The following is a 576716-nucleotide window of genomic DNA, read 5'->3' on the forward strand; positions in this document are numbered from 1 at the left end:
GCAACTCAGATGAACTGTCGGCATGTGTTACTTCCAGTATATGTGCTGCTGAAGCAAGCACGTGTGTGTTACTTCTTAAAATACATTCCATCTTTTGATTCACAAAATACAATTAATTTTTTTCACCTGAAGGTTTAACTGATGTGGATAATCAGATGTCAACTGTGTAGAGAAATTAATTTCATCCAAATTATGGGTAAATTATTTTCTAAGTCAATGATGTTTATTTCTTTCAAGTCTTGCTTGTCTTACTTTCCACACAATTCCCTTTATGTCCTGATCTATGTTATATATTAATTCCTCCATCTTTTAACTTGCCAAAGGGTACTGTGGAGCTGAAATGGGACATGCCCTGTACAAGGCTCATACTTGATTTCCTCTTTCTCTTGAAATGTTCTCATTTTACTCCTTATATTTATGCATGATGATGATGATCATGATGACATCTTTATTTCATTCACTCAAACGTCAGTCAACTGTCTAGCACTAGAGTGCTCCTATACCACTTTCACATTTATTAACTCATTTAATCCTCATATCAATTCTGGAACAAGCAGGACAATAATATTATATCCATTTTTATAAATAGTTTAAGAGAGATTAAGTAATTTCACTGCATTGTGGAGTTATCAAGGACTGGTGCTCAGAATAGTACCCAGACTGCCTAACCCCAGCACACAATGTTTTCTGTGATGTCCTTACGAAAATAATTTGGTTTTGATATCGCACATACCTCAGTTGGAATTTCCTCTCATAGCTAGCTAGGTGAATGTGATTTAGGTAAACTTTAAAACTCTCCTTGAGCTTCAGTTTCCTCATCAGCAAAAAGGAGATAATAGATAACATATATAAACCACCTGGCACAGTTCCCAGTGCAGCCTAAGTTTTTAATAAGTAGTTATAGAGAGGATGTTAGTTGGTGCAACACAGACGTTCCATAAATGCAGGTTTCTCCCTTTGCAGCCAGATCACATCAAGGTTAATTGCAAGTGAGACTTTCACTAAATGCGGATTGACAGAGTAAAACATATTTACAAATTAAGTTGAGCAATTACTACTAATAACATTTATCGAGCACCTACTATGTTCCACACACTGCCTATTCTAAAATGCATGACATGTAAAATGCATTACTATTATTATCTTCATTTTACTTATTAAGAAACTGAGTCACAGATGGGTTAAGTAACTCCCAAGATCACACAGCAAAGAGTGCAGGAGCTGGGATTTGAACCAGTTAATCTTGTTCCAGAATCCTCCAAGTATAGGTCAGTTCCAATATCAATACTATATCCAAATTATATACAAAAATATGCCAAAAACATGCAAAAATAATCCAAGCCTACATAAGAGGATGCCCTGCTTTATTTTATACTTCTGTAATAATCAGTTTCTATCACTCAAGTAGCTAAACTTAAAAAAAAAAATTACCAATGTCTTGACATAAGGCATAAAGTTGCTCCTGAGAACCAGCAGATTGACATCTATTTTTTTAACCATCAACTATCAATCAAAATGTCTTTAAATATTATGATAAAGGAGAGAAAAGTTTCCCTCAGGTAAATCAGGATGGGATTATACCACTTCCTTGCTCAAAAATCTCCAATGCCTTCATTTTTCTTACAGAATCAAGTTCAGATTCTTTAGCCTGTCACTGAGGATACTCCAAAATCTGCCAGCATTTAGTTTTTGTTTTATCTCCCCCTACTCACAGCCTGAAGTCTCCACTCTTCTTCTAATATTACTTTCAAGTTCTTATCTCCACAACTTTTCTCTAGTTATTCCTATATCCAGACTGTCACCTTGCCTCTCTCTTGTCCCTACCTATTCCCAAGTTGCACACAGTCTACACAATCGGCAGCATTTCTGTGAGTTACCCTCACTTTCACTATCTTCAAGGGGTCCTTTTCTCTCAACTCCGGGAGCACACTGACTACTCCAGTCATTTGTTGTTAATCCTCACATTGATTGAGCACCTATGTTGTTCCAGGTGCTCTATATGTACATTTGTATTTACTCCTTACAAAGCCTGGTATGTACATCACTGCCTTCATTTCCCTTAGGAAGAAATCAAAGCTGAGAGATTTAACTTGCCAGAGGTAGCTAGTTACTGAGAAGTGAATTGGATAATCAAATCAAAATGGTCTAAAGCCAGAGATAATATTTTTCTCAAAAGTTTCCAAAACAGAACCTAGATTTTACCTTTTAAGCCAACCTGATTAATTTCTCATGGTACTATCTTGAGAATAACTGCAAGGATATACTAGGGTGCAGCAGGACTAAGTGTCATGGTCCATTAGTGGAGTCCTCAGTGGGTGTGGGAAAGGCAGCAGGCATGCAGAGTGGGGAGTGCATCCAGGGCTGACGTACAGAAGGAGAACATGTTGACATAGAGTTAGGTTTCTTCCCCCGGGGCTTCCTTGTAGCCATTTCCCAACTCAGCTACTCTTCAGTCATCTCTAACACTCTTCTTCCTTGCTGTCTCCCACTACTGAGTCTTTAAAAGCCAGACACTCATTTTCCAGACTCGCTTACAGCTAGGGGTTGCTGTGTGCTCTCCTTCTTGCCACCAAGATACAAAGCGATAACTGCCAGTACCTTCATGAGCACCATGAAAATGTTTTCCTCTAGGAAAAGAGAGACAGATAAGAAGAATGCCCTCCTCCACCAACCCCCATCCTTTTTTTCCCATTATCATCCTTGCTTTTTGTTTTGGACACTGACTTGTGAAAATATGATGACTAGGCATGGCAGCCACCTTGTAATCATGAGGAGAGACTTTGGCAACATGATAAAAATGGTCAAGAGGCCCCCTATGGCCTTGTTGGACCACCAAACCTTCCCTGATACAGCTCAGCTCCAGTCTTCTGTGGTATAAACAATATGCCTCCATGGTTTAATCTACTGTGAGTTGAGTCTTCTTCTCCTTGCAGTCCACAGCATCCTAAAGCAGATGCACCATCAAATGGACAACAGCAATAACTTCCTACATGCTTTGCCCAATTTGTCAACGTAGATACAGCTCAGAACGAGGAAGTCACTGACTCTTTAAGTGACGCTTTTAAAAAGCTGTAGAAGCAAAAGGCCCATAAATCTTGGAAGCCTTAACTTTTCACTGTTAGATCCAGATTCTTCCAAAAATTCCTGGTGAACTCAGAGTCTAAAGTTTATACAGTAAGGCAGGAGGGGAGCATTCAACCTAACAGCTGTTTTCTCACTGTACACAGGGAAGATAAGAATAGTTCCTATAGAGGATTGGAAATGAAGAACAAGAAAATAGATGTTCATGTTGGGGTCTGACTTCTGGATGCCCTTTTCTGCAGGTCTGACCCATTGACAGGGTATTGGATAGAATAGGCTTGGGAATGTGAACACAGAAAGGGCTTGTACCACACTTTTTGCCTGGAATTCAGAGAGAAGACAGCCATGCAAAGTGCCTCGCATCAACATAGGTGGACTGCTATAGATTAGTAATAGCATAGCAAGACCAACCCATCTCAGACCTTGGAAGAGATTCAAAAATTTCCCAACCGTTCCCCAGAAGGGGCCCAGAAGACAACTGAGAATTAAGAGCTGGAGTGCAGGGCTTCCCTGGTGGCGCAGTGGTTGAGAGTCCACCTGCCAATGCAGGGGACACGGGTTCATGCCCCGGTCTGGGAAGATCCCACATGCCGCGGAGTGGCTGGGCCCGTGAGCCATGGCCGCTGAGCCTGCATGTCCGGAGCCTGTGCTCCGCAATGGGAGAGGCCACAACAGTGAGAGGCCCGCGTACCGCCAAAAAAAAAAAAAAAAAAAAAAAGAGCTGGAGTGCAGTCAGGGATCCATGAGCTCATAGCAGATGCAAAAAGTGATGACATCAGAGACATGGGAAGAAAAAGTAGAAAGAGAACAATTCAGAGATTGAGTTTTAAATGAGTTACCTGAAAATTAAAAGACTGGAAAAATGATGTTTTTTCTACTATAGAACAGAAATGGTATTTCATGAACTAAGTTGATTTCTGTAATAAAGTTTCATTCTTCCCATCTGAGTTGGTATTATAAATTTTAAACTTTTAGCAGACAATTTGACATCCCTGGAATACAATATGTTAGGAATCATCTATCTGAGATAACAGCGATTTTCCCAAAGATTCACCAGCAGCAGCCCCATTGCCATGATGTCTGACTCTGATTTGTCTAAGCCAGAGGACTATTGACTTGTGTTTCCGTCTGATCCAGGGGAAAAGACCCAAGTTGAGGATCCCGAGGTGCAGAAATCCTACAAGCTAAGAAGTTTTAAGCATGAATTTTATTTCACAACTGCAAAGAGGAGGCACAAGCCCACCAGATGAAGATGGCGTGATCAGCCTTTCCACCTCTCCCCACAGAGCACTTCCACGCTCAAGAATGGACCTTGTTCACAGGAAGCATCACTCAACTGGATCTGTCTCTGATACCAGCTTCTTGGGGAGACGTGCCTGTTGTGAGTGACATTTCATTGTTGACACACAGGCTTCTTAGTTCACTGTGAATGATGTTTTATGCCATTCAGCATTCTAAAGAACCCAGAAAGACAATGTTCAACTTACAGACCCAAGTCAGATACCACAAGAGAGTTTAGAGCAACAACCTAGGCCACTGCAGAATATCAGAATGATCGTGGATGTGGAATCAGACTACCTGGGTCAAATCCCTGTTCCATAACCTCCTCTGTGTATTACTCTTTCCTCAATTTCCTCATTTGTGAAGTGTGAAGGCTAAAATCTATCTCAGCATGTTTTTCTGAAGATTAAAAGAAGTAATAGGTATAAAGCGCTCAATTCCACTGACTCATAAAAGAAATGTAACAAATATGTTTCTTTTTCTCCCTTCTTTTGTTATTTCGTGCTCTAAATTTTACCTTGTTCTGAGTTTAAGCACAATGTGTTTACGCTAAGGTTTAACAACTGTGGTGACTTCATCCTTTAGTCAATCTAATTAATTTCAGCATTAGCTGTACCCAGTAGCCAGTGTAGATAATAAAAGGACCATTAAACATTAAACTCTCAGGTACACACCTGTAATGCACTTAAATAGCTAGAGATGGCTCCACTGATACTCATTCAACAGATGTTCACTCTGTATCAAACGTGTGCCAATCTCATCCACAAGGCCAGAGAATAGAAAAGGGGATAGTCCAGGCTCTGTAACACATGGCAGAGATAAAACAGGGTGATACAGGACTAAGATGAAAGATATCAAACTCAAAACCAAGACTTAGAAGCAAGGAGGCTGTATCAAACTGTTTCAGTAATTCAGGTGGGAGATGATGGTGGCCTGAAGTAAAATTAGCATGGTAGAGATGGAGAGAAATAGATAGTTTCCAAAAAGCATCACAGGGGAGCACTGGCAGACTTTGATCATTGAACAGATGTAAATAGCAGGTGGAATAGAGGAGGTAAACATGACAACATGACACAGTCTATTAATTCTAATTCACGGCCTGGGCCGGGGAGACACCTAGGTGATTTGGGAGATACAAAGAGAAGAAGCCACATTCCTGACTTCTACAAAATTTATAATATATTTAAGGAAATAAGACATAGCCCCCTTTTCCTTTCTCCCCTAATTTATTATTTTATTTTTTAAAGGGCCCTATTCGGTTATCAGGAAAGAAAAAGGTAGTGAAAATGCAAAGGGGTGGGGTATCTGGGAAGAAGTTTTGGGAAGCCTCAGGGAAATCCCATTGAAACCTCCACATAATCATTTTTGTCTTACAGAGAAAGTGGATGAGAAGAACAGCTTGTGTCATTTACTTTTGAGCAAGGTACCCCAAAGCCTAGGGGTCCCTAGTTTCATTTCTCTGAAGAGGAAGGGAAGGGGCTTCCCTGGTGGTCCAGTGGTTAAGACTCTGGCACATCCACTGTGGGGGGCACAGGTTTGATCCCTAGTCGGGGAACTAAGATTCCACATGCCGTGCTGCGCGGCCAAAAAAATTCATTATGCTGTACACCTTAAACCCATATAGGGCTGTATGTCAATTACATCTCACTAAAACTGGAGAAAAAAGGAATTTGAGAAAGAAACCACAAAACATAAAAAAAAAAACTGAAGAATGCTAATAATACTGTATAAGTTGGAATCGAATAACATACATGAAACTTTAGTGTTGTTTACAGTAAGATGGGTTACTTGTTAAACAAGAGAATCCTACACTGAAGTTCAGTCAATCCAGGTTATCCCTGACAGACTGCTTCTCCTCTTGTGGGGTTTTAAAGTGTAAAGCATTTCATAAAGAGAGCAGGTCTATGTTCATTATGAATCAAATTGGATTTGTTACTGCCTTAAGCAGTAGAGGGCGATATGATAGCGGTGATGGTATGTAATTTCAAAGGTTAGGTCATAAAAGGCCATTTAGCTGTAACTTATTTGTAAGCATGCTCACTTTGGGATCCCTGAGCCACCATGCAAGATGTTCAATTATCCTGCGGTTGCCAGGCTCTGAGGAAGCCCTATGAAATGACTCTATGTAGGCTCTCTGGTCAACAGTCCCAATTGAGCTCAGCATAGAGACATCCCAGCTAGAGTGCCAAACATATGAGTATAAAGTGCTCAAAAATATTCCAACATTCTGTCATTTAAATTACGCAAAGTTTTCAAGTTCTCCTAGGGAGGCCCCAGACATCACAGAGTAATGACAAACCATTCCTGCTATGACCTGTCCAAATTCCTGATTCCCAGAATCTGTAAGCCCAATAAAGTGGTTGTTGATTTGTGCCACTAAGTTTTGCAGTGGTTTGTGACACAACAATATACAATCAGAACATCTCCAGACTTTTAGGCAAGAATAAACTATGTGATTAAAGTCTTAGGTATTTACAAAGTGTTGTTCCATATTGTTATGCTTTTGATTGTGCTTAGTGTTTGATATATTTTTTGGCCAACCCAAGAGAATGCATTCTAAAGACAAAAGTCAAGTAAAGTAGGACGATAACAGCTCAAGAAATTTCTACTAAGTATAATCGAAGTTTGAACCACAGCAGAATATGCATCAAAACAGCCCACAAATCTCCTTTTTTTAAGGCTCTTACTAATTAAAGTTCTCAAGAAAATATCTTAGTGCAGTGATTCTCAAATTTTGATATGTATCAGAATCATCTGATAAATAGTTAAAATATAGAGGCCCAGGCCTTTACCTACTTAATGTGTCTGAGTCTTTCTATTCTTCATTAACTCTCCATTAACTCTCATTGATACAGTGTTATGGAAAGTAAGTAAAGTGCAGAAAGTAGGTAGGACGGCAACATTTCCTGCCTCGCTACCCCTGGCATGTAGGAAAATTTTGAGGAGAGGTTCAGCTGAAGGCAAAGTGAGTATCCTTTTTTAGCTTTTCTCAGACAGTTTCTGAACAGTTTCTTAATTGCAGTGCCTTCTTCCTCTGACTTGAGTGAAAACCCCATACCCACATATACATTGCCAATCTGAAAGTTATGTGGCCATGCACACAGGCTAACCAATTCACTTGCCAGCTAAATGTGTAGGGGTGGGTCATTTATTGTCAACAGAAAACCTTCAGGCCTAACCACTTTGTTTAACTCAGTACTTCTCAACTTTGACTGCACATTAGAATCACCTGCAGAACTTTTTAAACTCCCCATTGGCCAACCTGTACCCCAGGCTATTATGACAAAATCTGGAGGCGAATCACAGGAAATGGTTATGTATAAGGCTCCCCATGTGATTCTATCCAAGGTTGAAATTCTATCCAAGGTTGAATTCTAACACAAATTCTCACAAATGAGGCTGATTCATCCTGACTTAAGAGAAAAATCTGTAACTCTAAGGTTACTTTTTCTATTAAGATACTCTTATAATTTGGTATCAGATTAAGTAGTTTAAAATATGAGAAAATGTGCAGGAAGTCCCAGAGATCTGATTGTCTGGATTCCTGCCCTCTCCTTGCAGTCCTCAGTCTAAATGACACAATGTTAATATAAATCTGCTCTTTACAGGAAGAAAGCATCTACCACATTAGTATATGGAAATAGAAAGGCTGTAGAGACTACATCCCTTTCTAAGATGATAAAGCAATAAACAACAACAACACATATAGAAACCATAATACATGAATAAGTCTTTCAACTCAATAAGAAGACAAATAACCCAATTTTTTGTATGGGCAAAAGATTTCAATAGACATTGCACCATAAAAGGTATCCAAATGACTGATAAGAACGTGAAAAGGTGCTCACTACAATTAGCTATTAGGGAAATGCAAATCCAAACCACATAAGATAACAGTTTATACCAACTAGATAGCAATAGTCAGAAAGACATATAATAATAAGTGGAGGTCATAATGTGGAGAAACTAGAATCCTCATACATTGCTGGTGGGAATATAAAATGGTACATCCATCTTGGAAAACAGTTTGGTAGTTTCTTAAAAATTAAACACACCACAACCAAATGGGATTTATCCCAGCTATGCCAGGCTTGTTCAACATTCTAAAATCAATTAATGTGATCCATTACATCAACATGCTAAAAAAAAAACAAACAAAAGAAACACATCATCATATCAATAGATGCAGAAAAGACATTTGATAAAATCCAACACCCATTCATGATTAAAGACCTTCAGCAGCCTAAGATAGAGGGGAACTTCCTCAACTTGATAAATAATATCTACAAAAAATCTGCAGCTGACATCATACTAAGTGGTGAGACACTCAAAGCTTTCTGACTGAGATCAGGAACAAAGCAAGGATGTCTTCTCTCACAATTCTTTGTCACATATTCCTGGAAGTCCTAGCTAATATGATATGACAAGACAAGAAAAGAAAATTTATATAGATTGGGAAGAAGAAATAAAATTGTCTTTGTTCACAGATGATATACTGCCTATGTATACAGAAAATCTGAAAGAATAGACCTCCCCCCACCCAAAAAAAGAAAGAAAAACCCTCCTGGAACAAATAAGCAATTATAGCAAGGTTGCATGATAAAAGGTTAATAGGTTACTATATGAAAGTCAATTACTTTCCTGTATACCAGCAATGACAAGTGGAATTTGAAATTTAAAATATAATACCATTTACATTAGCCCCCCACCCCAATTACTTAGGTACAAATCTAACAAAATATATACAAGGTATAAATGAAAAAAGTACCAAACTCTGTTGAATTAAATAAAAAAAGAACTGAATAAATGGAGATACATTTCATGTTCATGGATAGAAACAATATTGTCAAGATGTCAGTTATTCCCAGCATGACCTAGAGATATAATGCAATCAAAACAAAAAACCAAGAAGTTATTTTGTGGATATCAACAAACTGGTTGTAAAGTTTATGAGGAGAGGCAAATGACCCAATATAGCCAACACAGTATTGAAGGAGAAGGACAATGTTGAAAGGCTGATTTTCCTGACTTTAAGACTTACTATAAAGCTGCAATAATTCAAGACAGTATGGTATTGGCAAAAAAAAAAAAAAAAATAGGCAAATAGATGAATGCAACTGAATAGAGAACCCAGAAATAGACCCACATAAATATAGTCAAAAGATCTTTGACAAAGGAGCAAAGGCAGTACAATGGAGCAATGACAGTCTTTTCAACAAATGCTGCTGGAACAATTAGACATTCACATGCCAAATAAATAAATAAATAAATAAATAAATAATCAGTCTAGGCAAAGACCTTACACCCTTCACAAAACTTAACTCAAAATGGATCACAGACCTAATGTAAAATACAAAATTATAAAACTCTTAGAAGATAACATAGGAGAAAATCTAGATGACGTTAGGTATGGTGATAACTTTTTAGATAAAATACCAAAGGCATAATCCAGGAAAAAGTTATGAATAATCTGGACTTCATTAAAGTTAAAAACTTCTGCTCTGCAAAATACATTATCAAGAGAATGAAAAGACAAGTCACAGACTGAGAGAAAATATTTGCAAAAACCACATCAGATAAACGACTGTTATCCAAAATATACAAAGAACTCTTGTAATTTAACAATAAGAAAACAAACAACTCACTTAAAAAAATAGGCCCGAGACTTCCGGGAAGATGGCGGAAGAGTAAAACGCGGATATCACCTTCCTCCACACAGATACACCAGAAATACATCTACACGTGGAACAACTCCTACAGACACCTACTGAAGGCTAGCAGAAGACTTCAGACCTCCCAAAAGACAAGAAACCCCCCACGTACCTGGGTAGACCAAAAGAAAAAAGAATAAAGAGACAAAAGGATAGGGACGGGACCTGCACCAGTGGGAGGGAGCTGTGAAGGAGGAAAGCTTTCCACACACTAGAAGCCCCTTCGCGGGCGGAGACTGCGGGTGGCGGAGGGGGAAAGCTTCGGAGCCCCTGAGGAGAGCACAGCAACAGGTGTGCACAAGGCAAAGCGCAGAGATTACCGCACAGATAATCAGGGCCGACCGGCACTCACCAGCTTGAGAGGCTTGTCTGCTCGCTCTCCGGGGCAGGCAGGGCTGGGAGCTGAGGCTCGGGCTTCGGTCGGAGCGCCGGGAGAGGACTGGGGTTGGCGGCGTGAACACAGCCTGCAGGGGGTTAGTGCACCACGGCTGGCTGGGAGGGAGTCCGGAGAAAAGTCTGGACCTGCCAAAGAGGCAAGAGACTTTTTCTTCCCTCTTTGTTTCCTGGTGCGCGAGGAGAGGGGATTAAGAGCGCCGCTTAAAGGAGTTCCAGAGACAGGCGCGAACCACGGCTAAAAGCGCAGACCCCAGGGCACAGGTTACTATCCACACCCCCCCTTCCAGGGAGCCTGTGCGGCCCGCCACTGCCAGGGTCCTGGGATCCAGGGACAACTCACCCGGGAGGACGCACGGCGCGCCTCAGGCTGGTGCAACGTCCTTCTGGCCTCTGCCGCCGCAGGCTTGCCCCGCCCTCCGTGCCCTTCCCTCCCCCGCAGCGTGCCTCCAATCAGCGGCTCCTTTAACCCCTTCCTGTCTGAGCGAAGAACAGACGCCCTCCTGCGACCTACACGCAGAGGCGGGGCCAAATCCAAAGCTGAGCCCCTGGGAGCTGTGAGAACAAAGAGAAAGGGAAATCTCTTCCAGCAGCCTCAGGTGCAGCGGATTAAAGCTCCACAATCAACTTGATGTACCCTGCATCTGTGGAATACCTGAATAGAAAACGAATCATCCCAAATTGAGGAGGTGGACTTTAAGAGCAAGATTTGATTTTTTCCCCTTTTCCTCTTTTTGTGAGTGTGTATGCATATGCTTCTGTGTGAGATTTTGTCTGTATAGCTTGGTTTCCACTATTTGTCCTAGGGTTATATCCATCCGTTTTTTTTTGTTTTATTTTACTTTTTTTCTTAATAATTATTTATTTTATTTTAATAACGTTATTATATTTTATCTTATTTTATTTTACTTTATCTTCTTTCTTTCTTTCCTTCCTTCCCTCCTTCCTCCCTCCCTCCCTCCTTTCTTTCTTCCTACACAACCCACTGAACCAACCTTAGCCACTGGGGACAGACACCAAAAACAATGGGAACTACGAACCTGCAGCCTGCAAAAAGGAGCCGCCAAACACAGGAAGATAAGCAAAATGAGAAGACAGAAAAACACACAGCAGATGAAGGAGCAAGATAAAAACCCACCAGACCTAACAAATGAAGAGGAAATAGGCAGTCTACCCTGAAAAAGAATTCAGAATAATGATAGTAAAGATGATCCAAAATCTTGGAAATAGAATGGACAAAATGCAAGAAACATTTAAGAAGGACCTAGAAGAACTAAAGATGAAACAAACAACAATGAACAACACAATAAATGAAATTAAAAATACTGTAGATGGGATCAATAGCAGAATAACTGAGGCAGAAGAACGGATAAGTGACCTGGAAGATAAAATAGTGGAAATAACTACTGCAGAGCAGAATAAAGAAAAAAGAATGAAAAGAACTGAGGACAGTCTCAGAGACCTCTGGGACAACATTAAACACACCAACATTCGAATTATAGGGGTTCCAGAAGAAGAAGAGAAAAAGAAAGGGACTGAGAAAATATTTGAAGAGATTATAGTTGAAAACTTCCCTAATATGGGAAAGGCAATAGTTAAAGTCCAGGAAGCACAGAGTCCCATACAGGATAAATCCAAGGAGAAATACGGCAAGATACATATTAATCCAACTGTCAAAAATTAAATACAAAGAAAACATATTAAAAGCAGCAAGGGAAAAACAACAAATAACACCCAAGGGAATCCCCTTAAGGTTAACAGCTGATCTTTCAGCAGAAACTCTGCAAGCCAGAAGGGACTGCCAGGACATATTTAAAGTGATGAAGGAGAAAAACCTGCAACCAAGATTACCTACCCAGCAAGGATCTCATTTAGATTTGAGGGAGAAATTAAAACCCTTACAGACAAGCAAAAGCTGAGAGAGTTCAGCACCACCAAACCAGCTCTACAACAACTGCTAAAGGAACTTCTCTAGGCAAGAAACACAAGAGAAGGAAAAGACCTACAATAACGAACCCAAAACAATTAAGAAAATGGGAATAGGAACATACATATCGATAATTACCTTAAGTGTAAATGGACTAAATGCTCCCACCAAAAGACACAGATTGGCTGCATGGATACAAAAACAATACCCATATATTTGCTGTCTACAAGAGACCCACTTCACACCTAGAGACACATACAGACTGAAAGTAAGGGGATGGAAAAAAGATATTTCATGCAAATGGAAACCAAAAGAAAGCTGGAGTAGCAATTCTCATATCAGACAAAATAGACTTTAAAATAAAGACTATTAGAAGAGACAAAGAAGGACACTACATAATGATCAAGGGATCGATCCAAGAAGAAGATATAACAATTGTAAATATTTATGCACCCAACATAGGAGCACCTCAACACATAAGGCAAATACTAACAGCCATAAAAGGGGAAATCGACAGTAACACATCCATAGTAGGGGACTTTAACACCCCACTTTCACCAATGGACTGATCATCCAAAATGAAAATAAATAAGGAAACACAAGCTTTAAATGATACATTAAACAAGATGGACTTAATTGATATTTATAGGACATTCCATCCAAAAACAACAGAATACACATTTTTCTCAAGTGCTTGAGAATGAAATATCATTCTCCAGGATATATCATATCTTGGGTCACAAGTCAAGCCTTGGTAAAATTAAGAAAATTGAAATTGTTTCAAGTATCTTTTCTGACCACAACGCTATGAGACTAGATATCAATTACAGGAAAAGATCTGTAAAAAAATACAAACACATGGAGGCTAAACAATACCCTACTTAATAACGAAGTGATCACTGAAGAAATCAAAGAGGAAATCAAAAAATACCTAGAAACAAATGACAATGGAAACACGACGACCCAATAACCCCAGGTTATTCCAATGTGCAACCAGGACTGAGAACCCCACCGTGGTGAGCAGTCAGCATATAAAATACAGGGCTTTGAGGGGGGCTCCAAGTTTCTACAGGGAATGTAGAGGTTTGAGGTTCACTTCATTGCAATCTGTCAGCAAACCATTTACTAAGGCTTGTGTTAGGGAGGTGGCATGGTGGGGAACGGTGCACTGCCTCTAGTGATATACTGGGCAGAGACCAGTCCTCTCAAAACAGAGTAGAGTCACTGTGAGTGTACCTGTCAGGCTCTGCCATGAGCCAGCCCCCAGCTGTTGGATATTCAAGGCAAAGATTCTCTACTGCACCATCACAACATGCTGGGTTTGTGGGTATTGTTGTTTTTGGGTAATAGCTAATTAATAAAGTCAAAGTACTGACATTTTCCAATGATTTACCTTTTTTTGTTAAATTTAAAAGTTTCAAGTTATCCTTGTAACAACACCACACTCACACACTTGCACTCTGATGGGTTCATTCATTCAACAAATATCTATTTAATGCCTATCATACGTGTGCCAAGCACCATGCTAGATGTTAAAGATAAAGCAGTCAACCCAACAGCTGTGGAGCTTATCATCTATCAGAGAGCAGAGATATTTAAATAAAGTATTAAACTGAGATGAGCAATATGATGGGCAAAGTAAAGGCTACCAAGAGGTCACAAAGCAACAAGCTCTTGGAAGTTCAGGGAAGCTCTTTCCTGCCATGAGACCTGACTGGTAAGTGTTGAGTGAAAGAGCAAGGGATGATGTTACAACTAAGGATGAGGAATTGCCCCAAACGAGGTGCCTATTCCCAAAGCTATAGAAAGTCACTATCCCTGAAGGAAATGAATTGTAACAGTTATTAGCTATCATAATATTGTGACACAGTTTACTTCCCTACAGATTTGGGGCAATTCATCAAAATCTCAGTAAACACAGGAGAGAATGTTCTAGGCATGTGAATACCATTTTTATATGCATCATGTTAGAGAACAACAGAATTGATTCTGGAAATATATCAAAAGGTATGGGCTTCCCTGGTGGCGCAGTGGTTGAGAGTCCGCCTGCCGATGCAGGGGACGTGAGTTCGTGCCCCGGTCCGGGAAGATCCCACGTGCCATGGAGCGGCTGGGCCCGTGAGCCACGGCCGCAGAGTCTGCGCGTCCGGAGCCTGTGCTGCGCAACGAGAGAGGCCACAACAGTGAGAGGCCCGCGTACCGCAAAAAAAAAAAAAAATGGTAATCACATTCATTTTATGCCTAAACGCCAATGGATGCATTTCAATCCCTCACCAATTCCACTCATGCTCCTCCACCCAACATCATTCAGTTCATCCTTCTCATGACACCATGAGTTTTGGCATGCTTCTCTGGGAGAGTGCTTCTCAAACTCTAGCGGGCTTCAGAATCACCTGGAGGGTTTTTTTAAATACAAATTCCTTAGCCCCACCCCTAGAGATTTTGATTCAGTGGGTATTGGGTGGGGCCTCAGAATCTGCATTTCTAGCAAGCTTCCAGGTAACAATGTAGATGATCCCAGTCCTTAGGTCACACCGCGAGTATCACTGGTCCTTGAAAGAAAATCCCAACTAAATTCACAGTCACCTGAGACCCTGCTCCATTCTTTAGCTCTGACTACAATATCCACAGAAGCTTCTGAAGACAGATGCAGACTTGGAATCTGCTATCCCCACATTTTTGCTTTGTAGCCCCTGCAAATGAACTTCCAGAATCAGGTTTCCAGGTGTCAGCTACTGAATATGGTGAATGTGATAGTCCATTATTTGGACTCTTTGTGTGGTAAATTTATATTAGGACTGAGGAGGGCTCCCAATTATTGACCCAATAAAAGGTATTGGGTTGGCCAAAAAGTTCGTTCAGTTTTTCCATGTGTTTCGGAAAAATCCAAACAAACTTTTTGGTCAACCCAATACTTGCCTTAAATGGCAAACGATGAGGGTTTTTTAAATGTATAAAAGTCATATCATCATGTATAAAATATGCTGCTCTGCAGAATGGTGTCAGTAAATGTCTCAAATTATACATTTGTTTTTCCTTCTTTTTGAAAATAGTCTGGTATTCATGTCAAGATCATCTGCCAATCGTATCACCCTCCAAACTAGATCACTTTGGAGCCACGAATGTCAGAAAAAAATCATTATTTATACTCACACATAAACTATAACTTTTCTAGATACAAAATTCTAGGTACTTGCATCTGATATTATTGTTAACAATCAGATACCTATGTGATGTTTGTTTCTTTGTAAGAGTTCTGCTTTTCCTCTTTAGAAATTTTTAGAATTTTCTTGTCTTCAGTATTCTTAAATTTACTATTATTTGTTTAGACTTTTATGCTCCAGTTTCACACTTGCTGTAGCCTTTCAATTTAAGGCCTTACACCATTCTTTAGCCCTGCGAAATTTTACATTTGCTATAGATTATTCATTCTTGTTGATGTATAGTATTTCATTATATGATTACATAGAAATTTATTTATCCAGTCTACTGTTGATGGGTATGTGAGTAGTTTCTGGTTCCGACCTTCTCAATTGATTTTGTCACCATAAATATTTAGGTTACTTCTGGTTTGTTTCCAAGCAATACTGCAAAGGCATGTTTGTGCATGTTTCCTGTACACATACATAAACATCTCTCTTGGGTAGCCACAGGTCAAAAACTGATCCAACTGGACCATGAGTGGAAAGAAAACAGCACAACCCAAGGTTCTCTCTCCACCTATTCCCTGTCCATGGCATCTACCATTTTCTCTCTCTTCATCCTGACCACACTATGACTTAACTGACTTCTGTCCTTCCCCAGAAGTTTCTCACAGATTTCATTTTATAAATTTTTATTGAAGTAAAACAGACCTACAAAAAACGTGCATGCATTTTATGTGTGTAGTGCAGTGAATTTCCCTAAATTAAATACATGTAAGGAACCCAGATAAAGAGATGGAAATTATAGACCATGTAATTTCAGCTTTACTGGATACTGACAAATTGCTCTTCAAGGTGACCATATCAGCTAACTCTCACACCAGAAGTAAAAATGTACACCCATTTCTTCTCATCTTTGTCGACACTTGGGGTAGTCAGACCCTAGTTTTCACTATGCCAATGAATAAAAATTCTGTCTTAAGTTGTTTTTCTTATTTAATGGTTAAGCACTTTTTTCGTGTTTGCCAGTCAGAATACTCTTTGCTCATTTTGCTATTGGGTTGTCGTCCTGTTTTCACCCTTCCCCTAAGAGTTCACAGCTCATCCTGTTTTCTGAACAGCTCCCTCCTATTTGCTACCCCTTCAGTACAGACTTAATATCTTCTCATCTCTATCACACTGCACTCTTCCTAGGCGGGATGGATTATGCTACAACTTTCCCAGGAAATATCATGGGGGCTATATTCTTTTATGACCATCACTACCTCTTATACTAGGTGTCGTTAACCAGTGGCTGTGCATATATGGCTCACAGAACATTTTCAGTATAAGTTACCAGGTATCATGCTTGGTTGTAATACAAGCAGCTTTGCACCTGGCCTGCTCCCCTTACTCATGTTAACTTCATGCCTCAACAGGCCCTTGAGATTTGATGCAAATCAGTGTATGTTACAGTAAAAGCACCTCTGTCTAGGAATTTCTGAAGAAATGAGTTATCATCTCATTTCCATCACCAGCTGTGGGATCTGAGCAAGTCATTTCATGGTGAGAAGCAGTCTCTTCTAGTGTAAAATGAGAACATAAAGATATGTTCCCTGCTTACCTCGCAGACTTGTTTTGAAGATCAAATAAAAGAACATCAAGGTGATAAGAGTATCTACCAGGCACCAATCCCAGTCGCATCACGAGGGGTCGTGGCTGACTGACAAACACAGACCCCAGGCTTTTCTGAGCACTGCCCTCTGAAAACCTAGAATAGAACCACGGGTGTGAAATACAAATGTGCTCTTTGCCCACATTTACTGAAATAACGTACAGGCTACTAAATAAATGGCTGGGTGAGGATTTTAAGTCAGAAGGCACCCTCAGCTGAAACAAATGCATCATTATGATTTGATTTCAGAAATGCAAACATGACCTGAATGAATCGAGTGTCTGTTGAGTCCAAATTCCTATATTGTTGAAGCTGGAACAGATGTGTGGTGGTCTGTCCTGGAAGTGAGGAAAAGTACAACTGAGCAGGGAGGCCTGTCCGGGGAACCACGTGGATCGCTGTGAGGGGCTCCTGCCTGTTCTGGGGACCAGGCCCCCTGTGCTGGGCGGGAATGTGGGGTGTTGAGCAGCACGTGGTTTCAGGAAGCAGGCAGGGCTCTCTAGTGACGTGGGCTCCACAGGGCTCCGTGTCTCTGCTCAGCTGAGCTCCAGCAGAAGCTTAGGGAGGCAGGGGAGGTGTAGAGCTGCAGCTGCTGCCCCGCTCTCACGAGAGGGCAGGACTCTGTCCCCGGCTGCAGGCGCAGGGACAGCTGGGCTCAGCCCCACCTCACGGAGGGCAGCCCCAAGTCCAACGGGACTGGGCAGACACTGGATTCTCCCATCCTCTGCACGGAAACAGTGACTTTCACTGCAGTGGTGGAAGGAGAGGAACGGGGCTCCTTCTACTACTCCTTTAAGGTGAGTTTCCTGCCTTCCACTCTGAACACTGATTTTAAGTCATAAGACAAAGTAGAATGTTAGACTGAGTTAAAAGAGTGTAGCCAATATTGTGAATTAGTGTAGTTTATTTTCTTTACTGAAAAGAGTTTAAAATAAAAAAACTGATGATCTAAAGCAATGAATTTTTCATACTGTGCAAGGACCTATATTGTAATTTCTTAAGAATACTGGTGGGGTCTGTTGTTTGTTTTTCTGCTGCTGCTGCAAATGTGTGAATCATGAGTGACATTCATGAGTGGATGACTTTTTAATTTTCCCCTTTTCCTTAGGTGAAAGCACTTTTAAAAAAAAATTATTTATTATTTAGGCTGCGCTGGGCCTCAGTTGTGGCATGCGGGACCTTTTTGTGGCATGCATGTGGGATCTAGTTCACTGACCAGGGAATGAACCCTGGCCCCCTGCATTGGGAGCATGGAGTCTTACCCACTGGACCACCTGGGAAGTCCCTGAAAGCACTTTTAATTGATCCTGTAGTAGTGCTTGAAATGTCTGTTTTTTGTAAGGGTTATTTTTGTGAGTTTTTTGCTAGGAACATCAGAGGAGTGGAAAGCCCACATTGCCCAGGACAGTACCTGATGTAGTGAGAGACAGAGCTGAGGAAGGAAGGAAGGATCACACTTTCTTTGTTGACTCTTTGCATTGAACATCAGTGAGAAATAGGGTCTTTGACTGTAGCTGGTGATGTCACTGTTTGCAACAAGTTGCCCTCCTAAAACAGATGAGGAAACCGGAGTTCAGTGAGTTTCACCTTCAAAGTATCCAAGGGCCACATTGAGGAAAATGTCCTCATTAAGCTAATACTGTTTCCTCTTCTGAACAAGACTGTGGTCAGGAACAAACCGGGCATCTGGAAAACAGTGTCCTGCTTCTTGCATGGGAATGCTGGGACATCAGGTTACTTCACAGGCTGCCTGATGGTGCTTTCAGTTGTTACACTAGTTCCCGGGGCTCAAACTGGTCTTTTATACCAAAAAGGAAAATACTTCAGGAAAAATTCTAGCAGTTTTTTTTTTTTTTTAATCCTCTGGGTGTTCTTGAAATTATTATTTTTTACTGACAAAGTAGAATTGCTGTAATAGCCACGTTGGAGCTTTGCTTCTTTGCCAACACTCAGAATAAAACTTTCAGCAGGGAGCTGTCCCAGGAGCCGGCCTCACTGGTGCTGGAGAGACCAAGAGACAATATAGCAAAGCAGAGCCGAACAAGTCACTTCAGCTGACTGCACGGGACCTATCCCTAGGCACCACCTCCTAACGCATGAATGCTCACACACAGCCCAGCTGCCCGGCTCCACGACAGAAAATAGCTGAAATTGGAGTATGGGGCCATTTACTGTTGACTGAATAATCCCCTCTATGAAATCAGCCTGCAGGTCCAGAGATTCTTAGAGAAGCAGGCTTCTTGCACCCAGGAAACACACCACTCCTCTCAGCGATGCTGCCTCTGCAGCCTCTTTGATATTGATAGAACATGACAGCAAACAGAATGAAGAGAGACGGGCCACTGCAAGAGGGATAATAATCAGCAGTAAGGCAGTTGTTCTGAGATTCAGGCAATAATCATTCTCAGCTGAAATCTCATTCGCCGTTTTTTGAATACAGCTCCTAAGGGGATGTTCTGAGTATGTGGACAAACAAATCCCTGCTCAGTCTCTTCTGGTGTTTGTACTCTGTGCTAGCAACATCATCTCCAGGCACTAAGGAACATCACATCGTTTTCATCTCATTTCTATTAATAAGTTTTCTCTCAAGAAATTGGACCATTAGACAAGGGGAGGACCAGAAAGAGAGTAAATATGTCTGGCCAGGAGCTTAGAATGTTGTTTCATTTTTTGAGAGGTATAATCATTCATTAAAACAGTGATTTTTAGTTACATAGAAGTCAGTAGTGGTGTTGGTGGGAACTAGCTTAAGTGTCTTAGTGTAACTTTTTCCATGGTCCCCTTTGAGCACAAGCAGTTTTGATGCACTGTTGATACAGAAACAGCTCTGATGCACTCTTGTTCCTCTTGTTCTGATGAAAACTGTCACCCTTTTATCCCACAACCTTCTCAAGAAGAAAGTCAGAAATGTGCTTCTTTACTGTCTCCCAAACTTGTCCTTTTCATCTCCACTGCCTTGTCCAAAAGCAGTAAAAATGTCATCAAAATTGAAATGGTAACAGCCTTACCAGAACTAATAGCAAGAGCAATAGTCATACCTTTCATTGGCTGTGGGCTTTCCTGGTGGCAGGAATTTTTCTAAACGATTTTTGCGAAGTATCTCATTTAATTCTCAGCCCATGTTGTATCTTCCCATCTGGAATTGCCTTCCATCTTCACCTGTGTTTATCTAAATTCTTCCCACTCTTTAAGGCTCCTCTTGGGTTGCTTCCTCCCTGAAGCCCCCCTGACCCACCCCTCCTCTGAGTTCCAGTAGTGTCCTGGAGTGTACCTCTCTCCTTGCCACTTAATCCAACACTCCTTAACTGCTCTTGGAATAAGCATCAGGTAAATGGGTAACAGTTATTAAGCTCCTTGAGTGAAAGGAATGCCTGATGTTTGTTTCCTGTTTTCTCCAGAAATCAGCACCATGCTAGGCTTACTCAATAAACACTTACTGCATAAATGAAATGTGGTGTTCTGTTTCTGTCCACTGTCTACATGTTGTCAGACTGGACAACAGGAAGTTTGCTTTCTTAGCGACAGAGGTGGGGGTCTTGTTAACTGCTGCTCCACACATCAGCCCCTGCCCTGCTGGGTCTCTATCAGCTGTACTCACCGAGGTCCTTCTCTGCAGGTACATTCAGCTCATCCTTATTCCATTTCTAAACCAATGTGATGAAGGTAAGTTATAGTTGCCAGCGGGTGGGTATGGAAGTAGCTGTGCCATCATACCTCGTACCTGCTTAAGCCCTGGAGAACCCATACCCACCCCGTTGCCGCCTTACCTAGCCTCAGCTGCCTTACTAAGTCTTCATGCCTGGACTTCTAACCTAGTCACCAACGTAGCCCTGTACTTCTCTGAACCCAAAGCTCTCTTGGCAGGAGGCAAGACACCCCTGTCTAGATCTTACTAGCCCCTTCTTCACAAGCTCAGAGCCTTTTCTTTCTTCCCCATCTCCATCTCCAAATTCTTACACCTGCTCCCCACTGCTCTAACCTACTCTGTCAACCTAAGTGGGTCCTTGGATATCAGCGGGGAAGGCAGAGGGGAGTTCACCTCCCCCTTCCTCTATCCTGGGCTTCGCATGACTAACGCTCTGTGGTCCTGAGTTCAAGGTTCTCAGCTCAGGCCCCAGTTTCCTTCACAGTTTCCAGTTTCTCATATGTTCAAGGTTTCATCCAGTTCACCTCCTCCATTCCTAGCCCCCAGCATTAAGCAATTATATGGGCTTCAAGAATCTACCAGATGCTTTCAAGGAGGATGGGACCTGGCTCATCAGAAAGTGAATGGAGGACCTGAATATAAGCCTGTCCAAGTGGAAGACAAAGATGAAACTCTCTTCTTAATAGCCTTTAATTTTTTTTGTTTTGTTTTTAAAAAATATTTATTTATTTATTTATTTATTTAGGCTGCGCTGGGTCTTAGTTGTGGCACGCGGGCTCTTTTAGTTGTGGCATGCGGGATCTAGTTCCCTGACCAGGGATCGAACCCTGGCCCCCTGCATTGGGAGCGCGGAGTCTCAACCACTGGACCACCAGGGAAGTCCCAATAGCCTTTAATTTTGACTGTGAATTCGTTAGCAATGTTTCCTGAATCCCTGATTCTTAACAATGAGAAAATTAATTCAAAGTAACGGGGAGGGAAACCTGCCTGAATTAGTAAATTGCCGAAATTATAAAATAATGCAAATGAACTCAGTTTTATTACTCTCAGGTGAGGGGATAAATATGAACCAAGACTGTGAATATATCACCTGAAGAAGATCTTTTATTTAATCTCCTTCAGTGGGTCATTACAAATGATATGCGATTAGTCTAACTATTGTTTATATGTAAATGGTTGCTTCTAAGTGCTTGAGGGTGATTGGACAGTTTGTTGCCTTTGTTTTGCACCCTATGCTTGCAGTCTTACTGTTAATTTTGTTAACACACCCTTCCTCCATTAATATAACAAAAGCAAATTCCAGTTCAACCCATGCCCCAATTATTTCACACTAAGCTTTAGGAAAACCTTAATTTAAGAAGCTTAAGTATACTGTGCTTGTTTTTATTATATTTAGGCTGACAAGTCATTTCTAAGAACTCTCTCTACCTACTGTGTACCAGCATTTTCACTTTCAGTGACTGTCACTTCAGCTCCTCTCTGCCCACTTGCCTGCTTCCCTGAACCCTCCTCTTGTCCCATCACAGCCCTGCAGGACTTGCCTGTCTCACTTCCTGCTTGGACCCCAGGACAATGTCAGGGATGCCCTTCCTGGAATCCAGGAGCCCTCAGTCCTAGACCTCCCAATGTATCTCCTGCAAGTTATAACAAGGGTCTTGCATTTACATTTTTTTGTCCTCTTCTAATCAGTTTAACTCAGTATGTTCATTTTGAGTTTCGAGAGTTGAATAATGTGGCTGTTCATAGGGAAATTGCTACTAATTTTGCCCAGTTAGATAATTATTAAAGAGCTGCTATAACTGCCTTTTTCTGCACACCACTTTCCAATCCCTTGCCCTGGGCCAGCTCTACCATGTTCACCTTCACTGCATGTCCTTGAGAAAAGCACGTGTGTCATCTGTTGGCTCCACAAGGCTATTGTGCAGTTCCCAAGCTATGTACTCTAGTGTGTGAGAAAGGGTAACTTCCTTAACTAACTTTCTCTTTGGGTCACTAATATATCTGATGCCAGGAAACAATCTTAGTTAATTCAGAGTAAACTCAGAATTGCAGAGTTTTCCAGCCTGTGAAGGGTTTTCCCACTTTCTGACTCAGGAAAGGCATCTAAGCTCTAGGAATGATGCTTCTACAGCGTGTGTGTTCACATGTGTGTGGTCAGAGTGAGGGAGGGAGGCTGACCTTGGGAGGAATCTGGGCAAGTTGGCGTCAGCTAAGATGAAGAGGACTGTCTGGGCTTCATAAGTGGTCATGCTAGTTCCACACCCTTGTCTGGATCCCCATCTGGCCCGGGTCAGACTGCACTGCTTTCTGCTGCAGCATACCTTTGTCTCGTTTCCTTCAGGTACACGGGTGCCCACATCTCCCTCTTTCCCTCTCTCAACTTTGGCTGAATTTCTGGATCCTTCCTGGGAATAAAAAGTTTGACTGCTTCCCTCCCAAATTTGGGCTGGTCTTCTCTCTCCCCACGTGGCCATCGTATCTATTCAACTCCCACGCCATAAAAATCTGGGTAAATCCCCAGGGGCTGCCATCCCCTGGTTCCTATACAGTAAGTGTAGCTCAGCACCCTTTAATCCTGTGCTCGCAGCCTTGGTCTCTTCCTCTCTTTGTGGTAGCCTTATAAGGGGCCAATACAATATCTTCTCACATTCTGTACCACTATTGTACCGTCTGACACTCCTGTCTCCTGCTGCCTGCTTTCTCTCTGGTGGGGAAACTGACTTGACTGTTTTCTGACAAATTTATTATTCCAGACTCTCTGCTCTGAATGCTCAAATGACACATCCTCTTGCAAAGGAAAAAGACACTTCTCTTCAAGCTACTTATGATATCCTCCATGAGGTATTTTTGAAAGCCCCGGGCTGACTTGTGTCTCTTTGTCTGCACTGCTGGAGTAAAGACTGCCCTGAGGGCAGATCGGGTAGAGCTCTCTGGCTGCCTGGACTCTGGGAGGTTTTCTCAAGGAAGTAGAAAGGAGCATATCCATTAATGCTTCCAAAAAAAATGTCACCCCGTCATCCTTGAAATCATTTCCTGTTGATAGAGTGGGTAAGAATGTTTCGAGCTATGTTCTCAAGTGGACAAGAAATGTAACTTTATTTTCTGTAACTGAACTTAGCTTCTCTCTGGACCTCTCAGTCTAGCTGATGGCAGAAGAAGTAGCCTAGTCATCCCCAGGTAAACTCAGGCTCTCGACTCTTCCCCATCACTGTAGTGAGGCACAGGCTGGAAAGTCAGACTGCTGGGGTCAGGTCCCAGCGCCACTATCATCGAGCTGTGACCATGGGGAAGTTTGCTTCTACCTGTGCCTTGGTTTACTTACCTGACAAATGATTCTGAGAATTAAGTGTCCTTCAGAGGGCTGTTGTGACGAGTTAACCCTGAATCTCAGTGGTTTAACACGTCAAAAGTTTATTTTTCTCTCACGTCCCAGTTGCAGGCAGATCAACTTGTAGCTCTGCCTTCTAGCACAAGCAGTTTCCAAGGGAGATGGCTAAGCTTCTCTTATCTGCTCTGGCCTGAAATGACACATGACTGACTCCGATTCCATTGGCAAGAATTAATTAGCTGATGGGCATAGGAGATGTAGCTTAACTGAATGCCCCCAGTGAGGGGAACATAGTACACTGCTGTAAAGCTTGGTTTGACCTTCACCTTCTGCACAATAAAACCCAAACTCTTCAGCCTGGCCTTCTGGCTCTGCACAGTCTGACTGGACCCCCCCTCCCATCTCCTCTCCTCTCCTCCTGTACCATGCTGCACTGAACACCATATTCCAGGGAAATATTACCTTTGGCAGGAATGCCTTTCTCATAGCTTTTTCTTCTGATATCACATCTAAGCTCAATTGCCCCCTTATCTGTGAAGAATTCAGATTGTTTAGTAGATCAGCATCATCACTATTCTTATGCTTCCAAAGCACTTCAAATCTCTGTGCAACAAGATTCATCTCTTGACATGCATGTTTGCCTACACACACATACAGACATACGTGTGCACATAAACATAGACCAACACACACACACACACACACACACACACACACACACACACACACAAGATGTCAGTCATTTTAAGGCAGCTCTAGATCCCACTACCCCTAGTGTAGTGCCTGACACATGGTAGACAAATGGTCAAAAAATATTTTGTTGAATGAAAGGGCACATCAAGAAACAATCTGTATAACAAGTTTATTCCTAAGGTCTCAGTAAATTCGTGTGAACACATTAGAGTGGATGGAGTCTTAATCCTTATTCTACAAGCCACTGGGTTTGAACTTAAAGGTACCATGATTTTAGGGAATTCCTGACAGCACAGCATGCCCTATTGGCGGGGAGGATGCATAGACAGGTCATTAGACCTGAAGCAAACAACATCCAAGATCTGTCTGTTCCCCTTCCCTTGCCACCAGCTCTGGTTCCACATCTGAGACCTGGAAGCCATCCACTTCTGAGCCCTAAGACATCGGGCAGGTTTTGGAAAAGGGTGTTCACATTCACATCCCTGCTCTCCACTTATGTGTTCTGATGCCTGATTATAGAAACTCAGCCACAGAGATCTTCTGCAAAGTGCAGAGGGCAGAGGGCACCACCTGTGGACAACAGGATCTGCTCCAGTGGGGTGAATGTGTCAGCCTTGTCTACTAGAATCTCAATCAGGTAGTCACACATCGTTCCTGTCTGCTGCCTCTGGACACTTCAAGCAGAAAATGTGTCTCTGCTGTGAACAGTGAGACTACAACTGCTTTCGCTGGGTAGGACCCTATACTAGGGACTAGGGAGCCAAAGAGGATTTATCACTGTCCTAAGGGGCTGGGAAACTAATGCTTTCATTCAACAAATATTACTAAGGTGATTTCAGCCTTTTAAATTCTTAACAACTATAGATAAACATAAATATTTCTCTCTCAATTTAAATTTCAAAATAAATTAAATATCATATGTAAAAATAAGTCAAAGTATAAACATGCAGAATACAATCTTTGAAACTGTATTCTTTTCTTCCCCATATGACATGTACCCCTTTACCTTACCCAGTTGAGAATCACAGATGGGCTTGACTATTACTTCAGGCACTGGGGTTTCAAAGATGAACAAAACAGGTATGTCATTCTCAGACAATTCTGTGTAATGGGGGAAAGAGACAGCCAATAATTATGATACAAGGGAAGAGAATGCAGTCACTTAGATAAGGGGAGAAAAGACGGGGTGAGGGGGAGGTGACAGAACGAGGCATACGCAAATTAAAAAGAAGGATTTCCACAGAACTAGAACAAAAAATTTCATAATTTGTATGGAAACACAAAAGACCCCAAATAGCCAGAGCACTCTTGAGATTGCTCGAGGAATCAGACTCCCTGACTTCAGACTATACTACAAAGCTACAGTAATCAAGACAGTATGGTACTGGCACAAAAACAGAAATACAGATCAATGGAATAGGATAGAAAGCCCAGAGATAAACCCACACACATATGGTCACCTTATTTTTGATAAAGGAGAATATACAATGGAGAAAAGACAGCCTCTTCAATAAGTGGTGCTGGGAAAACTGGACAGCTACATGTAAAAGAATGAAATTAGAACACTACCTAACACCATACACAAAAGTAAACTCAAAATGGATTAAAAACGTAAATGTAATGCCAGACACTATTAAACTCTTAGAGGAAAATATAGGCAGAACCTCTATGACATAAATCACAGCAAGATCCTTTTTGACCCACTTCCTAGAGAAATAGAAATAAAAACAAAAATAAACAAATGGGACCTAATGAAACTTAAAAGCTTTTGCACAGCAAAGCAAAACATAAACAAGATGAAAAGACAACCCTCAGAATGGCAGAAAATATTTGCAAATGAAGCACTGACAAAGGATTAATCTCCAAAATTTACAAGCAGCTCATGCAGCTCAATATCAAAAAAACAAACAACCCAATCCAAAAATGGGCAAAAGACCTAAACAGACATTTCTCCAAAGAAGATATACAGATTGCCAATAAACATATGAAAGAATGCTCAACATCATTAATCATTAGAGAAACGCAAATCAAAATTACAATGAGGTATCACCTCACACCAGTCAGAATGGCCATCATCAAAAAATCTACAAACAGTAAGTGCTGGAGAGGGTGTGGAGAAAAGGGAACCCTCCTGCACTGTTGGTGGAATGTAAATTGATACAGCCACTATGGAGAACAGTATGGAAGTTCCTTAAAAAACTAAAAGCAGAACTACCATATGACCCAGCAATCCCACTACTGGGCATATACCCTGAGAAAGCCATAATTCAAAAAGAGTCATGTACCACAATGTTCATTGCAGCTCTATTTACAATAGCCAGGACATGGAAGCAACCTAAGTGTCCATCAACAGATGAATGAAGAAGATGCGGCACATATATACAATGGAATATTACTTAGTCATAAAAAGAAACGAAATTGAGTTATTTGTAGTGAGGTGGATGGACCTAGAGTCTGTCATACAGAGTGAAGTAAGTCAGAAAGAGAAAAACAAATACTTTATGTTAACACATATATATGGAATCTAAAAAAAAAAAAAAAGAATGGTTCTGAAGAACTTAGGGGCAGGACAGGAATAAAGATGCAGACGTACAGAATGGACTTGAGGACACAGGGAGTGGGAAGGGTAAGCTGGGACAAAGTGAGAGAGTGGCATGGATATATATACACTACCGAATGTAAAATAGATAGCTAGTGGGAAGCAGCCGCATGGCACAGGGAGATCAGCTCAGTGCTTTGTGTCCACCTAGAGGGTGGGATATGGAGGCTGGGAGGGAGACGCAAGAAGAAGGAGGTATGGGGATATATGTATATGCATAGCTGATTCACTTTGTTATAAAGCAGAAACTAACACCATTGTAAAGCAATTATACTCCAATAAAGATGTAAAAAAAAAAATGAAGTGGGAATTAAAAAAAAAAAAGGAGGATTTCTACATAGAAATCAAGTTGCTCTTCATTGAAGACAGGTAAACAGAAGCTTTGAATTTAGATAAAAGAGAGAGATAAAAAGACCCAAGTGGACCATTAGACTAAACAATATGGAGTTTTTTTCCTTATAGGCAAGAAGAAATCTTTGAAGTTTTATTAGCAAAAGTGTTAGCAGTGAAAACTGTGACTGAGAGAGATTAATCAGGCTGCAGAGTGCTGATGGGATGTAGGGAGGGGACACTGAGGAAAGAGAGTCAGTTATAATGACCCAATGAATGGTGTCAGTGCTCAGATGAGGATTGCCTGAGAGCGGACAGGAAGAAGCCATGGGACTTCCTGTCCAATCATATGCAGGTTTGGGGAATTAGAGAAGATTGGCAGAGGCAGGGAAGGACGATGACATGGGGGCTCAAATTGATAAGATGATTCTAAAATGTATGTGGAAAGACAAAGGAAATTGAACAGCCACAACAATTCTCAAAAAGAATAAAGTTGGGGAACTCACACTAGCTTGTTATGACTTACTATAAAGCTACAGTGTGGTATTGAGGAAAGGATAGACAACCAGAAATGGAACAAATTGGGAGTCCAGAAATAGACTCAATCATATACAGTCACTTAATTTTTGACAAAAATAAAAAGGCAATTCAATAGAGAAAAGCAAAATTGTTGCTGGAATAAATGGATAGCCATATGTAAGAAGGGAACCCCTGCCCAAACCTTACACCCCATAAAAATTAACCCCAAATGGGTCACATACCCAAGTGTAAACGCTAAAATAAAACAACCCTAAAATAAAATAAAAAGACAATATAGGAGATAAACTTTGTGACCTTGGATTAGGCAAAAATTTCTTACATACAACACTAATGGCACAATCCATAAAGGAAAAATTTATTAAATTGGACTTTGTTAAAATTAAGAACTTCTATAATTTAAAAGATGCTATTAAGAGAATAAAAAAGCTAACCACATACTAGGAGGAAATATCTATAAACCACAAATCTAATAAATAATTTTTATCCAGAAGATATAAATAATTCTTAAAGCTCAGTAAAAAGAAACAAAAATCCCAACTTAAAACAATAGGAAACTTTCAAACAGATATATCACCAAATGGTGACTAAGCACATGAAAAAATGCTTAACATCCTTGATCACTGGTGAAATGCAAAATAAAACCTCAATGAAATACCACCACACACTTATTAGAATGGCTGAAATAGAAATATACTGATGATATCAAGAATTGGCCAGGGCGTGAAGCAACTAGAACCATCATACATTACTGATGGCAAAGCAAAATGGTAAAGACAGTTTGGAAACTTTTTGCCATTTTCTTAAGAAGTTAAACATACATTTATTATACAACCCCAAAATCCTACTGATGGGTATTTGCCCAAGAAAAATAAAACTTATATCTACATAAAAGCCTGTATGTCAATACTTATACTGGCTTCATTTGAAATTGCCAGAAACTGGAAACAACTCAAATGTCCAGCAGCTAGAGAATGGATAAACTGTAGTACCTCTATACAATGGAATATTACTTGGCAATAAAAAGAATAAACTTACAGATACACAAAACAACGTGGATGAATTTCAAATGCATTATGCTAAGTGAAAGGAGCCAGACTCAAAATGCTATAATGATTTCATTTACATGATGTTGCTGAGAAAACAAAACTCTAAGAACAGAAAACAAATCAGTGGTTGCTGGGAAGAGGTTGACTACAAAAGGGCACAGGCGACTGTCTTTGGGTTATCGAATTACTCTACATCTTGATTGCAATGATGGTTAAGTTTGTCAAAATTCACAAAACTGAGCATTCAAAGGGTGAATTTTCCTCTGTATAAAGTATTACTTGATAAAAAGTATTCTATAGCGATGTAACTTTCCTCAAAGCATGTTTCATTTAAAAGTTATAAACCCCCAAGTGACAGCATAGTGGAGGTAATGCTAAAACCCCCAGAGGACCTGAAACGGGATACAGATTTAGAAGATTAGTACGGAATTCAAGATGGAGGAGCCTCCGAAAGCACAAAGTATGGATCAAAATAGACAGAATAATGAAGTTCTCACTTCACATAGGTATTGCTTAAACGTCACCTCCTCAAGAGTCTTTGATTTAATGACATTATATGTCTACGCATTTGTTATCTATCTCATGGTGTCTACAAACTATGCTCCATGAGGACAGGAGCTGTATCTTGTTTTATCACTTGCCTCCAGTGCCACCAGTCATGCCTTGATAAGACCCTCAGAGAGTCTTGAAGAGTCAATGAACCCTATCATAGACTTAGCACTGTGCTAAGCATAAATATTGACAAAGAATTCAGGATATAGCTCCGTGAATGTTTTCCAAGGGTCCTCTTTATTCTACTTTACAAGTAGACATCAACCATTAGCCATTTAGCATGAATCTTTACTATATAATATTTAGTACTAGTGAGGAATATTGAGGATGCTACCAAATTTTGGAAAACATCAACAGCATTGGTGAAAGGAGGAACTACATGAGCCTGGAGAAGGGGAAAGTGTGTTCAGGAACAGGTCCTGAATAGACTCCTGTAGATAGCAATGCTGTTTGGTTGACCCCATAGTTAATCTCAACATCCTTCTCGCTTTCCCAGCTGAATGCTCCCTTGTAGTAAAAGGTAGCACAGTTTGAGAAACTAATTGGAAGTCTATGAGATTTCTGATAAAGGTTTCTCTCTTTCTTTCTTTTTTTTTTTTGATAAAAAGAGAAAGACATGGCTGGAATTTTACTTCCTCCCTTGAATTCAGATACAATGCATGGAGCTGCAGCAGCCATTTGCAAACACAAAAGAAAAGCTAAGGCAATTTCAATGAGTTAGGACAGCAGCTACCTATCTTCAGATTTCTTATTATGTGAAAAAAATAATTTTATTTGTTTCAGCCATGGTTAAGTGGGCTTACTTTTACTTTTGAGCTGAACACTTTCCCAAGCGATACAAATACCAAGTGCAAAACTACACATTTAGAGTACTGAAGCCAAGCCGTTGAAAGTGAGAGTCAAATAGACATTTCATATATTCTACCTTTGGGTGGTGCAGGGCCTGGCTCTTCTCATGTTTCTCATCCTGCTATTTTCTAGATTACAAAGGTATTGAACAGAGTTTTATAAACAGTGATTCAGAATGGATTGTATGTTTCCGAGTAACCAAGGAAGAGAAAGTTTGTCCCCCTTCCCAAAGAAAAGAGTCCTAAATTTTTCAGAATTATTCTTCACATTTCAGATAATGACCATGTGATTCACTTAGGTAATGCTATGAAAAAAAAATACTAAAAGTACTTTTAAAAACACTCGTTCAGGGCTTCCCTGGTGGCGCAGTGGTTGAGAGTCCGCCTGCCGATGCAGGGGACACGGGTTCGTGCGCCGGTCCAGGAAGATTCCACATGCCGCGGAGCGGCTGGGCCCGTGCGCCATGGCCACTGAGCCTGCGCGTCCGGAGCCTGTGCTCCGCAACGGGAGAGGCCACAACAGTGAGAGGCCCGCATACCGCAAAAAAAAAAAAAAAAAACAACACTAGTTCAAAAAACTACCCAAAACAATGGCTCATTTTTTCATGATGGCTCAATAAGAGGATTTTTATTCTCCTCCCTGAAGCACAAGGAATCACAACCCTTCCTGACAGTTTAAAACAACCAAGAAAAGTGTGAGAAATGGGCTGTGGACCCTAAACCAATCCTATATGGTGCTACCCTTACCGCATCACACGGTTTCTCTGGACCCAGGCAGCTCATCTGTGGAAGCAAAACAATAATGATGTCCCTGCAGGATGGTGAAGAATGGAAGGAGCCACATCTCATGTGAAAGGTGAAGTTTGTGGGGAGAGAAGAAGGAGGAGGATCATGGAGAAGTTCTACTCACTAATCTCTTGGGAGGGTCCCCCCAACCCAGAAGGGGTTAGGGGTGAGGGTGGGCTAATGCCCTTCTCCTCAAAGACCAGCCTCACAGACTCTTCATCTTCCCACACTCTCCACCCATCCAGACTATTACCCATTCTTAAAGGTACACAGAGCAGAAACGTCCCCGGACTCCTCCTCTTTTTAGTTCCATTGATAGTTCTCCTCCAGACAGAAGTAGGTGGTTGGAGAGAAATAAGAAGCAAGCATAACCTTGACATGATTCACAGGAAAGTAAAGAAACCTGTTTAATTCTGCTTAACCTGAATTTCCTAAATTTATTTGACCACATAACATCACAGTATTACCTCTAATTATACGCACCATGAAGACAATGTCCCCTGGAACATACCTCAGAAAAGGCTCTGCAACATCGTGTTGAGAGGCCCAGAGAGGTAAAGTGATCTTACCAAGGTCACACAGCGATTAAATGGTAGTCAGGACAAGAACCGTAGTCTCTAGAAAAAAGTCAGAACTCCTGGTCGGCTTGTTGAGAGGATCATGAAAATAAGAAGGTACTTTACAAACTAGAAAGCACTAGTCAAACTTAAGATAGCAATAACTCACAATGCTAAGCATTACTGAAGTATATAGAATATTTGAATAAATGAAAAGGTATGTGGTGCTTCAGGATAGGAAGACTAAATTTTGTGAAGATGTCAATTCTCTGCAAATTTCTTAATAATGTTAAAAAATTTAATCAAATCTTCAATGTGACTTTTAATTTGACAAAATAACTTAAAAGCTCTTTTAAAAAAGGTAAGAAAAGCTAAGAGATTTGAATACAGATGCTAATGAGGAAGAGGGATTTTTCTCTATCAGTTATTAATAAATATAAACCTGCATTAAGCAAAACATTTTAGAATTAGCACAGTAATTGAAAGATTAATAATAACAAATAATTTGCCCTGAAAATAAAATCCTAGTACATATATGAACTTACTACTACAAAGACACTACAAAAATTAGTAAGAAGAAATGAATGTTTTGGCAATAAGAGTAGTGAGTGGATGAGTGATGATTCTTACCTCATGTAAAGTTGTAAGATCAATTTCTGTTGGATTTCATAACTAAGTTTTTACAAAATAGACAGCAAAAAGCATAATTAGCAGAGTAATTTTGGGATGAGCAATAACTTTCTAAGCCTAACAATAAAAATGTAAGGGGAGGGCTTCCCTGGTGGCGCAGTGGTTGAGAGTCCGCCTGCCGATGCAGGGGACACGGGTTCGTGCCCCGGTCTGGGAAGATCCCACATGCCGCGGAGTGGCTGGGCCCGTGAGCCATGGCCACTGAGCCTGCGTGTCCGGAGCCTGTGCTCCGCAACGGGAGAGGCCACAACAGTGAGAGGCCCGCATACCGCAAAAAAAAAAAAAAAAAAAATGTAAGGGGAAACAAAGAAAAGTATTTTCAATAAAAATAAATATATAATATTTATATGTACATAAACATAATATTACATATTATAATATGAAATAGTTGTACTACAAATATAACATGACTAAAGTCCTTAATATATAAAAGCTCTTAGAAGAAAAAAGATATTTCTAACAGAAAAAACAGGCAAAGGAAATAAAAAGAATTTTAGTTTAAATGCCGACTTAATGTATAAAAAAATGTTATTTGCTTGTGGTCTGAACAATTCAAACTTAACCATGAAGCATAATATAAGACATATCAAATTAGCAAGGATTAAAGACAAATGTTACAAAAGCATGTGACAAGTCTTGTAGACTGTTGGTGGGAAAGTAAATCGGGACAACTTAACCCAACTTTTCTAGAGAGCAATTTGGTAATATACAGCAAGCATAAACAGTACATTTACACTTGGACTTAGTAGGTCTACTTGCAGGATTAAACCTTAAGAATAGTAAAGAAATATTCAAGGAAATTTTAGACATAGTCATTTGTGTTAGATTATTTCATTGAGTACATATCTGACAGAAAAGTGAAATTGTGACACAGCCACAGGATGGAATATTAAGAAATATTATGCACCTATAATAATCATTGTTCCTTATTCAATGTTAAACTTTTTTAAAAAAGCACAATAAACTGCATATATAATATATTCCAAGTTTTACAGATATATAAATACCTATTCATATCCAGATATATAGCCAGAAAATATAAAAAGGAATATACCAAAAATGGGAAAGTGAGAAATTCTCTCTGGCAGATGGGGTTTTGTCCTTGCACTTTTAAAATATTTCACTAAATTTTTGACAGTGAGCACCTATTACTTTTATCATCAGAATCAACAAAATAATCATGTAAAATACACTATGTAATGTCTCAAAAATATTTTGCAAGTCACAGTTCCATGGGAGCAAATGAAAGGATCTATTTCCTCTGCAGACAAATCACAAGGGAGGCTCTAAGAGGCATCTGAAAGCAGACACCTTTGTGATGGTAAAGCAGGCCAAATGGAAGAAGAGGAGGTTCCAGATAATGCACTTGGCCCCCAAGAATCACACATCGAAGGGTCTGAAGACCTGCCAGCGTCTCCCTAGTAATGAACTGTCTGGGTGCAAGAGGGATGCAGTCTTTAAATAATGAAGTTTACACACTTTCAGAGCCAAAGCAGAATTCAGGAATTTAGTGATGAATGCAGAGATTCTCCTAATTCATTTCTTTCTCTCCTCTCTCATATTGCTCCTCTCAGAATTTTTTCCCCACTCTGACCCCCAATTAGTATCTTAATAGTGATTTCTGGATTAAGCATGCAACCTGTGAATTATCTATTCCTTTAAAACTCCATTTTCCAATTGTGTCATTTTTCTATTATCATTAGGATGGGCTGAACCATAAAGTGCACTTGGGCTTCCATGCTAAGTTGAGAATAGTAGGTAGGTGGATTAGACAGAGGCAGGCATCAGGCTTAGAGAATCAACCTGGCCCAGGGCACTAGCCTCTGCTAGGAACCAGGGCTCCTAAGCATAGGCCCAAGGTGATGTGGCCAACTCCATCGAAATCCAAGAGGCTCGGGTGGAGTGGGAGTGATGCTCGGAGTCAGGCAGGTGCCTGCATGTGTTGACTTTGGATAGGCTCCCAGGGAGCCTATGAAGTGACTAATGAGAGGTAGAAGGATTAGTGTTCAACCCTGGGCTGGGGAGGCTTGCATGTAGGGGATCAGATAGCATGTAGGGGACTAGAAACACAGGCAAGAGAATGGGAGGACAGTGGAAACCAAGGCAGATGACCAGCGGTCATTGGATGTACACTAATCATTAGCTTTTTAAACCCTGTTGACCAGCCACCCAATTTAGATGCACAGAAAATGAAGCTGCCAAGAGTAGCAATATAGGACTAGAACCATCTCCCTGGAATCATACAGAGCCCTTCTCACGCCCCTTTCCCCCACCTGTTCTCATCTACCAGGATGTTCAGCTCCATGCCCTGGCCTCACATCTGCCTGTGTCCTTCCATTTGCTCGCTCCCCCAGATTTCTCCTAGCTACCTGATTTTGAGCCTCCTGGAAGGACTGGAAATGACAGATTGATTGTATCATGGTCTGAGCTGAGATAAGCCCTCAGGGGGAAGTTTCCTTGGACACTTTCCCTGTTGAGTAGCACCTCCAAAACAGAAAACAAATTCCCACAGTGTTATTTTTTTTAATTATGTGGATCATGAGGAAGAATAGTTTCTTGGTATTTTTATTACATAGAATTACTTTGGTTTCTACTACATTGTAGAGATTTGGACCTAATTTATCCAAATGTTAGTGTTCTATGTTTCAAGGATCTAGAGCTCAAATAGCAATTTAAATGTTAATCTCAGTTCTTGGTACACAGCAGACACTTCATTTATTTGTTCAACAATATTAATTTCTACCTAGACTGGAGCCCAGTGGGTTTTAAGATGATTTCTAGCATCTGTGGTCTGATATACTATGGGAATTCAGATGGAATCCCAGAATTTAATTGCCTCAAAGCTTCCAGTGTACCCTATTTGTGATTAATCCGGAGGTCATTTTATGATTCAAGAACGAATCACAAGAAGGGACTCACATTAAAATGAATGTGGGACACGTGCATTTCTGTTTCTGGTGAAATTCAAGGATTCACTAGTAACCAGAAAGCTGAATCAGCCTGTCATGTAAAGGCAGTCCCTGATTTGCACCAAAGCCTGATATGAATGAGAACAATTAGGCAGTGGGAAGTTAACACTGCTAATTAAACTCGAAATATGACCCATGGCAGTAATGATCAAATACTCCAGACTAGTAACTAACCCTTTCTGGTCAGAGTAGAAAGAGCTGTATTGAATAATACAGTTATTCAATATGTCCTGGAGGCTAAACTAAGAAATAAATGTTAGGCAGTGAATTGCTTTCTTGTTCAGCCCCAGTTTGAGGGAGCTAAAGTTGTATTCTGTCACCTATGATGATGGTGTTGAGAAGTGGGCAAAGGTAGTACATGCAATGAAGACAACTGGGGAAGATTCCAGATGGGGAGGAATCTTTTCTCTTGGTAGCAAGTTCTTTTAACTAAGGACAAAGACTCAGTGTGGACCTTTCTCCACTTTTGAAATAGTTTTTAGGACACAAGTCCAGTTTCTCATTATAAGCCTTTCTCTGATCTGTGACCACACTTAACATTCATGGATGGTCCCTGTCTGTCATCACTAACCTGAAAGTTTTCAGTCTGCCTTCATGCATACTCTTGCCAAGCAACCTACTTGTTTGTTTGGCTACTTCTACTCATTTCTCAGACTCAACTCACATATTAATTTCTCCAGGATATACCTTTTGACCAACCATGACCAGTCCCTCCTCAAGTTCTACTACATGCCCCTTATTGGGGATCCTACAGCATCTCCATTACAGTAGTTCACACTGAAAATTTTTGTTTACATATATGCCTCTACCACCAGACTAGAAGCTCCCTGTCCTAGCCTTCCTTCTATGGTACTATGGAACTTCTGTGGAACTACGGTAAAGTTCCCAACGTATGTTGAACTCAGCTGCTAGATTCTCAATAAATGTTTGTTGAGCTTGATTATACAGACTGTAAACCAGTATAATCATTGTCACAGCAACATGACTTCAAGGACAGCTTCCTACTTCGGGCCTGAGTATCATTTCTACACCATCGTATAGGTATATGCCAAGGCTCTCCCTTCAGGGTAAATGCCTTCCCCCTCTGGTACACTACATGAGAGATCACAGGATGACACTTAGTGCCCAACTATTGATATTTGGGACCATCTTGGTCCACAGCCCTGCCGTCCACCTCAACAGACCCAGGCTGTGACAATACTTCCCATTCTATTCATGTTCTCTCTTCTACATTCAGGAGGCCTCCTGCCAGCTGGTCCTACCAGCCCCTAGTCAGAGGGTGCAACCTACATTTCTGTTCAAGACCCCTGTTAAAATGATATTAAGAGCCTTACAAAAATATAAGGCTGGAATTAACATCCACACTTACATGCAGCTTTATGTAATTCTCTAATTTTTTTGTAATGTAATTAAACTAATTAAATAATAAACTATAAATATATAGTTTATATATAAAATAATTACTTAAATTAATTTAAGTAACTAATTAAAAAGTCTCGTTATATATTTTTTCATAATTGAGTATTAGCAATGAAGGCTATCCTGAAAGTAATCCAAGACGGAATTCCCAGAGGTCCAGGTAAAACAGCTAGAAAATGTGAGTGCAGATAGGTGGTTGTGATGACAATAATTCCATGGTATTTGCAAGGATGTCTCCAAGCTGGGTTACTGGGAGCATGGTGAAAATGCAGATTTTCCAAAGGGGCATCGGCAGGAGGAGGGGGTCGTGGGGAAGTAGCCGAGGCAGAGGCTCCCATGAGCAAGTCTGGTCCTACCCCCGTGCCTCCTGCTTGACCTCCTTAGTGATTGCTGACCACCTGGCAATGCTTCTGAAGCAGCAGGTAGTGCGAGACACAGGGGAAAATTGGGACAAACTCCTGAATGACAGGTTTCCGATGGTTCAGAAATGGTCACTGCCCAAGGGTCTACAGATCCTCAATGCATCTCATTCCCCAAGTCTAATGAGGCAGCTTTGGGAATCCAAAGCTTTGCAGTCTGCTCCTGCCTATCTCACTTCAGATTGTGTGCTCCCTCTGTTACATAGTGATTCAGCCTCAATGGAATTAGATGCCTTCAGAGCTCTGCTTTTGATATTTCCAACCCACCTAAGCCAATTACTGAGGCTTGGAGCAGACCTCAGAGCCTGATGCTGTGAATGACAGGTGGTACACTGGTCTCAGTGACAGGACAGCAGAGCTTCTTGGACTGCTGGCTGAGAACTGAGGCTGAATCATAACCTTCTGAGACTTCATTTCCTCTCTTGGGAAGTATGATGTATTCTCTCCTTCCTGTGTTTGAGATATTCATCTTCAACATCACAGAAATAACAGGAACCATAAAATGAAACATAAAAATGTAAAGGGTAGAGAAAGCCCTGTGATCCCTGGCGCAGGCGATGCAGCTGCATCTTGTGTGATATTTACGACTTCTGCTGTGTGGAAGCCACACGTTACTCCAGAGTCCATCCATCCAAACACATACTGAGCATTGACCTTACTCTCAGTCCTGGGGAAGACAGTCGTGAAACCGACTCAGCTCCAGAAACCCAGCTTCAGACAAGTTTGGGTCAGAAGGAAAATGAAGATCTGTTTCCCACTTGAAAATTGAAAAGAAATGAGGCAGCTTCACCGTCTCTGGCCTAATATTCGAGCAGAAAGCCACTACAGTAAGCAGGGCATGGACTTTCAGTCATGCAAAGCCATGTTCAAACTCCATCTGTATCGCTTATAAGCCAGGTATCCTAGATATCAACTTCTCTGAGCCCTACTTCCTCACCTATAAGAATGAGGACAGTGTCATCTCATCAGTCAGGCTGTGACGATTGGCAGCCTGACCAATGAGTACCTATTATACATTACAAACTAAGTCAGTCAGGTGCTAGATTAAAAAGTGATTCGCTCAAATAATGTTAGTTCCTATTCACTCTGTGATTGTTAAAGATACCTTAGAGTTTTTTTTTGTTTGTCTTTGTTTGGTTTTGTTTGTTTTCAGTTTCCGGGACTGCAAAGGAAAAGAGGATTATTATTCCTTGGATTTGAATAAATCATGTCTTCCTCTCCAGACAAATCTGACATATCTAGTTTCAATATGTCATACAGCTAAATGTCCTATATTTCCTGAGATAATTTTCATTTCAAGTAACCTCTTACGATACTTATAAGTACCCGTGTCCTTGTCATCAACCATATATTCATCCATCAGATATTTATTAATCACTTTCTATGGGGAAGATAAAATTTCAGTCCAAAATGGTGACTCAGACTTAATGCCTGGCCTCATGGAAATCTTTTTGGCTCTGGAAGCACATCCCATGGAGTCAAATCCCAGGTATCAGCCCCATGGCAGCATCAGCATCGTCAAGAGAACACTGCAATTCATCCCTCTCAAACCAAGGTTGTAATTTTCTGCTCTGCAGGAAGCTGGGGTCACTGCGTGACCTCAGTAACTTGAGGTTAAAAACCAATTAGTCATAATCCCACAACTATTTAACTGAGCTTAAAACAGTCTCTAGTCACTGAAAAATTCCAAATTCACCTATTCCCTCTACTCACTATTGAGCATCTGGCTTGAATTTTTGCCTCACATGACCACTAGGGGGCATTTAATCCCCAACTATATTCTTAAAACACTGGTTCTGAGAATGGTGTTGGTATACCATCCGTACCTGTGGGGAAGAGGCGCAGGTGGAAAGCCTGTGAGGCTCAAGTGAAATTTCAGCAGACTGGAACTGAAAATAGGACAAAGAGGGTAAATTCAAGCATCATTCTTAAAAGGTAGTGAGTTATTTATAAATCACTGCTCAAACCTAAATGTAGTCCATGAAACTAAGAACGGAGATAAACCAAGTTTTATTTTGTGTGTACTATGCATCAGTCACTGAGCTAGAAATCTCCATTTTTGTCATCATATCTATCCATCACAAGTATCCTGAGACAGATTTTATTTCTGTCTTCATTTTATAAATGAGAAAACAGGCTCAGAGAGGTTATCATTTACTGATGTGTCACACATCTAGCAAGTAGTAAAGAATCTGATTCCAAATCAGGCTGGTTTGAATGCCCACTCACTTTTCTACTAAATGGCTCTCTTGACTGTGATGCTCAAATGCCTCTACACTTGTTTCCCCAATTCCTATTGTCATAATTCTCCAAATCCTTGTATTACCCTGGGATGCATGTGTGTTCAGGTGTATGTGCAAGCATGGGTTTAAGTGTACTATGAATAAATGATCCTACAACTATGTAATTGTTTTCATACTTAATGACCTTTGCACAACTTGATGAAACAGGACTTAATTTTGGCTGGGTATAATTTATACAATCTACATGTTTTAGTCTCCTTTGTAGTGCCAACACTTTATACCAGAGACAATTCACTGATACTGAATGAATTAACAAATAAAGAAACATGGCTCTTGGAAAGCAACAGTAGGGAACTTCTCTCACCTGGAAATTTCCTGGAGCCAGTCACTTAAGGTTGAGATTGTCTTTCAATAGAAAACTCCAAAGCAGGAGTGCACCTGATTTCACAGGATTTGTTCAACCTGCTCCGTACGCATCATCTAATCCCAAGGAGAACAGACCCTGACCTGTTTACAGAGCACCCTGGGACGCCCAGCCCAAAGCACAGTTACTGCAAGCTCCTAAGAAAAGGCTCAGGCGAGCCAGCACTGACTGCTCCAGCCCTCCTGAGGCTTGACCTCCAAGTCACTGATACATCTAACCGGGATAATTTGATTTGCAGTGTTTCAGAGTGGCAAGGCTGAAATCCTTAAAGGATATAGCAGGCTGGAAACTTAGGCTTGATTTCTATGTCCCACAAGGAATTCTTGAGGAAGCATTCCTTCTTCTCTGAGAAACCTCGGCTTTTGCTCTCAAGGCTTTCAACTCATTGGTTGAAGTCCACCCATATTAGGGAGGGTAATCTGCCTTTATTTAAAGTCGAGTGATTGTAGATGTTGATCACATCTATAAAACACCTTCACAACAACCACCTTACACTAGGGTTTGACCAAACAGTTGGGTCCTCTAGCCTGGCCAGGTTGACACATACAATTTTACCATCACAAGGGGTTTCTTCAGGCTCTCCTTACCATCTTCTCCAAACAGAAGCACTTCTCATCCCAGTCTTAGACCTGTGCATTCTTACCAGGACTCTGCCCAGACCTTTTGGGCTGAAGTCTCTTGGCTTCTGATTTCCGACTTGCCTCTGGATCCCCTTGGCTCCCTGTTCCTCACCCACAGCTCAGCCCACCCCGTCCTTATGTCCAACCCATCCTGTTGCCCCGGGCTTCTGCTTATTCTGGGCTATGGACTTCAGGTAGATGGAAAGTTCCATTTGAAGGAAGAGTGGAAAACTTTTTATGAAGAACTTGACATTTTAAATGAGTAGCATTCCGGCTTTTTTCATCTTTACTAATTATACACTATTCAGTGGAACTTTAATATTACTATATTATATAATTCTGTCAAAGGAGAAATAGTAAGATAACCCATAATCACACTACCCTAAAATAACCACGCTTAACATTTTAGTATACTTCAGTCTTTTCCCTGCATGTATAATTTTGCAGAGTTGTAATCACACCCAACATACAATTTTATTATGTTTTTCCATTTACCATTATATTATAAGCATTTTAATGTTGCCACATAATCTTCATGTCTGTCATTGTTAATAGCTACATAATAGTTCACTGAATTGAAGTGCTTTATTTACTTAACTATCCTATTATCTTTCAACAATTTCCAATTTCTTCTTACAGTAAATATGCGTAGTGATTGTAGTGTTCTTTTTCAAACTTAGAATTCTTTCACATAGGCTTAAAATTGTTTGGCAAGAATACTGTGTATACATTTTTGTCTCTTGACATATATTTCCAAATGGATCTTTTTAAAGGTTGCATCAATTTACACTGCTGCCAGTGTAAATAAGGACAACTGTGTCTTTGTTCTCTTGAGAGTAGAGCTTTGACAGGTGGGGATAGGAGACCAGGAGGAAGACATTTCAACACCAAAGCCTGAGCCTTGAATTCTGTAAAGTACCCTGATCCTCACTGATACACCAGTTTTGTGTTGCTTTGTTTCTCACAGACTGAGCAGTTGATAACTCTGTGGGTCCTCTTTGTTTTTACCATTGTTGGAAATGCCATCATGCTGTTCTCTACACTGAGAAGGAAGAGGAAGTCGAGAATGACCTTCTTTGTGGCTCAGCTGGCCATCACAGGTACATAACTGCAGTGTGTGCAGAATTCCAATGGCTCCTCACTTTCAATTATTTTACCAATAGAATTGGTGTATTATCAGTCCAAAATGCAACCGCAAATTTGGGAGAAATTTCTATAGGGATATGAAACTCAAATTTGAATTTTTCTTCCAGCAAATTTAACATATTTAAATATTTATAAGATTCCATTATAAAAATAACTCCTTATACAACAAACTTGAAAATATCATTATCAGTGCTACCAAAGCATTCTAAAGAGTTCTACTTTCCCTATACACAGCAGCCTCCATGGTTCACTAAGGTGATATTCCCATATCATACCGTCTTATGAGCTTAAAGAATATATCCCAGAAAATAGAGTAAAGGGTAATTAGGATTATCGAGTAAATGCAAAATTCTTGGATGAGGGTATAATAACTTTCTTTCACCATATTTTTTCAATTACAGTGTTGTAACCCACATTCTACAAAACTATGTGTTCTTCTAGAGTGTAAGAATTTAGAGGTGGTAAGGATATTAGCTTAGAATTTAAAGTACTGTCAAGAATAATAATAAATGAACTGAAATTTCACCATCTATTGTCAAAAAGAAGAGTTGCATGTTCTAGTCAAATCCATAGTCTGCTAATGTTAACCTGGGCTTAATTTCTCACGAATGTTCTAGATAGTCTAGATAGTCTAGATAAATTAATTTGTTAATTCCCTCTGGAAAAACTCAAGGGGTCAGATCAGGAGCATTTCAACTGGAGAATTCTTGGAGAGAGAAAGTTTGCCTAGAGTCTGAGATTAGGCTAACTTCTTATTTAAAGTGTTAAAATTTCCTTCATACACATTTCACCATGATCTCAGATCCTGTAGTAAGGGATTTGAGAATACATATCTGAGTCTTTAGTATGTATAAAAAGGTTACTCTGGTATCAGCTGAAGCATCCTATTCTTTCAGATTTACATAAATTTGATTTGAGTCCCCTATCCTATGCTAATGGCCTCCCCAAGATTTCTTCAAATTTTCTGGACTTTATATTTTTAGTCATCACTTCTGGTTCTTACTTGCTAACTTTGCTGAACCTTTGCTCTCTTTTACAGGCATCTCACCTTCCCTAGTCTTTTTTTTTTCTTTTTAAGCCATACTGACCCTAACAGGGCACTCAGCTCCCCTTTCTTTTATATTCTTTAAAATCATCCACAGAAACATAACTTTCTATGTTTAAAAGACTTTGTCAAATGTTTCTGGCAACAGAGGGAGATTGCATTATAGCAAAGCAAATATATTAAAATTGAATATTATATATTTTTGAAACTTTAAGCTACAATCAATTGTGTCTTTGACTCTCCAATGTTGTTTTATAGGATAACCAAATTTTTTCACATAAACATATTCTTGAATCATCAGATTCAATTGACATCATCAGTGACACACATATTTGGAAAATTAAATTCAGAGACATTAATTCTTGGCTCTTCTGATAGAGAAAAATAAGCGTTAACAGTTATTACTGGGTAAGGCAATATTAATGCCCTTCATTAAATAATATTTTCCATCATGACTCACCTCCTAAGAGCAGCTTCCTACTTACAGGCCGGTATCCTTGAGTGATTCTTTAAGGAACATTTTGATTTCCATTTAGTAGGTGAATCAATTGGAGTCAGATTCATCTGCACATCTATAAAATCCAGATAATGGTGGCTTAAGTTTACAAGGATTTATTTTCACCTATGTAAAGAATTCTGGAGGTAGACGGTCCAGGGCTCATATTTTATTTTCTTATCACTGGGGTCTCAGGCTCCTGTATATATATTTTTACTCTATTAAAGGATTTTCATACTCAAGGTCACCTCATGGTATGGATGGCTCCTGGTTCAAGGTGGCTGCTAGAACTCCTGCCATAATCCCCAGATTCTAGTCTAACAAAAAGGACGAGAGGAGGAAGGACAAGAGGGGCTCATGCCAGCTCTGTGTCCTCTTAACTGGCATTCCTAGAACTCCCACCCATTAATTTTTGCTTGCATCTCATTTGTTATCTCTAACTGAAGAAAAGCTGGTAAATGTTTTTGTTTGTTCATTTTTAACCCATTGGCCGGAATAAAATCAAGCTTCTTTTCCTAAGGAAGAATGAGAGAACAGAGATAAGTAGCAGTCTCTGGCATAGCTTGTCTTCCATATTTCAGTTTCCATTGAGAACTGAGAAGTTTAGACAATGAATCTCTGTTTGACTACCCATTTGACTGCTTTGAAGGTGCTTCCTCCAGAGTGCCATGCTTTCTTCTTTAGACCTCATGTCTTGGAAGGCCAGCACTTCGCATGTTGTCCAAACACTGCAGTGACCCATTGGATGACTGCCCCATTAAGTAGATAAACTCCTATTGTTGACTATTCACATAACCTCCCCCCCCACCCAGTTTTTGGCTATTATTAGCAATTCTGCAATGAATATTCTCACAATTAAATCTTGTGAGCATTCTTTATTATTTATTTAAGAAAATTTATAGACATGAACTTACTGCATCAAAAGAAGACACTTCAAACTGGCCAATGTCCTGTTAGGTCACCCAAGATTAAAAGATGATGAAAAATGTCATGGGACAAATGCTCTAGAAACTACCAACACAGATCCACACTGAGTCTTGTTTAAAAAGGACCCTGAAAACAAAAGCCCTACTGGCTTGCAATAGTTATGAGGACACGGATTCTCTTTGTTCGCCTATAAATGTTCTATCTGTACCTACTCAAGTCTAATTTGCTTATTTTAAAAAGGAGCATTTTCTTCCACCCTAGCCAGTGTGTCAGAGAAGAAGCCACACCTAATCTGGCCTTTCTTTCCCCCACAGTAATTATAGCAGCACTCGTATTTGTGAAAACAAAGAACACATCATTTACAAGACATTTGAAGAATTGTTTTTATTTTGCATCTGTATATTTTAATTCACTTCCCTCTTCTCCATATTTCTTATCCCTTCAAAAAATCTTACCTAATTCTTCTCTATATCTTCCATTAGGAATTTTGACTGTAGGTTTAGTCTTGAGAACGGAAGGAAACCAGAAGTTCTTAAAGCTGCTATTTTGGCATATTCTGCCATTCTTAGCACTACCATTTTAACAATCTATTGGATGAATTTAATGACTGTTTATATTTTATGAGCTAAAGTGCCAATTAAAATTTATTAGTCATTTATCATCTTCAAGACTGACTTGTCTGTTTTATTCAAATGCCATAAAGAAGGGGAGCTAATGAGAGTAACTCCCATTGAGTGTTCAACCAAGGAAAGACAGAAAATATATATTTTTTGGCACATATTCAAATAACGTCCTTCTTCTGATAGGACCAAATCTTCTCACATTGGTGGAAATTAGCTTTGCCTCAAAGCACTTTCTGGAGAGCAATTTACTAATAAACGAAGGTATGTGCCACCCTCAAAGCCTTCCTGTTAATTATCTGACAGCAGAGAAAATTGAGAGGTTCAGGCAGGGAGGTGAGACCAGGAAGACTGAGGTATTCAAGGCCATCCATGGAGTTCACTACCACTTCCAATGCTAATTTCACTCACTTTTTCCCTGGGGTTTTGAGTTGCATACTCAGTTCATTTATTTATTTTAATTCTGCTCATTCGTTTTTTAAATATTTTTTCAGCTTTATTGAGATAAAGTTGATATAGACTATGTAAAAGCTTAATATGTACAAAGTAATGACATGCTGTATGTACCTATTGCAATAAATTCAGTTAGCATCCATCACCTCACATAGTTACAATCTGTGTCTGGTGGGGGAGGGGAGTATGTTAAGAACTTTTAAAATCTACTCTCTAAGCAACTTTCAAATATACAATACACTATTGTTAATGACGGTCACCATGTTGTACATTACATCCCCAGAACTTATTCTTCTCATAACCAGAAATTTGTTCCCTTCGACCATCTTCACCCATTTCCCCCAATCCCCACCTCTGGTAACCACCAATTTGTCCTCTGTTTCTATGAGTTCTTTTTTTTTTTTTTTTTCAGATTCTACATATAGCATTTGTCTTTGACATTTCATAATGCCTTCAAGATTCATTTATGTTGTCACAAATGGGAGGATCTCTTTCTTTTTATGGTTGAATAATATTCCATTGTGTATGTGTACCATGTGTTCTTTTTTTTATAAATTTATTTATTTTATTTATTTATTTTTGCCTGCATTGGGTCTTCGTTGCTGCGTGTGGGCTTTCTCTAGTTGCGGCAAGCGGGGGCTACTGTTTATTGCAGTGCGCAGGATTCTCACGGAGGTGGCTTCTCTTGTTGCAGAGTGTGGTCTCTAGGCGCGCGGGCTTCAGTAGCTGTGGCGCTCGGGTTTAGTTGCTCCGCGGCATGTGGGATCTTCCCGGACCAGGGCTCAAACCTGTGTTCCCTGAATTGGCAGACAGATTCTTAACCACTGCGCCACCAGAGAAGCCCTATACCATGTATTCTTTATCCATTAATCCACTGATGAAAACTTAGGTTGTTTCCATGTTTTGGTTATTGTATATAATGCTGCCATAAACATGGAGGTACAGATACTTTGAAGATAGAGATTTAATTTCCTTTGGATATATATACACAGGAGTGAAATTGCTGGATCATATGGGAGTTTTTAATTTCTTAAGGAAACTCCATACTGTTTTCCATAGTGGCTACACCAATTTACATGCCCACCAAAAATGTACAAAAGTCCCCTTTTCTCCACATCCTCACCAACACTTACCTCTTGTCTTTCTGATAATAGCCATTCTAACGTTTGTGGTGATAACTCTTTGTGGTTTTGATTTGTGTTTCCCTGGTGATTAGTGATGTTGAGTATCTTTTCTTGTACCTGTTGGCCATTTGAATATTTTCTTTGGAAAAATGTCTATTTATGTTCTGTGCCCATAATTTAAATGGATTATTTCTATTTTGGCTATTGAGTTGTATGAGTTTCTTATATATTTTGGATATTAACCCCTTATCAGATATATTGTTTGCAAATATTTTCTCCCATTCCATATGTTGCCTTTTCATTTTGTTGATCATTTCTTTTTTTATGTATAAGCATTTTAGTTTGACATATTCCTGCCTGGTTATTTTGCTTTTGTTACCTATGCTTTGGGTGTCATATCCATAAAATCATCGCCAAGAACAATATTGAGGAGTTTTTCCCTATGTATTCTTCTAGGAGTTTGATGGCTTCAAGATCTTACATTTTTCTTTAATCCACTTCAAATTAATATTTGTGAGCAGTGTAAGATATGGGGTCCAGTTTCATTTTTTTGCATGTGAATATCCAGTTTTCCCAGCACACTTATTGAAGAAATTATCTTTTATCCATTGAGTATTCTTGGCTCCCTACAGTCAACTATTAGTTGACTTTATATTCATGGGTTTATTTCTGGTCTCTCAATTCTGTTTCAATGGTCTATGTGTCTATATTTATGCCAGTACCATACTGTTTTGATTATTACAGCTTTGTAGTATATTTTGAAATCAGAATGTGTAATGCCTCCAGTTTTGTTCTTCTTTCTCAGAATTTCTTTGGGTATTTGAGGTCTTTTGTGGTTTGACATGAATTTTAGGAATTTTTTTCTATTTCTGTGGAAAAATGCCATTGAAATCTTGACAGGGATTGCATTGAATCTATAGATTGTTTTGGGTATTATGGACATTTTAACATTAAATTTTCCAATCCATGAACAGGGGGTATCTTTCCATTTATTTGTGTCTTCTTCAATTTCTTTAATCAGTATCTTACAATTTTCTGTGTGCAGATCTTTCACCTCCTTCATTAAATTTATTAATAAGTATTTTATTGTTTTGGATGCTACTGAAAATGGGATTGTTTCCTTTATTTCTTTTTCAGATAATTGTTAGTGCATCAAAATAAAGCTGACTTTTGTATGTTGATTTTATATCCTGCAACCCAAATCAGGCAAAAATACCAACTAAGCTCCCTAGCCAAATGGGGTCACCATCTGTGATCTTTGCTCTGGTGCATGTGTGAAGAGAAATGTCATCTGCCAAGATCTGAGCACTGGTTGTTATAAGCTCCACCCTTCTTCTCTGCTTGTTTCTGATCCACAGTGGTCAAGCCCTGCAGATTTTCCCAGTGATTCTTGTGGGTTGAGACCAGAGAGGGCATCCTGGGAAGCATCCTGCAACACTGGGGGAAGTGGATGCTCACTTTGGGATATTTTTTCCCCACTGGAGAAATTGTAGGCCCAGTAGGGCCCTCTCAGTGTGGCCTTGTGCCTGCCTGGGGGAAGGACGATGCTGTCAGAGTGTAGTTCTTCAAATTACCCTTCTAACGTGGTCCTTCTTGGTCTCTGTGGTCCAGGGGGTTGTTTCACATCACCCCTGTGTTCTAGAGTTTTCACAATCATGTCTTGTCTATGGACACTTGCTAGTTGGTCTTCTTGTGAGGGGGACTGAAGTCAGGAATGATCTATGTTGCCATCTTGATGACATTACTTGTAATTCTTCCCTTTCATAATGAAAATGCTTAAGACTAAGGATTTTTTTCTGAATGCATAAATTTTATGAGATAATTCTTATTGTTTTTACTTTCCAAATATTTTAGTGTTGATTTTTTAATTTCCTCTTTCACTACTAAATAACTATTTAGTAGTTTTTGGTTATTCTTATCTTTAATTTCTAGGCAACTTTATTTTTCTTTAACATTTTGTAATTCACATTTAATTTTATTGCCTTGCAGTCAGAGAATATTTTTAGAAGGATTCCTGCTCTTTGGAATTTACTAAAAGTACCTTTGAGGTATAACACGTAATTATTTATTTTGAAAAATATCTAACGTTTACTAAAAATTAGGACATAATAATTAAAATTGGGGAAATTAAAAAAAAATCACCTAAATGAAAAAAAGCAATGGTTGTTTACTTTAGAGCTTACTATAGCAAGGAAGTCAGTCAGTATCATTTGTGTTGGCAGGACTCAAAGTTAGGCAGAGGAGTGGGAAAGCTTTGTAACACACACAAAAAAAGGAAAGGCTGCAGGTGTGCCCTGATTGGAAACTGTTGGCATGGGAAGCAGAAGCACAGCATCCTATGTGATTGGTTAGCATTGCATATTTGTCTTTCTCTGTTTGGTCCTAAGTTGGAAGCAGAGTCAGTTATTAATAAGAGAAGCTGTCAGTTATTAATCAAGTGCTTCCTATTTGGGGCAGATCACTAGAGCAGTTATTGTTTGGCTTTCTGGACTGGTTGCTACAGATAGTAGGCTGGCTTCCTGAGCTGGTTACTTCAGGTTGCAGTTCAGAGTTCCATTTTTATATACAGTCTGGTCATTGTCCATATGTATATTCAGTCTCTCAATGTATTCTTTGTGCTTATCTTTCTGAATTTGCCCTTATTAATTACAGTCTTCAGATTTTCTCTATTTCCATATATGTACTTCTTGCCTATCTGATATGTCATGAGTGACTAAAAGTGCTGTTAAAAAGTTTCACACTTTGTCTAATTTTCTCCCGGTATTTTTTATCAATATTTATTTTATAAATTTTAACATTTTGTTATTTGGCTCCTAAAGGCTCCTGACTAATATATCTTTAATATAGGTCTGAGTGCTTAATGTTACAAACACACACACACACACACACACACACACACACACACACACACACACACAATCCTTCTAGTTTCATTTATTAGCTTGCTTAAATTTTATTTATGTGATATTAATCTTAAATGCGTCTATTTAATTTTTATTGCATTTGTTTTCCAAGCACGGGACTAAGCATTTTAATAAAATCTCATTTAAAAAATATATTTATCAAAAACAAAAAAACAAACAAACAAACAAAAAAAATATATTTATCTCATTTGTCTTCTGCTTTGTGACTATGTTTGCAATAATTATCAGCAAGTATTTCTATATTTGAATGTTTCAATGCTCACCAATAGTTGGCTTCCCCATTCTTGGTTCCTTTATTTTGATAGAGCTTCCAATTTTCTGGAGTACTTTGAGTGCTAATATTTTTCCTCATTCAGCCTGGATAGGATTCTCAAGCACCCGGCATCAATGAAAAAGACTTTCTCTTGCCTCCAAAACAATGGCAGTATAGATGAGGAAATCTTGAATTCACAACTCAGATCACCATAGATGTTGCTCCACGGACTTCTGGCACCCCACGTTACAGAGAAGTCTAAAGTCAGCCTGGAATTTCTTCCTTTATAGCTTACCAGATTTTTTCTTTTGTTTCCAGATTTTCTTTTCCTGTTTTTGCTGCGCTGAGTTGGGTATGGGATCTTAGTTCCCTTACCAGGGAACAAACCTGCACCCCCTGCAATGGAAGTTCAGAGTCTTAACCACTGGACCTCCAGGGAAGTCCCCTAATTTTTGTTTTTTTTTGAGGATTCATACTTTTACCTGGTTATATCTATTTATTGATCCACTATATCAGTTCTGCTTTTTGCCAAGTAAGCTCTTTGGATCTGCAGATTAAAGTGATTTCTTAGCTCATTTTATTTATGTCTGAATATTGATTATCTTCCATTTATTCTTCTGTTATGTTCAGGAGCACTAACTATTCATACATCAGTAACTATGGTCCTTCTCTCTCACCATTTATATACCTTGGTCCTATTCTTCTAACTATTAAAACTTTTTCTAATTATTGATTTGATTTTGATTGGCAGTGTTGACTCTACCTTTTAATGTTTCTAAAGTATCTTAAAAGTTGCCTTTCCTTTGAGCAGTTTCAAAACATTCATTCCTTATATTATCCAGTACCTTTTTATTTCTGTCAACTTCTCAGTATTTCTCTTTTCACAACTTACCTAATGTCTTATTATCTCATCTTTCACCTTTTATGCCACAATGTCAAAGTTTTTCTTAAGTGTAAAAAGAACACAAAACACACTGCTTAAGATTTAAGTATGTTTCCTGAACTAAAAGGGTTTTAAAGGATTTCTTTTTCTGACATTTGTGTATTCTTTTCTACTTAATATTACAAAATTTCTCTACCATATGACTCACTCATTCCACTAAAAGTTGCTTGATTGGCTAACATCTGAATAAATGTGCATGCTTTTCATTTAGATTACTCATACAGTGGCTATACAATACCATCATTGTTTCCCACTCTGAGAAGAGATGGTCTATGTTTGTAAAGAAAATCAATTTGTCTTGAGCAGGAAAAGAAGGTATTGTCCTATCACTATGGGAATAATTTAACTAAAAGGAATGAACTCTTATCCCAGGAAAACTTTTTCTTCTTTAGAGAAATTGGGTTTCTTTATTGTTCCCTCCGTTTGCTCCACCATTATCACACTGTGTGACCTGGAAAGGGCACTTAACCTCACTAAGTGTTCGTTTTCTCATCTCTAAAATGAAGGAGTTATCTGGATGATATTAAGAGACCAGAAATGATCTGGCTCTAGTAGTCCTGTGCTTCTAATTAGAAATTTCCAGTTGTAGAAATTGAGGGGAATTTTTACATTTTCATATGTCTGCCAATTAAACAACTTTTGTTATAATGAGTACAGGTCACCTTTATGAATTAGCTCTGTTGCCTAAAAATGGTAATATCTGTCTCCTGGTCCACATAGAATGTGTCCAATGGAATGTAGTAATAATAGTAATAATAATAAGATTGACTCACTGCTGCTTGCTACCTCACTGGGCTTCCCAGATCAACACACTACAATTCCTTTTGTGGCTTATTCTTTCATTCCTTCCTCTAGTCATTTAACAAATACTATTAAGCACTTACTACGATGAGGCTTGGTTCTAGGTTACTAAGGACACAGTGGCGTACATGGTTATTAGTTACAGTTGAAACAATAAAGCAAAAAGGGGGACAATTTTGCTTTTGTCATGCAAAGTTCAGTGACAGAATAAGCTCTGGGCTTGATTTGCTTAGCGATTCAGGAATGCCACCAAGGACCCTGTCTCTGACGTGGTAGAAGGCATCACTCTCAGCCTTGTTCCTCATCCTGGTTGTAGGATGCTGTATTCATTTGCTAGGGCTGCCATACAATTACCACAGACTGGGTGGCTTAAACAACAGAAACTTTTTCTCACAGATCTGGAGGCTAGAGGTCCAGGATGACGATGTTGCCAAGTTTGGTTTCTTCTGAGGCCTCTCTCCTTGAAGTGGTGGCCATCTTCTTCTTTTGTCTTCTGTTGACCTATAACAAATAGACTGCCAATTATTTCTCCAGAAAAAAAATAGGGTTTATTCAGGATCAGTAAAGAATTGCCATTCAGGGTGTGCAAGTATGGCAAGCCATGTGCAAGTCCTCTCACAGGAAGGAGAGGAGAACTCTTTTATTAAAGAGGGGAAAGGGAAGCTGGGAGGGCTATAGGTAACAAAGGGTCCACCGGAGGACTTGAGAGTTCAAACGATAATGGCTTTTCATTGGCTGAGTTGTGCTGACGTTTTCTCATTGGCTGAGCTCTTGCCAGGAAAGAAGAGAAAGTCTTTCTTCTTCCTGTTGGGCTCTGCTGTCTTCATAGGACAGGAGAGCTCCCCCTTCTGGCTTCTTGACTATTTTAATTGAGGTTGCTGTTTATCAATTTTGACACTTCACATGGTCTTTCTTCGAGTGTGTGAATGTCTGTGTCCTAGTCTCCTCTTCTTATAAGGACATTAGTCAGGTGGATTAAGTCCAACCCATATGACCTCATTTTACCTTAATTACCTTTGTAAAGGCCCTATCTCCAAATACTTTCATGTTCTGAAGTACTGGGAATTAGGACTTCAACAAATACATTTTGTCGGGGCGGGGCAGGTAGGGGGACACAAGTGAACCCATAACGGATGCTTACTAATGACTCCTGGGGAACTCTTGTCCACATGCACAGAGAAAGACTGTGATTTTTAGAAATTTTCGTAGAAATGTAGGAAGCCACCCTTCCCGGCAGTGCTTAGCAAACACGTACATGACCCTCACCAACCTAACTTGAGCTATATGCTCATATATGAACCAATCAGTGTGAACAAGATATGCAATTACTGATGAGCTCACATTGAAGTCAAATGTCCCACTCCTAGGGATTCAGCTTTCCCCAGAGCACACTGGCTGGGATGAGATACTTGAACTAAAAGTTGGGTTCTTACTAAAAGAAGAAGTAGATGTTGGAGAGATAACCTCATTACAAATGGTAGGGGGGAAAAGACAGAGTGCTTAATCCTCAGGAGCTTCTGTTCAGGGGAGGGGTCGGGGGGAGATTTTTCTCAGGGCTTCAGGACTGGGGCAGCTGGGCAGTTAATGCCTGGAATCCAGAGCAGGACAGAATATATCTCTACCCAAGAGTTGGGAGCCTTCCAAATATCTTTGAAGATTAAAAACATTAAAACCCTGCCTGAGAAAAGTAAAATTTATGAAGTTAGCTTATTCGATTCAACTCGGGAACTTACACAGATCAAATGAACTGCAGTTGTGTTTGTCTCCCTGATATTCAGATAGAAGGGTGATTGGTGAGCACAACCCTTCAGGATGTTTACAAATATCATCACTTTCAACTTTATACCAGCCTTGTGAGATAAATATTCCCGTTTCCCAGATGAGGACAAGGCTCAGAGAGGGTAAGTGGCCTGGCAAAAGTTTTCGAGCGCCTTCTGCCCTGCCCCATAGCCCCTCTGCAGCGTGAGGACACAAGAATGAGCAGCCTGGAGTTGCAGGTGGTCCTTTTCCCCTAAAGGGGTTTGAGAGCCACCAGCACCTGTTCAAGGGGTCCTTGTGGTCACACCTTGAGGATCCTCCGAGTAGAGCAGCTTAGTATACAGACAGGCACCACAACTCTGTCCTGTGCAACTCTGTCCTTGGCTCAGCAATTATTGGCTCAATTCTAGATGAACTCTGCCAAAAATTTTAACATTAAGAATTGTTGCCTGTTTCTAATTTTAATAATTAATGGAAGTTTTACAACTCTCAGTGACTTTTAACTCAGTTTTCTTTGGCTTACTGTTTCTTGGGCAGTAACAGTGTGATCACTGTTATACAAACAAAGGCTGGACATGATCTATGACCAACTTCTTCCTCCGTGGTAATATCATTGCATGCTTCTGAATTCCCCAGCTTTTTGTACAATCGGGTCACTGTCTCAAAATTCGAGCAATCAACACTTGAGTTTAAAACGTGTCCTTGTAGCATACTTTTTAGGCTAATCCAATTCACGATGCTCTGACTTTTGTTGCCAACCGCTTACTTGACACGTCTAAAAATGCCCTTCTTCATGCACAGCTTTCCACACCTCAATTGCTGCCAGCACATCTTTATCGTTGCTTAGAACAAACAAGAAGTCATCCTAGACTCCTCTTTCTCTCACACCACACATGCAATTCATCAGAAAATCAACTGCCTTAAAAAAAATTCAACCACTTCTTGCCATCTCTATTGCTTCCACTCAGTTCTGAGCTTTCAGCATCTCCTGCATGGATTACTTCAATAGCCTCCTGATAGGTCTTCCTGTTTCTATAGTTGCCTCTTTATAGTCTATGCCAAGGGTGGCAAACTATAGTCCATAAGTCAAACTCTGTCAACTGCCTGTTTTTGTAAATAAAGTTTTATTACAACACAAATAGGCCCATTTGTCTACATATTGTCCATGGCTATTTATGTGCTACAATGGCACAGAAATGAACAGATATGACAGAGATCATATGGCCCACAAAGCCTAAAATGTTTACTATCTGACCCTTTAAAGAGAAGATTTTCTTCTCTTTAGGTCCCTGGAATACTCTCGACTTGGCAATCTGAAACGTCCTTTTGAAATAAAAATCAGATCAGGTGATGCCACTGCTCACATCCCTCCTATGACTCCCCAGTTTACCATGAGTAAAATCCAAAAAGCTTTACAAAGACCTTTTAAGGTTACATGATCTGGCTTCTCCATTACCTCTCTGATTTCTTCTACTGCTATCTCCCTCATTTACTCTGCTCCAGCCCAAAGGACCCCTTGCTGTTCTTCCAACATGCCAGGCACAATCTTACCTCAGAACCTTTGCATATGCTGTATCTTCAGCTTAGAGAGCTCTTTCCCCAGATGTCTGCATGGCTCACTCTCTCGTGTTCCTCAAATCTTTGCTCAAATATCAGTTGCTTGTGGGTTTCTAATTAATACAACCCACCAGCCCTAGATCCCAGAATTCCTGAGACTTCCTTCACACTGTTCTATTTTTCCTTTTTTTTGCATAGCAATTGTTACATTCTACTATGCTATAATTTACTTATGCATTGAGTTTATTGTTTATTGTTTGCTTACACTCCCTAAAATATAGGGCAGGGATTTTTGTTCTATAACAACTTAGAAAAGGACCTGGACACATAGTAGTCATTCAATAAATATTTGTTGAGAGAATGAATGAACAAATGAATAAATGAAAAATGAATATAAAATATTTACAGGTCCTAACATTCTGCTAAGCACTATGGGGGAAAACACACACACACACACGCGCACACACACACACACGCGCACACACACACACACACACTCTCCAATATGTGACATGTTCCTCTATCTCAAGAATTTATTATCACACACAAAGTTGAAGGAATTTAGGAAAAGTATAATGGAATATAATTAGCACTAAAATGACTAGTATAGCCAAATGTACAGAGTAGATTAGAATAAAAGAGAACAAAGTAGGACAGAGTTGTTTGGGAAGGCTCCTTGAAACACCATGAACCACTCCCAGAAAAGTAGAGAGAATTAAACTCAATTAAACAGTGGGTGGCAGGAGGAGCTCACAGTATTGCATATGAAGGGCACAGCATAAGCAAAGCCAGGGAAGCGAGGAAGAACAATCTTTACCACACCTGTTGCTCAGCAAATTATTAGTCAGCCCTAGCTTAACAATCCAGTGTTGAAGTTTTGATCTTCCTCCATCAATCATCAATCAATCAATCAATCAATCAATGGGACATTGAAGAGCTTGGTCTAATCCACCTAGAGAGTCAGTAAAGAGAAAACAGGCTATAGAAGGGAACATGGAGCCCTCTGGAAGACCCCTGGCCAGGTAGTGCTGAAAGAGCACAGGTGCAGGGTATGCCTTTAGTAGAGCTTCTTGGCATCTGCATGTAGGAAATCCTGATGGACATTCCCAAAGCTCCAAGCCCCGGACGTAAAAGAAAGGGAAAGAAGGTTTCCATTTAATAGTTAAATTTATTAAACCGATCCATGATGGGAAAAGGCAGAGTCTTCTATATCCACTGAAATAGTTACTTTGTTATAGATTATTCAGTAATATGCAATCCTCTAAATAGTAATATGATAATATAATATGTAATAATACATGTATATACATTAGATATATACATTATATAATATATATCTATAACTGTATATATAATATATAGAGAAATATATATAATATACAGAGATACAGTTTATAATACATGCAGATACATTATATCATATATATACGGATATATATTATACCTATATGTCTATATATCACATATCATATATATCCATATATATCTATAGATTCAAAAAGACTGACAATATGAAATTTTTTAATAGAAGGAGAGAAACCATGGAACTAAGTATCTACTACCGACCAAGAGAGAGAAGTACTAAATCAGGTCTCTAGTGTAGTGTTCTGTCCTTTGAATCAAGGATATGTCATCAGGCCTCACGATGATTATGTATCCATTCAATTAATCAAAGTTCATGGAGCATCTACCATGCGCCAGGCTGATGCTAAGTGCCAGGGATTGAGTGGTGAGCAAAACAGACAGTGTGCCAAGCCCTGAGGAACAGAAGTCTCGTGTGGGTGCAGATATTAAACACACACTGGTCTAGGACAGTTTGGAGGGGTCTCCAAGGCCAGCCACCAATTCTTTCTCTAATTATATGATCATGAAAACACCTTCTGATGACTACTTAAGTCTCTCATATAGATTGTTCAGGAAACTGTGAGGTTTGGGGGAGGTGGCTACAGATTGAAAACCTAATTTCTGAATCTGCCGTGCTGAGGACTAAACCATAGATTTCAAATCACCACAGGAAAGTCACTCTGTGAGCCTCGTGGGGGCACCTTCCTGCTGGCTACATACTCTGCTTTCAAGAGAAATTTTTTCTTGAGCTTTCTTTCTTTTTCCCATTTACATTTTTTCTCACATCTTCTTTTTTCCCCCCTCTAAGTCTTCCCCCAAATAAGCTTGTCTTGACTTACCTTGAGTTCATTTTGTCAGATTGTCTGTTGTTAATTCCATGTCATCACTGCCTCTCTCCAGGTTTTGCTTTGTATCATAGGGGAGAAGGCTGCATTTCCCAGAATTGTCTTCTCCCATTTACTTCCAGGTCACATTCTGCCACTGAGGGGTACAGACATGAAATCTGGAAGATAGTTGAGAAGGAGAAACCACTTTCTCCAGTGGCAGTTCTACCAGAACACGAGCAGATGGCAAACATGCGATTATCTGCAGCAACTTCTAAGCAAGTTCTTGGAAGTTACCTGATTTCCTGGTGCTTCCAAAGATTCTTGAAGTTTGCAGGCTCCTGGTGAGCCCCTGTAAACCACCTGCTTTGGCGCCACGGGCAAACTAAGGTCATCTGCAGGTGCTTTGTAGCCGCTCAGGTGCTTTCTGATTTTATGAACTCAAGCCAAAGCTTCCCTAAGCCCTCTTAAGTCTCATTCCCTTTATCTAAAACCTTTCCTACTTGGAATACCTAGAAAGGCTACTTTCTGACCAAACTTGAAAAGCTCAGTAAGTTTGTATGGGAAGGACTATCGCCAGTTATTTTGGCCCTTTCCCCAAGATCCTTAAACTAAATATACAATGGCCTCGCTTCAGGTAGAGAAGAGAAAACAGAGGGAGGAAATGTAAATTACCTATTTCTAGATTCCACTATTAGTGACTAATGTACTCTTTGTGCTTCCTATACTGGAGCCTCACAGACTAATCAGAAGCTTGAAAAGAAGTCCTTTAGCCAATAAGAGAAAAACCTTTTTACCTGACCTCATATTGGATAATTGAGAAGCTCTCCTTGGCTTGTGGGTCTTCTTAGTGATGTTTTCAGGATATGGCAAACAGGCTTGCTTGGCTAGGGAACAGGGACTCCATAAAGGAGTGAGTAGGTTTATAAAAATATGATCACCTAGTGGACTCCAAAGCTGGTGGTTCTCAACATCCTGCAGATAATCAACTGCAAGAGCAGTTACAAAAAAAAAAATATATGTCCAGACTCATATGAAAGATTTGATTTAATTGATCTGGAGCCAAACCAAGACGTTAGTAGTTTTTCAAAGTTCTCAGATTATTTTAATATGCAGCCAGGGTTGAGAAACACTAAGAAGATGTCCATGAAATGCTCAGCACAGATCCTGCTCAAGAAATGTTAGCTCTATCCTCTGCTGTCATTGTTGGGAAATCTGAGACTTGAGCCCAGGCTTCTTGGAGGAGTGTCCCTTCCATTTCCCCACAGCAGCCCAGAAGTGTGGATAAGACCATACAACACACTCCTTGGCACTGACTGAACATTCCAGTCAATGGAGACTTTGCAAAAGTACTGATGCCTGGTACTCCTGACCCATTAAATCAGCGCCACTGGGGTGGGACCCACGCATCAGTATTATTATTAATTATTCCACAGACATCGCCACATGATCTGATCTCTATTCCCCCATTATAATTTATTTGTAGCTCTTTATGCCACTTCAGTTACAGCTGCTTGTTTATATCCTCTCTCTCACTGTACTGTGAACCACCTGATGTCACGGTGGATGTTTTGTTTCGTATTGTTTTTATACATTCTCTTTCCCCTTACGCTCAGAACCCACCAGAGTTCTCACATTTTGTATATATTTAAGTAATATTAATTTAATTAATTGTCTAATGCTGCAGATACCCATCTGAAGCTCTCCCACTTCTCCAATCTACTTTTTCACTTACATTCCCAGCTGTACTTTCTTCTGTTGCTCTTTTATAATACCTTTTCTCACACTGTAGCCAAAATGATCTTTTCAAAATTCAACTCTATCATTGAAGTCTGTTGGTGGGTATGATAGTATATAGACAATGATATAATTAGCATGCATGTGAGTTATAATATTTGGTCTATTTTTGTGTATGTGAGAAGGCACCCACAATTTACAAATGTCCCCAGTGATTCAAAAATGCACCCAAGGTTAAGAATCACTATTCTAGGGGTAGATTGAGGCCAGATTGCAGAAGCACCTGAGACCCAAGACCAACTCTAGGAGTTGGAGTGTAATAAATGCGGGCACTGGGTCATCACTGATGTCTTTGAGCAGAGATGCAGTGGAACCGGAGACGTGTTTAAGTGTATAAGCCAGAATGCAGCATGTGGATATAAGAGAGACTTAATTACTTCTGAGAGGGTCCTTTATTCATTTCTCAAAGGACTTACATAATCATCTCAGTTCTGTTTCCAGTTTCCTTCCTTCTATAATTATTTTTTCCTCCATTTACTTGCCCTGATAGCCTTATACTCATTTCAGCAACTGTCAAAGGGCCACATTTCAGTATATTAATTCCCTTGCTGAATGTTACAGATGAATTCCCATCTGCTAGTTTTATTAAAATATAAATGGGGGAAAAACCCTCTACATTATCTAGGAGATCCATGAGAGCAGCCTGGCTCCATGAGCTGTTGTCTACAGTGGATATGGGTTATGAGTGGTCATGATCCTAAGGACACAGCTCTTAAAAAGAAGACCAGACTGGGCAGAGACGGTGCCTCCCTGATCTGTGACTGCCATTGCTGGTCCCCACAGCTAATAGAATTTCAATTGTCAGAGCCATCCTGGAACAATAGACTACAACTATGAATTTAATCATCTAGAAACCAACGACATAGTTTCATTTTTCTGAAAGAATTTGCATCTTTTAAAAGAGTTAGCACATTCATGGTTTTGCTAGCACAGTCTTGTGATGTAGGGGGCAAATAGCCAAAAATATTCTAGAAAGAAGATAAGGTAATGAGATTAAAATATCAGATGGAGCAGCCTCTGGAACTCCTCCTTTGCAGCCCACCTTCACCCCCACCCCAAATTAAAACTTCTAGAAGAAAAAACATATATTTTTAAAAATTAATAACTTATCATAAAGGCAGAAGGTGAAATCTTCACGTGCCAGAAATAAAGAGCAAATCCTTAGGATGGAAGGCTATGGGAGCTGAACCTCTGCAGAATATAGTGGGAATCAAGATGTGATATTTTAGGTGCCGTGCTGTCACATCTCTGAGACGGTCAAGGCTTCAGGACTCGAGCACGGAACTGGACTGCCTGAATGAAGCCTGGAATTGGGGAAACTGCATTGTCTGTAACTGAGAAATGGAAAATCTCCTCACTGGCTGGGAAGCCAACAATTTGTCCTAGGCCTTGTTTCAGGACCCTCCAGATATGAGAGCCTCAGGAAATAGGATCTCAAACCCACTGTGCACCACACACCAGGCACCAAGTCCACTGGACACCTCTGGAGGACATCTTTCACATAAACAAGGGTCCCCTGTTCTGGTCATTGATTGCTACATGACAAATAATCCCAAAAGATAGTGGCTTAAAATATCAGTTTACTGCCCCTCATGTTTCTGAGGATTAGGAAATCAAGCAGGACACAGCAAGGTCCATGACGTGGACTCCATGATGTCTGGGACTTGTCTAGGAATAGCTTGAATGGCGTGGCTGGCATGGTGACGCTCACTGACCACGGGAGCTTAGCAAGGACTGTAAGACAGCTTCCTCAGCTCCTCTTCACATGGGTGTCTCCAGAGCTTCCTTGGAGGGTGGCAGCTGGGTTCCAAGAACACGGGGTAGAAGCTGAAAGGATACCTATGGACCAGGCTTAGAAGTCATGACGTGTCACTTCTGCCAGATTTCATTGACCAGGCACGAGCCACATACCAGCCAGGATTCAAGACGAGACCACACAAGGGTGTGAATAACAGGAAACATGGTTCTTGCCGTGGGAGGCGGGCCGGGAGTGGATTTTTAGAGACTAGTGACCACGCTACTGGAATCAGGCAATGTGTCAGTCCTTGGCTGCGGTTGTGGAAATTCCCATGCAAAAGCCAAATAGAAACATGGATCCAGAATAAGACAGTCCAATGGTGCCCTTCAGAAATGATCGTAAAACTCCTCCCATAGAAGGACCTCTTCTCATTAGAGCACCTGCAGGACTGCCTCAGAATTCCCAAAGGTGATAGGTCCCCTGGAAGATGAAGTCAGGTAGGACGTAGGCGCCATTTAGCTGGGATGTGAGCTCCAAGGCTGACTAAGTGGGGATCTGCAGGGCTGTTCACCACTGAAGACCCAGACCCAGTTCCTGATTAGCCTTAGGAGTAAAGCAGAGCTGGGGTCAGGGCTAGATGGGTAGATGGGCTACCAAGTGAATTTAACTATGCATCAAGGAGTGCCACAGAGACCAGGAGTCAAATGAATGAAGATGTGCCATTGTTTTGAAGGACATAAGACCACATGCACATTTATAAGAAATTTTACTAGGATCACAGACCTCCCATGTCAGCCCAGCATTGATCTCTGAACAGAAGCCCCAGGGTAGCACAATTCACAGTGGAGATGTGTGCTCAGATTAGCACAAATGACAAGTCCTACTGTGTTTCCTCTGTCTGGAAGAAGAGGAACAGAGGACAGCCTATGTGGGGGAGAGCGTGAGAGGAGCACAGCTGTCAAGGTTGTGGCAGGTTCCTTTCTGTCCTGCTGATGCTTCAGAATAGAGTGGAGATCTATGACTGCCTCACAATTCGGACTGCTTGAAAGGCAGCAAAGAAAGAATACCTAATTTAATAAATCAAGAAGCTCAAGCATGGAAAGGCAATGCTATCCCAAGCCAGCATTCCTGTTGGAATAAGCACATGGGAATGTGAATTCAGAAAGTCCTTCTCCCAAGGAAATGCCCTTTTTGACAGCTAATCCAGCACAAGTGGATTATAAAGTAGCTCATGCAATGAAACATTTAGAAATGCTTCAGAAAATCATATCATCGGAGACTCTACCAAGGAACTGTCAGTCAGCCACACAGAATATTCTGTGTGACCTTACCTTAAATGCTTGGCAGAAATATTTCTTCCCTTCTGGATGGGGTCATATAATTCGTTCAAGCCAATGAAATGTGAGCAGAAGTGATTGTGTCACCTCCAGGCTGAAGCCATGAAAAAGTCCCTTTAAGATTACCTTGTCTGGAATGGGCATCAGCAAAATATCTACAAACAATAAATGCTGGAGAGGGTGTGGAGAAAAGGGAACCCTCTTGCACTGTTGGTGGGAATGTAAATTGATACAGCCACTATGGAGAACAGTATGGAGGTACCTTAAAAAACTGAAAATAGAACTACCATACGGCCCAGCAATCCCACTACTGGGCGTACACCCTGAGAAAACCATAATTCAAAAAGAGTCACGTACCACAGTGTTCACTGCAGCTCTATTTACAATAGCCAGGACATGGAAGCAACCTAAGTGTCCGTCAACAGATGAATGGATAAAGAAGATGTGGCACATAGATACGATGGAATATTACTCAGCCATAAAAAGAAATGAAATTGAGTTATTTGTAGTGAGGTGGATGGACCTAGAGTCTGTCATACAGAGTGAAGTAAGTCAGAAAGAGAAAAACAAATATCGTATGCTAACACATATATATGGAATCTAAAATAAAAAGAAAAAAATGGCTCTGAAGAACCTAGGGGCAGGACAGGAATAAAGACGCAGACATACAGAATGGACTTGAGGACATGGGGAGGGGGAAGGGTAAGCTGGGACGAAGTGAGAGAGTGGTATGGACATATATACACTACCAAATGTAAAATAGATAGCTAGTGGGAAGCAGCTGCATAGCACACGGAGATCAGCTCGGTGATTTGTGACCACCTAGAGGGGTAGGATAAGGAGGGTGGGAGGGAGACACAGAGGGAGGAGATATGGGGATATATGTATAAGTATAGCTGATTCACTTTGTTATAAAGCAGAAACTAACACACCATTGTAAAGCAATTATACTCCAATAAAGATGTTTAAAAAAAAAAAAAAGATTACCCTGTCTGTCTCTCCACTTGCAATAATGAGTATGGAGGCTGTGTTGACACATCAGGGTCTTTAGAGCAAAGCAGCCTGACTCACTCTGCATTTGGAGGTCGTCTGCTACTGCAGGCAGCATAAGCCTCATTTATGCTGTTACTCTGGAGACCTGGTGGGCTCATTTTGTAGCCCTAGAGGTGCCCTGATGCTGGAGCCCTCTCACGGGAGAGCTATTGGTGGGGGCAGCACAGGGGTGGGAAAGCTTGTTGTTCAGCTTGGAGAGGTGTTAGCGGAAGCAATCCTAGGATGTGCCTCCAAGAGAAGAAAGCTGAGTGAAGCCACAGTCAGAATGAGGGAAATAGTATTGGTTAAACTCAAAGAAGGAAGCATAGAAAACCTGGAGAAGGAGTGATGATGTGGTGGCCCCCAGAGTTGAGGTGCCAGGACATGGTATAAATTGTGCTCGGGATTGAGCTGTTCAGGTCTCAGCTTACAAACAGGTAAGACATGCTTCAGTGCCCATTCAGCAGAGAACGTACTTCAGATGAAGGTTGTGCTCTAAATTCTATTAATGGAGAGTCTTGTTACTTGAAGCGTGAGATGATTATAACAAAGGCATCGTCATCCATCCACCACAGAGGAAATGAGCCCATGTATGGTATTTACCAATGTATAAAATGATGACAAACATCACACTCCTCTGGGCACTTTAGGTGGTACCTTGGAAAAGTTGAGCATTGTCACAAAAGCGCTGTCTTCCTACATCAACCCTGGCCTGAGAAGAGCAGGAGAGCATACATACTGGCAGCAGGTTGCAGAGACAGTGTTTCTGCTTCAAATCCTTGCTCTCCCACTTTCTATTGGGAGATCTTGCAAGGTGGTTATTTGACTTCTTTCTGCTTCTATTTCCTCATCTGTCAAATGGAGATGAAAGTGTTTCTTTTTTCATGAGGTCAGTACGAGAATTATACTGGATCAGGAAGAAAAGTGCTAAGTACCGTGTCTGATACATGAGTCCTAAATAATGCTAGATATCATGATTTAAACAGGACCCTTTAAAGTACTGGACAGGTATCCCTACCCACCCCCTTTCCCCTCTTTTCCCATCTAAATGCCTAAGACAGGTCACTTCTCCCCTCTCCACACCTGCCACACAGTTCCTGGGAGTACAGAACTGCACTGTGGGGTCTCGCTCTGGAATGAGGGCATCACAACTTGAGGGTCTTAATTCCCTTCTGTCTCTAACTTGCCACTATGCTTGTCTGCTTCACGCCTAACCGGGGTGTTCAGGAGCAGATTACACGCGGCCCTGCAGCTGCTGCTTTGTGAACGAGGGCTTCTCTTAGAGGGAGAGAAGTCAGACAATTCCCTTCTTGGTGCGCTTTACTGGATACCAGAAAATTCCCACTACCAATAACATTTTACCACCATTCACATTCTCATGTCTAAAATTCTGTAAGGCAGGGCACATTCGTTTAGCTAAAATATAAGAATTCCAGGGAGAAGATATATAGCAAGAGTTATCGGTCACATTTACCTCGGTACAAATGAATTTCTCAGATTTCTCTTCTGAAAGCAGGTTAGACAAGTGGGAGATATAAGAGAGGATGAAAAGCCTGAGAATCTGAGAAGCAGCTGAGAAGGAAAAGGATCCAAATGAGAGCCCTGGGAACTCCAGAGATGCTCACCGTGGAAGTACCATTTGGAGCAGGGCTGCTCTGAATGGGCATGTCCCCAAATGAGTCATACCCCCAGAGGCCTCGTAGGGTTCTCAGGGTCTCACCCGAGGAGGAGACTACTTTCAAATCCTGGGATTGCAGAGTGTATAACAGTAATCTGAGGAGCTATTCATCAGTGAACAGGAAGTAATCAGAGTGCACAGCCAGCAAGTGTGGGCTTTGGAACCAAAGGCATTTTTTTTAGGCCACGTCCCGCATGGGGGATTTTGAGGGCCAATAAATATGTCAAATGCCCACCCTGCCCCTCAGTTAAAGGATTTGAGATCGCCTGGACCTCTAAATGTGCCACTGTGGCCCTTTGGGGGAGTATAAACATAGGAATAAACACAATGGATGAGCAAATCTAGCTGGGATTTATTTGGGCATCATATTTTAGAGGAGAAGTTTAAAATTTTTTAGTTTACACACTTTAAAATAATATTGAGACTCCCAAGGAACTTTTGTTTATGTGGGTTAACTTATCTCTAGAATTATTTACCATTTTGGAAAGTAAAATTGAGAAATTAAAAATATTTGTATTAATTTATTTTAAATAACAGTAATAAAATATTAACAGAAATAACATACATTATGAAAAGTAACTTTTTTTCCAAAAAAAAATGATTGCTCTGTTTCTTCATCAGTCAGCTATGATATTATAAGTGTGATATAGTAGGAAATACATATATTTAATCTTTGTCCCATCCTTGGCTCAGAGCTCCTAAAATCCCTGGAATTTCCTGAGCGATGGGGGTGAGAGAAGCACTTTTTGTTATTCCTAAGAAGCCCTTTTCAACTGTACCTGCGTTTATACTAATGAGGTGACTCTTGGAGGGCCCCCAGGTAGCTTCAGGGTGAGAGCTGGTACACAGAGGAACCAACCTTGTGATTAGAGGGTTGGAAATTTCAGCTCCACCTCTTCTGGAGGGACTGGAGATTGAGTTCAATCAACAATGACCAATGATTTAATGTAATGTAATGAATGTAATGAAACCTCCATAAAATCCCCTAAACAGGGTTTGAGAAGCTGCCTGGTTGGTGAACACATGAAAGTGGTGAAGGGCGGTGCTCCTGTAGAGGGTATGGGAGCCATGTGTGCACACCTACACGTTGCCCTGTGCTTCTCTTCTGTTTCCTGAGTTGTATCGGCTATAATAAACTGGTGAACATAAGTAAAGGGTTTTCTTGAGATTTGTGAGTTGTTCTAATGAATTATCAAACAGGGGCAGGGAAGGTTGTGGGAGCTCCCAAATCTGCAGGCAGCCAGGCAGAAGTGTGGGTCAGCTGAGCTCCCCATTTGTGGCAGGTGTCTGAGGTGGGCATTCTTGTGGGACTGAACTGTTAACCTGTGAAGTCCATACCAACTCTGACAGTCAGTGTCAGGATTGAGTTGGACCGTTGAATACCCAGTTGGTGTCAGAGAAACAGAGGCATATCATGTAGCCTCTGGAAAACACCATATGAAAGAATGAGAGAAAAAGCAGTAACATCTTAGCATTGTTGTAAAAATAGTTTTGACTTTGCAGACCACACCCCCTCCCCAGAAAGGGCCTCAAGGGACCCCAGGAGTCCCTAGACCCCACCTGAAGACCTCTGTGTTAGAGGATTGTTTTCTGTGATTGGACTGTTCTGAAACTAACCATTCCTTAGCTCCAGAATACATCATACAAGTCTCAAAGTTCCAAAAAAGGTTAAAAATCACTTTTTCATAATTAAGATTTACGATGAAGACACCAAGGAGTCCTTGGAGTTTGTGTCCAGAGACAGCACGGAGCAGAGAATGGTGGAAGATGGGATTTGTTCTGTAAGTTTATCCAGAGCTCATGGCGTATGGTGACTATGCCAGGAGTGAATGAGTACTCAGTACCTAATCACGGCACTGGGGAGGTATATACAATGAGTGGGAAATGAAACAGTAACCTCACTGGTTGTCAGAGGGCTAGAGTGAGGAGAAAGGCCCTCAGAGCACGTGTGCTGGGTATGCAAAACCCTCCCATCCCTGCACCTCTCAAGGGAAGGGTGGGAGGGAAGCCTGTCCCTCCTTTCATTTAAATGCTGATGCCTGCCATAATTTGCTGCAAAGCCGTTTTCTCTCTCACGACTTAGGAGAATGGAGTCAGATGGTTAGCATGCTAGACTGTTCAGAGCTATGTTGAAGCAGCAGGTGACCTAGAAAAGATCTGCCCCCCCAAAAAAGCGATAACACGCTGTCCCTGCATAATGATGATATTTTGCCTCTATGCACTGTTAAGAAGTTTCAGAAATATTATGGGAAACAAGAACGGGATTTTTCATACAGCTGGCACCTGACTAAATAAATGTGTATTTCATACCTGATTCTTTAACTAGGATCCCAAATGCATTCTCATACTTCTGCCAGACAGATTGTTTTCCTTTTCTTATGCAAAAAATCTAGATGGACTTCCAGCTCAAGACTGTGCCTGGTTAACAGCCCTCAATACAACCTGTCTCATTTTCTCTCTTTAAAAATATGGGAAAAAATGAAAACTCTCACTACTGTTGAAAACCATCATTGACAGACAACCTAACGTCTGAATCAGAGAGGAATAGACACTACTTATAAAGCAGATGGAGCCGCACTGAGAAACACTAAGCTAAGGAGCCTCTGCACCATGCAAAACACAGGCTGTCAACAAATGTGAGACAGAGGCATTGTCTGCAGCCTGATCTGAGCCACCCATCGAGGAGAAGCTCATCCTTGGATGCTGCCAGGCTCTGAGGCAAGCCGAGGATGGACTCTGCCTCATTAGCTACTTTCTAGAAAGAATACAAGTCCCAGGGGAAAAATGGTCCGGATGTAGGAGCGGACTCAGGATATAATGTGATGTATAGTCCCACAAGTGAGGAGCTGGGTGTATGAGCAGAGAGAAGTCCCCTGGTAACGGGCCACACTGGGAGTGGGTGGGAGTTGTGTGGTTTTGTGTGGTGTGGTATGTGTGTGGGTGTGGCACGTAGGGCATGTAGTATATGTGTGTATGCCTGTGTACGCATGTAGCATGTGTAATGTGTGGTATGTGTTGCATTGTATTGTGTGGTGTGTGTGTGTATGATGTACTGAGTGAATATGTATGTGTGAGTATGCAGTGTGTGTATGTGATACGTGTATGTGGTATGTGTTTGGTGTATATATGTATGTGGATGTGGTATGTGTAGGGTGCGTGTGTATATACCTAACTACTATAATAAAGACTCCTAAAGAATAAGGCAATTGAAAGAGACGGATGAGTTCCCTTGGAGAAAGACCCATCAGAAACTTGGCCTGGAGCTGTTTGCGCATGTTGACCTGGCCTCTGGATGCAATAAAGGGTGGTTATTATTGGTTCACCATATGCTGAACAGAGAGTGGGAATAAGAGTCTTTCATTTACACTATCTGCTTCTAAGCATCAGATCTGAAAAGAAATCTGGTTATTTTTTGAGAAAAAGAAGAAATCCATCAAATAATGTGTAACTATAGAAGCATAATTTATACCAAGAAAAAAGAAATAACATCTGGAAGGCTCCGAAGAAAAAGACATCTCTAAAAAAGTATACCTCAATGACTAGAAAAAAAGATATTTCAAGGAAATGTTTTAGTGTCATGAAGAGATGGAAGAAGGCATAAGCAGGAACAGTGCTGTAAGCAAAAAGGCAGGGAGAGGAAAGGAAGAGGCTGTTATGAAAGGCGCCATTGTGGGGAAAGGAGCCACTAAAACAAAGCTTGAGGCAGCGACAACCAAAACAGGTCGATTCGTGGTGCAGAAAATCCCATCACCTACTGGAAGTGCAGGTTTGAGAAGCCTTTCCAGAATGCCAGGTGAAAGGATAAGGGAGTCAAAACAAAGTAAGAGGAGATAGGAATAAAGTCAGCAAAGAGTGTTCCTGGAAGAGAAACAAAAATAGAGAAAAGCTGAATCAAACCTATAACATAAGAAATCTTTCCTGAGCTTGCAAAAAAGGGGAGAAAGAGGCTTGTGGAAGCAGATTCCAAGAGCTTACCATACTTAGGCACAGTAACTGAAAATATACCTGGGGTATCCCCACCTCCATCATCATCTAGTCATGTCTTATCAAAGCATTTTTATTCATTCACTCAACAAATAACTTATTTTATGTGCTAGGCACTGCAATTATAAAGATCAAAGGAAAAGTCCTCAAAGATTTAGGCAGAACAAAATTGTTTACCTACAATACCCACCGTAAACCAAATATTAGATCATTAGAAGAAGACATCTATCATCTTAAGGGATAGTTTGGGGGCTCAGGGAATTCTTAGGCTTCCAAGCTACCTTTCCTGTATGAACGTAACAAAACGACAAATGCAGGTATACATTTGTTACCAAACCAAACTTGGATCCACTTGCTTGCCTCACAGCCAAGCCAATCTACTTACACCAGGTTGTGGTGGAGGAAACTGCAGCATTTATTGCAGGTGCCAAGCAAGGAGAATGAGCAGCTCATGCTCAAAAGACCCAAACACCCCATGGCTTTCAGGCAAGGGTTTTTAAAGACAGTGTTAGGGGAGGGGATCATAGGAGCATGGCCATCTCATGGACCTTCTTCTGACTGGTTCATGGTGAGGTAACAGGGTGGTGTTTCAGGAATCTTAATCATCAACTTTCTGTTTCCAACCAGTCTGGGGTATACCACCATCCTCCACCTGGGCAGTGGCGGGGGTCTTCGATCTTGCAGAACAACTTAAAGATACATGTCAGATTGTTATATATATATATCACTTGAGGAGGAACTATTGCTGAACTGTTGATCTTGACTACTTTTCCTTTGTTTCTGCATTCCCTCACTTCCCTAATTAGTAACTGGTTGAGTCTGGTATTTGGAACTCAGGGAAGGGCTGGGAGACTAAAGCTTCTTTTCTACAAACAAAAAATGGGGGACATGAGGGGCTTTTGTACCCGGGACAGCCCCACAGGTTCCTGCTTGGTTTCATAGAGGTGTAAAAACCATGGCATCAGTATTGAATATTTAAAAATACATGTAAATGTTTTCCACAACTAGTGGAGAATTGGAGCAGAGTTAAAGGCCTAAAACCGAAGAAGTCATTCATGTACAGAAGTCCTAAAGTTATTAAAACACAGATAATCATAAATAATTGGTACATGTGGTTGTAAACTGAAAACATGTACCAAATATTATACTAGAAAAAGGATGTATATAAATGTACATACCCTTAGCGCAACAATTCTATGAGTAGAAAAATTTCCCCCAAGTCATTATTTAAGGATGGTTTAATGGTTTCTAAACAAGGATATAATTTAGTGTTAGTTACAAAATGAAAGAAAACAAAAGAATAAGAATAAAACAGTGGTGGCATTGGTTATATAAACAATAATTTATATCTACGATGAAATAAAATACAACAATGTAGATGATGTAGATAATGTCCATTTATAGGGTAATAAGCTGTGATATTGTTATCTAAAATATGGGTTCACTTCTTGGTAGGTGTCAAGCCAAAAGACATAACCAAGCCAAAGATCGGGAGAGGGAAGGATTTCTTATTACTTGCAGCAAATAAGGAGAACACAGAGACTCTTTCCCAAAGCAGTGTCTCCCCAGCAGCAAAACTGGGGAAGTTTTAAGCTAAGGATACATGCATATTCATGAAGGGACTTGGGTGGTCCACTGAGTCCAAGCTTTAGTTGATAGAAGTCACGAGGGTCAGAAAACGTCAACATCATCATCTGTTGGGTTCCGGTTGATCTGGTGGTTGAACACTTTAGGATAATCTTTACCATTGAAACAAAACTGGGAGTCTTTAACAACTGATATATAATCTTTGCTATTGCTTCTCTTTTGCCTGATAATAGTTGTTTGTTCTTTTGTTCCTTGAAGATCATTAATTACTGAGACATGTTCAAGGGCAAGCATTGTGGCCAGGCCTAGATCATAAAATGGTTTAGGCCAAAAATGGCTTCTCTTATGTCAAAAAAGCCACGCCTGGTTCTCTTTCTCCAGGGAGCCCCTGTCCTGTTTGTTTACAATATGTTGTCATGTTAAAAAGAAAAAAGCAACTTAAAACCCAATATTTACAGTATAATTCTACTTTAGAAAAAAATATATGGGGCTTCCCTGGTGGCGCAGTGGTTGAGAGTCCGCCTTCCGATGCAGAGAACACAGGTTCGTGCCTGGGTCCGGGAAGATCCCACATGCCGTGGAGCGGCTGGGCGCGTGAGCCATGGCCACTGAACCTGCGCATCCGGAGCCTGTGCTCCGCAACGGGAGAGGCCACAGCAGTGAGAGGCCCGCGTACCACAAAAAAAATTAAAAAAAAAAAAGCATGTAAATGGAAAATAAATTCTAAAAATTTCTACAGTTGAATGTTAATAGTTGTTATATCTAGATGGCAAGATTTTGCATGCTTGTTATTTTCTATTTTATCCTAGTTTGTTTGGCTCATCTGGATTTTCCAGTTTTTCTGCAAGTTGCATGTAAGCGATTTAAATAAGGCTGTGACATAATTAGATTTTCAAGGGTAGAAACAGGATTGCAGGGCCAATATAAGAGACAAAGTAATTGAAGCAAATCAGATGAGAGATGATGGCAGCCAGAAGTCAGGAAGTGGCAGTGGGAATGGGCAAAAGTGGGCAGACTTGAGTGATTCCAAAGACAAGAACTGATGAGCTTGAAGATTGGTTACTTATGGGAGTGAGGCTGCAGATACCTACAGTGCAGTAAGAGATCATGCTTCCTTGGAGTTTAAAATAAGGCTGAGTCAGCCAGATGGAGAGGGAGGGAAGGCCATTTCACCCAGAAGTGTGTGTCCCATTATTTGACCTGTCTTACAGTGGCCTTTCCCAGCCAAATTGCAAACACACCCACCAAAGTTGAATTAACATTTTCAAAGGGAGAGGAAAGCATAATTCCCTCTGGAATCTCTGAGCACATTATGTCAAAGTGAATCCATCCATCCTGGCTACAGCAGTTTCCAGACAGGCTGCCCAAGGCTGCTTTGCAGAAAAGGCTTATTCTGTGCTGAGCACTTCATTTACACCTGAATGGAGAACTCCTGAGAATCCTGGACCAGCCAAGCACAGCACACTTACTATTTCCAGAAAATTTTCATTTGACCCCAATGACTTACAATAACAGAACAATGTCCCATTACCCAGTAATAATCACTGTGACCTTCACTGGGAATGAAGGGTCCTTTCCCACAAGGACCTGATCCAAAATACCATCCAGCAGATGGGAGCTCCTGTCAGAACATGAAGATCCATCACACTGACAGGTTCTCCCTGAAGACCCCAAGTGCCAGAGAATTTGAACAAAGCATCCTTTTATATGCAGGGTGAAGGAGGCACAAATTTCTAAATGGCACACAATACAGTAGCCTGTAATTATCTATTTTAAGCAGAAATTTTAAGTCAATAGGACAGGTCAATGGGATTTCCATTCCAAATCTTCATTGAAGTTCTTTATCAAAAAAAGACTGTTTTTCACTTGACCTATTCAACATTTCTTACCAGATATAATTTCTAACAATAATAATGATAATCATAATGAAATAGTATGAATATTTCTTAGTTTGCCAGACCCTATTACAAACCTATCTCATTTTACCTTTATAACAATCAACATGAAGAAGGTAACAATTTCTACAGATGTCAGGGAGAAAATGTGTCCACTTGATTGAACCAAAACCCATCTACCTCCCACACTGAGGAGTTAGGCTTTTATTTTAAAGAATATGCTGTTATCAAGAAAGACCTATTAAACATTTGCTTTGACCTTTGCCCTCAAAGTCATCCAAACCTGAGTTACCGGCTGGTTTCTCGAAAAATGTAATTGTTGACTTTTCTTTTCACCACCTTCGGCATAACTAGTATAAAGGAAAACCTCTAAAATAGTATAGCCATATTGCCACAGAAACAGATTCAGAAAAACAAACCTGAGAATGCTAGAGAAAGGAAACATATTATGTAAGTTTTCCCTTAGAGTTTGGCAGCCTTTGTTCATAGTTGGCTATAAACTCATTTAGTTCTACCAATAAGCCCACACAACTTTACTTCCTGACATCTGTTCTCTCCTCCAATGATCTGGAGGTTTTCTTTCTTCTGATAAGTGTAAAACATTTGTGGGGATAAGATGTGTTCAGAAAGGGACAGAAAGCAGACAGCCTGATTCAATAGGTCTTGGCGGGGGGGAATCCCAGGAAGCTAGATTTCTTTAAACAACCCCTTCAAAGTTTTCCTTACCCAAGTGGTTTTGGAACAATGTTTTGAGAATCTCGAGTCAGGTATTTGGTGGTGGTATGCACATAGTGATTAGGAACATGGCATCATAGGGTCCAGAGTCAAATCCCAGCTCTTTGTGTCACCAACTGGGTGAAGCTGGCAAGCCAATTAACTAAGTCTCAGTTTTCCCATTTATCAAGTGGGTGTGATAATAATATATGTAAATGAATGAGCTAATATATATATGTGCAAAGTGGTTAGCCCAGTGTCAGGATTACAGCAGGTAATCAATAAATGGAAGTAATTATTATCATCATTATATTATATGAAAAGTTAGATAGTAATATAGTATGCAGTGAAGCCCTCATTTTCTTGGACAGAACTAACTAAGCACAAATCCCCATATGTCTGTTGCCCATGGAGTTAGGTGAGAGAAATGTCTAATGGTAACACACAACACGTGTTAACAAGCTACCCAAATTAAAAATCCAATTAAATTCCACTTTAAACAGGAACAAAAAAGGGAGGGGACCTCTAAACCCCTTCTCAGCACAAGCTCTCAGAACAGTAGACTGCTGACTGTCACCAGGGTGACTGTAGATACAGCTTTCATAACCATTCCTGAAATCACTCATATTCCAAAAAGAGAACATACTTCTAAGAGTAAAACTTAGTAATTAAGACACTCAGCCAAAAAAAGACATCACAATACATATCATAACACCCATAATAACACTTTTAGAGAACTGACTATGTCCCATCAACTGTGCCATGCCAAATCCCCTCCTGGAATTAGCTCATTCTATCCTGACAGCCACCCTAGGATGAGTGTTGGTTTGATCTCCATTTGCGACTGAGGGTACTGAGGACAGAGAGATTAAGTAAGTATTTATGAACACCTCATGGGCAGTAGAAGCAGGTTAAACCCAGGATAACACATCCCAAAGCCTGTGCTCCTAATCAGAAACTACACACAGAACTGCTCATGTAGTCAAGAGAATAGTAGTTTCCCCAGAATGTGGGCAAAACCCAGTGGAGAGGCTGTTTAGTGCACTATGCAAGCTAATTGTTGTCACCAGCTTGTTAGTGAACAGGAAGTGGGTCAAGATAATGAGAAGACAAGCCACAGACTGGGAAAAAATATTTGCAAAAGACACATCTGATAAAAGACTGTTAACCAAAATATACAAAGAACTCTTAAAACTCAATAGTTAGAAAAAAAAAAAAAAAACCAATTTAAAAATTGGGCAAAAGACCTGAATAGCCACCCCACCAAGGAAGATATACAGATGGCAAATAAGCATATGAAAAAACACTCCACATATGTCATTATGGAATTGCAAATTAAAACAAGATACTGCTATACACCTATTAGGATGGCCAAAATCCAAAACACAGAAAATATCAAATGCTAGTGAGGATGTGGAATAACAGGAACTCTCATTCATTGCTGGTGGGAATGCAAAATGGTACAGCCACTTTTGATGACAGTGTGGTAATTTCTTACAAAACTAAACATACTCTTACCACACAATCCAGCAATCACACTCCTTGGTATTTACCCAAAGAGCTGAAAATTTATATCCCCACAAAAACCTGCACATGGATTTTTATAACAGCTTTATTCATAATTGCCAAAACTTGAAAGCAACCAAGATGTCCCGCAGTAGATGAATGGATAAATAAACTGTGGAACATCTATACAATGGCATATTATTCAGCGCTAAAAAGAAATGAGCTATCAAGCCATAAAAAGACGTGGAAGAAAACTTAAATGCATATTACTAAGTGAAAGAAGCCAATCTGAAAAGGCTACATATTGTATGAATTCAACTATATGACATTTTGGAAAAGGTAAAACTATTCTAAAACCATTCTATTCTAAAATTAAACTGGAAAGAATAAAACGATCAGTGGTTGCCAGGGGTTAGAAGAGAGGGAGGGATGAATAGGCAGAGTGCAGAGGATTTTTAGGGCAGTGAGACTATTCTGTATGATACTACAATGGTAGATTCATGTCATTATATACATTTATCAAAACCCATAGAATGTACAACATCAAGCGTGAATCCTAATGTAAACCATGGACTTTGGAGGTTCATTGATTGTAACAAATGCACCGCTCTGGCGGGGGATGTTGATGGGGGAGAGGTTGTGCATGTCGGGGGTGGGGGGTATATGGGAACTCTGTACCTTCCTCTCCATTTTGTTGTGAACCTAAAACTGCTCTAAAAAATTAAATCTATTTTTTTTTTTAAAAAGAAGTGGGGCTTCCCTGGTAGCGCAGTGGTTGAGAGTTCGCCTGTCGATGCAGGGGACACGGATTCGTGCCCCGGTCCGGGAAGATCCCACAAGCCGCGGAGCGGCTGGGCCCGTGAGCCATGGCCGCTGAGCCTGCGCGACCGGAGCCTGTGCTCCGCAACGGGAGAGGCCACAACAGTGAGAGGCCCGCGTACCGCATAAAAAAAAAAAAGAGAAGTGGATGCTAACCTTCAACACGTGCAGCTTTTTATAATTCATTTATAAACAATGATCTCCAAGTGGGGAAAGACTCATGTTCATCTTGCTAGCTTTTTGAAAATTTATTTTGAAATAATAATAAATTCAAAGGAAGTTCAAAAACAGTAGGGTGAGGTCCTCATACCTTTTATCTAGTTTCCCCAATGATGTTTGTACGACATTTTGCATAACTCTGATACAATATCAGATCAGGAAACTGACATAGGTAAAATGTGTGTGTACAGCTCTATGCCATTTTGCCACATATGTAAGTTCGTATAACCACCACCACAATATCTTGATCAAGTGCCGACTAAGATACTCAATAAAGATACTATTAAAGACTCATTGAATGAACAAATAAGCAAGTGGCTGAGTGGATGATTGAATGCATGAGATAAATAAACGGCACATAGATCTTATTTGAATATAGGGTCAGTCAATCTCACAAATCATTTTTATAAAGTCTTGATCTGAGGGTTGTTTATAAATGCATGGATTGGAAGTACACCACCACACTATTAAGAGCCATTTCAACTTGGCTAATTGAGCCTACGTGTGTTTAGTTGCCCTCCCCAAAAACATTGTTATTGAAATAATATAACATAAATATAGGGGGAAATGTGTACATATATATATACATATCCTTGATGATAGGAAAGAGTGCTATCCATGTGGCAAAAAAAGAAAAAACTGAGACTTTCTTACCATATTCAGAGCAACCTGTGGGAAGAAAAACAAAAACCTTTGTAGTAAGTGGAAAGGATACCCGTCAAGAATCCATTCTCCATCCCAGAACTCAGAAAACCAAGAGATGGGGCAGTGTCTCAGCCCTTGACAAAGTTCAAAAGCTCTAGGTGGAGCTAGTGCTCTGGTCTTAGTCTCCAAAAATAACTGGACTTTGAACTGGCCCAAATTCTCCCTCAACTCTTGTCTGCTCATCCAAGGTTTTTTCAGAAACCATCCAAGTATCTGAACAAAAGCAACAGCATCTCTGTAGAAATACTCTCAGCTCCAAATTTGATGTTATGAAAGACCCTCAGGAAAAACCCTCTGCTGGGCTTGAGATCCCTGACAACTATATCCACTGTTTTTCTTCTCACAGGAAGCCCATCGGCCTGAAGACTGTGGCGCTTAATTAACCACGGTTTCTGTGGGTCATTTCTCAGGTAAGCTGCAAACAGGAGCAGACAGAGAACGTAAACTTTCTCATTGCAGCTCTTTGTTTAGAACGCATTTTTGCTTGCTTTTTTAAGGAGAGTAGAGAAACTTGCTCCTCTGCCTCCTGAGAGAAAACTGAAAGTTAGATTCGATTTCAGAGGGTGCCCACAGTTTCTGACCTAAGGATATTAATCAGGGTGTCTTAACCCCTGCCATCTACCCTTTGCAAGAACCATCACCTATTTCCCCCGTTGGAGGTTCAGTTCTGAGTAAAACACTCCTGAGCACATCATCCTCTCCCAAGGAGCCTTGTCAGCCCCAGGATCCAGTCTATGCAAGCATCCCACCTGCCCCGGAGTTGTGGCAGTGCGGTGATCTCTGGAGACTTCCACTTGAAAGGGAATAGAGGAGGAGCAAAGCCCATTGGCTGATCTCTATTTGCCTCTCTGTGTCCTAAAATTTCCATCTCCTTGTGAATAAAAGAATCAAAGTATGTTCAATCCCAGTGCAGAGCTATATCCCTGAACTTTACAGGATTTAAACATCTTGAAAAAATAGAACCTCTGATAGAAAAATCAATGAACACGTACAAAGTTTCTGTAGTTCAAAAGGAAACTCTCTAATGAATTTAGCTAATACAATCCAATAAGAAGACAACAGAATAAATGGTGTAAGTGAAAAAAAATGAGTGAAATTATCATTTTGCAAATGATGTGACTATTTTAGAAGGAAACACAAGATTGTTTGGAAATCCCATTGGTCCTAATAAGAGATTTAATTAAAGTAGCTGATTATAAAACCAACAAATATAAAAAGCAATTAGCTTTTCTATATACTAGCAATAACCTATTAGAAAACATAATAAAAAACTAAAGATTGCATTTTCAATAACACAAAATGCATATGAATCCACTTTAAAATAAATGTAGTGACTTATGTGAAGAAAATTATATCAATAGAAGTTAACTTAGTGACATTTTTTAAATTTAATAATTGAAAATTCATTCAATGTTTCTGGTCAGAAAAGTCCACATTGTAGACTGCAATTAAAATTGTGGTTCCATGCAATTCAGATGAAGACTCCAATTGGATTTTTAATTTTAAAACTAGCAGATACTATTTTAAAGCACATCTGGAAATACATATTCTTGATATTTTTCCAAGAAATTTATAACAAGGGAAACAATAAGTAAAATGTAACTGCTCATCTTGAAACAAGGCTATGTTGGCTTAAGATTCAAAAATGAAGGAACAGAATGAAAAGCTGGAAAAAATCAAATATACATAGGAATTTAGGAAATAAGAAAAATGCTTTTGAAATGAACAAGGGGAAAGAAAGGTGGCTGAATAATCAGAGCAGGATGTGTGCTCCAGCAGATTAGCCCTCCTGCTTTCCTGCACATACTTAACTCTGTGCTGCCTGCAGCCCTCTGTGCTGGCTTGGCCCTCTGACTTGAAGTCTTCTCCCAAAGCTATTCCTTGTCTCTGCTCAGTGTTCCCTCCACAGAGAGGTCTTCCTTGGTCTTCCTAACTAAAATAGCACCCTGTAGAGTGTTTAAGGGATTTGGGGGTTGATCAATGAAAAAGATGTGACCACAAGGTACCAGTAACACACACAAGCTTTATTTAGGTGCCGCTTTGACAAGTTTGCGTGTGAGGAAGTCCCTCACAGCCAGACTGTCAAGTGGCTACGGTGCAGGGGTCACCGTTCAGAAGGGAAGGAAGGTAAGGTGGGAGTGAGATCAGAAAGGGGTTTATGTGTCTAGGTGATGTCGTTCAGCAGCACAGCAGGGAGTCTAGGTTGGGGAGTTCCAAAGTTGACAGCATCTGCTTGAGGTCTTTTTAGTCTATGGCTATAGCTATGGCTATAAAGCTAACAGATGTTGGGCACAGTTTTTTAGGGTATACAAAACAGGAAGGCTGTCAGTGGCTAAAAATCTGCTTATATGGGCTATATATAAAATAATTAGATGTAAAAACTTGAGGTGGTGTCAGTGAGCCTTTGAGCTAACGGATCTCAGTCTGCAATGAAGAAACAAGCAACCTAGGAGCTAATATACAGAGACCATCTTTGGCTTATTTATATAACACACTTCCACCCGATTCAATGTCAATACCCCGCTTGATATTTTGTTATAGCACTTATCCCTCTGTGCCATTATAATCTATATTATTTGGTTTTTGTGTTTTTATCTGTTTTTCTCATTACAATGTTAACTCTATGAAGATAAAACTGTGTCATCCTTATACATCGATGTTTCCTCAGTGCCAAAAAATTGTCTGAACAGAATGGGTACTTAAAAAACATTTGCTGGAGGAATGAAGAAAGGAAAGGAAGAAAGGAGGAAGCCATACTAAGATAAGCATCAAAATAGAGTTAAAATTCCAACGTAAACATGAAATTGTTTTTAGGAAAAATATTTCAATAATTAGGGTGGGGAAGAATTTTTCTAAGTGGGACATCAAGGTAGAAATTATTAAGGAAGACTAACAGATTTGAATTCAAAAATATAAAACATAAAATTTAAATTATGAGGTTCAAATTTTAAAAAATAAAATTATAAACTAATTTAAATATTTACAGTATAAGTAGTATTTGCATAGCTGATAGAGAGTTGATATCCTCACCAAATAAGGACTTCCTACAAATCAATAATAAAAAGAAAAATACCTAATAGAAAAACAAACACAAATATGTGAATAGGAAAACATAAAAAGGAAATGCCATTCCCCACTGTCTATTTTAAATGTTTAATGTCATGAACTAAATAAATGCAAAAAACAATAACAATGAGATGCCATGTCTGCCTACTAAGAAAAGAAAGTAGGTTTCAGGAAACTGGTACTGCATCAGGCCATTTCTATTAAATACAATCTGAAAAGGTATCAACAAAGCGTTGGAAAGTGTTTATCTATGGGTCATGTTTTGCTTTTCGATACTTTAAAATTTTTCATCATTACATATTACTTATGCAATAAAAAAGTAATTGTACATTAAAAATGAATAGTTAGGGGGGCTTCTCTGGTGGCGCAGTGGTTGAGAGTCCGCCTGCCGATGCAGGGGACTCGGGTTCGTGCCCCGGTCCGGGAAGATCCCACATGCCGCGGAGCAGCTGGGCCCGTGAGCCATGGCCGCTGAGCCTGTGTGTCCAGAGCCTGTCCTCCGCAACGGGAGAGGCCACAACAGTGAGAGGCCCGCGTACCGAAAAAAAAAAAAAAAAAAAAAAAAAAATGAATAGTTAGGGTAAATCCCTGGCTCCTAGGGTGGGCCAATCATGGAAAACAATGTCCCAATACTGAGAACGGCCTATGTCTGTTGCAACTTTGGTAGCAAGAGGAGAGGGTGATGATTTTCTCTGCTTTAGATGAAGGCCAGGGGACGAGAGTTAATTCTGAACAGATGGATCTTGAAGTCTCAGCAGAGGTTTTCCAGGTGCCCAAAGGAGGAATGGATTGTAGGCAAAATAGAATGTGCAAGAAGGAGATGGGCACAGGACGGCATGGGGCACAGTAACCACTTGAACTCTCAGTTTCCAGAATTCACACTTGACACTGAATGTCTATCAGGTAATAGGGCTCAGGTTGGAGTTCACCTCACTGGTTATGGGTAAAAGACAGATTTTTCTGATAAAATTTGCAAAGCGAGGGTTAGTAAAAAGAGCACATTTCCCTAATGTCTTACCCCGGGGAGTGCTGGGACTGACCAGAGTGTACCTTCCAGGGGAGGGACCCAGCTTCCCCAGTTGCTCACCTTTGTTATTTATCAAGGGATAGAACAAGTTTATCAATGGGGGGAAGGGTGTGGTGGTGGCAGAAAAAGGGCCTCGACCACTAGGCAGTCTGGTGTAGAGGTCAGTTGTTTACCGCAGTTGTTTAGGAAAGCCAGCTGCCAGCTTGAGACCCATGGGAGTTGAGTTCAGGTGCAGTCCCACCTCTTGACCTGGAGAAAACCCACTGTCCCCACTGGCTCATCACCTAGGCCACTCGGTGAGAATTCCCAAGTTGCTTTTGGACTATTCTATTTATCCGTGAAAGAATCTTAGGGTCACTTTTGGACTATTCTGGTGTCCATACATTTCATTGATTTTAATTTCACTGAGGCTGGATTTGACTCACCCATGCTTTAAGGGTAGTGTGCAGAATACATCACAAAACTAGTGCCTGAAGTTAACTACATGCCCAGCAGTCACGTATCTATTAGACGTCTTTTTGTGTATTTGTCAGCACATACACATACACGCTTATGATACAAGGCTGTTCTTTTGTGAAAAGTAGCCACAAAACTACTTTTTTGTACTAACTGCCAATGCTAGGTGACAGAGAGTGAAGGGTTAACAGTTCTTGGACAGAAAAGAGAAGTTCTAGATAAATGACAAAGAAGAGAAATATTAACCCATGTTATCGGTTAAAGTTTGAGTGATAACAAGGGCAACGTTTAGAAAGAGGTAAAGGGGATCCATGAAACTGTTTTAATGATTGCCTCACTAATTCAAAAACTGCTCATCCAGTTAGAGATAAAATAAATGAATGATAAAATGGTGATTAACTTAGAGTGTAAGTAGGTGTTTGACTGTACAGGAACCCCTGCCCAGCAAAAGTGCCATAACGGCTTTAAATAGTATATGTTGAAAAATAAAAGTTGGTTGGAAATTTTAAAAATATATTTTTTCCTTGCAGAATGTGGATAATAGGCCTTTGTGAGGTGAGGTCACCTTAATCACACACCTCTGTACAAATGTGGATTCTATAAGAATAGTTAACGTCATTCATCATTCTTGGTTAGTGTTACTGCAGAGATGTAATGCAATATTGTGTGGAGATTATTTTCATGACAAATATACTGTGATTGCTATTTAAATTACCTTAATCCTGCATTTATAGAGTCATGGAAGTCACAAATTTTTCAGTTATAGAAAGAAATTACGTGACATTCAAGAAAATGGAGTTTCACAACTGTCTTGAGATATTTCTGTCTTAGAATATCAAAGACTACATTGGTACCGCTACAGAACAAACTGGGAGGGGGAAGTCACGGGAGATGATACTGAGGAGATGGGAGGTGGGAAGCCGACCATGAGTTGAGTTTCAAGCCATGTATAGGGATTCAGTCGGAAGGCTCACAACCATAAGGGTGATGAAATCAGATTGGTTCTCCTGGAAACCAATTTCACTGAAAGATTCCCCTGGAAATGGACAGACAGATTGGTGGAAGACAGACTGGTAAGAAACCAGACTGGAGGAGTCAAGCTCTTAACAGCTTAAGAGACTATTTTCATTGTCCTAAAAAGATGATAAGGATCTCAAATCCAATGGTCCTCAACCCTGGTTGGATCATAGAGTCAGCTGGGGAGCTTTGGAAACTATGGATTCCTGAATACCATTCCAGATCAAACACATCAGAATCTCTGGGGCATCACTATTTTTTTAAGTTCCCCATATGATTCTGGTGCAAGATGAGAAGTGAGAATGCTGCTCTGAACTACGCAATCGCAATAGATGTGGATATATTCAAAAAACATTCGGGAGGTAAACCTTCATGGTGGCTGACTGATGGAAATGGAGGAACAGGAAGTGTCTAAGTTCATGGTGTAGGTCTTGGACAGCTTGGAGGATGGGGTGGCACTTATTAAGATGGAAAATATGGAGAACTTCTTGAATATATTTCAAACTTTGAATACATGTGTAGTCTCTTCAAAACCTAACCTGCCCTGCAAATCTACAAACCTGGAGTGGTAACCAGCAAAGAAAGCTTATATAATTTGAAAAATAATTCTTTGCTAATGTCGGGAAAATTATATTCTTTCAAAAGTTACAAGAAAAATATGGCTTGACTATAGATGCCTGTTCTCAACGGAGATCTGGATATTGAAATAGCAACATCTCATTGTGAAGATTTTGCTCCTATCTGAGATTAGATTCATCATTTCTTTTCTTTAAGACTGAGTTGGAGTATCTCATCAGAGGACACTATTTCTCAGCAAACTGGTCTATATGGCTATGAAGTTTCATAGCAATTCTTAGATTTCAGTCTTCTTGAAAACCCACGTCCACCTGCAAATGTGTTCTCTGTCAACTCCTACTGGTCTTACCTGTTTTTCTCTTGCTTGTTCCCTCATTTAATGGTTGTATTTTTCCCTGCGAAGGTATTTCTCCCAGGCAGGATCTCTCCACAAGGAACCCCAGCAGCATTAGGTTTACATTATCCTTAATGCTAATAAACAATCACTATGACAATGGAGTAGACAACTCTGATTGGGTCATGAGTCCACACTAGGTGGGGGGCATGGAGTCAACACCACCTAAGTCATGTGGATTAAGGCCTTCTCTGGGAAAGGTAATTGAGATACTGTCATCGGGAGAAGAAATATATGTAGGGTAAGCAAAACCAACAGATGACCAGTAAAACCTCAATGAGTCTCTGACTTTCCATTTCCCTGAGCCTCACCATGACTGGGTGATTCACAGGAATAATCCATGGTTTACTGTGTTCCCTCCCCAGTCTCCACGCATACCCATGTGTGGAGGCAGAGATGGTCGTGCTTCATGGGGAGGCCCTGGAAGTTTCAGAGAAAAAACTACCTGGGAGGTTAAAGCTAAAGTGAAGGCCAACTTGTTGTGCCATTCATGGCATGCCATCCCTCTTGTTTCTTATCCCGGAGCCCTGTTCCTCTTCTCCTTTTTGCTGACTTTGATAACTCAATAAGTGAATAAATGAAAGTGTATTTGGGTGCCACACATATGGTCCCTACAAACCCCATGCCAGCCTTCCTTCTTTCTTCCAAAAGATGAACTAAGTGATTATTGGAATAAAAGAGCTGGAAAAGTGAGAGCTCTCAACTCCAGACCCAGAGAAAAAAGAATGGGGCTTGTGAAAAGTAATGCTTAATGAGTTAATTTCCAAAAGTCTAAAACAGAGCTTTAAAAATGTTCATTTCTTTTAAATAGTGGTTAAGGTTTTGATAATCTACCCAGAGGAGGTCATATAAAACTGCTGATAAAGCTTTTTGCAAAGAAATTTTGCAAAGCTATTTATAAAGTAGAAAACTGTAAACAAATTAAATGTCCAACTTTGAAAGAACAGTTAAATAACATATGCTACATCCATTCAAAGAATATAGTTTACCATTAAAAATAATTTTAGTAATACATTTATAATAATTTTGAAAAAATCCCCTAAATAAGTGAAAAGCAAGGTAGAAAATTATATATGCACAGTGAACTCCAGCTATATAAAAAAGTAAAGACCAGGCTTCCCTGGTGATGCAGCGGTTGAGAGTCCGCCTGCCGATGCAGGGGACACGGTTTCGTGCCCCGGTCCGGGAAGATTCCACATGCTGCGGAGCGGCTGAGCCCGTGAGCCATGGCTGCTGAGCCTGCGCGTCCGGAGCCTGTGCTCCGCAACGGGAGAGGCCACAACAGTGAGAGGCCCACGTACCGCCAAAAAAAAAAAAAAAAAAAAAAAAAAAGCAAAGGCTTACATGGAAAATTGAACTCAAATAACTGTTGTTTTTGGTGATGATACAACGTATGATCCTCCTCTTCCAACTTTCTACTTTTCTTTAGTTTCCATATTTTTGGTAAGCATAACCGATGTTCAGTTCTCAATCATCTTGATTGACCTGTCAGCAGAATTTGACACAGTTGATCACTCCCTCCTCCCCAAAAAACTTTCCAAACTTGCCTTCTAGAACACCATACCCTGCTGTTTTTGTTTTTGTTTTTTTTTCTTTCGGTACGCGGGCTTCTCACTGTTGTGGCCTCTCCCGTTGCGGAGCACAGGTTCCGGACGCGCAGGCTCAGCGGCCATGGCTCACGGGCCTAGTGGCTCCGCGGCATGTGGGATCCTCCCGGACCGGGGCACGAACCCGCGTCCCCTGCATCGGCAGGCGGACTCTCAACCACTGCACCACCAGGGAAGCCCCTACCCTGCTGGTTCTTCACTCATCCATTGGTCCCTCCTTCCATCTCCTTTCCTTGCTCCTCATCTTCTCCCTTATCTCTTGGCGTTGGGTGTCCCAGAACTTGGTCCACAGATCTTTACTCTTAACTAGCCACACTTCCTTAATGGCCTCACACAGCAGCATGACTTTACGTACCATCTATATGCCAACAAGTCTCCCACTTATATCTCCAGACTAGTCCTTGCTCCTGAACTCTAGACTTGAATACGCAACCCTACTATACATGGCTGCAAAAAGATATCTCAAACAATTCATGTCCCAAACTAATTCCTGATCTTCCCTCCCCAAACCTATTCCATTTGGGTTCTTTCTCATCTGTACCAGTCAAGATTTGGTCTGGAAATCAGTTACTCTAATTATTACAGGAATCAAGGGATTGAGTAGATAAATTGGTGCTTTCCTAAGCGTGAGCAGAGTTACAAGAGTGAAGATCAAGAAGACTGAAGCCAGAAGGTCAAAGAAATACCTCCACAGCTTGTGGTTCTTAAACGTTCTTTGGGGAACTGAAGCATTTCTCAGGGTCTTTGCCAAAGCTCCCGTCAACTGTCTCAACTGCAGAAGCAAAGCAGGCTCTTCCAGAAGCCTGAGAAGCTATACACCTTGCAGTTGCTCATACATCTGCCTTCTATGGCTACTGACAATAATGGCCTCTCCTCACTTTTCCTTTTCAAATTTCTCATTTGAAAACTCTAACCTGGTACCACATGGGGAAAGAGAATCTAGAAAATATGGTTCCTAGATTGTTCTCCATCATGCAGAGGAGTCCCCTAGAAGTAGACAGACAGGTCAAAACAAACAACCACAGCTCTTTGAGAGTAAGGTTTGTATTGCTCCCTGTGGCACTAGCAACCTGCACTAGGTGTGCAGTGTCTTCGTGGCCCCTGTTGACCTGGGGAGTGGAGGATGGCAAGTGGGAAATTTAAAATTTTGTAGCAATGGGAGAAAATATTTGCAAATGAAGCAACTGACAAAGGATTAATCTCCAAAATTTATAAGCAGCTCATGCAGCTCAATAACAAAAAAACAAACCACCCAATCCAAAAATGGGCAGAAGACCTAAATAGACATTTCTCCAAAGAAGATATACAGACTGCCAACAAACACATGAAAGAATGCTCAACATCATTAATCATTAGAGAAATGCAAATCAAAACTACAATGAGATATCATCTCACACCAGTCAGAATGGCCATCATCAAAAAATCTAGAAACAATAAATGCTGGAGAGGGTGTGGAGAAAAGGGAACCCTCTTGCACTGTTGGCAGGAATGTAAATTGATACAGCCACTGTGGAGAACAGTATGGAGGTTCCTTAAAAACCTACAAATAGAAATACCATATGACCCAGCAATCCCACTACTGGGCATATACCCTGAGAAAACCATTATTCAAAAAGAGTCATGTACCAAAATGTTCATTGCAGCTCTATTTACAATAGCCTGGAGATGGAAACAACCTAAGTGTCCATCATCGGATGAATGGATAAAGAAGATGTGGCACATATATACAATGGAATATTACTCAGAAACGAAATTGAGTTATTTGTAATGAGGTGGATAGCCCTAGAGTCTGTCATACAGAGTGAAGTAAGTCAGAAAGAGAGAGACAAATACCATATGCTATCACATATATATGGAATTTAAGAAAAGAAAAATGTCATGAAGAGCCTAAGGGTAAGACAGGAATAAAGACACAGACCTACTAGAGAATGGACTTGAGGATATGGGGAGGGGGAAGGGTAAGCTGTGACAAAGCGAGAGAGAGGCATGGACATATATATACTACCAAACGTAAGGTAGATAGCTAGTGGGAAGCAGCCGCATAGCACAGGGAGATCAGCTCCGTGCTTTGTGACCACCTGGAGGGGTGGGATAGAGAGGGTGGGAGGGAGGGAGACGCAAGAGGGAAGACATATGGGAACATATGTATATGTATAACTGATTCACTTTGTTATAAAGCAGAAACTAACACACCATTGTAAAGCAATTATACTCCAATAAAAATGTAAAAAAAAAAAATTTTGTAGCACTCTCTTACTACAGTGCACCAACTTCTTTCTTCACTAAGCTTTCTCCTGCTTGTTGTAAGTTATTTACTATTGGGTTGGCCAAAAAGTTCGTTTGAGTTTTTCCGTAAGATGTTATGGAAAAAGCCGAACGAACTTTTTGGCCAATCCAACGTATTCCAGAGTTCTGTGGAAGTTGATCCTGACAGTTTTCACCAGCGCGTTAGCTGCTGGAATGATGGAGCACTGGAGTCCCCTACCCTGTCATGTTCAGCAACATCACCCCCATCTTTTTTATGTTCTTAAGTTAGATACTTGGATAATTTGGCTTCACGCTTTCCTCTTTTCTATTACAGGCATTTAGGCACCATAAGTATTTGTCAAAAATGCTTTAATTTCATCTCACAAGTCCTGATAGATATTATTTTCATTCTATCTCATTATGATTAATTAATCTAAAATTTCTATTATGATTTCTTTCTTGACAATTTTGACAAATTTTTTTTTAGAACTTTAATTTTCAAAAGCACCAGTCTTGTCTTTGTTATTATTCTCTAGCTTAACTTCTTCTATGTTTTAGGTTTTATGAAATTGGAGGAAACTTGACATACCGTGTAATGCATAACATTTTTAGAATGTGCCATGTGCCTTTGAAAATATGTGTGCTCCAGATTTGAGAAGTATCATTAATTATTTACATCAGATCAAGGTTGTTTTCTGCATGATTCAAATTTCCTCTATCCTTAGTGATTTTTTATCTACTTGATCTATAGATAACTAAAAGAGGTTGCTAAAATCTGCAGTTATGGTGGTGGATTTGTCAATTTCTCCCTGCAGTTTTTTTTTTTTAATTTATTTATTTTATTGATTTTTTTTTTTTTTTTTTTGGCTGCATTGGGTCTTTGTTGCTGCACATGGGCTTTCTCTAGTTGCGGTGAGCAGGGGTTACTCTTCGTTGCAGCGTGTGGGCTTCTCATTGCTGTGGCTTCTCTTGTTGCAGAGCACGGGCTCTAGGTGCGTGGGCCTCAGTAGTTGCAGCACACAGACTCAGTAGTTGTGGTTCGCAGGCTCTAGAGCACAGACAGTAGTTGTGGCGTATGGGCTTAGTTGCTCCGTGGCGTGTGGGATCTTCCTAGACCAGGGCTTGAACCCATGTTCCCTGCATTGGCAGGCAGATTCTTAACCACTGCGCCCCCAGGGAAGCCCATCCCTGCAGTTTTATTAAGTTTTTACTTTATTTATCCTAACAGGTTTAGAATTGATACATCTTCCTGGCGTATTCAGTAACTCTCTTTGTCTCTAGTAATGCTTTTAACCTTAAGGCTTTTATCTTACATTGGTGTAGCTATAGTGTCTTTCCTTTACTTAATATTTGCCTGATATGTCATTTTTATTTTAATATTTTTAGCTTTTATGTTTTAGGTGCTTCCTTTTTCTGCTTTCCTGAGAACAAGTACTCATGTATCTAGCCCTGTGTCCGGTTTGACCACCTGCTCCCAAGGGGTGGGGGTAGACCTCAGGATAAGAGGAACAGGGAGAGCAGAGGAGATGCGAAGAAGCCCTGATCCTTCATCTGGCATCAAAGTGAATTAACTGACCAGGCCTTCTCTCCAGTGTTGGCCCTGGACTCAGATAAAGTTTCCTCATGACCTCTTTGTGTTTGAAACTCTAGGTGTCCAATGAAGAAGCCCTGATCCCCAAGTGTTCTGTTCACGATAAACACTCCATTTGGTTTGTGATTCAAAACAACATCCATTATCTCTGTGAAACCATTTCCTCTTCCAAAAGTTGTGACGTTGTCTGAAAATGGTATGAGATATTTTAAATGGGGACTTTTTCAGGTTTCCTGTACCCGAGACTGACATCCTACATTGATCGTATAAAATTCCTAGGCACTATCTTTTTGTATAATGCCTCTTTTCCATTCTCTTTATCATCTCCTCCTGGAACTCCAGTGAGATTTTTATTAGACTTTCTCATTCTGTTCACTATGTCTCTTAACTTCTCTTTGATCTACCTCTTTGTCTCTCTCTATTGCCTTCAATTTGATTTTTTCAGATCTCTCTTCAAGCTTACTGATTCTCTTTTCATCTGTCTCCAGTCTTCTCTTTATCATGTTTATTGAGATACTAATTTTAATTATTATGTAATTTTTTGTAATTTCTAAAAGTTTTACTTTGTTCTTGTTTTAATATACCTGATCAATTAGAGTCACTTTTTAATATCATCAAATTTATAATTCCCTGCTTTATTTCTTTTAATGTATTTTTAAGTGCTATATAATATCATTTTTCTGATATTTCCAATACATGAAATCTCTGAACACTTAATTTCTGTGTGTACACAGATGTTCATGTTTGCACAGTGGAGTTTTTCAAAGGTCATAGTACACTCATGACAGATGAAAGTAAAAAAGGCAAATAAAGTTTTAGTATTATTATGAAAATAATTTTGACCCCATAGATTGAGGGTCTCAGGGACCCTTGGGGGTACTCAGATCACATTGAGAATCACCTCCCTAAAGCATCCATTGATTTAAATGAATTCTTTCTCTCTTATGCATTGAGAATTACCCTTGGGACTTGCCCTTGGCACTTTTAGGAAGATGCCAACGCTGGGAACATTGAGAAAATGAAAGCTGCAATCATTTTCTCTGGAACTCTGATTGAGATAGACTGCAAGCAATTAAAAAATACATCATATAGCTATATAATATTTTTGATCTTAACCAATGTGTTTTCCCCTTCTCCTCTTTAGAATTTCTATCACTACACAATCCTCCATTTGGACAGCTATATCATGAGGTTTTTGCTGCTACAATGAAGGTTTATTAAAGGAACATGAAAGCAAAATAGTGTACTTCTTGACTTTTGAGTTTCAAATGATTTGGAAGAAAAAATGAAAAGCCAGGCTATGCGGATCTAAGAATGGGAAGGGATGCAGAGAGCACGTGCAGGAGACAGGAGCTTGAACATCAGGGCATTGCTGGGAAGGAGACCTTGAGCCCTGAGCCACCACAGGACAAACACTGCAGAGGATATGGGAGGGGAGATACAAGCTGGAGAAATTCAAGAGGAAGAAGGTCTGTGACTCACTCTACCCACTTTCTCAAGAGGCAGTCCAGGGAATGAGTGAGGCCCTGGGTTCCCCCTCCACGTAGCGCTGAAAGTGAGAAGAAATGTGTATGTGGGTATCTAGGCAGAGAGCCTGAAACAGCCACATATGATCTCTGGACACCTGCATTCTGTTGTGGGGACAGAGAATGTATTCTGAGCAACCAAGAGCAGAGAGAGCTGGTGCCTTAAAGGGGTCCTGCAGTTAGAGAACAGGGAGGCACCACTTCGATCTACTGACAACCAAATGGAAGATGGAGTTGGGGACATCATCTCAGTAGATGTCAATGAGGGAAAGGAATGATGCCAATGACCAGACCCGCCCCCCACCGCACACACACACAGGACTTGACACTGAGTAAGCTTTCCAGAACTTTAAGAGGACTACAGAGACAAGAGAAGGGTAAACACTTAATTGACTGCAATTAAGTTTTGACATCCAGCAGAGTAAGAGTTCATAGTCGCATTTAATTTCAGTTTTAGAAGATGAAGAATGTTATTTTTCTTGTACAACTACAAACAGAAGTGTAACGATTGCTCGGATTCCAGGATTCCTTAGCTGGGTGACAGGTGGGAAGAGATGAAGAGGGGATGCAGGGAAGGGATCTGGGTACCGCTGCCTCGCTGCTTTCTTTCTATGGAGACCGCATCACAATGAGGCTCATCGTGGCTCCAGGAATGTTTACCGTCTGGTTCTGCTCAGCAAGGCTCTCAGTCAGAGAACATAACTGATGTGCACAAAGCCGGGCCTCTTGCCAGCTCATGGAGCAAGGGCCTCTAATTCAGAGAAAAAGGAACTGGGCCTCTGCCAGTCATGTACCTTTTATGCTTCATACGGGCATCAGTCAGACCCTGATTTCAGGCTGACAAACCAGGAAAAATAAAACCGTCAGAATGCAGGCAGGCTCTTGACGGGGACTGTTAGCTTGGTAATGGAAGGGAATGTTATTGCTCTAGGCATTTGCATAATATTTATTGATCAAGCCTCCTCAATGCTACTATTCTTCCTGAGAGGTTCTGGCAGCGCAGGTGGATGGTTTAGGCTCCCATCACAGCCTCTGCACACTCAAGCTGGGCCACGGTCACTGACGCAGCTCAGGAATGGGGCAGGGAGTCCCAGTGTGACCAAACAAGAGGCAGAGCCTCCATCAGTGTGAGACTGGAAGTCGAGGTAGCTGGGTTTTACTCACAGCTCTGCCACCACCTCGCTGTGTGACCTTGGGCAAGCTGCCAGCACATTCTGTTCCTCTCTGCATTCCACACCACCTGGAATCCCTCCATTAGGGAGTCCCTCCTGGGCCAAGGTTTGAAGCCCCCATTAAAACGAAAATGCCGTTGTGAGAATTAAGTGCCTTTAGCCATTAGCTCCCGAGAATTAGTTTGTCAGTTTGATTTGTTTACAGCTGAGAGCTCTTTGGCTTTGGTGGGCTGACATGGGGGTGGGAGCAGGTGGGAGAAGGCTAAGTGGAGCGTTGGGAATCTCCTGCCTGGGAGTGGGATGGATGACACAGGGAAGGATCCTAGTGAGTCATTATAGAACCATAGACGCAGGTGCAACCCTCTCCCTGCAGTGCCTGAATTCTTGACAAGTGAACAGAGGATCTGCGGTTAATCATCTCCTCCTAAGGCAAGCTACTTGGAAGCTCCAAGATAATACAGAGAGAAGACCCTGGGCCCAGCCTTATATTAGCCTGAAGTCTAATGCTCCTCCCAGGTGACAGCCTCGAAGGGAAGGCGTGACAGGCACAGGCTGAAGTCAGGAGTGTGACCTTGAGTCTCCTCTTCTTCTGGATAAATCATGCCCTATTCCTTCCCTGCAGCCCTAACAACTCTGAGCCCCCTTTGTGGCTGATCCCGGCCTGATGTTTCTTCCAAAGAAACCTCCACCTTCGGTCTCAAGGAAACCTCTCAGAGGCAACGGCATTTACCTGCGGCAGTAAACTGCATGAAACATGGCAAAATGTCTTAAACTGCCTCTGGGTCCATCCATTTACCTCTCCCAAGGTCTCCATAAGCTGCTCAGAATCTCTTCATTCACCGCCTTCTAGCCTCTCTCTTCCCCCAAATTTCCTCCTGAACATTCCAAGGAAAAAGGGAAGAGGGTAGAAAAGAAAGTGAAAAGAAGAAAGGAAGGAAAGCTTACATTATTGAGAGTCTATTATGTTTCAAACACTTATATCATTTAATCTTTACGAAGTAAGTATACTTACTTCAGTTTTATAAGGTAGCCACTGAGACCCAAGATGTCTAAGTAAGTTGCCCGAGGTCACAGAGCAACTCAGTGGCCAACAATGGATTCAGATAGTGACTCTGTCACAGGTCAGGCCCAATTACAATCAAAATAATTCCTGTCCTCCTGAGAACCTGAGAGCCAAGCCCCAGGGACTCAAGGGTGGGGGCATTGAATAGGGCAGAAAGTGAGGAGGACACCAGCTGCTCATCACAGTTTGGCCCTGATTATAATAACTGCTCCAATTAAAGTTCAATTTTATCTCTTTAGAAGGTTTCCTTTATATTCCAAATCTGATGAGAAGTTCACATTCTAAAAATGCAAATCTGTTAGAATATTTAAAATTCAGGTCTTTGGTTACATCTTTTAAGAAGACTCTTCCTGCGTTTGCCCTTACTCTTGTGTCTATCTAATTTAATAACTAGAATTTTACTAGGTTTTTGGGGAAATGGGGGATAAAGAAGCCTAAGTTATGAGTCTTATCCATGAGTCTCTCACAATCTGGTTGGAAAGACTAGTAAATTTAATGACATAGACATATTAAATGGTGAGCCCTTCTCTCACTCTGGTCTAACAAAGCCCGGCTCATTCTTCAAGGTGCAGAGCTCAAGGGGTACCTCTGTGAAGCTTGCCTTATACTCTTGGTTCCTACTGTAGCAGATTTAATCAATTACTGCATCTTTTATACCGATATCATGTAATACTCTTTGATATTTTACACGCCTCCCTTTGACACTGGAATGTGAGCTACTTGAGGTCAGAAATAGAGTATTCTTTCTTGAATTCCCAGCATGGTATTTGAAGCTTAGCAGACAGAAATCAATAATTATAGACTGATGATTATGTAAATAAGTGCTAAATAAAGTGATGCAAATCAGAGACCTCCAGGGAAACCTGATGGAAACTTCATGGAGGGGGTAGAGCTTGCATTGAGTCTTAGAGGATGAATAACATTTGGGGTTGTTGATGCTGCCAAAAGTATAGGAGAAAGTTACCAGCTACAAGGGTAAGACAGAATAAAAGTCCAGAAATACAAGAATATCTTCCCAGATGTTTCATGGTGGTCCTGGTTTCAAATATCTCACCCTATTGTCAGACATTGCCAGCTTCAGAATAAGGAACATTGTTTCACAGAGAAGAGGGTGTTATTCTGAATCACAACCTGAGCTGAATGTTCACCATGAACAGAAGGCCTGGGGAACAGGACTGCCCAATGGGATACCTAGAGTTTTAAACACGAAGAAAGCATAGGATGACTTTATCTGGGGCCCAGCCATCTTGAAGCACTTAAATTCCCTTTGACAGTTCAACGAACATTTGTGGAAACCTTGCCAGGTCCAAGAGGGTCACCCAGCATCAGGACCCCTTCTCATCTCCTCTGCTCTACCTGACCTTCTCCTAAGATCCACTATCCCCTTTGCAGCAGGTGGTTGACTGAACATAAGACTAGGTACATCAGAACTTGCTCTCAGACAGAGGATTTTCAGGGCAGTGAAGGATACTATAATGACAGATACTTGTTATTATACTTTGGCGCAAACCTCTAGGATGTACAACACCAGGAGTGAACCCTCATATATGAGGACGCTCTGTACTTCCATTCGATTTTGCTGTAACCCTAAAACCGCTCTAAAAAAATAAAGTCCTTATAAAATAAAACAAAAACTTGTTTTCAAGAAAGAAGAAGAATAACAATAATAATGCACATATTACAAACAGGCGGACACGTTCTTATACACTCAGTGACTGTCTCCGGATATTCAGTTTGATGGTAACAGTGGCTGCTTCTGAAGAGGGGACTGAGTGACTAGGAGTCAAGAGCAGGAGGAGGGTGCCTTTTTATTTTTAGGTTTTATTATTTTGTCAAAATACGCAGTCTAATCCTGTGCAAGCATTTACAAGAATCAACTGATGAATTTTCACAAACTGAACACACCTGTGTAACCAGCACCCAAACCAAGAAACCGAGCATTACTAGCTGCCCCCCAAGCCTCCTCCCATCAGCTTCCCATCATCACCCCTCACCTGCACCCAGGGTAATCCCTGAGGCAAAGGTGAGATTTCTCCTGATTCTGTACCATACCTAGATGGAATCTAGGTGTGTGCTTTGCTGTCTGGCTTCTTTTGCTCAGCATTTGTCCAAGAGATTTGTCATCATTGTTGCCTGTAGTTATAGACCATTCACTCTGTTGAACGGCATTCCATTGTATAATTATACCACAGTCGATTTCTCTGTTCTACTAGTGATGGGCATTTGGGTAATTTCCAGTTTAGAGCTATTATGACTATTACTGCCTTGAACATCTCAGACTCATTCTTTGCTGAGACATTTATTTTTATTATTTGTACTATTTGAATTTTGTATTGTGTGTTTGCATTACTTCTTTTAAAAAAGCACAGAAAACATGTTTTAAAAACACCTTCTAGGGCTTCCCTGGTGGCGCAGTGGTTGAGAGTCCGCCTGCCGATGCAGGGGATACAGGTTCGTGCCCCGGTCCGGGAGGATCCCACATGCTGCGGAGCGGCTGGGCCCGTAAGCCACGGCCGCTGAGCCTGTGTGTCCGGAGCCTGTGCTCCACAACGGGAGAGGCCACAACAGTGAGAGGCCCGCGTACCGCAAAAAAAAAAACCCAACCAACCAAACAAACAAAAAAAACACCTTCTAGGGCATTTTAACTTGAATCACAGACTTCACTCCTTCCCTGCTGACAAGTAAGCAGAAAAATTAATAACAATAGCTAATATTTATTGAATGCTTACTGAACCAACTCTTTGCAAAACAACAAAAAACCTTTTTATCTTCTCATTTAATCCTTCAAATTATCTGAGCTATAGATACTCTTTTTTTTTTTTTTTTTTTCAGTACGTGGGCCTCTCACTGCTGCGGCCTCTCCCGTTGCGGAGCACAGGCTCCAGACACGCAGGCTCAGTGGCCATGGCTCACGGGCCCAGCCGCTCTGCGGCATGTGGGATCTTCCCGGACCGGGGCACGAACCCGTGTCCCCTGCATTGGCAGGAGGACTCTCCACCACTGCACCACCAGGGACGCCCTATAGATACTCTTATCACTCTCATTTTTGACCTATGGAAACTGAGACTGAGGGAGTTTAAATAACTTGCCCAGAGTCGTAGTTAGCAAGCAGAGTTCAAACACAGGCCCTGACTCTTGTACTTTAACCTCTGGTGCGCAGTCTCCATTAGACAGGGCTGGGCGTCCAGGGAGCCGGTCAGAAGTGACGAGGAGGAGCTGAAATACAGCAGCTCCAAACGCACGCTCAGCCCAGCCCAACAGCATGGATTGTTCTTTTCCCCATTCACGTCCTAGTTAATCAGATCCTTTTGAACATGAAAGAGAGTGAGACTGGATTTTGGCTAAGGTGAAGGAAGGGAATCTGTCCCATCTGATACCTTCAAACCTCTCCAATGTAAGCCAGCAGGAAGCACTTCAGTGCAACCTGCATGGCAATTTAATAATTCCCCAAGAATGCCAGAAGATTTGTAAAGTCACAAGCAATCTGGATCCACCAGCACTTGGGCATAATAAAAAGAGCAGGAGTCAGCCAGCTCTTTCTGTTAAGGGCCAGATATTAAACATTTTAGGCTTTGGGGGGTCATATGGTCTCTGTCTCAACCAACCACCTCTGCCTTTGTAGCATGAAAGCAGTCATGGACAACATGTGACTGAATGGGCATGGCTGTGTTCCAATAGAACTTTAGCTGTGGATACTGAAATTTGAATTTCATATAATTTTCATGTGCCACAAAAAATTTTTCTTCTCTTGATTTTTTTCAAAAATTAAAACATTTTTAAAGATTCTTCATCTGAGATAGATATAAGTCTTTATATTTTATCTTTTTTATTAGAGAATCCTTGATATGAAATTACTGAGTAGAAAAAAATGTTTTCAAAATTCTTGAAAAAAAAAAAAGATTCTTAGTCTGACAGCTGTACAAAAACAGGCGGCAGAGTCTAGAGATCTGGGTTTGAAGCCTGGCTCTACCATTTATTATTTCTGTGGCTTTCAAAACATTACTTAAATTCTCCTAGCTTCCTTCTCTCTGGGGAAATGAGAAGAGCAGGAACCATGCATTCAGGTCCTCCTTTGTGGTTAGCACTGAGACGTGCTTTACTTAATTTAATCCTCATAATGACCACAAGAAGCAGAAATTATATTACTGCCTTTCTTTGGACAGTTACGGTGTTCGTTAGAAAGAGATTATGTACATAATTTTGTCTGCCCTGGCCTTCATTGTTTATTGAGGTTCATCCTCATCATATGCAGAAGTCTCTATGCTGGTTCAATGATAGTGTTCCTGCTTCTTCTAAGATTCTGTGATTTTTTTTTTTTTTGAGTATCTGTAGTTGTACTGCACTTTAGAGTGAATCGTTTCATCTGATTAGAATTATTCTATTCAATTAGAAGTACATAAAAGTCCAATTTATACTCCAAATTTCACTGAACCAAAGTTGAATGCACACTCTGAGTGGTCACTAATTCTATTTATGTGCAAAGTAGAGTTTGGCTCAGATACATTCATCCAAAACACTGCATTAAATAAGAGAATGTCTGTGAGTTGCCTAGCACAATGCCTGGCACAAGGATAGGCTGCCAATATTTGTCCCCATCCTGCTTAAAGACAAGGATCAGAATCAGAGAGCTATTTCTTGGGAAAGGCATCACCTGGAAAGTAGAGGCCAAGGCACTTCTCTACTTCCAGGCTCATCTTGTACTCTTCCCAGCCCCAGGCCTGAAATCAACCAACTCCAAGGAGCCACGTAGACCAGGACACATTTGAGTGAAAGGGCTACAGGAACTGTGAATGTTCTAGGGACATCAGCTTATATTCTCAATCTAAGCCCAAATATCCTTTCATACTTCAGTGATTCTCAACTAGAAGCAGTCCTTGGGCATTTAGAAATGGTGGGGCATTTGGAGTTATCACAGAGTCCAGGGATGCGAAATTTCCTGTAATACACAGAGCCGTCTAGCCTAAAAAAGCATGGCTCCACAAACAGCATCCCTGCTAACAAATAGCTCTCCAATCCCTGAGCCACTCATCACAGCTCGTCTATCTTGACTTCTGTTCCCTCAAGTATCGGCTTGGTTCTACTCCCCTTGTCAGGCACTCAGTTAACTTAATCACCACCCTCTTCTTAGTGGATGCCAAATGTATTCAATTAACTACCGTGCCTTACAGCAGATAAAACAGCCAGTCTTTACTGTTGATCTAGTTTAATCAGAGCCTCAACCACTTATTTATCAATTATTTTCAGAAAACTATCTTCCAGAAATTGGTTACCTTACAATGAAGCCCCTTTCATTTCCAGTCCATGCAGCACTCCGTCTAGTCATTCAGCCCTATTCATTGCATCACCCCCAATCAGAGGTACTCAGGGTTTACACCAAGCGTTTTACCAAGCAGTTTACATGCATTATTTCATTTAACCTTCACAATAGCCCTATAAATCACGTACTCTTATTATCATATTTTTACAAAGAACCTGATGTTCAGCATGGTTAGTGACATGCCTAAGATGGCACAGCTATTACGGGGCAGAACCTGCATTCAAATCCCTACAGTCAGGCTCCAGGACCCATGCTGCATCCACTGCCTATAACACGTAAGACATACCCAATAAAATGAGAAATACAAAATAAAATATGAGAGTCATGGAAAATATTAAACTATACAGAGACAACAAAATCAAAAACAAATTTAAGCTTTGAGGTACTACAAAGTTACTGTGACTGAGCATATTTCATTCTGTGCTTCCTAGTAGCCAAAACTAAGGGTAAAAACTTCTCAGATATGATTCCTTCCAGCCTTGAGGGAAATGCACCATAAGATGTTTCCTGAGCATGAACACTGATTCTGTGGAGCTTATATACAGGACTTGGATAAGACTTCAGTAGAATGTTCTCAACAACATCTTTACAGTAAGTGAATCAGTGATTCTCACAGACCTTCAATAGGATCTGAAAGCATGAAGCCTGTTGGAGGACAGAGGGAATGAAAAGTGCCCAATGAACTGAGAAGGCATCTTTTTTTTTTTTTTTTTTTTTTTTTTTTTTGCGGTACGCGGGCCTCTCACTGTTGTGGCCTCTCCCGTTGCGGAGCACAGGCTCTGGATGCGCAGGCTCAGCAGCCATGGCTCATGGGCCCAGCCGCTCCGCAGCACGTCGGACCTTCCCGGACCGGGGCACGAACCCGTGTCCACTGCATCGGCAGGCAGACTCTCCACCACTGAGCCACCAGGGAAGCCCCCTGAGAAGGCATCTTGTAGACCAAAAAAACAAGGCAGGAAGCTCCATATACACAATGGATCCGTTAATTATAGGGTAACTTACTCACAGGATGGGATCAGGTTCAGGCAGACAACGATCCAGAAGCATTCGCAGCTGTAGTCCACACTGACGAGGGGCCACTGAGATAACTTTATAGTTAATCTAGGGTATGGGGGTAGGTGCTTGGAAACAGGACATGCATTCCTAACTTAAGATTTATGGATGGGTAACTAGTCTCACGGATGGGAAAACTAGTCTCATGGGCGTCAGGAATATATCAGCAAAGGTTTTCATTGTTTGGGGATTAACAGAGCATAGAGGCTACCTGGTACTCTATGATTATTAAACAATATATATTAACTACAAAGCCTTCGATGACAGAGAAGTGCACAGTACAGTCCTGGGTAGGGTCAGTGAAACAGGATATTTGCTAAGATCTTGGATTATGCAAAAGGGCAGCCATAAAGACCATCCCAAGACAATGAATGATCTTGTGTCCCTTCCTGCCTTACTTCCTGTTACAAGTTGGATTCTTTGGGAAACAGACGTTAGAATAGAATTAGGCATGCAAAGGTTTTGGGGGAAGTAACACCTATGAAAAGAAAAGGAAAGAAAAAGGAATGGTCAGGAGGCCCCATCAAAGCATGATGGCAACCTACCAGATTCTGCCAGCTCATTAAAGGATTCCCATGTTGCATAGAAATGACTAGACCCTTCTACCTGCACCTCAGGCACTGGCAGAGCTTGGATTAAGAATAACATGATCTCAAGCTGAGGCAAACCTTGAGAATCTAACAGCTGGAGGATGCCAGTGAACCACACTCCTTGCAGCTCAACAGCAATTTCTTTCCTGAAGAGGGATCTGAGTAGTGTATCTCCGTGTCTGCCTCATGTCCCTATGTACAAATTTATACCTGGTTTCAGCAGGATGAGATGAGAACCAAATATTTCTTGTTACTATTGACCACTTCCGTTCCAACCTGTTACGACTCAGCTGTCCTTGGGCAAGAGTGCAAAGGGGAAAAAAAAGACATTCAAAGAACTGTCTCTTGGATAACTGCAAATGGAACTCCCCACCCCTACACTTAGATTTCTAAACATCCCAGGTCATTGATGTCAATTCTTCTTACTAGGAAAACACAATCTCATTAAAAGAGGAAACAAGTTGTCCATTTCTTATATTTATACTGAGTCAATTTGAGTCCCGTGTTGTGCAATGATGACTGAGTACAACCCTGTCTCGAGAAATTTCCCCTTAAAATGGAGTGAAGAGGAGAAATAGCAGTGACTCAGTGCCTTATCTTCCCTCATTTCAAGCAAACATTTTCTCTTGCTGAATCTGATGTTTGCACGTACCAGTGTAAGACTTCTTCACCACTCAGCAATGATCAGTGACCCAGGCTGGCTAGTTGGCCTAATTCAATGAGATTCTTGGCTTTGGAACACAACAGAAGCAAAGGGAATAGGTTTTAGGAGGACTTGGGTTTCTTTAATTAGACACATGATTTTTATTTGTTTGGTGGACCAATGGAGAAAGGAAGACATTAGTGGCATTTTATGACTTGTTAAGACTAATTGAAAAATCTCAGGAACAAAGCTTTCTGTGAAGAGAGTGCTCTAATGAGAATGGATGTGATGATTATTTACCTAACTGAGCAGTAATGACCGAGGTACAGGCCACTTTCCCGGGATTAATAAAGAGCTGGGGGGTGACAGTTTAGGCCATTAAGCTCAGCTAGTACTTAATCTTGGCGGAAGGACACAGTGCCAGAATCATATTAGTACTGTAAAATGAGCCCAAAGCTTAAAGACACAAGAACTTACTTTTTTGAGAAATAATTTTAATTGGCAGTTAAGCACCTGACATCAGTTTGGGCAATGCAAGTTCTATCATTAAAAATCTTTCACATAATGTCTTGAAATCTTGTTTCATTTAGAGTGTTCTCAAGCATATGGTTGTTAAAAAAGAAAAGTGGGAGAGAGTGGGATCCTTAGTAATACCAAAAATAGTTTCTTGTACAACTGCAAGCAAACTATTATCACCTCCTCTGCTTTAAAAACAAAACAAACAACACTAAAGACATTGAATTGAGCCAGAAGCATCAAACCCTGGAGATTCACAGTTGAAACTGTTACCCAGAGTGTCCCTACAGTAAAACCAGAGCACCTCTCATCCGTAACCCATAGTTGGAGCTAAAAGGATCTTACATTATCAGACATGTTGATGTTATAAATATTGTGTTTGTATTCAATAGCCCCTTATCCAGTGCAACAAATGTTCATGTACTACTCACTTACCAAGAAAAAGAGTTACTCAGCTTGCTAGGTGTTCATTGTTCCTATAGTTCTGCTCTGCATGGGAAAGTTCAAACATCAACTCAGAGCAAGTAAAAATCTAAGAAGTGGAGCCTCAACTTGCTCTGTATGCAGAGTGAATCCTACCCTGGTGGCCTTGCATTTTCAAGACGTTTGCAAATCTGTTTTATAAGCCAACGGTTCCTTCTTTATCTAGCAAGCACTGAGTATCTTGCAAGACACCATAAAAAGGGATGAGACTATAAACATGAGTAAGGCACAGCCACTGTGCTCTTGCAACCTAGCAGAGATCTTAGAATCGAGAGAGCTCTTTTAGAAATCTGCTGAGGGATCAAATCATGTTCTTCCTTCCAGCATCTGGATTCTGTAATCATTATCTTAATCTACATTGAAGGAGATCGTTAATGTGGCTCAGTCTGCTCTGTGGCACCACCTCTGCTGCAGCCAGCCAATCAAGCAACAGCAGTAATAATGTAGCCATTCACTGAGTGGAAAGTTACCAAGCTCTTACCACTAAATAAGACAATGTTAGGGTCCGGAGACGTGAAGGTGAATAAAAGAATCTCTATCCTCCCACGGTATAGCGGAATTAGAAAGAAAATTTTAACATGTTAATGTGTTACAGGTACTTCGAAAGTAGGGTAGGGAGAAGCCCAGAAGAGGGAATCAGCCAATCTCAGTAGTCTTCAGGAAGAAGAGAAGAAAAGGCATCATAAAGGAGGTAACATTGAACTAAACCTAAAAAAAGTTAGGAGATGTCCTTCAGGTAGAGGTGCACAAAGAACCTCCTAAGTCTAGGGACCAACATAAAGAAAGGGGCTGGCAGAGGGAACAGCTGGGGATAGTCAAGGGAGGAAGGGCTTCTCAGTAGAAGCTCTCTCAGCTACATCTTAAGTGCCTCACTGGATTAACTAACACTTCCACTCTTTCTGCAAACTAGCAGAAAACACCCTGACTAACTAGCATCCATGACAAGATGGATGGACCCTAATGAGCCCGTCCATTTCTGCTTCCACCTCTTGGGTTATCTGAGTCACAGATGTTTGTTTCTAGTCAGTTTATGCCAGTTGTATTCATTACTGAAATTATATAATGAACATAAACAACATTGAAGAGTTGTTGTTTCTGTGAAAATTAAGTTGGATACTTTGAAAAGACTTGACTTTTTTATTTTTACTGAGTCACTAAAAGAAGTTGCAATAGAATTAAGCCCAGAGAATGGAACTATAAAAGAATGAAGGAGGATTATTAAAAATCCCTACAATGAAATTCTGTCTCAAATTGCTTTGCTGATATCTCGAGTTCTCATTCTAATCTAAAGAAACCAGAACTGGCAATCATAAAAAATGCATTAGGCACACAAAAAAAGATGAGGCATAAAATCAAATAAAAGTCTTGGCCCTAGGTTAAAGAAAAGACAAATAAATGTCCGTGAATGTTTTATGTTAAGATATTTGAAGATGAGTTTGTGGGTGCGCTTCCTTTCTTTAACCAATGTTTTGACCAACTAACTGGATGTCACTATTAATGTGCTGGTTGAAAGGGTTTCTCTTGAAGTATGAATTTAGGATAGGATGAGAAAAGATCACACTGAAGAGAAAGGCAGGAAGGATCCCAAAGTCACAACAAGGCATTTGGAGTTTATTCTGTAGACCAGGGGTTGGCAAACTACAGCCCACAGGCCAATTTCAGCCCAAAGCCCATGTTTATAAATAAAACTTTATTGGGACACAGCCATGCCCATTCAGTTAGAGGAGTGCCCATGGCTGCTTCCACACTGCAATGGCAGAATTGAGGCATTGTTATAGAGACGGTGTGCAGGTATACAGGAAGGTTTAGGCTATGCCTGCAGGAAAGGCATGAAATGCTGCCCTCCTGCCAGTCACTTCTCTCAATAAAAGCCGTAGGCCACCGTGGGACCAAATTCTATTGCCCCCAAAGCACAGAGAAGGGCACAGAAACATTAAAAACCCTCAGTCTTTGGGATGGAGGTATAAAGCATCTGGTCCAGGATACTATACCAATGCCATTAGAAGTCTCCTACCACTAGAGGAAGAGATTGAAACTCTCTCCCACACACGACCCACCACAGATACAAGGCAGGAGTTTGATTGCCATGGGAGGGAGGAATTGGAACACTGAAAATGTCCCAGCCCCAAGGCCCAGGTGCACAGGTCTATGTGAGCCTGAGGCTGAGCCAGGACAAAACAGAGCATTACAACCACCAGCTTAGCAAGCATTGCGTGGTAAATCGTAACAGTGCTACAGGAATAGAGATGCATCTGAAAGCCGAGAGTGCAGCATTAAAACTCTCCAGTACCCCAGCTCCCACCATAACAGAGCATCCAAAGAGGAATTGGAAGCCTGTACAGGGTGAGGATGACCATAGCAACAATGTCATTAACCATTAGGGAAATGCACATTGAAGCCATAATGAGAGGCCACTGCATACATTGTCAAATGACTGAAAGAAAACATACAGACAATACCAAGTGCTGATAAGGATGCAGAAGCACTGAATCATACTTTTTCGGTGAGCATCACTGTGGTGCCGCAACTCCGTAAAACTGTTGAGCAGTTTCTCATGAAAAGCCATAATTACCCTATGGCCCAACAGTCTACTCCTGAGCTTCTACCCTGAGGACATGAAAACTTATGTTCACACAAAATCTTAGGAAGCCTGGAAGCAACCCAAACAGAGTGAGCTTATCCTCCTGTATTTGCAGGAGGCGCCATCATCTACCAGGGCCGCGTAAGCCAGGACCTTAACATTGGGTTGGCCCGAAAGTTCGTTTGGCTTCTTCCGTAAGATGTCACAAAAAACCTGAACGAAATTTTTGGCCAACTCAATACGTTGTCAACTTCTCCCTCTACCTCACCTTTAAAACATCTAATAGTCACCAAATCCTTCTTTTTTACCTTATAAAATACATGTCAATTTTGCATCTTTCTCTATATTTTTACTCCAATTTGATATATACTAGGTACCAGCGATTTCTTTTTCTTTTTTTTTAACATCTTTATTGGAGTATAATTGCTTTACAATGGTGTGTTAGTTTCTGCTTTATAACAAAGTGAATCAGTTATACATATAAATATATCCCCATATCTCTTCCCTCTTGGGTCACCCTCACTCCCACCCTCTCTATCCCACCTCTCTAGGTGGTCACAAAACACAGAGCTGATCTCCCTGTGCTCTGCGGTTGCTTCCCACTAGCTATCTATTTTATATTTGGTAATGTATATATGACCATGCCACTCTCTCACTTTGTCCCAGCTTACCCCTCCCCCTCCCCATTACCTCAAGTCCATTCTCTAGTAGGTCTGCATCTTTATTTCCATCTTGCCCCTAGGTTCTTCATGACCTTTTTTTTTTTTTCTTAGATTCCAAATATATACATTAGCATACGGTATTTGTTTTTCTCCTTCTGACTTTCTTCACTCTGTATGACAGACTCTAGGTCCATCCACCTCACTACAAATAACTCAATTTCATTCTTTTTATGGCTGAGTAATATTCCATTGTATATATGTGCCACATCTTCTTTATCCATTCATCTGTTGATGGACACTTAGGTTGCTTCCATGCCCTGGCTATTGTAAATAGAGCTGCAATGAACATTGAGGTACATGACTCTTTGTGAATTATGGTTTTCTCAGGGTATATGCCCAGTAGTGGGATTGCTGGGTCGTATGGTAGTTCTATTTTTAGTTTTTTAAGGAACCTCCATACCGTTCTCCAAAGTGGCTGTATCAATTTACATTCGCACCAACAGTTCAAGAGGGTTCCTTTTTCTCCACACCCTCTCCAGCGTTTATTGTTTGTAGATTTCTTGATGACGGCCATTCTGACCAGTGTGAGGTGATACCTCATTATAGTTTTGATTTGCATTTCTCTAATGATTAATGATGTTGAGCATTCTTTCATGTGTCTGTTGGCAATCTGTACACCTTCTTTGGAGAAATGTCTATTTAGGTCTTCTGCCCATTTTTGGATTGGGTTGTTTGTTTTTTTGATATTGAGCTGTATGTGCTGCTTATAAATTTTGGAGATTAATCCTTTGTCAGTTGTTTCATTTGCAAATATTTTCTCCCATTCTGAGGGTTGTCTTTTGGTCTTGTTTATGGTTTCCTTTGCTGTGCAAAAGCTTTTAAGTTTCATTAGGTCCCATTTGTTTATTTTTATTTCCATTTCTCTAGGAGGTGGGTCAAAAAGGATCTTGCTGTGATTTATGTCATGGAGTGTTCTGCTATGTTTTCCTTTAAGAGTTTAATAATGTCTGGCCTTACATTTAGGTTTTTAATCCAGTTTGAGTTTATTTTTGTGTACGGTGTTAGGGAGTGTTCTAATTTCATTCTTTTACATGTACCTGTCCAGTTTTCCCAGCACCACTTATTGAAGAATCTGTCTTTTCTCCACTGTACATTCTTGCCTTTATCAAGAAAAGGTGACCATATGTGCGTGGGTCTATCTCTGGGCTTTCTATCCTGTTCCATTGATCTATATTTCTGTTTGGTTTTTTTTTTGGTGGTACACAGGCCTCTCACTGTCGCGGCCTCTCCCGTTGCGGAGCACAGGCTCCGGACATGCAGGCTCAGTGGCCATGGCCCAGCTGCTCCGCGGCATGTGGGATCTTCCCAAACCGGGGCATGAACCTGTGTCCCCTGCATCGGCAGGCGGACTCTCAACCACTGCGCAACCAGGGAAGCCCTCTATTTCTGTTTTTGTGCCAGTACCATACTGTCTTGATTACTGTAGCTTTGTAGTATAGTCTGAAGTCAGCAAGCCTGATTCCTCCAGCTCTGTTTTTCTTTTTCAAGATTGCTTTGGCTATTCGGGGTCTTTTGTGTTTCCATACAAATTGTGAGATTTATTTTTTAGTTCTGTGAAAAATGCCAGTGGTAGTTTGATAGGGAGTGCATTGAATCTGTAGACTGCTTTGGGTAGTATAGTCATTTTCACAATGTTGACTCTTCCAATCCATGAACATGGTATATCTCTCCATCTATTTGTATCATCTTTAATTTCTTTCATCAGTGTCTTATAATTTTCTGCATACAGGTCTTTTGTCTCCTTAGGTAGGTTTGTTCCTAGATATTTTATTCTTTTTTGTTGCAATGGTAAATGGGAGCATTTTCTTAATTCCACTTTCAAATTTTTCACCATTAGTGTATAGGAATGCCAGAGATTTCTGTGCATTAATTTTGTATCCTGCTACTTTACCAAATTCTTTGATTAGCTCCACTAGTTTTCTGGTAGCATCTTTAGGATTCTCTATGTATAGTATCACGTCATCTGCAAACACTGACAGCTTTACTTCTTCTTTTCCGATTTGAATTCCTTTTATTTCTTTTTCTTCTTTGATTGCTGTGGCTAAAACTTCCAAAACTATGTTGAATAACAGTGGTGAGAGTGGGCAACCTTGTCTTGTTCATGATCTTAGTGGAAATGGTTTCAGTTTTTCACCATTGAGGACGATGTTGGCTGTGGGTTTGTCATACGTGGCCTTTATCATGTTGAGGTAAGTTCCCTGTATGCCTACTTTCTGGAGGGTTTTTATCATAAATGGGTGTTGAATTTTGTTGAAAGCTTTCTCTGCATCTATTGAGATGATCATATGGTTTTTCTCCTTCAATCTGTTAATATGGTGCATCACATTGATTGATTTTCGTATATTGAAGAATCCTTGCATTCCTGGGATAAATCCCACTTGATCATGGTGTATGATCCTTTTAATGTGCTGTTGGATTCTGTTTGCCCGTATTTTGTTGAGGAGTTTTGCATCTATGTTCATCAGTGATATTGGCCTGTAGTTTTCTTTCTTTGTGACATCTTTGCCTGGTTTTGGTATCAGGGTGATGGTGGCCTTGTAGAATGAGTTTGGGAGTGTCCTCCCTCTGCTATATTTTGGAAGAGTTTGAGAAGGATAGGTGTTAGCTCTTCTCTAAATGTTTCATAGAATTCGCCTGTGAAGCCATCTGGTCCTGGGCTTTTGTTTGTTGGAAGATTTTTAATCACAGTCTCAATTTCAGTGCTTGTGATTGGTCTGTTGATATTTTCTATTTCTTCCTGGTTCAGTCTCAGAAGGCTGTGCATTTCTAAGAATTTGTCCATTTCTTCCAGGTTGTCCATTTCATTGGCATATAGTTGCTTGTAGCAATCTCTCATGATCCTTTGTATTTCTGCAGTGTCAGTTGTTACTTCTCCTTTTCCATTTCTAAATCTATTGATCTGTGTCTTCTCCCTTTTTTTTTTTTTTGATGAGTCTGGCTAATGGTTTATCAATTTTGTTTATCTTCTCAAAGAACCAGCTTTTAGTTTTATTGATCTTTGCTATAGTTTCCTTCATTTCTTTTTCATTTATTTCTGATCTGATCCATATGATTTCTTTCCTTCTGCTAACTTTGGGGTTTTTTTGTTCTTCTTTCTCTAATTGCTTTAGGTGTAAGGTTAGGTTGTTTATTTGAGATGTTTCTTGTTTCTTAAGGTAGGATTGTATTGCTATAAACTCCCCTCTTAGAACTGCTTTTGCTGCATCCTATAGGTTTTGGGTCATCGTGTTTTCATTGTCATGATCTCTTTCTTGAACTTCTGCACAGTTCCCTAACAAATCTACATGGTAATTCCAGTACTGGAACTACCAAACTGATCTCCCCCTCCCTCCCTGCCACAACCACTACAGTAACTAAAGAAATCTATTTAAAACATGTCTGAGTACATAAACATTTAATTGTTCCCTCAGTATATGAAAAAACAAAAGCTCCTTTAATTGGCACATAAGACCCTTCCCTGGATTCTTGTCTCTCCATGCCCATTTCTTGCCACTTTCAAGCACCTATTTTATGCTTCAACAAATTGTTGTTGTTTCATATGCACAAGCCATTTAATTTCTCATCTCACTTTGTCTCACCTCCATAACTTTGTTCATGCTGTCATCTGTGCCAAATCAATGTCCTTCCCTCCCTTTCCCCTGACCTATCCTTACTGACCCTTCAGGGTTCAGCTCAGGTGTCATCTCATTTTGACTTCTCCCCACTCCAACCATATTCAGGCTTGGACTGGGAACCCTCAAGAACCTGTCAAAGGAACACTAAAGCATGCCGGGAGCTGGTTTTGGCTTTTCTGAGTGTAACAGTTTCCTAGAATCGTTCACAGAAGAAATTTTAAAAAGCAAGAGTAATACATGGAAGTAATTAAGCCTTTAAAGTGTACACTTTGTTCCTAAGGTCCTGTTGATTACCATTTAGGAAAGGCTTATTTGCATTGTCCTCAATTACTTAGGCAACTAAATAGCTTTTACTGATCAGATTGAGCAGCATTTGCTTAATAACAAATAACAAATGCAGTGGCACAGTCTATTGATAGTCTCCTCCCAGAGATGGGCTTATTTAAGCTTGAGCTCCAAGGGGAAAGTTTTTTTACTGGAGTGCATTATAACTGTTCATAGAACACTTAGATCTAGAGAAACATAAACTTGTTTTTTTTTTTTTTCTCATTATTTTTAAATTAAGGAATAAGTAAACCAAAAGAGCATATCCAAGTAATTCCAATGTCCATTCCACTCATACAATGAGTCCACATCTGCCATGAAAAGCTCTGTAAAATTCCTATTTGATCAAATCACAAGCCCACATCTCTGAAGACCCTGCTCTCATCTGACCTTCTCAGTTAGAACTTCTCTGACTATCCAGAACTGCTGTGAGATTTCTCTCCTCCAATATTTCTGACAATTTTCTGGTAGTTCCCATGTGCTTGCCAATGCTTCTAATTGTTGTTACTTATAGAGAAACAAAAAGGAAGAGACAGGCAGAACACTGGTGTTCAATATAAAAATGCCAGCTGGGGACTTGGCAAGAGGCAGGCAACACCAGATCATGGAAGGCTTTGATGCTAAACTAGCGGCTCAGACTTCACCCTATTAATGGTGAAGATCCAGAAAGAGAAGATTTACCCTCCTGCCTCTCAGGTCCTGGACAAAGTGTTATAACTCATCTCCCAAGAAAGTGACCCTAAGTCAGTGAATCAGTCTTAAGTTCCAGTCCTATTCATCAATCAGCAGAGAATCCCTGAAGCACTGTTTTGAGAAAGATTCTGGACCACATAATCAATTAAAGATATTTGTCATGGGGATGGGGGGAGAAGGAACTTCTAGACATACAGCATATTTTACCATAGCTTCTGGAGACATCCGTACAACTTATATAATCTGTAACTTTAGAAATGAGCACAAAATCTCTAACCTTGGTCTCATATCTTGGCCTCAATTCCTCTGTAGTTTAACCAACTAAGTCAATGAAATTGATAAATCATGCACTTGACTTTTTCCAAAGGTGGATTTGAAAGGGGAAAGAAGAAGAAAGCAGAGGAAACTGGGGAAGGGGGCTGTACCTGGATGTAGGGAGGTAACGAGAGGTCCAAGTTGTAAAATGATGGGTGCAGAAAGGGAAATTTTGAGGGGCTTCATGAGAATAAATATTTTCCTTTTCTCAGTTTTGCACTGTATTGATCCTCACACAGTCCTTGTTTTAGTACAGGTCTAAACACCTTTAAAACTCCTCTCCTCTGACTTAAAAGGTCAACTCTGTGATTAATATAATTCCTCTTTAGTCATTTCAAAACTCCTTCCTAAGTAGGTACATCTGAGTGGCGAGAGGCTCTAGTAATAAAGTCAAGTAACTCCTGCCTTGTCTTACATTCCCTTAACGGCCACCTAACAAATCAGAAAAAAAAAAAAAAAATCTCCCAGGAATTCATTTCTACTGTAGCATAGCTGCAAATTTGAAAGAGGCTGAAATCAACCACTTGGGTGTTTTTGTTAGACTCTTTCACAGGACTGGTTAACATCTTGAGAGATATCATTGGGAGATTCACCGGAGACTTCATGGCACCTGATCTGGTTTGCCGAGTAGTCCGCTATTTGCAGGTATGTAGCACCTTCCAAATGTGATGAGACAAACTGACACCAAAATTAGCTCTTGGATTCTTCATAAGGAAGATAATATAAAACCCTGCACTCTGATGCAACAAACTGCTCACTTCTTCCTAGTTGAAAGGAGAAGCAAAATTTCTAAGATTTCTTTCATGGTTTTTTTTTTTTTTTGGTTGTTAAAAATAATACCTATATAAAGAAAATACAAATAAGAAACAATAAGAACATAAACATTCATATTTCAAGCATTAGGTAAAATTTCTGGGTTACTATTCCTTTTGACGTATTCTGGCTGTCTTAGTCCATTTAGGCTGCTATAACAAAAATACCACAGAGTAGGTGGCTTATAAAAAATAAACATTTATCTCTCACAGTTCTGGCAGCTGGAAATCCAAGATCAGTGTGCCAGCATGGTCAGGTGAGGGCCGCCTTCCAGACTGCAGACTTCTCATTATTTCCTCATACACTATGACCAAGTGGGGTTTATTCCAGGTATGCAAGACCAGTTCAACATTCAAAATTCAATTGATGTAATTCATAACAACAAAAGGTAAGAAAAGATTATATGATCATATCAATAGATACAGAAAAAGCATCTGACAAAATCCAATACCCCCTCATGATAAAAACTCTCAGAAAACTATGCATAGAGAAAAGCTTCCTCAACTTGAAAATAAACATTTACAAAAAACCTACAACTAACCTCATACTTAATGGTGAGAAACTAGAAGCTTTCCTCTTAAGATTGGAAACAAGGCAAGGATGTCTCCTCTCAACATTCTTATCCAGCATCATACTGGAAGTTCCAACTAATTCCAAAGAACTAGAAAAAGAAATAAAAGGTACATAGATTGGGAAAGATGAAATAAAAACATCTTTGTTCACAGATGAGAAGTTTGTCTACGTAGACAATTAAGTGAAAAACAGCAAGGTTGCAGAATACAAGGTTAATATACAGAAGCCAGTTGTTTTTTCATATACCAGCAATAAACAATTTGAAGTTAAAGTTAAAAACACAGTACCATTTATGTTAGCACCAGATATATGAAATATTTAGGTATAAATCTAACAAAATATATGCAAGATCAATATGAAGAAAACTGGGAAAACTCTGTTTTAAAAAAATCAAACAATATCTTAAAATGTATAGATATTCCATGTTCATAGATAGGAAGGCTCACTATTGTTAAGATATTAATTCTTCCCAATGTGATTTATAAATTCAATGCAATCCCAATCAAAATCCCACCAAGTTATTTTATAGATATGGACAAATGCTGAAGTTTAAGGCAAAAGACACAGAATAGCAGATACAATATTGAAAAAGAAGAACATGGTTGGAAGATTGACACTATCTGATTTCAAGAATTACTATAAAGCTACAGAAATCAAGACAGCATGATATTAGAAAAGAATCAACAAACAGATCAACAGAACAGAATAGACGGCCCAGAAACAGGTACACACAAAAAGTCTAACTGATCTTTGACAAAGGAGCAAAGACAATTCAATGGAGAAAGGATAGCCTGTTTAAGAAATGCTGCTGGAGTCATTGGACATCCACTTGCAAAAATAAATAAATAAGAATCCAACCAACTTTACACATTTCACAAAAACTCACTAAATATGGATCACAGACTGGAATGAAATATGCAGTACTATAAAACTACTAGAAAATAACATAGGAGAAAATCTAGGGGACTTTGGGTCTTTCAATGATTTTTTTAGATACAACATCAAAAGCACAATCCATAAAAGAAAAAATTGAAAGTTGGGGTTTTATGAAAATTTAAAATTTATTCTCTGCAAAAGACACTGTCAAGAGACTGGAGAAACAAGGCACAGATGGGAAAAAATATGCAAAACATACATTTGATAAAGAATTTATATCCAAAATATACAACAAAATCCGAAAACTCAACAATAAGAAAACAAACAACCCTCTTCAAAATGGGCAAAAGAACTGAACAGACACTTCACCAAAGAAGATACACAGATAACAAACAAGCATATGAAAAGAAGTTCAACATTACATGGCATTAGGGAATTACAAAGAAAAACAACAATGAGATACCACTACACACCTATTAGAATGGCTAAAAAAATTTTTTTAATTGAAGATATGAAATGGTACTGAGAATGTGTAGCTACAGGAGGTCTCATTCATTTCTTGTGGGAATGCAAAATGGTACACTTTAGAAGACAGTTTCATAGTTTCTTATAAAATTTAACATACTCTTACCATACGACCTAGCAATTGTGCTCCTAGGTATTTACCTAATTGAGTTGACAACTTATATCCACACGAAAGCCTGCACAAGAATGTTTATAGCAGTTTTATTCATAATTGCCAGAATCTAAAAGTAAGATACCCCTCAAAAGCTGAATGGATAAATAAGCCAAAATGAGCTATCAAGCCATGAAAAGTCATGGAGGAATCTTAAACGCACATTGCTAGGTGAAAGAACCGAGTCTAAAAAGGCTACTTTTGTATGATTATAACTACATGACATTGGAAAAGGAAAAACCATGGAGACAGTAAAAAGATCAGTGGTTGCCAGGGATTTGGAGGGATTGAATAAATAAAGCACAAGGGATTTTTAGGACAGTGAAACTCCTCTGCATGATACTGTAATAATGGATAAATGACATTATGCATTTGTCAAAACCCATGGAACTGTACAACACGAAGAGCGAATCTCAATATAAACCTTGGACTTTAGTTAATAATAATGTATCAATATTGGATCATCAATTTTAAAAAACTGACCACACTAACGTAAGATGTTAATAAGAGGAGAAAGTGTGGGGAAGGGGGGCTAATATGGAAACTCTCTGTCTTATCTGCTCAATTTTTTCTGTAAAAGTAAAATTGTTCTAAAAAATAAAGTATATTGACTTTTTTTAAAAGTCGGTTCAGAGATTCTACTTTAAATGAATCCAATCTGGCATTTTTCTAAATAAAAATTTTTAAGTTTTCTGCATTTAAGTCTCACTTTTCTGCAAGAATTTTTTTGTTTTTTTGGTTTCATATTTCCTAGGTCATTTTTGTCAGAATTGAGGGTGGGGTAGTGAGAATTTAGACATATGTCCTCAAGCTGCCATCTGTTCTACAAATGGTATCCCATATGTTGTTGACATGTAGAATTTTCATTGTTGACATTTATGAATTGACTATAATTATACTTTAATTTCCTTCTTGACTCAAGTTAATTATAAGGGTGTTTACATTTCCAAGTGGTATTTTAAAAAAAAGAAGATACTAATTTCAGCTTTTACTGCTTGTTGTTTTAGATATGTGAATTGTATAAATTCCACTTTTTGGAATCTATTGAGGGTTTTTCTTCTTGGTAGTTTAGTTTATGACTAATTTTTGAAATATTGCCTAGATATTTTACAATAATGTGTATTATTCTTACAGTTTGTTTAATTATTTCTACCTATGTATTATTGTGTTTTTTTTTCCTCTGTAGAACTTTGAACATCTTAGTTATATATTTAGTGTTACGTTACTTGTTACATTTAGGTTTATTAATATTCTATTGCCATTGTGTCTTGTATCTATTATCACTATAAATAATCCCTTTATTCCATGTAGTGCTTTTTGCTTTGAATTTAATTTGTCTAACAGTAGTACTGTAATGAATGCCTTCTTTTAGTTTTCAGTTGCTCAGTATACGTTTGGTCATCACTCTATTTTTTTTTTAACATCTTTATTGAGGTATAATTGCTTCACATTGTTGTGTTAGTTGCTGCTGTAGAACAAAGTGAATCAGCTATACATATACATATATCCCCATATCCCCTCCCTCTTGCATCTCCCTCCCACCCTGCCTAGATGTTTGAAGACTCCTGAAGTTAAATACTCTTTTTGACTGTGTCTCCAAGTAGATCTCTTTTTATTGACTTTGCCTGCTCCTCTGGGCACTCTACTGTGACCTTTCCTCCTGCTTCAGATTCTGAACTTGTGTGAGCCATCTCACTCAACACAGCCGCGGATGCCACCATTCTTATGACCGTCTCATCACAACATTCTACCCGATGGGGTTCTGCCCTTGGGAGCTCTCCTTCCCATCCTTCTCTGATGCCATCTCTTCAACTGAGTGTGCCCAGCTTTAACAATTCTGAATTCATGGATCCCACATAAAAATCCCAGTTTTCTCTAAGGAGACAGTCATCTTAATTTTGTTGTTGTGAAATTTGGCCATCATTTATCTCTCTGACCGTTCATCACCTTTTTAGCAAGACTAGCATTTCTTCTTATATCCCTCAGAGGAGCCTTCAATCTCTGATCAGTCTTCAGAACGCCCTCCCTATGGCACCTTCTGCAACACTGATGCTGGGATGCATTTGTGGTAGTGTTACAGAGGTAAAAATAATAAAGAACAACGATGTAGTTGATCGTTGTTTGTCTGAGCCAGGGAATGAACAAAAAGATACAAATTCAGACAAAGGTTACTACCAAAGTCATGTTATTTCTATTTCATCTTATAAGAAATTCAGACACTCACCCTTAGATTTCGCTCTTCAAGTTACTTTTCTACCACTCTGAATTTGACCCAAAGGTTACAAAGCAGTGATATGGCTAGACTCCTGGTAGAAATGAGGCTCAAAGTTATTTGAAAAATTTCCACCCTGATCATCCTTTCAGGGGTATTTCATTTAATTACCTTTTGACTATGTTCTTCACAGAAGAGATATTAACCTCTTATATCCCAATTTCCTTCTCTGCAAAGTATGCAAATATCACTAAAGGGCATGGGTAAGCTTAATAAAAGAGAGGGTGGGAAGGAAGAAGAGGGGACCCAAAGGCTGACCCTAGTGAACAGCTCTGCTGCAGAAGTGGATGAGGAAGGGGAGCTCTGAGAGTGTCAGCACAGATGGTGATAAATGATTCAAAACAGCACATGGGCTCCCTGAAGCCAGATCCCTTCTATCATCTCTCAACAACTCACATTGATAAAAGGCAAATGAATGTTTGTTTCTAATTATTCTGGAATGTCAATTGTGGCAGAGAAAATTAGTTTAGCTTTAAAAGTCAATTACAAACACATGTACCACGCAAATGTCAAGAGGGACTGATCCTTGGAGAAATGCAGCGTCTCCGAAAAGCCAAGTGAATGAGTGAGCAAGAGAGAGCTGGAAGCACTCTCACTTGTCACAGCTAGCAGTGCAAATCCCAGCACCACAAACAGCAATCTTCTTCCTGACATGGGAGTCAGTCATTCCTGTCCATACTCCAAACGTCATCCATCCCTTGGCTCAGTGCCAAGGTTTCTAAATAGCACAAAATGCTCTTCTTTCCATGATGTGCATTTCCTCACCTCTGTGAGGCCACTCACCTCTCATTTCTGTCTTCAGGTTGTGCTGCTCTATGCCTCTACCTATGTCCTGGTGTCCCTCCGCATAGACAGGTACCATGCCATCATCTACCCCATGAAGTTCCTGCAAGGAGGTGAGCTGGCTCAAACAAGTACGATCCTTGGGTGAGGGTTTTCACTGATATTATCCTCTTAGTAATCGTCTTTTCCTCCCCCTTTCTTCTCCTCTTCCACTTCCTCCCCAACTTCACAAGTCTGATTGTCCAAAAAGATGTAGAAAAGAAAGTTTGGGTGCCTGGGAAAATGCTGATGGCTTCTATGGATGGCCAAGAGCCACTAGGAAAGGTGCTTTGCTGGGCCTACTTTGTGACTATTTACCTTGACGCTGACGCTGCCAGGTTTTTGTTTTTAAGAGCAGTGTCAACATGCATACCTATCCAAACTAATGAACACTCCCACTTCTACTTGCTTACTTTGCAGAAAAAAGCACCTTGCTCTCCTTACCCTAAAACCATGGAAATAATTGGAAAGATGTTTTAATTTATAATTATAATAGAAACAAGGAAAACCCTCTTTGATCCAGAGGTAGCAAAGAATCCCTGAAAGAAGGAAGCAGATGGGTCAGAGGGAAGGCTGAAACCACACAACCCACAATACACACAGATGATGATGCAGCAATATGGCAGAGGTCTTCCTAAATAGATCGTGTAAATGTCCAGAGCAAGAAGGACTCAAGGAAACTGGCAGGATGATTCCTGGAGTACAATGAGGACATTTCATCACAGCACATCTCCCTTCCCACTGCTCTTCCCCTTCCCAGGCGTGCAGGAGGGATGGAGGTCTCTGCTTCCAAGTAGTGGAGATATTGGATTTGGAGAAACAGAGTGGGGCCCTGGGAAGCAATGACAGCTTGGAGAGATGGTGGGTACCTAGTCACAGGACTAATTGTCCATTCCTCCACCCACAGGCAGAGCCCACTTACCTCTTTGACCCCCAAAAGCAAATAAGAAGCCAACATACTACACTTTCCCAAGCAGGCTGTGAAAATGATAAAATGAAGAACCTAATAGGAAACCTTGCCTACAAAAATGAGGTGCAATCAAATATCACAAAAAACGTGACAAAAGCCAAACTGTGGAAAATAGATAATACGTTTAAAATACCATTCTGCAGAATTTACAACTAAGGAAGCAAAATTAATAGAGCAAGCAGAACTTTAGAATAAGTAGAATTAATGTCATCAGATACTACTAAATACATCAGGCAGTACTGACACAGATATTTTGAATGGCAACTTAATAATATCTAATAAAATATAAAATGTGCAGCCTTTTGACATAGAAATTCTACTTCTTGGTATCTTCTCTGGACAAATACTCACATGTGCGCATGCACACGCATGTGTTGTGTGTTGCAGCATTGCTTAGAATAGCAGGAATTCAATGCTAACCTTGCTGTCCCTCAATGGAGGAAAGGCTAGCATCCTATGTAGAAGTTTCAGTAGATTAGGTTCATTGATTGCATACTATGTGCTATTTGTGATTCTAAGTTCTTTACATATGTTAAATACTTTAATCCTCACAACAGCTCTGTGATGTCAATTCTATCATTATTTGCATCTTAATCTGGGCAATTACAATTCAAAGAGTTAAAGTAGTTTGCCCAAGGTCACACAGCTAGTAGGTGCAGAGGCAGGATTTGAACCCAGATGGTCTGGGTTCAGTTTAGGTGTCCTTGATTACTGTCTCTCAGTGAGGAGGTGGCAGAGCCATGGAGAGTAATATGCATTGACATGAAAATATCTACATCATATATTGAGTAATAAAAACAACATACATGCAGTATCATACTGTATGATAACATTATTGTAAAGAAAAACTCAAAACAATGCTAGATATTGTGTACAGACAGAGAGAGAAGAGTGTGAGAGAATGCAAGAAAAAGTGAGGTCTCAGAATAATAAACAACTGCCTGCAAAAATGTACACCAACTAGTCCTCACGTCTGGGGATGGGAGCTGGACTCTCCATAGAGAACACAGGGACTTACGTGCCTTTAGGGAAGTTTTATACCAGAAACATATCAGTGTGTTGTGTGCAATTGAAAGTAATTTTAAGATCGAATTTATACCTGTTTCTCAGGCTTTTTTAGGTTGTGTGAGTGTAGGAAGGTGTGCAATTCGCACCAAGCTTTCCAGACAGTGTCATGCTCTAGCATCTTCTCCGGCAGAGAAGGATGCAGGGGAGGGCACGAGGGTAAATGGGAGAGACATTTTATGATATATGTATGCAAAAGTGTGATACTCTTACTCAGCCAAACACTTATTTACGTCCTGCAGGCTCTGGGAAGGATTGCATTTGGTGTACAAAAAGACACCCACACCAGAGTATTTCAAGGCGAAAGAAATAGGAGTAAAGTGAACTTAAGTATAAGAAAACATGTGAGGGGTGTCCCGGGACACTTGCTGGAGGTCGAGGCTTTGGGATCCACAGTCAAGAGGGAAACATGGTCAGTTACATGTCTCACCACCATATTCATTAGATAAAAATTAATCAGCTGTTTAGCTTATGGGAAATAGGACTGGTTCTGGGAGATACTGCACAATATTATAAATCATGTCCTAAATTACAGGAAAGGCAGGAATGAATATTATAGTGTTCTTTAAAAGATGTAAAGCAATTTACTTCCTCACTATAAAATTAATAGACGCTTCATTTAGGGCACTTGGAAAATGATCATCTCTAATAGCTTCAGGGAAAGATGCAAGCTTGGAAACAGAAATTCGCCGTTTTCCCTTCCTCTGCCCAATCCCAACTGAAGTCATAGAAGAAGCCTACAAATAGGAGGAGACCTGCAGCTGGGATGGGAGCCAAGGAAAGACGCCATCCAAAGACCAGAAACTTCAAGGAATTCCCAGCACACAGGGAGCAGATTTAATATTAACAAGGATGCCAAGCCCCCTAGGAAAGCTGCATGGCCTTTCAGGAAGCTGAAAAGATCCGCACGGCTATAGGATGTGGTAGTTGGTGGAGCAGGGTGTAAGAAGGTCCAGAGAACCTTGGGCTAGAGTCATCTTGCTGCTCCAGCACGTTAGAATGTAAGGGCAGCTGTGAGGGGCAGGGCTGGGGGTTTATGTGACAGAGCTGAGAGAAGGCGGGAGAAAGAGATTCCCCACAGAGCAGCACAGAAAATGGAGCCAGTGGAAGCCAGGAGGAACTCTCCTGTGGCTGAGCAAGCACATGGCAATGGTAACAAAACCAAGGGAAGGAGAGCAGAAATGGGGGGGGCACATTTTTACTGATGCTTTATTGCTTTTTACTAAAGTGGTTATTTCCTTAGCCAGCAACTCCAGAGGAGCTGTCAGTTTTAAAGCTCTTTAGTAAAAATAACTGTGAGAATAATTAGAAAACCATCAACCCATAACGAAGAGAGATATATAGTGCCAGGTATGAAAATATAATATACAACTTTGATAATTATAACAATATGATACTGGAACCTATCTAAAGCATATAGAATACCAAATCAGTTAGAAAAGAATGAATTTGCCAGTGTATCGTGTTAGAATAGCTGTCTAGCCATTTAAAAAAAATAGATCACTACATGTCACAGTTAATTACAAAGTAAATTCCAATTAGATTGAAAAAGCAAAAATTTTAAACATAAGAGGGTATGGGTATGGGTAAAACGTTCATCATTTTGGTGAGGAAAATATCTTTCTAGGAAAGAAATCTTGCAGTTCTTTAGTAGTCAAAAAGATCATTTCTATATATCTTTCATTTACTTGTCGTTTTGTTTCTTAAAAATTTCTCAAAATTTTTTCATGTCCTTTGCCCACTTTTTCAATTGGTGTGATCTTATTTCTTTGCCAGAGTTCTTTATAAGAAGGATATTAGCCCTTTGCTTGTCATATACAAATATTTCCTATTTGTCATTTTGCTTTTTTTTTTTTTCTTTGAGGTACGCGGGCCTCTCACTGTTGTGGCCTCTCCCGTTGCGGAGCACAGGCTCCGGACGTGCAGGCCCAGCGGCCATGGCTCACGGGCCCAGCCGCTCCGCGGCATGTGGGATCTTTCCGGACCGGGGCACGAACCCGCGTCCCTTGCAACGGTAGGCGGACTCTCAACCACTGCGCCACCAGGGAAGCCCTCATTTTGCTTTTTAAGTATGTTTACAATGTTTACTATTTATAAATAATTTAAAAATTTTTATTTAGTAAAAACTATTTTTATTTCCCTTGTTTCTGCTAATTGAAGAACTGCAAGATTAAATATTTGGATAGGAAATCTTACCAACAAGATAACTAGACTAAGAGGAAAAATCCTCAGTGATGGGCAACTATAAGGAAAAGGACACTTCTGTACACTTCCAGTGGGAGCCATAAATTGTAGACACTTTAGGGGAAACTTAGCTACATTTGCCCCAATCTTCAGTTTCTAAGAGTTCATCCTAAGGAAATAACCAGAGCAGTGCAAAGAGATGCATATGAATTATTTATAATACAAAATAATTGGAAACAATTTAAATACTCAATACTTTGAAAAATTGGAGTTTAGTCTCACCATGGAAAAATTTTATTTTGTCCGTGTTTTTTATTTTATTTATTTATTTATTTATTTATTTATTTATTTATTTATTTATTTATTGCGGTACGCGGGGCTCTTACCGTTGTGGCCTCTCCCGTTGCGGAGCACAGGCTCCGGTCGCGCAGGCTCAGCGGCCATGGCTCACGGGCCCAGCCACTCCGCGGCATGTGGGATCTTCCCAGACCGGGGCACGAACACGCGTCCCCTGCATCGGCAGGTGGACTCTCAACCACCGCGCCACCAGGGAAGCCCATCTACTTACTAATTTTTAAGTTCATTACTACATTGAAGCACTGTTTACCACGTAAGGTGACTGCAGGGGCTTTTAAACTACCTAATTATCACTGACATCAAGGGGCTGAGTTTTCAAACAGGAGCAGAAGAGCTCCCACTCCACTGGATCACTTGATCCATGTACGGTGACGACAGAAAGACCTAAAAAGACTGTATTATAATTCCACCCCAAGGTTCCTGCTTGTTCAGTGTGTCAGTAATATCTGTTTTCTAAATCTTTCTAATAACTCTTTTCAGAGTGACAATTCAGCAAGAACAGAACCCCAGATATTATTCTCCCAAGTATTTGGGATTGAAGATTCTACTAGAATCCCTAGTTTCTTCTAGAATTGTTCTCACTTCTTATAGCTCCTTGACCACACCCTACACACCTCTCTACGATACCACCAGACTCTACATTTCCCTCCCCACCCAGAAACATGCAACTGCTTTCCAATTTGAAAGTTGGAAGGTAGAGGGAGGTCTCCTGTCCCTGGATGAAGAAGGGCCGCCAGGACCAGTCAGCACAGACAGCACAGCTACAATGGGGATGAAGATGAAGACCTTCAACAACAGCTTAACAGAAAGCATCACATCAAAACAACTCTTTTCAAAAAGCACTCTCATGTATATTAATTGTCTCTCTCTAGCCCCATCATGACTTCATTAGGTGAGCAGAGTGTGTATTTTTTTTTTAAATCCCACTTTAGAGAAGAACTCAGTCTGAGACTGAGTGATTTGCCCAAGGTCAAAATATCACATCTGAAAGATCCCAAATCTAGTGTGTAGGGGCTTGGTTTGAATGAACCCTGCTCTCCAGAACCAAGCCCAGTGTTCTTTCTCTGCCTTACAATTCCTCCCTTGTTCCTTCAAATGAAAGAAGGCTACTTAACATTTGGCAAACAGCTTTCAAACACTGTCACAGTGCTTCACAGTGCTAGGTACAAGAGAAGGATGACAGACAGACCAAAGTCCCATCCCTGCCTTTGAGGATGGGCAAGGTACAAGAGACAAGCATCCGCACAGCGACCTATCAAATGTATGTGGTACAAACTGAGCTCCGTAGTACTTTAGGAATGGGTGCATCAACATCTCAATCAAGCAGGTAAATCGGGGAAGCAAAAGAGGAGAAACTGGGGAACACTGACCTTATACCAGGCAGTGTTCTAGCTTCTGTGTAAGCATACTCTTTTTAATCCCTGCATAAGCCTTAGATGCCAGTCCTATTATCCCCTTTTTATGCACGAGGAAACTGAGGCTCTGAGAGTTCCAGAATCCCTCTTCCACCATTGTATTTTTTCACACTAGATGCCAAGCGTGCTCCCAAAGGATGTTTCCAGATGCCCAAGCATCCCTCTCTTTTCTCTGAGCAGAAAAGCAGGCCAAGGTCCTCAGCGTGATTGCCTGGAGCTTCTCTTTCCTATTCTCCATTCCCACCCTTATCATATTTGGGAAAAGGAAACTCTCCAATGGTGAAATGCAGCGCTGGGCCCTGTGACCCGACGACTCCTACCAGACCCCATACATGACCATCGTGGCCTTCCTGGTGTACTTCATCCCCCTGACAATCATCAGGTAAGAGGCCAGCAGGCCAGACCCATACAGGGGCTTTCCCGGTTCACCAACTGCTGCTCTCCTCCCCTATAGGTCACTCATTGCTCCTAGTGTCCTTTGGGGAACGGGCTAGGTGACAAGATTTTATCTAAAGATGCTATGTGCTAAGCTCAACTCCTCCAAAGTGGGACAAAGAGGAGGGAACTAACATTTTCTGGGTATGTGCTGTGGGGCAGGCATTTTACCAGGTGGTTAACATTGATCTCATCAACCACACTACAACTCTGTGAAATAACTATTATCCCCATCTTATAAATGATAAAAGTCAAACTCAGAGAGGTTAAGTAACTTACCCAACATTACGCAGGATTTAACGCCAGGTTTGTCTGATTCCATATCCTGTTCTTTCTCCTATATCATGCAACCTTTCAAATATAAGACATAGTACCAGTTTCAGAGATCTTATAATCGAAAAGACAGACAAACTTGAAACAAAACTGAGAAAAAAAATGCAATACCCACAAAAATATGCTAGACAATGTATGCGATGAGGTCAAATAATGGCAGGGAACACTTCTTGGAAGCATCCTTTGAAGGAAGAAAGGCTTCAGATAGGAGAAGGGGATGGTGGAGAGAAAGCAGTTTCCCTGGTAACCGGGGGTCAGAGTGCGTATGGTGACAGGAAAGGACAGGCAGGCAGTGCCGATGGAAAGGAAGTTGGCAATAAGCTCTTTCTGGATGGGGTGAGACTCAATTGTGAAGGGCCTTAGGAACCAAGCCATAGTATGTTCCCTTTGTCCTGCAGCCAATGGTGGGCCAAAGATGGTCTTTCAACAAAGAAGACCACAACCACCTGGACAAGGCAGGGTCTCCCTTGGTCACATGGCAGGATCATCTCTGAAAGAGTGGCTCTGCACGGGTGGATGGGATCAGGAATTGCAGGGAGATACCTGGCACGTTGAGTACGTATATGGGTCTTGCTCATCCTGCACCTTCTGAGTGTCCCCAAGCCTGCCATCGAGTGTCACGTAATTCGTCCTGGGCAAAGGAAGATCAGCCTTTGGGTTTCAATAGTATAAATAATGCTGTGATAAAAATCTTTGTACTTAAAATTATTCATGAGTCTCTGATTATTTCCTCAGAACTCATTCTAATGGAATTGCCAGATCACAGATGATGCTCATTTTAAGACTTTTGATGCATATGCATAAACCGCCCTATTAAAAAATGTGTATTCCTGCCGACAGCAAACAAGAGCTCTCATTTTTCCTCCCCTGACCCAGAGGAAGGTGGTGTCATTTCTTTATTAAGTCTTTGCTGACCACAGAGGTTTAAAAAAGTATCTCATTGTTTCAATATGCATTTCTTAGATTAAGTGGTTGCGTATTCTTCAAGTGTTTTCTGACATTATAGGAATCTCTTGTTCTTGCTCTTTGTTCGTCTTTAGTCCCTTAAGATGCTAAAGCTGGAAAAATGTTATCCACCACATAGTCCAGCCCCTAAACTTTTCATGAGTAGACTTAGGGCTAAAAGAAGCAAAATGACTTGCTCTCCATCAGCAGCAGAGGTTGAGCTGGACAGGAGCAGAGTGATTCCCACTGTTAGCCCCTCAGCCTTACTGAGATTGGATATTGTCCAGTCATCTCTGCTGAATCTACAAGTTAACATCTATATTGTATTTCAACTTACTGCTCTCCTCTCCACCAAGCTGAATCTGGGGGGAAGCCTGAAGGGAAGATGAAGGTTAGTTAGACAATCAATCAAAGGTAAGTAACAGCCACATTAAAAGAAGCCCATGGAAGAGGAAAGAGGCCAGTTGCAGCGGTAAGAAAGTATTTGGAAAGAAGTGACTCATGACGTCACAGGCAACTGACACATCGATTTCGGTGGCAGCAAATGTCCCAGCTTCTCTCCTGATTAATTTCCCATCAGCTCCTGAAATCAGTCAAAACCCCTGCTCAGCAGGGCGGATGCAGCCGTGAACCACAGGCTCCCAACGTGCTGTCTGGCCAAATCCCTCATGCGGGGCTTTCACTGTCTGAAATTTCCCCCATTAATTCGAGCTGCCTCTTCTCCTCCAACTTGCCTACGGCCCAACTTGTGCATTTTTGTAGTGTCTTTGGAAAATGCAAAATCTAATTTAATGATTAAAGGGGATGATTTCAAAATCACTCAGCCCTTGTCAGACAAAACAAAGGCCTCAATAAACCCTGCTCCTTGCTCCTTGCTTCCAGCTGGGGTAGAACCATGAAAATTCAGAGTGACCTTGCTCTGTCTGTCCTTGAGCTTCCCTGAAGCATTTCCTACCTACTCAGTCATCATGTTCCCTCTTCCTCTTCCATGGTCAGGCTTCTGCAGGAGAGAAAGCTTCTCTCTGGGGGATGCAGCATAGCAACTCCCCGCTTCTTGAACCAAGACCAGGCCCAGATGGAGTTTTGTGAAGAATTTGTTTGCCAGCTAGTTGAGGGATAAGTTGCTATAATTTCATCTCTCTCAGAGCTAAAGCTCAACTCTTTTTTGTTGTTGTTGTTTTTCTTAATCACACTTTGTTACCCTGAGCTTGATTCTGTTGCTAGTGACTCTTTCAGATAAGGTTAAATTCTTAATTCCAAGACTGAGTAGACAAAAGAAACAACACAGATAAGGTGTTCATGCTCTTTATTAACCACGCCTCATGCTTTATTGTCCCTCATGCGTGATACATATATACATACATATACATATATGTACATACATATATATACATATATATGTATATATATATATGTATATTCTTTCCAAATTGATAGGCAAAAATACATATATACTATTGTTTTAATTCGCATTTCGTTCATCACAGATGAGGTTGAACACATTTTATATGTTCGTTATTATTTTTGTTTTTTAAGTAAATTACCTATTCGTATTCTTTTACCCGTTTTTCTCCATTCTATTTTATTTTCTCTATTCTCTGTCTTTAGAGATATTTTTTATATAAAAACTTTTCCTGTTTTTATATGATTAGGATATTTCCCTAGTTTGTCCCTAGTTTGCCTTTTTATTTTGAATGTGATTTTATTTTGCTTTCAGTTAATAAGACTGACATAATTAAGGAGAGAAATCATGAATACCTAAATTAGAAAGTCAAATGACTCGATTTAAAAAAAGAATCATAGGAAAGCACTTTGCAAAACTTTATATAAATGCATGTGAAAATATGAATGAAATGTATATGGCTTTTCTGTAATATATAAGCATTTTATATTTTAGTATATTCACATTGACACACAATTTTCTTTACATTTTTTTCATTTCTTTTCTTTCTTAGGAAATTGTCCCTTTCACAAACTTATCTATACTTTAACTTTTTAATGATTTATAATTTTAATTATTTGAAAATAATTTCAGTGTTGAGAGCATGTTAAAAATATCACCTTAAAATATTTGATTTTGATGTTTAATTTGATTTTTATGTAATATGAATTAGAGATCGAAGTTAAATTTTTTTTTTTTTTTTTTTTAGTGCTGGGTCATTTGTTCCAATATCACTTACTGAATGATTTATCTTTTCTCTATGGTATGAAATGGTAATTTTATCATATGCATATTTATATTATAAACGCTCTTATCGTTTCTGAGCTTTCTATTCCCTTCACTTCATTCTGCTTTTATTTTCTCTATTCTCTATCTTTAGAGAATTCTTTATGCAATAACCTTTTTCTTTTTTAATATATTGCAAAAATTTCCCTAGTTTGTCATTTGTTTCTTCACTTTGAATATGGTTTCATTTTGTTTCCAGTTTGTAGTGATTGACATAATTAAGAAAAGGAGAAAACACACAAATAACTAAATTAGTGGTTTTTCTGCCCCTAACACCACATTGTTTTCATTACTGTAGCTTTATATACATTTAATATCTGCTAAGACAGATCGCTGGTCCTTTTCAGATTCCGTGGCTATTCCTGGAGAAGCTGCTCACACACTCTCCTTGCACCCACTACTGCAGCCAGAACAAGCCATCTCTTGTTTCCGGGACACCCCACACTACTCTCACCCCTGGGCTTTTGTGCACATCATTCCTTATGCCTGAGCACTCCTCCAGTCTCATCCTGCCTTGCTTCTGGCAAAATGATTCACATTCTTTCTGTCTCATTTCAAATACCAAACCCCACACGGAGCTGCCCCTGCCAATCCTAGGCCCCATCCCGCCTCAGCTTGTCCATGTTGCCATTAAGGCTTCATGGGAGAGTCATTGCCTGCTAGTGTGGCTACATTTCTTGAGTACATGGACTCTTGTCTCTTAATCTCTACACTCCAAACCCAGCACATAACATACACTTCATAAATGTTTGATTAAATAAACAATGCAGACCTGACTGATGAACTTCATCAATCAGACAGAAGTGTCATGTCACTCCATCTCTCTCTCTCACTCTCTCACACACACAGACACACACCCCCCTAGTATGTACATTTCTGGTTATTTAGTGCCTAGATCAGTTTCTGGCATATGGTAGATACTCCATAAATATATGTGAAAGGAAAGAAGGAAGGAAGAAAGGCAGAGAGGGAGGGAAAGAGAGGAAGGAAGGAGTTGTATTGTCAGTGGCAAACTGTCATGAGAGCTGTGTATGGATAAAGATTTAGCTGTTCTGTCATTAATTAAATCAGGCTGCCAAGACTTGAAACCACAGTGACTGACAATAAAGGCAATACACTGTTTTTCTGGGTCAATACAACTCCTGTTGTTTCAAAATTTACTTGACACAACTGTCTAACTGTTGCTGGGAAAGGTTTTTAGCCCTGGTGTAATTGCTTTACTTTAGCTATGGTTATTTTCTTGCTACCTAATTGATTTCTCATTCTCCTATCATTTTTACTCTGTGAGACAAAGGCAGAGGCTTAAAAGATCCAGAGCCGACAATTGCAAAGGAATAAGAGGAAGAAAGCACGCTTGTCATGGAGCACTGATTTATGTTACGTGAAAAAAAAATCCATCTTATTTTGCCTGGGGAAAGGGGAACAGACCGTGGGAAAGCCCCAAGCTGAGGTCAGTACAGTTCTATGGACTACAAGGCCATGGTGGGTAAAAGGGCCCAAGATCCTAGCCAGCACTGTCCATGACATGAAGTCCAAGGCCAAGGTCGGATGACCCATCGCATCAGTCAAGGAAGTGACATCCTATATATTTTTACCTGAGGGGTGGCAAGAGTTAGGTCTTTTGAAAAAGCCAATATCACTAGACTGCCAGGTTATGGTAGATGCTTGTGTTTGAATTTCCCATATCCATTCCACTCTAAGCCACTCATGGCAACCCCTCCCCTCGGCATGTGAATGGTTCAGGAACGGCCACGTCATCCAATTCTAGCCAATGAAATGTGAGCTCTCTGAAGAGCTTTTGGAAAGATTTCCCCATTCGAAGCAACAAAAGAGTATGAAATGAAAAATAAAAATCTTCCTTCCACTTCTGCCCTGTCCCCCTCCTCAGAAGTAGCACTGTTAAGAATTTCTTATATACCAGCGGTTCCCAACCTTTTTGGCACCAGGCACCAGTTTTGTGGAAGGCAATTTTTCCACGGGCGGGGGTGGGGGGGATGGGGGAATGGGAATGGAGGGGCTGGTTTGGGCGGAATTGCGAGCGATGGGGAGCGGCAGATGAAGCTTCACTCCCTCACCTGCCGCTCACCTCCTACCGTGTGGCCTGGCTCCTAACAGGCCATGCACCACTACCGGTCCACGGCCCGGTGGTTGGGGACCCCTGCTATATACCCTTCCAGGACTGTTCAATTCATATACCAGCATATACACATGCATAGAAACAAATTATACACGCTGATCAATGTCTGATCTTTAAAAAAACATGTTAATCGATCATTTTACTTTCCTGTTTAGAGCCATTCAGTGGATTTCCATTGTTTCAGGATAAAGTCCAAGACCTCTAACCCTGCACTAAAGGCCATGTGTGATTTGGTTCTTGCCTCACTCTCCATCCTTATCTTAAGGCACACAAGCTGCCTTACTCACCATGCTTCAGCCATGCTGGCCTTCTCTAAGTTCTTCAAATGCGCATGATCCCTCCTGTTTCAGCAACTTTGCACATGCTGTTCCCTCTGCCTGAGTGATCATCCTCTTTTGCATTTAAAAAATCAATTTTATCCTTCAGATCTTAGCTGAAATTTCACCTCCTCTGGGAAGGCTTCCATGACCCCCAGAACAAGCCTTCTATTATATACTCTTGTATCTCCCTATATTTTATCTTCATAGCATTAGTATTAGTGAAATTAACTAATAAAGGGGAGAGACGCTTTTGGTCAGGGAGCATCCTTAAGCCCCTGCTAGGAGAAGAGTAAAAAGGACCGTGCTAAGTGAAGCATGAGCTCCCCCTACACCCCCTCCCTATGCTTGGCCTCTGATGAGAACTTCAGAGCACAACTGGACATCATCCTCAGGCCCCCAAATGAGGCAAAGATGCAGGCAGAGATGGAGCCTGTGGCTCCAAGACTGTGCTGGGCCTCCTTCAAGTCCCCAGGCCTGTGCTGAGTCCTGCAGCGTTTGTGAAAGGGGCACTTTTGGTCTGAGTGGAATGCTCTCCGTGTGTCTTGAGGACAGAGAGAATTTTTGTTCTGTTTCCTGACACTCCTCATACACAATCCAGAAGCAAGACTCAGGAACTGGCCTCAGGCATCCTCTTAAGTACTTAATGCCACTTGAAAGGTCTTCCTCTGGCTTAGACTCCCACACTCTCCCACCGCCAGGAGCTGCCTTCATGAAGGTAATGAAGGAAAACGGGCCTGTGTCTGGACTGTCTTCCATAAAATCAAGAAATAAACCAGCCAGTTGCAGGGAAGAGGTATTTTACTCAATCTCAGTGACCCTTAGGTTTTCAGATTTCTAAGAAACTTGAAGAAAAGCTACAACTGCTGAGGGAGTGGAGATAAAGAAAAGACATGGAAGAAGTTGACCCAAAAGAATGGAGGTGCTATTCCTCAGCTCTGTTTCTGAGAATGGGCTATTTCTAGGTCTGCTTGATCTTTAAGATACAACTGCCATAGACAAAATTCAGCGTGCCTAGTGTTACACCAGCATGGAAGCCCCAAGGAAGGGGGAGCTGTCACTGAGGAACAGAGGCAGCTCAGAAAGGTTTCACAGAAAAGTGATATATAGAGAATGGGCTAAAAAAAAAATAAATGTATTTTCAGGAAGAAAGGAAAGCAGACAGAGAGAAATGGAAGACCTTGGATCTCACATTCACCCAAAGTCAACCACATACTAAGCATGGAATCGGGGTTAGTTTAGTTGGTTTCTCCTGTTGCCCACACGGAAAAAATGTGTTGAGAGACAGTGGGGAGGGAGGGAGGCAGGATGATAATCACAGAGATGAAGAAAGCAGAGACAGATTGTGGGAGACTTTGGGTGCCCTGCTTGAGAGACTGGATACCATCTTATAGGAAAGTGGAGGCACTGGAGGGTTTTTAAGCCAGGGAATGATGCTCTGTCCCAGAGCTCCAGTTCTGATGGCGGGAGGTGTGGGCATTCAAGATGCTAGCAGAGTGGAGGTGTTTAGAAGACTATGGCAAATAATCAGGCAAGAGATTATAAGGGGTGCTTGCTTTGTCAGCATGTATACTAAAATTAGAATGATACAGAGAAGATTGGTATGGCCCCTGCATAAGGATGACACATTAATTTGTGAAGTAATGCACACTTCTGTATTTAATGGGTACAGAGTTTCAGTTGCGGAAGATGAGAAAGTTCTGGGGATGGATGATGGTGATAGCTGCCGAGCAATGTCAGTGTACTTAATGCCACCGAACTATACACTTAAAAATGGATTAAATGGTAAATTTTATGTTATGTTTATTTTACCACAATAAAAATATCATCAAAATATCAATATTAAACAAAAAGAGATCATAAGGGTCCGAAGTGATAGTGAAGAGCAGGAATGGAGAGGAAGGTACAGGTGATGGAGACATTTTGAAGGACAGTCCATAGAACTTGTTGATTAATTAGGTGAAAGAAATCAGCAAGAAGAAGGAAATGAATGTATTCAGAGTGCTCTCTGACGCATGACTGTTACACCCTGAGAAGTGGCTGGATTTGGGGAATAAGCTAAAGAGGCATCTTACTTATTAGTTTTCCTGGCTCACAGTAAAGCTGGTACTGGCTTTCCACCTGCCTGACTGATCCTAAGGAGACGAGGTGGGGGTGACTAAAGCCCAAACCCATAACACATAAAATCTTTCTTAATTTTCCATTGTACATATGGCTGATGGTCAATAAGTATTTGAATTATTGATCAATTAAGCCCTGGGCTTGCAATTGTAGTACACAATTAATGCTTGATGGTGGTTGTAACCTTTCCTTGTATTTCATTTACCTGGGAAAAAGCTTCCCTGCTCTAACAAATATTCAACTTAGGGTAAAGAATAGACTCATTAGCAGTTTTCTTTCTCATTTTTTCTTTAATGTAGACAAGCAATTTCCAGGAAAGTCCCTGGGCAGGTATATGAGAAGGAGTGAGGATGCTCCAAAAAGGCCCCGAGCTTTCCTGGAACACTCAGAGGGGTTCTCTGAGCAGGGGAAAATCAATAAGGAGGGTTTTACCACAGCCATTAATTGAAGCATATTCTAAAGATCATTAAAAGCAATTAGTGCTTTGTCAGCTACTGCAAACTAGAACTCTGATTTTTTTTCAACCAAGTGATTCTCAAGAGGGAAGTTGGTGCAGTTTTAAAATGAAGAAGTGCTTTGTCTCAAAGTTTTTAGTCAAGGTTCTTAATAAATTAGAAATGTCAAATAGCTAATTAAAGGCATGCATGTTTATATTTATCAAAGGGAACAAAGGATACAAAATTTGCTAATGCTTTTGAGTCATTAACACTTTTTTCCCTTTTAGGTACAGATTATATCATGTAAAAGTAGGTGTGATATTATGTGAAAATTGGGGAAGAAAGAGAGGAAAGAAAATGGCATTTATTGAGCCTCTGCTACGTTTCAAGCCCGTGCATAGCACTTTAAATGTTGTCACATTTGATCCCTATAAACCTCTTAAGAGGTTTGTATTACTACCTCGATTTGACAGTCTCAACTGAGGCCCAGTGTCTTAGTGGGTTCGGGCTGCTATAACAAAATATCACAGAGTAGGTGACTTCTAAACAACACAACTGTATTTCTCACAGTTCTGGAGGCTGAGATCAGGTTGCCAGTACATTTGGGTGAGGGCTGTCCTCCAGGTTGCAGACTTCTCCTTGTAGCCTCACATGGCAGAAGGGTCAAGAAAGTTCTGTGGGGTCTCCTCTTATAAAGGCACTAATCCCATTCATGAGGACTTCACCCTCCTTATGATCTAAGCACCTCCCAAAGGCCTCACCTCCTTATACCATCACATTGGGCATTAGGATTTCAACATGTAAATTGGGAGAGGAGAGGGACACAAACATTCCTCCTATTTCGCTCAGTGTATTAGCTATGTATTGTTGGGTAACATATTATCATGAACCTGGTGACTTAAAACATATACTTATTATCTCACAGTCTCTGTGGGTCAGGAGTCTGGACACTTAACTGGGTCCTCTGCTTAGGCAAGGCAGCCATCAAGGTGTCTGCCAAGGCTGGGGTGTCATCAGAGGCTCAACTGAGGAAGGATCTTCCTCCAAGCTCCCCTGGGCTCCTGGCGGAATTGATTTCCTGGGGCTGTAGGACTCACAGCAACTTGCTTTTTCAAAGCTAGGAATACAGAGAGACACTAGCAAGACAGGTGCTACACAATTATGTAATCAGAGACATCCCATCACTTTCACCCCAATGCATTGATTAGAAGCAAGTCACAGGTCCAGCCAACACTCAAGGGGAGAGGATGACACAGTGATGTGAACACTAGAGGCGGGAATCATGGAGGCACATGAAAGCCTGTCTAAAATCAAGGTCATATAACCAGCAAGTAGTAGAGCTGGTTACAAATCTAAATCTTTCTGACCCCAAATCCTGTGTTTTGATTCCAATCTAAGCTGTACCTCTGACCACATGAGTTATCTTGGAGAGATGAGTTAACTTCACCAGGTCCAAGCCTCCTGGCTTAAAAAAAAGAAGGAGCTGCCATCTACTGTGATTCTACAGAGGTGGGCAGACCGCGGCTGAGAGACCCCTGGCTCCACACCTCACACTCAGGAAACTCGGAGTGGTCTTCACAGTGTGGACCCACCAGACATTTTATAGTATCTTTGGTCCTTTCTGCAGTGTCATCTATGCCATTGTGATCAGAACGATTTGGGTCAAAAGCAAAGCCCATGAGACAGTGATTTCCAGCTGCTCAGGTAAGTCTCTCATCTGCATTACCCAACTCTTAGCTAATTTTGCTTCTGTACAGGTTTTCCTCGAGCAAATGTGAGCTTGGGTTTTATAACAAGCCTGCTCTGTTATATCAGGGCCCAGCTGGCAGGTCAGACCCCCAAAGGCTGTCCCGGGCAGGCTCTGCTTTCTCCACGTGGCTTCCCTAAAAACTGAGGAAGGAGGACTTTGGGCCTGGCCAAGTTGTGCCAGCAGAGTCCTTCGAAGCAGCCTTTGAGCCAGGATCTGAGGGTCACCCTAGTCTGGCAGGTCTGGCAGAGAGGCCTCCTGGAGGACTCTGGGATGAAAAGAGAGGACAGTGCAGGGAGGAAGCCGCGCATTCATCAAAACATGAGGACAAACATTTCTACTTGGCTTACATTCTACAAGAAAACTGCCGTCTATCCACAGAACAGTCCTGGACCCTAGGACAGTCAAGGCATGGTTCATGCCTTCCCCACTGTCCCAGCACACCACCGCACAGCAGAATGAGCCCGAGGCTGCCAGCTACAACCCTTCCCCAAATCCCGCTTCAGCAAACCTTAATGCTGAGCACCGCCTACACAATAGGTGCTGAGACTTGGAACGCCACCCTGCTTCCCAGGCAGACATTGCTGGGCCTCTGAGGACAACCTGGAGAGAACACAGCAAACCAACGGGCCCGAAAGAAAAGAGAAAGTGTTCCTGGGTGTCTAGTTACTTTAATGCGACTAGTTCTGAAGGAGGGGACCAGCTCTGCTCCCATGGAGCTTCCACACCTCCTCCCATTCCATGTACACACACAAACGCACACATTGAAACACCCAGTCTCACATACACACACACACACTTACACGCCCATATGCACACACATATACATACTCACCCACATAGGTTCACACAAGGGCAGCAAGGTATAACACCAATCCCTGGAGTAAGAAGTGCTCGTTTCTGTTCCAGATGTGCTTCTAAGAGCTGTGCCACCTTGCAAAGTCATTTAACCTCTCTGGACTCCAAGGGGTTAAAATGAGGGGACAGATTAGATTCTCTCTAAGTCTTCCTCTTTTCAGACTTTCAGCTGTTACCTTTACTGGACCAAGACAGAGCTCGTTTTCCTCCACGTCGAAGCTACTTCTTTTAGTGTTACTGAGAGAAAGTTAAGAGGTCCATTATTGAGCACTAATAATCTGTATCCCTTTCCCTAGGAGAATTAGTAGAGATGTATAAGTCTTGGTGTCTTCAGCTGAATTCAGTTCAATTCTGCTGTGTTCCAACACGTGTCAGGAGTGGTCCAAAGGACCAAGAATGCCAAGGAGTAAATAGCATGGATCTTGACTATAGGAAGCCTACAGTCTTGTGCACTGGGTCTCAGCCCTAGCTGCACAAGAGTGTTTCCCAGGGAGCTTTTCAAATGCACCAGTACCCAGAAACTGCTGCCTGAGAGATTCTGATTTACTTCATCTGGGGTGGGGTCTGGGCATCATTACTTTGGAAAAGCTCTTTGGATGATCTTAATGTGGATCCATGTTTGACAGCCTCTGGTCTAATAGGAGACACTGTCACAGGCAGCTGACTTCCACTCTGAGTGATGAGTATAACCCAGAGATGTTCACAGGCTGCTGGGAAATTTTCCACCCATGAAGAATCTATCATTTGCTTGTGGCTCAGCACAGATCTTTGTGCCTCCCTCATGCTAGTCTAGTCTTTGCACTCTGGTTCTTCTAGAAGAACAAGAGTAATCAGAGGGGATAAACACAAATGCATTCATTTTATTCTCTGTGGGTGGCTGGCGATGGTCAAAGATCAGAATATTTGTCTGAAAAAAAAAGATGGATGAAGGCATCCTTCCTATATCAGATATCAAAGAAATACACCAAATAGTTGTTGAACAATCATAGAATTACATGGAAGGGGGAATAGAACAGGACAGAAACTCTAAAGGAAACCTAAGGTATTTAGGGTATGATGAAGTAGTTCAGACTGATAGGAAAATAGAGATTGTTTGAAAATTAGTGTTGTTGAGAAAACTAACCAACTATTTGGAAATAGATGGATAGGTAAATAAATAAAAAAAAATACACATGATTGCTACCTTATATGCTATAAGGAAATAAACTTCTGATTAAGGGAAAGAAAAGAAAATATACAAATTATTGTTTATAATCAGGAAAAATTGAAAAAGGTATGAACATCCTACAATAAGGGATTAAGTACATTAATTATACAGCCATACAATGAAATACTACAGCTCTAAAAATTACTGTATAGTATGCTTATTGCCTTAGAAAGATGTTTATGATGTATTAGATTAAGAAGGAGAAAGCTGTATGGTGTTGTCTTTATAAATGTGTGAATATATAATATACAATAGAATATATAAGTGCATGTACAGATAGATGATAGCTGGATGGATAGATAGATAGAAAATGTCAGGGAGGACAAGTACTAAATGTTATAGTGATTATCTCTGAGTGGTAGAATCTTAGTTGACTTTTATTTTCTTCTTTTATTTATTTAGTTTTTTGTGTGCTTGGACACTGAGAGGTCTAACGCTGAGACTGTATGCATATATTCATTTTGTAAAAATTATCATCTATCTTTTACAAATGGAAATCATATTAATTTTTAAATTATACATATCTGTATAGATAAATCATTGCCTGGGGAGCTTTTCAAGTGAGTTGTCACTTAACAGAGTGCATGACCCTAGTGTGATGGTGAACAGATCAAGTGTAGTGTGACCAGAAGGCTTTGGAAGGTCCAGAGCTTTGGGTTGGAAGGATGCATGGGGAAAAGGAGGATGTTTTAGTATGCTCAGGCACCACAACAATATACCACAGTGAGTGGCTTAAAGAACAAATTTATTTTATCACAGTTTTAGAGACTCGAAACCCAAGATCAAGGTACCAGTCAGTTCTGTTCCTGAAAAGAGCTCTCTTCTTGGATTGCAGATGTCTGCTGCTGCCTTCTTCCTATCTCCTCACATGGCAGAGAGGAGAGAGACAGAGAAATCTTTCTAATGTCTATTCTTATAAGGGCACTAATCCCATCATAGGGTTCCTGCTCTCGTGATCTCATCTAACTCTATTTCCCAAAGGCCCCATCTCCAAATATCATCACATTGGGGGTTAGGGCTTCAACCTATGAATTTTGTGGGGACACAAAAATTCAGTCCATAACAGGGGAAGAGTCAGGGAAAAAAAAGAGATGGTGGAAAAAAACAAAGACCAACCAAATGAGAATAGACAAAAGCTATTTTTTCAAAGCTTGCTATAGCAAGGGAGTCAGCCACCATCACTTGTCTCTTGGCAGAAATACAAAAGCAGGCAGTGGAGTGAGAAAGTCTCCAGGACGTCCTGATTGGTGGCTGTTGGCATGTGGAAGCTGTAAGTGTGCTGACTAGAAGCATGGCATCCTGTGTGATGTGTTAGGGGTGTGTATTTGGCTTTCTCAGGATGGCTTTAAGTAAAAAACAGGGGCAAATATTAAAGAAGCTGTCAGTCATTTATCAAGTCTTGGCTATTTGGGGTAGACTGTTACAGGTATTCTTATTTGGCTTATGGACTGTGAGATAGGGACAGTGGTCTGACTTCCTCCAAGTCTGAGTTGCACATAGCAGATTGGCTTCCTGGTCTGGTTACTGTAGATAATGGGTTGGTTTCCTGGGCTGGTTGCTGCAGAGTGTGGGTCAGAGTTCCATCTTAAATATGATCTGGCCACCATCCATTTGTTTGTTCAGTCTGTCAACACAGACTGACAAGACAGAGGGACAGACAGAGCACTTACTGTCAGCCACTTCTGGGTCCTTTCCATACTTTACCTCCCTGAATCCTTACAGAACCCTGAAAGGTGATATTATCATCTATCTTTTGCACATGGAAGACAGGCTCGAGGGTAAAGCAATTTGCTTGTTTTCATAGGTAGCGCATGACACAGCAGGATTCAAATGCACATATGATTGGCTGGAAAGCCTATGTTTTCTCCTCTACATCAAGCTCCCTCTCAGGAAGAAGGACATGACAGAAAGGAAGGTGGTGAATGACTGAAAAAAGAGTTCAAACTAAAAGAAACCAAACCAACCATTTTTTTAATTAAAAAACCCAAACAGGATTGTTGGCATGGCTGTCTTTCACCAGCCTCCCTGCTGTGCTTGGCCTTCAGAGCACTATTCCAGAGTCACCTCCCGAAGTGTTTTGTTTTGATATATTTAAAAATCTAAAAGGTGACCTAATTTTGTTTAAGTAGGCTGAGCTCTTCCTGTACTTTCAGATTTAAATCAGATTGCTTTAAACCCTTGTCCTGTGATTTCTGCCGGTTCCAGGAGACTGCTGTGTCCTCTCTCCCTGTCCCTCTGAGTTCTTACCCCACTGTCTCACCTCCAACAGCTCTTCTGTTCCCTCTGATCCTGGTCCAACGAACCATGGAATTCACCTTATTTTCCTTAGGTTTGAGGTGATGAAAAGTTTCCACATTCTGTCAGCTACCCCACCACCCGGGGTATCTCCCACCCCTTTTTTCTCAGCAGGACTTTCACCATTGTGGTTGGGCCCCTGTCTCTCTCCAGAGTGCCCCATTTCTCACTGCTACTTGATTTTCCAGTCCCTGCACTCTTGGGTTTCCCCCATCCTCTAGTCCCTGAGATATTACAAAGCCACATAGAGATCCATTTTCCCACTGATACTGATACAGTATGCCATTACTCCTCCCAGAGGTGGAAATGGCTACAGTCAGTTTTTATTCTTTAATAAAAGTTTATATGTCCATCACACCTATTTTTTAGTTGTCTGTATCTTTATATCAGTATCACTGACCCCTTTCTGGAATGAGGAGCAGGCAGATGGTGGTTTCAAAAGCCTGTATACTCTCTACATCTTATTCATAAGCAGAACTCACTTGGTTTTCTATCTGTCATTACAGCCAAGTAGCTCTGGAGTTGGCTGGTAAGTAGGATCTCCAGTGGTGTTAGTACCCCAGGATTACTGCTCATCAATGAGGGGACATAAGCAATGATTAGCGTGAACAGAAGCTCACTTTGTAAACATGGGCTGCAAAATTCAAGTTTAAGAATCACTCTTCTTTCTGGCAAGTATGTCTATTTCTCCCCCTCAAAGGCTGACAGAAAGGAAAAGAAAGAACTATTTAATAAATGATCTACAGACTTTCCCAAAAACAAGTGCGTGGAAGGCGAGAGGTAGAGAATATGAGGTTTCCAATCCCGTAGGTCATCTTTCATAAATGAGCTTGCTCTTGATGCCCAGGGGTGTTTACTCCTATAAAACAGAACATTTATCGCATGGGGGCAGGAGATGGGGGAGGTGCACCCATGAAATATATGAAGTATAAGATACCTGATATAACTGAGTCTGTCCATTATGACTTGGAAGATGTGATGTGATCCATGCTATATCCAAAGTACATGTTTCCAATTAAATGGGGCAGAAAGAGGTGAAGAAAAATTTTTGGATTAGGAAGTGGGTTAGAGTCCTGTTCACCTCTAACTAAATGAACTTGAAATAAGCTCATTAAGTACCTTTCTTCATCAGTACATGAGAGTAAAATGGCTTCTTTGCAATCAACACCATCAGCAAAAGACATAAAGAACTTTATGAAAAATATATACATATATAAATAAATGACACTTATAGCATGTTTGTGGATAGTAAGATTCAGTACCATAAAGATGTCAATTCTCCTCAAATGATCTACAGATTAATGCAGTTCCAATCAAAGCTGAAATGGGACATTTTACTGAGCTTGACAAGCCAATTTAAAAACATACATGGAAATTTCAAGCACCAAGAAAAAGCCATGAAGACAGTTCTGGAGAAGTAGAACAAGGTAGTAGAGGTTTACTGAACCAAATATTGATTTATCATAAAGTTAGAATGATTAATAGAGTATGGTATTGACACAATTCAATAGAAAAATGGAAAATAAAACAGCCCCCAAATAGACCTACACATATATGAGAACTTGATACATGTCAGAAGATCATAGGGAAAGAAATGAAATTGGAACTTCACCTCAATTCTTAGGCAAAATTACATTCCAGGAAGTTATAGACTTAAATGTGAAATGTAAGACTTTAAAAAATTTTTAAAGAAAATGTAGGGTGTTATTTTTATGACACTAGAATAAAGGAATTCTTAAACGAGATACAAGATACATTAAACCAAAAAATTGATGGATAAATTTGACTCTATTTATATTTAAAAGTCAAGCCAAAAGGTGGGAGAAGCTATTTGCAACACGTAATCCGGGAAAATGTATGAAGAATGTATGAAGAACTCCTGAAAATCAATCAAATATATTTTTTAAAAAGATAAATAGAAGAAAAATGAGCAAGGCACAAACAGACATTTCACAGGAGGGAAAAGAGAAACAGCCAAAAATAAGATTCTCAACCTCATTGATAAATCAGGAAAGTGTGCATTTAAACTTCAATTAGATACAATTTTCCACTCACAGGACTGGTAAAAAATTTGAAGTCTGTTATTTCTAAGTATTGACAAAGATACAAACCTCATGGTTCATCTGGCAATATCACTCCTAAAAAACTCAGTAGACTTCTGATTTATTTGCTTCCAGTCAGTTTCACATGCCAGCAATCACCATATTCAAAAAGTCTTTCTGAAAATAATTCTCAGGTCTGACTTGTTTCTTTGCTTCCTCATCCAATCCCTTTCCCCTAACTGAATAGAAGCTAGCTTGAAGCCATCTGAAACAATAGGTGGGAGGCCACATCCTTAGTCTGGTCTTCCCCTCATTGCTGGTTTAAACTCCTCACTGTAATAACTGAATTTGGGTTCAGGTTTCATCGGCACAAGACCTGCACACTCAGAAGCTATACACATTCGCATTTTCATTTTGTACCCGGCCACGCAAAGTATACAGCTGGTGCCACGAGGGGCTAGGAGCAATTGACCCTTGCAACTCTACAAGATCCCAAATTTTAGGACATACTTTTAACTTCCTTTCATTTTTGTTCATAAACCAACCAACTCTTGTCTGAGTTCATCTCTTTTTTCTAATACTTTGCTAAACACAGCTGGTGGCAATCAACACACACTATTAACATTCTGTTTATCAACTGTGGTAGTTAATTTTGTGTCAACTTGATTGCCCTAGACAGACAGCTGGCAAAACATTATTTCTAGGTGTGTCTGGAGTGCATTCCTGGAAGCATTTGAATCTGTAGACTAAGTAAAGAAGATCGTCCTTACCAATGCCAGTGAGAATCATCCAATCCACTGAAGGCTTGAAGAGGATAAAAAGGCAAAGGAAGTGTAAATTTGCTCGAGCTGGGACATCCATCTTGTCCTGCTCTCGTGCATCAGCATTTCTGGTTCTTGGGACTTCAGACTAGGATTTAGAGATTTACACCATTGGTTGCCTGTTTCTCCAGCATTTGGACTTAGACTTATGCCATCATCTCCCCTGGTATTTCTCCCATGAAAATGCCTTTGGATTTGGGCTGAATTATACCACCAGCTTTCCTGGTTCTCCAGCTTGCAGACAGCAGATTACGGGATTTCTCAGCCTCCATAACTGCATGAGTCAATTTCTATTACAAATTTCCACATATATATATATCCTATTGGTTCTGCTTCTCTGGAGAGTCCTAACTCCACACCACCCTTGTACCTTCCCTGGGGGTCCAGTCTCAGTAGGCACACAATCTGCCTTCCAAAGCATCACATATAACAGTTCTATCCAATGCATCTCTAGTGTCCCAGCTTTCCCTATCAGTTTCCTTATTACCTGCTGCCTGCTCACTAGGCCAATGCCACATGTTTTAGGTTTGTGTTATGACAGCGCTGCACATGAAGCACCAATCTCTGCTTTAGTTAAGGAAACTCGAGCAGCTATACCAGAGAAACCCCCAAATACAGTAGCCTTAAAATAGAAGTTTGTTTCTTGTTCACTTAAAGTCCAATTAACAGTAAAGGTCAAAGGGATGGATACACAGTCATTCAGAAACTCAAGCAGATGGAGATTCTGCCACTCTTAACAGATGGCTGCTAAGGTACTGCTTAGCATCAGCATCCAGCAGTCTGGGGAGGGGGGAAGAGAGAGTAAAGGATTACTCAGGGGGTTTATCTGAGCCAGGCCTGGGAATGGTACATATGGATTCTTCCCATGTTCCTAGAGGCAGAACTTAGTCACATGACTACCCCCTGCTGAAAGGGAGACTGGGAAATGTAGTCTCTCTGTGTGCCCCGGGGGCAAAGAAAGGATTTGGTGTATAGCTAACCTGTCTCTGCCACAATTATTTTAGGTCTGTCAGGGTTCCTGGTTCTGCCTGAGCTGAGGTGCTGAGGAACAGAAAAGGCTGTGAGTTAGGTAAGTTAGGTCATACCTCCTCCTATCTAGCTATGACCTCCTATAAAAAACAAAAGGAAGTGGCCAAAGTCCTACAGCTAAGCAGATGAGACATAACATGCTAAAAATAGTTAACATTCAGGTTATCTTCGCAGATAAAGAGGTCATCAATGATCAGAAATTGAAAATGAATTTTAAGTTTAAAAATTTTAGAAATCAGGCAATCAGGCATAACCGCTAAAATGTTTAATTTTTAAAATAAACCTGAAGTACGTAAAGTTCCCAACATATGAAAAAATATTTATTTAAAAATATTAACCAGGTAGTCTTCCTTGTTAACAAACAAATCACCTGGACTCATTGTAGGTCCATTGTAGGTCCCCTCCACCCACCAGGAATAAATTCTGCTTCACTTAAAATCCCTAGATACCACCGGTTCCCCTTCATGGGCTCAGCGCACAAGAAAAATAGGTTCCCAGTGACTCTGCAAGGGGCATGAAGCATGGGAAGGTAAGGAGCAGGAACTGGCCACTTGGACACTAACCCTCCAGCATGGGCCCCCACTAGGGATGCATCCTTGAATTAAGACAGCCTAAGGCAGCATGCTGCTTTCAGTCCTGAATCTAATCGACCCACCGCCTCTCGGCTACCCCTATTAATGCATAGTGACTGCTGAATTTAACTGCTTTTCTGGCTCCAGCTCAGCCCCATGGCCTGAGTAGAAATAATCCTTTCATCTCCCAATAAAGGAGAATACTGGGATTTTATAGCTCAGCTCACTTTGAAGAGCCATCTTTAGGAGCTGGAGGCTTTGCATTTCCTAGAGTGGTCAGATTAAATGTGCTTTTCACTGATCTCATTGGGAGATCGAAGGGCAGGAGTTGATTATATTGTCACCCATTTGCTCTATGGAAAGTACTGCAAGTTTCCATTTTAAGCAGATTTCAGAGCACAAATGTCATTCTCGAGAAGTTTTCTGAAAAACCAACTAAGTCTTCAGAGCCATACTGTTTAGGAGCCAGCTGTTAGTCCAGCAAATGGAGATACTTTGAAAAGACACAATTTAAAAAAAAATAAATTTATTAATTTTATTTATTTTTCTAATTTTGGCTGCATTGGGTCTTTGTTGCTGCACGTGGGCTTTCTCTAGTTGCAGCGAGTGGGGGCTACTCTTCATTGGGGTGCGTGGGCTTCTCATCAGGTGGTTCTCTTGGTGCGAAGCACAGGTTCTAGGCATGCGGGCTTCAGTAGTTGTGGCACTCGGGCTCAGTAGTTGTGGCTCACAGGCTCTAGAGCACAGGCTCAGTAGCTGTAGTGCATGGGCTTAGTTGCTCCACGACATGTGGGATCTTCCCAGACCAGGGCTCGAACCTGTGTCCCCTGCATTGGCAGGTGGATTCTTAACCAATGCACCACCAGGGAAACCCAAAAAGATACAATTTGATCTGCTGTCTTTTTTTTTTTTTTTTTTTTTAAAGAAGATGTTGGGGGTAGGAGTTTATTAATTCATTTATTTATTTTTGCTGTGTTGGGTCTTCGTTTCTGTGCGAGGGCTTTCTCTAGTTGTGGCAAGCAGGGGCCGCTCTTCATCGCGGTGCACGTGCCTCTCACTATCGTGGCCTCTCTTGTTGTGGAGCACAGGCTCCAGACGCGCAGGCTCAGTAGTTGTGGCTCACGGGCCTAGTTGTTCCGCGGCATGTGGGATCCTCCCAGACCGGGGCTCGAACCCGTGTCCCCTGCATTAGCAGGCAGATTCTCAACCACTGCGCCACCAGGGAAGCCCTGATCTGCTGTCTTTTACTTGCCTCCCATGGCTATAATCCCACCCTGATAATTATTTGATGTATACAATTCCTATATACAGATAACATTGTATAATAGCCTATCTAAATGTATATGGTAATATCTTCTGTTCACTTCCATAAAGGCAGCTCATACCTCCTGAAATACCGTTAAAACCTATTCATCCCAACTAATAAGGGAATTGACATTCTCAGTGTGGGGCTTGGCATCTTGAATACATTATTTTATTTTAATTATCAAAATAACTCTGTGAGTTTGATGTTTTATGCTTCATGTTTGAAAGTGGGAAACTGAGGCTAGAAACAGTAGGCAATTTGCATAAGGTGACACCGCTAGTAAGTTGTGGAGCTGGAGGGTGTATTCAGGTTTGACCCTAAAGTCTGTATCCTTCCCAAGATATCACCTTGAAAATCAAGGCTTTTCAGCCTTGACACTATCAGTGTTTTGAACTAGATAATTCTTTTTTGTGAGGGGCTGTTCTGTGTACTGAAGGATGTTTAGCAGCATCCTGGCCTCTGCCCACTAGATGCCAGTAGCACCCACCCCCAATCATTTGTGACAATCAAAAATGTGTCCAGGGCTTCCCTGGTGGCGCAGTGGTTGAGAGTCCACCTGCCGATGCAGGGGACGCGGGTTCGTGCCCCGGTCCGGGAAGATCCCACATGCCGCGGAGCGGCTAGGCCCGTGAAGCCATGGCCGCTGAGCCTGCGCGTCCGGAGCCTGTGCTCCGCAAGGGGGGAGGCCACAACAGTGAGAGGCCTGCGTACTGCAAAAAAAAAAAAAAACTGTGTCCAGACATTTCCAAATATAACCCAGGGGGCAATATTGCCCTCACTGGAGAACCACGGCTGTAAACGCTTCTGAAGCACTTGCTTCCTTACACCGCTGAAGTTTTGTGGTGCTGTGAAATGCACGGAATGATCTGAAGGCCCTAATAGTGCCTAAGAGTGGCCTTCCAGGGGAGACATTAAGAAATAAAAATCAATTCTAATTAGCATTTCAGTTCATTGCACATAAAAAGCCCCTTATTCCTATGATTCCTGCTAACAGTTTGTCCTCTCCAGTGAGTAAGTGTTCCCGCTGTGAAAACACTCAGAAGCTTCGATGGCTGGTAGCTGTCTCAGAAATTCAGCCCAAACTCCTCAGGGAGACATTCAAGGTCTTCCCACTTTGGCCTCAGTTCTTCTCCCCACTCTCAAATCCAGCGTCCTCTCAGGCTCCAGCCAAGCGAGATGACTCACCGAGGTCCAAACGCTTCCTACATTTTCTTGTTTCCGTGTCTTGGCTGAGGACGTTCCCTCTGCTTCACACGTCTTTCCCAATCCCACGCCCCTACCCCCAGCTCTGCCTTGGGAATCTCTGCCTTTGCCATGCGGCCTCCTCTGCCTAACGGTAAGGGGGTGGCTTACTTCTTCGTTCATAGTCGGGTTTTGGTTTTCGTCACTCTCATCTCACCCAGCCATGTGCGGAGTGTGTGATCTTTCCTGCTGGATTGAAAGTTCCTAGAGAAGAGGAACTGTATTTTAGCCTATTTTGTTCGGTCCTTATCTCTTAGCAGATGTGCTATGCTTGGTGGGTTGGACTGGACTGGATTGGAGAGGGGGTAGAATAAATAGTGCAAAGGTAAATTTCACACCAGTTTCCATGAGGATTTAAATACACTTCAGACGTGAAATCTGAACGATGTAGTGAGGACCAGCGAGCACAGTAGTTGGCCTCTAGGGTATAACCGCCCTGCCCCATATGACTCAGGTGCCCTGGGTGGGCCTCTGACCTGGGCCACCACTAGAGTTGTGCCCCTTGAGCCTTAATCAATGGCACGCAGCTGAGGGTGTGTGGGGCTAGCATTCTATCCATGACTCCCTCATTGAGGGTATGCCCTGGGGCAGGTCTGCATATATCCAGAGAGAGGGCACCTTTTCACAATTTTCACAAAGGCACCATACGGTCTGGTAGAAGCCCTGACAGTAAAAACTCTCCCACAACATCAAGGCACCTTGTGTACAACATCTCCATCCCCAAATTTGTCATCTAACTACTCCTTCTACTAAGAATTATTGCACTGAATTCTGCCCATCCTAATCAGTATTTGTTTTACCACTACTTCTTGACTAGAGAGAGGTTTATATTAACTCGTTCAACAAATATTTATTCATCATTCACTAAGTTTAGAGGATGCAGAAACAACAAAGTCTCTGTCTCCATTAAGCTTACATTTAACCCTCACACGTTTTACTATCAAACAACCCACATAGGCTTAAAGTTATAACCAGGCTCCTACTTGGGACAGGTTTTTATTATAGCCCCGCTTGAGCTTTTCTCGAGAGTAGGGTTTCTGAGTTAAATGAGTACGTTAGTCTGGGGTAACAATTCTAGGCAAACCGCTTTGCCCTAGGTTGCTGAAGGGACAAGATGGGTGTCTCAGCATCGCCCCCTGTGGTCACATGGCTAATTCCAGCTTCAGTTGATTCAGGGCATCCAGCCAAGCCTGTTGAGAGAGTCTGGATGTCCCAATGCATTTGCATTTTATATTAAGCTGCAAACTGAGCAGTTTCCAGCATCCAGCCCAGAGCCATCTTTAGGAAAATGTCCAAGGAGGGTCTTCCTGGGCATAGGTGAGGAAGATGGAAGTGGTCCCATGACAACTGTGGGTGTAACCTATGATGCTTCTATTGGCAGAAGCAGCATTTATTTTACCATTCTCCTTTTGTGCCTGCAAATGGAAAGCGGTGCACCATTTCCAACTGAGGGCTCATCTCAAAGGCAAAAATCAACGCCATCAAGTATAGCATTGTCATCATTCTTGGTAAGCAACGTCCCTCCTTTTGTTGCAGAACTGTGTGGACATTCCAAAAGCAAATTTGTACCTAGAACCTGGTAGGTAGAGAGCCCACACAATTAAAAAATCTGTCTACGGGCACTTCTACCTTTGTCTGCTTAGATAAGAATACGTGGAGCTAATCAGTCCATCTACGCCTCCTTCAAGGGCGGACATTTGGTTTCTAATCACTCTCTTTATGAATATTGTTGTCCACCACAGCCCTGGGGTGCGTAATGTGGAGAAAATCAATTAGGACATAACTGGCTGAAGCTGATGCTCACCATCATACCGTGGACCCAGTTGCTTTCCTGAAGGCACATCTCCCCAGGGCTGAAGTCCATCAACCAGAGGAAGACAAAAGTGGCATTCCGTTTCTTCTGGATAGTTAATGTCAAGGTCACTATAAATCCTTCCCTAATGGATGCCTTATCTTCTCTCCACCCTACTGTCGTCTTCCCTTTCCTTTTCCTTTCTCTCTACTCTTAACACCCATAAGTCACCTCATCTCAGGAAAAAAAAAAAAAAAAAGGTATTTCTAGTGTACCTAATATATGTCAGATTGGTGTACGTTCTTTGTTATTCTCAAACCTTCAAAATTTTCTCTCCCTTCTACCCTCTCAGTTAATGACCCTGATTCTTATTTCACTGAGAAAATACTCTATCAGAATAGAACTTCCTCATTCTCCTGCCTTCACATCCATGGACCTACCTGCATCTCTATCTGTCTGTTCTCCTATTACCATGGGTAAACTGTCTCTGCTTCTTTCTAAATCCAAAATGCTCACTTGAGCCCTGTATCCCATTCCTTCCTGCCAACTCAAGATTTGCTTCTCCAGTCATCTCCTCACCCCCACAGATGTCTCCCTTGCCTGGATCGTATGCACACAAGCATACTGTAATAGCTCCCTCGATAAACTCTCCCATAACAGACCCTCTTTAACACTCTTTTTTCTAGAAGAACTCCTCCACTTTTCACCTCTCATTCTCTGGAGTCTATTTCTGTTAGCTTTCTTTCCTATTACTCTAGTAAAGGCATCCTTATCAAGGTCACCACAACCAACAAAATGCCAAGTATCAAATCTCAATCTTTACCTTACTTGACTTCTAAGCAACATTTGATTCGTCCTTCTTTGGAACACTTCCTTTGCTTGGAAATTATATCTATGATTTCTACTTGAAATCTCTGTGTATAATTTCTAATAAGCTTATCATACTCGACATGAAAACCCAGAAGTCTCATGCTCTCCTACCTCCTGCAAGATAACTCTTCCTCCTATTGACCCCAGTTCAGTAAATGACAGCATCTTTCACCCAGTGTCCACACCAAAAACCTAAGAATCATCTGTCTGTCATGATTCTATTTCTCTCCCACCTCACATACCTAGTCCATCAGTAAGGCCTAGAGGCTTTACCTACAAACGAGATCTCGAATCCAACCATTTCTCAGCATCTATGCAATTATTTTTTTGGTCTAAGCTCCCACCAACTTCTCCCTGGAACACTGCAGCTGATCTTCTCTTATTCCTTCCCTGCAAAGCAGCCAATGTGATCTTTTTAAAAATGTAAATCAGACACTATCACTACCCTGCAAACCCACATATAGCTTCCCATTACATTGGAATAAAGTCCTACTTTTTCCCATGTCTTAGATGGCCTCTGTGATCTATCCCCCAGCCAAGTCTCCAGCCCCATTCCCCTGCTCTCCCCCTTTCCTATTCTATAACAGTCACAACGGTTTTCTTGCTATTTCTTCAAAATGTCAACTTGTTCATACCTTGCATGGTTTCCCCCACCTGTAATGTTCTGCCTTCAGATGGTGGCATGGCTTATCCCTCACATCATCTTGTTTTCCAACAATACCACCTCTTCAGAAAAACCTCCTTGATAAGTCTTAAATAGCTCTCCTGTAATCTTTACCCTACCTTATTTTTGTTCATATTTCTACTTCTACCTGACAGTATAGGATAGATATTGATCTGCTTATTGTCTGTCTCCCCTGCTGGCATAAGAAATCCATGAGAGCAATGACTTTTGCTTTTGTGTTCCTTACATTATTATCACCAAGGCCTTAGGGGGTCCACGCACACTAGGTGCTTAATTAATATTAGTTGAATGAATGAATGAGGTTATGCAAGAAGGAAAGGGATTTGTACCATTTCCTTTTTATTTAGCTCAAATACTACCCCTCCCTACCCTTCTTGCAGCTCTTGGGAGCTCTGGGAGCATAGCTCTCATGTTAGCTCTTCTAGTATATCAAATCACCAGAACCGTCCCGCTCACCTTTCTAAAATGCAGCTGCAAAATGCCAAACAGACCACAAACAGTGTGACTCAGCAAGCAGAACATAGTCACAAAACAACACTGCAGGCAGACCTGGGAATAGAGCATATACCACCCACCAGGGCTCAAAATCCTTTCCCAGAAGCTTCTGAAGTAGATCAAAGATTATCTTGCCTTCCCAGATAATCAGAAGCACAGATGCACATTCCCCGGATGTTGAGTTAGGAAACATATCTTATACATGTGTTTCAGAGCCAATATAGCCTTTCGTAATCAGGCACTATATTCCCAGGCACTGGGCTCCCTTTAGTCAGAGAGCAGTGCTGTCCACAAGGAGGTCAGCCAGTGTCAACAGCCCAATCAGACCCAAACGCTCCTTCCTATAACATTTTGTAATGCCCCTTTACCACCCTGAAATGAAATGTATACATAAAACTATCTAGTTAACATAATTCTTAATGGATCAATATACAATAATATAAAGGAGGAATAGAAAGAAAATAATTTATAATAAAATAACACAGATTTCAATATAGAAATACTTGGGCACAGCCCAATGAAGTAGTAATAGCTCCAAATGAAAACCAATGCACATGTGTTTTCACGGAGACATGAAAACTAAGCAGTATTGCTGCCAGTGACTTCATTTTCCCAGCAGGTGAGCAAATCCTGCTGAAGTTCCAAATTAAACAAAGTAATCTTTCCTCTATTTGCAAGGGAATTACACTTCTGGAAGACTCAGTATTTATTTAAAATATTGTATTCATATATAAAACAGAGTTAGGTTTCTAGATTGGGATCATTATAAACAGGGTTCTCTGCCACATAACATTTGAAGGATGTATGGGACGTGGGTGGGACTGCCTGTATTGTGCAGGAGGACCGGTATCCCTAGGAAAACCAGAATCCTCCCCTAACACACACAAATACATAAACATGCATTTTAAAAATTCCCCCAAATGGAAGCTTTGCCCCTCCATGCCCCAGAACCACTATTCTGGGCCAATGCCAGGCTTCACCACCTGAGCCCAGAATGTTTAGTGGTCTTTGTGTTTGAATTGCTCCGTTTTAATAGATTGCCAAGGTCTGGGGTAAAAAATGTGTCAGTCCGGGCTTCCCTGGTGGCGCAGTGGTTGGGAGTCCGCCTGCCGATGCAGGGGACGCAGGTTTGTGCCCCAGTCTGGCAGGATCCCGCGTGCTGCGGAGCGGCTGGGCCTGTGAGCCATGGCCGCTGGGCCTGCGCATCCGGAGCCTGTGCTCCATGGCGGGAGGGGTCACAGCAGTGAGAGGCCCGCGTACCGCAAAAAAAAAAAAAAAAAGTCAGTCAAACCGTTACAGAGGAAAGTTGGTTCCTGCAGCCAGATGGCAAAGGAAGCCTGACTTCTCTGAGGAAAAATCTATGCGTGAGAAAGGGGGAGAAAAAGGGTGGAGAGGATGCAGCAAGAAAGTAGGGGAGCACATGTGTGTGTCCAGTCAACCCCAAGAAGGATTATCTCTGTGGTAATAATCTGGGTTCTCCAGAGAAATAAAAGATAGATATATATGTAAAGAGATTATTATAAGCAATTGGCTCATATGATTGTGGAGCTGAGAAGTCCCCAAATCTGTAGACCCAGGAGAGCTAAAGGTATAGTTTCAGTCTGAGTCAAAGTGAGAAGCTAGAAGATAGTCAAGCAGACAGAGTGACTCACCTCTCACTCAGCCTTTTTTATTTATTTAAATTATTTCCCCTAACCAGTGTTAGGAAGATATTTTCTTTTTAAAAAAAAAAAAATTAATTAATTAATTTTTGGCTGCATTGGGTCTCCATTGCTGAGCACGGACTTTCTCTAGTTGCAGCAAGCGGGGGCTACTCTTCGTTGCAGTGCGCGGGCTTCTCATTGCAGTGGCTTCTCTTGTGGAGCATGGGATCTAGGTGTGCAGGCTTCAGTAGTTGTGGCACGTGGGCTCAGTAGTTGTGTCTCGTGGGCTCTAGAGTGCAGGTTCAGTAGTTGTGTCTCCTGGGCTCTAGAGCACAGGCTCAGTAGTTGCGGCATGCAGGCTTAGTTGTCCGTGGCATGGGGGATCTTCCTGGACCAGGGATCAAACTCATGTCCCCTGCATTGGCAGGTGGATTCTTAACCACTAGCCACCAGGGAAGTCCCACTCAGCCTTTTCATTGTATTCAAGACTTCAGTGGATAGAATAATGCCCACTCATAGTGGAGAAGACAATCTGCTTTTTTTAGTTTACAAATTCAAATGTTAATCTCATTCAGGAACAGTCTCACAGAAACAACCAGAAATAACGTTTAACCAAATATCTGGGCACCCCATGACCCAGTTAAGGTGACACATAAAACTGGCCATCACACTCTGGATCTCCATTTCTCATCCCTTTCCTCTGAGGATTGGATCCAAACAGAAATCAGACAGAGTCTTACCCACACCAACTGATTTGTAAGAGGTATAGGGTGAGTGTTTTCTGGAGTGGCTGACTTAGAAATGGAAAAGAAAATTGAGAATCTTGTGACTTAGCCAGGCTGTGTTTCGAAACATAGGTACCACCCTTCGCCTCATCTACCCCAAATCAGGAGTCACTATCTGGGCAAAGTGCTCCCTTTTCTGTCTTTTCCCATAGAGTCTCCAAAGGGATTTGCTGGGTTTTCTTTCACACTGTGTAGAATGAGAGGCTAAGGCCATGCTGAACAGTTCCCAGCCTTTCAGTAATCCCTACAGTGGTCAGATTGGAGCCTCCCTTTAAAAATAGAGAAGCTCCAGCAAATTTACTCAATTTTAGCAATGCATCTGTGGGATGTAATGTATGTATGTGTAGATGTGTGTTTAAGTAAATACGACATTAATGTTAACACACACACAACTGTTCTAAATATTTCTGAGAGATTCCAGGTGCTAAGGAAGCTCCTAGTTGAAGCTGCAATCAGGGCCAACACAGAGGGCCCCCTGGGCTGTGGGTTGCTATGGTGCTAACGGCTCTTTTCTCCCCAGCCTTCATCTGCTGTTGGAGTCCATACTTCCTCTTCGATATCTTGGACAATTTCAGCCTCCTTCCAAACACTAAGGAGCATTTCTATGCCTCTGTGATCATTCAGAACCTGCCGGCCTTGAATAACGCCATCAACCCCCTCATCTACTGTGTTTTCAGCAGCTCCATCTGCTTCCCCTGCGGGTAAGGGGCATTCCTGCCTGGGTCAGACATGGGGATGCCCACTGCAGTCACCTCCAACCTGTGTCTTCCTCATGCCAGAGCTCCCTGGCAGATTACAGATGAGACACTGGAGGGTCAAAAATGTTCCGCTAGTATGACAAATTCAAATCCAGCCTCATCCATGGCTCATGCTTTCTCCTATATTACATCACCTCTTATAGCAACCATCCTAATCAGGTCACATATAGAAGACCTTTTTTTTTAGTTCAAAGCTTCTCTACATGAGTTGTCGCAATACAATGCCTTGGTGATAGCAGAACATGAAGCATTATTATCATTTTACAGATAAATTCAGGCTCACAAGGTTACATGACATTATTGAGATTATATGAATAATTAGTTGCAGAGCTGAAATTAGATCCCTCCCACATCTACTCAGTCTGCTGTTTTTCAGCTGTTTTTCAGCTGTTTTACTGCACAAGCTACAGGGAATAGGTGGAAAAATCCATAGGATATAGAACAGTAGAATGGTTTCAGGTTTGGGTTTGATGCCCTCCACTGGATCTCTCCTCCATCAATTGACAAGATCTTTCAAGTCCTCCTAGAATTATGGATGGTAGCATTTCTCAATGATCCTAAAAATCTTTGATAAGTACTAGAATGGCTACCATCCCCTGCCCCCCTTGCCTCTGGCCTCTCGCTCGTTGCCACACTCCCCTCCCCTCCCCTTTCCTCTTGTCTCTGTGATAGAATCGTAGAATGGTTTCAGGCTTGGGTCTGATGCTGCCATTGCTGATTCATAGCTACACGTGACCTAGGGCAAGTTATTTAACTTCCATAAACCTCTGTTTCCTCACGTGTAAAAAGGGGCTAACAGCAGTGCCTACCTCTTAGCCAGTGATGTCTCTGTCCATTGGGCTCTGGTCCTGACCAGTAGGAAGGAGGGCTGTGAGTGGTGGGGAAGGAAGGTGAGGGGTATTACATATAAAGTGCTTAGCATAATGTCTGATTCTTAATACATTCTCCATAACTGTTAGCTCTTAATATCCCTACTTCCCTTTTCATCAGGTCAAATTATTTTTCCTCTGTGCTCTGTTCTTTCTCTAGGGAGCAAAGATCAACGGATTCCAGAATGACATGTCAGGAGGGAACTGAGAGGCATGAGATGCAGATTCTGTCCAAGCCAGAATTCATGTAGACCCTGAGGCAGTGGTATTGCTAGGCTGAGCCCCATCAGCTCTCCTGGGTCCCCATCAGCACCCTGGGCATGTGCACGAAGCCTGAGCCAACTTCTCCACCCTGCACTTTTCATCACTTGGGGGATGCACAAGGAAAACACCCTAATGAGTGTGTGTCACCTGCCCTGGCAAGTTCTAGCCAATATGAAGTCACATACTATTCACACCAGCCAGGAAAGATGCCCCGTCTTTCCCCACCACTCCCAGCTGTCCGTCCCACTGGTCAGCACCAGAATCAATGGACAGAGACTTCACTGGCCCAGGGCCTAGGCTTGGGCAAGCAGAAGGGACTAAAGAAGCATGGTACATGTGTCTTATAATTACAGTTTAAGAAGTAAATAAAAGTCTTACCTGGGCCTAGATTTTCCTCCCATTTTTGGATTTAAGTTTCAGTAGTTGTAGCCAAAGAGATGTTTGTCTTGAAATGCCAACAAATTCACTTCCAGGCATTGAAGCTTTGCGTCTCCTCTGCAGATGGCCTTGGTTGACAGATGGATGTGTTGGCAGCAGCCAACCTCACAGTCTCATTGTATCAACAAATGATTTGTAGAAAGAACACAAATGCTGGCCCTCCAGAGCAAGGTTGAAATTGAGGGGTACTTTCTCTGGTAGGAAAAGAAATAGTACAAAAAGTCATGGGTCCCTGACCTCCAGGCTCTGCGAGTTGGGACCTGGGTCTCAACACATGGCTTTTCGGCTCTCTGAGGGCTCCTCCCTTTGCATTCTACATTTAGACCACTCTGGGCTCCATTCCTCATACCTCAGGGACACTTCTCTCTCTTTAGTTGGGAGCTGAATTCCTGTGGCTTTTCCAGGCACGATGTTGCTGTAAGATCTTTATCATTTTTGCATGTCGCACCCATTGTCTATCTAACACCTTGGCTGGGAAGCACTGGTGAGGCTTATTTTGACAAGTCCGGAGTTTGGTATATATAAGCATAATCCAAGTGAAATATGACTAAATGTTTTCTAGTCAACTTTTATCATCAGATTTTTCCATAAGTGGAAGTGGAATAATTTAATTTGATTATATATACATCCACACCCACGGCTCTGGGATGCGCGTGAGCTCCTTATTTTTAGCCTCACATACATTCTTGACATTAAAATCTCCTTGGCAAAACCCTTCTTCCCAGAATTATTCTGAGCTTAAGCCTTTTTTTTTTTTTTTTTTGGTCTACTGCTAGTGGAGTTATTAAAATCTGCAATATATTTTAATAGCACCCTATTCCTCATTATGGTGTCAACCCAAAGATTTCACATTTAAGGTCACAGTGGCATTTTTCCCATAAACTCTCTTTCCAATTCCATCTGACCTTAGGGAAAGTATTTCTTAGCCAGAAAACAGATTCTTCAGTCACCATCTCTCCGAATTATTTTCTGAATTTGAAGAGACTGAATAATCTAGTCGTACGTCTATAGAACAGTTTTGAAGGCTGCCTTCCTTTCTGTCCAATCAGTTAAAAGTGAGAAACCCTGGAAGCTTTGAGTGGTTGAGAAGTGCTTTTTGACATTTCACTTTAAATCAAGATGTGCCACAGAAGACCCACAGAATCATTGCTAAAATAACTGCCTGCATGGGAGCCTATTAACAGCAAAATCTGGCGGCTGTCCTCACTGGCAAAACGGGAGGCCTGGGTTCTTTTGACAGATGCTTTCAATCTCTGTGAAGCTCTGGTCTGCAAAAGACATTACAGGCCTACCTCACCCATCAATAGACCTTGAAAGTTAAGGAGAGAGTTGAGTGAGGGGCTTTGTGCTCCTTAAAAACTGTGAATGTGATTTTGTAGTTGTTGTGGTGCTGTGTCACCCATTCCCAGTGAAGACTGGAGATCCGTAAGATGCTGGTACAGGCTGCTGCAGGGTAAGCTGCCGTTAAAATGAAACTTGCTTCATATTGGGGTGGATTCTAGAATCTTCATTCTCATGTATTTTCTGAGCTTGAGGAAACATGATTTAAACACTGAGGAACACTGGTAATTGTTCCATAGTCTTATGATCTTGGACAAATTATTTAATGTCTCTGAGCATCAACTGTCTCATCTGTAGGATGGGAACAAAATAAGTCTGGAGCAGAGGGTCTTGTGGGTTCTTTAGAGATACAGGTTCTGAGATTGTAAAGACTTAAATTACATCCAGAGAGTCAGAGCTTCTGGAATTTCTTCCCCAGGGGACCAATGACTGTATGACTCAAAGCTGAGTTATTTGCTCTTTAGAAGTTGTAACTTCCCCCTCTATCACCATGAAGTGAGAGAAACATCATTTCCTAATTGGGAAATACAGTTTGAGCTCTTGGAGAAAGTGAGCAGCTTAGTGTTGTGATGTCACTGCTTGTAGCCTTGGATGCCCAAGTTGGGGCAGAGAAGCCAGCAGGGTGCTATATAAAATAAAGGTGCTTACTTCCCACATCAAGATGTCAAAGAAATGGTTACATTATCTCATAGCTTTAGGCACAGGTGAAAATTTAGGATAACGAGAATAAGTGTGTTTAATATATTTAGCCATGCTAGAGAAAATGTGTCTCCGCTTTACTGAACTAAATTAAATATAAATGGTAAAAACTTCTCTACTTTCAGGGCTTGTGTTGAGCATAATTTAATGGAAGTTTAATTTTGCCAAGCAACATCTCCCACTTTTTCCCCCCAGAAACTGGTAATACCTTTTTAATGGCTTTAGTTTGTGATTATGATGAGAAAAAATGTATTCCTTCTCAACCAAACAAACATGCAGCTTAAATTTGCTTCCTCATTTCATTTGGACAAATCTGTACATCCATATACAGAAAGGACTTTGTCTCTTCCTTCTGCATCCACAGTGTCAAAAGGGACCACAAGCCTGGGTCTGCTGGGGAAACAAAAATATTTTTGGCAGGAAATAAAGCAGTTCTGCTCTTCTAGGATCATCTTGGGTGAACTACAGGGCTACTGGCAACTACAGTTCTTTTATCATCATCTGAATATACCTCATTTTATATGCAGATCTACCAGTGTTTTCTGCAGCTTTTCGACTGTATTTGATTGAAAGGAGATGGTCCTGTTTAGGGGTCAACCTCCTCGCTTTTGGAAACCTGAAAAACACATGCTTCATTTCTCTGCAGTTGCATTTTAAGAATGTATTATCCTCAACAGGGCTGGTTTGGTTAACATTTTTAAAGTGCAATTCCACGCGTATAGAATGTTAAGGTGGATGGAGGCTTGGGTCATGTCGTCTCATGGTTTTCAGTCTGCTCAGGGACCCCCTGGGAAGTCCCAGAGAGGTGACTCAGTATTCATATTTGTACACACAAAAATAGTATATGTGTAAGTCTAGAAGAAACTAAAGATAGTTAAATTGCTTAAAATCCTTGAGTTACCTGGAATGAGTGTAGAATATAGATTACCATTAGACATTGATACACCAAGAATGCATGTTTTAATTTCAAGAATCCATGTTGTAATCGCTAAAATAATAGAAATAAAGTATATAACTTCGAAACTAAAAGAGAAGAAAAACAAATGATAAAATCACTTTACCAGTCCAAAAGAAGGCAAGAAAAAAGATATAGGAACATGAACAGCTGGGACAAATAGAAAGCACATAGGAAAATGGTGGATTTTCTTTTGTCCAAATATATCAGTAACTGTAATAATGTAAGCAGATTAAATGCTCCAGTTAATAATCAAAGATCATCAGACTAGACTTTTGTTTGCAAAAGACATGCCTAAAACACAATGACACAGAAAATTTGGAAGTAAAAGAGTGGACAAAGGCATTCTATGGAAACAGTACTAAAAGAAAGCGGGTGAGACTATATTAATAAAACCTAAATAAACTTTAAGGCAAAAAGCACTAGTAGAGTTAAACAGGGACATTTCAAGTGATAAATGTTTTAGTTCAATAAGATGATATAATAATTCTGAATTTCTACGCATTTACAATATGGCCTCAAAGTATGTATTCCAAAAAGTCAGAACTACAAAACAAATAGATAAATCCACAGCGGTAGTGGGGAATTTTATCACTCTTAATTCCAGTAATTGAAGCAGGCAAAAATAAGGAATGATCTGCATAACTGGAACAACATGAGTAACACAGGTAGGTCACTTTATCCTACCACCCCAGAGTAAACATCTTTTCAAGAACATGTGAAGCAGTTATAAAAGTTGACCATACGCCAGGCCATAAAACAGGCTTCAAAACTTTCAAAAGATTGAGGAGGCTTCCCTGGTGGCACAGAGGTTAAGAATCCGCCTGCCAATGCAGGGAATGCAGGTTCAAGCCCTGGTCTGGGAAGATCCCACATGTCGCGGGGCAACTAAGCCCGTGCGCCACAACTACTTAGCCTGCGCTCAAGAGCCCGTGCTCTGCAACAGGAGAAGCCACAGCAATGAGAAGCCCACGCACCACGACGACGAGTAGCCCCCGCTCGCCACAATTAGAGAAAGCCCACGTGCAGCAACAAAATCCCAACGCAGCCAAAAATTAAAAAAAATTAAAAAATAAAAAGCTTTCAAAAGATTGAGCTCATATAGTCTGGTTTCTCTGATCACAATGCAATTATGCTAGAACTCAAGAGCAAGAGTATAACTAGAAAATTACCATATGTTTGGAAATTAGGAAATATGTTTCTTAATAACTTATGGTCAAAGAAGAAAATACATGAAAGTAGAAAATAATTATACTGAATGATAATGAAATTATATCAAATGTGCGGGATACAAACTAACACTAGAAAGAAGAATTTTTCTTCTTTTCCTTTAAGTCATCTATCTTACGAACGTAGGAAAATTCACCAAAATAGACCCAGAGGAAATATAAGGAAGAAAATAATAAGAGGAGTAAAATTAATGAAATAGAAAACAAACATATGGGAATTCCCTGGTGATCCAGTGGTTAGGACTCCGAGCTTTCACTGCCAAGGGTGCGGGTTCAATCCCTGGTCTGGGAACTAAGACCCGGCATGCTGTGCATAGCATGGCAAAAAAAGAAAAAGAAAACAAACATATAATTTTAAAAGCTCAAAAGATAAAATTCTGTTTTTTGAAAAAATAATAAAATTATAAACCTCTTGTGAGACTGGCAAAGGAGAAAAAAAGAGGGAAGGCACAAATAAGCAGTATAATTTATTTTAAGGATATCACTGTAGGTCCTAAGGTCAATAAAGAGATAATAAAAAGATATTATGATCAAGCTTATACTAAAACAAACTGAAAATATAAATGAACAGGACAACTTGCTATAACTGACAGAAGAAGAAACAGAAAATATGAGTAGTAAGTATCATAACTACTAAAGAAAGAATATGGCTTCATTGCTGAGTTCTACCACCACTGAAGTACAAAGCAACTCCAATTTTATACAGTCTTCAGGAGGCTACAAAAAGGGTGACTTTTAAAATATTTATGAGACTAAAAAAGCCTTAATGCCAAAACCCTACAAAGATATTACCAAAAGGAAAATTACAAGTGAACTTCTGTCATGAAAATTAAAAGTTCCAAATAAAATGTTAGCAAACCAAATCCAGCAAAATATAAAAAGACTAAAGCGTGTGGCCAAGTTGTATTCATTCCAGGAATGCAAAGCTGGCTTAATATTAGAAAAGCACTTAAATAACTCATTACACTAATAGATTACAAGATTAAAAAAAAATCAGTGTAATAGATACAGGAAAATGTTTGATAAAATTACTGGGCATTTAGGCATGATAAAAGATTTTCAAAAACTTGAGATAAAAAGAAATTCCTAACTCTAAAGGCTATTACCAAAAAACCTAATGATAAAACTTTGAGGTGGTCCCTTTGAAATAAAGAATGGATGAGTAAAGAATGCCAGCATCATCACTTTTATTCAATATCATATTGAGATCCTAGCCAATACAGTGGAGCAAGCAAAAAAAAGAAGAAGAAAGGTGTAAGAACTGGTAATGAATAATAAAAATCAGTATTATTGATATAAATGTATAGTAGAATATCAAAAATAATATACAATTATTAGAATTATTAATTCTATTATAATTCTAAATGAGATAAATTATTAGAAGTAATCATGAGGTTTAGTAAGGTTGCAGAATACAAAATCAATATACAAAAACCTACATCATTTCCACACGACAGCAACAAATAAAATTTATTTTTTTAAATTATTATTTACAATCCTTAAAAGATGAAGTTCATAAATGGTATATAAATCTCTATGGAGAAATCATAATACTATTAAGAGGTATTAAAGAAGAACTAATTAAATGTAGAAATAAATACATCATGATTATTATTTGGAGGACTGAATACCATAAAATCATCCATTCTTCTCCAATCAATCCATAAAATTAATACAATGACAATCAAAGCTCCAGCAGGAATTTTATAGAACTTTACAAGGTGCCTCTAAAAATTTATATATAAAAGCAGAGGGTCAAAATTAGCCAAGATACTCTTGACTAAGAAGAAAAAAATGGGAATGTTTGATTGACCACATACCAAAACTTATCACAAAGCCATAATAATAAAAGTTGTGGTATTGTGTCAGAGTAGACAAATTAACAAACGCAACAGAAAAAAGAGTCCAGAAAAAGATGTCCACATATAGGAAAACTTGACTTATTTCACAGATAGCATTGCAGAGGAATGGGAAAAGGGTGCTCCTTTCAATACATGATGTGAGGACAATTGTGCATTTACATGGGAAAAATTGAAAATGAAAGCCTGGTGGATTATATGCAAGAGTGGTTCCAGGTGGATTCTGGATCTAACTGCATGAGACAAAATGCCTTGAAAAAACAATGTAGGAGAATATCTTTAAGATCTCTGAATAGGGAAAGAGCTCTTTAAACAAAACAAAAAAACTGCTGCTCTAAAATGAAAAGACTGATAAATTTGACTACCTAAAATTAGAAACTCTGTTCACCAAAAGACATCATAAAAAGGGTGAAAAGGCAAGCTACAGAATGAGAAATGATATTTGCAAATGACCAAGATGTAGTATTTAGAATATATAAAAACTCATACAAATCAGTAAGAAAAGACAATAGAAGGCAGATAGAAAAATGGGCAAGGCTTGACTTCAGAAAAGAGATTTTCCAAATGGCCAATAAACGCATGAAAATGGATGTTAAATCTCATTAACAGTCAGGGAAAAGTAAATTAAACCACAATGAAATACTAAATGCACCCACCAGATTGACAAAAATTAAAAAACTCTGACAATATTAAGTGTTGGTGAGGATGTGAAGTATCAGAAATTCTCGTTCTGTTCTTGTGGGTAGATAATTAGTACAACCATTCTAGCCTTTAACTAATAAAAATTAAGGATGCATGTACCCTGTAGCCTTGAAATTCCATTCCTGAGTACAGATACTACAGAAGAGTATAATTATGTGTGAAAGAATATTCATAATAGCATTGATTTTAAGAACCCCAACTGGAGGAAAACAAATGCCCACCAGTACAACAGATAAATAGATTGTGGTATATTTCATACAATAGACTAATTTGCAGCAGCAGAAATGACCAAAACTCCCACGACAGCTGCCTGCCACAACATGAAAAATTCTTTAAAAATATAATATAAAAGTAAAGAAGATAGATACCAAGAGATACTATATGATTTCATTTATGTAAAATTCAAAAACAGCCAAATTATACTATTGTATTTGGGGATGCACCCACGGACATTAAAATTCTAAAGCGAAGCAAGGAAACTACTTTTTATAAAAGCCAAGATTGGGGCACCTTTGTGGGGAGGGAAGAGCTGTGCTTAGGAGGAAGCCTGCAGAAAAGAGGCTGGCAGGGTTCTACTTCTTGCTCTGGGTGTTCACTTTCTAAATACTCATTAAGCGATATGTTTAAGTTTTGTGCACTTTTATGAGTGTGTGTTACATTGCACAATAAAAAGAGTTTCTAAGACTGTATTTTTTAAAAGCATTTTAGGACCATTATTCTGGAAGCTGTGCAGAGAAGGGAGCCAGACTGGAAACAGAGAGGTGATCAATTGGGTCTCAGTTACATACAAGAAACAGCAGAGATGAGATGGTTGAAAGATCCTTCTGGGTTCCTTCTCTGCATCCGAGCCAGCATGTATCATTAGCATCCAGTAATAGGAATATTTGATGCCAACATTTTTCAGAATCTGCAGAAAATATATCTTGGCTCCTCCACAGAGTCTTGGGTGTCAGTTCAGCAGAAATCAATAACTAGCTTCTGTTCTCTTGTTGCCTATTCAGGGGTCCTTGAGTCCTGAAGATTTTACTCCTAGCCTCCCATGTACTTACAAAGAGTCTCCTCCTCCTGTTTCCATCCATTCTGCCCTTTCTCCTCCCTCATGTATAGCAGATAGATAATACACGTGCTACGTTACTCCCAGATCACAGCTGAATCAGCATTCCTCCAGATAGGGTTTCATGTAAATAGGGAACATTTGAGGTGGTGTTACCTATCCCCAAAGAACTAATTGCTAAAAAGTAGGTACTTTGGGCCTGCAGGAGGGGGCTAGAAGAAATATTTGGGGCAAAATCATGTAATTCATCTCTATAACGATTTGACAGGGTTTAAGAAGGCTGATCAAATGGTCCCAAATCTGGCTGCATCACAGAATCACCCAAAAAATGTACAGATTTTGAGATCCCCAACCACATTCTGAATCACTGGTTTCTGGGTAGAGCCTGGAAATCTGTATGTACAGCAAGCAACTCAGATGATTCTGGTGCAGGGGGCTCTGGTGCAGCTCTTCAATGGGCCAGTACTGAGGAGCCAGCACTCAAAAGCATGCCGGGTCATTAGAGCCCACGTTCCTCATGGCCAGGAAATGTGTGGGCCACCTTTGCTTACCTCCGTCCAGTTGCCCTGGGTCCAACCTGAGGACAAATGTTCCTCTAAGAGTCCAACTTGATTACCTTGCAACTCTCCAGATATCTGTTAGGTAAACCCAGGACAACTCTAATTTCTTCCCTCCACTCTGAACTAAATGCTGTTCCGCCCCCACTCAAGAAGACAGACCTTAGTATAAAGTAGTTCTGCATGCAGGTAGATACCCAAAAGAAAGTCAGGTGGGGAAGTATGGCCACAAGTTTATGTGATATCTGGGAACAAAGAAGGATGCCTCTGAAGGGATGTTTTGGGGGCCGTAACAACATGCAAATGGGGTATCACATTGAAGTCCTTGAGAGCAGCCTTTCTTAACTTTTTGATCTCAGGACCCCTTTATGCTTGTTTATGTGGATTATACCCATAGATATTTACTGCATTAAAAATTAAAAGTGAGAAAGGGCTTCCCTGGTGGTGAAGTGGTTGAGAGTCCGCCTGCCGATGCAGGGGACGCGGGTTCGGGCCCCGGTCAGGGAAGATCCCACATGCCGCGGAGAGGCTGGGCCTGTGAGCCATGGCCGCTGAGCCTGCGCGTCCGGAGCCTGTGCTCCGCAACGGAAGAGACCACAACAGTGAGAGCCCCACGTACCGCAAAAAAAAAAAAAAAAAAAATTAAAAGTGAGAAAATGTTTAATATTTACTTATGAATTAATTTATAAATAACAATAATAAACTCATTACATATTAACATAAATATCTCCTATATGGAAAGTAACTGTATTTCCCCCTTCAAAAAAAAATTTAGCGAGAAGAGTGACTTGTTTTAACTTTTTGCAAATCTCTTTAAGTTTGGCTTGATAGAAGACAGCTGGATTTTCAGATCTTCTGCATTCAATCTGTGGCAATATGTTGTTTTGATAGAAATATATAAAGAAAATCAGGCTTCACACAAATATGTAGTTAGGGAAAAAAGGAGTATTTTAATCTGCTTCTGCACTCAATCTGTTGTGCTAGTCCATGCCATGTAACCTCTGGAAAATTCCACTGTACACATGAGAGAATGAAAATGAAAAAGGCAAAAACATTCTAGTGCTACTATGAAAATAGTTTTAATCTCACAGACCCTCCCTGAAAGGTTCTCTCCACCCACCAGGATCAGGACCACACTTTGAGGACTGCTGCCTTAAAGAAAAACAGTGTGCGCATTTGTTTGCCAATAGCAATAGCTATTGCTTTAATACTGCTGTCTTGGCTGCACAACTGAGGCAGGGTGAGGTGGGTAGGCTAATGGACCACATGCCTCTGTTTGCAAAGCTGGGTAAAGCACTAATTATAGGCAATTATGATTGAGGCTTTGGTCCAAGACGACACCTCAACAGGTAAACCTAGTGATTAAACCTGTCTCTGCTGGGAGCCACAGCCCATAGTCCTACTCAAACAAGATACTCAGGGCATGTCCAGGCCTGGGGACAAGTGGTGCTTGGACTGAGAAACAGACTGGCCAGTATTCAAAACACCTCAAAAGCTGTGGTGTTTACAGGGTTCTGAGTGTCGGCAGACAAATGGCTCTCCTCATTTGCTCAATGCACTTGCTAGGTGAGCCTACCCAGACCACATTCTTTAATACTGCAGCTGCCAACCCCGCAATCCTGATCTCTCACGCCGTTCTGTGTTTTTCTTTGCACCAGCACTTATCACCTCCCAATACACTATATAATGTACTTATTGATTATGTTTATTGCTTATTGCCTGCATCTCCCATGAGACAAGTATCTTCGTCTATTTTGTTCACTGCTATATCCTCAGGACCAGAACAGTGCCTGGGATAGAGTAGGTGTCAATAAATATTAGTGAACTAGTAAGATTTACAGAAGAAGGGGCAGAGAAGAACATCACCAGCCTGCAAGCAGCCTGCACCCAAGAGAGGAGGAGGGCTGAGCTGAGCATGCCCAGTTTATTCTCTCCAAATTCCTGACGCAGATTAGACCATTCCTTCCCCTTTGGGTGACTGAAGAGCAAATAAAAGTTGAAAATGTGGCATCTCCACATGAAAGGAAACATCAGAAATGGACAAGCATCACCCACCATCGACTTTCAATTGTTTGTTCTCAATCCCTTTGTGCTTTAACTATTTAGCCTATGGTCAACCAGGGGTGTGGTGATCCTCAGATGAGGAGACCAGAAGTTCTATCAAGACCTTTCTACTCCTCTTTCATCAGACACTCCCCCAATGCCATCCACAGCATCTGGGCCCTTTATGTCCCTACTGTTTCTCAGCTCCAAGCCCACCCTCCACTCCACTTTTGATGCTGAAGGTGGGGCGGGGACTCTGCAAACCACATTTCCCAATTCCTTTGACAGTTGTTTCTTGTTAGGTAGGATCCGCCAAAGGGAGATGGGCAGGACATTGTAAAAAAAGAACACATCTTGGGGAGTATGGGGGGCTCATTTCCTGTCTTCCAATCATCAGCTTCATCATCTCCTCAGAGTTACTAGCAGGATTCAGACCACACTTCTCCTCGGGTGCATAGAGCTTGCCCCAGGAATCCCAGCATCTGCCCTGGGGGCCCTCCTCTGAACTCATAGGGTAACTCCACGTCTCTCCTTTTGTTCCCCCAGTCTGAGGGATGGTAGCTGCTTTCTGCAGTTATTAATCTCTATGTTACCATTCTTCTTTGCTATTTAAGCTCTCCAGCACCTGTGTACCCAATTCCCTGCACTGAGACCCTTCTATTTGAAATATCTACCATGGTTCCTCTTTCCCTTGGATGGCCCCTGACTGGTACAGCTCCTTTGTGGATCCTCCTGGGACCACTGGTGGACAAGTTAGAATTGATCCCCAGAGGATTCCTACATGAGTCAGAAAATCTCCATTACTTAAATCTCTACATTGCTGGAAATTAATTCCCTATTCCATTTCTCTTTCCTAATGATGTCCCTCCACATTGTCCAATATAGCTAGAGTGACTGTACAGCCCAGTTCAATCCGAACAGTATAGGTTTATGCCTGTTGTCCCAGCATAATTTTTAATAGAGCCTCCTTTCTCTCTCAAAACTATCCTAGTTTGGGTGATAAATTATATCGTCACTCTAAATATAGATCATTATATGTTCTACAAAGAAATTAAATGACGGTAAGATACTCCAGCAATAAAATACCAATTACAAGATGTTCCAAGTTTGAATATCAACCCCTTCTCGCCACGAATCTTCTGGGAAGAAATTAAATTTCAATGATTAAAGCCAATGATTAAGTTAAAGTCCAAAGGATTTAAGGTCTCAAATCATATTCTCTTCCCCTTGTGATTTAAGGTTCGAGGAAAATTAGAGTCCAATTCCCTCCCAATTTGTTATTCAACTCCTATGTTTTATTCCTCAATGTTCCAAGGACCTGCACCAAATGTTGGAGTTGAGGGGTCCAAAAATAGCCTCTCTCTTCCCATGAGAGCTTTGAACAGATTATAAAATAAAACAAAGGATGACAGAAGGGAAATTAAAACAACACCGTTATGTGCTCCCTTTTAGCATGATCCGTAAAAACTTCCCATGAGTATTTCTCATGTTCTCTCCAACCCCATCTGCAAGCTGAATGGAAAGAACTCTGAGGACTTAGAAAAGGGTGAAGCTAAGAAATTTCCAGAAGTTGTTTCTTGCAGCACTTAGGTCACCCTGCCTGATATACCCACCAGGTTCCTGGAAGCACTGACCCAGGACAGGTATTCCTACAGCAGGGAGTTAGCTGCGCAGGGGAGACTTAAAGGAGCAGAAGAAGACTTCTGTACCCTGTGGACAGCCCAAGCCCAGGAGAGAGAGAGTGGGGCTGAGGTGCGCATGCTCAGCATCATCTTCCCACATTCAAGCCAGTCAGATTAAACTCCACCAGGGAGGACTGAGGGATCCTCTTTCCAGAGACTAAGGTGATCACACCTTCCCAGGGAAGGACCTATCTCCCCACCCAAAGAGTGTTTTCTTTTTGTGCACCCCCTGTTTTGACCTCCAACAATCTTTCCTTTGCTCCCCACCCGGATTCAATTAGCTCTTTCTCAAGACACACCCCCTCCTAACTTCCTTAGGTATAAAATAGAGGAGAACTACATTTGCTTCTCTCTTGTGACTAGCCCACGGCAAGCCAGCCAAATAGTCCTGGCTGACAAAGTTGGGTGAACGTTCAAACAACCCTTCTTGACCTGCCTCTCTACCTGCTCCCAATTTCAGAGTCCACAAAGGGTCATTCTTAGTAGACATAACAGGAGATCCTTAGCACATTCTTTTATTGTTTTTCTTTTAAAGAATAGCGGCATTTTCTTACAAATCACCAGGCTTTTTCTGAGGGAAGCTTGTGCCCTCAGCAATTCCCTGCCTCAGAGTCCACCTGCCCTGGAGACCACCTTCCTTTGCTTGAAATGGAGAGAGAAAAGTTCAGATCCTCACCATAGCAGGAATAATGCTGGCCTGGGCTCCCTTTAGTGTGCCTACCAGTCTTTTCTGAAGGACACTGTCCTGCACAGCCTTTAATACTCAGGCCAACGTTTGGTCCCATGTGGCCTAGCACCTCATGGCCAAAGCGGATTAGACCAAGGGAGACCCCCAATCCATGGGGGCTCATCCACAGACTGGTCAGCATACTATGGACAAGAGACTGAGTCATTTAGTGGGAATTGAAACCCAAATTTCATATGATTCAAATGGGAGAGGTCACAATGGACACTTTCAAGCCCATAAGACAGCAGGACCCATGAGTAAGCAGAGGAAGTTGACTGATAGAGAAAGGACAATGGGGTAGCTGTACAGAGAAATGCAAATGGAGAGAGGAGGGGGGAGAGAGGCCCGAGAGAAAGAAAGAGAGAGAGAGGACACAGTTTGGAGGAACCTATCCATGGCGGTATCTTCGATCCTGACAGTTGTTCAGTTCCTTCTGCATCTGTCCTTATAATAACCCTCTTTTTCCTTGACTAACTTGAGTGCATCACTGTGCCTTGTCTGACTAGAACAATTCATTTCCATAAATGTTTCCAGACTGTGATGAGGGATCCCCTAGAAGACCATGAACATGTGGGCTTCTTCCTACCTACCTGTCAGGTGGCTTGAGCAACTAGCTTTGGGAAGAAGTTGTGAATAAATCATAGAGAGTTTGGCAAGATCGGCACTTTGGGAAGAAAGGAGAATAAGTAGGTGAATCTTTGCTTTCTTCTTTAGGTTATTATGAGGCTCAGAGTTTAGGGTAAAGGAGAAGACATCACAGCAAGAAGAATTCTCCAGGCCACAAGGGGAAATAAAGGAGGTTTCTTCAAGGACATCGTGGTGCTGGACATTGTGCGTGTGCATAGTCTCACATTCAATAAGGGAGTTCAGATATGAAAAGGAGGCACTTTGAAATCTGTGGGATGAATAAACTAATGAGGCACGTCTACCCCAGATGGAGAAAGCCCGTCAGTTTTATTAAAAGTTTCCAACCTTGGGACTTCCCTGGTGGTCCAATGGTTAATACTCTGCGCTTCCATTGCAGGGGGTGCTGATTCGATCCCTGGCCGGGGAACTAAGATCCCTCATGCCGTGCGGTGCCGCCAAAAAAAAAAAAAAAAAATCCCAATCTTTAAAATTTATAACATGGGAAGCTATAATATATTGAATTATCTCAATCTTCTGCCCCCAAAATAAAGAAGTTAGTGAGGCCATCAAATGAGATGAATGTGACTGAGTTCAAACTAGCCAAGTAGCCAAATAATCTGGTGTACATTAGAATACTATTATATAAACCTCTGGTGAGTTTCCTTTATTAAAGAGCAAGAAGTCAGCAGGAGAAAGGCAGCTTTCAGGGGGTATGCAGAAGTAAAAGCGAGCTGGAGTCAGGAACCCCTCATCATCCTCCACTGGAAAGCTAGGGAGAGATGAGGCGGCAGTACCCCTCGGCACCTCCCCTCAGCATCCTCCAGCCAGCACCTCCCAGCACTCCCTTATGCCTGCCTGGCTCATCCATCTCTGAGTAGCTCTGACCTAGCTGGGGAGAACACGGAGACTGGGAATTGCAGCATCCCTGACCAATGAGAGCTGAAGGTCCCTCAGCAGAGAGTAATCCCCCAAGTCAAAGGAAGGGATGAGACCTGAACGTAGAGCTGCACTAGACACCCAGCGCCAACCCTAGCAGGGCCCACCTCTGGGACACAGCAGCATCTGTGCTTGCCTAGGAGAGGGGTGGTGGTGAGCCTGCTCTTGGCATGAGAGAGAGTGAACTCCCACTAAAGGGAAGAGCTGGGTGCCCAGCATGGCCCAGTAACACAGGCCTGGTTCTTCAGAGGGGAGCAACTTGGGAGTCCTGTGGTATCTGTCAATGTGTTTGCCACCTTAGCAACTCCAGTTTAAACCCATCAGGGCTGCTTTGTCCCCCCCTGTCAAAATAGAATACAGATGGGGAAAGAGGCACTGCCAGTCCTCACATTGCCAAAGGCCTGGGTGGGGATGGTCAGAAAGACGAGGGGCCCCGGCTGCAACACCAAGCCTGTTTGAAGGAAGTAGCAGCTCCAGGTGGAGTTGAGACGAACCTCTCATGAGGAATTGGAAAGACCTCACAGGAAAGCTCACTGTGCGTAGCATTTCGGGCCAGGGTTCTGAGGAAGCGAGTCCCATAATGACCACGGAAAGAAGACTGTCCACCTTGCCACCCTCCAAGACAGGGCTGACCCAGGACCCAGTATGATAGCAGACAGAACTGTTTCCGAATAACACTCTCTGGAAACTGCGAGGAAGGAATTGTCCTCATTGCCAGGTGAGGGCAAGAATCAGTGAAACAGGGATTGGACAGTAAAACAATTCAAGTGAAACAATAAAACAATTCAAGGGGAGAAATCACAGGCCTAGTCATTCAGAGTGCTTGAAAGTGATTATTCTAAAATGCAAATTTGGTGACATCAGATCCTGTTTAAAATCGCTGCCTTTTCTCCATTCCCACACGCCCCGCCTTAGCTCAGACCATAATTAACTACCACTAGGATAATTGCCATAGTCTTCTAACTACCACCAGACTTGCCTCGCGCCCTCCCCACACACTGACTGCTTTTGGGAATCACAACTTGAACCTTTCTTAGAGGGTGAAACCGGCAGGGCTGGGGGCGGGGGTGGTGTGTATTAGTTGAGAGGCAACAGAAAGCGGCATCTTTCTGAACTAGAACTCATGATTTTTATGCCAAGTATGCTAGATACTTTCTCATGCTCTATTTCATTTAATTTCATTGTCACATCCCCTCAAGAGGCACATGTCAGTATCTGCACTTTAGAGATGAGGAAAATGAGACTCAAAAAGGGCACGCAAAATGTCCAAGCCACATAGCCCTAAGGGGTATGGGGTGTGAACTCGGGCTTCCTGATATCCTGTCTCATGGTGTGAACCAGTGGTGACATTTCCCTGCCCTCATCTGCCCTCTTCTTTCTCTCTCCTCAAAGCCCCAGGACAACACATATTGATCTGGCTCCCAACATCTCTTCCTTGATCTGCTGTGGTCTATGACCTAACCAACCCTGTCACCTTCTTCTGTCCACATGTCCTTTGCCCCTTCATCTCCCCCTCCCCACTCCCCCTCCCAAGACTCCATCAGAGTTTGCTGTAGCTTCACCCCCATTTTCTGGAGAAGAGCTGAATAGATCTCAGCATGTCCAAGGCCTACAGTATTTCTGAGGAAGGCTGGGGCTATGTGAACAAAGGCTGTTACAATAATGCTTTCAGGGCTGGACTAAGTGTGGTGTGCACACAATGCCTTGCATTTTGTCTCTTAATCATCCCCTCGCCTATCTGGCTGGTTCCTGACATTGAAATCCTGTAACATCCAGTGAAAAGAGAGCCATTGTTTCTTTCCAAAACAGAATCTGGCCTGTCATTCCAAATACAGATAGGAGCCTCGCCTTTTTAGTCAGTATCTGCAGTGCCACTGTCCCTGCTGGCCCTTACTCTCCCCTAACAATAGCAGCCAGGTGTCACCGAGGGCATGAGCCAGCACAGCTGGAGGCCTCCAGGAAGTGCTGGGGCTTGACACCCTCTTGGAGAATGGCTTCATTCCTCACCTTAAGCTTGGGGATCTCCAGGCCAATCCAGTGATGGAGCTGCAGGTCCAGGTGCCCTTACTGGGCCTCTCAGTGGCTTGCCTGAACTTGCAGCCTCTGATCTCACCCCTCAAATCAGGCCCTTGAGTGTAGGGCACCGGAAGCAGCTATGCTCTTTAGAAGATGTTACCCCTTAGAACAGAGCTTCAGTGTGTATAGGAATCCCTTGTCATCTTGTGAAAATGCAGGTTTGGATTCAGCCCGAGATTCTGCATTTCTAACAAACTTCCAGGTGAGATTACTGTTGCTGGTCTGGGACTATGTGTTTACTTACAAGGGCGTAGAGATTTGCTAAGTCCCCAGGGACAGGATTAGAACTGACATATGAGGGGCATCTGTGAGGCTGTGAGGAAGCCACTCAGCTGGAGTCGGCCATGATGCCATTGTCCCCTCAGCAGACCCAGACACAGCAGCAGGGTCCAGCCCTTGGGAAAGAGTTGAAGAGGATGAAAGAAATGATCAGAGATGCTCACAGAATAAAAAGGGGTAGGGGGAAGGACATCTGTGGTGGTATTAGTTGGAAGGTGAGAAACAGGGTGGAGTGTGGGCTATAGGTCCTGTGAGGAGCTATCAAAATGAGGTCACACATAGGAAGACCCTGGCACTTATTCATTTCGATAAAACTTTCCTCTTTTCCGGAGTCCTCTCTTCCATGTCAGCTCCAGGAGGCTGACTGTGTGATGCACTCAAGGAGAAAGCCAGAAGCCCAGCCAGCGGGGCCTTCCTGGCTCCCCTGCTCTAACCACAGGCTGCAGGTGGTCCTGGGCCCTCTGTTACTTCCTACTGCTCACGACGGCACACGGACACCAGTGCTTCTGCAAATGGGTCACAGCAGGTTGGGCTATGTCAGAACCAGCAGGGAGGCTTGTGAAATTGCAGCATTCAAACCTAGAAATTCTGACATAGCAGCATGTGGGAAAGAGCCCAGGAATTTACAAAAAGGTTTAAGCTCCTCAGGCTGTTATGAAGCACAGCCAAACTTGAAAAGTATTGATTTATGCGAAATAATACTACCATCCAACTGTGCAAAGTGCTGCTAACAAAAGGGAGTTAAATGCCAATGTTATAGTGTAACTCCAATTGTGTTTGTGTGTGTGTGTATGTATATGTTTTGTAGTATATAATAAACAGTATACTTCCAAGTTTATAAATACACACACATTAGATATATAGATGCATAGATATCTGGGTGGTAGGATGATAGGACTATAGGGTTTTCTCTTCTTTATTCCTTTCTCTTCTTTACTTCTGTTCTCCACCCCCACTGCCCAAAGGACGGGGGTGACCTCAGGCTCCCTTGTCCCTGTGTGCACATCTGATGACGTCACTCTGGTCTAGAGACAACGGGCGGATGGGGTCAGGGAGGCCTTGGAGCAACACACATGTGCCCCAGTCCCAGCCTCACCACTTACAAGCTGGGCAATGGACTTCCATGACCCAGTTTCACCATTTGTAACAAAAGGCTAAATAGTACCTTCTTTAGGAGGCTGTTGTGTCCCTGACACAAGCACAATGTAGATACTCAACAGAATGTTTTCTTTTCTGACCCTTTTACTGGAAATTCCTGCAAATTTGATCCCAGTTAAGTCTCGAGGGTATTAAATAGTATTTTTTCCACTTATTTCTGAGTAGTACAGATGGTCTTCTGTGCATCAGCATGAAATTCATGAACCCTTCCCAGGGTCTGAGGCCACTGTCCACGTAGCCTCTGCCACTGAATGTCCTCTAAGAAGATGAGAAGGGGGTTCTTTGTTATCCTCCCTCCAACATACGCACACCCTTCCACCCACCCCCACCCAGAGCTTTCGGTCCTGGGGTCTGTTTCTGTGTTAAAATGTACCCAGGTTTGCTTCAGTCAGGTATGACACAGACTGTTACAGAGGAAGAAATTTATACTCATGGATCCCTAGAAACAAGAGGTACACCATGCCATACCATGAAGGGCCACATGAGAAGCACCAGGGTAGGTTAGGAGGCAGAAGAGGCAAGAGAAGAGAACATGCCCCAGAGCGTTTATTAGGGTTTTCCCCAGAGGGGATGGGCCAGGCAGGGTAGGTACAATGAGTAAACTTAGGATGGGAAAGTTTGAAGAATTTCAGCAGTCTCTGGGCTGTGTGGGTGGTCTCTAGGTGTCTGGCACCTGGCTCTAGGGTGATTAAGGGCAGGAGGAATACTGACTTGTTGTGTGCAAGTTTGGTAAAGGAGATGATGTATGTGTGGGCTCTGGGTTGGTTGGTTTGTATATGACAGGTGCACTCTTGGGGAAATCATTTGCTATTTTTAGGAATTAGCTGGCACTGGGAGGGGCAGTCTCTCCAAGATCAAGGCACCAAATGCCAGAGTATTAAGGATACAAAAAATTTTAAAAATATAGTCAATACAAAAACAAACAATCCAACCAAAAAATGGGCAAAAGACCTACCTAAATAGAGATTTCTCTAAAGAAGACATACAGATGGCCAAGAGGCACATGAAAAGCTGCTCAACGTCACTAATTATTAGAGAAATGCAAATCAAAACTACAATGAGGTATCACCTCACACCAGGTAGAATGGGCATCATCAGAAAATCTATAAACAACAAATGCTGGAGAGGGTGTGGAGAAAAGGGAACCCTCTTGCACTGTTGGTGAGAATGTAAATTGATACAGCCACTATGGAGAACAGTATGGAGGTTCCTTAAAAAACTACAAATAGAATTACCATATGATCCAGCAATCCCACTACTAGGCATACACCCTGAGAAAACCATAATTCAAAAAGACACATGCACCCCAATGTTCATTGCAGCACTATTTACAATAGCCAGGTCATGGAAGCAACCTAAATGCCCATCAACAGACGAATGGATAAAGAGGATGTGGTATATATATACAATGGTATATTACTCAGCCATAAAAAAGGAACAAAATTGGGTCACTTGTAGAGATGTGGATGGATCTAGAGACTGTCATACAGAGTGAAGTAAGTCAGAAAGAGAAAAACAAATATTGTATGTTAACACATATAGGTGGAATCTAGATGGTACAGATGAACCAGTTTGCAAGGCAGAAATAGAGACACAGATGTAGAGAACAAACATATGGACACCAAGGGGGGAAAGCAGTGGGGCGGGGGTGGTGGTTGTGGGATGAATTGGGAGATTGGGATTGACATGTATACGCTAATATGTATAAAATAGATAACTAATAAAAAAAATTTTTTAAATAGTCAATACAGCTTTGCATAATCTACCCTCAAAAATGCCACTGAGGTCTTTAAATGACACAGAGCAAAATCAATTGCAGGGTAAGAAGGTTTGTGTATTTTGGAAAATCTTGTGAGGTAGACACAGACTTCAGGACTCTTCTACCTGCCTCTTTAAATGACGGCCCTCGTAATTTTAGCACCAACTTTTACATAGCACCTTCTTTCACAAATTTTACTTTATTTAATTTCCATAACCATTCTATGAGATAAGCCTTTGGTCCCCATCTGATTTATAAAGAAACAGTCTGGTGGGGTGTTTGGGGTCAGGGGAGTGAAAAATAAGGGACACACTAACATGTGTGAGAGCTTAACACATAGCCCTCCTAAAGGGTAGGTAGTGTTCTCCTCGTTCTACAGATGGAGATTTGGAGGCTCAGAGAGGTTCAATGGCCCTGGTCAAAGCCGGAAACTGAAGGTCCTCCTGGGTTAGGCACTGAACCCATATTGGTTTGATCTCAAAACCTATACGCTTTCCACCATATTCACTGATTCAAGCAATAGTGGTGAACCCCCGTGTGTTCCAGATGCTACTCTGGATGCTGGATGTACAAAGCTGAGCAAAATAGATGGCATGTTCCTTAGTCTTGGGGAATTTACAGAATAGTAGGCGGAAAGACATTAATCAATTAATCATCAAAAAATACAAAATTAGAACTGTGTTCAATACTTTGAAGGAACACTTCAGTGGCCCGGAGCCCACCTCTAAAATCCTGGGCCAGGAGTCCAGGTCTAGGGTCTCTTTTACCAACAATGCAGCCCTGGTTGGGGCGCTGAAGCTGTTTCCTGGTCCATAATAACCACCAGGGCACCAGGGGCGTGCAACCTCCTTCATAACGGGTACTGCTTGACCCTTCAATGCCCACGTCCTCCAGCAGGTCCAGAAGGTGATGGCCACTCAAACCAGATTCCAGCAATACCAGAAGACATGGCAGAGAAGAGCCAACAAATAAATTGTTGAGGGCGGTTAGGAGGAAAATCCCTGGAATGTGAGCCTCATATGTTCACCTGCCCGAAAGAGTTTTCCTTCCTTAGGAGGAGTGACAGCATTTGTTACTGACACAAAGATACCAAGACTCTTCCCTTCCCTTTTCAATTCTGACTCAGGGGATGTGAAGGGAAGACTTTTTTGAGAGGGGGAAGCTGCTGAGAAGGTTCCCTTGCTCTTTAGGAGGAGCCACAGGAAGAGACACTCTGAGTATTGAAAGGTCGGGGAGTGATGCTTCAATGTGGCTGCTGGAACTGAGGACACAGTCAGCGCCCAGGGGGCCTGAGCAGTCAGACCTAGGTCCTCAATGCCATCACTGGGCCACCAAATTAGCTGTGCCTGAAGTCCACCTACCTCAGAACTTCCTGTAACCTGAGATAATAAAGTCCTTGTTTAAACCAGCTTGAGATGGGGTTTCTTAAAGACAAATATATATATATATATATATATATATATATATATATATATATATTTTTTTTTTTTTTTTTTTTTGCGGTACGCAGGCCTCTCACTGTTGTGGCCTCTCCCATTGCGGAGCACAGGCTCCGGACGCGCAGGCTCAGTGGCCATGGCTCATGGGCCCAGCCGCTCCGCGGCATGTGGGATCTTCCCGGACCGGGGCATGAACCCGTGTCCCCTGCATCGGCAGGCGGACTCTCAACCACTGCGTCACCAGGGAAGCCCCAAGACAAATATATTTTAACTGATGCCTAAGAATAAGTTTTATTTTTAGTATCATGAAGTTTACTTACAACCTCATGGGAGCAAAGTCATTGACGCCTTCTACCTAGATCAAAGGTATCTTTTTAAGTAAACGTTTTATTGAAGTATAGCCAACATTTAAAAATTTGTGCAAATTCTAGATGTACAATTTGATGAATCATGATAATGGGAACACACCCATGCAACCACCCAGGTTGGACCTAGAAAAATGGGGAAAATTTGGATAAGTAGAAGGTAAAGGGCCAGCCAGGCATGGTAGGTAAAATGAACAACGTTAAGTCTAAGTCCCAAGGTAGGACCTTATGAGGTACACTAGGGAGGCTATAAGAGTGCAGACTTGACAAACATGGATAATTAGGATAAAGAAAGAAAGCGCAATCAGACTCATTCATTATGTGCATTTTAATAGACTTGTCCTGCTGATGCACCCTTTTGTCTGGACCCAACAATATCTATTCCTATTAGGAATATAAAGAGGAGGAATCCAAGAAGTACCAAATCTAAGGTCAACAGCAACTTAGAAAAACGCTGGTTAGTAAGCACACCTATATTTTCTTGCTCTGCCAGCTAAGAGGGACTAAAAGCTGTGACACTCCAGTAGCGATGAGCACACAGTGATTTCTAAGACCATTCTCTAATTCAAAAAGCCAGGGTTTATCCAGAGCTGATTCTACGGCTGCGGCAGGAAATATACAAGATGAGCCTGGAGCATCTTGTAGTGCCAGAAATAAGGGAGTTCTTGGGAAGGAAAAAACCCCACAGTGATGGGGGTATCTCAAAAGGACTGAGGAGCCAACTGAAAGAGCCCCCATGGCCAAGCTGGAACAACTTGAACAACATAAAGTAATGTTGGATCATAATCCACAGTGTAGAATAAATGTCCATGAGTCCATATTTCATATTAAAATAATTAAATAAATTAATAAGTAGAGAAGAAGAGACAAATCTTCCATACAGAAGAATTCTAAATAAGGTTGGTAGGTATTTCACCCTCAAGGATGTGGATTATAACTTCCCATCTCTTAAGTGTGGGCTGCAGATACTGACTTCCTTCCAAAGAGCACAGTAGGAAAAGGGAGAATAAGCATTTTTCTCTGTGGTGGAGAAAACTGACAAACACTACCTCAGCCAGGTGGTGAAGGTCGGCACCAGTAGTCATAAATCATATTGATAGTATGCACCCTTGATATCATGTGATTAGAACCCCCAAAATACATAACCCCAGTGCAATCATGAGAAAATCATCAGACGAATTCCACTAGAAGGACACTACAAAATCCAAGTTTATCAAAAACAAGGAACGTCTGAGAAACTGTCACAGACAAGAGGAGCCTGAGCAGACAGGACAACTGTATTAGTCTCCTAGGCCTGCTACAACAACCAACCACAAAATGAGTGGCTTAACAGAGCAGAGGTTTCTTCTCTCACAGTTTTGGAGTCAAGAGGTCTGAAATCAAGGTGTTGTCAGGGCCATGTTCCCTCTGAAGCCTCTAGGGGAGGATCCTCCCTTACCTCTTCCAGCTTCTGGTAGTCCCAGGCATTCCTTGGGTTGTAGATGCTCCACCCCAATCTCTGCCCCCATCGTCACATGACTATCTTCTCCCTGTGTGTCTTCTCCTCTTCTTAGAAAGACACCAGTCATGTTGGATTAGGGGCCCCCCTACTCCAGTATGACTTCATCTTAACACCTTACAGCAGCACCAACCCCATTCCCAAATAAGGTCACCTTCACAGGTACCAGGGATTAGGACTTAGTATCTCCTTCTGTGTGGTACAATTCAACCCAGAAACAATCCTCACACCAACTGCCGTTCCCATTTTACAGATGAGGAGCCAGGGACTCAGAAAGGGAAAGCAACTTACTCAAGAGCACCTGAGTAGCAGAGTGTCAGAGGCAGGTTTCTAACTCAGGGCTGCCTGGTTCTCAGGCTTGAGCTTCTCCACTACCTTATACAGTCTTTTTCACATTAGACATCCCTTCCTGCCTCTGCCCTCTCTGTTCATTCCCTTCAAATTACAAGGGAGCAAATTGAGGTCTAGAAAGGGGTAGTGATTTTCCCAATGTCAAATAGAGGGGAAAAGGGCAACAAATTTTGATACTGAGACTCTGAATTGATGTATTTCAATTACAAATTCTTATTAAAAATCTTACCACTCAGCCATGTACAGGGAGAGAGAGAAAGAGTAAGAGAGAGAGAGAGAGAGGGAAAAAGCCTTGGGAATTGGTAGGATCTGGATCTGAGGGCCCTGTGTTTACAACAGAAGAGTTGCCTATGGCATTAGGTCTTCAATTGCTTCCACAGTTTTTCCTCCCATGATACTATCTCTGAAAACAGTGACCAGAAGAGAAAAGAACCAAAGAAAAGGAATTCTTAGAACAGGTCATCTGTCTTCCATCATCTGTCAAAAAGTTGGTACATTGAGGGTTTCATGGTGTACTTAACAAGGAACCCATGCCATAGGTCCATAGACACATCCTCTGTCTTCTTAGCCTGGCAAAGTTCTGTGCATTTTTCTCTAAGAATGTCAGGGTCATCATCATTGGCACTCACCTCGTGATTGATTTTACAAAGGTCACAGCTATGATGAGAGGCTGGAAATGCAGTCACTTATCCCCCTTCCTTGCTGATGGCCATTGACAAGGCTGGTGTAAAGATGGTGTCATGTGTTGAAAACTGGTCACACAAATATATCAGGTTCTAACTACTGAGACCTGTAAATGTTATAAGGAAAAAGAATCATTGTAGGTATGACTGAAGTAAGGATTTTGACATAGGAAGATTATCCTAGATTATCAGGATGGGTTCTAAATGTGATTACAAGTACCCTTATAAAAGAGCACAGTGAGAGATCACACGCAGAGAGGAAATGTGACCACAGAGGCAGAGACTGACGTAGCTACAAGTCAGAGGCAGAGATTGAAGTAGCCACAAGTCAAGGAAAGCCGGCTGCCACCAGAAGCTGGAAGAGTCAAGGAACAGATTCTCCCCAAAGCGCCGAGAGAGAGCACAGTCCTATGCCTTGATACCACCTCACTGATACTGATTTCAGATTTCTCATCTCCAGAACTGTGAGAGAATAAATTTCTGTTCTTTTAAGCCACTGAGTTTTGGGGAATTTGTTACAGCAGCCTCAGGAAACTAATACACGTGGTAAAAGATGGATTCCACTAATAAGTGAGAAAACTCACCCTCTCATGTTCCTGATCTTCTCTGGTTGGTCCAGGTCTTGTCTTGGGTTCATAGTCTGTCCTCCTGGGACCCCACCCCCACCCCCGCCAGCTGCCCTAAGCAGTGACTGTCTCCTCTGTCCCAGAGACAACACTTCCTGAGCAGAGGTCTCATCAGCATCCCCTGGGGGTTTCTCATTTCTCATTTTTCAGATCTTTCTTAAGCAGGTCTCACCTTGAGGCACCCTCACCTATGACAAATCTCTGCTTCCTGCCCCCAAGTTGTCCCGCTGGTTCTACTTCTGCTCTGCCCTTGGTCATCATGCCCGAAGCACTGAGACCTCATCCCTGTTCCCACATGCTACCCTCAGATTTTATCTTTGGCTTCAAGAGATGGTATATTTCTGCATTTCTGTTGTAACATTAATGTTTTCAAACTTCACAGAACTTCTTGGGCCATGGTAAGCTTTCTGGAGAAAATGTTCAATTGAGTAGGGCCACAAGGAGGATAAGTGGGACATGGATAAGAGAATCCAAGGATAGAACAAAGGAAATGGCACAACCTGATCACTCTAGTGATGAAGAAAAAGTCCAAAAGGAGAGAAGGAGCTGCAAGGTCACTTGCCAGCAGAGTAAAGATGAGCAGCCTCAGGTTCAGTAGAGAGGTCATGGAAAGTGGCTAGGGTAGGCCTACCCTAGCAAGTGGGGTCCAGAGCTGCCCTTTGACATGGTGTCCGGTGCCACCACACTGAAGGAGGCATTGCTGGGCTGGATGAGGCAAGGTTTGATGAGGTCTCCCCGTCCCACACCACCACCAGCTGTGGTCCCCCTGCAGTAGGTTGAGAAATAACCCTCCAAAGATGTTCAGCTCTCAGTCCTGGAACCTTTTACCTTACAGTATAGGGAACTTTGCAGATATGAGTAAGTTAAGGAGCTCTGGATGGGGAGATTATGCCCGATGTAATCACAAGGGTCCTGACAAGAGAGACACAGGAGGCTCAGAGTCTGTAGCAGGAGATGCGATGACAGAAGCAAGAAGCTGGAGTGGAGTGGAATACAGATGGCTTCTAGATTTTGAAAAAGAGAAGGTAATAGGTTCTCCTCTGAAGCCTCCAGAAAGAACACAGCCCTGCAAGGTCTTGGTTTTCGCTTTCTGACTTTCAGAACTGTAAAAGAATAGATGTGTGTTGTTTTAAGCTACTAAATCTGATTTGATTTGTTGCAGTGGCTGTAGGGGATGAATACACCTCCATATAGTGCAGGGAGGGCTGATGCGAGCACATGGGGGCTTTGGACATCTTCCAAAACTTCATGGGCCAAGATATGCTGCAAATGGCAACATCCGTACCTTCTGCGGTGCCCAGGCCATCTCTGGGTCACTCACTCACTTGGTAAAATGCTTTTTATGTTGCCAACGAGGTCATCCACCTAGATGGTGAGGCCAGTGTCCACCCAGAGCCTGTTGGAATCCTCCAGGTTGACAGCATTGTGTATGTTAGCGCCAGTGGGACACAGCCATTCCACCTGTCACCAGGTCTCTTAACTAAAGCGTGACCTGCCTCACCCTGGCACTGTGGGGACAATGGGGTCTGTTCTTCTTTCCTGACTCTCACCCAGAGACAGGAAAGAGAGCCAGGGAAAGCAAGTTCAGGCAGACCGTGGGATGCAGGGAAGGCACTTCTCCAGGCCCAGTCAGCCTGCCAGGCCAGCACCAGCACCCTGCCAATCGTAGCTGGCATCCCAGATGCTTGCAAATCGAAAGTGAAGAGCTAGGAGACCTCTGGCTGCCAGCAGGCTCCATTTCTCCACTCTGTGTTCCATTCCCTTAATAAAAGCAATTTCAAGCTACCACCCTGCAGAGCATGAGCGTAACCGGCCAAACCCTGGCAGTACCATCCTGATTCTTTCATTTGAAGCACATGTTCATTATAGACTTTCTTTCAAATAAATCATATTACTGGCTCCCAAGAGAATATTCCTCTGGGCTCACATGGCAACCCAGGAAACAATAGCACCACAGCCTCTGTGACATGCCAGGTACTCAGGCCTTACTATCAAAAGCTGGAGAGTGCCTGGAATCAGAGCAATGTTCCTACTGTGTTCCTAAAATAATGACCACCGATCTGCAGGTGCATTTTCTGCAGGGAATAGTAATTTGCATGCACCTGCCCTGCTTGAAGGGGGCTGGAACACCACGCTGTAGGACAGCAGGGGGCAGGACAGTGGCTTAGATCCTGGAAAGCTATATAAGGCAGCCTTCCCAGGCGGAGGTGAGCCAGCACCAGAACACAGAACCTTCTGATTCCAATACCAGTACTCTCTCCACCGCCCATTCTGTACCGCCACTGGTAACCTCAATCCTTTTGCTGAAGGCCCCCAAATTCCAACACGCCTCCTAAGGGTAATCTAACGCTCCAATATCTACCTAAGCTCATGTTAGCTTTTATTTTTAACCTAATTTTCTAAGTTGATCTAAGGGAGCACACAGTGATGGGTCCTTTGGCAGGCAGACCTGGGCGGGGCCTCAGTCTCTCGGCAGGCCCAGCCAGAGTTCCTTCTCTTCCACCTCCAGTCTGCCTGTAACTGGGTGGGAAATTTAGGCTGAGGTCTTACATCTTCAGGGAAGGGGAGTGAAGCCTCTCTTGGATTCCTATCTTTACACTGAGAGTTGTGGCATCTGGCACTTAACGAAAAGGCACCTTGAGTTCCGTTTGGCTATTGATGCTTGTGGGTAAACCTCTTACCAGGTATTGACACTGGGAGGCCAGTGTAGTTGAGCCCAGAGCCCTTAACAAGTCCTACAGCTCAGGAAATAATGCCATAGGAGGTCATATGGTAGGCCTCGATCAGTAAGTAACTATAATTGAAGAGGAATGAAATCAATTATATATCTTGAGCCGTCCACACATAATTATTTTAAAATCATATCATGGTATTTGGGCATTACTTAAATGACTTGAAAATTGGTCTTGAAAAAGCCAGTAAATGCATTTGATTTAGGATTGTGTTGTGGCCAATACTTGTAGGACATGGACAGACCTCTGTGGTAGGCAGAATAATGGCCCCCAAAGATACGCACGTCCTAATCTCCAAACCTATGAGTATGTAAGGTTCCAGGGCAAAGAGGAATTAAGGTTACAGGTGGAATTAAGGTTGCTAATCAGATGACCTGAAAAGAGGGAGATTATTGCGGCTTATCTGGATAGACCCATCATAATCACAGGGGTCCTTAAGTGAAAGAGGGAGGCAGCAGAGGGAGAACCCGAGGCATGGCACCTGAGAACTTGGCCTGACACTGCTGAAGAAAGAGGGCAGGAGGAACGAGTTACGAAATGTGAGTGGCCTCTAGAAGCTGGAAAAGGCAAGGACATGTTTTCTCCCCTAGAGCCTCCAGAAGGAACGTAGCCCTGCTGACACCTGGATTTTAGCCCAGGGAGGCCCATTCAGATTTCTGACCTCCAGAACTGTAATATCATAAATGTGTGTTGTTTTAAGCCACGGTGTTTGTGGAAATTTGTTACAGTAGCAATAGGAAACCCTCTCAACCTGAGTTTCTCAACTTCAGAACTACTGACATTTTGGGCTGGAAAATTCTTTGTTGTGGGGCTGTCTTGTGAACTGTGGGATATTTTGTAGGATCCCTCACCTCTACCCCCTAGATGTCAGTAGAAGGTCCCTCCCCAAGTTACAACAACCAAGAATGTCTTCAGACATTGCTTTGAGGGGGAAAGAAAGGGGGAAAATCACCCCTGGTTCAGTACCTCTGCTCTGAACTCACCATGGTTGTCCATTTTAATACGCACTTGCCCTCACACACCTGGGATTCTAGTCACTGACCTTTTCTATGTGGATGCTTCTGGATGAGGTCTTTGATGCCAATGGAAAATTAAGTACCACACAAAATCGGCATTAGTCTCTGATGCCTCAGAGTAAGTTTCTATCATTTCAACCAAGCTGGTTTAATGGTGACAGAGAAAAAGGAATCTGAACATGCTATTAAGTAAAGAGAACTGATATCTAAATGGATGCAAGACAAACTCTGCCCACTCCATGCAATGCTCTTTATCATTTAAGCTGGGCTGCAGCATGAACATGAGTAAGATGTGATTTCTGCTCTTAGGACCTCATTGTCTCATAAGGGAGACTCATGTGCAATTAAAAAAACCCAAACTCTCAGTAGAGATTAAAAGGACTGTACACACACCATGGTCATATATTTTGAATCAAGAATCCATGGTCTGGACACAAGCTGTGAGACAGTATAACAACAGGACCAAATATTTGAAATCAAGACTGCCTCAGAAAATGTGTCCATGCCACCTATAAGAGGCATATGCAGCAATAGGGATGGACCTGGAGATTAGCATACAAAGTGAAGTAAGTCAGACAGAGAGAGACAAATATCATATGATACTGCTTATATGTAGAATCTAAACCAAATGATACAAATTAACTGATATGCAAAACAGAAATAGACCCACAGACACAGAAAACAAACTCATGGTTACCAAAGGGGAAAGGCGGTGGGGGGAGGGAGGGATAAATTATGAGGTTGGGATTAACATATACACACTACTGTATATAAAATAGATAACCAATAAGGACCTACTATACAGCACAGGGAACTATACCCAATATTTTGTAATAACCTACAAGGGAAAAGAATCTGAGAAAGAACATATACATATATACATATATATATATATATATATATATAGAGAGAGAGAGAGAGAGTGAGAGAGAGAGAGAGAGAGGGAGAGAGAGAGAGATCATATATGTATATATATATCTGAATCACTTTGCTGTACACCTGAAAGAACGCAACATTGTGAATCAACCATACTTCAGTAAAAAAATAAAATTAATTAAAAAAAATTTTTAAAGAGGCATATGCAAATTGCTACTGGAAGCTTCCAGAGCAGAGATTCACATGGGCGAAGAGGAGGAGGAGGAGGGGACCACAACCCAAGCAGGAGAAACACGTGCACAAAGAGGCAGGACAGGAAAGCATATGGCCCACTATGTAGAGTTAATCAGCAATTCCAGATAGATGTGGCTGTTTAAAGATAATTCCAAACATGCATAATACTAAGGTTTAAAAAAAATAGATGTAAGAAGAATAATTTTTACTTAAAAATACATAATCTGTCAAGAAATTTTTCAACGGTAGGTGCTAAGGATTTAACTTAGATTCTCCTCTCTCCCTAATCACCCATGGTGTAACCCTATGCGAGGTACTTCTCTGTACCTGTTTCCACATCTGTAGCCTGGGAATAATAATGTCTACCCTGAGGTGCACTGAAGGAGTCGTATATCTAGACTAAGTGTTTTATAATTGTTCCTATTAATACCACGGAAAGTGTTATTGCCAACAGTGCTTAAATAATAGATAGGCTGCAGTTCACCTGCAGGACTCCTTGCTACAGGGCAGAGTGTTGGGTTTGACCCCATCAGGGCACATGCTGCTGGGGGAGAGACTCAGGAGTGGGGAGAGCAGCCACGGCGCGGGGCACTCCAGGACCAGGCACCTGCAGGGGAGGTGTGGGGGAAGATCCAAGCCTTCTGAACCAGAGAAGGATGACTGTGTTTATGACCTCACCTGTGTGCCGCATGGTCTCACACGTGTCCCTGCAAGCACTGCACAAGAGCCCTTATACAGAACAGTCACGGAAGACTTCTCAATCTGCTGTCCAGATGGACATTAGGGAGCGGTGGGGCCCCTGGTGAACTTGAGGGGCGGACGTCTTTGGAAAGAGAGAGTCACCCCTCAGTTCCAGCCAATTGGTGTTATGAACATTTTAGCAGATCTCATCTTTAATTAAGAGAAGCTGGAAATCAGAAATTTCAGGGGGGAACTTCCTATGTTTTAAAAAGACAGCTCATTGGTCTGTAAGACAGATTCAGACTATAGACCACCCCTGTGAGACCCCAGGTTAGAGGCTTATGAAATTACGTTTCTTGCCATGTCTTCTGATGTCAGAATACCACCGGCAAGAAGTCTGGGTACTTTTTTTGTAAGACTCTGAGGAGCTCCAGAGGAAGAAATTATTTCTGAGTTTCTCTGGAAGAATCTATATATTGATTAAAGTAGTATTACTACCTTAACACCATTTTACTGCTACTTTTACTGCCTCAGCTGGCAGCTCGCCAAACCCTTCAAGGCCAGGAGGCTGGGAGTCATTTGCTCTCTCCTTCTCCTGGCCCTCACAGCCAGGTCCTAGAGAATGGATCACTTCAGTGTCTTGTAGATCCATCACTCCCACTGACACTTCAGGTTATGCCATCCTGTTGCTGAAGCCCTGCTGATGTTTCCTAAAAGATCCTCATGCATCCACCTGACCAGGTCCTCCTGCACACTCCACTCTGCGGTTACCATCCAAAGTATACATTGTCTGAGCTTGTGTCACTGCCTCACTTGGAACTACTCCAAGGTACCAGCATCAGCAAGTCAAAGTCTGAGCTCCTTGGCATTACATACATGTCCAGGGAGTGCTGAATATATACATGTGTCTGAGTGTTGGGGGCAAAGGAAGCTGGGAATATCAGGTAGGGGCCATATTATAAAGAACCTGGAATGTCATGCTGAGGAGTTGGGCTGCATTATATAAGCAATGCAGAGCTATGGATGGTTTGAAGAGAAAAGAACCTTGTCTGGTCTAAATTTTATAAATCTCAACACTGTTTGCTTCCTTTATAGCGCTTATCACAGTTTGTAATTATTTCATTGACTTGTTTATTTTTTTCCATATCTCCCATTAAACTTCCAACTATGAGAGGAAAGGAACCATGTGTGTTTTGTTCACATTTATTTCTCTTCTACCCTGTAAGTGCCTGGAATATAGTAGGAATTCAATAAAAAGTTGTTGAATAAATGAGTAAATGAATGATGAATGCAGGAATGAATGAGTAGAAAGAGCACAAAATTAACCATGGCTTCCATCCAACCCATACCTCACCATTGTTATTTATATAAAGACCTTTCAGAAATATGTCAAGATAAGCTGTGTATCACAGTGAAGTTTTGTAATGCAGGATAGAGCAGCAGTGACTGGACATTAATGATGTGCATTTTTATTGAATATCCGCACAATGTAGAGCAGCAAGTAGTAAGTGATTAAAGGAGTAAAACTTTCAAAAGTGCATACATGCCATAATTAATTGAAAAATCTGCTCACTGTTACTAGGAGCATAAATGCCAAGATTTGGTATTCAACTTGTTCTATAAGCATGAAATATCAAGAGACGTAGCAACAGACTTTATTCAGGTATGCCTTCTTTTAATTCAAATCGATCAAGTTCTTTAACAATTTGGATATATGCTGAAATGCTATCAGGGGTCTTCTTTGGGCAGTGAGATTTTCTCAATTTTGCAAATTTTCAGTTATAAGCACGCATTACTTAAAAAAATCAGAAAAACAGGATAAACAACAAGGTCCTACTGTATGGCACAGGGAACTATATTCAATATCCTGTGATAAACCACAATGGAAAAGAATATAAAAAAGAATGTATATATGTGTATAACTGAGTCACTTTGCTGTACAGCAGAAATCAACACAACATTGTAAATCAACTATATGTCAATTAAAAAAATTCAGAAAAATAAAACCTTAAGAAATGCTTCCTAAGAAGGGACTCAATTTACTGTGTGTTGTCTTAAGCCCTATAATTGATATTTTTCAAATCCTTTCTATATTCATTTTGATCCTTACAATCATGAATTTTTAGAGTAGGTAGAAATCTTGTAAGATCATCTCATATAGCTCTCCCATGTTTCATGGGTAAAATTTTGACTACCCACTCCCTCCCTCCCCCACTGCATGTAATTCTAATAAAACTGTCAATCATGGGGATGGGTAGGGTTGGAGGGGAGTGTGGAGATGCTGAGAAACAAGATCCAAACTAAACAACCAGAGAGTAATTTAAATCATTTCTCTAGAAACAATAATTAATCTGGCAATGTTCACATGACTTAAATGGCCATTCAGATTACTTCTGCTGGGGAGAGGATTATTCTCTCTGTGTTGGCCCTTGAGTTAAGGAAAGGTGTGGATCTAGAATGGCCATTCATATCTTGAATGACAGATGTGCTTGGCCCAACTCCTCGGACTTCCCAGAAAAGTAGTAAGCCAATAAATGACTTTTTTTGCTGAAGGTTGGAATTTATTTTCTGTCACATACATCAGACAGAAATCTTAATAAATAACCACTCATTACTAATGCCATTTGTCCACTTTATTGCATTTATTTTATTTTTTAAAGAAAGGCAGACTGCCACATGCAGCACCACATTTGGATGTGTCTGCAATCTTGGAAGCTTGACTACCCTACGTTTTCCTGCAGATGGACCTGGAGAGCTTGATTGGAGGTTCTAGCAGGGGAGTGCAGCTACTCATGTAGCCTTGACTAAAGGCTGGTTCTCCTCTATAAGTGAAGGTTGTCCTCTTCAACTAAGTGTGCAGCTTTGGGAGGGATGCTTGTGGAGCAGTGAGGGAGGAAGGGGACACCTGCCTAGCCAGCCAGATCAGCCAAATCAACCCTCGTGATCAGTGGGGTGACAGATGTCACAGTCAGATTGCCCTCACATTCTGTCCCCTTTATTAAGGCCTCCAAGACGAGGACTCCAAAATATCCCTGAGTCTCCTATCTCTATGATTTTTTTCCTAATAGTCATAGAAAAAAACATTTGCTTACGTTGAACTTAAACTTTCTGCTACAATTTTAAGTTAAAGACTTTTGCTTCTACCTGAGATAGAGTGAAAGGAACTGGATTTACTCTCCTACTGAAATAACAACAAAGACATAATATATGAAAAAAAGATTTTTAAGTCACTGGATATTAGGCAATGACAGACAGTGATCCCAGAGATAGCTAACTAATGAGGTGAGCCCTAGAATTGCCTCAGATTACAGCCTTGAGAGAGTTTACAGTCTGCAGCCTATGAAGGGCGAAGCCAGAAAGAGGATCATGGACTCCCTGAACTGAGAGTCTGGGGAGGTGAAGGGAGCTTGAGCTTGCAAGACAGAGTACCAAAAAGGAGAGAATTGCTCAGACGGTGATCTGTAGAGGTTCCCTGGGTATTCAGCACAGTACTGATAAGCATAGACACTTAAGGAAACTACCCCGTACTGGGGGCAAACCATCTTGAAGGATTAGAGAACAGTGCCCAGTGCTCACACAGGACTGTGAATAGTGACTGTTTCTACCAGCCAGAGAGAAAAACACATAATTCATGCACATTGGGTAGAGTACCCAGGAAAATCGTGTAGTAGAGAATAAATGGTCCTAGACTGAGCACAGCTCTGAACCCACCTAAAAAAATCATAAAAGCAAGACATATAAGATCTGTTTCAAAGTAACTTAATTGCATCACAGAACAAAGTTCAAGGATATTTATAGGAATATAAAAATAATCAGCACCAAACAGGATGAAATTCACAATGTTTGGCATAATCAAAGATCTTCAGATATGCAGAGAAGCAAGAAATCATGACCCATGATGAGAAGATTAATCTATCAATAGAAACTGACCCCAAACTAACACAGATAGTAGAACAAGCAGAGAAGGACATTAAATCATTTATTAAAATGTATTTTACCCAATATGCTCAAAAGTTCTGGAGAGACATGGAAATATTTTTTAAAGACCCACAAAGAGATTCAGGGCATGAAAACTATAATGTCTAAGATGTAAAGTACACTGAATGGTATTCACAGCAGATTAGACATTTCAGGGAGGAAGATTAGTGAACTTAAAGGCACAGCAATAGAAACCATCTGAAATGAAACACAGAGAGTAAAAAGAATCCCTCCCTCCTGCCCCCCACCCCCCCAAAAAAATCGGTAAGCTGCAGGACAATTACAGGCAGCCTAAAATGTAAGTAGCTGGAGTCTCCAAAAGAGACAACAGAGAAAGGGGTATGGACAGAAAATTTATTTGAAGAACTAATGGCTTAAAATTTTCCAAATTTGATGACTACTATAAACGCATGGATCAAAGAAAGCTCAATGAAGCCCAAGGTCAAGAAACATGAAGAAAACTATACCAAGACCCATCCCAATCAAATTGCTAAGAAGCAAGTGAGAAAGGGCAAATTTTAAAAGCAACCAGAGAATTCTGACATATTACATATGGAGGAATAACAATAAGAATTACAGCAGATTTCTTCTTGGAGATGGTGAAAGCAGGAAGACGGTGGAGCAACATCTTTAAAGTACTGAAAGAAAAAACTGTCTACCTAGAACTCTTCACTCTGTAAAACTATATTTCAAAACAAAGGAAAAATAAGACCATTTCGGTCATACAGAAGCTGAAAGAATACCTCACCAGCAGACCTGCACCACAGGAAGTGTGAAGGAAGTCCTTCCTGTAGAAGGAAAATGATACCAGGTGGAAATCCTGAGCTACACAAAGGCATGAAGAGCAAACATGGAACTGAGCAAACATGTAAGATTTTTTTTCTTATTATTTAAATTTCAAGTCATTCTACCTTTAATTGGTCCTCCATGACCTCCAACTCTTCATTAAAGCCCTTCATATAAGTGAATACCAGTCAACTGCCTTTTATCCAGCTCTCCTTCTAACTTCACATCCTCATTTCTATTGATTTTTATTCTCATGGGACTCACTTTCTTTACCTTCAGGACTGGTGCTGCTCTTCTTTACACTCCTCTAGCTTCTCTCCAGCTTCCTGAACTGTGTAACTAAATGTCCAGAACAAGTTTCATTTAGTACCAATAAAGTCATAAGTGGCTTGACTGCCACCTCCTCCACTAAAGGGCTTTAAATTGCTTATGAGAACTTGCAGGTTATCCTTGTCCTGGAAAGTCATTGTGCATATTGGCATATTAAAGGTTCTGAGAAGGTTATTACTGAAGTATTCTAAGTCATTTATTCCAGCATTTCCCCAACTTATGGACACATAGGACCCTAGGAACACAATTTGAAAATTACTGTTCCCATTCAACATCCTCATTTTATAGGTGAGAAAAAGTTCAGAGAAGTAATTTGCCCAATAACACACATAATGTTAGTGTCAAAGTGGAAACTAACACTTAAGTCTTCCAGAATAAGTCCAGTGTTCTTTCCTCAGCATTCACTCAGAAATCTTGGAATTCTTGAAACTTTCCTTAGGAACTTCCTATCCTTCTATAACCAAGCAGGATCCTATGGGGCCTGGGACAGACCCCTCCCCCATATCCTCTGCTTTAGTTCCTCTCTGAAGTACCTAGATAACAGTATCTGATGCACATTTCCTGAGTTGTTTTACAGATGCTAAAACCTCTGCCACGTGGAAGAAGTAAACCACTTGAAAATCAGGGAGCACATAGCCCCCAGGCCTACTGGTACCTGAGGACTGAGAACTTAACCCCTGTGACACCACCGTTACCTCACCACCAACCAATTAGACAACTGTGTGCAAGCTAATCACATACCCTGCAACTCGCCTCCCTCACTTTGCCTTTAAAAATACCTCCCTGAAACCCCTCGAGGAGCTCGGGTCTTTTGAGCATGAGTTGTCCTGGACTTCACATCTGGCACCTTAGGATAAATGCTGCACTTTCTTTCACCACAACCCAGTGTCAGTAGGTTGGCTGTATTATGCCAGCAAGTGGACCCAGGTTTGGTTCGGTAACACCTCCAAAACCAATTTCACAGCTTATAACTTTGCTTTTCACTCAAAAGGATTTTTCCCAGCATAAAACTCTACAACTCTAGGAGTCAGTGGATGCCTGGGCATTTGGTTAGGAATCAAATTTTCAGATTATAAGCCTCTGCAGGGAGTGCAAGGTCGTTGTGAAAATACCATGTGAAAAGGCAATGCTGTGCGTTCTCCAAGGTGGCAATTCTACTTGGAATTAGCAGCCATTTCTCTGTCATCACTTAGTCATTTTCCTGTTCATCTCAGAAGGCATCCCTAGCTCTGCAGGGAGTGACAGATGCTGTGCTGAGCAGAGCTCCCGGCCCATCCATCTCAACCAGCCAGGCCCACTTTAAGCAAAGGCTGAGTGAAAGGGGCAGATGTGGGAGCCAGACTATTTTGACAGGAGATTGATTTTCTCCTCCCTTCCCCCACAAAGCTTTTTTTCCTCTCCTTATGTTTGGATGAATTATTCCTACTCTCAATGAACAGCAAAGAGGAACAGCAAAAAATTATTCTGGGGGGGTTGGGGAGACATCTGGGAGGAAAAGCACAAAAAGAAAACCTCAGAGGTTTACAGTATTAAGAATGGTTAGGGCTTCCCTGGTGGCGCAGTGGTTGAGAGTCCGCCTGCTGATGCAGGGGACACAGGTTCGTGCCCCAGTCTGGGAAGATCCCACATGCCGCAGAGCGGCTAGGCCCGTGAGCCATGGCCGCTGAGCCTGCACGTCCACAGCCTGTGCTCCACAAAGGGAGAGGCCACAACAGTGAGAGGCCCACGTACCGCAAAAAAAAAAAAGAATGGTTAGTGATCAGTTCCACCCTGATTTGCTCATCTGTGCTCAGCACTATGATTAAGGGAAGGGAAACGGAGGGAGAATTTTTTTGTTTATAATTTATTTTATTTTATTTATTTATTTTTGGCTGCATCAGGTCTTCGTTGTTGCTCATGGGCTTTCTCTAATTGCGGCGAGCAGGGGCTACTATTCGTTGCACTGTGCGGGCTTCTCATTGTGGTGGCGTCTCTTATTTCAGAGCATGGGCTCAGGGGCATGTAGGCTTCAGTAGTTGTGGCACGTGGGCTCAGTAGTTGTGGCGCACAGGCTTAGTTGCTCTGCAGCATGTGGGATCTTCCCGGACCAGGGATCGAACCTATGTGCCCTGCACTGGCAGGTGGATTCTTAACTACTGTGCCACCAAGGAAGTCCCAGAGGGAGAAAGTTTTTAAGGTGTCTGCTATTTAAGCTTGATAGGGAATTCTTTTCAAAGAGATTCCTGATCCTCTGGTTGAGAAAAATAATCTAACAGAAATGTTTGGTTATGAATGAGAAGCCCCCTGGGAATAGATAACCTAGATAAGAAGGTTAGAGAGAAAAGAATTGAAATCAGGATCTCAAAGAGATATTAGCACTGCCATGTTCACTGCGTTCATAATAACCAACTTGTGGAAACAACCTAAATGTCTATCAACAAATGAATGGATTTAGAAAATGTGGTATATACATACCATGGAATATTATTCGGCCTTTTTAAAAAGGAGGAAATCGTGCTATATGTGACAACATGGATGGACCTTGAAGACATTATGCTAAGTGAAATAAACCAGTCACAGGCCCAATACTGCATGATTCTACTTATATCAGGTATCTAAAATAGTCAAACTCATAGAAGCAAAGAATAGAATGGTGGTTGCCATGGGCTTGTGGGAGGGGGAGATGGGGAATTACTAACCAACACGTATAAGTTTCACTTAACCAAGATGAAAAAGTTCTAGAGAACTGCTGTACAACATTGTGCCTACTGTTAACAATACTCTATTGTACTCTTAAAATTTGTTAGGAAGGCAGATCTCATGTTAAGTGTTCTTACCGCAATTTTTTTAAAAAAGGGTTAGGCAGTGAGGAGATAAATTGCTCTGCGCAATGAAGGGGAACTTAGGATTTGACCAGAGGGGGCTCACTAGTGGCTGGAAGTGGGGGGCTGTTGACCAGAGGAGGAAGGAGAGTGAAACAGAGCAAGGACAGCATCCAGCAGCCCGGCAGAGGGCAGGGCCAAGGGAGGAAGCCTAGCCAGTGAAACATTTCCCGAGGTCTTAATGGGACCACAATGGCAGCACCACCACCCAGGCCCTCCTTTCACCCCAGACCTCAGGGGAAGTGTGTGATGTGGTGGCTCTGGTGCCTGGCCAGCCGTGTCCAGGAGCTTAAAGGAAAAGAGCTGCCTGCTGAGTTCAGGGTGAGGAGGAAAGAACAGCGATAGGAAAGAAGATGAAAGAAGGTGTTGGTGTGATTGACAGGCCAGCGAGGTGAAACAGCAGCAGGTGGGAAGAGATCCCTAGATCATTTTTATTCTTATGTTAAATGGAAGACTGAGCACAGAGAGCTGGCAGTAACTTGGTCACAAAAATTAGATCTCATTTAAACCTCACACCCAGGCTATGAAGAATCATTATTCCTACTTTACGGACTTGAAAACAGAAATTCACAAAGGTTAATGTGTTGCCTAAGATCCCTTAGCCTTTTCCAGAGAATGGCAAAGCCAGGCTGCATGCCCTGATCTGACCCTCAGCAGCACATGTGCTCCTAACCAGTGTGCTTGGGATAAAACTTGCACGTCCCTGAACTTAATTCTGGCTCTCCTTGACAGCAGGGAGTGTGACTTATTTATTCTATGATGATTTCCCAGTGCCTGGCATACAGCAGGTACTCAATATATGCACGTTAAACTGCAACAAAAAATGAAACTAAATCCTACAATTTCTGTCATGGAGAATATTCTCCAGATACTCAGAAGTTAATTAGTTTGCCTGAGATCACATAGCTAAAACGTGACCCAGATCTGCCTCAAGTAAACATTTCCTGAGGACCTTCAGCCAACCTCCCAGTGGCCCTTTGGGGGCACCACAAAGCCCCCCAGCCTGCCACACCTGTGCTCCCGGCCAAGCTAAAAGGTCCCAGCGCTGGGGTGAGTTGGCTTTTGCACAGCACCTTCTTGGGTAGGGAGTGTCTCGCCAATTCTTTACCACCCAGGGTAAGATTCCAAAAGTCAGGGGGAAACAGCAAGCAATGGGAGGCTGGGTGAAGGGAGAAATCAATAAAGGAGGCTATCGTGCATTAAAAAAAAAAAAAGCTTTGCACACAGACTATGAACGATAAGGCCTCCTGACTTCAGGAAATTGATTCTTGGCAGAAATCTTTGCTCAGCATGATTCTTCTGTTACCATAGGGATCTTTTGGTGCTAAAAAAAGGTCTTTGTGTCTGGAGTAAACAGGGAACCACAATAATCATCTGCACAAATGCAAAGTGAATGTTTAGTCACCTGGAACCAGAAATAAATTCTGTATGAGTATCAAAAACACGAAGCAAGGGGCACGAAGACACACTTAACTAGAAACCCCAATGTGCCCTTGTGTGTGCCAGTGCACACAGGAGTTCCAGTGTGGTGCCTTCCTGCCTGGGTGTGGGGAGGCTGATGAGGCCACATCATTTCAGCCTCCTTATCCACTGCCATCATGGGTAGGAGGCAAAGGAAGGAATGGGCATTTATTACACTTTGACTACAAAACTTTTACAAGCAATACCTCATGTAATCTACATAACAGCCATGTGAGACTGGCATTATTTCTTATCCCCACTTTACCCAGGGGGAAATTGGGCTTTCCAGAGGTAACTGACTCGGTGCTTGTAGAGCTCAGTGTCAGAGTCTGGATTCCAACCCCATTAACTGTGTTCCCAAGGCCAAGGCCATGTTCTTCCTACCACACCAAGGTGAATGGGGTGCCTCGGGCTAGGCCCTGGGGAGCAACTTTCTAATTTCAGCTTTACTACTGAGTACTAGCCCCAACTGGGGCAAGTCACTTCCCCTCTCACAGCCTCAGCTTCTCCATTTATAAAAAGATGTCAACTTCAACCTTGCCAGCAAACACTTTCTTCTAACAGCCTGTGGTTTTGGAACCCAGCAGAACCTTGTGCCCCCAGCCCCCTCAAGTACAATACAAAGACCGCTCCATGTCTCCTGTCTCTTGTTTGTAGATAAGCTGAAATCCCCCATGCCTCCCTGAGTCAAAAAAAAGCAGGCTTAAGCAGTTAAGGATTAGGACAGTAGAGTCACAGACCCACTGTCTGATTCAGTTGTTTTACAGGTACTGTAACCACCCTCAGCAGGAAACCCCCTTTGCTTTGTCATTTTTTTTAATATGATTTTTTTAAACATCCTTATTGGAGTATAACTGCTTTACAATGTTGTGTTAGTTTCTGCTTTATAACAAAGTGAATCAGCTATAGGTATACATATATCCTCGCATCCCCTCCCTCTTGCGTCTCCCTCCCGCCCTCCTTATCCCACCGCACTAGGTGGTCACAAAGCACCGAGCGGATCTCCCTGTGCTATGGTGGCTGCTTCCCCCTGGCTATCTATTTTACATTTGGTAGTGTGTATATGTCCATGCCGCTTGCTCACTTCATCCCAGCTTCCCCCTCCCCCTCCCCATGTCCTCAAATCCATTCTCTATGTCTTTTTTTTTTTTTTTTTAGATTCCATATATATGTGTTAGCATACGGTATTTTTCTCTTTCTGACTTACTTCACTCTGTATGACAGACTCTAGGTCCATCCACCTCACTACAAATAACTCAATTTGGTTTCTTTATATGGCTGAGCAATATTCCATTGTATATATGTGCCACATGTTCTTTATCCATTCGTCTGTCAATGGACACTTAGGTTGCTTCCATGTCCTGGCTAGTGTAAATAGTGCTGCAATGAACATTGTGGTACATGACTCTTCTTGAATTATGGTTTTCTCAGGGTATATGCCCAGTAGTGGGATTGCTGGGTCATATGGTAGTTCTATTTTTAGTTTTTTAAGGAACCTCCATGCTGTTCTCCATAGTGGCTGTATCAATTTACATTCCCACCAACAGTGCAAGAGGGCTCCCTTTTCTCCACACCCTCTCCAGCATTTATTGTTTCTAGATTTTTTGATAATGGCCATTCTGACCGGTGTGAGGTGATACCTCATTGTAGTTTTGATTTGCATTTCTCTAATGATTAGTGATGTTGAGCATCCTTTCATGTGTTTGTTGGCAATCTGTATATCTTCTTTGGAGAAATGTCTACTTAGATCTTCTGCCCATTTTTGGATCGGGGTGTTTGTATTTTTGATATTGAGCTGAATAAGCTTCTTGTATATTTTGGAGATTAATCCTTTGTCATTAGCTTCGTTTGCAAATATTTTCTCCCATTCTGAGGGTTGTCTGTTTTGTCTTGTTTCCTTTGCTGTGCAAAAGCTTTTAAGTTTCATTAGGTTCCATTTATTTATTTTTATTTCCATTTCTCTAGGAGGTGGGTCAAAAAGGATCTCGCTGTAATTTATGTCAAAGAGTGTTCTTCCTATGTTTACCTCTAAGAGTTTTATAGTATCTGGCCTTACATTTAAGTCTTTAATCCATTTTGAGTTTATTTTTGTGTATGGTGTTTATTTTTGTGTATTGTGTTCTAATTTCATTCTTTTACATGTAGCTGTCCAATTTTCCCAGCACCACTTATTGAAGAGGCTGTCTTTTCTCCATTGTATATTCTTGCCTCCTTTATCAAAGATAAGGTGACCATAGGTGTGTGGGTTTATCTCTGGGCTTTCTATCCTGTTCCATTGATCTATATTTCTGTTTTTGTGCCAGTATCATACTGTCTTGATTACTGTAGCTTTGTAGTATAGTCTGAAGTCAGGGAGCCTGATTCCTCCAGCTCCGTTTTTCTTTCTCAAAACTGCTTTGGCTATTCAGGGTCTTTTGTGTTTCCATACAAATTGTAAAATTTTTTGTTCTAGTTCTGTGAAAAATGCCATTCATAGTTTGATAGGGATTGCAATGAATCTGTAGATAGCTTTGGGTAGTATAGTCATTTTCACAATATTGATTCTTCCAATCCAAGAACAGGGTATATCTCTCCATCTGTCTGTATCAACTTTAATTTCTTTCATCAGTGTCTTATAATTTTCTGCATACAGGTCTTTTGTCTCCTTAGGTAGGTTTATTCCTAGGTATTTTATTCTTCTTGTTGCAATGGTAAATGGAGGTGTTTCCTTCATTTCTCTTTCAGATTTTTCATCATTAGTGTATAGGAATGCAGGAGATTTCTGTGCATTAATTTTGTATCCTGCTACTTTACCAAGTTCATTGATTAGCTCTAGTAGTTTTCTGATGGCATCTTTAGGATTCTCTGTGTATAGTATCATGTCATCTGCAAACAGTGACAGCTTTACTTCTTCTTTTCCGATTTGGATTCCCTTTATTTCTTTTGCTTCTCTGATTGCTGTGGCTAAAACTTCCAAAATTATGTTGAATAACAGTGGTGAGAGTGGGCATTCTTGTCTTGTTCCTGATTTTAGAAGAAATGGTTTCAGTTTTTCAACATTGAGAATGATGTTGGCTGTGGGTTTGTCATATATGGCCTTTATAATGTTGAGGTAAGTTCCCTCTATGCCTACTTCCTGGAGAGTTTTTATCATATATTGGTGTTGAATTCTGTCAAAAGCTTTTTCTGCATCTATTAAGATTATCATATGGTTTTTATCCTTCAATTTGTTACTGTGGTGTATCACATTGTTTGTGTATATTGAAGAATCCTTGCATTACTGGGATAAACTCCACTGGATCATGGTGTATGATCCTTTTAATGTGCTGTTGTATTCTGTTTGCTAGTATTTTAATGAGAATTTTTGCATCTATGTTCATCAGTGATATTGGTCTATAGTTTTCTTTTTTGGTGACATCTTTTTCTGGTTTTGGTGTCAGGGTGATGGTGGCCTCGTAGAATGAGTTTGGGAGTGTTCTCCCTCTGCTATATTTTGGAAGAGTTTGAGCAGTACTGGCGTTAGCTCTCCTCTAAATGTTTGATAGAATTCATCTGTCCTGCGCTTTTGTTTGTTGGAAGATTTCTAATCACAGTTTCAATTTCAATGCTTGTGATTGGTCTGTTTATATGTTCTATTTCTTCCTGGTTCAGTCTCAGAAGGTTGTGCTTTTCTAAGAATTTGTCCATTTGGCATATAGTTGCTTGTAGTAAACGCTCACGATTCTTTGTATTTCTGCAGGGTCAGTTGTTACTTCTCCTTTTCCATTTCTAATCCTGTTGATTTGAGTCTTCTCCCTTTTTTTCTTGATGAGTCTGGCTAGTGGTTTATCAATTTTGTTTATCTTCTCAATGAACCAGCTTTTAGTTTTATTGATCTTTGCTATTGTTTCCTTCATTTCTTTTTCATTTATTTCTGATCTGATCTTTATGATTTCTTTCCTTCTGCTAACTTTGGGGGGTTTTTTGTTCTTTTTTTTCTAATTGCTTTAGGTGTAAGGTTAGGTTGTTTATCTGAGATGTTTCTTGTTTCTTGAGGTAGGATTGTATTGCTATAAACTTCCCTCTTCGAACTGCTTTTGCTGCATCCCATAGGTTTTGGGTCATTGTGTTTTCATTGTTATTTGTTTATAGGAATTTTTTGATTTCCTCTGATTTCTTCAGTGATCTCTTGGTTATTTAGTAGCATATTGTTTAGCCTCCATGTGTTTGTATTTTTTACAGTTTTTTCCTGTAATTGATATCTAATCTCATAGCATTGTGGTCGGAAAAGATACTTGAAACAATTTCAATTTTCTTAAATTTACCAAGCCTTGATTTGTGACCAAAGGTATGATCTATCCTGGAGAGTGTTCCATGAACACTTGAGAAGAAAGTGTATTCTGTTGTTTTTGGATGGAATGTCCTATAAATATCAATTACGTCCACCTTGTTTAATGTGTCATTTAAAGCTAGTGTTTCCTTATTTATCTTCATTTTGGATGATCTGTCTATTGGTGAACGTGGGGTGTTAAAGTCCCCTACTATGATTGTGTTACTGTCTGCCTTGTCACTTTAGCAAAGCTATATTGTAACTAAACTTCATTTCAGGCACTCCCGTGCTCTGCTCATCTCCAGCCCTAGCACACTTTTCAAATCTTCTGATCACACGATACGTTGCCTAGCCTGTTGGTTCTTTCTGTAGATCAAAGAAGTAGAAATGAAGAATAAGTAATTAACAGATGACCAGATCTCTTCCCTAGCTTCACCTTCAGTAATCTTGAGAACAAACTGTGTGAACAAACTGTTTGAACAAGATAACGTCTAGAGGAAGATCACAAGACGAGGAGCCTGCACACAATGGGTGGGGGGTGGGGTGGCGACTCCACTGACCCCGTATCTCAATGATTAACTGAGATTCCTTCCCCTTTTCCCTTTAAAACTTTCATGGCCGAGCAGAATCTTCATAGTTGGTTTTGGGGGACACAGGTCTGCCTTCTTCCCAGATCGCTGGCTTTCTGATTAAAAGCAACTTTCCTTTCCACCACCAACTGCATCTGGGGTATTGATTTTTGAGCAGTGAGCAGGTGGACCTGAGTTCAGTAACAGATTTTATCATCCTAAATGGTTGCTGCTGGCCTTTTAAATGAGACACCTGTTTCCCTTCTCCCTCTGTTCCCTTCATATTGAACTGAAGGCCAATGGTATGCCAGGCACCAAGGGAAATATTATTTACAAATTGTGATTGCCAGAGAAATTGAGGATTTTTCTCTCAACAACCTGCCACACCTATGATGGGCTCTTCTTTTCATGTATATTAGTATCTGAGAGTGTCTATTTGTTTTTTCAATATTGAATATTTGTTGAAGAATAATTATAAAATATGCATAAAGTATAAATAATTATAGTAAAATCACATCCATGTACCCACTACCGCATTTCAAAGAAGAACACATACACTTCAACTTTGAAGACCCCTTTGTGCCTTCCATCCTCTGAGAGACAGTCACTAATATAATTTTACTTATAATTTACTTGTTTTTCTTCATATTTTACCATGTTTTAATCCCTTAAAAATGTGTTGTTTAACTTTACATGTTATTGAACTTTCTCTAAATGAACTCACATCACATGCATTCTTCTGCAAGTTAGTGGGTTTTTTTTGGCTTAATATTTCCCCAGGAGTCATCCATGTTGTTGCCTACAGCTGTTTTAGTTTTACATATTCAATAGGACACTGCTGGATGACTATACTTCAATGTCTTTATCCATTCTATTTACTCCAGACACATGTGCAAGTGATTTCCTGATTTTCTGCTGTTATGAACACTTGGCAGTAAATATCTTAGGCATGTATCCTGATGCACGTGTAGGAATTTTTCTGGGGTATAAATCTAAGGCATGGAGAAGTTGGGTCTTAGTATGTATAATCTCAGATTTATCAAGAAATGCCATTTATTTCCAAAATAATTACCCTCTACTGGGAAGGAAAAAGACTTTGTGTTGTCCCACCCTTTTCCTAGTACATTAAAATTTTAACCAATGTTGCAAGTTATAAATGTTGTCATTGTGGTTGCATTTTGCATTTCCCTGATTATGAATAGGTTGGATTTTTTTAAAGATTATGAGCCATTTGCATTTCTTTTTCAGGAAATGCCATGTTTTTGGCCAATTTTTCTTTTCATTATTTTTACTCTTTGTAGGAGTTCTTTATTCTGTATACTAATCTTTTGTCAGGTAGACAAGTTGCATATATCTTCTACACATCATGGCTTGCTTCACTCTCTTCATGTCTTTCAGTGAATAGAAGTTATTAACCATAACATAGTGAATTGATCGCTCCTTTCCTTTAAAGTCAGTGTTTTGGACTTCCCTGTTAGCGCAGTGGTTAAGAATCCGCCTGCCAATGCAGGGGACATGGGTTCAAGCCCTGGTCCGGGAAGATCCCACATGCCGTGGAGCAACTAAGCTCGTGTGCCACAACTACTGAAGCCCACGCACCCTAGAGCCCGCACGTTGCCAACTACTGAAGCCCACACGCCTAGAGCCCATGCTCTGCAGCAAGAGAAGCCACCGCAATGAGAAGACTATGCACTGCAACCAAGAGTAGTCCCCGCTTGCCGCAACTAGAGAAAGCCTGCACACGGCAACGAAGACCCAATGCAACCAAAAATAAATAAAATTAAAAACAAGAAGTTATTGTTTTGGGATTTTAGGAAGTCCTTCTTTGAGGAAATTCTCCTTGAGGACATAAAGATATTATCCTACATTGTATTCTAGATCTTATAGTAGTCTCTCTCATACTTAGGTCTTCATCTATCTGGAATTTTTTTTTATGTATGATGTGAGGTAGGGAAACAGTTTATTGTTTTCCATATAGATAACCAATTGTCAGCTTCATTTATTAAATATATGCACGTTTATTTTGAGCTATCGATTATTCTATTAGTCAATTTCCATATCCCTGTGCCGATACTTTTACTGCTGTTGTGATAAACCTTTCTAGATGGTAGGCAAAAATGTCCTTTCGTGTCCTTCTTCAGATTTGTCTTGATTATTCATCCATAAAATTTTTACATTCAGCTTGTCAAGCTCTATAAAAAGCCTATTGGTATGTTGATTAAAATATAGGTCAATTTGAGGTAAACTAGTATTTTTACAACTTATGTTCAATTCATTCTTGGTTCTTGTTTACATCTTTGTTCATGAATGTAATAGACCTGTAATTTTCCTATACTGCATTAATCCCACTCTGCTCTTGTTGCTTAATGTTACAGTTGCCAAAAAACTGGAGTTCTCTTATCTCCTATTCTCTGGGTGTTTGTACAAAATTGATATAATCGGTATCTTGAATGTTTAGTAGAAGAGGTCTGCAAAACTCTCTGGATTTGTTGTTTTCTTTGAGGGAAGATCTTAAAATATTATTAATTCAATTTCTTTGCTAGGGATAAGATTACTCCTAATTTCTATTTCTTTTTGGACTAGTTGTATTTTTCTAGGAATTTAACCATTTATCTAAGTGTTCAAATTTATTGACAAAGTTTTTCATAACATCTCCTCCACCTACTCTCTGCAGCTTCTGTAATTTGCCATTCCTAATTTTTATGCCTTATTTTCTCTCAATTATGAATTATTTCAAATAACCAACTTTGGCTTTGATATCGTTGTTTTCTATTTCATCAAGTTCTGCTCCTTATTTCCTTCAGTTTGGGGAGGGAGTATTCCGCTGTTCTTTGTCTATATTCCTGACATTGACATTTGAATTCATTTTTAGTTTAATATGTGCATTTTAGACTAAATAGGAAAAAAGCAAATTTCTAGATTTGCTTTAATTATATCCCTCAAGTAGTTTGTAGTATACCATTGTTCTATTTTTTTCCTCAAATTTTCATCGTAAGATTCTTCTTTGATTCATGGAGTATTTAAAACTGTTTTTTAAATTTTGTATTGATTTTTCACATCAAGGGGTTTTAATCATTAATTTTTTTTCAAGAATCACTATTTGGCCCCCCGTAGGATCAATTTTTTTCATTCAACAAATATTGAGCACACATATATGCCAGGTACTATTCTAGGTTACATCAGTGAAAAGAATAGATAAAAAATTTATGCCTCCCTGGAGTTCATGCTGTCAGTTCTTGAAAACGTCCCACATGTTAGAATAGAACGTGTATTTTTCATTTGTTCAGTGTAGTTGTTCTATATATGACCATTACATCAACATTACTTTATTACTCAAATCATGTATATCCTTACTGACCTTTTTGCCTGCTTATTACATCAATTTCTAAGACAGGTATGTTAAAATTTCCTGCTGTGTTTGTGAATTTGTCTACTTCTCGTTTTTAACCACCCTTGGAGGCATATCCTTTTTAAAAGAAGACTGATTCTCAAATAAACATGTCTTACCTTAAAAAGTTTGTAAAGAATGGATCCAGGATTCTAATTTAGTTGTCTCAATTATGGTAATATTAAGTGTATGACTGCTGTCATCTGTTTTGTCTAACATCCTCATCTAGTGATAACGTGAGTCTCTCCCCATCCTTTGGGAATCCCCTCCTCCAGACTTGAACTAAATTCCTAATCAGAGTTCCCTGCTTCCTGACCAGCAGTGAATGTGCCCAGGACCGGCCATCATAGTATCCTGGGCCACACAACCCAAACTAGGCCAAAGAAAATCCTTCCTTTGGAGACAGACATATCCATCTTTGCCATATTGCTTCCCAGCAGTTATTTGGTTACCAGCCATTTCTGAATGTATCAAGGTAGCTAGCTAGGATATGTTGTGAGGTTCATTTTTGTTTAGCTGCTTATCAAGGACATTTTTTTCCTATATATGATATTAATCTAATCTGGAGATACTGCGTTTCCTTATTATTTCATCTCCACAGTTGGAATACATAATCTTTCATTTCTTTTAGTTTAAAAAAATAAATTTTAGTGCCATCTACAATGGAATTGACTGCATTGTTGAATAAAGTATGGTTTATTTAAAAAATCATTAAGTGTTACCACTTGCTAGGCACGGTGCTAGGAGGCACTGTGGATTCGGAATGGAATAAGACATAGGTCCCGTCTGACAGGACACAATGCAGTAGAAAAAGTCATGTTAAATGTGCAGAATTTAGGGGTTACAGAGTGTGGACAGTAGGGGCAGTTCACTCAGCCAAAGGATAGGCAGTCAGGGAAGGCTTCACAGAGGAGGTGACATTTGAGTTGAGTTGTATCTTGAAATTAAAACTGATCAAGAAAGCATATTCCACGAAAAAGAAAAAAAAATCAGCAAAGAACAGAAACCTGATTCTCCACAACTAATATTAAATTGTCAAATTGATTTTTAAATTAGTCTCTTTTTATTCCTTTTTGGTTTTTGTTTGTTGGCTGCTATATCCCCATTTCTCACTGTCACTCAAATCAGGGTTCACACATATACATACTTATGCTGCCACTCTCCCGCTGCCCACAGCCACCATGGCACTCATCTCTAACCAAACACAGAATTCTTTCCTTAGAGAGTCTACTCAACACTACATTCCATTATTCATAAAGTAGAAAGAGTCAATCATTATTAATAAAGGAGACTGTGTGAGAGAAACTTGCTTACCGTTTCTAATTCGATTGGGCAGAGACATGCAAAGGGTGGACATACAGATGTAAGGCAGAGAGGCCTGGTTCTAAAACGTCACTTGGGCATTTTTTTGAAGTTCCAAATCTTAGGACACACCCCAGACTGATTAAATCTCAATCTGTGGAGGTGAGGGAAAGGCTTCAGTATATTCAAAGCTTCGCAAATTATTTACAATGTACAGACAAGTATGAGGACGACTGCCATAAAGAGTCTTTGTTAGAAAAAGCCAAATTCATCATAGATTTGGAGTGAATAACCGAATTGCAGCTCCTAGGAAGAGGATGTTCTAGGGCAAGAGGGAGGCCTCTGAATCTGGACTCTGGTTAATAAGCAGATACCAAGAGTGAAGACCAGAGGGGGCATCATCACCAAGGGGGGCAGAACCAGGGATGTTAGCTGTGTCCATAAAGCTGAGCTGAAGACCTGGCCTTCAGGCACCATTTTAAAAAAATCAGTTTTCATGGCCTGATGCCAAATCTTCTTAGAAATGGTCATTTTTAATCTTCAGTTCTATTTTTTTAGAAATGGGTAAGTACTAAAGCTTTAAAAGCAATCAGCATAACAACTGAATGAGCATAATTCTGCTACATTCAACTTTCTTTCAAGGTATTAAATCTGCATACAGGGGAAAAAAAGTCCAGCTACTTTTAAAAAATCAATGAAATTATATTATGCTGAATTTAAATGCACATGCTGCATAAACACAATACTTGATAGTGCTACCATTTATTTGAAAGTCATTTTGACAACTCATTACTTAATTAGAATTTTGGGTTAGATTTAAAAGTACAGAAAGCATTGATCTGAAAGCAGAGCCAATATCAATAGTATCTTAATCTCTTTGCAAAAAAAAAAAATCTACCTTTTAATTACACTACAATGACTCAAAATCTTGAGAAAAAGTCTCCAACTCTCACATTCATTCAGAATTTTAAAATCTCTCTCATGGGAGGAAAGGTAAGAGGAAAGAGTTTTCAAGACTTTTCTATATCTTAATGTGCTTTTTAACTTCGAATGTAAAAATGTATTTGTACTGATACAGTACTGTGAAATAAAAATCAAGAATGTAATGAGGGCTTCCCTGGTGACGCAGTGATTGAGAGTCCGCCTGCCGATGCAGGGGACACGGGTTCGTGCCTCAGTCTGGGAAGATCCCACATGCTGCGGAGCGGCTGGGCCCGTGAGCCACGGCCGCTGAGCCTGCGCGTCCGGAGCCTGTGCTCCGCAACGGGAGAGGCCACAGCAGTGAGAGGCCCGCGTACCGGGGAAAAAAAAAAAAAAAAAAAAGAATGTGATGAAGTTCAAAAGCACCTCCTCTTTTTCTGCACAGGGAACAATTTTACTGATTTAAATTAGAAGGGTCTAGTTGGGGGAAGGAGAAAGGGAAGGCAGAAGAGAGAAACAGGTAATCTGTGAACCAGAGCTGATCCTTAACTGCTCCCTAATAGAGGGAGAAGACTAAGGATTTTTGGAGCCAAACAAAAGTAATAAAGTGGAAAATGAAGTTTTAAAATCCACACACATCACTGAATATATCTATTTTCTTTTAGGCAAAGTAATTTTACAAAAGTAAATTTGATCTCAAATGATTTCACTCTTTTTCCGTCTCTGAACTGAAAAGAAACAGGTCTAAGCCCAGTCTAGTGTACAAGTTCAAAATACTTAAATGACCCATACCACCTATTCAGAAAACACAATGAAAGTGAGCTGTATTAGTGTCTGGTTAAAAATTACCTTATCTGTTCTTGGTTAAAAATCACCTTATCTATTCTTTGTTCCTTGCAAGTTCCGTTGAAGCACGCTCCCTAAGAGACAAAGAAAGGACTCCGTAAAATTCAGTTCCCAATATAGGGACCCTCTAGCCTGTCCGGGTGGGATAAGTGCTCTCAGGAATGGAGCACCCTCTAGAGGCCAGGATTCCAGATAGTCTCTTCCCATCCATTAGAGCCACTTTTCTCAAGTACAATCCCTGCAGAAACATCATGAGCATTATCTGAGAACTGATTAGAATGCAAATTCGGGGGCCCTACCTGACTTACTACTGTGGGGGTTCTATAACAAAATACCACAAACTGGGTACCTTATTAAGAACAGAAATTTATTTCTTACAGTTCTGGAGGGTGGAAGCCTAAGATCAAGGTGCCAGCTGACTCAGCATCTGGTGGGAGCCCACTTCCTAGCTTATAGATTACACCTTGTAGCTGTGATCTCACATGGTGGAGGAGGAAAGGGAGTTTTCTTGGGCCTCTTTTATAAGGGCACTAATCTTATTCATCAGAGCTCCATCCTCATGACCTGATCACCCCCAAGTGTCCCACCTCCTAATATCATCTCCTTGGGGATTAGGATTTCAACATATGAATTTTGGGGACACAATCATTCAGATCATATAGCACCACCTTAGGCCAACTGAATCAGAAACCTCTGTGGTGGGGTGCAGCAATCTGTGTTTTAACAAGCCCTCCAGGTGATTCTGATGCACACTATATTTGAGAATAACTGACCTCAAACATGTCAGAGAATGAAGGTGTTACTGTGTAAAAATATTATACAGGCATGAATTAAGCTAAACTGTCTTTCCTCCAAGCATATTAAAAACAAAACCAACAAACAAACAAAAACTAAGTTGATGCTTACTTATATCAAGCAAATACAAGGAGCTATAATTTAGGAAATGTCATGAGACCAAACTGTGGTTTAGAACTAATGTATAAAAAAAAGGTTTCAGCAATTCTGGAATTATCCTCAAAATATGGCTTTAAAGAATGATTGTGTCCCTTCATGGAAATGATAAAGGAAATGTTAGTGTATAATGCCATAAACATAAGAAGAGTATGGGGAACCTCAACACCTATACCACCACTGATGGAGAGGACGAAGTGGTGTCATGGACCTTTAACCCTTCCCATTTATTCAGGACTGCAATCTGTCACAAACCAGTTCATGGTTATCTGACTACAGAATGAGGCTGAACATGTCCACAGCCAAGGAGGAAATGAAAATAACAATCAAAAAAACACTTTCTATATTTTTCATGATCTTTTTTATTTAACAGATATAGTACATGTAAACTGGCATAAAATTCATAAAAATACAATTCCCCTATGCATTATCACTTTATTTCTGACACATCCTTTCATTTTCTCCTTAATATCATTGTTCTATTTTAACACTACGCTGTTTCTGCTAAGCACTTTTAGAGGCTTATCTTTTTATAGAAATAATGCCCCAACTTTGTTTTTTTTTATATCATAGCAATAGCTATTTTATCACTTCCTTGCCCATCCTAACCTTCCTCACACTAAAGCAAAATATTTTTAAATGCTAAAAATGCATAAAATACTGAGCTTTAATACTATTTTGTCATGTATATCAAACCTACCACTACTCTGTGCTGCCATAAAAGATATTAATAATCTACAGCACCAGCTGCTACCAGATGTGACCAAGGCTGAGTGTGCAGTGTAGCCCAAGGCCTCTGTTCTAAACTGACTGGCCTAAAATATACTCATAGTTTGCTGGTGGAGTTGCATCAATAAATACTGTTACAAAAGGAGTCTTCTGACAAAAAAAAAAAAAAAAAAAAAAAAACTAATTTGATTACTTTTATCTTTTCCCAGCATATGAAACAGTTATAACAGTATTTTAATGTTTTTCCTATATAGAATTTCAAATAATTACATGTGAACTTACTGGGAAAGGAATTCCTGAAAGGTGGGAAGAATAGAGAACTTTAAAAGTAAAATTTTTTTTAAAAAATTGTAACTGCTGGATGTATAAAACATATTTACGAGAGAAACAATGGCAAATAAAGCAGAGCACACACTTCCGCTCTTCCTGCCCATGGTGCCTCTCATCCTCCTCGACCTCAAGTGCCCACTTGCCATTTTTCTGCATTACTTCACCATTGCTCAAATTCTACTCCTAATCCACAACTCCCCAGATGCTTCCTTGTTTTCTGACTGGCAAAAGACCAAGAAATAAGTCACCCGGTAAGTGAGAAAGAGGGGGCAGGCACCTGAAGACACTGACAATCTCCGCTGGAAGGAGGCTCCCTGGGAGAGGCGGGCTCTGGGGAAGGCTGGGGGCTGCACAGTCCTCAGCCCAGGCTGTCTCGGCAGCTGTCTGCTCTAAGCAAGCTAGTGCCTCCCCCAGACCAGGCTTGTCCTTGGGCTCTGGTGAGAAGGCAGAAAGAGAACAGCTCTTCACTGGCTCCCCGGAGTGGGCACCGGAAACCATCCCTGAGGACTCAGGTCTCAAGGACAATCCACAATGAGGTTAATCTGCCTGTGGTTAATAAAGAGAACACTGTGTAATTAAACGTGTAGTCCACCAGAGTCATGGTTTTCTTAGAATGTTAAATCTTAAAACCATTTCTCAAAACTATGAGGATTCACTGTTTTGAAGAATCTCATTTCACACAAATTAACTTTTAAGAAACAAAAATTCATACTAGAAATTTAAAGCAGATTGGAAAATTTTCCAAATAAAAATAAACAGGAAAGAAAAAAAACAAAGAGGAAGGCTGAATATACTCATTCCTCATACTGAAATGATGCTTTTTGGAACCAAAATTATAACATAAGGTTTAAGGCTTCGTCTTATTAAAGACAGGCAATTTTAAAAGTAAAATATAAAAACTCCATTCACTTATCATTATTCATTTACTTACTTGACAAAAAAATTAGTCATATGTTATTGTATCTTAATAGTAAAAGAAAAATTACCACATACTACAGTCTACTGTTCCACTATAAATTGTGTCTACTCAAATATACATTAGTTTCTAGATGCATTATATTTGTGGTTGTTCAAAATAGTTTTCTTAAGTCTACAATTATACATGAAAAATTTTAAGTGGTTTAAAGTTATTAAAATATAAACATTTGAACAATACTAAAAATGAATACTAAAAATACACAATTGTCATTAAATTTTTTAAACCAAGAATAAGTACTTGCTAAGCAACTAAATGTGTAAATAGCACTTATTTGACAAAGAATATTGAGAAAGAGAGAGACAGACAGACAGACGCACACACACTAATGCCACATGGTTGGTAGTTAACAGGAATTTGGTCTTAAGGACTAGGTCCAAGAGCTTGGATTAATAACAGGCAGGAAATGCTTCATTAACGAGAGCAACAGAGAACAAAAGAATGTGAAGAAGTGAAACAGAGTTCTACATAGCAAATATGCCATGTCTGCCCCATCTATTCTTACTGAAGTTGATGATAGGGGCTGACTTGACTGAGGAACTTACAATAATCGCTGAAACGTTCAAAAGACAACAGCAAAACGCAGAGAAAAAAGCAAGTGGCATCAATAGTCCACGAACTGTAAAATGAGCCCCTAAACAGTCCGTAAGTGACTATATTTTCATATCACCCTTGTCACGACCCATCATATTTTTTATACAGGTAGCTTTGCTCACTTTAGGACAAATATTTAAGTCAAGTACAAGCATATACTCATTTGCATAGCAAATTTTAAGGGGTGCATTGAAATAGTAACCAACTGATAAACGTATAAGTATTTTTACAATCAGAATGACATTCAAATTGAGCAAATAAGATGTTTTTCATTTGAAAACAGTTACTTATAAAAGTTTTGGGGATTTGAATTAAAAACAAGGCATGAGCTATTAGCAAAACATGAAAACCATTACTGGTGGACTTCTCTGTAGGCAGTGGTCATTCCTCTATAACTTCTAAGACTTTGTAAACACTATTCTGGAATACAGTGGTGAAGTGAGGCTTGGACTCCTTTACTAAGAGGGTACATAAGGGAGGTTTCCCAGCATTAGCAGGATCTTCCACATCCCAGATTTCAGGCATACTGCAACCAGGCCTAGAAAAGTTAATGTGCAGATTAAAAATCAATGTACATTATATAATGGCAGATAAAGGAACACACTTTTTATGTTCCTGCTCTCATGTCATTTTTTTCTTAGTTTTTTTTTAAATCCTATCATAGTTATTTATATTTATGTAAGCTACCATAAATCCTCTTGAGAATAAGGTGAACACAGCGAAGGTAACTATAAAGAAAGAAAAGACATATAATATACATGAATTCAGGTGGTGGGGTAGGAAATCTCCGTTGAATTCTGCCTCAGCTACTTACCAAGAATTTTGTGTTGGGTAGTTCACTCAGTCTCCCTCTCCACATTTGTAAAATGGGAAGTACCCATGACATAAGCGATTAAGGGAGAGACTGTATCAAGCACATACTCAGTGGTAATATACTGACACAGAACATTATACAGGCGTACCTCCGGGAGATCGCGGGTTTGGTTCCAGACCACCACAATAAAGCAAACATTGCAATAAAAGTGAGTTACATGAATTTTTTAGTTTCCAAGTGCATATAAAAGTTATGTTTATATTGAAGTCTATTAAGTGTGCAGTAGAATTACATACCTTAATTTAAAAATTATTTATTGCTAAAATAATGTTAACCATCACTGAGCTTTCAGTGATAAGGCTTCACAATCTTTTTGCTGGCGGGGGGCCTTGCTTTGATGTTGATGGCTACTGACTGATCAGGGTGATGGTTGCAGACAGCGGGGGTGGCCGTGGCAATTTCTTAAAATAAGACAATAATGAAGTTTGCCACCTTGATGGACTTTTCCTTTCATGAATGATTTCTCTGTAGCATGCAATGCTGTTTGATAGTGTTTTACCCACAGTAGAACTTCCTTCAAAATTGGAATCAGTACTCTTAAACCCTGCTGCTGCTTTATCAACTGAGTTTATATAATATTCTAAATCCTTTGTTGTCATTTTAACAATCTTCACAGCATCTTCACCAGGAGTAGATTCCATCTCAAAAAATTACTTTCTTTGCTTATGCATAAGAAGTAACTCCTCATCCATTCGTTTTATCATGAGATTACAGCAATTCAGTCACATCTTCAGGCTCCACTTCTACTTCTGGTTGTCTTGCTATTTCTACCACATCTGCAGTTACTGCCTCCACTGAAGTCTTGAACCCCTCAAAGTCATCCATGAGGGCTGGAATCAGCTTCTTCCAAGCTCCTGCTAATGTTGAGACTTTGAGCTCTTCCCATGAATCACAAAGGTTCTTAATGGTATCTAGAATGGTGGATCCTTTCCAAAAAGGTTTTCAACTGACTTTGCCCAGATCCATCAGAGGAATCACTAGCTATGGCAGTTATAGCCTTACAAAATATATTTCTTAAATTATAAGACTTGGAAATTACTCTTGATCTATGGGCTGCAGAATGGATGTTGCACGAACAGGCATGAAAACGTTAATCTTGTCGTACATCCATCAGAGCTCTTGGGTGACCAGGTGCATTGTCAATGAGCAGTCATATTTTGAAATGAATCTTTTTTTCCCCGAGCAGTAGGTCTCAACAGCGGGCTTAACAAAATCAGTAAACCATGTTGTAAATAAACAGTTGTGCTGTCACCCAGGCTCTGTTGTTCCATTTATAGAGCACAGGCAAAACAGGTTTAGCATAATTCATAAGGGCCCTAGGATTTTCAGAATGATAAATGGAGCACTGGCTTCAACTTCAAGTCATCAGCTGCTTTAGCCTCTAATAAGAGAGTCAGTCTGTTCTTTGAAGCTTTGAAGCCAGGCATGGACTTATCCTCTCTAGCTATGAAAGTCCTAGATGGCATCTTCTTCCAATAGAAGGCGATTTCATCATTGAAAATCTGTTGTTTAGGGTAGCCACCTTCATTAATGATCTTAGCTAGATCTTCTGGATAACTTGCTGCAGCTTCTACATCAGCACTTGCCATTTCACCTTGCGCTTTGATGTTATGGAGACGGCTTCTTTCCTTAAATCTCATGAACCAAACTCTATAGTTTCAAACTTTTCTTCTGCAGCTTCCTTACCTTCTCAGCCTTCATAGAACTGAAGAGAGTTAGGGCCTTGCTCTGAATTAGGCTTTGGGTTAAGGAAATGTTGTGACTGGTCTGATCTTCCATCCAGACCACTAAAACTTTCTCCATATCAGCAATAAGGCTGTTTCACTTTCTTATCGTTCATGTATTCATTGGAGTAGCACTTTTAATTTCTTTCAAGAACTTTTCCTTTGCATTCACAATGTGGCTAACTGTTTGGCACAAGAGACCTAGCTTTTGGCCAATCTTGGCTTTTGACATGCTTTCCTTACTAAACTTAAACATTTCTAACTTTTTTTTTTTTTTTTTTGCGGTACGCGGGCCTCTCACTGTTGTGGCCTCGCCCGTTGCGGAGCACAGGCTCCGGATGCGCAGGCTCAGCGACCACGGCTCACAGGCCCAGCCGCTCCGCAGCATGTGGGATCTTCCCGGACGGGGGCACGAACCCGTGTCCCCTGCATCGGCAGGCAGACTCTCGACCACTGCGCCACCAGGAAAGCCCAAACATTTCTAACTTTTGATTTTAAGTGAGAGACATGTAGCTCTTTCACTTGAACACTTAGAGGCCACTGAAAGGTTATTAATTGGCCTGTGTCTCAGGGAGTAGGGAGGCCCAAGGAGAGGGAGAGAGATGGGGGGAATGGCTGGTTGGTAGAACAGTCAGGACACACACACCCATCAAGTTTGCCATCTTATATGGGTACAGTACATGGTGCCCCCAAACAATTACAATAGTAACGTCAACAATCACCTAATCAGTAACCGATATATTACTTTCAAATCTATATTACCTAACTATTTTATAATCATCAATGTAATAACTGATTCAGGGAATTATAAGAAGTGGATGCAAGAACTACATGGTGAAAGGCTATTGATTATAAAGGAGATTTGTCTACTTAAAATGGAGAGAATTGGGGAACATTCTTTAATCAAGTGATCAAACTTAGCATCACCAATAATAGAACAAAGTGACAGGTACCTACCGAAGTGACATAATGGAAAGTACACATCTTCTATGTACTATTCTTGCCAAATTTTGTCAAACTGAATCTAATCATGTGGAATAAATTAGACAAATCCAAATGTGGGACATTCTTACAAGACAACTGGGCTGGACTCTTCCAAATATCAATAGAAACAAAAAAGGTGAAAGGAATTTCACAATGTTTATGTTTTTTTTAAATATTAAAAACAGAAAAATCAAGGAAAAATTATAGAGATTTGCAACAGCTTATGTTTTGTCATAGTTGTTTCACTTTTCTTTATAAGAGAAAAAACCATTTCCAACAAGTCCCTTTTATTCCCGATGGCAGTCCCACTCCCCTGCTCTCCACCACGAGGCAAGCACTAGACAGAAATGCACATGCTTTCTCCTTTTCAGTAACATTTTTAATTTAAAGGTAACCTTCACCCACAAAGTGTCAAAATATAAACCTATCAAAATAAATAAGTGAGTCACTGTCACCTCCAACACCGTTTCTCAGAGGTAGCTTCTATAAACAATCCAGCATACATTCTGCTAGACCTTTTCACGTTCAGACATACAAGCACACAAAAACATAGGCACAGACATATTCATATTCACAGATGCTCCTGGGTTGCTTTTACAAAAACAAGATTAATCTGGGACTCCTCACTTAGGAATGAAAAGTGGTCATTGTTGCATTTCATAAAGACCTACTTTATTCTTTTTCATAGATGCTAGTAATTCTATGTATTATTTAACCACTCTTTTATGGATGGATATTTTGTTTCTCATTTTGTCATTATAAAACAATGCTGATATAAACAATGTTATGCCCATATTTTTCTGTAAGCTAAACTTCTAGAAGCAGCACTATCACTATGTCAAAAGGCTATACAATTTTCACTTTGATTCTATCAAAGTATCTCCCAAAAAGGTATTACCAGTGAGTGTTCCTGCAAAGAGTGTTCAGTGCACACTTTTTTGCACACCCTTGTCGACAATAAGATTCTATCGATGTACGAAAATATGACTGAACTTGGATTTTCTATGTTTTAATTTTCTCACACATACTAAGGCCAAATCGTTATTACACTGCAGGCCAATGACAGTAGAGAGTAAAACATATATGAAGTACCAGCTACTGAGTTCAACTGCTTTCAGGAAAAGAAGAGGGCAAAGAGCTGCCTTTGTGAGCTCTGTCTAACATCCTTTAGTCCTTTTCCGAGTTTTCTGAAGTCTCCCCAGGCCAGCCAGCTACATCTTTAAAATGGCATTAGTGAAAATCTGAATAATTTTCTTCTGAATTCACGTATTTTAATTTTATGTCAACTCTATTATGGGAATTAATGAGAAAGAGAGCAGAGAACCGAGAATAAAAAAGGAGTTAATTAAAAACTCATCTACAACTTGCATTTGAGTATATTTTCCTACTTGTATTTGAACACAGGGTATCAAGTATTTAAGGAATAATCAAGCACACAATTAACCCACTCTGTTAATGAGAGCACATAAATACAGTGCCCACCAAGGTGCTAAGCACAGTTTAAGCTCCAGATAGATATTAGTCCCTCTTCCCTTTCTTCTCCTATTTGAATTCCCCACTTGCTCCCCCTGTTCTGCCATAGCTTTCTTTTCCAGTAACATACAGCTGTCTCAGGCTGGCGTAACAGAAAGAATTGGAGAGTGAGGGCCAAGGGAATAAAGAAGATCCCGATTCTGGTAGAGAGCTCTCTGGCCAGAAACTCAGTTCTTCCTTCTGCAAAGGTATGTGCTAAGTATTAGTCCTTCTTCCCTTTCCTCTTCTGTCTGAGCCCTCCACCTGCTTCCCTGTCAGGACAGAAAGCAGAGCTGTGTTTTGTCTCCAGCTTTAAGCAGAGTGCACCTATCTAAGATTTCCTGAGACTTATAATCCTGTAGTAGATAGTGTTCTTTCAGTAACTGAGCAGGGAAACCAGATGAGAGGAAGCCACTTCTTCAGCTTCCTCCCTCCCCACTCCTGCTGCAACAAATACAACAAGGGCAAGTCAAGGTCCAGAGGCGGGGAAGCTGGCACACACCTCCACCCCTCTCAACTCTCAGTCTTAATGCCTGTAAGTGAGCTCTAAATGGAGATGATCAGAAGCCAGTTACTTTACTGCTGACTTTGTTTAGTGTGCAAGATTTATTGCCATACTTCCTAAATTTGTCTTTTGATCCTTTCTTGTGTACAAAAACCAGTGCTCTGCCCATCAGAACATGAGACTACTACAACTATGCAAATCCAAGGAGCTCCGTCAACATCTTAGCTCCATCAACATCAACGGGCTTAGTTGTTCCACAGCATGTGGATCTTCCCGGACCAGGGATTGAACCCATGTCCCCTGCACTGGCAGGCGGATTTTTAACCACTGCGCCACCAGGGAAGTCCCTTTTTTCTTTTCAGAATGAAGCACCTTAGCCTCTGCAATTTCCACATATTCAAAACACTATGCAGGAGGCTAGGAAAAAATGAAGAATCTTGAATCAAGGTTCATCATTAGCTTGGAGAAAAAAGGTCATGAAATAATTTTTATGTTCCAGTAACCTACAGGTGTTTCAGGCTGGCATCACTGAACTGGAGAGTTGGAGAGTAAACCCTAAGTCAGTAAAGAAGATCCCAATGCTGGTGGAAATCTCTGCCAAAAACCTGAGTCCTTCTGACTGCAAATGTCAGCCCACCATTCATTTATTACAGTGTCTTCATCAAATTGTTATGAGAGATGCTTATGACTTTTTGTCCTAAATTTATATAACAAAGTTAAAGTTTATGTATATAAGTTTCACATATATTCTTACGTTCATAAAGACTTAAAGCGTTTTCTAAATTATGACTCAATAACATTTTCTGTAGATCCTCATTAAATTCAAATCACCTGTGACATATTCAATGGAAAATCATTCAACAATAAAAATTTATTTGAGTTTCCTTGTGGGCAATGCTTGATAGGTACTGTGTCACAGAACTATCTTTACTCCTAAGTCAATATTTAATCATTTCATCTTAACACCCTTGTGTATTGTTGAAATACATGGTAAATGAGTATGATTAAGCCACAGATACAGCAATCTCCTGGAGACTTCTGTTTACTTAAAGAGTAGTGAGAATTTTAAAAATAATAGCATTCCATAAAATATCCTTGATTTCTGATAAAACTATTCCTTTCTGTATTCCTCATGGGGTGAATGCTCTGATATTTTAATAGCAAGCTATCATCTGCTGTCTAGTCACCCAAGTGTAACATTTCTAAATAGTCAACTTTAGAATTCACATTTGCTTTTAAAATCTTACTCTTATTGCTCTACTCTGCTTAGTGAACTTCTCTGTGGAAATAGATACTTTTTAAAACTATAAACCCAAGAGAATACGGGTCACCGTAAGGTTAATTATTTTCCCACTCAAATAAGATGCAAAACAGAAAGAAAGAAGTTCACTCTGAGTTGATGCTGGGAGGGGGGGGTCCCATCTATCACAGGATATGGTATGGTGCAGAGATGTGGTATGGACAAAGCTGCCTGACTTCATTATAATGAGACTCTCCATTATTTGGTTTCAGACTCCACAAGTCTTTTGAAAGAAAATACATCCAACTTTAAATAAAAGTTTCTCAAAAGAACATCAAAGGCACATATGAACAATTTGGGAAATTATCAGTAAGTGCCAATACCTTTAAGGTAATGTGCACATGTATATCATTATAAAATAAATAGATGTTTAAAATGACTAGAAAAGAAAAAACTCCAAATAATTATCAAAAAAGTTTTTTCTGCTTGTACTTTGCTATTATATACATCTTACACATACAACTAGTAAAGCACTTGCCATGAGACTGAATTAACTTTAATGTCTTCTGAATATAAAATGCTGTATTAAGTACTCACTTGGATCTTCTTATACACCAGGACTCTTCCAGAACGTAGTAATTCACTTGTAACTTTATCAATTCTCGCTTCACTTCTTCAGCTGCTTTTCGACTATACATTGAATATACTATTTTTGTTCTGGCTCTAAAGAAAAATAATTAGGCAGAAGATTTTCAAGATCAAAAGAATGCAATCAACCTATTTGGACAAAAGCACTGAATGGAACTAGAAGAAAGACTGTACAGAAGAATCAGGTCAAGGGAACATTCTGCACAGGAGTTCCTGCTGAGGGGCACTGGGGAGGTCAATGGAGAAAAGCACAGGTAGCACAAGAGTCCTGAGAGAAAAAGTTCAGTTTAATGAATCTCTTCATTTCCAAACTTAGTCTTTTGGTTTGTTTGAGTGCTTGTTTTTGTTTTAAATTCTCCATCACTCTATCACAAGTAAGAGTATGAGCTACACAGACACAACTACAGGACTACTTTAAAGGTACAACAGTCCTAACTTTGAGAACAAACGATTAGCATTAAATGGCTCTCCATTTTATTCCTAATTTAAAAAAAAACCAAAATACAAAAAACGAAACTTATTCAACACGATTGCTCTGGAAATTAGTTTGCTAATATTGATTTTTTTAATGAAAAAGCTTTTTATTTATAAAAGGTATGTCTTGGGTTACACAAAATATTAATAAGGATTCACCAATTACTTAGGAAATGACTAGCTGATCAACCTAGAAATTGCATGAAAATTAAATCTATTTCCTTTACAAAGAGAACACAACACTCTAACTTATAAAAAATTAGTAAAAAAACCCAAAAAAACAAGATCATTCTAGTAGGCTATATTGGTGAAAATGAGAAAAAAATCCTCTTTGAATGGGATTCCATCTCAACTGACTCCTCAGAATTTAAGAAAAATAGCCTATAAGAAAACCTTAATAAAAACTATAGGCTAGTGAATCTTCTGGGGAACTTAAAAGGTGATGATAACTAATAAGGACCTGGGTGTTTGGAGCCCTGTAACCTGTATAAAACAGACAAGGGGTGATTTCTTTTTACTGCCTCGGAGAGAAGATAACCCCAAAGACTGTAGTTTTATTGTCCTATGGGGCCTTAACAGTTTGTATTGAACTTAGCCATCTTATTTCAGCATTCTTTGTCCCCGAACTCTATAAACCCCAGTTCACCATATCCTTTTGAAACACTTCTCATTATTTTGCTGGTTCCCTCACTCACTATTTGTAAGAAAAATTTGTTTTCAACAATGTGATATTTGTGTACTAACCTCAAACCTGCATCTTCGTAATGTGGATGATTCACAATGGGCCGAAGTGCGGAGAGTTTAACACTTGCCATTGTAGGCATGGCACCTGCAAACACTGCATCTGCAAAGCAGGAAGGAAGGTCTTAGGAAGACACCTGGTGAGCATGACAAGGGGTCTCCTTCTGGTCAACTCAGTTACTTCCCAGGTGAAAAAGCTGAGGCCCGAATCATGATACAGAGTCAATGACAGAACCAGAATGAAGTCAGGTAGCTAATAAAATGGTGGTCAGCAACCAAGCCTGGATAAACTATTTTCCTTGGAAGATAAAGCCTCATCGTATGTCTCATCACTGAGGATTTCTGTTTCTTTTGTTTGTTTTTAATGTCTTTTCTTGCTTCCAGGAAAGAAGTAACAAATTGACTAGGGAAGTTTTATAGCACCTAGGAATTCTGGAAGATGATTTAATATTCAGTCACTTGATACTCAGATGACAACAAAAACCTCTCTTTCTATACATGAATAAAATATCACATTCCATGAGTTCATTTCAAAAAGGAATGTGAAGGGCTAAGATTAAAAATTAATTAGGAAAATAAGGATAACATAAATTATTTTAAATTGTGCCATGCAAAACTTTGGATATACTTTGAAAAAAATTAGAATTTACGTAAAATAGAGAAATAAATTACTAAGAAAATAGATGTAACATTTCCTTTGCAAACTATATAAGCAAGACTGACATCTCTCTCTTTCTGGATAATCTAGAAGCAGGATTGCTTAGAAAGATTGAAAGTAACTTGGGTTCAGGATTGTGCAGTTGTACATAGAACTGTAGGGAAAACCACAGTTTTCCTGGAAGTAAAACCATTGGAAGTAATTTGGGTTGAGGATTGTGCAGTTGTACATAAAACTGTAGGGAAAACCACAGCTAAATAATATAACCTTTTTTTACCTGGTTTAGTGCTATATTTAATCCACTCTATAAGTTCTTCTTGCGGCAAATTGCTGAACTCCCCTACAATATTCCACTGGGTTTGCAGATTTGCTGAACCTTGTATTGACATGGCTGCTAACACAGCAAAAACAACAGCACCAGGATGTACTTTGCAAAAGAGCCATCCAAATAGCTGAAACCAAATTAAAAATACATTGACAACTGTTAGTACAAACCAGCCTGCATCCAACTTCCCAGAGAATACAGTCTCTGCTAGAATCCCTGATACAGGACTAATAATTCTAAGGAAAAGTTCCAGAAATGATAACCTGAGGGATCAAAACAATTCTACCATTAGCCTAATACAGGTGGGACATGATTTAAGAAACTCTTCTGTCAACTTCCTCTACTCCCAGATTCGGGTAAGGCCAGGCCTACCTACATAATTTGCCAGACTCAGTGCAAAATAAAAATGTGGGTTCCTTGGGACTTTCCTGGCAGTCCAGTGGTTGAGATTCCATGCTCCCACTGCAGGGGGCATGGGTTCAATCCCTGGTCAAGAACTAAGATCCCACATGCCACGTGGTGCAGCCAAAAAACAAAAAAAATGTGGGTTCCTTGTCTGACATTTTTTAAGAAGTTCAAAACAGCAACAGCAGAGCATCAATCTAGGTGCAGAGTCCTTCTGAGTGTGGGCCCCTGTGCGATCATTGCTTTCTATCAATATCTGTAGTTATCATTCATGAATTCAGCCTGCACTGAATGAGTGTTTGTTGTACACCAAGGACTATTTTAGAAGTTAAAAGGATAAGGGATCTGCTTTGGCCCTTATCCCTTAGGAAAGATTAGTACAAAACCATGAAGAACTTTAATTATAAACAATTTAAAGAACTTTGGGTAATTTAATATTATTTTAGGGCCACTCAATAACAAAGGCTGGGGTAAAATTATCATAGCAGCTATAATGCCAACATAACAATCATCTCACCTGTCTTGAGCAGATCAAGGAAGCCATAACGCACATGTGTGGCGTCAAAAAGAGTTTTAGTCTCATAATTAAAACACCAAGAACTGTATATGCTAACAGTTGCAATGCATGATAAACCAGCTGAAAGAAAGAAAATATTTTTACTCTTACTATTTGTGAAGTTTAAGAATATATTGTTAAATTGGTGAATATATGGAAAAGGGTACTTTTTCTTAGTAACAATATTTTGATTTCTGAAATAATATTTAATAATATTTAATATTATAATCAATATTTTGATTTCTGAAAGTCTTAAAATTCACTTTCAAACTTGTCCCTTTTATTAGAGGGCTAAAATTATAAAGTCCCTAAGGGAAGTGGTCCTATAATTCTGCTCAGAATCAAGCCTAGGGTTAATAAAGCCCACATTTCTGAACCAGATGGAAATATGAAACACAGTATCATGAACTATAGTCACCATGCTGTTGCTGAGAGAGTAGATCTTAAAAGTCCTCTTCACAAGAAAAAAAAGAAAAAAACTTTGAATAACTATGTATGGTAATGGATGTTAACTAGACTTATCATGGTGATATTCCACAATATATATAAATTCTAGTCATTATGTTGTACATCTGAAATATAATATTATATGTCAATTATACCACAATTTAAAAAAAAACCAGGCTGAATCACCAGGAGATGAGAACAGCAACCAGTCACATCTCTGAGGCCTCAGGGCAAGGTGAGCAGAGAGAAAAGTGATCCCTAATCATGCGAAAGACACTCTGCATACGCGTCTAAATGGTCTCCAGCAATGAACTGCTATTACCTTGAGGATGATCAGAGCCGACCAAATGAGTTTCCTATCTAATTGCTCTAACAAATGAATGGTCGTGTTTGTAGTATTCTCGTAAAAACACATACAGGCCTATTTTGAAGATGATTAGTGACTTACCAATAAAGTTAGAAAATGGAACTAGAAAGAAAAATCCAAACATACACAAACATTAAAACAAGCCAAATTTTGGTAACATTAAGTCTTTACCTCTCCATGATCAAATTGGTGTTTTCTGAAATGGAAAAAGAAATACTATCATTGAATCACTACTGAAGCACTTACTTCAATCATGTGCATTTTTATCTTACAAATATGAGTTTTACAACTTCTGTAATATGCCCTCAGGACACATACATGTAAATCAAAATAACTGAAAGCTATAAACCAAAACTGGTGCTACAGTCTTTTAAAACAGTTTATTTTGCATATCCCATATCTGACTACACGGATATTTATTAGGCCAACAAGGCTCGCTGGCTGTGTATCAGGTACCTCACTGGTAATATAACCTGGCAAAGCAGGGAGTAAAAAGAAACTCTGCAGCCCTCACAGTCCAATACCCCTACTTCCTGTCCTCAGCGGTCCCTCAGCTCTGCCGTAAATTCTAGCTGCTTTAGGGACAATTTAGGAAGCCACACACAAGGTTTTTTTTCAGCAGCAGCTCTGGAATATAAAAATAGCCACATAATCCCAGCTTTACCTTTGCTTGACAGTTTTAATTTCCTAAGAAAGGCTGCATCTTTATAGGCCCATATATCCTCCCCACATCTCACTCCGGTCCCCTTCCCGCACCCCGACCCCGTGTTGAGTCTCATCACAGCACTGAGAGCAACCTTTTGAAAATGGGAATCCAGACATGCCACTCCCTTACTTAAAACTTTCCAATCGGCTATGGGGTTTTTTGTAATTAAAGTAAACTCTCAAATCCTTACCATGCTACACACAGTCCTCCTAATCTGGTTCCCCACCTCGCATCCTGGAAACTCATCTCCTACCAGGTTCCCTCTTGATCACTGTGCTCCAGTTATACTAGACTAATTTTATGCCTTAAAACATCAGAGAGCCGCCTTTGACTCCCATATTCAGTGCCCCTTACCTTGATCACTCCCACTCCACTTCCCTGTTTTATCTTCTCACAGAAAACACAGTTTTCACTTATTGGTTTATTTGATTATCATATGTCTCTCCTAACTAAAATGAACCCTTCAGGAGGACCAGTACAAATCCATCCATCCACTCAATTTCATTGAGCCTTGAGCAGTAAACAAGATGGAAAAAAATCCATACCCTCACAGAGTTTACATATAAGTTGAAGGAGACAAACAAAAAGCAAATAAACATACATCACATGGCGATAAATACTGTGGGGAAAAAAGGAAACAGGGTAAAAGATGCAGGGAGTGCTGGGTGACTGGGATGGCATATATTATCAGTGTGGTCACCAACTGAGTGACATCTGAGCATAGCCTGAAGGAGCTGAGAGTTTGAGCCTGAGGATCCCTCAGGGAAGAAGAACACTTGAGGCAAGGAGAACAGACATGGCAAAGCCTCATGGTAGCAGGCTCCCTGATAGGCTAACAACAAAGACGGCATGATTAGGGAGAAGAGAGAGCAAGGAGCAGAATGAGATGAGGGAGATCCAGGAGAACGGTACTGACAGGAAAGCACATTCTGAGGCTCAGCATTGTGTTCACAAAACTTGAGATTCTCATTAGACACCCAAGGAGAAATGACAAACAGGGAATCGTATGTATAAATCTGGAGTTCAAGGGAGAAGTCTGGATCAGAGACACAAATGTGCGACTTGATAACACATACCTTCTCTATCCTAAACACTGATCTATTTCCAAGACCTAGAAAACAATGCCTAGCACATAGAGTTCAATCTTTTTTTTTTGAATGAATGAGCAAATGATTCAATTAACCCCTAAGGTAGGTTAATTGAATAGGTAGCACACAATCTGATTTGAGGACTTGCTTTCAAATATATTGATGTGTTAGCAAACAGCAAAATTACTGGGCAAATGAAGGAAGTGAAATGGATCCTCCTTTATTCTTCTTTCATGCCAAGTAAAAATTATCAGTTACCATTTACCGAGCACCTAAAATGTTAATATGATCATTACATTCCATTAACTCTGATCTTACAACTATTTATTATCCTACTTACAACTATTTATTATCCTAACTGGCAGCTAAGGAAAACAGGTTACAGAGGTAGTAAGAGGCGAAGCCAGGTCTATATATTGACTGGTTTCAGAGTCAATATATTTTCTACTTCATCATGCTGTCTCTATCCTACTTTATCCCCTAGCTCCCTGAATAAAGGAGATACTGATACTCACACCTTGAGAATTAAAATGTATGTCCTACCTCTCCCCTTTTTACATTGGCATATGACTTTGGTACTTATGCAAAATGAAATGTCGATGTGCCATTCTCCTTTCCAAAAAGCTCTGATCCTACCTGAATTGAGAGCCCCGTGAAGCTCAGTGCTTTTCTATAGTTACTTCTATAGTTGAGTTATTATTGAAAAGGCTGTTTTGTTTCTGTGAAAAGTTCCACCTTTCTCTTCCAGAGGTGCATAGTATAGTTATAACGGTAGTCCCCTTCTGAGCTCTTAAAAAAACTTCATCTCAATTGAAGAGAAATTTTGGCATTACATACCAGAAGCTTTTTTCTTTTCCCTGGCCCTCAAAGGCATCAGGTAGAAGTAAGGGCACAGTTACAGTAAATTGTTTCTAAACGAGAACAAGGATTGTCTCAAGAGTGCATGCAATAATTTATCACTGGTGAGGTGAAAGAACAATAGATAAGGCTGTGTGTTATAACAGAAAATATATAGACACACAAATTCAATAATCTCTACTCCCCAAAAAAATCCCACAAAAGAATGAAATTAGAATTAAAACTTCCTTTGCTCCATCCTCTAATCCCATGCTCCTAACAGTTACAAGTTTTATCCTTCCATATCCCTCCGATGTACAAAGACACATACAAAATCTTTATATTTTAAACAAAAGTGTAATCATCATGTATATGTCTTGTAATTTTTTAATTCAAGGATGTATGATGAAATATTTCCATAAAGAAATTCCACTTTATGACTGGGTCATAAGTAAATCAATCCCGCACTAGTGGATATTTTGGTTGTTCGCATTTTCCACATTACATACACCACCACAGTGGGCATCTCTGTACCATCACCTCTGCATTTCCGTGAGCATTTCTAGGGGACACATTTGCACTGGTGAAACTGCAGAGTTAAAGGACAGGCCCACTGTATGTTTTGGTTGTATTGCCTAACTGCCCTACCACCCACTTCCTCCCCCGCTTGCAAGCACTGGGTATTATTAATTTTTACAAACTTGATAAGTAAAAAGCCTTTCACTTTTATCTTTACCATGGGACGGAGCACTTTTTCATGTATCTGTAAGTCATGCATAAGTCTTTACTCACTCAACTACTATTCTTTCCTATGTGCCAGGCACTGCATATAAACCACTGAACTGAACAGAAATGACCCCATCCCCCTTCAGGAGACACAGGCAACACATCAGTATGTAAGCACACACGGTGACAAATGCCGAGAGAAAGAAAAAGGGTGTGATGGTGGAGAATAACAAGGAAGGAGACAAGGGATCTACTCAGAAATGATGGTCAGGAAAGCCTTCTTGAAGGAGGTGGCATTTAAGCAAGGATTAAAGGAGTGAGTCACGCCAAGCCAGGCTGCGGAAAGCAGGAGGCACAATTACGGACTTAGGGTACAACCACTGCAAAATTGCAGAGGCAGGAAACTACTTGTCATGGTCAAAGAGCAGAAAGGAGATCTGTGGGACATTAGTGTAGCGGAAAAGGGAAAATGGGAATTTTTTTTTTTCTCAATTGCCCATTTGAGTCTTTCATTCATTTTTCAAATGGGTTTTTAGTATTTTTCTTATTAATTTATAGCAGTTCTTTATGTATGATGGTCATTAGGCCCTTGTTATAATTTGCAACTATTTTCTCCAAGTTGTATTTTTCTTTGAACAGTGCTTACAGTATTTTACCAAACCAAAGAATTTATCTGGTCAACCTTGTCAATCTTTCTTTCTAGCTTATAGGCTTTATGTCATACTTAACAAGGCATCTCTAACCCTAAAATTATAAAAATAATCTCTTGGTTTATTTGGAAGTTTCAGTTTTTTTTTCTATATTTAAATCTTTGCTCCATCTGGAATTTATTTTATGTAAAAATGAGGCGTGGGTCCACTTTTACATTTTCCTGCTCTTCTCTCAAAAAGCTGTCCATTGGTCCTAAACCCATCAACAGAGTAATTTGTTTTCCCTGCCAAACTGAAGCACAAAGCTGTATCCTTCAAGCATAGATTAGTATAGGGCTACAGTCAGATCATACTGGATGGGATTTGGGGAATGAACAAGTGATGTGCTGAGCTCTACATAAATGAGGAATAATGAGAAAAGCGGAGAAGGGGGATGGCAACAATCGAAACATCAATTAACAAATGTTGAGTGTACAACATGTAACTATAAAATTAATATACCGTAAATAACTACTTAATAAACAGAGGAGGTAACAAAATCATTAATGGCATATTTACCTTATATGTGTTTGTTGTTTAGTTAAGACACCCCACATGTCACTAACAATCTGCAAATAGATTTTTAAACATTTTATAACAGCCGTATTGGGAAAAAGAAAATTTCTAAACTTTCTAAACTTTTATTTACTTAAAAATACAGAAGTATGGAGATAAGAAGTAATTCAGAAAATAGTAATTACAACAACAAAATCTTACATTTGTACAGTACTTCATCATATCTATATCCAACCCTGTTCAGATAAGTTTTATTATCTTCATTTTAAAAATGAGCAACAGGCTCAGAAGGATTAAATGATCTCCCTAAAGGTGGACAACAACTAAGAAGGGTCTTGAAACTTGACCTTTTGGCTTCCGATTCACCTTTAAGAGAATTCCACCATGCCCAGGTTGTTGGCAATGCCTCTTCTTAATTATACACACACATAACTGGAGAACTGGCTCAGAGACTGATAAGCACAACTAACTAAACACTGTGCTTTCATATTTAGCAGTCACTGGGAGGTCATCTAATCTGAAATCCTGTCCCCAGTGTGGATGTCCTCTGTGACACTGCCTGATAGGTTTTAATTCAGCCCTTGGAAGAACCACCTAGCTGCTGATTAAACCTATAACACTTTCCTAATCAGCCCAGATCAATGCTGGTCAAAAGCCCTAACTCTTAGAATTGGCCATAATATTAAGGAGCCAAAATGAGTATAATCTTATTTCCAAGTGGTAGCCTTTTAAGTCTTTGAAAAGAATTATCCTCTTTCCATTTAAGTCTTTCTTCTTTACATCAAACATCCCACTTTCTTTGACCCCAATCTAGTCATTTTCATCATCTCTAGCCATCCAGGTTGCTATCTTTTTAATACAATCTGGATTGCCAACATCTAGTATTTTTTTATTACCTACTGGGTGCCCACCCACATAAAGAAAACAAAGGAAGCAAAGAGCACAGAGCCTGGCATACAGCAGAAATTGGCTAACCATAAACTGACAAGACTTAAACAGGGCTGTGAGACTACAAAGCTGAATACTATACAACACTCAATGAGGGGGGGTAAAGGTACAGTCTGATTCTCACTCTTCCCTTGCTTTTTTAACAGACATGATGTGAGGCTGGTAATAACCTCACTGACCTTATAATTTTGCACTTGTCAAAATGGAAATAATAATATATGTGTACCCCATAATGCTGTTGAAGAACCAATTGAAATAAGGTATATGAAATGTTTTGGGAGATTATAAATATATGATGTAAATAATAATTATAGTACAGAATATTCTACAAATATATGACACTGTATTAACACAAAAATAATAGCTACAAATCAGAAAACTTTTAGGGTCTATCATTTTGATTACAGACTAACCCCAATTCATTCTCTGAAAACACCTGTACTTACAGAGTTCACCAACTCTTAAAAGAAGAAAAGAGGGACTATTACATCACTCTTTACTGAAGATTGGAACTTCCCTGGCCTGATTTATATGTGGACTTAAAATTTCATTATCAAAGTCAAGTTGGGAGTCTATTTTATCAAGTTTAGTAATACACTGTTAATATTCTATTTTTTCCTTTGGATTAATAATAAACTCTATCCAGAAGTTAATGAATACTGCACAAATGACTTAGAAAGGCATATATTAAATATTTTAAAGAAATATTACATAAAAGTTAAAAGTGAATCAGTAATAATTCACATAAGCAAAAACAATTGTATCTGCGTCAATAGGGTTCCTCTGATCCTATCTTTCAAAATACATGACTATCAAAACTTGAGCATCCTTTCCCTAGATCTACTTTAGCTGGCAACTAGCACAATGTTTTTAAGGCTTATAAATGTTCATCAAAGGCTATTAGTAAGAAAATACAGAATGTGTTTCAATAAATCTATATAAAATATTGTATTAGATTAACATGTAGCCTAGTATATGTAACTACACAAGAAATGAAGAAATAAGAAAATGTTCTATTATGAGAAAGTGCTCTTAAGTGATAGACCTACCTTTCTAATGATTGCAATAAACACGACAAGAACAACTGGAAGCAATAATGTCTTTGTATACCTCAGTGGAGTCTGAAATTCAAAGAGGTGTTTTGTTAGAAGAAAAGATGATTTCAAATGAAATTTCAAATCATGATCCAAGTGAATTTTAAAACATGTTAGTATAGAAACATAAGCATTCACCCATCTAGGGTCCAATCTACTCACTGACTCCCACTGTAAAAATGAAGATGCATTTCCATAGAAACGAACTTGCCCAAAATGTTGAGTTGAAAACACTAACAAACACAGTTCCCAAACACTTGTAAAACATGACTAGAAAGACTACTGTTCACTTTTGCACACTACTTTTCTAACTAGAGAGCATAACTTATTATTCACCTAGGGTCAGCAGAACTCCTTTAAATGGCGTGAGCTTTACTGTGCATTTTATCTGGGATAAAAATCATAACCATGATCTCCAGATACACACACACACACACACACACACACACACACACACACACACTAATGACTAATGTTTATAAGAGGAATAAAAACATTTTTACGTTTTCTTTGGTAACAGATAAAAAACTACAGAAAATTTTTTTTTATTAGAAAAGCCCCACACATTGTAATTCTATACACCTCTCGATAACTTGAGATCACAGTCTTAAACAATCCTGGGCTTGAAATTTCTAAATTGCAATTGATTTGCTTATTACCAACACTTTCCCTCAGACAAATAATCTTACATCATTACGTAAAATGATGTATGCTTTCCCCAATATGTTTATAAAGAGAAATCTAGCTTCAACCATATTAAAAATGCTGGTACATTTTAATTCTACAAAGTATACAGTAAGTAGCATTTTCTGATTTCCCTCTCCTTACTCCAATTTTCTCACTATTCTGTATTAGACAAGTAATTTTCATAATTCATTATACAAAATGCATTCTTCATGAGTTAGAAATTCCATTAAAAAGAGAATTTTTATGTTTTCATTTTACTATTTACCTTTATAAACATTTGCATGCTATTATTTTAAAATAATAAATATATTTCTATTTTGTAATTTTTAAGTTATGTTTTAACCTACACAAAAGTCATAACTAAAACTATTTTTTTATAGATCTAAACTTTCAAATTTTATTTACTTTTTTGGCCGCACTGAATGGCATGCGGGATTTTAGTTCCCCAACCAGGGATCAAACCCATGCCCCCTGCAGTGGAAGCACAGTCTTAACCACTGGACCACCAAGGAAGTCCCCTAAAATTATTTTATTATTTTAAAAGTTAGACATTTGCTAATAACAGTTAACAATAAATATAAGTAGTAAGATACAGATGTTTAGTTTAAAAAGGAAGTATGTCAAAATTGTGTTAAAAGTATTTAACAAAATTTAATAAGGAGTTCAAACAATTTTAACATTATATTCCAAAAGTTTATTTAAAAGGTGTTTTTTAAATATTTCTTTTTAAAAGAAAATCATATTAGCATCAGATTTTCATAGCAACACTTTAGACCAGAAGATAGTAATTTATTTAGGATTCTCAAGAAAAGATAGGTGAGCCAAAGATTTTGTATCTAGCCAAACTGACCTTCACACATAAAAGCCACTGATAAAATATTTTGAGCATGTAAAAATTCAGGGATTACTGCTCCCATGAGCCCTTCCTGAGGAATCCACTAGAGAGTAATCTTCACACAGCCAAGAAAGGTGTTCTTCGATCCTACAACTCATAGTGTACAATAAAAACAATGATCTACAGAACTACGACAATGACGGGGATATAAAGGTGACAGAAGAGTATGAGAGGTTATACGTGCTGACAATGAAGATACAATGGGACTCTTAAAAATGGGGTAAAAGGGGGAGAGTATATAAGAAGTAAAATAATCTCCCTGATTATAGTATTACAATAAATTAGAAATGGGTGGGAATAGGCATGGGGCAAGAAACGACTAGCTAAGTTCAGTATAACTCTCAGGAGGAAACCGATAGAAGGGACTAAGGTTAATATATACAAGTATTAATATAAAGGAAACAAAATTATAAAACTTCCTCAATGCCAAAAGATACACCAGAGAGAGGGTATGCACAGAACAAATGCAAACCACACAGTGAGAGATGTATGCACATGTGTGTGTGTTCTATTGGAACTGTAAGTTCTTTTATTTTAATATTTCTTGTAATTGTTGATTTTATTCTAAGCATAAAAGTTACATATGCTCATTGTGAAAACTAGAAAATGGAGAAAAAATAAAGGAGACAATGAATTTCACATTTTAATCAGTTATCAGCATTTCCTCCCGGATGGATTGTATGTTCACATTTGCTCATTTCTGCATATGTTGGGGGGGAGGGGGGAGGGGGGATGTGTTTTTGGTGCTGGGAAAGGGTGAGAGCCCTTGGTAACTTTTTTTATTGATTTGAACAAGCTCCTATACTAATTATATTAATCTCTAGTTTCATTTATTATATTTATTGCAAGAATCATTCCAGTTAGTCATTTCCTTTTTAATTTTTATAATATTTAATGTACAGATGTTTTAAGTTACATGCAGACAAATCTATTAATCATTCTCATATATGTTTTGCACTTGTATTATGCTCATTAATAATGAAGTTAATATTCATTCAAATTTTTCTCAGATTAATTTTTCAGGCTTCATTTATATTTAACACATTAACTGAAATGAAGTTTGGTGTATAATATGATACAAGGCCTTAAGCTGACTCCTCACCCCAATTCAATTTTTCAAAGAATATTCATGAAACAATGCATCTTTTAACCATTTATTGATATAGTATGTGGTGCTCTCTTCACTTCATACTAAGTACATACACATAAACATAGTTAAGTACCTACACATGGGTCTATCCAGCATTGTCTGTTTTTGGTCATAATGTTTCTGTTTTGGTATCCTTGTACTTTAAATACTATTGCTTTCCATTTTCATATCTAAAAAGCAAAGATCCCCCTCACTGTTTTAACTTTTTTTTTAGTAGCACAATACAATTAAAATACGATTATTATAGAAAATTTAGAAGACGCAAATTACAAAAAAAGTTAATCACTGATTATCTCTCCACCAAAAAAAAACAACTGTTAAAATTTTGGTGTCTTACGCTTTATTCTATGTGTGCTAATTATAGGTCAATAAGATCGGACCATTTTGCTCATCCCATTATACATCTTAAGTGTCTTTCCATATCGGTATGATATCATGTTAAATTTTTCCCTCTTCCCCACTATATGGATGTACCATACAAGAGATGCCCTCTCTGAACTGGCACCGTGCCCTGTCTCTAAAGCATCGTCCCTGTGAAGGTACCTATGGAGATGAGGAATGGCAGGCTGGACACAGCTTTGCCATTTTCTTCAAATTGACTGAAGGCATCTTACGCCTCAATAAACAATTTCTTCTATCACATAACTGATGGTTCATACTCTCAGGTTGTAAAGGTGTGTATATCCTCAATAATGTTAAAGGATTTCCACTGAGTCCTAATTTCTCTGTTGATGTCTATACTCTACTTCCTTTACCACCTCCCTGAAAGAGGCTTGATCTGCTATTAAGCATGCATTTTAACGCCTTGCAAGATACTTTTCCTTAGTTTCTTTCAGCAGGTTCAACACTACCATTTGTACACTTTTTATCAAAACCATTTGCCAGAACACAGGAAATGAAGACTGATAGGTCACTGGAGGAAACAGTACATCTGCAGGACACGCTCAACTCAGAATGTCTGGCTGGTAAAAGTCTGCTGTGCGCTGCGCTCTCCTCCACTGGTCTGTAATTTAGGACATGGGCTGACCCAGTGGGGATCGGGGAAAATGAACGTGTCAACAGAGGACTGTTGGCCACTTCCATATATATACACACACACAGCTTTGAAGAAAAATGTCTGACAGATAATAAAATATCATCATAAATCGGGGCCACATGGGTGGTGTGAAAAAAAGGCATATATGTACACGTCTGTTGAACCAAACTAGCTCATAAAGTATTGCAAAATGGTATTTAATATAAAATATCTTAAAATATCAAAGTACTTTCCTATGTATCTCCTTTCGTCCTCACAACATCTACCTGTAGCATACTACCAGAAACTAGTAAGCTACAACTCCAAAAATGAGAGTCACTTGTTCAAGAACATCAAGTAATATCGCAGACTTCTGTCTCACTATCCACTAAACTACTCTCTGGTTTCCTTCTAAACACCTGAATACAGTTTTAGGAACAAAATGTTGTTGGAATGAAAAACTTATACTCAATGATATTTCAAAGCAATGAGATCATTCAAACAAACAATCACAAAGTGAGTGGAAACTTAAAAGCTTGAGAGCTTCACTGAACTAATGCTATCCCTAAAAAGAGACGACTTGAAATGCCTCTGTTTTTACTCAATCCTAAAAACTATTGCTAGACTGAATGCATGTTTCTAAATTATCAAAATAAGAAAACACCATACATTTCAGGAAGCTGTACTAATGTAAATAGGAATATCTTCCTTTAAGCTGCCAGGTTTTCCTTTTCCTTCAAACTGAGATAAGAGCACAGAGGTAAGAGTCTGAATAACAGGAGCACCCTTTATGAAAAATGAATGGACCAAAACCTAAGGAAAGAAAGGAGAAATCACATCTTACCTCCTTCTCCATAAAATCAAACTCCGCTGCACAGGTATACAGTAAAGTGTCAAAATCCTTGTAACTGAAGAATTTTGATGTTAATAAGTTGCCAATATGAGCCTAGTAAGGAATAAAGGGAGGTACCATTAGATTATGCCGTATATTGTAATAATGCATTTTAATCTTAATAGTACCTAAAAATAGTTTCCACTGCATGACGGAGCTCGCTGTTCCCACACCTGGCTACTTCTGGACCCTCCAACTTCACAGTCTCCCTTCAGCTGCTGACAAGTGATAGCGCCAACAACACCCTGCCGTCCACGCTCCATCATCAACATTCCAAAGGTTTTTACCCTTGGGTTCTCCCTGCTCAAGGTGTTAAACCTGGTGAAATACACTACACAGTATCCGGTAGGCTTGGTAACACACACAGGCATCTGTCAATCACAAAGGGACAACGTGTGATAGAGAAAAGCAAAGCAAACGTTAATTCAGATTTCTGAAAAGCGGTTGGAAAAGACTTTTTGAAGGAAGTAGAAAATGGGCAGGCCTTGGAATAAAACACACTTTTGCCTCACAATCAGCAACTGTGTAATTCTTCACATGTCACCAAGTGCTCACTTATATCACCTAACTTACTTCCCACAAGAAGCCATGTGAGGAAGCTGGAATTGTTTTCATTTAACAAATGAGAAAACATTTGCCAAACTTTCAATTCATTATTGTCTAAAAGAGCAAGAAGAGCAAGAACCATAGAAAAGGGGATAAATTATAACTGAAACACATCATGACTAAAACCCTAAACGATACCTAAATGAAGTAGGGGGTCAGGGAGTGAGTAGGAACTATAAAGGGTGATGGGATATGCTGAAGAATCTCAAATGCTCTGTCTCCTGGGGAAGAAATGTATTCTGATAAGTTTAAGAAATCAATAGGAGGGAGAGTACATAGGTCTAAAATACACAAAGTACCTAACCACTGAAAAGGAAAAGAATCTAAAAAGAAAGTAAAATGTTTGGAAAATCTCAAATAAAATGAAAGAAGTAAGTCCTAATATAATGATAACTGCCATAAATGTAAAGAGGTTAAATTCACTAACTAAAGGACAGATGCTCAAGTTGGATTTAAGGGGAAAAATTCAATATCATATTGTCTACAAAAGACAAACTTAAAAGTAAGCAGAAAGGTTGAAGAAAGGTTGGAAACAGACGAAGAGAACAAGATATACCAGATAAAATGAACCAAAGAAATCTGGGTTAGCTACTGTGATGTCTCACAAAACTAAATTCAAACAAAAATATATGAAAAAAGACAACAAAATGACATTATACGCTGATAAAACAAACAGCAAAGCAAGGTTATACATATCACGAACATATAATATTTGCAATTAACAGTATAGATTCAAAGCGTATAGAAGAGCAACTGAAAAACTCTGTAGGAAGAAAAAGTTGACAGTGTTCATTGGAAATGTTAAATATTTCCCTCTAAAGTAGAAAAAGCAGATAAATGTTAACATAAAATCTGAACAATATTAATAAGCTCACAAACAGAGAATACAAACTTCACAAAGAGAGACTATATGTTACCCTCAAACACAAGTAAAGATTTTTTTAATGTTCACATCCTATGCCACAATAAATCTCAATGAATTTATATAATGCAAATTATTTTTTTCTAATCATAAATGCAGCAAAATTGGAAAATGGTAACTAGGAATGGCTTTAAAAATCCTTTCAGCTAGAAACTAAATAACATAAAACTTTTTAGGTTAAAAAGAAAGTCACAAAATAATTTGTAAGACACACGAAAAAGTAGTACTTAGAGGGAAATTTATAGATTTAAAATGCATTTATCAGAAAATAAGAGAGGTGAAAACAAGAGCCAAGCACTTTCCGTCAAGCGTCAGAAAATGCTACAGAACAATCCCAAAGAAATGAGAAGACAAGAAATGAGGGTGACAGAATTCAATTACAAAGAGCAATACAAGAAAACCAAGGAAGACTTTAAAGAAGTGGTACTTTGAAAATATTAATATAATAAATAGAAAGTCGAAAAAATAGCAAAAAAATAAAAAGCAGGTCTTTACAGATTAATATAATATCAAATCCAAATAAGGAAAATTAAAGAGCATAAAAGACAATTCACATATATGCAAAAAATTTCAATAAGAATTTTTCGCTAACTGAATTCTACAATAATTTTTTTTAAATTTGATGATATATATATATGAAATGGGTGAGTTTCCTCTAAAGACATAAAATACCAATAGACTCCTACAGAAAGTGGATTTGTAGTAGAAAAATCTCCCATGAACAAAACTCCGTATCCTGAGGGCTTCACTGTCAAATTCTAACAAACCTTTAAGGAAGACATAATATCAATTCTATATAAATTCTCATTAAAAATAGGAGATTGAACATTTCCCAATAATTCTGGAAGGCTGCATTACCTTGAAACTAAAACCAGGCAAAAACATTACAAGAAAATAAAACTACAGACTAATATCCCCATAAATATCAGCAAAAGTCCTTAAAAATATTAGCCAACCAAATCCAGCAATATTTAGAAAAACTAACACATTGTAAACAAGTGAGGTTATCTGAGAAATATAAGGCTGGATCAACATGCAAAAATCCATGAATATGGGGACTTCCATATATGGCAGAGGAAGAAGTTAGTAAATCCCCTCTTTCAATAACAACTATGAAATTGGACAAAACTGTCAAAAACCATATTAGGATCAAGTAATTGATCAAAATGAAAACAAATGGAGAAACATGCATTCACAAAAAAACTGATGAGGGACTTCCCAGGTGGCGCAGTGGTTAAGAATTCGCCTGCCAATGCAGGGGACACGGGTTCGAGCCCTGGTCCGGGAAGATCCCACATGCTGTGGAGCAACGCCACAACTACTGAGCCTGCCCTCTAGAGCCTGCAAACCACAACCACTGGGTCTATGTGCCACAAGTACTGAAGCCCGCATGCTCTAGGGCCCACGTGCCACAACTACTGAGCCCTCATGCTGCAACTACTGAAGTCCACGTGCCTAGAGCCCGTGCTCTGCAACAAGAGAAGCCACTGCAATGAGAAGCCCGCACACCGCAACGAACAGTCCCTGCTTGCCGTAACTAGAGAAAGCCCACGCACAGCAACGAAGACCCTATGCAGCCAAAAAAACAAACAAACAAAAAAACTGATGAGCTCTGGGTGGAAATAGTGGGAGTCTGTGGCATTGTTGCTTTGGCCGCTCCCTCCCACCATTACATCACCTCTGCTTCCCCCAGCTTGGTCAGCCCAACGGTCCTACCCGGGTGGGGTTGGCCATGAAAAGCAGAACCTTTGCTACTGCAAGGAGCTGACTTGTTTGGGGGCAGAGAGCAAAAAATTTATGCACCATCAGTAAAAGCATCAAACTCAGGAGGAAATGAAAGGCGGAAATTCACAGCTCTGCCAGCTTAGGGTTACAGTACTCGTTTGGTGAAGAGTAGACTGGCAGACTAGCTAGACATTTTACAGAGATTCTGAAAAGGAGACAACCAATGACAGGAGACAAGTTCTCACATCCCTGGTGCACTGGAAAGTTGTCCACAGACGCTGGTGGATCCAAGAGAGCCCAAGCTCTCTACAAATCTATGACTGACTGGGAAGTGGTATGCATATTCATGGGAGATCCAAGGTGGGCATGGCAGAAAGGAAAAGATGAGACAAACTTGCTGTTCAGATGAGAGTTAACATAGTAGGTCTGAAGGGGATCCTTTGAAAAACCTGCTTGCAAGGTTGACCCTTAGCTGGCATCAGGGAACTTGAATTCCGGAAGGCTCCCGTCACCCTAAATGATAATAGTGGCTTATACTGAACACCTACATTCTTTCTGGGAGTTTGGAATTTTGATAATGTGCTAGGCAGAGGATGCTTATGTTACCAGCCCCCAATAAAAACCTTGGGGCACTTAGTACTGAGCTTCCCTGGTATACAACATCAGAATTTTACCACGAAAAATGTTGATAGGAGCAAGGATGGGAAATCCAGGATAGACTGAGAAATGCCTCGCTGGGTTCCTAAAGGACAGGAAGTGTGTGTCTAATTAACAGAGAAGGGTGGGTGGAAATGCTTCTCAAGAGCCGTGTGGCCTTGCCATTCTCTTCCTTTGACCAATGTTAAAATTAAGAATTTATTTATAACATTGATGTCCTTGATCAATGTTACAGATTTCTAGAAATACTAAAGCTGCAACTAACTTATTTCTGATTTGGAAATAACTTTTTACAGTATTTTTTTTTTTTTTTTGGCCCTGGTGCAACATCAGGCTGTGATAGAAATGACAATAGTCACTTTAACCTGAATTAAAACTCTAACCAGCTTGTCTTCCCCCAGTGAGTAGACAGATTCCATAAACCCAGGACTTGGGCTCTTTCCCTTTTCTTCCTGCTCATTCTCTGCCTCCTGGCTGACTCAATCACCACTTAGTGCTCATCTTCACAGTTGACTTCTAGGAGCCATCCCTGAATCTCCCTGGGTATTCCTGTGGCATTCTATACTTATTTTTTTTAATGAATTTTTTAAAAATACATTTTGAACTTTAAAAATTTTATTTTATATTTTTATTTTATTTTATTTTTGGCCATGCCATGTGGCATGCAGGATCTTTAGTTGCCTGACCAGGGGTAGAACCTGTGCCCCCTGCAGTGGAAGCACAGAGTCTTAACCACTGGACCACCAGGGAAGTCCCACTCTGTACTTATTTTTATCAGAGCTTTCATTACACTGTATTATAGTTGCTAGAAATTGTCCCTGTCTCCCACTAGACCATGTCTTATTCAGTTCTGTATCTCTAGGATGCATTCTACTATCAGGACATAGCAGGTACATTGAATGAATGAATGAATAAATGCATTTTAGACTATGCTTTTAAACTTTTAAAATGTCTTTCACAGGTTGTAGACCACCCCTTTAATAGCCCATTGTTTTCCATCTTTTTTAAGCAAACAATTCCTTTGTTCATATGAAAACATGTATAAATGTCCACTATGTAAGAGATTAAAGCAAGACTATCCTGGGCGAAGAGGGGCTGGCAGGGGGACTGAGAAGTAGATGGACCCCACCAAAGAGTCCTTGAAGTCCCAGAACTTCACAGAACTCAGTTTCAAAACCACAACTTTAATCTAATACAGAAGGAAGAAAGACCATCAATTAAAATAAATTACAGAAAAAAATATGTGGCTTACTTTACTCTTTCCATGTTGGTTGGTGTCCTGCTCTCTCTTTTAATTTAATTAATGTGCTTACCAAAACATCAAAATAAAATAGGCAATACAAAATTATAGATAGAGTGAATCTCTACAGTTATAAAGCAGAATTCTTCTCATTTTATTTTCTCTCCTACCCAAACACCAAAAAAAAGCAAAACCAATAACAATAATATCTCTTAATAAGACTAACTTGGATTAAATTACCTACAAACCTTTCACAAGCATTGACTAGAAAACTGGAAGAAAAAGAGAATAAGTTATATGATCTATTCTTTAAGAGTCTCTGAAGATGGCATCTTTATCTGTTACAAAAGGGGATTATAAAGAAACCAGAGAAAAATGACTGTAGAGGCCTTAAAATTTGAGCTTAAGTCTCTAGAGCTTTCTTACTTTAAAATTTTAAAATCTTTGTGATATAGAAAGACCAATAAAATATGAGAGTTATGTCAAGAAATTAATTTTGGAGAATGGACTACAGACATAGTCATATTTACTCTCTATTATAGTAAATAGATAAAATAACAGGTGAATAGACTTCACCTTAGAATTTGGCTTAAATAGTAGTACTTTAACAACTCTAGTAATTCATTCTTAGCCTGTTTGATTTATTTCAAGTCTTCCAAGTTTAAGCAAAAATACACTTACATCATCTGCAATGCCAAAGATTTTAGATGTCAAATACTTGAGTATGACAGTTCCAAATAACCAAAAACATCCTTGGATAACCTACAAAAGAAAAATATAGCAAAACAAAACTAAACTGATGCATCATATAGCCATTGCACAGACATAGCCTAGGAAGAAAAAAATAAATGCTTTAATCACACGTGAAGTAATTATCTCTATATCCAAGAGAAAATGTCAAAAAAAAATGCACCTTAAATTAAAATAAAGAATGTTACTCCAAAATCAAGGGGCTATCATCAAAAAGAAAAATATACACAACCTTGTTGTCAAAATTAATATATTTTATAGGAGATTTATACAGCAATTGCAGTTAAATTCCCCTTCTACTAACAGTTTCTTACACATGCACTGCTCCTCAGAAAAAACATGGGTCATACATAAAACTGAAATTCTTTAACTACCTATCCAATATTAATCTTAACTTGCTTCACAAAAAAAGCAATTTGGCACATTAAAATTGAGCCTTAATATGTTATAAAACTGTTAGATCCTCTGCATTATATAGGATAGTTCCTTGAAAGTAAAACATAAAACCAATGATATATTTTGGAGAAGGAAAAACATATACATTCAAATAGATTGATTCTTACCCATAAACTAAGTTCAGATACATTTACTTTCAGGAAACATGGTTTCATTGCCAGTAAACCCTGCATGCAGAAAATAACATAGCATACAGTTAATACTTAAAGACACAAATTCAGGTACCAAAAAAATACTTCTAAATAATAAGACTCTCAAGAATCTAAACTTCAGCACACTTTCAGTGTTTCACATAGAATCACCACAAGCTCATTTGATTTCAAGAAGCCCTGTTTTATCCAGAGTATTTTAGGTCAGTTAGTCACTTTGTAAAGTTGAAAACAGAATCTCCATACATAAATTTCTATGATTGATTTCTATGACTGGTTCTGATTTACCGAAGAACCAAGAAGTATATAATAATTTCAGAATTTTAGACAGGTGTCTAATAGTTATAAGATTTTCCTTAAGTTAAATATTACTAACTCCTTGAATAAACTACAAATGAGTTTTTAACAGATCAACTAAATACTTCTCCTCTATCAAATCTTATTTCTTTCCAGGTACATAATAGACTCCCAAAGTATAGTACCTATACAGATCTAAATCTACTTCAAACCTGGCAAAAATATGCTTAGAATCAAAACATAAATACATGAACCCAAATTAAATCTTTTCAGAAGTTTCTGAATATCTGAGAACACAAAATGTGTTACGATTGTTTCAAAGTGATAACTAGAAATAAAAACAGGCAAATGTGTTTATAGTTAAATATGCAAAAACATGCTATATTCTGTACCTGTTGCCATCATTTATTTTTATACACCAAAATACGTGAAATATGCATAATGCTTAATTCATACCTAAGACACACCTCAGTGTCAAGCACCTAGTAGGAAACCTGACACACTGTAGGTGCTCAATAGAACTGAAGAGAAATTTCCTGCAAAATGTACTTAAGATTAGATTTACTGACAGGAAATCTTCCATTCAATGTACTTGTGTACTGTACACAAGTAACAAGAGTCATGTACTTTACTCTGAGTAATAGCAGGACTTCCCCATGTACACATTTAAATATAGAATTGAGTCCACTGACACATTTCCTAATTACAAACAAAATTCATGACTGTAAGAACTATCACTAATCTCACAGCACAGCAACTCAGTTACTGGGTTTTTGTTTTTGTTTTTGTTTTGTCATTGTTGAAAACACAGCATCACCACATGCTAACTGCTAATTTCTGTGCCTAAGTATACTCAAGTCACACAACCTGAAAAGGGTGGTGGCCCAGATTGGGAAGAGGCATACTCCTGGGAAATGGGATCTTAAATAAATATTACTTGTAAAATCAGACAAAGAAATAGCAGATTCCAAATCTGTTAATGGGTTCTAGAAATCAAGAAAGACAAAGTGATCTGAGTTACTTAAATGATTATTCAAGAAGTAGAAACCATTTCAGTTAAGACAGTGCAGTGTGCTTTCATCTTCAAAAAACCAGCCTAATCCTAAAGCACATGCATGTTAAATATAAGGAATAATTTTTTTCCTCTTAGGTTTGCAAAACATTGTAATGGAGAAACCCACCGGCAAAAAAACAAGAGTAACCACCTCTGGAAGTCCTTAAATTTAGAAAGACTTATATTTAGAAAGTCATCCTGCCAAAAGTGGCAGAAGGAGTTAGATAACCTTTTACCTTTTGCTCTAATTCTATAAGACAGTCTCCCCATAATCTAAATCTGTTCTTGGTAGTGATCTAGTAAAATATAACTGAATCATCACCTGATTTAAACTATCTGAATAATTCAAATAGACACGAAGGGAAAAAACTAAAAATATAAGGCCTTGAGCCTCTGATCACAGTGGAACAAGGAGAGACTGCTTGAGATGCCAGAGGGAGGAAAGGGGGTCAGAAAGTGGAGCAGGAGTAGGATAAACACTGAAAAGAGGGGAGGAAACAAGAAAAAGACGAAAGCATAGAAACCATTCTAAAATGAACTCCAGGACCAAAAGTCAGGTGACAGAAAAGATGAGGAAAGGACAGATTAGGACTGTGAAACAAAGCACTATGTTTTCCAGATTAACTTTTGTTGTGTTTCTTTGGAAACGAGAACTTAAATACATTATCACATATAGATGTATTCAGTAAGACACTTGAAACAGTTCTTGTAGAAAATCCCTCACGAATCTCAAGCCAGTGATAAAGAAACTGGTAAACCATTAGTTTCAAAAACAGACATTTACTTAAGGAACACTTACCCAAATAATTACCAAAGAGGAAGCATAATAAGAAGTTAATAACATTGAGTTTCCAAACATCAAAACAAAACAAAGTGCAAGAGAAATCTGGAAAAATCCAAGAAAAATATAATTAATACACAGAAAACAAAAAAAAAGATTTTATTCTGAAAATTGCACATGCCCATGATAAACAAAATTCAAACTGTTCAAACGAGAATATACAAGGAAAACAGCCCGAATTCTATGCCACACTTCAAAACCCCAGAGATCACCACCACCACCAATTTTCTGTGCATCCTTATAGACATTCACATGTACAAATTCCAGTTTATAATTTTTTTTTTTTTTAAGAATCGATTTTATTTATTTTTGGTTGTGTTGGGTCTTCCTTGCTGTGCATGGGCTTTCTCTAGTTGTGTCGAGCGGGGGCTACTCTTAGTTGCGGTGCGCGGGCTTCTCATTGTGGTAGCTTCTCTTGTGTGGAGCATGGGCTCCAGGTGCACAGGCTTCAGAAGTTGTGGCACATGGGCTCAGTAGTTGTGGCTCCCGGGTTCTAGAGCGCAGGCTCAGTAGTCGTGGCACATGGGCTTAGTTGCTCTGTGGCATGTGGGAATCTTCCTGGACCAGGGCTCGAACCCGTGTCCCCTGCATCAGCAGGCGGATTCTTAACCACTGTGCCACTAGGGAAGTCCCCAGTTTATAATTTTTTAAAACCACAAATGGAAACTTGGTCCAGAAGCTATGCTATTGCTTGCTTTTATTCTTAGTTTGTTTCAAAGAGCTTTACCTATCAATTCAAACCAATCTAACTCATTCTATTGAATAACTGAAAGAAGTACTCCACTCTAGAGATGTACTACAGTCCTCTGACTACTTCTGAAAACTTAAGTGCTTTCCAGTTTTGTTTTGTTTTGTTGTTAGTTTTGTTTTTCCTATTACAAACACTGCTATGAAAAACACCCTTATTTATGTATCTTATGTACATGTCAACACATTTATGGGATAAATTACTATCATGGAATTAATGAATCAACAATACACATATTTTAAAATTTGAGAAAATACTGACAAATTGCAATACAAAATACTGTACTCTCCACCAATAGGGCATGAGAGTTCCTGCTGATACGCACTCCTGCCAACACCGTGTATTATTCTTTCAAATATTTGCCAATCTAATCCAAAAAAAGATGTTGCCTCATTGTTTCATTGTTCCATTCTTTTATTAGTGGGTGAGACACAGCATCTTTTCTTCTATTTACTGTTTATATTGTTTTGTGTGTACATGAATTGTCTATTCCTAGTGCCCATTTTTCTATTGGGCTTTGGTATTTTCCTTAAGCACTCTCTTCATATATGATAGAGCATAGCTCCTTACTAAGCAAACATATTATAAATATTTTCCCAGTTCACTTTTATCTTTCTTTGTAGTATTTCTCTATTGTAGTTGCTTTCTACATTTTTATGTTAGTCAGTTTTTCATTCATTTCCTCTAAGTCTTCAGGATTTAACTCCATTATTAGAAAGCCTTTAAAAATAAAAGAATCCATGTTTTCTTCCGGAAGTTTTATTTTTGATCCACATATATAAATTTCCATATGAATTTTATAATCAGCCTAAGTTTCAAAAATTGACATTTTTATTAGAATTGCCATATTCTACAAATGTACATTGCATTATATTTTAGTTACATCTGTCCAATATTGAATCTTTACATCTGAAAATAATACATGTTGTTTCCATTTCCTTTTTTTTGGCCACACCATGCGGCTTGCAGCTTCTTATTTCCCAGACCAGGGATTGAACCCGTGCCCCCTGCAGTGGAAGCACAGAGTCCTAACAACTGAACCACCAGGGAATTTCCTGTTTCCATTTCTTTAAGTCTTCTTTTACCTACATCAGTAGAAGTATAAAGTTTTCTTTATATAGATCCTGCATATTAAGTTTATTTCAAAGTATATTACTTGTTTTGCTATTATATCAGAAATCTTTTCATATTTTCTGATTTTTTATATTTAAAAAAGTTACATTAAGTATGCATAAATGAATATAAACTTTCATTGTTTCTAGTAGTAATTAGTTCATTAATTTGGGTTTTTTAAGTATTCAAAAGCATACTTACAATGATACTTTTACATCTTACTTCCTCTTATTTTTTAGTCAATTTTATTAGTTAATATTTATGCAACAATGTTAAGAGTGGCAGTAGGCATATTTGTCAAGTTTCTGGCATTAATGGGAATAGTTCTACTGATTCATCATTTTGTGTGATACTAGCTTTTGGTTTAAGGTATATGTATGTATTAAAAGTTCAGTGAAATATCCACCTATTTTCATTTAATTAAGATCTTAAAAATCAGAAACAGACGTTGACCTTTATCAAATGCCATTACAATATCAAAGGAAATGATCACATTGTTGATCTTTTTAAAATCTGTTAATGAGATATATTATGTTAACATAATTTCTAATAATAAGCCAATCTTGCATTCTTGGAATAAATTTACCATCATGTTACTTTTTTCTTATATGCTTACTAAATGTTAACTGCCTAGGTCCTTGGACTCTTTAACCAATAGAAGTTGATAAGAGGCCAGATGAGAATTTCAGGCAATGCTTAATCAGGGCTCATGCTGCAGCACAAGGGAGCGAAAGCGAGAAAAAGGTACCCTTGCCCACTCCCAGAGAAGAGCTGCTTGGATCCTTACATGGGGTAACAATGGGGGTGGACCCATGGGCTGGGCAGGAGGCCTAACTTAGGTGGTCCGTCCATGCCCTTGGAGGTGCTATGTGCAGGAATCATGTGCAGTACCCTGCTTTTTGCTCCCAGCACCTCAAAAACTTGTAGTTTATTTCTGGCCTTTTTGTATCCTGTTGCTCATAGTTGCTCCAACTGTGCATGGTGTAGTTATTTTAGTCACTTATAGTTTCTTTGTATCTTACTGCTCAATGGAGACTTTTGTCCAGGTGCAAGCACTCCAGTAGAAGATTCCAAGTCCCAGCCTATCTCAAATGGATAAGGAACCAAATTCTCAAAATTTTATAACAATAGCCTTTTTCCTTAAGTGCCACAATTTAAAACCAACTTTAAAATTTTCCCAATCAATTTTGGCAGAAACTAGCAAAATATCATCACTTTGAATAAACAGATTCATAACCAAGAATCAGGCAAAGCACTGCTAAGGGTATTCAAGAGAAATATAAGGTAGTATTAAGAAAGGATGTGTCAAGGGTCTGGAGAGATATTTGGGGTCCATTTTCCCAATTTTTTTTCCCACTGTTCAAGGTTTATTTATTGTTTTAGTTGGTATAACACTTAGATAGTTGGCTGCATTATTTATGTCGATTTTTCTTTTTTACATTACATGGCAATGTACACTATTCTGGTACATATGGTACATAAAATAAGATTCTTTAGAACAGTTATGCACAAGACATGCAATACTGGATTTATAATCAATCCCAGGATGTGATTAATTGGAGAAAAAAAAGTTGGACTTGGCATCTTGGCTAAAGGAACCAGCAGTTATATAACAGAGAGTTAAATACACATCTGGTTTGAAGGGCAACTGCAGCATCTGCAACATTGTCAGGGTACCTCTTGAGGAAGTAGAACTATTTTACACAAAACAATTTAGGACCACACAAGATAACTGCCATGCAGCATCAGGATAGAGCTGCAGGGTTTTATAAACCATTCCTATTGCTAACGTTAGGAAATTGATGTTCTTCCTAGGCTGTCTTAACATTACTGCTTTAGTCACAGATCAGATATAAAGGACAATATGCACAACCTCCATTCCCAACTCTGGTAACTTCTCTGCTCAAACTCTCTAAGGGCTTTGATTCTCACTTCAAGGAAAGACCAAAGACCTTTCAAAGACTTACACGACCCTATAGAGTCTGCCCACTAACCTCTGGGACCTCATTTCTAATGACCCCTTCCCTTCTCACTCAATCCAGCCACACTCTGCAGATTCTAGAACACACCAGTATATTCCCACCTCAGAGCACTTATGCTTGCTGCTTCTTTTAACCTAATGGATGCTCCCTCATCTAACCCCATGTAACCTTCTCACTGAGGCCTTCTTTTCTCACTCTTTTCAATTACCACCTCCCCTACCTACTCAGTAAATCCCACTCTCCTTGTCTGCTTCGTTTTCCGTAATAGTGTTTATTCCCATTTAACATACTGTTTACCTTATATATTTGATTTATTTCTGTCTATGTACACTAGAATATAAGCTCCACGAGGGAAGAGATTTTTTAAATTGTTTTTATCACTGTTGTATGCTAAGGGCCTAGGAAATGTTTGACAAACAACTGGTGCTCAAAAACATCGGTTAATTTAAATGTGAAGAATAAAATTTGAGGAGTATTATACTGAGAAAATTGAGAGCTTAGAAGGTACATAATGAAAGAGAGATATTACAAGTTATTTTAGTATCTATATCTTTTTTGAGTATCTATATATTAGCAGATTAAAAAAAAGAAAGCACTGTGAACAACTTCATGTCAATGAATTTTAAAACTGAGATGAATGGGAAAATTCCTAACAACATAAAAGTGTTAAAAAATGACTCAAGAAAACATCTAAATTGTCCTATTATCATTAAACAACTTAGATCACGAATTTAAAATCTGTCCACAAAAAAAAAAAATAACAGGTCCATATAGTTTAACAGGCAAGCTCTGCCAAACTTTCAGGGAATATTCCTCCCAATCTTACAAAAGATCTACCACAGACAGAGAAAGTAGAAACACAATTAATTCTATGGGGCTAGAATAAATCTGGTATCAAAATCAGGCAAGTGTAGCTGGAGGATTCTGGAGAAATGGAAGCATAGGGAGCACTAGGAAGAATCTGTCTCCCCACCTAGACAACAAATGCAACTTGACAAACTAGCTGATGGAACTATTTTGGAACTCGGGCATCTATCAAAACACACAACTTCCAGGAGAACCCCTAGATGGCAAATTGTAGTCAATTTCAGTAAATTTTAGCTCTTAGCTCACCAGCAGCTATCCATCCCTCATAAACCAGCCCTAATGCAAACAGTCATGCATGAGTTTAAAAACAGACAACGAAAGCAAAATCACAGCAAGTGGAGCCAACCTAAAAAGCTTCTGCACAGCTAAAGAAACAATCAATGATAAGAAGAAGCAACCTACAGAATGGGAGAAAATATTTGCAAACTATATACCAGCTACAGTTAATATCCAAAATATACAAGGAACTCTTACAACTCAGTAGCAAAAAACCCCAAAATAATCTGATTAAAAAATGGGCAGGGCTCCCCTGGTGGCGCAGTGGTTGAGAGTCCGCCTGCCGATGCAGGGGATACGGGTTCGTGCCCCGGTCCGGGAAGATCCCACATGCCGCGGAGCCGCTGGGCCCGGGAGCCATGGCCGCTGAGCCTGCGCGTCCGGAGCCTGTGCTCCGCAATGGGAGAGGCCGCAGCGGTGAGAGGCCCGCGTACCGCAAAAAAAAAAAAAAAAAAAAAAAAAAAAAAAGGGCAGAAGACCTGAATTGATGGTTTTTCCAAGAAAGACATACAAATGACCAACAGGTACATGAAAAGGTGCTCGATATCACTAATCATTAGTAAATGCAAATCAAAACCACAATGAGACATCACCTCACACCGGTTAGAAAGACTTTTATCAAAAAGCCAAGAGATAAGTATTAGTGAGGATGTGGAGAAAAGGGAACCCTTTTCCCCACTGTTGGTGGGAATGTAAATTGGTACACTATGAAAGAGTATGGAAGTTCCTTGAGAAATCTGCAGGGCAGAAATAGAGACACAGATGTAGAGAACAAACGTATGGACACTAAGGCGGGGAAAGCCGTGGGGGGCTGGGTGGATGAATTGGGAGATTGGGATTGACATGTATACACTGATGTGTATAAAATGGATGACTAATAAGAACCTGCTGTATAAAAAAATAAATAAAATTCAAAAAAAAAAAAAGAAATTAAAAATAGAACTACCATATGATCCAGCAAATCCACCTCTGGGTATATACCCAAAAGAAACAAAAACAGGATATCAAAGATATATCTGCACTCCCATGTTCATTGCAGCATTAGTCACAACAGCCAAGACATGGAAACAGGCTAAGTTTCTATCCATGGGTGAATGGATATTGAAAATGTGGTACATATACACAATAAAACAGTATTCAGCTATAAAAAAGAAGGAAGCCCCTGCCATTTGCATCAACATGGATGGATCTTGAGAACATTATGCCAGGAGAAGTAACCTATTCTGGAAAAGACAAATAATGCATGATTCCACTTATATGAGATACTTAGAGTAGTTAAAAGCATAGACAAAGGACGCAGAATGAGGGTTTCCAGGGCTTGGGGGAAGGAAGGAGAATAGGGAGTTATAACTCTATAGGGTATAGAGTTTCATTTTTGCAAGATGAAAAGACTTGTGGAGATAGACGGTGGTGATGTTTGCACAGCAATCAGAATGTACTTAATATCACTGATATGTAAACTTAAAATGCTTAAGACAGTAAATTTTATGCGTATTTTATCACAATAAAAAAATGGAAAAAATTTTTGGAAACAATTCCATATTTTTTTCCTTTTTAACTATAGGGATTTAGGAGTTTATAAAGCAACTATGGATAATAAGTGACTAGTTCCATAGTCAGTAAGTGACATCATAAAGCGTATATCATTTACCCAGGATAGGTTCTACTACAAACTAAACCTGTGTAATGTTAGTACTTTTATAACTATAACTTTGAGTCAAAGTCCTCATTGATAGTTGCCTATGTGACTGTGTGATTGACAGACTCTAAATGCTTAACAATTACTTGAATTTTTATTGCTATGTAAAAAAAAAACATATTAAACAGTTTGGGGAAAAAAACTCAAGTCTAAAAAAGGATAAGTACTGTCCAATACCATTCATGAGATTTAAAACCCTAACAAAATAGCAAATGAATCCAGCAATATAATTAGTATAAAAATTGTTTAGTCCAGAAAAGCATGCTTTCTTAACGTAAAAAATCAATTAATGTAATTCACCACAGTAACATATTAAAGAGGGAAAAATACAGAGGATCATCTAGACAGATGCAGAAAAGCATTTGATGAAGCTGAGCCTTTATTAATTTCTTTGAAAAAGTGTTCAAAGCATAATGAGGACATGTTAAAAGAACAAAGAAGCCAGCAGGAAGTAGCTGGCCAAATCGGGAACAATTCAAGGCATCAAAGCAAATAATGAAAATAGGGGATTACACTGCAGTGAATAAAACAGATGCCATTTTTTCCTTGGACATAAGAGAAAAACTGATGAAAAGTCTGAATAGGAGTGACACAAAAAAGGAAACACAAAGGGCCCATAAACATAAGAAAAGATGTTCAACTTTATTGAAAACCAGAGAAAATGTAAATTAAGGCCATAAGATACCATTTTATACTCTCCAAATTGACAAAATAAAAAAAAGATATAGGATAAGAAGAACTGTTATACGTTACTGTTCAAAGTAGTCTAATCATTTTTGAAAAACAATGCAACATTAAATTGTGAAGTTGAACATGTATTTAATTTACCACCTAAAAATTCTACTACTATGTAAATACCCTAGAGAAATTCAATATATATTCCCCAGGAGGTACGTGTACACCATTATACATAAAAGGAAAACACCTAAATGTCTTTCAACAAGAATATGGATAAATATATCATGCTTTATTTATACAATGCAAAACATAAAGCAAAGAAAATGTCTGAACTCCAGCAACATACAAATTTCAAAAATCTGAGTGAAAACTTATGTCTCACAAAAAGGATACCATTTTATAAACCTTAAAAACAATATTAATATTTAATAATAAAAATATATTATTTAGGAATAAGTAGATGGTAAAGTCATAAAGAAAAGCAAGTTAATTATAATTTTAAAAGTCAGGATAGTGGTTATCTCCAAGAGAAGTGAGGGGATGTGTTCGGGACACACAAGGGCTTCAAAGTAATGATGGTTCCATTTTTCAATTGTAGGGTAGGCTCATGGTTGTTCATTTTAGAACTCTGTCCATAACTTCTCTATATGTTATAAATGTCCTATTTATATGTATCAATTATTAGAGAATAAAAAAGTATATGGGGCTTCCCTGGTGGCACAGTGGTTGAGAGTCCGCCTGCCGATGCAGGGGACACGGGTTCATGCCCTGGTCTGGGAAGATCCCACATGCCGCGGAGCGCCTGGGCCCATGAGCCATGGCCGCTGAGCCTGCGCGTCAGGAGCCTGTGCTCCGCAATGGGAGAGGCCACAACAGTGAGAGAGGCCCTCGTACCGCAAAAAAAAAAAAAAAAAAAAAAAAAATATGGCTGTAGTATAAACCCTGACAGTTGGGGATTTTTTCTTCTTCGTAATACAAGTGTCTGACTTAAAGTTTTTATTGCAATCCACTCCAAACATGGCTATATCTTGAATAAACATATTGCCAGCCACATGACTAGATAAAGGGTCAGGCCACCTGCCCCCACTGAGGCTCCTTTGTTTTACAGATCTTGATTAACTTCAACAACTGACCTTTGGGCCAGTTTCTTCTCTTCCTGTGATGTAAATTCCCACTCTTATGTTTTAAATTCACCCAAAAAAAAAAAAAAAAAAAAGCCCTCAAAATCCTAGGCCCCCATCCTGGACCCCAGTAAAGGCAGAACTCCAGGGCATGCTTGTTTCCTAACTCTCCCATGCCTCCCCCCACACCCCACGACCTAACTGTGTGGTCCCAGGTGTGCTGTGTAATTTCCAGGTCCTGTAAGTAATAAACCTTGGTTTTTCTCAAAGTTTCCTGAAAATTATTGCTGAAGGGCATCTTGCAATCATAAGAACCACAAGTGCCTGTCCAACCACAACATTGTTATTGATAGGCTGAGACCAGCACAAAACAACAGCATGCTGTAATTACATTAAAATTATAGGAAAAAGAAAATATCAAAATTGTAAGAACTAATGACAGAGAAGACAAATGTTTTTAAAAATCAATGTTCATCAAAATCAACCATCCAGCCTTAAGACCTTTGCCCTGGCTATTTCATCAAGCTAGAATATTCTTCTCCATGATATCTACTTAGCTGACTCCCTCTCCTCCTTCCAATCTTTGCTCCACTACCCCCTTCTCAATAAGACCTCCTCTGACCTCCTCATGTGACACCTCAATCTCCCATCCCTTGACACTTGGCCAGCCTGACCTCCTTGGGGTACCATGACTTGTCCTTTTCCATAGCCCTTACCACCTTCTAACATACTATATAATTTACCCATTTACTATGTTTATTATTTATCCTCTGTCTTCTTCCTCCACTCTTTTAGGATGTAATCCACATATACACTGGGATCTTTGCAGTTTTATTCACTGATATGTCCCACATGCCTGGATAGTTTGTGCTCAATAAATGAATATTCCACTTCATTTTAACAGAAGCCTCCTGGATAATATACCATTCCATGTTTCTCTTTCACGAATTACCTCTTTTGCTGATAATGTATAAGTTGGGCACAAACTCAAATCAGATAATTAAATTTTCTGGGTGGCCTATTTAAAACAAGGTCTGTTAATTATATCACAGTTTTTGAATAACACTTGTTTTATTTATGGAATTATGTCAAAACTAGTTGCAACCATGAATAAATAAAATACTAATCAGGAGTTTGTTTTAAGGTCAAGGTAAATGGGAAAAAAAAATTAAAAACCATTACCATGTGCATATAAATGATCTTCCGTAATTTGCATATATCAATGTATCCCACAACATATACTGCAAATAATGATGCAATCTGAAATTTAAAAAGCAGTTACATTAAAATTATATATATAATGAATAGATTAAAAAATTAAGAAAAGATTATCTTTATTTTGCCTCAAATTTATATTTATATTAAACGTAAGTTCTTTAGTTACCCTCTTACCTGCTAATTTATTATTTATTATGGTCAATATATTAATATAGCACATATCAGTTGATTTTTCTCTTCCATTCACATCTCTCTCAATTAACCATGTAAATTATCTACTTTACGGATTATCCAAACAATACTCCTTTTAATGTCAGAGTGACTCTACTGCCAACATGTACAATTACAAAGTGCCTTGCTCAATCAAAAAATATAAAAATTTAATTATAACGTGACAATACATAATTGGGGAAAGTACATTAAACTAAAAAATAATTATATAATGCGTGTGTGTGTAAAAATACACTGAGTTCTGCTTGTTAGTCAGTCTTTACGAGTATCTCCATTAGTGCTTTCTTTCATTTATACAAATATTCAAGTGTTGGGCATAATCAAATTTATAAAATTTCAAACTAGAAGTACTTTCACTACAAAGGTATTTTTAATTTTTTTAACAGTTTTGAAGAAAACTGTGTATGTATTTACCAAGAATTCTAAGAGTACTGGAGTTATTTATATGCATTAATTCATTATATGAATTAATTGATTAAATAATTTACCTCAGTAAAGTATAGAGAGGTATTATGTCAAACAATGCCTCTCCACCTTTCTTCATGGAAAAAGCAATTCAAATTAAATTCCACGCTTCTCCTACTACACAAATATGGTTTAAACAAATGGCAAAACAGCTGAAACTTAAACATGTAACTTAAGTTCCATTCATCAAGTTTTTTGTCTCCAAATAATCTACAACAAATTTTCCCAGTAGCAAGAAAAAGAAGGTCTCCCTTGACCCAGGTTTCCCCATGGGGAACGTGGCACTGCTGAGTGACAGATATGACACAGTAACTGTGGAGAAGTGTGTTGTTATTCAATGTAAGCCCGACAGAGGAGCACAGTACTGCCTACCCTCACTCCATGCACCTCCCCCCAGTTCCTCCCCCTCCCACACCAAAAAAACAAAAACAAAAACAAAAAGCAGGCCATCTCCAATAAGTGAAAGGATAGGAACTCTCCCTTTCCACTCCAGGGGCTAAGCAATACACAGCAGGCCTATAGGGTAGAATCTTAAGGAGTGACCCTCAGGGACATTTTAAACCAGAAACATTTAAAATGTCCTCAAACTAAAGAAGACAAAGGAGTCTAAAAGATAAGATCAAAGAAAGAATGAAGTACAAATAGAGCCTCTTTAAAAAAAAAATGATAGAAGCAGCAAACTTGATGTCTTAAGTAGCAGGTAATGTGTTAAGACTCTTACATACATGACCCCATCTGATCCTAAACGCAACCCAATACAGTAGGGTCTTTCATTTTCTCTACTTCATAAATGAGACAACTGAAACTAAGAAAAGTTATGCAGTTTGTCCAACTCAAGCAGCCAGTGAATAGAGTTAGGACACAAATCCAGGTCTGACTTCATTTCTCAAGCAAGACATCTCAAAGAACATTAAAAAGCGACTCTTATACTGCTTTATACGAATATGAACATGGCCAGTATAAGAAAGAAGTAGAAACAGTGGTGGCAGGGAGAAATGAGCACACATTTTGCTCCCTCTCTCAATAAGCGACCTTTACCTTGCTTTATAGACCTCTATCTGAAGGGAAAGAGACAGACAGAGTACGTGGAAAGATGATAAATATATTACAGGCTGGTAAGGGAGTTACATAAAACATAAATTGTTTAGCTATTTTTCCTATGTTATCCTATGTGTATTTATCCTATGTGTAAGAAAGTCCACTATTATTCACAAAAACATTTTACTTAAGATAAATACTACAGTCTCCTTAAGAGAAATACTTAATGTTATAACACTAGTTCTCTTTTAAGCAAACTAACATTTTGCATTTTGAAAAAAGATAAGCATTCTTATAAACTTGAGTTCAATAAATGCATTCTACTAGTAAGTAAATAATTAACACCCATTAATAAGTAAATCATATATTTCCCTATCCCGAAATTTCTTTCAAAATATGGACTAAAAAAGCTTTTTAGGACTTAGAACCATGTAACATCTCAGTTCTGTAATTTTAGACAAATGAGTTCTCATAATCGGGCTCACTAAGCTTAATTCGTTTTAAAAATGTAAGCACCTTACCTGAGTAAGAAGTACAAACTGAGCAAACTGCCATGGAAGCATAAAAAACACATTGGAAATGCAGAGTGCAATCAAGCTTCCTCTGTAAAGTTTTGTAGCCCTTAAAAAGATAAAATAAGTAAGTTTAACCAGAAAATATTCTAGCATGGCTCCAAACCACTGCAAATTAGAATCTCTAAACATGATCTGGTTATAACATAAACCAGATATATAATGAACCAGTGGATTAGAAATTATACCTCCTGACACTCAATTACAACAATTTCCTGTGAAAAGTAAATCCCCAATATAACTGTAAAAAACAAAGCTTTCCAAGGAGAGAGAGAGCACCTAGGTCAGTGTATCCATTGAGATTTTTCAAACTATATTTTGGTGAATTCATAACCAAACGTATTTAAAGCTGCATTCAATAGATTCATTTGGAGAGACAAACGATGTCTATGAAAAAATCACAGAAGTAGCAGATTCTAAGTGCTAAGTATTCTGCAGACAAGCAAGCAAGTATTCAGGATACAGGTTGAGCAGCTGAGGGAGGTTTTGTGGAGGATATGGGATAAAAGTTGGGTCCTGCACAGGTAGGACACAGAAAAGAGGCAATGGCAGGAGCCCTTCTGGAGTCACATTCAGAGGCTTTGCTTTGGTCCTGACTTGTATGCAAGGGATTTTTAGGAGGGTGAGGTGATTCTCTCATGCTAGTTTTAAGAAGTACTTTTCTCCTAAATCAGTGAACCACTGTGAAGCCCCCAACATGCCTAACATCTTCACTGTGGCTGTTATTAGGTGATTTATACAAAACTGAATTTCTAAAAATACTTAAAATTCAAAATTGGACAAAACCAATTTGTTAGGATAAAATATCTTTCTAACCTTATTTGTAAATGATGTTAGCATTAGGAAAAGTCTATTCTAGCTTTATAACAGTATCCTTAGAACCTGCAGCCCACATGAACATTGCTCAGCTTCTTCCTGGCTCACTCAAGGCATTCACCTCTCCACCGCCCCACATCAAGAGATGTCAACTCTAGGTGGAAACCGAGAACTAGAGGAAATGGCTGCTCTACCAAAGAGAGAGAATTCAGTAATAAAGATGAAATATCAGAAGACTTAAAAGACCACTAGAAATTAGGCTGTCATCCTTCAGAAGAAAGGTAAGAAGTTTACCACAACTCTAGGAAAGGAGGATGTGCTTTTCCCCAGCAAAAAGGACTGCAGTTGCCAAGAAAGCAGAAGGAAGATGTCAACTAGAGAAAAACAAGGAGAATGATAAAAGCCCTTGAAGGAAGGAAATTCCCTTACCTAATACTTTTTTATAAAAACCAAAAGTAAAGACAAGAATGAGGAGGTGGATGAGGTTGAAATGACAATGATTAGGAGGCTAAAGAAAACATAAAGAGCTTACCACAAAAGCACCTGACAAACAAGACGAAAGAACCTAACAGAACGCAGTCCCTGAAGCCAAGAAACAGGAGTTGGAGTAGCTCCACTGTGGTCAGTAGAATAATAGCCTCCAAAGAGGCCCACTACATGGCAAAGGGGAATTAAGGTTACCAATCAGCTGATCTTCAAACAGGGAGATTATCCTGGATTATCCAGGGGGGCCCAATGTAATCACAAGGGTCCTTAAAGTCAAAGAAGGTTGGAGTAAAATGACTGCTAAGAACTCAATCCACCATTGCTAGTTTTGAAGATAGAGGGGGCCACAGGTCAAGGAATGCAAGCAGTCCTCTAGAAGCGAAAAAAGGCAAGAAAACTGGTTCTTCCTTAGACTCTCCAGAAGTGCAGCCCTGCCGACACCCCTATCTTAGGATTTCTGAGTTACAGAACTGTAAGATGTAACATGACAAATCTGTTTGTGGTGATTTGTTACAGCAGCAATAGCAAAGTAGCAGAACCTTCTACAGTACACCCCTCGGGATGGATTAAAGGAAGCAACCCTTAGCAGGTGGAACAGCACCGTACACAGCTGCTCAGATCACAGCACATCAGCAAGGGAATATGGGAAGAATCAAAAGTTTGCCATCACTGGATTGAAGACAGAAGCAGAGGCAGAACAAAAGCAGAAAGTAGAGATTGATGGGCAGTCCACTGTATTGGAGAAAATACTGTATTGGAGAATACAGTATTGTATTGTATTGGAGAAAAAAGCCAAGATCAAGAACGCGGATGTGGAAACACAGCATGTGCAGTGATGAATCAGACACTCATATGGCACAACACTTCCTCCTTAAGTGTTTGAGAAGGAAACCTCTATCAAAGTGCCCCAGAACTAAAGGTTATGAATTCAGAGTTCATCTTACGTGAAGATGCTAAAAAAGTTCTAATTTTCATAATAAAAGAGGAATTTAAGGGACAGCAATCAGGCTGGAGTTGCAGAGACTTTAAAAGCTAATACAAAAGCTGCCACCCATCCCACATTCTGTGAAAGGCTGGTCTAAAAACCCTACATAAGAGACAAAGCCATGTAATGGCTCTGTTCCTGTTGAGATCATCACAGGAAATAGATCATTCAAAGGGCTTGATGTAACAGACTTCAACCAGTTCTCCTGAATTCTGCAGATCACTGAAAGGAGTTCTTAGTCTGGGTCATCTTCAGATTTTCATCATGCTCTGTTCTGTTCTTTCATAGACCCCGTTTTGTTTTATCTTCACCCTCTGAAACAAGGCAGCATCAATCTAAATTCAATATCTGTCAATAACGAGGGGAGGGAAATGTTCTCGGTCCAACTCTCCACTCTTGTAGTGAGAAACATGGGAGGGCTCAATCCAATCCTGAGTTTCTAGCAGGAATTATCCTAGCATACCTTTGTCTACTCATGTGGTTTCTTTCTACCCCTACTATCCAATTCTCAGGGATGCTAAACAAACACAGAAGGAAGAACTACGTGTATTAATGTACCTGACCACACCTATTCTATGAACCGTTCTTTGCTTTGAAGGGCTATAGCTTATGGGATACACCCTACTGCCACCAGCTTTCCCTCTTCTATTTTTGGGAGGCTGCTGTGGTGGCAGAAAATGGCTTGGGAAAGTAGAGATTGCAGAAGAAGTGGAAGCAGCTTTGCTGCTCCTCGAGCAGTACCTGTGGACCACTAATTAAAGGAAAGAAGACTAAAAGGCAGATCAAGAAAATGTTTTGGGTAGTAAATATTTTGAAGTTATACTTTTTTTTTTTTTTTTTTTTTGCGGTATGAGGGCCTCTCACTGTTGTGGCCTCTCCTGTTGCGGAGCACAGGCTCCGGACGCACAGGCTCAGCGGCCATGGCTCACGGGCTCAGCCACTCTGCAGCATGTGGGATCTTCCCGGACCGGGGCACGAACCCGTATCCCCTGCATCGGCAGGCGGACTCTCAACCACTGTGTCACCTGGGAAGCCCCTGAAGTTAAACTCTTAAAACCCCTTTATGAATTCAACCTAGCAACTGCATCAACTTAATTATTTTATTACACTTTTTATACTGGAAGTTTAAAAAATTCTAGCTTAAGTTATTCAATGCAAAAGAAACAAACAACAACTACTAAAGATAAGACAAAGTTACCTGAGAATATGAGTCACAAGCAGCATCTGAAGTACAAGGAATGGATACGAGAAGCTTTCGCGGAGAGGAGGTGTCCACATCACACGGGTACACTGAAAAAAAATTCATAGTGTATGGTATCTTTGCTAAAATTGTTGAGTAAGAAACACCAAGCGAAAGCTGCTATGAAGTTTTTTCTACAACTTAATGGTGTGCTGGAAAACAAGCTACTAACTTTTCTACCAACAGCAAAACTGGAAGATACACATGGCATAAGCTCTTGAGCAACAGTAACATCATGAACTGTCAACAACGAAGTCCTAAAAAACTTCAACTGTAGCCTAAAAGGAAAGTAGGGAAAGCACCAGCAAGAAAATGTTCTGCCAAAAGTAAAAACACTACATTTGAACTGGTTTTGAAAATGAACTATAGTTTGTCTTCTTTCACGTGAATTTCAGCAAAACTCTCCATAACCAATATTTCAAAACTCCCTGTGGTCATCACCGTTAGTATTTTTACTGACAATGCTGCTTAAAAGGAGCACTCCATCTTTGTTTTTACTTCTTCTTTGCCCAAGCCACCCTGGGCTGCAATATTTAAAAGCGGCACAGGGGATCAAATAAAATCACAGAAGTCCTAAAATAGTTAAGTATCAACCTTTCTAAAAAGCTTACTTTAGACTTAATTAAATAATGTAGTATCCCAGTATGAGACTCCATCATGTTTCTGCATATATACTAAATATATTAATAAGTCCATCTTTCAATTTAAAGAAAACTGCACCGGATTAAATGTAAACAATTTGATATTACTACTACTAAGCTCGTCACACTAGAAGAAATCATTACATCTTTCACGTCAAGCAGGGCTACTTTAGAGACTATGTAGTACTACAAAGACCACAGTGGAAATAAGTCTTTCCTTTATTTTAGCTCTACCTCAGACTATTAGATATTTCTTCTACTGATACAGAAAGTCTGAGCCAATTTATTCCTCTTTTTTTACCAAAACTCACCATTCTCTATGAAATTAACATAAATATCTATTTATAAATGAACTGTACATACAAGAGAATATGAAAAGATTGAAAAAGTCTTTAAAAATGTATATTTGTTTTTACTGAAATGCAAAGTAAAAAATCTGTTAGTTTATTAGATTAACTAGAGATTTCAGTATGATTGACAGTAGAGATATATAAAATTTATAAGGCTACCAATCTCTATGCAAAAATGAATAAGAAAATATTATGTAATACACATGTAATACACAATTTGAAAACTTTCTTCATACAGACTGTTCACCCATATTTATTTTGTTACCAAATACAACTATGTTGTCATCTCTTAGAAATTCATTTCTCTTAATAGCAGGAGTAACTCAGTTTGCTAAAACTCGATTACATCCTCTGTAAAGTAAGGATAAGAAGGCTCAATTATAAATTAGTAACAAAAAGCAAGGTTTTCTCCTTCTAAAAAGTTAAGAGTGAATGAATTCATATGTATGTGAAAGTGCTTCTTATTGTTTCTCCAATAACACAGGGTGCTTTACTAGATCTGGTACTAACATAATTGCTGTTCCAGATGACACCATATAATATGAGAATAGTAAACAGATTTGTCTTAATCATACCTTAAGTTTCAACAAATAAATATTTTTTATTTAACTATAATTTTAAATAGAAAATAAAAATCTATCGTTCTCTTTATAGGTTCAAATGTAAGAATGAAAGGAGGAAATATACACACGTGAACTGCTTCAAAAAGGGTTACACAAATGTATTCTATACTCTGACAAAAAATAAGAAATTCTTTAATTGTGAAAGTAAACTCAATAAAAAATCTTACACTGTTTTAATTGTCATCATCCACTAAATAATTTTCAGCACACACTTCATAGCACTGAATAATACCGCAACATAACACTGCCTAGATATTGATGACAACAGGCTTTTAATCTATTTTCTGCTTCGTGAAGGCTGAATTTTTTAATCATCTACTCAAGAATCAAAAATGAAGAATTTTAGCAATAAACAGCTTCATTTTTCAACCTCTACTTTCAAATAGTTTACTTATACTCTTAGAGATCTAGCATAATCTAATTGATTTCTCTTCACAATTTAAAAATAGGAATAGAACTGACTAGTCAATTGTAAGTTATAGTTAGTATCAAACAGATCATGTTTAAGGCTTGTTCAAGAGTTTTAACTAGAGTTAACCTTTGTAGGATCAATTGTAACTTGTTCGTATAATGTTTGGGTTTAAAACAAATTATCCCACCTCTGACTGCTGCACTGCTATGTTAGCTATAATATTGCTGTAAACACTATACTTACAAGCGATTCCAAAAAAGATTTCTGACCACCATGGGTTTGGCTACTCTTTTTCTGAGAATGGTGTAGGTTTAAGGATTCAGCTATCCAGATGTCAACCATAATAATGCTAGGTGCAACAGCTATCATTTGAACATCTTCCATCTGATGTTACTTAGGGCAGTCTCATTGTTTAGGTAGACCCTTAGCTTGGCATGGGCTTTGTGAGGCTGATGGGACTGCACCTTGATAATAAGTCAGGTAGCTTTCTTGGAGTTTGTCTCTTTCTATACCATGTACTGACATGCTGCCCAAATAACCAGTCAGTTACAATTTGAATCTGTAATACAATTTTGGCTCACACGAAAATTAATGTTTCAGTGATGTATAATTGTTATTAGTAAGCTTTACCATCTTAATAAAGAATTTCTACTGGTTCTATGAAAACCTTTTTTATCTCTGAACTTCTAGGATATCACCATATCCTACCATAAAGTTTGCACAGAACTTCTGTGAAATCAGTCAGCTTTGTTGGATAAGCAATAAATTGCATCTTCATGACTCTATCCTTTATAGCAATGACGCAACCTGACCATTCCTTACTTATTTAAAATATAAAAAGCTGACAAGATGTTATCAATATCAACTCTACCATCTTACCATGTGGTTGTAAACTAAACTTCTCAAGGTTATCAACATCATCAGAATTCTGTATACAGTATGAAGGTATTTGTCAAGATACAAAGGCAGTATAAATATAAACTGAAACAAATGATTCTAACTGTATTAAATGGTAACATAACAGAGAAGCAAAAATAATCTAGGTATATTTTGAGCTGTTTTACTTTTGAACTCTGTACCCCCTTAGTAGAATATAATCTTAGGAAAAAAAACAACAGCAAAGAAATCTTAAACCTTACTTAGTAGGTTTTTTATTGGTAATCGTAATGTATTAATTCTGAAACTATTTTGTGTATATTACAGAGCAAAGCAAGTAAGTAAATACATTTAGATTGTGGGGAGGGAGGAGATACAAATATGGAGTGGGAGAAGGCAGGGTTTATACTACTAGATTACTAGATTAGAATTACTGGAGGAATCAGTATGAATTAATGATTTTTGCTAAAAGGACCTAAAAGTCATTACATCCAAGCAGTAATAAGCACATCAGGCACCCCACTTGTGGTCTCTAGTTACCATTTTCCACTAACAGGATCCAAGATTCCTTGGAAAACAGCTGATTCCACATCTGGGGGCAATACAGTACGAGGTGATCTTGAAACACCTTTTTGTGCAAGAAAGTAAGTGTTGAAAGAACACTGAGGACATATCCAAAGGGCAGAGAATAGTACCCCTCCCTCCCCAAAATACACACACACACACACACACACACACACACACATTTGTTAGGAATTAATCTAATAAAAAATTTGCAAGACATAAAACATTGCTGAAAGAAACTGAAGGAGATTGATATAAATGAAAGAATACCTATGTTTATAGATGGGAAGATCTGATATATTTAGAATGTCACTTCTCCCTAAATTGATCTAGAGATCAAGGCAATCATAACTAAAGTCCTAGCAGGTTGTAAATCTACTGGGGGAAGGAGGAATCATGGAAAGCTGATTCTAAAATTTATACGGAAATACAAAAACCTGGACTAGCTAAAGCAACACTGGAGAACAGAGTTGGAGACTTTTTACTACCAGATATCAAACCTTTAAAGTTACAATATTTAAGATAGTGTGATACTGGCTTAAAGATAAATAGAAAAATAGAACAGATTTGAGAGTCTAAAAACAAATCTACAAATATACAGTTACTTGATTAATGACAAAAGCACCACTACAATTCAATGGAAAAAGAATGGTCTTTTCAACAAACAGTACTAAGTTAATTGGATATTCAGATTGGGGTGAAGAAGCGGTGAAGAACAGGGAGGAATCAGAGAGAAGTCACAATCTCACACAGTGCTTAGCTTCCAGGAACTTGCTGAAATCGAATCCAGTGATGGACTGAAACTAAAAAGCTAAAACTTCACCCCCTCCAGATTCAATTGCTGGTAAGATCAAAGAGATCATGCCCTGGGCTGAGCATCTGGGAAACTGGAGATTGAGCCACAGAGCAGAAATCTCCTTAATTCATTTGAAACTGGAGGTAAACTAAAACAAATTAAAACCACAGCCCTGCCCAGCTTAGCAAGACTCATGGTGGGATCAAATTGCTCAGGCCCTTACCCTACATACCTGACACAGGAAAAGATAATCCCTCTCTGGGAAAAAAACAAGCAAAAACAATTATCTAGTTCAGGCTTTATCATTCTTTTATACAAAATGACTTGCATAAAAGAGAAATCTATGAGACATGCAAAATACAAAAATATAACCCACAATCAAAAGGTACATTCTAGTTAAATCCACAGATAATGTGAATGTTAGAATTAGCAGACAAGGACTTTAAATTTAAACTATAATAATTAGGTTTAAAAATTTACAGAAAAAGATGGACAGAATGGGTAAACAGACAAAAATTTTCAACAGAGAAATGGAAGCTCAGGAAAACAATGAAATTCTAAAATTGAAATTTAGAATATCTAAAATAAACAAGTCACTGGATGGGCATTAAAGCAGACTGAATATCAGAATAAAATACCAATGAACTCAGGGATATGGCAAAATAATATATCCAAATAGAGACAAAGAGAGAAAAAATGAAAATTAAAAAAAAAATGAAGAGACTATCAAAAACCTATGGGATAACATCAAAAGTTGAACATACATGGAATGAGAATCCTCAAAGACAATAAGAGAGAGAATGGGGAAGACAAAATATTTGAAGAAAAGATATATGCTAAAAGGTTTCCAAAAACTGATTTAAATAAAAAAAAAAACCCATGGAACAAAGATGTTCAGTGAAACTTAAGCAGGATACGTACAAAAAAGACCAAATTTAAGTTCATCACCATCAAACCAATAAAAATCAAATATAAAAACAAAGCTTTAAGGACTTCCCTGGTGGCGCATTGGTTAGGAATATGCCTGCCAATGCAGGGGACATGGGTTCGATCCCTAGTCAGGGAAAATCCCACATGCCGTGAAGCAACTCAGCCTGTGAGCCACAACTACTGAGCCCGCGCTGTAGAGCCCGTGAGCCACAACTACTGAAGCCCGTGCACCTGGAGCCCATGCTCCACAACAAGAGAAGCCACCGCAATAAGAAGCCCGTGCACCACAACGAAGAGTAGCCCCCTGCTCACGGCAACTAGAGAAAGAAAGCCTGCATGCAGCAACAAAGACCCAACACAGCCAAAAATATAATTAATTAAATTTTAAAACAACGACAAAAAAAAAAAAGAAAAAAAACAAAGCTTCAAACCACCACAGAAGATACACATTACATTCAGGACAACAATAATAAGAGTGACAGATAACTTATGAAACAATGGAAGCCAGAACACAAAACAATGACACTTCAAGTGCTTAAAGATAAAGCTTTCAATACAGAATTCTTATCCAGCAAAAATATACTTTAAAAAAATGAAGACAAAATAAGGATGTTTTTAGAAAGGCAAAAGCTAAGAGAACTTATGGGCAGCAGATCTTCACCACAATGCTAAATAAAGTTCTTAGACTAAAGAGAAATGATACCAGATGAAAACCCAGATCTGCAGGAAGAAATGAAGAACACCACTGAAACCCAAACTAAAACATCCAGTTATTAAAGATGACTAAGAGTTAACTAGGCACAGATTAGGAGATACAGGGGGAGGGAAGTATACAGGGCTAGGAAACAGCATGTGCAAAGGCCCTGAGGAAGGAAAAGGAACAGTCCTTTCTGGGAACTAGAGGAAGGAAGGACAGCAGGACTGAGGCAAAAAGAAAATGCCCTGGAGTAGTGAGACGCAGAAAGGGCCAGGTCACGAAAGATACAGCAGGCTAGTTTTCTACTACATTAGAAGCTAGTTTTCAAATCTACATCAACAGATTCATTTCCAGCTAAGACTAGCACACTCGCTGTTTTTGGACTTTTGGAGTTACTGTAAGTTTCACAAATAGGCACACCACTCAATAGCCTGAATAACACATCTTGCACTTACACTATAGTCCAAATTAATGTAAAAAATATTTAAATCATGTCCCTCTTCTGCAGGTAACCCTCCATGGCCTTTCCACGTGCTCCAAATGAACTTTACAATGACTGACAAGACTACAGAATTGGCTCCTTCCACACACCACCTCCTGTCTTTCACTGTTGGCCTTATCCCTTCCACTCTCTGCTCTTCCACAATGGCCTCCTTGCTTCTCCCCAAATAAACCAGTATTTCCCCACCTTAAGCAGAAGATTGTCCCACCTTCACATGATTATCCACAAGGACAGGGGTCTTTGTTTTACTAACTGACACATCCCCAGCATCTACAAGTCCTGACATACAGTAGGACCTCAGTATATGTTGTTTTAATTGAGTTGAATAAACAGAAGACTCAGAATAAATATCCTGGCCAAAACCTTACCATCATTAGAAAGGAAAGCAAGGGAGGGAGGGAGGAAGGAAAAGAAATTAACAGTCAAAAATTGCAGAAAAAGGGCTTCCCTGGTGGTGCAGTGGTTGAGAATCCGCCTGCCGATGCAGGGGACACAGGTTCGTGCCCCGGTCCGGGAAGATCCCACATGCCGCAGAGCGGCTAGGCGCGTGAGCCATGGCCGCTGAGCCTGTGCGTCCGGAGCCTGTGCTCCGCAACGGGAGAGGCCACAACAGTGAGAGGCCCACGTACCGCAAAAAAAAAAAAAAAAATTGCAGAAAAATATTGCATTTAGTTATTTTTTTAATGTACCCATCTAAATGCTTTAAAAGCTAAGCAAAATTGTTAGCTTTCATCTTAGCAATAATTCTCAATAGGGACAGAATCAACATTTAATTAAAAAGCTTGATAAGTGAAAACATCTGCATAATTTTTATTATGAAATATATAACCTCAATATTATTGATAATTACTATGAGCAATTAATAGCTCCTTTACTGTGTTTTCACACTTTTTAGATTTGAAGGTTTTAAATTTCTGTTTTAAATAATTTGATTAATCATTTACACTACATAATTTGCAGTTCTTTTATTAAAGCAAACATTTTCCCTTGTAAAATCATCTGAGAAAAAAATATTTTAAAAAGTACATCTTACACTATCTTAGACTCAAGTACAGAGCAAACTAAATAATGGAAATAGAAAAAAGCAGGTAACAATTCACAACTATTTTTTGGCACATAAACCACTCACTCACATGATTTAAATAACTCTTCTAAGAAAGAAGGGTACCAATTAGAAACTGGCTAGAAATTCCCGTGAAGCAAACACTGACTCTCCGGAAAAGTTCACTAAATGCATTAATAGGTACTATCAGAGTAGATGCTTCCCCCCTTATAAAAACTATGTACTTTAGGCAACATTTTTAAAAATCAGAAGAAAACAAGGGTCTGAAAATCGTACAATCTGAAAACCAAAATAAATATAAAATTATAATAAAATAGATTTTAGTTACTTGAGTTCTCAAGATTATTTTACCCAAAACTGCAGTTTATGTTCTAAATTTTAATGTCATTACTCAAAATGGTTACTTTTCTACTCTAAAGCTATAGTTACTGATATAAATACAATTATCTACTTGACTAATTCAGTAAAACCACAACTCTAATTCTAATCTCATTTAGTTTACCTTTTCCTAAGTGGAATGTGTTCCCTAAGCATGTTTCAGTGTACCAAGTAGCTAAAAAGTATCAAAAAAAAAAAACTCTCAACCTGAAAAATGAACTGAATTGTCTGAATTTCATTGTTAAAAACTGAAAAGACTTTGTCAAGAATGATGTTCATGCTACATGAGTATCAAAATTATTAGAAAAATGTAAGATCAGGAATTAATAACCTCTAATTTACACTGAGAATATTTCTGCTTAAAGACAGTAGTATTTAAAACTGTGCCTTGGCTTCAAAATTTACAACAGTCCCCTTCCTCTCAACATCTCATTGTGAACCCTCAATGTTCCTTTCTTCCATTGTTAAGCAGTTATTTCCTATTTCTTAGGTCATTCTCACAGATCTGTGCTTCCAAAAGGTTTATGGTCCAACGACAGCACTGAGCAGAATCCACAGTCAAAAAGAGCCAAATAATTCTTTTTTTCTTTGCTCAAAATTCAGATCAAATCAAGTAACTGATGTCATATTGCAATCATTTGTCAAATGCTCTAATCCATAAAGCTTTAAGTTTCTGTGATTCTAAATGCTAAGCATGTGTTAGTTCAATTTCCATCAGTAATCCACTGAATAATATAAAATTCAACCTTAAATCTACAGTTAAGTTTTTGCATGACTACTCTTAGAGCTTTGTAACATGTGCATATTCAAATGCTGTAGATACTTAGTGTAGAAACACATAAAAGGAATGAGTTACTTCACACAAAGCAACCTGACCTTTCTTTTCTTTCCCTTCATACAAAACTTACCATGAAAGAAAACTGGACAGAGATCTATTACTAGAAATTCATTTACAACTATAATTAATTTCCTGGAAGGATTTCACTGGCATCTTGAATTTATATTAAAATTTAATCTAAAATAAGTTACTAATGATAATATAAACAATTACACAAACTAAATTATTTAGCAGTAACTGTGTGTCAAACATTGTTCTAGGCACATTACGCATATGAATTCATTTAATCTCCCCAATAATCCCATGAAATGGATAACATCATTATGCCCGTTTACAAAGAGGAAACTAAGGTGAGATTAAATGGCTTGCCTAGGTCACTCAGTCACTAAATGGCAGAGCCAGGATTTGAACACAGGTAACCTGGATCCAGAGTCTATGCTTTTTACAATGCTGTTCTCTTTGGAAAGCCCTTGGATACCTGAAAATTTATAGATACAATAAAATATTCTGCAAAGGATACTCAAAAGTATATCAAAGTTGAATTGAAATGCATTAAACTAGAAACATACACTATAGCTCCTACATCGAAAAGTTACCCCGACACAGGAAGTTAATGGATACATGGCTAGCTTATTTGCGTCATAGTTAGAACACAGTGTTAAATTATATATAGAATTAACACAGACCCACTATTTCTTCAGGTCACTAAGAGATGTATCACATAAAAGATATAATGGTCATGAAAAGTTAACTAAAGATAAGTGCTAGTGTTTAAAAAAATGAATCAAAATAAGATCAAACATTTAAAGAATGCTACTATAGATTACATTTAAAGAAATTAAGGAAGAAATTTATATTTCTATTAGTAAAATCTCCTAAAGTTTTAAAAAATACTTGACTGACTACCTAAAGAAGAAACTCATATTTCTAGAAGTAAAATTCCCTAAAGATTTTGAAAACATTTGTTGACTACCTACCTCTCCATGATTGAAAAAGAAGCACAACACTGTAACCAGGCCTCCTAATCGACTGCCGCTGGAAAAGAGAATAAGAAAATGTAACTTGAATAACAGAAAGCAGGTCAATCTTAATAAAACCTTGAAATAACAGAGCATGATAATCTGCCAGTACTACAAGAAGTTTTAGCCACACTTGAACTCTACTATACTTATTTACAAAACAGCTTATTTCCTCTAAGGTATCATTAGCCAAAACAAGTTTTATTTAAAAAAAAATCATTTTCCATCTTCAAAATGTACAGAAAAACACAAACTGACAAGAAATAAAAAATTCTTAATAGTCATGTTACTGTGCGTCATGCAACCTGACCTGTCTTTCTCTTCTTTTTTTTTTTAATCCTTTAGTACACATATTAATTTGTGTCCCTCAGCATTTCTCAAAGTATTTTTCTGGGCATATAATATATATTCAGAAGAGGGGATGGGAGCAAGTACAGAAAAGTGCTTAATGGTCATAAAGCTGGAAATCACCACACTGTCTCCTGCTCTTGGAAATTCACAAAGCATGTTAGCACATTAAAGATTTAATTAATTCAGTATTTCCCAAACGCAAGCTACTTTTATACATGCTTGGGAAACCTAGTTTACAGATAAAGTTTTATCGTTCATTTGTTTTCCAAAAATTGGGAAATACAACACAAATATCAGAATATGAAAATCTGGCGTATAACTCTAGCTAAGAAACCACAGTGGTATAGTTTGGCAGTCCTAACAGTTAAACCTTCATTTGATCAGGTAAGAGTGAAAACATCCCCATTCTCCTCATCCCCTGGCCAGAAGCATTTGGGCAGGTGAAAGTAAGGCTGTTTTTAGGTTTGTTCCATCGTTTCTTTCATCTCTACTATTGAGGTCTTTTTACTCTCTTTAGCTCATGCTGCTTTCTTGTTATTTTACCCAAATATCCTTCTTTCTTTCTTTCTATCCATCCAGCAAATACGTATATAACACAGAGAAGTAACAAAGAATCAGACATAGGTATTCTAGGCCATTATATTTATTCTTCAGGATGTATGAATGAGGAAACACAGAAGAGATACATGAGATGGCAGGGATAATCCATGTAGCAAGAACATACACCTTCTGCATCACCCCCAGAAGGAGAAAGGAAGGGCTGGGATCCCCAGCACATGGGGCCAGTCAGCCAAGAGGAAGGTGAAGTTTGCATGTTTAGTGGCAAGGAGTTTACAGAGTTGCCATTTTCCCTAGAGTCAGGGCACAGAGTCACTTGCTGCTCAAGAGAACAGGTAGCAGGGCTAAAGGCTTGAGGAAAGGGGGGAAGGGGATGTCTGAAATACCACTTGCATTTAAGGAGAGAGGTAAGGAGGGAAAACAGAAGGACTGTAGAGCCATCTTTTTTTTTTTTTTTTTTTTTTTTTTTTTTTGCGGTACGCGGGCCTCTCACTGTTGTGGTCTCTCCCGTTGTGGAGCACAGGCTCTGGACGCGCAGGCTCAGCGGCCATGGCTCACGGGCCCAGCCACTCCCCAGCATGTGGGATCTTCCCGGACCAGGGCACGAACCCGTGTCCCCTGCATCGGCAGGCGGACTCTCAACCACTGCGCCACCAGGGAAGCCCCAAGGCATTCTTTTCATTTTAATAGATGTCAAATATTGCACAGTACAAACACACTGCAATTTTTTCAGCCCTTTTCCTGTTATTGGTCATACGAATGTTTTTCAATTCCTTGCTATAGTTTTTAAAATGTTAAAATAACATCGCTGTACATGTAAAAAAAAATGGTGCCTTTATTTCTATTGAATAGACGTGTGAGACTGCCAAGTCAAAGAACGTGAACTTTCCAGAGAAGCCATTCCAGTCCACACCCTCACCAATGTATGAGGGGTCCATATCTCTATAACACAGCACCCAATATGCCCAGATCCTTTTACATTTTGCCCATAGGAAGGGTGAAAATGTTTTTCTCACTGTTATTTTGATTTGTTCTTCCTGCCTATTTGTACAAGGCATCATTTTACTTTTTAAAAATTTTTTTTATTAATTTTTATTGGAGTATAGCTGCTTTACAACAAAGCATCATTTTAGTGGGCTGTTTTGTTCTGTTTTCTTCATTTACTCTTCTGTGAATTGTATATTCACATTCTTGTCTGTTTTCCTATTGGATTCTCTGCTTCCCTATTTAAAGATTAGGGATACAAATTTTTTTACTGTCATGTGTGACAAAATCTTCTGATATAATTTACAGTGTATTCTGTCAGAAAAAAATTTTAATTTTATGTAGTTAATTTCATAGTAAAATGTCAATATTTTAATTTATTTCTTCTGCATTTCCTGTCTTGTCTGTGAAGGTCTTCCTTACCTCAAAATTATATAGTGTTCTAATATACTATAGGTTATGGCGCAGCATCTTCCATGATTATGTAGACACCTTTGCTTAACTAATAAAGCAGGGAGGCAGACTTTCTGGTATATTCAGGCCCTGCATAGCCAGGAGGAGAGAATAAACTTTGCTTATCTACGAGGAATGTTCTAAGTTACAATCACTAGTAAATGATATGACTTGCAATAAATCCAAAGTAGTGTTCCCAGCATTTACCTTCCTACCCTCCGATCCTTAATGACTATCACATAGGTCATTTTATTTTGCTAAACAGAAAAGATGTAGTAATCAGAATACTTAAAATTGATTTTTTTTTCCATTACAGTTGATATTTCAGCATTCCCTAGTGGTTAAAAAAAAAGTTTCTTCTGCAATATTACCAACTACCACCTGTGAGAAAATATGAAAGTTCCTACTGTGCAAATTTGAAAGGATTCTGAGCTTGGCAAACATTTACCACATTTACTCATACATCCCATTAATCTTTTGAGCCTTGATTTCCTTAGATATAAAATAAGGGGGTGAGAATGTAAAAGATCTTAAAAATACTTTTCAGTTCTAACGTTTAATAATTTTATAATTCTCTTCTTTCCCAAACTTTTCAGTGAAGCAGATTCAAACCAATCATCACATTTTGGTAGGCTGTGTTAATCTCAGAGGTTTCTACCTCTATTTACCAAAGAATGATGAAACACACAAAGTTCAAAGAGAAAATGAAAGTAGTAACTCAAAATGATATTAAATTACCCTTGGAGTGAGTTTTCTTGCTGTATAAATGCTTAAGAAAGAGCATATGAGAGAATATTTTGGAAAGAAATCAATTAAGAGGATTTCCAGTCTCAAGTTTGAGATGTAATCCTCAGCACCTGCTAGCCCACCAGGCCTGGCTGAGAGCTGAGCATCTTCCCTTAAACTTAGAGGCAGGGATACTTTGGAGCATTAAGGAAAGAGAAAGTAAAGGTAAGAAAAAGAATGAGAATCAGGAAGGCTGAGAAAAGTTCTCAGCTTGGTCCTGCCAGTCTGTTATAAGCAAATCATTAATGCCTTTAAATTAACTCTTTGTCTACCAGGGCCAAGAAAAATAATATTTTATTTACTAGATTGTGAACTTTCGATACATCACTGCAGCTGCTAGAGTGCCTAATACTGAGCCTCTCCTAGGGCAGAGATTCAAAAGGTATCTGAAGAGTAAGTGAAAACATAAAAACTATTCAATCAGAAGACTGTTGGCATTCATTTTGGGGGAATCTTGTGGTCAAACATACAACATCTCACGTCATTGCTACTGGGACCTCCATTCCACGGTGAAAAACTTCCTTCCCCATCAGCCTCAGCCTCTACCCAGATGCTTCCTTCTCCTGCCTTGAAACCTCACCTTGCTGTGAGAGTCACTCTGTCATGCTCCTGTATTGGCTCTAGACCTGGAGGTGAGGCCAGCAGCCACCTCTATTGTCACTTCCAGACACTGCTCCTGAGCCCTTCATTAAACCCTGCTCATCTCAGCTCATTTCTTCACTTGCCCTCCTCAGGGCTGTTATCTCCCAACACTCCAGCTCATTCCCCACTATTCACAGCTTTCTCCTTCCTCACAGGCACACCTAGCTTCTTAACCCTCTGTTGAGCACCACTGGAGAAAATTACACCAACGTGCAAACCTGTGCCGTCCTAAAATTATTTTAAAAAGAACAACTCAATCACAAAGCCTCATGAACTCTGCCTCCCAAATATCATGGAGTCTGTCCGCTTCTCTCCATCCAACCCCCACTATACTAGCTCAGGCCACCATCCCCTTCCACATGGACAATGGCAGCACCTTCCTGCACAGTTTCACTACATCCAGGCTCACTCCTCCTACAGTGTATTCTCTACATCATGCCATCATTAAAAATAAATTAATACGATCACACTAACACTATCCACTCAGTCCTTCATTGGCATCCCATTTTTCTCAGGAGGAAATTCAAACCCCTAAACACGTCTAAAATGCCATGTGGGATCTGGTCCTGCATACACTTCCAGACCCCTTTCACTATTCTTCCTTCTTCCCCAAAACCTGTGCTCCTGTTGCACTGTCCTTGTCACAGTCCCAGTGTACAAATAGCCTTGTGGGGGACTGGACTGATGGCAGAGCTGAGGCAGTCCTAGGGAGAGAGAATACCATGGTATCCTAGTAAGAGAGATGCTGGGATGTCCCAGAGAGACAGAGAATGCCAGGGTGTCCCAGGGAGGCAGAATGATAGGGTACAAATAAAGAAGTGCAAGGATGCCAGAGATATTCTGAAGGAAGAAACCAATGGGATTTTGTGACTACTTGGATTTCAGAGGTAACTAAAGGGGATAGTCATGGATATCTTCTCAGGGTTAGACTTGGACAACAAACAGTGTGGTCAAGTGTCATTTGCTGAGGGACTTCCCTGGTGGTGCAGTGGTTAAGAATCCGCCTGCCAATGCAGGGGACACGAGTTCAATCCATGGTCCGGGAAGATCCCACATGCCGCGGAGCAACTAAGCCCGTGTGACACAAATACTGAGTCTGCGCTCTAGAGCCCCCAAGCCACAACTACTGAGCCCACACGCCACAACTACTGAAGCCTGTGCGCCTAGAGCCCGTGCTCCACCACAAGAGAAGCCACCGCAATGAGAAGTCCACGCACTGCAACCAAGAGTAGCTCCAGCCTGTGCAACTAGAGAAAGCCAGCGCACAGCAACAAAGACCCGATGCAGCCAAAAATTTTAAATTTAAAAAAAAATGTCATTTGCTGAGATAATGACATAAAAGGGGGCAGATTTTGTAGAAAAGACACCAATATTTTCAACCAATAACTTTCATCAATTTAAGCATACTGAAGAGAAATACACATCTTTTAAATATTCATATACAACTGTTAGACCAAATGATTAAAGATGTGCTAGCAGGCCAAGTTAATAGAACATTCAAAAAACCAAAAAAAAAAACATGGAGCTGGAAAAGTTTGAGCTGGTTCAATTCACAGCCTACTTAAGACACGTTTTTAACCAAAAATCCAGCCTGCATAAACAGTAAATGCTTGATTTATTAATGAAGAACAAAAAAATGTCAAATAAAACAATGCAAGTGAAATTAGCATACAGAATAAGAAATTCAACTTTTCCTTAAAACAGGTGGAGGGCAGGGAAGGAGTAAGAAATTGATGTAAAAACTTAGTCTATTCTGCCACAGAGCCTAAAAAAAAACACTGAGTCACTTCATAGGTGACTTGGGTTGGATCACGAGAAGACAGTGTTGGAAAACTGGTTATATTAATTATGACTATTCACTTCAGGTTAGAAAGGGGGTTATTAAGCAAAATTAAAAGGGGGTTTTGACATACAGACTAATCTTCCAGTCCCTCAAGGCTTCTGGAACCTATCTATAAATAAAGTAGTTCTAAAAAAAATTCTGGTATCAAAGAAGCCACTATGAACCTCCAATGGCCAAAGATAATAGAGAAAAACAGAAAACCAGAATTGGATTTTCTTTGTACTCTGTGAGTGGTTGGTTCCTCATGTGGAAGGCATTTTCTGATGAGTAGCTATGTCTACAAAAGAGTGGCCAGGCTTTTCTCACAAAAGCTGAGAAGCAGTAAAGAACTTAGCAGAAACAGGTAGAGAAAGGTAAATATTCAAAGGAGAAGGAGAGTCAGGGACAGATCCGAGTGGTCACATAGGTACTGAGCAGCAAACATTAAATGTAGAGACCTTCATAAAGAAAATCATTTAAAAGTTCTCCTCAAAAAGCTCCCTTAATGCAATAAAGGGAACGGAAAAGAGAGACGGGGAATACTGCTTCCTGCCTTTGTGAGTGGACTTGAGCCCTCACACATAAGTGTCCACAAGAGGTGGGGGTGGGCAATTGTCACTGGTACCTGGTGTCACTTCTGCACTGAAGTGATTAAGAATCCAATGTGCCTCCACTCTCCGTATAGAGGCTTCTGAGGCTGGTAAATGAAGAAGCTACAAGATGATCCCGACCTGTTCATTCTATAATAAAAGCCACTAGTCAGTAAGTCCCATCCACCTTACACCCTTCCAACCAGCTTTTACAAGCTACCTCGTTCTTAAAAATAAATGTCAAGCTAAGGATCACCAGGCTGTGAGGAAGCTTTCAGCATGAAAAACAGAAACAAATACAAATTGAAGGGGGACCTGCAGTCAAGAGACAATGCAAGAAGCAGAAGAAAACTTCAAGCTCAAAACTCTTTAGGAGGGCTTCCCTGGTGGCGCAGTGGTTGGCGGTCCGCCTGCCGATGCAGGGGATACGGGTTCGTGCCCCGGTCTGGGAGGATCCCACATGCCGCGGAGCGGCTGGGCCCGTGAGCCATGGCCGCTGAGCCTGCGCGTCCGGAGCCTGTGCTCCGCAACGGGAGAGGCCACAGCAGTGAGAGGCCCGCGTACCGCAAAAAAAAAAAAAAAAAAAAAAACCTCTTTAGGAGAGTTGGAAACCTCATAGAAAGTACAATAAAGTATAACAGATAAAATAAGGGAGGGAAAAAACTAGAAATTAGATTTCAATCCAAGAGTTCCATATCCAAACAATAGGATTTTGAGAAAAACAGAGACAATGGAGAAGAGAAAGTCATCCAAGGAATAATACTAGAAAATTTTCCCCAGAACAGAAGAATACACATGTCCAAATGAACAGAACCCACAGGATATCCAATGAAAAGGATGAAACAAAATCTACCACATCATGACCTTTATTTAAGACATGAAAAAGAAGAACCCAAAAGCTGCCAGAGGGGAAAAAAGCCACGTACAAAAGGAATTGATGGCAAAACAGAACTAAATTTTGAAAAGCCAAATTGAATCTTAGAAGACAGTGGAACAAAGTCTGAGGAAAATAAAATACTAAAATCAGTCAAATCAAGTGAAAAAGTAAAATATAAAGTTCCAACATGCAAGCCTAGAGAGTGATCAGCCTAGTGTGGAACCAGAAGACAGGACTCTAAGAGGGAGGCCCCAGGGACTGGGGCGGGGAGAACTGAAATGGTGAATTTTATACATTTGGCAACATATAAATTAAGCATTTTACAGTTTAGTTGTGGTTTAGAATTAATCAGTATACAGAAACCAAAGGAAAACAAAATAATAGGCAATTATTAACTACAGGAAAGAAACTGTTACCATGTAAACAATTAATTACCCTACGTGACTCAGCAGTGAGCAATATTTACATGGTTATAAGAACCTAAGTATGGGCTACTGGTTTCCATGGTAGAATTGCTGAGATTTCAAAGATGTGAAAGTGGTTTCTCTGGACAAAGGAATGGATGGGTTATGGAGACAGACGGGGTAAGAAACTGCTGCTGCATTTTATCACAAAAAGCCAATAAGCCAAGGTCATGTACGTACACACAAAATAATGACAATTAACTTTAAAAACACACTAATAAGTCTCTTACCCAGCTGTAGAATATAATAAAAAAAAGTAGTTCAATAAACTTATTTGGGGACCTGTTGATATTTGTCAGACAAAGAGCTATGAGTAAAACAATCATAAAAATCTTCCAGACAACATTAAAACAGATGTTCTTATTCATCACTAAAGGAAATAAAATAGTATATTTTATTAATTTTGGCTTCAAAAACCATTAGAACAGAAACTTCAAAAAACAAACTGAAACATCACAAATCGTCAGACCATCCCAAACTATGGGGCACACTTCTATAGGGAGGAGGATGAATTGGGGAGAGATGTGCAATCAAAGAAATACACATTCAGGGAAACTGAAATGCCACACACAGCCTGCTACCTTTCATTTCAATTTGTAATGTGTCAACAAAATTATTCTAAGTAAAATTAATGGATCACAAAATCACATATATGAGTACTAAAAACAGAGCAAAATAGGATCCTAAAAAATAGTAATATTAAAAAGAGTAAACTTACACGTGTCAAACTAAAAAAACAATGTCCACAGTTTTTCAAAACTAAACAATACACCATATTTAAGAATATATACATAGGTGGTAAAGTTATAAAGAAAGCAAGGAAAAACTTAGACCAAAAGTTAGGATGCCATTTCCTCTGAGGCCTGGGAGAAGGGAAGAAAATGCATTAAGGAGGAATTTTAAGTGAATGAAAGCTTCCAATAATGGTATTTCTTAATTTGAGTGATGGGCACACAGGTGTTCACTTTACTATTGTTCAAAAATATATGTAAATATTTTATACAATTCCACAGGGAGGACACATTTCACACATAAAAAAGTTTCCTAAGAGAGGACAGTGGGTACTACAGTAGGTAATGTACTCAAACCACAGAGATGCACGAAACATAAAGTAAGGAATTTCATATAGTTGTTTCTTTTAAGACCCTAAAAGTAAAGTTCAGTAAAAGTATTTTCGATGGAGGACAACAAACAAGTGTGCAAGTAGGCAGCAGGGCCTGGAGAGTTACCAGACCGTATAAGTGGACTCAGAGTCATCAACTCTACTCAACGCTCAATGATTTCTAAAGAAGATCTGCTCAGATGATCCAGAACAGAGAGCTACATGCTGAAAGAGCCTAAAAATCAAAAAGGGGTATTCTCTGGGCACCCTGCAGCAGAGCAGTGACTGGAAAAGGGCTCAAACATTCTATTACAAGATCTAAAAATCATACTCAAACTTAGGTGCTTTAATGATGCTCCTCTATTTCTCGCCTTAAGAATTGTGGGAGGGACTTCCCTGGTGGTACAGTGGTTAAGAATCCACCTGCCAATGCAGGGGACATGAGTTCGAGCCCTGGTCCAGGAAGATCCCACAGGCCACAGAGCAACTAAGCCCATGAGCCACAACTACTGAGCCCACGTGCCACAACTACTGAAGCCCACATGCCTAGAGCCCGTGCTCCACAACAAGAGAAGCCACCGCAATGAGAAGCCTGCACACCACAACAAAGAGTAGCCCCCACTCACCACAACTAGAGAAAGCCCGCTTGCAGCAATGAAGACCCAACGCAGCCATTAATTAATTAATTTTTAAAAAAGAATTGTGGGGAAGGAATTTTTGTCCATCCTTCAGCTACAGTTTTTATGAGAGGTGTAGAAATTCTAAAGATGGTGGCAGCCATAATCAGTGAGAAACTAAAGAGAAAATTAAGCACAAAAAGACAGGAACAGAGTCCCTATAGGCTGTTCACAGCACTTCTCCGTGAAAACCTTGAGTGGTTTTATGCATTATTTTACCATCCTTAGATTAAAACCAAACAAAAGAATGGCTTGGCTGGCTGCCAGGTAATCACTGTAAAAGGGGCAGGTGGTACAGGTGGATGGGACCACACCCTCACCACTGCTGAGACCAGACTGCAGTAGAGAAAGGAACAGGAGTTTTAAAGATTAGATTGGGGGTGACAAGGATACCCAATGGGTAGTCCAATTAAAAAATCTTGCTTCAATTTTGTCCTTTGAGAGGGAAAGGTAAGAGAGGCACATATTCCTTGGCAGAAGGGAAGGAACCAAGAAAGACAGACTGAAGGATGGTGACAAATAAAGAATAACAAATAAAGAATAACTACGTGGGCTTCCCTGGTGGCGCAGAGGTTGAGACTCCGCCTGCCGATGCAGGGGACACAGGTTCGTGCCCCGGTCTGGAAAGATCCCACATGCCGCGGACTGGCTGGGCCCGTGAGCCATGGCTGCTGAGCCTGCGTGTCCGGAGCCTGTGCTCCGCAATGGGAGAGGCCACAACAGTGAGAGGGTCACATACCGAGAAAAAAAAAAAAAAAAAAAAAAAAGAATAACTACGTGGTAGCAAGTAGGGATGAACTCTGTAACAGCAGCAGGGGGATGAGCCTTGAAACAAAAACGCATCTTCAAATGGACACCCCTCTTTCAGGACTAATTCTGCCCTAAATTAATTTGCCACTAATAGAAATATTCACCCTCAAAAAACAAAGTTTGTTTTGACTTCCTTTGAATTTCAAAGCAAGGCAAAAGGACGAAACCAACTAACTGGGGAAATAAACATACTTCTGGGACACACACATGCCCAGACAGACACCTCTATCAGAAGTAACAGAGACAGGAAACACGTGGAGTAGGAGGAGGGAAGGAGAGAGAGTTGATGTGGAGAGGACAGGCCTCCTTGGTGAAAAGGGCTTTCAAATTCCCACTTTCAGTTTTCATGAGGCCCAAATACTTTGCTTCCTGTCCCTAATACCACAAGACCTCTGTATCCCAGTACCACACTCCTTCTTTTATTTGAGCTAGTCAGAGTATTTCTGGTGTGCTATTTCCAAAAAGAACTAAAAAATCCTGTTTAGAAACTCTGTTATTATTTGTACACATCTTTTATATCAATGAAATTTATAATAAATTTTAGGTATATGTGTATTTTTTCCCGAGAGTTGGCTATTAAACATTTACCAGCACACCACTGCTTCAGGGTAAATATTAATAGCTATACATACCATCCAATCTACTCTTACTTAACAATGCACAGTGGACTAGTGAAGAAGCATCCCACACTCCAGAATAATATTAAAATCAAACTGAATGACAAAGAACGAAAGGATTAATATTACTTGCATGATATCTGCCCTTCAGGTCCAACAAGAAAAGCTTGCATTTATCAATAAGAGATTCCACTCCTCAGGAATATATTGAATTCCCCTCAAAAGAAGCAATGGGGACTTTCGTAACAGCCTACTAACTACTCTCCTATGTTCCCTCCCCCTGGCAGAACAGAGACTTGCACACGCAGGGTCTTGAGAAACTGGCCTCCAGAAACTGTCAGTCTGTGGCTGAGAAATACCAGGGTATCTTATGAAATAAATAACTGTAACTATGTCTTCACAACACAGCTTTTAGAAAACAATCAACAATAGGTGTTTTAAAGAAATACCAAAATCCTGAGAATTCCAGACAAGAAGGTACATCAGAAATAGGTTGTGTTTGCAAAAACATCTTACTTCATCTCCTTAAGTCAGAGGTTGGCAGCCCAGCCCCATTTCACCATTTGGCTATGTTTTCTATTTTCCCTTCTACTTCCATTTCCGATGAAATAAACTGGCTTATTTGACTTCAGAAAACCCGTGTGTGTGTGTGTGTGTGTGTGTGTGTGTGTGTGTGTGTGTGTGTGTATTTAGTTTAAAAACAAATATACTTCTGGATTTTAAAATGTCATACTCAATCTGCCTATAAATTTCTAATCTGCTAAACAAATATCAACTCTTATTTCTCATTAGAAACACAATTTATAAAAAAGATTCTAAACTCAATTGAAGATATCCTCCTCTTTATTCTTAACCTACACGTTAAGAAGCCTGCAGCTTTATCCCACTTTATAAAATTAGAAGGGTGACAAACCTAACAATCAAGGAAGAAAACATTAAGAACTACCTCTAATTGGACACCTCTAAAAATACTCATGTCAAGAACACTTAAAAATGCAATGAAAAAAACTGATAGAAAAAGTGACAGAAGACTTGATTCAACATATTATAGACAAAGGTCACTACTAGAGTATAATTTACACACCTGGGCCCCCAGGGTGCAGTGCAACAGTCAAGAGAATACAAGTGGCTCCACAATGCACAAGAACTGGGTGTCATTTGGGGATGGGTGGATGATCCTAGAGTTTCGGATGTGTTTGGACAGGACTAAAGACATTATTTAGGGAAAAGAAAATGTGTGACACTAGTGGGGTCTCTATATCCAAGCACAGCTCCAGAGCGTAAACCACCAGGTACAAGAGTCGGACAACATCAAAGGAGCCAGCTGGGGCACAAAGCAGTAAAGTGGGTGAAGCTGAAACAGGATGCAGCCCTCAGAGCTGGGAGAAGAACCAGAGACAGCTAGTTGGCAAGACCCAAATCCTCTTAAGGTAAAGTCAATCCCTCCTGCTACCCTAAGCAGTGAATGGTCTATGGATGTTTTTTTTTTATCCTAAAACTACAATAAGAAATTAGACTTTACACCACAACTCAGCACATGTACATCTACACACATATAGACAATAAGCAACAAACAGAAGTTTCTCTAAATAACACCTATTTTATAATGGTATACTTTATTTTTTACATTTGTGTTCTTTTTCATGTAAAAAAGTTGCTGGGCCCAACTGACTAAATTGATTTTAAAATCCCCTAGGTAAAGCCCTGCAATTTGACAGACTCTGTGCTGAAGTAGTCACTGGCTGACTTTGGGGGCAGGTGGGTGTCAAGGGTCACATGAGATCATAGCTCAGCTTGAATCCTGTCCCTCTATTGGTCAAATTTCTGATTTCCTTCACTTGCTTTGGAAGTGGTTTCAAACCAACCTGGCATTAAGGTCATTCATCAACCAGCCCAACTCATTTCTCCAATCTTAATCTTCCACAACGCCTCCTCAATCATCTGCGTTCCAGTAAAACTGATCTGCTTGTAACCCCTCCATATCCCAGATTTTCCACCTTTGCTCGTCCCTGGGATTCTTTTCTCCTCCACCTATCCAAAATGCTCTGACCCTCCAAGGCGGAGCTAAATCGACTGCTCCACACAGAACAAATTTCTCCTGCCCCCAGAACTGTAAGCACTTCATCCTTGCTGTCTATCTTCTACTGACACACGCCTACCACCACTGCCATCTCTCACCTCACCCCACCACCATGCTCTCAGAACCCAAACACGCAGTCTCAAAAAGAGACCACTTGGTACGCACTTTATGTGCTGACTGAACAAATGAACATGTAGGGAGCACACTGCTGTCTGCGGACTAAAAAAATCTCAGGCCAGGGTCCAAACCACCAAGAATCCCTCAACCAAAACTAGAACCTCATATTCTCTGTGGCAGATATTGTGCCTTCAGCCTCTGAAACAGTTGTTATAGCAAGCATTATACGAAAATGATACTGAATGTTTACTTTAATAAATGTTTAGAAATTCTTTCAATTGCAAAACAGCATAACTACAGATTAGCAATTTAGTAATAATGCCATGTTCCATGTTTTAACTTCTCTTACTTAAAATCTAATTTCCCAAATGTAATAAAGCTATCCATAAGACAGCTGGGTAGTACTTAGCAAAATGAATAGATCCCCTCAAACTCATCTAACTTTGGCTTCTCATGAGACAAGGCACACTGGCCTTGCTTTCCTTCAAGTCAGCCCCCTCTCCTGATGACCAGATACTTTGGTTAAGTTATTTCTGAGTGTCTTGTTTCAAAAACAAAATTTTTCACATCATCTTTTTTTTTTTTTTTTTTTGCGTTACGAGGGCCTCTCACTGTTGTGGCCTCTCCCGTTTTGGAGCACAGGCTCCGGACGCGCAGGCTCAGCGGCCATGGCTCACGGGCCCAGCCGCTCCGCGGCATGTGGGATCTTCCCGGACCAGGGCACGAACCCGTGTCCCCTGCATCGGCAGGCGGACTCTCAACCACTGCGCCACCAGGGAAGCCCTCACATCATCTTTTAATCATGAGTTTTCATTTTGGTCTCCCCCAATTACATAATTAAAAGAACTTTCTTTGATGCTAACATTTCTGACTTTGCTCTAAGTATCTTAAATCTCTATGCAAATATATTTTAAGTTGATCTTCTAATAGCTTCCTCATTTGACAAATATTTATCAAGCAACTGCTATACACTCAAACACTGAGCTAGGATGCAATAGACTCTTTGAGGCGCACTAAACTAAGAATGCCACACTTCCAAAGCAAAGAAGGTAACAGGATAATAGCAGATTCACACTCATTAACCCAAATTGAAAATCACATACATACGCTATACTTCTGTACTGCAAAGGATCAGTAAGAAGTAAAAAAGAAAATTCTAAAGATACTCTGAAGGTAAAATAGTTCAAGCAAGTAATGTAAGGAATGGTCAAAATAAAGAAGAAACAGAAATACAAAACTCAGAAAATTTGTCTATCTTTTAGTTTTAGAAATGTTGCTCAACTATGAAGTAAATGAGGTCAGATATTCAATATCTGTATAGAATATATTTCTATTTAACATCAGCAAAATAGTCATTAACACCATTTGATAATGAGTGGTTCTTTCCTTTATATTTTATGTGAACAGTATATACTGCTTATGCACAAATGCCTATGAATATTTAATATTTATCGAATATCCCCATCCTGCTCTACTTAAACCTTTAAAATTATTTTAAATGTGGCTAGCTAAGCCAATGGTAAAATCATTCAAATGGGAAATAATTTTGTATCTACAAATAGATATATTAGAAATGACATTGTTATAAAACTAACTATAAGTCAATCATTATCCCACTATTCTTACTATTCTAGTATATAATATTATAAATACATATGAAAAATGAATAGTCTTACCTTAAATATGTGCCATATATGAAGAATAATGCCATCATTAGTCCATTTAAAATAAAAATTACAGCAACATAAAAGCAAGCAGGATCTCCCAATCCTTTAAAAATAAAGAAAAAAATATGCTCTAACTATAAATTATGTGTCTGGCAATTTATATTAAAATGTGCTTATTTTGAAAATGGTTGCCATATATATTAAATGGTTGCCTTGGTTCCCATATGAACACATGACACTAGTGTGGAACATAGATGAGAGCAGAGTAGTAACTACTGTGGTTTCAAAACAGGGCTGAAAATTCATGGACACTCCTCCTATAGAGGTATGGGGTCTATGCCCCTGCTTCTGAGTCTGGCTGGGCTTGTGACTGCTTCAATAGATCATGGCAGAAGCCATATAGAAGACGCCATGCAGTATCAACTTAGAGCCCTGAGCTACCACATGAAAAGCCTAACTATCCTGAGGTACTATGCTACACAAAAGCCCAAGTTACATGAAAAGGGCACATGTAGGTGTCACAGCTGAGTCTCAGTTGGGCCCAGCCTTGCAGGTACAAGTACCATGCAGGTACTTACATTCTGGCTCTAAGTGAAGTAGCCCCAGGTTAATTCCAGTCTTCCTAGCCATTTGAGTCTAGCAGAGTCCTCTGACATAGTGGAAACCAACCAACCATCCTATACCCTGCCCAAATTCCCTACTTTCAGAAGCTGTACACCACTAAGTTTGCAGGAAATTTATTATGCTGCAACAGACAACTGGACAATATCATAGAAACTTGCCTTCACAGCTTTCAATAGGGCTGAGTCCTTCTCCTCTGGTAACTGTCCAACATATCTTGGTTTGAATACCAATCAAGTCCATTATTTTGATATAAATCCTGTACCAGCTGGCTAAGACTACCTAAGTTTTTTTAAAAAAGAGAGACACCATAAGAAAAAAATATTATCCTCAACAGTTTCCTTACTAGAATATTTTTGAGATATTTTGATAATTATCAAACTTTCCCTTCCTGTACCATCCACTTGGGTCCCTTTAAATCTAGTAAAAGGACCTTCACAATCCCCTGTGTAGATTCTTCACTGGTCAGTCTTCACCAGTGCATGGCCTCTCATGGGTAAGAATAAAATATAACAAGAAATATGCAAATCTGTAATTTTCAAAAGCTATAAAACTCGACTAAGGGACATAAAGGAAGAGTTGAACAAATAGAAAGATACTCTGTCTTCCTGAATAGATCTAATTTTTCAAGATGTGAATTCTTCCTCAAATTAATTCATAAACGTAACACAATGCTAAGCAAAATCCCAAGTGTCTACTGAGATGCATTATATGGAAAAATGACAAAAAGGAGATAACTGAAGAAAATGTCCTAACAGATAACAAAATTTGTTACTTACATAATTAAATAGTGTGATGCTGGCACAAGAATAGCCAGACAGATCAAAGGAACCATGGTGGAGGCAGTGAAGTGCCACCCAGATCCCCCTTCAAGGCTGAGGCACTCATTCCCCTAGCAGCTGGGAGGGTTGGTGGCCGACAGTTCCCAGCTGAGTCCCTCTCTGGGAGCTACCCTCTGCTGAAGAGAGTAAATTCACTGAAGATCATACCCCCTCCCAAGGGCAACTGCATCCAATGTCTAACTACTCAACAGGGGGAGGTATAAAGGCCAGGGGCCCTTGCCTCAGGTAGGACAACTCTGCGGGGTCATCCCAGTTCCAGAGCTTCCCAGGGGATTGGCTGAGGCCTTTGCTGTGACTGCATCACAGCTCAGCTCTCCTCCTCCTCCTCCTACTTCCTTCATCCCCCTTCAGATGTTGCCCCCAAGGGCTTTCCCCTATACACTTCCTGTGTGCACATCTCCTCTTTTCCAGGACCTCAACCTAAGGTAACACTGAATACGAAGTCCAAAAGCAGATGCAAGCATGTATGTATAATAATTCTGGATATAATAAAGAAGCAGGGAGAAGACGGACCACTCATCCAAGTGTTAGGTTACACAGAAGACCACTTTGAAAACATATAACGTTAGATCCCTACCCCAACACTGAGCATCCAGACGAACTCCAGATAAATTAAAAATGTAAATCTCAAAAACATAATTATAACAATTAAGAATGAAGATTTTTTACATATGAATGACTAAAAACCATAAATCTAAAAGCTTCACAGGTATCTCTGAACAGAAAAAATACATTCTCATCATACTGTACAAAACTAAAAGGCAACAAAAAGCTGGAGAAAATATCTTATCATATAGCATAGTATTAACATCCTGCATATAATAAATGAGCGCTTATAAAATATCAATAAAAACATAGACAAAGGGCATGGATAAGCAATTATTTTTAAAAGTGAAAATGCATTTTAAGATACAGCATTGAATAAAATATACATACACACACATATATACAGCAATGAACAAAATACTTCATGTGATCTTAACTTTTTTCAGCCTATTAAATTAGCAAGGATGCAGGGAAACAAGCATTTTCAGAAAAATTGCTAGTGGGAATATAACCTATCTAGAAAGCATTTTGGCAACATGTACCAAAATCATTAAAGCATATATTCTGTTGAACTAAATAGTTCCACATCAACATATTCATAGTTTAAAAAAACATAAGAATGTATGTAAAGATTTTGCTTCAAGGATGCTTATTGCAGCTTTAGATCTTTTAAAAGTTGAAAACAACCAAAGTTTTCATAAAAGATGGACTAAATAAACAATGGTAGATTGTATATACAGCCATAAAACATGATGCTGAAGAAAAGATGACTTAGGAAGATGGTTTTAAATATTCTTAAAAGACAGGGCTTCCCTGGTGGCACAGTGGTTGAGAGTCCGCCTGCCGATGCAGGGGACACGGGTTCGTGCCCCGGTCCGGGAAGATCCCACATGCCGCGGAGCGGCTGGGCCCGTGGGCCATGGCCGCTGAGCCTGCGCGTCCGGAGCCTGTTCTCCGCAACGGGAGAGGCCACAACAGTGAGAGGCCCGTGTACCGCAAAAAATATATATATGTATATATATATATTCTTAAAAGACAAAAAGCACTTATAAAAAATGTTATGTGTTGTGTGATCCCATTGCTGTAAAAGTAAATGTGTACATGGTTATAGAAAGTACTCAATAAGTACTTTGGTGATTATTTATTGGTCTCTATCTCCTCTATCTCTATTGCCTTACTAATCAATCAGGCTAACTCAGTTGATCTGGAAGTTGGACTCCACTTACTCAATGCGAAATGACCAAAAGCCCTGCTTCCTGCTGGTACTGAGCCCGGGCTTGAGATCCCACAGAGACCATGGCCCTGGCATCAGGCAGCATGCCTTCTAGAAGCATCAGCACGCTAAGAAGGGGGAGCCCAGGGGACGTGCGCTTAACAGGAGAACCTCAAGGAGGAGTCACTGAGGAAGTTACATCTCAGGTTGGTCCTGGAGAATGCTTAGGGATGCATCAAATGAAGGAGGGATGGTGAAGGAGAGGCCAAAGGTTACTGATATCACTGCCTTCCTATCTCAGTTCCTTTCTTCCACTCCCACAGGGGAAAAGTGCATTCAATTAAATGAAGAATCCCAGATAAGGAAGAAACATTATTTGGCAAATGACATGTACAAGTAATGGCGCTCCTCTGCTATAATCCCTATAAACATACCAAATCTAGACAGTTTTCATACTTTGTAAACCATGCAATCATACTAATCATTCCCATAAAATCAGTTAAAGACCCCCAAAATTAATAATGATCTTTTTTCCATATTCCTTTCCAAGAAAAGATACACGTTTTCTTTAAAAAAAAAAAAGAAAATTTAATATACTGAACTACATCTTAGATTTAGAATCAGCATTTAATATAAGTAATACTTTAAAAAGTAAAAAAAAAAAAAATCACAATTGAAAAAGTATCTTACCTCAGGGTAAAGATTGAACCTTTTTAATGTATTAATAACAAGGGGATATTCAGTCAGCTTATCATTCATAATCATCCATACTCCATCCAAAAATGAGGGTGCTTCCACAATAGTCTTAAAGTAGGAATAATATAGTCCCTGAAATAAGCACATGTTATGATTAAAAGTACATAATCACTATGCCTCTTATTAGGTTAAAAAAAAACCTTAAATATACTGCTTTTGAAAAATAAAGCAATCAAGAAAGTAACAGCTACAATTAATTTCATAGGTTTCTGATCACTAATAAATGCTCAGGTTGCAAAAAACTTACATATCTTAGTATAACCTTGTCTTAATTGAAACAATTGATCTCAAAATAGCTTCAAAAATAGTTTCAACATTTAAAAAGTAATATAGGGCTTCCCTGGTGGCGCACTGGTTGAGAGTCCACCTGCCGATGCAGGGGACACGGGTTTGTGCCCCGGTCCGGGAAGATCCCACATGCCGCGGAGTGGCTGGGCCGGTGAGCCATGGCCGCTGAGCCTGCGCGTCCGGAGCCTGTGCTCCGCAATGGGAGAGGCCACAACAGTGAGAGGCCCGCGTACCGCAAAAAAATTTTTAAAAAAGAATAAAAAGTAATATAACTCAGACAGCACGCTTCCTTTAAGAAACCCCTATAACCCATACTAACTGAAGTGTTAGTAAAGGCTATCTTACGAACAGGATGAGTTTACTATGGAACCTAAGTTTACCATGAACCAACGCAATCACCCTCAGCCAAAATCGTTTCCCCCTAAATGCTTATTTGAATCCTCAAAATGGTGCTATCAGCCACCTTCCCTCCAGAGTTATATGTAAAAGTACAAATATATTAGGAAGGCTACACACCGATGTATTACATATAAGTTACATTCAGATGCCAGCTAGTTTTACAGACTATTTTCCTTCTTCTCAGCTCAGCATAAGGTAAGTACCCTGCAGGACCAGGGCTCTGAGGGTGGAAGAGAGGGACAGTGGTAGTACTCCCATTTTGAGGAAAATAATTTTTTACTTTGACATGCTAATTATGAAAGATATCAAGGTTGGAATACTACATGGGACAAAAAACAAGCAAGTACTAGAAGCCTTATGAGGGAGCAGAAGTGGCAGCATAGGGCAAAACAGATGAACCAATTCCATCTGCTATACAGTTTTGTCTAGAGCTCCCCTGGTAGCCAGTACCATTAGCTATCAAACTCTAAACTCACCTTAAGGTTTATAAATATCAAAGCGATTTGCCTACCCAGAAAAGGAAAAGAATGGTTCTTGATACCATGGTATTTAGCTCTCATATCACTGTTTTTTTAAATACTTTCTACTGTACTAGGTTGAATAATGTCCCCCAATACTTCATGTCCACTAAAACCTGTGAATGTGACCTATGTGGAATAGGCTCCTTGCAAATGTAATCAAAATAAAATGAGGTAATACTGGATTAGGTGGACTCCAAATGCAAAATAACTGATATCCTTATAACAGCAGGGAAATTTAAACACAGAGGCATAAGGGAAAACTGCATGAAGACAGAGGCAGAGATTGGAGTGACTGTACCTCCAATGCAAGCCAAGGATTGCCAGAACTATGAGAAGCTAGGAAGGAGTCTCAGAGAAAACATGGGACAGCCAGCACCTTGATTTCAGACTTCTAGCCTCCAGAACCGTGAGAGAATAAACTTCTGCTCTTTTAAGGCACCTAGTTTATTGTACTTTGTTATGAGAGCCCCAGGAAACTACAACCTACCTTGTAGGTTTGATTTTGGAACCATGTGAATATCTTATATAATTAAAATTTAAAAACAAAAAATTTTACATGCCTAAATAGCAAAAAAAAGAAAAAAAAAGAAGATTTAATTATTTATCTAGTTGGGAGAGGATTTCAAACAACTTTAAGACATATCAATAGTAATTTTACTGTACACCCCTAATGGAATATATCCTAAAGTCAAAAAGAGCTGCAAGAAAGTTTTAAATTATTTTCAGTAATCATTTTTAATAATATCTTTGATACTTTTATTCCTCAAGTATAAGTAATTTGAAACCAAGATTCTCAACAGAAAAGATACAAATTTAATATCAAAAAAGTAAAAACCACCTAAAACTAAATTTGAATTTAGAAATATAAATCAATAATTTATTTTCTCCTTTTAAAAAACTGTTTCCTAATTCTGTTTACTAAAAAGGCCTAGACACAATGGCCAATCTAATATAAAGTATTATCAGTGAGCACCTCTAGAACCAAAATTGTGGTCTCTAAATACCATGTGCTACTGAAAGGAATCAGGGCTCCTTGGAAAACTGGATGATTCCAGGTCTGGAGAGGAAATGTCTTGTAGTACCAGCAAGTAAGGAAGCTACAGAATACTAGAGAGGTCATGTCAAGGAGACAGAGAGAACTGCAAGGGCTCTCACCAGCTAAAGACAGGTAAGTTTAAAAAATATGTTAAAATCTATCAGGCCATAATGGTATTCCAAAAGGAGTACCAACAGAACTCCATTGGTCACCACTAGAAGATACTAGGGAACCAACTCATTTTTCTGAAAAGTTGTAATAAAAAGAAAGAATCAAGCATTTCCTGTCTTTCCTGTGAAGTGTACCTCAGAGAAACAAACCAAATAAGTATTGTGGGAAAGTTCTTCTCTACAGAGGAATTATGGTTATTAAATGCCCACTCCCCCAGGTAATTTAAACACTGGTTGATCTTTGATGACATTAAGTAATTGCTCTTCATTATTTTCAAGTATGACAATGATACTGTAGTTAACGAAAAAAAGTCCTTTCTTTTGAGACACATATGAAAAATATTTACAGATGAAACGATATCTGAGGTTTCCTTTAAAAAGAGATGGGTGTGTGAAGATGTAGATGACAGAAAAATGGGTATGTGTCCTCAGTTGTTGAAGCTGGGAGAATGGGTAGGGGGAGTTGTCTACTCTTCCTACTTTGGAACATCTTTGAAAACTTCCAGGATGAAAAGCTTAAAATGTTTAGATTACTAAACTACTATAATAAAATATTACATGAAAACTAACCATTTCAGTGCGAAAAGCCATCTCCCTTTCCAATGTTGAGAGGTGAGAAAAATGACGATCATTTTCAAAGAGGTGTGTGATATGGCTCCTGTAAAACAAAAGATTAACAAAGCAACAGTGTTGAAACTTATACTAAGTATAATTTTAAAAGAAACTCTAAAAGCAAAAAACAAAAAATCTATATATTTGCAACTCATTTTGTGATAAAACTCAAACACAATGGTATGCATATTTGTTTTTCCACTCAGTATATCTTACATTTCTACTAAACTTTCTCTCTATAAGAATTTTAAAAGCTAATTCAAATTAGATTTTAAAATTAGAATGAACCAGAATAATGACGTTTTAAGCCAAGTAAAATAAAATTATAGATTAAACTATAAATGTCATTGGGTTACCATTTCAGAAATGTCTGATTTATGAAATTCATATTTCTTTCTATCCAGAAAATTAAAAGAATGAATCTTCCTCTCAACATGAACACTATATTAATGTTAAGGGAAGGAGAGTCTCAAATATAACCTCTTTAATAATAGATCTTTTTTATTAAAAAAATTGCATTATTCTGGCTCTGATTTATGAATTAAACTACATTTTCAGACTAGTGTGCTGCATGTAATAATATACATTCATCCTTAAACTGAAATTATTCATATATATATGAGAAATAGTTTGGTAGGCTATAAACATCTGCATAAAATATACCATGGGAGAAAAACAATCTTACCAGTGCAACACTGCTGCAAAGGCAGCTGCAAGAAAAAAGAAACGTAAATTATTACTTTAGCATTAAAAAATGTTTTCACCCTACAGAAAAGCATTACAAAGATAAGCATGGTAAAGTTTGGGAACTGTAAATCTTGAACTCTTAGGGACTGGGCAAAGAATAGGGACTCTTCAAAAGAAGTCCCAGGGCTCTGCTTAAAATACCAATAGACTAAATTATAAAAGAATTAAGCATATATCTACAATTTTCATTCACACACTCATTCAACAAAATAAATGAGGAGCTATTATTTGCCAACAACTATACAAGAAACCCTCAGATGGAAAGTTCCACAAACTCAACTGCAAAGCGAATAGAACCAATGGTGAGAGGCAACAGAATAAAGAAATATGGTGACCTCAGGGAACAGGACTGGGGATGGACAAAAAGAGGGAACTATCACTTTCGATATGTGCTGCAATATCTTAATTTCTATAATACATTTTACTTTTTTTTTATTTTTTGCGGTACGCGGGGCTCTCACTGTTGTGGCCTCTCCCGTTGCGGACGCGCAGGCTCAGCGGCCATGGCTCACGGGCCTAGCCGCTCCGTGGCATGTGGGATCTTCCCGGCATGTGGGATCTTCCCGGACCGGGGCATGAATCCATGTCCCCTGCATCAGCAGGCGGACTCTCAACCACTGCGCCACCAGGGAAGCCCACATTTTACTATTTTTTAAACAAATTTAAAACAAAAGAAGAAGGAAGAAGGAGATGGAGGGGGGTAAGGAAAATAGAAAAGAGAGAGAAAACAAGCTAGTAATAAAACCAGTCTCATAGTTTGCTTTCTGTACAAGTACAAAGAACACATTAAAATGAATCCAGAAAATACCATTCAGTTTCCTTGTATCACAAGATTCACTGTATTGCAGGCTTCTGATGAAATACCTACTAAGGAAATGAACTGTAAAGTACTCTTAGAAATGAAAGACAAACAGCTCAGATCTTATTATCTTATTTTTAAAGAAGTATTTATATTTTTAAAAATTAAAAAATGCATTTTACCTAGGAGATACTAATAGTTACAAAAGAAAAATATTTACTCTTTCCAGATCATTGAAACTACAAATATTTAACTAGGTTTGTCATTTGACATTTATTTGTACATGGTACTTTGACCTTTTGAAATTTTGATTTTTTTTTTCTTATTGACAAATCTAGTATCCACTCCCTTTTTGGTTTTTACCTTTAAAGACTTCACACCACCATAATATAATATGGGCTTTATTTTCTCAATGATCTAACTATCATGTTGCTGAATAAATCATTCTTCTATCATAGAATGTAAATACCACCTTATACTGAAGACTTGTCACATTATACTTTGGTAATCCCTTAGAGCTTATAATTTTGATTTCATTCATAAATTAATATGGGGAGAATCTACATATTTATAATATATATGTATATGTTAGTATCCATAAACATGATATATAACTTCAATTATTCAACTGTCTTTTCAACTGCCGTCGACAAAAATCCTATCAGTAGAGCTAATACATAATACATAGTTAACTCATATTTCTTATTAAGTCTTACCTGGGAGTTTAATCTTTTTGTTCCTGCTAATAACCATGAAATTTTGTTTTCATTATACTTTACTGGATATTGTTAATGTATTTATTTTGTAATGTATTTCTTTTGGGCTCATTTACTAAACTATTAATTCTTTTATTTATTTATTTTTTTGGTTTATCATCTTCAATTCTCCATTTTAAATAATATTTTAAAAAGATAACTTTGTTCATGTTTTATAATTTTATTATTAGTTTCTTCTTCCCATCTGACAATAATAATAAACTTCTAGAATAATACCAAGTAATTCTGGTAAAAGAGGGCATCCAGTATTCTGCTGACTTTAACAGAAATGCATTTCACATTATGCCTTTAAATTAGTCTTTGACCTTCACAATTCTGCAGCGATACATAGGATTTCTCAAGATCATCATCTCTCTACTTCCTCAGAATACAACTTCGCAGAAGGATGGAAGATACAAAGTGCCTTTTGGTGCCTTCCTTTAATTCAATCCGTGCAGCACTAGACAATTCTTGGATTTCTTGGCATTTGAATGACCCTCTTTCATAGCTTCCAGGGTCGATTCATAATCTGCCCAATGTTTTGAAGTCCTTTGTTCATTTCAATTTAATAATAGTAATAAAGCAGCTAACATTTGAATTCTTATGACCTGCCAGGCATTTTTAAGTGCTTTACTTGAACTAACTCAATAAATCCTCGCAACCATCCGATGTGTTAGGTACCAACCTTCCCTGGTATACAGATAATAATACGTTGATTCCCAGAGAACTTTAGGAACTTGCCCAAGAAACAAAGTGGATAAACAGAGAAAGGGAGGTTGGAAGCAGGAATTCCGACCTAAGATCCCTGTGCTGTGTGGCCTCTTGTGGAGGAGGGAGGGGCTGACACAAAGGCCAGAGCCTCCTTACCTTAAGTAACTTATTCCCCTTCCCTCTTTCTTTATTTATTTTAAAGATAAAAGAAAAAAGTTACAATTCATCTGTTGATAAAGGCAGTATGTTTTATAGAAGCTATTATTCTTTTATACAAGTGTAGAGCTATACTTTAATTTATTCAAAATTGAGATAAATTATATGCATATGTCATTTGAAAATGAAAGCCCCAGCAAGTAAAGCAGATACTGCCTTGTGAGCATAATTTAAGCATAACGACATAAAATGACAAAAACTTCCTCAAGTATCCCTAAAGAGCTTTTCTTGCCTTCTTGCCTACAGAAAAGATTATAAATGATTTTCTCTAAATGTATTCCAGTGATTATCAATCCTGTGTATAGTCTTCTGGGAGTGTCACAAAATTGATAACCAATTTTTCCAGTTTAACACATATGCTATTCTTGTCATTCTAAGGTACTGAGGTAAATACAGCATTTTTTTTAAAAAATCAGAAGATAAAGAAAACTTTCAAAAAATCCAAAACTATTCTATAAGAAAAAGGTGTTCAAGGAAAGAAGGTTTGCTTTGTAACGTAATTCAAAAGATTGCAATCCTGTGGCTGAGAATTCTGAAAGGCTCTTAAGTTTTGCTAGAAGCACACAAATTACCAATACTCTGAAACTAAATTGGCCACTCCTTCCACTTTCTGATTAACGAAATTTTGTACAAGATTATATGTCACATTATATCAATTTTCAGCCTTATGTGATTTGAGCTGCTTCTTCACTGAAAATTATTCTTCTCCTGTTATTAGAATCTTGTTTAAACAAAATAGAATGTAATTCCCTGAGGGTACAAACAATGTTTCACTGAATTTTACTACAGCAGTACTTAGCAAGAAGCTGAGCACATAGCCAGACTCAAATGTTTGCTGAATTAACGCATATAATTAAGGTGGGAAATTAAATAATCCTAAACCATGTCCACATAATAAACCAGAGTTGAATGTACTTTGATTGATGGATAGCTACACACACACACACACACACACACACTCGTGTGCATATAATAGTTTTCTTTTTTTTTTTTCTAAAATAGAGTCCCAGCGATCAGTGCATATTAGACCCCTCGCCTACGCGCAGCCCGCTGCCTAAGCCTGCCATTCTCAGTCTGGAACCCCGGCACAGTGGAGTTCCCGAGGTCCTGCCCCAGCTCTGCTCCCTCTGACACCCCTCCTTCCAGCCACAGCTCGGAAAGTGGGAAGGGGACACCCCCTGCTTCCCCTCCTCGATCTTGCCTGGCCCGCAGAGCTTTCCAAGCAGTAAAGAGGGCAGGAGGAACGGGGAAAGAAATGGAGGAGGGGGTCCTTCCACGTTGTTCTGCTCAGTCCTCAAGGGTTCTTAGATCCCATCCCCTCTCCAACCAGCACCAGATCCCCCAGACCTCTCTCACCAACTCTCCCAGCCTCCTACCTTCCCCCAGGTCGCCTCGCCCCAGCAGGTGACTCAGAAGTCCTCCCACCCACCCAGTTAGGATTGCTGGGAAGTCGAGCCCCGCGATCTGCTTTCCTAAGATTCCTCAGCTGAGTCTTCTGCACGCTAAAGTTGGAGACCCACTGTCCTTTCTCTCTTCCTCCTCCTCAAGGCAGGAGAGCAGGAACTGTGAAGCCAGGGTGGGCTGCTTCTCCCCTTGCCCCTCTCTGGTAACCTGCCAGCCACCCTCCTGCAACCGCAGCCAGGACTACAGTTTCCCATCGACCCTACATTTAATCCCTCACGCGTGTACTTCATAACTAGTACTTGACTTAATTCACAGAATACCTTCACAAGCCCTCTTATTTGAGTCTCACAACAATCCTGTATTTATTCCCATTTTACAAATGAAAAACTGGGCCTCTGAGAGGTTATTTCCCCAAAAGCAAGAACCTGGACCCAGAAGTTCTAATTCCAAGCCTCAGTTTCTTTCCACAGTGACAGAGCTGCCTCCCTTCCCATCTGTAGGCATTTGATGACCTCGTCTCGTAACAATATTTATACAGAGAAATATATTGTAAGTCCAAAATGACTTGCAAAATTTAAAAATACATCTTATTCTTAAATTGAGGTTAATCCATACTTAAAGCATTCTGCACAGTTTTGGCCTCCCTAATGCTCAAGTAACAAAACGACATAAAAAGAAGTTAAGAACTCTTCTTAAATCCACTGGACAAGGTTTTAAAATCAACCTTGACAAGTTCCACACTCAACCTCTTCCTAATATTACTAACAATTGTTCTCAAGGGTCCATTCAGAGTGTAAAAGTTTCTTCCCAGAAGATGAAGTCACCAGTAAATAGTCTCCCTATTCCACACCAACAATCCATCCTGGAGAAGGAAGTCAGTTTCTAAATGTACAGACTTAAGCATCTCCTCCCCCTGTCTAAAAAGTCCCATGACTTTCCATGGCCCACACCATGGAGTCCACATTCTGGCCTTTTTCCAGTTAATTAATCCCACCACACACCCTTCATGCTTGGCTGCACTGGGCAATGATCCCCTAAAATGACAAGTGTTTTTTGGTTTTGTTTCGTTTTGCTTTTGGCTGCGTCGGGTCTTCATTGCTACGCATGTGGGCTTTCTCTGGTTGCGGTGAGCGGGGGCTACTCTCCGTTGAGGTGCGTGGGCTTCTCTTGTTGCAGAGCACGGGCTCTAGACGTGCAGGCTTCAGTCCTTGTGGCACGTGGGCTCAGCAGTTGTGGTGCACAGGCTTGCTTGCTCTGCGGCATGTGGGATCTTCCCGGACCAGGGATCGAACCCACATCCCCTGCATTGGCAGGTAGATTCTTAACCACTGCGCCACCAGGGAAGTCCCTACCAAGTGTTTTAATGATGGTATGCCTTTGCTCCTGCCTGAAAACTACTAATTCATCCTTCAAAGTCAAAGGAATTCAAATGTGGCATTTTGTGAAGCTTGTCCTGCCAACATAGCTATTATACGTTTATTAGAGCACCTAAACAGTTCCCTATGCTAGGATGAGAAGGCTTGAGGCTGAGCTTGTGTTTAATTCATCTTAATATCTACATCTTCTAGCATTGTGCCTGGCACCTCACTGGGTTGAACTGTTAAATGACTATCACCGTGTGAGAGAAATTAGAGAATATACTCAATTAAGTCACAACCTAAACACCTAAAGACAATATCTAAGCATTCCAAACTGCTCAAAGGGTTCCAATTATGTGAAGGTAAAACAGATATAACAAAATTAATATATTGAAGGAAATCATGTTTCTAGTCTACAGTACCTAGGAAAAATCAAAGCCCAGTTTCTGTATAGTAAACTAATAAGTAAAAAGACATTCTTTAGGACCCAGTTTGGGAAAGAGAAAACGGTCGTGTATACCTCAGGCTTGGCCCCTTCCTTCTTTCTACACCTAGACTGTGTGTTATCAAGGGCTTTAAAGCCAACAAGTACCTAAATGCCTCCTAGATGCACAACACATTTTCCTAGAAACTGAGGACATTAAAGCGATAGTAGCCAGCATCTGGGCCCTTAAAGATAAAATCTTTGAGAGAGAAGATTTAGGTGCATAAAATAATGAGAGAACACATTAGGCACCCAAGCAAATAGCACAAAGTCTATGAACTGTAAGAAATCTGAGAAGGCAGATCAATAGTGGCCCTCTCAGCACAGGGTTTATTAAAGTGGGATTGGGTGGGGGGGGAGGGGGGATGGATTACAGGACATGATTACAATTTAGGCGAGGATTTATGGTGCGTAGCCAGAAAAGAAGACAGTTACAATAAGGCTGTATGTGGACTCTGATCCAACATCACAAAAGAATTCCCATCACTGATACTGGTGATACAAAATACACATGATATTGACAATAATGAGACTGAAGGCTCACTCACTATATATACAGTGTGTCAGGCTCTCAGAGCTCTAGGAACACTAGGAGGGGAGTTTGGCAGAGCCACTCAACCAGTGGTATCAAGAACGGTAGGGCTTCCCTGGTGGCGCAGTGGTTGAGAGTCCGCCTGCCGATGCAGGGGACACGGGTTTGTGCCCCGGTTCAGGAAGATCCCACATGCCGCGGAGCGGCTTGGCCCGTAAGCCATGGCCGCTGAGCCTGCGCATCCGGAGCCTGTGCTCCGCAACGGGAGGGGCCACAGTGAGAGGCCCGCGTACCGCAAAAAAATAAATAAATAAAAATTTAAAATAATTAAGAATCGAATTCTTTTTTACCTTCCATGGTAAGAAAGTCATTCTTAAGAAGAAATATTCCTTAGATTTTATATGACTTATTTAGCTTCAGTCTCATTTTCACCAAATGTGAAATGAGGGGCTTTCACCTGGTTATCTCTATTCCTAGCATGTAATGACCTTGTATAGCTACAACTACTAATACTAATACTTAGGACTTCACACTGTCCAAGGGGCCTCCATGGCTATTTTCTGTTTTCCTTTTAGATCTTTCTGCTCCCCAAACTAAAAGCCTTGGCAGGTTTGACTCTTTTAATTTGTTTTTTTCAATAGGGAAAAAAGGAATGCACTCAATTTATCAATAGAGACATTAAGTCGCAAAGTGAGAAGTAGGACTACTTTAAAATTCCATCATGATTGGAAGAAACTATATAGCTCCCAGGTAGAATTCACAGTGGTCTATGTAATAATGCTTGTAACGTTGACCTTAGTTAATTTGAATCTCCTCCATATATTTGGCATTGAGCAAAATAATACCTTACAACAGTTAGGGAAAAATTAAGAAATTCTCAATTATAATGAATAAATCTAACAACTGTTTATCAGTTGCAGTTCACAGAGCACTTTCACATATTAAGCAAAAAGATCCAGGAGCCCTTTTGAGGCAAAAATGGCTCTTATTTTCCCATGAGGCCCAAGGTCACATGATTGGGATAAACCAAGGCCTCGTGGATTGCCTGGGTTCTATGCCTCTGGTGCCCTTCTAATTGGAAGCTTAAGCATTAAAAAATGTTAATAAGCACATTTAACCAAAAGGGTACACTGACATAAAGGAGGAAACTTCTTAGAAATAATTTAAAAATCAAGGACAAAGGTTTATTTTGAAGTGAAATTATAAAAACAGAACCTGGAAAATGTATATCACCACCCCCAAACAGTATAAAATTAGGCCTCTAAACAAAGAAATAGACAAAGAAAATTTTCACATTTAAAATATTTATGTATATACATATATTAAAGTAGGCAATACTTAATACAATTACCCAACATATGGGTTTTTAAAGCAATAAATTCTAACTTTCTTCTAAAATCGTATCCTCACATAATATGGACACAAATATTTCTAAATCAAACAGTAACCTACATTACCAATTTTCATAAAGTAACTTTCTCCTTACTAAAAAAAAATTCCATTTCAGTTTTTAAAGAACAAGTATCTAGATAAAATATACACCTGAAATAATATGCTAGCTCATTAAATGCCCCTGAGCAAGCATAGTGAAACTGTAAAGCTTTAATAAATCTAATGGAAAAAAATGTAGAAGCTGCATCTCTTCACCAGAGGGGGGAAAAAAAAAAGATCCATATATACACAATATACACCCAGGCCCAGCATATTATTAAGCAAGAGATTTTAACAAGTTCATTAATCGATAAGCCATTTAAAGTTTCAAGGCTATGGTTATGGATTCTCAAGGTTATGCATTCTCCCCAAATTGCAAACTGCCCTTGGGTAGCACAATGTTTTGCTTAGCCTTTAAATGATTAAGAAAACTGTGATACTGTTTTTTACTATTTTATTCTGTTTTTTTTTTTGTAACAATGCCAAACAACCAACTAACACAATCAAAAACAATTCAGAATTTAGTAGTTTCCGAAAAAAGGTTATGCAAAGACAAAATGGAGACTGACAGGCTGACCATAAAGATTTAACAATCAGATCAATTCCCCATAAGCCACCAAAGTAGTGCTCTTGCTAAAAAAGTTATCAGGTCTTGGAACACATGAGATCATCTTCCCATTAAAGCATCTGTGACAGTTGCCTTAGATTGTAGATCTGAAACCTACAATTTGACAGATGTGCTTAACAAGCCAAGATACCTTAACTTTAATCCCAAACTTCACCCAGTGAACTCACTAGAGATGTCAGACCATTCACCTGGCCCATTTTAGTTTCCTCACATATCAAATTCCAGGAGTTAACTTTTAAGTTCTAGATTCCCATGAAACTTCCATGAAGATCAAAGATGAGAAGAGTGAGGAATCAGGTCTTATTTAAAAAAAACTTTTAAACATAAGTAGAAAACAGTAGCTCTCTGCTAGTTATGTAAGTACTTTATGATTAGTATTAAAACATGGGGAAAATATTCTGAGGTGTGACATTTTCAGCACTAAAAGGCTGCACTACAAAAAGCAGTGGTTACTGTTAGGAAGTAACAGGAAAATGCAATGCAGAGCAGTAGTATATTAGGCAAATTTGAGTTGGCGTGAACATACGAATAAAGCCTCACTCTTCTCAATTATAACAATATTCTCAAATTAAAAATCTGTCAAGATGGCAAGTTTTCAAAAGTTATTGGCCAAGTGATCTATAAACTGTGTTTTAAGATATAGTTGGTGCTATTGTAAACTAGAAGATAAAATCACCTCCATCCTTGGTCAGTACAATGAATCACTCAGAACTTCTGTGACTGGTTTTGGTGACTGTGCTGTTATGTTAACATTTGCTGCTATGATTAAAATACAAAATGCCATCCAAGAATCAATTACGTGTAGTGAAAGTACTGAAAAACACACCTGATAATTGGTTACTTTGGAAAGGAAGTCAAATATGAGGAAATATGCCAGGAAAACATGAAGATATATGAGCTCTTAAATGCATTCGGGGGGGGAGGGAGACAATAATAATGCTGAGAAAATGAAAAATAGTATCAAAACAAAAATAAAAAAAAAATAAAAGTTACAATAGTTGTAGATTTATGTACTCTAAAAATTAATTCTTCCACTTTTTAAACTTAATCGTACTCAATGATTCTTGAATTATGAAAATCACCCATGGAGAACTGATCTTTCCTATGAAACAGGACTGCTTTTTATGGGATTAAACAATAATATAAAGGTTTTGACCTAGAAAGAGGTGTAATTTTTACTAACTTTTATGACTAGTAATCATCAGAATGGTAACTAAAGAAAACTAGCAGACTCTTGAGCTTGGAAGAATAATGTTCCAATGGTTTGGGCAAAGTATAATCTGATGGTAAAAGATGAACTAGCAAAACAAGAATTTAAGATTAAACATATAAATTATAAAGCCTATGCTACCCCATTTGGAAACAAGCACACAGGCTTGTAGTCTCTATGATAATGTAAATATCTCATTAACATAAGCTTTAAGAGACATTATAATATAGCCTAATCTTACAAAGTGTGTAAAGCTTACAAAAATAGCTACAGTGCAAATTTTAGCAACATCCAAATACACACATGTAGATAATAAAATTTTATCTGCTTTCAGTACTGATGCCATATTATGGGCCAAAAATCAATCATGAGTTGGTAATATATCCTTATATTTACACAAATTAAACTTATCACATTTGTTATTTATTTGAGCTCTCATGAATATCACATATTCAGAACCCTCCTAATTGTATATTTTAATAATAACATATATTTAAGTGATTATAAACATTCTTTAAAGTTAACCAGAAGTGTACTTTAGAAAGAAAAAACTGGTTTTAAACAGAGGAAGCTCTCTAAAAGCCCAAATACCCATCCAACTCACTGGCTTTCAGGGAACTGTATTGGCCCAACATCTATGTATTAACACACCCTCAGGGCTGGTGCTCAGGTGTGTCTAAGTGTTTGTTTGAAAGCCATTCCACAAGATGGCCAGTGGCCCCTGTGCCTCTCGGGTCCTCAGCTTTTCTTGCCCATTAAGCCAACCCCAATATGCTCTTTTTCCACTTCTATTCCCTTATCTCTAGTTATGATCCCTCTCTTCCTTATTTCCCCTGAAGAAGGAAGAAACAAGAAAGCTAACGCTCACTGAGCACTAAATGTTGAGGTTTCTCTGAACTGGACCCTGGGGCTTCATTTCTCTTCTTGCTATTCTCACCCTAGAGAAGATGAAATATAAGCATAGCAGTTAAGAGCATGAACTCTGGAGCCACACTGCCTGGGTTCAAGTCCTGACACTTCCACATTCTAGGGGTGACCTTGGGCAAGTTACTTAACATCTGTGTGCCTCAGGTCCCGGATCTGGTAAAATGGGTATGACAATCACAGTGTCATGGTGAGGACTGACTTAATAGTTAAATGAATCTGAGATAAGTCAGTTAATCTAAAATACTTAGAACTATGCCTGGCACAGAGTAAACCCCATATCAGGAGAAGATACTATCATCAATTCCCATGAATTTAATACCACCCATTTGCTGATGACTCCCTGTTTTATGTTTCCACTCAGATCTCTTCTCTTATGTCCCATTGCCTACTTGACATTTCTACTTGGACATCTCACGAATGTCTCAAAGGTAACATGTCCAAGATAGAATTCTTGATCTCTTCCCTTAAATCTGTCCGCTCACCATACCCCTAGTCTTCACCATCTCCGTGAATGCTACTCCAATTAAAATAACAGACATATCAGATGATAAATAGCAACTCCCAGCCCATTTTGGGAAAACAATAGAGATTAGGAGAAACTCTGGCAAACTGGGCTGTGTCCCCATTTAAAAGAGGGGAGGGGTAGATACACTTAGTTCCAGGGGATTGCTGTCAGGTAGGAATGTCAGCTCTGTGATGCTAGACAGTCGGCTCCTAAAGGGAAGCAGAACATCAGACTTTAAATCTACTAATGCTTCCCTCCACCTCACCCCACCCCAGATTCTCATTTAATTGGTCTGATGTGTGGCTTAGCTTTTGGGATTTTTTGAAGTTTCCAGGTGACACTAGTATACAGCTAAGGTTGGGAACCACTAGTCTAGTCCAGGTCTCCCATTTTTACATGTGTACAAACTGAGGCTCAGAGAAGCTAAATGCTTTGCTCAGGCACCAATGAGTTTGAAACAAGTACAGAATCAGAAAACAGTTCCTCTAAGGCAGTGTTTTCAAACTGTGGGTCATAATACTAGATCATGAAATCAGCTTAATGGTTTATAAACAGCATTTTTAAAAAAAGGACAGAACAGAAAATCAAAATGCACTGTGTATTATAGAGTGAGTACAGTGCATAACCTTTTTATTTTAAATGTATGCACATACTGCTCTTAGTCTCCATTTCCCTTTTCAAATCCGTTCTCCTCCCTTCTCTGCCTTGTTCCCAGCCCCAGGAGGCTGACCCTACAGAATGATTCAGTTGGACCCCTTGCCTAAGGATTTCCCGTTGGACAGCCAGTGAGAGGCACCAGTGGGAGATCAGAGGGTGGGCAGAGTGTCTGGGGTCACTCTTCTTGGGTGATCCTGCCCCCACTCCACAGCTCTCCTTGGGTTCAGCTCCGGAGGAAGCTCCCTTTCCCCTTCAGGCCCAGAGGTGGTAGCACCTTCCCACTGGTGACAATCCCTGGGTGCTTCAGTGTCCTTTTTGGGTTCCTTAAACCTGCTCACACTTTTGAAAACAGGCCACTTGTTAAATCTGTTTCCTGCCAGGACACTGACATAAAACAGTTTGACAGACAGAGAGACACATGCATAAATATACAGGGTTGGATTTTCAGAAGTGTGAGTAGTTTAACGTAAATTGTGTTGCTTGCTGCAGGTTGTGGTCAAAAAAGTTAGGAAAACACTGTGTCATGGTTCTTCTTACTACACCACTGCCTCCCCTGGCTGATATGGGGAGCTACTGGGTTGAAACATCTAAAAATAAACATTTCAAAGACCTTCTTTATGACTGTTACCATTAAATGGTAAATAATGTCTAAAAAAAAGAAAAACACGTTTATTAAAATGGATTTTTTAACAGGGCTTAAGACTGCCCAACAGTGGAAAGGGCCATCCTGGTAGGTTGTGAGTTCCCCATCAGAGCTTCACACACGTGGAGGAGATGAGAGACTAGGGACCCCTAGTCAGCCTCTCTTTAAAAGGTGTGCTTCTATCAGGGAGCCTCAAGTTGTAAAATTTCTTCCAAAACACAAATGAAACAATTTTTGTCATAGCAAAATCCTGTACTAAAAAACCATACCATGTCAGCTCAGTTCTCACTCATTCTGGGAGGGAAGAAGAGTGAAAATGAGGCAGCTTTCAAAAATGTCTAAACTCTGCTCCTCTTTACAGGTTTTGAGAGTACAGATCCAGAGAAAGAACTAAACATTCCAGGTCTGGTTATTCTCCAGAATCATCTTTCAAGCTGCCCTGTGTCCTCATGTAAACGGTTAGCAAGGACAGAAAGTCCCTAGACCTTGGTCTGGTCATCCAACCTCCATCCATCTGATGGCCAGTGTCCAGAGTACATCCAAAAATGTGGGACAGCACCTTCACTGTACCTCTTTTCAATACCCAAAGGGATGAGTCAAGTAAAGTGTCACACTATTACATTAATACAAAACTTAGGTATGAACCATTACTAGATCCAAATATAAGCCATCCAATATAAGATTCAAAGGAAATGAAATTCTAAGCAAAGAAAATATGCACATAAGAAAATGGCAATAGATATTACTCTATGATTTGTTACTGTAACCTCCCTTAAGGAGTGATGCCCTTCCATATTTTGCTACAAAGTGGTTAATGTTTATAGTAGCTATCTATTCAAGAAAAATGCAACTTCATTCTGTCACCAGGTATCAATTCAATATTATGCTTGTGCTTTTAGTTTAACAGCAACTAAAACTTGTTAAATGTTTTAGATACAAAGTGTCTAGCCATATAGTACCCACCCCTTTTAGTTCTGCTCCTCAGGATGTGCCCTGGAGTAAGTAGGGCAGGTGATAATCCCATGTCACAGAGAAGGCAAGGCTCGCAAAGGAAATAACTTGAAACTTAAACCAAACTTAAACACAGTGAACTGGATCAGGAGCCTCTGTCTCATCCACTGTACCATGCTGCCTCCCCAAGGTGAATTGAACTAACCTGCACACTGGCAAGGTTTTTCAAGCTCGCTACTGAAAAAAAGGAGAAATGTACTGAAAATACTGAATTTCTCTAGTCTTGAATCTACAATAGAAAAAAAAAAAAGTACCCCAAAAGCAATATCAACATTTCTGAGCCCATTAAAATGTGTGTGTGTGCAGGCGCACACACACGGTGATGACTGGCTTTCTATGATTGAGTGGCTGTGATCTCAGGGGAAGCCGATTTGTTGTATTTTATTCCCTGGTCTATACTGAACTCCAAATTCTTTGGGGTCACTAAAGGAATTTGAAAGGACCAAGAGTTAAATAATTCAGTAGCCAAAGCCCATTAATGACATTATATAGGAAAAGGCAGTGTTACAGCATTTTACTTGCTGACTTAGAAAAATGAGGCCTATTATCCAAACTGCTATAACTTGCCTTATCAGAATGTCGACCAGAAAACAAAGGAAACCTGAAGTCGGTCCACAACATGTGAATGTTTCAACTTTATTTTTTTCAGCACATCATTACATATCATCCGTTAGGTCAAGGCAGCGGATGAGAGGGAGCCCTCCATACCAATCCTTCCCAGGTCAGCAGGGTCCCAGCTTGGGGGCCCAAAACACAACACAACCGGGAAGGTGACGTGCGGAAGGGAATCACAAATAAAGTGCCATCGGCGGTGTCTGCAGCCAAGAAGAAAACAGCACGCCAAAATTTAATTATAAGTTTAGCAACTTTCTAGAACAGGGGACGTGCTTTTGCTTTGAGTTCAGTGGAATCGCTTCCAACCCAAAGCAAACCATCCTCCCGGACAGGAGGCGAGATAACTGGAAGGCTGCCGGCCCGCGCCAATCAGCAGCGTCCAATCTCGTTAGCGCAGACCTGCCAATTCGCTGCCAGGCCGGGCAGCTGTTGATCTCGGGGCCATTTTTTTTTTTTTTTTTTAAAGCAGAGACAGAGAGCAAGTAGGAAGGGAGCGAGGAAGACTGAGCCTAGGGGAGGGAGAGGGAAGGAAGAGGTAAGGATGTCCCAGGAAAACTCGGAGAGGGCTGCGAACTGGCAGGGACCGACCGGCGGGGCTCGGCGGCACGGAAGCCGGAGGAGAGCGGAGGGGAAGGGGAGAGGGGGCCCGCGCCTCAAAGTTCCGCGTCCCGGCGGCGCCCGCGCGCTGGGCTGCTCACCTAGCAGGAGCGTGGTCCAGGTCCGGCCGCGCCCCGAGAGCCGCAGGCCCAGCGCCCCGCGCAGCCCGGCCGCCAAGCGCCCCCCGAGGCCGCCCCCGGCGAGCGGCGGGGCGGGCTCGGCGCGGGGCCCCTTTCTGCCCGCGGCGCCCTTGCGCCGAGGGGACGGGGGCGCGCGCTCGGGCCCGGGCTCCCCGGCGCCGACATCTGGCGACCCCCTCAGCGGCGACTGCGAGGCACAGGGTGGCTGGGGCGGCTTGGGGGCCGCCTCCCGGTGCTTGTTCCGCGCCTGCAGGACCATCTTGGCATAGTCGCGCCCGCTCGCTGCGCGCGCCCGGACGGCGGCCGGGGAACGGCGGGCTGGCGGGGCGGCCCCGGCGCCGCTCACTCTCAGGCGGGCGGGCGGGCGGAGGGCGGGCCGGCCCCTCCCCGCCGGCGGGGAGGCGGGGAAAGCTGCAAGGCCTGGCGGCGGCTGCCTGCCTGGCGGTGCGGCCGGGAGGCGGCGCCGGACTCGTGCGCCCGCCGCCGCTGCCGGTTGTCACGGCGACCGCGGAACGCCGGGGGGCGGGGGCGGGGGCGGGGACACCCTGTGAGCGGCTGCGGTCCCGCTCCCCCCGCCCCTCCGCGCCGGACGCGCGCTCCCGGACAGCCAGCGCGCACGCGCGGACTTCCGGCGAGGGCGGGGGCCGACCTGGGGCAGCCCGGCGACCCCGGCCCTACGTGGGACCTGTGCAGGACTCAGCCAGGGCGAGGGCACGGATCGCCTCCCGGGAGCGGCTGTCCCTCCCTTTGGGAGCGGCCGGGAAGAAGAAAGGGCCCTCTCGGGGCGGGGGCCGCTGGTCGAAGTTTCGGACCCGATTAAGGCTGCAAGTGGACCCCGAGAAAGCCCGCGTGGCCCAAGCAGCTCGTCTCGGGGACGGCCGGACCGGGGAGGAGACGCTCGGGAATGACCACGCGGGGGCGCTGTGCGTGCGCTCTGGAGCCTCGGTGGCCCTGCCGCTGGAAGAAGAGCAGAACAAAGTAGAGCCACTGGGTCACGTTACTCCACAATGTGTGGCCTTGCAGTTTAGAGCGCTGCCGAGTGCAGCTCCCGCATTCGCTGATACGACGAGCGGGGCAACCCGATTTTAAATGGCAGCAGAGTATCTCAAGGGGAGCTGTTAAGGGTCGAGACACAAGTGTGTGCCTGACATTAAAACTGAAAACCAGGGTAGGAGCCCAGGCTGAGGGTGATAAAATTGAGTGGACCGAGAAGAAAAATTTATCGTATGTTCTGTTACTTTTAAATGCTGTAACCTTGTGGCTTGAAAGAAAGCAGAAAAACTTTATTTGCTGTTAAAATACAAAACCTTAGTCGAAAACGCATTTTCTTACACGTAGCAAGCGGAAGGCATGACTGAAGGAAGCCCAGGAAGATTGGGAAAACCAGGCAGATCCCAGTTACCCTTCTCCCCCCAACCCACCCTTGCATTCTTTGGACAAAACCCTACAGCCTCCTGGATAACTAAGTTCCTTTACTTGCGGTGTCCAGTGGGCTTGTTCCAAAAAGTTGTCCTTAATTCCCAATTTTGTAAATCAAGCCACATCGTTCTGATTATCTCCATTGTAATTCCAGGTGCTTCACGTGGCTGTGGATCCTTGCCCTTAAGTTTCTTTGTCCAGTGATTTCGTTATTTAAGGAAGTTAATTAATATCGGCATCCATTCACTGTTATGCCTTTTTAAGGGCAATTAATTATTTTGTAAAGGGAAAAAATTTGCCATGCTAATTAATAATCCCTCATACTCTATATATTTTGTGAATTTGAATTTTCACCTGTCTTTCATCAGAACAGGGAACAACTATTTTTAGACACTTTTTAAAAAATTATTGAAGTGATATTACACAATGCTTGTATTCTGAAATTATGTGTCAGATGGATCCAGTGTGTTTCCCTCTTGGATTCAACTGGTACCATTTTGCCAGAGAAAACACTTGTTGAAAAAATAAATGAGTGATTGAGTGAATGAATGCAGGAGATAACATAATCAGATGAAGATTAAATATGCTGTGTTCTGTAGTTCACTTGAAAGTTACTTAGTTCTAGCCCTCCTCCCATGGTCTCGAATTTCTAGAAAACAAAGAAGCTTTCCTACTCAACTTCATATTGTCCCACAGAGCCTAACCCAGAGCTTGACTGTGAAAATTTGTTGAACTGTATTGAAAGAGGAACACCTATTGTTTAAGCCATACCCAGTGGGTTTTGATAAGTTCCACCAGTGCTGAGGAGTCCCTTCTCTTCTTGGCGACCAAGTGGGGGCAGTCTAGCATATTGGTCAAAACACATGGTGACAATAGGCCCATATTCCAGTCTTTGCTCTGACGTGTACCAACCCTATGACCTTGGCCAAGTTACTAGACCTTTTTTTTTTTTTTTTTGCGGTATGCGGGCCTCTCACTGTTGTGGCCTCTCCTGTTGCGGAGCACAGACTCCGGACATGCAGGCTCAGCGGCAATGGCTCACGGGCCCAGCCGCTCCGCAGCATGTGGGATCTTCCCGGACCGGGGCACGAACCCATGTCCCCTGCATCGGCAGGCGGACTCTCAACCACTGCGCCACCAGGGAAGCCCTACCAGACCTTTTTGAGTCTCGGTCTCCTCATCCCTAAAATAAGAGTAATAAAAACATCTACCCTACAGATTAGTAAAAGTTAAAGTACTTTACTTATTAGTAAAAGATAAGTAAGACAGTATATGTAAGGTATCTAACAATTACTTCCATCAAAGTAATTGCTCGATAAATGTTCAAAGCAGTGGATGCTGTATACGGAGGGTGGCAAGTCTTCTGTCCTCCCGAAGCCTGAAGCTGACAGTCCAGAATGGATGTGAAGATGCAGAGGAACAGAGTGCTGAGGAGCAAGGACAGCTGTGTGATGTTTAGACCAGACCCACACGCTCTGGGCTTCAAGTTTCTCAGCTGTCTGAGCAGTTGCTCCTCTCCTTGAAGTTTCCTGCTTCCCACACATGCTTTACAAAGGATGACCATTTCATGGGTCATTAAGCTTGGATAAAATAGTAGGCAACTGCTCTTACTTCTCTCTCCCCTCCCCCCAAGAAAGGAGGATGTTTCACACAGGGAGAGTGGTAGAGCAAAAAATGGAATAGTCATGAAAGTTATGTGCCAGATTTCATTTTGTCTTTATAACTCTGAGACCAAAAGAGCAGAGAATGCATTTTATTCATATTCATATCTTTAGGCTAAGGGCTGCCACATAGTGGTGGACAGACGCTAAAGAGAGAGAGAGAGAAAGGGGGTGGGGGGGACTGAAAGCTGCTTTTAAAAAAAAAAAAAATGTGTGTAGATGATCCTAAGAAGTAATTCAAGATTATAATGAATACAGATTAAAGTATTACAATTACTGGCCACCTTTAATGCCTTTTTTTCAGGAGTTCCAGATGTACCAGAAAGGTACTTCCTTATGTGACACTATAGAAATACTGGATCAAAGCAGACAAATTCCAAGGATAGAAACCCTACAGAGCAACCACTCATGAAAAATCCCTGGTCTGGTCACCGGGATACAAGCCCAATCCTTTTCTCACTAAAAGCTACATCTTGGGCATTTGAAATAAAAATTTTTAATTAAAAAACTAATTTTGTAAAAGCTTTGGGGATGGAGAAATAGGAAATTAAAAGGAAATGCGCATAAAATAATAAAGACAAGTAAATGCCCCCAAATAAAGCCTAGCGATATTAAAGTATAGGGACCAGGGAAACATTGTTAAACGGACAATGAAAAGCAAAATTTGGTCAAGGGAAGACTGCCGGGAACCAATTTCCTTATTTCTTTACATTTGCATTTTCAAGGCCCTAATTAAAACTTCCAAATTTCCCCCTTTTCCTCCCACTCGCTCTCCTACCCACAGGAGTGACAGCAAAAGGAGGATCTTGACTGTGGCATCTGTTTCTCATTTCCTTGAACTAGGTCACTTGATCTGTTTATTGCAGAAGTGTCTGGGGGTCAAGTTCTAGATTCTGACAGTTGTGTCCCTCAGCAGTTGCTCATATCAAGAGAGGAACCTGCATAATCCAGGCACACTTCACAGAAACCTAAAATGGGTGCAACAAAGGATATCTGTATAACATTCAACTTTCCACAAAGCCCCAACATTAGCTTGTCACTGTTATAATGAATGTATTTCTTTAGTCTCTGGTGAGAACAAATGTAAATTGCCACTTTATTGCTTTTCACATTTTATCTTCTGTCTTTCTGGTAGCTGGCCTTGTAATTTAAACTGTTCATGCTCCAATGACTGTTCCTGAGAAACTCAGAAAGTTCATTATTAGTCCTAGTTCTAGTGCACTGTCAAGAAACACTCCATTACAGAGGGGCTTGTCTCCCTAAAATGCAGTTCCTGTTACTGAGGGCTTACTATGTCCTTGGTGTCTTAGTGGATTTCAGAGACGTTAAAAATTCACATAAAGTCCTTATCCCCAAAGGTCTTACAGTTTCAATGGAGAGGTAGGGTAAGCTAGGAGAAAATATGATTGCATAGGGAAATATGTAATTCAGAGCACAAGTACTGAAAGAGTTCCAAAGAGAAAAGACTGCATCTGATACGACTGAGGAGTTTTCAGGGAGGAGATGAAACTTGTCTAGGCCTTGTTGGAACGATAGATCTTTGAACAGAAGGAAACTTGGAAACCACGTTATAGAGAGGGAACAACATATATCCGAAACCCTTGTGTGCTTGACCCATAGTAAGTGCTAACAGGAACATCTTAAATCCTTTTTGGAATGAGGAAGGGAAGAAACAACTAATATAAGTTTGAGGAATAAATAAAAGGATTAAAGAGATTGGAGCATGAAATGCTTAGAGTGCCCAGACATGGATCCTGGGTCTCAGAGCCCCCAAATCTATCTACCCCTGAGCAGACTCCTCGCCAAAGGAGGCTGAGCACCTCTGTCCCGCAAACACACACACACACACACACAAACACACGTGGCCTTAGGAACACTGGGAGCCAATGAATCCCACTGTTAGCCTCTAATGTGAACAGGGACTTGCTCGCATCCAGCGGGCCTTTGCTGACTCATATTCCTGAGCCTGGCCCTCACCTGCTGCCAGATGCAGATAAGGTGGGAGACTGATTCATCTGGACATTGACTGGTCAGTCCTCCGAGCCCATTCTCCAGGGTCAGCACCTGGATGTATCACACAATTTATCCTCTCCCCACTAAGCTGTTTCCTCCACCCGACCTTACCTTGTGCGCCCTAATACACTCAGCTCATCTCAGTGGTCTGTACCTCTTGGCTCTTTTCAGAGGCCCTTTCTCCTGTAACAGGTTCATTCCCTCATATCTCCACCCCCTTCTTTCCCTGGAGCTCCTTTCTGCCTCTGGAAAGCTCCTCTGAAGCCCTTGTCATCTCTACCCTTCAATCGTTGCTGTCCTCTACAGATTACCTGGTAACACTCCCCCCACCGTTTACTGTAGCCCTGGCCCCCCATCCTCTCACTTCCTACTATTGCTGCAGATGACTTAAGCACCTAACACTGAACCTCTCTGCTCCCTGAAATCCTCATCTCTGGTGACCTGCATTCCGACTCCATGTCATTGCCCCACTCCAATAGCCCCATCCTGCTTCTTGTCATCACCTCAATCTGGCTTTGCTCCTGCATTTAAAATCCAAGCAACCCACCTCCAATGCCTCTAAGTCTCCTTGTTATTCCATCTCAAGTGCCAGGGCCCGGCCCATCACTGCGACTCTCTCTGTCAGGATCTCCCCCCGCATTCCCTACATGGTCCTTCCATCTCACTGACCTGGCAAAATCCCACTGTCCAACTTTGGGTCTATGCCCATGCTACTGGAGTTCTGGAGAAATCCCATGGCTTGGAAGGCAGGAACTCATATGAATTCTTAGATTCCATTGGCAACTGGACCTGAGTGCTGCCCTGAAATCTTCCTTCATTCCCCTGGTCCCATTTTCCAGAGCAGATGCAGCAAATGTTCGCTAATGCTGTGGACTGAATTCCCTCCTCCCCAGATTCATGTGTCAAAACCAAATCCCCAGTGTGATGGTGTTTGAAGATGAGGCCTTTGGGATGTGATTAGAACATGAAGGCAGAACCCTGAGGAATGGGATTAGTGCCCATGAAAGAGACTTAGAACTCCTTCTCCTGCTTCTACCATGTGAGGACACAGCAAAAAGAGGGCCATCTCTGAATGGGGAATGAGGCCCTCGCCAGACACTGAATTTCCCAGCACCTTGATCCTGGACTTCCCAGCCTCCAGAACTGTGAGAAATAAACGTCTGTTTTTTATAGGCTGCCTAGTCTATGGTATTCTGTTAGAGCAGCCTGAGCTGGCCATGACAGCTAGACTTGCAAACCTGCCACACCTGTCTCACCAACTCCCATACTCCCAGCAGACGAGGGCTTTCCCCCTACTCCATGGAGAAACTGGACACTATCAGGACTTGCCTCCCTGTCCTCCCAGATACCCACAAATTTACCCAAGACCCTCCTTCCTTCACATCACAAGAAGGAGCCCCTCTTCCATATGCAACCAACCTCTTCTCCAAGGGTTGGTTTACTCCATCCCACCATCTTGGTGCCTCACTCTACCAACTAACTGCTGGGTCATCTCTCTACTGTTTGGGTTGCCTTCCAACAGCCTCAATCTTGCCCAAGTGACTCTCGTCTTAATTAGAACTATCTCCCAAACTAACATCTCCCCAAAACAACTGCCCTCTCCCTCTCCTTGCTTCATTCATAGATATTCCTGGTAGAGTTCCTTATACCTGTCATCTCTGCTTCCTCATTTCCCAGTCAGTCAAGCTCATGGATGTCTGGCATTGTATCTAACATACCACAAAACTGCTCTCATTGAGATCACTAATGACCTCCACGTTGCTAAATTCACAGGACACATGAGTCTTTATCTTGGCATCTGACCACTCCCTTCCTTTGGTTTCTCTGACACACATGTTCTTGGATTTTGTGTCTCTTTGTTCTTTTTCAGTCTCCCTTGAAGGTCCCTCTTGTTCACTAAATATTGATGTCTTCTAGGGTTTAAAACTGAGCCTTTCCTCCTTTGACTCCATGCACATTCCCTGGGCAATCTCATTACTGCCTTTTTGCTAGAGATTTCCAAACATGTGTCCCCAGCCCAGATTTCCTCATTGAGCCTCAAATCCATATCTCCAACTGCCCATTCGATGCTCACACTGGGATGTCATTTTGGCACTTCGAACCCCCAAATCCAAATCTGTGTCATTTCCAGTCACCTAATCTCAGTGAATGACACCACGATTTTCCCTGTTCCCGTATCCAGGGAGTCATATTTATGTCTTCTCTCTTACCTCCAACATCCAATCAATCACAGAATCCTACTGATTCTATCCCATAATTGTCTCTCAAATTCCTTTCTTTCCATCCTCACTGCCATGGTCCACCATCAATTTCCCATGAGTTTCAGCATCATCTCCTATTTGGTTTTGCATCTTCTCTTGCTTCCCATCGTTATTCCAGAGAACCATTTCTAATATGCAAATCTGATGTCACTTCTTCTTAAAAAATCATTCCGCACTTCCAAATTCCTAAACATGACTCACTAGGCCTTCATGAACTGTGTTCTGTCATACCCTCTCCCTACTTTTTTCTTCTCCAGCCTTATCTCTCACCATTCCCCAACACTCTGTGTCCTCCATCCCCCTGGACCTCTACACATGCCATTCTCTTAAACTGTCATACCTTTGTCCTGCCCAGCCCCTGGCAGTTCTCCTGGATAACTGGCTTATCCTTAACACCTCACTTAGAAATCAGCTCCTGAAGGAACTTTCCTCCCCCCTCACCCTGAACCATACCTCAAGTAACCTAGACTATCTCCTGTCATATCACTTACCACACTGTTGATTTGCCTGTTTATTTGTCTGACTTCTCTGTTAGACTGTAATTTTCTTGAGGGAGAGCTCTGTATTAGGTCAGGTTCCCCGAGAAGACTCTAAGATGAAAATTTGCATGCAAGTGGTTTTGGGAGGGGGCACTTTCAAGAACAAAGCCTGTAAGGGAGTGAAGGAAGTGGAATTGGGCAAAGAGAAATTGAACTGCAATGCAATTGTAGCAGAAGCTTCAGCCAATCCAATAGGGAGACCTGGAGTTAGGATGGCCCTTCCCAATCATCCTAAATTGTGGCAAGGATCCCAAGTCTTTGACACCACGCCAGCTGGTTATTGGTGGTGGCTGCTTGCAAGGAGTGAGCGAAACCTGGGCAGGCAGCTCCACAGAATGTGTACAACTGAAAGCTAGTCCCCAAAGGGATTCAGTGGTGAGCCCTCAGCCACCTACACCCCTGGCTTCAAACCTGAAGGGGAAATCTGGGTAGCATACCACAGTCCCCTCTGCCAACACCCTGTGGTGTCTCAAGGCCTGACACTCTACAGGTGCCCATTCTCTTTGTAGGTAAATGACTGAATGTATGATTAAATGAATTAATTAAACGGCAGAAAACAAAGTTAGTTAGATTAAATGAATTGAGATTTAGAGCCTTATGGAAGGACAAACTTTTCTATTTGAAAACAGTGAACTCTAGTGATCAAAAGATTGATGGGTTACAAATAGGATATGAAAAAATAGCAAGTAGACATGCTCTGAGGATGTAAACTTGTGGCATGAGGGTGGTGGGGATGGCTGAGATGATAGCAGGAAGATTGACAGGGGACAAAGCCCAGGGCCTGAGAGTCTGCTCCTATAACCAGGACAATGGAGTATAGAAGGCCTATAAGAGGATAGTGAGAGCATGACAGGACAAATATGAGACCAGCTAAAATGTTAAACTAACTCTTTGGAAGATATTTATGATTAGGTGTACTTGATCTCATTTATGAGTTATAAGCAGAGATTCACCGTTTGAAATGTAAGGACTATAAACTGGATGTAAGTCTAGCCTTCAAAGGTATTCACTATACATTTCTAAACTATAATTATTTTGGATTAATTTTGCAGATATATTTAAAAACTAAGAGATTTAGTTATTTTACTTCCCAAGCAGCTATTAATTCAACTCAGCTCGTGCCACTAATCCTGGTTTATTTTCAGAAACTGACATTAAGAAAATAGCTGGAGACAATTCATTGCCATCTCAAGATGACCCGAAGCCCACAATGTTCAGCAATGCTGGAGTGAAGGAACATCTTACTTTTGCTTGCTGAGTAGCTGCATGTTGCTACAGTGTCCATTTTGTCCCAGGCTACAGGTTAGGGAGAAGTAACAGGTAAGGAACCTTTAGCTCTTCAAAGAAAACTGACATGGGTTCCAGCACCTGATTTTGCATCCAGACAACAAACACTGTGTCTGGAGTCAAGGTTTCTCTTACAAGAACTGAAGTGCAAAGTGCAGTGAGATAGTGTGCTAGCCCTGGCACCTCGCTTGAGGGGCAATGAGAACCGTGCCTGGTTGCTGGAAGCTTTGGGAGGCTATGTGGTAGGGATTCTGTGCAGCCTCAGGAGGAATCAAGATCCAGTTGCCATTGGCCCTGAGTTAATGAGAGAAGAGGGGCACAAAGAAAAAGAGCTTATCCCAATCCTTTCTGACCTACCCCAAATGGCCTATTTACTGGGTTAGTGGACAAAGGAGCAAGAAGTGGCAGTGTCTGAGCACACAGCCCAAAATTTGAGGAGTTTCCGACTCAGGATGGGGGTCACTGGTGATGGGTGCAATGGTGTTAGTGATGCTTTGAGGCCAGCGCTTTTCCTGACACCGTTCAAAGTGTGAAAGTCAGAGGGGGGCTAAGCTGGGCCTCCAGATTCCCCTGAACAGATGCCACAACAACCCAGTGACTGGCCCAAGTGTGCGTCTTGCTTTGTGCAGAGTTTTGTCACACTTGGATGTAATATGGTCCTGTGAGCAATTCTGCATGACCCTCTCTGCAGTTCCTCTGGCAGCTTATCACAGCACGCTTGATTCACACAGAGACTAGATGTTTGCTCGTCTTTCTTCATCTCCCACCATGAAATAAACACAACCAGGACTTTAAGAAGTTACCTGCGGGCATGGAAAGCCTGATGCAACTTACTTGATATAACATAAAGAATGACATAATACAAGATCAGCCCCTGATAACAGTCCTGGACAACCAGAGAAATGTTTGGGCATGCTTGAAGTCCACTCCAGCCAGAGTAGATGCACAATGAAATGAGAACATTGGGAAGTTAAAAACTTTTATAATTCATTATGTATAAAATAAATAAGCTACAAGGTTGTATTATACAGCAGAGGAAATACAGCCAATATTTTATAATAATTTCAAATGGAGTATAATCTATAAAAATATTGAATCACTATGTTATACACCTGAAACTAATATAATATTGGATATCAACTATACTTCAATTAAAAAAAACACTGTTGGGCTTCCCTGGTGGCGCAGTGGTTGAGAGTCCGCCTGCTGATGCAGGGGACGCGGGTTCGTGCCCCGGTCCGGGAGTATCCCACGTGCCGCGGAGCGGCTGGGCCCGTGGGCCGTGGCCGCTGAGCCTGCGCGTCCGGAGCCTGTGCTCCGCAGCGGGAGAGGCCACAGCAGTTAGAGGCCCACGTACCGCAAAAAAAAGAAAGCGTTACAATTCAGCAAGTGCAAATGTTAAAAAAAATTATTTCACCTTAACATAACCTTACCATGTTCTAAATTTCTTTTCTTTTGTGACTGTTTGGACAAATGCATGTATTTCAGAAGCCATTGAGTGAATAGGATGGTTGAGGAAGAAAGAGTGTGGTAAGACAAGAAGAGTTCCAAGGACATTAACAAGGATGGCCCTTGGAATGGAGAGAAGGCAGAAGGAGAGACAGAAGGCAACAAGTTAGGGAACAGGCAGCTCAGTGGAAGCACAGAGGCAGAGACGACACTGATGTTTGGAGTCCTTCAAGCAGCTGGGTGCAGTGCCTCTGGGAAGCTTCCCTAAACCCCCAGGACAGGTCACCTGCTGAACCCCAAGCCTGCCTCATCACTACTTTGCCCACTGGAGGAGCTCCACCTTCACTAGTTTATTTACTGGGATTCTGTGCACAATTTTATTTTAAAGATGGCACTGCTGCTTTAAAAAGTAAAGTCAGGCAAAATGCCTAGGAAGCTTGTTTAAAATGCAGATGACTGACCCTTGTCCCTAGAGAAGTTGGGACAAAGCCATAGGTAGACTGCCTGTCTAGCCAGGAGGCTCCTGACCACACCTTGTAAAACCTGGCCTGGATGGTGGTTTAAGACTCATTAACTCCATATGAATTTGTTCTGAGTGTTTGGAGGTCACACTTCCCAGTAAATTAAGATTCTTTCTTTTGCTTCTAATTTGCATTTTTTTAAGACAAATAAATATTTTCTCAAATCCCTCTATTATTAATATTTAATAACCTGTACATTTGAGAAGGACATATGCAGGAGAAGCAAATAAACTGTGCCTATAGAAAAATAATGGACAAAGCAATGGAGATTCATCTTCACAAAGTTTATCCTTCATCCTTCTTTTTGGAGTCATATTTTGGAAGAATAGTTATTAATGTCTATAATAATTCTTCTTTAGTAGTTTAAGATGGATCTTGGAAATAGGTCTTGAAAATACTGCCAAGAAAATGAGGTAGGTAACAAGAGACCATGTACTATTAATAAAACTTTGTTAAAAGGTTACACAGATATATTATTTTGGGTTCTGCCGGAAGCATCTTTGGTGTCACCTGACCCTTTTCTTGGAACCTGAGGTTGGGGGAAGGAGGTACAGGGAATACCCACAGCTGCTCAGTACGGACCCACAGGCCTGCCAGGTTGCACTCTGGAGCTCCGGCAGCATTAACATTACCTGGGAGTCTTTAAGAAATGCCAATGCCTAGACCTCACGCAGACCAGTGAGATCAGAAAGGACTAGCATCTGTATTTATTAGAAGCTCCCCTGATGACTCTACCAAACGGTGAGGCTGAGACCCAAAACCTTAGGGAAAGAAGGAATTGATCTCTATTTTTATTTCTTAGTTATAAGATAGATTTTTAACATATATTAATTTATCTTCATGCAGGGTCTGTGCAGTACAGCAAAAACAATGACATGCAAGGAATGTGGGATGGCATGCTGATCAAAACAGAGAAGTGACTTTCACACATCAGAGGAAGACCTTGTCCATGGCACTGGTCTCTACCTGAATCCCTCTTTTGTAGCCTCTTCAACATTTAGATCAGTTTACAAATGTTAACTTAATCTGCAGAGCACAGTAGTACACAGCACTGGTTGAAAAAGTATTTGGAAATTCAACCTGGAACGCCAGGGGTTCATCTCCTACCTCCTGCTCCTCCCCTCAGCCCAGCCCCGGCTTTCCTACAGCTTGGAAACCCTGAGCAGGAATCTCCTCTTCCCCCTATGCCTACCCTGGACCGGCCAGAGACAGAAAGAGCCTGAAAATGATGGATGTAGGGAAGGAGCAATGAATCAAGGTGCAAGTATGAGAAGCCAGTGAAGAGAGTCATGGAGCATTTGGGAGAAAAGCTCCTTGTGCCAAACCTCATTTTTCCTGGAGATACCCAAGCCCAAGACATATTTCTGGAGCCAGCCAAGGAAGAGACCCATGAAATTTTAAGTATCTTGAAAGCAAAAGAAATCCAGGCTGAGGCGTCCTGTGTATTTACATGCAGACACGGTGCAAAGCAGTAATGATGTATTTGTTCTTTACACCCCAAAACAACATGACTTGTAAAACATCAAGGAAAACCCTCAAAAAAAGAAAAGGCTCACAGAGCGGCTGGGCCCGTGAGCCATGACCGCTGAGCCTGCGTGTCCGGAGCCTGTGCTCCGCAATGGGAGAGGCCACGACAGTGAGAGGCCCACGTACAGCAAAAAAAAAAAAGAAAAGAAAAGGCTCATAATAACAAATAATAGTAGCCGCTATAAAACTAGCCTCGGCCAGATCTCAGGCACTGTTCTATGTCTTTTATACACACCATTTAATCCTCACAATAACTTACAAGGTGCATACTTTTATTATCCCCAGTTTAAAGGGGAGAAACCACAGAGATGCTGGGTAACCTGCTCAAGGTCAGAGCTGGTTAGAGATGGAGCTGGGATATGAACTCAGATGGGGCCACTCTGCCTCATGCTTGAGTCTATGCTGTCTTGTGTGGTGGAACATTCATAAAAGACAGACACCGTGAATTGTGGTTTCCCTTAAGAGCTAAAAATTGCCTCCTTCAAAATAAAGGCTATCCAACAATTACAGGCTTTCACAAGAAAGTATGTTCAGGGTAACTGAGTGTGGCATATCATGGGGATTAACTTGAGTTCTCTTTAATTTGTATATTGTTTTCAATATGTCATTGGCAGACTTGGGAACTCTATTGTTAGTAACAAAAGACTTGCACCATCGCTGACAGCCTGCTGCAACACCCCAGTGGGTTGTGACACCACCGTTGGTGGGAACCACCAGCCTGGAAAATAGGCCTAAGCAGAAGATATTTATGTGACTGAGTTGGAAAAGGTAGCTGGAAGGTGCATGAAACTAGACATCAGCAGTTTGTGTCAGGCATCCCAGCTTAGTGCCTTTCTGGAAAAGTGGGCAAGAAAAGTAGCTGGCTTTGGAACATACACATTACATTGTTGCAGCTGAGCATACACATCACATTGTTGCAGCTGAGCATACACATCACATTGTTGCAGCTGAGCCTACAGAGATAAACTTCAGGGCACCCTGTAGCTGGCCAAGACTGCAGGACAGAAGTCCCAGAAGCCACAGTGTTTATTGTATAAGATCAAATCACTCATGGCTGAGAATTCTCCCCTTTGATACAACAAATGACAGGCACTGGGGGAAGAATGAGCCACTTCTCCCAGGATATCTAGAGGCTTCCACTTGGGCATTTTGGCCCCTTGACACCAGATCAGCTAGGTGACTTTGGTCGTGAGTTCATCGCATTAGCCCTCTTTATCCTCCCATTCCCCCCAAAAAGATCTAGCCCAAGAAGTAGTATTATTTCCATTCAACACATCAAGAAACACAGGCTCCATGGAGGTTTAAAAGCAAACCTGTAAATTCTTTGACACTCTTGCCATCAAGAAGAGGGATCTATATCCTCTTCCCTGCAACATAGGTATGAATTTTCACACCTCCACAAAAACAATGAGGTGTGACCTGTGAGGCTGGGTCACAAAAGGCCATTGACTTCTACTTGCCACTCTCCTGGGACAAGTACCCCTGAAGCCTGGGCCTTCGTTTAAGAAGTCCGGCTGCCCTGAAGCCACCGTGCTGAAGAGTCCATATGGAGAGACCACACTGTGATAGGGAGAAGTGCCTGAGGAGCCCCAGATGTTCTAGACCCCTGCTGTTTAGGACTCCCCAGACCAGCTGCCAGACATATGAATGGAGCAGAGTTCAAGAAAACTGGAGCCCAGCCACTGTGCAACTGTAATTGTAGAAGGACCAAAAGCTGCCTAGCTGGGCTCCATCAACTCCCAAACAGTGAAAGATAATAAATGCTCATTTGTTTTATGCCACTAAGTTTGGAGTGATTTGCTGTGCAGCAGGCTCTAAGAGAAGTCACTTTCCAAGATCACTCAGGAACTTCCCAGTGGAGCTGGGGCTGGAATCACTTCATTCTATTCAATGCAGTATTAACCAGACAGTTGTGGCCCCTGGGGACCAGACAAGGATAAGGTACTGCCCAAGCCCTCTGCAACTGGGGCCTCCACCTTCCACCTCCTCCTGAAGATAGCTCCTCCTTGCTGGAGGTGGATGAGCCCCACCGCCACTGGTTTCTAGAAGGAATTTACTTCAGGGCTCTCTGGCTATTCCTCTACACCGTGCTGTGTGCAGGTGGCTTCTGGCACCAAGAGGTGCCAAGCCTGCTGCCAGCCTTGGCTTTTCCTCTAGTCTTTCTCTGATGAGTTGGTTGGCTGTGTTTGCCATTGAAGGCAGACAGTACTGCAAAGGTATGTGGGTACCATACAGCCTGCCTGCAGAATATAGCTTGGCTCTGATGAATTATGCCCAGTCCCTGGTCTCACGCTTGGCTGGATCTGCAGGAAAAATATGTGTGTTCTGGGCCCCAGCTGATCTTTTAACCTAGCTTCTGTTCTAAAGTAAACATTCTCTGTTAAAATTGCAGACTTTCACCTGCTTCTTCCAAATAGATTGGTAAAAAGGCATAAAATATACAAAAGTCATTTTTACTTGTAATAAGCTCAGGGTTGCTGGGTGACCAGCACTCACCCAGCATCCTCGGATTGTCCTGTAAGTCAAACCTGATTTCTATGTTTCCTTTAATCAAGGAATTCCTGTACATAAAGAAGAAGGAGGGGGTATTCCCTGGTGGTGCAGTGGTTAAGAATCCGCCTGCCAATGCAGAGGACACGGGTTCGAGCCCTGGTCCGGGAAGATCCCACATGCCGCAGAGCAACTAAGCCCATGTGCCACAACTACTGAGCCTGTGCTCTAGAGCCCGCAAGCCACAACTACTAAAGCCCATGCACCTGGAGCCCGTGCTCCGCAACAAGAGAAGCCACCACAATGAGAAGGCTGTGCACCACAACGAAGAGTAGTCCCTGCTCGCCGCAACTAGAGAAAGCCCGTGTGCAGCAATGAAGACCCAACACAGCCAACAATAATAAATACATTTAAAAAAATAAAATGTTTTTTAAAAAAAGAAGGAGGGAAAGAAAAAGAGGGATGATTCAGCATTGTGATAAGGAGTAAAAATTATGTTTAGAATATTATGCATAGCGCCTGGCCCATGATAGAGGCTCAATAAATGCTAATTATTGATCTTTACTATTCTGCCTTATCTTTCCAAGGCTTCTCTACCAGGAGGATACAAATGAGGTCAAACTTACTGGGCAACTTAAATTTCATTGACTGCTTGGCTGGCTCACATCTGCAGGACCTTCAGGCAACCTTCACTGTAAGTTCCACGCCATTTCTGGGACTCCCCGGACGTGTCTCTCAGGTGTCTAAGAACTAGCCCGCTGCCTGCCCTGCAGGTCTGCCTGTGCCCTCCCTATCACCAGAATGCCCTGCCTTCAGCTGCCATGGCCTGGGAAGCTACACCTGATGGAGACGGGGAGGTCCAACCTCTCTGCCACCCACCTGCTCTGATGTCCTGAGCAAAGCTGACAACAAGGTGTGGGGAGAGGACCAGCTCTGTGTTACCAGCTGTGGGAGGAATGCTGAGCACGGCTGCTTGTGACCTCCTGTGTTAGAAATTTACAGACAGAATCACCATTTTTAAAAAGGTGTCAGGCTTCCCTGGTGGTGCGGTGGTTGGGAGTCCGCCTGCTCATGCAGGGGACGTGGGTTCGTGCCCTAGTCCGAGAGGATCCCATGTGCCGCGGAGTGGCTGGGCCCATGAGCCATGGCCGCTGGGCCTGTGCATCCGGAGCCTGTGTTCTGCAGCTGGAGAGGCCACAGCAGTAAGAGGTCCACGTACCGCAAAAAAAAAAAAAAGGTGTCGACGTTGTCTTTACTCTCCCTAGGAAACAGACAAGCACCTGCATCCCAGGGGCTGGGCTGGGCTGGGGATGAGTAACTACCTTTACACAGGACTTGGATTCTTCACTGTCTTCAGCAGTGAAGGCTTTGCTGTCAGGGCCAGTTTATTGCCCTCAAACCTCTTCTCTTGGGAGGTCTTCTCCCCTGCGGGTCTGTTCAGCTCCCTACAGAGTCAGCCCATAGCGGGCCCAGCCAGCGTCTCCTCCAGCAGGCTCTTCTGCCTGTGCAAACAGGCTGCTGTAGGTCCACTCCTTGTCTGCTGGTCATTTAGGCTCAGACCCCACCAACCACTGCTTCGGGCCTGTTCTATGGAGCACCCCACCTGCATCTCCATCCTCCAGGAACTGGCCACTGTGGCTGCCCCAGGTTCTGCCCAGCTCCTGCTGGGACTGGGCTCTTTCTGCCCCAAAGTGACAATTCTGATAAATGAGAAGCCTGGCCTCTCAGGCGGATGGAAAGAAACCAGTATGCAGTGAGCACCCCACTAATGCCAGGCACGGGTCCAGCCACTCTCTCTCCTCACTGTCCTAGGATTCCCCTTTTGCAGCGGGGGTGACCGGAGCTTACTTGGCCCTAGGCAGTGGCCAGACCTCAAACCCAACTCTGGCTCAATCAAAAGTCCATGCTTCCCAGAGATTCGCTGTCTCTATGTCCCCTGAGGGAATCTCTGCTTGTAAATGGTCACACCTCATGGTGTCATGAGAGTTATTAGAACTCCCTCAAGAGCTAGGCTAAGTGTGACTCAGCGTAACACAGTTCTGGCCACATGTTCCTCCCACATGGCCCCTAAACTGGCCCTGGACCCAGGCTCCATCCACTGGTTACTCTGGCACCTTTCTGGGGGTCTGCAGTAACTGTCCACGGCCCCCCCTTGAGTGTGTGCTTCATCCTGAACTCCAAGGTCCTGATACCTCCTTCAGTGAACCTCCAGTGTCTCCAAGGGACCTAGGTCCCCTGAGAACACTGGACCCCCTGGTGGCCTTCCTAGTGATATCTACTCTTTTATTCCTGATACTGGTAGTTTTTGCTCCCCATCACCCCTCTCTGTTAATTTAGCTAGAGCTTTATGCATTTTGTTGATATTTTCATTTACATTGTTTATTGTTTTTCTGGTTTCACTTTCATTGATTTTTGCTCTTATCTTTATATATTCCTTCCTTCCTTCTGCTTACTTTTGGTTTAGTTTGTTCTTCTTTTCCAATTTCTTAAAAAAAATTTTTTTAAATTTATTTATTTTACTTTTATTTTTAGCTGCGTTGGGTCTTTGTTGCTGCGTGCAGGCTTTCTCTAGTTGTGGTAAGCGGGGTCTACTCTTTGTTGAGGTGCACGGGCTTCTCATTGCGGTGCCTTCTCTTGTTGCAGAGCACGGGCTCTAGGCGCACGAGCTTCAGTAGTTGTGGCACATGGGCTCAGTAGTTGTGGCTCCCAGGCTCTAGAGCTCAGGCTCAGTAGTTACGGCACATGGGCTTAGTTGCTCCGTGGCATGTGGGATTTCCTGGACCAGGGATCAAACCCGTGTCCCCTGCATTGGCAGGCGGATTCTTAACCACTGTGCCACCAGGGAAGCCCTCCCATTTCTTAATATGGAAGCTTAGACTATTGATTTGAGACTTTATTTTCTAATATGAGCATTTGATGCTATAATTTTTTTTCTCTAAGCACTTCCAATTGTTATAATTTATATTTTCATTGTTATTCATTTAAAAATATTTTATTTCCCTCAAAACTTCCCTTACTTCTTTGATCAATGGACTATTTAGAATAGTGTTATTTAGTTTCTAAATGTTTGCATCTTTTCTGGCTCTTTCTGTTTTTGATTTTTTTCTTTAATTCTATTATGGTCATACACACTTATCACTGTCAACATATTTAGTGTGTTTTCAATTATTTTTTTTTAAATTTAGGGTTTATTTAATGGCCCAGAATATGGCCCATATAGGTACTTTAAAAGAATGTGACTTTTGCTGTTTTGGAGTGGACTGGCATCTGTCGATAGAATTTCCCTGAGAACCAGTCAGTTTCCTGTTTTTTTGTTAACTCATTTTAGATTGTATTCTAAACAATTTGGTATTATGTTGTAGGAGTCTGGGTCCTGTTCACATCCTCTGGAGATTTTTGGAGTTTTCCCCAGAAAAATATCTGGAGAATATTGATTTTGTTTGTTTGTTTTAGCAACTAATTAACCTCATGAGGTACAAATCACAAGTTCTGTGGAACAGTGGTCTCATCTCAGGTCAGGTCTCAAAGTGGTTGTGATGTTGCTTTGGGTCTGACTCATGCATGTCCAGCTTGGGCACTAAGCCCAGAACTTGTGTTAGTTTGTACACAGAATTAGTGTACAATTCTGGCCTCTCCAGGGTTTCCCGCACACTCTCCAGTTCCCAGGGCCATCGGTACCAGGTTCCTCTGGCTGGAAAGATGGGCTCCTCATAGCATTTATTTGGATCACTCTGTTCTACAGTTGCATGTGACTGACACTACATTCAGGGCAAAGCAGTGAGGTAAGAGAGAGAAAACAATAATAGAGATTTCTCCCATAATCTTTGGAACACAGAGAACCCTTTTGCCAGATCCTCTGACCAGAGAGACTGAGTTCCTTTTCTTTTTTATTTCCTCAGTGCTTTAGGTGTTCATGCCATGGCCACTGCCATGAAGTTCCAGGCTGGGACCACCTTTGTGTTAGAAGTAGGAGAAAAAGAAGAGGAAAAAATTGAGATGTGTTCCACATTTTTCAGGTTGCAGGGGGCCCCCTCTCTTGCTTTGGTTGAAAAAGGTAGGTTCAGAGTTCTGATGTCTGTGTCTGCTGCCCAGTTCCATAATTGGGGCCACTTTCCCGTGAGAGGAGTGAAATAAAGGAGGAGAAACAACCCAAAATACTGGTTTTTCTTCAATTTTTGACTTTCCTCTTCAACCTCCCTCCTATTGCTTATTTTTCAGATTCCTTAAGTAGTTGTGTTTTACTGTATTGGTTTTAGCCATAATTAGTGAGAGAAAGAGCGTGTAGAGGGCTTACTTCACCTTGACCAGCAATAGCAGCTGCAGAAACATTAATACCTAATTATTATTGAATTCTATATATAACTTGCATCTCCCTGTCCTTCCTTCTTTGGGAAGGCTTTTTTTTTTTTTTCGGTACGTGGGCCTCTCACTGCTGTGGCCTCTCCCGTTGCAGAACACAGGCTCTGGACGCGCAGGCTCAGCGGTCATGGCTCACGGGCCCGGCCGCTCCGTGGCACGTGGGATCCTCCCGGACCGGGGCACGAACCCGTGCCCCCTGCATCGGCAGGCGGACCCTCAACCACTGCGCCACCAGGGAAGCCCTGGGAAGGCTTTGAAAAACGCTGAATATGTGGGAATTGTGGAGACATGGGAATCTGACTTCTGCTTTTGCTAGGAGAGGTGCTGAGAACTTCATCAGGGGGGTGTTGTCTGTTAGTCCACATGCAGCTCCTTTGCAAATTGGTAGCTTCAACCTCCCATGAGTCATAATGATCCAGTGTCCCATCCAGTGTTCATATGTGTTTTTGTGTTTATGTTCACATTCTGGAAATATACGGGTGCCTGTAATACTAGGCGTAATTGTTGGTTTATTTGTTTCCTCCTTGAGGGTCATTGTTGGTTTATTTGTCTGTTTCCTCCTTGAGGGTCCCTGAGGGCAGAGAATTCATCACTGCCCTCTGAGCTCCTTCCATTTTCTGGCACATGGCAGGAATGTGATCATTTTTTTTGAAATAGTATGATTTTGCCTTAAAAATAACTTTCAGATTCTTGGCATGAGTGCCAGCAATTTTCTTGTCTGTTAACCGTGTCTGATAATAACGATCTGTCACATATCTCTGAGAACTATCCTGTAATCACAGGCTCTCATTCCTAAGAAAGGGTCAACAGTTCACAAACACCAGTGTCCTGGAGCTGCCGGACACGGTCACACTGAATATTCTCTATTTCAGAGACAGGTAAACTAAAGCCAAGTGTCTCTTTACTCAACCTAAAATTACTAGTCATCATGAAGAAGCTGAAATGGAGAACCTGTGTCAACCCAGACTCATAGTGGCAGTTCTGATCTCAATTGCCCTCAGCTGCCTAGCAGACAGCTCAATATACATTTACAAGCACTCATTTTTATTTTTGCATTAAGACATCACTTAAGAATAGGTTTTCAGACTTCCTCTGTGTCTCTGGCTGTATTAACAGTGAAATGCATGGTGTGCCATGCTTCACTGACATCACTGCGCTCCCCCACTGCCATATCATTTCCATACTATTGTGGAGCAAAAGCCTTAAAAATAATTTTTAGTTTTAAAAAACAAAGCATTTACATTCTGCTGGTTTATGAGTGCAAGGCAATTTTATGTTATTTTCCAAGTCTTTTACATACTTGGGGAACTTTGCCTTCGAGAGAGATCACCAAGATGTCACGTCAGCCATTCACCCATGTTCTAAAGTGAGCACCTGCCCTGTCCGGCTGAATGCATATCATTCACCGTATCACCAGGAACAGCTCCACACCCTCAGGCGCTACATGGAATCGCACACACAACTCATACTGTCACGAAATTGCTGCAGATGGGAACTTGATTTCCTCCAGAGCATTTTAAATTCCAGCAAATGGGCACCAGTAAACAAATAAACAAGAAATGCTCAAAGGCCTGTGCCCTTGACTTTTGTTCAACGATAATCCTGTGCTTGACCCAGCAGGGAAGCCTATAGTTTGGACAGCAGAAACCTGAACTTCCCCAAGAGGAAGCAGGATCCCTCAAGTCTGCCAGTAAGCCCAGCACGGAGTCAGCTGTGGGACTCTGTGAGTGTCTGCAGCTCCCCACTGAGTCACTTCTTAATGAGGAATAGAAAGAACAGGAATCCCGCTATGGGCTAGAGCTCCTGGGTGTACAGAATGACCCATATGCCTGCCTTCCTTTCCCTCTCCACTGCTGTACCAGCTGAGACTTGTTCCCCACCCCGAGGTTCAGCCCTGCCCTGCACCCCCAGGCCTACACCCTCAGGCTTATACCAACCCTGAGAAGGTTTGGGATGAGAAGAGCTGGGTCAATTACTTGGTCAGTAATTTCTGAAGGAATTCTTGAGATGATCTTTGGAACCCAATTTCTTTAACTCCAGGGTAGATCTATCTTATTTTTCCCTTGCAAAAGTTCCAAGGCTCTTATTCTCAGCAATTATTCCTCATCCTTCATTTCTTTCACTATCTGGTCCCAAATATAAAATGACAACTCCTGGGTCCCTTACTTTCTAGATCTCTAGTTTTGTCTCCCCATCCAGGGCAGTTTGTTTTTTGTATGATTGTATCTGTGGATCAAACAGACCTGAATCTAATTTCCAGCCTTGCTCCTCTCTAGCTAAGGGATATTAGGAAGATATTCGACATCTCTGATATCCAAATTTCTCGCCTGTGAAACATTACTAAGCTGTTCTAAAGATTAAATAGCTGATGTATAAAGTGACACAGTGCAGAGTAGGCCTATAAGTGATGGCTTATTATTATCATTATTACTATTACTATTCTTAGGAGTATATGCCTGTCCATGTCCTCCATGACTGCTGGCCTGGTTTCCAATCTTCCTCAGATTCACTTTTCTTTTTCTTTTATTGAAGTACAGTTGATTTACAATGCTGTGCCAATCTCTGCTGTACAGCAAAGTGACTTAGTTTCACACATATATACATTCTTTTTTAAATATTGTTTTCCATTATGGTTTATTCCAGGAGACTGGATAGAGTTCCCTGTGCTGTACAGTAGGACCTTGTTGTTTATCCACTCTAAATGTAATAGCTTGCATCCACCAACCCCAAATTCCCAGTCCATCCCTCTCCCTCCCTCTCCCTTGACAACCACAAGTCTGATCCCTATCAGACTCACCTTTCTTAATCACACATCACTGAGGCCACAACTTAAAGACCTGTCCTTGTCCCAGCTCTCACATTCAGATTTATTCTTTACTTTCACCTAAACTTGGTGGTCATCCATGGACTACTGGCCCTACCTGAATTACTTACCCTGCTTTTGCTCTGCCTGACCTGTCCTTTTATTTCCTGAGCCTCTAATTTATTTACACAAGAGAGAAAGATTACACAGTATAAATTCTGCTTCCCTCAAAGGTAAATATTAATGTCTTGTATTATTCAGTAAATGACTGGATGCTGGTTGTTGTGCATCCATCTATTAAAACAGTGGAATAAATAAATTGATTGTTCTGGTTTTCTCTACTTAACTGATGAGCTCTTTGTGTCTGAACAGACATTCACATTAAAACTATGGTCAATGGTTTTGTGGATATAACCAATAATGATAAAGTTTTTAATTGTCTTTGGATTTGAATTAGTTCACATTTACTCTCTGAGATGGAAAGGCCTTTAATGGTACTGCCACACAGAGCATCAGATCGAGATTAGGTAGAGAGGGACCTTACACTGAGTCATAAGAGTAAGACCCCTTGCCTGGGCACTAGAATAATGACTGCATTAGTAGGATGGAGTCATCAATCTATAACACCGGAAAGGAAAGGCTCTCTAATCAACTTTATGAAGTTAATAAAGGTAGAGTTAAGAATGATTGGACACACATAGAAAAAGAAGTGTAAAAAGTTCATTATAGCATTAACTTGAGCAAAAGTATTTGCAACAACCCTAGGCATTATATTCTCACTTCCCCTCCCTTTAAAGGAGAGGATAGTTCTTTTAAATATGGATCACTCAGCTCCTTCTCTTCGGCATGCTTTGTGCCATTCACGTCCCATGTAGGTCTAAGCTTGATGGCATTCTTTGTGTCAAAACTATTTTTAATGACTGTAAAACCATCAAACTTCAAATTTTAAAGAAAAGAAGTTCTATCCTATACATTGCTAACAGGCCCTCCTCCTTTCTCCTCCTTTTCCTCCCTCCCTTCCTTCCTTCCTCCCTTCCTTCCTTCCTACCTCCCTGCCTCCCTCTCTCCCTTCCTCTCTCCTTTTCCTTCTCACTCTCCTTCTCCTTCTTCTTTATAAAACACATGCTGTTAAGTAGGTGTTATGGGTTGAATTACGTTTTTCTGAAATTCATATGTTGGAGTCCTAACCCCCAGTACCTCAGAATGTGACTATATTTGGAGACACGGTCTTTAAAGAGGTAATTAAAGTAAAATGAGGTCATTAGGGTGGTCCCTAATCCAGTATGACTGCTCTTATGAGAATAAGAGATTAGAACACAGAAACATACAGAGGGGAGACCATGTGAAGTCAGAGGGAGAAGACGGCCACCTGTAAGCCCAGGAGAGAGGCCTCAGAAGAAAGCAACCTTGCCAACACTGATCTCAGACTTTTAGCCTCCAAAACGGTGAGACAATTAAGTTTCTGTTGTTTAACCCACTCAGTCTAGGTATTCCCCAGGCGTGGTCGTTGTGTGTCATTTCACTGCTCTATGTTCTGGTCAAGAATGTCTGTCACCTTCCTTTGTGTAGAAATGGGTCGCCAAAGGGCAAATGCATAGGCAATATTAAAAACCTACTATGATCTTGGATCTTTGAGGATTTAGTCCCAGGGATAAGTTAGTGAATATAAAGCTAATGTAAAGTACAGCCAGTAAAATATCAAATATGCTGTGTGGCACAAGAAGTATTGTAGTGGTTTAGCGAAGAGTTCACATTAAGTGACAAGAAAGGCTCCAAAGTGGGAAGATTTGAGCTGGACTTTCAAACGTAGGTAGGAATTGGTAGTGGAGAGATTGGAGAAAACAAAGAGAAATTAGTGTGAACCAAAATGTGGACATGCTGAGAAGATAGGGCAAAGTCTTCTGGTTCAATTTGTTTAGGTGAGCAGTGGGAGATGAGACTGGAAAGGTAGACCTAGACTGCACTGTGGAAAGGTCTTCAGTGTCAAGTAAAGACATTTGCCCTGTGAAGAGTGGGAAGCAATGGAAAGTTCTGAGTAGAAATGTAGCCTGAATGTATGGCAGCCAGTATTTAGGAAGATTAATCCATTATGAGATAGAAGATGGTACAAAGGGAGGAATTGCTGGAGACAGGGGCACAAGGTAAGTTCCTCCCATTGTCCTTATACAAAGTGAAAAGGAAGCTAATGAGGGTTGTGTATCTGAGTAGGAAAGGAAAGGACAAAGCAAGCTTTCCTGAAGGCATCAACAGGAGCTGGCTGCCCATAGGGCTGTAGGAGAGTGAGGTGACTGACTTTTCAAGTTTTGATTGAAAAAGGCCACATTAGCCATTATTATTTCCATTTTACTGATGAAAATATCAAGGCACAGTAGATTTGCCTATGGGTATTCAAATTATCTAAGCCAATGAAAACAAAAGTTCCTACTCATTTGTCCTCATTGGTAGGTAGCCTCTATCACATCTTCTACTGCCATGATCTCACTTTTAAAGTATTATCATTAAAATGTCCCTTACCAAATAACTCTTGTTGTTCCTTTATTGTTGCAATCTCTGTATGCCTTCACTCATAAGTCCTAATCTCTTTTACTCTAAACTATCACATCTATTATTTTTCATTTTATCAGAGACATATGGAAGTGGTGATGATTCCCTCAGAAAAAATGTATCAGCTGCAACTACCACAAAATAGCTTTTTAGTAAGCACCTACTTTAAAGACTCTCTGATATATATGGCGTTTAATCTCCACAGGAGCCTGTGGGATAGGCAGTATTATCCTCATTTTATAAATGATTAAATGGATGTTCATATGGATTAAATTACCTAAGGTCAAATGGCTATTAAGTGGCAGAGCCATGGCTCCAACCCAGATCTGCCCATCCATGCTCTTCCAGCATGACCATTGCTAAGATAGAGAAGAAAGGATCAAGAAGACAATTTGCCACGGTTTTTAGGCTAGTTCTTCAAGGTTACCACTATCTGTCTCTTCTAAGTTTATCCAGGATTTTTTTCCCATTTTTAAAATTGGGTTGTTTGTCTTATTATTGAGTTGCAAGAATTCTTTGTAAGTGCTGGTTACAAGGTCTTTCACATGTATATATTTTTTAGAGTAGTTTTAGGTTCACAGCAAAATTGAGAGGAAGGTACAGAGATTTCCATATATCCCTGCACCCACACAGGCACAGCCTCCCTCAATATCAACATCCCCCACCAAGAGGAATATTTATTACAGGTGATGAACCTACACTGACACATCATAATCACTCAAAGTCCATAGTTTACATTAGGGCTCACTCTTGGTATTGTACATTCTATGGATTTGGATAAATATATAATGACATATCCATTATTATAGTATTATACTGAGTATTTTCATTGTCCTAAAATCCTCTGTGCTCCATTTATTCATCCCTCTTTCCCCACACCTTTACCCTTGGCAACTACTGAACCTTTTACTGTTTCCATAGTTTTGCCTTTTCCTGGTATCATACTGTTGGAATCATATAGTATGTTGCTTTTTAAGATTAGCTTCTTTCACTTAGAGATATATATTTAAGGTTCCTCTATGTCTTTTCATGGCTCGATAGCTCATTTCTTTCTAGCACTGAATACTGTTCCATTATCTGGTTGTTTATTTATCCATTCACCTACTTAAGGTCATCTTGGTTGCTCCCAAGTTTTGGCAATTATGAATAAAACTGCTATAAACATGTACAGGGTTTTGTGCGGACCTAAGTTTTCAACTCCCTTGGGTAAACACCAAGGAGTACAATTGCTGGATTGTATGGTAAGAGTGTGTTTGTAAGAAATTGCCCAACTGTCTTCCAAAGTGACTGGAGCATTTTGCATTCCCACCAGCAATGAACGAGTTCCTGTTGCTCCATATCCTCACCAGCATTTGGTGTTGTCACTGCTCTGGATTTTGGCCTCTGGGATTTGTTTTAAACATCTAAGGTAAGACACACAGACACGGCAATGACTGTCATGAAAAAAGAAGTTTACTCACAGCTCCCAAGAGGAGAGGGCACTCTATGCACCCACATGGAGAAGGATCAAGGCCCATCAGGAGGCAGAGGAAGGTGGGGGGAATGTACACATGCAAGAGGCTTGCTTGTGGTTTCTGTGGGAAGAAACAGGCAAAGTAGGGTAAATAAGTCTAGGATTGGCTAGTAGGGGCATAGGGGCTGTCCCTAGTTGTCTGGAACCTGGCCCTGTGGTGATTAGGGCAGGTGGGTAATGGCCCGGAATCTGAGATCGTATAAGCAAGGACCTGCTGTATAGCACAGGGAACTCGGCTCAATATTCTGTAATAACCTAAATGGGAAAAGAATTTGAAAAAGAGTGGATACTTGTATAGGTATAACTGAATCACTTTGCTGTACACCTGTAACTAACACATCATTGTTAATCAATTATACTCCAATATAAAATAAAAATTAAAAAAAATTAAATGAAGGGAGGAAATGGAAAGGAAAATAAAACTGTATCTGTATTGCTAAAAAAAAAAAGACACCTGGAGGTATGGACTCAGGATTGGTTAGTTTGCATATGAAAGGTGTGCTTGCAGTTGTTTGAGATCTCTAGGAATTAGCTAACCCTGGGAGGGAGAGCCTGACCCAGTCCCTCCTGGGTCAGCAAGTCCCCAGATATCAAAGCATCAAAATGTAGAAAATAAAAATCATGGTTAATATACTGTCCTGATCACTGCCCCTTCTGCCACCAGCCATGTAAGAAGTGCTTACAAACTACTTAACTGAGTTAAACTGGATTGAATTCAGGGTCTATGTGTGCTATTAAAAAAAGTCACCAACATAAACTTCTTGAAGGCCTTCCTTGAAAACATATTGAATGGAAACTTCCTTACTTTTCAAATGACTGACAGCATATGCTGCTAGACGGTCTATTTGCTAACCATTTTCACTTTTGTTTTGCAACAATAAATATTTTCATTATTTCATCTATCTCCTAAAATTTCTTGTGAAGATAGACTTCTCTAGAACTCCAGCACTTATGTACTTTCCACCTGAATCTAAGATTTTCTGCCATTTTGACATTTTTGTGTATTTTAAACTGCTTCACTTTTCTCCTCCCCCTGAAGTAAAGGTGTCAGTAGCAATGAGTCATTCACAGATGATGGGCATTTAAGAGCCAAAAGGCCTTAGAGATGATCTGAACTAGAGTGAGTTGCCTGCAAAAGAGGCTTCTGCTGGTCAGGTAAGAGAGAAGTAGCTGCAAACAGAAAAGATAGATATCCATCATGAAAGAGTGGATTCCATCTGAGCAATATTGTAATATGCTCTGTTATTTTTTAAATTTTAAGACCCCATTGATTTCCTTTATTTGCCCAGTTCTGGTTCTCCATGGAAACTATGCATGTGGGACCTGTTTGTATATATAAATTCATTCTGAAAATATTTACCAAGTACTTATGAAAGCCAGGCACTGAGCTAGGTCTTGGGCATGCAAAGAAATGTTTTCCTATTAAGGCATGTTTTGTACCCCTAGGGAAAACTTTCAACAGCAAAGCCCCCGGGGTCGCAAAGCCCCCTGGGGACCCCGGGAAAAATAAGATGGAATCTAGATGATAAGACCTAACCTCTTCTTTTGTGCTTAGTCTAGTTCCACTTGCCTGTATATGGTCATATGCAGAGGCCTTGCACCTAACATGTCAGATTAGTGTTCCCAGCGCGAACCGATGTGCTGAAGCGCTGAGCACTGACACTCAAGACAGCAGCAGCGGGCCGTGTGCAGAGACACTGCGCCCGGCACTGCGAGCTGGAGCCCCGAGCAGCGTGACTGCAACTGCCCGGCGAGAACTCCCTACCCCCCACCCCCAGACCCTATAAAGCAGCCCTGTCTGGAGAGCACGAACCTAGAACACAAGCTCGTACATCTCCGTTCTCTGATTAAAGAATGAAGCTTTCCTTTGCTTCCGAATCAAACACGGTCATATTCTATTGGCGTGAGCAGCACCGGGCAGGAAGACCCTTGTTGGGCTCCAACTCGAAAGGGTTGGAAACAAAATGAAGGTTAACAAAGTGAAAGCCACCAAAATGTTGTTGATCCTGCAGTGGGAGTCTTCATCGCTACAGTGAAGACGTAAAGGAGGAAGCAGAAATTTTATTACTGCCTATTTTTCTGATCTGGAGAACTGAATAGGTGACTTTGTGAAAAGTCTTTGTATACTTTTGCTGAACTCTCGTATTTATCTTCTTTTTTAAAAAAAATTTATTTAATTTTTGGCTGCATTGGGTCTTCGCTGCTGCACGCGCGTTTTCTCTAGTTGCTGAGAGCGGGGGCCACTCTTCATTGCTGTGGGCGGGCTTCTCATTGCAGTGGCTTCTCTTGTTGCGGAGCACGGGCTCTAGGTGCGCGGGCTTCAGTAGTTGTGGCACACGGGCTTCAGTAGTTGTGGCTCGCGGGCTCCGGAGCGCAGGCTCAGTAGTTGTGGCGCACGGGCTTAGTCGCTTCGCAGCATGTGGGATCTTCCCGGACCAGGGCTCAAACCCGTGTCCCCTGCATTGGTAGGTAGATTCCCAACCACTGTGCCACCAGGGAAGCCCTCATATTTATCTTCTAATGTCTGATGCTGCCATAGACTCAGACAGTTAAAAAAATTGTCATAATGCCAAATTTCTTGCCTTACCAATAATGTTCATTTTCCTGCAGGAAGGGGTGGTTCTAGACAAAACAATCTCTCTTCATTGAGGGTCTCTTTCTTTTTATTTATTTATTTATTTTTTTTTGCGGTACGCGGGCCTCTCACTGTTGTGGCCTCTCCCTTTGCGGAGCACAGGCTCCGGACGCGCAGACTCAGCGGCCATGGCTCACGGGCCCAGCTGCTCCGCGGCATGTGGGATCCTCCCGGACCGGGGCACGAACCCGCGTCGCCTGCACCGGCAGGCGGACTCTCAACCCCTGCGCCACCAAGGAAGCCCTGAGGGTCTCTTTCTACTTCTCTATGACCTTACTTCTGGCTCAGGAGGGCTGTGGACACATCCAGTATGAGGATGGATTTGTGTGCGTGTCAGAAGATTTGTAAGTATGAAATTATCTAACAAAGAGTATCATTTCATGTGAGTGTGTGTGAATCCATAATTACAAACCACCTAAGATGAGAAAGTGGCATTAGCTAAAATATTGTAAAGTCGAAGTTTAAGTTTCTTTTCTCTTGGGTGGTGGTAATAGTAGGAAAATAATGCCCAGAAAAAAATCACCTGTTGTGGTAAGTACAGCCATGGTCAATACAGTGAGCAGTGTTGAAAATCTGGGTAGGTTGAGATTGAATCCCCAGCCTAAGCAGATAATCTGAGAGATTGGTCTCACAAGCCAAGTTTTATACTATGACTGTCCATGTCATGGCTTTACCCAATTAAGTGAAAAGGGGCTTCTGGGAAGCGGTTCCAACAGGAGACAACTCAGACAACTACTGTCTTTCATCTGCCTCAACCATCAACCCCCTCCTACCTTTCCCTCCACATCTTCCCCTCTTCCACCATCCCTTCCTTTCTCCTCACCTTGCTTCCAGCAGCAGGAGTGAGAGGTAGGAAAAAGAGCGAGAACTACTTACTAAAGAACCAAGCCACAAACCTTTGCCTCTGTTTACCTTTTTTATATCTGACTCTCTCAAGGTAAAGTCATCTACAAGAACAGGAATTTAGAAAAATATTTGCAAACTCCATCTAGAAGTAAACCGAAACAGCCACCTTTGCCATTCTCCACCCAACTAGCCTGTGACATTAGGTAAAATACGTACACAGGACATCAACTCCCTTGATGGTATTCATTTCCATCTGAAAAGCAGTTATTTTTCTTTTTCAATTTGCTTTGCCTTTACTGGTGAGAAGTTAATCAGAAGCCAAACTCTGGAGGCCTGAGACTGTTGGGCTTCTTATTTTACACCTGAAGGGAAAGCCCACTGAGTAAATTCTGAGTTATTTTAAAACTTAAAGCAACATGATACCACTACACTATAGTTACCAGCTATTTTGCGGTATAAGCCATACGGTCATATATTTAGGCTGTGTGCATATTCTGTTTCCAGCATAATGGCTTTTTAAAATTAAAGACACAGAATTAGCCCTGACCAAAGAAACAACGCAGTAGCAAAGATTCCCCAAATTGACCTAGCAAAATATTGATAACAGACTCTAGAGGGGACAGACAGTCCCTAAGGAATAAAGAAAATGTTGAGTGGAGAATAGAAACCCCACCCAAGCAGCAGTTGCTCTGTGCTGCGCTGATCTTCAAACAGTTCCTGGACTTTAGCAAGAACAACAACAACAAGAAAAACAAACAGCTTAACTGGCCACTTACTCTGTTTTATATGCTTTACATGTATTACCTCATTTTTTTCTTCAAAAGATATACCTTTATTATCTCCATTTTGTAGATAAAACTTTAAAATGTTAAATAAATTGCCCAGCTAGTAAGTGATAGAGCAGGGATTCAAACCCCATCTTAATTTAGATACTAATATTTTGAACTTGATCCCCAGAGCACCTAATACAGTGTTGGATACTTAAAAATAATTAAGAATATGTTGATCCATTTTGGGGATAATTTAGCTGTATAGTAGGGACAGCAAACAGGAAAAGTGACCTAAAGGGATCACTCACCATTCTATCTTTAAATTTTTCTGGTTATTTTCCACATTATTCCTTCATGCAATATTTGCTGAGCTTTTACTATGTGCCAGGTACTGTGCTGGGTGGAAAACAAATAAATGACACAAATCCTGCATGTAAGTAGCTCCCAACTCAGTGAAAGACTCCCAAGGGTAATCAGATAAATGATCAAAAAACATGGCAAGTGGGGTGTCACTAGCAGACCATGGAGGAGCTGGTCAGGACTGGCTTCCAGGAGGAGGAGGCTTCTGAGCAGAGATGTGAAGGATGAGCAAGAGGAGGAAGTGGGAGAACAGGTAAGACCCTAGTAGACTGAGAGGAGAGTGTGAGCAGGAAAAAGAGACGCTGGGGATTTCAAGCAGTTCATTGTTGCTGAAGTGAAAGTGCCGTGTTGGGAGTATCAATGGTCCTGAACAGGGAGGCAGGGACAAAATTGGACAGAACCTTCTAAGGCATCGGAGGTGGGAGTTGGGTGGAAGAAATAGCAGAGATGTGGTGGCTAAGGGAGAGAAGCCAGGAATTATTCTTCAATCACTATCTGCGAGATAATCACAACTGAAAAAGTGTAGCTCGTGTCCTTGAGTTCTGTTCATTTCTCCCTGGATTTCTCCCATTTTCTATTAAAACACATGGAGACTAGCTCCTTAACACTTTTTGTACCTGTTTCATGGCAAATGTTATAATATTTCATAGCCAGCAGATGGCACTAGGCATATATAAACATTTTGTGTGCAGTAATTTTTTAGTGGACATTCCCTCCTCCTTATTCCAAAAGAAAATTTTTTTATAGTGCAGCAAATCATTTTATTAAATATGGGGAATAAACATGAACTATATTTCAGCTTAAGATAGCTTTGCTTTTCGTAATATTGTAGAGAGTGTCTAATAAAGCCCAACTGTTCATTTAAGATAACTGGACTTAGAGTAATTTTGTGACCAAATTTCGGTGTTTAATTTACTAAGCTTCGATGGTTTGAATGCCTGGGCTGCTATGGTTCACAAAGGACTTTTCTCCATTCTGGGAGCTCTGAGGTTTGACTAGGGTCCAGGGTGTGAGAAAGACTGGGCATCTGATAAGACATGCAGTCCCCTCTCCTGCCAACAGCTACCGTGATATAGCCCAAAAGGGCTCACACTCGGCCTCAGTGAGCTTCTAAAAAGAAATTTCCTCGGTGGCACCATCTCTGAGTGGTCAGGAAAATTCAGGGAAAACTAGCATATGGGTGAAGGAGTGAAACTAGGCTTTCCTATAGTCAGTCAGGTTTTTGTTTGTTTTGGTTTTGGGTTTTTTTGTTTTGTTTTTTCTATTTATAAGCCCTGTACACACAGAGAATAGCAGAATCTCTCCAGAATCCCCGACAGACTGAGACAAAGGCCTGAACTTGCTCTGCTTGTGATCTGGGCTGGCAATCCACCTAGGTTAGTTCAGGTTCTCCAGGAAACACGCTGAGACGGAGTAGGGAGGGCAAGAGGCTTATTGGAAGGGGTATCAGCTGTTAGAGCAAGAGGGAGCTGGACTGGGTGGGAAAGATTTCAGGAGCGAGGCAGATCTGACACCTATGACAGGAGGCGCAAGCAAGGAGAGCCTGGGGATCTGACCAGGTCTTGGCTTACTCTGAGGATCTCCAAAGTCCAGCACTGGGCAGAGACGGCCAGGCCCTGGTACCCTGCTATGCCCAGTCACTGGCTGGGGACTGCCCAGAAGAGTGTGACCTTGGCTTGAACGCTAGTGGCAGATGCAGAAGGGGCTGTAGTTGGAGGCTGTCAGTAAACTGTACTCCTGTAGCTGGACAGTTAGTTTTTTCCCAGAAGATCCAAGGGCTAGTGCACCTTTGTGGCTACCACACTAGCCTAGTTAAAACAATCACTATTCATGTTAAGATCCCCTTTGTATTCCTTAGGTCTTTCTAGGATAAAGCTGTGTGAACAGGCTACTTCTTTTCCAGTAGTTGAGGTGCTATTTCTGTACAGATGTTAACTCCTAGATGCTTGGGTCATGACTCAACCCAGAATATTCCATGAAGGGGCCTTCAGCTTCATTTGAAGAATTCTCAATATCCATATATGAATTATATACATGGCTCTTTTATGGAATTTAAAAAATAAAAGACCACTGTCTACAAGTATTCAAAAGTTACAAATGAATTTTAATCTCAGGCAAGCATGATAAGGAAATCAGTATTTGCAAAGGCTCCTCTAACATAAGGCAAAGTCAAACATAAATGACTTTGCTCTTTTGGATTTGCTCTTTTGGATTAATAATTCTTAGATCTTCCTTGTTAACATCCTCAAAGTTGACTCAATGTCTAGATTGTGTGTGTGGTGCTTTATAATGCACCTCCATGTGGAACATCTTGTTTGATGCTCACAATTCAAGGTATTCAAGGTGAGGAAGGTATTATAACCAATTTACAGATGAAGAAACAGAGCCTAAGAGTTAACATATTGGAGAGTAAGGCATGTACGACTTTCCACTCCAGAGGCCTAGCTTCCCTTGAGACCCTGCTACTTGCAGGATCTGCTCCTCTCTCTCCAACTTATGGTAAATACCTCAACACCCATGTGCTCTCACTGAACCAAAATGCAGTTCCTGGATTGAGCCACCTCCCTCAATGGTCCTGTGCTGTTACACATGCTGCCACCTCTGCCTGGAAAGACCTCCCCGACCCTGGCTCCCTTTACTTGGTTACTTCCTACTTTCCCTTTAAGATCAGATCAAGCAGCACCTCTACTAGGAAATCTTACATGAAAGGAATCAGTCTTTCGTTCTGTTGTACCCCAGCACTGATCACAGGGTGATTATCACCTGCTATCTGAACAGACCCTTGTACATTGTATCTATACAGTTGGCAAACAACGTATTTTGAAAAGATCAAAGAAAGGACTCTTAAGAACCGCATGGCACACAAAGAGTATTACATAGCAAATATTAATACTTGGTTAGATCTCATTTCAAAGAAAAGCAATGTATCCTATTGAATATTACTGAAACTCATGCTAGAAATTTTGCTTTTGAAAAAAAAGTGTCTTAATGGACACAAGCTTCTATTAACTGGGTACACTTTGTATTTTTTCTAATCTTTGTAGTTAACCACAGGGGGAGAAAAGAAGGTAATTTAACACAATACAAAAGAAACAGGGAAACTAACTTGAGGTTCTAATCAAGGTACTACTGAAAGTTGAGTAATAAAAATCTTGACCTTTGCAAAAAATAAATATAATTTGTATTTTTCCTATCTATTAAAGAACATGAATGCTTGATAAACAGAGGCTATCAAAGACCCTGATGGGTTGCAAAAACAGAATTCTCATCACATGGAGGCTATCTTAAGGCCATGAAGAAGCTACATTACATTGCACATCTTTTTTTTTTTAAAAGAAATCAAATTATTACTGTGAATTGTAACACAATTTCTATGAATGACGTCTTTCTTCAAGGTCTATGAACTATAATGTAAAATTTGTTCACATTTTCTAGGGAAGTATAAGAGTTTCTTTATGTAAAACAAGTAAGATGTAATTTTGACTAGAGAAGGGCAGACTGCAGAGGGGAAAATGGTGATAAAATCTTGGGAATTGCAGCGACTGGTATTTTTTTTAACATTTCTAATGATGGAGAGAAGAATCAGACAAGAGTTGTGTTTAATCTGACATATAGCAGTTTTCCAGAAGGATTTAATATCTTCTCAAGACTTCACATATATTTAAGAATTGCTGCCTTAGCTTTACTAACACTAACATCACAAATTTTCATGCCAAAATTTATTCAATGCCATTTGTTATTTATTTTTAAAATAGGCTTTATGTTTTACAGCAGTTTTTGGTTCACAGCAAAATTGAATGGAAAGTACAGAGACCTCCCATATACCACCTGCCCCCCAACACACACTACTTCCCCCTTTATCAACATCTCCCACCAAAGTGGTAGATTTATTACAATTGATGACTCTACATTGATGCATCATTATCACCCCAAGTCCATAGTTTATACTAGGGTACACGCTTGGTGTTTTACATTTTATGGGTTTTAACAAATGTATAATAGCACATATCCACCACTACAGTATCATACAGAATAGTTTCACTGCCCTAAAAATCCTCTATGCTCTGTCTATTCATTCCTCCCTCCTCCTTAACCCCTGGCAACCACTGACTTTTTAATTATCTCCAAAATTTTGCCTTTTCCAGAATGTCATATATCAATAGTTGGACTTACCCAGTATATATAGCCTTTTCAGATTGGCTTCTTTCACTTAATAATATGCATTTAAGATTCCTCCATGTCTTTTCATAATAATCGATAGCTCAGTTATTTTCAGTGCTGAATAATATTCCATTTCTGGATGTACCAAAGTTTATCCATTTATGTGCTGAAGGACATCTTGGTTGCTTCCATGTTCTGGAAATTATGAATAAAGCTACTATAAACATCCATGTGCAGGTTTTCTGTGGACATAGGTTTTCAACTCCTCTGGGTAAATACTACAGAGTGCAATTTCTGTATCATATGGTAAGAGTATGCTTACCAAACTGTCTTCTAAAGTGGCTGTACCATTTGGCATTCCTCCTGGTAATGAATAAGATTTTCTGTTGCTCCATATTCTTGTCAGCATTTGGTGTTGTTAGTGTTCAGGATTTTGGCCATTCTAACCTCTGTAATTTTTCATATTACTATTACTAAGCCCAGAGAATTAAACAGCTTTCAGGAATATATATAAACCAGTTTCCACATGAAAGCTGATTCCCAAAACATAGCCAGAACAAGCAAACAGAGACCCAAGAAATTGTAAGTTACTAAGATAAGCTTAGTTATTTTCTGTATGTGTGAGCTATTTTCAAGGATTTAGCAATATTTGGTAGAATAGTACATCTATTTAAAGCACTAAAGAAGAGACCAAAGTGAAATGAGTCCTGAAACCAAGGATATAAGTTTGCAAATCTTCTGAATGATGAGGGCTTTGGGTACTAGAAGGTGTACAAATTGCTTGAAGGCATGTTAATTCAATGTTTCCCCCAAACACTCTATCAAACAAATAAAATACATTAACACAATTTCTTTCACCACCAACCACAAAATTTAGGCAAACTTTGTTGATACTATACCTGCCAGGGTAGGAAACCGTGAGAACTGAAAAAAAGAGATTAGTGCTTTCTATGAAAGGGATGTGTTCACAGGGCTTGCTTTTTTGTTGCTGCTGTTGGGGATACTTAAAGGAAGCACCACATGTACACACACCCACGTGTCCTACATTCTTTCCAAATCCCTATTTTACACTCTAATGCTCTGTGTAATAAAAGCTTCCTCCATGTGGTAAAATGCTTTTTAAGCATTAATAAGTGAATTTTAGATCTTGACAGCCTGGTCTCCCTCCCTCACCTCTAAACTGTTCATGTTTTTATCTCCATTCTTGTTTAATTACTTGTCTATTTTCTCTGTATTGCTTTGGCTTTTTATTATGCATAAACTTATGTTTTATATAAAAAATTACTGATTCTCCACTACCAATATCACAAACCTCATCATGGGTAAGCAGTTTCAGACTCTCTGCAGACAGCTCAAATAAGTTTTGTGAATAAATTTCAAAATGATGCCAAGGATAGAGATTGTGAAACTTGTAGATTCATATAGTTTATAGGAAATTATATTCAGCCATTTGACTTGATATTTTAGGGTCATATTCAAAGAATAGAATAAACATTCATAAATACTACAAGTTATAAATGGTACACTCATACTTCAGCAAGTAAAAAAAATGATATTGACATCAACGTACCAAGAATTTAATATTAACAGTAACTTTGTGAGGAAGGTATTAGCATTCCCATTTTCTAATGGAAAGGACTTAGCAACAGACAGTGAATTGGGAACCTCAGTTTATATATTCAACGATTGGGTGACAATCAACTAACATACGATTACTTAGCAATGATATGCTCTAATGTCTTATTATAAAGAAGAGTTATAAATTTTAGTTTTTTGAATTAGTAACAGTAAAAGTAATGATTAAGGCTTTTCATAAACCAACTTTTTAGAAGATACCATAATGTAATTTTAAAGAAGCTATACCACTCCTGAATTTTCCAACTTTCCCTTAATGAATATGAACTATTTTTACAGGAAAAAATTTTAAATAAGAAAAAATAAAAAATAATAACTGCTTTCTATCCAGTTTGTGCTGTTCAATAAAGGCACTGTCATATCATCTGCCACTTGAAGAAACTAAGTAATACACTGCACAAATGGAAGATCATCTACAATTAGAGAATTTGTTTGACTAGCAGGACCCCAGTCTGATGATGCTTGTTGAAGCACCCTAGAGCTACTGAAAGAGAATTGTGGTTTAAGAACCACTGATGATCAAAGCTTTTACTTTGAAGGGTGTAAAATATATCACATTATAAAGTATATGTACATCTTAATTACAAAATGAAAACTTATGTACTTAACACCCAGTTAAGAACTGGAACAGGAGCATTAAAGCACCCAGGGCTCCTCCTGGATTGCATTCTCTCTTAGAAGTGATTGCCAGCCTAACTCTTATATGAATTATGCTTATGCTTTTGTTTCGCTACACATATATCTCCTAATATTATTGTTGTTTTGTTTGCTTTTAGGCTATATACAAATACCATATATATTTACACATACATACACACACCACCTTTGATAACTTAGTTTTTTATTCTTAACCTTATATTTGAGATTCATTCCTATTGACGCATGAACAGATCATTTTCATTCCTGTACAATATTCCATTGTATGGAATTACTTTGTTTTGATTCATTCTATTGGTGGTCCTTTAGGTTGTTTTCAGCTCCCTCCACCAGGTACAAATAATGCTTCCATGAACATTCTTGTATTTGTTTTCCCTGGCATATTTGCACAGGCATTTCTTTAGGGGAAAGTTATTGGTTGCAGGGTCTATATACTTTAAAATGTATTAGGTAATAAATTATTTTCCAAGATGGCTGTATCAATATATACTCCTACTACAGCTTAGTGACAGTTCTTGTTGCCCCCTCTTCTCATAAATTCATATTATTACCAGACTTGAACATTTTGTCATGTGGTATTGATTTGCATTTTCCTATTTTCTTCTAAAAGTTTTAAAGTTCTACCTTTTTCGTTTAAGTTCTTGACCCATCTTAATTTGACTTTTGTGCCTGAAGTTATATTCCTACCCATTCTTTTCAGATTTTCCTTTCATGTATCATGGTTAACAGGAATTTTCAAACAAGAGATTTTTCTCTTTTCCCTTATCTTTAACCCCACTCCTTTTGAGGAGACGCAACAACTCAAAGAATATAAACAGAGCTCCAGAGAACATACTTTCTAATAAGAATACAGTGAGTTTTTACTGGACAACAACGTAATGTATAAAGCTCTACTAGTTCACATGAGGCCCAAAACTGTTGAAAATTTAATAATTCTGCTTTCTGTATTCTATAAAAAGCAGCCCAGATTAGATCAATAATAATGGTTTGAGAAGTTTCATACATAAGACACAATTTACAAAGTTGATGGTGTCCAACCATGAAATTATGATTACTGAATCCTTATCTAAGCAGTGGCAGCATTGAGATTTTTAAACTTGGCATTTAATATTAAATATGACATACTGGATACAGTATAAAGTATATAGTATAAGTTATAAACGATTTCAGATAGCCTGAAGCATAATGTCCAGCCTATTCAGTAGTAAGAATATATATGGCATTTTTATCAACTTTATGGAATACTTAATGACAAGAGAGACTCACCAACAGTGAGTATCTGTAACACAGATGGTCTCAGGGCTAGATTGGGCTTACATAAATGTGGATGAATGTAAAGAGGCAATACATAAGAAGAAATGCAACCGTTTACAAACATGAATAAGTATCCAATCACACAAACCATGGAATAAATGCAACTTAAAATAATAATACCATTTTGGGGCTTCCGGGAAGATGGCGGAAGAGTAAGACACGGAGATCACCTTCCTCCCCACAGATACACCAGAAATACATCTACACGTGGAACAATTTCTACAAAACACCTACTGAATGCTGGCAGAAGACCTCAGACCTCCCCAAAGGCAAGAAACCCCTCACGTACCTGGATAGGGCAAAAGAAAAAAGAATAAACAGAGACAAAAGGATAGGGACGGGATCTGCACCAGTGGGAGGGAGCTGTGAAGGAGGAAAGGTTTCCACACACTAGAAGCCCCTTCGTGGGCGGAGACTGCGGGTGGCGGAGGGGGAAAGCTTTGGAGCCGCAGGGGAGAGCACAGCAACAGGGGTGCGGAGGGCAAAGCAGGGAGAGATTCCCGCACAGAGGATAGGTGCTGACTGGCACTCACCAGCCCGAGAGGCTTGTCTGCTCCCCCGCCGGGGCGGGCGGGGTTGGGAGCTGAGGCTCGGGCTTCGGTTGGAGCGCAAGGAGAGGACTGGGGTCGGCAGCGTGAACGCGGCCTGAAGGGGGTTAGTGCACCATGGCTAGCCGGGAGGGAGTCCGGGGAAAAGCCTGGATCTGCCGAAGAGGCAAGAGACTTTTTCTTCCCTCTGTGAGCGAGGAGAGGGGTTTAAGAGTGCTGCTTGAAGGAGCTCCAGAGACGGGCGCGAGCCGCGGCTAAAAGCGCGGACCCCAGAGATGGGCAGGAGACGTTAAGGCTGCTGCTGCCGCCACCAAGAAGCCTGTGTGCGAGCACAGGTCACTCTCCACACCTCCCTTCTGGGGAGGCTGTGAGGCCCGCCACTGCCAGGGTCCCGGGATCCAGGGACAACTTCCCCGGGAGAGTGCACGGCGCGCCTCAGGTTGGCGCAACATGACGCTGGCCTCTGCCGCCGCAGGCTCGGCCCGCACTCCGTGCCCCTCTCTCCCCCGGGGCCTGAGTGAGCCAGAGCCCCCGAATCAGCGGCTCCTTTAACCCCGTCCTGTCTAAGAGAAGAACAGATGCCCTCCCGCGACCTACACGCACAGCCGGGGCCAAATCCAAAGCTGAGCCCCTGGGAGCTGTGAGAACAGACAAGAGAAAGGGAAATCTCTCCAGCAGCCTCAGGAGCAGCGGATTAAAGCTCCACAATCAACTTGATATACCCTGCATCTGTGGAATACCTGAATAGACAAGGAATCATCCCAAATTGAGGAGGTGGACTTTGAGAGCAAGATCTATGATTTTTTCCCCTTTTCCTCTTTTTGTGAGTGTGTATGTGTATGCTTCTGTGTGAGATTTTGTCTGTATAGCTTTGCTTCCACCATTTGTCCTAGGGTTCTATCCGTCGGGTTTTTTTTTGTTTTGTTTTTTAAAATTTTTTTTTCTTTTTTTGTTAATTATTTTTTATTTAATAACTCTATTATAGTTTATCTTACTTTATTTGATTTTACTTTATCTTCTTTCTTTCCTTTTTCCCTTCCTTCCCTCCTTCCTTCCTTCCTCCCTCCCTTCTTTCTTTCTTACTTTCTACTTCTACTAATTCTTTCTTTCTACTTTTTCTCCCTTTTATTCTGAGCTGTGTGGATGAAAGGCTCTTGGTGCTGCAGCCAGGAGTCAGTGCTGTGCCTCTGAGGTGGGAGAGCCAACTTCAGGACACTGGTCCACAAGAGACCTCCCAGCTCCACATAATATCAAACGGCGAAAATCTCCCAGAGATCTCCATCTCAACACCAGCACCCAGCTTCACTAAACGACCAGCAAGCTACAGTGCTGGATATCCTATGCCAAACAACTAGCAAGACAGGAACACAACCCTACCCATTAGCAGAGAGGCTGCCTAAAATCATAAGTCCATAGACACCTCAAAACACACCACCAGATGTGGACCTGCCCACCAGAAAGACAAGATCCAGCCTCATCCACCAGAACACAGGCACTAGTCCCCTGCACCAGGAAGCCTACACAACCCACTGAACCAACCTTAGCCCCTGGGGACAGACACCAAAAACAACGGAAACCATGAACCTGCAGCCTGCAAAAAGGAGACCCCAAACACAGTAAGATAAGCAAAATGAGAAGACAGGAAAACACACAGCAGATGAAGGAGCAAGGCAAAAACCCACCAGACCTAACAAATGAAGAGGAAATAGGCAGTCTACCTGAAAAAGAATTCAGAATAATGATAATAAAGATGATCCAAAATCTTGGAAATAGAATAGATAAAATGCAAGAAACATTTAACAAGGACCTAGAAGAACTTAAGATGAAACATTAATGATGAACAACACAATAAATGAAATTAAAAATACTGTAGATGGGATCAATAGCAGAATAACTGAGGCAGAAGAACAGATAAGTGACCTGGAAGATAAAATAGTGGAAATAACTACTGCAGAGCAGAATAAAGAAAAAAGAATGAAAAAAAGTGAGGACAGTCTCAGAGACCTCTGGGACAACATTAAACACACCAACATTCGAATTATAGGGGTTCCAGAAGAAGAGAAAAAGAAAGGGACTGAGAAAATATTTGAAGAGATTATAGTTGAAAACTCCCCTAATATGGGAAAGGAAATAGTTAATCAAGTCCAGGAAGCACAGAGAATCCCATACAGGATAAATCCAAGGAGAAACATGCCAAGACACATATTAATCCAACTGTCAAAAATTAAATACAAAGAAAACATATTAAAAGCAGCAAGGGAAAAACAACAACTAACACACAAGGGAATCCCCATAAGGTTAACAGCTGATCTTTCAGCAGAAACTCTGCAAGCCAGAAGGGACTGCCAGGACATATTTAAAGTGATGAAGGAGAAAAACTTGCAACCAAGATTACTCTACACAGCAAAGATCTCATTCAGATTTGATGGAGAAATTAAAACCTTTACAGACAAGCAAAAGCTGAGAGAGTTCAGCACCACCGAACCATCTCTACAACAACTGCTAAAGGAACTTCTCTAGGCAAGAAACACAGGAGAAGGAAAAGACCTAAAATAATGAACCCGAAACAATTAAGAAAATGGTAATAGGAACATACATACTGATAATTACCTTAAATGTAAATGAACTAAATGCTCCCACCAAAAGACACAGATTAGCTGAATGGATACAAAAACAAGACCCATATATTTGCTGTCTACCAGAGACCCACTTCAGAACTAGAGACACATACAGACTGAAAGTAAGGGGATGGAAAAAGATATTTCATGCAAATGGAAACCAAAAGAAAGCTGGAGTAGCAATTCTCATATCAGACAAAATAGACTTTAAAATAAAGACTATTAGAAGAGACAAAGAAGGACACTACATAATGATCAAGGGATTGATCCAAGAAGATATGACAATTGTACATATTTATGCACCCAACATAGAAGCACCTCAATACCTAAGGCAAATACTAACAGCCATAAAAGGGGAAATCGACAGTAACACATTCACAGTAGGGGACTTTAACACCCCACTTTGACCAATGGACAGATCATCCAAAATGAAAATAAATAAGGAAACACAAGCTTTAAATGATACATTAAACAAGATGGACTTAATTGATATTTATAGGACATTCCATCCAAAAACAACAGAATACACATTTTACTCAAGTGCTCATGGAACATTCTCCAGGATAGATCATATCTTAGGTCACAAATCAAGCCTTGGTATACTTAAGAAAATAGAAATTGTATCAAGTATCTTTTCCGACCACAACGCTATGAGAAGAGATATCAATTACAGGAAAAGATCTGTAAAAAATACAAACACATGGAGGCTAAACAATACACTACTTTAATAACGAAGTGATAACTGAAGAAATCAAAGAGGAAATAAAAAAATACCTAGAAACAAATGAAAATGGAGACACAATAACCCAAAACCTATGGGATGCAGCAAAAGCAGTTCTAAGAGGGAAGTTTATAGCAATACAAGCCCACCTTAAGAAACAGGAAACATCTCGAATAAACAACCTAACCTTGCACCTAAAGCAATTAGAGAAAGAAGAACCAAAAAAACCCAAAGTTAGCAGAAGGAAAGAAATCATAAAGATCAGATCAGAAATAAATGAAAAAGAGATGAAGAAAACAATAGCAAAGATCAATAAAACTAAAAGCTGGTTCTTTGAGAAGATAAACAAAATAGATAAACCATTAGCCAGACTCATCAAGAAAAAAAGGGAGAAGATTCAAATCAATAGAATTAGAAATGAAAAAGGAGAAGTAACAACTGACACTGCAGAAATACAAAAGGTCATGAGAGATTACTACAAGCAACTCTATGCCAATGAAATGGACAACCTGGAAGAAATGGACAAATTCTTAGAAATGCACAACCTGCCAAGACTGAATCAGGAAGAAATAGAAAATATCAACAGACCAATCACAAGCACTGAAATTGAAACTGTGATTAAAAATCTTCCAACAAACAAAAGCCCAAGACCAGATGGCTTCACAGGCGAATTCTATCAAACATTTAGAGAAGAGCTAACACCTATCCTTCTCAAACTCTTCCAAAATATAGCAGAGGGAGGAACACTCCCAAATTCATTCTACGAGGCCACCATCACCTTGATACCAAAACCAGACAAGGATGTCACAAAGAAAGAAAACTTTGAACTGATGAACACAGATACAATAATCCTCAACAAAATACTAGCAAACAGAATCCAACAGCACATTAAAAGGATCATACACCATGATCAAATGGGGTTTATTCCAGGAATGCAAGGATTCTTCAATATATGCAAATCAATAAATGTGATAAACCATATTAACAAACTGAAGGAGAAAAACCATATGATCATCTCAATAGATGCAGAGAAAGCTTTTGACAAAATTCAACACCCATTTATGATAAAAACCTTGCAGAAAGTAGGCATAGAGGGAACTTTTTTCAACATAATAAAGGCCATATATGACAAACCCACAGCCAACATCATCCTCAGTGGTGAAAAACTGAAAGCATTTCCACTAAGATCAGGAACAAGACAAGGTTGCCCACTCTCACCACTCTTATTCAACATAGTTTTGGAAGTTTTAGCCACAGCAATGAGAGAAGAAAAGGAAATAAAAGGAATCCAAATCGGAAAAGAAGTAAAGCTGTCACTGTTTGCAGATGAAATGATACTATACATAGAGAATCCTAAGGATGCTACCAGAAAACTACTAGAGCTAATCAATGAATTTGGTAAAGTTGCAGGATACACAATTAATGCACAGAAATCTCTGGCATTCCTATACACTAATGATGAAAAATCTGAAAGTGAAATCAAGAAAACACTCCCATTTACCATTGCAACAAAAAGAATAAAATATCTAGGTATAAACCTACCTAAGGAGACAAAAGACCTATATGCAGAAAATTATAAGACACTGATGAGAGAAATTAAAGATGATACAAATAGATGGAGAGATATACCATGTTCTTGGATTGGAAGAATCAACAGTGTGAAAATGACTCTACTACCCAAAGCAATCTACAGATTCAATGCAATCCCTATCAAACTACCACTGGCATTTTTCACAAAACTAGAACAAAAAATTTCACAATTTGTATGGAAACACAAAAGAGCCCGAAGAGCCAAAGCAATCTTGAGAATGAAAAACGGAGCTGGAGGAATCAGGCTGACTTCAGACTATACTACAAAGCTACAGTAATCAAGACAGTATGGTACTGGCACAAAAACAGAAATATAGATCAATGGAAGAGGATAGAAAGCCCAGAGATAAACCCATGCACATATGGTCATCTTATCTTTGATAAGGGAGGCAGGAATGTACAGTGGAGAAAGGACAGCCTCTTCAATAAGTGGTGCTGGGAAAACTGGACAGCTACATGTAAAAGTATGAGATTAGATCACTCCCTGACACCATATACAAAAATAAGCTCAAAATGGATTAAAGACCTAAATGTAAGGCCAGAAACTATCAAACTCTTAGAGGAAAACACAGGCAGAACACTCTATGACATAAATCACAGCAAGATCCTTTTTGACCCACCTCCTAGAGAAGTGGAAATAAAAACAAAAATAAAGAAATGGGACCTAATGAAACTTCAAAGCTTTTGCACAGCAAAGAAACCATAAACAAGACCAAAATACAAGCCTCAGAATGGGAGAAAATATTTGCAAATGAAGCAACTGACAAAGGATTAATTTCCAAAAGTTATAAGCAGCTCATGCAGCTCAATAACAAAAAAGCAAACAACCCAATCCAAAAATGGGCAGAAGACCTACATAGACATTTCTCCAAAGAAGACATGGACTGCCAACAAACACATGAAAGAATGCTCAACATCAATCATTAGAGAAATGCAAATCAAAAGTACAATGAGATATCATCTCACACCAGTCAGAATGGCCATCATCAAAAAATCTACAAACAATAAATGTTGGAGAGGGTGTGGAGAAAAGGGAACACTCTTGCACTGCTGGTGGGAATATGAATTGGTACAGCCACTATGGAGAACAGTATGGAGGTTCCTTAAAAAACTAAAAATAGAACTACCATATGACCCAGCAAACCACTACTGGGCATATACCCTGAGAAAACCATAATTCAGAAAGAGTCAGGTACCAAAATGTTCATTGCAGCTCTATTTACAATAGCCTGGAGATGGAAACAACTGAAATGCCCATCATCGGATGAATGGATAAAGAAGATGTGGCACATATATACAATGGACTAATACTCAGCCATAATAAGAAACGAAATTGAGCTATTTGTAATGAGGTGGATAGACCTAGAGTCTGTCATACAGAGTGAAGTCAGAAAGAGAAAGACAAATACCGTATTCTAACACATATAATACCATTTTGGGTGTCACAAATTAGCAAAAAATATTTTTAATAAGGCTAACCAATGCTAATGAGTGTTGTGAGATGAGCATTATCATACACTGATTTTTGGTGGTGCATACAATCCTTTTGCAGAGGTAATCTGAGGCGAACTGCATTGAAGGCTTTAAAGGTCTCCATATTCTCTTATTGAAATTTAACTTTGTGGAATATACCCTACAGAAACAATTTGAAAATTAAAAAACTTAAGGTACTAACATATTCATGGCAGTGTTCTATATATACATCCATGTAGTAGCAAAAATGGAAACAGCTAAACAATGGCTAAGATACAGGTATCTACGCATATATTTATATACAAAATAGGATATTACGTAGCCATTAAAAACAGTCTGTATGTAACACTTCCACGTTTACTACATGAAGAACAAAACATAAAACTGTTTATGTTAAAAGAGGAAAAGAAGGAAAAAAATTATGCCTAAATGTTGGAAGAAAACAAAGAAATATTAAATGCCTGGTGAATATTTTCCCCTTCTTTTAAATTTCCTGATTTTTTCAAAACTAATTTTCCATAATGAGTTTGTATTGCTTGTATAATAGAAACATATAAAATATAAGCATAGTTTTATTATTAAAATTAAAATGAAAAGTACTCAATGATTTTTGATATAGTGTCTATTAGCAGCAAAAGAGTACAACACACATATTATTCATTGAAGCTGTACACCAGCTTCTGACAACTCGATGACGGAGGGAATTGCTGAGCTTGTGCACAACTCACTTCTACCATGATTTCAAATAAACGTGCAAACATATGATGACAGGAAACTAAGGAAAATGCTTCCTTGCACTGAGGAAAAATCTACTCATCACTCAACCCACAGCATTTGTGCATAGTTTTTCAGATTTCAAAAGAATAAACAATAAAATGTATGCAGGTAAGAATCTAATAGCATAATTTATATAAGAGTAAGCAGTAGTGTGGTATGCTTATTTTTTTAAATTAATTTATTTTTGGCTGCATTGGGTCTTTGTTGCTGCGCACAGGCTTTCTCTTTCTCTAGTTGTGGTGAGCGGGGGCTATTCTCTTCGTTGTGGAGCACAGGCTCTAGGGGTGCGGGCTTCAGTAGTTGTGGCACGCGGGGGCTCAGTGGTTGTGGTGCATGGGCTTATTTGCTCCACAGCATGTGGGATCTTCCCGGACCAGGGCTTGAACCCGTGTCCCCTGCATTGGCAGGCGGATTCTTAACCACTGCGCCACCAGGGAAGCCCCACAGAATTGTTTTAAAATGGCCAAAAAAGATCACTGCCAATGTAAACATGGTCAATACATCCAGGAAACTATGATTTCTACCTTCATATCAGAATGATTTCAATTTTAAAATGTGTGTTTAGTAAAGAATGAGGAAAGATAGAAAACACACAAAAGAATCTTCAAGGGCTTTTTTTAATTTAAAACATATATAGCACATGAAAATAACAAATTCATATTAATACATTATATTTATATAAAACTTGTTTCAGTTAATACAGCTCATCCATTTTTGTTGTTAAATTCTACCAACTTCTTTAAAATGTTGCCTATGAAAATACCATCCAAAATGTGTCACTTTAATTTCATGAATGTTAGGTGTTATAGCTCTTTGCCTTCTTTGCCCCACACTTACACCAAAATGAATTATTTGAAAATGCTAAAATAAAGCTTTCTTAGTGGCTTTGTATTTGTATTAAAATATTTTACAACTATAAAAAGTTTAAAATAATTATATTGGTTTCCCTATATATAAATCCACATAAATATATTTGTATTGCATATTTTATTAGCTAATACAGTTTTTAAAAATATTCTACCAACTTCTTTAAAATATTTCCTATGAAAACATCATCCAAAATCTATTTTAATTTTTATGAATGTTAGGTGTTGTATCTCCTTTCTCTCTCTGCCCCATACTTATGCCAAAACAAATTATCTGAAATGCAAATATAAATAAAATTTGGTATGCTTTCTTAGCTGTTTTGTATCTTGTATTAAGATATTTTACAAGTATAAAAGTTAAAAATTTTATTGGTTTTCCTGTATATATTATATATATGTAATCTTCTACCTACTGTAAGTGAACTAATCTACAGAATTTAGTCATTTTGTTATCTCAAATGTAGAGGTCCAAAAAATCAGGGGATTACAAAAATTTCAAGGTGATTAAAGCAGATGCACATTAAAATACTACAGCTATGGCATATTTAACATCCATCAATCAAAGAAAGAGAGTGTTTATCTTTCCATTTGGCAACAATATCTTCAAGATAACTATTTACCACTTTTCAAAGCACTACTATCAGGTAGGTTTTATACTGGGAGAGAGGATCTATAAAACATTACTGTCCTCATCCAAAACCAAAAATAAATAAAGGACTTTAAAATACATTAATTATGAAAGATGATGACCAGAAAAAATGACTATGTCCAATGAGCTTACAGGGCTTCAAGATGAGAATGCCTTTGCTTCATTCAAGATCTAGAATCTTCAAATTTCATTTGATAAATTTAACTGGATTTTCATTTCTGATTATGTTTAACCCCTACATTTGGCTGTGTACTGTAACAACTTTTATTTTACTTGGATAGTAAAAGAAAAACCACTGAATTCTAAAGACAGATTAATAATCTGTTGAACTCAAATTGAGAACTAATCAGTGAAAAATACTTATCTGGCTCGGTAAATAAATTTAAAGAGATTGAAAACATTACAAAATAAGCTGTTTTTTAAAATATCTAACCTGAAATGATAAAAAAGTTTTTAAAAGCTATTAAAGATCTTTCCTGAGGGCTACTAAAAGCAAAAACAACCTTAATAAACACATGGTTACAAATTTCCTCACGGAGGTAAAGAGGTTGTGATCAGTATCAGGATCTTAAGGAAGTGTCATTTCAGAGACTGCATTAGTCTCTTCTAAGTGGTTTAAAGAGTCTGAGCTGGTACATCCTGGAACTAAGGAAAATCCGAAGCAATTCACCTAGTGGGATACCAAAAGGACTTACATATCCTTGATTTATTCAATTTCATTGTTCTTTTACATATATTTTTCTTCTTTAAAACTTTAAGATGATTTACTCATTTATATGACAAGCTTAATAAGGCTGACATTCAATGGAAAACAATGAAATAATTTACCTTTTAGCAATTAGAAAAATTTAAATCATTTTTATTATCTTCTTTTTAAGGGTCCCTCATTAAAGCTTGTGAATTTTATTAATGTAAATAAACTAAAGTGATTGTTTTTTATGCACCTCTTTGCACCACAGTGTAAAGGGTAGTCTCGTTAGCAGTTAACCTTTAACACTCTGTACATACTATTCTGAAACACTGTGGTGAAGTACGGCCTCTCATCCTTGAGCAAGACGCTACATAAGGGAGGGTTAGCTGAGTTGGAAGGGTCTTCCACATCCCAAATTTCAAGCATACTGCAACCAGGCCTGAAAAAAACAGGCACATATATCTGTATTAAAAATGCATTCATATCTAGAAGAAATATAATTATAAAATATCTCCTAGATTTTTAGAGACTAATTTAATAAATTAAAGATTTAAAAGCATCATTTCAAAAAACGTAAGTTTAAAATTTAGAGATAATAAAATGAAGGTATGCTGCATTTTCGTGTTCCACTAAGTGAAATAACTAATATATTATTGAATCAAATAATAAGGGCTCAATGCACATTCAGAAATATATATTTAAAAATCTACTTTCAAAGTAAAATATAAATGAATATTCTAACTGGTATTGCCATCCAAACATAAGGCCCATTTATAGCAGAATGAGACAAATTAAAGGAAAGTTAATCTAATTCCTGATGAAATTCATATTTCATATTTTTGAGCTTAAATTGACTTGGATTAGCATGAAAACATATATAGTCCAAAGCAGGGAAAAGAAGCTCTTCTGCCAACTTTATTCTCCTCAACTCTTTCCCTTCTGAATGGATTAAATGAAATAATACTTCTCACTAGGCAACAACCTGGCATGAGAGTCATTAAAGGGAAGAAGTCAGGCAAAACTGGTTTCTAATTTTTTAACAGCTATATTGAGGTATAATTTATGTACGATAAAATTCACCCATTTTATGTGTAAAGTTTGATAAGTATGGGCAAATGTGTATAGGTGTGTGAGCACCATCATAATCATAACACAGGGAATTTCCATCACCCCAACAAGTTCCCTTGTAGCAGCCTTTTAGAGTCAGTCCTCTCCCCCAAATATAAACCTAGGCAAGCACTGCACCCTTCTGCACTATAGTATTGCCTTTTTTAGAATATGCTAGATAATGCATATCTAGCATATATTACATACATGGTTACATGGTAACATTGCTATACTTTCTCCTTCAACCTTTCCTTCATGTATCTGTATTTACAATGCATCTCTTACAGGAAGGACATAGTTGGGTTTTGCTTTTGTATTCAGTCTGTCAATCTCCGACATTTGATTGGAGTGTTTAGTCCCCATTCACATTTGCAAGTACTGATATGGTTTGATTTAGGGTTGCCACTTTCCTGTTTTTCTTCTGTTTGTTTCGTATCTTTTTTGATCATCTGTTTCTTTCTTGATTTCTTTTATGTAAAGCAAAAAGGTTTTATTATACCATTCAATTCATCTACTGGCTTATTTGGGTTTTTTCGTTTTGTTTTTTGCTTTTGCATTTTTCAAGTGGTTTGCTCTAGGGATTACAACAGACATCTTCAATGTATCACAATTTACTTTACATTAAAATTGGATTATTTCCAAGGAGGTGTGCCAAGAAGGTGGAGTAGGAAGGCCCTGAGCTCACCCCCTCCCATGGGCACACTAAAATTACAACTATTTACAGAGTAACTATTGATAAGAAAGACCAGAATCTAGCAGAAAAGATCTTATACAACTAAAGATATAAAGAAAGAACCACAATGAGACAGGTAAGCGGGGCAGAGGTGTGGTAATAGTCAAGACTCATCATATACCCAGGTGGGTGACCCATAGATGGGAGGATAATTACAATTGCAGAGGTTCTCCCCAAAGAGTGAAGGATCAGAGCCCCACTTTGGGCTTGGGGTCCTATATCAGGAAGATGAGCCTCCAGGATATTCAGCTTTGAAGGCAAGCAGGGTTTACTTTTGGGAAAGACAGAGGGCTGTGGGAAAGAGAATCCACTCTTAAAGGGTGTACACAAAATCTCATACACTACAGGACCCAGGGTAGAAGCAGTAATCTGAAAGGAGCCTGGGTCAGACCTTCCTGCTGATCTTGGAGAGTCACCCAGAGAGGCAGGAGGCAACTGGAGCTCACCCTGGGGACGTAGATGCTGGTAGCAGCTATTCTGGGGAGCTTGTTCTACCACGTGGACACTGGTGCTGGTAAGTGCCATCGTGGAATTCTTCCTCTAGCTTATCAGCATGGGACCTGTCCCGACCCACCATCCTGTGAGTACCAGTACTGAGAAGACTCAGATCAAGCAGCTAGCCTGACACAGCCCCATCCACCAGCAGGCCAACATCAGCTTTGCTACACCCTGAAACCTACAGCCAGGTGCCTCGTGATCTGGCCCCACCCACCACTGGCCAGTAGCCTCCACACAAGGTAGGGCCTGGCAACGAACAGGACTGGGGGCCAGCCACATCTACCTGACCATCCATAGTTCTCAGCCTGCCACAACAGAAGGGCCTGCACAGCTGACACAGGGGGCAACCCTAGAGCATATAGCTCTGGTGACCAGAGGGGAGTGCACTTCTGGAACCCACAGGATGTCTCCTACAGAAGGTCACTTCACCAAGATTGGGAAGTGTAACCAAACTACCAAATACATAGAAATAATAACGGCAAATTAGGCAAAATGAGATGACAGAGAAATATGTTCCAAAGGAAAAAAATAAAAACCCTGGAAGAAGAATTAAGTGCAGTAGAGATAAGTAATTTCAAATAAAAAGTTCATGGTAATGATCACAAAGATGCTCAAAGAACTTGGGAGAAAAATGGATGAACACAGTGAGAAGTTTAACAACGAGATAGGAAATATAAAGAACCACCAAACAGCTGAGTAATATAATAAGTGAAATAAAAAAAATATACTACAAGGAATCAACAGTAGATTAGATGATACAGAGGAATGGATCAGTGAACTGGAAGACAGAGCTGTGGATGTCACTGATGCTGAACAGAAAAAAAGAAAAAAAATTACTGAGGACAGTTTAAGAGACCTCTGAGACAACATCAAGCATACTAACATTCTCATTTTAGGGGTCCCAGAAGGAGGAGAGAGAGAAAAAGGGGCAGAGAACATATGTGAAGACACAATAGCTGAAAATTTCCCTAACCTGTGAAAGGAAACAGACTTCCAGGTACACAGAGAGTCCCAAACAGGATTAACCTGAAAGGTCCACACCAAGACACATTGTAATTAGAATGACAAAAATTAAACATAAAGAGAGATTCTTAAAAGCAGCAAGGGAAAAGCAACAAGTTACCTACAGGTTTTGAGCTATTATGAATAAAACTGCTCTGACATTCTTTCTAGAGAGATGGGGGTTTTTTGTTTGTTTGTTTGTTTGTTTTGCGGTACGCGGGCCTCTCACTGTTGTGGCCTCTCCCATTGCGGAGCACAGCCTCCGGACACGCAGGCTCAGCGGCCATGGCTCACGGGCCCAGCCGCTCCGCGGCATGTGGGATCTTCCCGGACCGGGGCACGAACCCGTGTCCCCTGCATCAGCAGGCGGACTCTCAACCACTGCGCCACCAGGGAAGCCCTAGAGAGATGTTTTAATTTCTCTTATTTAAATTCTTTGGAGTGGAACTGCTGAGTAATAAGGTAGATGTGTGCTTAAAATTTTTTAAGATTCCTCCAAATAGTTCTCCAAAGTGGTTGTATCATGATCACTCCCCTTAGCAATGTCAGAGATTTACAATTATTCTGTATCCTCTCCAACGTATGGTATTTTAGTTTTAAAAATTGTATTTATCGGTCAGTCACACATTTTCTTTGGTGAATTATGTCTTTCCAAGTCTTTTGCCCATTTTCAATTGTACGGTCATTTTATTATTAATTTATAGAATTTCTTTATATGAACTATATTTATAAGTCCTTTATCAGATATATGCTTTCAAATATTTTCTTCTAGTCTGTGGCTTGCCTTATCATTTTCCTAATGTCTTTTTGGTGAAAATATTTCAATTTTGATATATACAATTTATTGATTTTTTAAATCGTTAGTACTCTGTGTTCTAAGAAATCTTTACAATTTTAGCTCTTACATTTAGTTCTATAATCCACATAAAGTTAATTTTTGTATATGGTGTAGTATGGGTCATGGTTTAATTTTTTTCTGTACATTATATCCAGTTAGATCAGCAATATTGTTAAAAGACCCCTTTTTCCATTCAAGTAAAAAATAGTGTTTTAAAATTTTCTTTGTGGTTTTTTTCCTTTGACCCATAAATTACCTATAAGTTTACTGCCTAATTTCCAAATATGCATGGATTTACTAGGTATCTGTTTATTATTGTTTTCTATTTTAATTCTGTATGATTTAAAACCTTTTAAACATATTGAAACCATTTTACAGCCCAGCATATGTTATCTCTTGGTGAACATTCCACATGCCCTTTAAAAGAATGTGTATTCCACAGCTGTTTCCTGTAGTGTTCAATAAATGTCAGTTGGATCAGGTTATTTGATACTATTTGTTGTTCATCTCTTTTATATGCTTACTGACTTTTTATCTACTTTTCCTAGTAGGGGAAAAAATGTTAACTTTTCCAACTATAATTAAAGCCTTGCTTATTTTTTCTTTTAGTTCTACACATTTTTATTTTTTGTGCTTTGAAGCTTTGTTTAGAGGTATGCATATTTAAAACTGTTAGGTATTTTTGATAAATTAATCCTTTTGTCATCATAAAATGTCCATCTTTATTTGTGACAATATGCCCTGTTTTGAAGTATGTTTTGTCTTAAGCTTTAAATTAATATGATACGCATATACATTATGATATTTCTGTTTCTTCTTTTGCAAGATGCCGTTTCTTCCTATACATATTTATTAGATCTTAAAATTAGATACAAAAATTAGCTACTAAAATTTACGAACTTAGCTCTTCGAAATCTGTTATAGCCAATTCTTAATTATCCATAGGAGAAATGAAAATTCTTAATGCTAAAATTAATATAACTAAGGACTTCTTAAATCAAGGAGACTAAACAAAGGTCTCAAGATATCCATTACACATCTTAGAATTTTATGTATTATTAGAGATTCAAAATTTAGAAATGAAAAAATGTTAATTAGAAACGTTTTCTTATTATGTCCTTTTGAGTTATGTGAAACTTTTCTTATGAGTCTTATAAATCCAATGTAAATCAGCTGTAGTAGCAGAATGCTAATATCTCACTTGGTTGTAAATTCAAATCTGTATTTCAGACATCTAATAAAAGTTATCAAAAAAATTTGAAGATTATGGAAAAAAGCTACATTTAAGATGTTAAATTAAAATGAAAAAATTAGGATAGCAAAATATACTATACTTTAAAAAAAATTACATTATGCTTAAACAATAGTATAATTTTAATTTCCTACATGAAATAATTTTAAATAAAATACCAGGGCAACAATTTAATGGAATTAATTTAAAATAAAAATTTTTAAAGAATCAGGACTGCTGTAATAAAGTAAAACATTTGTTGTTTTAAAATATACCATATCATATACCACAGGACTCATACTCACTTAGTTCTTACAACACACCACGCCTCTTCTAAAATGTAGTAATTCACATGTAACTCCACCAACTTATCTCTCACTTCTTTTGCAGATTTTCGACTATATGCAGAATAAACTATTTTTGTCCGAGCTCTTTAAATTCAAACAAGTTAAAAAATTTTTAAATAAATGATAATAGATTTGTTACCAAATTAAAACCTCAATGCTTACTGGATGGAGCATTGATTATATATGACCCCAAGTAGCATGAATTATTTTGGGAATAGCAATTGCCACATATCTATTTATATTTTGCATGTGCTTAAACTTACAGCAATTTGATTTTTGCAGGTACTGCTTATTAGTGTATAAACCAGTTTAGAGTCTAGAGGTAGGTAGCAGTATAATAGTTCAGAATATAAAATTTGCTTTGCATAATTCATAAAATAATTAATCTGGAGCAAATTCAGATAGAGGCTAAATATAGTGAAAATATAGATTTCAGTAGATAATTTCATTCACAGAAACTCTGAAAAGCATATGAGTTGAAGCTGAATGTAGCAAATAGAACAATTAGACAGTGGGCATCTAGGGTAGTAGTCATGTAGAGAAAGCAACTTAACAGAAGCTTGAGAGACAGGGATGCTTACCAAAATATGGTACAACAGATGGTTTAGCCCTAAATGGGGTTTTTTATAAAATCCTGAACAAATTATCAATTATGCATTAGACTTTTCTTAGGATTTCAAGCATACAGAATGCCCAATCTCCACAACCAAACATAAAACTTTAAATAATTTAAAATATTACCTCTAACAATAAGCCAAAAATACATTAAAAGGAAATGATTACCCAATTACTAGAATGATTAAAATAATTTTTAAAAGTCAGTCATTTAAGGAAAACAAAACTTTCAGACCTCAGTGGAAGCTAGAGTTCCCATAATCAGCTAGGAAAAGAGCACCCCAAAGTTTCATAAAAGCATTTAATATAGCAAATTTCATGTACCTTTTCTATCTGTTAAAAAAGGCTAATCATTGGCCACAGGTAAGATGAAGAATGGTTTCTTAAACCAGGCAGAGGGGCTGTGGAATCTAGAACAGGGGTTGGCAAACTATGGCCATGAGCCAAATCTATCCCCACTCTTATTACTATTACTTAGGAGTTTCACTGGAACACACACCCACATAAACACACAGAGGCTAGTCATAAATGTGACATATTTTTCACTTTGAGAAAAACTGGGTGTTGCTTCTTTCAGTTTTCAGAGGTTTATTAAGGTTACTTTAAGTCAACAGGTACGTATTGTAAGTTCTGAATGGTTATTATTCTTTAACTTCTAGCACAAATATGAGGATAAGAGTGATTGTGTGTGTGTGTGTGTGCATGTGTGTATAAAAATTTCCCTATTCCTATGAGTCAGGAGAAGTCGTTAGTGTGTCTGGTTGAAGTATTCTATCAGTTGCCCACCTCAAGCCTGCATCCTCATAATGTGGGTGATTCACAATGGGGTGAAGAGTGGAGAGCTTGACACTTGCCATTGTAGGCATGGCACCAGCGAAAACAGCATCTGGAAAACAAGATTATATTCCTTAACAACATGTTTTAAAGAAAACCAAAAGTTACCTATCTGTAATATTTGAACCCAGATTAAGAAAGATGAAGTACATTTAAATAATAATCATTGGCAGCATTCTTTTTCTTCGCTTAATATTTACTGATGGTCTACACAATAGCCAACTTTCATTAAATGTTATCTTGGTGCCAGGAACTGCTAAAAACTTTTACTAGGATTATAGAATTTAATTTGCACAGCTTTGAGGTGGGTTCTATGTATTCTTATTTTGTACATCAGGAAGCTGAGACACAGCAAAGTTAATTAAGTGACTTGCCCAAGACTGCACAGCTAGAAAGTATCAGGGCCTACCCTCTTAGCCACTTCACTACAGCATACTACCATGTTCAAGTGCTATACTAAGAGACAGCACTACAAAGACACACAGAACTGGAAAGAATTGTAAAATTTGATATCTTATTCCAATAGTTTAAAGTTCTAGGAACTGGGAGACTATTATAAAGGGCAAGTCTTATGGTACATGTTTTAAAGTGACTTTTGTGGGTTGTGAACTGTAATCTTGAGAACTTTCCAGATGAAAGCATTGTTTTCTTCCCTCAGATCACCTTTAAATATTCATAAATAAGTTTTCTTAGTTTCTGTTTGACTTTATAAATGTATACATTTCATCAAACCATTTCATTACTTGTTAGTAGTACTTTCTGAAGTAATAGCTTGTATAAATGTATTGCCTTTTGGTTATAACTAGTCTTACACCAAAATCTACTGTCTGGCTTCAGTTTTAGTTCTGTCTCTTGGGAGACAAAAGACCAAACGCTTACTTCCTGGCACTCATGTACAATAAATGATTACATGATTAGCAAGGTTATCGTCATTTTTAATCAGCACAGTAAAATCACTAATAAGAACAAGGCATATTATTCAGATCTACTGTAAATAATTGAATGTTTACTTTCAAATGTAATTAAGCATTCTAAATGTAACTTTGGAGACTTCCCTGGTGGTGCAGTGGTTAGAAGTCTGCCTGCCAATGCGGGGGACCATGGGTTCGAGCCCTGGTCCGGGAAGATCCCACATGCCACAGAGTAACTAAGCCCGTGCGCCACAACTGCTGAGCCTGCGCTCTAGAGCCTGTGAGCCACAGCTGCTGAAGCCCACGTGCCTAGAGCCCATGCTCCGCAACAACAGAAGCCACTGCAATGAGAAGCCCGCGCACTGCAACGAAGAGTAGCCCCTGCTCACTGCAACTAGAAAAAGCCCACGTGCAGCAACAAAGACCCAATGCAGCCAAAAATAAATAAATAAATGGATACATTTATTTAAAAATAAATAAGTAAATAAATAAATATAACTTTGCATGAATATCTCTTTATATGCCTTAAATTTCAAAATACATAAATAAATTGAAGTAGATGTGTATTTATTATTGTAAGATTCAATAATTAATGATGAAAAGCTCTTAGGCTAGAGCAGTGGTTCTCAACCAGAAGTGATTTTGTTTCCTAGAGACACTGACAACTTCTGGAGATATATCTGGTTAGCACACTGTGGGGGGAGAGGGGCTACTGACATCTACGGGTAGAAGGAAGGAATGCTGCTCAATATGCTGCCAATGCACAGGGTAGCCCCAAATATCAACAGTGCCAAGCTTGAGAAACTCTGGGCTAGAAGGACCCAAAGCTCAGGGCCAGGGTCATCCAGAAGAAACTAGGTAAGCCTGTCCAGCAAGAACTGGAACCACTGAGAAGCAACCATCTATGAAACAGAGAGAAGGGGAGAGAGAATACTCCCCAAATGCTTCTTTCCTCTTGGGGGCAAAGTAAACATGAGCGTGACAGGGAAACAATAGGATCGTTTCTATAATATATTTAAATCTCCACTTAGCTTACCGCATGTATTAGAAAAAAATTATCCCTTTGACTTGACAGAGCCTCACTAATACATACATGACTTGGTAAGTGGACCACAGGCTGGATATCAGTTCCCACTTGTCCTCCCAACTGAGCACCTTTGTGCTGTGTACAAATTATACAACCTTACATGGTAGACCTGAATGTAAGCTCTAGTTCCACCTTTACTATAGAATTTAATAACCCATGTGGTAACCATGACAGGACTCATAATACAGCGATGAGAAAGATTGGTAAGATCAAAGAAGAGGCAAAAATGAGGTAGGAGTTTGTGAGAGTTATCTCAGAAGGGTAAGTTGCCAAACATAGGCTCTCTCTGCCAAGAACCCAAGACAAACACTGGAACAAAGAAAGACACAAGCAAACATGGAAAGAGCAAGTATCTTTTAAAGCTTTGGAAAAACAGCTGTAAGTGGGGAGGGGCAAGGGAGAGTAAAGGGACTAGCTACCTTGTACTACTGTACTACAGGGAAAAAGTCAGTAAAGTGTTAATTCAAAAATTCTGATTAAACTAACCTGGAAGCTCTAAGTGATGAGGCACTGTCACCTACACCCTTTGAAAGCCATAGGCCAAATATCTGAGTTGAAGTTCATAAGAATTTACCTTAATGATAGCTAGTTAGTAAAATGATGACTACCAAATAAGAGATAAGAAGAAACTGGCTCAAGGAGTCACAGGATAAATTTAAATAAACCATAGTGAAGAACTTGTGCCAGAAAAAAATTATGAAACGTCAAAAATTGTCTAGGACAAGACTATAGGTTACTTACAGAAAATAATGTACAATGTATTTATCCTCTGGAAAGGTATTTAAAAGTGAAATAAATATCAATCTGCTTGAGGTGGTTTTGGACAAAGATAGCAAGAAAAGAAGATAAGCTAAAAGAATATTTTAAAGTATTTAAAAATAGCATGTATACTCATCTTTTTGAGATGAATTAGCGAAGAAAACAGAATATCCAAGATTTTAACTCTTCTCCATGTGACTGGTTTTACAGACATGGAGCAGAGAGTAGGCACTGAATGGAAGTGAAGGGAGGGGTATTGTTAACCTCCCCAGTCAAAACTATCTTCTCCAGTGGCCTGTCACAAGGTGTGAAAGTTGTCATTAAAGGTTTTTTTTTTTTCCTTTGAGGTGTCACTGTTATGGTTAAAATACAATAATCTCAGAGTTATAGCACATAACTTGTGAACAATCAATAACTCTTAAAGTCAGTTAAAATTCTTTTCGACAGGTACCTAGGAGGGGTTTAAAGATGACACAAAACCACCTTTTAAAAAGGTTTGATTTGGTGAACACTGCAATTACCATGCTCAAAATCTGTGAAGGTATGAATGCATATGTATTTTAAATTTTTATATATATACACACATACACATATATATGAAATGATAACTGTACAATATATGCAAATGTATAATGACATATAATAATAATGTGTGTGCGTGAGTGTGTGCTAGCTATACGTATAACCAAACAGCTACATACCCGGTCTGGTATTGTGTTTGATCCACTGTATCAGTTCTTCCTGGGGCAAATTATTAAATTCTCCTATTATGTTCCATTGATTATGGAGGTTTGTACAACCTTGTATTGACATCACTGTTAGAATGCCAAAGATAACATTCTCAAAACGAACTCTCCGAAAAAGCCAGCCAAAGAGCTGAAATGAAAGAAACCAATTATTTATAATTCTTATATGAAGGAGGCTATTGGGTCAATAATAAATTACCACCTTTCTACCTAAACCAAGGTGGATTACCATTTGATACTAACAATATACAGAATATAATAATCATCACCTATTGTTTAAAAACAGCAAATATTTTGGAATTGGAGTCCAGTTAAAAATGGAGCTTTCCGGGCTTCCCCGGTGACACAGTGGTTGGGAGTCCGCCTGCCAATGCAGGGGACACGGGTTCGTGCCCCAGTCCGGGAAGATCCCACATGCCACAGAGCGGCTGGGCCCGTGAGCCATGGCCGCTGAGCCTGCGCGTCCCGAGCCTCTGCTCTGCAACAGGAGAGGCCACAACAGTGAGAGGCCCGCATACCGCCAAAAAAAAAAAAAAAAAAAAAAAAAAGGCGCTTTCTTTCCTCTTAAAAGAAATAAAGAAGGAATACCTGATCCTTCTGGTACTGATTTACTACCAGGAATTAAGATTAGCAAATCACAGTTCTGAAACATCCTGGAACTAAATCCATAACATCTGGCTGCCTTTTATGGACATCTTGAATAACTAGGGAAACCTCATTAGTACTGACAAGTATATTCCTCTCAGGAATATAAGCATTATGATATTCTAAGGCAAGACACTTACAATCAAAACTAAATAAGGTGTCTCTAGAAGTAACTTGGTCCCAAAATTCTAGCTACTTTGTCTAGCTCTTTTGCATACAGTAACAGAACCCCAGAATTGACAATTTTCCCCCACGAATTATCCAAGCCCAACAAGACAACACTAGAGCAATTACGCTGCATCTTCTCTAGTATTACAAGAGCACTTGAGGATAGTTTTGACAGGCCAAGAATCTCTTACACTGACCTGAACTTCAAAAAACTATATTTGTGGAGAGGATACTAATAGAGGGGAAAGTCATAGAATTATCAGCTAAAATCTAGGAATAATTTTCAAAGCTACCTGAATTTACTTTTCTTACTCTATAATGAATCATGAACTAACATTTTAAATCATTTAAGATAAAAACACCTAGTGTTTTTATGTTTTGGATTACTCAGCAAAGCCATGGTAACTACACCGTAGTTGCTGTAGTGTTATAGTGTAGTTATACAAGAATGAATACCTTACCCGCCGAGAGCATATCAAGGAAGCCATAACACACATGTGAGGTGTCAAAAAGAGCTTCAGCCTCATAATTAAAATGGCAAGGGAAGCAAATGCAAACAACTGCAATATGTGAAAAATTAGCTATAAAAACACAAAACAAAATTACATTTTCACTTTATATATTTTTTAATTAATATATGTAAAATAAAGTATATTAAAACTATTATTCACTAGGACAAGGATCTTTTAAGTTATTAATAAGTCTATTAATATTTATTCATTCATTCAACAAAGATTTATCAAATGCCTGCTATATGCCAGGTGCTGTTCTGGATGCTTTGGATATAGTAGTGAACAAAACAACACTGAGCAATTCCTGTCCTATGAGGCTCACATTTTAGTACATTTACTAAGGAGAGACAAAATAAATAGACATAGCAAATAACAAAATCTATCATACAGTCTATCAGAAAGTGGTAAGTGTAATGGAAAGGGAAGCAGAGCCAGGAAAGGAGACTGAAGTGTAGGGTGTGGTGTGAGACCACAGGCAGGAGAAGTTGCAAGTGTAATTAGGATCATCAGAGTGGGCCTCTTCAAAGAGGTGGCATTTGAGCAAGGACCTACACCAGGGGAGAAAGGGAGTCACAGAGACATAAAAATATGGGATGCTTCACAAATTTGTGTCATTTAGTCAGCAACAAAAATCATAACACAAACTAGATTATTTTAGAAGTAGTGGAATTGTGTAAATACTTGTACTAATTAGTAGGACACCCCATTTTAAGATGGGGTTCCTCTGAGCAAAGGTTTCAAACAAAACTTTTCTAACAGACATATTCATAAAATATCAACAAACTCCTCACTAGAAAAATGGACAAAGAATTAATACAACCAAAAGTAAGCACAACTAAATATTCATGTTCTAATTCACTAATATTCAAACAAATTAAATAGTAAAGATAATATTTTCACCTATAAAATTGACAAATATTAAATTAATAGAGTGTTAGAGAGTATGCCATGAAACACACCGAAATAATTGGTATATTTCTGTAATTTAGTAATATTTATCAAGACCCTAGAAAAGAGCCAACTCCTTTGACTAAAATTTTGGTTCTAGGAATTTAACTTAAGAGAATAATCAAAACACAAAAATGCTTCTACAAAGATGATCGCTGAAATGAATTTTTCACAGCAAAAACAGAAACAACCTAAGTGACCAATATAGAGGACTAAGTAAATTATTGCATTTTCACATGTATACAACCATTAAAAGATTACATACTGGAAGATTATTTAATGGCATGGAAAAGTTTTCAGAATATAAAACTCTATACTATAATAATATTAATTCTATGAAAACCATCTATGTGTGTATATACATGCACAGGGGGAAAAGGCTGTAAGAGAATATACCTAAAAAGTTAACAGAAATTATTTCTGAATGGTGATTTTTCTCATTTTTCAAATTTTAAAGACACGTGCTATTCTTATAATCAGAAATAGATAATTTATATTTAAAACAGAATGGCAAAAACTGTACCTAAAGTTATCTTTTTTCCTTTTCTAAATGATATTTGAAATGGAAAATCTGTTAATTTTTTAAATAATTCTTGAACCCAGAGTTGGAATGTGGAACATTTATTTCAAAATCAATCCTTCATTTTTCTTTAGTCAAATTCACCTTTGGACAAAATTAGGAACATGTTTTGGAGAGAAGACAAGACATCAACACACTTCATCCTCAAATAGGTCCTTTTGTTTAGGACCGCTAAATCACAGATTGATAGGTTATGTGAGCCTTCTACTTTAATCATCTATCCAAAACAGGGATCACTTCTATAAATCTATCAACTGAATATTCACTATTTCCTGAAAAGGAATATGCCATAGGAGTACCTATTACAAAGACGGATAGCTGTATATGTTAGAAAATCTTTTCTAAAACAGAACTAATGTTTTCCTGCAACTTCCACACCTCTGGAACTGCACAAAATTGGCCTAAACCCATTTGTGCATGACAGTTCTCGATTATCTAAATACTGTAATTATGACTTTGCATTATTCCCACCTTCAACCTTAGAAAGCTTTCTATCTTTAGAGTAAATATTCAGAAAAATTCAATTCTTAGTTGTGTGTTGTCATAATTCTGGTTGCCCTGCTCTGAATGTGGTACAGATTGTCCATCATCTTCTTAAAATGTGGCATCTAGAAACAGACCATAATAGATAACGGATAATCGATACAAATACACATCTGAATTCTCCCAGTATTCCTTCCTTTGGTTATTTTGAGCCACAGGATGACACTATCATTTCCTCCCCTAACTTCTGTTACTTCTACTTTAGCAACAATTTCTCACATGACCAAAATCAAATCCAAGGTAGTAATACTCCTTGACTTTCCTCTATCATCTAAAGGCTGAAGGAAGGACTGTTTTCATATGGAGACTTGAAAGATCCCCACCATTACCTTGTCTTCCCTGAATGATGCTTTTTGTGGCTGGATGACACAGAACAGCTATCCCAAATGGCATCACTTACGTTTGTTTTCTATTCTCACCCAAATGCTCCTAAGCATTCACTTACCCTCAGGCTACGACTTTCCATAAAGCTCTTTTGCCATAGTTATTTTATCTTCCATTCTGTAAGACAGCCTTCTTTTTAACTACCAAGTGGAGGACAGAAGGCTACAGTCAAAAAGTATAGTACAAAAATCACTATTGTATGTATGCCATTGTCAATCTGGTACCTCTTGCCATATAAAAATTACTAGGAAAATTCTCACAACATGTTTTAGAGGCTGGAAGGAAGGAAGAGAAGCTCAGGGAACTGTTTACTACTCATCTTTGGAATAAGTGAGCCCAACTGGGTAAAATGTGAGGTAGCAGCTACCGAGCAGAAAGAAAGCAAGGACTAACTAAAGCCAGTCCAAACAGCGAGTTGTTCCTGTCAAAACTACCTCACATGACAGTGTGAAGATATCTTGAGAACATGCTAAAGAGATGCCCTTCACTGGCACAGTTAACAGGGAGCAGAATATTAGATCTGAAATTTTGATCCAGAAGGCACACTAACTGTAAAAGTGGATATTTACACAATGCTTAACTTAGACTAGGCATTATTGTAAGGACCTTTCATGTAACTCATATAATCCCATAGCAACCATACGAAGATAAGTACTATTATGATTGTTGTTGTTTTTGTTGTTCCCCAAAAGATGTAAAATAACTTAGCCAATATCACATACTGAGTAACTGGAATAACAAAGATCTGAGTCCAGTCTAGCTTCTGAGTCATTGTCTTTAACTACTACCCTATACTTTCTCTCCAAACAATAAACTATTCAACAACATAGTTCTATTAGTCTGTGAATACAGAAGTGTACAGATTCCCAAAATATGTCACTCAATATCAGTTTCTCAAAAGAAGTAATTCTTCCCCCAAATTCCGTATCATTTCACTTCTTCAACTGAATAGCTCTATATAAGTTCAGATGCCTTCAGCTGTATGTCACAGAAAGCTCTTTGGCTGTAAGTAATAGAAAAACCTTGTTTATAATAGAAAACACAAACTAAACAGACTTCAAATATAAAGGATCTAATATAAACTAATCACGTAATATAATAAACTAGGGATTAGAAAAAAGTGAAGGCTGATGCAGGACTTTCTGTCATGGACAAAATGAGATATGAGTGGGTCAAAAGAATATTCAGGAGTGAATACTCTGAATGTTCTCTCTCCCTAGCCAATCTTCTCACCAGTTCTTCATAGTATTAGGACATTGTGGGACTAAATATTTTTCCTAAATCTCTTTCCTTTCTTTTCTTCCCTGTGAATTACTAGGTACTCCTTCACTAATTTCTAAGCCCATAACATAGAAAAGTTGGCTAAAAGAAACAAATCTGATGTAATAAATAAAACACAAATACATTAAATTATGAGGAAAAATCACAACAGTATCCATTAATCTAACAAACTTTAATAATCAATATCATACCAGTAGGGGTTAATTTAGTGAGTTGAGGTTTGCAGACTATCCCTGATTCAGAGGGTTAGCACAAAGCGAGGAATTTAGAACTTACCCCCAGTGAAAAAATTATCCTAAGGGATCCTCACCTAATTTTGAAACAAGCTGGAATGTACAATCTTTTGCTATCATATCACATTCAGAGTGAATCAGGGTTTGTGCCTCTCACACCCTATCATCCCTAAGGTGAAAACAGTCCCATCCCAAACCAAACAGATATTATCAAGTGTGAGTCACAAGTGGAACTGGGATTAGGAGCCACTTCATTGCTACTGCCCAGAAATCTATCATCTCCTTCCATAAGACCTACTATTTTTAGAAATTTAAATCTCTAATCTGCCTATACATCAGGAGTTTAGCATACCCTCTTTAGTTTGAAAAAATTAAGAGATTTGCTATCACTGTCCTTTTTTCGGTCAGCTTGACTTCTTACTGCCTTTTAAAAAACCATCTTCTTTACTGCCAACAGACTTAAAGATCTGACCATACCATCTCCAACTTAACAACAAAGTCCAGAATGAAGTCCAGCTGCTTTGCATACAAAGGCATCATACTCTGAACGCTGCTTTCTTTTCCCATCTTCTTGTCTTTTTTATGCATCAGCAACACTGATTTGCCTGTAGCTCTGGATAAATTTACTACCTTCTGTCTTCTTTGCACATGTGCATCCTTTGACTTTGGTAAACTCTTCCTCTATAGTCATCTGAAAAGCCTTTCCCTAACTACCCCATCCCTTCCAAACACAGATTTAATCACTTCTTCTTCTGTACTACTTTTGTAACTTCCTTTGTCATTGCACATATAATTATGTGGTCACATTTTTTTCCCTCTACTATACCTTAAATTCCATAAAAGCAGAAACCTGGTGTATAGTAGGCACATAATAAAGACTGAACTGATAAGTATGCAGAATTAATAGAAAAAAGAAAAATGGGCAAAACAAGGACAAATGGAGAAATGAAAGAAAATGAGAAGGTAGCAAACTATATGAGAAAGAGAGGCAGAAACTTAAGGAATACTATATTTCTAAAAAGAGGTGGGTTTTAAATATTGTATGATAAAATATGAAGTACGAATGTGTACTAGTAAGTAAAGCTGGATAATGTGACATGCCTAATTTACATAAACGCAGTTCACATTAGGTGGTATCAGAGTGAATGGCCAACAGCATGGATTTTGCTGCTACACTGCCTGGGTTCATAGTCCTTGGCTCTACAGAGCTAAGGCCACTTTAGCTTTGTGACCTTAGGCAAGTTATCAATACTTAACCTCTCTATGCCACAGTTTTTTTCATCTGTAAAATAAAAAAATAATAGTACTTACCGTCCATGGGTTGCTGTGAGAATGAAATTATCAAATAACTTCCCCCAAAATGCCCTGCACATAGGAAGCAGTAAGTGCTGACTACTCCTCTGAGAGCACTGGAAATGGATTGCTAGTGGTTAAATGCAAGATTTACTGCAAATTAGCTATGAGACTTTAGGTAAACTACTTAATTTCTCTAGGTCTCTAGTCCTTGGCAGAGATCCCTTTGCTCTCTTTCCTACACACACAGCAAAACACCATTTCCCAGCCTCCCTGGCAGTCAGGTGTGGCCATGTGCCTGAGTTCTGGCTGTGAGAAGGAAGTGATGTGCATCTATCTTTTCCAGCCTTACAAAGCCTCCAGTGCACAATCTTCCATGTTCTTTCTCCTTTGCTGCCTTGTACACATCAAGCCTGAACACCACATATTGAAGATGGCAGAGCCATAGATGGAAGGAGTCTGGGTCCCTCAAATACTGCTTGTTGGAGAACTACCTGCTAATCAGGAACTCCGGTTTTAACCTTATGTGAGCAAAGAATTAAATTTCTACTGATTTAAGTCATTTTAATGTTAGTGTTTATTTCTGTAACATCTAATATCATTTAATTAACATAATTTTCTTATTTGCAAAGTGGGAATAATATTATTATGAGAATCAAAACAGTACAGTACATGGCACATAGTAACTATTTAAAAAATATTAGTTATCATCATAAGCTATTCCTATTAAGTTCAAATTCAGTTGCCCTCTCTTGTAAATTTGACCTGCCACTTAAGACTCAAAGTTCTATTATTTAGGAAATTGTATTTCTAGCCCATGATGATCTTTCTCTTGTATGTCACAAAATAATTTAGCACCATAAGAAAGGCTATGTTGTTTTGCTCTCCATTGAAAAATTAGACATTTCTGAGGGCAGGAACATCGCTATACCATCTGTTGTATCCTGTAACACGGCTAAGCTTATAACTGGTTGACCATCAGGTCTGTGTGTGGCAAAAACCCACCAGTCACAGGGCCACGGATACCTACCCTGATGGCTTGTAGCTGATTAGCTCAGCGGGTTAGAAATTAATGTTTGTTATTGTTGAATGAATGAAGGAAGGTAATTTAATTTAATTATACTCTGTGGTCATAAATCAGCCTTCTGGCTGTCAAGTCCTTACTACTGTTCAAAGCTGAGAGCAGATTAAAAAGTGGGAAGGATGAGCAGAAATTTATTACCAGTGCTGAAGCACTTAAGCACTGATGTTGGTGTATCAACAGCAGAGTTATACCTTTGTGAATTATCCTTGAACTAAAATATAATACACAAATCTAGCAGAGATTAAAAAGAAAGTTTTACCTCACCACGTTCAAGGAGATGTTTTCTGGAATAAAACAAAAATATTCTCTATTTACTGACTGTCCATTATACTATGATTACATCAAAATGAACTTCCATTTATTTGTTCTTATATTTTAAATAAATAAATATATAAATAAATAAAGCTATCAGATAATATTACTAAAAATTATGGCAATTTAAAAGGCATGATTTATAGTCATTCTATTTAAAGTATATTAAAATGCTGTTCTTTGGTTAAGATAAAATGGGTTTTACTGATTGTTGAAAACTGTATCTCTGGAGACATAAATGAATAAAAAGAATGTCTATTAAATATTCAACCATATACAGAATATATAATGCTTTATATAAGCACTGCTGTGACTTTTGAGTTGTTTCTATTTTTCACAATTACTAACATGAACATCCTTGTACTTAAAACTCTGTGAGCATCTCTGAGTATTTCCTTAGGATAAATTTCTAGAATAAAAGTTACTAGGTAAAGCTTATAAATACTTTTAGTTCCACAAAAGTTGTCTAACAAATTTTCTAAATATTTATGTCTAAAAATTTACTAAATTTTTATGGCATACCTACTGTGTTCCAGGCACTGTGCAGTGAGCACAGTGTGAACAGAATAGATACTGTTCTTATCCTCATAGAGTTTATGTTAGATCCAGACAAGAGATACAAGACTACTTATTTTATTGCCCATTGTAAAGACTGAATATTTCAGTCTTTGCAGGATGAGAGGCCTTCTCATATGGATTTTTGGGTTGGAGAGAGAAGTAAGACAGTATAAATAAGAAAGTAAGAAGTATAAGGAAGTTCAGGGGCACTCACAGATCCAGAGATTTTTTAAGAAGAGTAGTGGAGGGAAGGCCTCTTAGAATAGTAGTGAAATCACCAAATTATTTTTCCAACCTTGCAAGTCCTTCCTGAGTTTATGCAGTCAAGGGTGGAGGTGGGGGTGAATGGATGGGTTCCCACATGTCCTGAAATCTGCCAGTCACAACAGACTCTTATAGTGAGCTACTGCATGAAGGGAGAGGCCTGGTAGGTAAGTATTATAATCACCAATGACCCCAACAATAAGTATGGATACACATAAATCTAGTAACTAATTTAGAATATCAATATACAACCAAATCATGAGACACAAATAGGATGAAAGAAAAACATCAAGATAAATGAGCAAATGAACTGAACACTCGAGAAAGAGTTAATATAAGGAATAATAGTATTAAATGAAAATTCCAATTATTATCTTCACAGAAGTCTAAGAGGATTCTGCATCCATTCAATTAAAACAAGCTGCAGTAAAAAAGAGCTTTCAGAAATTATGAAAAAACATATTTGCCTAATTTAAAACCTTAGAAGAAGGTTGAATAGCAGAATTTACACAGCTGAAATTGGTCATTTTGAAGACCCAATCATAGAATTCTCTGAGAACATAAGAAAAAAGAAATAAAAAATATGATAAAAGCAATAATATACGTTCAAAAAAGAGAGGCTAAAGCAAAAAAAAAAAAAAAAAAAAAAAGAGAATAACTACCCCCTGAGCTAAAGAAAGATTTGAGTGTTCAGATTAAAATGCCCATGAATAAACATATAAATAACAGGGTAGAAATCTTATTTAGGGAACAATGGCTGAAAACTTGCTAACTCTGGGGAGATATGGACATCCAAGTAGAGGAGGCTCATACGTGACCTTTCCCAAATTCACTAGATACATTATAATAAAACTGTCAAAATCAAAGACAAAAACTGAACTTTGAAAACGCAAATCATCTCATATAAGGAAACCCCTGTAAGGCTATCAGCAGATTTCTCAAAGGAAACCTTGGAGGCCAGGAGAGAGTGGGATATTCTAAGTGCTCAAATAAAAAATCTGTCACCTAAGAATACTTTACCTAGCAAAGCTGTCCTTCAGATGAAGGTGAGAAAGACTTTCCCAGACAAACAAAAGCTGAGGGAGTTCATCATCACTAGACCTGCCTTATAAGAAATGCTAAAGGGAGTCCTTCAAGCTGAAACGAAAGAACGCTAATTAGTAACATGAACACACATCAAAGTACAAAACTTGCTAGTAAAAGTAACTACACAAATTCAGAATACGCTAATACTGTAGTAGTGGTGTGTAAATCACCTAACTCTAGTATAAAGACAAAAGACCAAAGCATTAAAAAATAAATATAGCTACAGTAATTTATTAATGGATACACAATATAAGAAGATCCACATTGTGACATCAAAAGCATAAAATGGGGACAAGGGAAGTAAAAAGGCAGAATTTTTATATGCAATTGAAGTTAAGTTGTTATCAGCTTAAAATAGACTCAAAACTGTAAGATGTATTATGTAAGCCTCATGATAACCACAAAGTAAAAACCTATAGTAGATACACAGAAGATAGAGGAATCAAAGCATACCACTATGAAAAATCATGAAGTGATAAAGGAAGATAGCATGAGAGGAAGAAAGAAACTACAAAACAGAAAGAAAACAAGATGGCAAAAATAAGTCCTCATCTATCAATAATTACTTTAAGTATAAATTGATTAAATTCTCTAATCTAAAGATACAGAGTGGCTAAATGAATAAAAAAACAAGACCCAATTATGATGCCTATAAGAGTCTTATTTTAGCTTTAAGGATACACATGAAGTAAAAGTGAAGGGATGACAAAAGGTATTCCACACAAATGGAAATGAAAAGAAAGCAGGGGTAAATATATATATATATATAAAAATATATTATATGTATATATAAAATCAGGTGAAACACACTAAGTTGAAAAATGTAACGAGACAAAGGAGAAAGTCACTATATAATGATAAAGGGGTCACTTCATCAAAAGGATATAACAATTCTAAATCTATATGCACCCAGCATTAAGACACTTAACTATATTAAGCAAATATTAATAGATAGGAGAGGAGAAATAGACAGCAGCACAATAATTCCAGGGGACTTAAGTACCCAATTTAACATTGGATAGATCATCCAGACAAAAAATCATTAAGGAAATGTTGGACTTGAACTACACTTTAGACTAACTGGACCTAAGCATACACACAGTGCATTCTATTCAACAGCAGCAGAGCACACATTCTCCTCAAGCACACATGGAACATTCTCCAGGATAAATCACATGTTAGGTCACAAAACGAGTTTTAACAAATTTAAGATTGAAATCATATCAAGTATTTTTTCTGCCCACAACAGTATGAAATTAGAAGTAGGAGAGTTGGAAAATTCACAAATATAATCCTGAACTATCAATGGGTTAAAGATGAAATCAAAAGGAAATCAAAAAGTATCTTGAAACAAATGAAAATAGAAACACAACATACCAAAATTTATGAGATGCAGCAAAAGCAATTCTAAGAGGGAAGTTTATAGCAATAAATGCCTACATTAAGAAAAAAGAGTTCAAATAAACAACTTAACTATACACCTCAAGGAACTAGAAGAAGAACAAACTAAGCCCAAAATTAGAAGGAAGAAAATAAACATCAGAGAAGAAATAACTGAAATAGAAGAAATAATAGAAAAAAAAATCAATGAAATTAAGAGGGTTTTTTTTTTTTTGGAAAAGATAAACAAAATTGACAAGGCTTTAATTGAACTGAGAAAAAAAAGACTCAAATAAAGAAAATCATAAATGCAAGAGAGGACATTACAACTAAATACAAAGAATCATAAGAAACTGTATAAACAATCATAAACCAGCATATTGGACAACCTGGAAGAAATGGATACTTTCCTAGAAACATACAATCTACCAGGACTGAATTGGAAGAAATAGAAACTCTGAACAGACTTAAAACTAGTAAGGAGATTGAATTAGTAATCAAAAGTCTCCCAACAAAAAAACCTGCAAGACCAGATGGCTTCACTGGAGAATTCTATCAAACATTTAGACAAGAATTAATGCCAATCATTCTCAAACTCTTCCAAAAAATTTAAGAGAAAAGAAGACTTCCAAACTCATTTTACAAGGCTAGTATTACCTTGACATTGAAGTAAGACAAGGACAATAAAAATAAAAGAATATTGTAGGCCAATATCCCTGATGAATACAGATGCCAAAATCCTTAACAAATAGTAGAAACCAAATTCAACATCACATTAAAAGGATAATACACCATGATCAAGTGGGATTTATCTTTGCAATGTTAGGATGGTTCAACATATACAAATCAATAAATGTGAAACACTACATTAACAGAATGAAAGATAAAAATCATGTGCTCATCGCAATAGAGACAGGAAAAGCATTTGACAAAATCCAAAACCCCTTCATGATAAAAACAAAAAAAACTGTCAACAAATTAGGTATAGACAATACAATACAGGCAATATATGACAAGCTCACAGCTAACTTCACACTCAATGGTGAAAAGCTCAAAGTTTTTCCTCTAAGATCAGGAGCAAAACAAGGATGCCCACTCTTGCCATTTATCTTCAACACAGTACTAAAAGTCCTAGCCAGGGCAATAAGGCAAGAAAAAGAAAAGGGATCAAAGTCAGAAAGGAAGAAATAAAATTGTCCATGTTTGCAGTACCTAGAAATAAATTTAACTGAGGAGGAGACAGACTTGTATACTGAAAACTGTAAGACACTGATGAAAGAAATTGAAGACACAATTAAATGGAGAGATACCCTATGCGTTTGGTTTGGAAAAATTAATGTTGTTAAAATGTCCATACTACCCCAAGTGATCTACAGATTCAATTCAATCCCTAACAAAATTCCAATGACATTTGTCACATATATAGAAAGAACAATCTTAAAATTCATAAGAAACCACAAAAGACCCTGAATTTCCAAAATAATCTTGAGAAAAGCAGAACAAAGCTATAGATATTACATTTCCTGATTTCAAACTATATTACAAAACTATAGTAGTCAAAACAGTGTGAGACTGGCATAAAAAAAGACACAAAGACCAATGGAACAGAAATAGAGAACCCAGAATTAAACCAATGCATAAATTGCCAATTTATCTTTGACAAAGGCACTAAGAACATGCACAGAGAAAGGACAGCATTTTCAATAAATAATGTTGGGAAAACTGGACAACCACATGCAAAAGAATGAAATTAACTCTTATCTTATACAACTCACCAAGATTGAGTAGAAATGGATGAAAGGCTTAAATTTAATACTTTAAACCATAAAACTACTATGAGAAAACAAAGGGGAAAAGCTTCTTGACAGTGGTCTTGGTAATAACTTTTTTGGACTTGACACCAAAAGCACAAGCAACAAAAGCAAAAATAAAAAAGGGTGACAATATCAACTTAAAAGCTTTTGCACAAAAAGGAAATAGAATGAAAAAGAAACCTACAGAATGGGGGAAAATATTTGCAAACTGTGTACCTGATAAGGGGTTAATATCTGAAGTATCTATATATAAGGAACTCATACAACTAAATGGCAAAACAACAAAAAAAATCTGATTTTAAAATGGCAAAAAACCTGAACATTTTTCCAAAGAATATACATAAATTGTCAATAAATTGTCAACAGGTACATGAAAATGTGCTCAACATCATTAATTACCAGGGAAATGCAATTCAAAACCACAATGAGATATCACCTCATGTCTATTAGAATGGCTATTATCAAAAAGAAAAGAGATAACAAATGTTGATGAAGATGTAGAGAAAAGGACTGTTGATGGGAATGTAAATTGGTATAACATTGTGTAAAACAGTATGTAGGTTCCTCAAAAAAATAAAATAGAACTACCATATGATCAAGCCATCCCACTGCTGGGAACACATCCAAAGGAATAAAAATCCATATCCTAAAGAGATATCTGCACTTTCTTGTCCATTGCAGCATTATTCATCATAGCCAAGATATGGAAACACCCTAAGTGTCTGCTGATGGATGAATGGTGTATTTCTAAAAGCACTGCTGTTGGTCCTTCTAAATCTTAGATCCACCACTTTTGGAACCCTCACCCTGTGAGAGAGTCACAGGATTCTCAAGGCACTTGTCTCCTGCTTCTTTTGACTTACAGCTTACAAAGGGAGAGATACTCCAATATCACAAAGGCATAATTGCTTCTATTAAAAATAACCATGTTTTGGGGAATGGGCTTAAAGGAGAGATGTGAGGTCAGAAACAGCCAACAAAGGGGAGCAGGAAAGAAAAGTACCTAAAATAATAGACCTAAAGAGTAGCACTGGTAGCCTTAGAAGTTGCCAGGAACCAGATCTTTTGGTGGAGTCACTGTCATTCATTAAGGTTATGTAATCATCTCTACTGTGCAGAAGAGAGTGGAGACTGCTAGACCAACAGAGAGGTGTGAACCATAGAGCATATGCAGAGGAAAAACCAGGGAGTTGAGAATTCTTGATAAGAAACCATAATAGAGATTGACCATGGATTCCAGGCTGTGTCAGAAAGCAAACCGGGAATGCTGATTAGATTACAGCAGTTGACATCTTGGCGCCTTGAGGCAGCTGAAGAACAAACAGATTTAGTGAGTGGGGAGAAGAGGAATGCAAGCATGTGGATACCAGGTGGGATTTCTTAAAAGGAGCAGTTTCAGGCAATGGCAAGGTCTGGGCTGTGACCACAGAAGCAGAATTGGCAGCATGCAGTTCACCCATTGTCTTCTTCAGGGAGCCTTGCAAATAAGACAGGCTTCTGTTAAGGACATTGTTTAGATTCCAAATTAAAAGTGCCTTATAGCCACCAAATATTAGAGTGTTATTGTGAAGGGATGTGGGGAGATGGCTTCAGGTCATATGTGATGGTCACCTGGCACCTTCCCTGAAGCACTTAAACCTGAATACAAAAAACTACTGACCTATATTATCTTAGGAGGTGTTCTATTTAAGAACAATTTCTACCATTATGGCATGAAGAAACTAAAATCACTGTCTCAATTCAAAATGTCATTCTGTTGCTGACATCCAATTCTTACAACCCTTGGTTATTTTTCAATCTTGGATGAAATGCCTGTCAAGATCTCCGTTGGCCTATTGCAAGATGATTTCCCATTGGTTGTTGGTTGATTTGTTTTTTCAGTCAACCAGAGGTTTGGCTGTGGGATTTAGCTGAAAACCCAGGGACTGCTTTGGAGAAGTGAAGATAACAAGTAGGAACTGAAGTCCCAAGCACATGGCTGTGAAAGGCAGCAGAGTGAAGAGTTAAGATCACTGGCTCGGTAGTCAGATCTGGCATCAAACTCAATCTCCACCTGCCAGTTGAGTAGAAGAATCCCATTCTCAGTGTTGTCTTCTGTACTATGGGCTAATAATGTCTACTTTGCTGACTTTTTTTACAAAGATTAGACAAGATCAATTATGTAAAGCACTAAACACAGTTCATTAAACTGTAACATTAGCATTAAAAAATAAAATAAAATAACCATGATTTATTAGAGCAATCTTTTCACAGTGTACTCTTGGGAGACAAAAACCTTAACCATCACACCGTGCAACCTGGAGATTTTACCTATTGGAAGAGACACCTCTAGAAGAACTCTCTTCAACCTTGCTGGAAGGACCCCTATCAGGTACTGCTAACCAACCCTTATGCCACCAGAATCCAAGGAACAGACTCTTGGATTCATGCGACACACCTAAAGAAAGTACAGAACCCTGACTGGACCTGCACATCATCTGGTGACTTGAAAGTAAAGATTTCCCAGAACTGACGTAGATGACATCTGATGAGACAGCTTTCCCAGGATACCCAGGCCAGGACTGTTGGAAGTTTGTCATCAAACTTTTAAGGATGACATAACACTTCAGATGATCAAGATATTTAGTATCTTGATAACATATGAACTTCAGATAAAAAAGTGCCTGTGAGTTCTCCCTCTCACCCCTCCTTGTTACTCGCATGTGACCTCAATAGGTTTCCAATCTGTGCACTTTTCCTCTGATGTGAGACACTACACTCAGGAAAGGTCCTTCCTGGCACTGAGGGACAAAAAGCTGCTGAAACTAGAAAACCTGACTCTTGATCAATGATGCTTTCAGAGAAAGGTCTTGATCAAAAGGGGGAAAGTAAAAAAAAATAATAAATGGAAATCTCAATTAAATAGAGTTGGAGATGAGAAGGAGGAACTTTCATGCCCTGTAACAACAGCAGAGTCCAACAGGAAGAAGGAGGATTCCTCTTCTTTCCTGGCAAGGATTCAGCCAATGAAAAGCCATGGACTTTTGGTTTACTATAGCTCTCCCAACTTCGTTCTCCCCTCTATGAAAGTCGTTGCTGTGCAGGGACTTGCATGTGGCTCACCATGGTTATAAACCTCAAAGTGCAATCCCCTGCTGACCCCCAATAAACCCATCTTTGTTGGAGAAATATCTGGCAGTCCATTTGTTTTAGGGCAACTATGAATAAAGAAAATGTAGCACATATATGCAATGGATTATTATTCACCCATAAAAAACAAGGAAATCCTGTCATTTGCAACTACATGGATGAACCTGGAAGGCATTACGCTATGTGAAACAGGGCAGACAGGGAAAGACAAATATTTTATGGTATCACTCACATGTGGAATCTAAAAAAGACCAAAAAAAAGTCAAACTCAGAAACAGAGAGTAGACTGGTGGTTGCCAGGGTCTGGGGACTGAGGGTAATGACGTGATGTTCTTTAAAGGGTACAAACTTTTAGTTATAAGATGAAGGAATTCTGAGGAAGCAATGTACAGCATAGTGACTATAGTTAATAAAACTGCATTATATACTTGACATCTGCTAAAAGCGTAGCCCTTAAGTGTTCTCACACACACACAAGGTAACTCTGTGAGGTGTTGGATGTGTTAATTAACTTGGTTGTGGTGATCACTTTACAACATATATGTATATCAAATCATTGTATTATATACTTTATATATACACATATTTATTTGGCAAAAAATGAAAACTATGAAAGAGAATATGGGGAAATACTTCTACGATTTTGATGTGAAGTGTTTCTAAGCACAGAAGTTAACATAGAAAACAGAGCAAGTGTACAGTTGTGATTGTATACAAATTTTAAACTTCTATAAAGCAATGACCATTAATAAACTATATATTGATATCCTAGAATAAACTATGTTATAGACATAATAGACAAAAGATTATTGTCTATAATATAAAAAGACACCACAAATCAATTTTCAAATGGTCAAAAAGAAACGCAGGGCTTCCCTGGTGGCGCAGTGGTTGAGAGTCCGCCTGCCAATGCAGGGGACACGGGTTCATGCCCCGGTCCGGGAAGATCCCACATGCCGCGGAGCGGCTGGGCCCGTGAGCCATGGCCGCTGAGCCTGTGCGTCCGGAGCCTGTGCTCCGCAACGAGAGAGGCCACAACAGTGAGAGGCCCGCGTACCGCAAAAAAAAAAAAAAAAAAGAAAAAAAGAAACACAAATAGCCAACAGACTTATGGAAAGATGTAAAACTTCACTGGCAAAGACTTGTAAGGTGAGTTACTTTTAAAAAAACTATCAGTTAGAAAATGTTATAAGTTTAATAACAGTGGTGTTCATGGAGATGCAGAGAAATGGACACTCTCACCATTATAAGTTCTCAGTATCCATCAAATTATAAAAATTCATACCTTATGGTCTAGCAGTCCCATATCAAATATTTCAAATATTCAATATTTTAAATACTGAAATAAGTGTTCAAATGAATGTGTACAAGGATGTTAATTACTCATAGCACTGGTTGTTATGACAAAAAGGTAAATATAATCTAAATGTCCACTGATGTGGGAATGGCTAATTACATGATAGTCACTCATGATGCTGAACAATAAAACGTGGAGACTACTACAACGTATGAGGAAGATCTAGGCAGATGCCCAAGACACGCTGTTACATAAAAGTTACAGAATAATACCATTTAAATAATACATTGGGTTTTCAGAAGTGTTTTCTGGAATGATACATACAAAGCCACTTACAATCAGCACTAATTGAGGAGTACACTGAAGAGAGGGGAACATTTCCTCTTTTCTTGATATACTATTTTTTCTGATTGTATTACTATAAGCATATAGTTGACTCCTGAACAACATGGAGGTGAGGGGCGCAGTTGAAAGTCCGAGTATAAATTATAGTTGGCCCTCCATATACTTGGTCCCTCTGTATCCCAGGATTCAACCAACCACAGATCTAGTAATAGTGTAGTATTTATTATTGGGAAAAAAATCTGCAAATAAGTGGACCCATGCAGTTCAAATCCATGTTGTTCAACAGTCAACTGTATTATTTTTGTGATTTAAAGGCCACTCTGCCCATAGCCATCACTTTCAGGAATGTAATCGCCAAAAAGGACCTCCTAACTTTGAGCGAAGTATCTTCCTTCCACCAATTGGCTCCCTCAAGTCTGTCATCTTCCACATTATACTCTCTCAAATGTTTGAAGACAGCTGCCATGTACCCCTCAATCTTCTATTATTCAATTAAATATCCCAGGTCTTTTCATGCATTCCTTAAGTGAACAGTTTTCAGGGCTCTAAAAACATTCTTTTTAGAATGTCAAGACATGTTCCCCCAGGCTCCATCTGACCAGAACAAAGTAGAGTGGATCTACTAACCCTCTTGATTTGGAAACAATTTCAACAAACAAGATGTTACCATTTCAACCATAAGATTCTAATTAGCTCTTCTGGCTACCATACAAAACTGTTTACTGAAAATATAAGCATGGGGTACAGGGTTCATGGAAACTCTATTCTATCTTCAGAATTTTTTCTGTAAATCTAAAGCTGTCCTAAAATAAATTTTATTAAAAATAATCCATCTAATGAACATATCTACAAATATAAAATGTAATCTGGGTAAAATTTTCCTCAGAAGGAAGTTTTCTTCACAATTCTCATGTCCTATAGCAAAGTGTGATTTGAGTTATATTTTGCTCATATTTATCCCATAATTCTAGTGACTAATAAAACTACAAAGAAATGCAATAAAACAAGCAGTTTTAACAATAATGTAGGAAAAGTTATTTCATGAATATTCAGAAAAACAAGTATGTTTTCTCTGAAACTTCAAAAAAAAAAGAATCGCCAAAATAAAACTTTAGCTTACTTCTGTTTACTGACTTTAAATTGTAGTGGTATATTAAAATTAAACTAAATCAATTTAAACTTTGAGTTAATTCACAAATATAAACCCTTCAAAACAAGTCCAAATGCATAAAAGAGAGACAGCCATAAGAATAATACATTCGGTCTTTTTTTTTAAGAAGACATCTAAGTTTGGTTCATGTTTCCTGTTGTAATCATAATGCTTAAGTTTAATGTATATTCATTTGAAAAACTGATATTACAGTAAGTTATTTAATAACTGAATATAGTATGGTTTAAAAACAACTATGAAATAATTACCTCAGATAAGTGTTTGCAGATAAGACACGTAAAATATCACGAAAAGCCTGTGAATAGAATCAAATCGATGAAATTTCTAAGGAATTAAGTGATGTTTAAAATGTCCTGATTCATTAACAAAAATACCCCCACTAGAAAGAAGTATTTTTATTGTTAAAATGAGTCCTCAGAAACAGTTTAGTTCCAGCTCTACCTCAGGCAAATAATTTCTTGAAGTTGTAACCTCCTTTTCTATTAAAAAAAAAAGTTTTGGAGTAAATCTTTCAGCTCTAAAATTCTAAGCTTTTTATATGTGGATAACTTCTTACCAGTGTTTAAGTTTATATTTTACTGGGAGGCAGGTGGGTTGTGGGGGATTGGTTTCCACAAAGGAGGCAGCTTCCTCCAGGTACTTTCAGAGACTATTTTATCTTGACCTTCTAAGCGAATTAGGAATTTCTCTCTATCTACACAGTCTATATGCCTGCTTCACTCAAACTCCTGATTATTATAAAATTAGCTATGGCGTATCTGCTTCCCTGATCTACCTCAGCCTGAAGTGACTGCTACAGAAGGCTTAAGAGCACTTATCAAAATGGGACTTCCCTGGTGTACCAGATGATGATGAGAGAGGGAGAAGTGAAGGCAAAAAATGTGGAAGATAACTTTGGCCAAAGAGGTTTTAGCAGCAATTACACACAACTTAAGAAATTTACAGGGAACTTAAAATTTTGCACTCTGCATGATATGTGGCTTATAACCCACAGATAAACAATGAAAAAAATACGTAATAAAATTTCGACTCTAATGTTAAATTAAATCTAAGTTTAGAATTTTTAACTTCTCTCATTGATTCAAGGGCATCTGGCATGGACGAATGTTTCAAATAATGAAAATGAGATTATCAGTCTTTTTGGCGAGCAAAAGCCTATTTAAAGGTATAGATAACCGAATATATGCATTTATAGGAGACTAAGATTCAATAGTGTTACAGGAAATCATACTAGACATGCCTTCCTCCTTTCCTTCTCAGAAGTGATTTCACACAAGTGAAAAGTTAAATGAACATCAGAAGTAGCCCTGAGGTGGAAAATAAGCCATAATAGGACAATTAAAGACTGAGGTGTTTATGTGGATGCAGAAAGGAGTTAAGCTTTAATGGCTGCAGGGATGTGTGTGTGCGCGCGCGCGCGTGTGTGTGTGTGTGCATGCGTGCATGCATGCGTGAGTGCGCCTGCTACTGCACGTGCACGGTTTGAGCTGTGGTATGTTTGGGGGCTAGTATGATGTTTATGAGTCTTAGATCTTGTATCTTTATTTTTAAAATAGTTAATAGTAGATCTAGTTATCATTTTCTCCTGTGCTAGATATCTCCCCTCTGAACAGTTAATTCTTGCATTAGTCCCCCCCCCCAAGTGGAGCCTTGTAAGAATAACACAAATTGCCATGATGGAATAGAGAAATAGGCTAGTGGAGAAAATATGCAACTTGAGCTAAGTAGGGCCAAAGCAATGGAAAGCAGCAAACCTGTGTGTAGTTTACCCATTTGTATCTATCCTGACTCTTTCCACATGGTCCCTAGAGAACTGGATCAAGGGTGAAACAACAGAGATGTACAGGGAGATGCCTTTCTCACTCATAAATTATTCATCTTCTATGTGAAAACAAAGGAATGAGAAATGTGGGAACTGGAAATACATAGGGAAGATAGACAATTTGACTTTAAATTTAGAACACTGGCTTCAACAGAACCACACTTCGTATGACAGTAGAGAAATCATGTTATTGCTATCTGCTTAAAAGCATAAAATACATACTGACTTAAGGCAGGACAACTTTTAAACAATAAAAACAAAGATGGTTCAAAATTGCTAAAAACTGAGGACCCACTGTCTTTAACCAGACTTTTGGATAAACTACTCCCAGACCAAGAAAATCTTCCAGTGGTATTTTAAACATTATTTCTTCTACTGTGATAACATTTTGGTTTTTTGTGAACACAGTGAACAGTAGAGAATGATATTTTACTGGCTATACAAATTTCTCCTGTTCATGTCTCAAAATGGATCAACACTTTTTTGAATGTGCTTTATATTTGAAAGATACCAAAGTGGTCATTGTACTTTTCTTTTTTAGTACCTATAACAATTGCAATTATTTAATCATTTGGGAAATTATTTGCTGAATGTTCCCCCCGGCTCAAACTGTGAGTTTCAAGATAGGGCTGGGCTTGTTTTATTTATCTCAGTGTACCTACTTTGTTAACGTAGTTCTTAGAACATGGTAACTGACAAATTTCTTTCGAAAGAATGAGTAAAAATATCTTTTCTAATGTGGCTTTCAGAAAAACACCCACATAATACTAGATAAAGAAAAATCTGAATAAAAAAAGTTTTTTAGGGAAGGAAGAGTTCATCCTAAAAGTAAGACAGAATTCTGAGCTATTAGTATTAATCTAAGTCCTTGTCGTGAACCCAAAAGCAAGTGAAAAAAATTTTAAATACCTTTTTAAAGATAAAATAAGTAATCGCAATAACGATTGGAAGCAACAATGTCTCTGTGTATCTCAGTGGCGTCTGAAATATAGCAAATTATTCAAAATAATTATTTATTAAATTTTACATTAAATGAATAAAAATGTATGTCAACTTGAGTGTCACAATAAGATTTCATAAAGGTAAAAGATATCTTTGTCATTAACAGACTATATATTTATTGAGTTTCATGTTCTAATACAAGAATCAAAAATATAAAATAGTTACACAAATATATCAAATAGTTTTAATGATAAAAACTATTAAAATTAGCTATGGATATTATTTTTTCCTTTCTTTTGGCTTTATCTTTGCTTTATTTATATAATAGTAAGTTTAAAATGCGTGTTTACTGATCCCTGGGCCCTAGATTATCATTTCCTGGGCTGCAAATTCTATTATTTTCATTTGTGAAACTACAGAACTAACAATGAAGAAAGTTACATTAAGTAATTACTGTAAGTATGAATAAGTAATAAAATAATAGCAGCAGCTAAATAATTCTCATGAATTGTGATAAAGAGTGATTTACCATGTAACAAAATCATATATTTCTTGAAGGCAGGAATCAAGTAATTTTACTCTTCATAGTCCGACTACAAACTGCCTCACAGATAATTAGTGGTCAATAATTGTTTTTGAATAAATGTATGACTGATTGGATAGATAAGAGAATAATAGATGATTAGTAGTATATCTTTCTTGGCAATGTCTTATTTTAAAAGTTTGTAATATTTGGGATATTAAGTGAAAAAAACCTGAATTTTTAAAAAACAAAAACAAGAATTTGGGTTTATATTTCCTGAGTGGTCCTCCAACTGACCCAGATTATTAAAAGTAATTGAACTGTAGTAACAGTAATTGACTATGGGTCATACAGTATGTTAGGCACTTGCCCTGGTAGGGGCCATTGTTTACTGATTTTACACATAAGAAACCAGGTGAGGAAGGCCATATAATTAGCAAAAGTTACCGTAAAAAAATGACAGAGTAAGTAAATTGGGTGTTTCTGAATAAAACTTTTGAGTTTCAGATTAAAGGGAAAACTTAAGAGCAAGAACCCATCATACCTGTAGAGGAGAAAAAAAGAAACATTCATACCGCTTTTTCCATGAAGTCAAATTCAGGAGCACAGGTGTAAATTAAAGTATCAAAATCTGTATATCTTAAGATTCTGGCTGCAATAAGGTCACTCAGGCCAATCTGGAAGAAAATAAAAACAAATTAAAATTACACAAATAATTATAGTTAATAATAATTGGTTTGATGTAATAGTAACAAAGTCTACAGAGAAGATAAATCCAAGGTACATGGATGACTCTCCAAAAAAACAAAAAATACAGTGAATCACATTATGCGCTGAATTATGAAGAAAATTGAAAACAAACAGAAATAGCAAGAGAAATGAAAAGGAAAAAGAAGTTCAGAAAAAGCAAGCAGAGAAGGTGATAATGTAAAGAATGAGCTAAAATCAACATTTGCTGGGCACAAACCACCATGCAGTTGATCATGAGATTTTATAATCAGATCACTTATCAAGAAAAAACCAATTTCAGTTAACTCCTTTCACCACACATTGTAAATCATGAACAAATTTTCCATGCACTGTCATTTTCACAAAGCCTCATACATTAAGCACAATTTTTGGTGCTTCTTGAATTTTTCAGACATACATTCAAGCCATTAACTATGAGAGTTATTCTTCAAGAGAATTACAACAACTATACATACTCCTTTGATTTAGTTACTTGATCTCAAAGAACTTTAAAATAAACACCACCAACAAAATCCAATGTAGAGCTATTTTCTACTGATTATTTATTACCTACTTTGGTGAGACAATTGTTTTTATACTGCATTCTTAGAAGGCCAGATAAAGAAAAAATATTTGGCATGTAAAACATTAACTCAAACTACTTTAAAAGGACATAAATTATTATATATCAACTTTGATGATTATCTATGGTTTTCATTTATTCATGATTCCCCTTATCTACCAGTAGCAAGGATAATTTACAGTTAACTTTATTTTTCTAATTTAGAATAGGCCTGGTGACTAATTACAATTTAACCAAGCCACTTTAGTTTCAAGTCTTTCTCACAGCTGTCACACAGAAGTCACTTAAGAATACCAAGGTGTGTGTATGTGTGTGTGTGTGTGTGTGTGTGTGTGTGTGTGTCTTAGGATTTGTAAAGAGCTGGGTGACCATGTGGAGCAAGGCAAGAAAGAAAATAACAGACCAACTTAATAAATAACTTAGGAGGCCTAAATAAATTTACCATAAAATGTATACCCCCTACAGAATAAAAATTTAAGAACAACAAATAAACCTAATAAACCACTCTGCAGATCTAACAATAAATGGCAAATAAATCCTTACATTTTGAAATTTTATTTAACATGAACATGTATGCAGACTCAATTTTCCTGGATAGTGACAGCATTTGACATTTTAAGAGAGTAACTATCTATAATCCCTTGTTAAAGTTGAAGCAATTTCAGCATTAGACAGAGTCCTAATTGGAGAGTACTACATAAGGTAAATTTCAGAGTAGATTATTGTATGATACACTCATCTATCCTCATATCCAGAGAGTGCTGAAAAATCAAAAGTTAAAATCATGCATTGTTTTCTATTCCCAAAACAAACTAGTAAATAGGAACTTTTGCTTTGAAAAGGGCCATTATTTGAGGTATTAGCCTTAAAACAGACAGAAACAACATGCATGAGGGATGTGGTCCATATATTTTCCAGAAGTTGAAAAGACAGAAAAGTTTTATCATTCTCTTTATACAAGAAAAACTTTAAAAATATCAAATCACATCTTAATTTTAATCTATAATTATAAATAAAATTATATTGAGATCTTGACTTCTATATTGCAAAGCTGAGTACAGACTCTTCATATGTTAACATTTACAATGAATTAATAACTTATTAAACAAACTACTTGTATTTTAACCAAAATATAAACAACTACTTAACATATTTTTTTCCTAGAAGGCTAAGTCACCATTCATTGATATACTTTCTTCTTAGTGGGTTGAAAAGATCTGCAGGGTATTAGTACTGACTCTACCAATAACTAGTTTGGGACCTTGAAGAAGGCACTTAACCTCTATAAAATGAAGAGGTTTCATTTAAAAATAGATGGTTTCAAAGTCTTCATCCAACTAAATATGTATATAAATTCTAATGTTTTAACCAGAAAGTACTTACATGGTCTGAAACACCTAAAATTTTAGATGTCAGAAATTTCAGAATGATTGTCCCACAAAACCAAGCACTTCCTTGAATTATCTAGAAAATAAACAAAATAGATATAAGTCAGAAGACCAAAAGGCCCTCCTCCTGGAAATTAAACCTCCTATTAATAAGTCTTGAGTGAAAGGGAAATACAAACTCAAAAAAAATTTTTTTAAAATATGGTTATGAAAACTACATATTAGAAACTAAGGGATGCATGTAAAGCAATGATCAGAAGAAAATTCATGGCCTCATAAACTTTTATCAATAAAAATGAGAGTAAAGGAAATAAATGAAAAGCTGGACTCAAATATCTAGATAAAGAACAACAAAATAAACAAAAACACATGAAAGGAAATATTCAAGAGAAGAACAGTCTATTATATTTAGACCTATGTGCATCCATTTTGTTGTCCTTTACTTCTTCTGGATGTTCTAACATTCCTTCTCTCATCATTTACTTCCTGTTTCAAGGATTTCTATTAATCATTATTTAAGGGTTGCTCTGCTAGCAACAAATTCTTAGTTTTCCTTCATCTGAGAATATGTTTTACTTTCCCCTTCATTCCTAAAAGACACTTTCATTGGATATATAACTTGTGGTTGACAATTCTTTCCAGCACTTGACAAATGTTGTGCCACCTCCTTCTGGCTCCCATAGTTTCAGATGAGAAGTCTGCTGTAAATTCGAATCAGTTTTGCCCTAAAGGTAATGCATCATTTCCCTCTGTCTGCTTTCAAGACTTTTTCTTTGCCTTTCGTTTGCAGAAGTTGAATTATGATGTGTCTTGGCATGGATTTTGTTGGCTTTATCCTACCTAGGATTAACTCAGTTTCTTGACTCTGTAGAGTTACGTCTTTTACCAAATTTGGAAAGTTGTCAGCCATTACTTCTCTTTTTTTTTTTTAACATCTTTATTGGAGTATAATTGCTTTACAATGGTGTGTTAGTTTATGCTTTATAACAAAGTGAATCAGTTATACATATACATATGTCCCCATATCTCTTCCCTCTTGCATCTCCCTCCCTCCCACCCTCCCTATCCCACCCCTCTAGGTGGTCACAAAGCACCAAGCTGATCTCCCTGTGCTATGTGGCTGCTTCCCACTAGCTATCTATTTTACGCCATTACTTCTTCAAATACTTTTTCAGCCCCACTCTTTTTCCTCTCCTGTGGAACTTGCACGATATAAATATTAAATCTTCTGTTATTGTCCCACATTTCCCTAAGCCTCTATCATTTTTTTCCAGTTACTTTTCCTCTGTTGTTTAGATTGGGTAATTTCTATTATTCTATCTTCAAGTACACTGATTGCTTTCTTTGTTATATTCATTCTTCTATGAAGCTCATTCACTGAGTTTTTTATTTCAGTTACAGTATTTTTCAAGTTATTATTTTTTTTTAAATTCCCAAGTTATTCCTTTTTTAAAAAAAAAATTTTTGATTTCTTTGGTGATATTTTGTTTGCTTCTAGAGTACTTATAATTGCTCACTGAAGTATTTTTATGATGACTGCTTTAAAATTCTTGCCAAATAATCCCAACATCTTACTCATCTGGGTGTTAACATCTCTTTATTGCCTTTTCTCATTCAAGTTGTAATTTTCCTTATCCTTATTACATGATAAATGCTTTTACACATTTAAAAAAAATTTAAATTTCAAAAATATTAGATTTATTCAGATACTATGTATTTTTTTCTCCCTAATATATATAGCATATTTTCAAAAATATGTTTTTTGTTTGTTGCCAAAGAACAGAAATGCAATTAACTTTTGAATATTAATCTTATACCTAGCCATGTTATTGAATTTTTATAATTTCTTATAATTATTTTGTTTTACATGTAAATAATGATATAATAAATTTTGATTTTTCTTTCCATTTCTTTTCTAATCCTGTTATTTACTTTCTTGCTTTTACATGTTTGAACCTTTAATAAAATGTAAAAAAACATATTTATCTTGATCTTCATAAATGGAATACTCCAAATATCTCTCCTGCAAAACCAATGACTGCTGAAGAATTTTATTGGGTTAAGTAAATTCCCTGCTATTTCTTCTGTGCTAAGAGTTTTTATCATAAATGGGTGTTTAATCTTATGAAATTTATTTTCTGCATCTAATGAGATGATCATAAAGTATTTTTCTCCTTTAATTTGCTAGTGTGACAATTTATATTTATAAATTTTCCAGAAACATCTTTGCATTCGTGGGATGAACCCAATTTGACAAGAATGGATTATCCCTTTTTCCTACAAAAACAGGTGTTTTTGTAAGAAAAAGTGCTATTTCACAAAATAGCTTTGCTATTTCTTTTTGACGGTCTTCCAGAAAAAAGACATAAAAAGCCAGAATGTTTTCTGTGTTGTTCAAATGACTACCATGACTAATTTCTCCCTTTTGCAAGAGATTGATGGTATTAATTATATCAGTTTTAAAACATAAGTATAAGCTGAACATTCAATATATCTTAACTGTTCTCTCCTTAGAGTTTTGTTTCTTTGAAATTCTTGACTTGAAAGCTTTTTATTCTTTGCAGTCTAAAACTGAAAATATTTAAGACAATAAAATTTCCTCTGAACACAACTTTGGCAGAATTCCCTAAACATCCACAGATACTGCTCTATTTGTTGTCATTTTTCAGTAATTTGTAATTAAAATTTTGACTTCCTTTTGAGTTAAATTATTAAATAAAAATCTTTAAATTTTCTGTTGATTTCTTGGTTTAATCTTTAAAAAAACAAGCTTTGCCAATTTTTCTGAAGAAAAAAAATCAAAATATTAGAAGGGTCATATCATTCAATAACAAGTGTATTTTCACCATAGGGTATGGGAGAATGCTTCCAGCAATAAGAAACTGGCAACTCATTCCATTTTGTTTGTTTATATTCTGAGTGGCTATCTACCCTCTTATCATTTCCAGTTTTACCATACCAATATATAATATGTAATCACAGAGTTCTTTAATATGGTAGATTTTATTTTTTAGTAGGAGTACATTAAAGACCTAGAGAAAAAGAATGTCATCTGTCTGATACTACGAGAATTAGTCATTGCAGTGCCTACTTAATAAGGTACTTATTTTACTTTGTAACGTAACATACAAATATAGAGATAACATGGGCCATCCATTTGTACATTTGCAAAGAAGTCAAACAAAGATCAGGTAGTGGCTGAGTTGAAATAAAAAGGAACTGGGAGATTGTAGGGAAAATGTTAAAAGGACAAAAATAATAAGAGTCTAAAGTTGGAAGCCAAAGGAAAGATAGATGATGGATAAATGTAGAGAACAGAAAAAGGGAAAGTGGGGACAGAACTATGGACTGAGTTATTTTGAAGAGAAGGTTAGTAAATGTAAAGAAAGAAACTCAAAGCAAATAGAAAAAAAAAATTAAAAGCAAGGTAGTAGGGTATATCAGAAGGAAAAGTAAAGAAGAAAGGCCTGAGGGTAGTGCTGAAATAAATGAACTAACTTCTTGAAAATGACTTGTAGATATTGCTAAGGAGTGTTTCCCACCTTATGTAAGTAGCTATTTATAACATTTACTAATTATAAATCATTCATTTTTAAAGCATATTATCTGTATTCAGTTTATAGAAATAAAAAAGGATTTGAAGAAATTGTGTTAAAAATGTTGAACCTTACCCAAAAGTGGAGTTCAGATGCATCCAATCTTTGAATTTTATTTCTCCTTAGAATTATCACCTAAAATGCATATGACATAAAATGACACAATCAAATTAAATTAACTTTTTAAAAATTACATTTCAAAAGTTACACAGCCACCCCCTTCCATCTTGGCTATCACCAGACATTTTCCTTCTTAATTGTTGATTTTTCTGAATTTGGACATGGAAACTTTCCTTGGGGTGAAAGCCAAATGCTTTGTGTACCAGAAAGTTGACCCTAGAATCAAGTTAATTCCTTACTGAGTTACTTGGGATGTTTTATGCAGGGCAGTTCCTCTGAGGAGATAGATGGTGTGTGAAAGGTATGTCCATGCAAGCATACATGTAAGTTATCCAGAAAAATTAGTGGTCTAAATTAACATGAAAATCCTTCCTCTCCAAACTCACAAATATTTTAAAATGTTTAAATATATATATATATATCTAACTGAATTTATAAGAAAGAAAAGGAACTTTCCAGGTGCCAGAGAAAAGAAGGTGATTTTTAAAAAGCAAAACATTAATTAGGAGAGTTTTTAAGGAGTTGGCAGTTTTTAAGGAGGTCTGTAGAACAAGGTTACAACTATGGGCTTGTATTAAAAGGGAGGGCAGCAGAAGACTTGGGACTATGAAAGGTAAGAAACTGGAATTAAGACTCATGCATACAGCTGGGGTCCTCAAAAACTATACCCTTGGTGCTATCAACTGAATGTTTACGTCCCTCCACCGATCCTGTGTTGAAACCCTAAGCTCCAATGTGACACATTTAGAGGTGGAACCCTTTGTGAGGTAATTAGATCATGAGGGTGGGAACCTCATAAATGGGATTAGTGCCTTTCTAAGGACAGACATGAGAGAGATGATCGCTCTCTCCATCATGGGAGGATACAATGAAGATATCTGTCTGCAAATCAAGAAGAAAGCCCTCATCAAGAACTAAATCAGCTGACACCTTGATCTCGGACTTTCCAGCATCTAGAACTGTTAAGAAATAGATTTCCATGTAAGCCACCCATTCTGGTATTTTTGTTATAGCAGCTTGAACTGACAAAGACATGCAGGAACTAGGAATACTCCTCCTACTATCTCTACAAGTTGGTAAGGTATTCGTTTATTCCCAAGTTTGTGTTGGAAAAACAAAAGCTCCAATGAGAAACAAATCTTAGGCCTGTGTATTACTAAGATTTGGAGAATTTTGCATCATCTAATTGGCCCAAGATGAGCCAGGATTCCTGAAGTTCCAACAATAGGAAAATATAAATGTACCAGATTACACAATGCAAAATTGTTTGTAAATGCAAAATACAAGAAATAAACAAAATGCCCAGACTTAGGAGAATGGTTGAATTATCTATGGAATATGCAGAAGGGAATACTTACTATGAAATTACAAGAAAGAATGAAGATCTCCGTGAACTGATATGGAGTGATATCTATGAAAGGTTGCTAAGTGATACCCAGAATAGGTTGATAAATCAAAATGCAAAAGACTATAGTATGTTACCTTTCATGTAAGTAGGAGGGGGTATAATAAAATATACATGTAATATTTATTAGTGCAAAAAAGAAAACAACTAAATGGGTAAACCAGAAAAATTGAGGAGGAAAATGTAAAATTATCTCTGTTCACAGATGGCATGATCTTATATGTAGAAAACATTAAAGATTCTACATACACCCACACACATAAACTGTTAGAATAAACAAGTTCTGCAAAGTAGCAGGATACAAACTCAACAAAGAAACTATGTTGCATTTCTATACACTAACAATGAACTATCTAAAAAGGAAATTAAGAAAACAATCCCACTTACAATAGTCTCAAAAAGAAAATATTAAGAATAAACATAACCAAAGAGGTGAAAGACCTACACACTGAATACATTGCTGAAAGAAATTAAAGAAGACACAAATGAAAAGATAGTATTTGTCTTTCTCTGACTTATGTCACATAATTATGCCCTCAAGGTCTATCCATTCTGTCACAGATGGTAGGAAAACCTTTAGCTACCATTTCCAGGGCTCTTCATTTGTGTGAGCCAGACTGACATCTAATATTATATTCCTTTCATCTGAAAGACCTCCTTTAACATAAAGGTCATAAAGTCTTTATTTTGCCTGCATTTTTGAAAGACATGTTTGCTGGATATAGAATCATAGATAGTATTTTTAAATATTTTAAAGATGCTTCTTGACTGTTTTGTTGCTTGCACTTTTTTCTTATGAAAAATCTGCTGACATCCTTACTCTTTGTTCTTCTGTATTTAACATGTCTTAATTCTATTGCTACTCCGAAGATTTTCTCTTTATTGCTGATCTTAAACAATTTGATAATATGCTTACTCTAGCTCTATGTTTTTTGTATTTGAGATTTACTGTTATTCTTCATCTCTGAGACTATAATTTTCATCAAATTTGGAAAATTTTTGGTCATTATTTCTTCAAATATTTTTCTACTTCCTCGCAACTCCCCCCATTTAGAAATGTACTTTATTTTTCCTATATGAAATGTGAACTGTAAAGGAGGGATTGGAATATCATCATTTTGCAATCCCTACTGAATTAATGGTTCTGGTACTAAATGCTGATCATAAAAAGAGAGGCACCAGATAAATATGTGACTCCTGACTGAAGAACAATACTATATACTTGCCAAAGGAATTAAATCTGAACACGTCCAGGTTTTAGACCCAAGTATTAATATAAATACAGAAGACAAAAGAAGATGTAAAGCGGCACCATGAGGACTCAGGAGCAAAATCTAGACCACAGAACCCTTCACATGTTCAGTGACCCAGATAAAAAAAAATATCCCGGGGAAAAAAACAGGGAGACATATTGGAAACCTATAGATAATAATAGAAACTTAAGTGATAAAACTATAAAGAAAAGCCTGGAGTGATCACCATAGTCAAGATAGTCACTACTGTTTTAGAGCAGCTCAAGGGAGTTATGATTGAGGCAGGTTACATGGAAGGCTTCTAGAATGGTTAGAAAAGTTCTAGTTTTGACTTGACGGTAGTTTAAGGATGTTTGACAAGTAACAGTCCATTAATCAGTACTTATCAGTACTAGTCAGAACTAAGTACATAAAACATTGGTTTTATGAGGCTTTCTACATCTGTGCTATTATTTTAGAATAAAAAATGTTTTCATAGAAAGATGTTGATGAACACACTATTACAAGTCATCTACTTTGTAATACTGAAAAAGTGTGACAAAATGTTGAAAAGAAAGGGCCTATGCCTTTTGGAAGAGATAAAGAGAAGAAATTACTTACTGGGAGGCAAAAAAAAAAAAAGGTATGGGGAGAAAAAATGTTAAAAACCTAAATCTCAAAAGATTCAGTCAATGCACCACACATGGAAAAGTGCTATATTTTGGTATTTTTGTAGTAAGTTATCATTTCTGGTCATTGTGGAAAGAGAATATTCTAGGAACATTCCAGTGGAGAACATTCCAGGTTCTGGCTTATGAATATCGAAAGTGTGACTATAAGGTAATAAAACTGATTTACTGAACCACCATTCCAAATACAACTCTAAATGAGTGTTATTCCATGAAAGTAAGTCACATGAAGAAACTACACCCTTATTATAATTATGTTGCCACTGCTCAAAACAGTTTGGAACTCCTCTTTATAAACTATCTTTAGAGATTATTTCCTTATGCGTGCAAGAAAATAGGTCTTATTACTTTGTTGTCACACTATATTTTGATCAAGATCTGTATTACCCAGCCCAATCACCCACCTTATTCACAAGACTTTGGTCATTTCCAAAAATCAAATCCACCCTTAAAAGACAAAGATTTGCCACCACTGAGGACATTCAAAAGAATGTGCCAGAGTCTGTGACGGCAATTCAGAGGAGTTCCAAAAACGTTTTGGGCAATGGCAGTGTCACTGCAGTAAGTATTTAGCCTACTGAAGTGAATTAGAAGGAAATAACTAATTTTTGTCATAAATTATGGCATATTTTAAAAAGTAAGTCTTATTACCTTATTATTTTAAAAAACTTTTACTTGGGCATTGCCTTAAAAAGGTAAACTTTGCTTATATTATTTTGCAAGGATTAGATAGACAAAAAGCATTATCTGGGAAAAATTTTTCATGTGGGCAGTAATCCAGAAAGGGCCTTATTTATTCTCTTTAACCTATATTAAATGGGTAAACTTGCTATTTGACAGGTTAAAAAAAAATCTTCACAAGCTTAACAAACACTTACCAATGTCATCAATAGAGACGAAGAATAATAAGAAGATAAATACATTGGATTTCCAAACATCAATACAAAACAAAGGAGAACCGAAACCTGAAAATTGCAGAAAATAAATACATTTTATAGTTATTAGATAGATAGCATAATGCATACTTTGTCTACAGGGATATACTCATTTCCAATACAAACTTTATTTGCATAAAAAGATTAATAAATAGATCCTGACCAAGTGATAACAGAATTTCAACACACTGATAGGTTCTAATTATTTTCAACACCATAAATATTATATAGCAGAATTTAATTTTTTTCCCCTATTTTTAACTTGGTACAAAGAAAACAGGAAAAATCTTATTGTTTCTATTAACTCAATAATGGAGGAATATAATAAGAAAGACTTACTTATAACTATTAGTTTTCTAATCTGATTTTTGTTGAATTACTTGAGTATTTTCCTCACTAAGGAAGCTTTATTTTATGTTCTTACCTAAAAGATTTTTATTTTCTTAAGGGATATGTGTTTGGAAACTAATATAAAAAAACAATAATGCAAAAACATAAATTTCACAGAGTGTCAAATTCATGCAAAGTGTTAAAAATCTCAGGTCTCAGAGAGAAAAGGCAGTTACAAAAGTAGTGACAATAATAATTAAAAAAATTTTTTTTAAAGTTTCAGAGAATACAAAACGTCTACAGTCTAGTTGAAAGTATAGTTGCTATAATATGGCATTCAGTTATCCTTCTAAATATTAGCAACATCATATGTATTAAATACTACTTGAGAGGAGGTATATAAAACAGTCAGTTCTATTTTATAAACCCTGAGATCTTATTTTAATATATGACTTATAAATATTAAAAATGTTACCAGGTGTACAGCAGAAACTAATAAAACATTGTAAAGCAATTATACTCCAATAAAGATATTCAAAAAACTGTCACCATGTTCATATAGATGATCTTCCGAAATTTTTTTGGCTCAATGTACCCCACAACATACATGGGAAATAATGAGGCTATCTGAAATAAAAATATAAAAAAAGCAGAAGTGAAAAAATGTAGAAAAGCATTTCACTATTCATAAGCAAAGTAAATATAAGAGGAGAGTTATATTTCCAATAATGATTGTCAAAGTAATGTGAACCAACTGAGAACTAGAAGAGCTCTAAAAAATAATAAAAGTACCTGTATGAAAGCCACAGCTTACTAATACAGCAAAAAAAGAATTAGGAAGCTAAGACCAGAGAAAAGGTGGAAATCTACAGAGATGAGCATGACATTTTGGGTCACTTTTCTTCTTCTGCCAATTCTAACAGAAGCAGATGCCTGCTAGCTGAGAGGCAGTTGAGACATTTCCACACACTTAGCTGTCAGGTAACCCCAAGAATGAGATCTCTGCTAAGTCCCCAAGCTTTGGTTTGGGACTTCAAAGGGTTATACTATAAGAGAGAACCAGAAATCAAAGCAGTGCTCCAAAATACTGAAGCCCACTTTTGAATTATCTCATTCTGTGATTGCACGAGGGAGATTAAAGATTGTTAGTCCCTGTGTTTGCCTGCTGGAAACAAATTTAATTTTCTCTGGAAGAACTTAATATCTTAGTCTCAAATTAACTGTACAATTGTTCAGGTACAGTGTCTAATACCACATCAAAACTAATCAGATATAGGAGGAGATAAGACATTATCACTAAGACAACAGAAACAGATCTATGAAGAATCTCAATCTAGTTCAGAGGTCAGCAAACTTTTTATGTAAAAAGCCAGATAATAAATATGTTAAGACTTGTAGGCCACGTACAGTCTCAATTGTATACTCTCCTTCTTTTTCTACTATAAAAATGTAAAAACTACTCTTAGCTCACAAACCATGCAAAAACATGTCTGGCATCATCAGACATAGACTTTATGCTTGACATATGCACAGAAATAACAGATAAGATTGAAAATTCCAGGAGGGTACTGAAAGCCATTAAATAAAGAACCGAATTAAAGATATACAACTAAATATTACAATAATCAATAATAAGAAGTCAAAAATGGGTTTAAGCAGGTTGAACACAGCCAAACAAAGAAGTGATAAATTGGAAGATAGGTCAGAAGAAAGTATAAAATGACAAAGGGATGAACAACATATGAAAGAACATAAGAGATGTAGAGCATATAGTATAAAGGTCATACTTTACATCTCAGAAAGGGCTGAGGGAATTAAGTAAAATCTATACTTAAAGACATTATACCTGAGAAGTCCCCAGAATCTATAGAAAAAGAATCAAGCACTGATTCATAAAGTATTAGTAGCCCCCAGCAAGGGATAAATTAAAACAAACAAAACCCAACCATACATAGGCATGTCATAGTAAAAACTGCTTATAACCAAAGGCAAAGAGAAAACTCTTAAAAAGGGTCTGAGACTAACTGACTTTAAGACTTACTACAAAGCTGCAGTAATCAAGACAGCACGGTACTGGAGAAAAAAATAGACAAATTGATCAAAGGGATAAAATAGAGGGTCTAGAAACAGATCCACACAATTATAGGCAACTGAGCTTTGACAACTGCACAAAATGGAGAAATGACAGTCTTTTCAACAAATAGCGCTGGAAGACTTGGACACGCGTGCATTAAAAAAAAATAAATCTAGACCTAGATCTTACACCTTTCAAAAAACTGACTCAAGTGTATCTTAGAGCTAAATGTAGAACACAGACTAAAAAACTTCTAAAATATAATATAGGAGAAAATCAAGGTGATCTTATTTGAGGATTAGTTTTTAGCTATGACATCAAAAGCATGATCCATGAAAGAAAAAAACTGATAAACTGAACTTCCTTAAAATTAAAAACCCCAGCTCCACAAAAGACACTATTAAGAAAACTAAAGACAAGCCAGGGACTGTGAGAAAATCTTTGCATAACCCATATCTGATAAAGGTTTGGTAGGTCAAATGTACTAAGAACTCTTAAAACTCATAAATAAGAAAACAAATAACCCAATTTAAAAATGGTCAGAAAGGGCAACCACTGCGTCAAAAAGGGTGGCGCAGTGGTTGAGCGTCCTCCTGCCGATGCAGGGGACACGGGTTCGTGCTCTGGTCCGGGAGGATCCCACATACCGTGGAGTGGCTGGGCCCGTGAGCCATGGCCGCTGAGCCTGCGCGTCCGGAGCCTGTGCTCCACAACGGGAGAGGCCACAACAGTGAGAGGCCCGCATACCGCAAAAAAAAAGGTCAAAAGATGTGAACAAATAACCTAACCAAAGAAGATCTACAGAGGGCAAATAAGCACATGTAAAGATGCTAAACCCAATACTACATTAGGAACTGTAAATTAGAACAAGGAGATACTGCTACACACTTAATGGAATGGCTGAAATCCAAAAACCTGACAAAATCGGCAATTTCTTACAAAACTAAACATAGTCTTAACATACAATCCAACAGTCACACTCCTAGGTATTTACCCAATTGAGCTGAAATCTTATGCCCACTCAAAACCTTCACATGAATGTTTAGGGAATCACCAAAGACTGGAAGCAGCCATGATGTCCTTCAAGAGTTGAATGGATAAACAAACTGTGGTACATCCAGACAATGGAATATTATTCATCAATAAAAAGAAATGAGCTATCAAGTCATGAAAAGACATGGAGGAACCTAAAATACATATGCCTAAGTGAAAGAAGTCAGTCTGAAAATGTGACACAACCTATGATTCTAACTATATGACATTTTATTTTGGTTGTACTTTATTTCATTAAAAATTGTACAGCTCTGCTGTGAATTACAGTATTAACATTTATTTTAGAGGACTGCATTCACAATAATAATTATGACTGGGCCCAGGAATTCTTTTCTTTGGGCCTTTGAAAAGTCTCATGCAATTTAACATTTAGTGGTAACCAGATTATGAATTTGTTGTATAAGTAAAACAACAATGGATAATTCATTCAAGAATTCCAAAGAGATTTTTATTTCAAGAGGTGCCAGTTGAAGATGGTAATACTTATAAGTAATAACCAATTTACCTGAATATAGTTTCCCAGAACTTTGCTTAAAACTTAATTGCTTGGAGCTTAAAGTATAGTGTTCTTAGAAACGATGCTATAAATTCAAAGCCATTCAATGGATACTAGAGGGCCAATGCTATCTCCACCCTAAAGAAACTTATTTGCTGGTGGTGTGGAAAAAAAGGCAAGGACACGAATATCTCTGCAAACTTCATTTCAACACATTATCAAGTGCCTCATAAAGTAAGCTCAGGCAAGGTCATAGAATCTCAGAGTCAAAGAATGCATAAATTGTTATAAGTATATTCTATAGATCAACTACCCAGAATTTGGGAGTTTGGTGCTAATATCTTACTCTCAAACTTCCTGTCATTTTTTCTTCTCCCAGCGTAAATACCTTACTACCTACCTCCTCCCCCAAAATGGATGGGGAAGGCATAAAGTGGTTGCAACTAAAATTCCAGCTAATGGATAATCAGAACTTTACTGGATTTAAGAAATTTGTCCCTTTTATTAAGCTTAGAGTCTCTACCAAGGATCCCTCTGTTATTTTTTTTCAGCTTTATTGAGATATACTTGACTTAAAACATTGTGTAAGTTTAAGGTATACAACCTGTTGATTTGATACACATATATTACAGTATTATTACCACTGCAGTGTTAGCTAACACCTTCATCACGTCATGAAATTCTCATTTCATTTTTGTGGTGAGAACGTTTAAGATCTACTTTCTTACCAATGTTCAAGTATATAAAACAATAACGTTAATTACAATCATTATGCTATGTGATAGATCACCAGAACTTATTCATCTTCTAGTTGCAAGTCTGTACCTTTGTCCAATATCTTCCTACTTCCCACACTCCTCAGGCCCTGGTAGCCACCATTCAATTCTCTGTTTCTATAAGTTTGGTTTTTTTAGATTCCAAACTAAATACTAATACGTGATCCTAATATTATATCCCATGATATAATACAGTATTTGTCTTTCTGTCTGACTTATGTCACTTAGCATAATGCCCTCAAGGTCCATCTATGTCCTATGGCAGGATTTCCTTTTTCTCATGGCTGAGTAATACTCCATTGTATATATATGTAGCTCATCTTCTTTATCCATTCATCTGTTAACAGACACTTAGGTTATTTCCATACCTTGGCTATTATGAATAATGCTGCAATAAACATAGAAGCACAGATAATCTCTTCAATATCCTGTTTTCATTTCTTTTGGATATATACCCAGAAGTGGGATTACTAGATCACATGGTAGTTCAATTTTAAATTTTTTGAGGAGCCTCCATACTGTTTTCAATAGTGGTTGCACCAATTTCATTCCCACCAACAGTGCACAAGGGTTCCCTTTCCTCCACATCCTCACCAACACTTGTTATCTCTTATTTTGATGATATTAATCTCTTATCAGATATAAGACAAGTGAGATTACATCAAAGTAAAAAGCTTCTGCATAGCAAAGGAAACACCGAAAGGGTAAACAGCAACCTATGGAATGGGAGAAAATACCCCATATATCCGATAAGGGGTTATATCCAAAATATATAATGAACTCATATTACTCTAGCAAAAAACTAATAACAATTAAAAAATGGGCAAAGAATTGAACAGCTATTTATCCTAAGAAGATATACAAATGGCCAACAGATATATGAAAAAACACTCAATATCATTAATCATCAGTGAAATGCAAATCAAAACCATTATGATATATTATCTCATACCTGTTAGGATGGCTATTTTCAAAAAAACAAATGACAAGTATTAGTGAGGATGTGAAAAAAAGGGAATCCTTTTACATTGTTAATGGGAATGCAAAATTATGCAGCTGCTAAGGAAAACAGTATGGAGGTTCCTCAAAAATTAAAAATAGAAATAGCATATGATCCAGCATTTCCACTTCTAAGTATTTATCCAAAGGAATTGAAAACAGGATCTTGAAGAGATATTAGCACTCTCAAGTGCACTGCAGCCCTACTGACAATATCCGAGACATGGAAATAGCCTAAATGACAATCAACGGTCGAATGGATTTTAAAATGTGTTGTACACATACAACAGAATAGTATCAGCCTTAAAAGAGAAGGAAATCCTATAACATGCAACAGTATGGATGAGAATATTATGCTGAGTAAATTAAGCCAGTCACAGAAGGACAAATACTGCATGGTTCCATTTATCAGAGGTATTTAGAATAGTCAAACTCACAGAAATAGATAATAGAATAGTGATTGAAAAGGGCTGAGGGGAAGAGGAAATGGGAAGTCGCTAATCAACACACGTAAGATTTCAGTTATTCACGATCAATAACTTCTAGAGATCTATTATACAACATGTGTCTATAGATAACAATACCTATATTGTACACTTAAAAATCTATGAAGAGGGTGTATCTCATGTTCAGTGTTCTTACCACACACATACACACAAATACACTTTAAAAAATTTTAAGGCTCATTACATAAAAATAAAAGGACTATATAACAACTGTGCACATAATGATGTTGCATCAAAATGCTTAAAGCAAGGGGTTTCCCTCGTGGCGCAGTGGTTGAGAGTCCTCCTGCCGATGCGGGGGACACGGGTTTGTGCCCCAGTCCGGGAAGATCCCACATGCCGCGGAGCGGCTGGGCCCATGAGCCATGGCCGCTGAGCCTGCGCATCCGGAGCCTGTGCTCCGCAACGGGAGAGGCCACAACAGTAAGAGGCACGCGTATCGCAAAAAAAAAAAAAAAAAAAAAAAAAAGTTTAAAGCAAGAATTTACACAGCTAAAAGTAGATACAGACAAATCAGTTATAATGGAAGACTTTAGCACATTACTCCTCTAGTAACTGAAAGCAAACAAAAACAGTAGAAATCTAAAAGATTAGAATAACACAATTAACAAGCTTTGCTTAACATACATAGAACCCCATATCTAACAAATATAATCAATCTTTTAAAATGCAACAAAAATAGAAAATACCTGGGAACAAATCTAATGAAAGATCTCTAAAAATCTGTATTAACATTATTTATAGAAATTAAGAACTAAATAAGTAGATATATATCATGTTCTTTGATCAGAAGACACAATATTTTAAAGATCTTAAAAGTTTTTATTTACTGCAATCACACTTACTGTCAAACTGAAAAGGAAAGGAATACAGTATGTATATAAATTTGGGGATGGGGACAAGTCTAAAATATAGGTTTTAAGAGAGACTGTGAGAAAGTGTGTCCAGCTCATTTAATAAAATAACTATAGTTGTTAAAAGTTCATAAATTTACTTTGTGAAGAAAATTAATCTTGACACTAATTATGAAAAATGTATCATACAGATTCTTATATAGAAAAGCAATTAGGTAATACAGTAGACTCAATTAATTATGGTTTTACAAAAGGTATAGAAGTATGCTTTAAATGCATATTTCTTTTATTAATGCTTCATGAAAACTGAAGGTATTTTAGTAAGGAAATAAGACAACACACCCAAGTGTGTGGCCTTCAACAGAAAAGAGTTGAAAGACCCTAGAGATGCAGCAAAAATAAATTGGAAAGTGTTGGTGCTCTGAAGTAGGCCGACTTGATTTTAACTTAATCTCTGAGCCTCAGTGTCTTCATCTGTAATCGTAAATTAATAATACCCATGTGCCTGGACTCCTTGAGGATTAAATAAACTATAATACTGAAGTCTGGTATATGTTAGTCTCTCTTTCCCTCCTCCCATAGACCAATACTATTAGGATATGCAGATCTAGACCCCCCTTCTTAAACATCATATTTACACTTCTGCTAAAAAAAAAAACCTTCACAGGAGAAAATTATACTTGATAGCTGGACTGTTGCTATTTGAACTGCTGGTTGAAAAGAAATCCCTCTCATTGAGATACAAGCAGCAGAGCCAACATTCTGTTGTGAAAATGTAGAAAACTGACTTCTATTCTTGCCTCCTTTCATCATACTTCTCAAGATAAGTAGTTCTGAGGATAGGGCAAAATTTGTTTCCATGAAACAATAAAGAGTTTTTAATCTGTTCAAATGCTTGGACCAATTTTGTTCCTGAAATCAGAAATGAGTACAGGCATTTAAAATAAATTTTAAATAAAACTGTGTATAAGGAATGAAACTATAAATCCCTTCTGTAAGCTAATTCTTGATTCCCTGTTAGTTTACACATATAGAATCAACTATATTTTAACCACTGTGGCCACAATAAACATTGTCAAACTAATAGAAAGAAATCAACCTGTAGACTGAGTTTAACAACAAGATGCAAGGTCAGACAAAGCTTTCAGAAAGAGAAGCTGACATTTATAGTAAGAGTAGCTGCTTCTACATCCAGAAGAAGAAACATCAACTCCCCTTGGAAAAAAACATTTTGGTGACCTTTTAGGTTTTGTAGATCGAAGACTCTTCTTGAACAAAAGGTTTATTTGACTTGCCAAAAAACTGTCCTTTCTCAGCCCCTTGGTGTGTGAAATTTGATGTTCAGTAAAGACAAAGGTACTGGAAAAAAGTTTCATAAGCAGCTATGAGTCTCCTGGTGGAACACCTTTCTGAGACTCACCAATACTTGAACATCTCCAAAAAACTAATATAATCCTAATTTGGCAAGACAGAACCCCAAGGAACTTGAGAAACAAACACATTGTGTGGATGATAGAATTCTGAACTTGTGAGCTCACTCACAAGAACTGTACACCAGAACTGCAGTCTTTTTTTAGGAGAAGCCTAGTTCTACAGACAGCATTTAGCTGATGCTGAAATTCCTTATGACTCAACTCAGCTATCTCAGCACTGCAGGCGCGCTTTGAGACATTTACAAGAAAGAAAATGGTGCCACTCTTAAGTAAAAGCACACAGTCCAGGCCAATTTAAGTGTGAAGCACTTGGCATCTATGGCTGTTAGGAGTTTTCTATCTTCAATAAGGTGAATTTGAGTTCTTGACATCAGTGCAACCCAGGGGGTTTTAAGTGCACACTTGGCCTCTGGTTCATTCAGAAAGCTGTAGGACAGGAAACAGGACTTGCCAGCAGGACAGATTCAGATATTTCTCTTCAGTGGGAGCTCTCAAAGAAGTCTTCATGGTAGCCTCACCCCAGGTGACAACTCAGGAGCAAAGAAAGAAGATGCACATCACATAAATGCAGAAGCCACTCTGGCTTAGAAGATCCATAACCCATGGAAACTTCTGCAAGGGAAATGACACTTAAGAGAGTCACTTTACTTCAGGAAGCCCAAAGTCAAGGCATCCCCCTCAGGAAGAACTTAGCTCACTTACAATTTCTTCCTCTCGGATGCAATTAGGCAATCACCAAGCAACTTGCCTAGTAACATCATGGTCACACAACACTAGCAGGTTTCTAAGGGAAGAGAGCTAGAAGGTTAACTGAGGGTCAAATTCCATGCAGAAGGGGTAAGTTTTCCTAAACAGCAGTGTGGTGGCTTTGACTGTGTACCCAGATTTCTGAATCCTCCAGATACAAGTAGTCTCATTTCTGGCTTCAACAGTGAGGCAAAAACATCTAGTCCTGATATTTGGCCCAAATAAATAGCTGATGGGCTTATCGTTGGAAGAGAAACTCCAGGGTAGGAAGAAAATAATCTTCTTATAAGCAAGATGAGGTCATGGAGTCACATTAATTTAAATATTAAAAGAGATATGGCTTTATACATACCCAAGCAAAGAATCAGTTATATAAAGAATGAATATGAAATTGACAACCAGTTTTGTATAGATATATTGATACTATCTCTTCCGGAAATAATCTGCATCTCTATCACTTCTGATTTTATAACCTCCTTTCTGCAACTACCCCTGTTACTGTGCTTGGTCATAACAATCTCTCCTACATGAATGGGAATTCTCTAATAAAATATAAGAAAATAGAGCATATTATAAATTAAAATCCAGTTACTGAATAAGTAAGTCACAATTTCTCAGTTTCTTAAGAATGATAATGCTTTAAGGTCTTCTCACTCCAAATATTCTAGGTTTCTACAACTGTTGCTTGTAACTTTTTTCCTTTAAAATATAGCCAGTCCTTGAGTCCTTCAGCCCCATTTCTCAGACAATATGTGCAAGAGACGTGAACTAATCTTAACTTTAATCTGTGAAAAATATAATCAAGAATAAAAGCCTTAGAACACTCCCAGAAAAATAACATTGAATTATCTTCACGTTAGTATTAAAAAAAAAAAAAAAACAGAAGCAAACAAAACTTTATATGTTAATTCAGAAAACTAAAAGCTGGGAGTTACATCAGCATCATGGCAGCATAAGGTGTCCTGCTTTTCTGCCTCCCCCTTTTAACAACTAAAATTTGGCATCCACCCATGAACAAAAGTGCCTCTGTGGAAGTTGTGGGATCCAGCACCATATGCCAAGGGTCCCGGAAGGAGTCTTGCCCACCTATGTATCTGGTAATAAGCAGACAGTACAGTTCCTCAGTACAGGCTGTGGAATAAGCAGGAGCCAGTGAACTAATCCCAGCTCTTCTCAGCTATGGTTGAAGAAAATCTGGATACTGCTGACTTGGGCAGACACCCACAGACAAGAGAGCCCTGTAGAATACAGTCTTCCTGAGGAGAGGCTCAAGCACTTCATTGGAGCAAAAATATATGAGAGTTTGGATGCACTAGAGAGAGTAAGAGGAACTTTGTCAACACCACCCTATCCCCAAGGTGGCACAGTGAGAGCCTGAACTAGCCAGTGGCAACCTCTCCCATGGGGGAAAAGGAGAATGATGAGTGTGTGCCTGGCATCCCCAGCTATGCAGGACATTGCTGGAAAAAACAATTTCTTTCCCACAGCACTCAGAGCTCTGCGGTGTGACCTCCATGACTGGGGCAGGTAGGAGATTGAGAAAGAGGCAAATAAGAATATCAGAGGGCATTGAAAGGATGCAGTTCCTTCTGGTTGTGCTCAGGACTCTGGCAGGAAACCTGCCTACAAGCTGCTGAGAAAACCACCCAAGGATCCCTCCACTTGGCCTGCAGGCACTCTTGACACCTCCTGAGTGTTAAACTCACACCTCTCCCGACTCTGCAGCTGACTCCTTTTTCATGTTCCTTAGTGTGGCAGTAAGAGTGAGTTCTAGTAGATAAGGAGCTCATGTGAAAAAGAGGCCAGGGTCTGTGGGCCTGTCTAGAAAAGACGTACAAGCTTAATAATTCTGCCACAGAGGGAGCAAGAAGCATGAAGGTGTATCCATATAAGGTCAGAGAAAACCCCAGATATAAGCAGGATGAATGAAGAATATATCCCACCTGAAGGCAACCTGAAATGCAAAAACTGCAACACAAAACTTCAAGGAACATGAAGAATCAAGGAAACATGAATAAGAATAACATGAAATATCACCAAAAAATCTCAATAGTCCTCCAGTAACCAAACTCTAACAGAATTCTACGATTTACCTGATAAAGAATTCAGAATAGCTGTTTTGTGGAAACTTGATGAGGTACAAGAAAATACAGAAATACAATTCAATGAAATCAGGATAAAAATACATGAAAAACATGAGAAGATTAACAAAGAGATAAAAATGATTAAAAGAACAAAACAAATTCTGGAACTGAAGAATTCAGTGAATGAAATGAAAACTGCAATAGAGTATCAACATCAGAACAGACCAAACAGAAGACAGAACAGTGAGTTAGATAGGAACTTTGAAATACGCTGTCAGAGGAGAAAGAAGAAGAAAGAATGAAAAAGAGTGAAGAAAGTCTATGTGATTTATATGAAAATATCAAATGATCAAATAAGAGAATCACTGGAGTTCTATGAAAAGAGAGGGAGAAAGGACAGAAAGTTTATTTAAAGAAATAATAGCTGAGAACTTCCAAACCTATGAAGAGATTTGGACATGCAAGTTCACAAAGCTAATAAATCACCCCATTACTGTAATTGAAAAATACCTTCCCTAAGACACACTATAATGAAACTTAAATATCAAAGACAGAGAGAATCCTAAAAGCAGCAAAAAAAAAAAAAGGACTGTAACATATAAGGAACCCCCATTACTCTATCAACTACAGTAATCAAAACAGTATGGTACAGGAATAAAGACTAATATACACAGCAATGGAACAGATTGAGTGACCATAAGTAAACCCATGCATATACTGTCAATTAATATTTGACAAGGAAGCCAAGAATACTTAGGGGGAAAAATAATGTCTTCAATAAATGGTGTCAGGAAAACTGGATATTTACATGAAATTGGACTTCTATCTTACACCACTCACAAAAATTAACTTAAAATGGATTAAAGACTTAAATATAAGACCTGATGCCATAAAACCCCTAGAAGAAAACTTAGGGAATAAGCTCCTTGACCCTCATCATGGCAATGATTTTTTGGATTGTAACACCAAAAGCACAAGCAACAAAAGCAAAAATCAACAAGTGAGACTACATCAAACTATTGATAAAAAGCTTCTGCACAACATAGGAAACAATCAACAAAATGAAAAGGCAACTTATGCAACGGGAGAAAATATTTGCAGATCATCTATTAGGTGAACTCTTAATATCCAAAATGTATAAAGAACTCATACAACTCAATAACGAAAAAAAAACTGATTAAAAAATGGGTAGAGGAACAATAAATATTTTTCAAAAGAATACATCCAAATGGCCAACAGGTACATGAAAAGACACCCAATATCACTAATCATCAGGGAAATAAAATCAAATCCACAGTAAGATATCCCTCCATACCTATTAGAAAGGTTATCATCAAGAAGACAAAAGAAAACAAATGTTGGTGAGGATGTGGAGGAAAGGGAACCCTTGTGCACTGTTAGTGGGAATGTAAATAAACTGGTGGAGCCACTATGAAAACCACTATGGAGGTTTCTCAAAAAATTTAAAATACCGCTACCATATGATCCAGCAATCCCACTTCTGGGTACATATTCCAAAGGAAATGAAAACAGAATATTGAAGAGATATCTACACATCTATGTTTACTGCAGCATTATGCACAATAACCAAGGTATGGAAACAACCTAAGTGTCCATCTACAGATGAATGGATAAAGAAGACATGCTACACACACATATATATATATATGTATATAAATATATATTTATATAAATATATATATATATATATATATAAATCCTGCCATTTGTGACAACACAGATGGACCTTGAAGGCATTATGCTAAGTGAGATAAGTCAGACAAAGACAAAAACTTTATTATATCACTTGTATGTGGAATCTAAAAAAGCCAAACTTGTAAAAACAGAGAGTAGAATGGTGATTAACAGGGGCTTGGGGGTGGGGGAATTAGAGAGATGTTGGACAAAGTATAAAACTTGCAACTAGAAGATGAATAAGTTCTGCAGTTCTAATGCATAGCATAGTTATTATAGTCAATACTGTATCATATAATTCAAAGTTGCTAAGCAACTAGATCTTAAACGTTCTCACCACAAGAATGAAATAATAATTATGTGACTTGATAGAGGTGTTAAATAACACTATGGTGTTAATCAGGGGATAATCATATTGCAATATAATAATGTATTGATACATTGTATATCTTAAACTTACAAAATGTTAATTACATCTCAAAAAAAAAGAAACAACAACAAGTAAAAGTATAGTATAACTTTTGAATGGATAGAAAATCATTAAGGCAATATCAAAATTACCGAAGGAGCTAAATTAATACATTTCCTTGCCAGGAAATGATGCACATTAGAAATCTATTCTACTATGTTGGCATATGCAAATAATGAAAACCACAGAAATTCTGTGTTTGTTATAGACCAAATATAAGGAAGTAAGGCAGAGAGAATACTCTTAACATGCTTTAAACATGCAGCATCAATTAAGTTGTGGTTATAACTTCATTCTTTGTAGACAATTGGCAGCACAAGGATTCTTGGCAGAATTTCTCACTGCCAATAAAGAACATCATTACATATTATCAGTGTTTGTTAGTTAGGTGGAAAGGAGTTCTAAAGAAAAATCATAGTAGGAAATTTCATCCAAATTGACCTTTTACTCTCTGCTTCCCCAGCTCAGTTTCTTGCTATTAGTTACTTAGTTGTTTGAAGAAACAGGATATGGCCTCAATTCACTGAATAATACCATGATTAAAGCTCTGAGAAATGGTGTCCAGTAAGATTCTGCTCTTCAGACAGAACAGCCAACATTTAGCTGGATTAGAAGCAGAAATCCCCTACCATGAAGAATCTAAGTGGCCCTTACCATGTTGCGCAGCTTGGCACCTAAAATGATTCCTCAGACAAAAGGAAAATCTACAGGAAGGTTTACAGAGATCATCTCAAATACCAACAGGAAAAATTATGGATTAAAATAAGAGGAAAAAGTCTTTTGCAGGTTTAATATCTGCCTAACTAACAAACACATTAACAGAAGGTAGATTTATATGAGTAAAAAAAAACACACATGTATATAAACTTTATAATTATTCCATATTTTGAAAATCTATTAGGGCACAAATATAATCACATTTAAAATTTCTCTGTAATGAAAAAGAATATAAAAAAAGAACGTATATATGTGTATAACTGAGTCACTTTGCTGTACAGCAGAAATTAGCACAATATTGTAAATCAACTATACTTCAATAAAATTTTTTTTTCCTATGGAAACAAGCAAGCACATCTTGCATTCAACTTAAATTAGTTTAAAATCATCTTACCTGTGTAAAAAGTATAAACTGAGCAAATTGCCAGGGAAGCATAAAAGCAACATTGGAAAGGCACAGTGCAATAAAATGCTTTTTACTATTGTTCGATGTCCTTAATGGAGAGAATTGACACCAGTAAGTTTTACTATAAAAGTAGCCTATCATTAAACTGAATGACTAGTTGCAAAATGCTAAAATCTATTGATCCCCTTACCTTTGATGTTAGACAACAAAATATAGTTAACTTTTAAAAGCTCATTAAGAAGAACTTAAAATATTTGGGTTATAAAAATGTTTATAATAAAACAAACAAAATTAGAGCTTTAAATAAAGTATTGTATCTAGTTTATCAGTAGGTATCTTAAACATATAGCACAGGGAATTCAAGTCATTATTTTGTAAACTTTTAATGGAGTATATAATCTGTAAAAATAATGAATCACTATTCTGTATACCTGAAACTAATAAAATATTGTAAATCAACTATATTCAACTAAAAATTTATTTTTCTTTAACTATGCATGACATTAGAAATTTAATACTCCAGCAAGAATGTCAGAAAGTAGAATCTGAACTGACCTTGCATACCTCGAGATATTTATACTACATGAGCAGCAATAACTTTCATATACCACCACTTTTATGTTTCAAAAAGCAATGAAGAAAAGTATAAGTGCTGGTGAAATAATAAGCTAACGACTATGAGAAAAACCTAAAGAGATTTTAAACAATGACTTTAAAGAAATAATTCTGGAATACAGTTAAACTAATGCATATTGAAGTTTAAACCGTCCATTCTGCAATCATGAGATTTATCAGTAACCAATACCTTTTATCACACAGATTTTATTACCTTTTAGAATATGAAAAAAAGAAATGCACGTATTTTGTGTAAATTATAAAACTGTAACTCTTCTTTTTATAAAGGTTGTATTGGATTTCCATAAATTCTTGTACTGTGGTATATACATTTTCAAAAGCAAAATTTTTAATGATCATATTGTTTAATAATATTATCACAAAATATATTCACTAAGTACTCAGTTATATTTATAAAATAAAAATTACTTTTGGCTAAGGAATGGAGTATAACACATGCACTCAAGGATACAATTCTAAATGTTCTAATTAACATATTTAATTCCATGAACTCTCTGATTGGTTAGACTAATATCACTTCAAAAACTAAAAATGGAAAATAAACCATCTTTCTAGAAATTTAACTGGGAATGAGTGGGGATAAATAGGCAGCTTCCTCTACCATAATCTTTGAGAGAAGATAAGGTTTAGAGCAAAGATATAGAAATCGGGATAAGGATCAGATTCCCAAATCCATATTCAATCCAAAAATAAACTTTCATGTAGGTTAACAAACCACAAGGTAGTCTGCACCTTTCTAGAGGTTGGTAGTCACGCCAGTATGCCTTTATTTACCTTCCTTAAGCTAACATATAAGGGCCTTAAATGTCTACATGGCAGTGTGCTAAGTGCTCCATGGTTAAAGAGATAAATGTGGCACGGTCTCTGTTTCCAGTGGCATTTTAATACATTAAGTGTATGTTTAGACATTTGTGTATGTATGCTTTATTAACAAATTTACAGTTTTAAGAAAGAAAGAAGACATGTACACAAATGATCTTAATATAGGCAAAATCTGATGGGTACTAGTAAGTGAACTACGAGTTTCTCTGGGAGTTTGGAGGGGACAGTGATCACTCTCTCAATAAGAGATCTCATGAACATTCTATGAACCTATCTCTATGGTAAAGTTATTTATAGTATTCTACTATTTATGTTTTTGTTGTTGTTCCTCAGACTTTTAAAATTTCTGAAATGCTTATAAAATTAATCCTAACCAAAAAATGTGTTCAGGAAAAACAGTTGAGATGAAACTTTGGCTGAGTTTCTAGAAACATCTGTAGTTCCGATATAGTCATAAACATATGAATATAGATACTCCTTATCTATCCAACCTAGCATTTCCCAAATTTATTTGTGCATAGAACACTTTTTTTTTTCATGCTTCATCAAAACCACAGGATGGACAACAATGAGTCAGAGTACATAAGCATTGAGGGAAAAAAGTAATACTTTCTCAAAAACCTTTGCATCTTTACCAAATATATATGAACACATACATATTGGTTTATTAAAACATAACAGTTATGTAAAACCTGTAGCCTAGACTCTTAAGTGGAAAACGATTTTTTACATAGCAATTTTAGATTCTTTTTAAACTGGACACACAATTTATTTTTGAAGTAATTTTTTAAAATAGAGTCCAAATTCAGTAATTATAACAATAGGTTGAAGTAATTTTGAGAAATTTACAATTTAGCTAGTTTCGTTTTATAAATAAAAATTACCTGAGAATCACAGTTAAGATGTACATCTGAAGTACAAGAAATGGATATGAAAAACTTTCCCGGAGAGGTGGTGTCCACATCACCCGAGTAGCCTGAAATCAATAAAATGCTTACCTCACTCTATGTTCCATTGCAATAAACACAATTAATTTAAAAAATCATGGGTGGGCTGGTTTTAGTAATTTTAATACTAGGCTCATTTATTTCTGGATACCTGGTATAGCTCCTCAGTTTTTGGAGTTCTCTTACAGCACATAGCCATTAGGTAGAGAGCCATTAACTAGCAAGTCCAGAAACAAGTGAAAGATAGATCAGGCCAAACGTAAGGACACTCGAAGGACAAACAAGATGATAGGGTTAGGAGCAGTGAGAATTCTGGGAAAGACAAACCAGATCCACATTCCAGCTCTTCAGTGATGACCCTGGGCAACCCAGGGCTTTGGGATTTATACATGCTCAGAAAAATATCTAAACAAATGTCACCTAGGGCATTCACAAACACCAAATGTTTACACATGACAAGTTAATGTGTATAGACACTCACTACAAGTAATTAAGACTGTCTCTGAATTTGCGAAATATACCTTTGAAAGAGTTAACTATAAATTTCTATAAACAACTAGAAGTATTTGGGATTCACTGATATGATGTATACAATGAAAGTATTAATTAAATTTTCATATAGACTTTAAAACTATTTCTAAAACATATGGGTGGGAATATTATAAAATTTTATATCAAGAATTCTGAAATTCTAGAAAGAATCTAAACTCTTACAACTTTGCAAGAGTCTTAAAATTTATTGCTCTTCTTCCAGGAAACCAAAATTGTAAACCTCGGAAGGTGAGTTACGGTATGTATAAGAAGGTCAACTCATAGTGTCAGTCATCTGGCATACTCAAAGAAAAGGTCTTGTGTTTATACTAATACACTGGTGACTGACAATGTATTTGTTTGCTTTAAGTTAATATATTTAAGATACTTATGTATAATTTTTATGATTCCCTTGTCTAACTGATTTTTTAAAATTAACCAAGTATCTACCTTTCCCAATAGTAATGGATAGAGACTTCCACCCTATATAATCTGTGCCATAACATACTACATATTTTGCTTCCAAAAACTAGCAGTCAGATTCTTCCACTTTTCTTGGCCATATCCTCAGCATCTAACACAGACTCTGGCACACATTTTGTACTTGATATTTTGTTGAATGAATCTATCATATTCTAAGTAAGTTTCCATGAACTCTTTTTAGGTGGACCATGTCTTATTGGGCTGAGTTAGTAAGTTAATTTGTATTTTGAATTCAGCATTTTGTGTAATTAAAAAGGCAGCATGATGTAACAGAAAGAAGTAAGGTTTTAGAGCCAGAAAGATGTAGAAGAGGAAACCCAGGTTCATCATGGTGTGAATGTGGAATCTTGAGTACGTAACTTATCCTCTCCAAATTTCAATTTCATATCTTCTACTGTGAGGATAACAGCCACCTCCCTAAAAATTTTGGTGGGAGTGAGATAATGTACATAAAGTGCCTAAACTCAACTAATATAGTACTTCCTTTTTCTATAAAATATATGTAACATATATATATTCTAAAACCAGGCAAGATAGCTCACACCATAAATTCTAATTATTATGTAAAAATGTGGATCAACATGATTAAAACATCAACTTACAACACAAGGTTCTTTAAAATACTGTCAAATCCTAAGTAATATACAATTAAATACTGTTTTGATGAATAAGTTTCCTTGTTCCTATGCCACCCCTTCTATTTGTACAAATTATTTTCTAGGAAACAAACCTCTCCATGGTTGAAAAAGTAGCATAATACTGTAATTAGACCTCCAAGTTGAGTCCCACTGTAAAAAAAAATGTATACAATCAAAATTCATGTAAAATATAGTGAGTTTTTCACAAAATTATCTTAGATTTTTAAAATGTCATAGTACTAAACCATATAAAATAACAGTAAAAATTTCAAAAGTACCCATGTAGTTGACGTTTTATTCTTGAATGTAAAAGCATACAAAGTGTACATACAAAGTAATCTGAATGTCATGAATTTTATATTTAAAATATTTTCTATGTAAAATATTATATGTGAACATAAAATAATTTTTAACGAACAGGCCAGCACTTTAGAGTTTATACTGTATTCTTTGAATATTCTGAGTGGAGGCAAATTTTTATCATTCCAAATTGGATTTCAGTGACTGAGAGATGAAGAGTCTAACAGTTTCATTTAGCGGTAACTGAACCATCTAAACTACTGCAAATATTCTTTTGTTGAGTCCCAAGAAACAATAATATAGAATACAAAACTGAGATCAAGGATGGCTGATTATTATCAAAGATTAAAAACCACTTCTTAAAGTTGCCTTTTCTTTAAAGTATTGTTCATCATTATATACACAGCTTCAGACTCGGAAGACAATAAATATTGGTTGAATGATTGAAAAAAGGAAAGAATGAGTTTAACAAAACAAGCAGAGGAAAGCCAATGGGAAGTAATTTACCTTTAACAGTTTTCACTAAGGGAAATTCAAAGGACGCACATCAGAAAAGAAGAAATTGAAAGGAGGAAGGTGTGAGAAGCAAGAACAAATGCTGCATATAGAAACTAGGAACATGTGGATAAATCTAAGGAAGATTTGACAACAAAAAATAACAGTGATGACTGCTGTGGAGGGGTACTAGAAGTACTAAATTATGGTAATAATTACAAGATGCTAGGGGCTGTTTTGAAGTAAAGTGTTCTGAAATTCCTTGTACTGATCAAAAAGAAGAGGAAAGATATCAATTAATTTTAGACTTGATCAAGTTAGATATGCATGTTAACATTTTATCATTAACCACCAAAAGAATAGAAATGGAATATCTACCTTCCAAGTTAGTGCCAGTACGGAAGGGTGGCCAAGGTAAGAAATAGAAAAATTTCCCCAAATCCCTATTTCTTTTGTTTCTCATATTCTCATATGCCATAGTTTCTAATCTCCTCACAGTTTTGGTGACACTTTTATAGCCAACATATGTTATATCTACATATCCTTCTTAAAGACTGGAGCCTAATAATGTATTTGATATTCTAGAACTGTGTAACCAATTTAGAGAAGACTTTCACCTTTTGGGTAGCTCTCCCAATGAAAAGTACTAACTTTTAAAATGTCTTAGTCTCGTGTAACATTTTCCATATTTGAAAAAAGCATAACAAATAAACTATTTTTTAAACTAGAACAATTTAAAGCCTGTTAACATAATCTAAAAGTCATCCTTTCCCTCAAAATACTGATGAGCTTATGTATTTTTCCTATCTGACACACATATAGAAAAGTACATAAAAATTTCTAGATAGCTTATAAAACACTTATAAAGTGGATATTCTTGTAACTACCATATATCATTGAAACAGAAAACTGATCACACCCTGAGACCTCACTTGCCACCTCTTAAGACAGCCACTATCCTGAGTTTTGTGATTACCAATATAACTGCTTCTATATACATATCATACTATCATTTAATCTGTGTTTAAACTTTATACAAATATAAGTATGCAGTATTTTTAAATTTTGTGCATGCCTTGATTCATTCAACATTATATTTGTAAGACTTTTCCACATTGATGTTTGTAGCTATAGTTCATTATCATTGTTGTACAGTATTTCACTGTATTAATAAACCTACAATGTGTACACTTCTCTGCTGAAGGACACTTAAGTTGTTTCTAGTTTGGAGCTAGTACAAACAATGCTGCTATGTTCTTGTATATATTTTCTGGTGTACATAAAAGAGTTTCTTAGGCATATTTACTTTAAATTGGAATTGCTGAGTTATAAGGTACGTGTATCTTCAAATTACTAGATAATGCACACCATTTTTCCAAAATAGCTGTACTAATTTATATATCCACCCACCAGGGTTAAAAGTTGCTTTTGTAAATCTAGTAGGTGTGAAATGGTATCTCATTGTGGTTTAAATTAGTCTTTTCCCCATAATTAATGATGGTGGTCAATTTTACATGTTTATTGGCAATCTGGAATTCTTCTGGGAAATGTCTATTCATAAATATTTTGTCCGATTTTCAGTTGGGTGGTCTATCTTCTTAGTCTTTGTCTATCCCCTAGAATATAAATTCCATGAGGACAGGGATTGTTTGTTTCGTTTTCCTAGCACCTAAAATAGTGCTCCCAGTCACAGTAGGCATTCAATAAATATTTGTCTAATTAATGAATGTAAGTCTGGATACCACATTGCATACATGCTTTGCAGTATCTTTTCCCAGCTTGTGGCTTATCTTTTCATTATATTATATCTTGAGGAACTTAAATTCTTTTCATCAAATTTATCAGTTTTTTTCTTCATGGCTGGACTTTTGTACCTTGTTTAAGAAATCCTTTCTTACCCCCAAGTTACTGATGATAATCTTCTATATAACATTTTAAACATTTTATAATTTTGTCTATCACATTTGAGTTTTTAATCCAACTAGTATTTGTTTTTCATAAGTTCTGACTCTGCTTTGTTCCATATGATCTCCCCATTATTTCAGCACCATTTATTGAGAAGCCTATCCTTACTCACTGATCTGTAATATCCACTTTGTCATATACCAGGTGTATATCAATGTACATTTCTGCTTCTGGGTTCTACTTTATTCCAGTGATCTACTTGTCTATCTCTATGCCAATATCACATTGTCTTATTTACATTAGCTTTATAATACAGAAATAATTAATGAAGCAAGTTCTCACATTTCCTTCAGGATTGTCTCAACTATTTTAGGCCCTGTGCATTTCTGAATAATTTTAAAATCAGCTTATCAAGGCCAACAATTTTATCAAGATCACAATTTTTCACTGATTCTGTGCTAGGATTTTTATTCTGAAAACTTCCAAAACCAAGGGGTATATATGTATTAATCTCTATAGAAACATAAACCTTATGAAAACTCAGTAATTGTTGAAAGATTAAATCTAGATTTTTCACTTTTAATGTTGCACAGTTCAAGAATAACATTGTAAAGAAATCTGATGATTCAGTTAAAAATGTATTCTGTTGTCAAAAACAAAATCTGACAGAAGTGTCTTAAATAATATGGATGCTTATTATATCATTCAACAAGAAAATAAAAGATAAGTGTCTGTTGGCATTGGTTCAGCAGCAGAAGGATGTTAAGGCAGACATATGAGGGCTTCCCTGGTGGCGCAGTGGTTGAGGGTCCACCTGCCAATGCAGGAGACAGGGGTTCGTGCCCCGGTCTGGGAGGATCCCACATGCCGTGGAGCAGCTGGGCCCGTGAGCCATGGCTGTTGAGCCTGCGCATCCAGAGCCTGTGCTCCGCAACAGGAGAAGCCACAACCGTGAGAGGTCGCGTACCACAAAAAACAAAAACAAAAACAATAAAACAAGTATGGTTTATGGCTAATATGTAAGTGAAAGATTCTCAAAAGACTATAGAATCTTTAGAAAGCACAGGAATAGAGGAACTGCAGGGTTTGTGAGAGGCCCACATACCGCAAAAAAAAAAAAAAGGCAGACATATGTGCTATGTTTATGGCCTTTTCCTCATGATCACAAAATGACTGCAATAGCTCCAGGTATCACATCCAGGTAAAAGCAGGAAAATAACAGAAAAGCGGCAGCTGAATCTAACCTTTTGTTAGAAAGGCAAATGCTTTCCTGGTGTAACCAAGTCTGATTTCACTTTCTTTTTCACCAGAAAAGCTAGCTCATATGGCTCTCCCAACATGCAATGGAGAGTGGGAAGCAGAATACACAATGGTCATAGTTAACTTCAACCTATCACCTGAAATTGGGCACCCTGCTACCCCAAACAAAATTGTGGTGCTGTTATCAAGAAAGATAGGCTATCAAATGTAAGTGTATGCTACAAGTGATATACATTTTCTTTTACTGCTTTCTTAATTTCACATGTACAGAGATGAAAATTAGAAATATTAATACTTTGCTACTAATGCCAACCAAAGATCCCCTCTAATGTTATAATAATTTTACACATGATCTAGAGGTATTTTCATTAAAATCTTTGTTCAGGAATCTTAATAAGCTTAAAAAATACCCCCATAAGGATAAAAGACAGGCCTTTAAGATATTGTTTTAGTGACAGCTCTAGCTTTTGGCTGCATATTTGGCTCAGCTTCTGAAAAAAATAAATTCTAAAGGTTTCCTACTATTAGTCAATTAATCTTGTTATTTATCCTTTTAATTAATTAATTAATTAATTATTTTTGTACACGGGCCTCTCACTGTTGTGTCCTCTCCCGTTGCGGAGCACAGGCTCTGGACACACAGGCTCAGCAGCCATGGCTCACGGGCCCAGCCACTCCGCGCCATGTGGGATCCTCCCGGACTGGGGCACGAACCCGTGTCCCCTGCATTGGCAGGCGGACTCTCAACCACTGCGCCACCAGGGAAGCCCTATCCTTTTAATTTAATCAACAAATGTCAGAAAGTCCTTATTATCCCACTGAAAGATCTTTTAATACAGTAGTCTTACCTCAAGTATGCACCATATATGAAGAACAATCCCATCATTATTCCATTTAAAATAAAAATCACACCAACATAAAAGCAAGCAGGGTCTCCCAATCCTTTAAAAAGACACAGATTATTCAGTATTTAATGAATAAATTACTATACAGTAATTGGGCATAATTATCTCAATGCTTTGTAATCAAGAGCTAGTGAATTTGCTGAAAGCTTTGCTGCTCAGACTGCTGCTCTATTTAATAGTTACATTAGTACTTTCCCCATCCATGAGGCATTATTAGTTACATTTATACTTTTCCCTATTGAAGTGTTGTTATAGTGTAATGATTAGTTGGTGCTTCATTTTATTTAGGTGATGCTGCTATTGTTCCGTATCTAGAACTGTCTGTAGAGCCATTTGATAAATTACAAGCGAAAATCCATTGCATTAATTTTATCTTTTGCTAGGCTCTAGGATGAGTAAAATACGGCCCCTGACTTCAAGGAGCAGCTTTAGTCTGTATGGGATAAATTAATCCATTATCATGTATAGCCAGGACCTTAATACTTAATATATCCTGTGTATAAGACAATACATATATATATATACTAACACACACACATAATCTACTAGGTACTTTGCAATCATCATCTCACATAATACTCAGAACAAATCTTTGAAATTACTTGGTATGAAAATACGTTTTTTAATGGTTGAGAAAACAACACAGAAAACTTAAGTAACTTGTCAAAAGTTATTTAGCTGTAACTGGTGGAGCCAGGATCTAAAGACTGGCCTTTCTGATTTCTTCTTCTTCTCTGATCATTCCTTTTCAGTCTGTCCTAGTAACTTCTCATCCTTTTACACCACCCCCCTTCAATGTTGGACCACCTTAGGCTCTGTCATATACCTTCTTCTTTTCTCAGTCTGTATATTCTCCTTAAAGAAATTCTTCCAGTTCCATGGTTCCAATTATCATCTATATACAGATGACTCCAAGTGTACCTTCAGATGAGAACTTTCTTCTTATTCCTATAGGTATGTATACACAGGTAGCCTCTTGACATCTACACTTTGGGGTTTCTCAGGTACCTCGAATTAATAGCAATTCAAACCTGCTACTTTTAAAAATGTTTCTTACTACTTTGAATGGAGGGACTCAATTAAGCCAGAAACCCAACAGTGTTACATAAATTCATTCTCCTTCCCCTTCCCCATCAAACAATTACCAAATCTTGTCGTTTCTCCTTCCAGCTATCTCTCAGATCCATTCATTTTCCAGTTACCTTTCCTGCAATCACTTGCTGAGAGCAAAATAGTTTCCTACCTGGCCTCACTGAATTCACTTTTGTCCTTTACTAGTGTCTTTTCCATGTAACTGCCAAAATTGTGTTTTGAAAATAAAAATCTGTCAAAAGTCTTCAATGAATACACATAAAATCCTTAACTAGTAAATGGTCCTTCATTATCGGACCCTTGCTTACATTCTAAGCATCATTTCACACCATGTTTTCTTCTCTATCTCTCTGCTCTAGGAAATCTAGCTTTCTTTCAGTTCTCCCTTGCCTCAGGACTTTGGAAAATTATGGTTCCTATTCTTGAAACACTTCCCCTAACCTCAGCAATCTTATTTTCCTATTTGTAACATCCACCACAGTTGTAACCGCTAACATCCCTCTTATGTTGCAAATTCTATGAGGGTAAGGCCCCATGTTTACCCAGTTTATCTTGGGGTCCCAAGTGCCAACACTAACCTATAACTTAGTGGCAACTTAATAAATACCATATATGTATATATATAAGGTGATTTTTTCCCATCCCTCAGAAAAGTTTATACCCTATAAGCTGGTTCAGGCAGTCGCTCAATTCCTTTAGTTTGTACAAAAAAAAAAAAAAAAACAGTCTAATTGCCCTCAAATATCTTCTACCAATGCTGCTTTAGACCATGGTTATAAAGACCATCTGAGGGAATCAGTAAAAATGTAAGGGAAACATGGCAATACAAATTTAGGATATATTCTGAGAACTGAATGTTACTATACACAAGTCAACAAAAATATATTTATAAAACATAATGTTCTAGAGAATATGAAGAAATAAAGAAAAAACAACTATGTGTTATGCAAGTAGATACATGTGATTTCAAATAAGAGTTTCAAGGAACAGCATCATGCTAAGATTGTAACAGTGCTAAACTGCAAACATCTTAAATGGAAGTGACAATCACAGATCCTGGAAAACTGTTAGATGATTCGAAAAGCAGTTCTTTGACAAAGATACTGATGTAGAAGATGTATATGAAGAGTTTGATTAGAACTATTCATGGACTGTGAGAGCACAAAAACAGCAGAATTTCTAAAGTAATCTATTATATATCTGATTTTTAAATATTTATGCATAACTAAATTTTTACATTAACTATTTATGTTAACTATTACAGGTAGAACTGTGACTATTTAATCTACATCCCCCAAATTTATATATTCAAGCCACCCCAGAGCTTTTTTTGTACCTTCTGAAATGGAGGAATGACTTATAATCAGTGTGGCCTTACACTGGAGCATATTAATACTCAAATTAAATTCCAAATTAACACTCTTATTAGCAAGTACATTGTCTTCTCAGAAAATTAAAGGGTAAATACACTTTTAGGTGAATCAGTTCTAGACTGTTTTTAAAGAAAAAAATCACAGTAGTTTATAGTAATTCTTAAAGGAGTCATAACATTACGTTTATGTAAACATTAATGACAATACAACAGCATTTTAGGAAGAAACATGCCTTCACAGCTTTGAACTTCATTTAGAGGTTCTACTCTGGTCACATTCCAGCAGGTCTTTGTTTCCAGCCCAAATAAATTCATTATTCCCATAAATGTGCGATACCAGAAGGCTATAATCACCTACAAAAGATAAAATCAAAAAGATAATGAAGAAAAATTCAATATCTTCTTAATAATAATTTTTCCAAAATACCATTTTATGATGGTTGCCTTTAACATTATAAACTTCGATGAATTTATTTAAATCATTTCATGTGGGAAACAATCATTTAAAATTTTATACACACACACTATCAACTAAAGTTATGTATTACTGAGTAACGCACATCTACAAAATTCATGTTGTGATCAACATCTCTGTAATATACTCTTGTAATCAACTCTAACATAATTAATAGTAGCTGTAAAATCAAGCATGAAGTACATAATTATGATAATTAATAGCAAAATACAAAGATTTACAGAAGTATTTTGTAACACTTCCCTTAGGTCCTTGAACTTATTTTCTTCATAGTCTAAACCAACTCATAGTCTATAAAACCAACTGCACATGGAATAACAGCTCCTGTGCCCATTAAAACTCTGACCAAGCAGATTTAATTAACCAGTACTTCCCAACCTGAAATCTACTTTAAAAAGTTTAGGGCTTCCCTGGTGGCGCAGTGGTTGAGAATCTGCCTGCCAATGCAGGGGACACAGGTTCGAGCCCTGGTCTGGGAAGATCCCACATGCCACGGAGCAACTAGGTCCGTGAGCCACAACTACTGAGCCTGCGCGTCTGGAGCCTGTGCTCCGCAACAGGAGAGGCCGCGACAGTGAGAGGCCCGCGCACCGCGATGAAGAGTGGCCCCCGCTCGCCGCAACTAGAGAAAGCCCTCGCACGGAAACGAAGACCCAACACAGCCAAAAATAAATAAATAAATATTAAAAAAAAAAAAAGTTTAAAGACAAGGGAAAATAGCAACAAAAAAATTACAGACAAAATGCTCATGCCTGGGAGATTTTTTAATAAATAATTTTATAGATTTGGGAAAAATAATGCAAAATCATTGGGGAAAAAAGTTAAAAAAAAGTAAAGAGGAGTTCAAAGGGAAACTAAAAATAACCTAGAACTAACTACTTTTACTATTTTGGTGACCATCCTTCCAGTCTCTCCCTAGGCATAAGAAACATGTAGCTAGAGTTATTCATTATGTAATATTATGTATTATAAGATGTTAATGTAATATACATCACTAAACAATGTCATAAACATCTTTTCATATATAATATTATTTACGATTTTATCACTTAATTTTATAAGATGACATTCTGTTTAAACTTATAACTTCTATTCTTGTGTATTTTTCATACATGTACAAAAAATTTCCACATTAAATGTATGTGCAAATTCTAGAATTATACTCCTTTCTGAGATGTCGTTTAATATAGTAGAAAAGCATGACTTTGAAGTCAAAATAGAACAAAAAATTCTGACTCTACAAGGTATGGTTTCTACGGTGTGAAGTAATCCTTCAACCTCTGAACCTCAGTCACCTCATCTGTTAAATGAGGTTAATATCAATAATAACCGTATTACAAGAGTGATTGGAGATTAGAGCTTATATATATAAGTACTGGCATATAGTAAGCATTAAATGCTTTTGTCTTTACAAAATACATTGTTTCAAACTTACACTTTTAGGTGAGAAATTAATTTCATCTTTAGATGAGAAATTAATCTTGTGAACACAAAGTATGGACATTTACTTCAACACTTAAGTACTATATAAGGTCGCAAGCAAATGTAAATCTGCATATTGTATCTATGCAATATGAAAATAAGACTGGACGAGTCCTTGTTGCCTGTCATTTACATGCTTTCAAGTTTTGAAAACAAATGAACTACATTACCATGATTACTTTTTCAAAGCATCAAAGAAGCTGAAAACTGCAAATTATTCAATAAATATTTTTAATAAGTAAAAAGAAAAAAATTAGCTAATGTTTTAGAGACCATACTGTTTGAAACTAGTGGAACAAGAAACAGAGATGTAACGACAAAAAGTTCCAAAAGTAATCAAAAACTAAAAATAATACTTAACAAACACTGGAAAAAATGGGCCTAGTTTAATAAGCTAAGTCCTTATCTTATATACACAGAGTAAGTGAATGTTAACTAAAGTTGAAGATTCAACAAATAGTTTTTTTTTTCTTTTTGATTTTTCCATTTACACTAGAATTAGACAGATAATCATTAGAGGAAATATGGTCAGACTGCCTTTGAAAAGTAAGCCGGGATATAGAGAAAGCTGCTGCAGAAAACTGCTTCTTTCATCTTAGATCTTAGGTAGGTCTATACTATACAATTGTTACTACTACAAATTACATTGAAAAGTACTTATAGAAATTAAAAGAAAAAAAGAAAGAAATTTGGGAAACCCTTAAGTACTCTGAAATTAAATAACAATATTTAAGTATCCAATGGATCAAAGGAGAAATCACATGGGAAATTAGAAAATCACTTAAACTAAATGAAAATGAAAAAAAAGTCAACATTTAAATAATGTAAATTTCCTATTCCTACAAGTACAACTAGAACTCCTGTGAATAATATAAATCAAACACAAGAAGACCCTTAAAGGTAGAGAAAAGAGGCAAACTAGATAGGAATGTCAGGGCCCAAGGAATGACATGGTAATAGGTTCCCTGGACTTTCCCTTTGCTTTGTTTTCTCAGGTTTGGAGTTAAAGATATTTTGATACTTGATACCAAAACCAACGAAGAAAGTACCAAAAAATTAAACCACATACTAATACCCCTTATAAAGACAGACGTTAACAAACCCTAACAAAATATTAGTAAATAGATTTCAGCAATATACTAAAATAATTATATGCCATGATCAGATGGGGTTTATTCCAGGGATGCAAGACTATTTCAGTATGAAAAAATGAATGTACTCCATCATATTAATGGAACAAAGAAGATAAATTCCATGATCATATCAATTGGTGCAGAAAAAGCATTAGAAAAAATTCAATACCCATTCTGATAAGAACTTACAGAAAAAACTAGGAATAAGAGAGGAACTACCTCAATCTTATAAAGGTCATGTGCAAAAAAACTTACAGCTAACTTTATGCTTAATGGTTTGAGACTGAATGCTTTTTCCCTAAGATCAAGAATGAGGCCTGGGGCTTCCCTGGTGGCGCAGTGGTTGAGAGTCCGCCTGCCGATGCAGGGGACACGGGTTCATGCCCCGGTCCGGGAAGATCCCACATGCCGCAGAGCGGCTGGGCCCGTGAGCCATGGCTGTTGAGCCTGTGCGTCCGGAGCCTGTGCTCCACAATGGGAGAGGCCACTACAGTGAGAGGCCCGTGTACCAAAAAAAAAAAAAAAAGAATGAGGTCTAGATGTCCACATTCACCAGTCTTAATAAACATAGTACTGAAAGTTCTAGCCAGTGCAATAAGGTAAATAAGAGAAATAACAGACATACAGATTAAAAGAAAAAAATAATACTCTATTTGCATATTAAATGCCTCACTATGTAGAAAAATCCCAACATATGTGTAAAAAAAAAAATACTCCTAGAACTAATAATTGAATTCAGCAAGATTGCAGGGTAAAAGATAAACATACCAAAAAAATCAACTGTATTTCCATGTAACAATGAACATGTGGGCATCAATATTAAAAATATAATCCCCTTTATCATCATTTAAAAAAACATGAAATACTTAGGCGTATATTTATCAAAACACATACAAGACTCGTATGCTGAAAACTACACAATGCTTTTGAAAGAAACCAAAGAATACCTAAATAAACAAGCGACACACCATGTTCATGAATTAGAAGACTCAATAGCAAAGAGGTCAGTTCTCCTCAAATTTATTTACATGTTTAATGTAATTCTTATTAAAGTATCAATAGAATTAGATATAGAAAACATTATTGTTAAATACACATTAAAAGGCACATGAACTAGCTAAACCAATTTTGAAAAAGAATGAAGTGAGAGAAATCAGTTTACCTAATCCAAGACTTACTGTATAGGTACATTAAATCAAGACTATATGGTACTGGCAGAGGGATAGACACATAAATCAATGGAAGAGAGAAGGGAACCCAGAAATAAACCCATAGAAATATGCCTAATTTATTGTCACATAGGTGCAAAAGCAATTCAATGAAGAAAAGATAGCCCTTTCAACAAGTGGTATGGAAACTACTGGACATCCATAGGTAAAAAACAACAACAACATAACCTTTACCCAAGTCTCATGTCTCACGTCACATAAAGAAATTAATTCAAAATGAAATGGATCACAGATAGAATTCTAATTGCTTTTAGAAAAAAACGTAGAAAATATTTAGCATCTAGGGCTAGGCAAAGAATTCTTAGACTTGACACCAAAAGCACAATCCACAAGAAGAAAAATTGCTAAACTGGACTCCATTAAAATTTAAAAATTGTCTTATGCAAAAGACTCTACTTAAGAGGATGAAAAAACAAGGTATAGACCGGGAGAAAATATTTGCAAACCACATACCTGGCAAAGAAGTAGTACCTAGAATATATAAAGAACATCCTAAGATTCAACATTAAAAAAAAAAAACCCAATTAGAAAATTAGCAAAAGACATGAAGACACATTTCACTGAAGAGGGTATATAGCTAGCTAATAAACACAAAAAAGGAGCGTTCAACAACATTAGTCATTAGGGAAATGCACATTAAAACCACAATGATAAATCACTACATTCTGATAAATCAGAATCATTAAAATAAAAAGTAGTGACAACACCAAATGCTGGAGACCCTGTGGAGAAAGTGAATCACTTATACATTCCTGGTAGAAATGTAAAATTGCATAACCACTCTGGAAAACAGTTTGGCAGTTTCTTATGGTTTGTTCCTTTTTTATTGCTGAATTGTATTCCTGGTATGAGTGTACCACAGTTTCTTTAACCATTCACATGTCAAAGGACATCTGTGTTGTTTGCAGTTTTGTGCTACAATGTATAAAGCTACAATAAATGTGTATAGGTTTTTGTGTGAATATAAATTTTAATTTCTCTGGGATAAATGTCCTGGAGTACAACTGCTGGATTATATGGTTTACATCTGTAATTTAAAAACTGGAAATAATTTAATATCCATAATAGGGAAATATACAAATAATTTTGGAATTCATAAAATGGTTAAAATTAAAGAAAAATAAATATGTACATACATTTTCAAAAATTCCAAAATAAAATACTGAGGAAAAAGTTGTAGAGTGATATGTTCAGTATGAGAACACTTATGTGAAATTACAAAAACACATAAAACAATCCTTGAAAAAAGAACTGGATGGATATACACATCAAATTCATGATAATGATGCTTGTGAGAATGGGAAAGGAACAAACTTAACTGGGAAGCAGAACAAAGATGACTTTAACTGTATTTATAATGCTTTATTTATTTTAAAATATCAGAAGCAAAAATGATAAAAGAATAGCACTTATTTATTGTAGGTGGTTGACCACACATATTTGCACATTATTCTCTAGCTTCTGCAATTTTAAACATTTAAAATCAAAATAATAATTTTTAAAAGCTATAAAATATGAAGAAAGAAATAAAAAGCTAGACTTTTTAACTAATCTGCTGGATTCTGAGATAACTCAAAAGTAGTTCTTACCACGCTGTCAAGTCAGCATTTATCTTCAGAGTTCACAAACTGAATCTACTATTTTTTTTCTTCTTTTTTCCAATTTCTAGAATTTGAAGACTATCATAAAGTTCATACTTTTTTTAGTATTGGGAAGTATTCATAGATTTCTAGCTATATAACTAAATAAATCTTGCCTTATTAATGTATCCCCAAGGTCACTATTCTACTCGTCACTGTCATCGTCCCTTCATGTGATCAGTATACCCATCTACACGGTCTCTAAAGCCAACAGATGCAACGGCCAAAGGATTAATCTCCAAAATATACAAACAGTTCATGCAGCTCAATATTAAAAAACAAACAACCCAATCAAAAAAATGGGCTGGAGGCCTAAACAGACATTTCTCCAAAGAAGACATACAGATGGCCAACAAACACATGAAAAAATGCTCAACATCACTAATTATTAGAAAATGCAAATCAAAACTACAATGAGATATCACCTCACACCAGTCAGAATGGGCATCATCAAAAAATCTACAAACAATAAATGCTGGAGAAGGTTTGGAGAAAAGGGAACCCTCTTGCACTGTTGGTGGGAATGTAAATTGATACAGCCACTGTGGAGAACAGTATGGAGGCTCCTTAAGAAACTAAAAATAGAACTACCATATGACCCAGCAATCTCACTACTGGGCATATACCCTGAGAAAACCGTAATTCAAAAAGAGTCATGCACCACAATGCTCACTGCAGCACTATTTACAATAGTCAGGACGTGGAAGCAACCTAGGTATCCATCGACAGATGAATGGATAAAGAAGATGTGGTACATGTGTACAATGGAATATTACTCAGCCATAAAAAGGAACGAATTGGGTCATTTGTAGAGACATGGATGGATCTAGAGACTGTCATACAGAGTGAAGCAAGTCAGAGAGAGAAAAACGAATATTGTATATTAACGCATATATGAGGAATCTGAAAATATTGGTATAGACAATCTTATTTACAAAGCAGAAAAAGAGACACAGATGTAGAGGACAAATGTATGGAGACCAAGGGGGAAAAGGGTGGGTGGGATGAACTGGGAGGTTGGGACTGATATATATACTATTGATACTATGTATAAAATAGATAACTAATGAGAACCTACTGTATAGCATAGGGAACTCTATGCAGTGCTATGTGGTGACCTAAATGGGAAGGAAATCCGAAAAAGAAGGGATACATGTATACGTATAGCTGACTCACTTTGCTGTACAGTAGAAACTAATACAACATTGTAAAGCAACTATACTCCAATAAAAACTTTTTAAAAAGAAGCTATTGTACTTATATTTGTATCTATTTTGCTTTTGCCCTGATGTTACTTTTATCAAATCATTCATTTATTTCATTTTATAAATCAAGGAGTAGGTAATTTGATGAATACTGATTAAAGAATGCTTCAATAATATCTTCCCACAGCGTTTTCTCTGCTGATGTTTTATAATATATGGTCTTTGTAAATACTGCAGTAGCCATGTACTGCTTTTCACCAAGACTTGCTTGGGGAAAAGAAGAGGAATTTAACAGGATATATTTTTGCTAGAATTAGAAAATAATAGATTGAGGTTTTAAAAAAAATAAAGCCAACAGATCATCTCCCTCGAGAATCCTTCTTGGCTCCTTCCCATTTGGCCTATTACACTAGTCATTAATTCCATACTAAGGTTCTATTCTTTAAGTTGTGAGCATAATTTCTGGGGCTTTTAAATTTAGGACAGGAACTTTTGATACACTGCTCAACTATAAGGACACATACAATCAATAAACTTTAAAATCCCCTCCTTCCTATAACATCATTGTGCTTACTATTTTTATCTGATAAAGAAGAATCCCTCTACAAATATTTGTTCCCAAATATTGCTTACCTCTGGATAAAGATGGAAGCGTTTCACTGTATTAATTGCAAGGGGATATTCAGTAAGCTTGTCATTCATAATCATCCATAGTCCTTCCAAAAATGAAGGTGCTTCGATAATGGTTTTGAAGTAGGAATAATAAAGTCCCTTTAAAAAAGTACAAATTGTTAATGTAAGTAAAATTTGAAAATATTTATTTTTATAACTCTTTTTAGAACAAATTTACTCTGAAAAAAAGAAAAGGATAGATAATAAGACTACCTAATTTCTCCTCGCTAGTGCATTCTTGGATGCAAAAAAGGCATACATTTTCAGGTTACCACTATAATATTCTTTCATATTTTCTGTAGGTTTGAAAAAGAGTTAAAGGGATGGTTAAACATTTTAAGGAGCTTTTCTAACCACACCTTAAAATATGTAAACAATGTATTTTTAATTTTACCAAGCCTGATTTTACCCCCACATTATGAGATGCCTAGAAGTTGAGATCTGATGATTCTGGCACAAACAGATGACTTCATGTCCTTGTACGTGTAGAACTTTGCATAGAGAAAATTACTTCTTTTTCTCCAACTCTTAAGAAATAATAGTGACTACAAGAGCATTAGATGCAACTTTGTGCTTTCATCTTACTTCCTAGTTCCATCTATTGGCTCTGCACAAAGTGAAAGCTAACTAAATGTGAACCGACTATTGTTAATGACACAAATGCTGTGTCCTAAAAAAAGGATTACTTTAGTGCATTATTCCAGCATGTGGAATAATGATTTTATTAGGTTACTAAAAGTGCTGTTTAAATTCCAAAGATTAACAAAAGCATGTTGTTTCATATTACTTCCTCATCAATTTCCTGCCTTCCTTCCTAAAAAATAAAGGGCCACATAGTTTGTAATACACGCTCCCTCAAAAAAACATTAAAAGCAATTTTCAACCCCACACTCATTCCTGCTTCATACAACTATAGGTACTTTATTTTTGATAGACTAAGCAACACTAGTGACTATTAAAATTAAAGATCTGGGGGGCTTCCCTGGTGGCGCAGTGGTTAAGAATCTGCCTGCCAATGCAGGGGACACGGGTTCGAACCCTGGTCCGGGAAGATTCCACATGCCACGGAGCAACTAAGCCCGTGCGCCACAACTACTAAGCCTGCGCTCTAGAGCCAATGAGCCACAACTACTGAAGCCTGGGCGCCTAGAGCCCATGCTCCACAACAAGAGAAGCCACCGCAATGAGAAGCCCACGCACTGCAATGAAGATCTCTGCAACTAGAGAAAACCCACACGCAGCAATGAAGACCCAACACAGCCAAAAATAAAAATAAATAATTTTTTTAAAAAGTATAAAAAAATTAAAGATGTTTTAGCTGATGTCTGAAAAAGCATTTACTCATAATTTTGATTAGTAAAATAAGTTCATTTAAGGATCTTTCCCTTTTCTTATGAGAAAAACAAGGCAATACTACAATGAAAAGATATTTAATATGCATGTCTATACTTAAAAACATATAAATTTTTATTAATAACAGTTATTATTTTTGGGCCAGGTACTGTGCTATGTGCTTCATTCATTTTCATCTTCCTTCATTTTCAGTAAAACCCTGTAAGGCTGGCATTATTCCCAGTTAACAGATGAGACTGAGAATCAAAGTTAACTTACTAGCCATTACGCAAGAAAGCACAGAACTGCTATCTGAATCTAGTGATCTGTCATCAAAGCCCAGACTCTGCCACAGCTATGCTCTTTATTTAATATTTTATATCCTGTCTTTGGAAATAATACCTATAATAAAAATTCAAATGCCATACAAATGCTAACACACCCAATTCTTCAAAGCTTTAAGTGGCTATACGGTGAGACTTAAAAAGCAATGGCTGAGATACCTAGAGTAGGCAGTTTTATAGAGACAGGAAGTAGAATAGAGGTCACCAAGCAGCTAGGTGAGGAGTGAGTGTGAGTGGGGAGTTAAGTGTTTAGCAGGTACAGTCTGTTTGGGATAATAAAGCTCTGGAGATGGATGGTGGTGATGGTTGCACAACTATATAAGTGTATTTAATGCCACAGAACTGTATACTTCAAAATAATTGAAATGGTAAATTTTGCTAATTTTTTTAATTAAATTTTTTTATTTTAATTTAGCCACAATTAAAACCAAAAAACAAAAGTAGTAGCTAAACAGTCAGGAGGGCCAGTTTCAATTCTTCTCTTGGCCCCTAACTAGCTGATCTGGAAGACAGCCCTGGTCTCTCTTAATTGTAAATTTCTGCAATTCTGGCATTCTTTTTCCCATTTAACCCACGTAACAATTATGTGAAATACATATGGTAGATAGATTATCTCCATTTTATAGATTAGATGTCTAAAAAACAGAAAGCATTATATCAAAAGTTGTCTCTTAAAAGAAATCATCTTGAAATCAAGAGAGCTAAAAAAAAATTTAAAGAGCCAGATAAAACACGGGGTCTCCCAACTCCACCCTAAGAGAAAACAATTTCTGATCATTTTGGTAGCCCTGTATCACTTTTTTTTTATTTATTTTTTTGCGGTACACGGGCCTCTCACTGTTGTGGCCTCTCCCGTTGAGGAGCACAGGCTCCGGACGCACAGGCTCAGCGCCCATGGCTCACGGGCCCAGCCGCTCTGCAGCATGTGGGATCTTCCCGGACTGGGGCACGAACTCGTGTCCCCTGTATCGGTAGGCAGACTCTCAACCACTGCGCCACCAGGGAAGCCCCCTGTATCACTTCTTAAACCTTGTCTTTGTTTTCCTTCTTTCTCAGCTATTATAATTGATCTTTATTATCTTAAAAAGGAGTCTGCCTTAGGAGAGGAGGAGAATGAGGTAAAAGAAAAAGAATCCTGAAACACTTTTTTTGTTATATGTTTTATTTTTTAGATTCCATACATAAGTGATAAAATAGAGTATCTGTCTTTCTCTGACTTATTTCACTAAGCATAATACTCTCTAGGACTACCCATGTTATTGCAAATGGCAGAATTTCATTCTTTTTTATGGTTAATATCCCACTGCATATATATGTATATATTACATCTTCTTTTATCTATTCAACTCTTGATGGACACTTGGGTTGCTTCCATATCGTGGCTATTGTAAATAATGCTGCCATGAACATTGGGGTGCATGTATCTTTTCAAATCAGTATTTTTGGGGTTTTTTGGATATGTGCCCAGGAGTGGAATTCCCGGATCATATGGTAGTTCTATTTTTAGGTGTTTTGTTGTTTTTTTTTTTTTTTTTTTGCGGTACGCGGGCCTCTCACTGTTGTGGCCTCTCCCGTTGTGGAGCACAGGCTCCGGATGTGCAGGCTCAGCGGCCATGGCTCACAGGCCCAGCTGCTCCGCGGCATGTGGGATCTTCCCGGACCAGGGCACGAACCCGTGTCCCCTGCATTGGCAGGTGGGCTCTCAACCACTGCGCCACCAGGGAAGCCCGATTTTTAGTTTTTTGAGGAATCTCCATAATGGCTGCACTGATTTACATTCCCACCAACAGTGTACAAGGGTTCCCTTTTCTCCACATCTTCAGCAACATTTGTTACCTGTACACTTTTTGATGGCAGCCAGTCTGACAAGTGTGAGGTGATATCTCATTGTGGTTTTGATCTGCACTTCTCTAATAATTAGTGATGTTGAGCATCTTTTCATGTGCCTGTTAGCCATTTGTATGTATTCTTTGGAAAACGTCTATTCAGGTCTTCTGTCAATTTTTTTAACTTTTTCTTTTATATTGAGTTGTATGAGTTGTTTATGTATTTTGGATATTAACCCCTTATCAGTCATAGCATTTGAAAATATTTTCTCCCATTCAGTAGGCTGTCTTTAAGTTTTGTGGATGGTTTCCTTTGCTTTGCAAAAGCTTTTAGGTTTAACTAGACTCTATTTGTTTGTTTTTACTTTTATTTCTTTTGCCTTAGGAGACAGAGTCAAAAAAAATATTGCTACAATTTATGTCAAAGAGTGTTCTGCCTATGTTCTCTTCTAGGAGTTTTATGGTTTCAGGTCTTACATTTAGGTCTTTAATCCATTTTGAGTTTATTTTTGTTTATGGTGTGAGGACTAAAACACTTTTTTATTTAAATAATAAACCTACAGGCCAGATTTCAAAAACAAACCTATGGTTACCTAAGGGGAAAAGTGGGGTGGGGAGAGATAAACTAGGAACCTGGGATTAACATACACACATTACTATATATAAAATAGATAACCAACAAGGACCTACTGTATAGCACAGAGAACTCTACTCATATTCTGTAATAATCTACATGGGTAAAGAATCTCAAAAAGAATGAATATATGTATACATATAACTGAATCAGTTTGCTGTACACCTGAAACTAACACAACATTGTAAATCAACTATATTCCAATAAAAATTTTTTTTAAAAACAGCAAAAATAAAACAAAATAAACCTATAGGCTATAGCTTGAGAAACAGTGCAATTCACCAAAAATTCATTTCAGTTCCTAATAAGTTTCCACCTTATAGTCTCACTATTCTTAAACTACAAATGAATTCATTAGAAGAAAGAACCTAACCATTTCAGTGCGAAAAGTCATCTCCCGTTCCAAGGATGAGAGGTGAGAAAAATGACGATCATTTTCAAAAAGTGTTATTAAATGTATCCTAGAAGAAAAATAACATGTTTCAAAAACAGCACTAAAATAACTATTATAAACAAAGTATGAAAGCCATAAAAAGATAAAGAATAAATTTTTATAATAAATATTGAGAAAATTTTGTAACTTGCTAATTTGTATATTTTTAGGCATTCATAAGCTAGCATTAGCACACAGCTGAAATTCCTTAACTCCCTGGTTCCTAATCTTAATTATGTATCTAAAACTCCTGCAGATCTAATCACCCTTCCTCCTACTCCAGGCCTCTAAATCAGAACAGAAGCATGTTTTTGTCTGTTTGTTAGGTTTCACAAGTGTTTCCAATGTACCAGGTTTGGGAAATGCCTCTAAATGTTGAAAAGCTTTGGAATATAATTTTAAATAAAATTATTTTAGGTTAAAGCAATTTTTAAATAAGTATAATACTACACAAAGTGCCAAAAAACACAGGACTGTACTTTGAGATATTTTATTAATGCAACTTAAAAAAACAGCTGTAGGTACTGAAAACAGGTGCATATGTGACAAATAAATTATTGTCAGCAATTATGCTATCCTTAATTTACATAGTAGATGCTTTCCAATGAAGTAAAAAATAAATCAAAATTCCATATAGCAACCCTGTCTTTCACTCACCTTCGTTTACACATAGGACACATGCCACGGTACCAACAGCTGTAGGAAATGTTTCTTACCATTACAGCCTTAGTTCTAACATCAAAATCTCCCTGCAGAATAATGATCAGAAGAGCACTGTCCCAACAGGATGTGGGGCAGATCCCATTCTTCCCAATAGTAGAAATCCTTGAGCTCAGGTAGAAATGAAGATACGTCAGAGGAAAAATATTATTTTACATAGAGTTTTTACAAACATATCATTTGTGTAAAATTATGTGCAGGTGTATGCATACTGAAAGGTTCATTTAATTCTGTATTACCATCACAGAGTGTTTATCTTCATTTCTACCTGATTTCCAATGACAGGTGTCACTGAAACTTTATCTCTAAGTTTATGTCACTAACAACACTCAATTACTATAAAATGAGGAAGTTTTCTACATGAAATAAATATGAAAAGTATACTACAAAAGCTAGATATTTAAGAAATATAGTGGTGAATCCTTTGATAAAGCAAAAATACTTTAATTCATAAGTTACTATTCCCCTAATGCATCCATTTATAAAAGTTGCTTCACATGAGGTTTTAAAAAAGGTTTTATATATATATATATATGTAAACTGGTGCACATACAGATGTTCTATACATGTAACAAGCAGTTATTGTTTTATTATATGCAAACAGCAATGGCAATTTTTAATTCAAATGTTTTCATTGATTTCAAACTGAAACTAATCTTACCAGTGCAAAATTGCCACAAAGACAGCTGGAAAAAGAAGAAAAGAAAAAAAGTCATTAAAAGCTGCTTCATTATAATATACCTTTAAAACAACTATTTAATAATTTTTAAAACAAACATTGCACTGTTGAAAGTTCCCAATCATGCTTCTCCAGCTCTTTTTCCATAGTTTTACCATCCTGAGCTCATTCCTACCACTCTTCAGTATTTCTCAGATTTACTATTCTTATGCCACGATCAGCAAACTATGGCCCATGGTCTGTTTTTGTATTGTCTGCAAGCTAAAAATATTTGTTAAATTTTTTAAGGGTTATAAAAATAAGGAAGAAGAATAGTTAACAGAGACCGTATGTGGCCTGTGAAGCTTAAAATATTTACCACCTGGGTCTTTATAGAAAAATTATATACTTGCTACATATGTTAACTTTCTATCTAATACATACATAATATACTCTGAACCACTTTAAAATTAAACCTATACCTCCCCTCGCAACTCAAAACAGATGCCCCTCTGATAAGGTTTCATTAACTCTTAAGATGCACAGAGAATGCCTTATTCAACTATACTTGTATCCTCTTTCTTATTCTCCAGACAATTACTGTTAAAAATGACATTTAAGGAAAAGATCAAATATCCTACTAAGTCCATCTAGCTTTCCAAAAACCCTCAAAATATTCGTGTGCCTCTCCCTCCCCTTACTCCACATTCCACACCTGATAAAATGGTAAGGTGTAATAACGCCAATATTGTAAAACTAAAGAAGTGCTTATCACAGTTCCTTTCAAAGTTGTGATAAAAAGCCTGTCTCCTGGGCCCCTGTATCCTGGGCCCCAGTATCCTGTCTCTGTCAATCTCACCTCTGATAGTGACCCAACCTTATACTTTACTGAAACAAAGATCATTTAATGCGAGCACTCCCAAAGTCTCTTATATCCACTTCAACATTTCTCTACATAGTAATCTTTGCTTCTCTATTCTCTACCATCTAAGAAGAGGAAGCATCTCTTCTTTTCAACAGTTAGCATCTCAAATTTGTGCCTTTAATTTCATCCTTCCCAATTACTCCAAGACTGCACTATCAAGTATTCCCTCTCTTGGAACGTTAATCCCACCCTCTCCCTTTGGTTCTTCCCTTCAGTCTTTAATTTTCCTAGGCCTTAAAACACTTCTCTTGATCTAGTGGGCCTTCCAACTATGAAATATTCTCTCCTCCACCACCCTGCCATTATCTAACAAGATTCTTAGCCAACTTCTTTCTTCTAAGTTCCTATAACTCTTTTAAACGACCAATGATCAGTTAGTGATCAACATCAATGGCCTCTTTCACTTCTGCTTTTCAATCTCTCTGTAGCATTTGACCAGATTCTTAGATTTCTTCCTCTGTTATCTTCCATCATATCAACTCTTTCTGACCATTTTGTTTTTACATGCTTATCTATCTGGTTTTCCTTCTCTCACCTCTTAAAACTAAGTATAATGGGTTTTCTCAAATAGCTTTACTTTGCTCTCTTTCCTCTCTTGGAAATCTCACTCAATCTTAACATTTCAACTCACTTCCACACGGATAATTCCCAAATCTACACTCCTCATGCCTGAACAAATGTTCTCTCTCCCTCTCCTCACATTCTTTTCCTTTTCTACCTCACTACCTACCCAGTTCCTCTCAATTTGTTGCCATCAACTTTCACCTCTGTCCTCTCTTCTCCATTCCTACTGTTGCTACCCTCATTAAGACCACTATTGCCTGGATTCCAGCATTCAATTATTTTTTCTGCTTCTTTTCTCAGTCCATATCCAGTCCATTTTACACAATGCTGTCAAATTATTCTCTCGGAAGCACACTTCTGATCATTTTACTCTATTTAAAAATCATTCAATGCCAACATCGTGAATGTACTAAATGTCACAAAATTGTTCCCTTTAAAGATGGTTAATTTTATGTTATGTGCATTTCACCTCATTAAAAAATTATCTTCCTAAAGAAAAGAATCAATCGGTGCCTCCCTACAGAATGAAGTCCAAATGCCTTAAACCTAGGCTTGAATTAGCCTCTCCATGGCTGGTCCCAACCAACCTTTTGAACTTCCTACTTTCTCTTCTTTTTGTACCCTTACTCTGCTTTCATATTTTCTTACTTCCATGACTGATTATGCTGTTCATTTTTTTTTTTTTTTTTTTTTCCGGTACGCGGGCCTCTCACTGTTGTGGCCTCTGCCGTTGAGGAGCACAGGTTCCGGACGCACAGGCTCAGCGGCCATGGCTCACGGGCACAGCCGCTCCGCGGCATGTGGGATCTTCCCAGACTGGGGCACGAACCCGTGTCCCCTGCATCGGCAAGCAGACTCTCAACCACTGCGCCACCAGGGAAGCCCTATGCTGTTCTATAGGCCTCTAAACTTGTTCTGTGCTTCAGGCATCCATATGTTAGCCTTTTGGTCACAATTCAAATCCCACCTTTTCCTAAACGTCTTATCTGATCTCATTTCCCACTTCCCATTCTCCAGTATGTTCACTGTTTTGAACTCTCATAGCACTTAATATACTCACTCATCATTTCACCCAACATTGATTGAGTGCCTTCAATGTGCCAGTCATGGGTGCACGAGGGCTTGTGTTTGGGCAAACCACCTCTGTATTCAAGACCATGTTGATTCTGGATGTGGAATGTATCTGTTTCCATAATTAGACATCTGACAAAATCTAAATATGAACCCCCATCTATTATTTCTCAAGTATTTTCAACACACCCCAAATGTGGACATTCATTCTACTTTAATTAACATCAGCAGTCAACTTATGATAGAAATCACAGTACTTACATTAGGAGACATTTATCCATGTTTCAATACACATCAGCAGCCAGTCTGACGAAAGACTAGGCTCAAAACTGATTTTAATGAAACAGCAATATTTAAGTTACGTCTTAAGCTACAGAAAATGAGGAATACAAATAAACATATTTCAAATGCTTAAATAAGAAGAAAATTTAAGCATCAAAGCTCCTCAGCAAGATGAAAATAAATGGAAAACATGGGTAAATATATTGCCTAATGTGACTCTATTTCCGCTATTAAAGATTCTCAACTCATTAAAATAACCAACAGTTTATTTTGCTTTATTCAAGGTGCAGAAAAATACAATGTCTGACCTCTCCCCCCCAAAAGCTACCCTATCATTTTCACAACTTGTGATAAATGGCTGCCTTAAGATGACATTTTGTTGGTGACACATGAAGTGATCACTGTTCCTGAAAACCCTTGAAAATGTTTTAAAAGAACTTTAAAAGAAGGGGACTGGAAATTCTTGTCAGCGATTTTCCAGAGATTGGACCTCGCCATTATTGCTGCTAGACTTGCTTGTTAAACTGATCTGCAAGATTCACCAAAACCACTTCCAACCCGAGGCTCAGAGGGCCCGCGGGTCCCTCGGATGCGAGCCTACCGCGCGGGGGTGCTGGGCCTCGAGCCGTCGGGGCTCCTGCCGAGGGCTTTCCCCGGTCGACTCTGCTCACCTATGCCGAGGGTCATACTGCCCGTGAACTGATATCTCCGCAATAGATGCACCTTATCGCGGAGCTGCTCCATGAAACATCTGAGGAATTGAAAGCGGCCGAGAAGAACGGTCCTTCCGACCACTTCCATTTGCAGGCAATTCTGCGCGTTCAGGTTTCGGGTCCTCCGCGGCGAGTACTTCCGGGCGCCCCCTGGCAGGTTCCCCCCGCGTGCGGGCAAAGGCAGCTCCGTCTTTTTCACCTTCCCCTTCGGCTCCTCGTCCAACTCCGGCTCTCCGGCTCCGGTGGCCCGGCGCCGCCGCTGCTTAGACTGCGTGGAGCGGAGAGAGTACGACGGCTCTGAGGCCGCTTCTTTGAGCTTGTTCCTCGTTTGCCCGACCATTTTCTCATAGTCCCTGTTCGGATGGAGCTGCTACTCTCTCCAGCGCGGGCCCGGCCGAGTCGGGCGACGTCCGCAGGTGTCTGTCTCGGCTCGCAGCCTCAACGACTAGTCCCCGCCGCCGTTGCGGGCCACCGGGTAGTCAAGGCGACCGCGAATCCTGGAAGGGGGGCGGTGTCAGGCCCAGGCTGCCCCGCGCGGCCGGTGCGCCGCCCACGCGTGCAGCCCCACGTGCGCAGACCCTGCGCGCAGCTCGGCGCGCATCCTCCCACGTGCGCCTCCACGTGTACAGCCCCAAGTAAGCGGACGCCGCGCAGAGCCCCACGCGCGTCTCCTCACGCTTATCCTCTCACGTGCGCCGCCCATCTCACCGCTGCCCTACGCTGCTGGTGGACAAGTCTAAGGAACTTTCTTCGACTTTAGGCTTAGCTTTGTTATTTTTACCGAAAGATTGTCTGTCTCGAGGTTATTGAAGGCAAAGGAGATCTCAACTGAAAGAAATAACCGTAGAAGGAGAGCGAGGGAAGGAAGTGGGCGCCTGTGATGCGCCTGGCACTTATTAGGAGCGTCTCTCCTCGCCGCCTTGGAACACTTAGCATTGGGTACTCAGTCCGTCTCCTACGCCGAGGCAGTGACCCGAGGCCGCAGGTGGCAGAGCAGGCGTCAGCCCGGTGAGTCTAACCCCATAGCCTCTGGTTGACAGGAATTCGGTGATGTCCCCTTTGAGGACAGCGCTTATTAATCCATTCTGAAGTGAAATTGTGACCCCCAACACGGTTGCTCAGAATTCGTCAGCAGTTGAGCGCGGAGTTGCGCTCAGTAGTCTCCCCCTTCTGAACCAGGGACCACCCAGGAACATGTGAGAGGGGAGCCCCATAGTCACTGCACAGCCACACGTGATGCCAGGGCGGCTGGCAAAGATGGACAGGGGCCATTGGTATTTTTCATGTCCTCTGTTACAGGCCACGCCGCTTCACGTCCCATCTGTTTGATCATGGATCGAACTCCCTAAGCTCCTTCTCCCCCATCTAATCTAGGCTCACTGTGGCCAGGTTAATTTTCCGCATACCACACCCTTCAGAAATGCTCGTGGCTCCCATTAGCCCGCAAATAAAACGTAAACTCCTCAGCTTGTTCATCGGTACCTTCAGCAAGCTGCCCCAGTCTGCCCTTTCAAGTTTAGTTTCCCATGTCCGAGGACACAAATCTTCCTTTCCAGTCATTACAAGTGAGGTCCGTAGTGTGACTCCATAACTATCCGTTTACTTATACCGAACAGCCCTCCTGTAGCTTTTTCATCCATTTCTGCCTGCCCATCTCAATTCTATCACCCTCCGAGCCCCAGCCCACATTAATTTCCCTACTCTGAAGGTCTAAAGCAGTTACTGACAATATTATTCATCTTGTCACTTATTTAAATTCAATAAGTGCTAATATTAATTTGTTGGTTTGTAAGATTTTCTTCAAGGAGTGTTTCTACATCCCTGGCACTATGTTTGGTGCTTAAAATGTTTTCGCATCTAGGGAATTTCCTGGCAGTCCAGTGGTTAGGACTCCGCGGTTTCGCTGCTAGGGCCAGGGGCCCCCGTGGCCGCGGCGGGGCCAAAAAAAAAAGTTTTCGCATTTAATTCACACGATAACTTTGTATGAATTAGGAAACCGCGGGTCAAGGATGTAATGATTTACCCAACTTTTAACAGCTAATAAATCGTCCAATCCTGAGTTTAAAATACAAGGTACTTATGGGTGGTTGATAAAAAAATATTATTGAGTAAATATGCAGATTCAAAAAAACCTTATTTTTTCATATGAGTATTTTAATATTGTTTTTGGAGTGCAGTGATTTTGTTTCCCTTTAATAAAAAGGGAATTGCAGAATTATGTTAAACTTATAAAATGAATTGGGTGGATTTGCATCTTTTGTATGTATTAGAACATCTGGTTCTGGAGCCTTTTTATTTTTCTTTAGTCTTTAAGTTTCCTTCATTATTAATGATGTATTTACATTGTCTACTACTTCTGGTATCAATTTGGGAAATTTATATTTTCCAATAGACGTTTCAAGTCAGCTGAATTATACACCCTACTTTTACCTGAAATTGATATGGCCATCTGTGCCTTTTCAAAAAATCAGTGTTTTCCCAATTAATCTGTTTATCCTTCAAATCTCTGTGATTTTAATAGATGTGTTTATTTTAAGTTATATCTTGTTGAATATTTTAAAAGGTAATCTGAGGGTCCTTGTTGATAGGTCATTCATTTAAGTGATTTTATAAGTTTTATGTCCTTGTTTTTCATGAGGAGTGGGTATTTTTGTGGGAAGTAAGGAGTGGCTGCTACTGGAATGTTGGCCAGATATCATTTTTAGTGACATTTTCTTGTAAAACTTTGAACTTTCTGATTTTGGTCTCCTTCTTTTCAGTCTGTTTTGCCTATTTCTTATGTTTCCCTTTTGTGAATTTGTTTGTTTCTTGGAGTTTCCAGTTGTCTTTTGGATCACTCCATGTCCTAACAGAATAAAGCGTATTCTTTCTGTTGGTCTAGGCCTTGAAAGTACAAATCTGGTCATTTTTGGCATTTAAAAAATAATTTTTATAATAATGTTCATTGTACTATTATTTATATAATTGAAAATTAGAAGTAATCTCCATGTCAAACAATGAATTACAGAACACTGATAACAGTGAAGCATTACTAAATTGACTAAAGTCGTTTTGAATGAATATTTAACAACATAGGAAAATACTCATGATACAGTGTTAAAGGTAAAATAAGCAGGATATATATGATTCAGATATATAGTAAACACATAGAATTAACTGTGTTCCATGCTCCATTCTAAATCTTTTACATAGAGGACTCATACATGCAAGTTTACCAAGATTACCTTTAGCCAGTAACTTAACTGCTCTAATTTATCTCCTGATCTGAAAAATGCTGAAGTACCTAAAACATAGTAAAGCATCTAAAAGAGTATATGCTTAATTTTAAAATTATTACTATACCTTGGGGACTTCCCTGGCAGTCCAGTGGTTTAGACTTTGCCCTCCCACTGCAGGGGGCGCAGGTTCAATCCTTGGTGGGGGAACTAAGCTCCCACAGGCCACACAGCGTGGCCAAAAAATAAAATAAAATAAAATTATTACTATATCTTGCTCTAGAGTGACCATATTCAGAGTATACTGATGAGTATTATTTCCAATTAATGTTTTGCTCACCTGGATTTTTGTCATTAAGTTATATGTTAATTCTATTATTAAACAGTAATACGAGTTGAAGGTTCACTAGTTAACTCAGAATACTGAGAGACAGTTGCCTAAATAATTTTGCGTTCTCTCAGTAAGGAGAGGGATAGATTGTGTATGTGAGGGAAAACATGGAGCTCAGTTTTTTTTGCTTGAATAGAATCTGACAAGTTTTCATCTTTTTTGACTTCTTTAACAGTGTTCACTTATTTTGAGCTAGTTATTTTGAACAGTTATTTAAGTCATATTTTAGCTTTATGCTTATTAATGACAGTGACTTAAATCAGTATGCCTGATACTTATTCTACGATGAACTGACAATTAAAATAGTGCATTATAATTTGATATAATGCAGTGTATTCTCGAATTATTTTTTCCTCTTTGAGATGAAGATACCTTGTGATTTAGTAAATTGTTTCTCTTACAAAGAGATTTTCCAGTCATCTATTTCTAAAACTTGTGTCTGTTTTCTCTTTTAGTAAAAAATTGCTAATTTTTACCCCAAAATGCAATGAAACTGTATAACCAGCAGATGGCAATAATGACTTATAAATCAGAATTTTAAAAATTTATAGAAGTTTTAAAGTTCATTTTTAAAAAGAAAAATATCGCTGTTCTTGTAATATATCAGTTAACTAAATATTAAGTGTAGGGAAATTCCCAATATAATCCAGCATAAAAATAATTACATTGCATATTTCACGTATCAAAATAATTAAGATATTCATTATGGTCAGTGGTTGGTTTTCCAAATAATAATGACTTTGCTTTCATTGATTCAGAAAGTTTTTAATCAAATTTAAGTGTTTTAACTTTGCGCAAATACGTAGACATAAATATAAGTGGATAGCTGAGTTACATCTATAGCTAGCTTGATTATATGAATCAGGAAAGATAGAGGTAATTCAGTGAATATCATTTTGAAAATGTTCAATTTTCCACTTGTAAGTTGATAATTTAAAGTACTAATTTCACTTTAACTGATAATCTGCATACAAGATGGGGTTTTATTTGTGCTGTTTCACAGTTTCTTATACGTTAAAGTACTTTTTTTCTCTTTCATGGTACAGAGAATTGGAATTGGCATCTAAGTGTTTATCTCTAGTCTGTCATCATCAGTCCCCAAAATGGTAGCAAAATTCTTAGAATCTCATGATTATGCTAACTATAAGTGAATCACATATCCAAGATTTTTGCTGAGCATTTTGATTTAGTAATTTTATTCATTTCAATTAAGAAGTTTTAAAAAGATGAACTGAATGGGATTCATTTTTTTAATACTTTTGCAAGAATTCCTATAAATTCACAAAGATGAAAAAATTTGTTTATTCATGTATCTCTATTCTTGTCTCAAAAATAGAATAACCATAGATATAGGCTTCTTGGTAGCTATTTATTTTCTAATTGGTCTGTTTTATATGTTAAAAGATTCTTTCAAATTCTTCAGCAAGTTGCTTCCACTAAAAGAAATGTCATTGCATATGTATGTTTTATAAAACAGCTGCTTCAGTCTAAAACCATTACATATCTCAGATTGATTCATTTTTAAATAGTGCATTTGCTGCTATTGAATTACTTTATACAGCCTGTTTAAATTCTAGTTGGATGCAGGTGCTTTTTCATAGAAGAAAATGGAAAGTCACCGAGTTGCAGTGAAGCATACAGTTTGAATGTAAATGCATCTGTATATGACAGTTTGCATAAAACTGCCTTTTCGTCCATGGGAGAAAAGGTATCTGTAATAAGTTGGAATTTCTAGGAGTTCTAGTCCACTTTCTGTGTCCATGAGGGTCCTATTCTCCTTTAAAAACTGTAGCTCTCTCAGCCACCCATACTGTTTAGTTCCCAGATGTATATCAGATGAAATGAGATCCCATTGACCTTGAACAGCTTTATATAGGCATGTGTCATTCTGGGGAAGGAAGGTAATCCATTAATTAATTGGGAGAATTCCTTCCCCTCCCACATGGAGAGACTGCCTAATTGCATAAGATATGCACACTGATTTGAGCAGAAGCGTACTCAGTAATCATTTTTAAATAACTTAACCAATATATACACAAGCACATACATGAATATTTATACCAGATCCCAAAGTCAATTTTTCCACGAACCCAGTGGTGATAGTTCCATGAACAAACTCCAACATACTGAGATTTTAAAAAATTTACCACCAAAGTAACTAATACAAGAATTACTACATTCAATATAAATAAGCAAAAGTCTTAAGACTATATTAGAGAATGAACTGTAGTATATGTATGGGCAGGTTAAATACAAAATATAGCAAAAACAGAAATGAAACATAAGGCACCTGTATGCTATGTTTTATATCACATAATATTTTAGATTGACTTAAGATTTAACTTTGATCATGACATAGTGGTCAAGTAATAGCACAGTAAGGTACGAGCCAATATGTTTTGTGCAGTTTACTTCTCTAGCTCTGATTTCTTCAACTATGAAATAAAGACTTCGGACTACATGGCCTTATTAAAGTCTTTTAAACTTATTTGATTATAGTTAGTATTTGAACATATGTTTAGGTAGCTGGAAAAATATACCTATTGAGTCATCAGTGCCCTGTACCAAACTCCCTTCTTAACAGTGCTTCTCTTCTCTCCTCATCTATCTCCAGCTATGTGTTCTGATTCCACCTTTATGGTCTTACTCTCTGCAATCTACCCCACAATTTATCCCCCATCCTGTCCTTTAGTTGCTACAACTCTCACTGCTAACTCAGATGAATTAAGCCTATCTCTCTCTACCTATTCAGGCAGCCCAACCCGGCCTCCACCTGATCCCTGATCTCTGTTCTGGTTCCTCCCTGATTCCACTTGCTTTCCATTCTCTTAAGTATAGTGGGCTTCATTGTTCCTATTCTCTAATTACGTCTGTCCTTTAGGAGCCAAAATGGCAACTGGAGTATAAAGGGAAGGGGAAGTGTCCCTAAATAAGTAATAAGTGTTTATATGAAGACCACCAGGCTCTTGCTTTGGGCAGCAGAGTCCTGCTTTCACATAAATATTGACCCATCCTTAAAAGGTAAATGTGGAAGTGTAAAATTTCCTTCTTGTTTTTGCTACATTCTGAAACTCTTCTTGAGACACAACAGTGACAGTGTAAAATTCTTTAGGAGAAAAATTGTTGAGTTTTGCTTTTATGTTTCTTATTTAAGGTTGCATACCTGGATTCCATAAAGGCAATGTAGACCTTAAATTTTTTTTCTTAAAATCTAGAAATTTTTGTTATAGGGGTTAGCACAGTCTCTTAGTTATGAGTACAGACAGGATTTGAATTCCTGGCTATCTCACTTACTGTAGATCTCTGAGCATTTAATTTCTCTAAACCGCAATTTTCTCATACCTCAAATGGGAATAATAATAGCTCCCACCTCATAGAGTTGTTGCAAAGATTAAGTAAGATAATGTATATAAAGTACATAGATATATAGTAAATGTTTTACAAAAGGTAGCAATTATTATCATAGCAAGGCTCAAGATGGAGAAGGAATTATTTATATCACCTTTTTCTTTTCGGGGAGTCCAAAGAACCAGCTACAATTCCTCCTAGGGGGAAAAAAAAAACAAAAAATGGAGCTAAAAATAAGCCAATTTAAATTGAGAGCCTAAAACCATACAATGCTATCTAATAGGCAGTATTATCTTCTTTTCACAGATAAAAAAGAATTTTGAGGCAGGCAGAAGATTCTAGACTGCTCACTCTTAACTCACAAGTACACAAGGTTTAACTCCCCTGGAAGTCCTCAAAGTTGACAAGTTGGGCCCTACAAAATGGAAATAAAATATTTTCTGGATAGCTTTTTCTATGTTTTAAAGTAACAGCTTTAGTGAGATATGATTCACATACCATAAAATATGTTCTTTTAAAGTGTAGGATTCAGTGAGTTTAGTATATTCACAATGTTGTGAAACTATCACCACTAAGTCCACATTTTCACTACCCCGAAAAGAAACCCCATACTCATTAGCAGTCATTCCCATTCCTCCTTCCTTGCAGCCCCTAGCAATCTGCTTTCTGTCTCTCTGAATATGCCTCTGTTGGACATTTCGTATAAATGGAATCATACAGCATGTAGTCTTTGTGTCTGGCGTCATTCACTTAGCATAGTGTTTTGAAGGTTCATCCATGTTGTAGCATTTATCAGTACTTTAGTTCTTTTTTTTTTTTTTGCGGTACGCGGGCCTCACTGTTGTGGCCTCTCCCGTTGCAGAGCACAGGCTCTGGATGCGCAGGCTCAGCGGCCATGGCTCACGGGCCTAGCCGCTCCGCAGCATGTGGGATCTTCCCGGACCTGGGCACGAACCCGTGTCCCCTGCATCGGCAGGCAGACTCTCGACCACTGCAGACATACCAAATTTTATCTGTTTACCAGTTGCTGGACATTTGGGTTGTTTTCATTTTTATGGCCATTATGAATAATGTTGCTATGAATATTCATGTACAAGTTTTTACGTGGACATATGTTTTCATTTCTCCTAGGTGTATACCTAGGAGTGGAATTCCTGAGTCATATGGTAACTTTATGTTTAACAATTTTATAAATGGCCAGACTGTTTTCCGAAGCAGCCACATTATTTTATATTCTCACCACCAATGTACAAGGGGTCCAATTTCTTCACATCCTTGCCAACACTTGTTATTGTCCATCATTTTGATTATAGCCATTATAGTGGGTGTGAAGTGGTATCTCATTGGCTTTTTTAAATTAACAGACTTTATTTCTTAGAATAGTTTTAGGATTACAGAAAAACTGAGCAGAAAGTACAGAATTCCCATATATCCCTTCCCCTCCACTGCTGCACACAGTTTCTCCTGTTATTAACACTTTTTATTAGTGTGGTACATTTGTTACAATTGATGAACTAATAATGATACATTATTATTAACTAATGTAACGATACTTTGCATTATGGTTCACTCTTTGAGCTGTACAGTTCTTTGGGCTTTGACAAATGCATCATGTCATGTATTCACCATTATAATATACAGAATTGTTTCATCGCCCTAAAAAGCTTATGTGTTTCACCTATTCATCCCTCCCTCCCTCTTCCCAAATCCCTGGAAACCACTGATCTTTTTACTATCTCCATAGTTTTGCCTTTTCCAGATTGTCATACAGAGTGGCTATACCATTTTGCATTCTCACCAGCAATAAATGAGAATTTCTATTGCTCTTTGTCTTTGTCAGCATTTGGCATTGTCGCTGTTTTGGATTTTAGCCATTCTAACAGGTGTGTAATGGTATCTCATTGTTGTTTTAATTTGCATTTCCCAAATGACTTGTGATGTTGAGCATCTTTTCATGTTTATTTGCCACCTTTACATATTTTTTGGTATGTTGTCTATTCACATAGATCTTTTGCCTATTAAAAACTTAGATTGTTTTCTGATTGATGAGTTTTAACAGGTCTTTGTATATTTGAATACAAACCCATTATCAGATACGTGTTTTGCAAATATACTCTCCCAGTTGTAGCCAATCCTTTCGTTCTCCTAATAGTGTCTTTCATAGAACAGACTTTTAAAAATTTTAATGTAGTCCATCATATTAACTTTCTCTTTAATAGATCTGCTTTTGACGTTGTATCTAAAAAGCCAACGTTATCTAGATTTTCTCCTGTTATCTTCTAGAAGTTTTATAGTTTTGCATTTTACATTTAGGCCTATGATCCATTTGGGGTTAATTTTTGTGAAAGGTGCAGGGTCTGTATCTAGATCCAGTATTTTACATGTGGATATTCAGTTGTTCCGGCATAATTTTTTTAAAAAAGGTTATAGTTTCTCCACTGAATTGCCTTTGCTCCTTTGTCAGAGATCAGTCAACTGTATTCATATGGGTTTATTATCTGGGCTCTCTGTTGTGTTTTGTGGATCTCCTTGTCCGTTCTTGTACCAATACCATACTGTCTTTATTAATATAGTTTTATAGTAAGTTTTGAAGTCAAGTACTGTCAGTCCTCCAACTTTGTTCTTCTTCAGTATTTTGTTGGCTGTTCTGGGTCTTTTGCATGTAAACTTTGGGATCAGTTTGTTGATAGCCACAAAACTTGGTGGGATTTTGTTTGGGATTGTGGTGAATCTATAAATCAAATTGGTTGTCACTATTGAGTCTACCTATCTGCAAATATGGAATATCTCTCCACTTATTTAGATCTTTGACTTCTTTCATCAGAGTTTTGTAGTGTTCTTCATATAGATCGTGTACATATTTTATTGATACCTAAGTATTCTTTTGTTTTTTTGGTGCTGATATAAATGGTGTTGTATTTTTAATTTCAAATTCCAGTTGTTCATTGCTGATATATTAGAAAGCATTTGACTTTTTTTTTTTTTTTTTTTTTGCGGTATGCGGGCCTCTCTGTTGTGGCCTCTCCCGTTGCGGAGCACAGGCTCCGGACGCGCAGGCTCAGCGGCCATAGCTCGTCGGCCTAGCCGCTCCGCGGCACGTGGGATCTTCCCGGACCAGGGCACGAACCCGTGTCCCCTGCATCGGCAGGCGGACTCTCAACCACTGCGCCACCAGGGAAGCCCCCTTGACTTACTTTTATTAACCTTGTGTCCTATGACCTTGTTATAATTGCTTATTAGTTTTATGAGTTTTCGTTGTTGAAGAAAGTATGTTAATATTATATGTATATTTTTAAAAAATCAGTAAGAAGGAGAGAGAAAACCTTAAAACTATAAGCAAACTGAACAAATGAACCCAGTTGTATTGCTAGTGAATAACATAACCATATAGGAGAAGGAAACTAAGTAACTGCTGAACATGTCATTTGACTATATACACTTAGTTGAGTAGCAGGGTAAACAGCTGCAAACAAATCCTGAACTCTTTTTAGAAGGTTTATTGTAGTTGTATGAAAGAAGCAATATGAAATTATTTGGGGTATATAGTAGAATTGAGTAAATAAATATGTTGATGTTGTTGGGAGCCAGGGTTCTCATTGTGCAAGAAGGCAAATACAGATATGGAATGGGGCAAAGCATGGAAAAAAAGATCCTATGGGAGAACATTGGAATTGGAGATACCAGCATAAACTCATGATTTCTAATACATTTTATACACACACACACACACACACGTATATTTGAACATGTGTGCTTACATATATATATATATATATATACACACACACACACATTCCTAACACTGTCAGCTGAAAAGGCCTAGAAACATATGACAATGAGCACATCTGGCACCCAGATATTGGTTACTAATACAGTTTCCCAACTAAAAGGAATCTGGGCTCCTGGTAGAAACTGTTGATTACAGGGCTGAGGCAGGAAAGGTACAAGATGAGCCTGGAACAGTGTGTTATGCCAGAAATTGAAGAAGAACTTAAAAAAAAAAAAGTAAATTAGGGCATGTCAAGAGGACACAGGAGCCAATTTAAGGGGCTCCCAGTGACCAAATCTGGGATGATTTGAGTATCAAGATAACTAAGGATAGTAATAATTTATAAGCCATTGAAAAATAGGAATTCTTTTGCCATGAAAGACAAAGGCTGAGGCATAATAAGTACCAGATTAAAGGAGACTAAAGAAACTTGACAGCTAAATGCAGTAAGTGATTCTGAACTGGATCTGATACTTCTTACTGAAGGAAAATGTATGCTACAAAGGACATCATTGGCGTCATTTCACAAAATTGGAGTACAGATGGTAGATCACAGTATTGTACCATTGTTAAATTTCCTGAACTTGCTAATTCTACTATAGATATTTACTGGAATCTTCTTGATTTTAGGAAATAGACTTTGAATTATTTAGGGATAATGCGGCATGATATGTGAAGCTTACTATAGGGATAATAGGGCATGATGTGTGAAGCTTACTATCAAATGTTCAGAAAAACAATTTGTGTGTGTGTGTGTGTGTGTGTGTGTGTGTATGCATTGACTATTCAGTATGAATGCAAATGATAAATGGGGCAAAAAGTTAACAATTGGTGAATCTGGGTAGAGAGTATAAAGAGTTTCTTTGTACAGTTCTTGCACCTTTTCTATAAGCTTAGAATTATTCCAAATAGAAGATTTTTAAAGGTTGGTGTTTGGCATGCACAAAATATTAAGGGTAATAGAGCAGACTTCTGAAAGCAGAAGGTTTGATAATGTCAAGCATTTTGAAGGACTGTTACATGGAAGAAGGATTAAGACTTTGAATTTGGCTAATCTTATTTTGTGTCAGTCTGCTTTGTGTAATACTACAGCACATCCAAGAGGTCATGAGAGGTAGGAGTTCTTTAAGCTTTATGGAGTCTTCGGTATCATTCAGAACAGAAAAGTGCGAAGACTGGCGCTTCTAAAGGTTCATCAGGTAGAGTGAATGAGTGAAAGGGAGTGTAGGAATATGGGAACTGGTGGCAACTTGAGAGCAATGTCCTCTCTAAAGACTTTCAAGTGCGACTAAAGACAAAACCACAGCCCTGTGACAAAACCACCACTGCTGTGTGTTGTGTCTGGCCTGGGAGTGGCCAGTTATGATCCCCTGATCTTACCTAATCCTCCTCTTTTTTTTTTTTCAGGTGAGGAAATGGGTACCAAAAGTCACAAAGTGTGTGAGATAATGAAAGGTGTAAATGTGTGCATGTATATCAAAACACATCATATTTAATGAAAGAAATTAACATCCACACATTTGTACTTTTGTACAATTTTGGGTAATATATAATTTTAAGCTGTTTACAAATAACATGTAATGCTTCAAATATTACATAATGTTGATAATACATTTCTAGCAGAAATAAATATATTGCACTTAAAAAGAACTTCATTAGATGTTACTTTATAGTATTAGGCTTATAACTTCCTTTTTCATAAAACATTTCCCACGCCCTTCCCACCACCCCCAGCACACACACTTCATTACAGTGACTGTTCTCACGCAATTCGTTAAGCAAATGAACACAGCAAACAATAGAGCGGTGATAGAGTCTACTAAGGAGGCTAGATCCAATTTTATCCTTTAGGAAATAGAAGACCTTCTTTTAGGTTTCTGAAACTAAGAAAAACAACAACTAAATAAAGTATTTTAATGTACCAGAAGTAAAATACAACAAGCTGTATTTTTTGTCCAGATGTACTATTTCACCAAAATGTTTTTATTTTCTTATTATCAGGGGAGGAGGTTGGAATTATCGAAGGGAGAGACAGAGAGATAAGGGCCAGAGAATACTTATGGATTATTTGTCTATCAAATATTTATAAATGAACCTTTGCATATTTAAGCATGCTGAAGAAAGCTAAGTATTGGAATATTTTATAACTGGCATGGAATAGTAGTGAAGAAAGAATGTTGTGATTTCCTAAAATTTTAAGAGTTTTTAACCTTCCCTTTGCTTGTTTACATAAAATCCTTACATTCTGAAATAATATAAAAATTTATAAAATCCATCCTCCATCCAAGCCTAGCTCTCTAAAGGAGCCAGCTGAAAATTTTTTCTGTCCAGTGCTTCATTTCTGTCCAGTCTAAATTTATAGTATAATATTGTTTTGTTTGTAGTAATTATCAATTCCATACACATTTAATAATGAAAACAGTTTTCCTTACTTGGTCAATGGAAGATTGAGTAAAAATATTGTTCTTCTTGCCATATTTGATCCTGTACATTACATAACTGACTTTTTGAACTTTAGTTACTGAGTCATGGCTTGAGTTTGACTGTGTTTTTAATGAGGTGGTAAAGTCACTCCATTTACCTTATTTGAAGCTCAGTTTTCTTAGTATAATTCAGCTTAAATATAAGCAGGACAGCCTGAAAAGCTAATGTGAAATTCAGAATTGGGATAAATATCCTAATATCTCTATGAAAAATTCATAGGCAGTATGGGATGAAGATGCTTTGCTTCTAAGAATACTTATTCTTGGGCTTTTAGGGGCATTGTGGCTGGAGAAGTGCAATTACAGAGATGTGGATAAGGATGGAGAGAGGAGGTTTTGGAATATCCCACAAAGTCAATGTGACTCTTACACAGAGTGTTTAGTAGATGATGCATCATAATCAGGAAGTGTCTTAATATCTCCTACTCTGTGCCCACCTGCTAGAAATGGTGGTAGACCTTTAAGACAACATACCATTGTTATAAACTCAAAAGGACCAGCAATGTAATATAAATTCATTAATGTAGACCTTGTTACCTAATAATTTGTGATATGTTGGATACAAACTGGATATGTTTATCTTTATACTGCCAAGGGTGGACAGAGGAGGGGGGAAGACTTACTAAGTAAAAGAAATAAATGAGCTTACTCAGAATTATTGATAAACATTTTCAAAACATATCACATATGTAGAATCTACTAAGTTATGAATTAATTCTTTTGGGTTAGATAAAGCCATTCTGGTAGTGCCGCTTTTTACCAGCACCATACGTTAGCCAGGCTTTTTAATACCGTAATATACCTGGGGGGGACCCTGAATTTATTCCAAATATACCATAACTCATGCTCTTTATTATTCAGTTGGCTTTGTCCCTAGTTATCTAGTTCTTGCAATTGTTTTTGGTAAAATAGACTTTAGAGTTTTAAATGTTAAATACCCAAGGGGTTAAGTAATAATCAACAAGCAGAAGAGCTCAGAAGAACCCTGGTGGGGTCATATATCTACCCCTGGTTTCCATGACTAGAATGACTGACCAGGTTAAGCTCCATTTCACCTGTGCTGCTTCTTTCTTGTTCAAATAATACCAGATACTTAAAAAGTGTATCCAAGAATTTCAGGTGTGATTTTCCAAGAGCATGCTTTGGTGTCTTAGTCTTTGCTCTTCTCTAAGTGTGCTATTTATTTTTAGTCTTACGTTGATTAATTACAAAATAAAGTTATGAATTCAGGACGTACTAGCATAAAACCATATTTAACAAAAAAATATAAACGTACTTTTGAGACACACCAATTGGGAAAAATGTCAAAATAGTGTTAAAATGATCCTTTCATGCTTGTTGAAAAGAAAATTCAGATATGGATTTGCTTTAGTAGACCAGTCATTTATTAGGGTATTAAGTAGTATCATGTAAAATAGTATTTACTTTTGTTATTCTTGCTTTAAGTAGCAGTACTCTGTATTAAAAGCACTGACAACAGGCCAACTATTAAACATTAAATCCCCATCCTAAGCTCTGTGGATATGTACTTTAAACATTATGCATAACTACTTTTTTAAAGAAACGCACACCTGTGCTGTGTCTGAAAACAAACTACCTGTGGATACTATAGCATAACATGGAAGAAGTTAGAAATAAGCCTACCGTGTCTGCCATAGGACTTTGAGATGTTTGGTTAACGCAGCTGGTGCTTCTCCATAACCAAACCTTGGAATACAGTGGAGAAAGTCAATTGCAAGGTCCAACAATAGCATCACTTAGACAGGTTGTGCCAATTACACCTTGTTTCACAGGCTGGAAATGCCCAAGAAAGTCATTTGATATGGAAAAGCCTAACATTAAAACAAACAAATAAAATCCCACTTGAGTTTGATGTGATAAGTATATTACATTTGACTTCCAAATACACCTCTACTCTCAGCAGCAAGATTTCCCATCTCTTTGAACAGATTCAATACTTTTGTAGTTAGAATGAAGTAGAATGAATATTACATTAAAAATTAAGAATATTGGGGAGCTTTGTGAAGAAGACAGGTTAAATTCTATAGCTAGAATGCATTATATCTAAAATTGAAGGACTACAAATTTCATTAAACCTCTGTTATTAGGGAAATGAACTGTTGCAAAATGCCAAATGTACTACCGATTGTAAATGCTTAGATATATATGGCTCAAAAATAATACAGAAATTATATATAACTACAATATAATTACTATTATAAATAATAAAAGAAGGCTTAAGAAGATAGCAAGAGTTGAAAATAAAGTGGATAAATCCTTTAGATTTACTTATAAGCACTTCCAATGTTTCAGTCAGGGTGTCATTGAGTTAACATGCAATTTCATGCACCTAGAAAAATGGTAGAATTACTGAATGTAATACAGTGAGAAAAAAGGGCCAATCAGATAGATGGACACATACCTATTCGTGACCAAAGGTTAAGTGGTGGCTATATGGGCATTTAGAATGGTCATTCATAAATCCTTGTCAGTCAGTGGCAGCAGCTAATCAAACAACAAAGCAGATTTACTGAAAATGAGAATTTGGCCTGGTGCATTTTAACATCCATAAAGTCTCCCAAAGCTGAAGTAAAAATGAAGGGAGCTTTGGTACCCACGGCAGAAAAATTCCTTTTAGAATAGGGCAACCATCTTTTTATTGTAGTGAAAGAAAGTCTCATGCGTCAAGGTGTAGAGACTTTAAAGTGTCCCTCAGTGAATAAATCAGCAGTGTATTTAGAATGCAGCCCAGAAAAATAAAACCTCAGTTTTATTCGTATGTGGAAGATTTTTCCTACATAAATGGCAAGTAATTGCAAGAAAGAGAATTAGAAAGAAAGAAAAGACTGTGAAAAAGAACTTGTCAGGTACTGGCCCTTCAATATTACAGAAAGAACTTTGTGAAGTCATTACCACCTATTCATCCACAAATTAGGATGCATTAGCATTATCTCAGCTCCTTCCCCAGCAAACTAACACAAAGAAAAACTAAACATGCTTAAGCTACAGCACTACAAATACTTCTCTATTGGCTTTCATTTCTATAGGGAGAAATGGACTTCAGTTAGTCATTATGCATTATGGTATGTTATATAGTATTGCCTCTTTGAAGACTCTTTAACGTGTGGAAAGTAGAAAGAAAACCTATACATGTTGACTTTATACATTACTGCATTGACACAGCATTTTTAACCACTAGGAATAATGCATCTTAAGATTCATCTGCCTTGTATTATTAAACTTTCTTGGTACATTGATATCCAATAGTTGCAGGACTTAGGCTGGCTAAGAACTTTACACTGATTCTCTCTCAAAGCCAAAAGATGTCCCCCACTACAGATGAATCATGGTCCATGGTGCTTTCCCTCAGTGGTTGGTTTTATTGTGAGTCCAGCTCTCCTCTCTAATAGGTCCCATGTCTCCTGGAGAGCCCCGGCTCCAACACCCCACATCCCACCCACCCAACCCTGTCTTATATTTCCATACCCATTTGCACATTCTGGATCTGGATTCTCCTATTTTTAGAAGAGTCATACAAATGGCGTCATCACAGCAGAGGAATGGCGCAGTCCTTGGATAGCAGCATAGGGCCCCTGCTGAAAGTAGTGATGATACCGGGGCATGTGGAATGAGGGGAATGTTGGGCCACTCCCTTGCATGGAGCTGGCAATGGCCGATGGGGTTAGAGGCATCCCAAGTCGGCTATATGGTGGCAGAGAGCCCTGTATAGGGTGAGGAATGGGTGTCGCTATGGATGCTGTGCTGGTGCCAAGAGCAGTCAGGGACTGTGGGTGCTGAAATCCAGGAAAACTGGATGAAGATGATACCCAGGAACTGAGAGACAAATTATCAGATGTTGTAAAGGCTGATCCTGAAAGGAAAAAAAAAGTCTCATTAGACTGGAAACTCTACTCCAGTGTGCAAATCAAGAATTACATTATCTGAACAAATACCGTATGCTAACACATATATATGGAATCTTAAAAAAAAAAAAGGTTCTGGAGAACCTAGGGACAGGACAGGAATAAAGACGCAGACGTAGAGAATGGACTTGAGGACACGGGGAGGGGGAAGGGTAAGCTGGGACGAAGTGAGAGAGTGGCATGGACATATATACACTACCAAATGTAAAATAGACAGCTAGTAGGAAGTAGCCGCATAGCACAGGGAGATCAGTTTGGTGCTTTGTGACCACCTACAGAGGTGGGATAGGGAGGGTGGGAGGGAGACACAAGAGGGAGGAGATATGGGGATATATGTATATGTAAAGCTGATTCACTTTGTTATACAGCAGAAACTAACACAACATTGTAAAGCAATTATACTCCAATAAAGATGTTTAAAAAAAAAAGAATTACATTATCTGTAAGGGTCAATTTTATTTTTAAAATTATGTAATAGATCTATAATTTAAAAGAGAGACAGGTCAATCATGAGGCATATCTAGCTTTCCACACAAGAATATATCATTTATACCATATATGGAAAAGAGAATTTACTGACTTAATAGATGGCCTGCATACTCCCTGAGAGTGGCCAAAACACTAGCAACCTGCCTGAAGGTAATGACCTGATTCCCTTTAAAGGACTTCCAAATAGCTGATATCCATCCTAACCTCTGTAGCATCCCTATAAGTAAGGCTGGACAGACAAGCCTCAACAAAGCTACCTGGTTTCCAAAGCCACTATGAAAACCCACAAGACTGTTTTTCTTTTTTTTTCTTTAGCTTCTGTAACTCTTTTCTTTTGGAAATAATGAGAACATTTACTATGTTGATTACATTTAAGACAGATACACAAAATCCAAACACATTTTAATATGCCAGCTCTACTCAGCATAACTGAGCTATGTGGAAACAATAAGCACTGTCAAAAATAAAGCATAAATACTTAGAAATTACTCTGAAAAGAAATGCATGATACTTATTTGAAATTTTTCACACGACTCTATTGAAATAGAGATGTAAGGAAAGATTTTAATAATTGGAGACACATGCCATATTTTTGGATGAAAAATAAAAATTTTTTAAAAGTCATTTATTCCCAAATTAATTTATTGGTTGAGTGTAAAGCCAATGAAATGCCAATGTTTTTTCCCTCTTCAACTCGATTCTCAAAATTATCGGGACAAATAATGACAGAATTTAAAAATTTTTTAAATTATAACAAGGATAGATTTTCCCTACCAGATATAAAAATACGTTATCATGTTATAAAAACAAAATAATGCATTTATGAAAATAGCATAGTACTGAGCAAGATGAGAAGCCACATCAATAGAAAAGAACAAATTGTCACAATACAAAATAAAATATATATGTATACTGTATCATATATTTAGTATATAATAATATACTAAGTAATAATGGTAATACACATCATTACAAACTATCAGGAATGACAGCTTAGCGTCCATAATATTTTATTAGATATTTGACAAGTTGCAAGAGTAAGTTTTTCTTATATCACAGTATCCAGAAGTTTAAACAAAATTTGACACTGGATTTTCCAGTTGTATAATTACTAGTAGCTCATCTGGACTTAGCTATGAGGCATCATATGTTCTGACTGTTTATGCTATTCCATATCATGGACATAAAAATATGACAGAGGACTCTCCCCATGTGAACATCCCTGTGCCTGGGCACCCCCCTCTGGTTTCTTTTCTCTGGCCTCCCAGATGCAGAGGGCTCCTCTATGAACATCTGCAGCAAAGGAACTTTATAGTATTCCCCTACTCTCACCACCTGGGCCACCGTCTCTACGCAATGTGTTCACTAGGAGAATCTTCTTTTTAAAAGTGTTTTCCATTCTAGTCATTGATCCTAATAAGATATTCCTGATATAAGTAAAACAGATATATTCCCTGATTTTCAGACTGTCAAACTGAGGTTGAGAAAGACTAAGGGGCCACCCCCAAAGTCCAAATAGCTCTTTGGTAGTAGATCACAGACAAATAACTCCTGGGCCCTGACTCAGAGGCTCAATGTCCTTTTACTGGAAAACAAACTACAGGAAGGCTTTAGGCAGCATAATCACTTAAGATGCAAAGACAAAATAATGATCAGCCTCAGGCTGTCCCTTCCTGAAGAGGCTTCTGAAATACTCGGGGACAGTCTCTTCCCTGAGGGCTAGGAGTCTCATCACCTCCCTGTCCAGCAGTTGCATAGCCCAGAAGCAGTCTTACCTCGATTTTGTGTTGTCTGAACCTCATCCCCCAGCACATCCTCTTCTCCTCCATAGGTACGGATGGGTGAGCGGGCATAGGAATGCTTTTGAATCAGGCTCTCCACACTTTCCCTAGATTAGAGAGTGACACATCCTGAGTAAACTAAAAAGCTAAGTACTCAGAGAAGAAGAGGAGTCTTAAAGATGATTTACCAGTCAGTAAAACCATTTTATCAGCCAAAAGACCACCACTTCAGTAAAGAATCCGCCTTCCAATGCAGGGGCTGCAGTTTCTATCCCTGGTCGGGGAACTAACTAAGATCCCGCATTCCGCAGGGCAACTAAGCCCACATGCCACAACTACTGAGTTCACTCACGCGTCTCAACTAGAGAGCCCACGTGCCGCAAACTACAGAGCCCATGCGCTACAACTAGAGAAGAGAAAACCCACAGGCCACACGTTTCTAGTATTCTAGAAAACTAGAGAGAAGCCCGAGCCCTATAACGAAGAGCCCGCACATCGCAATTAAGACCCGACACAGCCCAATAAATAAATAAATTAATTTAAAAAATATTTTAAAAAAATACCACCACTTCAGGGAAAGATAACATTCAAAACATGTACGTTTATTTCATTGTAGATGCCTCAGAAACATGACCTCAGGCATATAAATACAAGAAACCTAACTGGACAGGATAAGGACAATTCCCTGAAATTCTACAAAATTAGGGTCAAAGGTGAACAAGGAGCTATAAAACCTGACCATAGGAATATGGAATTTAATGATGTGAAAAAATGACTGGTGAATTTACTACAAACAGCTGCAATCCTGTGACTTCATTAGCTAATGAATACAAAACAAATACTCACCTGATAACGAACTGCACTGATTGAACATCTGATAAAATACTGGCCCAAAGTTCAGAATATCATTAGTCATAAAAAAGACTCAATGTTCACTAATAAACCTAGTAAGTGCATAGAGTATATGACAATATGGGTAGTATGGATAATGGCCACTTTGAGATTCTTGTTGCTTTAAGACTGAAAATTATGGAAAACCTATGAAGGACACATAAAGGGCCACTAGGGAATTTAAGCCCCCAAATAAATTGGTGCATTGTCTTTGTAGATGGTCTTTCTCTTGCAATATAGTCTAAAAACCAAAGAGTGTTGTTAACTTTAAAAACAAAAATTATTTTGGTATTTGCCAGTTCAGCCTGCTGCCATTAAGAGAGAAAAACACCGGATAAGAGGTTTTTTTAAAAAATTAATTAATTAATTTTTTTGGCTGCATTGGGTCTTTGTTGCTGTGCACAGGCTTTCTCTGGTTGCGGTGAACAGGGGCTACTCTTTGTTGTGGTACATGGGCTTCTCATTGCGGCGGCTTCTCTTGTTGCGGAGCACAGGCTGTAGGCACACAGGCTTCAGTAGTTGTTGCATGTGGCCTTCAGTAGTTGTGGTACGTGGGCTCAGTAGTTGTGGCGCACAGGCTTAGTTGCTCCACGGCATGGGATCTTCCCAGACCAGGGCTTGAACCCGTGTCCCCTGCATTGGCAGGTGGATTCTTAACCACTGTGCCACCTGGGAAGCCCCCAGCTAGAGTTTAGCCAAATGATTTATTTGCCAAAAATGGAAGTTGGTAACAGATTAGCTTATACAGTATACATCTCCAAGAATAGCTGTGGCCTAAAGACCAACACCAAATTAACCACCAAAGGACAAAAAAAGGATTTTTAAAAAGTGTGTTGAATAAAGGACAAACCGAACACCAAATTTCATCTTGAGAGGATAAGGAAAGCAAATAAAATGTCATAATAACTTTTCAAAATGTAATACTTGTCAACATTTCACAGAGATATACAGACTTTACCTGTGAAAAAATACTAATAGTGAATTTGGTGTTCTAGAAAGCTTGTATACTCATACAGATTAAAGCATTGTGTCATATAGCATGCAAATGAAGACTTAAAGGTATGCCTAAAAGAAAAATTAATTCTAACAACTATTCAAGTTATATCTTTACTCCTAAAAGGTTTTAAAATAAGCATACAGTACCACCTCATGTAGCCAAAATCAATGGAATCAGGCAAAATCCAGATCCAGTGGATTAACATGTAGGTGTTTAAAAAAATGAGGCCATTCCATATCTATTGATATGGAATGATCACCAAGACATATTAAGTGAAAAAAGTTAAGTACAGAACAGTGTATAAAGTTTGCTACCATTTGTGAATTTAAAACAAGAAATATGTATGTTTGTATATGCACAGTATTTCCAGAATGTTCCAATTTCCAGAACAGGAAGCTGCGTAGAATAGGTTGTCTCTGTAGTGTGGAACTAGGGACCTACTGGAGCAATGATTCCCAAATTTGTCCCAAATACACTTGAGTTACCTAAAGCTCTTAAAAAACAACAACTATATTGAGGTAAAATTAATATACAGTAAGTGGCATATATTTAAATTGTACAGTTTGATTGATTTGGGCTTACGTGACCAGTGACACCACCACCACAAGTGAGATAATAAATGTATGTAACACCTCCAGAAGTTTTCTAGTGCCCATCATGCTCCCTGGTCTCCACCCCAACATACTTTTCCAAGGAAAACACTAGTATGATTTCTGTTCCTACACATTAGTTTGTGTCTTCTAAAATTTTATAAAAATGAAATCATACCTTATGTGTATCTTTTTATCTGGCTCAATTACTTTGAGATTCACATATTAATAGTTCATTCTTTCTTATTCTGAGTAGCATTCTATTGTATGGACATACTATAGTCTACCTGTTTATCTGCTGATGGACATGTGCGTTGTTTCTAGTTTTTAACTGTTACACATGACGCTGCTGCATATATTAATATGTATTTTTAAATATACATGATTTCTGTTCTTTTGGGAAAATGCCTAGGAGTGGAATGGCTGGATCGTATGGTCGGTATATGTGTAATTTTTTAAGAAACTGCCAACCTATTTTCCAAAGCAGTTGTATCATTTATTTTAGTATTCCCATTCAGCAGTGTATGAGAGTTCCATTCCTCCACATTCTCACCAACACTTGGTGTGATCAGTCTTTTTAATTGTAGCTATTCTAATACACAGGTACTAGTATGTCATCATAGTTTTAATTTGTGTTTCCATAATGACTAAGATGTTGCTCATCTTTTTATGTGCTTATTTGCTTCTATGTATCAACTGTGCTAAAACTGTTCAAATATTTTGTTCATTTTAAAAATTAGGTTGTTTCCTTATTATTGAGTTTTGAGATTTCAATATATATTCGGGATGCTTGTCCTTATAGGATGTATGACTTGCAAATATTTTCTCCCAGGCTGTGGCTTGTCTTTTCATCTTTAACAGTGTCTTTTAAACAGCAGAAGTTTTTAATTTTTATAAAGTCCAATTTATTGTTTGCAATTTTATGGATGCTTTTGCTATACTATCCGAGAATCTTTACCTAAACCAAGACCATAAAAGTTTCTCTTGGGCTTCCCTGGTGGCGCAGTGGTTGGGAGTCTGCCTGCCGATGCAGGGGACACGGGTTCGTGCCCTGGTCTGGGAAGATCCCACATGCCACGGAGCGACTAGGCCCGTGAGCCATGACCACTGAGCCTGCGCGTCCGGAGCCTGTGCTCCGCAACGGGAGAAGCCACAACAGTGAGAGGCCCGCGTACCACAAAAAAAAAAAAAAATGTTTCTCTTAATTTTTTTTTCTAGAAGTTCTTATAGTTTTAGGTTTCACATAATGATATATAATTTGCCTTGAGCTAATTTTGTATAAGCATGAGGTATGGATGGATGTTCATTTTTTGCTTATTGATAGCCAACTATTCCAGCACTATTCGTTGAAGAGATGACCCCGTCTCCACTGAATTACCACTGCATCTTTGTCAAAAAAAACTTCTTCCTCTTTTTGCCTTCTTTTAGGTTATATTTTATAATTCCATTTCATCTCCTTTGTTGGTTTGTTTATTATTTATAACTTTTGGTTTTTTAGTGGTTGATTTAGTGTTCACAGTAAATATCTTTAACACGTCACAATCTGCTTGGCAAGTGATAGTTACCACTTTAAGTATAAGACTCACAATAACATTACTTTTATTTCTCTCTTCTAACCTTTGTACCGTTCTTGTCAGACATTTTACTTTTACAGAAACGCCACACTACACTGTTATTTTTTTGTCTAAACAGTGAATTATGTTTTAAAAGATTTGAATAATATGAAAAAAATCGATCTACTTATTCTTGTAGTTACCATTCCCACTGTCCTTCATTCCTTTGCGTAGATCTAGGTTGACATCTGATATAATTCTCCTTCTACCTGAAGGACTTCCTTTAACATATCTGTAGTGTAATTTTGTGTGTCTGAAAAAAGTCTTCATTTTGCTTTTTTTTTTTTTCTTTTTTGTAATACATGGGCCACTCACTGTTGTGGCCTCTCCCGTTGCGGAGCACAGGCTCCGGATGCGCAGGCTCAGCGGCCATGGCTTACAGGCCCAGCCGCTCCGCGGCATGTGGGATCTTCCCAGACTGGGGCACGAACCCGTGTCCCCTGCATCGGCAGGCGGACTCTCAACCACTGTGCCACCAGGGAAGCCCGCTTTTTTTTTTTTTTAACATTTTTGCTGGGTATAAATTTCTAGGTGAGCAGACTTTTTTCTTTCTGCAATTTTAGAAATGTTGCTCCACTGTCTCCTCATTTACTTTGTTTCTGACAAGAAATCTGCTGTCATCCTTATCTTATCTACTATGTCTTTAATTCCCTGGTTGCTTTCAATATTTTCTACACTGGTTTTGAGCAATTTGATTATGATGTGCCTTGGTGTTATTTCTTAATGCTTCTTGAGCTTCAGTTTGTTGGCCCTCTTTGGATTGTGTGTTTTTAGCTGTCATTAAATTTGGAAAATTTTTGAACATTATTTCTTCAAATATAGTTCTTCCTTCATCTCCCCATCCACCTTTTAGGGGCTCCAGTTCTCCAGTTACACATATATTAGACTATATTAATTATATTATATATATTAGACTATATTATATTAGACTATATTATATTATTATTAGACTATATTAGTTTCCCCACAACTCACTGATACTCTTCATTTTTTAAAATTTAAAAAAATTTCTCTTTGCTCTCTGTTTTATTTTGGATATTTTCTATTGCTGTGTCTTAAAGTTCTCTAATTATTTCAACTGCAACATCTAATCTGCCATTAGTCCCATCCAGTGTATCTTTCATTTTATACATTATAGTTTTCATCTTTAGAATTTTGACAACAAGGTCCTAATGTATAGCACAGGGAACTAGATTCAATATCCTGTGATAAACCATAATAGAATTTTGATTTGGATCACTTGGGCCTCTTCCGTGTCTCTACTTAATTTTTGGCTATTTGGAATACAGTTATAATAACTGTTCTAATGTCTTTGTCTGCTAATTGTAATATTTGTGTCAGTTCTGGGTTATTTTCAATTGGTTAATTTATGGGTTATATTTTTCTACTTTGCATTTCTGGTAATTTTTAATTGGATGTCAGATGTGAATTTTATCTTGGTGGTTGCTCGATATTTCTGTATTCTTATAAATATTCTTGAGCTTTGTTCTAGGATATAGTTAAGCTACTTGGAAATAAGTGATCGTTTGGGGTCTTGCTTTCAAGATACGTTAGGTAGGACTGGAATACTGTTTAGTCTAGGACTAATTTTGTTCTCACTATTAAAGCAAAACCCGTCTGAGTATTCTATCAAATGCCCTGCAAATTGCAAGATTTTCCAGTCCATCTAGTTAGAACAGGCGTTATTTTTATCGCTGTATGGACACTAGGTACTGTTGCCTCCAGTCTTTTCAGGTGCTCCCTTCCCCGCAACCTCTGGTAGTTTCCTCACACATGTGCTAGTCAGCTCCCAGCTGAACACTCAAGAGGGACCCCCCTGTAGGACGTTGGCGTTCTCTTCTCCTGTGGTCTGTCCTGTGGATTCTCACTGTTTGCTTTCATTGAACTCTCAGCTCTGAGTGCTCAACTCAGGGAGTCTGCCAGGCTCAGCCTATATTCTCTCTCCCTGTGCCATGGCCTAGATACTCTCTCAGACTATAAGCTGGGTCCATCGTAGGGCTCACCTCATTTGTTTCCCATCTTTCAGGGATTACTGTCTTTTTTTGCCTTGTGTCCAGTATCATTTAAAAAAGCATTGTTTCATATATTTTGTGTGTTTCTTAGTTATTTAAGGCAAGAGGTTATATTTGGTCCTTGTTGCTTTACCTTTACCTGAAGCAAAGTCTGTCCTGAGGCTCTTCTAAAAATTCCAAAACCAGGTCATACCCACAGATCAAGTAAATCGCAATCTATGGGGTGGGACACAGGCTTCAGTAATTGTAAAGCTCCCCAGGTGGTTCTAGTGGAGGAGAAGGTGTGTGATGGATACTTTTCTCCATATATGCCTCTGTACCATTTGAACTTTGGACATGTTTATTCAAAATTAATTACAAATCATAAACTATCATAAGAAATGGTAACCTACCAATGGACAAAAAGAGAAGAACTGCTGGTCTAACGCTGATACTTGGGGAACTTATAATGAATCGATAAAACTTGTCATTATCATGCTGATTTTTATATCAATATAGTAAATGCATTGGAGGCAATGTGGTATATTGGAAATTTCATGGGCTTTAAAGTCACTCATCAAATGGATGAATGGATAGATGAGTATATGGACCACCTAAAACCATTTTCACATTCTAGTTTTGTTACTTCCTTAACCTCTCTTCATCTGTAAATTGGGAAGTCATTCATTCATCCCCCCCAAAATTATTTAGCACCTTTTATGAACAAGGCACTATTCTAGGAATTATGGAGACAGCAGTAAGCAAAACGTAAAAATCCCTGCCTAATGGGAGAGAGGGCTGGGGGAGAAGGAGAAGATGATAAGAAAAATATGTAGAAAAATGTGTAGCATATTAGATGATGATGATAGTGCTATGGAAAAATAAAAGTAAAGCAAATAATAGTGATAAGAACTATAACTATGAGAATTAAATGAGGTAAGGCATTTGAATTGCTCAAAAGTGGCACATAGGAGGTACGCAGTAAATATTAGTGCCCTATAAAAGTATATCTAAAGCAGGTAAAAATTCTATTCTTTTAGATTATATTTTTTTCCAGTTTATTTCACCCATATGAATAATCCTAATTCAGAATAACGTGATCCAAACAGGAGGATTTTTCTCAGTGATTGAATGTAAAAGTCAGCAGAAAACTTGAAAAGTATGTTATTTGCAGTTCTATTATAAAATTATACCTATCATAAAATATAACATTAAGCTTTAATGAGTCCATATCACCTGTTTAAAACTGTAACCTATTTTTAAAGATCCCGTGAACTTGTTGAATCCCTTGAGTTGGACTTGTTGACATGAAAATATTTTATCATTTACTAAGAGGCACCAGTAAATGAAGAAATTAACAGAAAGGGTAACTTGGCATAACATGGACCCTAACTAATCAATTTGCTAACTGCCATATATTTTAAGTTTTATATGCCCACACTCTGGTAATGTTGGACCCCTGTAGCCTTAACAGCTGAGTCACTTACTCAAGGACTTAATTCACTGTAATATTAGAGCATGACTGTCTTTTTGGGTAACTTGGGTCATTAAGAAAAACGTCAATTGAGATGAGTAACCTTTAATAAAATGACAACTATTACATACATTCAAGCTGATGTCCTTTTAGTCTAAGCCATGTGTCATACTGTTAATATTTAAAATGAACTTAGAAAAGAATTAGGTGGTTATTTTCACATGAGGAAAGAACTTGTTTCAGATACCCTAGAAAATATTTTCTCTTTGTAAAGTCATAAAGGAATGACCATCAATGAGCTGAAATTATGGATGGTGTATTTCTAAGGTGTATTCTGTTGCCCATCCTAGGCACATAGACTGCTCTATCCAAGCATTGGAGTTCAAAAGCAGAGTGTAGTATCTGCCGCTCTAAAAATGCCCTTATATAAAATCATTTAAACATTTTTCACATATACACAAGAAAAATTGTTTAAATAACACAATGAATCACTGCCTTGTGAAATAATTTGCTTTTCTATACAAAGTACATTATATTTATTTTGTCCTTGGAAGATCACTGGTATCATTACTTATTCTTGTCTCTAAGAGGGAGAAAAAAGGGATTTATTGAAGTGATTTATTTTTGTCAGGCCTGGAAGGGAACTGAAAGCAATGGCAGTTCTTATATAAAGGATGGCATAATTAAATTATTGCCTTTTAAGTGATTGAAAACAGTGGTGCAAATCAGGGCCGTCTCTTCGAAGATGTTACGAAGAATAGACAGCTCATGTTGTTTACTTTATGTCTAATCCCTGTTTCCAGCAGAATGAAAAGTGCAAAGAATTTATTTAGCCTGGAAGACTACTGTGAGGATTTCTGGAATACTGTGCTCTGAAAAATAAGGGATGACTCACCTAATGGGTTAAGTGACTTATGTATTACAAGCTAGGACAGTACCTTGTAATGCTCAGTTCTGTTATATCCCAAAGTAAGAGACAATAGTTACTTTGGATTTTAATAGATAAGTAAAATGGGTACCATTATTGAAGGTTGGCCTTTCTAATATCTAACACTAAATTATTTTTCTAGGCAAAAAGCATACATCATTAGGTATCTTTAAGAGATCTCTTCTGACTAATGTGTAACCATCAATTCCAAGACTAATATACATGTAAGAGACACAATCATAGCCAGAAGGTGGGCAAAATACAGGGTAGCTGCAATGATTATGTTGATTCTGCAAAAATGTTCAGAACTATTGGAAGTCATCTGAACTATCTGTTGAAACTCTAGATAAGCAAAACCAACATACTCTATCAGTATTGAACTGATTACCCTTCCTCTATCTCTGAAACTAGAGTACAAATTTCTTAATGATCAAAAAGCAAAACCTTCCCTTTTCCTTCACATTCTCCTTTGAACCATTGCTTTACCCAATATATTCCTCTTTAAATGCACTTACTAGATGGATGGCAATCATGTGTTTGCATGACCACCGTTACCACTACACTGTTGGCCTTTGAACGAGGGAGAGAACAATGCTTTCTTTATCTAGGCAGTGGTTCTCAAACTTTAGTGTATTATAGACTGAGTGTTTGTGTCCCCGAAATTCCTGTTGAAATCTTAATCTCCAATGTGATGATTTTAGGATGTGAGGCCTTTGGTAGACCATTAGGTTTTAAGTGTGGAGCCCTCATAAATGGGATTAGTACGCTTATAAGAGAAAGGAGAGCTTGCTTTAGCTTTCTGTTTTTCAGCCATGTGAGGACACAGTGAGAAGATAGCTATCTGTGAACCACAGGCAGGTCCTCACCAAAAACTGAATCTGCCAGCACCTTGATCTTAGACTCACCAGCTTCCAAAACTGTGAGAAATAAATGTCTGTTGTTTAAGCTACTCACAGTCTATGGCATTTTTGTTATAGCAGCCCAACAGACTAAGACAGTGTTCATCAGAATTACCTGGAGGGCTGGTCAAAACGCAGATTTTTGGACTCCACCCTAGAGTTTCTAATTTAGTAAGTCTGAAGTATGGCTCAAGAATATTATTTCTAGCGTGTTTCCAGGTAACGCTGATGCTACTGACCTGGAGGCCACACTCGGAGAACCGCTGCCCTAGTGTAGTGGTTACTGGAACCTGCTTAGCTCGAATCCTAGTCCTGCCACTTGCCAGTTGTGTGCCTTTGGTCAAATTACTTCACTACTCTTTGTCTTAGTTTTCTCATCTGCAAAATGAGGGATATTAATATGACCTAGCTTTTAGGGTTATTATTAAGATTTAATGAGTTAAATACATATAGAGAGTTTATGTTTGTACTTGGCATATAATAAGTGCTCAATAAATGTTTATAGGTAACAAAATTAAATCACTGTTATTATTGAGTATCAAAATCATGTGTTCCTAAAGCTGGTTACATAATCATAATCATTTTAGATGAAATTGAGACTTCCAGTCGCTATAACTTGCTATGCTTCATTTAAACCATCCTACAATATACATGTCAGAGAAAATTAAATAAAAAGTAAATATTATTTCAATTTACATTCTAACTTTCTCTCTTTCTAAATACAGACCCGGTAAAAAGCTGCATTCAGGGAGAAAATGATAGATCCATTAAAATCAAATCTAATTTACAGGAAACAAAATATTTAAAGTTGTCCGTGCTCATGAGTTTGCTCATGTTTACATCATATTTTACTAGTAGGCCTTTGTAAACAACTCCTTGTCACAATATTTTTCTAAAGATTTATGCAGATAATGTTATAAATTACTGGAAGACAATATATCAATATTTGTTGCTTCCACAAAGTACATAATAAATGAAAACTTTAGATAATACAATTGGAGTTGTATTATAAATCATTAATTTTAATTTGAGAACAGAAATATATTATGCAATACATTTTGGAAAAACAAAATAATCTTTTTAAAAGCTTTTAGATTTTAGCTTATTTTTATTTATGTGACTTAATCCTACTAATTTTTCTTTTCAATAGTAATACACATTTCTGGTTTTATATCATTATTAGCAACTTAAATAAGTAAACTGTACCACTGTGGAAAAAAAAAAATAGTTTCTTAAGTCTAACTGTTGTGACTAGAACAAAGGTCTCATGCAAAGTACAGATTATTCAGCCTCTAAAAATAAACTAGTAAATTGTGAGGCACGGAACAAATATCCTTTAGACACAGATAGAAAGAAAGACACAAGCAAGAAAAAAAGGAGGACAACTTATGACCGTAAGTCAGTTGTGAATAACTCTGCTGCTCTATCAAACCCGCTGATTTGTTTGAGACTGTTTTGTAATATAAATGTTTCCTCTTAGAAGCTGTGAATAAATGAGTAACGTTTTAAATGCAGGAACATAGCTTGCTAGTTAAAAGAATTTTGTGGTAACTACTTATATAATTTGAAAAGAAAAATTTAGTTCTGTTGAAAGTCATCCCTTCCTTTCTGTGGTGGTTGTTACCAGACTATTTTAATTTATTAAATTAATAGATTGTATTTAAAAGCAGACTTTAATCTGGTTACCAAACAAAATAACTTCCATTTTATGCATACAGTCTCTTATACTAACTCTGCCTTCATTGGAGATGATAAAAAGATGTTTCTTTACTAAGAAGCTGTGCGATCAGATTCCTTATCTGTGTCTGGGCTTTGCTTTCTCCTATAAAATGAGGGTGTGGTAGGGAAATGGTGGGCTGGATTAGATGATCTCTAAGATCCATTATGGCTCTAACAATTTATGAGTCTATAAATATATAAACAGAAGTAAAAATTAAAAAGAGTCATTTTGAAAAAGTCCAGTACTAGTTGCAAAGAACCCTGAGTTCTAACCCCAAATCTTCTACTAACTAATTGTGTGATCTGGCAGATCACTCTCTGGGCCCTACTTGCCTCATTGGTATAATGACAAAACTGGTTGGCTCCCCAAATCACTCCAGCCTTAAAATAAATGAAGCAGAGACCATTGTTACTAGCTTTTGCCATTTGCTTTCTTTAGTATTTTTACTTTCGAATAGCCTGCCTCTCACTGGTGGTGGCTGCCTTTAACATCCAGGGTTTTTTGTTTGTTTTTTTTTTAGCTGACTTCATTGAAATTATGTTTCACTTTTACTTTATTACAGACACTGCATAATCTACTTTATAAAAGTCTCCATAATACTCAAGTATAGTTGTATTTATGAAAGATTAAGGGAATTAGCAAACTAAGTTATGAGCCATAACCATTTCACTATTCACTAGGCTGTAGTTTAATCGATTTATTTTCTCAGGCAATACAATGCTCCCCCCATATATATATATATATATATATATATATATATATATATATATATATATATGTGTGTGTGTATATATATATATGTGTGTGTGTATATATATATATATGTGTGTGTGTATATATATATATATATATATTCTTCTGCTTTGCATAAATCAGTTATACTGGTTTTCTTCTAAAGATAGAATATAAGGAGTGATATGTGAACTTATGTTGTCGGCTATTTGGGTAACAACTATTAGGTTGGACTAATCAGTTCATGACACGCATGACTTCTTCAGGAGCCCTGAATGTCAGAATTTTCTTTTTCCCAAAGCTAGCCAGAATGCTTAGAAGAAAGCCCAGATACCAGCAGCAGGTATCCTAAATAGGGGAAGGTGAAGATGAGGAGGAGAGATGAACTAAGTACACAAAAGTATACTGCAGAAAGTCTTATTCTGGACCACATTTTAAGGAAAAAAGTGACTAATATGTTCAGAATTCAAAGGTAGAGGAGGATTTTTGAAAGAAATGGCTCTACTATAGGACATCTGGAGAGAGCACTGAGCAGGACTTCCATTCAGCTTCCCACTGAGTCCACCAAAATGATGCAAGTGCCAGCTGTCTGGATGGGACCCATGATGTAGAGAAGGAAAATCCACATAATCCTTACATTTCATTTCACCATGATTTTCCACTTCTCTGCCTCTAAGGTCATCAGCAGAGCTTCTGACAATTTAAAATTTATTCTGTTGGCAAGCTCACTAGAAGTTAGTGTAGGGAGGGTCTTGGATTGTACTCCAAGGACTCCTCATTCTAAGAAAGCATGAGGTACAAGAGGAACAAATGGATAATGTTTCAGAAGACTGATGCCACCTTTCTGTCCCTTCACATCATCTGTGAGTGAAAGAAATAAGAAGGCAACATGTCCAGATAATCCTCTGGGAACTGGGCATCCCCTTCTGCCCTTTGATCAAGGACAATAAGAACAAAGAAAAAAGAATGAAATCTTTTGATCATTCCAGAAAAAAGGCTGTCACTTATATGGGAAAGAATATTAGATTGTCATCAGAGTTTGACAGCCATAGTTTATTCCAGGAGACACTGAAGTAACAACATATCTAAAATATGGCAGGAAAGAAAATGTGATGGAAGGATTGTGTATACCAAGTCCAACTGACTTTCACAAATGGAGGCCACAGACTGTCATGTTCATGCAAAAGACAAGGAATTTTGGTCCCACTACAGCCTTTCTTGAGGAACCAAGTAGAAAATGAACTTCAGACAACCAAAACATGGGAGAGATACTGACATAAGATGCATCAGGGACATTAAATATATATTTACTTATAGAACTAAGACTAAACCATGGTTATAAGAAAGGATACAGTATTCTCCGACAAGGTAGATGAGATACAGTTCTCAAAAATGGGGGGGAGAATGGGGAAAGAACATGGTAAGTAGAATAAAGTTGTTGATTATATATGTTTATTAACTGGGATTAAAAGGATGTTACTTCAAATCAGATGCTGAAAAAGAGGGAAAGTAGGGGGGAAGAAAAAAGAAGTTACTAGTTAATTTCAATATTGCCTCTAGGAGGGGACTTAAAGAAAATTAGAGGGAGAGTAGGAGTTCTTAACAGATATTAGTGTAAAGGAAAACAGAACAAGAGTATGAATCTTGCTAGTTACCAAATAAAGTATTAAAAAAAAGGTTGCTAATAAAATAGACCACATAGTAAAAGATTATTTATATAAAATACTTGTATATCTATTTAAATATAACAAAACAATATGCCACAACTGAGCCCAAACATATTACTATATACATTACATGTATATTATATACTTACATAGTACAGATATATATATATGTAATAAAATACTAATGTACATTGTTACATAAAAAACAAGGTGAAAATGTATAGAGTGTTAAAATTTAAGAAAAAGCATATATAAACATGTATCTGCTTATATTAAAAAACATAATATATTATATTAAAAAACAAGGATAAACAATGCTTTTTCTTTTTTTTTAATGGTTACCGATAGGAGAGGGAAGAAATAGGATGGAGGAGATATAGAATTTTGACTGTCTTTGAATAAGTCATGTTCTGTAGATTTGTCTTGAAACCATGTAAATCATGTATTAAATAACCATATAAGAAAATTATACTTTTTTAAATTCCAAAAAATAAAAAATACAATAAAACAAATGAACCTAAATGTGTATCATTAGGTTAGTGGTATGAACAAAAAACAAAACAAAACTTAAAAAAAAAAAGCACAACACTGTAGTATCAACAGAATCTACACTAAGGACAAAAAGAACCACAGAAAGATTTTTAACTATTTTTAGTTGGCACATTGTTGGAGATATGCTGACGTACATATTCTGAGATTGCTGTGCTTCTCTATGCTGTGAGATAAAGCAAAAAAGGAGCAATGACAGAATATTCTGTCATTCCTGGTGTTACTGAGAACTAGAGGCTCAGCATGAGAGAAAAGAAGTACAGATAAAAGGTCAGAGAGGTTAAGTAAAAACTTTATCATCCTGAATTGAAATAGAAAGTATCAGTATGAACTTAAGTAGGATTTTACCTTTAAAGTACATGTGGGTGTGCACACACATATCCTTCAAACTGAGGACAGAGAGTATCTCTGGGGAGGGGGATTCTGAGAAGTGGAGGCTCACATTTGACTTATTTAAAGTTTGAGTACTGGATTCTTACACATTTTAAATATCATATTTTTCCATTTTAAAATGCAAATTTGGGAAATATTAGTAAAAGTATTTTCTACTTCTTTAACAATAAACTGGATGATGTTTTCGGAGTCTTTCTAACACCAGCTTTCCCAAATACCTTTTATACTGTTCTCTAAAGGCCCTGAAAGTTTTCTCTGAAAGAGGAAAAAAAATTACAACCTAGTTTTCAGTTATTCATTATAGTTGAGGCACAAGATAGACGATGGATAAAAATAACATAGATAATTGAAATTTACAGAGAATCTTAAGTATGCATCTCTGAAGTTATTACTCTGTCATCCTACTCTGTCATCTTCTGGCTTGAACTACAGGTGCTAAAATGACCCTAAGGCATGTCTCAAAAACTACCATTGTAAAGATAGGGAGGATAAGGTGTTGGCAGAGATCAGATCTCACCGGCTTTGTCAATTAGCATCACCATATGGGCCTCAAAATGAAATTCTGAGTTTCTTCATTTTAAATACCATCCTAAGGAGGTAAAATTTCTGGGTAGAAGTTTTCCTTGCTGCCAACATTTCCACAGCCCCTTAAAGCTCTAAGCCTGTGATCAGCAAACTTACTCTGTAAAGGCCTGGTAGAAAATAGTTCAAGCTTTGCAGGCCTTAGGATCTCTGTCAGATATACTCAGCTCTGTCACTGTAGCATGAAAGCAGCCACATACAATACATAAATTGAAAAATGTGACTGTCCTGCAATAAAACTTTATAGACAATATATTTTAATTTTATATTATTTTTGCATGTCACAAAATTATTTTTATAACTTTTTCAACCATTTAAAATGTAAAGACCATTCTTAGCTTGTGGGCTATACCAAACAGGTGGCAGACAGCAGGGTTTGCCAACCCCTGCTCCAAGCTATTTGCCTGATTAGAGATGGGCCCCACTCACCCCACACTGCTCTTTATGAAAACCTTACTGCCTCAGAAATTCCAGAAGCCAGCTTAGAGCTGTGTTAGAACCGACACTGCTTGCTTTCTAGCACCAGAAGTCATTATTTAAGACCTAGGAATTATCCATAAACTGAACCTCTTTAGCAAACCTGCCAAAATACTTGCTGCTCCATGGCTTGATGCAGGTAAAACTATAAATTTCCAGAATAGCAGATTTGCAACTTTGTTTCCTGAAGTTTTCTTCTTCATCTAAACTAATAGTGTTTGAGCTCTGAGCAAGAAGGCCTGATTCCCTCTGGGCTTGTGTCCAAATTTCATGTGTTTGAAAGTTTTGTTCAATCCCAGGGAGTTTTAAACATATTTTATAGAGACTCTCAGTGTGAAGGGAGAGTGCCAACTGCATACTTTGACATTTTAGCCACAGGAAAGGAGTGAGGGAAGCATCAAACAGCGTGCGGTTCATCGCTGTACAGGGAGGAAAGCTACTTGGGGGAATGGGGAAGAAATGAAAAGCCCTCTGTCAGAGCTTCACCTAAACCCCACCTTGGAGCAGCGGAGATTAATGATAATGGCAGATCTTTGAGCAGTTGATGAGAAGCAGATTCTTACACGGCTGGAGGCCATGAGGAAGGGATCCCACAGCAGCACCCTCTCAGCTAGCACACTGTGGTCTTGGTACATTGAAGGGTGCGGGGCTAATGACCACCACCGGCTCTGGAGGAGGGCCATGAGGTTGCTTTGCTGGGCATGGTGAGGGAACAGCTGATTTCCAGCTGCTGAGGCAGACAGGGTAATATAATCAATGCAAAGGTAAAACTCCCTTTTCCAAGGCTATCTCCACCTACCTGCAACAACTTCCTAACCCAAATAGAATAATTTTATTTCCAAATTGGCACACTCACAGTAAGTTTAAATTATTACCCCTTCTTCAGTCTGCACCTGCAAGATTAAACAAAGAGCCACATGATTTTATTCACAATTAATCTCAGCTCCTAACGCTAAACAGACATCCCATTCTATACATGAGCTAGAGAAAGATAATTGGAATTACAAAACACTCAGCAATTCAAAAGAAGAAAACTAATTTTTAAAAACGGAACAAGTGATCTCTTTTGAAACAGACTTGTTCCAAGAAACAAATGTTTTAAGTCTCTAATTTGTAGTTTCAAGTTTTTAGTGAGATTTAAGAAGACCCTATACTAATAAAGCAGGGACTAGCAGGAATGAAAAGGAAACAATCTGAAAATGTAAAAGTATACTTGAAAGTGACAAAATAATAATTACCACATTTTAAAAGAACTCAATAAGGACAGCAAACAGAATACCGGATGCTGTAGAAAACAGAATCAACAAATTAGAAGACTCATATAGGAAATTCTTCCAATATCAGAGTAAACAGTTAAAGAAATAAAAATTATTAAACAAAAGATGAAAGAAGTAGGGAATAGATTCAGGAGTTGTAACATTTATATAATAGGAATTTTAGTAGGTCTGAATAGAGCAGAACAATTAGAAGCAAAAAGAATGAGGAAGAGGAGGAAAAAAAAAGAACAGGAAAATTTTCCTGAGATAAGTAACAACTTGAGTTTTCAATTGGAAGGGCTCAGTTACATTGTAAATACGAATGAAAAAAATTTACAACTGAACAAATACTGGTACAATTTCTGAATTTCAAAGGAAACTTTCTAAAAGCATTTTTATCAGATAGGAAAAAAAGGTAATTTTCCAACGAAGGAAAGAGAGTGAATTTAGCATCAGCTTTTACCCTATCTACAGTATTTAAAAACTAGATGACAAAGGAAGGTTGAAAGAGTTCTGAGGAGAAAGACAGTGACGCTAGTCAGGTTATAATAATGGCAACAGATCCTCTCAGATATGTATGAACTGATAAAGAGGGTCACCCATATATCCTTCCTCAACCAATTACTCAACATTTTTCAACAACTGAGAATAAAGTCAGAACACAATTCCAGTAATCAGAGTATAACAGAAGAAATGAGCGTTAAACAATGAAATGAGTGTGACTAGAATTAAATTTAAATGATTGTGGTTGATGTATTTGTGATCCTTACATTAAGAAAAGGAATTGAAAAAGAAGATAAAGAAGATGCATAAATAAACTGTATTTTAAATCCCAGATTTTTTAAGTCAATGCTATAGGTTGAGGGAGGGGCAGTACAAGGAAAAAATCACATACTAAATATCTCCTATTTTACAAGAAAAGAAAATGTATAGTTTCATTCCTAACAATAACAGAGAAATATCAATTTTACAATTATGTCTTTCAGAATTTAAAAGCATAATTATATTAAAAAGAAATATAATGAACATTAGAGAAAGGACTTTGGTTTCAAACTAACCTGGTATAAGGCTCAGCTGTCACAAATTACCGTATGTGAATTTGAATAAATTATTAATCTCTTTAAGCTTCATCTTAATAGGGATGATAGTCATTCTTTATTAGAGAATTATTTTGAAGTGTAGCTGAAATAAAATGTATCAACTGCATAGCTCACTGGCTGACATGTGGTGGCTGTGGAATGTTAACTGTAATTAAAGCGGAGTGGGGTGGGGGGTGGTGCTGGGACTTGATAAATTTAACAAAAGACAGGAAGAGAAAATAAGGGGTAAAACAAATAGTTGAATTAAACAGAGAGCAGAAACAGGTAGAAAGAAACAATACCAAATATATCAGTGGTCATGATACTTGGAGATAGATTAAATTTTTCAACTAAAACACAAAGACCTTCAGACAAAGTTTTAAAAATACAGATACTCTGTATGACATCTTTAAAGACACATCATTATTTACTCAACAAATATTTGAGTGTTTACTCTATCCCAGGCACTATTCTAGGCTCTGGGGATATAGTAGGAAGCAAAAGACAAGGCATTGGACCAGATATTGGGGGCTGCATAACCTAGGCAGAGGGTAAGTAAGTATAAAGGCCCTAACTGGGGCTAAGATGGGTCTGGGCATGTTCAAAGGAAAGTGAGCAAGACAAAGGTAGGTAAGTTCAGAGAGGTAACTGGGAGGGCTGGAATCAGATTCTATGGGACCTTTCAGGCCTTGTCTGGACTTTGGATTTTACTGTGAATGGGAAGATGAGTCACTCTGAGCAAGAGTGATGTGATCTGACTTCCTTTCTTCGATAAGATCATTCTGATTGGTGAACTGAAAATGGACTTAAGAACAGTAAGAGTGGGAGTAGAAAGATCAATTAGGAAATTAATGTAATAATTCAGGAAAGAGATGATATTGTCCTAGATAAGAGTGGTAGCAGTGAGAATGGTAAAAAGTAGTTGGACTCCTCTGGATATAGTTAGAATGATTAGTTGCCTGCATGTGGAAAGAGAAAGAGGGGTCAGCAAGGGTGACACCCAGTCTTTTGGCTGGAGCAACGGGAGGGATGCAGCTGAGAAGGGAACTGTAAGAGGAGAGCAGGTGTAGAAGAGTGTAGTTGGGCATCCTGTTGTAGATGTGAGGTACCCTTAGCAGAGACGGAAAAATAAAAGAAATAGCCAGCCAGAGCTTCGACTCTAGAGAGGCCAGAACCAGAGATGTAAATTTGATAGTAGTCTGCATATAATGGCATTTAAAGGCATGAAACTGGTGATATCACCTAGGAAGGGGATGCGAACTGAGAAGAGAAGAGGTCCAAGGACTAAGGCCTGGAACACATTACTGTTTACAGATGGAGGACAAGGGGAAGAACCAACAAGGGGATGGAGAAAGAATGGCCAATACAGTAGAATAAAAACCAGAGATTGTGAGAGATCTTGGAAGCAAAGAGGAAAAAGGGAGAGAATAAACAACAGTGTCAAACCCTGGTAATAGGTGAAGTAAGATAGGACTGAGAATTGACCATTGTGGTTAGCAATGGAGAGTTCACTGGTGACCGGGACAGAGGTGGACTGGTGGGGTAGTGTGGGTGAAACTCTAAATGACAGGGTAGAAGAGACAAAGGGAAGAGAGGAACTGAGAAGAGAATACACACAACTCTTTTTAAGGAGCTTTACTATAAGAAGGAGTCGAAAACTGGGAAAATCAGTAACTCAAGAGACACATGGCATCAAGAGAAGGTTGTTTTTTACTTAATGAAAGAAATGTCAAGATATTTGTTTGATTATGCAAGAGAAAGAGGGGTCTATTGCTGTAGGGACAAAGATTTTTAAAAATTGGAAGGCAAATAAAAGCAAAAAATGTTAAGATATACCAATATAAGATGAGACAAAGTAGAACTCAAGACAGGCATTAAATGGGATAGAAGTAAATGATCATTTGACTGATAAATTATGGAACAAACTAAGAAAGGAGTTAAAGAAGTATTCCTCAAAAGAATAGTGCACCCAGATGAATTTATGGGCAAGACTGTAAAGTATCACTTCTTTGGATTTAAACGGATCAAACAATAAAAAGAAGGAAGATATTTCAGTTTATTCAAACAAACTAGCAGAAACCTGATACCAAAGACTGACAGAGAAGTAAAGAAGAAACAAAGTATATCTCTGTTATGAAGACTGATACAAAGAGTCTTAAATAAAATATGAGTAAGTTAAATCCAGCAATATATTACAAGAAAAACAGATAAAATCCAGATAGGATGTATTCCAGAAATACAAGGATGGCTGAACATAGTATGACTAGAATTAATCATATTGTTATTTAAAAGTAGAAAAATAATTTAAATTGTCTCAGTGGATGTTAAAAGAGCATTTAATATAAATTCAGTTAACATTCAGGATAGCAAAATATTCTTAATTTAGGCATACCTCAATATGATAAAGCATATCAATCTAAAACCAACAGCCAGTGAAAACCTTATATAATGATAAAACATGAGGTGTTACTAAATAAGTCAAGGACAAGAGAAAAATGCTATCATCACTTTTTAATAGTATTCTGGAAATTTTAGTCAGTGTAATAAAACAAGAAAAAGACATTGTTAAAGGCGTAAATCCTAGAAAGAAAACGATAAAATGATCATTTTTGCAAATGATATAGAAATCTAAGTGGATAACTCAAGAGAATAAAAGGAAAAATTGTTAAAACTAATTTTTTTAAGTTCAATAAAATGGCAGGATGCCAAAGACATATAGGAATCAATAGCTTTTTACAGACTAGACCGATTTCTAATTAAAAATTCTAGTACATTCTAGACAAAAGAAAGGTAACGTGAGCCACGTATGTAATTTTTAATAGTCTAGTTGTCACATTTTGAAAAAGCAAATGAAATTAATTTTAGTATTTTATTTAACCCAGTATGTCTCCAAAATATTATTTCAACATGTAGTCAATATCCTAAAACTATTGTTGAGATACTTTCAGTCTTTTATTTCATACTAAACCCTAAAAATCAGTGTTTGGGTTTTTTGTTGCTTGTTTTTTTGTTTTTGTTTTGTTTTTTGGTGCCTATGGTATTTCTTAATATGGAATAGCCACATTTCAGGTCCTCACTAGCCATCTGTGGCCAGTGGCTATTTAACTGGACAATGTAGCTTTGTGCCTAAGAAACTGTGTAGGACTTATAAACTTGAAAATACCAAAACTTCTAAAGAACATAAGAAGAGGTTTCAGTAAAAAGACAAACATATGACATACTCCTAGAAGTCTCAATACTGTAAAGATATCATTTTTCTCCCCCAAATTATTATATAAATTCAACACAAGCCCAATCAAAATTCCAATGACGTTTTTTGGGAAGACTGGACAAAATTCCAGAGACTGGAAGCATAAATGTCAAAGAATGTCAAGAAAATTTGAAAATGACAAGTAAAAAAAGATCTGGAGTTTGTCATATCAGATATCTATACCTATCATCAAATATTTATATATTATACCAATTTACCAAAATTATAACAATACAATACTGGCAGATCAATAAAGAGACTAAAAACAACTATAGGTAAGAATTTAGTATATGATAAAGGGGAAATTTTTTAAAAGTGGGAAGGAATATATTAGTAAATATATAGTTTTGGGGCCACTTATAAAAAATATACAATAACATCTATTTTATATTTTATACAAAATCAATACTGCATGAGTTAAGTATTTAAATAAAAACCTAGAAAGCAATAAAATGATAGAAAATCTGTAGTTGAATATTTACCTATTTATGTTTTTTTGTACTAGAGAATCTTTTTAAGATAGAAATCATAAAGAGAACAATACATTTGGTGATGAAATATTCTGTTTATCAAAAACATAAGTAAAAAGCTAATTTCAAACGGATAAAATAATTCCAATATATATTAACAATAAAAATATTAATACATAAGAACAGCTTTTGTAGATGAATAAGAGAAAAGATGAACAATCCAAAAGAAAAAAACAATGGGCGAAGGACATAAATAGGTCAATTTACAAAAGAGAAATGCAGAGTTTCACCTATCAAATTGGCAAAGATAACAAGATGATGATCATATTTCACAAATGTGCAAAGAAATGGACACTCTTGATCATGACATGGACAATCTTTCTTGAAGGAAACTTGGCAGTATATATGAAAAGCCTTTAAAACATGCATATCTTTCCATTTATATGAGGTACCTAAACTAGACAAATTCATTGAGACAGAAAGTAGAATAGACATTACCAGGGGCTGTGGAGAGGAGGAGTAGAGAGTTACTGTTTAATGGGTACAGATTTATTTGTTTGGGATGTTGGAAACATTCTGGAAATGGATATGGTGATGGTTGTATAACATTGTGAGTGTACTTAATGCCACTGAATTATACACTTAAAAATGCATATTTTACCACAATTTAAAAAAATTCCATTGCATGACTATAAAAATTTATTAAACCATTCTCCTATTGTTGAACATTCAGGTTTTCCCCAAAATTTAACAATTAAAAATAACATTATGGTTAAAATAATGTGTATCCTTTTACACAGCATTTTTATTTGTTAGTATTTATCCTATAGTAATAATGAGTAACATGTGTAAAGATATACGTTTTACTTCCTGGCACTGTTTGTCATAACAAAGAGTGGGAAACCTAAGTAACTAACATTATAGGATTGGTCAAATTATTGTACACAATGGAAAATTAGACAGCCATTAAAAAGTATACTACAGACATATACCTATTGATATTAAGGGAAAAATGATTAAAAATAGTGTGTGTGGTAAACTTCAAAGGAAGTTAATGTTCATATGTGCATAGGAAAGTATCTGGAAGAATATATAAGTTTTGTCAGTGGTTATCTCTGAGTGAATGGGATTTTGTTACTTTTTTTATGCTCTTTTTCTTGCTTGTCAGTATTTTTCTGCAATAAGCATGAACTCTAATTGTAAAAAACAAAGCAAACAAACAAACAAAAAACTTAACAGAAGAAACTTAATTTTGAACATTTAAATATCTTCATAGTTATTTCTGCTTTCTCCGAAGTAATACCATGCCTTCACTTACTATACAAAGTGCCCCTTCCCTCCCCACAAAAGAAAAACCAACTGATAGAGTGTCTGTAAGTTATTTATTATATGGCACCAGCAGATAATTCTTTCCCTGAACTAAATAACTATAAATTAGATTATATTAAGAAATCCCTTTGAGCTTTTGATTTGCTTCTTGGCTGTCCATTGTAGGTATATGTGCAAAGCATCTAATGAAAACACTTTCTACTTTTGGTAATGAGTTACCTTTTATAAATGAGGGAGATGCTGTCCCTGGAGAAGGCTGCACATGAAGTATGTAAGACATTCAGGTATCTGAATGGAACCTCATAAAATGAGAGCAAGAAAACCAGAATGCCCTTTAGAGTATCCTCAAAGTTTGTGCAGATGTAGAAAGAATAATACTGTGAGTTTAGAGGTATAAGGCAAACAGATCCAATCCTAAAGGCATTTTTGTTTGGGTGTCCCACACAGTAGCTGTAAATCTAGAACAGGAAACTTGAAATCATTAAGGTCACATATTTATAACATCATATTCAATTAGGTTAGAAAAGTGCAATTTCTGTCATCATGTCCTAAAAAGATGTGTTTTTCTCTCAGATCTCTTATTAAAAAAAGCTCTCTATATTGTTACAAATAGGGCTGTTTTCAGTCAGTTACAAGGAGCAATTCAATTACTAGATGGTTTAGTGCAGTAACTGACTCCAGACTAATTTAATTTCTTTAGGTCTCCAAAGATCAATTGATCTGATTTGTCCCATCCCCAAAGGCTGCTTAGAAAAAATTCAGACTGAAATACCTGGAAATGAAATCCAAAACCTTGGCCAATTTCACACTACTTAGGTCATCTTGCAAACTTGCAGCTAGTTACATAAGATGCTCTCTTGGCCCTCAGACCATTGAAAGCTTCTTAGCTTCATGTACATGTGAGTGTTCCCCACATCAGGATGTTTATTAAATAAGTGGAAAATGTGGCTGCGTGTGTTATCAAATCCGTCTCTCTAAAGGGTAGTGAGTCTGGGTACTTGTCTCTCATGAGCACAAGTGCAACAAAAGGGGCTATTTTTACTCTAGGAGTAGTTTATTAAGACTATTAAAAGTAGCTTAGATGGGGTAAAACTATGCTCATCTAATAAAATATAATTATTTTACATTTTGAGATTTAGAAGTGCTTTCATAAATGTCATCTTACATGGTTCTCATAATAAACCTTTGAGTAAGCAGGGTTATTTTCTCCATTTTTCTAGATGAGGAAACAGACTCAGGGGTTAGGTGACTTCTCTAGGATCACTCAGGCAGGAAAAGGCAGAGCTGGGGCTCTAACCCATGACTTTGTCTCTATATACCATGCTCATCCACTGATTTGAGACAGAAGATATGATGCCCACTGTAAAAACACATCACTTACTTCCCGACTGAGCCACTGTTTTCATTCTTGCCTGACCCCTGACTAGAACGGAGAAAAAGTTCACATATTAAAATTCCATTTGCATAAACCCAGTCTGAATCAGTACCTCTGGCACTCCAGAAATAGGAGATAAAAAAGGCCACACCTAAATGCAAGTAGCCTTTGTAAATGGACTCCTTTGTCACCCACGCTGCTGATACCACTTTCTCACTGACTTGGGTCTTATGACCTATTTGCATGCCTATGTCCCACCTAATTGGAGAGTTATCTCCTTGCCATCTCTCTGCATTTTGCAATGGATTTTTCAACAAGCTCAAGTTTCCTTCCCTGATCTCTCAATACCCCACAGTCACTTGTCAAGCACTCCAACTAATTAATCTTTTCTACTCAGATGCCACAGTTCTACCCAACTTTCAGTCTCTCCTGCTGGATACTTTGTCTCCCCACTGAGCTTCTACATCTGTTCCCACAAGTCAAAACCACACGCCTATGCTCTGCCATTTGGGAAGGATGAGGGAAGGATAAGACAGATGTTGCTAAAACACGTAATTATCCTTTAATTTGAGTTTCCAGGACAGGTCAGAGAGAAGTGCTGAGGTCAGATGTGACCATGTGGTAGGTAACAAAGAGTGTGGCAGAAACATGTAGCAGTCGGTAGGGAAATCACACAAAGATTTGGAGATAAAGCTAGGGTACCCCACCTGTCAAAAGATTCCAGGCCACGTAAAAGATCAGATACAGAAGATGAGTAAGATCTGACGATCTAATGTGTGAAATGGTGACTATAGTTGATAACATTGTATTATATAATTCAAATTTGTAAAGAGAGTGGAACTTAAATGTGCTCACCAAAAACAAAACAGAATAAGTACAGAAAGTTACATAGTATGTTTAAGGGATACAAATAATCTTCTCCTTGAAAAAAACATTTTTTGACATTAATTTTGGGCAAACTATGCACCTCAATATAGTCATTACTCATCACGTAGACAGTCTCACACCGTGTGAACCATTTTAATTAAATAAAAAGTGGGGTAAATTACGGCACATGATTGTCACTTGCCTTCTTAAAGGTCCTGAGATCTGACAGCTTTCCTATTAAGTATAAGCAGTCTATGCTGTAGGTAAAATATACCCCTTGATTTAAATGGCCTCTCCTTGTTTCAAAATTCCAAACTACCTTTATAGTCTTTATGTTAACAAATATATCCACTTCAGAAGGGAAAGGCTATTAAGAATCTATTTCTCTGTGGATTGCCACTCAAGACATGAAGCTTAATATCATGTAGAGGACTGTGTCTTTGATAACAAAGAAGCCCCGTTGAAAAAATGTCCTGTCCAAAGAAACCACTTCACTCAGAAATTGAGTTTAGAATAGATCCAGCTGCTGCAGCTGTCAAAGCTTAAGCAGTTGCATATCTACAGGGTTTATAACTGGAAGGGAAGGTGGGGCAGAGAACTGGAGACTATACAGAGTATTGGAGACTCTATACAGTGAGGTTATGGCTCTTTGGTGTTGAAAGGAGTGTGCTCTTACAAACTAGTGCTTCTCTTTATCTTATCTAGGCAAAAAAGTAAACAGAAAATTCTCATTACCTCTCAATGTCAGTGAGCCTGGAGGAGTCCCGGAATCCTTTGGCAAAAGGATTACTATCTATTTTCAGCTTGGTTATCTGGAAAGGGAAGAAAGTGTAACAAAACTGTATCATTTCCATGGTCAAGGAAATAAAATCAGAAATAAAAAGTTTGTTCATTTTCCATCATGGCACCCCAAGAATATCTTAATGTCTCTCAGTATTGTGATAGAGGTTAAAATTGCTAAGGAAGTTCACAAGAGGCCTAAATTGGGTGGAATGGTCAGAGAAGGCCTCAGAGAGAAGGAAGTAGTTGAGGACAGACTGGTCCTAAAACAGGCTGGAAGTCAATGGATAGAGACAGTTTGAAATGGGGGCCTTTTACAAACAGTGTGGCTGCCGTGTGAAGTATTTAAGAGAGTAGTGAAAGGCTAGAGCTCGACTGGGGAATAGGGAAGCTGTCTAGAAGGCCAGCATTGGTGAGTAATGGGGAATAAAAACAAGAACGTTACCTCATGCTGACTTGGCAGCCTCATTTGTTAATACCATGGGTACCGATATATACCATAATGGATACCACAATAGTAACTTCATGTTCAATACTATATGAAATACCTGACATAAATACATGATATAAAGCTTTCAGCATATAAATTTACCCCTGTTCCCCTTTCCATCTGACTAAATAAGAATCAGATTAGTGGGTCTCTTATTATCCTCCCATATAATGTTACTTACAGACTCTATGCTTATATGGAAAAAAAAATTTCCTAATAAGAATCATAGTCTGAAGTATTAAGTGTCTATGTTGTGCTAGTCATAATTTTCACAATATTAATGTAGAAAGATCCATTAAAATATATGCACTGCACCTTCACGGGAAAATGTTAGGTTACAAAGAAAATAAATAAATAAAACATTGATTAAAAGATGCTCTACTTGCAAAATTTCTGAGTGTTAAGAGCTAAAAGGAATGGAGGAGAATTATTGGAATTAGAACGACAGACACCTTTAAAGAGAGTCATAGCTCATTTGTGTCAAAATGAGAACCCACATTCATCTTTGGAAAGAGAGACACACACAGAATAGTCTTAACCTGGAAAAAAAGTTATAGATTGAGGGCGGCATGCCTTCCTCTTTCAAAGTAAGGAATAAACACAATCAAAAATATATCTATTTTGAGATATATAATAGTTTGAAATACTATTTTGCCAATAAGCAACTTTCCCTTTGATCAGAGTGTATCTACTTTTCATTTTAAACTATTAACATCTAAAGAATTGTTTTTTTCATTACAAAAGACAGTCTTTTTTTTTTACTTTTCAAGTTTTCTTAATGTGAGCTAACCAATGTACAAGCTGCAAAAAGCTATTTACCTCACTTAAAATAGAACTTCCCACACTATCCTTACCAGAGAGACTGAACTTCTCTATCATTAACACTGGCAAGTTGTAAGATTGATTCTTTGATACTAGTTTTTAAGGACACTTGACAGTGCCTCAGAAATGCTCATTATTGTCCCATGCACATTCACTCTAGAGTAGCCAAAAATAAAATTGCTAATTTCCTTTTCAGCTTAGTTAATGGACAATGGTAAACAGTGAAGGAAATAAGCTAGATAAGTAAGAAACCTGTTCTTAATGGACAGCAACAGGTCTTTGTGTGCATAGAAAGAAATATACAGGAACCACTGAGGTTGCCCCTAAAGTGTGGCCATCAAGAGTTTGTAGAGAACATTCTCTCACACTCAGCCACCCCTTTAATTAAGGGCATGGATTTCTAAAGGGTGAAAGCCATTCTTCTAGCCATTCTTTCAGACTAGGATTTAGTATTAAAGGTCAGTTTTCAGGGCAAAGATAAAAAGTTTTATTTGTTTGAAATAAATTACAAACATCTTCTAAAGCCCAAGCAGTCAATATATTCTAGAACTGTAAAACACCAACAAGATTTTTAAATCCTCAAAAATGGGATTTCTTTATCTTTTTCTACTGAATAATTATAAATGAAAATACTTTAGATTTCTAAAGTGCTTTATAGTTCATGAAAACACTTTCACAATAATTTATCAACAGAAATGAGATCACATGGTCCCTAAAATTCCATGGAGCAGGCAGAGGCATACATAGAACTGGAAGTGGTTTAAGTGCCACTAAAGAAGCTGGCACCACGTCCCCTGCAGTGTTAGGTGATGTTAAGTGTGAACCAAACCCAGATAAAAGCTTCAAACTGAAACTGTAAGATACAGCAATAAAGTTAAGTCTTCAAGTTCAATTCTTACAAGCTCATTTATAAAAAGTGAATGGATTTGCCAATGGATAAAATTTTCTGGAGACAAAGGCAAATAATATCTGATGGAGAAATTTTGAACGAAGTCCTTTTGCAGCCATCCCTCTAAAATATGAACCATATCAGGAATTCCCTGGTGGTCCAGTGGTTAGGACTTGGCGCTTTCACTGTCGGGTCCCGGGTTCAATCCCTGGTCGGGAAACTAACATCCTGCAAGCCACGCAGTGCAGCCAAAAAAAATTTTTTTTAATAAATATAACAAAAAAATGTGAACCATATCAAGCTTTGTTTGAGTCTTTATAAACTAAAAGAATAGAAAATATTATCTATCTGTTATAACAGTTAAAGAACCACCTTTGATCCACTTTGTCCCTGAAAAGGATTTTGAGAATTGTATTTGTTGTTATTTATATTTCCAGGAGGTAGACTGTTGGCTCAGAATGTGATGATTGTGGAGTTGTCGTAGAAAATAAATATTCTCAGTGTGTGTGTGTTAGTTGCTCAATTGATGTGTCACCATATCTAGTATTACTGCCATAACTTTGAATGAGGAAGTGAATCAAATTCAACACAAGTTTTCAGATTTCTTTGGAATTTTCTTTCATTTATTAGAACTTTCTCTTTCCAGTATCTTTTTGGTCCTTCTTTCATCATCCCCAAGAGTATCAATGGTAACTTTTTAACTTTACATTTGATATAATTTCAAACTGAAGGGAAGTTTCAAGAATAGTACAAGATGTACTCATACAGCTAGATTTACCAGTTGGTTCAGCAGTGATTTAACTTTAGTGTGTTAATTAGAAAAGGAGCTCAAGAGAGTAACCAGGTATTTACTTTCTCTATGGACTATTTTATCTAATTCCAGGGAAAAAAATTGCTTTTGGAAGTTAGAGAAGAAAAGCTGAATGGATCTCTTACTACTAAAATTGTACGGGGGCCCTGAACTAACCACTACAGTCTTGAACAGGCTTTATGGAGTACTGATTAGCAGTACAGGGACTGTGGGTAGACTTCTTAATGAGCCCACCGTGCTCACTGTGATATCACAGACTCTGAATCTACTGGGGCACCAACAATAAGCACCCCAGAAATGTCTTTTGAACTTTGCTTCCAGGACAAGCAGTCAGAAATATGATTTCATATGTTTACCAGTTATAGACTAGGTGAAATTCTTGAGTCTACATAAAAAGCATTTTGTTTTCTATTTTAAGATAAAGTAATTTTTAAATAGCAAAGTTTTAACATTCTAGTTAATCATGCACTTTTAAAAGGTCAGGCATAGATTTTATTCCATGGATATTTAAATAAAAACCAGTAGTTAATAGAAAGAAATTCATTTCTGCAGATACAGTTTTATATCCCTTTATGAAATGTGGGAGAACGAAAAAGTTACGTATTTGAGAACCAATGAGAGAAAGACCTGAGTTATATACAGTGATGTCAGTTGGACATCATTTTCCTAATATAGAATACCTGCAGCTTGTAAAGCTGTTGAACAGCATCACCCATGTCAAAAGTAAAGCTAAAAGAAAGATCCAAAAACAGTCAGCTACCAAAAACGTATGTAGAGAACCCATGTGAAACTACAAGTATGTCTTTATGATTCAACAACAAATTATAAAAGCAGCAATATTTTTCATTTTATGAGGAAGAAGAATTAACAAGGACAGCAGTATGTGCTTAAGAAATCCTGTTTCAAGTGTATGTACATATATGCAAATCACTGACTAATTGTGGTCAAAATACACCTGTTTTTTCATGTATTATCTTAATAATATGGAACATAATACACTTCCTAACCAAAAAAATTCATTCTTTCAACATCTCCTTTATAGATAAATATATGTATAAATGGAGGGCAGATTTTGACACTGCCAGCTGCACCAAAGAGAAAGGGACTTTTTCTAGTAGTTATTATTCCATGTGATATTACTGGACTGAATATAGCTGGGGTTCCCAGCCACAAGGTGAAATTGGCCCTCAGAGACCGTTTCTCCAATTATCAGGAAAAGATCTGTCCAAAGGCATTTAAAAATGAAACCTGACCTACACTTCAACTTTACAGCAATGGCTTGCCTGCTCAAAAACAATGTATGACCTTTAAATCTTATATTATAAAATAGTTTTTTGAAAGTATAATGTATTTAGCTTTAATCTAGAAAGAAATGCAATCATTTCCTCACAAAAACCAGAGGAAAAAATAGAAAAAAGGTCCCGTTTTCATTACTTACAAATAAAACTACCAGACACAATAAATGAGAAGCTTTTTCACGAATTCTAATGGAAAATTTGATTTGGCTTTTAATATATATGTAAATAATGTCCTATCCAAAGTTTAAGAGATATAAAGGCGGTCCTAAGTATGAACTTTTAAATCTTCTTTCTCTCTTTTCTCCCTGTTCTTTGTGCATGAAAATACTCTAATATTTATACTGTACTTAGTACATATTTGTTTATTTCCTATATATTTATTTTATGTTTATTATGGGTAAATCAGTAGACAAGCATGGTATAGCAGTGAAAAGGCAGTAAATGTGAGGAGGCCTAGAAAGAATCAAGGATAACTTCAGAAAACTGTATAAGACTAATGAAAATACTAACCCCCAAAATGATTTATTCACCCCACATGAATTTCGATTGGTCTTACGAGGTCTATAAACCATTTGCAAAAATGGCTCATTAGTATACCAAATCAAATTTTTGACTATTAATTGAATTTCAAATATATATGTGAGTAGATTTCACTTCACCACTGTGGCTGCCATCTTCTTTGCCTGTAAACTGGGACTAAGAAACAGACCATCTTAGGGAACAACTGTTAAGGATCAAATGAGATGCTGTGCATAAACATGCCTTTGGAAATTGTAAGGTACTCTATAAATAAAGCACGTGGTGACTGTTGGACTGTCTCTGGAATGTCCAAAGAGGATTTGCCACCATTTGGATTTTTAAATGTTAGTGGCAACTTTTCAATGAAATAAATGAATGCACAAATGTTATACTATTTATCTTTAAGTAAAAGCACACACACATGCACACACACACACATACAGCATTGTGCTAGGGATTATGGCTTTAAAGGTGGGTGCACAGAAATAAACTCAGACATGGCAGGATCTATTGAGAAAAGCAGTACTGAATTTAATCACTTATTGTGGGTTATTTAGCAATGAAATGATATATACTAATCATATTAATCGTTACACTTAATGATGCAGTGAAAGGTAGCTAGGCGCTGGTAGGTGGATTTTGAGCCTATTTATAATCTTAATTAGAAATAAACATTTTCAAGAGGAGCAACTAGTGTTGGGATATGTGTTTATTAGAATCTTAGCCTATTTTAATTTAGCAGTATTTTCACATTCAGTTTCCCAACCTTGACACTGTCAGTGGTCATTTTCTTGGCCTTGCAATCCAGCAGGATGCTACCAAAAAGGAGGAGTTAATACCCAGAAGATGGTTCTTTCACTTACCAGATTTGTGACCTTGGGCAAGTGTATTAACCACTCTGGACCTCAGTTTCTTCATCCACAAAATGAGGCTTATGGGGCCTTATTCAGGGGATTAGTGTCAGAATTAAGTGAGATATTGATTAAAAATATAGAGAGATTCTTTTAAATGAAAATAAATCCAAACCATGGACCTTAGGTGGATACTAGTTCAAAGGCGGGGGTGGGGGGGAAGGCTATAAAGACATTTGTAGGTCCATCCCGAAATTTTTAATATGAACTCAATTTTAGATGTTGTAAAGATACTGTGGTTACAAAGTAATCTTATTGTCAGTCTAAACTTGTAGAAGTACTTACAGGTAAAGTATCATGATGCATGCATCTTAGTTTCAAATGGTTGCGAGAAGGGGAAAAGTATGTACATGTACAGAGATTGAGAAATGGGGCAGGGGAGGTAAAGCAAATTGGAAAAATGTTAATTGTTGAATCTGGGTGGAGAGTATACGTGGTTCATTTTACCATTTGTTTAACTTTGGGATATTTGAAACTTTTCTAGATAAATGTTGAGCGGAAACAAAAGAATTCAGTGAGGTAATGTCACTAAAGCATATGGCTCCTATTAGAAACAGCTAATGCCAGTGGATATTTTGACTGTCAATATAGGTTGATTACCATCTTGTTACACTGGCTGCTGTCAGTGTGAAGAGCTCCCTGCACACAGCAGGTAAGCAGTGAGCACTTGCTGAAAAGAAAAGAAATTAACATAAAGAACTGAAACCCTCTAAAAAGGATGTCTTGAATCCATCAGGGTCACATTCATTGAGGGTCCATTCATTGAGAGGAGGTGAGGTTCCCCTTTCTTGGGGACACCAAGCACCTAAAGAGGTTAGGCTTTTAAACCTAACTACCTGGATTCATATCTGTGATGGGAGCAGCAGGGTCACATTGGATAAGTTATTTAACTCCATGCCTCCATTCTTTGAACTGTAAAATGCAACATAAAAATACTGTTGTTCCTATCTCATAATATCATTGTGAGGATTAAATAAGACTGCACTTTAAATGGTGCCTTGCACACCCAAATATTAGCTGTTATTATAATTATGTGGATAATAACCTCCTATTCCGTGTTCCATGATATGAGAGGTCCTGCCAATATTTATTCAGGATTGCTTCTTCATCAATTAAACCAAATCTAAGGTGTTACACTTAGAACTTTCCTTAATTTTGTTCTGCCCATAATTTTCACTAAACAATCCCAAGTTACCTGTTCTTGCTTTGGCTCCCTTTACAGATAATTCTGATAAAAGCAATGAACTTTCCATATGACAAGTTTTTATTTCATTCTCAAACATCAGCAGGTTTTCTTGTATTAGTATAAATCTGATGTTTTATAATATAAAAGCTACTAATTCAGTTAGTGTAAATTGAATTAAATGTTTCAGGAATCTTTTTAGATCCTGTGATACCTGTATTACATGTGTCCTCAAATAAATTAAAAATGGGATTGTTGATGTCAGTGTTCCAGATTCTAAGAGAAATAGCATTATGTTTTAGGGCTTTGTGGGCTTCACTCTATACCCAAATTTTTAGCTTGGGCATTCTCTGAAAGTTGCCACTGCTGTGTTGTTATCTTAAGGATAATTAAAAAGTTATAGTACTTTGCTTTTACTTAAAGATAAATAGTATAACATTTGTGCATTCATTTATTTCATTGAAAAGTTGCCACTAACATTTAAAAATCCAAATGGTGGCAAATCCTCTTTGGACATTCCAGAGACAGTCCAACAGTCACCACGTGCTTTATTTACAGAGTGCCTTACAATTTCCAAAGGCATGTTTATGCACAGCATCTCATTTGATCCTTAACAGTTGTTCCCTAAGATGGTCTGTTTCTTAGTCCCAGTTTACAGGCAAAGAAGATGGCAGCCACAGTGGTGAAGTGAAATCTACTCAAAGTCATATGGAAATTATAGGTGCTTATGCCTTACAGACACATACCCACTCTGGCCATTTTTCTACATCCCTTCTCTGACTTCCTGTTTCCTCATCTGTGTAGGGCTACCTGGGCTTTCAGTTTCATCTTCTTGCTTTTCCTGAGAGACTCAACACCATTTTTGCTTGGTTGACCATCCCACTCTGGACTCTGAGCCATCTATCAGGCAGCACCTAACAGTATTCACTCAGAACCCAAAATATAACATCAAGACATGAGGAGAGCAGGAGTCCTGGATACCTATAACCAGTCAAATAAAAGCAAGACACAAAACCCAGAGTAAACTGACAATGTGAGTTCCTTTTACTAAAGTACAGTGTATCAAAAGGAATTCTACTTCTGGTCCATTCAGACTGTGGAAAAGTTACTTGTCCTCTCTTAGCTTCAGATTCCTCACTAAAGAATGTTACTGTTACCCCTGGCCTTCAAGATTATGCTGACCATGAAAGAATACATGGGGAAGTATCTAACAGGATTCAGAACTTAGCAACACTTTGATAAATATTTACAGTAGAGTTGGACTAAGCCTTATGGATGAAGAAATGCATAAATTTTAAATATGATTTACAACAGAGAATAGAAAATATATAACTCAATATTATAAATTAGATATCTTGATGTTAATTAAATACACAGCTGCTTACATACTACAGTCTATTATCTAAAGAGGCATTTAAGATCATTCTACTAGAATTATCTTACCCTGAATTACAGCTGAATAAATCTCACAAAATATCTAATGTATCAGTAGTTTGGATAGTTGGCTAGCACACTACGTGTGCTAATTTAGCAGAAAAACTGAACTTCTAAATTTTATGAAGCAATGAGTGTATGGTAACACATGTCATGAGGCTCTACCAGAAAGAGAAGGAAGCAGGTAATGTTCTTGAGAAAATTTGAGAAGGCAGATTGGGTCAGGTTTGGGTGGGACATGTGAGCAGTGAACAGCCTGACCAGGAGTATAAAGGTTCTAAGAAAGATGGTGTAACACAGACCTTCATAACCTTGAGCCATGGATACTCAACATATTTGGAAGTCCTGGGGCTGATTCTCCATAGCTTTCTCCAAAGTGAATTTCTGTTTTGAGTACTGGGATAGCCCTTCTCTCCAAGAAGATAACTCTCCTAAAGCCTTATCTTATTCGGGAAATAAATTGTGAAGGGTATACTCACCAGTTGATTCTGGTAGGCAGTGACCGCCGTAAAAACTGTTTCTGGAAAGATGAATGTTCTGAATTCTTCAGACTTCAGATTAAGTAATGAGGCTGTGTGGTCTTTCTTCTTAATGATGTGCACCCGTGGCTGGTACTTATGCATTGAGTTCAAAATTATCTGCAGCAAAGAGTGGGAAGTACAGTACTGGATTTTAAGTACTTATAGTGCTACTAAACAGGCCAAATTACAATGAGGCAAAGAAAGAACCATAAAATCTACTGTGTCAAATGCAGTTTTAAGATTAGGATCTACCCTTTCCATTCTTCACGCAAATAATTTTCACATGATACTGCAGAGTATTGTGAATCACCTTTTACCAAACCAACTGTAAATAATACAGGTTGTTTCAAGTGTCCTTTCTAAAATGATAGAGGAAAAAGTCATCTGGAGGATGTTTATTTTTTTAAAAATGCTTTTTGTTTTTTAGTCTGGTTAGACCAAAGGCAGTATGTCTTTAAATTTTCTAAAGTAAGAAATTACATATTTGAGGAGGCTAGATTGTTATTTGGGGCAGTGGGGGGTGAGGGGTGGGTGGCAGATGGGACGGAGGGAATAAAACAATTTTAAAAGGCAGTGTGGTATAAGGTAGACCTTGGTTGGAATACTGAATCTGCTACTTTCTAGCTCTTTAATCTTGGGCCAAGTGATCTCACCTCTCTTACCTCATTTTCTTAAATGCAAGAACAGTATGAACTTCACAGGGGTTGTGGTGAGGATCAGGCGCTGTAACCCTTGTAAATCACATAGCAAATAGGAAGTGCTTAGTAAACTGTATTATTATTGTCGTCGTCATCATTTCTGACAACTTCATTGATTACTGACTTCCAGTTACAAACTAAGTAAGAATGTTAGTGATGGATGTCTTCCATTCCATAGCTACTAAAAGTTGTCTGGTACTTAGAGATCAGAAATATACCCTGTTAACAGGCAGTATTTTTCATGTATCATTTAAATAAAATACAATAATTTACCATTATGAAATTTGAGCAACAAAACTTACTTTCAGATGTTAAAGATTTTCCACATCTCCCCCTGCCCCGCAACCCAGACAGCTACCTAAATCTACAAAATTGGGTATGTCTTTCCTGGGATAACAGGGCTTACAATGTATGCCCTTCACCCCAAGGGCCTAGCAGAGAGCTTGGCTCTCAGGGGAGGTGCCTGATACATGCTGTGGCAGGACGAGGGTCAATGGCATGCAGTGTTGTTGCTCTCTTGTTCTTTGGCTAACTTGGGTGTGGTGGGTGAGTGTTAACACTGGTTGACTTTAGCAGAGTTAAATACTAGTCACTGTGAGATAACCGATACAGAATCAATCTCTTTTCATGTTGAGATACAAGCCAACAAAGTTACAGGGCATTAACTGGCATTGAATTTTTGAACATGCCATCTTTTTATGATCCCAGACCTGAATAGGAATTACTGAAACAAATGAGACGTTCAAATGAATCAAAAGAAACTTAAAAAAAAGTTATTTCTTTGTGTAATGCATTTATTCCAAGGAGTTCAAGATACCTATGCTCAGTCATAAAACTGGAATAAACTTGAAGTGACAGAAGTAAACATTTGCCTCCTAATCCTGATATAAGAAAAACCTGACCATTCATTATATGTTCTACTAAGAAGATAGAGTTTTCAAATCATACACACACACACACTCACACACACACAATGGAAAAAACCTAAGCTTTAAATAAGGTCCCCTCTTCCTTATACCACTCCCACATTAATTTCCTTTAGGAAAGGGTGTTGGACAGACTCAGACCGCAGACTGAGTCTCAGATCCCAGGGCTCCTTGAACCTCTGCTCAAGCTTTCATGGGGCTAAGAAACACTGATAAAAATGTAGACGTTGTTTCATTGAAGAAATAAATTCCTGGAAATAAGAAATTTTCCTGGAATGCATCTACAAAGGGGGCTTCTTTAGGACTGATTCAAAGAACTTGGCTAAACACCACAGGATCTAAAAATATTTCCTGGTACTTTTCAGAATACACTATTTCTGGTAACAAAGAGTTATATTAAATAATAAAATTTTAAAGCTAAAATGGATATTAGCAACCATGTAAGACTTAAACAATTTGTCAAGGTCTAATCTTAGCATAATCAGACTAGAACCCAGAGCTCCTGAAATATAGCTTAGTGCTATTCCCATCCATGAAGCTGATGCTAAAATTTAGGAAAACATATCAGTTCTGGACAACTGATCTCAAAATGAATTCTCAGGTCTTTCTGGAAAAACTCAAACAGTTCTTATAAAAGTTTCACATTGGAGAATACTAGAACCATAAAAAAATTTCATTTATCTCTGCAAAGATTTCAGTGGAGCCCAAGAAATTTTAATATGAATGACATTAAGAATGATCATGGGCCTACAGAAAATGTCTCTCAGATACTTCATAAATTTTAACCTGAAAAAAAAAATCTGTCAATGAAAACATCTGAAAGAAAGGACAATTCTGCCAACATCCTTGAAGGTAAAAAAAGTCAGTTATCTTTTCCAATACATCAAGTAACAGAAGCCTGTTAACCTACTTCCAACATCCCAACAGTGCCACCAGCAGAGTTGTTAGTTAACCTGGTTACTCTGACTTGGTCGAGATAAACAAGATCTCCTGTGGGCATATGGATGGTGGCAGTGCCTGAAGTGATTTACTTGGTTCCAGGTTCAATCAACCATTTGAAACCATGTCTAGAGCTCTCTCTTAACTATGTGTAACCGTCTTTTTTGAGAAAAGTTTTGAAACTCTTTTTCTGAATTGCATAAATCCAGTAAAAAACTAAAACCTTAAGTAACAGGAGCCTTAATAAAGGGGATAAGAGAGAGAATAATTATATCAGAATATCTAAGCCAAGGAAAGCAACTATGAAAATCCCAATGTGCTTTCTGGCAAACGAGACAAAAAAAGAAACAGTATTCTCCTCATCAAAAAGAAGTATGCATGTCTGTCTGAAGTTTTCTTAGCATAAAATCTAAAACAGATTTTTTAAAATGTGAATCTTTATTTAAGAGCATGAAATAACAGCATAGATAGTTCCTTAAAAAGCAGTCTTAGCAAATATGGAAAAGCCTGTGTCAATGGCTATTTGTTCTATTAACTGTTGATAAGAGCTAAGAATTCCAATTCCTCTTTTCTTCAACATTTTAATGAACTCCTTACTGATGTAAAATCAAATTGTTTTGTTTTTAACTGCAAGACTTCATTGTGTTTTAATATTCATAAGGCTCTCTACAGAGGGGATATATAATGAGCTAACAGCACTTTCCCAAATTTATTTGTACATAAAATCCTTTTGCCCCATTGCATCGCACAAGAATGTATTCTATACAACACACTTTGGGAAACCCCCATAGGAGGTCTCAGCCCCATTCCCTTTATGCTGTGTTATCTGATATACCACTGATAGAAATTAGATGTTTAATCCAAGAATGGGCTGTAGTAACCTCCAAAATGCACATTCCCTTTGTTTAGTTGGTGCAGGTGTTAAAGCAGTTGCAGAAGTAGGAATCCATGGTGCCAGAGGTCCCTGACCCTCTTGCATAGAAATGGCATACAGCATCTCTGTAAATGACCTCTTGACAATAGCAGTCAAGGTTCCCTGTAGAACATATTAATGTTCTCATAGAATGACTCAGAGCTGGAGGGTGGGAGGGGGAAAGGGAGAGAGGAAGAGACATCAAGGGAGGAAGCTTTATGTGGTTTCTCCATTCCATCCCAGGGAATCCGCATAGTCCAAGCACTGTACTCACATGGCCATGTTGATCCAGTTCATTGTTGGTGAGTTTCACCTTTTCAAAAGACACCATCTGTTTAAGTAGCTGCTCACCAGTAAAAGGAGAGTCTGGATGTACATACAGCCTAAGAAAATTATGAGAGAATTTTATTGAGACTTTAAAAAAAAATGTTTGGGTTATAAAATATTCTGATTCTAAAGGAACACAAAAATCTCATATAAAGTGAATTTTATTTGCCTCGTATAATCTCAAATTTAGTAATACAGCAATACCAAAATAATGCTGAAACATCTAAATGTGTTTCTTTGTGTACCAATGATTTAAAAGGGGTAATACTAATGGTAGTATATATATGTCAATCCTAATCTCCCAATTTGTCCCACAGGAAGCTCAGCTCAGTGCTCTGAGACGACCTAGATGGGTGGGATGGGGGCAGGTGGGAGGGAGGTCCAAGAGGGAGGGGATATATGTATACATATAGCTGATGCCCTTCATTGTACAGCAGAAGCTAACGCAACATTATAAAGCAATTATAGTCCAATTATAAATAAATAAATAAATAAATAAAATGTACTTAATACATTTGCTGTTATTTGCTGAACAAGCCATTTTTTTAAAGGTGGGTTTTTCCCATCAACCTAATCAACTACTAGTCTGCTTCTGTCAAATATAAAATCCTATTGTTGTAGATATTTTCAAAAGAAAGACTAGGTGATAACTAATTGCAAAATGAATTCCTAGTATATGCACTGCTAAAAAGCAATGAAGACAAAGAATTTAAAAGAGGAAACAATTCTAGAGAATCTGTTCATTTAAACTTGAAGGTGATTCAATTTAAAGTTCATGCTCTTTATAAACAAGACAGAATAATTTTAATACAGTGACCTGGGGAACTTTTAATAGTCCACAGATCACATAGTCTGTTTGCTTCTCCCGGTACTTTAAATATTACTACTTTCATCATCACCTAGTTAAGTGCTCACTAAGGAGAGTGAAAACAAGTTGGGTAAGCTTCAAATTATTCAATGTATTTATCTAACAGCCTAAGCAAAAAAAAAAAAGGCTTTGATGGGAAAAAATATACTTATCAAGGATTTATCGTTTATTGATCAGCTGCTATGTTCAAGGCAATCTTTTACTCACTGACAGTTAAATGCAGGTCATTTGTTTTGCCTGCAAGCTTCACACTAAGTACAACTCTTTGTAAATCAATCCTAGTATCCACTCAACATAAGCGTTTCTGAAGTCAGGTATGTCATAGAACTAATGATAGAGGAAGGAAATATCCTTGATTTAATGGGATAAATTCCTTTATCCATGCAATGGGTTATTTATATCTATATTTTGTGTAGAATATTTATAACTATCATTAAACAAGTATTATGGTTGGGGCAAAGACAAGGAAAAATTAAAAACATATTCATGTAAAGAACAAGAAGTCTATGCCGTGGTTTGTCACACAGAGGACTAAGAATAGAAGAATTGGGTGCACGTGCTGCAACTCACAAAGCCCACAAGAAGCAAAGCACAAAACAGGCTGACAGCACTAAAGATTCTTACCAGACCCATACAAGAACTTAGGTGTTTGTCTGCCTGTTTGTTTGATTTTTTTTTTAAGGAGTGCTCAAAATTGCCTTTCAATTGAAGTATTCTTTGATGACACAACCATAATAGCTTTTCAAGTGTCACCCCTCCAAGGCTATAACTTTATAGGTGCAGTTGTTTTACTAATCAGCACCATATCCTACCCACTCCTCCAGAAAGGTTCAAAAATATTTAAAGTCCTAGAAGTTGATGAGATGGTCCCTCTTTAAGTATCAGTTCACCACATATGATAACATTAATAAAGATTAATTTATTTAAATATCGACTACTTTTTTTAAAAAAGGAAATGTCCTATATGAAAATATAACATTACTTAGGTCATATATAATGTCTTTTCCATTACTATGATCAAATGATATTGTCAAGCATCATTTCTTCTGATAAGGAACAGCTGACTGATAAACTTCAGTCTAAAATAAAGTGCTTCAAAGAACTAGAACTGCAAGGAATTTCTACCATCAGTTCAAAAATGATCACCTTTCTTCACCTTTCCCATATGGAGCTAGAAAATATAGCACTATGTCTTTTAATAATAATAAAGAACAGTTGCTTATATGATCTAGAATATTTCTGTCCTATAGTGCACAAAACATTTCAATCTAATATCAATATAAGTAAGCTGAACTAGTATGAATGAAAAAGCATACAGGAAGCCCCGCTTCTCTCAAGTCCTCTGGGACTTAAAATTCCAGCAATAGCTTAAACATGCTTCAGTTAAGATAGTGTATTGGTACATGCTTTCCTTTTCCAGCCAGAACAGATTAGTAACATAAACAAGGCATGTCATATTTCCAACTGGCCTGCACCAGTTCCCCATACCTTCAGATAGGAGGAAAATGTATGCTAAATAAGAGTGATTAACTTCTTAAAGGAAAGACTTAGAGAAAAAAAAGAAAAGGGGTTTGCTTGTAAAAATGGTTAGGAATCTGCTAAAATACTTCTCTCATTCTCTCTTCTTTCTTCCTCTCTCTCCCCCCTTTAAAAAAATTGTAAATTTTGGAAAGAAGCTCTAGAGTAATGTGAACTGGCTAGTTAATAGTAAATAGTAGAGAACACTAATTATATTCATTTAAATATCTATTGTAAATTTGTAAATCTTGCTCCTTTTTTTAAAAAAAAATCAGTGACATTTAAAAAAAAATTTAGTCCTAAAAATTATTTAATATGTTATTTAATATATCAATTTGGAAGGGCTGGGAAGATGTCCTTCCTAGTCTCTTGTGGGAATGGAAAACTTGGAGAGGCTTCTTTTAATCTCTTCTCTAGTGTATTTAATATACTGTAAGTTCAATAATATGATCAACCACTAAGAAAGCTTAATATTCCATTTGAACTGTATGTGTAAACTGTGTTGGTTCTGTGCCTTGACTTAGACTCCAGACTAGATACTAACAAAGAACCATACTTTGAACTATAACTTCAGAGTTCCTAAACCTGTACATTTAAATAAATTCTTAGCTCTGATATGAACTTCCAATCAATTATAAAAATTACTTAGTCATAAAACAACTTTAAAGCTGTAAGGCTTGGTTTTAGAACCCTAAATGTAAAGTCAGCTAAGATTCATTGTTTGTATTAAAGTATGCAGTTAGAGTCCTGTTCTTAAACTGTTAGTATTCACGTAAGTAAAAACTTGCTGGGTTTTTTCCCCCAGAATGCTCATTTGGGCAGTAGCAATAAAGGTTTGCATGTAATTTTTAAAACGGAGTTCTCCTGGAAAAACATTACCATTGAATAGCACAAAAACGAACATGTTTTGTTTGGGTCATTACCTAATATATTGAGTAATTTCTCAGTAAAAGAATATTTTTTTAACATCTTTATTGGAGTATAATTGCTTTACAATGGTATGTTAGTTTCTGCTTTATAACAAAGTGAATCAGCTATATATATATATATATACACACATATATCCCCATGTCTCCTCCCTCTTGCGTCTCCCTCCTACTCTCCCTATCCCACCCCTTTAGGTGGTCACAAAGCACGGAACTGATCTCCCTGTGCTATGTGGCTGCTTTCCACTAGCTATCTATTTTACATTTGGTAGTGTTTATAAGTCCTTGCCACTCTCTCACTTCGTTCCAGCTTACTCTTCCCCCTCCCCGTGTCCTCAAGTCCATTCTCTACATCTGAGTCTTTATTCCTGTCCTGCCCCTAGGTTCTTCAGAACCTTTTTTTTTTTTTAGATTCCACATATATGTGTTAGCATACAGTATACAATGGAATATTACTCAGCCATAAAATGAAATGAAATGGAGTTATTTGTAGTGAGGTGGATGGACCTTAATATTCATACAGAGTGAAGTAAATCAGAAAGAGAAAAACAAATTCAGTAGAAGAATATTAACTTGATGTCGAATTACATTTATCCACTAATTATAATGAGGGAAAAAAAGCGTTTGTTTTTCTTACTTAAAAATCTCTGAGCCTTTTACTGGTCAAAAACAACCACATTTTACCAATATGGTATTTACTATGAAGTTATAACCACGTTATAACAAATATTTACTGTAAGCAACTACTGCTTTACTAAAATGCACACTTCTGAAAAGGATTTTAGGGCAGCCACTTCATCAGTAGTTTTATTCCGTTTGGTGTTAGCCAAATAGAAATGATGGATGCCATATGAAATGGGGCCAGATTTCTAATAAATATTCCAATTGAAATTTAAGAAAAACTTTGAAATGAATTATGATGAAAGATAAAATTAAAGGCCGTGTTCTGCATACAAACTCTTGCCTTTCTCAGAGACGAACCCATATTTTGTGTAGTTAATTCTGGAGTGTCTGGGCTTGGAAAGCTCTCTTACCAGAACTCACAGCTTTAAAAACAGACCTGCTTAAAATTCAAACAACCAGGGCAAGAGACAGTCTGCCAGCAAGGTTAATACACATTTTGCTTGGCTGGAAAATCTGGAGGCACAAACCTGGCTGGCAGCGGAGGGTCTGCCTTGCCAGCCACCAGCCAGGAGGACCGGTGGTAGGCATAGCGGTACCTCTTGTTGTCCACAGGGACGATGTCCATCAGGACTATGTACTTGGCCTCAGAATCCACGCCGGAAAAGGACACACGAATGGTAGGAAACATCCTCCTGACACAGTGAGACAAAGAGAATCACCCGAATTAGAGAGGGAGGAAAAGGGTCCGCCTTCCCTCCCTACCCAGCCCCCAAATTCTTTATGTTTCCTGTAAAGCCATTCAGAGATGTGAATACGGAGACTGACCTTCTCCCGAGCCTAGATAATCTTAAGTGTCATCTCTGTAGGAGTCCTCATTAATACCCAAAGGTCTGCAATTAGGGAAAATCCTGTGCTAAATCATCAAGCGCATTAGGCTCCCAGACCAAAGTCTCCAGAGCAGACAGAGTCCTATAACCTCCTTGCCTTCCAGGGAGAAAACTCACTCTTGCCTCAGTAGAAAGCCAGAGCAGGGTTCTCAAGTTGGGTTTCGTTTCGGGAGACTCTGGGCGGTGTGTCCCAGAGTCCTGAGAGCTGGAGCAGTCAGGCGCCAAGGGGCCACCGACCCCCGGAGCCTTAGCCCCAGTCCCAGGAGCAGCCTGCACCTGGGACTTCCTGCCTGCCCTGAGTCAGCCCACTGCGGCGCCAAGGGGCCCCCTGCACCAGAGCTCCTTCCTACCGGGAGTGTGGTCGTTTCAAATTTCATTCTTCCTCCCAGGTTTTCATTTTAGTTTTTAATGGGAGCCTCTGCAAATTGAGGCTGATAAAAGGGAAGCCGCTTGCCTCCCTCACAGCACCCAGCAGCCCGCCCTGTACCCCGGCCTGAGCTGAGTTCCTGCTTCCCTCCAGATGCTGACCCTGCACCCAGAAGCCATCCCAGGCTGCAGGGGGCCAGAGATCCCAGTCCCATGCCCTTAGGGCAGGGGTGGGGCTTCCCACTGCCAGATCCCAAGAAAGCAAATGCCTGGACATCTGTCTTAGCAGCTCTTTCCAAAAGCAAGTCTGCCGAAAGAAACCCTCCTTGAGCGAAGCTTCCTCTTGGAGCTCAGGACCAGTAGAGTTTCACCCAGTTCCTGGAAACTCCCTCTGCCACCCAGGGCACTATTCCCTTCTCCCCACTCCTCACTCGACAAGCCCCCCTACAACCTGCCAGACTTGGTGATGATCATCTCCGTGCCCAGCTCGTGGAATTTGTCCCAGAGCTCCTTGGTCTCCAGGCTGCAGGCAATTTTGGCCATTTCCTCGCTGGGGATGATGGGGGTGGTGGGGATCAGCGGCTCAGTGCACAGAGAGGAGGAAGATGGGCTGCTGTTGCCCGCGACGCTGCCACCAAACTCCCCGTGAGCGTCTAGGCTGGTCAGCTCGCCCAGGGGCTGAGCGCAGGACGACTTCTCGACAAATTGTTCTGTAGGCAAAGAGAATTGAGAATGACAGCTAATTCTGTCAAGCAAAGATACAGAAAGGAGAACAGCACAATTTCAAGGTTCCTGGATTTGACTTTGGAAAAGTTACGCACAGAATCTCCAGAAGGACAGCAATAACTCATCACTATACAAATTAAGCCTGAAATTCCTGTGAAGTGACATGGCTCCTGCTTGCTTACGGAACCAAATGAGTGAGTTTTAGAACCATGGTTTGTTACCACCATTACTGAAACCCACTTTGGAGACTAGAAATGCGAGGAGTGGATAAAGAGAAAGGCATGATCATAAAGAATTAAAAGCAAGTAGTCCTGTTGTTATCCCTCCCATGTTCTAGACTTCACAGCTTGTGGGCTCTAGTGCCAGTTCTTCCTCATTGACAAAGAGGACACTTTTCTGCAGGGAGATCAAGGGAGTGAAGAAATCAGCACCATCCTCATTTTGAGAGGAACTTCCCTTCCCTCCTGGAGTCACCTCCCCATAAGAAAAAGTGAAAAAGGGGTGTTGGGGGGGTTAAAAAATTGTCACTTCACTTCTCTGCCTGGCTCCCAGTTTCCTAGGCTTTCAGATGTTACATTAGGGCATTTTTGTAATTTCCCTCCCAGCCTGAGATCTTATGAAAGACTAGCATATTTATTGCTTGTTAAATCACAGGAGTACAATCTCTGGGCCAATTTTTTGGACCGGGCTTGAAACAAGTACTTGAGGGATGATATGTGTATTTCTCTCTCTCTCAAGAACGTTTTGGAAGTGCGCAAAAGAACGCCAAACCCAGAAGAGCAGAGTATTGAAGTAGGAAGAACAGTTTGCCATCTGTCATCAAGCTGAAACACCACTGCCTACGAACCAAACACTCTCCCCCACAGATGATAAGGGCCTGGGACTACACCAGTCACTTTGATGGAATACAGGGGGAGCTCTGTAATTGTCCCAATTATCTTGCATCCTTTAAAAAAGAAACTACTTGAATCCGCAATGTGAAACTGAACTTCAAACAACTCTAAGTGCCCTCAAGGAATTGAAACAAGTTTTATATATATATATATATATATATATGCACACACATACATACACACACACACATATAATGTTTTATTTCTCACATTTCTCTTTTGACTTGGGGCAGGCAAGCAGGAAGTAGAGAATTTTTACCTTCTTTTCTCTTAGAATAATAATCCAACTCATGGAAGCATTTTAAATTAAGAATAACCAAATTATCTTATCCTTCTGTTTTCAAACTCAAAGAGAACCATGCCATGGCAAAATCATATTTTCTACTAATGTTTTCAGAAACACATTCACATAACATCTTTATAGGGAATTAACAAGTAGCCTTAGAAATTTTCTGACAATTGAAAAACGCAAATGCTGTAAGCTCCAGACTAACCAGTGGGTCAGGGTTGGGAAGTGGAGGAAGAAGAAAATGATAGAGAAATGCTCTAACACAATGTTATATGTCAATTATATCTCAATCTAAAAAAAAATAATGATCTAGTCGTCTGAGGTGGTTCTTCTGAGTAGATTTAACGTGTTTAAATGAGCAGTAATGAGACACTTGTGACTTCCACCCTACAGTTTCTTCAGCATCTCGCTAGTGTTTCATTCTCTCTTAACAGGTATTTCACATGCCCGAGTCCTTGGCTTACAGCTGCTAATTGTGCTCTGTTGAACTGGCCCCTGAAAGGGACTAGAATGCTTTCTGACAATTGAAAAATGGTTCTGGTTCTTTTTGGAGCCGGTCTCAAAAGCCCCAGGGGAGGGAGGATGCTCACTTTACAGACTGGGGTGAGGGTGGAGGTACCGTGAGCTGTGAATGGTTTTATAGTTTAGAATTCAGAGGAGGGTGGGTTTTTTCTCAGGAAAGTAGAGAAGGAAAGCAATGTTGTAATGACAGTAGAGCTGAAGCTGGCATGTTTCCCAGTCTACTGTCTGTACTTCTGTCAGGAATTTTAACCTGAAATCCTCTTTTCCTGCTAGCTACCATATTATAATGGGGGTATTTATAAAGAATTCAGAGGCCCCCTAAATAGGAGCGGATAATGTTGGGAAGTGCCACAAACGTAACTTTGAAATTGGTGTGAATTTTTTTCTAAACAGTTGGAGTTTGTCTGATTGGTTGTTTCCATTTCTTTGGCAGGTTTAGATTTACACGGGAGGATAGGTGGGAAGAACCAGGGAAAGGGAGTGAAAACCTTGGAGGAGACTTTTTGACATGTTTTCTGGAGATCTTCCGGTTTCCTTTTCCTTGGTTCTAAGTTGCTGCAGGGATTTTAGTTCTCTCTTCTCTCTCTGCCCAGGCCCCTTATTTTTCATCTGTAACATTTCATCTTTTATATTATTATCGTTGTTTCAAGGTGTGAGATGTTAAAATGTTGAGAAGGACAGGGAGAAGGAAGAAAAAAATTGACTAGAGTTTAAAAGGTTTTAAAAATATTACCCTAAGTTCGCTATTTGATGCTTTCCACAGTTTTAGGGCTACCAGATGATCAGGGTGTGGAATAATTATTACCCAGGGACCCAAGAGGTGATGATGAGAACACTTCTTTCTCCCTCAGTTGTAAACCCTCAGTTGTAAAGGGACTTAAAACACTTATCTCCAGCAGTTTCTTTCCCACACAATTCACTCGTGGTAAGGGGAATATAGTCCCTTTTTTCCCTTTACTCTGAGAGTAGTGTCTTCTATAAATGGTAAAGGTTGTTAAATAAACAGTATAGCTAAAAGTTGAGGAATCTGGGAAATGGTAACTGGCTAATGTTTTTGCCAACCTCCACTGAAAATGACGGCAGTTATGAAATGATGTCTTACAGATAAGTCTAGAGCTTCTGTGAAGAAAATGGTTCATGCGGGGACAACTGGCTTATTCTACAGCACTTGACAGCTGACTTTGTGTAGTCTATTCAAGTCGGGGGGAAAACAAAATTAAACTAGTTTCTTGTGAAGTCAGAGTCTCCTTGGTTTCAAATGCACAAGCAGGTGTTACACGCATCGTAAATACTGTTGAGTCATTAAAAGGGGTTTTATTATTATTTATCCCCTAAATGTTTTTATCCCAACAAAGTTACACACACCGGATGTCCGACTTGACATAAGGATTCTAGAAAAATAGGTAGGGAAAGCGACTAGCGATATACGTACGAGGTAGGAAACCGGTTGCATTTAACAGACTGTGAAGTCCCCAAAGAATTCGGGCCTAAGAGAAAAAAATCTCCCACCCGCAACGTATAGTCTGTGGCCTGAGGGTCAGAGCTGCCGCGAGCCGGGAAAGGTGGCCACCCTCGAGAGCCTCCTGAAGCTAGGGAACGGAGGGACAGACAAATGTGCAGCACTCCCATGCCTGCGCACCCCGACGGTCTAGCACGCGACTTACCCAGTGGTTTGATAGTGTTCTCCGTAGCTTCCTTCTCTTTGGAGCCGCCGCTCGACATCAGCGCGGCGATGGAGAAGGCGTTGGCCCTGGAGGAAAGCTGGGGCTTGGGCGACGCCGTGAACTCCATGGCCCCTAGTGCGCGGTCCTGGCCAGGGACCTGGCCTGCTGAACTGCCGTCCAGCTTCCCCAAGAGAGACAGAGACTGAAACACAGCGGAAAGTTTCCAAGTGCAATCACAGGGGAGTCGGGGACTCTAGATGAGTCAGCCCCAACCTCCCGAGAGCTCCACACCGGCCTCTCCTTTCCCCCACCGCAAGAGCCTCGAGCCGCAGAGACTTCAAACTAGCCGGAGAGGACAAACCACGGTCTCAGCTAGGTGTGCAAGCACCGGGACGCTCCGTAGGACCACAGGCTGTGCCTCCGGAAGCTGGAGACAAGCATCAGCTGCGCAAAGCCCAGGGGTCCTGCAGCACCCGCTCCACGTCTTTCCTCCCTCCCCACTCTGGGGACAGTCGGAGCGGCCGAGCGCAGCTAAAATGGGGTGGTTGCCTGGGAGCGGGAGCGTAGCCGTGCGAGCGCGGAGGGGCGCGGAGGACACTGCGCCCGGGCGTTCGCCGCCCTGCGCCTTAATTTGCTGGCAGCTGCGATCCCCGCGGCCCGCAGCCAGTCAGCGCCGCCGCACGTCACCGCTTCCTGATTCCGCCGCCGGGGGCGGGGCCGCGGGGTCGGGTGGGGAGGGCGCGCCCGGGGCGCGGCGTCCGCGTGGCCTCGCTCGGCAGACCGCTGGAGCATGGTACCCGTTCGGGGAATGGGGTGACACCACCAGGTTGGCGCAGCGGCCACGGACACAGCCCGCCTGGTCTCGCAGTCCTGGAGTGAGAAGGAGGTGATCGCCGTCGGGAGGGGGCATTTTGGTCGCGTCCTAAGACCCGGGATCTCAGGAACGTAGACTAGAGGAAGCCTCGGGGAGTTTTTCCTCCTTCCATTCTTTTTCTTACTGGTGCTCAAAGTTGCAAAAGAAAGTTAGAAAGCGCTAAGTAGGGCAGAAACCGACGCCGTAGAGCTGGCGCCAATGGGCCAGAGCCCATTCGCCGGGCCGCACCCAGGGCTGGATACCTACACTCGTTGGGCTCCAAAATCTGGCTGCTAGACAGTGGGGCTGGAGAGATGTAGCCCTGCAAAAGATAAGCTAAGTGAGGGCTGTGAGCATTTGACAAAGGATGATCTCAGAACCACGGCTTCTTCTGCACACCGGTGCGCCTCTCATTCAGGGTTCCGGTTCTCGAGAGGGACTCTCGAAAATTGGGCCTTGATCGAGGGGTAGACGCCGTGCCGGGAGGGGGGGGGCGCGGCACCCTGCTGGGACCACGCGACGCGCAGTTGGAGAGTGCGAGCCTCACAGCTCCCGGGCTTGGGGGACACGGAACCTTCAGCCTTCACAAACTCAGTTACGACTTGGACTTCCCACGGCCTATGGGGGTCGTCTTGCTGGCCTTGTTCAGCTTGAATAACTTAAATTCTCCGAATTCGCAGGGTAATCCGCTTCACTCGGAGCCGTGTAAACTTAGGCTGACATACACACTCAAGCTGTACATGTAAATATTTGCGCTCCTTTCCAGTCAGTCGGTTTGGTGATTAGGAGCCTCTTGGTGGGTCTTGAAAGGAAAAAAAAAAAAAAAAAGAAAGGAAAGCAGCTCCCATTTCCCACCAATGTTTTTCTCTCTCGACGGCACACACATTGGGGAAAAAAACCTGAAAGTCAAAAGTTGAAATCGTCCATGAAAGTAACATGACAGCTGGGGGACTCGTGATTTAAGCCTGTCTTGTCACCGTGTATCAATAGTTTCTAACAATGTACTGCATGAGAGTGACTAAGGAACATTCTGATATTAGTCTCAATGTACAGAGAGTGTATGTAAGTTAGGGGAAAATTTGTAAAACTATAGACTTTTGTGCTGGAAGGGATTTTCGCCGTCTTCCAGCCCAGGTCCATTTGCTTTAGAGTGAGAAACCGGGTCTGGCTGGCAGGGTGGTGCATCTCCCCTAAAATCGGCCCAGCCAGCAAGAGGCGCAGACCTGCACTCCAGGCGAAGATTTTGATCACACCCGGGCCCGGCAGCTGTGCCTGGGCTATTCACGGGAGATCCACAGTAGAGTAACGCCGGCTGAGAATGCTTTCAGATTAAACTTTGGTAAGAATAGAGGCTAAACCACTGCATGCACCTACAGATTCTTTTCTGTTCTTGAGTCTTTGGTCCTTTGCTGTTTTTGGACAGCCCAGACCCTTGGGTTAATAAAGCTTCCACCCCAACACACACCCTATCTCAGTCAATGCAACAGTGACATTTCCCTTGTTTGAAAGTAAGGCGCAAGCTTGTCCCTGTCCCTTCTCACTGTTTGGCCAGGAAGGGAGATTTCTGTCATGAGGTTTTGGGGGGGGCACGAGGTGGGTGGTTGTTTGTTTTGGGTGAGTGATGTCATAGTCTAGAACTTTATGCTTCAACTGGGCATGGAAGATCTTATTTGCTGGTTTCAGTTTTCATATGAGGAAACTTCACATCTTAATTATCTTAACGGTTCAGGCTGGAATTTGAATAATTTCATGACAGGGACATTTTTAGAAAAATTGGCGGAGCAAGGGGAAAAATGATTTGCCCCCGATCAGTTTCCACTTTTCCAATTGCCCACGCAGCCTTAGCCCAATTCTGGGTCTCTGGTGGGCAGCGAACTTTGACTGTTCATCCTACTGCAGGCAAAATAGGAAGCTAAGCTAGCGCGCGCGGAGGCAGGCGGCACACCACAGGAATTGAAAGGACTACTTTAAACAAATTCGGGCTCTAGAGGTGAGCCGTTTGGGGATCCCTAAGAAGTGATACATCTCGTTGGTGTTGAAACCGCGGCAATAAAATGTATACTACAACATAATTATCAGGGGCACACTGTCCCTTCTCTTAGATTTATTGCCTCTGCAAATCAATACCGTGCTGTAAAAACGGGGAACCAGTGCTTGGCAGAGAGGTGCCGTCACAGGGTGATTCAAAGCCCACCCGAAGAGGAGATCGCCCAGTTCTGAGGTCCCTTCAAAACCCAGGTGTTAGCGCGGGTTAACAAGTAAAGCCACCGAGGGGGTTGGAACAAAGCAATCACATTAACACTTCCCTGCAGGCCCTTCTCAGGCTGACTTCAGGAGGGCGGGGGCGACTCTTGGACACCGGAAAGTGCCTTGCACTTGGAGAAGGCTTTGAATCTTGACTTTAGCCCACTTTAGCCCTCCCTGAGACTTGGTACAGGTTACCTAAATTTCTCAAAGTCTTAGTTTCATCATCTACATTAAAATAGACCAATAATTTATTCCTACCTAGAATATCGCTCTGTGGATTAAACGAGTTAAGGTGCGTAAAAAGCCTAAACAGTCACCCCAATATAAGTAAACCATGAGTACAGCATTTTATTATATTTAATTTTTGAGCTGCAATTTCGCGATCTCAGAGATCTTTCCTTCGCGTGCTCACGTACAGGTAGCTGTGTAGACAGTTTTGGAATGTACTGATTGGGGTCACATTGTGGTAGTGGACCATTATTTACATCTTGCTAAACTTTGGAGCCTAGGAATTAAAATTTGGGGTTATATGTCTGAGTCTGGTTATACGGAGTTTGATTATATGGAGGACTGGGAGATGTCTCTTTATACACACTACCGTTTCAAATTGTCATTTGTAGTCTCCGGAACTCAAAAGTTGGTCGACCCCAGAACTGTGCAGGAAGAAACGGTTTCACGATTTTGGCCAATAGCCCCTCGCTTAATGGACGTTAACACTAACGCAGAATCCTCCGCTGACAGCGGTAGGGACCCTCCACCCGCGTGGGACGACTGCGCCCGGAGCGGCAGGACCCGGTGCCACATCAAGAGCACAGCCCGGTACCCGAGGGCGAGAAAGGAGACCCGCTTCTCAACGCAAGGGCAGCTCTACTCCCGAGATCTCGTCCCCATCCTGTTTTCCGCTCTTTTTGGTAAACTCCTTAAAAGCAAAAGAAATGGGCTTCGGTGCCTTTGGATTCCTAAATTCGGTTTACCGAACAAGAAAGACACCCGAAGCAGCGTAGGGAGCGCGGCCGCAACCCCTGGAAGCCGGTGCTACACGTCCCGGGGGCGCGCCGTGAACAGCGCGCATCCCTGGGCTGGGTAGGGAGCGCGCGGCGCAGCCTCCGATTTCACTGTGCGGCGAGGGGAGTGGTCTGAGCCTTTCCTCGGAGGAACCCGGACCAAGGCTCAAATGCACATCCTGACGGAATTAAGATTATTTGAACCCAAGTGGTCCCCGAGAAGCGCCCCCTCCAGCCCCGGCCGCAAGAACGGGCCCGGAACGTCCGGAGCTCAGGTCCACCTCAGAGGCCCCAGGGCCGGGCGACTCGAGGCGCCCTCGCCCAATTCCGGTTCTAAGGGCGAAGCATAGATCAGCTCCTCGAGGGGCGCGGCCAGAGTGTCATCCAGAGGGGTGTGTGTGTGTGTGTGTGTGTGTGTGTGTGTGTGTGTGTGCGCGCGCGCCCAAGCGGCCCGGGACTTCACACTGGCGCCCGGCTGTGGAACCCAGGAAAGGGACGTCCTGTGGGCCTAAGGCAGTTTGCGCCCATCTCCAGGGCCTACGCCCTCAGATAGTGAAGGGAAAAATCTTTCCGGGCCAGAGCCCCCGGCACTGCGACGTTGCCGGCCGGGCCTCAAGCTCGAGGAGGTTGGCGTCTGTGGGTGCGCGCCACCGCCCGGCTACGGGAACTTGGACGCCCGGGGCCTTCCCCGGTTCCCGTCGCGTGGAGCCACCGGGCCTACGGGCAGAGATCAGGCGCGGGGCCTCAGAGCTCCTCACAGGCTGATCCCTTAGGGTCGCGACCCTCCCGCTCCTTCTCTCGACCACTCACATGCAGGTTTGTTCCGCAGGAGCTCTAGACTGCAGGGACCGACCCTAGGCGCCCCAGGTCTCGTCCTGACCAGGGCAGAACTTGTACATTAGAATTGGGTGCAAAACTCGCAGCGTGACCCCAAGAACAGCAAAGAAATCTCTCTGACCCTGTGGGCGACGAATCCAGACCTGCTCTCTCCCACCCCTCCTCCACCCTCCTTCCTCCTCCACCTTCTTTCCTCCTCCTCCATACGGGCTCCCGCCCTCCGTTTCCAATCCTCTTTTGGGACGTCGTCGCCTCCCCTGTCTCAACCGCCTGGCTGCTGACCGATCCTGTGTTTAACATTTAGCTATTTCGTACATCATGAATTTTTGCATGAACTTTGATCTTTTAAATTACTGCATTGAAATATCATTTATTTATTAGGTTTTTTTTGGCACCCCCTTAAATTTTAGGCTCTCATCCTAGTCTTGGCTGGGTCAGGAAGGTTACGAATTTGATCGAAATTATAGTGATAATAATCAGTAGAGCGATGATTTCCACCCAAATCTCTAGCTTTGAAAGCATCGCCCCTGCCATTATCGTGCACACTGAACTGTTTAAGCAGGAACCCCCACTAGGAGGAGGAAAGAGAACAGAGGATGGTCCCCTGCATCAGGATGAAGGTCATCTTGGCCGGGTGCCCTGGCCCACCGGTGGGGAGGCGTGGGGCCTGTGTGGATAGGGCACACCACAGCCAGACAGGCGTCCCAGGCATCCTTCCTGAGCTGTGATTTCTTAGGTGTTTAAAAACAAACTGAAAACTAAATGAGGCAATTTCTGTAGAAGAGCAACCACAGCTGTCTTGTCAGCGCCCCTCCTCCCGCAAAGTAGTGTCAGTTTTGCAGATGTCACCTAATTAAACTTATAGCGATTACCACATTTTGGAAGGTGATCCAGCCTTCCAACAACCAACTGCACCCTGTCCCCTGGGTGATTGCTGGAGCATGTCCTGCCTTCGATTTTCAGGAGCTAGAGCCAGCTGTTTGGTGACAACTTGTCTGGGTCCTTATCAAGAGGTTTGGGAGATCAAGGCGGGGAAGACCCAGGCAGGAAGTAGTCCTACAAGGTATCTGCTGCCAGCCCCCATTGCAAGTCTCCCCAGAAGCAATTTGATCGAAGCTCATTTTATTCCCTTACCCACGGAGGGCAAAATACACCCAGTAAGGGCTTGGGTGCCTATTCCCAAATGTCAGCATGTTCCAGACGACTTGAAGCATGTATTATGTAAGGGAACAAAGATGTATGCATCCAGTAAAATATAAAGAATGCAGAGTATTTGTTCATTTATCTAATATTACGTGGTACTTACTTTGGGCTGGGTACTGTGCTAGGTTCCATGAATAGACCAGTGATCAGAACCCTAAAATTTCTGCCTCATGCAACTCACAGTCTGGTGGGAGACACCAATAATAAACACATGAAACCATACACACACAGATAAATAGAAATTGTGATAAAGACTTGAGGAAACAAGGAGCAGAGATACCCAATTCAACTGTTTATGGGCATTCATTCATTGTGGACAAGGCATTGGGTTATTGGGGTGGGGATGGGGCTGGATAATTTGCATATTATCCCTGCCTATCAAGGATTCAAAACCTAGTTGGAGATGTATAAAAGAACATCGATATGAAAAGTACACATTACAGTTTTCTCAACATTGAGCTAAAAGAACTCTTAGGATGTAAGGGCATAAAGGCAGACTAAACAACCTTAATTAAAAAGCTTGCAGGGGAAGGTGTGGAGCCTGGCATTAGAAATACCAGTTTGGGCAAGTGCCTCTATTTCCATATCTGTAAAATATGGTTTTCTGATGATAATACCTACATCAAGTTTGTTGTGAAGGTTAATGTCCGTGTGAGGGTAAAGAACTTCACAGATACTACTATTGGCCAACTCTGGAACTTTGGCGAGGCCCCTTTTCAATTTAATACAAATTACAAATTTGTAATTGATACAAATTAGATCTGATGGAGAACTGTGTCCAAGAGCCCCAGTTTCCACCCTGGAATTGTAAGGAATGTAAGAAACAGCTTTCTCTCTGGAGTCTGTGAAAGGCTCTGGGTCTCACTCGATTTCTATGGTGTAAGAGAAACTCATACTTCACCACTAGGAAGCGGCCAGGTCCCCGGGGATGCTCAGACACGCGGCCTCTCTGTTGTGAACGCCCTCGCTGGAAAGACTGGAGGTCCACAGATGGCCTTTGGGCTGCATCTTCTTCCATTAACTCACGTAGTTTGAAGGCATTTTGCGTACATTTCAAGTCCTGGATGCTAGTTTTTCAATGCATTGCAAAGAGCTTCTATTGCGCACTTCATATGTGCCTGGCGCTGCACTAGGCTTCCCAAGAAATACATAATGTTGATAATAGTATCTGTCGGGTAGCATTATCATCTGCATTTTAAAGTTGCAGAAAATGAGGCTCAGAACGTGAAGTAACTCAGTTGATCTAGGGCACACGGATAGTTTCATGGTGGAGTGGGAGGCAATCTTGGACTGTGTGACCCAAGTCGTTTAGCTCCGCAATCTTAACCTCCAACCCATATCGAATGCTATCCCTAACTTGGCTAGTTTCCGGTTCTGGAAGCAGAGGCAGTTCGGAGGAAAGGGCTGAATTCTCTGTTGCATATAGCAGCCCCAGAAACCCGTAAACACCTGCCTGTCTTTGTTGTATGCTCACCGGGCCAGAGAACATTGTTCCTTCAAATGTGGGCAGATGTAACTCACATGCCCACGGTCCACCCGCCCGGCGTGCAAAACAGAAGGCAGGCCACGTAAAGGTCTTTCGGTGTCGCACATAGACCGCGAGCCCAGGCGGCCTTTGTCATTATTTCTTCTTTCCTGGGGGTAATTACCGACTAATCTGCGGGCTCCGCGGAGGCAGCGGAGGCGGCGAGGGGGGATGGAGGCGGGGCTGGCCCTGGAGATCATGCAGAGCTTGGCTGGAGTCTGCGTACCCCCAAGTATGGGAGGCCGACTTTCAAGTTTTGGAGGTTTGAAGCCAGCTTTGTCCTTTATTGGCCAAGTGACCGTGGGCTATCTGGCTACTCTGAGCCTTAGTTTTCCTAGCGTAAAGCGGGAGGCTCGCACGGTGCCCAGCGCCGGCTGAGCACACTGGGAGCGGCGGCTCCAGTTACGGAGATGCGATGGCAGGAAGCGGCAGGACACTTTCCGCAACGGAGAGGCGCAGACTCACCGAGCCCAGGGGCTTGCAAGGCTCACTCTCGCCTCTTGACTCTGGGATCCGCTGGTTCTCTCCCACCAACCCATCCCCTTTGCGGCTGTCATCGGCCCAGACCTCCACCTTGGAGGGGCCACGACAGCCCAGAGTAAAGGGGACAACAGCGCTGTATGCTCGATTCCACTAAGTTCCATCACTTGGTGACTCTAGAGGTGGACTCAGATTCCTAAAGATGCTTCCTGAAGTGACGCTGTAAGGGGTCCCTGCGAACGACCGAATGGTGGAGAAGCAGACCCCGACCCACCTCTCTGCTCGAGGCACTCGGGCTACCGTCCCGCAGACGCGGCTCCAACCCAGGGCCCGGGGCCAGAGACGGTGCCCTCGGCTCCGACCGCCGCAGTCCCTGCGGCTGGGACGCAGACGTCCAAGTTAGAGGCCCCGCCGCTGCCGGTCCCTGCTTAGTCGGCGCGGTGACGGTGGCGCTGGCGGCGGCGGGGGCCTTCCCTTGGCTGCCCCGCCATTTAATCAGGGCTATTATCAGACTCGGCTTGCAGGATGGCGCCGGCCGAGCTTTACCCCCATTAGCGCAGGGCTGGGTGGGGGCTGGGTCCCCAGACTGCCGCCTGTCCCGGCTCAGCTGCAGCGCTTCTGGAGCGCTTTGAGAAAGGCCGAGGCTCAGGGTCTGGCGGCGGCTTGGGCCGTCTCAACACAGCCCTTCTCAGGCTGACAGTTTATTAGACTTTTATTTCCTACCTCCCAACTCGACCCTTTCTAACTCTTTGGCGTTGGGGCAAATCACTGAACTTCTCTGAGCCTCTGTTTCTCATCTGTAAAATGGATCTGGATAGATACTTAACTCTAGGTCCTCCTGAAGATAAACTGAGATGATGCATCGTAAGTGTTATGCGGACCACGTGGTGCGCACAAATGGTGTTAATACTATTACTACACTAGAATTATATCATCTTTTTTTAAAAAAAAAAAGCCCTCTCCCCTTTAATTAAAAAAAAAGAAGGGGTGGAGAGGGACCAAAGAAGTCCAAAGATTACTTATAGACTTGCTGGTTTTATTCATGACTTGCTGGGTTCAAGTTTCTTCTCTGCCACTTGCTATATGTGTGACTTTGGGCACTTCACGTCGTCTCTTTGTGCCTCTTTGCCTTAGCTGTAAAATGTATGGAATACTAGCACCTGCGTTATTGGACTGTTGGGCACATTAAATGAGATGATGCATGTAGAATGCTGAGCACAGGGTAGGGTCTCCTTAAGCACAGGTTATTTGTTATTAGTTATTAGCAAAGTGTTTTTACAAACCACATTCTTTAGGTTTGTTTTTAATCTTCTACAAGCAAGCAACTATCTCCTGATGTTAAGGAATATTTACGTCGGGGTTGGGGTGTCAGGTTTAGGGCTAAATGTCAGGTCTGGAAATGCCAGGGAGGGAATCATACAACAGCGTCTTCTAGCCTCCAGAGTTCCCTCTTTGTATTCCCATCACAGTGCGCTATTGACACGGTCAGTTTAAAGGTAAATGTCTGGACAGCAAAATCAGTCATTATTATTTTCAGATGGCAGCTAAAAAATTAGCACTCTCAGCAACCCCAGTATTGTCAGCAGTAGTTTCTAATCAGTAAAATATAATTAGCAAAGCAAGACTAATTATTAAAGTGACCTTCTAAGTAGTGAATGTTTGTGAATGGTCCTTAAGTGGGATGTGCTGGGCACACAGCCCAATACTTAAGGACTGCTCTCAGCTTCAGCCAGCACTAGCCTCAGCTCATCAGCTACCCCAAAAGCCTAGTGCTGCTTTTCTTCCTGTGAGGTGAAGCAAATGGCCCATATAATGATTAAATTGTTTCAAGTGCTTGTATGTGCCTGGCAATATTCTAAGCACCTTACCTATATTATCTCATTTAATTTTTACAGATGAGGAAACTAAGGCACAGAGAGGTTATGTAACTTACTATAAATCACACAGCTAATAGTTGGTGGAGCATAGGTTAGAATTCGTGTTTTCCTTTCTCCTGTGTTCCCATCTCCCAGCACTTTTAGCCCCTACTCTTCTGCAACTCCAAAAACACTTCAAAACCAATGTGTCTGGAAGAAATCAAGCAAACAACAAACCTCAGAAAGTTCTCTTCTTCTAAGGAGGCACCTAGGGGTGGAGGCTACCATATGTGGCAGGATTCTGAAGACCTTTACTAGTCAGGATGACTTCTTGTCAGTCACTTGTCCTTTGTGCCACAATTCACTCTTTTGGAAAATGATTGGATGCTTTTTATATTGTATAACTGCTAGTTATAATGATAACTAACATTTACCTAGACCTAAGGTATATCAAAATCTGTGGCAGGTGCTTTTATACACATCATTTCATTGTAAAATAAATCTCATAAATTTTATTTGATAATAAATACTGTCTATGTCACAGGGCTTTTGTAAAGATCCAGTAGGTCACATCATTTGGAAACATTTAAAAAATAAGATGTTATTATAAATGGCTATTGTTTATTTTAAACATTCTGAAAAAAGTACTTTTTTGGATAGTGATGTTTCAATGTGTGGTTCAAAGTCTACCTGAATCCAAAGCATCTAAGAATTTTGTGTATTTCTTGGTTCTACCCAGAGTGACTAGACTCAGGTTCCTTGGTGCCTAACAGGGCAGAGGCGGGTGAAGGAACACACGTTTGAACCAAGCACCCCAAAAAGCTCCTGAATTCCTAGTCTTTCTCATGGCACTGCAGTCTTCCTATTGGCCACATTTAGCTTTGGATTTGACCAGAGCTAGTGAGAAACAAGAACGTCCCACCTCTTCTGAGAATCCATCTGTGATTAATCAAAGTCCCACATTGAAACCTATAACTTTCATCATTTCCCACCATACCTTTAACAGGAAAGGGTGACTTCTGATATGTCTGTTGTTTCTGTCAAGGGTGAATACTAGAAAAGCATGACTGACTCTATGCAAGTTGAGAAAAAAAGAGCCACCAGCAAGTTCCCCCCCCATCCCACCCCACCCCACCCCACCACACACAAACACATTACATAGAGGGCACTGTGGGAGGTGAGGTCCTTAGCTTGGATTACTGCAGCAGGGACCAAGACATTGCAGAATGTGTGAGAAGACCAACAGGGTCACTAAAATTCAGCCCCTCCCATCTTGTGGATGAGGAAATGGAAAATTGAAGCCCAGATCAGGAAGTGACATGCCCAAAATCACCTACACTGCTGGTCATGTCCTTGAACCAGGTTGCCTGACTTCTGCTGACCCTCTGACAGGAGCTTTGCTGAGGGGTAGGAAAGCCTTCTCATTACCTGTCATTGGTTTCCTAATTTATGCAGCTACATTCTCTCAGTCATGGCTCACACATATTAGGCTTTGATGATGCTCATGAAGCCCACACAACTGCTCTAAGAACCAAACCTGAATTCTGCAGCAAGGCCTCATTTGGTCATGAGCATAGAAGAAAACTTGTAGTCCTGCCCTTGGCATCAGGGTTTGACTTCCAGAGGAGTTCCTTGTCATTTGGGTTGTACAACAGTGATCTTTGGATTTTAAGGTTGACAGGCTGACAAGGTTGATTTGCTCATTTTGGGGGGTGTGGGGTTGGAGGAGGAGGATTTACATATGACCAGATAAAATGCAAGTATTTGAAATAAAATATTAAGGAAGGGGGGTGGAGATAATGTGTGCATCAGTTAGGAGTCTGTGTTGCTAATAGTGGGAAATTTTTTTCAACTTCGTTTAACAATAAAGGGAATTTGTTGGCCTACCCACTTAAATAGTTTTGGTGTAGTTTCAGGTGAAGTGTGATTCAAGGCACAAAGGAAGTCTCTTTTTCTCATCTCTGGCTTCTTGGTGTTGGTGCTGATTTTTGGCAGGCTTTTTTTGGGGGCGTCACAAGGTGGCTGTCCCCTGGACTCATGGCTACATTCTTCCTTGTTTGCATCTGTTAGGAAATAGTCATCAGTAGCATCTGCAGAGAAAGGAGTCCAGAAAATGTCATTAACACCTCATTGGCCCTTGTTTAGGATCATGTGCCTTGAACCCCAAACCATGATCCAAAGGATAGGAGTTCACTGATTGGCTTGTTTGGGAGTTTGTAACCCCTGGAATTTGGTGGTAGTGGAAGTCCTCCCAAACCATGTGACTGAGACCAGGGAAGGGGTGACTTCATTAAGGAGAAATGAAATTACTATTGGCCACACTTGAGCTTGGGAAACCTTGCTTAAGAAGATTTTTTTCTTTTCAGGAAACCTGGGTTGTGTTTCACAAAGGAAGCTTTGAGAACCAGGTTGCTTCAAATGTTACTGGCTATTGTACATCCTTCCAACTAAAAATGTTTTTTTAACATTTTCAGATGGTTTTAAAAATCAAAAGAAGAATAGTATTTTGTGACATGTGAAAATTATATGAAGTTCAAATTTCAGTGTCCACAAATAAAGTTTTATTGCAGGGGTTAGCAAACGTTTTCTGTAAAGGGCCATATAGTAAATATTTAGGCTTGCAGGCCATATGGACTCTGTCACAATTATTCAACTCTGCCATTGTAAAATAATAGCAGCCATAGGCAATATGTAAACAAATAAATGTGGCTGTGTTCTGATAAAATTTTATTTATGGATACTGAAATTTGAATGTCTATAATTTTCACATGTCACAACGTATTATTCTTCTATTGATATTTTTAAACCATTTTAAAATGTAAAGACCATTCTTGGCTAGCAGGCTGTATAAAAACAAGTGACTGGTCAGATTTGGCCCACGGGCCATACTTTACAGAACCGTTTTATTGGCTGCCTTTCCAGGACAGGGGCAGAGCAGAGTAGCTGTGACAGAGACCACATGGCCTAGGAAGCCTAAAATATTTACCAGTTGGTCTTTTATAAAAAAAGTTTGCTGCTGCTTACTCTAGAATGGTACTTCTCATGCTTTTATTTGCATACAAAGCATTTGGGGATCTTGTTAAAATATGGATTCTGATTCTGTAAGTTTGGGTCAGCCTGCATTTCAACAAGTTCTGAGATGGACTACATTTGGAGGATTTTTCAGTCCTTCTTGGGACATCCTATAACAGAAAGCTGAGAGGAACTCCTCTCTCGCCCCACGCCCACTTGTTGAATTAGAACCATGTTTTCAGGGGTCTAGGGATCTGCGTATTACATAAACAGATTCTAACTCTGTGGTTCTTTTTGAGAACCATTAATGTAGATGCTTTAACAAAAGTTCAGTGACAAATACATTGAGGACAGGGATTAGCCAAACAATTGACCTCAAAGCTAGTGAGATTCTGGTGGCTTTTTGTTCAACAAAGGATTAATTCTGTATTTAAAAAAAATCTATTTATTGTAGCATACAGATTATTTATTTGTTGGTTAATCTCCAAGGAGTGAACACTGATTAGAGCATCTTGATTTCACATGAAGACAGTAATTTAGGCATAATGATTGCTGGCGTACTGGCCCTTGCCCTCCATTTTTCCCATTTCAGTTATGCATTTATGATCTGCCAGATCTATTAATGTACAGATAGGTTTAAAGAGTAAGGATTGGGTTTTTATCTGTTCTTTATGTAGTAGCAAGGTAAATTTTCTATAAAACCCCATTAAATCCTTTCTTTGTTGACTTCCTCTTTCCTTTCTCCCTCCATTCTTTCCTTTTCTTGATGGCCATCCATCTTCAGTTCGTTGTCTTTATTTCCAACTTTAGCAAACTTCTCAAGCATTAATGTTCCAAAACATGAAGCTTTTATATTAGAGCTAAGGAAAAAAAGGGGGAATGGAGAATCTTTACCACACCTTGGATTTGGGGCTTACAGAATGTAAGAACAGCAAGGAGCAGCCAACCTGAGAGCCCAGAAGGGTGGAGACTGAGCAGCTGTGGAAATAGAACACTCTCACCCCTAATTGAGTGGGGAATCTGTGTTGTGATGTGTGATGTGTCAGACACACTGTTCAAGCAGCATTCACGACACTGTGGGTCACATGAGTGGAAAAGCACCATTCGTTTTCTTCTTTTTTATACTTGCTAATGACTCAAAGCCAGCTTTCTAATTCAATCTGTGCACTTGGTCATATAAGCCAGGCCTGTCAGTACTGTCTGCTTCTTGTGGGAGCGCGATAGGACACTGGGGGATGGAGAGGTGGGTGGAAGCAAACATTCCATTTAAAGTCTGCAGAGAAGTGTTGGGCGGTTGGGGAACTACTAATCTATTATTAATTTAAGTTATAGTTGCTTCATATTGGACCCTGATGGGTATTTTTATTTTCATTTAAATTAGCAGAATTTCTTAGTAAAAGAGAAAACCAAGTAGATGAACGTTAATAATGATAATTTTTAGAAACGCTATCTTGAATGTTCTTAAATAGTTAAACTCTTATTTAACCAAACCATGGTGTTAGAGAAAAGCAATATTCTCCTACTAAAAACAAAAACGAAAAAACTAACTTGTCAGGGTTGGGTACAGAGAGGCTTCCATTCTTGACTTGACGCTTACCATAATGCAGAATGATTAGCCTTCTAGCTTAAAAGGCTGCAGAGTAAAAGAAACCTGAAAATGAAAATCCCCTTAGACCTCTTAGAATAAATTATGCGGATTTGCTAAGTACGCAGACTGGCCCTCTTAAAAGGGAGATAACCACTTTAACTATTGCTTTGGAAAGAGAATCCATAAGACCAATTACGAGTCTTATTTTACATTAGTGATTTTACACCAGTAAAAATAACCACCTTGGGTCCTTCACAAGGTGTTGTTTTAAAACAAAAACCAAATGAATTTGGAGTCTGTTTACATTTCAAAGATAAAGCAGCAAAGTGAGTAAAGAGCCTGCTAGACCAGGAGTCAGAAAACTGCATTCTCCTCACTCCTTCTGAGTAACCCCCGCAGGCTGTGAACCTCAGACTTTTCCATCTATGAAAGATAGAGAAAAATGTCTGCCTCACATTCTTCATGGTATTTTTTTCCCTATTAGTTAATTGTGGTAAAAGTTGTACTTTTGTGAGGCACAAGTGAAATTTTAAAAATTATGAAATTTCCCTTTGAAAATTATGAATTCTAGCAAAAGATGTTTTGGAAGGTTGAAACAGGCTTATTGAGACTGTAAAAACATTTACATGACTATTTAATGTCCAATTATGTTCTATTTTCCTCTTTCTAGCCTCAGCTTTCTCAAAGTAAAAATTATATATAAAATATCAAAAACAAAGGAAACCGGTCCTTTTTGTTTTGTTTTCTTTTTTGGCTGTGCCACGTGGCTTGTGGGATCTTAGTTCCCCAATCCACGCTGTTGGCAGTGAAAGTGTGGAGTCTTAACCACTGGACCCCCAGGGAATTCCCTTGGTATTTCTTGATGGCTGATCATAGGTTCTGTGGTAGCCAGCCTCCACGATGGCCCCCAGTGAACCCACCTGCTGGCCTCACATCCTTGGGCTGTCCCCTCCTATATTGCTCCAGGGTTGGCCTGTGTGACCAATAGGATACAACAGAAGTGATGGTGTATCACTTCCAAGATGAGGTCATAAAATACTGAAGGTTTCTTGTCTCTGTTTCTGTCTCTGTCTGTCTCTCTGAGCTGTCTCTCTGGGGGAAGCAAGCTGCCATGTTATGAGCAACCCTATATAGAAGCCCATGTACTTAGGAATGGAAGTCTCCTGCCAACAGCCAAGCTTAGAAACAGATCCTCCAACCCAAGTCAAGTTTCTAGATGATTCAATATTGCCCAACAGCTTGACTGCAACCCCATGAGAAATCCTGACTTAGAATACCCAGGCAACCTGCTCCCATATTGCCCACCCTTGGACATAATGTGAAATGATAAACGTTTGTTATTTTAAGCAGTTAAGTTTTGGGGTAATTTGTTGTGCAGCAATGAATAACTGATACAGGTTTTAACAGGAAGAGAAAATGTCAGAGATACAGTTGATGAATTCTTTTAACTAGAGAATTTAACCAAGAAAGCCTGTTGGGCACACATTTCCTTACTCATCAGTTTAGCTCTGATAAGAATTTGAGAGGCAAAATGTCAAGATGTAGTAATTTAATCTAATGAAGTGTGTTTTGACGTTGATGTTGCCCTTGACAGATTATAGCACACAGTTGAGGCAACTGTGCAGCATGAGGAGAAGAGGAATTCACCAAGACCAACATGGTTTAGTCAGGCTTTAGTCAGGAAAACAGCCCACTCCAGGTAGCTCAGTAGAGGGAATTTGAGGCGGGGATCCAGGCACAGAGATTGAAAAGGCTAAAAAGCCAAACAGAAAAAGGGGAGGCAACTCAAATTAGCAACAACAAGAAGTTGCTACCACCCCTGTGACTGGAGAAACCAGGAGCTGTCGTGTGCCAGGGACTGGAATGACAGTGCAGGCTACACAGCCAGAGCTGAAACCATAGAGAAGAAGCTGCAATGACAGAGGAGCTGCCCTAAGTACAGAGAGATGGGGTAAGCGCTAGGGCCCTGCCACCTTGGCAGGCCTTAATTGCCCACCAGCCCCACCACTAGCTGGCCTGACCAGAATCCATTTAGAAACAGAACCTTGGAAATACAATTTGCCAGGGTCGTCACCTTGTGAAGCAGAGCAGGGGAAGTGTGAGGAATGGATCTGAGAGCAAACAGGCATCGAGCTGGCTCAGTCCACCTCTTCTGCCACTCAACAGCTGTTCTACATTCCCACCCATTTTTATTTCCCAAACAACATCAACCTCATGCTTCTATTATTCATACAAATGAAGACTCTCACTCTCTTAGGAAGGGGAGACACAAAAATCAGTCATTTCAGAGTCCACTTCTATCCATTTCAAGGTCTAGAATCACCAGGTGATACAATTCTTCCCTTTAGGATCACATGTGACTCCTCTGGTCTGGTAATTTATAAATAAGCAGCCACCAAAATTTCCTACACATAATAGAGGAGAAGGAAAAGAAGTTATTGTGTGTGTGTGTGTACATATTATATCATATCATAGTATATTATAATATGTTGTGTATATGGAGGATGACAAAATATGCATTATCACTATAGTCCTCATTTCTGTAACTGATTATCAGGCCATGTTAATATTTATCACTTTCTTTTTCTACCACCCATTTCATGTTCCCTTTGTCCCCAGCTTGCATCTCAGCTAGTCAAGGATTTTTATTTGGTGAGAAGATCTAAAGTTTCATTCTTGAATTTTCTGAGGTCGTAGTGCTATTGCCTTTACTGAATTGCTGTAGTCTTTCATTAAACTTATATAGAAGACATAAGAGGTGTCCCAGTGAAATCTGGTTCTTGAGAGTTCACCATGCTCCCATTATGTAGCAGCAACCCAGTTCTCCTTGGTAATTAGGATCTGATGCCTCAACCAGTGTTGTAGCCCCTTCTCTTCCTGTTTGTTCAGTGCCATAAGGAGCACAGATTCAGAGCCAGATTTAGTAGAATCATTGCTCTGTTGCCTCATTTCTCCCCTAGGAACCAAGGCCTCTAAATAATCACAGCCCAAGGTCTTGGGGTTGGAAAGCTAACAATCTTCAAGGAGTCATTAAGTACAGAGGGGTCATTCCTTTATATCGCCTCCTTCCATACCTTTATATCTAGTCTTCTATATTATGGCTGTTGGAGAAATAGCACCATATATCGGTTGTGGTTCAGAGTATGTATTACATCCTGAAGGACAGCATCTGCAGTAGGTAGAATAATGCCACCCCCCCACCTCACTCCCCACCAAGATGCCCACACCCCAGTCCCAGGAATCTGTGAATATGTCAGCCTACATAGCAAAAGAGAATTAACATTACAGATGGAACTGAAGTTGCTAATAAGCTGATCTTAAGATAGGAAGAGTAGCTTGAACTATCCACGTGGGCCCAGTGTAATCAAAAGGGTCCTTAAAAGTAGAAGAGAGAGGCAGAAGAGAATCAGAAGAGCAGATGTGATGATAGAAGCAAGGTCAGAGTAATGAGATATGACACAGACTCAACTCTCCTTTAGTTGCTTTGAAGAAGGAGGAAGGGAACCAAGAGGCAAGGAAAGCAGATAGCTTCTAAAAGCTGGGGAAAGGCAAGGGAATTGATCCTACCCAGAGCTTACAGAAAGGAACGCAGCCCTACCAAAGACTTAACACAGGCGAGACCTGTGTCAGACTTCTGAGCTACAGAAATGTAAGATGATAAATTTGCATTGTTTAAGCCACTAAGTTTCTGGTAATTTTTTATAGCAGCAACAAAAAACTAATACAGTACCTCAGTCTTTCAGGGTGTTTATCTCTCAGCAAGTGCTGTGTAGCTGAATCTGCAGTAAGCTGTTTACCATTAGGCCAGATGCTTCTGAGTGATGGGCTATATTATAAGATCAGTAAGTTCTATGAGGGTGATTTCATTGCTGGATTTTTCTTGCTATGAAATGAGTCCCTTGGTTAGAAATGTAATGGTGAATTAATCCCACAGATGATGGTGTTGGCAGAGGCATTGTGGGCAGAGAATGTAAATTCAGAGTATCCAGATCAAATTAGATAAGGTTAGGCCCATGACTACCCTCTCCCTGTACCACCATGGCTATTTGATACATGGGCCCCTGGCAGTTTCGCATATGGGCCCACTGAGCAAGCAAGCACTGGGGTGGCTAAGGAAAGAAGACAAATTTCATCCACTGAACAGACCATCTTGTCCGCCTGAATATTAAGAGTCTTCTCTGTAGTAGATGCCCTTTGAAGAGTATTCACATGGGACTCAAATATCTTCCCACTCTATAGCTGTTTTACACAATTCAGCTGCATATTCTATATACTTTCTTATAGTCAACCTCATTCTTTCCAAGCCTTTAATCAGCTGGGCAACTTAACCACTATCTACGAATAAGAGTAGATCCATACCTCAGGACATCTCTCCTTTCAGGCAAAGTGGACAACCAGATGTACTGCTTAAAGATTTTTTTCACAGAAAGTTCCCTTCCCCACTGCCTATAAAGCCACCGTAGAGTGTAACTTTTGGTGTGACAGCTGGAATTCCCAGTTGGACCCAGCTTGTCATGCAGATTTATATGTAAACCAGGCCCAAGTGTTTTCTTCCTTCAGCAATTTCCAACCACGACTTCCTTCAACAAGGAGTCATAGGGGACTCCTCGTGTATTCCATAGAACTGGACTGAGGGAGAAGTGGTGATGCATTGAAGAAAGCGCCCAGGCAGTCTTAAGTCAACTACCTGTTCAAGCATTTACTTGAGCCAGGCCTGCTCAAGCCCAAACTTATGTATGCCATTCCCACTTGAGGATGGATTATTTTCATGTCCACCCTAATTTGTGGCTTGATGGCTCAGATAACACCCTAGTTCAATATGAGTGGCTCTGTAGTATTAGGTGTTCAGTTTCTTCCAAGGCTGGTAGTAAGTCAGAAGCTGTTCTCAAAAGGAAAAGATCAGCAGAGTGAAACATGGCTATGTTCCAAAGTTTAGGGGTCTGTGCAGGATCTTTCTATTGTGGCTTACCTCAGAGCCCATACAGCATCCCGATTTGCAACAGGTACTCCCAGCACTAATACATCTGTGACGTCAGAAGATCTGAGTTACAGAGCAGTTTATTTCATACCTTGGAGAAAATAAAGAGCCTCTGAAAACTAGCAATCTAACAGGTAACTCAGTAAAAGACTTGAAGCAGAAACTTGAAATGAGGAGCCTATTGCCTTCAAAATGTGAGGCCCACCAAGCATTGTACCACCAAGTGAGAATCAACTTGTTTTTCATTTTCACCAAAATGTTCCACTTGTCTCTCACCAACATGTTCCTGAACATCTAAAAATGTTTTTGAGTGGGCCCATGAATTTTTATGGTATTTTTCTTCTGCTTGCTAGACTGTATGTATCTTACTAAGGCATGTAAGATACTTGCTCTTACTGCTTACCAGGTCGAGTCAATATGATGTTATCCATGTGGTGGACCAGCATGATGTTCTCTGGAATGTCAGCTAGTCAGAGTCCCAGTGGACGATACTATGACAAAGAGCAGGAGAGTTGGCATAGCCCTGAGGCAAGATAGTGAAGGTGTACTGCTGTTCCTACAAGCTACTGCTTTTAATTGCACCTGCTAATTGATATAGAAGAAAAAGCATTTGTCAAATCATGAGTTGCATAATAAGTACCAGGAGCTCTGTTAAAAATTTCCAGTAAATGTATGCACATCTGAAGCACCAACTGCAATTGAAATACCACTTTATTAATTTACCAATAATTTCTGTCATTCTCCAAATGGAGTCAATCTCTATCTGGCTTTTGCCCAGGCCAAAAAGAGATGGGTTAAAATGGTTAAGTATAGGAATCATCACCCCTGAATTTTTCAACTCTTTGATGCTACCATTAACTGCTGCAATTTCTCCAGATATGTGGTATATATATATATTTTTTTGGTTTATTATTTTGGTTGAAAGGGGATAATTTGGTTGAAAGGGATAATTCCAGAGTCTTCAACTTGGCCGTTCCTACCATCGTAGTCCTTATATCAAGTCAGGGAGACAATGAAGATATTCTTCCAACTCTAGTATTATGTCTTTTCCAACTATGCTGTCTCTGAGAAAATAACCACATGGATAGGGAATTAGGCCCTCTAGACCTATTCTAAGACTGACTAGGACCCAAACTCCATTTATCACCTTAGACTGCCATAAACCTCTAACTATGTCCAGTGGATCACAGTGAAATGTAGACTCAAAACCACTGTCTAATAACTTCTGAAGTGTTGCTATTACTGGCTTTTTTCTCTTCCTGGCACATTGTGGGGATATGAGCAGGTAATTGAAGAAAACACTGTCAGACCATGTTCACAACTGTTTATAAAGCCTTTAGAGAATTCCTTTCACTTTTCTGGTGGGTTTTAATAAGTAATCAAAGGAAATGTGTGTAACTCTTTAGATTATAGTTTATTTATATTCCTTATCTGTGCCCCTTTTCTTTTCTTTTTTTTTTTTTTTGCGGTACGTGGGCCTCTCACTCTTGTGGCCTCTCCCGTTGCGGAGCACAGGCTCCGGATGCACAGGCTCTGGACGCGCAGGCTCAGCGGGCATGGCTCACGGGCCTAGCCGCTCCGCGGCATGTGGGATCTTCCCGGACCGGGGCACGAACCCGTGTTCCCTGCATCGGCAGGCGGACTCTCAACCACTGCGCCACCAGGGAAGCCCTGTGCCCCTTTTCTTAAACCATAAAATATAAGGTCATAAATGTTCTGCTGCCTGTAGATATTTAAATGCTTTTTGTATCCTAACTTTAGAGTATACATAAAATCAGAAATAATGTATTTTGGCAACCTGCTTAGTTGAAATTGTAATGATCAGAAAGGAAATAAATCTGAATGAAGAAAACACTGGCTAAAAAGAGCATGGTCACAGACCACTTTGGGGAAGATGTGGAGAAAGATTTACAATATACACTTATGGCAATGGGACCTGCTCTCAGGTAAAATTAAAGGCTCTGGGTCTGTCCACTGGCTTAAGTTTGGGAACTAGATGAAAGGTCTTTCTTTATCTCATGTTATGAGAAACACAAGTCTGAATCATGCTCACTAAACGTACAGTTTTTCTGATGATATAAATCAAGTAGTATTTTGCCAGGCATTCTATTTCATTCCCAGAAGCACCGTGATTAATTAACCACCATCATACATTCTTATGTGTTTAAACACTCTGATTGCCACTCAGCCGTGCTGCCCATCATGATAATTACACCCACCTTGCTGCCACTTGGCCACTGCTTATCTGAAATCCCATCATTCCCACTGAAATCAGCACGCCTATTTCAGTGATAGTATCTCCCAATACCACTGGATGCTGGTTCTTCCCTCCGCAATCATTTTAAAATTCCGTAATAGACTATAACACCTCCCAGGTACACAGGGGTAGGTTGCCTATAATAAATTCACTGTGATATATTCATCTCACTAAGCTGTTGGGATTCCTTCTTCCACATTATACAAGAAGTTCCAGCATCTTGATCTCATTGGATATAAGTCATCAGCCTATAGGTTCAGTTATTCAAACAAAAAAGATGTTAGAGCCATCTGCAGCCAGGTAAGCTAGCATATTAAATTCAGAAAGTTGGAAAAGTTTACCCATATTGATAAATTAGCCTATACTGTATTGGTCTAATAATTATTGATTCCCACACAGGTTCCCCAGGTTCTTACTAACATAAATTACCAATAAATTGAAAATGTTCAATATATAAGCTATATTTTCCCAGAAAGAGGCTTTACAGTTCTGCTCCTGAGGTGTGCTAGGGTCTGATCTTTTCTCTAGAGCTGGAGGCAATGAGGGAAATGGAGAATGGTTTTGCAAAGAAAAGGTATCCCCTGGAAGCAATTTCAAACAGGGAAAACATGATCTTAACCTTCACGTAAGAGATCTGCTGATGCTGTATATTGAACTTTCAGTAAACCAGTATAATTCCGTTCAAATCTGATCATTAGCTATGTGTGCCCTGTGGCTAGAAGAAATTAAATTTTTTGAGGCTGCTATAGCATGTCTCTGATTCTCTGACCATGCCTTGAGTTGAGAGTTAAATCACTGAACTTATAATTTTATTTCTGTTAGTGTCCCAGCACTATTAGAAATATCCAGCCTATTCCACGATCTTTGCTTTGCTATTAATACCATAATGGTTGGATGCAGCAGCCATTTGATCTCTTAAAGCCTTGCCTTCAACCAGCAGCTCATCCTAGGCAACCACATGTAATAACTGAAGTAATCTTGATGTCAGTGTATGCCACATATCATCAGTATTCCATTCCCCACCAGCAATGGGTCTCCCTGAACAATGCAAACACTTCCTGACTATTTAACTCCATCAATCCCCTTCCAACCTGTTATGGTATTGTTAACATATATTTTACTTTACATATTCTATGAACTCCACAGACAAAATTGCTGTTATTGTTCTAAACAGTACTTTAAAAATTTACCCACACGTTTACCTTTTTCCAGTGCTTTCATTCTTTTTTTAATTGACGTTTTAATTTTTTTAATGTATTTATTTTTTTTAGTTTTTACTGGAGTGTAGTTGATTTACAATGTTGTTAGTTTCTGCTGTACAGCAAAGTGAATCAGTTATACATATACATATATCCACTCTTTTTTAGATTCCTTTCCCATATAGGTCATTACAGAGTATTGAGTAGAGTTCCCTGTGCTATACAGTAGGTCCTTATTAGTTATCTATTTTATACATAGTAGTGTGTATGTATATGTCAATCCCCATCTCCCAATTTATCTCTTTCCCCTTTCCCCCTAGTAACCATAAGTTTGTTTTCTATATCTGTGACTCTATTTCTGCTTTGTAAATAAGTTCATTTGTACCATTTTTTTTAGATTCCACACATAAACAATATCATATGATATTTGTCTTTCTCTGTCTGACTTATTTCATTCAGTGTGACAATCTCTAGGTCCATCCATGTTGCTGCAAATAGCATTATTTTGTTCCTTTTTATGGCTGAGTAATATTCCATTGTATATACGTACCACATCTTTATCCATTCCTCTGTTGATGGACATTTAGGTTGCTTCCATGCTTTCATTCTTCTCTGAAGTTCGCTACTTTCATTTGAGGTTACTTTCCTTTAGTCTGAAGAATTTGTTTTGACATTTTTTTATAGCTCAGGTCTGCTGACAATAAATTTTCTTAGCTCTGTTTGTCTGAAAGTGTCATTATTCATCTTTAATTTTCTTAATAAACTTCAGTTTTTAAACAGTTTTTAGATTTACAGAAGTATTGTAAAGATAGTACAGAGTTCCCAAATACACCACACAATGTTTCCTCTATTATTTACATCTTATATTAGTATGGTACATTTGTTACAAATAATTAACCAGTATTGGTACATTACCATCATCATTCTTATTATTGATATGTTATTATGAACTGAAGTCTTATTCAGATTTCCTTAGTTTTTACCTAGTGTCCCTTTTCTGTTTAGGACCCCGTCCAGGATACCACATTTCATTTAGTCGTAATTCTCCTCGGTGTCCACATTGCTGGTGGGGAATGGAATACTGATGATGTGTGGCATATAGTGGTCGTTACAGCTTCACTGTTATTTTCAAAGGTTATTTTCACAAGGTTGGTAGTTTTTTTAAAAATTTAATTTAACACTTTCAAGATGTTGTTCCATTATCTTTTAGTACCTATAGTTTTTGATGAAAAGTCAGGCAAAAGTTTCCTGTTGTTCTTGTGGTAATAGAAGTCTGAGTAGGAGTTTCTTGGGCAGGAGAGGGCGTGTATGGATTGGGAAGAGGCACAGGGAATGCTTTTGAGGCATAGAAGTGTTCTGTATGTTGATCTGGGTAGCAATTACATGAGTGTGTAATCATGTAAGATTAATTGAGCTATTTACATCTGATTTATGCATGGTAAGTATATTATACTTCCAAAAAATATTTTTAAACATCATTTAAAGACAAGTCTTGCTAATATAGTGAGTCTACCAATTTGGATCCAGCTCTCCCTTCTATAACCAGCACTAAATATTAATAAATTGAAAAACAGATATAATTATGAATTTAAGGAATTACTATTTTTATATAACTTGTAAACTGAACTAAGACAGATTGACATTTTTTGTTTAATGTCATGGTCATGGTAAATAAATAATTTAAATCTTTTTTGGTCAAGAAAAGTATTTTGTAAAACAAACTTGTTTTAGGTGATAATATAATTTACTTATATGAATCAACCTTATTGAACAATAAGGCAATAAATGCTCCAGCTAGACCCCCCTCACATTTACTATACCCTCGAATTATAATCTAAAATTACAATAATTAACAATTACAATAATAAATGACACATTCAAAAGAACAGAGACAATGGAGTTTAAATCCTGTCTCTATTTCTTGCTGGCTGTGGAAACTTTGTGACTAAGTTACTCTGAACTTCAGTTGTCTTACCTGGACAGTGAGGGTAATGAGACTTGTCTCAGAGAGTTATGGCAATGAATAAAATTATATAATATATGTGAAGAATGTGACATCCAATAGATGCTCAATAAGTGGTACCTACTAATAATGACAACACTTGTTATAATAACATTCATAAGATAATTATGGCGTATGCTATTTTTATTACACATTTATTTTTCCAGTATCCAAAATATTTTATTACTATCTATTGTGGTTTTATAGATACTATCTATAGTATCTATACTGAAGCAGACAAGCAGTGCTTCTGAATGAATTTCAGACATCATGATTTTTCCTTCCTTTTATTTAACATTCCCTAGGATAATGCTCTTTAAGAACAGTCAATGTAATGCCACAAATGCTGCTGATTGGTGCTAAGGAAATTCTCCTGGATGTACTTATCTCTTGAGTTCATGGTGACAGGTTGGCCAAATGAGATGACTCCATCCTATCTTTTTTGTCAGATTGAAATAGCAGTGACTTATTAATAAGTGAGGAAAATGATAGCAGCCTTAGAAAGGAAACTTGTTTCTCTATAAGACACGCCCTCCAGATAATCCAAAGTTGTGCAGTGGCAGCATTTGGGGAATTATATGAATCTGGAATTATATGAATTATAGAAAATCAAACCTCACTCCAGAATATTGAATCTCAAGTACCAGTATGGTATGTATTCAGTAAATGTTTACTGAGTAAATAATCAATAACTTAGAATCAATAACTAGGTATCTGGGGATGCAAAGAAGGGTAGGACTTGACTCCTGCCCTTTGGGGTGTATGACTGAACACCAAGAAGTATAAAAGTAGAATGGGATTAAACTGTAGGAGCTCAGAGAAGAAAGCTGGGGAGGTCTTCAGTGGGATCCAGTTGGAAATGATGGATGAATTAGGATTTATATGTGAAGAGAAATTTCAGAGAAGAATGACGTAAGAAAGGACAGGAGAAAATAAAAGCATTAAATGCCTAAAAGGTCAGGTTGAGAACAAATCAAGAAAGGAGAATATTTCATATAGAAAATTTTATTCTGTAGGAATGGAGAGTTGTAAACTTTGCAGATTTTAAATCAACGCAGTAGTGGTGAAAGGAGGGAGAGACGGAGCTGGCATAGTGGATGGGAAACACTGTGGTCATTGGTGGTCTAGATCGGGCCACACAGTGACGGATGAGAGAGAATTTTCTAAAGAAGAGCCAGCAGACTTTGATAACTGTTGGTTACAAAGCTGTCTTTGTGGAAAGTGGGTGAGGTTTAGAAGGAGAGTGAAGGTGGAAAGGTAGACGTCTCAGACACTTCCCAGTGTTTATACCTCGTTGGATGGAAAAATGACTTTACTGTGTATAGAAACGTGAAAGGGAATAGATGGTGAGTTTGGTTTGAGAGTTTGTGATATTGTGATTATCAGAACACCTGCAAGCAAATGACCCACAGGTCAGAGTTTGAATGGCACAAGACTATGTAAACAGGAATAGAGGTGGCAGTTGCTAGTGTTTCGGGGTAACCTCTAGGGATTTGTGGTGGGTAAAGGCTTTCAGCACTTGTCCTCCTCACAACCTTTATAAGAAGCCATGGTACAATGAAAGTGAAGCCTCAGTTAGAGTAGTATGAACATTTGTATCAAGCAGGTGCAAAACAGCTATACAACCTGCTCCTGCAAGCTTGGAGAAGCCTTGTTCTGTCCTTAGGCCCTTTAACAAGCACCTTGCCTGATTCTTTATGAGGTGGATGGAATGATATTCTGATGCCAGGAGCAGCCAACCTTCTGGTCAAATCAGGCAACAGAGTCACCCATTAGGTGTTGGGAGGTAGGATGGGCACAGAGCAGGCAGAGTGGTAAACTGAGGGTCAGCCAGAGAGCTCACTGTACCTCTTCCTGCAAGGGCAGCAGAGCCCATATAATCTCTCTAGCCAACCACACATCATGTAAGCCACTCTTTTCACTGATTTAAAATGATTTTTAACAGCCCTTGTGCAAAATAACCCACCCTCTAATTTTATTCTATTTATTTATTTTTTATACAGCAGGTTCTTATTAGTTATCTATTTTATACATACTAGTGTATGTATATCAATCCTAATCTCCCAGTTCATCCCACCACCACCCCCCCCCCCAGCCTGTTTTCCCCACTTGGGGTCCATACGTTTGTTCTCTACATCTGTGTCTCTACTTCTGCCTTGCAAACTGGTTCATCTTTACCATTTTTCTAGATTCCACATGTATGTGTTAATATACGACATTTGTTTTTCACTTTCTGACTTCACTGTGTGTGACAGTCTCTAGGTCCATCAACGTCTCTACAAATGACCCAATTTTGTTCCTTTTTATGGCTGAGTAATATTCCATTGTATATTTTTTCCACATCTTTATACATTCATCTGTCGATGGACATTCAGGTTGCTTCCATGACATGGTTATTGTAAATAGTGCTGAAGTGTACATTGGGGTGCATGAGTCTTTTAGAATTATGGCTTTCTCTGGGTATATGCCCAGTAGTGGGATTGCTGGGTCATATGGTAATTCTATTTTTAGTTTTCTAAGGAACCCCCATACTGTTCTTCATAGTGGCTCTATCAATTTACATTCAAGAGGCTTCCGTTTTCTCCACACCCTCTCCAGCATTTGTTATTTGTAGATTTTCTGATGATGCCCATTTAACTGGTGTGAGGTGATATCTCATTGTAGTTTTGATTTGCATTTCTCTAATAATTAGTGATGTTGAGCAGCTTTTCATGTGCCTCTTGGCCATCTGTATGTCTTCATTGAATAAATGTCTATTTAGGCTTTCTGCCCATTTTTTGATTTTTTTTTTTTTATATTGAGCTGCAGGAGCTGTTTATATATTTTGGAGATTAATCCTTTGTCCCTTGATTCGGTTGCAAATATTTTCTCCCATTCTGAGGGTTGTCTTTTTGTCTTGTTTGTAGTTTCTTTTGTTGTGCAAAAGCTTTTAAGTGTCATTCAGTCCCATTTGTTTATTTTTGTTTTTATTTCCATTTCTCTAGGAGGTGGGTCAAAAAGGATCTTGCTGTGATTTATGTCATAGAGTGTTCTGCCTATGTTTTCCTCTAAGAGTTTTGTAGTGTCCAGTCTTACATTTAGGTGTTTAATCCATTTTGAGTTTACTTTTGTGTATGGTGTTAGGGAGTGTTCTAATTTCATTCTTTTACATGTAGCTGTCCAGTTTTCCCAGCACCACTTATTGAAGACACTGTCTTTTCTCCATTGTATATCCTTGCCTCCTTTGTCATAGATTAGTTGACCATAGGTGCGTGGGTTTATCTCTGGGCTTTCTATCCTATTGATCTATATTTCTGTCTTTGTGCCAGTACCATACTGTCTTGATTACTGTAGCTTTGAAGTATAGTCTGAAGTCAGGGAGTCTCATTCCTCCAACTCCATTTTTTACCTCAAGATTGCTTTGGCTATTTGTGGTCTTTTGTGTCTCCATACAAATTTTAAGATTTTTTTGTTCTACTTCTGTAAAAACAATGCCATTGGTAGTTTGATAGGGATTGCATTGAATCTGTACATTGCTTTGGGTAGCATCGTCATTATCACAATATTGATTCTTCCAATCCAAGAACATGGTATATCTCTCAATCTGTTTGTGTCATCTTTGATTTCTTTCATCAGTGTCTTATAGTTTTCTGAGTACAGGTCTTTTACCTCCTTAGGTAGGTTTATTCCTAAATGTTTTATTCTTTTTGTTGCAGTGGTGAATGGGATTGTTTCCTTAACTTCTCTTTCTAATCTTTCATTGTTAGTGTATAGGAATGCAAGAGATTTCTGTGCATTAATTTTGTATCCTGAAATTTTACCAAATTAATTGATTACCTCTAGTAGTTTTCTGATGGCATCTTTAGGATTCTCTATGTATAGTGTCATGTCATCTGCAAACAGTGACAGTTTTACTTTTTCTTTTCCAATTTGGATTCCTTTTATTTCTTTTTCTTCTCTGATTGCTGTGGCTAGGACTTCCAAAACTATGTTGAATAATAGTGGCGAGAGTGGACATCCTTGTCTTGTTCCTGATCTTGGAGGAAATGCATTCCGGTTTTCAACATTGAGAATGTTTGCTGTGGGTTTGTCGTATATGGCCTTTATTATGTTGAGGTAGGGTCCCTCTATGCCCACTTTCTGGAGAGTTTTGATATTAAATTGGTGTTGAATTTTGTAAAAAGCTTTTTCTGCATCTATTGAGATGATCATATAGTTCTTATTCTTCAGTTTGTTTATATGGTGTATCACATTGATTGATTTGCGTATATTGAAGGATTCTTGCATCCCTGGGATAAATCCCACTTGATCATGGTGTATGATCCTTTTAATGTGCTGTTGGATTCTGTTTGCTAGTATTTTGTTGAGGATTTTTGCATCTATATTCATCAGTGGCATTGGTCTGTAATTTTCTTTTTTTGTAGTATCTCTGTCTGGTTTTGGTATCAGGGTGATGGTGGCCTCATAGAATGAGTTGGGGAGTGTTCCTTCCCCTGCAGTTTTTTGGAAGAGTTTGGGAAGGATGGGTGTTAGCTCTTCTATAAATGTTTGATAGAATTCACCTGGGAAACCATCTGGTCCTGGACTTTGGTTTGTTGGAAGATTATTAATCACAGTTTCAATGTCATTACTTGTGATTGGTCTATTCATATTTTCTGTTTCATCCTGGTTCAGTCTCAGAAGGTTATACCTTTCTAAGAATTTGTCCATTTCTTCCAGGTTGTCCATTTTATTGGCATAGAGTTGCTTGTAGTAGTCTCTTAGGATGCTTTGTATTTCTGCCGTGTCTGTTGTAACTTCTCCGTTTTCATTTCTAATTTTATTGATTTGAGTTCTCTCCCTCTTTTTCTTGATGAGTCTGGCTAAAGATTTATCAATTTTGTTTATCTTCTCAAAGAACCAGCTTTTAGTTTTATTTATCTTTGCTATTGTTTTCTTTGTTTCTATTTCATTTATTTCTGCTCTGATCTTGATGATTTTTTTCCTCTACTAACTTTGGGTTTTATTTATTCATCTTTCTCTAGTTCCTTTGGGTGTAAGGTAGATTGTTTGTTTGAGATTTTTCTTGTTTCTTGAGGTAGGGTTGTATTGCTATAAACTTCCCTCTTAGAACTGCTTTTTGCTGCATCCTATAGGTTTTGGATCATCATGTTTTCATTGTCATTTGTCTCTAGGTATTTTTTGATTTCCTCTTTGATTTCTTCAGTGATCTCTTGGTTATTAATATATTTTTTAGCCTCCATGTTTGTGATTTTTACATTTTTTCCCTTGTAAGTCATTTCTAATCTCATAGCGTTGTGTTCAGAAAAGATGGTTGATATGCTTTCAATTTTCTTAAATTTACCAAGGCTTGATTTGTGATCCAAGAGGTGATCTGGCCTGGAGAATGTTCCATTGCACTTTAGAAGAAAGTGTAATCTGCTGGTTTTGGATGGTATGTCCTGTAAATATCAATTAAATCTATCTGGCCTGTTGTGTCATTTAAAGCTAGTGTTTCCTTATTAATTTTCTGTCTGGATGATCTGTCCATTGTTGTAAGTGAGGTGTTAAAGTCCCCCACTATTATTGTTTTACTGTCAATTTCCTTTTTTATATATGTTAGCATTTGCTTTATGTAATGAGGTGCTCCTATGTTGGGTGCATATGTATTTCCCACCCTCTAGTGTAGATTTAAATAACAACATTAGAAGTGGTTTTCACACATACATACACACACACACACACACACACACACACATACACAAGTGTGGATCCCTGATTAGGGTTCTTCACCTGCTAGCTAACCAGCACCACGGCATAGACTAAAGTTAACCCAAGCACACATATACATCACATACAGAACTATTTAAAAGTATATGACTGCACGGAGAGGCAGTTCAAGGAGACAAAAGTTGAAACCACATGAGTATCTCCCTCCATGGGAGAGGGGTTACTAGAGGAAAGACACATGGGATGAGAGCATTTCAAGACAAAAGGGGTGCCCAACAACAGGAAATGCATCAAAGAAAACGGTAATTGAATTGGTGATTAGGTTTGTAATTGGGGATCTTTGGGAGAACAGTTTGCGAGAGTAGTTGGGTCTGAGGCCAGGTCACAGGGGTAACTGTGAGGCTGAGTGGCCAACACATGGCACCAGCAGATGTGAACCACCTCTTTGAGAAGTTTCATGCCAACCATGGATCATTTTCCTGGGGCAGGTGAGGCATCAGAGTCTGAATATAGAACGCCGCGTCTTACCCTGGAGCTCCATTTTAATGCTGTCCTGAGGGGTTTCTGCAGCCAGTCTACTTTATGATGAGAATCTTTCAGACTTGAGCAAGTGTGGCCTGCCGTTTACTAAATATTGGGCAGTGCTATGGAAAAGCTTCAGGGTATAGGATCTCTGTTCCCTTGTAGTATAATTAAGTCTCATCTAGGTGTAGCAATTTCCTTCTCTTCCTTCCTTGGGCAAAGATAGAGTGAGGGTCTCCAGGTGTTGGAGCTGCACAGCTGGCACAACAGAAGCTCTGTCTTCTGGGGCACAGGTGAACTGGGCATGAGAGCAAATGGTCACAACAAGGTAACATTTGCAAGAGGTATGCAGGAGGTCTTGTGGAATGTTGTATGCGAAGGCTTCCTGGAGAAGATCTTGAAGGACGGGTAGGAATTCATAACCCAGTTAACTAACAAGGCCGGTTAGAATTGATGAAGCATGAGTTTCTTTCTCAGATAGGAAAGAAAGAGTTGGGAAAGCGAAGGGAGGCCAGAGGAAGCGGCGCTTATGTTCCACTTCGCATACTATTAGACACGCCGTCCACATCTTTGCCTAACAATTTAAGGAGAAAATAAAAGCATGCTTGTGTGCATGTGGCTACAGTAGAGAGTCATTTTACACATATGGAAATGAACTCCAAACAGGAAAATAAATGACTCAAATCACATTAATAGTCATGTGGTTACAATGTGCTTGGGCCACGAGCTGCCTACAGAGAGAGAAGTGACTTGCCCAAAAAGCTAACACTTGAATAAAACACAGACGCATAGTGGAAAGCCAGGCCATCCCACTGTGAGAATCCAGGCAGTAACAAGATATCATACCCAGTCGAGGCTTGTCTACCTCTAGGTCTGGGTCTGGACAACCCCTCAGAATAGGCGAGTCATTTCTGCAATGCCCGGAGCAAGGTGCTGTGTGGACGTCTTCTCTAATCTTTTCTGATGACAGGCCTGGTGACCTTTGGTGACACACAAACTTTTTAAGGGAAAAAAAAGTATAAAGTGCAGAAGCCTAAACAATCCAGTTCCCAGGATTAGCAGACCATATCCAGCCTTCACCTTGAATTCTTCATCTTGCTCAGTTTCCCATTAACATGAGACAAGGTATTAAAGAGGTTGGGGTTTTGAACCAGACCAGGGTGCTTGGTTTTCTTTATGGGTCTATCTTCGTAGCATAATCAAAAGCATCACTTTACAAATTCATTTGCAGCTTGAGAGACCAAAAAGAAGTCTAAAAGTGATGTTCAGAGGAACATTTTGTGGCCTGGAGAGGGGTACTCATGGTATTAATGTGAAGCTACCTGTACCCAATCCCCTTTCAATAGCATGTCAGGGCACAAAGCCTCCCTTATAAGATCTGACAAGCGTATGTTCTAGAGGAAGCGGAGGGGAAGCCCTCCGTTCATATGACTAATTAGATGGACTTCATGCTGGGTTGCTCTTTTTTGATGCAGGTCCTGGTCCTAATTGTCAATTTGCTCCTCAGAAAGTAAGGTTGAGTTCAAATGCGTATGTGCCCTGTTTTCTTTTAGCATTCCTGACCTGAAACTGATGCGGGGTGACAGGGAACAGACGGGAAAGAGACCTTGTTGTATTCAGAGTAAACCTTTTCAAGTTCCCCACTAGGAAGACTGGACCAGTAGCAGCAGCTTCTACAGGCTATGTTTATCAATTAACATGGCTCACACCAGCTGGGAGTTCTGCCCAGGCTCGCACAAGCCTCTTTGATGGGCAGCTAAGCCCAAGTGAAGAGACCAGAGATGCTTATTGGCCAAGTTTGCTTGGATAGTTCTTCAAAGGGCAAGGCAGTTACTGGCACAGACACGGCAATGTGTTTGGGGATAATATTGGGAAATGGAGTGTGAGAGATTGATTGCAAGAATGGCTGCAATTCTTTACCCCTCCCTATAGCTGTGCCCTTTGCAATGTTCCTCCTATCAAAAGCTGGGGTCTGTTTCCCCACCCTTAAATCTGGGCTGGACTTTTGAATTGCATTGACCAATTGAATGAGGTGGAAGTGAGTTTATGTCAGCTTCAGGCCCAGATCTTGAGAGGCCTGAGCACTTATGCTCTATCTCTTGAGACAGTGCTATATGCACAAGTGGAAGGATGTGAGATCGAAGCAAGGGTGAAGCATCCCAGTTGAGTCCATCCTAGACCATTCCGTGCCCAGCTGACCTACCACCTGACTGTGTCATATGCATGAGCAAGCCCAGCCGAGATCAACCCAGCTTGACTCAGGCCATAAGTACCACACAGCCAACCTGTAGACTTATGAGCAAGAAGAAATGCTTATTGTTTTAAGTGATTTAACTTTGAGGTGTGTGTTAGTTCAAGTACTCTGAGAAGCAGATACCAAGGTGGAATTAGATGTCCAAGAGATTTACTAGATGAAATGCTGCTGAAGGATAAAGAGGAGGGAGACAGAGAAGGTGAGAGCCTTCAGGCTGAGACACAGGTCTGACCTCTGTAGAAGACAGAGGGAAGGAAGGATTGAGTAGTTTGAGTCTCAGACTGCAGCACAGGGCTAAGAAAGTTCTGGCCAGCCTGACCAGGAGTTCTTGAGCCAAAGTCACTGTGAAAGGAACCCCGTGTTTCACAGGAGTGGGTCTGCATTAGCAGGTCCTCTGTGTTCAGTCACTGGAAGTGTGAGTCATACCCTCACTGACTTGGGGATGGATCCAGAAGGGCAGCAGCTGGAGCCATTAATCAGTTATACTCCCCACAGCAGGAAATCTGAGTGGCTTAAGTTGGTTTGTTACCCAGCATTATTGGGGCAACAGATAATTCATACTTGGGGCAAATAGGTTTCCGTTCCTCCAGAGATTTTTGTTGTATCCTGAGTTTAACCTGTCTTCGCCTAAATATGTCTCTATGACTAAAACTAGAGAAGAATCATTTCACTGAATAACATCAAAATTTTTAAAGGTTTTGGCCAGCTGTAGCTCCTAGACCAAGAATGTCCTGTTAAGACTGCAATAGACTCAACATTCCGTTCCTCTAGAGGGCATTATTTTGTTCGTTATTTTGCCCAGGAAAGTGTCACACAGTGTCCTCCATGGCATGCCAGGAAGAAACAGAGTCCTTGGCTAAAAGGCTTTTAATTACCCAGATTTGAAATTGGCTTCAACCTGTGAGATAAAATTTATGGAATATTGTTGTTGATGACAAATCCTTTACGTATCTGTGTGGCCTAGATTAGCATGCCTCGTTATTATTGTTTTATAAAAGCAATTTAATTACGAAGCATTTGTAATCACTATTATTAATTAGTTTTTTATAGATATCTGGGAAGAAGATACAACCTCAAATTCAATTAACATTTATGGAGCTCGTTTTATTGCTAGGCACTTTGCCAGGGACATACTTTATTTGAATTCTCACCAAAACTGTGGGAGGTGCTTATCATCTCCGTTTGTCTCAGTGATCACATTGCTAGTAAGTGAAGGAGCACAGGCTTGGAGTCAGGTCCTCTGACTTCATAATTAATGTACTCAGCAATCATTCATTGAGCATCAGAGTATTCTAGGAGCTGTACTATTTGATAGTAATACAAACACAATTCCTGTTCTCAGATCATCCACAGATTAGTAGGTGAGGCATATACCATGTTTTTCTGTACCTCAGTGAGATGCATGCTATAACTGAGAGAAGCACAGGGCACTTTAGACACTGAGAAATGGAACTTGTTGTGGGCTAATTGTGTTCTCTCAAAATTCATATGTTGAAGTCTGAACTCAGTACTCAGATGTGACTGTATTTGGAGACAGGGCCTTTAAAGAGGTAGTTAAGATGAAATAAGGTCATATGACTAATCCAATATGACTGATGTCCTTATAAGAAGAGGAGATTGGCCACAGACATGTACATACAGAGGAGAGACCATATGAAAACACAGGGAGATAACAGCCATCTACAAGGCAAGGAGAGAGGCCGCAGAAGAAACCAAACTTGCTGACACCTTGATCTTGGACTTCTAGCCTTCAGAACTGTGAGAAAACAAATCTCTGTTGTTTAAGCCACCCAATCTGTGGTATTTTGTTATGGCAGCCCTAGCAAACTAATACAGCACCTAATTGTACTGAGTGGGTTGGGGGGAAAACAGTTACAGGAGGATCTCAAAGAGAGAAGCATCAGGGTGTATAGAGTGAATATGGGACTGAGAGGAGGACACATGGCTTTTAGTCCATGCCTGGCTATCGTGTCACTGCGTAGCCTTCAGCAGGTCACTTCCTTTCTCTGGGAATCAGCTTTCTTATCTGTGAAATGAGAGGATAAGCCTAGAAGAGGGTTGCCCAAAATATGTTTCATAGAACACTGATCCCTTGAGAGACTTCTCAGAAAAAAGGGAGATGGGAAGGTCTCTGTGGTATAAGATACATTTGGGAACACTGTACACTATACTCTCTCGGGTGTTTATAACACAGAGCAGCACATTGTAGGTTCTGAGAAGTCCTATTTTATGTAGAATTCACCGAACTTATTTAGCCACAAAACTCCATTCCCACAGTACATTCATTAGTACTAATGTGGGTTCCAAAGGACCCACACTGAGCAACACAGGCCCAAGTTCCTTATCTCTTTATTTTCCAACTCCAATACTTTAGTGACTTTAAATATTTAAAATAAAACATTAAAAAAATCCCAAATACAGAATCTTCAGAGACTAGGGGTGAGACCTGTGACTTGCAAACCATTGATCCAAAGAGATAGTTCTAACACCAGGAACAAATGGAAAGGAGATGGCATTTATTGGGTTTGTGTTCTCCTGCCTAATATTTTCCTCTTCATTTCTAATATTTAAACCTAATTCTTTTTTACTGTCTTATTTTAGGAACATTGAATAATGATGATAGTGGAAATGCTTGGCTTGCTTTGGACTTTAATGCAAACACTATAGTGTTTCACTATTAATTTGATGTTGGCTGTTGATCAGAAAAAGCTTTTCTGTATTATGTTAAGGAAATACCTTTTTATTTATAGCTTTTAAAGAGTTTTTAACAGAAGTTCTGTTGTCTTTTAACAAAATCCTTTTTGGCTTTTATAGTGATAATTATACGATCTTTTAGCCTTTGAATTATTAGTGTAACAATTAGTTATTCATTTGATAAAATTACCCTTACATTCTTAGGATAATGGTAAGTTGGTTATGATATAGTATAGTGTGTTAATTGATTTCAAAATTTCAGCTGAATATAATTACTAACATTCAGCTGACTATAATCATATATATATATATATTACATAAACATTTAAAACAAAACAGATTTGTGCTATTGAGGATCTCACCAAATTATACCAGGATGCTTTAGTTACCTTACATAATCAAACTGCCCAGCTCTGGTTCAAGGTGATGGCAGTAGTCAACTGTTAATCTATTGGAATATTCAGTAATACATGCATAGAATTTGACGAAACATGGACAATCTCAGAGAGGATCTTCTAAAGAAAATTCTGTCATGCAAATCTCAATTTATATACATTAGTAGTAGGAACAACAAATATTACAGAAAGAGTTGTTTGTTAAGGTCAAATTATAAAATAACGCCATGAAAAGAGATTTTTTAAAGGTATGTTAGCAATTATCTTTTGAAAATTCTCCTTATTAACCCCACTTAATAAACTATTGACATAAAAATTTTTTTTCTGATAGTTTCAGTTTTAGTTGTGAAAACACCACATCTGATCTCAATTAACAAATACACTTAACCTGTTTCTTGTCACAAGATCCTATATAAAAAATGTGGTATCTTATCTAAACTTTTTCTGATTGACTTTTATAATATGTAAAAAACAGAGCTGGGTAGGGACTTCCCTGATGGTCCAGTGATTAAGAATCCACCTTTCAACACAGGGGACGTGGGTTTGATCCCTGGTCAGGAAACTAAGATCCCATGTGCCGCAGGGTAACTAAGCCTGTGTGCCACAAATACAGTCTCAACAAAGACCCAACACAGCCAAAAGTAAACAAATAAATATTTTAAAAAATAAATAAATACTAAAAAAACCCATCAACAACAGATCTGGACTAATTATTATGATAACATAAAGTGGAAAACATCACCAGAACAGATATTCTATATCTCTTATCTTAACAATGTAAAACAAAACAAAGAAAATAAGACACCAAGGGAAATGGCATTAGGCTGATTTATTTGGTAGTTAACCAGTTTACATCAAATTTATTATTGATTTAAATGCTTATTCAAATCTTGATAGTAATACTCAGATACACATCAATGACAGATTATTAATTTATGCTTATGTCAGCAATGTTTCCCATCCATGGAGATAATCAGGCTTTGGAGATCTTCAGAAAAACACCCATTAAGTCCCCTAACATCATTAGCCTCTTAATTTCTCTTACAACCATAGCAATAACCGTGGAGCTCAGCCTGTGCCAAAGCACTGCTGCAGAAGCCATGAAAAAACACCTTCATGGTTTTTACAATCCCAGGAATTCTTGGATAACTTCTTTGCTAAATGAGGAGCATGACGCAATGGATCGAGGAATATTAGGGTTAGAAGGGCCCCTGATTTGCTGTTGATAGCTCAGTCGGCTTTATCACATGCATTCCCTTATTTTGGGGGACATCGCTGAAAGCACTAAAGACAAACGCCATATCAAGAAGTTGAAGAAAAGTCTCAGATAACAGCAGAGTAGTATTCTCTTATGTGCAACTGTGTCAGTGAACCCAAGCTAGGTATATTCTCCTATTTGAGAATCACAGAATGCCAGAACTGGGAGTGAACTTAGAGATCCGTTTGTTCCACCAGCTCATTATAAAGTGAGTGCCAGAGTGCTTGAGTGATGTGCTTCCTCACTATGGCAGACTGCCTACGTGCTCATCACTTTGACTGCATTTACCAAACTTGTGGTTAGATTAGAGTTATATGACTCTCCATGGGATGTGGGCATGAGTGATGTGTGCCATTCTAAACTTGGCACAATCCTCTTCTCTCACTCATTATTTGAATGCAAAGGATTCTGTGGTAGACTCAGGAACCCCTAGAAGATGGAAGCACAAAAAAGACGAAAAGAACTGAAACCCCTAAAATATCACATTGAAAGCTGGACACCTGTTTGGACCATGACATGGGTGAGAACTGTAGTGTTAGGCTACTAAAATTTGGGGAGTTGTTTGTTACAGCAGCTAGTAAAATTATCCTAATACACTGATGGTGTAATTTGGTGGTACAAAACTATAAACAGGATTTCTAATATCCTGTCCTTGCTCTCAATTACATATCATCCTTTAGGCAGAAATCATTTATCTCCACAGGAATGTTTTTCTTCTTGAACACCTTCCAGGAGAGGAGAAGTTTAACTTTTGCAAAGCTAAAGTGACAAGCTATGGTCATGATCATACTTAAGAGTTCTCAGGTTTTCTCATAGTAGCATGTATTTTCTTTTCTTTTAGATATAGCTGATGGATAGTTGGGCACTTGTCCAATGTGAAATGAACTGTGCTTTTTTTCCACTGTTTTTAAGACATGGAGGAACTTAGCAATGTTTAGGCACCTCTGGAAACTTCCCAGGAGTCAAGGGAAATGACTCAATCTGCTTGGGGAAGATGGTCTCATCTGCTTTTAGTGATTCCTTTTATTCTTATCATTTGCTTAGAAAATGATTAAGAAGGCCATAGGTGGGGAATATTCCACTTGACTCTCTGGCTTGTTGATTGAACATGGAGCTCATATTAAGCTGTGAATGGTTTATCTCCATAAATTCACAAATGAGCCTGAAAATCATCTTACTTTCATGTTCATGGAGAGATGGAGAGAATGTTTGCTTCTTCTAGCCACTGTGGTAGCCTCACTGTTATACCCCATTGTGCTGGAAAGGGTAAACTCTGTTTCTTATTTGGGAATATTGAGCTTTTTTAGTCATGTTTCCTGTGGAATTTTTTTTTCTGTCCTTGTTATTTTTTTCTGATATGTTTTTCTGATGTAAATTTTTTGGACTATGATAAAGGATAATTTAGTTTTAGTCTTTTCATATCACTTATTTTATACTACTTTCTTAGAAAAATAGAACTTTTTGGAAAGAAAAAAAATCTTGACAGAGAAAGATGAATATCATATGATATCACTTATATGTGGAATTTAATAAAAAATGATACAAATGAACTTGATGAACACTTTTAACTTGAGTTGACCAACTGACATGTTTTTCAATTCCCAGATAGATGAGTTGTAATTGGCTTCCTCTGGAGATTACATCATAATTTTCAAGGGGATTATGAAGCAGTTTGAGCTAAGCCAACATCTATTTGAAGAAGTTAGAACATCAAAATAAACTCAAATAAAGGAGAAGAAAAGAAATAAATATGAAAACAGAAATTAATAAAATAGAAAACACAGATACAATAGAGAGGATCAACAAAAGCAAAAGTTCATTCTTTGAAAAGACTATTAAAATTGATCAAGAAATAAACTGACAAAACTGACCAAGAAAAACAAGAGAGGTCTCTCTAATTTTCTAATATTTTCATTTCGGGGCTATAATTTTCCTTTGTAAAAACTCTTTTGGCGGGCTTCCCTGGTGGCGCAGTGGTTGAGAGTCTGCCTGCCAATGCGGGGGACACGGGTTCGTGCCCCGGTCTGGGAAGATCCCACATGCAGCGGAGCGGCTAGGCCCATAAGCCATGGCTGCTGAGCGTGTGCGTCCAGAGCCTGTGCTCCGCAACGGGAGAGGCCACAACAATGAGAGGCCCGGCATACCGCAAAAAAAAAAAAAAAAAAACAAAAAAACCCCACAAAACTCTTTTGGCTATAGCCCACAAGTTTTTAAATGTAGATTTTTTTGTTAGCATTATATTCAGATGATTTCTAATTCCACTGTGATTTCTTCTTTGACCCACAGATTATTGAGGAGTGTATTTCTTAATTTCCAAACATATGGATACTTTCTAATTTTTATGTTTATTTCATTGTGGTCAGAGGTCATTCTCCACAGAATTTCAATCACTTGAAATTTTGATGAGATTTTCTTTATGATCTAGTATATATTCCTTTTTTTTTTTAACGTTCTGTTTGTGCTTGAAGGACATGTGTATGGTTGTGTTCTACATATGTCAGTTGGTTAAAGTATATAATTGGGTTGTTAATGTCTTCTGTGTTCTTCCTGACCTTTCTTTGTCAATAAAGATACAATAGATTCCAACAACATGAGTACTTTTAACTACCAGTTTCTGAGAGAGATGATTATAGGTTTGTCTCTTTCTCCTTATAGCTCTGTCAAAATTTCTCTTTATATATTTTGAGGCCATATTTTTAGGTGTATATACATTGGTGAACAAACCTTTTATTGTTATATAGTGTATTTTTAATCTCCAGTAACTTTTGTATACCTAAAGTCTACTAGTTTAATATTAACATAACCACACCATCTTTCATTTGATTGTCATTTTCATTGACTATATATGAATATTATATATGTAATTATTTTATGTTCTACTTTTCTTGTTCCTCATGTTTTAGGTATGCATTTTATAAGCCATATTTAGTTTTTTCTTTCTTTTTTTTTTTTTTCTTTTTTGCGGTACGCGGGCCCCTCACTGCTGTGGCCTCTCCCGTTGCGGAGCACAGGCTCCGGAAGCGCAGGCCCAGCAGCCATGGCCCACGGGCACAGCCGCCTCGCGGCATGCGGGATCCTCCCGGACCGGGGCACGAACCCGCGTCCCCTGCATCGGCAGGCGGACTCCCACCCACTGCGCCACCAGGGAAGCCCTAGTTTTTTCTTTCTTAACTCAGCTTATCTTCCTCTATAATTAATATTTATTTAATCCCTTTATGCAGTGAGAAGTATTATAATAGAGTAGTAGGCCTAAATTTGTAAAGAAAAAAAAAAAAGTAGACCCAGTTCAGTAGCTTGGCCTAGGAGCTGTAGGCAGTAAGACTTGTTTGTAGCTACTGGCTGAGAAAATTGTTCCTGTGTCTCTGGATGGTACCCAAACAAGTCATAAGACAGAGTCCTCTGAGGCATTCCTTTTTTTTTTTTTTTTTTTTTTTTTGAGTGTCATGTTATCTGACAGAGTGCATGAGATGGGAGGCAGGGGTGACATGCCTGGCCAGCCAGCTCAGGCCCATCCACCCTGGCTCTTTACACACGACAAATGCCAGGGCCAGATTGTCCTGACATCCAGGATGCCCTGAGGGATGTTCCGTTCCTTCTCTGATCCCCAGTGACTGGAAGCAAAGTGGCCATGTGCAGATTCTCAGCCTTCTGTGCAGATTTGGAGCTGTATAAGAGAGGAGTATTTCCACCTTTGGTGCTTATCTAAGGAGAATTTCCTTCTGAAGGATGACAACATTTTTTTCCCCTCTATCCCAGAGTGCAAATCATGATGGCATGATTCCAGCGCTTCATTCTATAGCCTGATAGAAATGATAGTTAGAGCTAATAGAGCTCCCTGTGTAGTCCTGACTATACTATTTATATCCAGTTGTACCTCTGAATCTGTGTCTCGTGCATGGGGCATGAGCACCATGAATAATCCTGCCTCTTTATTCACATTTGATCTCCCTTGTATCCTGGCATATATTAAGCCCTCTATAAAATGATGGGGACATGAAAAGGGAATAAATAATCTGTATAGTAGCTGTTTTACTGGGGAGTGTGGAAGAGTTAGACGGTGATACGAGAGAAAGGTTCCTTCACATCTATTTACATGTCTTTTCTTTGGGAACTTTTTCAGGTAAGTCTTGTAGGTTTTTACCTTCATCAGTAACATATTTTTGTGTTGTTTCTTTTTTTTTTTTTTTTTTTTGATGGGTATTCCTGTCTCACTGGTTGTTTGGCCTGAAACGTCCAGCACTGGAGTTTGCAGGCAGTTGGATAGAGCTGGGTCTTGGTGCTGATATGAGGACCTCTGGGAGACCTCACTCCAATTAATATTCCCTGGGGTCTGAGGTTCTCTGTTAGTCCAGCGGTTTGGACTCAGAGCTCCCACCACAGGCGCTCGGGCCCGACCTCCAGCCTGGGAACCAAGATCCCACAAGCTTCATGGCATAGTAAAAAATAAATAAAGAAAGAAAGAAAAGAAAGAAAGAAAAAAAAGAGCAGTACAATATCAAAGAATAAAAAGCAAAGTAAAATTAGAAATATAAAAAATATATTAGGAAAAATAAAACTGATTGAAACAACCGGTTGCTGGGGGTTCCTCCCGTCCCCTTAGGTGTCTATGGTCCCCCACCGGTGCCTGGTAGGTGCCCTAGTTGTTTGGAGATGCGAATTCTGTATCCTCCTAGTATACCATCTTGACTCCGCCCTCCTTTTCTTTGGGAACTTATTGCTGTTAAGAGGTGAGACATGCTGAATTATTATATATAACTTCAAGTCCAAAGTGGTGTCTTCATTTTGTTCCTAGTTTATAATGTGAGTCCTTATTTTTCATGAAATTCTTCTAGCAGTTCTTAGTGTTGTTGCTCCTTCTGAGAGGAGTTGGGGGGCAATAATCATGCAATGTAGCAGCTGCCTGGTTTGTATCTGGTAGAATCCAGCCCTCTTCATGATGTTCAGGTTTCAACAGAAGAATGTGTTACCAAGGACCCTGAGCCTTTGGGGCTTGGTTCTTTGTGCCAGGGAAGAGCTAAATGTCTTTTAAGACATAAGCTGCTTTAAAGCAAGACTATCTCACTTACAATAACACTGAAAGCTATCCAACAATTGGCTAACATTGCTTGGAACATGAAAGAAACTCAACATATCCCCCCCAACCATTTGAATTCTAAAGTGGAATGTGTACCCCTCAACCCAAACCGTCACATAATCCTTGAGGCCTATGCCCAGATGAAGACAGACACTTAGCAAAGAAGGAAGGGCTACTCGGAACAGAATGGACAGACACAGGTGGCTCTTTCTAACTAATGCCTTGAAGGGACTCATGAAATTTTGTTTTGGGTATATAAAATGACTCATTCTAAATTTTGAGTTAATGGGAGGCGAGTAGATGTTGGGGACTCAGTTCTAGTATAATATATGCTGATGTCACATCTTCTGGTCAAAGTAAAAAATAAACCTGGAATGTCCTTTTATGCTCTAAGGCAAGGCAAAGGAGGTAGGACAAAAACTACCATTTGTTCAATAAAGTTTGGGAATACTCTCAAGGCCTTCCTACCTGGTATGAATTTGAGGCTATTTGAGCCACAGGAACTATATTGGAGTTGGTCCTCTTCTGCCACTTAGAGGAGGGGAATTCATTCTTGGGATGGAGGACAAAGGGAGATTGATCTTGGACACTGAGATATTAGGAGAGAATTGCAGAGAAGCGGGAGGGTGATAAAGATATTGATAAACAGTAGTACCCAGGGATGTACCCAGGGAAAGTGGTTATAAGAAATTAGAATGGTGTGGTGGAGGGAGGGTTACTAATGTCAGTATCTCTCCATGCAAACCCTGTTGGCATCTTTGGAAGGACAGCTCTTCTTAGGAGGAGTGCCCTGAACAATGCCCTAGTCCTCGGTACAGTAGCAACCCCTCAGTACAGTAGCACCCCCTAGTCATTGGGTAACAATCATATATCCCTACATACTTCTGAATACTCCTTGGGGGACGATATTGTCCTCCATTGAGGGTCACTAGTAGATGTTCAGAAGTCAAGGATCTAGACTGGGCTTTGCTACTACCATAATGTGAGTTTCTGGACAAGTCTTTTAACCTTGTAGACCCAGTTAGTTTTCTCATCTGGAAAATTTAAAGGATTGGAAGTTCTATTAGATCTCTTTCAGTTCTTAGAAATCTGTAATTTCTAAGTTAAAAAAAAATGAATGAATGGTCTCTTTGGATTCTACAAAAGAGACTAAGTGTACCCCAGAAGCCACAGGAAAAAGCTAAGTCTGAGATGATTTTCCCCAAAGAAACTAAACACAGGCAATGAATTGCAGGCATTGCAGGTCTTCTGGACTGATGAGAATCTTTTTCCTTCTTATTCATTTTCCCCATAAAACTGTGGCTCATTTCTACTTGTACTGGATGGAAATGGGAAGGAGATCAAATAAAAAAGGAGAGTAAAAAGCTTCGTGATTTTAAGTGAATTTGATGAGAAATACTAATTTATAAAGTCATTGCTTGCCTCCTGTATATTTCATTTTTAACTTCCCCTCCTCTCTCCCACCTTTTCCCTTCCTCCAAGGGCTAGGCTTTTATCACTGGGATCATTTGATAAAAGTCCTACTTTGCCGTGTGACATTGCAAAAAGGATCTGTGTACCCAGGAACATTCTCACTATTTCCAAAGTATCCATTTTTTGTCTCACTTGCTCTGTAGAAACGTTTCCCCTTGGGGTGTTCTTACTCACTTGAGTGCTTTAAGTCTACATTAATACACTTATTTCAACTAGACCTTTAATCAATATTTCATGGGATGTATTGAGAAGACCCACTTAATCTCTTAGTCTCTGCAGGTGTAGGAGTGAGAGAAGGCACTGGCCCGAGAAGACGGGTGTCATTTACACACAAATGAAGATGTTCCTATCGATCATAGGCTTGTTGGGATAATACTTGTGATGAATCATTTATAGGAAGGGGACAAGGCTTCTTATGTTTTACAGAGTGGGACTTTTGGATCCTTAAATATCTATCAGAGTCCCATTACTGAAGGAGTCAAGGATAACCATTGGATTGACCTCCTGGCAAGGAAAAATACTAATAAAAATAAAACAACTTGAATAGGCAGACCAATTGGGGCCACAAATGATTCTGACATTTGTGAAGTGGGATATTTTGAAGAGGTCTCAGAGTTTATCATCCACAGGCAAATAAAACTCCGTGAATGAGAAAACTGGAGTGGCCTTTGGAAAGGTAATTTATTTTCGGTAATGTTTATATTATGGTGGTAAGTTGCCTGGGACTTGGAACCAGCAGGACTTTGCTCAAATTCTGATTCCTAAACTTATTATCTATATGAATGTGGGCATTTTACTTCACGCTTCTTAAACGCCACTTCCTGAGCTGTAAAATGTTTATTTAATAGCTCATGTGTGTTAAGCATTTACTGTGTGCAAGATACTTGTCTAAACTCTTAACATATTTTATTTTTATAATTCTCAAAATAGCCTTAATAGGGAGATATTATTACTGTAGCTACGTAGTAAGTCTGTAAAGTGGAATTTCTTCTACTTTTTAATTCTTTTTCAAAATTATTTTAGCTGTTTTAATTCCTTTGTCTTGTCATATAAATTTTAGAATAAGCTTATCTATACCTATAAAAACCTTTCTGGGATTTTGGCAAGAATTGCATTAAACCTATGAATCAGTTTGGGGAGAAATGACATATTTACTATATTGAGTCTCCTAATCCACGAAAATTGTACATCTGTTTATTTAGATCTTTGATTTCTTTCATCAGCTTTTTGTAATTTTCAGCATACAGAGCCTGTTCATGTTTTGTTAGATTTATATATAAGTATTTCATTTTGGGGAGTGATTGTATATGTTATGTATGGTATTGTGTTTTTAATGTCATTTCTTACATGTTCACTGCTATAGAAATATGGTTGATTTTTATTTTTTTATTTGTATTCTGCAACCTTGCTGAACTCAGTTAGTTGTATTTTTTTTTTCAGAGAATCCTTGGGATTTTCTATGTAGGCAATCATGTTATCTGTGAATAGGGAATGTTTTATTTTTTCCCTTTCCAACCTGTATGCCTTTTAATTTCCTTTTCTTGCCTGTTATACTGGCTAAGACTTCCAGTATTATGTTAAATAAAAGTGGTGATGGCCAACATCATGCTTTGTTTCAAATTTTGGGGAGAAAGCGTTCAGTTTTTCATCATTAAGTCTACTGTGAGTTATAGTTTTATAGACTCTCTTTATCAAGTTGAGGAAATTCTCCTCTATTTGTAGTTGGCTGAGAGTTTTTATTATAAATGGATGTTGAATTTTTGTCCAGTGCTTTTTTTTACCTTATTGATACGATAATATGTTTTCTCTTATTTAGCCTGTTATTATAATGATTGGTTTCTAAATGTTGAACCAGCCTTGCATTCCTGGGAAGAATTCCACTTGGTCATACTGTATCATTCTGTTTATATATTACTAGATTTGATTTGTTAATATTTTGTGGACAATTCTTGTCTCTATGGTCATGGGAGATATTGCTCATAATGTTTTTGTCTGGTTTTGTTATTGAGATAAAAATTTTAATATTATATTTTTGAGCTGGTATGTGGGAAAGCTGTTTATTTTTCCACTTTGTTCTTATATCCAGCCACGTACTTGAAATTTTGTTTCAATTCTAATAACGTTTTAAGTGGTTTCTTTTATATTCTAGGTAGACAATTGGAACTTCTATTTAAAAAACACTGGTCTCTCCCTCTCTCCCAAATTGATACAGTTTTCAGTTGTTCTTGTATTTGTGCATTATCTAGTGCCTCTGCAACCCCTGCAACAATTTTAGTAATTTATATTTTTATAAATACAACATTTCACATTGTATCTGTACATAGTATTTACTAATAAATTTAACCTCCTTCCTATCTGTAGTGATATTTCTTTTTTCATTCCTAATTTTTTACATGTTCTCACTCTCTCTCTTTCACACTTTCTCCAAACTAATCAGACACATCAGAACTTCAACGTTTTCTCCATTTATTCTTTTCTTTTAAATTGAGATATAGATGACATACAGCATCATATTAGTTTTAGGTGTATAACATAATGATTTGATATGTGTCTATATTGTGAAATGATTACCACAATAGTTAACATCTGTCATCATACATAGTTACAATTTTTTCTTGTGTTGAGAACTTTTAAAATTTATTCTCTTAGCAACTTTCAAATATACAATACATTATTGTTAACTGTAGTCACCATGCTGTACATTACATCCCCAGGGCTTATTTATCTTATAACTGGAAGTTTGTACCTTTTGATCACCTTGACCCATTTGCATACCTCCCACCCCCACCTCTGGCAACCACCAGTCTGTTCTTGTATTTATAAGTTCAGGATTTTTTAGACTTCACATTAAGTTAAATCATTTGTATTTGTCTACATATCATACTATTTGTCTTTCTCTGAGAACCTTAACTCTTCAATTGACCTTTAGAATAACAGCATTTGATTTTATAATTATCTACTCTTTTTGGTATTTTGTTTTCTATTTTATTAATTTATGTTCTTATTATTAATTAATCTCTTCCTTATTTTTTTTTAGCTTCATTCATTGAACACTTGGTTTATTTTCAGGCTGTTAATTTTTTTGAGTACTCTTTGGTCACATTTCATAGATATCAAAACGTAGAGTTTTCATTATCATTTATTGCTAAGTAGTTTATCATTTCAAGTTTTTAAAACATCTTTATTGGAGTATAATTGCTTTACAATGGTGTGTTAGTTTCTGCTTTATAACAAAGTGAATCAGTTATACATATACATATGTCCGCATATCTCTTCCCTCTTACGTCTCCCTCTCTCCCACCCTCCCACCCATCTAGGTGGTCACAAAGCACTGAGCTGATCTCCCTGTGCTATGCAGCTGCTTCCCACTAGCTATCTATTTTATGTTTAGTAGTGTATATCTGTCCATGCACTCTCTCACTTTGTCCCAGCTTACCCTTCTCCCTCCCTGTATCCTCAAGTCCATTCTCTAGTAGATCTGCATCTTTATTCCCATCCTGCCCCTAGGTTCTTCATGACCATTTTTTTTTTTAGATTCCATATATATGTGTTACCATACGGTATTTGTTTCTCTCTTTCTGACTTACTTCACTCTGTATGACAGAGTCTAGGTCCATCCACCTCACTACAAATAACTCAATTTTGTTTCTATTTATGGCTGAGTAATACTCCATTGTATATATGTGTCACATCTTCTTTATCCATTCATCTGTCGATGAACACTTAGGTTGCTTCCATGTCTTGGCTATTGTAAATAGAGCTGCAATGAACATTGTGGTACATGACTCTCTGAATTACGGTTTTCAGGGTATATGCCCAGTAGTGGGATTGCTGGGTCGTATGGTAGCTCTATTTTTAGTTTTTTAAGGAACCTACATACTGTTCTCCATAGTGGATGTATCAATTTACATTCCCACCAACAGTGCAAGAGGGTTCCCTTTTCTCCACACCCTCTCCAGCATTTATTATTTGTAGATTTTTTGATGATGGCCATTCTGACTGGTGTGAGATGATATCTCATTGTACTTTTGATTTGCATTTGTCTAATGATTAATGATGTTGAGCATTTTTTCATGTGTTTGTTGGCAATCTGTATATCTTCTTTGGAGAAATGTCTGTTTAGGTATTCTGCCCATTTTTGGATTGGGTTGTTTGTTTTTTTGATATTGAGCTGCATGAGCTGCTTGTAAATTTTGGAGATTAATCCTTTGTCAGTTGCTCCATTTGCAAATATTTCTCCCATTCTGGGGGTTGTCTTTTCATCTTATTTATGGTTTCCTTTGCTGTGCAAAAGCTTTTAAGTTTCATTAGGTCCCATTTGTTTATTTTTGTTTTTATTTGCATTTCTCTAGTAGGTGGGTCAAAAAGGATCTTACTGTGATTTATGTCATAGAGTGTTCTGCCTATGTTTTCCTCTAAGAGTTTGATAGCGTCTGGCCTTACGTTTAGGTCTTTAATCCATTTTGAGTTTATTTTTGTGTATGGTGTTAGGGAGTGTTCTAATTTCATTCTTTTACATGTAGCTGTCCAGTTTTCCCAGCACCACTTATTGAAGAGGCTGTCTTTTCTCCACTGTATATTCTTGCCTCCTTTGTCAAAGATAAGGTGACCATATGTGCGTGGGTTTATCTCTGGGCTTTCTATCCTGTTCCATTGATCTATATTTCTGTTTTTGTGCCAGTACCATACTGTCTTGATTACTGTAGCTTTGTAGTATAGTCTGAAGTCAGGGAGCCTGATTCCTCCAGCTCCATTTTTCTTTCTCAAGATCGCTTTGGCTGTTTGGGGTCTTTTGTGTTTCCATAGAAATTGTGAAATTTTTTGTTCTAGTTCTGTGAAAAATGCCATTCGTAGTTTGATAGGGATGCATTGAATCTGTAGATTGCTTTGGGTAGTAGAGTCATTTTCATGTGGTTGATTCTTCCAATCCAAGAACATGGTATATCTCTCCATCTATTTGTATTATCTTTAATTTCTTTCATCAGTGTGTTACAATTTTCTGCATACAGGTCTTTTGTCTCCTTAGGTAGGTTTATTCCTAGATATTTTATTCTTCTTGTTGCAATGGTAAATGGGAGTGTTTTCTCAATTTCACTTTCAGATTTTTCATCATTAGTGTGTAGGAATGCTAGATATTTCTGTGCATTATTTTGTATCCTGCTACTTTACCAATTCATTGATTAGCTCTAGTAGTTTTCTGGTAGCATCTTTAGGATTCTCTATGTATAGTATCATGTCATCTGCAAACAGTGACAGCTTTACTTCTTCTTTTCCGATTTGGATTCCTTTTATTTCTTTTTCTTCTCTAATTGCTGGGGGTAAAACTTCCAAAACTATGTTGAATAATAGTGGTGAGAGTGGGCCACTTTGTCTTGTTCCTGATCTTAGTGGAAATGGTTTCAGTTTTTCACCATTGAGGACGATGTTGGCTGTGGGTCTGTCATATATGGCCTTTTTTATGTTGAGGAAAGTTCCCTCTATGCCTACTTTCTGCAGGATTTTTATCATAAATGGGTACTGAATTTGTCGAAAGCTTTCTCGGCATCTATTGAGATGATCATATGGTTTTTCTCCTTCAGTTTGTTAATCTGGTGTATCCCATTGATTGATTTTCATATATTGAAGAATCCTTGCATTCCTGGGATAAACCCCACTTGATCATGGTGTATGATCCTATTAAAGTGCTGTTGAATTCTGTTTGCTCTTATTTTGTTGAGGATTTCTCCATCTCTGTGCATCAGTGATATTGGCCTGTAGTTTTCTTTCTTTGTAACATCTTTGTCTGGTTTTGGTATCAGGGTGATGGTGGCCTCACAGAATAGGTTTGGGAGTGTTCCTCCCTCTGCTATATTTTGGAAGAGTTTGAGAAGGATAGGTGTTAGCTCTTCTCTAAATGTTTGATAGAATTCGCCTGTGAAGCCATCTGGTCCTGGGCTTTAGTTTGTTGGATGATTTTTAATCACAGTTTCAATTTCAGTGCTTGTGATGGGTCTGTTCATATTTTCTGTCTCTTCCTTGTTCAGTCTCAGAAGGTTGTGCATTTCTAAGAATTTGTCCATTTCTTCCAGGTTGTCCATTTTATTGGCATATAATTGCTTGTAGTAATCTCTCATGATCCTTTGTATTTCTGCAGTGTCAGTTGTTACTTCTCCTTTTTCATTTCTAATTCTATTGATTTGAGTCTTCTTCCTTTTTTTCTTGATGAGTCTGGCTAATGGCTTATCAATTTTATTTATCTTCTCAAGAACCAGCTTTTAGTTTTATTGATCTTTGCTGTAGTTTCCTTCATTTCATTTTCATTTATTTCTGATCTGATCTTTATGATTTCTTTCCTCTGCTAACTTTGGGGTTTTTTTGTTCATCTTTCTCTAATTGCTTTAGGTGTAAGGTTAGGTTGTTTATTTGAGATGTATCTTGTGTTAGGATTGTATTGCTTATAAACTTCCCTCTTAGAACTGCTTTTGCTGCATCCTATAGGTTTTGGGTTGTCGTGTTTTCATTGTCATTTGTTTCTAGGTATTTTTTGATTTCCTCTTTGATTTCTTCAGTGATCTCTTGCTTATTAAGTACTGTACTGTTTAGCCTCCTTGTGTTTGCATTTTTACAAACTTTTTCCTGTAATTGATATCTAGTCTCATAGCATTGTGGTCAGAAAAGATACTTGATATGATTTCAATTTTCTTAAATTTACCAAGGCTTGATTTGTGACCCAAGATATCTATCCTGGAGAATGTTCCATGAGCACTTGAGAACATTGTGTATTCTGTTGTTTTTGGATGGAATGTCCTATAAATATCAATTAAGTCCATCTTGTTTAATGTATCATTTAAAGCTTGTGTTTCCTTATTTATTTTCATTTTGGATGATCTGTCCATTGGTCAAAGTGGGGTGTAAAAGCCCCTACTATGATTGTGTTACTGTCGATTTCCCCTCTTATGGCTGTTAGTATTTGCCTATGTAATGAGGTGCTCCTATGTTGGGTGCATAAATATTTACAATTGTTATATCTTCTGCTTGGATCGATCCCTTGATCATTATGTAGTGTCCTTCTTTGTCTCTTGTAATAGTGTTTGTTTTAAAGTCTATTTTGTCTGATATGAGAATTGCTTCTCCAGGTTTCTTTTGATTTCCATTTGCATGGAATATCTTTTTCCATCCCCTCACTTTCAGTCTGTATGTGTCCCTAGGACTGAAGTGGGTCTCTTATAGGCAGCATATATACAGGTCTTGTTTTTGTATCCATTCAGCCAGTCTATGTCTTTTGGTTGGAGCTTTTAATCCATTTACATTTAAGGTAATTATTGATATGTATGTTCCTATTACCATTTTCTTAATTGTTTTGGGTTTGTTATTGTAGGTCTTTTCCTTCTCTTGTGTTTCCTGTCTAGAGAAGTTCCTTTAGCATTTGTTGTAAAGCTGGTTTGGTGGTTCTGAATTCTCTTAGCTTTTGTTTGTATGTAAAGGTTTTAATTTCTCTGTCGAATGTGAATGAAATCCTTGCTGGGTAGAGTAATCTTGGTTGTAGATTTTTCTCCTTCATCACTTCAAATATGTCCTGCCACTCCCTTCTGGCTTGCAAGAGTTTCTGCTGAAAGATCAGCTGTTAACCTTATGGGGATTCCCTTGTGTGTTATTTGTTGTTTTTCCCTTGCTGCTTTTAATATTTTTTCTTTGTATTTAATTTTTGATAGTTTGTTTAATATGTGTCTTGGAGTGTTTCTCCTTGGAGTTATCCTGTATGGGAATCTCTGTGCTTCCTGGAGTTGATTAACTATTTTCTCTTCCATAGTAGGGAAGTTTTTGACTATAATCTCTTCAAATATTTTCTCAGTCCCTTTCTTTTTCTCTTCTTCCTCTGGGACCCCTATAATTCGAATGTTGGTTCGTTTAATGTTGTCCCAGTGGTCTCTGAGGCTGTCCTTTATTGTTTTCATTCTTTTTTCTTTATTCTGCTCTGCAGTAGTTATTTCCACTCTTTTATCTTCCAGGTCATTTATCCGTTCTTCTGCCTCAGTTATTCTGCTATTGATCGCTTCTAGAGAATTTTTAATTTCTTTTATTGTGTTGTTCATCACTGTTTGTTTGCTCTTTAGTTCTTCTGGGTCCTTGTTAAACGTTTCTTGTATTTTCTCCATTCTATTTCCAAGATTTTGGATCATCTTTACTATCATTAATCTGAATTCTTTTTCAGGTAGACTGCCTATTTCCTCTTCATTTGTTAGGTGTGGTGGGTTTTTATCTTGCTCCTTCATCTGCTGTGTGTTTCTCTGTCTTCTCATTTTGCTTAACTTACTGTGTTTGGGGTCTCCTTTTCTCAGGCTGCAGGTTCGTAGTTCCCATTGTTTTCTGTGTCTGTTCCCAGTGGCTAAGGTTGGTTCAGTGGGTTGTGTAGGCTTCCTGGTACAGGGGACTAGTGCCTGTGTTCTGGTGGATGAGGCTGGATCTTGTCTCTCTCGGGTGGGCAGGTCCACGTCTGGTGGTGTGTTTTGGAGTGTCTGTGGCCTTTTCATGCCTTTAGACAGCCTCTCTGCTAATGGATGGGGTTGTGCTTCTGTCCTGCTAGTTGTTTGGCATAGGGTGTCCAGCGCTGTAGCTTGCTCGTTGTTTCGTGGAGCTGGAGCTGGGTCTTGGCGTTGAGATGGAGATCTGTGGGAGATTTTCGCCATTTGATATTACGTGGAGCTGGGAGGTCTCTTGTGGACCAGTGTCCTGAACTTGGCTCTCCCACCTCAGAGGCACAGCCCTGACACCTGGTCATGTGGCTGTAGCTAGGAGGCCTCAGTTCCTTGCCCGATGAATCTCTCCTTAGGGTTGCTTGAGTGTCCTCATGACAAGGCAGCTGGCTTACCCCAGGATGAGTGATCCGGCCCGCGGTCCCCAGGACTGTCGCTGCTTTGGCTGCTGGGGCCCCTCCAGAGCTGGCAGCCTCAGTGAGCCCGCCCTCCCCTCGGGCTCCAGGGCAGTTCAGTGACGGCGGAGGGAAGAGCTATAATTTCAGTTTTGTTTTCTTCTTGCTTCTAACCCCTGCCAACCACTGATCTTTGTACTGTTTCCATAGTTTTGCCTTTTCCAGAATGTTATATAGTTGAGATCATTCAGTATGTAGCCTTTTCAGATTGGCTTCTTTTACTTAGTAATATGCATTTTAGCTTCCACCATGTCTTTTCATGACTTGATAGTTCATTTCTTGTTAGCACTGAATAATAATCCATTGTCTAGATGTACCACAGTTTATTCATCCATTCACCTACTGAAGGACATCTTGGTTTTTTCCACATCTAGGTGATTATGAATAAAGCTGCTGTATATTGTTATGTGAGTTTTTGTGTGAACAGTTTTCATCATCTGCTTAGATACCAATAAGCACAACTGGTGGATCATATAGGAATATGCCTAGTTTTGTAAGAAACTGCCAGACTGTCTTCCAAAGTGGCTGTGCCATTTTGCATTCCTATCAGCAATGAAGGAGAGTTTCTGATACTCCACATCTTTGACAACATTTGGTGTTGTCAGTGTTTTGGATTTTGGCCATCTAATAGGTATGTATTGGTATCTCATTATTGTTTTAATTTGCATTTCCCTAGTGACATATGATATGGATTATCTTTTCATATGCTTTTTTTTGTCATCTGTATATCTTCTTTGGTGAGCATTATTTTATTATTCTAATGACTGTTCTTAAATTTTTATGAACATCTGTGGAAATGTATTAATTTCTTAAATTATAAAAGCAACACAAATTGTTATAAAGTTACAGCAGAATGGAAGTCTAAACAGTAAAAGTGAAAGTCCATTACAACCCCTGGAAATGTTCTTAATGAATATTACACTTTCAGATTTATTGATGCATAAATAAGTGTGATTTTCTGAATAAATATGACTATACTGTACATATGGACTATACTGTACATATGGAATAATATTTTTAAGTTTATTTTGCTTTTCCTCTCTACCACCACAAATTTTTGTTTAGTTAAAATCATATTTAATTTTAGTTTAAGACTGTTTACTTTTGATTTCATAGTTTGCCTCAATATTTCCTAACAATTGCCTCAAGTTCACAACCATATTAAAATCCTTTAGCCATTGTTTTTAGTTATCTTTGCTTATCACCAATGCTTTTACCTCAAGTCTTCCTCTTTGTTCATTTTGTTTTGATGAAGAATTTCCTTGCATTTATTTTTGAAAATTGAAGATACATTTATTTTACCATACACATTAAGTGACAATGTCATATTCTTCTAGCATCCTGTGTTGAAAAAATAAAGTTGGACAGTAGTCAAAAGGTAGTTCCTTCGTAAATAATTCATTTCTTTATTTTCAGGATGAGTTAAGAAATTTGGGGGGATATGTCTAGATAAACATATTTTTCAATATTTTTGCTCAGCAGTCAATAGTGAAGTCCCAAGTCTTTATTCATCTCAATTATCCTGTATTGTTTCTTTTATTGTTTCCCCTTCTCCAGTCTGTTATCTCTTTCTTCATTTTATATTAAATGGATCTTCTAAATATATCCTCTAAGTCTTTCTTTGTCATATTTTTATTTCTTTGTTTATTGTTCTATTTTATGGAAAATTTCTTTGCTTTGTATTCCATATCTCTAATTTGGCCTTTGGGTGGTCCATTTTAATTACTTAAATTTCATGCATTTCTTTTGAGCAGTTGTTTCCTTATTCTTTGATTTCTTCTTTAAAAATAGCACCTTACAGTACCTTGTTCTTCAGGAGCAAAACATCCTCCTGAAAATTTTGGAGGTTGCTAATTAGAACTTTTAAAGTTCACTTTCAAATATTATATCTTTCGTTTTCTTCAGAATTGTTCTTTCTGCCTGTTCATCTTGACTCTTTCTTTGCTACCCTTGGTTTTTCTCAGATGTTTGGTGATCTTTCATTGCTCATTTAAATTTATAAATGAAAGACTTGGATGATGAGTGTTTGAGGTTGGCATGGATTTCCTTTTTTGTGCATATCTGTTTTCATAATAGGTTTCTCCCTGATTGGAAGGAATAAGGAGTAGATGGGCCTGCTGACAGGCATGTTTCTTTTTAGAGTGGATGAGGGAGGCAAATTGGGGTTCCACACACTTATCAAAATAAGGAAGATTTTTACCTTGATACTAGAATACTTTAGTGTTTTCATTCCTAGAAAAACGCTTTTTATCCTACTTACCTTCCCTGCATGATCATTATGTAGGACGAGAATTTTCCGGAGCTCTGTTCTACTTTTCTCTCTTTCCAAACTCAAAAAGTGTTAGGACACCCTCTTCCCACAGCCCCTAAAGGCGGACTTTCCACCATGGAAAGTATTCTCAAGGCTTTGTCCTGGAGACAACACCTAGCCTCCCTGTACATATGCAGGAGTGGATGGGGACTACAGACCAAGCTGCTCATCTAGCAGTCCCTTAATTGTCCTGAGCATTGCCCCATGGCCAGGATTTGATTTGTATTCTCTGCATTTGAAGATTCTAAAACTCCTGGGGTGAACAACTCTCTTCTCAGCAGCCTTTTCCCCTTCCTGTTTTGTGTATAGTTTATTCTACTCTGGTTTCTGTATCAATCTGATCTTATTAGTTTTCTAACTTCTAGAAATTCTCCCAAACGTATGGTCTACTGGTGGTATCATTTCCTGTTCCCCAGGTTGTTATAAATTTATTTTTCAATTACATATTTTGTGTCATTTCAAATAAACTTTGGCAGAGAGAGGAGGTACATGTGTGTACTTAGCCTGCCATATTAAAATGGAAGTCTTCACCTATTTTTGATCCACGGTTAAGGTTCTACAGGCTAATCAAATGTAATCCATCACCAGTATGTAGATGCTAATTTAAATTATCTTTTAGTTTCTAAATGAAATCCCTCAAGCAGGAATTTTATCCTAGGATTCATGGATCCCTAGAGAGCAATTAGCCCCTGTGCTCCTAAATAATCTGTAGGGGATTACAGGAGAAAAAACTAGAATAAAGCCCTTTGAAAATATTTTTTCATTGGCTACTTAAAATGGCAATGGACAATTAATGAAAGATAAATAAAATCTAAAACTGCACATATCATTCAGGAAAACTTTATGTAAGGTAACATTTCCCCAACATTATATTATGAGAAAATTTAACATACAGAAAAGTTGAAAGAATTGTACAGGAAACACCCATATACTCACTTAGTTTGGACAATTACAGTTAACTCTGTTTGCTTTATCTCAGATCTATCCATTCCTCTATCCATCAGTAAATTCTTCTTTCCTTTCTGATGAATCTCCAAGGAAGTGGCAGCCATTAGTGCACTTTAAAAGGTACTTTTAAAATAACAGTACATTTTTTCCTGATTTTCCTTCCTTTCATTTCCTTTCTCTCTTTTTATCATCATATTCTCATGACACTAATAGGTGAGTTTCTCTCTGTATGTAATGTTCTTGTCTGCTTGGTTAGCTAATTGGGTGGGTGTTTAGACATGCAAACCAGATTGGCTGCTTTAAGGACCAACAGAAAGCTCACCTTTTCTGCAAAGACTTCTTTAATTGAATGGGTTGACAATCTGGATTTTCTCCTGTGATCTTGGATCATTTTGGCAGGTCTCTGCTATTTATCAGATTGGTATTGTGATTCTTCCTTTATATGAGTGTCACCCCCTTTGACTATAGGATCCTATATGTGTATGCCTGTGTGTGTTTATGGTTGTGGGGGACAGTGGGTTAGAGACTGGGTCTTGTTCATCTCTGTTCAATAGTTGAAACAGTTCCTAGAACATACTAAATGAGTAAGTCAGCTGGTGAGCAAATGAGTCAGTGCTTGCCCACTCTCACTAGACAAATCAGTTCAAAATTGTTTTTATGATCATTGCTTTTTTTATTAGTTTATCAGGTTAAATGAGAATGATTGCTTTGCTTAAGAATATTTGCAATCTACATGATCGATATGGTTTGGTGTAGTTCTTAAACTAGGTGAGAAGATGGTCAAAGTAAGGCTCCTTACATCATTCCAGACTCAAAGTCAAGAGTAGGTATCACTATGCAAAAATGGAATCTGTGAAGTTATAATCTCAGATTCCTGGACAAACCTAATGTCATCTTTATTTTGCTTTGCTAGTGTCATCAGAAACTCGTCACAGGCACGGGTGGACCCTGGGTGGTGCACATGTGCAATAGCGTGCCATGGTGCCGTCTCGCAGGGCATCCTCACACATGGGTTTCCTCTCCAGCAGGCGGTGCTGCCCTGATTGCTCTTTGACCTGAGGAATTTCTGAGAGATCTGGAAAGAAACCAGAGTGTGGGGCCCCAGATCTGTCTGTCCTCAAAGCCTGTGCTTCTGACCGCTGCTCATCACACCAGCTACAGTTTTGTCAAGTCCTACATGAGAAACCAGGCTCAGAGAGGTGAACTCACTTGCCCAAGATCACACAGCAAGTAAATGGTAGACCTGGCATTCAAATCCAGAGCCTGAGCTCTTAACCTCACATTATAGTTATCATTTGGATTTGCAGATGATCTTTGACAGGAATCAAAGCTCTTTGAGAAATGGCTGATTCTGGATTTGGTCAAGAAATGTACAGAGATGAGACCAGAGTGCACACAGCAGAAGCAAGAAGAACTACAATCCTGCAGCCTGTGGAACGAAAACCACATTCACAGAAAGATAGACAAAATAAAAAGGAAGAGGACTGTGTACCAGATGAAGGAACAAGCTAAAACCCCAGAAAAACAACTAAATGAAGTGGTGATAGGCAACCTTCCAGAAAAAGAATTCAGAACAATGATAGTGAAGATGATCCAGGACCTCGGAAAAAGAATGGAGGCAAAGATCAAGGAAATGCGAGAAATGTTTAACAAACACCTAGAAGAATTAAAGAACAAACAAACAGAGATGAGCAATACAATAACTGAAATGAGAAATACACTGGAAGGAATCAATAGCAGAATAACTGAGGCAGAAGAACGGATAAATGACCTGGAAGACAGAATGGTGGAATTCACTGCTGCAGAACAGAATAAAGAAAAAAGAATGAAAAGAAATGAAGACAGCCTAAGAGACTTCTGGGACATTAAATACAACAACATTTGCATTTTCGGGGTCCCAGAAAGAAGAGAGAGAGAAAGGACCCAAGAAAATATTTGAAGAGATTATAGTCGTAAACTTCCCTAACATGGGAAAGGAAATAGCCACCCAAGACCAGGAAGTGCACAGAGTCCCATACAGGATAAAACCAAGGGGAAACATGCCAAGACACATAGTAATCAAATTGACAAAAATTAAAAAGAGAGAAAAATTATTAAAAGCAACAAGGGAAAAATGACAACATACAAGAGAACTCCCATAAGGTTAACAGCTGATTTCTCAGAAGAAACTCTACAAGCCAGAAGGGAGTGGCATAATATGTTTGAAGTGATGAAAGGGAAGAACCTACAACCAAGATTGCTCTACCCAGCAAGGAGCTCATTCAGATACGACAGAGAAATCAAAAGCTTTACAGGTAAGCAAAAGCTAAGAGAATTCAGCACCACCAAACCAGCTCTACAACAAATGCTAAAGGAACTTCTCTAAGTGGGAAACACAAGAGAAGAAAAGGACCTACAAAAGCAAACCCAGAACAATTAAGAAAATGGTCATAGGAACAGACATAGCGATAATTACCTTAAATGTGAATGGATTAAATGCTTCAACCAAAAGACACAGGCTTGCTGAATGGATACAAGAACAAGACCATATATAAGCTGTCTACAAGAGACCCACTTCAGACCTAGGGACACATACTGACTGAAAGTGAGGGGATGGAAAAAGATATTCCATGCAATGGAAATCAGAAAAAAGCTGGAGTAGCAATACTCATATCAGATAAAATAGACATAAAATAAAGAATGTTATAAGAGACAAAGAAGGACACTACATAATGATCAAGGGATCAATCCAAAAAGAAGATATAACAATTACAAATGCACCCACCATAGGATCACCTCAATACATAAGGCAACTGTTAACAACTATAAAAGAGGAAATCGACAGTAACACAATAATAGTGGGGGACTTTATCACCTCACTTACAACAATGGACAGATCATCCAGAAAATTAATAAGGAAACACTAGCTTTAAATGACACAATAGGCCAGATAGATTTAGTTGATATTTATATGAAATTCCATCCAAAAACAGCAGATTACACTTTCTTCTCAAGTGCACATGGAACATCTTCAGGAGAGATCACATCTTGGGTTACAAATCAAGCCTCAGTAAATTTAAGAAAATTGAAATCATATCAAGCATCTTTTCTGACCACAACACTATGAGATTAGAAATCAATTACAGGGAAAAAAACATAAAAAACAGAAACATATGGAGGCTAAACAATACATTATTGAATAACCAAAAGATCACTGAAGAAATCAAAGAGGAAATCAAAAAATACCTAGAGACAAGTGACAATGAAAAAACAATGATCCAAAACCTATGGGGTGCAGCAAAAGCAGTTCTAAGAGGGAAGTTTATAGCAATACAACCTACCTGAAAAACAAGAAAAATCTCAAATAAACAATCTAACCTTACACCTAAAGGAACTAGAGAAAGAAGAACAAGTAAAACCTGAAGTTAGTAGAAGGAAAGAAATCATAAAGATCAAAGCAGAAATAAATGAAATAGAAACAAAGAAAACAATAGCAAAGATAAATAAAACTAAAAGCTGGTTCTTTGAGAAGAGAAACAAAATTGATGAACCTTTAGCCAGACTCTTCAAGAAAAAGAGGGAGAGGACTCAAATCAATAAAACTAGAAATGAAAAAGGAGAAGTTACAATGGACACTGCAAAAATACAAAGCATCCTAAGAGACTACTACAAGCAACTCTATGCCAATAAAATGGACAACCTGGAAGAAATGGACAAATTCTTAGAAAGGTATATAACCTTCTGAGACTGAACCAGGATGAAACAGAAAATATGAACAGACCAAGCACAAGTAATGACATTGAAACTGTGATTAAAAATCTTCCAAAAAACAAAAGTTCAGGACCAGGTGGTTTCCCAGGTGAATTCTATCAAACATTTAGAGAAGAGCTAACAACCATTCTTCTCAAACTCTTCCAAAAAACTGCAGAGGAAGGAACACTCCCCAACTCATTCTATGAGGCCACCATCACCCTGATACCAAAACCGGACAGAGATACTAGAAAAAAAGAAAATTACAGACCAATATCACTGATGAATATAGCTGCAAAAATCCTCAACAAAATACTAGCAAACAGAATCCAACAACACATTAAAAGGATCATACACCATGATCAAGTGGGATTTATCCCAGGGATGTGAGGATTCTTCAATATATGCAAATCAATCAATGTGAAACACCATATTAACAAATTGAAGAATAAGAACCATATGATCATCTCAATAGATGCAGAAAAAGTTTTTGACAAAATTCAACACCCATTTATGATCAAAACTCTCCAGAAAGTGGGCATAGAGGGAACCTATATGAACATAATAAAGGCCATATATAACAAACCCACAGCAAACATCATTCTCAATGGTGAAAAATGGAAAGTATTTCCTCTAAGATCAGGAGCAAGACAAGGATGTCCACTCTCACCACTATTATTCAGCATAGTTTTGGAAGTCCTAGCCATGGCAATCAGAGAAGAAAAAGAAACAAAAGGAATCCAAATTGGAAAAGAAGAAGTAAACCTGTCGCTGTTTGCAGATGACATACTATACATAGAGAATCCTAAAGATGCCACCAGAAATCTACTAGAGCTAATCAGTGAATTTGATAAAATTGCAGGATACAAAATTAATGCACAGAAATGTCTTGCATTCCTATACACTAACAATGAAAGATCAGAAAGAGAAATTAAGGAAACAATCCCATTCACCATTGCAACAAAAATAATAAAACAGCTAGGAATAAACCTACGTAAAGAGGTAAAAGTCCTCTTTTACAGAAAACTATAAGACACTGATGAAAGAAATCAAAGATGACACAAACAGATCGAGAGATATACCATGTTCTTAGGTTGGAAGAATTAATATTGTGAAAATGACTGTACTATCCAAAGCAATCTACAGATTCAATGCAATCCCTATCAAATTACCAATAGCATTTTTTTTTTTTAATTGCGGTACGCGGACCTCTCACTGCTGTGGCCTCTTCCGTTGCGGAGCACAGGCTCTGGACGCGCAGGCTCAGCAGCTATGGCTCACGGGCCCAGCCGCTCCACGGCATGTGGGATCCTCCCAGACCGGGGCATGAACCTGTGTCCCCTGCATTGGCAGGCAGACTCTCAACCACTGCGCCACCAGGGAAGCCCCCAATAGCATTTTTTTACAGACCTAGAACAAAAAATCTTAAAATTTGTCTGGAGACACAAAAGATCCCGAATAGCCAAAGCAATCTTGAGGGAAAAAAGTGGAGCTGGAGGAATCAGACTCCCTGACTTCAGGCTATACTACAAAACTACAGTAATCAAGACAGTATGGTACTGGCACAAAAACGAAAATATAGATCAATAGGATAGAAAGCCCAGAGGTAAACCCAGGCACCTATGGTCAACTAATTTATGACAAAGGAGGCAAGGATATACAATGGAGAAAAGACAGTGTCTTCAATAAGTAGTAGTGGGAAAACTTGTACATGTAAAAGCTACATGTAAAAGAATGAAATTAGAACACTCCCTAACACCATACACAAAGATAAACTCAAAATGGATTAAACACCTAAATGTAAGACCAGACGCTATAAAACTCTTAGAGGAAAACATAGGAAGAATACTCTTTGACATAAATCACAGCAAGATCTTTTTTGACCCACTTCCTATAGTAATGGGAGTAAAACCAAAAATAAACAAATGGGACCTAATGAAACTTCAAAGCTTTTGCACAGCAAAGGAAGCTATAAACAAGATGAAAAGACAACCCTCAGAATGGCAGAAAATATTTTCAAACGAATCAATGGACAAAGGATTAATCTCCAAAATATATAAACAGCTCCTGCAGCTCAATATTAAAAAAACAACCCACCCAATCAAAAAATGGGCAGAAAGCCTAACAGACATTTCTCTAATGAAGACATACAGATGGCCAAGAGGCACATGTAAAGCCGCTCAACATCACTAATTATTAGAGAAATGCAAATCAAAACTACCATGAGGTGTCAACTCACACCGGTTAGAATGGGCATCATCAGAAAATCTACAAACAACAAATGCTGGAGAGGGTGTGGAGAAAAGGGAAGCCTCTTGGACTGTTGGTGGGAATGTAAATTGATACAGCCACTATGGAGAACAGTATGGAGGTTCCTTAGAAAACTAAAACTAGAATTACCATATGACCCAGCAATCCCACTACTGGGCATATACCCAGAGAAAACCATAATTCAAAAAGACACATGCACCTCAATCTTCACTGCAGCAGTATTTACAATAGCCAGGTCATGGAAGCAACCTAAATGCCCATCGACAGACGAATGGATAAAGAAGTTGTGGTACATATATACAATGGTATATTAGCCATAAAAAGGAACGAAATTGGGTCCCTTGTAGAGATGTGTATGGATATAGAGACTGTCATACAGAGTGAAGTAAGTCAGAAAGAGAAAAACAAATGTCGTATATTAATGCATACATGTGCAATCTAGAAAAATGGTACAGATGAACCAGTTTGCAAGGCAGATATAGAGACACAGATGTATAGAACAAACGTATGGACACCATGGTGGAAAGCGGGCTGGGAGCGTGGTTGTGGGATGAACTGGGAGATTTGGATTGACATATATACACTAATATGTATAAAACAGATAACTAATAACCTGCTGTATAAAAAAAATAAAATTAAAAGAAATTAGTCACAGTTTTTTCATTGAGAATAACACACATCATACCATCGTAAAGAAGTTGCTTATGATGTTTACTTTTTTCTATTGTTAGAAATTTTCCCAAGATTAATTTTAGTAACTGATCTAACAATTCCCATCTCAGTAGTGGGAATAAAATCTTGCATCTTGACCCATATCCTCTGTATGTCATGACTTCCTTTGAGCTTACGTTATTCAAGAGCCAGCCCCACAAAGAAACGCAGGGCATGCGTTTAATAGGAACCAACATTTTTTGATGAAATATGATGTGCTTGGCACTGTACTAGGCAGTTTACATTGGTTATTTTTGTCTAAAGTGGCCTCCAATGGAGGGAAAATTGGATTAGCTGGCTGAAGTCACTCACTTGAACTGTCTACATGGCTACTGGTCATTGGCTGCTTGCTGATTTGAGGCTAAGGAACTTTTTCTCCTCTTTAATGTTTGTCTTCGTGATTTAACATGCTCAAGAGCAGTGCTAGAGGCCAAGCAAGGCCCTCAGGGGATACTGGGCTCACATCAGTATTTACTTTTCAAAAGTGAAAGTGCTTCAGAGAGTGCCCTGGTGGGCAAGACCTGGGGAAGACCTCTTGGGTCCAGCTTTTTCTTTTGTTCAAGTCATAGATCCCTGATCTTTTAGCCAAAGGACACAGACCCTTTCCCCCTCTTTCTCCTTGCTCTCCACAGGCAGCCTGCAGCCCTTTGGTAGCCCTGGGAGTTTATTTGACCAGATGTAACAAATATGGCTTAGCAGGGGATTAAAGTGTAATTTACCTGGAAGAACACCACAGTCTGGAGTCTTTTTTGAGCCCAGTACACCTGCAGGAACGTCCCAGAAGCCTGCCTCTGTCTTGTGGGACCAACTCACCTCCCAGGCACCACTGGGTGGCTGGGTTCCCCAGGATGCCACTTTAGGACAGTCTGTGCTTGTGGGAGCAGATAAGTGAGCTTAGAGGGGCCTTTTATCAGCTTCTGTGTTCACAGAGGCCAGATGATCTTCAAGGAGTTGCTTAGAGATTTAAAGCACTGATGTGACAAGGATACTTTGATTCCAGTGTTCCAGCCCTCTCCCTGCAGCCAGTGTTTATGTAAACTTGAAAAAACCTGCCACTACTGTTCATCGCCCTCGTTTTTCAACCGTAATGGTAATGACATTCCAAGGACTAGGAGAGATTTAGCATCCTTCAAGTCTGGGGTTAGATTCTGCCTCAGACATGGCATTGGAGTGTTGTAGTCCAGCTCTTGGGAGCACAGGCAGAGCAGACTGCAGGAAACAAGGGAGACTGCTCTCAGATGGAGTTTTGAAATCAGCCCCCCAGAAAGCTTTAATTTGTGTATTGATTATTGTTGTATATGCAAAATTCTGACTTAAAAGATGACTTAAAAGACTCGAAGTCTCTTTTTGCTTTAATATATGAATCAAAATTCAAGAACTAGAAGTCATGACTTTCTCGCTGCACCCTGTGGTCTCTTTCCCAAGCCTCCTGTATTTTCCCTCACTCCTCTTCCCTCTCAAACTCAGATCCTCTCCTCTCTCTCTTTTTTAAAATACTTATTTATTTATTTATTTGGCTGCACCGGGTCTTAGTTGTGGCACACAGGATCTTCGTTGCCACGTTCAAGGATCTTTAGTTGCGGCATGTGGGCTGTTAGTTATGGCATGCAGGATCTAGCTCCCTGACCAGGGATTGAACCCAGACTCCCTGCGTTGGAAGCATGGAGTCTTAACCACTAGGACCATCAGCGAAGTCCCCTTTCCTCTCTCTTTTATGGCCCTTATTTCCAATAGCAAAGATGGGACTCTGAAGGAGAGAGACTTATCCCATCAGTACAGAAGACAAACCAAAACAACAGAAGGGAATATTAACAACTGAGACTCTCCCCCTCCAATCAAGGACATATGCTTGCCCTTTGGTCAGCTTGAAGTGCCTCTCCCCGCCTTCCACTTCTAAGGGGCCTTAAATGTCCCTACCATCACCTATTTTTCTTCCTCAGTCAGTCTTTCCTGTAAGAAACCTCAATCAGTCAATCCCTATTCCTACTTTCCTGTAAGAGTAAAGGGAAAAACAAAAAGATTTTGGATGGGGGAACAGAGTTTTGTATGTGAGAATACAATTTTTTTGTCGCTTTTCACTCCTTTTCCCTAATGAAGGTCCTAATGAAGGATGAAGTTGGTGGGCACCAGGAGACCATATCCTAGTCTTGAGTATCTCAGCCACTTCTTGGGCAGTTCTCTGATCTCTGTTTGGCACCCTCAGTGCCTCTGAAGCCTGGCCCTGGCGTGGTGCTTTGGAGAGCCCTTCCTTCAGGCTGATCATTGGAATGGTGCCGAGGGCTGTGAGCACAGTCACACAGACGAAAGGAACTGGATCATGTTCCTGGAATCCAGAGCAAGGATCCTGATGGAGACTTTTTCTTCCTCTTGAAGGCTGAGCCTCTGGCAGTCTTCTTTTCCATCTGTCCAGGAAAGCCATCTTTCAACAAATAGAGTTTTAGGAGCTTTTATCCTGCTCTTGCATCCAAGAGCTGGCCCAGAGCACAGCTCTTGGCTTTTCTCAAAACCAGCTCTGTTTGGGAACATGAACTCCATAGGGTTTAGTATATGGATACCGGCATTTTTCAACTTGCTGATCTTAAGTAGAAATTTAGGGACAGATGCAGGTTTTGTGAGGCTTGAAAGCTTGCACATGACATTTTGAAACCACCAACCTGATGGGAGGTGTGATGAAGTAGCAGATAGAGTGGAAAGAGACAGCAATCTTGCAGATTGGGTTAAAATGTCTTACTTCAGCAGCTTAAAAAACAAACAACATGTGACCATGCGAGCACATTACCAGTGGTCATCCAAGGCCTAGGAAGGAGCCTGTGCAAGTGAGGAGCCCTGCAGTCCATGCTTCATTACCTTCATTGTAAATTTACCTCTGTAGGAATGTTTTCCTCTTAAAAAAATGAAAACACATCCTTCTTGTCCCCCGAACCATATTACTTTATGTTTCTAAAAATGCTTTTCAAGTGATTTGTGCGCAATTTGACAATGTATCAGTAGCCTAAAAATATTCACGTTTTATCCCAGTAATTCTCCTTTTGGCAATCTAGTGTGAAAATTAACTAGATTAATGGAACAGCCTTATGGTCTATTGCAGCATTATTTATAATAACAAAAAAAATGGGTAAACTTTAATGACTAACAACATGGGAATGACAAGTACAATATTATATATTCACCTGTTGGAATATTATACCATTAGTGCCAATGACTTTTCTTTACAAAATGCCTATAATAATCTGGGAAAATGCTAATATACTAATATTATCAGAAAATAGCAGTGCACAAAACTTATATAAACAGTGTATATAAACAGCCAATTGATAACATTGTCTTTGAATTTCCAGCTCTTTGGAAATATTCTTGTGTTACACACATCTGAACCCCTTGGATCTTTGGAATTTCGAAAATTGAGGACCAACACTGATCACACTAGAAAAAAGTCTCATTTTAAAATATCCTCTGATTTTATATTGTTTTTTAAAGATAATTCTCGGGACTTCCCTGGTGGCGCAGTGGTTAAGAATCCACCTGCCAGTGCAGGGGACATGGGTTCAAGCCCTGGTCCAGGAAGATCCCACATGCCGTGGAGCAACTAAGCCTGTGCGCCACAACTACTGAGCCTGTGCTCTAGAGCCTGTGAGCCACAACTGCTGAGCCTGTGTGCCTAGAGCCTGTGCTGCACAACAAGTGAAGCCACCACAATGAGAAGCCCGTGGGCTGCAAGGAAGAGTAGCCTCCGCTCACCGCAACTAGAGAAAACCTGTGCACAGCAACAAAGACCCAACTCAGCCAAAAATAAATAAATTAATTAAAAAAACACTTTAAAGTTAATTCTCGATACTAATGGGAAAATGGTGAAATCAGCACTTTTATTTATTGCTGATTGAAGAATAATAAACAACATTTTTGGACAGTATTTTGGCAATATTAATCAAAAGGCTTAAATGTATTCATACCCTTTGACACAGTAATCCCAATTCTGAGCATCATTAGTAGCAGATGCTGTACTGCTGTGCATAGAAAATGCAAAAGAGTCTATAGATTTGGATTAATCAGTGAGCGTAATAAGGTGGCTGCGTATACATGTCAATATTCAAACTATTATGAAAATCAATTGTATAGATTGTTAGAAAATGAAATTTAAAAAATATATCATTTACAATAGGATAAAAATAACATCAAATACCTACAAATATGTCTAATGTGAGATATTCAGGGCTATTACCCAGAAAACTATAAAATATTATTGCAAGAAATTAGAGAAGACCTAAATAAATGGAACTGTACTATGTTCGTGGATTGGAAAACTAAATATTTTTAGAAGATGTGTATTCTTTCCCTACCAAACCGATCTATAGATTCAGTGCAATCCCAAGCAAAATCTCATTGTTTTTATTCTTTCTTTGTGGAAATTATAAGCTAATTTTAAAGTTTATAAAGAAATGAAAAGAACTAAAGATAGCCAAAACAATTGAAGAAGAACAAAGCTGGAGGACTTATTCTACCAGATATCAAAACAGCCAATATAGAGTTATTTGTAGGCATAATTTGTATTAGTATTAAATTATATTAAGCCTCCATTTCTTTCCCCATTACCTTTGTTTTTATTTTTATTGATGGCATGTATTATGTATATTTTTATTAAAGATACATTTGACTGCAAATATTAAATGTTGTATATGTATGTATACATAGATTTTACCAAATGTTATATGGTCCTATCTGGCTTTATAAATGAAAAATAGCTATTTTTGACAATGATAGGTTAAGGGTGAGTTTTTTCTGATTCATTCCATTTTGTATTTTGTAGATCTTTTCAATTTGAAATTCACTTTCCTCTTTAGGTCTGGAAAATTTCTTTGTTATTTCTTTGATAATTATCTCCTCTGCACTTATTTGTTCTTCTTCATTTCACTCTTCTCTTAGTGGATGTTAGACTTCCTGGTTTGATGCTCTGCATCTCTAATCTTTATTGCTCATATTTTTCATCCCTTTGCCTTTTTACTTTTATGCTCTGAGAGATTTTCTAGACTTTTTCCCCAGTGCTTTTATTGAATTTTTATTTCACAATCATATTTTTAATTTCCAAAACTACTTTCTTATACCCTGATCATTCCTTCCCCTATTCTTGATTTGTGGATTAAATAGCTTTTCAAATCTCACTGGGCCTGCTGATTAGATTTATTTCTTAAATTCACTGAACTTTAATTATGTTCATGTTCAGTTTCCCTTGTTCTTTCTGTTTCAAACTGCTTTTTTCCCCTAAAATGTCTGGAAACCTTTGAGTGTTTGTTGATATTTAAGAGTATGGACTAGGCAGGCAAATCTCTGTACATGGGCATGGACTTGTTACTGGCAGACATGCCTTTCAGGCGAGCAGTTGGGGAGCTAATTATTCTGCTTCCAAAAGCCAGGATGATGACTGCTTTACTTTTAGGCACTAACATCTCCAGGAGTTGCCTTAGTTCACTCCAGATACACTGTAATTTTTTTTTTAAAGAAAAATACCCCCCCTTTTTTTGGCTATGGATAAATGCCTGCCTGCTTGAGATTTGTGCAAGGAAGGAGGTATTTGCTATTTTGTTTATAGTCCTGTCACTCATTCCCTGGTTTTCAGCTCTGCTTCTTATTTCCACTCTCGTGTGTGTTCCCTCTGAGTCCGGAGGTTCTGTGGTTCTGCTGCTTTTGGATTCCTGCAGCTTCCTCAAAGTTGCTGTTTCCCCTGCTCTGCTTCAAGCCACTGATGCCCCTGCATTTACTTTCTATCATCTGGAAATTTTTTAAAAACTCTTGTCTGTTGATGAGTATCCTTCTATTCACTTGTTGTTATAGGTTTATACCTTTCTGTTGCTTTACCATCATTTTTCTAAGGACTCAGGAGATGGAGAGTCTATCATGGGAATTTAGTCTGTCATCCTGAAGTGGAATCCTTTAATCTACTTAAGAGGAATCCCTTAAATTCCATGGAAGATGTTTGGTTTAAGCCCAGTTTTGAGAAATAAGTAGAATTTATGTAGAAATAGAGGACTGTAGAAGACAGACCAAAGAGAGGACAGGTTTGAACAATAGTGTGGAGATGTGCATTGACCACGTTAGGTTTGAAGAATAATGAGTGTGTCAGCCTAGCAGGATCCCAGAGTTCCAGGGGGAGAGTCATGGGAAATAAGACTTGAAAAGTAATATGGATTTAGAGTTTTAGTTCTAGATGGGAAAATTTGGCTTTTTGAGCAGAGCAGAAAAGCAATGAAATCAATATTTTAAAAAGATTTATTTGGCAAGATGTGAGATATGCTTTGGAGGGAGATAGACTGTAGGCAGAGAGCCAGTTAGGAAACAGGTTAATCATCCATTTGTGAAATGAGGGATGATGGCAGCAGAAAGGAAAATTAGGAAGAGATGGCAAATTAGAAATAAGAATCTATATTACTTAATGACTGATTGGCTATGGAGGACAAGACACCTGTCAGTTTTCAGGACTAGCTGACTATGGAGAACTACTGGCATTGCTGTAGTTGGAAAAGTAATAGGCACCTATCCTATTTACACCTCCTCTTTCTGCTAAGAGTAGGTCACCCACAGTATAATCCTGTTTTCAGCCTAGGTTTTTACAGGTGGCGATAGCAGTGGTGGTAGTGGTAGTGATGATGGTAGAGATAGTGGTAGTGATGGAGGCAGTGGCAGAAATAGTGATGATGGTGGTGATGACAATGTTGAAGGCAGTGGTAGTGGTGGTAGTAATGTGATAGTGATGATAATTGTGGTAGGGGTTGGGTGCAATTGTGTAGGTGGTAGTGGCAGTGATGGAGGTGGTGGTAGTGGCAGCAATAATGGTGGTAATGGAATGGTGCTGGTGGGAATTTTGGAGGGGGATGGCGATGGTGGTGGTGATAGAAGTGGTGGTGATGGTGGTAATGGAAGTAGTGGTAGTAGTGGTTGTGTGATGAGAGAGGTGAAGGTGCAGATGGCTTTAATGATGGAGGGGGTGGTATGATTGTAATCATGGCAAGTGATTATGGTAGGGACTGTGGTGGTGAGGGTGGTGGTGGTGATAATGGTGGTGATGAGGATGGAGTGATAGTAGAAATGATTGTGGTATGGGTTGTTATAGTGCTGGAGGGAGTCATAGCAGTGGAAATAACAGCAAAGGTCATGTCCTGGTGACTGTGGTAGGGGTGTGGTAATAGATGGCACATCTTAGCTATGCAACTATAACTTTAAGTCTTGAATTTACTCTTGTCTACTCATATCATGAATTTAGGAGAACAGAAGAAGGCTTGATTGTCCACAGAGCTATATGACCCTGTCCTACCCTTTAGCCACAGCTGATTAGACTAGAACTGGACATCTGCCTCGGGAAACAGTCTAGGCTGGTTGAGCTAAGAAGATTTTCAACCTAGAGGTTGAGTTTAACTAAGAGACTAGGAAATTGTAGCTATTAGATGTAGACACTTGAATGGAAGAGACTTGTGGAGTAAGAGCCTGAGTCATCACCATTGCAATGAAATGCTGTGTACCGTTAAGGTTAAGAAAGAGTTCACAAGTTATGAGTAAACAGAGAAGGGCAGTGTGCTGATAGAGGCAGGAAATGAAGCAGGGGGCAGAGAGAAGCAGAAATGAAAGACCAGGCAGCAGCCTCCTTCCTAGCTGACAAGGTCCAGGCCTCATGGGCTCCCAAAGAGACCATTCAAGTCCATTCTGGTTTCAAGTGGCCGTGAAATTGCCAGTTGTATCCTTTCCATAAACTTCTCTTTTATTTGAATTGCTTTGTGTGAGTTTCTGTTCCTTGCAATCAAATATCAGGGACTAAGATATTCATGAAGTCAATTGCTTATTTTTCATGCTGTTTGCAGGCTTCAAGGTTACCAGCCCCTAGATACCACTATTAGATGCTTTTGTGTTTGGACCCCTCAACCCTCTACCAGGGAGCTTTTGTATTGGACAGATCATACACCAAAGAATTGTATTTAACATCAGGTCCATTTCACACAGAGTCCAGGCTTTATTTAATATAATCTGTTACTTAATAGTGTCCCCTTGATATTTGAAAATTAGAGTTCCCCCACCCAGAACGTCACATCCTGCTTCTCCAGTGGCAGCAATGTCTCTAGACTGTCTCTCGCTATGTTCTTTTTTCTCTGGCTTGCATTCTCTTGACTTACACCTTGATCCCCCTTCTCTGCCTTCCTTCTTCAGATGCCAGACCTGGACTCTCTGACTTTGATTTTGACTCACTCAGAAGATCCTGACTCTGGTGTCTCTCACCCAAGGATGGAAGAACACACTTGACTGACAAGCTGGACTTAGACCTGATGCTCTACACTTCTGCCAGGTTGGTGAGAGAGGACTGGAAGGGGTCGGGGGGTGATCTTTATCTACTGGGTACACGTGTCAGGTATTCTACAGCCTGTTCGGTCAGCATTACTGCCTTTGTTCTATATGTGATAAATCTGAAGCTCAGAGTGTTTAAGGTGAATGAATTTATGTAGTGAATGAATGGCAGATGTGGGGTGTGAACCCAAATGTGTTTGACTTCAAAACATGTTTTCCTTTTAAACTGTGCTGCCTTGCCAAAGAGGGGATAAAACGAGTCTTAGTCGAGTACTCTGTTAGCACCCTTTAATGACCATCCGACGTCCATTCTCCCCTTCCTTCTTCGTAGCAAAGCCCTGGTTTTATTTGGTATGGAAATATGCTCCTCTAAAAAACTCTATAGTCTAGACTTCCTGCAGCCAAGGCGTAGGCATGTGAAAGCCGATATGATGAAAGTTGAAGGGTTGTGTGGAGCTTCTAGGAAGGCTGCTTAAAGCTTCAAGTTGATCCAGCTGGGAGGTTCTCCCCTTTGCTCTTCTTCTTGCTCAGAATGGAGCTCTGATAACCACCTTGTACATGAGGAGATCCTAAAGGTGGAATCCACATTCTAGGGTAGGGGAGCCTGGGTCCCTGAAGGTAGCAGTGCTGCCATATCAGTTCTGAAATGCCTGCCTCTGCACTCTTATGTGAAGAGATATAAACACCTGTTTTGTTTGAGCTACTTTTATATGCAGTAGATTCAAGTACCTCCTATATGTGAAACACTGTGCTGGCACTTGGACATTTGGTTACCCCCATTTCAGATGAAGACCCTAGGTTCCAGAAGGTTAGAGTAATTAACTTAAGCTCACACAGCTAGTCAAGTGGCATGTCTTGACTTTAGAGCATATTACTCTAAAGACTAAAGTCTAAATTCCTTAACATGGCATATGAAACGCCCATGATCTAACCATTGCCTTTTGTCTTACATTTTGTTCTATGCTTTTAAAAATGCTGTTCCCTCTGCCTAGAATTCTCTGCCCTACTTTTCCTCTGGGAATGTCCTACTCATCCTTTAAGACCTAGTCAAAGTGCTACCTCCTCTGAAGTCTTTCTTAAGCAGATGTCTCATGACATAGGTCTTCCTTCTTCTGTGCCCCTACTGCTCCATGCTATGCCTTATTAAGACATCGTGTTGCATATAGCGTGGTAATTGTCTACACGCCTGTCTCCCTTCTAAAATGTCAGCTTCTTTAGAGGCCAGATCTTTCCATCTCTGTATCCTCACCATTAGTTCACTGCCTAGCACATAAGAAGGAAATTTTTTTTGAATGACTGCCCAAATGAATAAAAGTAGGCATCAAGTTGAATGGTACCTTTTAGTAAACTTCAGGGGCTAAATATCACATACTGAGGCTTACCTCCTCATGTGTCTCCTAAGCCCCCCGGGAAGCATATGAGAGCATGTCATTGCAGGACTGCTTTCGGTGGAGACCCATGAGAGCTCATGTCTCCATGGAGACCCTTCAATTCATTCTTTACTCTCATTCCATAGCCCCTGTACCTAAAGAGGACTGTGGTATATTTCCAATTCAAAACATGGTTTTGTTAGGGAATGTGACTGAAAAGATCATAAATGTAGATCTGATTCTTGCTTGAATCCTTTCAAGAAATTGAATCAGTTCTGACACAGCATCCTTTTTCAAGATTTTGAAAACTTTGAATCCATTTTAAACTAGATTGTGATCGACAGACCCACTGGAACATTAGCAAACAGTTAAATACTAATTAGCCAAGTTGCTGCTAATCTCCCAGCTGTCAAAGCCAGAGATAGAGACAAAAGCTTCTATTAAACCTGAGTTGGTCCCTGAGGAGGAAGAGGTCAGAGGGGAGTGTTCAGTCAACTGTGAGATTATGTGAAAGAAGTCTTAAGTGAAAATAATAAAAAACATGCAAATGTCCCTTTACTCATTTAAAAAGACATTATATTGACATGAAAACTCTCCTTTTGTCATTTTACTCTCCCCAATTTCCCCATCATTTAACTGTTACCCATTATTTTTAGGATAAAGTTCTAAACTTTTCCCTGACTTTCTGCCCCCAAGTAAGATTTCCAGTTGTATTTGTCACTTCCTCCTCTTCTTGGACCTTCTGCTCAAGGCTGAACATGCCCTTAGGTACATAAAGCTGGGGATGATAACTGCAAGATACAAGATGGACAGATATACTGTGGTTGTGAATGGTGGTAGTGGTGGAAGGAGGGGGTGGGTATTGAGGGAAGGTGGAGAAAGCTGCCTTTGAAGACCCAAAGTGGTCTGCACAAAAAGACTTAAAATCTACTCCTGTGGGCTAGTGCTCTGTTTACACTTCACTGCCCTCCAATATTTCTCCTAATTGTTTCTCAAAATTCAAGCAAGTGTAACCCAGTATTGTAGCCCAAGTCCCTTATTCAAGTGAAGCCATACTAAAACCTATCTGTCCCCCATCCCATTGCAATAGGAGACTTTTCTTTCACTCCTTGGTATATATGTGGATTTACAGGGGAGTGTGGGGGTGGGGTGGGGCAGTGTCCATTTTATATTGTATGAATCTTTAAAAAAATTATTTATTTATTTTTGGCTGTGT

The 576716-nt window shown here is 39.0% G+C and overlaps 4 protein-coding genes across 7 annotated transcripts; 1 reads left to right on the plus strand and 3 right to left on the minus strand.

Annotated features, from left to right (window-relative positions):
• Window positions 1-14357: 14357 nt before the first annotated feature.
• NPSR1 (neuropeptide S receptor 1) lies at window positions 14358-150917 on the plus strand (the record flags this gene model as incomplete). The annotated part of the gene is given in 14 exon segments (XM_082846834.1): window positions 14358-14400; window positions 15084-15174; window positions 17828-17987; window positions 41867-41999; window positions 109260-109363; window positions 114731-114824; window positions 120922-121043; window positions 121047-121123; window positions 131321-131397; window positions 144234-144259; window positions 144263-144320; window positions 149603-149783; window positions 150640-150730; window positions 150870-150917. Coding segments are annotated over 14 exon segments (1305 nt in total).
• Window positions 138717-299801, minus strand: DPY19L1 (dpy-19 like C-mannosyltransferase 1). 4 transcript variants are annotated; one of them, XR_014326456.1, is made up of 30 exons: window positions 299462-299801; window positions 284816-284840; window positions 284089-284176; window positions 281039-281176; window positions 277909-278029; window positions 277136-277229; window positions 262488-262545; window positions 252799-252890; window positions 249263-249362; window positions 246972-247049; window positions 237264-237350; window positions 235072-235131; window positions 234440-234520; window positions 228561-228662; window positions 223925-223996; window positions 221931-221980; window positions 216513-216657; window positions 215543-215717; window positions 214611-214710; window positions 213342-213467; window positions 206262-206443; window positions 204613-204881; window positions 202329-202399; window positions 200571-200712; window positions 175377-175537; window positions 153660-153844; window positions 151352-151605; window positions 150650-150708; window positions 142924-143016; window positions 138717-138751 (listed from the first exon to the last, which is right to left on the minus strand). XR_014326456.1 is itself a non-coding variant. In XM_082846637.1 (22 exons), exons 1-21 carry the CDS (start codon window positions 299757-299759, stop codon window positions 206287-206289), a joined length of 2247 nt encoding a protein of 748 aa, XP_082702763.1. In that variant the 5' UTR covers window positions 299760-299801; the 3' UTR covers window positions 203640-204881; window positions 206256-206286. The 4 variants fall into 4 exon arrangements, 1 of the variants encoding a protein (XP_082702763.1); XR_014326458.1 differs by having other exon boundaries at window positions 206256-206443; XR_014326457.1 differs by lacking the exon at window positions 200571-200712 and having other exon boundaries at window positions 206256-206443.
• A 48681-nt stretch (window positions 299802-348482) lies between these two features.
• On the minus strand, window positions 348483-435599 carry DPY19L2 (dpy-19 like 2; the record flags this gene model as incomplete). Its single annotated transcript, XM_082846836.1, has 22 exons — window positions 348483-348636; window positions 353912-354037; window positions 355355-355454; window positions 358861-359035; window positions 360180-360299; window positions 366836-366860; window positions 378181-378227; window positions 380664-380735; window positions 381795-381896; window positions 383915-383995; window positions 387591-387650; window positions 391840-391926; window positions 392776-392853; window positions 406524-406623; window positions 408878-408969; window positions 410685-410742; window positions 415401-415494; window positions 418155-418275; window positions 425719-425856; window positions 430267-430354; window positions 431708-431732; window positions 435218-435599. The coding sequence occupies 22 exons, from the start codon at window positions 435597-435599 to the stop codon at window positions 348483-348485; spliced, it is 2325 nt and encodes a 774-aa protein (XP_082702962.1).
• A 16396-nt stretch (window positions 435600-451995) lies between these two features.
• On the minus strand, window positions 451996-502658 carry TBX20 (T-box transcription factor 20; the record flags this gene model as incomplete). Its single annotated transcript, XM_082847071.1, has 8 exons — window positions 451996-452336; window positions 454653-454765; window positions 480523-480599; window positions 489404-489562; window positions 493196-493304; window positions 497712-497876; window positions 498889-499147; window positions 502532-502658. 8 exons carry the CDS (start codon window positions 502656-502658, stop codon window positions 451996-451998), a joined length of 1350 nt encoding a protein of 449 aa, XP_082703197.1.
• Between the last annotated feature and the right edge of the window lie 74058 nt (window positions 502659-576716).

This window comes from Leucopleurus acutus, assembly GCF_964270905.1.
Source record: "Leucopleurus acutus genome assembly, chromosome: 9".
In the NCBI taxonomy this organism is placed as follows: domain Eukaryota; kingdom Metazoa; phylum Chordata; class Mammalia; order Artiodactyla; family Delphinidae; genus Leucopleurus; species Leucopleurus acutus.

Bases quoted from the DNA above. Each gene is read 5' to 3' on its own strand.
- DPY19L1 (XM_082846637.1), bottom strand. From the start codon at position 299,759: ATGGTCCTGCAGGCGCGGAACAAGCACCGGGAGGCGGCCCCCAAGCCG. The intron at 284,841-299,461 runs GTGAGCAGCCCA...TTTTTCTTGCAG, and splicing joins CTGGACCACGCTCCTGCTAG to CTGCCTTTGCAGCAGTGTTG. The intron at 278,030-281,038 runs GTAAGATACTTT...AAAAAAACTTAG, and splicing joins GGTTCAATCTTTACCCTGAG to GTAGTCTTAGCCAGCTGGTA.